Consider the following 576,716-nt stretch of genomic DNA (forward strand, 5'->3'; position numbering starts at 1 on the left):
CTCCAGGTTTCCCTGCCCTTCTAAATTCCCTTTTCCCACTTGAGTCAGCACTCTGCAGATTTGTCTAGTATAATTCCAATATTCGCCCCTCCAAGTGCCTCTCCCCGGTCCCAAGACTACCCCATAAATCAGTCCTCGCCCAACATACGCTCCAGGTTTAGCTTCATCTGCATCCCTCAGACTAACATGTCTGGCTTTTCTGCTTTTTATCTAACCCAAACATTGTGCTAATGATACAGCAATGAACCTTAAATATTAAGATAACTAGATAAGCTTATGTCAGTATCCTTTGTCTTAAAACCTCAGAATAGCATCCCTATCACTTAGCTACTCAGTTTTTTATTTATTTTGTGAGAAGAAGAATTTTATTTTAGCCAAAATATTATCAGAATACTTCACTCACCTCTGCTGCACAAGGTGAGCCTGATCCAAAGCCCTTTGAAGCCAATGAGTCTTAACTCTGAATTCAGAGGATTTTAGCTCAGGCTCCTGATTTGGACAGAGTCTGATCTGATTCCAGATCTCATCTGAGGTCTTTAACAAAAAGACTCTATAGTACAATAAATACCAACCATTGCATCACAAAGCAACATGGCCATATGTCCCTCATTTTAATCTATTTTGATAATCACAAATCACAGTGTACTATTGTTTTTTAACATCTGCGCCCATGAACATACAATCTTCCTCAACACTCTCTTGAAATCCAGTGGGAAGTAGTTTAATGCAGTAAATAGTAAGATTTAGAGAGCGCGCTGAAGTATAAATATGCTAATAATGCCATAAATCAAGTTAATGTGATGCTTGCGTCTGACACTGAGGTATTAAGAGAAGTAAATTCCCTTTATGTTGTTATAATGGAGCAAAAGCATCAACATAATCTTGCCTCAATTGTACTATCAACCACAAAAAATAATCATAGACATTTTATTATTTCAACCCTTCTAACTCCCCAGCACACTTTTAATGTCTGTGTTTTCAACTTTTTCAGACTCCTGGTCACACCACTGCCTTTCTATGGATGAGTTATTCTTGCCCTCTCTTGAAAACACAATCTTTTATTTATATGCAAGAGACTCTATTACAACATCTTGGAATAAAGCCTGATTTTGTCAAGTAGTTGATTTAAAGGATTTGCACTCCTAAACATTTTGTATGCATTTTAATGCACTTAAATAAGAAAACCATCTGTGCATTTCTTCCTTTATTTGAAATTATGCTTGGCAAACAATCATTACAATTATAAGTAGTGTACCATTAAGCATATGGTTAAATGACAACATATTTACTTATTTCAAGATAAATTCACTTGAAAACATTGGGTTTTTTAAATATTAAAATTCATAAATCAGAGTTTTATATAATATAGGATGCAATACACTTTTGCAATAGAATTCCTGGGCCTCAGGGTAAAATACGCTATTATTGTGTCCACAGATTTGGGATTATGAAAAATGTCAGTCATGTCCCTAACTACTGGGTTGAAGTTCATTCTCTCACCTGGGCAACTCTTACCACATTCTTTTCCAACAGCCTAGCAATTTCTCACATGAAGCATGGGAAACAGGCTGTGTTGTATGTGTCCTTAAAAGGAGTTAAGGTGGACTTCATAATTATTTACTATTGCAGTAACTAAAGGCCCCAAATAGGATGAGAACTCTATTGTATAAAGCGCTATACAAATGCACTGAACAAAACCATTCCTGACACACAGCTCTTCCAGTCTCAGCAGGCAAAGCTGACAGAGGGAAGTGTATTACTATCCCATTTTATGGAGGAGGAACTGAGAAGCTAAATAACTTAGATGGGTCCATTCCAGACGTCTTAGTTTTCTGCTTTATTATGGCAAAAAGCAGTGTTACGCCGAAAAGTGATTGTAAACAGGGCATTGTGGGATTGCATGATGCTTCTCAAGGCTTGAACAAAGATGCTTAAGTTATAAGTAAGGAGCTGGATTCGTACAGTCCTTTTCTGTGTGAAAAAAACAACGGACTGCCGCAGATGCACTGACTGCAAATGTCCAGCAGGGGGAACACTGGAACTGAAAATACAGAACAATTTTTTTTTTTTTTAAAACGCCCTAGGCACAGTTCCTTTAAATCCGGGACTGTGCCTGCCAAAACGGGACAGATGGTCACCTTTATCAGTTTGCCCTTTCTTATCACATGGCATGTTTTCAATCTATGCATTTAAGGAAGTGATTGTCTAATCAGTTATCTGACTGGCTAACAGTAATTTTAGCAGTGGAAAAGTCTTCATGGATTCCGAATGACAATTCTTGCAAGCAACTTGCAAGTGGAGGGAAGATGTTTTACACACCTCCGACTGTATAGATTTGGTGATGAAAGACATGAACGCAACAGGCCCCACAAACCCACTCTATCATTGTGCACTGAAACTCTCCCCCCCTCCCCCCTCACACACACACTCATGGCTGGTGGGTGTGTGCCTAGCTGGGAAACAGAGATCTGGCCAGCCTCAGACCCACTGCTGTTGATGTGGGGAAGACTAATATATGGGACAAAATTGCCTCTTTTAAAGAAAAAGGGAGGATGCCTGCAGAGGCCTTATGTAAGGGTCTGTCTCTAAAAAACAGGACAGCTGGTCACCCTATACACAAAGTAAAAGAAACAAAAGTTATTGAGGCTAGGTCTACTTTACCATTTATTTTAGTATAACCCACTTCATTCAACAGCATGTATAAGCCACCTCTCTGAGTGATGTGAGTTGCACCAGCCTAAGCACTGGTGTAGATAGCATTAGGTTGGCGAGAGCCCTTCTCCCACTGGCACAGTTATCACCTTTTGCCACGGCTGAGTTATTATATTGATGGGCGGGATTCTTCCATTAGCAGAGATCACCATCATGAATCATGCTCCAGCAGTGCAGCTGCATCGATCCAGCCGCAGACTAGTCATTAGTAAGTGGAGAGATATAGCTCTGGAAAAACATTGGCATCTGAGTGGTTTTAATGAAGTTCTCCCTGGGCAATATATTATAAAAAAATACAGAGAGAAATCTGGACACAAATATTTCAGATTAAATAAGTGTCTATCAAACAGCTCTGCCATTTGCCAGCCTGGCTGCAGTGCAGATCCTCAAGATGCCAACTTCAGACTGACAAGAATGCTAGCACACTGTGCACACAGAGACAAAACAACAACAGGTGGTTCAGAAGCTGAAAGGAAGTGATCTGTAAAAGAAACTTTTCTTCTGAAACTCCCAATTAGAAAGTAAACACCTGCTGCAATCACAAAAGCAGCATGAAATGACAGAGTTTTGAAAGGGTCAGCTGGAGACACTAACACAAGTTACATGTATCTTTGTCTATTAATGGCTGGTTATTGTAAACAAAAGCAAAAGTAGACTGTGTATTTCCTGGGGGATTAGAGAAGTTCATCTCATGCTAAAAAGGTACTGCCATCTACAGATTTCATTATTAATAGCACACTTGTTAAAAAATCTAGTACTGGTGAAGCTGTCAACAGCCAGGGAGATGGAGCTCCTCTGTTTGGCCATAGAAGAGGTAGAGCTCAGAATACGTGCCAGTTTTGTAGACTCATAGAATTCTAGAACTGGAAGGGACCTCGAGAGGTCATGAAGTCCAGTTCCCTGGCCTCAGGGCACCATCCAGATCAGCCCTGAAAGATGCCTATCCAACCTGCTATTAAATGTGATGGAGATTCCACAACCTCCCTAGGCAACTTACTCCAGTGTTTAATCATCCTGACAGTTAAGAAGTTTTTTTTTTCCAATGTCTAACCTAAGCTGCCCTTGCTGCAATTTAAGACCATTGTGCCTTGTCCTGTCATTGGAGGTTAATAGCAGCTATCATCAACTCTTATTAAGTCCCCGCTCAGTCTTCTCTTTTCCAAACTATACAAGCCCATTTCTTTCAGTCTTCCCTCACAGGTCATGTTTTCTAGACCTTTAATCATTTGTCGCTCTTCTCTGGATCCTCTCCAATTTCTCCACATATGTCTTGAAATGTGGTGCTCAGAACTTGACATAATGCTCCAGATGAGGGCTAATCAATGCCGAGTAGAGTAGAATTACTTCTCGTGTCTCTCTAACAACAATCCTTTAAGTTCATCCCAGAGTCATGTTTGCTTTTTTTTTATTTTTGCAACAGTGTCACACTGTTGACTTACATTTAGCTTGTGGTCCACTACGACAATCCTCCATCTCTTTCTGTAGTACTCCTGCTTGGAGAATTTCCTCGTACTGCCCCATAGCTTTCCTCACATCTCTCATTTTGACTCTGGTATTGGGCAGGAAGGATTTGGGCAGCTCACTTGGCTATTTTAAATCAAGCAGAGCTTCCCCCTAACTGCCCCCTCTTCCTCCCCACCAGTCTCCAATAGCACCTGTGAAGAGAAATATTGTGTTCTCCTCTACTGCTGTTCTTATCGATCTTCTATGTTTGCCAGGAGAAATGTTGGTTCAGAGGAAATAGCAGGAGCCTGTGGGGGTGGGGAGTTAGTGCAGCAACTCAGTCAATCTCTGGTCAGTGTTGCTGCTGCGCTGTACTCCTTTCTGTTACTGGTATAAGAGTGCAGTGTTCAAGACCTGCCATAAACTGCCAGGTCTTACAGACTGCATGCTTCCTTTGAGCTCCTTCTAGAAATATCTCAATACTGATTGAATTAATTTCATGTTCCTTCCTGAAGCAAAACTCCAATAAGATGTATGGTTAGAGATCTGTCTCATGAAGAATTAAGTAACAAATTTATAAGGATTTCAGAAAATGTGGCCCTATATATGCTATCATGTTGTTTCCTTGAACCCCTCTAGCCTAACAAATATTCTATGCTGCTTGCCATCAACTTGCATATTTCTTACATAGCCTCCAAAACAAAACCAGAGGTGTGAATTCCATCTAGTGCTGGGAACTTGATAGCTTTCATTTGTGTTAAATTACTAAACACTTCTGGCTCACTGATCGTGAAATCATTCAAAATACTGCATACACAAACACTGTCAGATGGCATATTTTTCCTGATTTCTCATGTAAATAAATTGGAGATGTATTCATGATATTCTTTTGCTGCTTTGTCATTCTCTGTCTTTTCCTATTCTTTCATCTAATGCTTTAATTTCTTCCTCGACTGGTCATCCTCAGTCTCTCTGTCTCTGTTTCTGTCTCTCTCTGTCTTTTTTTAAGAGAAACATTGTGTGCTTAAGTTTCTACGTGTCTAATTTTAATTTCCAGTTGGCATTTCTAACACATTTTTCCTTTCCTGCATTCAGCATTTTACCTGTGCTCTTTTAATTATTTATGTCTTTTTTATTGTTGTTTACAAGCTTTGAACAGTTGATTGTTATTCTAAATTGATTTAGTTATGTAGTAGCCTATTTAGATAGGATCAGTGTTTATGGAGAGTAGATATGTATATTGCTTATTTTATTTACAACACAGTCCGCTACATTTCACACAGGTTCATTTTAGGAAATTAGATGTCACAAATGTTTACTTTGTATATTTCCAGATATATCAACTCAACCAAATTTGAAGCTTAAAATAAAATACTACTAATTATGTGCTTGCCTCCAGGCTCAGATTTAATCTTTTGTCAAATTCAGTTTACACTGTCAGTAATTTGTCATTTCAGTCTCTATATTAGGCCACGTCTCCTAGAGTAAGCTTTCAGTGTCACAGCTGTGCCAATACTCCCATGTCAATGTAAGAACACAGGTGTAGCTGATCTAATAAAACCACTTAAAATGAGCAGCTGTAGATATGTCAGTTTGAGAACACCTCACAAAGCACTGCTCGCATGAGTACTTGTACCAGCAGAGTTCCTCCAGAGTGGGTTTTTTTCATGCCCTGAGTGATGTAAGTTTTGCTGACATAAGGGTAGTGTAAACATGGCCTTAGTTCAAACTAGCTACTGAATTCGTACCTGATATAGCCCCAGAACAGATGAAAGGCAGCTTTAATCTTTCTTATTCAAGGACTATTGGGGTGAAATGGGCACAAGCCAGAGCAACCCTCAGCTATGCCTGGTGTTACACTCTGAGCTCTCATGGGGATTGTAGCTGTAGGGAATAACAGAGATACAGGCATGCCACAGCCATTCTCCTCTCACCTGCGTGCCAGGGGCTTCTGAGTTGGAACAACAGAGCCATCAAAAGTAGCCCAGAGTCTGGCATAAGGACTGTCTGCATATCTAGCACAAAGTGGCTCAAAGGCAACAATCAACCAGGCCATGGGAGCATATTGGAGGTAAAAGACTCTGCTTTAGACTTTGTTGGACTAACCTCGCTATTTAGCCCTTAATCGTTCTATTTAGTAATTCAAAATCATAATGGAGTCATTCACTTTACTCTTACAATTACACAATTCTAATTATCATCACTAGTTCTCCTCTCATTTTGATCTCTGAAAGCTTTCATGAGCTCAGCTTACAGCCTTAATTCAAGACCGCTAGTGATCTGTAAGTAACCTGTAACTTTCTTTCACCAAACCAGTGCTCATTTCAGATGAGTTTAATACTCCTAGGTTTACTAGTGCAAATAAGTTATTTTCTATGTAAGAGTTTCCATTTTCAAAGGTTTATCCCTCCTCTTTGCTTTTGTGTTTCCTGTTATAGTCTCTTTCCGTCATAGTGAATCTAATTCTTTCTACTCTTATTTACCAGGGACGGGGACATAGATTCACATTCTAATTCACATTCAAGTAATCATCAATGAAATTCAGTTGTATAAAATTCAAATGAGAATATCATTCTCCATTCCTACTTCTTCTACAGGGTCGCTGTCACCTACCTTTCCACAGTGCTGAGAAAGGGAGCTTAACAAAGACCACACCCAGCCTCCTGTTTTCTTATAGGGTTGAAAGAAGCAAGTGCCCTGAAAGGACTTTCAGATTTTGGAGTTCTTCTCTTTCCTGTCCTATTTAGGCCATGGTATGGTAGCCCTGTCCTGAGAGGGATCTTTGGCTTGAGTACTTCACCACATTTTCAGAAGAATGGAATGTGTACCAGAGCAAGCAGAGCCAGCAGATCGTCACTGCTCCATTGCTTCTAACAGGCTGATCCAGACAAAATCTCTTCAATGGTCCCCCATTGGGTTCATTGCTGACATGGATGGCTTGTGGCATATTCTTGCTCCTAAATGCCTGGCTTCAACATTAGTCTGATTTGAACTTCACTCTGGACTCAGACTCTGACCCTAGGTATTGGCCCTGGCCTGGAAGCTGACTACACTTTCTTCTACTAGTCACAGCCTCAGTTTTATCCCTGCTCTGATCCTTGGTCTCAAATACAGTCTTCACCCACCTTATGATGGTAATTCATTCCTGAAAAACCCCTCTTAGGGCGAATTCTCATAAGTTGAAAATGTAATTACCATAAATTTCAATGGGAAAAAATTTAATGCGCTCCTGAGCCCCAAAATTTACACCCATTTATGCTAAAACAACACCAAATCCCATTAAAATGAACACAATTACTTCAATAGTTAACACTAGTTATCATAACACAACCTAACAAGGCGTTTTCCCTTAATTAATTACTCTGTAATATGTCTGTTTACCTGCTCTCGTTAAGCTCTTTCATAGCTCTTACACACCGTACATCTAAGACTACACTCACAAACAAAACATACATATGATACTCAATGTTTATGTAATTCAACCCTTAATGCAAAAAAGAACAGAACAGTAAAGGCAAAAGAAATCAATGAAAACAATTCAAATGATATCACACTCAGCAAACAAGTTGACGTCATGTGGAAAGGCAAGAAGATGAGGTGAGGGAAACTGTGAGGAAAGTCACTGTTGTTCATTGGTTGGTAATGGTGGCATTGGTGAGAAAGGAGTAGAAAATAAAGGCAAAGGTGAGGAGAATGAAGAGTGGCTGAGTTCTTTGCACTCCACAATTTCTGGATCGTTAACGTCGTCTTCTTTCTCCTCCATTGCAATGGGTGGACGAGAGATGCCAGAGGTTTCAGGTTGAGGCTCAGAAGCAGCAGAAGCAGCAGCAGCAGCAGCAGCAGGGGTGGCTGGACAAAAAAACGATAAAATACTTCTCTGCTTGCCTTATCTCACCTTTCTGTCATACAGTTATTTGTAACATTCAATTGATTCTCTCATGAGCTTTCCGAGCTCTTGCAAAATTGCTATAGTTTTCATCCACCAAATCACAAGCACTATCGATAATAGAGAACAAATTGTGTAACTGTTTTGTGCCAAATTCTTTTACTGGTTCTTCCTCTTTGTCGAATTTCCCTTCTTTCAGATATTCATCCTCCTCCTTCAAATGCTCTTCTCTTTGAATTATCTCGTCATCGGTCAGGTCTTCAGAGAGAGACTCCAACACCTCTTGCACATCTTCAGTGTCGACCTCGTCAAAACTTGCTTTCGCTGCCAGCTGTACAATGTCATCACAGATCGTCTTCTTCACGGATTCAAAACTTTGAAAGTTGTGCACAGCCTCAGGATGAAGATTTTTCCAAACAGCATTCATAGTGTTCGCTGTCACTTTGTCCCAAGCAGTTTCTATATTTTAAATGACCATTTTTATGTTGTAATTTGTCCATAATTCCCTGACTGTCACATTGACACTCTTGTCCAAACCATCAACGAGATACTTCATCACAAGCTGCATATAGTAAGACTTAAATGTAGCAATGACAACTTGGTCCATTGACTGTATCAAAGATGTTGTGTTCAGAGGCAAAAATACAACCTGAACCTTGCTACCATAATCAACAATTGTTGCTGGATGGCTGGAGTATTGTCGATGATTAAAATTGCTTTGTTGTCTAGGTTATTTTCTTTGCAATATTTTTCAACGAAAGGACAAAAGTAACTCTGCCGTAGTCTAGAAACACATGTTGGGTCACCCATGCACTTCTATTTGCCAAATCACTGGAAAGCTTACTTATTGATACCTTTCAAAGCCCGTGGATTTTCCAAATGGTATATAAGCAAAGGTTTGAGCTTTACGTCACCCTCACCATTGCCACCAAGCAACAACGTTAACCTGTCTTTAGAGGCTTTATGTCCTTTGGCTTGTTTTTTGTCTTTGGAGATGTAGGTACGAGACATCATTCACTTCCAAAACAAGCCAGTCTCGTCCATATTGAAAATCCGCTTGTTAGTGCAGCCGCCTTCTTGGATAATTTGCTTCAGCTTTTCACTACCTGCTGCAAGATCAGTGGATGCTGCCTCGCCTGTAACCTTGAGGATAGGCAAGAGTCCCCTCTTCCTGAAGCAGTCAAACCATCCATTACTGCCTTTAAAGTTCAAATCCTTGGCCGTCTCGTCACCCTCCTCAATTGCCTGTGCCTTCAATCGCTCAAACAACGATAGTGCCTTTTCTCTTATGAGAAGAAGCTAAGAGTCATGTGGTGTTTTGCCGAATCCTCTATCCAGTGCAACAAAGTTTCTCAAGTTTCTGCATAATGGGGTGCCTGCTCAAAGACAACGTTATTAAACTTGCACCACCAACAGTAGTCTCAACAGTTTTCAATATTTTTCCTTTTGCATGTAGATAGTACGCACAGTAGATGAAGATAAATGGAGTGGCTGCATCACATCTTTCTTACGCCGTCCTTCATCAATATGCTTTATCACATCCAATTTTACACTTAAAGGTGTGGCTTTTCTAGCTCCTTACTCAGTTTTTTTTAGCAATTTCTTCATTTTAGGAGGCATGCTGCAAGAGATTATCACTGCTATAAACTAGCAAACCACGAGTAGTCTGAGAGGAGAACTCAACGCAACACACGCCAACTATACAACTGCAAAGACGACCTCATGGTGGCTCTCGTCTCACAGCGCTCAGCTGCTCGCAAGGCACACGAAATCCAAATCAGTCCTCGTAAATGCGAAGAGATGCCTCGTAAGCTGAAGTAGAGGTATTAAATGAAACTCCTCATAAAGTCGAATTCTCATAACCCAAAGGGGCGTATCTCGGGGTATGACTGTACCCTTCTTGGGATCCTGACACCCAGGAACTGGCCAGGAGGAAGGAGAGTAGTATGGCAAATCAGGGGATGATACACTGGGTAAGTCTGAATGTGCATTTTGCCTTTTAGGGTGAGGCAGTTCACCATCACCCCAATAATGCATTTTTGGCAAAATCTTGTTCTTCATGGGTATGTCTACACAGCATCTGGGACCATGCTTCCCAGACAGGTAGCCAGCTATTCTCTAGCAGTGCTTGAGTGAGCATGGTAAAAATAAGAGTGGCCAAGGATAACACAGACAGCAGCTCACTCTACCTGTCTGAATACAAACCCATCAACTTCCTAGGCAAGTATTTAAGTTGCTAGCTCAAGCCACAACTTCTGTTACTGTCTATTTCTTGCTATTTTTAGCATATAACTTCAAGCATAACTAATTCAAGTCTGTCTATTTGAGCTGGGAAGCTCACTCCCAGCTGCAGTGTAGGTGTGCTCTATGGATTGCTCCAACTCATTCACCTTGTGTGTGTAAAAACCATAGATTGCTGACCTGTATGGTTAATAACTTATCTAATAGTAAATTACTCTCCATGTGTGCCAGTAAATTTCACAATCTACCCTAAAGCTATCATAGGCAGCTTCCTTTCTATGAAGCAAGAAACTGGAGGTTGTTTTAAAAACTTTGCTGATGCTGTGGAAGGCAGAAAGTACACTAAGGAGACAAAATAGCTTATGAAAGTTTTATAAACAGATGTTTTGAGGAAGTAAGAAGCTATCAGTTTAACAGGCCATCTGAAACTGACTTCACTCATCATATCTCTGCACAATATCATCAAAAAGGGGCATCAGAATTTCTGAAAAATCTATAATTTGCCATATCAAATTTGGAATCTATAATTGCAAGAGCAGGACATTAATTAGAAAATTATGGTGTTTACTTAATTCCCTCAGCGTTATTATTTTTGATAATAAAAAGTTGACTAACTTTAATTCTACAAATATTGTCAACTTTAAATTGTCATAAATCAGATACAAGAAGTCCTGTGGCACCTTATAGACTAACAGATATTTTGGAGCATAAGATTTCGTGAGCAAAGACCCACTTCATCAGATGCATGAGTGGGGAGTGGGTTTCCAGAGGGGTATTTAAAGAGTGGGGTCCCAGTAAAAGGGAGGGCCAGAGCTGACAAGGTCTATTCCATCAGGGTGGAAATGGCCCGTTATCAGTAGTATGTATCAAAAGAGGAAAAAACAAGTCAGATAAATCAGGGGGGAGGTGGCCCATTGTCAGAATCTAATGTGGAGATATTAACACTCAAAGCAGAGAAGCTGCTTTTGTAAGGGGACAGCCACTCCTAGTCTCTGTTTAATCCTTGGTTGATGGAGTCAAATTTGCAAACATATTGATGCTCAGAAATTTCTCTCTCCATTTGATTTTTGAAATTTATTTTAGGACTGCTGCTTTTAAATCTGCCACTGAGTGTCCAGGGAGACTGAAGTGTTCTCCTACAGGTTTTTGTAAATTACCATTCCTGATCTCTGATTTGTCTATTTATTCTTTTACGTATGGACTGTCCAGTTTGGCCAATGAAAATTACAGTGGGGCATTTCTGGCACATGATAGCATATATTATATGGGTAGATGTGCGGGTGAAGGAGCCCCTGATGCCATGGTTGATGTTAAGTCCTGTGATGATATCACTGGTGTAGATATGTGAGCAGAGTTGGCAGTGAGGTTTGTTGGAGGGATTTGTTCCAGGTTTAGAGTTACTGTGTTGTGATCTATAGTTGCTGGTGAGCATTTGTTTAAGGTTGGCAGGCTGTCTGTACGCGAGGACAGGCCTGCTTCCCAAAGTCTGTGAGAGTGAAGGATCATTGTCTAGGATGGGTTGCAGATCACTGATGTCAATCTGTTTCTTTGCTTCCTTAGGTGGGTATTGTACTTTGAGAAAAGTTTGGGAAAGGTCTTTTAGATGTTTGTCTCTCTCTGATGGTCTGATGACAGACTGACAGAGCCAGATGGATACCCAGAAGCCTCTTGCTACAAGACAGGCCTCGCAAGGAAAAAAAGAGAACACCACTGACCATCATATACAGCCCCCCAGCTAAGGCCTCTCCAACACATCATCAGAGCCAACTCAATTAGATTCTGACAATGGGCCACATCCCCCCTTACTCATGTGACTTGTTTTTAACTCTTTTGATACATGCTACTGATAATGGGCCATTTCCACCCTGACTGAATAGACCTTTTCAGCTCTGTCACTCCCTTTTACTGGGACCCCACTCTTTAAATACCCTTCTGAGCCCCCCTCCCCCAACTCATGCATCTGATGAAGTGGGTCTTTGCCCATGAAAGCTTATGCTCCAAAATATCTGTTCATCTATAAGGTGCCACAGGACTTCTTGTTGTTCTTGAAGATACAGACTAACACGGCTACCTCTCTGATATAAGTCAGATATGTTCATTTCACGGGTGTTAGGGCAAAAAGCTGTTTTGCTCCTTTTTTATGATTTAGCATGGCTGTTCTGGCTCTGGCATCTATACACTGCTGTTGTCGAGATTAAACTGATCCCTACAAATGGCACATTTGAGGGGCAGAAGAAAGCAGATTGGAATGGGAAGTGACATATTCTCAGATGGAGGAAATCTGTGCTGCAGCTATCAGAGCAGCTGCTAGGTGCTCTGATTTATTCTGAGACTCATTCTGATCACCACTGCACATCTGGAGTGCATATAGGCCTAATCATAAAGCCACTTTTACTTTTGGGAGGCTGCACCTCTCAAAGGACAGAAAAGAATCTAGCCCAACACACACAGGGATTGCAAAAAGACCATGACAATAAACATTTCTGGTTCTCCATTTGGTGACACAAAGTTTAGCCTGTCATGACCTTTCTGTTTGTTGACAGAATGAAACATTTTAAGATCTAGGTAGTGAATGACTGAGATATAAGGACAGGAGTTTACCAGAGGTATCTGTTTCAATATCTACTACTAGGGATGGATGGAAAAATAAGTAGCTATCATTGGTGTTTGAGTCTCCTTGGTTTTCATTAATCTTCCAAATGCAAATTATATACCTTGTGCCTGATCTGAGGGGTGCAATCTACACCTATGATTCTGGTTGCTTTCCCTATCCCAACAGCACACTTCTACTTAATCCTGACCCTATGTTCCATCTTCAAAAAGACACTGTTTGTTCTACTACACCAACCAAGTCTTATGTGAGGTAACTGTATACCACATGCACTTCAGCTTGTGTTTCTACACTAGCTTGCCAACAGGCTGGCTATAACACGTTAAATAAAAGGAGTCCCTACAATAACCTATACATAGAACTCTCAAGGCAGAACCATTGTCCAAAACAGTCTTGGGGGCGTCACTAAAGGAAATACACAGATTTATTCAAGATCAACTCCATCCATTCAGCTTAGCAACTGCAGCTGACATAGCAAAACCACATGCTCAACAGCAGCTAATAGGTCGAATAAAAGAAGAATGCTCACTTTAACCATAACTGTTGCTATGATGCAATGTAATAGTACAAAGTGCAAGGCTATGCACTTATGCTCCAATAATAACAATTTGAGCTATAAGCTGGGGGCTTTTCAAACAGAAGTAACAGAGGAGGAGTGAGACCTGAGTGTGTTGATTGATGACAAGATGACAATGAGCCACCAGTGCAAATGGGATCCTATGATGTAATAGGCAAGGCATTTCCAGGAAAGAGGGGGTGGGGAACGGTATTAATTTCATTGTACAAGGCACTGATAGGACCTCACCTGGAATAATGTGTTTAATGCTGGTCACCCATGTCCAGGAAAAAAATAATTCAAACTGGAAAAGTTTCAGGGAAAAGCTACTCAGATGCAAAAAAGAGAGCCTTGGTAAGCTATCGTTATTCCACATAAACACACCAGGAAGTTATAGCTCAGTGAAGGAACAGAACTATTTAAGCTAAAGGACAATTTTGGTACATGAGCAAATGGGTATTCACTTGCTGTGAGAAATTTCAGACTTGAAAATCAGATGTATAGCTATCAGAAGACTGAGGCTCCAGTACAATATCTCAATAGCTGTTGTGAGATAAAACTCTATAACCAGTTTTGAGAGACAGACAGACAAATTTTTGAGTGGTGTTGTCCGATGGGTCTGCTTGTAGTAGCAGGAGTGAGACTTTGAACAGATCTGGTATCCCTTCAATTTTATGCCTAATGTTCTTAAAGCACATGCTTCAGGGCTTCTGCTGATCACATGAAGAGGCCAGGAAGAGATTCCCACCCCCATTGTATTCTGGGACATTTTTTAACCTCTGGAGATGGGACATTGGATGGGGTGGGCCAATAATCTGGGGTGGCAATGAGCATCCTGGCCCACAGATGCTTGGATTACAGGTTCCTACACACTCATTCAGAGTATAATGACAGCTCATATGTGGAATCAGGCAGCAACTTGCTTCCGAGATCAGATCGCAAAAGAGCTAAGCTTCACATGTGAATGAAAAGAAGTCAATACAAATTTAAACTACTTATAGGAACAACTCACAGCTATCAGTTAAAATACCAGTTGTTGAAACTAGAAATACAGTACACTTAGTCTGGTTAGTCTTTTTGAATATGCTCACCTCAACATAATGTAGGGGGTGTCATATTTTTAGGAAGTGATGTGATAATATTGATAATTCTATTCATAATTACACATCAAAAATAGTTTGCTCGTAATAGTTGTCATTTCAAGGTCATTATTTACCAACAGTTCTCATACACTTCCATCGGGGTGGGGCTAGCACAGATAGGGGACAGTCTACAGGCAAATGATTACTGAAGCATAAAGGCACAGGAAGCAGAATGGAGGAGCTTGAGCATTGATTATTCTGCCATTATACATGTTGAAGATTACCAAATCTACCACTGAGCATCACAAGGTCATTATTTCACACCTTAATCAGATGGTCCAATTTAAATCAATGGGACAACCCTAGTTTCAAGTTGTTCATCCAAGGATTTCAAAACACTTCACAGGAGGTCATCTAGTCCAGCACCCTGTCTAAAGCAGGATAAACCCCAACTAAATCATCTCAGCCATGACTATGACAACCTGGGACATAAAAACCTCTAGGGATGGAGATTCCACTACTTCTCTCTCTCTCGGGAATGCATTCCAGTGCTTCATCATCCCTCCTGGTGAAATAGTTATTCCCAATATCCAACCTATACCTATGCCTCTACCTCTGTAACTTCAGGCCATTGCTCCCCGTTCTGCCATCTTTAGATCCTCCCTTCAGGAAGTTGAAGACTGCTATCAAATTGCCCCTCAGTCTTCTCTTCTGCAAACTAAATAAGCCCAAATCTCTCAATCTCTCCTTGTAAATCATGTGCTCCAGCTCCTTAATTATTTTTGTTGTCCTCTGCTGAACCCTCTCTAGTACGTCTACATCATTTCTATACTGGAGGGCACAGAAATGGATGCAATACTCCAGATGTGGCCCCACCAGTGCCAAGTAGAGAGGAATAATAACTTCTCTCGATCTGCTGGAAATACTTCTCCTAATGTACCCCAATATACCATTAGCCTTCTCGGCCACAAGGGCACAGTGTTGATTCATATCCAGCCCCACATCCACTGTAACCCCCACGTCCTTTTCTGCTGCACTGCTACTTAGCCAGTTGGTCCCCAGCCTGTAACAATATGTGGGATTCTTCCATCCCAAGTGCAGGACTCTGCACTTCTCCTTGTTGAACCTCATCAAATTACTTTTGGCCCAATCCTCCAGTTTATCTAGGTCACTCTAAACCCTAACCCTACCAACCAATGTATCTACCTCTTCTTAGTATCATCCATGAATTTCCTCAGGGTGTAATCCATCACCTCATCCAGGTCATTGATAAAGATGTTGAACAATACCAGCCCCAGAACTGATCTTTCAGGCACTCTACTTGAAACTGACTGCCAGCCAGACATTGAGCCATTGATCATTACCTGTTGGTTCCAACCATCTAGCCAGCTCTGTATCCACCTTGCAGTCTATTTATCCAATCCATACTTCCTTAACTCATGGACAAGAATATTGTGAGAGACTGTATCAAAAGCTTTGATTCTACAAAGCGCAACCTGGAATAACTGAGGCTACGTCTACACGTGAAGCCTACATCGAAGTAGCTTATTTCGATGTGGCGACATCGAAATAGGCTATTTCGATGAATAACGTCTACACGTCCTCCAGGGCTGGCAACGTCGATGTTCAACATCGACGTTGCGCAGCACCACATCAAAATAGGCGCAGTGAGGGAACGTCTACACGCCACAGTAGCACACATCGAAATAAGGGTGCCAGGCACAGCTGCAGACAGGGTCATAGGGAGGACTCAACAGCAAGCCGCTCCCTTAAAGGGCCCCTCCCAGACACACTTGCACTAAACAGCACAAGATACACAGAGCCGACAACGAGTTGCAGACCCTGTGCATGCAGCATGAATCCCCCGCTGCAGCAGCAGCAGCCAGAAGCCCTGGGCTAAGGGCTGCTGCACACGGTGACCATAGAGCCCCGCACAGGCTGGAGAGGCAGCGTCTCTCAACCCCCCATCTGATGGCTGCCATGGAGGACCCCACAATTTCGACTTTGCGGGACGCGGATCGTCTACACAGTCCCTACTTCGATGTTGAACGTCAAAGTAGGGCGCTATTCCGATCCCCTCATGAGGTTAGCGACTTCGACGTCTCACTGCCTAACGTCGAAGTTAACTTCGAAATAGCACCCGACGCGTGTAGCCGTGACGGGCGCTATTTCGAAGTTAGTGCCGCTACTTCGAAGTAGCGTGCACGTGTAGACACAGCTTGAATGTTTACTGGGGTGAGGTAAGGGACACACATGAAACTTTTGGACAACCAATGCTTTGAGTCATCAGGGCTGCCAGGCCCTCAGTAGGATTTATCTAGGACAATCACCATCTTGTCAAAAGGTCTCTGACGGGGATACCAAGAATGTGGGGCTAAGTGGCATATCTGAAAGGGAGCACAACTGGCTGAAACATTTTATAAACTTTAGAATTTCAAGGCAAGAAAAAAAATTGTGCAGAAACAAATGTGAATATTTTCCTCCTGTCTTTGAAAAAAAGTTCTATGTGCTGTCATTACTTGTAAGCTAGATAGCACTTTCAGAATCACGGACTTGTTCAGTTGGAGCATCTTGTGATCTGAAACAAGACTGGGGGACATAAGCCTATTTTCAGAAACAGGATTTTGGATAAAGAAGGTTTGACCAATCAAAGTTGTGTTCTGTCTGAGTCAATAGTTAATTAGAGGCCACTGCGAATTGCTGTGCAATTGAAGCAGGCAGCTCTTTACATAGGGATAAAAATAAACCGAGTAAAATCTGCTCATAGCAAAAATTATTTCTGGCACTGCTCATATGCAAGTCCCCCCATTAGTTAGTCCTGGGGACACACCAACCTGCCTCTAATTCAGAAATAATAATGCTTTACCCTATCACAAAAGGAAAAATAGAATCATCTGATTTTTCTTCTCCATGGAATTCATTATTCTGTGTACCACAAATAAGTACCCTCTTATTTGTCTCCCCACTAAATTAAATGGTTTCTATCATTTCAGTCTCTTTTTGGGATACGGTTTCCCTCTCTTTATTTCTGCTGCATCTTTTTGGGTTTTGTTTGCTTAAATGGGGTGAGTTTATCACAATAGAGTATCCTGTTGAGGGTAGGCCACTGATTTATATAAATTCAGATTACTGGCCTGAATCTAGCCTGTTGCTGTAAACTAATGACAACTAAATATTCATAGGCTATTCTGGCACGGTCCACTAGTTTATTTTACTAATTTACAGTGCTTTTTTTAGTGATGGCACTTGCTGGTACTGAGTACCGGCACCTCAGCAGCCCCAGCCACAGGATTGGCTGGGGAGGGAGGGCAGGAGCTGGCTGAGTACTGAGTACTAGCATCTCTTTGTTTTTCAAACAAAAAAACACTGCTCATTTATATCTGGAATTTACCAAAATAACTTTGATTTTGTTCCTTGTTGTTTGTTTGGATTGCATGTAGCTTTAAAACAAGATGCTTTAGCTAATAAAATGGATTTAAAACCCGTTAGATTCCACTGGGGGGGGAAAACACTTCATAGTGCATATGGCACATGCTTGTCCTTAAATGCACTAAAGATACTGGAGAAAAAGTGTTACTGCATATTTTGCACTTTTGAAAATTGAGCCACATATTTAGATACCTAAATAAGGATTTATGTACCTAAATTTAAGCATTTTAATCTTATTTTATATAATTACTATTAAATCTTATGCCTTTGACTCCTGTTTTCAGTGTTCTGTGAAGTTTTGTTGTAGCAACGAGCTGAAGAACTCCTTTGTTAAACTAGGAAGCTTGTTCAATTAACAAAAGAAGTTGATCCAATAAAAAATATTACCTAGCCCATCTTGTCCTACTTTCAGTGACAGTTCTTGGGTTCTCTTTCTTCTCAGAGCTGCATGATAAACCTTGAAAATAGGGTTGAAGTGTAAAGGTTTTCTTAAACGTGAATTTGCATTTTGTATAGATTTTTACCATATCAGATATGCTCCCATGGTGGGAAACATGAATTATTCTTTGATAGGCTGAGTTTACAGAAAGAAAATTGTCTTTGCTCCATTATCTATGTTGAAAATAAGAAATGTATTTCATGCTATTTTAGCAGGAAAATCAATCTGCTGTGAGATGACAGATTCCAGTTCTATGATTTAGGCCTCCAGAAACACGAAAACCTTGTAAAGACAAACTACTCATGTAGAAATAGAGGAGAGAAGGCTGACTGCTGAGCAAAACACTGACTGAGAAACACATTTGATTTATATCAAGACTGTCATTGACTGAATGCCGTAATAGTTAAATTTCCTGGAGTGCTGTATAAATATGCTTTATATTTTGCTTATCTCATAACAGGTTTTGTTATGTTTGTTCTATATTATGGATGAGATTTAGGACCTGAGTCACACAAGCGTTGCATTTACAGGCATTATTTTTCTGCTAGAGCAGTTTAACGTATAGTGACTCAGGTGTTTTGCTAAAAAAAGAAAAATTGAAGCCTCTTGCACTTAGGCCATGTCTGCATTTGAGAGTTTTGTCCACAAAACCCAGGAAGTGTCCACATTCCTAAGTTATTCTGTCAACAGGAAATCAACAGAATGCTGCACTTTTGTCGACAGCATTCTGCTGCTCCCCCATGAGGCAGAACGCTTCTATCAACAGAAAGCCAGTCTGGATGTTCCAAGGGACCTTCTGTTGACAGACAGGACTTCTGAGACACTGGGCAGGCCTGTCTGCTGTGCTTCTAGTTGGCTGTTTTGCCTGTAGAGTGCTAGGAAGTCCAGCCACTCTCTGTCAACAGAGCTCTTTTGATCTGCTTTGCAGTCTGGCCCCAATCTATTGACAGAAGTTCTGTCAGAAGATACCTTCCAACAGTAACTACTGTCAGCAGATCGCTCTAGTGTAGACATAGCCATAGTCTTGTAGAACTCAGAGTTCAGCATGATGGGAAAAACCCTTTTTTGGTTAGTCAAGCATTTGTGGCTGAGTCATATACCACCATCACTCTTAAATACACATCCAAATACATAATGACCCATTTCTGGCCCACATATGCTGCCTCCACAAATGCCTTGAACCAGTAACAGGTATGAAATCCTTTGCCCAGGATTAAGTAAAATTAGTTATGATTTATTATTACTGAAATACTGCCCATAGAATAACTGAAATCAGGCCCAGTTAAGTAAGGCATTGTATAAACACAGTAAAAGAGAATCTCGCCTCCAAAGAATTTACAAATTAAATAGACAGATGGGAACCTCAGACCAGTTAGATTAAATGACTTGCGCAAGGTCTCATGTTTAAATAACTTATGCTTCATCTATCAACTGTCTTCCGATGAATCTCAACCCACCACTTTTACTACAGGACATCCTTCTTATCAGCACTCCACTTCTCCATTGTATTTTGAAATATAAGCACTGAAAGGAAAAGTGTGAATTAAAGTACATTAGTTTACTTTGAGTTAAGGCTTGTTTTTAAAATAGAACAAAAATATTTCACTTTATTTTAAAATAAAGAGCATAAACATCTAGGGTCAATAGTCTGATAGATTCTGCTGCTCCCTACCAGGGGGTTAGTATCAGCTGACAACATGATAAAGGCAATCTTCAGCTAGTGTAAGTTGCCAAGGATTTACTGGAGTCAATGGACCTACACCAATGTAATATGAAATATCACCTCTTTGAACTTTTTTAGATAATTCGTCTCTCTGTTAGTTAAAGCTAATAACTGTACAATTAAATATTTCCAATGGCACCTACAACCATGAATAGATTGCTAATAAACTGAAATAAAATAGTGGTAGGGGACACAATTTATATGAAAGAATCTATAGAAAATAACACTGTTTTGTATCAGTTATTTGAACTGATAGTTCAGGAATTCAGTACACTGATGGTTTAAACATAAACCACACCTTGGAATTTAAAAACTAGCTACAACTCATGTTAGACAGAATGCCAGCTGAACTTTAAACGAGCAGGTATCGGGCTACATGATTATAGTGGTACCAAATTCAATTTCTAAGCTGCTCTCAGTCACTGGTGAGAACAGAATGTTTGAACAGACTATGTAGATTATATGGTTTGATCCCTGTTTCCAGCTCAGACTTGTGCACAGCCATTGATATACATCTCTCATAAGCACAGTTCCTCTTTTTTATTTCCTCTCCAAAGCCCCTGCTCAATGCTCAAGGAAGGAACATTTCAGGATTATTTTCCCCGAAAGTGAAGAAAATGGAAAGTAAGATATAAAGAATAGCATGCTTTTATATCCAAATGTTAAATGTACAGTGGTTTGCTATGATTATTTACTTCATTCATAAACATCATGCTCGTACGTGACATGTTACAGGTGACATGAAAGCCATTTGTGCTGACAAATTTACATATAATTCAAAGATCTGATTCTCCCATTGAAGTTGCAGGTTTAAAGCAGATAGGCAGGATTTGTTTGAGTTGGACCCTAAAATAGGTATGACACACGGAGAGATGAGCTCAGGCAAGGCTGGGTGGGTACGGGCGGTATTAGGGAAAGACAAAACTTACTAACTTTACAGGTCTGAAGCATTGTCTTGTACCATATATGTCAGTGGAACCATGTGAGAACACTTATTACCTTGATCTTTACCATCAGTTTTGCACATTCAACAGGTGAATCTAACATTTCTATTATACGCAACAAGATTTGTTAAGGTGAAGTTAAATTTGCTGCCTCACAGTCATGCCTCACCTTTTGCACCCTATGCAGAAACTCAAACCCAAACATTGAAATAAAAATAAATCAGGGAGTTGCTTGTTTAAAATCCCTCCTCTAGATTGGATTAGATCATTCTCAGAACTGGCCATTTACATCTGATCTAGGATGACTTTTGAGGTAGTTTTACCAAATATGCTAGTTTTTTCAATAAATCCCCAAGACAGGGTAAGTGAGGTAATATATTTAATGGACCAATGTTTGTTCATGAAAAAGATAAGTTCTTTGTAGCTTGAAAGCTTGCCTCTTTCACCAACACAATTTGGTTCAATAAAAAATCGTATTTCACCCACCCACTTTCTTTAATATGCTGGGAATGACACATCTACAATCAGACACCAAACCGTAAATTCTATAATACAATTAACATAGAAGAGGGAGAGCTATGAACTTTTTAAGCCATGATCTTCATCAATTTTTCCTATTTATTTATTGCTTCATAATTTTGAATACTTCTTCATTTTTCTGAGGCACCATGGTAAATTTCTTCTTTTACTATAGCATATGACCTCTCACCATTGCAAAAACTGATGGGAGAAATTTCTCTGGCCAGTGTTATTGCAGGAGTTCAGAATAAATGATCCTAATGGACACTTCTCACCTTGAAAGTCTATAAATCCACATCTATTACACTAGGGGATTTCAGGGTTGGTATGCTCAGAGTCATTGTATCTTTTAATAATGTATACTGCCCTTTGAAAGCATCATTTTGTGAATGCAACAGTTAGAAATCTCTTAAGAGTTTCAGGATCCTAGTTTGAAGTGATAAGAATAAACCTGAGGAAGAATTTTCTACCGTCCCTTCCAGATTATGACTTCCCTTAGAAATAAGCCATTTGAAACATGAGAGCTGTGTCTACATGTGCAAAAACCTTCGAAAAAAGAGGCCCTTTTTCGAAAGAGTGGGTGGAGCGTCTACACGCACAGACCCGTCTTTCGAAAGAAAATTGAAAGAACAGGGCTCTGAAATCGAAATCCAAACCCCGATCCCATATCAGGAAGATCTCTTCCTTTTGAAATAATAAATCAAAAGAGTACATGTGTAGACGCTCCACGGCCCACTCTTTCGAAAGACAGGTCCGCCATGGTGCTGATCAGCTGGAATGTGGGGCTGCTCCAGCCAGCAGCAGCGGGACTCTATGGACCCTACTTTCGGCTGCCTTGAAGCCCCATGAACACAGGAAACCTGTGGCAGGAAGCTGAGAGTGGTCTTGGAGCAGGCTGTACATGTGCTCCAGCCGCACGCTCGAGCACCATCATGGCCAGCAGCCAGCCCCACTGCGAGCCCCACGGTCCCCCCACCGAGCCCTCCGCAGCCTCCCAGGGCTCCCAGGGGGAGAGAAAAAAAGAGCCCCATCCTGGACAGAGCAGGAGCTGCAGGACCTCCTCAGCCTCTGGCAGGATGAGGAGGTCCTCTGGCACAATGGGGGGAAGTGGCGGAATGCCGCGGCCTTTGCCTGCCTGGCCACAGTCCTCCAGGCCCGGGGCCGCCTGGAGCGTACCTCGGAGCAGGTATACTCCAAAGTTAAGGAGCTCCGTCAGGGGTATGCCCAGGCCACGGACCAAACCAGACAATCTGGAGCAGGTCCAGTGACCTTCCCCTTCTACTGGGAGCTCCACAGTATCCTGGGGCCCCAGGAGAGTTCCCCCCACACCACCTTCCTGGACACCGCCGGGGAGGAGCTGCAGCTGCCCGAGGTGGAGGAGCAGCCTGGATCTGGGACCACGGACTGGTCAAGTGAGGAGGGGGAGCTGACGATGCTGATCCCTTCCCGTTCCTCCAGCCGGGCAACCGAGGCCTGGGCATCTCCAGACATTGCTGGGGAACCCTCTGGTATATACAGGGAGGGGCACACAGCTACTCCAATGAGGGGGGACGACACAATGGCTAGGCACCCACACACAGGACTGTTGGTCCCGGGCCATACACAGGCCAGCCCCCACATGGGATGTGGCACCCTGCGGTGGCACATCAGCCACTCCCAGCACCCACCCTCAGTGGACAGCGCCATAAGCCACGCAGGGGTGGCGGCTGGTCAGTGCCCAACGGCGCCCGGGGCCCACATACCGCAGCCTGGGAAGGGTCTCCTGCGGGAGAGACCCCTGGAATCACACCCAGGCTGGGAGGCCCAGTCTTGGGGTAGGGTGGGGGATGGGTCAGTGCTCCCTGGGGGGTCAGTGTTCCTCGTGGGGGCGGGGACCCCATGGGGTTGGCTCAGGCAGGTACACCACAGCCGAGTCCCGTCCGTTTGGGGCACACTACTGACATGCTCCCCTCCTCTCCAAACAGCCAAACCATCCGGAGGCCCAGGACAGCCCTGCACCATCCCTCATGCTGGAGAGCCCACCAGCAGCTCCTGTCACGATGCCACCCCAGGCAGGGCGTTGTTGGGCCAGGGGCCGGAGGGCTCCCTGGAGACCCGAGGAGGACCCAGCCACCCAGCGGCAGGCTGAGGTGGCCGAGGAGCACCTGCACCTAGCCCAGGCCGACATGGTGTGGCGGAGGGTGGCCTGGGATAGGATGTTGAACATGCTCCAGGGCATTGGCCAGGCCGTCTGGGACCACACTGCCACCGTGGCCCGGCTCCTGGCCCCCCAGATGACTCCCGCCCCTGAGCCCACCCCTGCGAACCTTCCCCCACTGCCCACCCAAGCCTGCCCCTGCTGCCGCCACCAGGCTCACTTGCTGCCAGTACCTGCCAGTGTTACCCGTACCTTCCCCCATCCAGCAGGGACCCCGCATCCAGGGGAGCAGGGGCTCCAGTGGCCGACAGGGCTTGCGGCCCAGCACACCTGCCCCAGAATGAGTGCCCCCCTCCGCCCTCCAGGTTACATGTCCCCCTCCGCCCTCCAAGTTAGGTTCCCCCATATGTAAATAGCCACAAAACATTTTTTTCATAAAGTTTGTTTATTGTTCACCACCCCATGCTGTGCTCCTTAGTGGCTGGTGGGTGGTGGATGTGTGGGTGCGGTGCTGGTGGGGGTGTGGGGTGGCAGAGAGGGTGGGTGACGGATGTGCATGAGATGTGGGTGTGCGTGCGGGTCAGAGGAGGCCTTCAGCAAAAGCCTGCCTGAGGGCCTCCCGGATGTGGTGGCTGTCCTGGTGGGCCTGGCGAATGGGGGGCGGTACTCAGCTGCTCGTAGAGAGCGCCATATGGAGGCCCCCCCCCAGGGACATAGGTGTCCCCCTTTCCCTCCACAATGTTGTGGAGGATGCAACAGGCGCCCACCACCTGGGGCACGTTGGGGACCCCAACCTCAAGGCATGTGAGGAGACACCTCCATCGCCCCTTTAGGCGCCTGAAGGCCTGCTCCACCACGTTGCAGGCATGGTTGAGGTGCTCACTGAACACCTCCTGGGTGAGGTCGAGGTGTCCCCTGTAGGACCTCATGAGCCACGGTGGCAGGGGGTACGCTGCATCTGCCACCATGCAGAGAGGCATGGTGACGTCCCCCGCCACTGGGATCTCCCTCTGACAGACAAATGTGCCAGCCCTCATGAGGCAGCAGAAGCCGGAGTTCCAGAACACCTAGGCATCATGGGTGTGGCCAGCCCAGCCCACGTAGAGGTCCGTGAACTGTCCCCTCGCGTCCACCAGGGGCTGGAGCACCACTGAATGGTAGCTGTTCCTGTTTACGTACTGGCCAGCGCTGTGTGGCGGGGCGCGGATAGGGATGTGCATGCCATCCAAAGTGCCAGTGCAGTTCAGGAATCCTAGGTCCTGGAAGGTGGCAATGGTGTTGTTCACGTCCCCCAGGCAGACAACCCTTATGCAGCAGCATGGCATTGATGGCCCGGACGACCTGCAGAGGGGGAAGGGGGACACTCACTCTAGTGCGGGTGTGGTGGCTATCGCCCCCGACCTCAGGCCCATCCTGCCACCCTCCCCTCCAGCCCCTGGCCCGTGCAGCCCCTGCCCCCCTCCCATGCAGCCCTTGCAGGGGAGGGTTCCCCTTGTCCCAGCCCCCCCCCCCACCTGGCCCCACCTTACCTCCATAAGGACAGCCCCGATGGTGGCCTTGCCCACCCCAAACTGCTGTCCCACAGAGTGGTAGGAGTCCAGGGTGGCCAGCTTCCAGATGGTGATAGCGACCCGCTTCTCCAGGGTGAGGGCTGGCCCCATGCAGGTGTCGTGGTGCCGGAGTGCGAGGGCGAGCCAGTGGCAGAGCTCCTCAAAGGTCTGCCTTGACATGCGGAATTCTGCAGCCACCTTTCCTCACCCCACTCCCGTAGCACCACACGCTCCCACCAGTGGGTGCTGCTGGGGTGGGTCCAGAGGCATCGGGGAACCCGGGGGGGTGTTGGTGGCCCGGAGGGGGAAGCCCCATGGCCCCAGGGGGACTGCAAAGCCACCCGATGAGCTCGGGTACAGCTGCGGCGAGGGTGCACAGCACTGCCAGCAGGGCATCCATAATGACGCCATCTGCCAGCAGGAGCTGTCGCTGGACTTCCATGGGCGCAAGTGAGTGGGCTCTGCCAGGCAGGAACAGGCTGGGCAACACTCAGCTCATGCGGAGGGGAGGGCGGAGGGAAGGGCCCTTTAAAGGAGGCATCTGGCTGCTGCCCCGGAAGGGCTTGTTGGCCATGGGACCTCGTCTGTGGAGTTTCCTGCCTCCCTTCTTTCAAAAGATAGCTTGGAGCCATTTAGACACTCTCTTTTGAAAGACCAGGACGGCACTTCGAGAAAGCGGATCGGTACGCTGATCTGAAAAATGGCAGCGGGTGCTGTCTTTCGATCGCCTCTTTTTTGAAAAATGAACTTCGATTTTTGCCCATTCGAAAGGGCGCTTACATGTAGACTCAGCCGAGGTGATCAGAAATCCCTAGTTTTCCTGCCTTCTTGTGGAAATGAGTGTAAACATTACCCCTACTGCTGTAAATTCAGCATCATTTTCTACTGACAAAAGCAGCTCAGCTGTCTGTTTCGTCTAGCAATTTATATATAAAAAGCTGACTAAAGCACGTCTTTGTGTGGTATAGACAGAAAAAATATCAGGAATGACAGGTCACTCTCAAGGTTACATAGAACATATTCCCTTCTACCAACCTCTCAGCAAGATTGTTGTGCATTTCAAAGGGATGGTCCTGATTGTTTTAAATGTGCCTGTTTTTTGGTTGGACATTGTCTGTTTGTAGGAAATAGAGTCCACTGTGAAGGATATAATATTCTTGCCTTCAGTTTAGCAATGTGAGGGGAAGGAATTGAAACCTTTAAAATGGGATTCTTGATGTCTCTGATAATTAGGGTAACCAGATACCTGGCATATTTCTATTTCCATCCACGTGTGCTATTGAAGGACACTAACTAAGAGAGAGGCCAATTGTTTGTTAGCAAATATGCAAGAAGACCTGTTGCAGTGACCAGAGGAGGAGAGAGCAATTATGTCTGTAAACTGGTCTCTGTGAAAGGCATTCTGAGTCAGTTTAAAGCATTTTAACTGATATAACAATTAATTGACCATCTAAAGCAGCACAATTTTGTTTTGCAAGAGTGAGATGGGAATCAAGAAATGAATTTCCAAGAGCTAATCAAAATTCTAGCAGGTCTATTTTGAACCAATTCAAGTCTATCAAATAAGTCAGACTGACAATCATTAAAACGTTAAAGTGATCAGTTCAGGATTAAACAAAAAAAAAATGATTAGATTCTATGAATCTGGAAAAAAATCTGAATTTCAGATTGAAACTATTCCTCGTGTAATAAAAAGGCAACTTTACAACCGCATTCATGTGGGCCTTATAAATTAGGCCTAATTGTAAAAGAGCTCTATAGCCAGTGTTTTGTGTGTGTGTGCTGGTACTTGCTGGCATTACCGGTACCTCGGCAGCCCCAGCTGTGGGGAGCACTGGTAGATGTGTGGAGGTGTGGGGGAGGGGAAGCCAGCTGAGCCTGGCTCCTCTATTTTTTTTTTCCCCAATACAAAAAAAGCACTGTCTGAAGGTGTCATTATCTATTAATCACCCTAGAACTAAAGCTGGCAGAGTTATTGGTACTGCTTTAGGTAATATTTTTAACCTGTTCAACTGTACAATATCAGTACATTTGCCTGGAATTATCCACTGATTTCACACTTGACAAACAAGCGCCATTCAAAATTATTTGAACGTTGCACAGAAACAAGTGACAGATTAAGGAACTGTTTTCTGTGACTGTTTCCAAGGCTCTGAACTTTTGTACAAAATGTTAGTCACTTCAAAGGGTAGGGCTGCACCACTGGAATTGTTTTATAAAAAGGAGGAGGGGCTTGAAGAAGCCATTGCTATTGTAGCTGCCCACAAGCAGACTAGAACCTGTCAGGCTCTACAGTTTGAGCTAAAAGGCAGCTGTTGCTCAGCTAAGGCTGTAGAGGAGACACATTCTTCTGTGTGAAGTGGTCTAGGTGCCCCTGCATGGGACACTGAACCACACTTAGGTGTGTGGGTTACACGAGCATAAACATTCACATAAAATTTCCTGAGACTGCTACGGAGACGGTTGCAAATCATGAATGTTTATGGAAAAACAATGAAAAAGGGCATGAAAAGAATCAGATAAAAATCATAGGGCCATATCCCCCAGTGAAGGAGAAGTGCTCTGTGCCTTCCCCAACCCAATCCTGAGTTGTGCACTGGCCTAGTCCCTCCTGTTGACTGGAAAAGTGTTAGGACTGAACTATAGCGCATCAGTGACCCATATTCTCCAGGGGCTGTTCTGGCAGCCAGGGATTGCCAAAGTGTAGATATGTCCAAGCTCCAAGCCTCTTACATGAACAGGCCTAAACAGGAGTAAGAACCCACACAGGGGCACTGTGCCATCTAAGGGTTTCTTCTGGATGGTGTGAAAGGTCAAGAAGCAAGATTCAGGACAGCTAGAGCTGGCCTGGCCGATAGTATGACCTAATATCTGAGTTCAAATAGATGGAGATGTTTTAATTTGGTTTCGTATTATTCACATAACTCTCATTTAACCCATGAGAAGAGAAGGAGGGTGATGAAGGTTGATAATTTGTTTATGGAAGTAGAGGCAAATTAATCTGTATTGGTGACCTCTGTTTTGTCCTGCTGTGAGTGCAGGGAACAGGACTTTCAAGGTCTCTTCCAGTTCTAGTGTTCTGTGATACAAGGGATAGTGAGGGATACTCAGAAGTTTTAGCTCAGTCTGCATTCAGTTTTCTTTGTATTATAGGGGCAGCCCGAAGAAGGGGTGTAGGACAGTGTGCAGTCTACACTTTAGGACCCGGAGAAAAAGCATGTGGGTATTAAATAATCATGGAGATAGCAAGATATAGCATGAGGTACACTGGAAAGAACTCAGAGAGCCACTTCATTTAAATAATTCAGGTGGATGGCAGGCATTTGGAGGAAAGTCAGAGTAATGACAATTCCAGTCAAACTCACCCACATCCAAACCACTCCACTGATAGCATGACTGATGCTTTCTAATGCAAGAGGAATGTCTAGCAATGAGATATTGGCCCAAACTCACAACTGGGATGAACTACAACCCAGAATCTCAGAACCTCTGAACTCCAGAATGCAGTTTCAAAGTGAAGACCAGATTACAGTTCTATGGCTCATCCCCATCTGTCCTATCAACCAGAAAAGCTAATAGCACTGCATTAGCTGCTTCGAAAAATAAAGCACTCAACAGTATAGCTAGTACCAGTAAGCAAGATCAACAACATTTTAAAATAGACTCTTATTAGCAAGGTGATGAGTCAATTACTTGTGAAGAAACACCCATTTGAACGTGTTACACTGGTAAATTAGACACTGGAAAATATCACCCAGGCTACCATATTTTCTAGCATTTGTTGATTCAAATCCTTGATTACAGAAATACGTTAGTGCCCCTGGTTAGCCTTCTGAAATGCAAGCCTGCTCTGAATCACTTAACGCCATTTGTGGGATATGTGGGATACAGCTCTTCATGGAAATGCAAGAATCTGAAATCAAATTTATCAAATATTTTTGGGTGGCATGACTAGCATCATCTCTGACCTACTTGTCCTAGGTTGTTTTCATCTGTACTTATTACTGTTCTATGTATAGGGAAGCCATTGGGTGTCTTTCATTTCCTTCTTCACAACATTTATTCATGTGGACTTTCACCTTACTAATGATTTTCTCAGACTCACTTGTGGCCTTCCACCATGACTTCACTGGATTTGTTGTCTTTAGCATCCAATTCCAAAAGGCAGTGAAAATGTTATACTTTAACCAGACAGGACTGAAGTCATACATGCTTTCCATTTGCAGCACTAAAGCTAATTTCCACATATTGGCTACATCTACACTAGCCAAAAACTTCAAAATGGCCATGCAAATGGCCATTTCGAAGTTTACTAAAGAAGCGCTGAAATACATAGTCAGTGCTTCATTAGCATGCAGGCGGCCGCGGCACTTCGAAATTGACGCGGCTCGCCGCCATGCGGCTCCTCCAGACGGGGCTCCTTTTCGAAAGGACCCCAGCAGCTTCGAAATCCCCTTATTCCTATCCGCTCTTAGGAATAAGGGGACTTCGAAGTAGCCGGGGTCCTTTCGAAAAGGAGCCCCATCTGGACGAGCTGCACAGCGGCGAGCCACGTCAATTTCAAAGTGCCGTGGTTGCCTGCATGTTAATGAGGCGCTGAATATGCATTTCAGCGCTTCATTAGTAAACTTCGAAATGGCCATTTGCATGGCCATTTTGAAGTTTTTGGCTAGTGTAGACACGGCCATTGTGGGCTGGATGTAAGCCCAAGCCAAACTCTCAACAGGAGGCTCTAGTGATGCAAAGATGACTTCAAATGTTTACAAAACATCAGTAGCTGGAAAGCCCAATAGAAAAGGGGAATCCTTGTGCAGGTTCAAGCTGAATGATAACAATATATTTAGAAAATAGAGTCTTACTTTCCTTTGTAAACCAGTCAAGAGTACAGTGTTTCAGCCACGCTCTTAAGAACTCACAACAGAAAACACTTGTAATTGAAGTTTTTTTGAATCACTTGGCATTGTGGTCAGACAAGCTAATGTGGCCCAGTGCAGAATGTATTTTGCACTGGGGACATCCTGACCCAGAGACAAGCATAGAGAGGTTTAACTGACTGGGTTTCTTGCAGAGAAATGGAATACACCATGCTAAAAACACAAGAAAGGAATGTTATCCCGAAATACTCGACACTACAAAAGACAGATAGGAAGGGAGAGCTATAAAACCCACAACACTGTGGTTAGGAAAAGAGATAAATCTAACAGTACATAAAAAACCCATGCAATGCAAGACTCAATTTTCATTCTCTTTTGTTTTCTTTTTAAAAGGTATTTTTGACTCCCACCAGCTCATGCATCTGATGAAGGGTTCTTTGCCCACGAAAGCTTATGGTCCAAAATATCTGTTAGTCTATAAGGTGCCACAGGACTCCTTGTTGTTTTTGAAGATACAGACTAACATGGCTACCTCCCTGAAATTTTTGACCTGGTACAGCTAAATCTTCTGCTGCTGTAAATTTCTGTAGCTCCACTGAGCACAATGGTATGGCACCAGCTTATATTGGCTGAGAATTTGGTTTATAGAGTCTACAATCAATGGAGGAACTACAGCAGATAGCAGCCAGAGGGGTAAAGGAACTCAGGGAATTTAGTTAAAAGAGAGACTGGAGAAATGGGCCCATGTCTTTGGAAAAGGAAGAAATTAAGTGATCTCATTCACAAAATGCTGAAGAGAATGGAAGGGACAGATACTTCAAGATTATTTGAACTTGTGTCACATAAAATAACTTTGGGCAAAAGCCAAAGTTTAAGGAAGGAGTACGATTTTAAAGACCTGAGGGAGACTTTCCCTCGAGGTACTGTTCAAAGCATCAAACATGCTCTAATGGACGCATTCAGAATTTTCATCAACTAGTCCAGGGGTGGCCAACCAGTTAGAGACTAAGAGCCAAAACGTCTGTGGATGGAGTGCAAAGAGCCATATTGTATGTGTTTTATGTAAAATGATAGATAGCTAGATAGACATAAATTTAGATATATAGGTAGATAGATAGACAGATAGAAATAAAACTATAATACATAAGTCAATGCCCTCCCACTCCCCCAGAGCCAGGCACTTCCACTCTCCCCTCTCAAATTCAATGCCCCCGCCCCCATGCTCTAACTCAATCCCCACCCCTCCCTCACAGCCAGGCATCCCCAGCTCCCCACTCTAAGCAACCTCCCCCACCAGAGCCTGGCACCCCCAACTCCCCCAATCTAAGTCAGTCCCCCAGAGACAGGCACCCCCAACTCCCCGCTCTAACCCAATCCAACACACCTCTCTAAGACGCAGACACCCCCCAGCCCTCCCACTCTAACCCACTGCTTGGGACTCAATGGAGCCACCACCACACACTTCTCCCTGAAAGCACTGGGAGTGCGGACAGAGTAGCGGCGAGTACTCCCGGTGTGCAGCTCCAAGCAGGAGCTGCATTTCATTGCTCAAGGAGCTGTGGGTTGGCCACCCCTAAACTGGTCCTTATAGCCCCTCTCTTCTCCTATCCCTAAAATTCATTACTGTATGTTCCTAGGCCAGAGATCAATATGCTTTTCATCTGTACTTATTATTGTTCTATGCACAGGGAAGCCATCAGGTGTCTTTCATTTCCTTCTTCACAACATTTATTCATGCGGACCTTTGCCTTACTACTGATTTTCTCAGACTTACTTGTGGCCTGCCACCATGACTTCACAGCAGTCGTTCTCTTCAGCATCCTGTTCCAAAAGGCAGTGATAATGTTACACTTTAACCCAGAAGGTCTGAAGTCATACATGCTTTCCATTTACAGTACCAAAGCTAATTGACTGTAATTTTATTAATGAGCTTTAGCTCTTGCGATCCAAAAATCTCAAAGCACCTCACAAACAAGTATAACTAAGAGTTATTTCCTCCCTTTTGCAGATGGGGAAAGTGAGACTCAGAGGTGATTTATTTGTACAAGAACATGAGGAGGGTTATAGTCTGCGTGCAAAATTTCATGTGTGCAGATAAGCATCTGAAATTTGCATGTCAAACACATGCACTATATCTCAGCCCAGCAGCATAAACTGGAACTTTTGCAGGAGATGAACTCCTGCAGCTAAGCAAAAAAGCAGTCCAGTAGCACTTTAAAGACTAACAAAATAATTTATTAAGTGATGAGCTTTCATGGGATAGACCCACTTCTTCAGATCATGAAAGCTCATTAACTAATAAATTATTCTGTTAGTCTTGAAAGTGCTACTGGACTGCTTTTTTGTTTTGATAGTATATAGACTAGCATGGCTGTCTCTCTGTTCCTGTACCTAAGTGTTAGAAGTGTTGAAGAGCACACAAAGGTGTTTTCAGATGCAAAGTGTTGGCACATAATAATATACCAGCAATGCTGCATACAAATAAGGGGACACAACTTTTGAAAAGCTCCAAGTACAAGAAAAAAAAAAAGAAAAAAAAATCAAAAAAGATGCACTGTGCTCAGTGTAGACTAGAGAGGGGCTGCTAGCACTGAGTTTCCCATTCTTCTGTGGCTAACATCTTACCAGTAGAAAGTGTGGCTTAGACCAAGAAAGTGGGTTACAACCTTACACCCTGATGGGCATCTTGGTCAATAGAATTTCGAGACAAAAGTTGAGTGAGTTGATATAATTTATTGGGCCAACTTCTGTTGATGACAGAAACAAACTTCCAAGCTGACATTTCTTCAGCTGCGTAGCTCTAAAGTTTTGCTCGTTCACTAACAGGAGTCAGTTCAGTAAATGATACTGCTTCATCCACCTTGTGTCTCTAATATCTCGTGACTGACAGAGCTACAACATTGCATACAATAAAGAAATAGCTCATGAACGTCACTTCTGTTTGCTGAATTCCTGGGTCCTTTTAATGTACTTTTATTTTTGCTGTTGGAATCCTAAAATGGAAAGATAGTTAAGTAAAATCTCCAACAAGAGGCTGCTTTTGGTGATCAAATCTGGAATCCCTCCTTATTACCTCTCCTGGAATTATCACATTGCTTCTACTCTTCTGAGTCTCTTTAGCAAGCTGGACAAAAGAATACTTTGAGTGGCTGTGTGTTCAAGATGAAAGCCTTCCTGTTCCTTTCCCGATTGTTATTATTACAGCACAACATATACTTCGCAAGTTGAAAAGTCCTGGAAAGTGCCACTCTACTCAAAATGTTGCTGACAGTTGTAATTCCTGGCTGCGAGGACTAATGTGCACCTATGCACAGGAAATCTATGGTTCCAATGAGACATTCTCTAGCAATAACATGAAACATGAGAGCAAATCATTAATAGGTTATGGGTGCAACTGCAAAACAAAGATATAATTAGAGCTAATCATAGTATTTTGCTTTTATATATCCTTTTCCAGCCACACATTTCAAAGAGCCCAATAATTTTCGATTCAACCTCCACATGGATCCTCCCCTATACAGTTTCCTTACAACACTGAACCCCACCCTGACCCCAACACACACACTATCCTACAATACCCTCAGTGTTGAGGCCAAGGACCTGCAAATAGGAAAGGGGTAGGACAAGGGAGGAAAGCATATCACTTCCTGAAAAAGCCTTAGGGGGAAACCAGTGAAAAGTCATTGAAGCATAAGCTTACAGCATAGAGGTACAAGTATACACAAAAGCATCATCTGTGAAGATAGTATCCTTTACAGAGCTAGTTGAAGATTTTGTGGTTAAATGTTTTTATCTGAAAATGAAGATTAATTGATAAAAAACTTTCTATGGAAACATCAGTTTTGACAATCCTTTTGTAAGGAGAGTTTCTCAGTTTGGGAAAAGGAAAGAAAAATATATTTGTTCAAGAATATCCAGTAGTCCAGTGGTTATTCAAGTTCCTGCTTGAAATCTGGCAGGACAGAATCTTGAACTTAAGGCACCTAAACCCTAGAGGTACTGTCATTAAAAGGAGCAGGGCTGGGGTTTTGGATTATCTAATTTCACTTCTGAAGAACACCTAGAAATGGTGATAGTAAAGAAATGTTAATAAATTATTATCAACAAGCTACCTGGCAAACCTCTCCAACTTCTCCATGCTGTGGATTGATGCAGTTAATTCACTTTATATCCCAGTACCTGCATCCCCTATTACTTACTTCACAATATGCTTCATTCGTCTCACCTCCATGACCTGCTCCACAATCATCTGGTGATCCGCAGACTACAGTTTTGAAACCATGGCTTTGGGCAACACAAGGTTCCATTAATAGCAATGTTCTCTAAAACTGAGAAGGAATTCTTAGATAGATCACTATAAAAATAAGGGAAAACAAAGACCCTTTCCTCCTTCCTCCTTCCCAGTTGAAAAGTAAATTCATGTCTGTGTACATTTGTTTTCCTTTTTGTAATACTTTCAATTATTAAATACCCTGATAATGTTATGAAGAAGAGACTTTAAATATTACATGTGTTTTAAAAAAATGGATGGAGAATTCCTCAAATGTCAGAAAACAAAGTTAGGAAGTTGTCGACTTCTATTAAATCAATTCAGCAGGAAGAAACTACATGGTCAGTCAGACAAACAGATAGCACTGAGGAATGCGCAGGAGACATTCAATGCTAGAGGCACTATTGTTGCTGCCAGAAGAATTTAAATGAAAACAGTTCCTGAGATCATGTGCTGCTTAACACTGTGTTCCTTTCTCTTCACTTGAAGCTAGAAATTAGAAGGCTTGTACCCTGTCCTAGCTTTTCTTCTTTTCTTAAGCACAGTTGTGGAGAAAAACTCAGCAGGAATGTTCTGAATACATTCACATGGCTGATGCAATGAAGAGGTAAGGTGGACAATTCTAATGGTGCTCCAAGGAGTTCCCTCCCCCACACCCCCAAATGTCTAATATCAAATAACGAGAAATTGAAATAAAAGGGAACAGAAGGGGCTCCAGAGACGATGATGACCTGACCCCCCATTTCCCCGCCCACAATTCTTTTCTTGATAGTTCTGAATACATATGATCTGTCCAGAGGAAGCTTGACAAGCTGAAAACATTAACACAGTGAAAGGGAGGTTGAGTGAGTTTAGTTGAAACTACGTGTCCTCTTTACTGCAGGCGGCTGTGATGACTTGGGATAGATGCGGTAATTGGTAAGGGATGGGATATTTTCTGGAAATACCAATCAAGAAGCCAATCTTTTCCAGTTATTTTCAGTGTCAAATTAAAGGAACTCAGATATGACAGTGGTGGTGAATCTCCATCACTAGACATTTTTTTAAGGCCTGGTTTGATAAAGCCATGCAAGGGATGAGTTTGTTGAGATTGGCCTCCTTTGGGCAGGGGATTCGACTTGATGGCCTTCTGAGGTCTCTTCCAATCCTATGATTCTATAACCACAGTGTGGTAACTGTTGGTAAAATTATGACTTTTTAAATGGAACCTCCACACACAAGTACTCCCTTCAAGCGTCACTGAATAGCTAGGGACAGGTAAACTGGTTCATTAAAAATGAGAATCGGATGAAACAGTGAAGATCCAAAAATGTGTATGTTCAAAACAATTTAGTTAAAAATACTTCTGTCCCAACCCCTGGTGAATCTTCTGTATCAGTACACCTGCATCTCAGAAGCTCAGTGGCTCTGGATGGTGCATTTAAATAGCACTAGTATCAGGATTTTCCTCAGGCTGGCAGTATAAGTACAGCAACTTTATCACATCAAGCTGAACAGAACAGGTAACTAAAGAAAAGGGTATGCCATTTCAGAGCAAATTGGTTGGTTTCTCCCTTATAAGCTCAATCTCTCCCAATATAACTGCCAACTTCTTCCATTTTACAATTAATTATACCCCCACCTTTACTTTTAACTGGTTGGTTAATCGTTATTCTCCAGAATGACTTTTCCAGAGCTTCAAAAATTATATTTTAAATCAAACACCTTCCCAGTGTAATTCTGCTGCTATTCACAGAGTTTCATCAGACATTAATTTGGCCTTTACTCTTCAAGCATAAACACTTAATATAAGCTTTTCGGCATGCTCTTAGGAGCAGCTGTTTGTAGGATTTTTTTTTTTTGCTGTGTTCTAAGAGAGGATTAAAAAGTAAAAAGGATAGTGCTGCTGAAATTGCTATTCCCTTGAGTGTTTCATGTACTTCCCATTTTGCAAATGCTGGCAATTAATGCTGGCAATTTCTAGTTTCTGTACAATGGTGACAGGGCCCGCAAAAGCATTTTTAAGATCTGCTCGTCTTACTACATTGTAGAATCCTTTTCATTAGCCAAAACATGGAGACTGCATTGTCCTTGTAATATGGTAAGATACCTTCATTTAGTGTCTGAGTGTCACATTATGCTAAAATCAAAACAATTAATACCCCTACAAAGGGCAACAAAGGTCTGCCACACAGCTATCACAAGTGATGCGAGTCTAATGTAAAGTAAAAAAAGCAAGCTCAGAACTAAGGCTATACCGCTCTGTCCCTGTTGCAGGTTTTTCTGTAAAGATGTAGCTTTACTTATTATATTCAATATAACTTTCCTGATTCACCATGGTCCATTTTTATTGGTGTTAGCAGGACAAGGCATTGGTCGAGACAGTAAAAGGATGAGTAAGTGGAATGAAATTAAGGAAAAACAGGCTGTATAGCAAGATAAAAGCTTCTCAACTGTCAGTATTACTAGCTTGTAGATTAGTTTGGTCTAGAAAAAGGCCTGGGAGACAGGTCTCTAGAGCTCTGCTCACAGCTCTTGTCCTGTGTGACCACTTAGCATTTCTCCACCTCACCTTACCTGAGGATCACCATGATGCCCTACATCACAAGTGTCCTAAGAAAGTTAATGAAGGTGAGTAAAATGGTCAGCTATTCTCAGACGCAAGGTGCATAATCTTTATGATGACTTCACTATTAGCAAATGTAGTAGGAAGAGGGCCTGAAACATTAGGCCTTGTACCAGATGCCTGACGTAAGGTATGAACAAAAGTAGCGGTCAAAGCTTTGCTAATACAAAACAAAGTCAGGGCTGTGAACTAGAGGCGGGCTATGCTCACAGAATTTGGCAAAAAACAGGACTGCTATTGCAGAAACATGCATCCCTAAGAAGTGCTTGTCAGGTGCAAAATATGCACACACATACTGCAGATAGGCGGTACCAGAACACTTCAAAACCAGCACATTCCCCAAAGTCTACAGAAATACGCTGACCCATCCTAAAGATAAGGTAGCGTGATGAATAGGGATGTTTTAATCAAATCAACAGCTCTGTATTCTATCAAACAGGTCTGTATTTTATCTAGCCTGTATTCTATCAAAACAAAAAAGCAGTCAAGTAGCATTTTAAAGACTAACAACATAATTTATTGGGTGATGAGCTTTCGTGGGACAGACCCACTTCTTCAAATCTTAGCCATACCAGAACAGACTTGATATATAAAGCACAGAGGATGGCTATGATCTGAAGAAGTGGATCTGTCCCACGAAAGCTCATCACCCAATAAATTATGTCGTTAGCCTTTAAAAAGGTACTTGACTGCTTTTTCTTTTTGACATAATAGCCGTGTCTACACGTGCACGCTACTTTGAAGTAGCGGCACTAACTTCGAAATAGTGCCCGTCACGGCTACACGTGTTGGGCGCTATTTCGATGTTAACATCGACGTTTGGCAGCGAGACGTCGAAGCCGCTAACCACATGAGGGGATGGGAATAGCACCCTACTTCGAAGTTGAACATCGAAGTAGGGCACGTGTAGACGATCCGCGTCCCGCAACATCGAAATAGCGGGGTCCGCCATGGTGGCCATCAGCTGAGGGGTTGAGAGACGCTCTCTCTCCAGCCCCTGCGGGGCTCTATGGTCACCGTGTGCAGCAGCCCTTAGCCCAGGGCTTCTGGCTGCTGCTGCTGCAGCTGGGGATCCATGCTGCATGCGCAGGGTCTGCAACCAGTTGTCGGCTCTGTGGATCTTGTGTTGTTTACTGCAACTGTGTCTGGGAGGGGCCCTTTAAGGGAGCGGCTTGCTGTTGAGTCCTCCCTGTGACCCTGTCTGCAGCTGTGCCTGGCACCCTTATTTCGATGTGTGCTACTTTGGCGTGTAGACGTTCCCTCGCAGTGCTTATTTTGATGTGGTGCTGCCCAGCGTCGAAGTTGAACGTTGATGTTGCCAGCCCTGGAGGACGTGTAGACGTTATTCATCGAAATAGCCTATTTCGATGTCGCTACATCAAAATAAGCTACTTCGATGTAGGCTTCACGTGTAGACGTAGCTAATGAGTGACATTACTTTTTTCTGAAGCTCTTTGTGTATTTCTACTGCCTTCTGAATCCTGGCTGACCTTGGACGAGAGGCATATTGGGTTGGGGGTTGGAGAGCAGCAAACAAGGGGCAAGAGATGGGGCTGGAGCACATTCGCTAGCCAGAGATCAGCAGGGCATGTAACAGACCACAAGGGACAACGCTAGCTGCTGTAATTTTGGAGAGGAATTAGCAAGATGCTATAGAGCTACAGGAGCACAGAGCAGCATTAGACAAAAGCCAACATCTCAGAGTAATTTTTAAAAGGTCTGTAACTTAAATCTTTTGATAAATTTCCTTTTAACTATGCAGAAATTTCCACCTTTTGCCTTGAGGGTAAACTGGGCAAATTTCAAGCCAGATTAATTTCACAAGTCAATGTCCCAGGAGACAAAGAGAATTTTATAGAGGATGCTGGTTGCAACCTTAGGGCCCCATTCCGTCACAGCTGTTCTCTGCAAGTAGATTTTCACTTTACAAATCATCCCTTGGGTTTCAATTAGGGCCTTAATATCAACAGGTTATAATTTCTCCCCAGTAAAGGGCAAAAACCAGATCCAAGCACCCCTGAACTCTGGGGAATTTTAGATTCTGACTCGATTCTTGAGCCAAACTTCTCAATTTGACTAATTTTTAAATTATAACAAAACCTGCTGCCTTACAGCCTCTACTGGCATATGTTAGGCAGTCTTAAAGGCCACATATCAGTAACCTTACACATACCACTTCCTTTGTCTTTATCTCATGGCTCTGCACAAACATGCTCAGTAATTTTACATTCTACAGGTAAAGAGATGTATTAGTAAGTAAACAGTTGCCTATCTATTTTTGTTAACATACACTATTATCTGTCCACACCATTATCTAAGACTCCAAGTCAGCCAAGCACATGCTTGACCTTTTTGACACTACTCTTCAGCTTAAAGTTAGCATGTGTTTAAGTGCTTTGCTGAACTGAGCCTAACCCAATAGTCTCTGAAGTCAAAGTAATTCTGACACATCTGTCTGATTTGAATTGCTTCATAGACCATATCAGTGTTGTAGAATGTACCTAGTGACTCACGAGCACAGTGGAAAATGGCAGCTCAGAGAAGAGAGTCATTATTTTATTGGTATAAGTGAATGGGCAAAGCTCCTCAACAAAGTAATGAGGAAGCTGTCTTACAAGAGTGAGGATCAGCAATAGATAATGGAGGATGGAGAGGAAAGAAGGAAGGGAACACAATGATGCAATAGTAAGGTTAATTAATAAGGCATATAACCAGTTGGCGATTCATTTCCTTTTCCCTTTTAAATTGATTTATACTGTCACAATATTATTGATCTATAGAGTTTTCGAGAGCTTAAAGTGGTGCAAATCACAATAAAAGAAAAGGGTGAGAACCTAAAACATATTATTCTCTCCATTTGCATCACTATTGCTGAAACCTTGCAGAATAGGCCTTGAGCAAATTCTTAAATGCTAAGAAATTAAACCCTTCAGATTAGGAATTTCAAAACACAGCTATAATCTTAATTATTATGTTTTGAAGGAGGGCAGTGCTATGACAAAAGAAACATCCCAAGTGCTCTTTAATGCTGGTTCCTAATATGTTTCACTTTATATGAGCTGCAATTCAAAGAACAGCTAGCTGATGATGCTCCCAGGACAATATGTCCTTCTTTATGATTGTTTGGCCTAGAGGTTATATTAAAAACATTCTGGTATCTTCAGTCCTAAACTGTGTTAACTCAAAGGTGTGGGTATGGGTGGGGGGTGTTTGTTTGCTTTTTTAAGTTTCTGCTGAATATGCCTAATCTTGCGGCCAGTGAGGTCAATGGCAAAATTCCTAGCCTGCTTCTACATGTGTCAGATGTTCTGGAAAGACACAGACTTCTTCCGGACAATCTGGAGAGTGTCCACATGTGTAAGGCGCTCTTCCGGAAGGAATCTGGAAGAAATCTGAAAGAACACACCACTTCTTCTGGATACCTAATGCTGGTTCCATAAGGGGAATACCACCTTTTTCTGGAAGATTCTTCTGGAAGAAAATAAATGCGTTTGCCCGCGTGCCACTTCTTACGGTAGAAGCAGTCCGCCATGGTGGCTCGCCACCAGAGCTGGGAGACAGTCTAGCAAGCCCCTGGAGGCTCTGTGGTGCCTGCTTCCAGCAGCAGTTATAGCTGCAAGGACCACAAAACCCCAGAGTAGGAATCAGGGCAGCCCTGGGGAGTTGGATCATGGCTACCCAGAGGGGGAGTGACCCCATAAGAAAAGAGCCCGTCTGGACAGAGCCCGAGCAGCAAGATCTCCTCACACTCTGGTGTGAGGATGATCTCTTGAGGGACACATCAAGGCACTGGCAAAATGCCCCCACCAGCACCCGACTGGCCACAGCCCTGGGCACCCATGGCCATCCTGCCCGGACTGCAGACCAGGTTTGGTGCAAGATAGAAGAATTACTGCAGAGATATGCATGGGCCAGGGACAGCAGCCATCACTCTGGAGCTGGACCAACTAGGTGTCCCTATTATAGAGAGCTGCAGAACATCCTGGTGGGCGATGACCCCTTGCCACTTTCTGGATATGGAAGTCACGGACATCCCTGCTGCCCCAGAGGGAGAGGATGGCAACTCCCTGAAGAGGCTGGGGAGGAAGGCGAGCCCACCAGCCAGCCCCAGGGACCCTTGGAGGACTCCTCCTGTGAGGGGTCTCTGGTGATAGCCATGGCCTTGGGGCCAAACAGCTGGGCCATACCCACCTGTGCATCCCAGGACCTATAAAAGGTCACACCAGGTAAATGCGCTGCATGGGGCATCCCTTGGTGGTGGTACATGCAGGCCCCTACCATGCCCCACGCCATAGTGCACCTTGGGGCACTCCACTTGCCCCACTCCCAGGAGCCCCTGCACAGATAGGTCCATGCAGGGGGGGATCCCAGTGCGTACAGCCGAACCCAGCCTACCCATGCCCCAGTCGCAGAGCCCTCTGCACCCAACCACACCCCTCTCACCCAGTACCCTGTTCCTGGGCAGGGCCCTTCAGAGATGTCAGCATTTCCAAGGTGAGGAACTGCCCAGGCTACCATGCCAGGGCCACGGGCCTGCGCTACAAGGGCATCCTGGGTCCAGCCCAGGGGGAGGTGCCCGGCAGGGTAGGGGACAGGGGACTGCCACATGGGGCTTGGCTGGGGCCCTAATCTCCTCTTCCCCAGCTTGTCTTGCAGCAGCGCCAGCCCAGGGATTGGCAAGGTGCTGGAGGAGCCCGGGGCCAGCTGGCGGCATACAAGCTGGAGGTGCAGGCAGTCTCCCCCCAACCCACAGGTGGGGCACAACCCTTGCACGTAGCTGTAGCCCGACAGGCATGGAGGATTTGCCACCAGAGCCTGGTGGAGGAGGCAGCAGCATATGCGGCTGCCCTCCACCAACAAAATAATTGGCAGAGGTGTGCCTGGCTCTCGAGGCAGAGGACCTTCGGTTGCACTAGGACACATGGAGGGGGGTGGTGTAGATGCTCCACCAGACATATTTGACCATCGTGGCACTCCCCCCACCCTCCCTCCTCCTGCCCCCCCATGCCCACTACCCCCATCCTCCCACTGCCCCTGCTGCCCCCTCTGCTGCCCCTGAGGCTTGAGCCATCCCTGCCCCGAGGCCCTAGCTGCCCTCCTTCCCCAGGATCTTCCCACAGTGGACCTTCGAGACCTGGGGGCCTGGCTCCTGGCCATGACAGGACCTGTAGTGGGCCCCCTGCCCCAGGAACATTCCCCCTCACCACTGAGGATGTGCCACTGTCTGCCTACCACCACCTCTTTGTGCTTCTTGCCCCATTGGGGCCCTGATGGGGATGGTGCACCTAGGGCAGGAGAGGCAGCCATGGGTGCTGGGGCTCATGGCCCTCCCCTTCCACACCCAGTTATTACACCTCTGCTGCCCCACCCTTGTAAATAGTTGACCCCACTCCATTGCCTTATGTCAAAGCAGTTTTTCCTATATATATATATATATATATATATATATATATATGTGGACCCCCATCCTGGTGGAGCTGACAGTTGAGGTCCGTGAGTGGCTGCTTATACTCCTGTGGCAGCCAAGCCAGACCACCCTGGTGCTGTGTCCTCTCACATGCCTCAGTGAGGTTCTGGAGCATGCAGCAGGAGGCTACAAGCTGTGGCACATTCTCCACTCCCATACCAAGTTGTGTGAGGAGGCAACTGAACCGAACCTTTAGGCGCCTGAAGTCACACACCACTGTGTTCTGGGTGCATCTCAGCTAGGCATTGAAGAGTTCTGGGATGGAGCCAGGTGCCCCATGTAGGTGCACTGCAGCCATGTACGCTGGGTCGGCTACCAGGCATAGTGGGATGATGACGTTGCTGATGACGAGTTCGTGTTGGGCGATGTATGTGCCTGCTTCTATCCAGTGGCACAAGGAGGAGTTCTGAAAGTTGCAGGCATTTTGTGCCTGGCTGAGCCAGCCAATATAGCTGTCAGTGAACCGGCACCGAGAATACACCATCACCTGGAGCATGACATATTGGCTGCCATGGGTGGGCCGAGGCCCTGATGGGGATATGGGTGCCGTCCAGTGCCCCGAAGCACTGGGTGAACATGAGCTCTGCAAAGCCTGCCATGGGCACGTTGAGGTCCCTGAAGTGCATGAGCCGCCACATGAGCACATCATTGCTAGCTCTCAAGACCTGCAGGGGACAGAGAGTGTGCATGCTCATTGGTGTGCCCAAGAGTACCTGGGCTGGTCCCCAGCTGCTCTGTCCCTCCCATCCTCCCTCCCTATGGCCGCCCTGGTGGGGGTGCCCCTCCAGGAGTGAGCTTGTGTATGGGTGACTTATCAGCATCCCCTGTGGTGGGCCCCCGGACCCTGTGTCTGGGCTTCCCACAGGTCCTTAGGGTCCCTGTTGCCCAACATCCGTTTCCCCAAACCAGGCTGGGGCCCAGCGTGTAGCTCACCTCAAGTACAACAGCCCTGAGGATGGACTTGCCCACCCCAAATTGCTGCACCACAGAGTAGTAACTATCCAGGGTGGCCAACTTCCAGACAGTGATGACTATGCACCTCACCAGGAGACCTGGCCGCAAACTCAGGGGGAGCAGCCAGGAACAGATCTGATGGAACGTGCCCTTCGCCATTTGCAGGTTCCGCTGCCACCATTGGTCATCCCACCGTGTCACGATCACCCCATCCCACCAGTCACTGCTCGTGGTATGGACCCAGACGTGGGGGATGGGCTGTTGGGGGCCTGCCAGGGTCAGGGGTGTGTTAGGACCCTTGGTGCTCATGCTGCATTCATGCAGCAGGCTGAGGAGGGTGGCCAGAAGGCTCCCCAGCACCCTTGTCAGAGTGAGCCTGTGCTGCTGCAGGACCTTGGCATCCATGGCTGGTATGTGGGCTGTTGCAAGAGCAGTCGGACAGTGAACTATGTTGGGAGCAGCATGACATGCCTCAGCAGCGAGTGCAGGGAGGTGCTGTTGAGGGTGTGTGGGGGGGAGTAGCTTTAACACTCTGTGTGGCCGGTGCCCTGAAAGTGCTCTCCAGGCTTGCGACCCCCCATCTGAGGCATTTCCTGCCCTGTTCTTCCAGAAGGGCGTCCATGCATGCATGGTTGCTATATTCTGGAAGACACAGCAGTTCTTTCAGATGCTGCTTTGTGTGTGTGCTCCTTCAGATGCCACTCTCTTCTGGAAGATCTGACACATGTAGATGCAGACCTACAGAATTTAATACTCCAGGAGCATGCAAGTAATGTAATGTGCAAACTCTCTTTCCTGATTTCAGACACAAAGATGGCTATGAGAGGGTGAGTAGAATTTGAACAGGATTGGTTTTCCTTTCTGATTAGGTGATACTGTGGCGACAAAAGAAAATGAAAACAGACAGAAAACAACATCTAATGAAAAAATAAGGTGAACAGTGTAGCAGGGAATGGGCAGAACGAAAAACTTTTTTTACTGGGTATAGTGCGGGATAAGTGCATCCCAATCAATGCTCTGAGGCACAGTTAAGGTATTTCTAGCCTCCAGCTAAGTCAGTCTGGTTACCCTTATCAGGGCAGAGGGGCTTAAGGGTCAGCATCTGTACAGCCACCCCTCTCTGCAGCACCATGGGTGCATCTACACTAGCTGGCTACTTTGAAGTAGCTGGCACAACGTCGGAATAGCACGCGTCATGTCTACATGCACCGTGTGCTATTTCGACGTTGAAATCGACGTTTGGTGGAGAGACATTGAAATCACTATTCCTGTCCAAAGATGGGAATAGCGCCCTACTTCGAGGTTCAACGTTAAAGTAGGGAATGTGTAGATGATCCGCGTGCTGCTACTTTGAAATAGCGAGGTCCTCCATGGTGGCCATCAGCTGAGGGGTTGAGACACTCTGATGATGAACATGCTCTTTTGATGGTGGGCTCCTGTGTAGACACAGCCAAGGTGAGTGCACCATGTGACAACTTGAACTGCCGAACTGACAACTGCACAAGTGTTTTCTTTTTTTTTTAATTGTTTTGTCTTGTGGCTTGTGTTTGACCCCAGCATATCTTTATTGTTTCAATATTGATGTACTATGAGTTGAACCTCTCTTGTCCAGCACCCCGGGACCTAATCAGTGATAGATGAGGGAATTTGCCAGAGAACAGGAGGTCGATATTTTCTAGTACATTACCACCATTTCCACTGCTTACTCAGCTCTTAGAAGACACTTAAGCCATGGCTACACTACCCCCACTTTTCGAAAGGGGATGCTAATGAGCCACTTCGGGGGATGCTAATGAGGCACTGCTATGAATATGCAGCTCCTCATTAGCATAATGGCAGCCGTGCATGTTTTGAAAGTGCTGGTTTCGGAACGCACACTGCTCGTGTAGATGGGCCATTCAAAAGACCTCCGGCCTTTGAAAGCCCCTCCTTCCCATTTGGTTTTGGGAAGAAGGGGCTTTTGAAATCCGGGGGGGTGGGGTCCTTTCAAAAGGCCCATGTACATGAGTGGCGTGCATTTTGAAAGAGCATTTTGGAAACGCATGCAGCCACTGTTATGCTAACGGGGTGTTGCATATCCCTGGCAGCACCTCATTAGCATCTGAGGAAGTGGGTCATTAGCATCCCCCTTTCAAAAGGCGGGGGCTAGTCTAGCCACAGCCTTAGTGATAAATTAGAGCTAAATAGCAGCACAGAACACTGAGAGCCAGGCCTGGTCCCATAAACATTATGGGAGCACGGGAACTTGGCCACACACATGATAAATGGTCGTCCGCCAAACTAAAATCATGCTGGATTACAAAATTTGCCAGATGAGAGAGTTGCAGATTAGAGCAGTTCAACCTGTACTAAGTATCACTACACTGTATAGGAGAAAGAGTTTTGCACCCTTAATAGATTGTCTTGTGATTGTTTAACCAACTCAGTAGACTTACTGGGGGGGCTCAATCACACCTCCTCACAACCACATTCACACATACTCCCTGCATACCTCAAGCTGTCTTTCCAACTATTGGATTTTACTTGGCCCTTAATTACACAGAGAAGAATCGCCAGGTCTGCTGCCTGTTTTGTTGCACAAGATGGCCAATGAATGAATCAGGAGGACTGCAAGAAGACAAAGAAATTCTTCTAGTTTTAAAGCACTGGATGTGGAGACAGGAAAACTGTCTTTGTGGTATTTAAAAAGATTGTCATGCAGCATTCATGCAAGACTGATGATTTGCAATTACACAGGAGGCCGTTTCCTAAACTTGTGAAAGGCTTGACTTTTAATCTGAAGACTGTGGCTTCTCCAACATAACAGCATTATATTTCTCAGAACAAAATGAGGGACTGCTGTTTGCATGACAAAATCTTGGTGTCCTGAAGTTCACACAAGTAGGTTTGGTATTTGAGGAGCACTTGGATAAAGCAGGGCTAGATATGTCTCAGAAGTATCTTTAGGCGTTTCCTGGGCATGCTGGTTTGTACCTTTTCTTGATGAGTCTACTTGGCTTCAGTTTTAATATTTAACAGCATATTTACCCTCTCAAACTGCTTCCACAAACCAGCCTCAAAAACACCATGCAGTTTTCTGTTTATCATAAACAATACAAAAAGATAACTTTTAAAATTGAAATCATACTTCAATAAAATGGTTTGTCCTAAGCAGCTCTCCCAAAGATATCTTTTTCCTTTCATCAATTCCTTCTCCTGTTCCTCAATTACTCTAGTTTGAAATTACAAACAATAAAACCCTCTTGTAAAAGACGAAATTGCACCTCTCAGGCATCTTTCTATGACAACAGCAAAGAACAGAAAAAAATATGTTTTAAAAAGTAGACTGGTCCATTTAATCATTTCTGGGAAGCAGAGAACTTTCTGCATTATATGCTTCAATATGCTCCTCTCTGCTGCTCCTCCACTGTTCTCAGTATTATGTTTTCTCTATTGATTTCTCAGATGCTGCAATGTGAAAAAGAACTGTGTACACCACATTCAGGCTGAGGAGCTACAGAAAGCCTAAATAGGCCAAGCGGTGGCTGTGAAATTAGACAAAGTGCCATGGAAATATCCCAAGCCCTTTTAATTCCTGGGAGAAAGCTTCAAAAGAGCTATTTTAAGGCTGACAGACATTAAGTGTATATTGCATCACATTGCAATTCTGGAGAAAGGTGAAGGCTATGCAAGGATTTAGGAAATGTAGAGAAGCTCTCTGTGCTCTTTTCCATACTGTGTGCCCACGTAATGGTCAAGAAGAATATTGCCCATGATTATTAGCAGTGAATTGACCCTGGGATCAATGCATAATTAATAAAAAAATATAAGGGAGACTTCTTTTTAGAAAGGATTTGATTTAGCAGAGATAGCAGAGAAAGGATTTATTTAATTAGCATAGCAAATTACTGTGTAACTTTCTTATTTAGGCCTTAATCCATGGTGCAAAGGACACAACATGCTACAGAAAATCAACAAGAGGCAGGATCTAACTCTGTATGGGTTGTGTCCGCAATAGTAGTGAATGTGGGGATGGAGGTAAATGTAGCTTATTTTTCTCTTTGTAAATCATTAATGTGCACTGCAATTATTTTTCAAGTTCAGCACTCATTGTTATCTGCTGAGTGTTTTCTGGGACTTGTCCTTGGTCTCTAAATCATCATGAGCATGTGTTTGGTCATCAAAATTCAAGAGCGGTGTTTACTTTTGATTCACAATATAAGAGAGGTTGTAGGTGACTTTTATGAGAAAAGTATTCATTTGACAGGACCAGGAACAACTCACTAGTCAACTCGGGAAGATAAAATAATTATATTATTTCCTCGCTTGAGATTGGGAGCAGATTCTGGTGCTATTTACATCAATTACATATGCATGTACCCTCAGTGGAGCTACTCCAGTTTCACAGTCAAGTAACTGGGAGGACAGTGAGACTTGGATTCAAATCCGAATTAATTTATGATATTGAAATGAAACTACTGAACTCATTCTAGCTTCTAATAGAGATTCACTGCAAAATATCGTGCAAATAAGCATAAATGACGGTCATTGTTTGGAACGTAACTAGACCCTTGCAAGTAAGCAAAAATGTGACATCCGCTCAGCTGCGTACAACCGTTTATAGAGGAACTGCTTATTTGATTCTAGGCAGGGTGACTAGTTTCTGGGGCACTAGACAATATCTTCCAGTCTATGAAACAACTAAAGTCTGGTTACTCTGGGTAACTGTTATTTTGCAGGGCTTTTTAAATATTTGCATAAGGAGAATTACAAAACAGTGCCCAGGGTTGATATTTTGCTTGCTAAGTTTAAGGAGATACTTCGTGGTTATTGTCGTGTTCTTTGAAAGCTACATCGTGCTGACCTTGTGGTGTTGAGGTGTTCTGCTCCCCACAGTACCCAAGGAAAGGTTCTGGCAATCTCCTTCAACAGAAACAAAATGCTGAAACGATCGCACAGTCATTAGGTTTTCATTAAGTGAACTGCCTCTCCTTCAAACTGACTGGTTTGATTCTCAGAACAGGTCAGGAACATTGCATACAGCTTTCAATTACTGGAGTAATTGCTGCCTACCAGTACTTATTGTCTCATTTATCTGGTAGTGTATGCCACATACTTTGTTAGAAATTAGGCAGGAGATAGGAATAAGAAGTAGTGAAACCCCAAGTTTGTACATGATGTGTAAGTCACCTGAAGTAGAAGCTACACGAGGTGATGTTGCTCAAACATCAAACAGTGCAAGTTGGCAATGAAGGACGGCAGGGCATCCGAAAGCCAAGGTAGCTCAGGGTTTTAAATTCAGCGTGTTACACATGGAAAAGGCCCTCATGCATCTTGTAAACAACTTAAATGCTGATGTTCACAGAATATTGTGACTGGTGCGTGGGAGCACCATGGTTTATTTCCATGAGGTGAGCTGAGGGAATGGTCCTGCTTTTCAAGTAAGAAACGGTGGTGCCACTCCAGGGTGCTGCATGATGAACGTGTTAGCCTCTCACTCATTGCCCTTCACTTTGTTCATCTATCAGGCAAGGGCAGAGAAGAAAGTAATACGTTTTTGAAAAGGCATGCCCCCCATTGACTTGGACATCAAAACAAAGCCCAGAAAATACTTACCTTGTTCAGCAGATGGTCTGCTTTAAGTAAAAAGGGATTCATTTCCCAGTCTGTCACAGACAACTGCTGCAGGCTGAAAGTACTTATGATGTCATATGTTCAAGCACAACTAGCTAATCCAAATCTAATACATAATAATAATTCATATGTCAGTCCCTTTCTGTAGCACTAATTCAAAAGAAGGGACAATGGTTCTGCTCCTGCTCCTATGGAAGCCAATGGCAAACTTCCCAATGACCTCAGTGGAGGACGACTGGAACCATGATTTGAATGAGGACCACTGAGGCTATGTTTATACTAGCAATTTTTTTTTTCAAAAAAACACCCAGACAAACAAATAGGGCTCTTTCAAAAAATCCCATGGAGCATCTACACACAAAGTGTGTTCTTTTGATATTGAATTGGAAGAAGGCAGCGGTCCTCTTTCTTTCCTAAATGAGGAAGAACACCTTTCTCTGAAAGATTCAGGAAAAAAAAATGCATAGGCTCCCTGGAAGCCCTTTTTTCAAAAGACCAGTCCTCATGCCTTCAGATTTTTCAGTCCCTGGCCCATTCTTTGAAAGAGCGGGGGCTGTGTGGATGCTCTTTACTGAAAGACTGGATTGATTTTCGAGGTCCGCTTTTTTGTGTGTGGATGCACTCTTTCAAAAGAAGTGTTTTTGGGGAGGAGATCTTCCAGAAGTACTGCTTTGGAAGGTAACAGAGAGGGAGTCTGTTCTGTCTATTGAGTCTGTTCTGGTCTGGCTATGGTGTGAAGAAGTGGGTCTGTCCCAGGAAAGCTCACCTAATAAACTATTTTGCTAGTCTTTAAAGTGCTACTTGACTGCTTTTTTCTTTCGAAGGATTTCTATAGTGTGGACATAGCCTAAGAGTTTAGCATTTGATCATGGATTTGACAATGGATCATGGCCTGATTTTTATCAATGCTGAGCACATGCAAGTCTTATACAAGTCAGAGGAAGCTGGGGGGGCTCCACATCTCTTGAAAAATCAGGCCACAAACTTTTCTGTGAAATTTCATTATTTGTTTAAACTGCGTCACGCCGTTACGTATCAGAGATGTATTGTGTGATGGGGTGTGGTCACAGTATTATTCCTCATGGTGCTGAAACCTCCCTTCTTGCCCTCTGGGGCTCTACTCCATCCTGTCCTGCTGGTCCATATCCTCTGATCTTCTCCAGACAAGGAACAGAGTTGAAGTTACTGCTCCACTGCAGAGCAATGCAAACGACCACTTCAGTTTGGGGGAGGGGGCTTGATCATAAAGAAAAGAGTGAGATTTAAATGGTTGCAAATAAAGACTACTAAGTCAAAGTAAGTTACTAAATTAAAATGAACAGAAAGCACATAGTGAGTTCTGATCCACTCAGAAACGTGTTACATTCAAATTCTTACCTTGAACTGCTGTTCTTATTTCAGATAAAAGTTTCTAGTCAGAATTGGTCTGCAGCCCAATTCAATGTTCTTTATATCTTTTCAGGCTGTACCAGCAGCTTCAAAAGCCAAGGGCTGATATTTTATTTAAGCAATGGGAAGCTTTCTCTCAGGGTAGGATCCTTTTGCTTGGCATCCCTTTTTCCCATGAAAAAACACCAGGTTCAAAATGAATTCATTTACCAGGTGGTATGGTCACATGTCTTACTAGACCAACAACCATTTGGACTGACAGGACAAACAAAGCTGTTTACAGGGTTGTTGGGTTGACCACCCAGCCATAAGGCTTCCAGGGCACCAGTTGCAACTCTCATTAGCACATTTGAAACTATAAACAGATTCACACTTATATAGTCATGGGTGAGGACAAAGTCACAAACTCTGCCACCATTTGTACCTCAGCTTCATCAGAGATATTGTTCCTAACAGCTTGAAGTCCATCTTCATGTGGGATATTGGTGTAAACAGCCTGTACATCCATGGTGGCCAGTATGGCGTTCTCAGGAAGGTCATCTCTGCACAGCTGAGATTGTCCCATAATGATGATAATCCACAACCTCAGCCCTGCAGAATGCAATACCATCAACAGCCTCAGAAACAATTCTGACATTATCATCCAAGAGGCTTACAACGGAGGTGCTGTTGTCATCATGAATAGGGCAGACTACCAAAAGGAGGCTGCCAGGCAACTCTCCAATACCACATTCTACAAGCCACTGTCCCAGTGCATTGGCACTTTCACTGCAGGACTGTCTGTGGACTCACTACTCAGACCTTACACTACCAGCAGTCCCAGCTTTCTTTGAGAGATCACCGACTTCCTTAGGAAACGACAATTCATTGGTGACCTTCCTGAAAACACCATCCTGGCCACCATGGATATAGAAGCTCTTTACAACAATATCCCACATGAAGATGGACTCCAAGCTGTTAGGAAAATTATCCCTGATGAGTCTGAGGCACAAATGGTGGCGGAGCTTTGTGACTTTGTCCTCACACAACTATTTCAGAGTTGAGAACAATTTATACCTTCAAATCAGTGGCACTGCTATGCGCACCCACATGGCTCCACAGTAGGCCAACATTTTTATGGCTGACCTGGAACAACACTTCCTCAGCTCTTGTCCCCAGCACCACACCTCTACTTGCGCTACATTGATGACATCTTCATCATCTGGACCCATGGGAAAGAGGCTCTTAAAGAGTTCCACTGTTATTTCTACAGTTTCAACCCCACATCAACCTCAGCCTGCACTAGTCCACATATGAGATCCACTTCTGGGACATTACAGTGCAAATAAGTGATGGTCATATAAACACCTCCCTAGATCAGACACCTACAGAGCCAGGGAGAGGTAGATTGGCAGCTTGAGTATTGGCCTACTAAGCTCAGGGCTGTGAGTTCAATCCTTGAGAGGGTGATTTAGGGCAAATAAATACAGGAAAAAGGAAAGGAGGGTGCATGGCCCTGCCAAACAATCAGAGGACAGAACTTAATGACCTCATGAGGTCCCTTCCAGCTCTACAAGAAGCATATCTACATACATATTCCTTTTTTACCTACACACCTCCAACTTCTATCCAGGGCACACCACACGATCCATTGTATACAGCCAGGCACTAAGGTACAACCACATTTACTCCAGTCCCTCAGACAGAGACAAACATCTGCAAGACCTTTACCAAGTTTTCTTAAAACTACAATACCCACTCAAGGAAATGAAGAAATAAATTAACAGAGCCAGACATATACCCAGAAGCCACCTGCTACAAGACAGGCCTCCCAAGGAAAACAAGAGAACACCGCTGGCCATCCCATACAGCCCCCAGCTAAAGCCTCTCCAGCACATCATCAGTGATCTACAACCCATCCTGGACAACAATCCTTCACTCTCACAGACCTTGGGAGGCAGGCCTGGCCTCATCTACAGACAGACTGCCAACCTCAAACAAATTCTCACCAGCAACTATAGATCACAACACAGTAATTCTAAACCTGGACCCAATCCCTGCAACAAACCTCGGTGCCAACTTTGCTCACATATCTACACAAGCGACGTCGTCACAGCAGCTAACCACATCAACCATGCCATCTGGGGCTCTTTCACCAGCACAGCTACTGACATAATATACGACATCATATACCAGCAATGCCCCGCTGTGATTTACATTGACCAAACTAGACAGTCTCTACATAAAAGAATAAATGGACACAAAACAGACATCAGGAATGGTAACATACAAAAACCTTTAGCAGAACACTTCAGTCTCCCTGGACACTCGGTAACAGATTTGAAAGTATTAGTCCTACAACAAAGAAACTTCATAAACAAACTCTAAATTGAAACTACAGAGCTGTAATTCATTGGCAAATTTGACACCATCAACCAAGGACTCAACAGAGACTGGGAGTGGCTGACCAATTACAAAAGCAGTTTCTCCACTCTTGATGTTCACAGCTCCACATTAGCTACTGATAATGGGCTACATCCTCCCTGACTCAACTGACATGATTTCTGCTCTCTTGATGGTCACAACTCCACATTAACTGCTGATAGCAGGCCACATCCTCTATAACTGAACAGACCTTGTCAATTCTGGGCTTCCCCTTGACTGAGCCTCCCTCTTTAAACCATCCTCTGGAACCCCCTTCCCCGCCCCACCACTCATGCATCTGACAAAGCAGATCTTTGCCCATGAAAGCTTATGCTCCAAAATATGTTAGTCTATAAGGTGCCACAGAACTTCCAGTTGTTTTTGAAGTTACAGACTAACTCGGCCACCCCTCTGATAGTTGCAAAAATGGTGGTACAGTAAGTGCTCAAGGTACACAAACTCAGAGTACGCGACCCTGATTCCTACAGTAAACCCTGCAGCACAAATTCCACTTGCACTTAACTCACTCCCCCCACCCTGGCTCAACCCCACTGGCTCTGCACGGCCCAGGCTCAGGCCCCTGCAGCGCCGCTCACCACCCGCACATAGCTCCTGCTCACCCCCGCCCCCCCCAACCCAGCTTCTGGCTCTAGCTCACCACCTTCAGGTGCGACTCTGACTCAACCTCCCTGGTCCCTCTTCAACACCCCATGCCAGCTCACCGCCCGCACGTGGCTCTAGCTCACCTGCCACCCCAACCTCTGGCTCTGGCTCACCGCCCCTCGCACATGGCTCTGGTTTACCCTCCAGCCCCCCGCCCTGGTTTAAACCCCCCACGCACGACTCCAATTCGAACCCCTTGCATGCAGTCCCGTTCCCATACTCCTGTCCCAGTTTAAATCACCTGTGCAGGGCTCTGGTTCAACCCCCACCCCCAGCCTCCCACACGCAGCCCCAATTCAACACCTCACCCCCAGTTCAACACCCCACCCCCCCGCCAGCTCACCACCCACGCCTGCGCACAGCTCTGGCTCACCTACCACCCCCACCTCTGGCTCTGGCTCACCACCCCTCAGGTGGCTCCAGTTTACCCTCCACCCTCCACCCCGGTTTAAACTCCCACGCGCAGCCCCAATTCAGCCCGCCCCCGCACTGCTGTCTCACTACTGGCACCTGGCTCTGGCTCCGGTTCAACCTCCTGCCACGTCCTGGCTCACCGCCTGAGAAGGGCTGTGACTCACCACCCCGCACACAGCTCCAGCTTAACTCCACCTCTCTCCCGCCCAGCTCTAACCCACCGCAGCCTTATCCTAGCCACCCACCTCCCATGGCCCCAACCCACCGCCAGGCTTAACCCTCCCCAACTGATCCCCACCCATCCCAGGACTTACCTTTCCGCTGCTCTCTTGGCTACCGAACATGTGTTCTACCAGAGAAAAAGCTGGACCACCACTTACGTGAAATCCAGGTTACACAAGGGCACATGGAATGGAACCCTAGTGTACTCTGAGACCTTACGCTATATGACCTGCTTTGCATAAAGCATCTTCAAGTTATGCATATTCCTAAGTTAATTTTCATAAGACCTGGGGAGAGGGTGGAACCGTCACATACATTTATGGCCATCCAAAACATTTCAGATGCTAAAGAAGCCCAGATAGCAAAAGAAGGTATCAGCCATATAAAATGTCTATGAAAATATTAGAAAAGAATGTAAATTGAACCTCCCTGGTCCTGCACCCTTGTGACCTGACTGGCCCCAAACCAGGGAATTTGCCAGACCAGTGGAGGTCCATGCCAGCCTCTCTGTTGGGGCTTTGCTCTGGCAGCAGCAGAGGGGTTGGCATCAGCAGGTCAGGAGTAGGTAGTAAGGCACTTGCGTGAAGAGGCAGAGTGGCTGTGGAGTCCTGTGTTCAGGAACCAGCCCCACAGGAATGCACCAACCCCTGCTCCCTCTACATTGCATTCCTGACCAGCAGCCATGGGACTCTGAAGCTGTCCTGCTTCTTCCTACTGGGACCATCCCATCTGCCTTTTCCCACTTCCTTCCTGAGCTTGAATACCACAAATGAGCTATTTTAGCACTCCAGAAGCTATAGCAAGACAGGGGAGGAGTTGCTGAACACAGAACACCTGGCTTTTCCTCTGATTGCGCCACCTGGGATCAACCACAGGGATACTGGATCACAGACGTTGCCAAACAAGGGAAGTTTGGACTATAGAGGTTCAACCAGTAGCTGGTAAAAGGAGCCTATTAAACAAGCAACTGGGAGAATCCCACAACCCCATGTGACTCTTGCATCTATGAGTTATGACTGCATGCAGGGGAACACTAACTTGAGGACAAGAGACAATGCTAATCATATTAACTTGAGCATTTAAACAGATAATCCTTTTCTAACAATTATTTGCAAACATTGGGACATATGGTGCTCTGTTATAGCAATGTAAATGTAGAATGACTCCATTGGAATCAATGGAACATCTCTGGATTTATATCAGTACAACTGAAACTATCCTGGAATTATACCACAATGGTGGAAAGAATATGGCTCTTTGTGTAACTCTTTCTGAAACTCAGAATTAAATGACTGCGCTGATGAAAAATATTTAATCCAAATTATAATTAAAACAAAGGAAATATATGATCACCACTCTGAAAGAAGAAGTAGAGGTTTTATGTACACTGGGCTACAAAACCCTTCATTATTTCCCTTATAATGTATTAATATGTTTCTTCAAAGTTCTCTCTTGTGTATTAATAGCAAGCAATTCATAGAGAGTGATGCAGAGAAAAATCCCAGTCAATAGCTTTCAGGTTTTAAAAGTGTAAAAATAGGACACAATTTGTAGTAGGTCTCCTAATGCAACAATTAAGACTCCTGGAAGACACTCCATGTATCCAAAAAATTATGGAGATGTTGTTACTTAATTACATCTAAGAATATAAAAGAAATGAACAGAGCACAGTCAGCAATGGAATAGACTAATACATTTAAAAAAACGATAACTGTATGATCAAGCTAGATTAATTCTGACTAGAAATAAAAGTGCATTTATAATCTGTGTTGATAATTAACCATTTTAACATCTTACACAGGAATGTGGTGAATTTTCCACCTGCTGTCATCTTTAAATCAAAGCTGGCCCTCCCAGAAATTATGGGCTCCATGCAGGAATCATGGGCTACACTTACACTATCGAGTTTTGCTGTCAAAACCCTCTGTTTTGTGCTCAAAACTGGTGGAAAGTCCACACACAAAATGTGTTTTGTCAACAGTACGTCGACAAAAGTCAGCACTTTTGCCAACAACCTCGTGCCTCTCCCAGATGAGGAAGAGCGCCTTTTGCTGACAAGTCCTGTTGACAGAAAAGCTGTGTGGATGCTCGGGGGGGTGCTTCTGTACACAGACAGTGCATCCAGGACAATGGGCAGCCCTGCCCGGTATGCTTCCCGGTTCCTGTTTGTCGAGAGAATGGCCGGGCCGTCCAGCTGCTCTGTCAACAGAGCACAGTGCTCTCCTGATTGGCTTTTGTGTGCAGCCACCTCTGTCCACAGAGGTTTTGTTGGGAAATCTCTTTGGAGAGTGGCTTCTGTCGATAGATTGGTGTAGCATAACTGTAGCCATTGGGTATAGTGCTGTGGCCTGTCTTATGGAGCTCAGACTAGATGATCATAATGGTTCAGTCTAGACTTAAAATCTATGGCAGTAGGGCTCTCTAACTGGCTCCTTCAGACAACGAGCTTCACTTCACCAAGGCCTCCGGTGATACTGATCTTATACTTGGAGGCTTTGGACCCAATTCAGGAAAGCACTCTAAGTTCATCACTTTTTGGAACAGCCCTTAATCATATGCGTAGACCCCATTTACTTCCATAAGCAAGTTTTGTCAATCAGGCTTAAACCTCTAGTGCTGTCCAAAATAGGGACTTTTTCTTAAATTGGAACTTTCTGGAACTGGCTTATTCTTAACAATTAGTGCAATATTTAAAGATCCAGGATAATATGTTCTTATGCCAGAATTCAGCTCCAATAATCTGTACTTCCTATCTGGATATAACTTCTATTAACTTACAACCAGGATTTCCCCTAACCACTGAGTCATGCCCCTGAACACCTTCATTTTCACCATAACCCAGCCCAAGAAGTCTTTGTTGGAACCATTCTCTGCATTTTCAGATTTGATGTCAGAAGAAACTTTATATCCCATACATGGAGGTGCTTAGAAAGAAATATTTAAAACATCATCAAAATCAACTGATCAGACCAAAGAATGTTAAGAGTAAGGCAGATTGCGAGATACTCAGGAAGATGTTTGCCACTTCAAGGGACAGAATTCTGATCATAGAACATCACTATAATGGAATAGGAAAATCACCAAGTACATCTGAGCTCTTTTACATGGTTTGTTGAGGAACTGTAGACTCACAGGTTTAGTTCTATTGAGATAATTGTTTTTTTCCTTTTCTTTTTTTGGAGGGTGCCCTTTTTCTCAGAAATCAATACAGGAAGGGTACATAAGTTGTATGTGGGTTAGTATCTACTGTCTGAGGAGCATTACCTACTTTGAATTACTCCTAGATAAGTGTGTAAATACAGTAAAATTCCTTTAATTCAGACTCTGATGGTCCGGAAATCCTGATGGTCTGGCCTCTGGCAAAAATAGTCCCATTTAAAGAAATAATCCGGCAAAATTTGATGGTCCGACATACAGTAATCCCCCACTTTATGCAGCTTTACGTTGTGTGAAACTCACTTTAACATGAGTTTCACACAATGTAAAGCTGCTGGGCACTCAGCCTGCCTACCTTCCTGCAGCTGTGGGCAGCCAATGAGCTAAAACCCCCTTCCCCCTGCTTACCAGAGCAGCGCCTTTCGACAACCGCGCTGGTTCACCCTGGTAAACCACTAACTGGTTCAACACCCCACTTCCCCACCCCCATGGCCCCAGCTCACCTCCCCACAACAGGGGGCTCCAGTTGTACACCTGGGGCTCCCCTCCACCCCCTGCAGACACAGCACCAACCCTTTGGCCCCAACCCTGGCTGCATGCCCGGGGCCCCAAAACCAATGTGGCCCCAGCTCATCCACCTCCATGCAGCTGGCTCAGCATGCATGGGGTTCCAACCCCCCCCCTTAAGAACCCCACCCTGGTGCACCCCTCTTCTACCCCTCCCCTCCAGCTCACACCCCACCCCATGCACAGGGCTCTGGCTTCAACTTGTGCATGGCACTCTGGCTGCCAGTCCCAGTGCACAGCACAGGGCTCCAAACCTGAGTAAGTTGGGGAGCTTGGGTGGTGGGTTGGGGCTGTGGGAGGAAGCAGAGGTTAAGAGTGTGGTGGGTTAGGGCTGCAGGGGGGCCAGAGGGTGGCAGCAGTGGGTGCTCTGGGCCCCAGGGAAATGGCAGCCATGGGAGCTCCCACCCCCTCCCCCAGCCCTCAAGGGCCTAAATACGAGACAATTCATCCCTTTTAAAAAATAAGCAGGGATACCTTTTTGGTGTCCCATATACAGGACGGGCCTGCCCAGTGTGGGATGGTTGGTCACCCTATGAAGCGGGAGGAGCGCAGGAGTGAAGAAGCTGAGGACGTGCAGGGGTGGTGAGCTGCAGCTGGGCGTGGCGGGGGTGACATCTAATAGTCTGGAAAATTTGGTAATCTGGCACCTGTCTGATCCCAGATGCGCCAGATTAGAGGAATTTTACTGGAAGAGTAGAAGGAAAATATTGAATGACGAGAATGGAAAGCAATTCAGAAGAAACAGAAAACCAACTGAACAAATGAAGGAGTTGTTCGCTGAACAGATATGGAAGTGAAAACTGGTGAACATTTCAAATACCATACAAAGCCAGTTATCCAAATACCTTTTATCTGAAAATCCTAATCACTGGCATGCACAGTGTTAATTCCTCACTCATAACTTTTCAGTTAGCTTTCTAGTGCCAGTTAGTACTAATCAGTATTTTGTATTTTATCAAATTTGTATATCAGTCCTGATCAGTCATCTGAAGTGTTGGGACCTGATCCTGTTACAGCAGCACAAAACATTAAGCAAACACATTTTCATCATCTGCATCACTCCTTTCATTTCCTGAATTTTTACGTCAGTGAAACCGCTGCTCAAAAGGTTTGGGTCTCTCTAGCCCACTCACAGGCAACATAGAACCCATGGGTTGCATGCAGCCCACTAGGGCTCTGCCAGCTGCCTGCTGGCCCCCTGGCTGGCCCCTCCCTGCATGCGTTTCTTGCATACCAGGGTACCTGAGCACCATGTTTCCTAAGCCTCCCTTTTTCTCCCAGTACTTTAGGAGCACTGCCGATCACCTGATTTGTGCTTTGTCCCTGTTCTTCCCCCTACCATCCCAGAGCTGGAACACCACAAGTCAGCTGTTTGCAGTGTTCTGGCTCTGGGACGGAGGAAAAGGAATGGGGTCAAAGCACAAATCAGCTGATTGGCAGTGCTCCTAAAGTGCTGGGAGCAAGGCAGAAGCGTAGGAAGTGCAGGGCTCCAGTTCTCTGGTGGGCAAGAGGAGCATACAGGACGCCGGGGGGGAGCTGAGAGATGGACCACAAAGCCAGAGGTAGAGCTCCAGTTGGCTGTTGGGTGAAGGAGGGCCACTCATGCAACCTACTCACCATTTATGTGTCCCCATTGCCCCCCTAAGCCATTCAGACAAATGAAATTATACCTTATAAATAAGAGCCTTCCTCCAGTGTTGCACCATTGTAAAAGCAACTCCCCTGACTTCAGAAGTCTTCAGCCCGGTCTACACTAGGAAATTAGGTCGGTACAACTACACTGCTCACAGATGTGAAAAATTCACAACCCCAAACAACGCATTGAAACAGCACTTACCCCCAGTGTAGGCAGCACTGGCTTGCTAGGAGATACTGTCTCTTGAAGAACAGGAGTACCCCTGCTGACAGGATATGCCCTCGCATTAAGCATAGGTGATGTCACTGCAGGGCTGCCATGATGGATCTGTGCTGTTACAGCATTTTAAATGGAGACAAGCACTTTGCAAAGTTATCAGCATCTGTTACCAGCAACTGAACAGTGGTTAATGAACCAGAGTAAAGTAGACATCAGAACTAGGCACTAAGCTCCCGATCCTCACCAGACGTGTATTAGCGTATCATCAGTCAGTGAAATTACACCAGCAGAGGAGCTGGCCTCCACTATTGCAAATGGCAAGGAAAGCTATACCTAGCAATGTGATAAAGAAACAACATCTCCAGAGAAACAGGAAGCCTGTAAAGCTGAAAAATGAGAGAACGTAAGTGTAAAGCAGCAGCAACCATGAGAAAGATAATACGGGAATCAAATATTGAAGATTCCACACAAAAATACTGCCTGTGTACAGTAGAAAATTATTGCGACCACGTGTTTTTCTGCTGCACAGACACACAGGCACACACGCACACACACACACACACACAAAAGACTAACAGAGAGGAAGCCGTGCTAGTCTATACACTATCAAAACAAAAAGCCGTCAGGTAGCACTTTAAAGACTAGAAAAATAGTTTATTAGGTGAGCTTTCGTGGGACAGACCCACTTCTTCAGACCATAGCCAGACCAGCACAGACTCAATATTTAAGACACAGAGAACCAAAAACAGTAAGCAAGGAGGACAAATCAGAAAAAGATAATCAAGGTGAGCAAATCAGAGAGAGGAGAGGTGGGGGGGAAGGTCAAGAATTAGATTGAGCCAAGTATGCAGACAAGCCCCTATAAGCTGTGTCTACACGTGCATGCTACTTCGAAGTAGCGGCACTAACTTCGAAATAGCGCCCGTTGTGGCTACACGCGTCGGGCGCTATTTCGAAGTTAACTTCGACGTTAGGCGGCGAGACATCGAAGTCGCTAACCTCATGAGGGGATCGGAATAGCGCCCTACTTCGACGTTCAACGTCGAAGTAGGGACCGTGTAGACAATCCGCGTCCCGCAACGTCGAAATTGCCGGGTCCTCCATGGCAGCCATCAGGTGGGGGGTTGAGAGACGCTGTCTCTCCAGCCCGTGCGGGGCTCTATGGTCACCGTGTGCAGCAGCCCTTAGCCCAGGGCTTCTGGCTGCTGCTGCTGCAGCAGGGGATTCATGCTGCATGCACAGGGTCTGCAACACGTTGTCGGCTCTGTGGATCTTGTGGTGTTTAGTGCAAGTGTGTCTGGGAGGGGCCCTTTAAGGGAGTAGCTGGCTGTTGAGTCCGCCGTGTGACCCTGTCTGCAGCTGTGCCTGGCACCCTTATTTCGATGTGTGCTACTGTGGCGTGTAGACGTTCCCTCGCTGCGCCTATTTCGATGTGGTGCTGCGCAACGTCGATGTGCAACATCGACCTTGCCAGCCCTGGAGGACGTGTAGACGTTATTCATCGAAATAGCCTATTTCGATGTCGCCACATCGAAATAGGCTACTTCGATGTAGGCTTCACGCGTAGACGTAGCCATAGTGACTTACAAAGTTCCCATCACAATTTAAACCATGTGTTAATGTGCCGAATTTGAATATAAAGTCAGCTCATCCACTTCTCTTTCCAAGTCTCTATGTCTTAAATATTGAGTCTGTTCTGGTCTGAAGAAGTGGGTCTGTCCCACGAAAGCTCACATAATAAACTATTTTGCTAGTCTTTAAAGTGCTACTTGACTGCTTTTTGTTTTGACACAAAAGACTGTCTTTTATGGCATCAGTAAAGTGTCAGCAGTGCAAACAAGGCTTCTGGACCGTCATGTCTGCTGATATATTTTGTATGAGTGTCAAAGTCACGAGCCCGACTAGGGTTTGCAAGCTTTTTTTTCTTTTCTTCAACCGTATCTCCAAATTAGGACAGACATGAGATGGAGTCAGCAATGGAATTTGTGCAGAGCACAGGAAAGCAAGAGTTTAAGGAGAGGACAGCTGCAGTGGAGGAAGAAGTTGACTGGTGTGGCTGATAGTCAATAATAATGGAAAAGCACATATGGAGAAACAGTCTTCACAGGAATCTATGGACAAAATATTGGCTTCTCCTATGTGGATGCACTAGAGGGAAAATAGAAATCTCCTTTTCAGTTCACCATTCCAGGATGCAGCCAGCTATGGTCAGTTGTCCTCTGCTTGGCTGATAATGCTATACATTTGAAAAGGAAACAACTATCACAGCAGGCCAGGGATGAGTCCAGAACCCTTCTACCCCAGCTAGCATACCGAGTGCCTGATGGAGTGAACAATATAATTTTCTTTATCTTTGTGGAAAGTGCTACCACTGAGCACATGTCCTCAAATCCCTAAGAAAGTTATGTAGGCATATCATCTCCATGCACTCAGATACTCACCTCCCAGGCATAACACTTGACTGATTCTGGAGCAGTAATTTAGCTCTGCATATTTATTTTAAAATATCCTTAGCCTTTGAATGGTTTAAAGCCAAATTAAAGTCCTCTAACACAACTTAACTAGGCAGAATTTTACCATTATAACACTGATTTTTTCACCAACCTGGGGAGAATGCTTTAATAGCCCTATGGCGCATTGTGCTGCAAAAGTACAGCAGAAAACATGTAGAAATTGCATTTATTTCATGTCCCAATACACATGTGCTATATGAAAATTAGCACTTTTGGTACAAAGAATGACATTCCCACCTCACTGCACAGGAGGCATTTGTTCATGTATTGATATTATTAAAAAATAATTCCCTAAGGTGAACGCTTCCCAAAATGTCTTTGCATCTTCCAAAGCTATAAAAAAGCTGTGTGTGTTGTGTGTGGGTTTTTGTTGTTTGGCTAATCTATTTAAGCATAAAATCAGTTTTCAGGCACAGGGTCAGATCTCTAAATGTCAGAGGACACTGCAACATTCACCCACAATTAATTTATTCTTCTATTCATATAATGCCTGATACCAATACTGGGGGAAAAGATGCTGACATGAAATGCCCTGTAAGCTATAACTGCGCATTGTATGGGTTTTTTTTCCCTGTTTTGTTTAGTGATTGTTTTTCTGTCACAAAGATTTAGGTCAGCTCACATTGTTCATAGGTAACAACTAGTTCAATTGCAAATCCTGAATAGAATGCACATATTGTTGGCGGGTTTACATTTGCCCAAAGGGGATGCTAATAAAGAGAAATGAGGACTTCAGTCATCATCACAGCCATATTCCCTTAACCTTAACCTACATAAACACACATTCAAAATATTTATATAGGCACAAAAATAAGCAAGTAAAATAACACTGGTGAGAATATTCCACCTGGAAATATTCCAACCTTAAATAGCATGCTTGTAAGACATCGTTTTTGTCTTTTATTTTCCAATGTTGCCACAGACTGTGCATTAACTACTTATCTTTGGTAAGAAATTTGTTCCCACACAGGATTGGAGTTTTGACCTCAACAGAACCACTTGCTCTGTTGAGAACTTTACATTCTTGCCCCCTCTAGTGTGCTGAGATACCACCGACATGCTAATCTTTTTACTATTTCTTTTCAGAATTTTTTTCATTATTTCCTCTATGCCAGCAAAATAAACGGGTAACAAAAGACCACCACAATTGTCATATACCCAAGCTATGGTCATTAGCTAACTTCCAACATAAAGGCAAAAGAAAATGAGCATGCTAGTCTTTCTTCAATAGAACTGTGTGTTCATGTACACGTACACAGAGAATTCAGGGCTATCTGCTTAATAAAACTGTTTTCTAAACTGGAAATAGAAGAGAAGTTTACAATAACGCTTAGTGTGAGCACTTACAGCCTGTTTTCAGGCCCAGTGGCTAGAAGATGGGACTCTCACCAAGTAATGAACTCCTGAGTAACATGATTATCTGTAACAGGACAGCAATCAGCAAACGTACCACTTTTCCCTGAAGGCTGATGCTAATTTTTTGCTGAAATTTCATTTTTCATAAAAAGGATGATTATTCCTTATGGTTGCATATAGAAACCTCGGAATGCAAGTTCAGCAAAACTGGCGCAATGATGTCTAGCTGAATCTCCAGCCAGCCTGAAACAACTACGTTGAGAGCCCCTCTAAATGTCTCTCACTCCTCTCAATGGGATGCAACAAACTCTGAAAACTGTTGATAGCACATCAGTACTGTTAACTAGCTAACTGCTGAAGTGACGCTTGCAAGAAAGATAAAGGTCTGACTCATCTACTGTGGATAATATTTCATTTTGGTACAGGAAGTTTTTTTTTTTTAAATGAAATATTTTTTCACATAATGCACAGTCAGGCTGTGAAACTCCTTACCAGAGAATGTTGTAAAGGCCAAGACTATCACAGCATTAAAATAGACCCAGATAAGTTCCTGGAGAATACGTCCATCAATGGCTGCTACCCAGGATGGTCCAGGAGGGTGGCCCTAGCTTCTGTTTGTCAGAAGCTGGAAATGGGTGTCACTTGAAGACTGCCTATACTGTTTTTCCCTCTGCGGCACCTGGCATTGGCCGCTCTCAGAAGACAGGGTACTGGGCTAGATGGACCTTTGTTCTGATCCAGTATGGCTGTTCCTACAGTGTCAGGAGTGGGAAGAGCTTTGGTCGGGGCTGTGTAGGAAAATACTAACACTCACTGCTTTCCATTCTGAATTCTGACAGCAGTTAGAAAGAGATACACACAAACAATCAAATAAAATATGAGTGGTCAAATTCTCCAACTCCACTGAATTAGTGCAATCCATTGATGACCTGTAAATTAGCTGGTGGAACTTTGCTTCCAGTAGTTTCTTGAAGGCATTTTGAGCAAACCATTACTTTTTTGTAATGTATAAAACCTCTTGGATAAGACTATTTAGAATTAATAGGACTATTTTGTTAAATGAATAGGGCAACTTTTTTCTCTTTTCCATGCCTCTGAATTACTGTGCCAAAATCACTGCAGGCACTTCTCTTCCTAACTTATAAGTATTCATTCACATTCACATAAATAGTCTGCCATTAACATCTATCAATTACTTAATTATGTGACAAAGTCCTTAGGGATATGTCATAGGGTCAAATCCTGCCCTCACATTTTTGGGTCGAGCTCCCATTAACTTAACTCTTGGTTGTTCCTGGTCTCCAAGAACAGATTTAAGTCTGACTTTGGTATTTAAAAGGAGTAATTATAATTCTCTGTCAAATACCTTCCAGCTTCAAAACGGTTTTGCTGAGCACTGGACCACTGAGCTATGTTTTCATTGTAAAGGTCCAGCATAATCTCTTAACAGACTCTTACCCTTCTTTTAAAAAGGAGTGTTGTCTGAAAGAAAATAAATTATCTTTTCTCCCCTCCCTTTAATTTTTCTAGACTATTTGTTCTCTGTTTGGTCCCCAATCAAAACAAGATAAAAGCAAATTAAAGATCATTTTAATCTGCTATTCACATCTGTATAGAATGCATTTCCTGTTACTCTGGTTTGTGTGAAAAATGGAATCTAAAGCATTTGCAAAAGATAAAGTTTTACTTAAACTTGGTAAATATTTGTATCTAAACATGAGCAAAACATAAATCCCAGCATGGAAAATTAAATGAACAGCAAAAATCAGAAATTCATTTTCTAGATTCTTAGAACACTAGTACTGGAAGGCACATCAAGAGGTCATCAAGTCTAGTCCTCTGCCTTCACAAGACCAAGCACCATATATATCATCCCTGTTAGATATTTTTATCAAACAATCGGTGTGTTTCTTCATTCTAATTCACTGGGGAAAGAAATAATGGATGGGTTTCACAAAAGCACCAAATATTTTTCATTTATCCTTCCTCTCACTGCTTTGACCAAGGGGGAAAAGAGGCAGGAGACAGGAAAAGTCAAAATTGAGAACACAAGAAAACAAAACCTGAAAAATAATTTGTGATTTTGGTGATAAAACTTTTTTTAAAAATGCCTTATTTCTAAGACTTCATTCATTAGAAAAAATGTCAGCACCCACAGGATGAACCTCTCTAGTCTGGCACACTCCGGTCTGGCATGATTTTAGTTAGCTGGATACCCACTTACCATGGCTATGACCAAGTTTCCCATGGTCCCATAAAGTTTATTTACAGTCACCAGTCCTGGCTCTCAGCGTTCTGTGCTGTGATTTACTTCTAACTTACCCCTAAATGACTCCTAAGAGCCCAGTTAGCAGTGGTAGTATTGATTATGCTGATAGGCAATATTAACTTCCTGTGGTTCAGCAAATTCTCTCATTTGGCATCAGGCAGGTCCCAAGGGCGCCAAACTAGAGCGGTTCAACTTCTAGTCATGTCTGAAAACTAGAGAATTTTGAAAGGCCCTTTATCATAAGAAGCACAAATTAGAAAGCATGGAACAATGTTATTCTAGGACTGATATTTTACACTTAGGCTTATGGTGCAATTGAAAAACTAAATTTGTGTCACTTATGGCTGCTTAACCCTTCCTCACACTGAATGACAAAAGTTTTGCAGTAGCTGTGTTGAAAATATTGTTGCTAAAAACCACATTGTGTAGACATAGCCTAAGATTGTCACCTCTTCTGGGCAAGTTTGAGTTTCTGATGTACTAGAACAGTGCAGTATGGCCACAAGACATTACTAAATTATATATAATAGCAGGATGCAGGTAGATTGTTGCATGTCTGGGAATGCCTTTAAAGTCAACAGGGTTACATACAAGGCATAGCAGTCTGCCGGTGTGCTACCTATTGCATCACTGGGGCCTAAGCCAGTATCACCATTTATTGTTTGGCAATCTGGCCAGGAACTTTGGGACAGCCTAAATCATACATAAGCAATTAACCCTACAAGTCACAAGGACAGGCTGGAACTGAGAGATGAAAGTCCACACAGCACACCGAAACAGACTAGAAACCATGAGTAAGTTTCTTCTGCTTTCACCAGATTCATGTACCGAGTCGTAGTGAACAATGTATCCTTACCAGTTTGCCCCCTTAGTTTGTGAATCATGGCATCATTTGACTATTATTAAAAAGTCAAAATCAGCTGCCAAATAATTTCTATGGATACGTTGGTCTGTAGATTTGCAAGCATCTTGTGAGGTTTCAATATGGATATTTTGAGCTTCAGTGCTTCAATTTTGATGAGATACATAGGTTGCACAGTATTGACTTGGTTCCCTGACTCGATTATGCTAATCTTTGGAACCAATTTGTGGTGCAAATAACTGCAATTATGCACAATTTTTTCTTCTGTTAATATTCCCTAATATTTGCTTATGTGCTGTTTCCGCTAATATGCCTAGCAGGAAACTGATTCGCTAGCAACGTGATTCACCAATACTACTTAAGGACCACAAAATAATTAAAGGCTATTAAAAAGATTGAGAAAATCCTGCATGTTATTGGGGCTTAAATTTGTGGCATGCTATTAGCTGTCCAGGTTTTACAGCATCATCTGATGGTGAGAGAGACAAAAGTGGGTACTAGGTCTTATCGGTCTCCCTGGATACTTAGAAACAAGAGGGAGACAGAATTGGAGCAGAAGCTGGAATGAGTGATGGGCTCTGGTAACAGCAGAGATCTGCTGGAAAGTCTGCCACAAGGAGAAACAGCTCAGATTTTGAGGTCATTCCTGCTTTAAAAGTTGGGGGCAGGAGGAGGGGAGAGAGAGAGAGTCTGTGTAACATACAGCAAAGGTGAAAGTATCATGACTTTTGCAGGGCTGAGTGAAAGTCAGTAACATGGAGGACAGGGTAGAGTGAAGGTCTGCAAAATAAACATTCCATAGAATTAAAGAGAACTTGAAGTCTTAGCAGAAGTAACCTAGGCACACATCAAGTCCTATCCCCAAGAAGAATTTCTCATACCACCTCTGCTGCACATGGTCTAGTTTCTCACACATTCAGCAAGTCAAATATGTGCCAGGACAACTAAAATACACTCATAATAGATAGGGAGTGAGATCCATAGCCAAGTGTTTCCCTCTTCTCTTGGAGCTCTTTATAATTGCTGGAAATGACCAGCGTGAGCCCTCGTCCAGAGAAAGAGATGTCTGGTGTTTCTGTTACAGTCTGGAGGTGTGACGCTCAGGAGCCAAAGGCTGTGGCCACATTGACCCCTCCTTTCGGAGGGGGCATGCTAATGAAACACTTCGGCAGATGGTAATGAGGCATTGCAATTTGCATAATGGCAGCTGTGCGCAGTTTGAAACTGCTGGTTTCAAAACACATGCCACCCTTGTAGCCAGGGGCCTTTTGAAACAACCCCCGCCCCCGATTTTGAAAGCCGCTTCTTCCCATCAGGGGAGTTGTTCTGAAAGGTCACCAGCTACATGGGCTGCATGCATTTTGAAACCAGCACTTTCGAAGAGTGCGCAGCTGCCATTATGCTAATAAGGTTCTGCATATTCATGGTAGCGCCTCATTAGCATCTGCCAAAGTTGCTTATTAGCACAGCCCCTCCGACAGGAGGAGGTAGTGTGGCCACAGCCAAAGAGACAATGAAAGCAAGTGATGGGGGGCCCTGCAAAATCATTTTGCTGCATTGGTTTGAAGCAGTGACTCAGGCTGCTGCTACACTATCACTGTCCTGTTGGAGATGGCATGGTAATGTGGCAATTAGAAGCAGGCTAATGAGGTGCTAATGTGAATATTAAGCACCTCATTAGCATAATGGTGGCCATGCGAATTTCAAAGTGCAAACTTCGAATTGCACATGGACAGTGAAGATGGGGCAGCTTGAAATAAGCGCCCCACGTTGACATTCCCTGACTCCCACCTTGTTTTGTGGGAGTAAGAGACTGTCGAAGTGGGGCGCTTTATTTCAAAGCTGCCCCCATCTTCACTGTCAATCTGTGACTCAAAGTCTGTTCGTGCAGCTGCCATTATGCTAATGAGGCACTGAATATGCACATTAGCGCCTCATTAGCCTGCTTGGAATTGCCTCATTAAAATGGCACCTCCAATAGGAAAGTGATAGTGTAGCAGCAGCCTCAGGCATTCTTTGCCTTTGCTAACCTTTCCTTTCTAATCCCTGGTTCCGAATCTGGTGCACACAGCCTATGTTTTCTTGTAGCTAATGCAGGTGAACTGTAATTGCACATGAATTATTGAGGGCTTGTTTGTGTTTTGAGAAATTGAGAGTTCCTGGTCTTTGTTTCTTTCTTTTCCCCTTTTTATGTAATAAAACTGTTGTTAGTAATCACCTTTTAAAAATAGCTGCTGAGTCAGCCTGTGGTGTGTTTGTTCTGCTGACACCACAAGTTCTTTCTGGGACAAAAGGCCTTTACCTCCTTCACCCCCACAACCCCCCGCATCAGAAAAGATCTGGGGCACATAATTTCTCAGAACACGTCCATGAAATAAAAAGTCATGGGGGAATAAAACACTGCTACAAATATTTTATAAAATACATTTTTCTTAAATAATAAATGGGGAGGAGAATGTGTGTTTGCCAGGACAACTCCAAACAGTTACTGGATGAGCATGACCTGGCCACCAAGATTCAGGGGAGATTGTGGGAGTGGGGAGGGAAGGGTGATAATAAGGAGATAAAGTCCCTAAGTAACTGGGAGTGGCAGGGTGGAAAGGGCCGGGTCACACAGCCCAGATTTGGTCAAAATATTGTAGAACAAGAAAGGTAAGGGGTTCTTTTTCACTGAGGTTTACCTAGTCCTCGTTGAGTTATTGCTGATGACAAGGTAATCTAGTTCTTGGGAAAATTGCAGGACAAGCAGCCATGAAGGCTGAATGCCTTAGGCTACATCTACACTATGAGATAAATTCAAATTTGTGATTCTGGGTTTTATAAATTCAAAATGTGAGTATCCTCATCTCCCCACAAATTCCCCGCAAATTTAAATCAGTGTTGCTACATCAAATTGCCAGAGATCGACTGTTGCAACATTGCATTTTGGAAACCTGTCCCACAGTTCCCTCAGCTGCATAGCATTCTGGGTTTTTTTGCTGGTGCAGTAAGAGAAAAAAATGCCCCAGAAGTGGTTGTAGGTATGTGATGTCATGTTTCCACATTGCATTGCCGTCATTCCCCTCCCATAGAAAGCAAATGGCCATTTTTTCAGAAAGAAAGAAGGAAAAGCAGGGAATTCCAGGCAAAAGAAAAGCAAACAGGCTGGCTTCAGAAGGTGACTGAACCATGTAAATTAGCTTCTCAGCTGCTTTTCCCCCATAGAAAGAACATTTTTAGGTACAACTTTTGCCTGATCAGCCAACTACAGCACCAGGAAGGAGACTGTCATACCCACGTGACTGTGTCCTGGGATCACCCAGGTGACTGTGCCATCTCAGCTGGCCACCCAGCCTCACTGAAAATATTATGGGACCAGATTACACTTTGTGATATCCACCCCCGTGCCCTCCCTCCCCACACATACACATTCTATGATGGGCTATTTTTGAAGGGCCCATTGACAGTGTCCATTCGGGGGCTTTCTTCATCAGGGGAACAGCCCCAAAAGGCAATGACAGTGGGGGCTGCTCCCTCCCACCCCCCAGTCCTGGATGTCAGAAGCTGTAATCTGTTCCTGTTCAAAGAGCTCATGGAGAAGGGATTGGAGCCACTAGCTATCATCTTTGACAAGTCTTCCCCTGCCCCCTCAACAGCCAGCCCCCAAAATCTTTGCCACCTCTGGAACCTTCACCACGTACAAGCCAGGACATGGGTGTGGCATTGTGGGATACATGTGGGACTCCTCTGGACTCCAGTAAAACAAGTTTAAATGGAAGCTGTTTCCACACTACCATTAATCCAAATGCTTGAATTCAAATTTCCCGTTAGTCCCACTCAAGTTGTTGGAATATGGACCATAGCCCCACTAAATGCAAAATACAGGTATTTGACATGTGAATAGTCACAATTTAAAGCTAACTAGGTGCCTTAGATTTGAATTTACGCTGTAGTATAGATGTAGCCTTAGGCTACATGTACACTACAAGACAAATTCAAATTTATTAAAATTGGTTTTATAATGCTGGTTTTTCTAAATTCGATTTTGAGTATCCTCACTTCCCACAGGCTCACAACAAATTTGACACATTGCTTCTGCACTGAAACCACCAATCATCTACTGTTGCCGCAGTGCAGTGTGGGAACCTATCCCACAGTTCTCTCCATCCTGCATTCTAAGCCAGGAGCAGGAACATTGTCAGTTTCCTGGGTCCAGCGCTTGAGGGACCTGGAAAACTGACAGCCATGTAGCCCTGGTCAATGTCCTGGCTCTTGGTAGTACAGTAAACCCTTCATTTAATGGACTAATAGGCTGTCCATTCTTCTGCATAGTCCCTTAAATGTGAGGGTTTACCCCCCTCCCCAGGCTCCTCCAGCCCCAGTCCCACCCCAACTTCCCACACAAAACAACCTCTCAAAAACAACCCACCCAAAAAAAAAAACAACAAACACTCCCGACCCACCAGAAAAAGAAGAAACCCTTTAAAAAAAAATAACCAAACCCCTGCCACTTACGGGCTCTTGTGGAAAAGCTGCTGGAGCCTGCTAGCTGAGGGCACCTGCTCACAGATGGCTATAGGCACCTGCAAGGTGGGTGCCTGCCCATGGGCTTCTGGCCCTGCACAGCTTCAGCAGTGTGGCAGTGGGGTGCCTGGCCTCTGCCACAGGAGTGTAGCAGCCTGGTCAGTTTCCCAGCTCCCACCAGTAGCAGGGAGCTGGGAGCCAGATGCAGCATACGTAGTTTTGCAGCACAGATAGGGGACACCTCTGCAGGCTAATAGATTTGACTTTACACATGGTGCTTCCACACTAGCCTTTAATCAAACTTCTGAATTCAAGCTTGACGCTGTATCTATCAGGTAACTGGGTTTTTGTAATCTCAAGATTAGTGCACCCAAAATCAAGCTAATGGGCTTTACAGTGAAGACAATCACCTGGTAACATCAAGCTACCAGGAAAGTATAGCATGATCAGCCCTCCTTACAAAGAATGGTAGGAATGTTGGCCTTGGTCCCATACAATGAATAATCAGCAGATGGGATGGGAAATAAAACTTTGCAGCAGTGTAAAGGGATATTTTCAGGCAGGAAAATAAGGTGGGGTAGAGTAATATTCCTGACACAGGCATTAAAATAATCTGATATTTGGTGTCATCTGATACATTCAATAGGACTCGCCTCCTCTTCCCTCACTAAAACACCATCCGGCCCATACTATCTCTATCCCTATTGTGCCACCTCTAACTCCGTCATCCTTCTAAAAGTCATCACTCCTCTAAGACAGTGCAGTTTTGCTTTCTTTCCCCTCAGTCAGCCCAACTACAGGCTGAATCGCTCTAGTCCGGCACTTTCTCATTTGGCAACGTCTGTCATCAAGCATGATTTTAGTTAGCTGGATGTCCATTTATCATAGGTGTGGCTAATTTTCCCATGGTTCCATAAAGTTTGTTTACAGCCAACAGTCTTGGCTCTCAGTGTTTTGTGCTGTTATTTAGCTGTAATTTACCCCGAGTGACTTCCAAGAGTCTAGTAAGCAGTGGAAGTATTAGTAATGCAGCTAGACAATATTGACCTCCTGTGGGTCAGCAAATTCTCTCATTCAGTACCAATCAGTCACCAGGCTGCTGGACTAGAGAGGTCCAACCTGTATTTCATCTTCTACCCTCAACAATTTCCCTCAGAACTCTACTAATGTTCTTTATTCCACTTGTTTTCTTCTGTCCACACAGGTCCTTTGGTCCTTGCCCATCTCCCCCTCCTTTCCATCTTTGGTTCCTCCCCTTAATTATTTCTGGTTTCCTCCACTCCCCTGCACCAAAAATGTCATTCCTTTTCTCAGCTGGCCCTTAAATCAAGTTAGTCTGTGGCAGCTCTATCTGCCTTATCTCCCTCCCTCCAGGCTTTTTCTATCCCCAATATCAACATCTTCTGTGGCTGTGATTTGCTCATCCACAAACATTCCACTTACCTTTCAGTAGGACTGTAGAGACAGTTAGGTGGGGAGGGCTTATAGCCTGATGTGAGTAGTAGGACAGCTGGCTGGGAAAAGGCAGTGGTTTGCTGACATCTGCTGAGCTGGGAGACTACAGACTCTTTTTCCTCTGATATGAAGCAAGGAACAGAGTAATATAACAGATGGTCCCAGCTGCAGCCCACGGCAGCTACCACTGTGTCACTCTATCCTGCTGCTCCTTCTCAAACCTACCCTGTGAGCACAACCAACACTTGCTAGAAGCAATGCCAGAAAGTATGTTCAGTACATGTGAACTGAGTCAGGCAAAGCAATGGAGGTCACATCCAGAGAGAGTCACAGCAGCTCAGTCCAGGCCTGCAAACTTCCTCCTCCACATCATCCAGCAAGGTCCTCTTAACACTTCTGTGACTGGGCCAGCCATCTCCAAGACTCTGTAATATGTTTCCCTGTCTGCTCAGTTATTGGTAGGTTTTCCAGGACAGTATGGTGCTATGAGAGCTGGGCTTGAACAAGGAATCTGAAGAGACAAGTCTGTATCCTACTGTTGCATCCCCTGATTTAGCCAGTAGATACATGAAATCAGTCCTAAGTGACCACTCATTGGACTGATTTTTTAAGTAAAGGAAAAACATATTTGGTCTTGTGGATAAGCATATGGGCTAGAAATCATGGGATCAAGAGGTAATTCCTCTGTCTGCCACAGATTTTCTAGGACTTACCTTGCACATGTCACTTAATCGTTATGTCTACACTAGAGAGTTTTGTCAACAAACTGATGTTTTGATGACACAACCCACAGAGCATCCACATTCCTAAGGTGTTCTGTTGACAGAAAATCGACAGAACGCAGCAGTTTTGTCCACAGCATTCTGCCGCTCCCCCATAAGGCAGTACTGCTCTGTCAAAATATTCTGTGGACAGAAAGCTGGTCTGAATGCTCTGGGGAGGTGGGGAGGTAGAGGGGTTGTCTCTGTCAACAGACAGGGCTTCTGGAACAACAGGCAGCCCTGTCTGCTGTGCTTCCAGTTAGCCATTCTGTCGAGAGAGCAGCCGGGCAGCCTGGCAACTCTGTCGACAGAGCAGATCGCTCTTTCAATACGCTTGGCAGTCTAGTCATGATCTACCAACAGAAGTTTTGTCGGAAGATATCTTCTAACAGAAACTTCTGCCAACAGATCACTCTAATGTAGATGTAGCCACTGTGCCTTGATACTTCCTTTACCCATTATTTGTCTTTCTTTGACATCTACAGAACACTGTCTCATACCCAGCATTCTGGCATCTAGAGCTCTCAAATAACCAGCATTTTATCCATAAGTAAATTTTAGTTATGCTTGCCATAACTACAATATAGTGAAAGTAAATACACATAAATACAGCAAATACAGCATAAGTTTACAGTGTACAATATTATTGTTGTTTGTAAATAAAGTACTCTGCATACATTTTTGGTTGTTTCTTAATATCTAATCTTGTTTTTCTTTAGCGTTATGCATTGCTAGGTATACCTCTCTATCATCCAGAATATTTGAATGTCTGGCAACCTCCCGGTCCTGGGGCAGCCAGATATGAGTTTACTGTATTTATATTTATATTGCAAGGTCTTCATACTAGGGATCATTTTGTGTCAATACAGCATGTAACAATTGGATCTCTGATTGAGGTGAGTCATAACGCAAATGTAAATACATTTGGGAATGCTTTGGAAGGGCCTCAGAGGAAAGTTACATTGTATACCCAGAAACATAAGAAAAAAAAAGTTTGAAATTTCACTGTTTAATTTTTTTCCTGTGCTTTGTGAACTACCCACCACAATAATTGAAGTCAATGAAAAGACTGTTTAAATGAATTGGTTTAGGAATTAGAATGTTCTGCCATATAAAATGGTCTCTGATCACTATTTCCCTGATCCTATCAAAAATTGTATTTCTTCAGCTTTGGTGATTAAATAGGTGCAAGTGAACAACAATAAAAAATTGGATCTGCATGTATCTGTATGTATGCAATCTTTTATATATCTATATTTTTGTCACAAATTATTTACTAGAAACAGAGACTTCTTCTGTACTCCAGATCTTTAAAATACCATGCTGAGTTCAATGAAAAATAGGCAGAAATGTCTGACCCCTAAACTGATCGTTTCTGCATTATGTGACAAGTTGGAGCTGTAGAAAATTTTTAGTATTTTATCTAAAGAATGGTATTATGGAAAACACATTACAATAATTTCCATTGTGGTTTTCATAATGAATTATCTTATTTGCTGAATGTTTATTAACTGAATATTACAGACGCAGTACTGATTAGGGGTAACAAATCATTTAGTAAATAATAATCAGTCTGAACTTTTGCCAGATACATGATGCTCTGAGATTTAAAAGATCACTATTTTTTTCCTTTTTAATATTACTTTGGGTTAGTATGCTGGTTTCACTTAAAAACAAATTTACGTTCATATAAAGCAATTATTAGAGTAATTTTGACCCAACGAAAATTAGCCAATAAGTCCTTTTATTGTAAGATTCCAGCTCACTTTCTAAACCAAAACATTTTTCGTATGTGGTGATAATGCTAACCTGATGTGAATCATAAATTATATTTTATTACCTTTTCATAACCTGGAATTCAAAGATAGGATGAAGGGGGTAGTAAGGCATAGCCATGTGTAACCTTACTCTGCACATCTCTGAGTAGTGCTAAAAGCCCCTGGAGTTATTTTATTATAACATACATTACTATTAAGGAGTTGCTGATTGCAGTTCAAAGGTCAAATTTACACACACTGTTCCCATTATAAGCCTTATCTGACAGTCCTAACTCCTAAATACCTTTACGAGATACTGGTCTGATTTCTTCTATGATTACCATGTGCTGTAGATTGGTTCTGATGATCTTCAGAAGTGTATGACAGGTAGGAATTTAAAAAAATCTATGTATTTTACAATATGAGAGATCCACATTATTTCCTGACTAGTCTTATCTGAATATAGATTTACTGCACAAGTCTAAAAAATCATACATGTGCATATTATACATGCTCAGGAACAATGCCATTTAGAAAACTGATTTCAAGTTTGTTAATTTTTTAATGTTTCAAAACTATGTAGTGATTGTACACATCTGGACAGTTGCTATATAATATACTTGATGTCAAAGACATCTGACCAGCTGACAGATTCCAGTTCTCCATCAATGCAAGAATCTGTGATACATTTACTTTACAAAACCTATGTTTCTAAATCCATCTTTGATAAAATAAACTTGGAAAAACTAAATGGGCGTAATGTTAATCTAAACTACTGGAAGCGCCGTAGAAAGGAAGCTTTGTCAAATATATTTATCATTAGATGAATCTGATGAGAAAAGATAACATTTCTGATACCAAATCATCACATAACTAGTGATAAACAGGGCGCACAGATGTTGTATGGCCAACAGACTGTATAGCCTATTAGCTACAGGATGTATATATTCTGGACAAGGTATGTTCAATATATACGTTTTATCATATTTATTATTTTTGGATGACACTGAGAGAGAGTGAGAGAGAGAGAGAGAGAGGAGACAGCAAGAAGCACCAGGATATAGAAGTACTGAAAGGATGGCTCAGGATAAAGAGAGGCTTGTAGGTTAAGTGCTGACTGAAAGAGGCTTGGAAGTGTGAAAGCAAATACTCTATGTTTGTCTTCCTGTTTTCAAGGAAACAAGATTTTGTACATTCTTTGTACAGAAAAAAAGATTGCTTCAAAGAAAGAACTGCCTCTATCCTTAACTTCCCTTCTAATGAAAACTCTAGGACCTGTTGTTTGGTTAATTAAAAGGGGCAAAAAGGATAACAGTATGTAAACAGAGCTCTGGAATCATGTTAATACAAATAGTAAACTTTGGCACAAATATCAAACACACATACCTTGAATTACCCATATTCATAATCTTAAAATGACACATAGGGAACTAGTTGTGCTCTGAGTAAAGTCAAGGAAATAATTATCATTCTCTTCAACAGAAGTTGGGTTGATTCCTAAAACAATAACTGTAATAAAAAGAAAGTTAAAGTTGGTTGGGTGCTGGTTATTCAAAATTTCTCTGTATCATGATCTATGTGCATTCACTGAGATTTAGGGTTGGTGTCAGAACAGTCTACATAGCAATGGCTTGCGATTTCCATACTTTCTACAGTTCAAAATTTCTGGGGATGCATTTATGATACCTCTCTAGAATTGCATTAGCAAACCGAACTCTACCTCAACATTTTTATTTCATTTTCCTGAGATTTGAAGGAGTACACATCAAAGCAATCCCATGTGATTTCACCTGCCATTCTTCCTTGATAGGAAGATCTGCTGACTCCTTTATATTCTGCTAACTTTCTACCCTTTATTCCTCAAGGTATTTCTTTTAACCATGGCTGGAATTGCAGACTGGCAAATGGGAAGAAAAAAGGTAGGTAGTATGGTATTCAGACCTGCAATGATTTTGGTGTATATACAGATCTTGCCTATTGGATTTACCTCTTATACAGCTGAAATCCAATTTCCCCATGTACTGATGATAATGGCAAAATCAGGTGAACACATTTACTCATTTGATCTGCGTGAGTGCATCGCTGTCTTTCTTCAAAGTCCCCTGGCATCTTTAACTGATCTTCTCAGGACATTGCATTTATGCATACAAGAAGGGCTAAAATTTGGTCCAATGTGTTTCAATGTGGCAGTGAGTATAACTGGACTGATGAAACAATCCTTGCGGTGATGTTAAACAGCAACAAGAAGAAAGAGAGACTTCTGATGTCTTTTCAGATGACTGAATTATTACTCAGCACAAGAAGTTTCATTAAAGCACACAGTGGGATGTCCTGTGCTGGATGATTTCTCTGCCAGAATAAGAAAGGTGTAATTTCCATTTCACATTTGCTGCCCTGATCTTTACACTTGCCGGAACCCTTTTGTATGTGGTGTAACTATCTTGTGTGTAACTCTGGAAAAATCTTGTCTTATTGAAAGTGTTTGAGGCAGAATTCCTCACAGAAGCTGTCTGACCTCAGCTGTCACTCAACCAAACCAAGACATTTTCATTGGTGGCTCAAGCTGATCCATTTTTAAACCAAGAAAACAAACAAAAGAAAAGCATGTTTGCAAGACTCTAATGTTAAAGATATAATTTCAATTCTCTAGAGGTGGATCAAGAAAGCTACTATTCTAACCTTACTGAGCTGAGGTTGGTGTCAGGCTTAAGCCCAATCTAATCACAGTCAACTACATCAGACAGTCACAAACCATTCACATGAGTTGTGGCTATAAATGGTACTCATCTTATCAACACAAGATCAGATTATTTCAACAAGCCTCCCACCATTTTAACTGGGAACTGAGACCATAAGATTTAACTGGAAACTGTGATCATAAGAACAGATCTTATAACCATAAGACTTGATGTTATTCTGAGATTTCCATTAACTACATTGGACCAGATCTAGGAGACAGATTCGCTTTGTTCTGGATTGAAAACCATATGGGAGGTTAAGACCCAAGTAATTAAAATCCTAAATGCGTGAGGATCTTGACTTAAGGATCAGGTTTGGGTCCTTCTCAACTTATTTTATTCTAGACCTGTGTAAAAGTGACATAAGATCCTTCTGGCAGTGAGGTTAGTGGAAGCCTTTTCTTTTTACTTCAGCAAGCATGGATATTGGCTTTTAAACAGACAGATGTAAAATTCATCTGCCCTATTTCAACTTTAGCATTTCATTCATTCCTTTGTTTTAAATTCTGAGTTCAGTTCTCATTTCATCTGCAAAGTAAGAGGCAAGCTATCTGACATGGAGAAATCAACCACCCATACCAGAAATCTCATAAGAGGGTATACTTTTTGTTTAAGATCCTCTGTTGTCTTTGATTGAAAATCCAAAGATGAAAAATGCATAATATTTCTGTGTGATTCATAAATTCAATGACTCTGTCAACATTAACATACAATTTGACCTTTTCTTGGAACAGATACTTTTTCTTTAATTTAAAAAAAAAATCAAAGGCTAGACTTGAGACATAAACTTCCAGAGTGCAGTATTTCAAAGACTAGGAAAATATCCTTTGAGACAGAACCCAGTACACTGGAACTCAATTAGATTTTGACCTTCTTCAACCAGAAAGGATTGGGAGAGAGACATTGTTTGTTACTTGCTTCAATTAAATTGGGAGCCAAGAGAGACAGATGAAAAAATTCAAAGAAGAGAAATACAGTTAAGAGAACTGCATTCAACTGTCACTCTAAAATAAATCTTATTTACTTTATTCACCCACTACATTAATATAGTATTCAACCATTTACTCAGAAAAATTACATTTAATTGAGTTTTCAGGATTAAACACTTTGAAAAGAGTAAGAATGTGTTTTGAAAGTAGAAACCTTGAGTTCTAAACTCTTGAAAATAGCATCATGGTCCTAAAGTACACCTGTCAACATGAGAATCAAAACCCCCTCTCTGGGTTGGCTTGAAAAGCCTAAGGCACAAGCCTGACACTTTAAAATTACATCCTGCTGCAACATGGTTTTAAAGCCGTGACACAGGAACACAGATTGTCTCTGATTAGATCCTTTTATTGCAAAGTGTACAATTTGATTTTCACAGAAATTATACCACAGAAATATCTTTCTGCTAAATCACAGTGTTCCAAGATTTCAGCTATCGGATAATGGAGCCCAATGAAAGTGATATCAATAACTGTGCAGAGAGTTTCCAGACAGCTTGTTTATTAAAAATAAAAAAAATGCTAAGAGCTTCTGCCATGTATCCCAGTCCCCTCCCTCCTCCAAAGTTCTGATGTTTCTCTAGCCACAAAAATATGAGGTGGGTGAAAAAGACTGCAATTTTATTAATTAAATGTTAATTTCTGTCCCACGTTTAAAAGATGCACATTTATAATAAATATTGAAGGCTGTTAGCAGAGCCCTGTCTGAAGAACCTGAGATCAGAACAAATAGACTTGAAAGGTTATTGATCAATGCCTGCACACTTATTTATTTCCAGTATGTTCTTGGCTACAAATACATTTTGACCTTCTCTTAGAATATTAAAAAACAATTAAAAAGTTAAGAAAATACACCATTATTAACAATATACTTGAATCCCTAAAGAAATAATCGACAGGTGTTAGGGAGAACTCATTGTTAAGTATGATTTATGAAACCCTGCAAAATTTACTTAATATAACTGCACTAATACCCCCTTTGACAAACAGCCCTTATGGAATATTGTGCTTCTTTTTGTACAATAAAGAAGGCTAATTTAGCATATCACACACAGAATGGAATGAATGCAGAAGTCAAAGTGTGCTCATTTGTGTTATTAAATACAAATTTTGTACTATAGCATGGATGTTCCTACTATCCACTGAATTTTGCTTATGGTGTCATGTAATGATTATGATATTTAATGCGACTAATTGTATGAATAGAGTGCAACCCCTCACCTTCAGAAATTATTATAAAGATTGAGATTTCACATCAGGCCTCATAGTGTGTTACAGAGTTGCGTTAATTAGGCCAAATGTTTTATCATAAAATTCCAGTTATATAAAAGAGAGCACTTTTTGTGTCTGTGAGTCTAGCTGGTATTTATGGTTTTTGGTCTACAAATTGCAATCTTCCCCCTCCCTCTCAGTATGGCTAAACAGCTGAAAAGTTTTATTAGCTGTAAAAAATATTGCTGGACTGTGACTTGTATTGAGACTAAGCTGGCAGATGGTGGTGATGATTAGTGGAAGAATATTCTGCAGAATAAGACGCTTCCTCCTGCTGAGTAGCAAAATTAAGAAATACCTGCAAGACACAATGTAAGAGGGCTTATCAGATAGAAATATAGGAACAGGATCTTTTTGTCTCCTTTTGTGACTTTTTTAGGCCACTTTTATTAAAATGTTTTGTAAAGCAAAAACAGTAAAAGGCAGCGTTCAGTAGCAATAAATCTCCTCAGAGTTAAATTTGATCAAGAACAGTTTGTAAGCAAATTGCTTGTAACCCCACGTCTTCAAGTCAAATAATGATAAAACAAGTTCAAATTTTACATGAAAAGTATCTGTATGATTATCCACATTCCTTGGGAACACTGAATTTTGCTTGTTGAATAAACTAATCTAATTTTTAAAAAATTAGTAGGGGCCTGATCCTGTGCCCATTGACTTAACTGGCAAAACTCCTAGGCCGTGTCTACATTAGCCCCAAACTTCAAAATGGCCACACAAATGGCCATTTCGAAGTTTACTAAGGAAGCGCTGAAATGCATATTCAGCGCTTCATTAGCATGCGGGCGGCCGCGGCACTTCGAAATTGACGCACCTCGCCGCCGCGCGGCTCGTCCCGACGGGGCTCCTTTTCGAAAGGACCCCGTCTACTTCGAAGTCCCCATAAGGGCTAAGCCCCAAGTCCCCATAAGGGGGACTTCGAAGTAGACGGGGTCCTTTCGAAAAGGAGCCCCGTCGGGACGAGCCGCGCGGCGGCGAGGTGCGTCAATTTCGAAGTGCCGCGGCCGCCCGCATGCTAATGAAGCGCTGAATATGCATTTCAGCGCTTCCTTAGTAAACTTCGAAATGGCCATTTGCATGGCCATTTCAAAGTTTGGGGCTAGTGTAGATGTAGCCCTAGTGACTTAAATGATGTAGGACCTAAGCCCAAATATCTACAGCTAACATTTATATTGAGTAACCTTCAGAACATTAATGTGAGCTAACATCTGTTTGAATTCCAGCGTCCTTTCCATTCTTTTGGGTCCCCTGATTGTTTCCTTTTCACCTACATTTTCTTGAATGGGTATTTTGATTATTCAGATTTTTGAGGGATACAGTTCTTCATTCCCATAAGAATATTCCCATGCAAGCAAAAAAATTCACACAAGAGCAAATCTATTTGCTATTCAATAGTCACTCTTTTCTTGTTTTAAATGGTAACTTAGTCAGATTACAAAAAACAATGCCATGTGACTGAGATTGGCAATCACTCACCATAAATAATGAAAAGCAAACAAGCTTGAGTGAAAAGTCCGGGAAGAACCCATTGGCTATTTGTTTGCATAAATTATTCACGGAATAATTAAAGCAGCAGGCACTGATAGATTAATACAAATCAAAGTCTGTTCATGAATGATTTGCACTTGGAGAAAATAGCTAATCTCACAGCAAATGTTATACATAATTAATGTTCTGACCAGCTTGATGCCTCAGCATTTTCAGAATAAACAAAAGATGTTATATCCATAAAAGCTGTAGCTCAACTCTGGCACCCAGAAATTCACGATCATCAGTATATTATACACAGTGTAAACCTACGATTGCACAGACCTAAGCAGAGACCCCTTCTTTTTTTGGGTTTCTAATGTGCTTATTGTCATGGGTGGTACCTAGGTTGCATATGCAGGCAAATTGCATAACATTTGCTTCACAAGGAAAGATCCCAACACCTCCATTAAAGTATTATAAAGTTTAGCTATAAGGTTACTGTAGCATCTGAATCACAGTAGGACAGCTCTAAACTATATGTTATTGCATTCATCTTCAAAGTGGCATAGAGTATTCAGATAACAAAAGGCAACACAGAGGAGGAACAAACCTGCTCTAAAGTAGTTTGGCTAATGGAATAATGTTTGATTTGCTGCAGAACTTTATGGTTCTCTAAAACTTTGAAGAGTTCTGGTAAACAGCCCCATCTGTATGGTACATGATATTCCTGCAGGTTAAGGTGCTGGCCCTTTAAACAAACATAAATAATTGTTAATGAATATCCCGATTAAGTTATATTTATTTTCAGCTTACCTGGTTTCAATATGATCCTTAGCTGAAAAATATGAGTTTGTAAAAATATACTAGATGGAGCTTGATTGCAACATCACAGAAGGTACAACTTGGTGGGGTTCAGAAAACACACAGACACATGCACACACACACACACACACACTATAACCTAGACCATAACACATTAATACAACATGAGTTGGTTGATACAGATATGGATAGATTCCTTCTCAGGAGGGTCCTCTTTTCTGAAATTTCAAATCTAATAATCCTAACAATGGCCAAGCCATAGCCTCAAATCAAAACCACGTCCTGATACTCAGGGAACCAGAAACCTATAGCAAGAGCAAAATTCTGTAATTTGGTACCACGTACTATTATAAGATACATTTTCAGAGACTGACTTCTCAAGCACACCTAAAACTCATTTTGAATGTGTGTATCTTTATGTATATATATTAATTTACTGAGTTTGATATTTATGCCTGAACACACATTTTGGAGATGTGACATATGGTTGCCCTCTGTTTGAAAATGTTACTCTTTTATCATGTTTTCATATACAATATATGCAAATCCAGAACACTTATGAATACAGTAGACCCCTGACTTATGCAGGGGTTGTGTTCTTGCAACCCCCACATAAATCAAATTTCCACCGCAATGCAGGGAAGCCAGGAAACTGACAAGGACACCAGCCCTGGTCAGTTTCCCCAGCTCCAGAGAGTGGAGAGGAGCTGGGGACCAGGTAGCAGACTGGCTCCCAGCTACCCTCTGCTTATGGGAGCCAGGAAACTGACATATTGCTGGTCAGTTTCCTGGCTCCAGATGGAGGTGAGCCAGGCATAGCTTCTCCCAGCTGGGGGAAGTTGGGGACAAGCCACAACAGCACGGCTGTCTGTCTGCCCAGCTTTCCCCAGCTGGGAGAAGCCATGGCGGGGCAGACAACTGTGGCGCAGTTTCTCCCAGATGGGGGAAGCCAGGGAGATGCTGCAGCAGCACCACTGTCTGTCTATCCCACTTTCCCCAGCTGGGGAAGCCTGGCAGGCAAACAGCCACAGAGCAACTTCAAGTTGTGCTTAACTTGAGCTAATGCAAGTTAAGCACAACTTGAAGTCACGTATTTCAAGGGTTTACTGCAGTAGGAAGACACCTTGGCTATGTCTACACTACAGAAATCTTTTGAAAGAAGTCCTTCTGGAAAAGCTCTTCTGAAAGAACTTATTTTTCATGCATCAGCACACAAAAAAGCAGATCAAAAGAGAAATTTCCTCTTTAGAAAAAGATCATCCACACAGCCCCTCCTCTTTTGAAAGAACAGACCAGGGATTGAAAAATCAGGCCCTGTGAGGACTGCTCCTTTGAAATGGGTGCTCTTCCTGAGATGGGCAAGGAAGAGCGATTTTCAAACGGAGCACCACATTTTTTCAATTTGCTTTCGAAAGAACACTTTTTGTATGTAGATGCTCTGTGGGATCTTTTGAAAGAGACCCCTTTCAAAAGAACTTGCTAGTGTAGACAGAGCTATAATTGACTTTTCCTCTGCGACCCTGAAGAACAGAGGTCCTTCAGAGCACTGGACTATACAGTTATCTAAGTGCAGACATTGGCAAGATTTGAAAAAAGAAGAACAAAGTTTATTGACTAGTGGGTACTGCAATCTATTTTATACATGCACAAACACACACAAACCAGCTGGCCTGGGGTACCATAGGAAGCTATTATGAACACAGCTAAGAGGAAAAGGTGAGAGTTCTGTATCAGCAGAATTATATAACCCAATAGCTGAGTGATTGTAAAGAAGGAAAACCTCAGTACCTTTAAGTACATCTTATAAACCTCATATGGTTAAGATATTGCACCTGCCTGTCTAGATGGATGGGCAGACAAAAGAAAGGAAAGAAAAAGGAAAGGAGGGGTTACAATGTCTTGAGAGAAAATGTCTAACGTATAAGTGGATCTCTCGATTATGATGTCCATTTCATTTCAGTTCAGTTCATTGCATTAGTTCAGCTTCAGAAGAATTCCCCTATTTTAATTCTTTGTTCAGAAAAGGCAGCCTGCTTGGAAAGGAGGATAAAGTTGTAGCAAAACATTTCAATCAACTATTAAAAATGTATTTGAGGGCTTTTTTTGTGATGACATATATTCATGGTAATTGCCATCCAACAGTCAAGAGTTATCACACAATGATATCTGGAATATGATAGCATTTCCTTACGCATAAAATAGAAGGCACCTGAGACATTTTAGAGGTCATTGTGTGGTAGCTGAGGATAAATGCTGACTTTCTAACAGTGATTAATGCAGTATGATCACCCTCCTGCCATTTTCTATATACTGGATGGTCTGGGAGAGGACAAAGAAAAACATAGTTTATTCGATGTATTGACTCATAAGTGACTTCCATTCACTTCAGTAGACATAGGGTCAGGCGCAGAACCCACCCTTTGCAACTTCTTTGAATAGAGAATTTCAGCCATACCTTAAACTGTGTTCCTGGAAAATTCAGCTTCAGATAGTCCAAAACAGTACTGTGGTGACTTGTTTCTTTGCTGAGCCAAATCTTGACAGAATAACCATCTCCAAACCTGAAAGCAGTGAGCACAGATACAGATATACATATTCTGTTCCATGAAGATGAGACGAATGCCTAGCTAAATTGATTGTCACAATGTTATTAAGTAACAGCATAGATGCCTATTGTATTATCATCACTGGGATTTTATTGTCATCAATCACACACTGATAACCACAAGGAAGAGACATTGACATTCATATTCTATAGTGCCACAGAACCACTGTTTTTAAAGGAGAACACATCTTAACGACTATACAACTTTCAACAGTCAGTGGAACATGGCATTTGTAACCAGAAACAAATACAGAAAAGGAGGATGCCCAGTAGGAGAGAGAAAGTATTAAACTGTAGCTTATCACAATATGTTGCATTTAGTGAGCCCCTGGCATGGAGAAGCTCAAATGTTTTACAAACATGGGTCTTAGCTCTATTTTACAGAAGTAGAAAGTAAGCCATTGAGTTGTCATGCACTGTCTTAGCACTCATGCTACAAATCACAGTCATGAGAGAATGCTGCAGTTTTTCTTAGGTTCCAAACGCAAAAATTGCAGGATTCCTCCAGGACTGATTATCAACAGAATTTGGTAACACAACCCAGGTCTCCTGATGGCTCATTGCCTACTTTAGCTACTTGCTAATGCTATTAATCTTGTCTAATAATACCAAGAATTTATTTTCCTCTCTCTGGACACATTTCATCATATGTAAATAAGTCAAGTTTTGAAAAAGTAAATAAAGCATTATTTTTATTAAATGTATTCTATTCTAGCACATTATGTGGAGTGTTAATTTTATACATAAAATAGACATATAAGTGATGAAAGTCACCTCTGCAGGATTATATGTTTGCTCATGATCATTTTTAAATACCAGTGTACACACAAGAGCTTTTCATGCTCCAAAACAAAGTCCACTTTCTATGTAGACTCCAACTCCCACCCTCCTGTCCTGGGAGTTGGCTAAAACATAACACCACACAGTCATTATAATATCAGTTAACAAACTTTATCCCCCGATTATCTGTTCCTAGGGTTCCTATCTCAGTGCTGCTCAGCTCATGCCCAAATCCTCTCTGACAAGAAAGCATTCCTGCACACTTCACTTACATCAGGGTGAAGTTATGAGTTGCTACCTGTGTCAGCCAGATGGGAAGAAGGGGTTTTCGAAATCAGGGGGTCATTTCGAAAGGCCCCCAGCTACGTGGGCAGTGTGTTTTTCGAAACAAGCAGTTTTGAAGTGGGCGCAGCTGTCATTATGCTATCTAGGCACTGCAAATTCATGGCAGTGTCTTATTAGCATATTCTGAAGTGCCACATTACCATAGCCCCTCCAAAAGGAGGGGCTAGTGCGGCCACAGCCTAAGTGACTCAACTGGACCCACCTTCTGTTTGCTCATAATAATAAGGGGATTTCAAAGTTGGTGTGGTCCTTTTGAAAAGGAGCCCCATCTGGACGAGCCACGTGGCAGCAAAAAGCGGCAATTTCGAAGAGCCACGGCCATTGGCATACTAACGAGGCACTGAATATGCCTCATTAGTAATCTTCAAAATGGCCATTTGCATGGCCACTTGGAAGATTTGGGCTAGTGTAGACACGGCCATAGAAGGCAATAACATCAAAATACCAGTAGATGTAATGATATGCAGTACACTCTCATTTACCTGAAACTCCATTATGCAATCTATTAACCTGGGAGGAGGAGGAAGAAGCTCTGACATGGGATAGGTCATCCTGCTGCTGAAAGGCTCCTTTGGCAGTGCAGAGACCCCTTTTGCAACCTCATTAGTATGGGAACAAATGTACTTGGACATGACAGCAGAGCTGCAGGGGGCTCCTTGTGCTGCTGCCCTTTCTGTCAGCTGGGATGAGATGCGGGTCAGTGACCTCTCAATACATGATAAGCGTTTACAACTCCACTGTCACAAGAATGAGTGTGCAGGGCACAGTGGAGACACCTCACCTGGGCTGCAAGGAACAGCACAAGTTCTTGTCCATTGAGAAGGCCTCCCAACCACTGGATGACTCCTGCACCCTTGATTCTCTCCAACCCCACATCCCACAGGTGATTCCAATAATATGGAATAAGCTGTATTAGATATTACACGTGTCCTTCATAGTAGGTCTATACATGTGCATTGCATAAATTGAACACCTATAAAGGTACAAAAAATGAAGGACTAACAATTGCTATAAGCCACCTGGAACCCTCTGATCAGTCTCTCCTGATAGTCTGAGAAGGACAAGCAGCGAAGATAAGATGATAAAGCACAAGCTGTGGATTCAGGAGGTGTTTTCGCTGTCCATCACAGATTGCCTGTGTTCCTTTCAGCACACACCTTCACCTCCAGATGACCCATTTTCTCATTAAAACATGTAGATAATAATAATGGCTGTGACATTTGCATTAGACCACATCTTTAGCTGGTGTAAAGCCACAGACCTGCAACAACTACAAGAAAGCTATGACATTTAACACAACCTGAAGACCTAACCAATTATTTCAAAAGTTTAGCTCCACAGATGAACTTCTAAATGAACAAAGTATTGTTCTCATTATTAGACCTAGGGCTTGTTAGAATGTTTGGTACAAAGGCTACATAGAAAAACTGCTTTGTAGAAGCCTAAAATATGAATATGAAGACTTGTTTAAAAAGATATACTTAACACCCCAACACTGCCTGTATTTTGTTTTATTTTTTTTCCATTGCATTTGGACACAATCATTACATATGACCAAATGGAGCTGAAAAGGTAACATGTTGTTATATAGTTTTGGTCAAATTCAGCACTACCCAAGCTGTGCTCTTCCTTTTCAGTCGTTCCTTGAGTAGCATGAAGTAACACAACAAGGGATCCAGAACAATGTGGAGTTTAGATCAGCAACTAGATGGCTTCCCTTGTAATAATATATTAATAGATCACTAATTAAATCTTCCAAATGCATAACATTGTTCCTGCAGACAAGAGAAAGAAAATGAAACTACGACTGAGCACCCTTAGTAACACTCTCTATTTAGATGAAAGCCAAGCTGAGGTAACCTTTTAAAAGAGATCATTGATTTTGATCAGTCTTCTGGTGCATGTACACAGAGGCCACCTGGAATTTTGTATGCAGTGAAGTTCCAGATGCAAATAAAACAAAATTCTGATTAGCACAGACAGAAATATACACCATTTAATGTAATTTTAATCCTCAATGGCATAAATACCAACATGGGTACAAATAAGCAGTTTTCAAAATGGAAAATGTTTCTTGCTAGTCAAATTACGTATTTCCTATTCCTTGAATTCATATTTTATTTTCCTGCAGAAGTTTTCATATACGCTAACACTGATCACCCAGAACATCTCCCTCCTTTACTGTTCTCGCCAGCAAGCTGCTTTTTGTGGCCAACTGAGGCAATGGAAATTGAACTGACCGTTGTTTTGCTCTGCATGTTTTCCTCTCCCACCCAACAGATACATTTAAAGCAAACGCCCAGAGTTGAATTACACAGGCTACCATGTCCTGATTTGATTAGCACTGCTAGGATCAAACCTTTACTACCCAACAGTTCACAACCTGAAGAGGAAAACATAATCATTAAAGCAGCATCATTGGAGCCAGAGCACCTGTTCAGCAGCCATCTGTTGCCCTATCTTTTGCATTGCTCAGCAAAGGTGTTTTTCATTGCGATAAGCAGATACCATCACATCAGTTTAATGCTACCTTTATTTGTTTTTCATGTTGCTTTTTATCCTGATCAGATTATTGGTTCAATCTGGACTGTAACCAAAGCCAAAGGGACTGCTCAGGGGAGTAAAGTTACTCACTGAATGACCAAAATACCTTTATTTTATAAATACCAAATATGTTACAGGACAGGGCTGTACTCTGTTCCCTTTGTACAACGCAGGCCATGTAAAGAGTGTGGAAACTACCTCCTCTAATTGGGGATACTCCAGTGGGCGCAAAGTCATACAAACATCTTCCTGCTAAACCAGGTTGGCAGCTGTGCTAGCTGGTAGTAGGCACCAACTTCAGAAGCGTGAAGGTGTGCTTGTAACCTGCACCATGAATTGGCAGACTATCAGACAGCTACAGCAAGAAGCTCCCCAAATTCCCGATAACTAGCCACATTAGTTAATCTTTTAGCTATATTTTACTATTTAAAACACACTGCTCCTTGATGTTGTGCTTTCTGGTTTTCCTGTCTCTGCCTGGAAATATACATCATTAAATTAAAAACTGTCTGAAAATTTGCTACTGAAAAATAATGTGCACCCTTTGTCTTTTAGTATAAAACTAGCTTGATAGAGCTTTTCCTATGCTTCATAGAATATCAACAGATTACTCAAAGAACAACATTATATCAGACAATAAAACAGAAGAATTATTGGCATTTGATGTGTGGAAAGGAGACCACAAGCCACATCCTTCAGTACATTGGTGAACCAACTCATCATTGCAATGCTTAATTATTTATTTTTGTTCTGATTAATTTCCACGTACTGCATGCAACTTTTGTTCCCTTAAATGAATAGTCATCACGGGTGCCAGTAGATCTGCTGATTCGATTAGCACTACTCACATAAACAAAGGATCAGACCCTGTATTGGAAGCACATGTGACTCTTCACACAATGCCTAGTAAACCTGTGGAACTCATTGTCAGAGGATGTTGAAGGACAAAAGTATAATTGGGTTCCAAAATAACTTGACAATTTAATGGAGGTAAAGTCCATCACTGGCTACTAGTCAGGTTGATCAGGGCCACGATCCAACTCTCAGCTGTTCCTAAGCCTCTGACTGCCTGAAGGTGCAACTGGATCACAGTGAATGGATCACTGAATAATCGCTCTGTTCTGTTCATTCCTCCTGAGGCAGCTGGCCTTGGCTCCTGCTAGATGACAGAACACTAGGCTAGATGGGTCACTAGTAAGGCCTAGCATGGCTGTTCTTATGTAATAAATTTAACAAATACAAATGTATTTGAAAAGAGAAAATATTGAGGTAAATTTATCTATTAATAATTAAAAGTGATGAAACCTCCGTTTTCTTCAAAAAAAAGTCTTGGTCATAAATTCAAAACTGGTACCAATTGCTATGTACTGTTTCCTTATTATGTTATGGTTATGCAAAAGTGGAAGAATTTCAGTGTTGCTGGAACAAATACAGACTCATGAGTAGGTTATGTGTGTATGTGAATAAACTTACTGATATTTTGATATACAGTATGCTCCCCTTCATACAAAATTCTATTATCCAAAGCTCTTCCTTGTCCTGGTGCAGAGGAGCCCTGGGTCAGACCCCTGCAAAGCGGACCCTGATATCTTAATTATCTGAAATATCAATTATTGGAATAAAATCCATGCCCACCCAGCTATTTTGATAATTAGGGGCATTCTGCATGCAAAATAATCAAGAGTTTAAAAATAGGTGTCTACCTATAACATCTTAAGTTCGCTTTGGTGAGAGTTACTGGGAACTAAGCATTTTAAAAATTATGGAACTTACTTCAGTACTTAAGTACAGACTTACAAGACTAGTTTTTGAACAACCTGGGCTTTGAGTATGAAATATATGTGCAATACACTAAATAGGGTGCACACACATGTATCCATATGTAAACTCTGCGCGTGCATGTGTACACACACCTCCTCACCCATCCCATTGGCTTGATTCACCACTGTGATACTCTGGTCTGCCGCTGATGGAAAAAAGAAGCATTGGTTCAGACCCTATATATTACAGGCCAGAATAGAGGTTGAAAATCTCTAATCCAGTACTTTCTGGTCTGTCTTGATTTTAGTTATCTATATATCCACTTATCATGGGTGTAGCTGAGTTTCCTACGGTCCAATAAGCTCTGTTTACAGCTACCAGTCCTAGCTCTCAGTGTTCTGTGCTGTTATTTGGCTCTAATTTACCACGAAAATGACTCCTCAGAGCCCACTTATCAATGTAAGTGTTGGTAATGCTTCTAGACAACACTGATCTCCTGTGGTCTGGCAAATTCTCCGGTTCATTATTGGTCAGATCACCAGGGTGCCAGACTAGAGAGACTCAACCTGTAACATTATGGCCTCTTGATGTTTCCTGATACATCTCTATCTAAGATCCTATTTTCAGTTGCTTGTGACTTTACCAACCTTTATCAATTTATGCACCGCAGCGCTTCCTTAGTAAACTCCCAAGACCCCAATTACTAACCTTCCTTCGAAGGAAGGTGGTAGTGTAGACAAGCCCATTGAGAGGTAAAGCACAGAAAAGTCAAAATTAAGGATGCCCTATGCGACCTTCATTGGCCCCTCTTTTGCAAACGCATTATGGTAAAGTCTTTAATTACCACACTTTCCTCCCAATCCAGACCTCTCCTCATTCTGTATACAGGCAACTTTAAATTCTGGACACTCCTACCTTCCTTGTTCTTGATTTTGCAATTTAGTCATGTTCTTTTAATGTAAAGCTTTGTGTTTGGTACGCATAAGCATAAATAAATAGAGCCCATCCTCAGACTTCTCATATTTGGGATTTTTAAAGATCCCCAATATTTGTAATGAAAATGTACCTTTTCAGGGTGTTTTAGCTGGACTTCAGTAAAAGCTACTTTCAAACTTAACTCTTTTTTAGGAATACAAGTTAAACCTCTCTAATCCAGCAGCCTCGGTGATCTGATTGGTGCTGAATGAGAGAATTTGCCAGACCAAGGAGGTCAATATTTTCTAGCAGCATTATCAACACTTCCACTGATTACTGGGCTCTTAGAAGACAGTTAGAGGTAAATCAGAGCTAAATACAACCACAAAACACCACGAATCAGGACTTGTGCCTGTTAAAGTTTGTGGGTCCGCAGGAAACATGGCCACACCTATGATAAGTGGTCATCCACCTAAGTAAAATCGTGCTGAACCACAGACACTGCTGAATGAGAGTGTGTTGGACCAGAGAGGTTCAAACTGTACAATGAAATAGCTATATTACACATCTATACCCACACATGCAATAGCAGGTTTGTCAAACACAAAAATACTTTGGTTATTCAAGCTAAGACGCTTTAAAAGTATTATACCACACTGTTACGTGCACGTTTTATGATTCTAATAAAAACATCATGACTGCATTACCTCATAAATACTGGGATCCTCCAGTATTGTAATTCTGTTTCCACTCAGAGTGGGGATATTCCTGAGATTTTTAAATTCACAGCTCTCCTTTCATTCTTAGAAATCCACATGTATGTGTATCAGAAGAAAAAAAGATGAAAATCTTCCCAATCAACCAAATCTTTAAATAGTAAAGTGTAACTACTTTGACAACCCATTTTCATTCCAGCTCCACCATAACAAATGGCATAGTTGTTGGGTAATGTAATCAGCTGCTTTGCTGATATTATTTGTGCACAGGCTTGATGTTCATTCAGCACTTTGTTGTAGGTATTGCAAGCTAGTAGAAATCTTCCAGATGGACCCAGAATGAAAGAAGATATTCAAAATATTGTCCCCAGTGGATTGGACAGCTGTATCTAACATAAAAATACTTCTGTGCAGTCTTTTAAAAAAACATAAAACAGAAGATGATGGAGAGAGCACAGAAATATAATCCATTCTCGATATAGAGTGACTGACTTCTTTGTCTGCAGTCAACTGAAGTTAGGCTTAAGCAAGCACATCTACTAAAGCATGTTACTCCTGAAAGCCATACCTAGAATCTAACTCTAAGCTCACTATTCCCAGGTAACAGTGTTTTATTGTCATTCTCTTCAGATATTTATCAGCTGCAATAAGAGAGCCTTTAAGGGAACCAGACAAAAACGTTTGAGATATTTTAAATCTGTGTCCACATACATAAAATATAGTCTCACAGAGTGCTTTTTTGTTTAAAAAAAAAAAAAGGAGCCAGCACTGCTCCTCTCCTCCCCTTCCCTCCCCCGTCCCCTCCCCGCACCAGGTTCCCACAGCTTGGGCTGCCAGGGAGGCAGTGGCGTGGGAGGGCTCCCAGCTCTGCTCTGCCATGGGATAAAGGGACTCTACCTCCTAGCCCCATGGCAGGCAGGCTCCCAGCCTCCACTCTGCTGTTAGGCTTGGGCACTCCAGCTCCTGGCCCCACACTGCTGCAGGGCCAGTGGGGGCTCTGGCTCCTGGTCACTCTACCATGGCACTTGGGGGCTCCAGCTCCTGTCCCTGGGCTGTTGTGGGGTTTGGGGGCTCTGGCTCCTCCCCTGTGCTGCTGGGGATCCAGCAGGAGCTCCAAGTTCTGATCCCACTCTACCATGGTGCTCAAGGGCTCTGGCTAAAAGGGTGACAGTACGCCATAAGGGTACATACCATCACAAGAAAGCACTGGTGTCACAGATGGATCCAAATCTGAACCAGAGACAGACTACCTGCAAGAGTCAGTTGGATCTTGGATGAACAGGGCACAGATGAGATGAGAATATGGAAGATGGAAAACAGGAATGGAGAATAGGAAAAGAAGGAAAACAGCAGTAGAAATGAATCAGGACTCACATATTCAAGATAACAAGTGTGGTACCTTATGGCACTTCAGAGCTTTCTCAGATTTCATTACATTCCAGATTCTGGCCGTGCATTTAATTGTAGAATTCTGTACTGCCATCTGGAGAACCTGTATTTAATCCCTGAGCATGATTTCTCACTCCTGCCAGGTGCTGAAGGAGTGTTAAAAGAGGAAGCTAAAAAGCCTTGGGAGTGAGTGCTCCATAACATTCAGCACCTATTTCCATGACTAAAGAGAGACTTTAACAAAACATATGGAGTCCTATTAAATCTTCCCCATTCATCCAGGAAAATGGTGGTTCACCCAACTCTCAGTTGGATTACTATATCTACAAGTGATTTGGACATTTTATTCCATATAATTTTTAGAAACAATTAAAAAGCTAAAGAATTTGTCAAAAACAAATTATAAAAATAAAAATATGCAGACCTTCAGTACAACCAATACAAAAAGTTTAAATGACACATTTCATTTCGGGAAATTAAATATAAAGAAAGTCTCTGACAAAGTCCCTCCCCAAAGGTTCTTAAGTGAAATAAGTAGTCATGGGATAAAAGGAAAGGTCCTCTCACTGATAAATAAATGATTGAAATATAGGAAGGAGAGGACAGGAATAAATGGCCTGTTTTTACAGTGGAGGGAGATAAATCGCAAGATGCCTCAGGTGCCTTATACTCAGGCTATCACTATTCAACATATGCATACATGATCTGGAAAAGAGAGTAAACAGCTGACAAAACCTGCAGATGATGCAAAATTACTCAAGACAGTTAAGTTCAAAGATGACTGCAAAGAGTTACAAAGGGATCTCTAAAACGAGGGCAACAAAATGCTGATGAAATACAGTGTTGATAAACGTAAAGTAATACATATTGGAAAAGATAATCCCAACTATACTCAGAAGATGGTGGTGTCTAAATTAGCTGTTATCCTTCAAGAATGATTTTGAAGTCATTGTGGATAATTCCCTGAAAACATTTGCTTAAGTGCAGCAGCAGTTAAAAAAGCTGACAGATGTTAGGAACCATTAGAAAAGGGAAAGATGATAATGCAGAAAATATCATAATGCCACTATATATATATCAATGGCATGCCCCAACCTTGACTACTACATGCAGTTCTGATCATTCCAGCTCAGAAAATATATATCAGAATTAGATCAGGTGCAGAGAAGGATGACAAAAAATATTAGGGGTATAAACTATATAAAAGCTTACCTAGGAGGAGATATTAGAAATATTAGAACTGTTCAAATGACAAGGCAGATAAGAGGGGGGCATGTTACATGTCTATAAAATCATGAACAGTATGGAGAAAGTAAATGAGGAAGTTCACATAACATGAGAACTAGCAAACATCAATGAAATTAATAGTCAGCAGTTTTAAAATATAACAAAGCATTTCTTCACACATTGTCTAGTTGACCTGTGGAACTCATTGGCAAAGGATGTCAAGAAAGCCAAAAATTATAGCAACTAAAATTTAAGGAAAGGCCCATCAGAGATTATTAGAAAAAATAGTTAAAAGCTGTAACCCCATGTTCTAGGGGTTCTTAAACCTTTGACTACCGGAAACTGGGACTCAAGGAGAGGTGATAGAAATTCCTGCTTAAAATGAACTACAAATAAAACAATCAGAGAGGTCGCCATGTTAGTCTGCATCTTCAAAAACAACAAGAAGTCCTGTGGCACCTTATAGATTAACAGATATTTTGGAGCATAAGTTTTCACGGGCAAAGACCCACTTCATCAGTCTATAAGGTGCCACAGGACTTCTGTTATAAAAAAAATGTGTCGCCTGTGTGCCTAACACACACAAAGTCTCTATAAATCACATTTATATGAGTCAGATGGATTTCCTTGTGACATCATCAGTCCTGGGTGAATTCTGCAGTTTTAATATGGCTCCAAATACAACAATTGCAGAATTCCCCAGGATTACATAATTCATAACCAAGACAATCAAGTACTATTATGCCTAAGAACAATACATGTTATCATCCAAATAGAATGGGATTCCACACCTCCACTACAAACATTTTCACTTCCAGAATGCACCACACACAGCACATATCAAATCCCTCCAGTCATACTGTGATACCAATGGGCTTTTCAAATTAAGGCACAGCCTATCAATATAGCCTACAGTCATCATGCTGAAATCAGAGTTAAGGCTGTGCATTTGATTTGGAAGTGGAAGGGAGATTTTGCTACAGATGGGAGAAAGTCTGCAGTTATATTTCGACAGTACTGCTGGTTAGAACAATTTTACGTAGATGCTAATGTTGCCTTAACTGACTGACTGATTGAATTAAGTTTTACTGAGGCTGCGTCTACACTATGAGATAAATTTGAATTTATTAATATCGATTTTGTAATGCTGGATTTTATAAATTCGAATTTGACTATCCTCACCTCCCCACATGCTTCCTCACAAAGTCGACTTATTGCTGCCACACTCAATCCACAAACATCAACTGTTGCAGCAGTGCATTGTGGGAATCTATCCTTCAGTTCCCTCATCCCCATAGTAGTTTGGGTATGTTCGCTGGCATCTGACATCTTCCCACATTGCATTGCCCTCATTCCCCTCCCATCATAGGCTAATGTCCATTTTTCCAGTCGGAAGAAGGGAAAAGTAGGGCGTTCACAGAGATGGCAAAGTTAACAGAAAGTTTGTTCTTCTGTAACTGAATTATCAAAGATTTTATATAAATCATCAAATATGTGTCTTCTCAACTGCCCCATCCACTGACTGTCCCCTCTCCCTTGATTGCATCTAATCCCTGAAAATAAGGCAGGGACAATGAAAAGCATGAAGGGAGAGTAGCATGTAAAGATTTGGAAAAAGAGAGTTGCTGAGGAAAGGGTTCTTGGGTTCTCAGTCCACTGTGCAGTTTCTGTGCACACTCTGTGTTCTCAGCTGGCCCTCCACCCACTCTTCCCTGCGTGAAGGGGTGCAAAGTTAGAAGAAAGAGGACAGGAAAGGACAGGAAAAAAGATTTTTGTCTTCCCTCTTTGCTACGCAGAAATTGCCAACACATGGGATGGGAGCAATAAGTCTACTTTGTGAGGAGCATGTGGGGAGGTGAGGATAGTCAAATTTGAATTTATAAAATCCAGCGCTACAAAATCAATATTAATAAATTCAAATTTATCTTGTAGTGTAGATGCACCCCTCAAATCTTGATCGCCAGAGAGAAGTGGAATGTTCTGAGTGCAGGGGGACTGGACTGGATGACCTCTCAAGGTCCCTTCCAGTTCTATGACACAGGTGTATCTCCATATAAAAATGCTACAATATCTTTCCAAAATGTGGCAGCGGTGAAACCTCAAACACTGAATTTATAATGGAAACAGGAATCTCAACTGGCCCTCCACCCACTGTTCTCTGTGTTTTTGCAGGGCCAAACAATGAAGAAAGAGCATAGAAAAGGTTAGGGAAAATATTTTATAACAGAAATATCAAAGATTTTGCAAAAAGCATCAGGTGTCTGCAATGGGCAACAAGCCTCTGAAAATATTTTTGGTGGGGGGGGTCTGTGGCTGCAGAACCGGTTGAAATGTTCCCACACCCCTGCAAATCTTAGCTGCTGGGGGAGACTCCTCCCCCACAGGTGGAAGCAGGCCCCCCAGGTCCTTGTTGAGGCATGGGGAGGGGTCAGTGGGGGGAGTAGTTGAAGTAGTCTCCCAGTGCACCAGGAAGGTCCCGAAAATATTAGCTGCCAGTGGAGACTTCACCCCGTCAGTAGCAAGCCCCCAAATGCATATTTGTGGTGCGGGGGTTGGGGGCTGGGATCTGCGGCTGCACAGCCAGTTGAGGAGGTCCCTTGGGTGACAGCAAGCCCCGAGTATATATTTAAGGTGAGGGGCCAGTTGAAGTAGTCCCCTGTGTGGCAGAAAGGCCCCGAAAATCTTAGCTGCCAAGGGAGACTTCACCTCAGCGGTAGCAAGCCCCCAAATGTATAACTAGAGTCAGTGGTGGGGACAGTTGAAGTAGTCCCCTTGGCAGCAGCAAGCCCCTGAATATCTGAGCTGCCAAGGGAGACTGCCCCCTGAGATTTGAAAGCCCCTGAAATTCTTTCGCATCCTCAGAGCCCTCACCACGTGCAAGCCAGGCCAGGGTGCTGCCTGGCAGCATGGTCAGCACTGAAGTGCAGGCAGGTCCTTTTATTGTGTTGGGGCTGATGTGGGTGAGTGTGGGAAAGACCCCGACTGTGTGGCACCTGTGGTGGGAGGGAAGAGGGTTTCGCACACAAATGTAAACCGCTGAGAGGAAGTTTCTCGGCCTCTTATGCGAGCGTAACCCCACCACAGCCTTGTTGCCATATGGTATGGCAGGGCAGCAACCGGCACCAGAAACAAGTCAGTGTAGAGACAGAACCAGGAACTCCAAGCAGGAGCTATTTGTAATGGGCAGATGCGCTCACAGCGCTAATAGCAAAGAAAGACAGACATTTCTCGGGCTGTCATACAGACATGACCCCACAGCCACAGGCTTCCTGACCCCGATCTGAAATTCACGGATTTCCTGTTACCTAATTCCTGCGCACCTGGAGAGCAGCATGCAGAGCTGTGGGACACTGTGGGATACATACACAACACCTCTGGCTTCCACACTGGCCTCTAATCGAACTTTTAAATTCAACCTTGATGCTCAACCCAGAAGGTACTGAGGATATTATGATATCATCATCATCGTTCCCTAAACTGAGCTAATAGTATTTGTGCTGAAGACAGTCATGTACTACCTGCATAGGGTAGAAGAATAAAAAAGGTAACTAGGGGGTGTTGAGTAGACAACCTGGAGATGTGGGAAGGCAGGAGGAAGTTGTGAATGAGACAAAAAGTAGGCAGCAGCGGTGCTTGTGAAGTGCAGTAGATTGAGGAAGGAAATAGTGTTTGGCAACTGGGCATGTAGGATGTCACGAAAGCAGGACGTTCTGAGTATAAGTTGTTTTGCGTTACAAGTTGTAAGGTTTCAATAGGGCAGTGGGATGAGTAGGGCTGAAAGGGAGATGGGGGTGGGAGGTGGGGAGAGTAATGAATGAACTATAAAGAGAAGCAAAGGTGCAGGAGTGTAAAGAGGATTCCCAAGGTTGGCTGTGAATGCCCGAGGTGCATAGACCTATCAGTAGTGCTGAGCAGGGAGCAAGAAAAAAGTAACTAAAAGAGATAAGTTCCAAAGCAAGATGATTTGAATTGATCCCTTTGGAAAAGTTAGTAATTATTTTTCCACCACTACGAAATCATCCTCTGGAGAGTAATTGTGATATATATTTGGAAACTAAACTCAATCAATCAGCCACCGAGCTGTGAAATAGAGAACAGCATCATTCCAGCACACCGCACCGTCTGTAAGAACCTAGGATGTTAGAGAGGTAACCATGCAGGGGAATAAAGAAACCTAGAGTCAGAAGCTGGCTTGGGATACTCGTATGGAGTGGAGCTGGTGACCCAGTGAGGAAGGCTGGACACTGAAAGGAAGTTGCAGTGAATGTAAGTTCATGGAGGATATTGAGATTCTCATTGCCTTCCCTTGGGCTACATGTAAAGTGTGAAGATGCATTTAAATTTTTACTTTGCCCAACATGTCATTTTTACTGGACACTTATGTGTGAGATTCTGAATTAGGGGTTACAATGGTGGCTTACGTCCAGGAAGCTAAAGACTAGTGAGATTACTGGTGCTATTTTTCAGAAATAAGTGATATTAATTGATTCCTCTGAAAAAGTCACTGACTAAGTTCCACCTTCTGCTCTCTAGTCTCTCAAAATAGGGTAGAAAATATCAAAGGTTTCTGACCATGAATGGTAAATTTGGAGACTAGATTCAATCAATTCTACGTTCAATCAATGAATCTGAGCTCAAGAGATTTTAATCTTGCTTTATGTGAAAATCTCAGTGCAGCTTCAACTATGGGCTCACTTCAGATGCCTCAACGATATTTAAAAACAGAGCACAAACTATGACCAATATGGTCAACGTTTTCCATTTAAAATAATTAACTTTACAAAAATAATTTCCTAAAGTTTGTGTAAGACACTCATTCTTTTATGAATATGTTCTGCTGGAATCTCGTCTTGGAGAAATGGAAGAAAGCTCATGCAACTTGTTGATTTGTGAGCATTCTAAAAACAGAAGGATTGGGCAGAACTTCTGGTGGGTCACCTAGTTTATTGCCCTGCCTACTCTGTATTGGCTCCAATCACCTGATAGTTGCATATCTATTTTAGTCTTGGTATTGCCAGTGATGGTGAGTCCAAAATTTCCCTTTAGAGCTTGATAATATGATTAAATTTGCTTCACAGTTATAACTCCCAATGTTCAGCTGGTGTAAATTAGCACAGTCTCACTGATACGAATGGACTTCTGTTGATTTACACCAGCTGAAAATCTGACCCTCAGTTTATTCTAACATTTCATCTCAATTTTCAAAACTGAAGTTTAACTCTCTGCTTCGTTCACTGTTTTCTTGATTGCAATCTGCCCTAGCCCTCTTTGTAACACACCAACTTCCATGGATCATGTCTGACTTTGGAGCACCAAGAAAGCAGAATTCAGTATGCCCAGTCCATGAATAGGTAAGAGAGGAGCAATATTATTTAAAAAGAAAACCTTATTCTGAGAGCGTACAACTGCCACTGAAGTCAGCTCAAGAGAGTATTAGGAAAGAGGGATAATTAGAGGGCCCAGAAAGCATTCGTTTAATGGCTACTGTTGTCCTACATGCTTATTACTATAAGCAGAGATGCATGTAATGAACAGAAGGCTTATTTTATGAATCCTGCAAAGTGTCAAATTGCACACAACCCATTTCTCAGGGTGCAGCAGGAACTGAATTTAGATAAAAGCAGTCAAGTAGCACTTTAAAGACTAACAAAATAATTTATTAGGTGAGCTTTCGTGGGACAGACCCATTTCTTCAGAGCATAGCCATACCAGAACAGACTCAATATGTAAGGCATAGAGAACCAAAACAGTAATCAAAGTTGACAAATCAGAAAAAAATTATAAAATGCTCACCTTGATAATTTTTTTCTGATTTGTCAACTTTGATTACTGTTTTGGTTCTCTATGCCTTAAATATTGAGTCTGTTCTGGTAAGGCTATGGTCTGAAGAAGTGGGTCTGTCCCACGAAAGCTCACCAAATAAATTATTTTGTTAGTCTTTAAAGTTCTACTTGACTGCTTTTTTGTTTTGATAGTATATAGACTAATACAGCTCCTTCTCTGTTACTGAATTTAGATAGTTTTTTTTTTCTTTTTTGTTCTTCGGTGGTTTTTTTGGTCTTTCAAATACCAGTGCAAATTAAAGAGTACTTCAGCAATGTAATATATCCATTTAGTTTGCTAAGATATCTTAAAAGCTTCTAACTTAAGTAACAGTAGGTAAGAGGAAATTGTTCTGCATTTATATTTATACTCTGTTGACACTCTTAAAACCTCTAGTTAAAACTCTGCCTGAATTTAGCCACAATAGTTATTTGTAAACAAATCATACCTGTTTTTAATATGCTGTGGAGAACCAAGACACCTAAAACTGCCATTGACCATAATAGCAAGCCGAGTGCAGAGGGCTTCACACTCTTCCATACTAGAGGAGAAATATTGAAAAGAACAATAATTAGGCTGGATGAAAGTTACATATGACTAAATTTAATTAAAATTTGATGGCGTCTGGATGGCAGAGAAGATATGATACAGAATCCTTCACTTCTAGGTCAATGGTTCAAATGCATTACTAGTCAGTAGAGACCAAAAGTCATTACCACATGACAGCTGGTGGAGTCCTATAAAAATAAAATCATGTTTTCAGTCTGTTTCTAACTGGGTAGTTCTGGCCATGTTACAAAAGCCATAGAACTACAGGCATTAATTAACTACCTTATTTGCAGTCTCAGCAGAGATGCTAAGGACTGGGCCATTGGCATCCCGTGTTCTCTAACATGCCCCGTGGTAGTTGCTCCAAAGTAGGATTGGAACATTTGACAGGGCAGAGTGGTAAAACTGGACTGCTTCTTTTGAATCATGCTAGTTCGTGTGAAGTAAAATACTACTAAGTACACTTATGGGCAACAGAGTGGAGTCCTCAACATGACTCATACAAAAATGAATTTAGGCTTCAGCACTAATGTTCAAACAAGATGCATGATGCTGTATTTGAATTCTTTAAATAATAATGAATTACAATAATTTACAAATATTAAAGCAAAAGTGCTACCCTCACATATTTAGTATGAAACTGAATAATTCTTTCAGAGCATAGAAAAATTAAGTAAGCCAAGAGCATAATAATACATTTTGCATAATAGCTCATTACAATTGTACATTTCCAAAACTAACTTCCAGTGGGGATGTGTGAGGGTCTGATTTTCAATGGACCCTCAATGGATACTCCACTTGTGCAGGTATAATATTGTTCTTGAGAATAAAGGTGTCTGCAATTCAGACAAACTCAGCAGTGAAATTCTTCATAATATATCCTGATGCAAACAAGTAGTTAGATGTACCAGCTGTTCTGTGTCCCAGCCTATGGCCCCCACTTCATACAGCCAGGTGGGGTAGGAGAGCAAAGCATCACTGTCTTTGTTTGACCCACATACGCACAGGCTAGAACTAGATCCATTACACATGGGGATGCACTGTTAACTTACTTCCTTGAGAGCAGCTCACTGTGTAGGGATACGTAAGGATCAGGTAGGTCATAGCTCTGTCCTGCTTGGTAAGTGGGGATGATTTTGAAATAGCTCTCTGAATAGCACAAATGGAAAGCAATCTCCAAGGGGATCCTCTTTGAGCTACAATGCCTCCCAATTCTCTCCTTAGTGCGATTCCAACTGGCACTGCCCTCAAATAGGATTGCGGCTAACTACCACAATCCAACTGTGTGGGAGCAATTAATACAACCTCAGAAAATTAATACAACAAAGCAGAAAATAGTAAAACCTCCAAAAATTAAGCCCATTAACTTCAAAGTCTAAAATTTCAGAAGATGCCTTAAAAAGCACTCATATATTTTACATGTCCACATCTTGATGCACAAAAAAGCTGTATTTACAAATACAAATGCATTTCCCATTTAATAAGTCCTTTGAAAATCTGGTCTCTTGAATCCAATTATACTGACGGGGAACTAGTCATAGCAATGTGGTATGAATTGAAATTGGAATTCCTGTACACTACCATTGTTTATTGTTACTACTTTCGCTTAAAATCATTCATTCATGTAGCTGAAAGAATAATTGTCAATAATTTACTTGATGCATTTATTTTCTTTTTCTGCTTACTGAACATCTGTGAGTGGATCATGACTATCCTCAGTTTATTTGTTATTTGAAAATGATGGTTTTACTCAGTGGTTTGAAAGATAGGCGGTGATCGTTAGTCGTGACTGTATATTTAATCACATTTCTATTCCCTAGCTAGATGAGTAGGCTAGCAATTTGGATACAAACATTCATGTATGTGAATTTAAAGAGTCAGTTTCCATGAATGCCAAAACAACTTTGAAATTCATTTTCTGAGAGCCTCAAGCATTTGCACATTGAGCATTCAGAGAGAGAAAACATGCCCTGAACACATCTAACAAACCTTTCGTTTAAAATAGCTAACAACTCTTCTACTGTGGCATTTTATTGATTCATTTACTAATTAAGGAGTTAATTTGGTCAAAGTATTAATTCAGTGTTTTGATTAATTAGTTCTGTCCCTTCTAGGCATTCTTTCATAATTATATGGATAGAGGTGCCTATGAGCAAATCAGATGGCTTACTCAATGTAAACCATTTATGTATAATTATACTTGCTATACAGCATGCCCTGCAGGGAACATGCAATTTAGTCAAGTTACCATAGATGCTGCAAAACCTTTTTAATGTCTCCTCCATTAAACTGACAAAATGGAGAACATATTGGGGAAGACGCATAAGATGTTTCATGCCATGTTGTAGATTATGAACACTCTTTTCATCCCAGTGGGGCACAGTCATTTCCAATTCAAGAAATGCAGATTCAAGTGTATACTGGACATGGCTTAAGTTATGATAGAATATTCCCAGGAGACACGAGGTGTGTAGCTTCAGTCCAACCAGGTGTGCATGGCTCCGGCCCTGGGAATTTAAACATATTCACCTGTGCTCTGCTCTGAAGAACTCTGGCTGAATTTAAGCCCTGACATTGGCACGTCCTTTAAGATGGGGCAGAGTACTTTCCCCCCTCTGATGCTAACCATCATCTTTGGTCAGTTTAGAGGAAGGAAATTGCCGTGGACCTCTCCTCGTCCCCTTTGGTGATGGCTAGTTTCCTGCAGCGTGTTATTGGCAGAGTTTTAAAAGGCATAGCCTCAGTTCCCCAGGGAACACACAGATTGCAGTAATGGTTGATTCTCAGATGGGAGCAGGAAGGGAAGTGGAGAGGGTCTTATCTCCTCCCTCTCGCTAAATATACCCATCAAATCATAATGTAGCTCTTAACACCAATATTCAGGCAATTTGAGATTTCATGGATGAGAAGGAATTGCCATAATACAGCAAGAGACCTTAGCATTGTTACTTCTGAATGCAAATATCAACTTCTCTCCTTCAGAGGAATGTGCCTCAGAACTCAAGTGGAGCAAGCATACAGAACAAGAGAGGATGCTGGCCAATGTGATCATAGTGCACCTGTGGGATGTCAGCACAGCGGCACAGCCATCCTGAACCTCCTTCATGATGGCTTTCCAGAGGTATCGCTTGGAACAGGGATCCATTCCTGTGCTGGGCTCATCCTACAGAAACAAATGTACCAGTCACAATGAGGGTGAAGGTGGGGGAGACAGAGAGAGAATTTGATGCAGATACAGGGCCTGATACTGCTCACATGATCTATTTGCATGCAGGGGCAGGCGAGCTCTCTGATTTGGGATTAGTAAAGTTCCTCTGTTTTGTTTACAGTAGTGATTGGTAGCAGCACAAAGTTTTCTCCTCCTCCCTTCCTGGGACTCGTGGATCTGCCAGAGGCACAGGCTAGCAAATGAGAGGTTCTGTACGTCCTTGTTGCCTCCCCTGCACCTATGTACATGGCTCTTCAATGCTCTATGGTAGCGCCGGGTTCTTATGACATGCCTTCCGCCAAGGGGCATTCCGATCTGGCGGGGGGGGAGTGGGGAACCATGTGCCTACATACTGACCCAGACAGCACCGCCTTGCTGCATAGTCTCCAGTATGGTCTGAGGAAAGACAATGTGGCAGAGGCTGGCCATCAGCCCAGCCTGTCCCTTTCATATCCCAACACTCACAAAAGCTGTGGAAGCTAAATCTCCTAGTCACTGAGGGCTTCTGTGGGGAAGGAAATGCTGCATTCAATGCGCTGGATAAGATGGATTTTGATACCTTTTTGCTGGTGAAGAGGAAGACACCACTTGGCTCTTACTTTTTAAAATCATCCTCTCCACTTTGGTAGTGACAGAAAAGACAGCCCTTTCAATGCTTCCACTGAATGCAGGGTGTCATGAGGGTAGTGCTTTAATAAAGAAAACACTTAACATGGTATTACTTTTGTTCCTTAATTATGGATCCTTCCTGAATAAGCCTCTCTAAAAATCCTTTACAAGGAATCCTTCCCACAACACTTGGAATATATATAAGCCTTTTAAAGCATTTGCATTATTCAAGTACTTTCTTCCCCCAGCAAGGCTTTACATATGTAAGGCTGCACCTTTCACAGTAAGGGGCAAATTGAAATGGCTGCCTGCAGTGACAGATTGTCCTAAAGAGATTACATAACAGTTGGAGTACTTCTGAGAGTAAAGGAAGTGTTGACTTAAGAAGATAACCTCCTCCTTTCACCAAGCCATCCAAGATCAGTTGGAGCAAAAGTAAAACCATCCAACCTATGTGTGGATCAGTGCAATGAGATTAGAGGAAACACAATATCTTAGGTTGTAAGAATATATGCCAGTTCAGAGGCATGGTTTGGTAAATGCGTTAATCTAATTTCACCCATTCTGACAAACCAAGACAGCAGTCATGTAGCACTTTAAAAACTAGCAAAATGATTTATTAGGTGATGAGCTTTCGTGGGACAGACCCACCTCTTCAGATCTGTTCCATGAAAACACATCCCCTAATAAATAATTTTGCTAGTCTTTAAAGTGCTACATGACTGCTGTTCTGTTTTGTTAAAATACAGACTAACATGGCTACCTCTCCGTGACTATCAACCCATTCTGATTCAGTTTGGAGGATTATAAGATTTGCATATTTTACTATTTCCTCATCCTGGGCATAGAAAGGAGGATTAGAGGAGACTTTGTTTCCTCTAATAGAGGTTTTACACCACACGACCGGTTAAATATAAGATAAGAAGAGGGAGAGGGCACTCTGTACGTTTACTACATCTTCCTGACACATTTAACTTTTATCCCAGTCTCCAGAAGATGCTTATAAAGAGCATGATTTTTGCCTATGATACCTATCAGATTCCACCAAGTGGTAGATAGTTTCAAACATATGGAATATTGAGGAGGAAATATGGCTAATAGAAAGATGTGCCTCACTGTTCATCTGCAACCAATCGACCAGTTTAAGGAACATGTATTAAAATTCTGAGAAGACAGGCCACCCCAGAGCCCCTCACCACAAGCAGGGTGGAATGGCAGTGGGGACAAGGCTGCTGGCCCACGGTACCCAGGCTCATGACTGATGGGGCACCACCCTCTTGCCTTGTGTCTTCACAGCCTCAGCATCTGCCAGCCACCCCAATCCTCTGGATGTGCCTGGGAGCCCCACAGCAGCAGAGGAGGGTGAAGGGGCAATGCCTCCCCAGACCGGGCACTGTGGCAGGAGGAGCCACCGCTGCAGCTGGGCAGCAGCTCACACAGCTGCATGGCGGGAGCAGAACTGCTTGGTGTGGGAACAGCTCTCAATGGAGCGGGTGGCCTGGGACCAGGTGGCTGGGTATCTCGACACCCTGATTCAGGCCATCGCCAACCGTTTGGCCCAGCCGCCTGCTCTGTGGATGGCCTTTCCCACAGCACCCCCCTCTGACCCAGCCCCTGCTTCCTCCCCAGTACCCTCCTCCTCTACGCCACCTCCCTGTGCTCCAGCCTTCTCCTCTTCCCCGGCCCCGCTCCACCCCAGCCTCTCCCTGTTCCCCACCACCCCCTCTTCCTCAGCTCCTCCCTGTTCACCAGCCACCCACGTTTCCCTTCTGCCCCCAGCCAACATGACCCCGGCTGAGCAGCGGGAGCTGGCGAGCTGGCTGTGGCCAGGTGAGCCCTGCCCATCTGTGGCTACCCCCCATCCTCCCCACAAGTCCGAGCCCCTAGATACCCTGGTCCAGCCCTACCTCCCTGTTCCACCTGCCCCATCCCGGCCCTGCCATGGTCCCCGGACCTGGGGCGCCCGCGGCTCCAGGGGCTGTCGTGGCTCCCGACCAGCCACTCCGACGGAGGATGAAGGCCCCCCACCTCCCCATGTATATAGTTCACCCTCGTCCCCCATGTAAATAGCTCCCCCACCCCATAAATAGTCACACGTTCTTTCTGTTCCAAACATAGCACTTGAATTCATTTATCGGTGTGTGTGTCCTGCCTCGGGTGGGGATGGCAAGGGCGGTGCTGGTGAGGCAGGTGTAAGAACTGGGAGTGGAGGGTTGCATAGAGTGAGCAGGGCCAGGTCATGGGGGCCCCGGGGCAAAGGTCTCCCGGAGGGCCTCCCACACACACACCTCGTCCCGCTTCACCTGGCAACACAGGACTGCACCCGGCTGCTCATAGTGCGGAATGGCCTCAGCTGCCCAGTGTGCCACAAAGTGCCCCTGCTCGCTCTCCACGAGGTTGTGCAGTGTACAGCAGGCGCCCATGACCGCGGACACGCTGGGCAGGCCTACCTCCAGGCGCATCAGGAAGCACCTGAAATGTGCCTTCAGATGGCCAAATGCCCACTCCACAGTGTTCCTGGCATGGTCGAGGCGGGCATTGAAGAGGTCCTGCCTGTCATTGGTGTGTCCCATGTAGGGGTGCATTAGCGAGGGCTGGAGTGGGTAGGCAGCATCTGTGACGATGCACGGGGGCATGGTCACGTCCCCCACCAGCAGCTCCCGTGGGGGGACGTAGGAGCCCTCTGCCGTCCTGTGGCCCAGCCAGGAGTTCTCACCTGTGCTCCAGGAAGGGCTTGTCGGCCATTTGACCCTGCCCTCACCATTTCCTGCCCTGTTATTTCAAAATGAAGCTGTGGCAGTGCAGCCGCTCCATTTCGACATGATTGGGAGTCATTCTGATGTTGCAGATCACAACGTCGAGCTGCATTTCGTGTGTTGTCGCTTCCATGCCACTTATTTCGAAATGGCTTATTTTGAAATAACATAGGGATAAACCATTTCGAAATCACTCTCTAGTGTGGCCACAGCCCAAGTCTTCCTTTAAATTCTTTTGAGAAGTCTCCAGTTTCTGGTTTTAAATCCCACTGGCCTTTTTTTTTTAATTAATATTTTATTTTTTATTTCTTCTGGCACTTTTGTTATTTGTCCCAATCTCATTCTTTGGTGACTGGATCCTGCTACTGATGCCAGGATTACCTCTTTTGGAACTCACTAAACAGACCCCGACTTCTGTGGCATCTAATTCACACTGACAAGCTGTCCAGGCACTATGTCTGACAGTTTTTCTGTTCCACTGCTAGGTCTCAGTGACTGATATGGAGAACCATGCCTGCCTGCAACTCTGGGTTCCAGCCCAGAGATACTATGACTTGGAATACAGAACAAAATCAGTCTCAGCTGTAGTTTCCCTCAATATCTTGCTACCCAAACACTTCCCTGCTCTCTGGCTACTTCCTCCCCCTCAGCCTCATGCAGACTCCCTAGGACTTGGGGCTTTATTGTCACCCTCAACTTCCACCCTCTTCTTGATGCTATTTTCCTCTTGAGAGTGACTGCAGGCTGCTTCCCTCAACCTCCTCCTACTCTTCATCCCTGGGTTTTTTAATCTGACTCCCGCTCCACCCTCAACAGGGTTTCATCTGCAATTAGTGCTGATCAATCCCTGACTTCCCTCGTAATGCAACATACAAGGTGCCTTGGTCCCTTCTGGCTCAGTTTAACTCAGCCAGGGCTCATGTGGGGGTGAACAACTGCTACAGTTCTACTTTTGTATTTTGATTTTCTTACACTGTGCACACATATTTGCAGAACATACACTATGGTTCATAATACATTGAGCAGTAAATTCTATTTTGTGTGTTCTGTGAGTCAAAGAGGTCTCTCTCTAAAATTCATACCCAAGTCACAGCAGGAATGTAGCAGTTGTACCAACACTGGCTTGGAAAGCAAAGTTCCAACTGGGGAATGTTGGAGTGCCTAGTAAAGCATGTTTATTCAGGGAGCTGAAGGTGACAGCTGCATTTCCTGTGTGCCACTTACTCCCTGGAGATGATTTGGGAGCTGTACTGTACTTCTGCATGAGAGGTAGGAAAATAAAATAATGAAATATGTTAATGTTTCCAAAGCAATACCCGTGTTCATTCTACTCACCAGTAAAAGTATTTGGGGTTTGCCAACTAAAGCCAAAGCTGAAGAAAGTTTCCTCTTCGTGCCACCGCTATATGTGCTCACCAATTTATCAATATGGGCATCGAGGTGCAATCGACTTACAAGGTCACCAGCTACCTGCAGTTAAGAAATTGCAAGCTTGGTCAGACTAGTATATTCAAGAGAAGAGTGTTCTCCAATATGTTATTTGCAGACTCCTAAATTTTTTTGAATAGAGGCGCAGAAATCTTCCCTTTGGAAATCTCAGACAAAGTGTGTGGACCACAGGTTGAAAACTACTATTCTATGATAATGACAACCTTTCACAGGCCCCTTAAGCCTAGCCTGAGGACTCCCAGGGGTCTAAGGACCACAGACTGGAAACCACTACCATACAGTCTGCACTACTATGGCTTTTTTTCTGTCTGAGTATATTAAAAATGAATATACACAATTTCCATTTTTCTCATCTGACACATGCTATTACTTTTAAGTCCCGGAAGAAGACTCCCTGGAATCTGTCAGGCAAAATGTTAAGGAATAAAAGGCTACTGCTAGGGGACCCCCAAGAATAAGATGTTCTCTTGTATAGAAAATGTAGCTTTATCAACTCTTGTAACAATCATTTGCATTCATTTTGAATTGTTGAGTCCATAATTTAAAATCCTCCTCATTCCAGCTGGTTCCTGTAATAGCTCTCTGATCAAGCACATTTCTCAAGTGCTAGGGAATCAGAGAGAATGAAATAATAGGTCAGACACAGAAAGATGGGATCAGCAGAAAGGCAATCACATGAGTAATGGGTTCAGCTATTCTAAATGACTAAGTTGAACAACACGCTTGATAACATCTCCACTTACAGGCTCTAAGCTCGTAAAAAAGAAGGGCAAATGTGACAGACAGTGTCCATATATCCCAGAGAGTGCAGAGGATCTGAACTGCAGAGAATAAGCAACTGAGTAGTTGTATGCAACATTATTGTGCATAACTTTACATAAATGATGGTCTTTTAAGAAAGGTTGTAATGTTCTGAATGTGATGACAATTAGGAGATATGTATGCAGGGGATGGCTAGGAACGTGTGTGTGTGTATGTATGCGTGCATGTATGCCATTGTAATTATCGCTGTGGTGCAATTGCAACATCATAAGCTCACAACAGGAAGAAAAGTAATTAGGCAGGCAGCAGTCCATCGCAGGGTAGCTCTTTACAGAAAACCAACTTAATGTACCCATCCATAGTCTAACCAGGAAGACGCAATTGCCAACCATTGAAATTAATGGACAAAAGGGAGTCTACCTCACGCTGAACAAGGATTAGTCATCAAGGCAGAAGAGAGAAGAGAGAAAAAAAACAACCCCTTTTTTAAAACAGGCTTGGTTTTGAGATTTGGTTGCCAGAAACGGAGGGCCCGCCTCTGAGTAGGGTGCTGTCTGTGCAATATCAGATCCTGGCTATGAAAGGGTGAAGTCATCAAGCAAGGAATAGCACCTTTTCTAACACAAGCTACCTTGTGTTCAGTTATCCAGTATGTCCTCTTTTATACTGAGGAACCAGTATTCTGCAAACAGCATTAAGGCATCCAAAGGTGCAAGGCAGTAACAGAAACCCTTATCAGTCTGGGTGATCCCCAAAATGTCACAACACATTATTCCCAACTGTGTTTCTTTAACTTGATCACGTGACCGGGGCATTGGGTGAGGCAGGTTAGGCTGGCCCTCTTCAGGGACACTCCTCAGATTCAGGCTCTCCTGCACAGGGCACAGTTGGTATCCAAACATTTCTGCTTACTCAAGCCTTTAATGCAGCTAGTTTTCCCAATATGAAAGTGAGCCACATCTTCTAATACACCCAGCTGATGCTGGATACAGCAGTGAGGGGAAGAGCAGTCACACTGTAGGTTAAAGTTCCACGATTCGCTGCCTCTCGTTGGCTCTACCTGAAACCATCTGCTAGGAAATCGTAAGCAGGAGTCAGGCATATTTCCTCTCCCTCTTCGCTGCCTGAATGTCAACAGATAAAGTGGCGGGAAATCTAGAGTTAAATTACACTGACAGACAAACCCCAATCAGTTCTGTGAATTCACAGAAAGTTATCAGCACAGCAAAGTAAACATTTAGTACCTAGTACTGGTATGTACATGAACATGCCTTTCCTCAACAAGCTCCTATAAATAAATTGCACTTAGGCAAAATTTCACCAGGAGCAGTTGAGAACCTCAGGACACCCCAGAAAGCACTCTCAACTCTACACTTAGGACCAAACCATAAAAACCCAAAAATCTTACAGAGGGATCTCCAACCCAACTCCCTCTTCACTTTGTGCAACGTACCATGTGGAACCATTTACATATACCATATTCCTGCAAGGCCCTTTAACTTCTTTCTCACTCTTCTCATACGATCGAAGAACATGATTTGTTGGGCAAAAGTCAGCATGGTTTCTGTAGAGGGAAATTGTGTCTTACTAATCTATTAGTGTTCTTTGAAGGGGTTAACAAACATGCAGACGGGGGGATCCAATGGACATAATATACTTAGATTTCCAGAAAGTCTTTGACAGGGCCCTCACCAAAGGTTCTTATGTAAATAGGTGGTCATGGGACAGGAGGAAAGATCCTTCCATGGATTGGAAATTGGTTAAAAGACAGGAAACAAAGGGTTGGAGTAAATGGTACATTTTCACAATGGAGGGGGGTAACTAGTGGTGTTCCCCAAGGGTCAGTCCTGGGACCAATCCTGTTCAACTTGTTCATCAATGATCTAGAGAAAGGGGTAAGCAGTGAGGTGGCAAAGTTTGCAGATGATACCAAGCTGTTCAGGGTAGTCAAAACCAAAGTAGATTGTGAAGAACTTCAAAAAGATCTCAGCAAACTGAGTGACTGGGCAGCAAAATGGCAAATGAAATTTAATGTGGGTAAGTGTAAGGTAATGCACATTGGGAAAAATAACCCCAATTATACATACAATGTGATGCAGGCAAATTTAGATACAACAGATCAGGAAAGGGATCTTGGAATTATAGTGGATAGTTCTCTGAAAACATCCACACAGTGTGCAGCAGCAGTCAGTAAAGCAAATAGGATGTTAGGAATTATTAAAAAAGGGATAGAGAATAAGATGAAGAATATCATACTTCCCCTATATAAAACTATGGTACACCCACATCTTGAGTACTGCATGCAGATGTGGTCTCCTCACCTCAAAAAAGATATACTGGTATTAGAAAAAGTTCAGAAAAGGGCAACTAAAATGATTAGGGATTTGGAAGGGGTCCCATATGAGGAGAGGCCAGAGAGACTGGGACTCTTCAGTCTAGAAAAGAGGAGATTGAGGGGCGATATGATAGAGGTATATAAAATCATGAATGGTGTGGAGAAAGTGAATATTGGAAAGTTATTTACTTGTCCCCATAATATAAGAACTAGAGGACACCAAATGAAATTAATGGGTAGTAGGTTCAAAATTAATAAAAGGAATTTTTTCTTCACACGGCGCACAGTCAACCTGTGGAACTCCTTGCTGGAGGAGGCTGTGAAGGCCAGCACTCTAACAGAGTTTAAAAAAGAGCTTGATAAATTTTTGGAGGTTAGGTCCATAAATGGCTATTAGCCAAGGGTAAAGTATGGTGCCCCTAGCCTTTAGTCAAAGGCTGGAGGCAGATGGCAGGAGACAAATCGCTTGATCATTGTCTTAGGTTCACCTCCTCTGGGGCACCTGGCACTGGCCACTGTCAGCAGACAGGATGCTGGGCTGGATGGACCTTTGGTCTGACCCTTTATGGCCGTTCTTATGTTCTTATGTTGAACCATAAATATTCTGCTATGTTTGGTGCATACTCTGGCTGTGAGGAAGGCCAAAGGACTGGGTCTTAATAGAACTGAGCACTCGAGTTTTCCTTTCAAATAAAGAGTCAGTCAGTGCAAAGTTCTATGCACTATCAACTTCCACTAACACTAAGAAGAAACAGGAATATTGAGAAAAAATAGATCTGCAACAGCATTTAAAGTCATTATCTTTGAAATATAAGTTTTCCAGTTTATCCACTAAAATAAACTGCTTTAGTACCATTTGCAGGATGCATGCACTACTGAGTACCTGAGTGTTTGATTTTTTTTTTTAATACAAACAAGAGAAATATGCTGGGAATTGATTGGAAAAGGCTATAAAATTGAAAATAAGAATAGCGAGTTGACAGTCTGCTCCCTTGTGCCTTGCAAGCAAAGTTTCAAGGAATCTCAAGAATGACTGTAATTTACTCTGTATTACTACTTCAACCAAAATACAAAGAAGATTACTATATTTTAACTATAATACAAGTATTTTTCTCTAACATGGCCTTCAAATGTTACTGCAAGTCTTACTATAATCAACCAAAATTTTTTTTTAAATGACAGTCAAGGGGGAAGGGGGGGAATTTGGAAAGCTCAAGGAAGCAGTTCAAGGAAGTCAAGTCAGATGTTAGAGTTTGCAAGCTCCAAAGAGGCTGAATCATATGGTTTAGCAAGCTATTCCACCTGTAATTTACAGGCCAACTGTGTCATTAATAGAAATATAAATATTGTGTAATTCCCAAGTCATGGGGAAAATCTTTTCTTTGCTATAGAACCAAAATATGCCACACTGTTTGATTTTTCCCCCACAGAATATGCAGTGGATAGGGTGAGATGCTGAACTCTGCCATTGTCAGCACAGTTTAGGGAAGCAGATATACCCAGTTTTATAAATTTCAAGGCAAGAAGGACCCCTTTTGATCAAATGGTCTGATCTCCTATTTACACCATAGGCCACAGCACTTCTAATTAAGTCCTAGAGCATATATCTCAGAAAACCATCCCATCATAATGTAAAAATTGTCAGTGATGGAGGATACACCATGACTCTTGGTAAGTTTTTCCAATGTGATTAATTGCTCGCAGTGTTAAAAAATATGCCTTATTTCTAGTGTGAATTGATCTAGTTTCATCTTCCAGCCATTGGACTGCTTCTCTAATAGATTGAGAAGCTCATTATTAAATGTTCATTCCCCATGTAGGGACTTTGAATGTAAATCAGCTGGCCATCCATTTTGTCTCTCTCTTTATTCAGTTAAAAAGATTGAGCTCCCTGTGTATAACGTGATATAGCATTGTTTTCTAATCCTTTAATCTTTCTCATGGGTCTTCTTGGAACCCTCTGAGATCTATCAACATCTTTTATGAACTGTGGACAATGGTACTTAACACAGTATCACAGCAACAGTCAGGCCAGTGCTAAACAGAGAAGTAATTCAATTTTCGACAGAGAGTTCCACCCTCCCTCCCCTTTTCCTAACATTTAGAGATGGTTACAACATGTACACAATCTGACTGAAGGTCCAGTACATAATCTGCACTGGAGAAGTAAGAGATGTTAAAGAGTTAACTGGTAACCATACCAGTAAGCATGAGGCTTACCGCTGTGCTTACCAGTTAAGTGGTTAACCAGTCCTTGTCAGTTAACTTTAATGGAAGCTAGGCACACAAGGCTGCAGCAGCCCTTTCTGCAGATCAACCAGTGGGCCGAGCAGCAGGACCCAAAAGCAGCGTCAGGATGTTATGGTTGTGGCCGGGCTGGGCAGCTAGGTTAAATCAAGTAAACACTAACACACGTAACAGGTTAACTATTTTAAGATCTTTAAAGCTGGGTCTACATGCGCACGAAACATTGAAATATGTGGCCCTCATTCAAAAGAATGGGAGAAGCGTCTACACATGCGACGCCTTCTTTTGAAAGAAAATCAAAAGAACGTGGTGAAGACATTGAAATCTGAACTCCGATCCCATATCAGGAAGATCGTCTCCTTTTGCAGCACTAAATCAAGAGAGCACACTTGTAGACGCTCCACATCCTGCTTTTTCGAAAGAGGGGTCCTCCATGGCACTGGTCAGCTGGAGCATAGGGCTGCTCCGGCGGGCAGCAGGGGGCGCTCTATGATTCCTGAGTTGAGCCATCTTAAAGCAGCATGCACGCAGGAAACCATGGCAGGAAGCTGAGAGTGTGCTAGGAGCAGTCCCAGCACAAGCTCCACCTGCATGCTCTGAGCAAAGCCTGGGAGCAGCAGCAGGCCATGATGGCCAGCACACAGCCCCCGCATGAGCCCCAGGGTCCCCCCCTCCGAGCCCTCACAGGCCTCCCAGGGTTCTGGGAGGGGGAAGGGCCCCCTCCTGGACGGAGTGGGAGCTGTGGGACATCCTGGGCCTCTGGAAAGAGGAGGAGATCCTCTATGAGATGGATGCCAAGCAGCGAAATGCCACAGCATCCACCCGCCTGGCCCGGGGCCTCCTCACAAGGTGCCACCTGGAGCAGACTGAGGAACTTCCACTTTACTGCATACCCTGCCTGCCTGGCCCCTGCAACCAGTGGTTCCCCTCACCCCAGCTCCCCGCCACCTGCCCATGGGGGGCGCATGACCTCAGTCTGCCTTACCTCCATAAGTACGGCCCCAATGGCGGCCTTGCCCACCACAAACTGTTGTCCCATGGAGCGGTAGGAGTCTGGGGCGGCCAGTTTCCAGATGGCGATCGCGACCCGTCTCTCCAGGGTGAGAGCAGGCTGCATTCAGGTGTCCTGGCGCTGGAGTGCGGGGGTGAGCCAGTGGCAGATCTCCTCAAAGGTGAACTGCCTCGACATGTGGAAGTTCTGTAGCCACCTCTTGTCATTCCACTCCCCCAGCACCAGGCGCTCCTACCAGTTGGTGCTGCTGGGGTGGCTCTAGAGGCACTGGAGCACTGGGGCTGGGAGAAAGTCCAGGGAGGTGATGTCCTGGGAGGGGGTGGGGCACAGCCCCACGGGGACTGCTCAGCCACTCGAGTAGATGGGGGGCAGCTGCAGCGACAGTGCAAAGCACTGACAGCAAGGTCTCCAAGATGAGGGTGTCCTCCTGCAGGATCTGCTGCTGTGACTCCATCCTGGAGGATAAGTGGGCTCTACTGGGAACAGCTGGGTAGGACTTAGCTTGTGAGGCGTAGGGGGGTGGAGGGAGGGACCCTTTAAGGGAGTGGCTGGCTGCCACCCCAGAAGCGCTTGTTGGCCGTGGGACCTCATTCACAGCATTTTCTGCCTCCCTTCTCTCGAAGGAGAGCTTGGAGTCATGTGGACGCTCCCTTTTGAAAGACTGTGGCAGCCCTTCAACATGGCACATTGACCTGTCGATCCGCTATTAGTGTGTAGTCGCTCCCTTTTGATGGCCACTATTTCGACCTCCAAATATTGATTTTCGCTCATTCGAAGGAGTGCTCACAAATAGACCCAACTTAACAGAAGTATAACAGTGTAACAGATGAGGACTGATTCACAATGGTTCATAGGCAGAAGTATTATAAAATTTTCTCACTCTTAGCACTTTGAGGGTTATGAAGAGAGTTTGCTTTGCTTAGGAGCCTCTAAGAGCACTCAAGTCCTAGTATCTTCCACTAAACCTTATCCACTAAAGAATTTAGCTCATCAAATGTAACATCATATATTTTATACTACCAAGCTCTTCAGCAGCTGTCCCTCCCACTACCTCTTTTTCATTAGAACATCTATAGCGAGAGACTAAATTTGCAGTAATAGCCCAAAGTCATTAATATAATTTAAATAGTAATGAAGATGCCATATAAATTACATCTAAATTAGATATGCTGTAAAGTGGCCAGTATATCTCCATTATAACTTCATTTAGCTGCATAACTAATGGTGTTTTGTTGTTTGGATGGTGTCTCAAAATAAAGTATACATGAAAATACTTCTCAGCTTCACTTAACCCAAATGTGGGACATGATAGCTACATCTACATGTGTATGCTACATCGAAATAGCTTATTTCGATGTAGCAACATCGAAATAAGCTATTTCGATGAATAGCGTCTACACGTCCTCCAGGGCTGGTGCTGTGGACGTTCAACGTCGACGTTGGGCAGCACCAGATCGAAGTAGGCGCTGCAGGGGAGTGTCTACACGCCAAAGTGGCCCACATTGAAATAAGGGTGCCAGGAACAGCTGCAGACAGGGTCACAGGGCAGACTAGCACTTCCAGGGCAACAGCTAGCCGCTCCCTTAAAGGGCCCCTCCCAGACACACTCAGCCTGCACAGCACGCGGTCTGCAGAGCCACAGGCACGCACACCCGTCACAGCAGTATGGACCCCCAGCAGCAGCAGCAGCCGCCGCCGCCAGAGGTCCACACAGCCGCCCCTGCAGGAGCAGTGCTTGCCCCGCTCAATGCTATGCAGGAGGCAGCTGATCACCTTCTAGTCACAGGAGAAGAGGAGCTGCCCCCAGGGGAGGAGGAAGCAGCCCCAGACCCTGCTGTCCTCCACCCCCACCCCCCACCGCACACGCCGCTGGCTGTGGAGCTACCCCACAAGCACCGACTGGTGGGAGTGGCTGGTGCTCGGCGAGTGGGACAATGACCACTGGCTCCAGAACTTTCGCATGAGCCGGCAGACATTCCTGGAGCTCTGCCAGTGGCTCACCCCTGCACTGAGGCACCAGGACACCTTCATGCGGTGTGCCCTCAGCATCAAGAAACGGGTCAGCATCGCTGTCTGGAAGCTGGCCACTCCAGACAGCTACCAATCCATGGGGCAGTTTGGCGTGCGCAAGGCCACCGTCAGGGCTGTCCTCATGGAGGTAAGAAGACGCACGGGGAGGGAGGGAGCCCTGGGGGTGGAGGGCCAGACACACCCTGCACCCCCCTCACTGGTGCTCTCCCATGTCCTTCCCCTGCAGGTCATCCGCACCATCAATGCCCTGCTCCTCCACAGGCTCATGTGGCTTGGGGACCCGGATGCCGCCATCGCGGGGTTTGCCAGCCTGGGCTTCCCAAATTGCTTTGGGGCTCTGGATGGGACCCATATCTCCATCCGTGCTCTGGAGCACAGCGGAAGACGCTTCCCGAACAGGAAGGGCTACCATTTGGTGGTCCTCCAGGCCTTGGTGGACAGCCGGGGCCACTTCCTGGACATTTACGTTGGCTGGCCTGGCAGCACCCACGACGCCCGGGTGTTCAGGAATTTGGGCCTGTGCTGCCGGCTGGAGGCGGGAACCTACATCCCCCAGCGGGAGATCCCTGTGGGGGACACCACCATGCCCCTCTGCGTCGTTGCAGATGCGGCGTACCCCCTCCGGCCCTGGCTCGTGCACCCTTTCATGGGCCATCTCACAGCCAGCCAGGAGCGCTTCAACACGCGACTGAACCATGCGCGCCAGGTGGTTGAGCGCACTTTTGGCCACCTCAAAGGGCGCTGGAGGTGTCTCCTCACACGCCTTGATGCAGGCCCCACCAACATCCCCCAGATTGTGGGTGCGTGCAGCACACTCCACAACCTGGTCGAGAGCTAGGGGGAGGCATTCTTTCCGGGCTGGGCTGTGGAGGCTGGCAGGGCTGACATGTAGCCACCCGCTGCCCCCAGTCGCCAGGTGGACCCCGAGGGGATCCGGGTCTGGAAGGCCCTGCGGGCCCATTTCGACCAGGCCACGGGGTGAACACTGGCAGGCCCCCCACTGCACCCCCCCATCCTCCACAACACTCCCTGCCCCCACGCCCACACCACAGAGCACCAAAGAGCACACCCCCCAACTTTTTTTGCAAATAAAAGTAGACCTGTTGTTTTTGAAACCCAAACAAAACAGTGATTTCTCTTATATTAAAATACACACTCTCTCTCTCTCTCATATATGAGAGAGAGAGAGAGAGAGAGAGAGGGGAACTATTTACATGGGGGGCAGGTACCATAAAAGAACAGGGGTCTAACACAAACTATATACACAAATATTATATGATGGGGGATATGTACAAAGGGGGGTGGGGCACGTCCTGGGCCCCACACCCTCTACTGTCCAGCACCCAGGGTTGGTGGGCGCGACCCTTGCCTTGGCCTCAGCCCTGGCCAAGGCTGGCTGGAGGCTGGGCAAACCAGCAGGTATTGCCAGCGGGTGTCAGCAGGCCCCAGGTCCCCCTCGGCGGAAGGCCCCAGGGTGGCGGATGGCGATGGGACGGCGGTCGGAGCAGTGGGTGGAACAGCGGGTGGAGCAGCGGGCAGGGCGAGCAGAGCGGTGGGCGGAGTGGCATGGGGGGCCAGATAGTCCACTATGCGCTCAAAAGTGCGCATAAAGGCCCCCCATGTCTCCTGGCGCCAGGCCAGCGCCTGCTCCTGAAATTCCAGCCGCTGCTCGTCCACCCGCAGGCGCCACTCCGACATCTCCAGCTGCCGCCGGAGGGTCGCGAGCAGCTGGGGGTCCGTTGCTGTCCTCGGATGGTGGTGGCTCCGCCGTCGGCCCCGCTCTGGGGCTGGTTGGTGCTCCGCTGAGGGGCTGGCCTGCAGCGATGGCCCCGGTGGGCTCTCTGGGACCACTGACACCTCGCTGGCGCTCTCCGGGCCCTCTGATGGTGCAGCTGTGGAACACAGGGGGGAAGAAGAGTGAAGACAGCCGTTAGTGTGGCTCCCGATCCGTGGTCCTTGTCCCCCACACCCCTCTGCTGCTGGTTCCCCATCCCCGTCCCCGGGAGGTGCTACTGCTGCTGATGGGTGTTCCACTCCCCCCACCCCCAGGGATGGGGCATGGCACTGTCCTGCTGGGGGGACAGGGGCTGATGCACTCTTCTGAGGGACATGCCACTGCTGTCCCTGGGGCCATGGTCATCTGGGCATGTGGAGGGCCCTGGTCATGTCTCTTGTCCCCACCCCTCAACCCTGGGGGTGTGCACCAGGGCGGGTACATACCTGATGGTCCGGTCCCACGGTCAGGGGACACCTTCTGGGCGGACGCCCAGCTGGAGCTCCGGGACGGCAGGATTATGTGCAGCCCCCAGTCGCTGAAGGAGGATTCCCCCTCCTCCTCCTCCGGTGTCCCAGGTGTGGGCTCCTGGGGGGGCCCCTGGGGTGCAGGGCTTGCCTCCGGGGCGGACTCCGCCTCCGGGGCCTGCTGGGGCTCGTCAGCCGAGGTGTCAAGAGTGGCCAGCGGGGAGGTGGTGTACGGGGGGCCCAGGATGGACCTGAGCTCCCTGTAAAAGGGGCAAGTGGCGGAGGCGGCCCCAGATCAGCTGGCTGCATCCCAGGCCCGGGTGTAACCCTGCCACAGCTCCTTAACCTTACTCCTGACTTGGTCAGGAGTGCAGGCAGGGTGACCCCGGGTGGCCAGGCCCTTGGCCAGCCGAGCGAACGCATCCGCATTCTGCCTCTTGCTCCCCATTACCTGGAGCACCTCCTCCTCGCTCCAGAGCCACAACAGGTCCCGGATCTCGGCCTCCATCCAGGAGGGGCCCCGCTGCCTTTTCCCAGGCTGGCTGCCAGGCTGGAAGCCCTAGCTCCCCTTGGAGGGGGTGCCCTGGGGGTGCTTGGGGGGCTGGTGGGTGGCCATCGCAGCGGGGGGGTTGTCCTGGGGCTGCAGGGAGGCGTGCAGGCTAGCTGCGTGTTACTGCTGCTGCCTGCATGCGCTCTCAGCTTCCTGCACAGGAAGGCAGGGGGCGGGGAGCTTTAAGGGGCCGCTGCATGCGGCGCCCATAGACCTCAGGGGCTGGACAGAGCGTCTCTCAACCCCTCAGCTGATGGCCACCATGGCAGACCCCGCTCTTTCAATGTTGCGGGACACAGATCGGCTACATGTGCCCTACTTCGACATTCAACGTTGAAGTAGGGCGCTATTCCCATCCCCTGATGGGGATAGCGATGTCGACGTCTCACTGCCTTACATCAATGTCAACTTCGAAATAGCGTTTGCCCCGTGTAGACGTGGCGGGAGCTATTTCGAAGTTGGTGTGGCTACTTCAAAGTAGCCGGCACATGTAGACGCGGCTGATGTGTCACAAAGACTTCAAGTAACACACAAACAAAATATTCATGCAGACAACAGAAAATGCTATGGGATTTCTCCCTGGTAGCACTAATCTCTCTCACAAACAAACTCAGAGTCCTGAGTTAGATGAATCTTTATTTTTGGCATAAATGATTTTCCATGGTTTAAACTGATATGACTCCTCATTTTGTGTCAGCTATAGGTGACTTGCAATGAAATAAGAGATACAGTAAGGATTTGTACACTAGTATATACATTGTGACTTTCTCCAAATCCGTAGTTAGTGTTTCTCACCTGAGTACCTCCTCAATTCACACATTAAGCTCTTTCCACTCTTCCCCTCTTTCCCAGAACCAAGATACTAAAATAACTCTTCCCATTCACAGATCAACAACTCTATCCCTAATCTCCAATGTTCCTTAAAAAAAACTTCAAAATGTGTTCTGGTAATAATTCTAGTTCAGTTAAAGAGCTCTCCTCTTCCTAAATCAAATCCAACTGACTTAAATGGGAGCAAATTGGATGCTTAAACCTTAAAACTGAAAGCCTAGATTGTTTGAACTCCTGCCCACACACTTAACTTTACACATGAACAATCGCATTTAAGACAGTGGGACTTGTCACGTATGTGAGGCTAAACACCTCTGAAAACATGTAGGATTAGAGGCTGAAGTAGGGACTGTGCTTTTACCTATCAGTAAAGTTCCAGGAATAAGTTCCAGGAATACTAATTACACTGAAAAATAACACATATTTGATTGATTATTAAACCGGAGACTTTTTTCAGTCTTTTACAAAATCAGTAACAGCAATAAAGTAAATTATATACAGGAAGAGGTACTGGGACTCCCTAGGTACTTGCTTTAGATTTAACATCCAGACTAGGAAATCCTTAATATTGGATCTTTATGCACTCTATCCACTTCCAAAGATACAAAATTAAGAAATTATTGTATCAAATAATCACTTCTGAATAGGACTAAAGAGTATAGTGCAGCACTCATCATCCTTATAGCATAAACAAATATACATACAGTACACACACAAAGAGAGAAAGATAGATCCAACTCTTGGTGAAGTTTTCTGGAAGGACTTGCTTTGAATTTCACAAGAGTTGGACTGCACCCATATAAACTGGTAATTCCCAGGGGAAAAATACAGAACTAGTGAAAGTTTCAAACATAGAGGGATTTTTAGTAATGTTTTCCCCATCTGGGTGAACCTAGCAATTTTATGGCAAAGAGAAGTTACTCACCTGTGTAGTAACGATGGTTCTTCGAGATGTGTCCCCATGGGTGCTCCACCGTAGGTGTCGGGCTCGCCCCGGCGCCACAGCTCGGAAAATCTTCAGCAGTCTCCATCGGGTCGCACATGCGCCGATGCGCGTTGGCTCTTCGCGCGCTTACGGTCACGTGTGCAATCCGGTCCCCGCCAGTTCCTGATCGACCGCTCCGGACGTCTCTGACAAACACAAACAGAGCTCCGAAGTGGGGAGGAACGGGTGGGTAGTGGAGCACCCACGGGGACACATCTCGAAGAACCATCATTACTACACAGGTGAGTAACTTCTCTTTCTTCTTCGAGTGGTCCCCGTGGGTGCTCCACCGTAGGTGACTACCCAGCAGTAACCCCCCCCCCCCCCGAAAAAGGAGGTGGGTACCCGATTTATGCGCAGCTTGCCCTTGAAAGGACTGCTGTCTACAGGCGTGTATCCTCATCAAGCATCCTGTGCATGGCGTAGTGCTTGGCGAAAGTGTCGTAGGAAGACCACATCGCCGCTCTGCAGATGTCTCTCAGCGCGATTCCCTTGAAGAAGCCCGTCGACACCGTCATCGCCCTAGTGGAGTGGGCCCTGGGCAGAACAGGCAGAGGAGTCTTGCGAAGCTCGTAACACAGTCTTATGCATGACACAATGTGATTTGAAATCCTCTGTGAAGATAGTGCTTCCCCTTTTGACCTGGATGCAATGGACACCAGGAGTCTGTCCGTTTTCCGGAAAGGCTTAGTTCTATCGATGTAGAAGGCCAGCGCCCTTCTCACATCCAATAAGTGCAACCGTGCCTCTTTACTCGAATTGTGAGGCTTAGGATAGAACGAGGGAAATACTATGGGTTCGTTAATGTGAAAATCTGAAGAGATCTTTGGAACGAAGTCTGGGTGCAAATGTAAGACCACCGCCTCCTTTGAGAATATCGTGCAGGATGGTGTGCACATTATGGCTGTGAGCTCGCTCACCCTGCAAGCTGACGTGATTGCCAGGAGGAAAGTCGTTTTCATGGTAAGTAGCCGAAGGGGAACCGTAGCCAATGGCTCAAAAGGCGGTCCCGAAAGCATGTGTAGAACCAAGTCTAAACTCCATGACGGCGGTATTGGTTTCCAAGAGGGGTACAGGTTTACCAACCCCTTTAGGAAGCGTGTGACAACAGGATGGGCAAATATGGTTGATCCATCCTCTTCATGTCGAAAAGCTGATATAGCCGCAAGATGAACCTTTATGGAGGATAGAGAGAGCCCCTTTTGTTTGAGTTGTAGCAGGTAGTCCAGAATCGTAGGTATGGGGGCGTCCAGAGGTGTCAATTGCTTGGAAGAGCACCAAGCAGAAAAACACGACCATTTGTGCTCATAAGTCTTTCTGGTAGAAGTCCTCTGACTACACTCCAGGACTTGCTGCACTCCCTCTGAACATGTAGTCTCTCGGGCTCTGAGCCATGGATTAACCATGCTTGTAGCCGAAGTCTCTGCAGGTGCGGATGCAGTATTGACCCTCGAGACTGTGTGAGAAGGTCCGGTACTGTTGGTAGGGGAAACGGCCAGTGCTGTGCCATGCGTAGAAGCAGTGGGAACCATTGTTGCCGATCCCAGGTCAGGACTATGAGTGTCATGCGTGCTCTCTCCCTTTTGGCTTTCTCCAAGACCTTGTGTATGAGTGTTGTGGGAGGGAACACAGAGTAGAGGGCCCTTCCATGGGATCATGAAGGCGTCCCCCAAGGATCCCTGTCCCATGCCCGCTCTGGAGCAGTATTGGAGACATTTCTTGTTGTCGTGAGTGGTGAACAAGTCGATTTGGGGAAACCCCCATCTGTGGAACACTTGGTGAAGCAGGTCTGAATGGATCTGCCACTCATGTGTGGGCGCAAAGTGTCTGCTGAGTTGGTCTACCTTTACGCTGTGGACACCCAGTAAGTATGAAGCTCTTATGGTTATATTGTTGGCAATGCACCAATTCCACAACTGGACTGCCTCCGCACAGAGTGCACGAGACCTGGCCCCCCCCTTTGTCGGTTTATATAAAACATGGTGGTGGTGTTGTCGGTATTTACGCCGACTACTTTTCCGTGCAGATAATTCCGAAAATGCCTGCACGCATTGAACACTGCTCTGAGTTCTAGTATGTTTATATGCAGTGTCTTCTCTACAGGGGACCATAAACCTTGAGTGGCTTTGTCGTCCATGTGTGCCTCCCATCCCGTATGGGATGCATCTGTTGTAATGAAAACAATAATTTGTGGTTGGTGGAAAGGCACCCCTGTTAGTAGATTCTTGGGGTTTGCCCACCATGTTAGTGGCCTTCGCGCCTCCATTGTGAGTGACACCATCTTGAGAACGGTATGGGTTGATGGTTTGCATGCAGTCGCGAACCCATGCTGCAATCCTCGCATGTGTAGTCTGGCGTTTTGTACCACAAACATGGTGGTCGCCATGTGCCCCAGTAACTGGGAGCACGTTAGGACTGAGACAATGGGGCTGTATGTTATTAGTTGTACTAGAGACTCGATGGCGCAAAAACGGGCATCAGGCAAATATACCCTTGATGTGACAGAGTCTATCCGAGCCCCTATAAATTCTATATTTTGTGTGGGCTCGGTCTTTGACTTTGAGATATTGATGTTGAGGCCCAGTGAGATAAATGTGTTTGTGGTGATGTGTATCATCTGCAATATCTCTGCCTGGGAAGTTCCCTTTAGCAGGCAATTGTCCAGGTACGGGAAGATGAAGACGCCCTGTCTGTGCAGGTATGCTGACATGACCGCTAGGGTCTTGGTGAAAACTCTGGGTGCCGAAGAGAGACTGAATGGAAGGACTCTGTACTGAAAATGATCTGTGCCTACGATGAACTGGAGGAAGTGCCTGTGCGCTGGATGAATTGTGATATGAAAATATGCATTCTGTAAGTCGAGGGCTGCAAACCAATCTCCATCATCTAGTGCTGTGCTTATTGAAGCCATCGTAGTCATTTTGAAGCGTTGTTTGCGCAGATATTGGTTGAGGGCCCGTAGATCCAAAATGGGTCTCCAACCTCCTGTCTTCTTCTGTCAGGAAGTACCTGGAGTAGAAACCTTTGCCCTGAAATTGCTCCAGTACTCTCTCCACCGCCCCTATGAACAGGAGGTGGTCCACCTCCCGCCTTAGTTCCATGAGGTGAGAGGGGTCCCTGAGAAGGGGCGCGGTGGGAGGATTTGGTGGTGGTAATGATTGAAAGGGGATCATGTACCCCGTGGCTATAATCTCCAATACCCACTTGTCCAAAGTGATGCTTTTCCATTGTGGGTAGAATGGCTTGAGTCGATGATGGAACATGTGCTGAGATTGGCACTGAGAGACGGTCTTAGTTTCGCGACCCTCGACATACCCGTCAAACCTGCTGTCTTATATTCTGCCCTGAAGAGGCGTGGCCTTGTTGATGTCGACATCTGGGGCCTTGTACTGTGGTGGCTGTTGATGACGCCCCTGGTCATACCCCCGTTGAAAATGGGTACGTTGCAGTTGGTAACTATAACCACGTTGTTGAGGATAAAACTTTTTCCTTCTGTATGGTGGGGTATATATCCCCAAAGTCTGAAGTGTCGCTCTTGAGTCTTTACTAGAGTGCAAGACTGAGTCAGTTGATTCAGCGAATAATTTCATTTTGTCAAAGGGAAGGTCTGCTATTTTTATTTGCAGTTCCTTGGGAATGCCTGAGGTGTGGAGCCATGACTCCCTGCGCATTACCACCGCAGTGGCTACGGCACGAGCCACTGTGTCCACTACGTCTAAGGCAATCTGGACTCCTGCTCGAGAAGCCGCGTATCCTGCTTGTACGATTGCCTTAAGGACCGGCTTCTTATCCTCCAGGAGGAAGTCCATGAGAGCAGTAAGTTTAGAGTAATTGTCGAAATTGTGGTTCAACAAATGGGCAGCGTAGTTAGCCATGCGAAGCAACAGGGTAGATGATGAGTAGGCCTTTCTACCGAGGAGGTCCAGTTTCTTTATATCCTTGTCCAGTCCCCCAGATTTATACTGGGACGTTTTGGCTCTATGTTGAGAGGATTCAACCACCAGCGAATTTGGCTGTGGATGACTGAACAAAAACTCCATGCCTTTGGCAGGGACAAAATACTTTTTATCTGCCCTTTTGTTGGTAGGAGGAGTGGAGGCTGGAGTTTGCCATATGTTAGTGGCTGCCTCCATAATTGCATCTTCCAATGGTATGGCTATTTTAGAAGAAGAAGGGGGCCTGAGGTTTTTAAGGAGCTTGTGGTGCTTTTCTTGTACCTCCGCCACTTGAATGTCCTGAGATTGAGCCACCCTTTTGAACAGCTCCTGGAATTGTTTTAGGTCATCTGGGGGAGAGATGTCCCCAGGAACAACCGCTTCGTCTGGGGAGAATGAGGAGGCATCAGTGTGGTATCTCTCCTCCAGTTCCTCGGGTTCCTGGCTGTATTCATATAGTTGTTTGAAGTTTCGAAGTGAGGTTCAAAATCCTTTGAACCAGTCTCTGATTGGGAAACTTGTGGTGTTCCCCCAGGTTGAAGCTGTGCACTGTGACGTTGAGGAGGGGTTGACGGGGATCTACGACGAGATGCCGAACTCCTATGTTGATGTCCTGTATAATGGTGGTGGTCATAGCAACAGGGACAGGGTCCCGGTGATGGGGACCTGGACCACGACCCAAAAGCGTAAGGATGATGCAGGGAATGACATGATCATCGAGATGACACCGATGTAGGGGGAGATCCTCTGTGATGATACTCATAGGGGTCTCTGCTGGAAGATGGTGAGAAACGTGCAAATCCATGAGATGGACGTTGGAGAAAAGGAGATGGAAGCCTGTGGCAGGCTGAAGGTGTTGCTGCTCGCTGAATCTCTGGGGGGCATCGTGGTGATAATGGCAGCGCAATTACCTCAGGGGAGGGACTGCGGTGCCGGGTCTTTGCTTTGGCTTTTGCTCGCTCAGGTACCACTGGAGGCCTGATCGGTGCCGGAGGGCTCGGCACCGTAGTCGGTGCCGTGCTGGTTTCCGCTGCCCCCGGTGCCGTGCTCGGTGCCGGCGTTCTTGGTGCCACTTGGAGTGTTTCACTCGGCCCTGCAGGGCTCCGTGCCGGGTGTTGACGCTCCAGTGCCGTCGGAGCCGAAACTCTCGGTGCTGCAGTAGCCAGTGCCGATCTCTCCGGTGCCTGCACGGCCCTCGGTGCCGTTTCCTTAAGAGTCGCAGGCCCCTGTGCGGGTACATGCGCCGCGGCTTTCTCAGCAGAAGAAGCCAGCGGGCCCGGGCCCCTTACTTTGCTCGTCCCGCTCCCAGAGGTGACAGGCAGGGATTGAGCTGGAGAAGGCTCTCTCTTCTTCTGCACAGAGAAGGTCAAAGAGGCAGCCTTCCTCTTGTGCAACCCTGAAAAGCCCTCCTTATGGGGCTTTTCCAACGTGGTAGGCTGAAGTGCTTTGTCAAAGAGAAGCATTTTGAGCCTCATTTCTCTATCTTTCCTAGCTCTAGTTGTTAATTTAGAGCAATGAGAGCACTTCTGGGGGACGTGGGTTTCCCCAAGGCACCGGATGCATTTGCTGTGGCCATCCAAGGCAGGCATGGCCTCCCGGCAAGATTCACACTTTTTAAAACCGGGGGACGACATTGTTAGACTTTAAGCCCCTGAATCCTTAAGTGCTAACAGCGCACTTAGCAGTCTATTTGCCAAACAATAGCAACTGTTAGCCTTTGAAGGCTTGTCAAAAATAGCGGGCCTGCCCAGAGGCGGCCACTCTAATCCCTAAAACAGTCTTTTGCTTCTAGAAAAAAAACTATATACACAGTAGAACCAATATTATAATACTAAATAACTATTAACTATAACTATAACTAGTAAAAACGAATAAAACGGAGTTTATCTGTCTCAGGCATTGGAGCCGGAGAGGATTCCGTCTGCAGCCGTTGGCGGTTGAGAAGGAACTGGCGGGGACCGGATCGCACATGTGACCGTAAGCGTGCGAAAAGCCAACGCACATCGGTGCATGCGCGACCCGACAGAGACTGCTGAAGATTTTCCGAGCTGTGGCGCCGGGGCGAGCCCGACACCTACGATGGAGCACCCACGGGGACTACTCGAAGAAGAAACTCAGGTTATTAGCAGAGATCACATTCAGCACTGACCCTGAAAAGAGCTGCATGCAAGCAAACCTGCACAGCTCAGTTGACTATAGGACTAAATTCTGCTCCGATTCCAGATAAATCACCAAAGTATTAGAGCACAAAATAGCACAAAGCCTTCATAGAGTACAAGTCAATGGATCTACATGTGGGACTCACTGAAGGAAGAACACTGTGCAGGCTGCCTTTAGGTTTTGAAGCCCTGATAAAAAAATCAGGGAAGCTTGATTGGAAGCACCTCCAAACAGAACATAGTAATTTTAATGGAAAGAGGCTCCGCTTTGGAACACTTCATCTGTTATGTTTTTCATTAGGTGCAGTTAATAGGTGCAGCAGCTACTTGATGTCATCTGGACTCTGCTCCGAATAAACATGTGCCAAATTCCAGTCTCATCTACTATGGTGTAAATGGGAGCAGAATATAATCCCAACCATTTCCACTGATATTTGAATTAAGCACTAAAATAAAAATAAGTATTTTTTAAAAAATTTCTGACAATCCAGTGTGGTCACCGATGGAACATCCCAAAACAATTGCATTATTTTAGCACAACTCTAATCCCGTCTAGCTTCACATACAGGGATAGTCAAACATCTATATGTGGAGGGCAGACCAGAAGGCCAACCGTGCCATGCATGGGCAGCAAATTCCATTCCTGCCTGAGGCTTGCAATTCTGGGTCCAGTGTGGAATCACTGGGTCTTGCACAGGAACCAGGACCACAGGGCAGCAGATGTGCAGGAACTCCCCTACCCAGGGAGGGAGTCCTCAATGGGGATGTAGGGTGTTGGAGGAGGTACGTAAGAACATAAGAATGGCCATACTGGGTCAGACCAAAGGTACATCCAGCCCAGTATCCCGTCTGCCGACAGTGGCCAATGCCAGGTGCCCAGAGAAGGAGAACAGAAGACAATGATCAAGTCATTTATCTCCTACCATCCATCTCCTGCCCTGGTACTGAAGGCTAGGGCACCATACTTTACCCTTGGCTAATAGCCATTTATGGACCTAACGTCCAAAAATTTATCGAGCTCTTTTTTAAACCCCAATAGAGTCCTGGCCTTCACAGCCTCCTCCGGCAAGGAGTTCCACAGGTTGACTGTGCGCTGTGTGAAGAAAAATTTCCTTTTATTAGTTTTGAACCTACTACCCATCAATTTCATTTGGTGTCCCCTAGTTCTTGTATTATGGGAAAAGGTAAATAATTTTTCTATATTCACTTTCTCCACACCATTCATGATTTTATATACCTCTATCATATTGCCCCTCAATCGCCTCTTTTCCAGACTAAAAAGTCCCAGTCTCTCTAGCCTCTCCCCATATGGGACCCATTCCAAACCCCTAATCATCCTAGTTGCCCTTTTCTGAACCTTTTCTAATGCCAACATATCTTTTTTGAGGTGAGGAGACCACATCTGCACGCAGTACTCAAGATGTGGGCATACCATAGTTTTATATAGGGGAAGTATGATATCTTTTGTCTTATTATCTATCCCTTTTTTTTAATAATTCCTAACATTCTATTTGCTTTACTAACTGCCACTGCACACTGCATGGATGTCTTCAGAGAACTATCCACTATAACTCCAAGATCCCTTTCCTGATCTGTCATAGCTAAATTTGACCCCATCATGTGGTACTTGCAGCCTTACATATGAGGTGGGGGCAGTGCTGTCCTGGCATGGAGGCTGGTGCAGGCTGAAAGTTTAGTGCAAGCTCAGCAGATAACTCTGCCCTGAAGACCTCTCCCTCTCTCCAGGGTGGGGAGCCTGGCCCTGTCATCCCTGCTAGCCAGGCTCTGAGGCCCCACCATGACCCAAGCAGCAGTGCAGAGAGTGCTTGCTGTTCTGCTAACCTGGTGGCCCAGGTTGGGTGTGGTCCAATAGCTGCAGGGGAAAGCCCAGTCAGGCCATGGAGATGGCTCTTCCTGAACTCCAATGTTCACTCCACAAGGAAGAATCCAATCTCAAAGTCCACTCGAACGGCAAGCAGACTACCAAAAAACAGTCAACATCCCTGAAAATCCCAACACAAGGTAACTAGCTTTGGGGATGGAGGACCCATGCATCAACCTCAAATGTCTCATATTTTTTACAACATGATCTAAAAGAAAAATCTAGGTCTGATTTAAAAAGCAAATTAAAACTTCATTTAATATAAAGTTTCACATCAATAACCAATGACCCACATTCTCACTCTTTCCCATTCAGTATATTATTGTTTTCGAGCGTTAAGAGCACTCAACTTTACATCAGGCCTTTAACTTATGCTGCTGCCAGATCTGGCTACTGAAGGATCAGATCCTTGAAGATACTGCTTTAATAATTATATTTACTTATGCAGCCATGCATACCATAAGTCACCTGCTTGCTTGCCAACTCACTGAAAAACAAAATTAACTCAAGTTGCTTTCCACCCTGGAATCAAACTAGTGTTCCCTAATTCATGTTCTCTTTCTTCTTTTGTTAACACACATTTAACAGTAAGCACACACAGAACATGGCCTGGAGCATAGCATAATGTGTGGGATGGAGACAATAATAACTTACATTTCTATAGGACCCAGTATCCTCAAGGACTCACAAGCACTATATTTTACTAATTTAAGCTCAAATACGACTACACAACTTTACACAAATAGAACTTTTCATTCACCACTGAAATTTAGCCATTTCTGAGGTGCTGTCCAGCAGCTGTTTCACACTGTACTGCAACACTAAGAGTGTAGAACAGAAGTGAATGTTGGTATAGCATACCTGAGTCAGAGTCACATATTAATTCTTCCCCTGCCCCAACCCCATAACAAGGTTTAGATTTAGTCTGAGTTTTGGGGAAGGTTGAAGATCAGTTATTCTATATTATTTACAATAGCTCTCAGGCATAACACTCATCTGGTGTGGCACCGGACCATCTTGCAGTTTTAAGGTTTGTCCACCACTTGGTATTCAAACAAAACTGGACATGCCTCTTTTAGGCAACTAAATACCATTTGAAAAGCTGGTGCTGAGTTCCTTTGAAAATGGGATAAGCACTTACGGAAAGAAGAATCAATAAGGCAGATTCATTAGTTCTTGGAATACTAAGCTGATCCTGAATAAAAATAAAAAAGAAGTAGTCATGTAGCACTTTAAAGACTAACAAAACAATTTCCTCAGTGATGACCTTTTGTGGGACAGACCTGCTTCTTCAGATCATAACCTTACCAGAACAGACTCGATATATAAAAGACCAGGGTCCAAAATTGTTATCAGGGTTGACAAATCAGAAAAATTATAATCAAGTTTGGCAAATCAGAAGACCAGAGGGATGGCAGGGGGTGGGGGCCCGGAGGGTGGGGAAGCGTGGGAATGTTTTACCTAGATCTTAACTTCCCCACCCCATAACCCGAACCCGAACCCCGCCTGCTGTCCCTCTGGTCTTCCAATTTGCCAATCTTGACAACATTTTTTCTGATTTGTCAACCTCGATAACAATGTTTGGACCTCTGTGCTTTATATATTGAGTCTGTACTGGTAAGGCTATGATCTGAAGAAGTGGGTCTGTCCCACAAAAGTTCATCACCTAACAAATTATTTTGTTAGTCTTTAAAGTGCCATATAACTGGTTTTTTGTTTTGATAGAATACAGATTAACATGGTTCTCTCTCTGTCACTGATCCTGAATAAGTTATGGATGACATGGCATGTCAAATGTTTTATTGTAATTTTTCCTTAATTAAAAAAAAATGGATTTTTATTACTATGTGTGGCTTTAGGAGCCATGACCCTAGGCACAAATCTATAACCTATGTTTCAGACTGTCACTGAATCAAGGATACCCCTCATGGCAAAACAAGATGTAATTTAACACAGTTGCCACTCTCCCAGGAATGACAAGGCAGTTTTCCTCCTTCATTCACTCGTTCAAGGTCCATTTAAGTTACCCATCTGTCCTGTTTTGCACTGGATTAATTCCAGCTCTGGGAAGAAATATGTTTATTCTGCACACTTTGCACGCAATAGATGAGTCAGTCAGTTTGCTTAGACTGATGTTGTGGGCATATCATGTATGTTTTCCACACTGGGGCATGTAGCCAGACATGAACCCCCCATTTGGCCTTTTCTTCCTCTCCCCCACACTGGGAGAGACAGAGAGAGAAATAAGCAGGGGAGACAGGCGGCCTTTGATGTCCTGGGAACACAGGTGTGCTGTCTCGCCCAGCCTCTCTACTATACACAAAAACCAGGCAGTGAATGGGCTAGCTGATCTCGGTAATTAACATGCCTTGATCACTTCCCCAGGAAGGATGGGGAACCACCCCCCACCCTTCACCTCCAAAGGTGCCCAATTGTCCACAATTCACAGGTGCAAATTGAGCCTTGCATCTTCCCTGGGAAACCTGGGGTTCAAACACTCTCCTCCCAATTGGCCACTTAAGACCAGGAAGAAGCCTACGTGCCACAAGGGCTGTATCTACACGTGCCCCAAACTTCGAAATGGCCATGCAAATGGCCATTTCGAAGTTTACTAATGAAGCGCTGAAATGCATATTCAGCGCTTCATTAGCATGCGGGCGGCAGCGGCGCTTCGAAATTGACGAGCCTTGCCGCCGCGCGGCGCGTCCAGACGGGGCTCCTTTTCGAAAAGACGCCACCTTCTTCGAAGTCCCCTTATTATGGGAATAAGTGTATATACTATGCTAAGGCATTAATGTTGATAAGTATGTAGCTGGAAAATAAGTGTATATACTATGTAGTATGTACTGGAAAGTATGTAGCTGGAAAATAAGTGTATATACTATGCTAAGGCATTAATGTTGATAAGTATGTAGCTGGAAAATGGAATTTACAGAAGTACACAAATAACTGAAGAGCACAGGTCCTATTGAAAGTCAGTAAAAATTGTGTTCCTAATTCACTCAGAAACCTTTATAAATCATACCTATAAGCCCCTCAATATTATGGGAATAAGGGGACTTCGAAGAAGGTGGCGTCCTTTCGAAAAGGAGCCCCGTCTGGACGCGCCGCGCGGCGGCAAGGCTCGTCAATTTCGAAGCGCCGCTGCCGCCCGCATGCTAATGAAGCGCTGAATATGCATTTCAGCGCTTCATTAGTAAACTTCGAAATGGCCATTTGCATGGCCATTTCGAAGTTTGGGGCACGCGTAGACGTAGCAAGGGGTATAAAGGCGCTTGGCAAACCACCCCCCTTTGAGTTTCAATCACCTACACCTGCTGGCCAGGTCTGGAATTAACTCCCGAAACTGGGGATGCCTGGTCCGTATCTACTTCATCCCAAGGGATTGAGAGAATCTGGGTCACACTGGATCTAGGAGGCAGGGGTAAGAATTACATCTGTATTACACGTCTTTTGTATAGGAATTGAGGGAAAGACTCTGGTTCCACCAGGTCTAAGAGGCAGGGGTGAAAAATCACACCTGCAACTTGCCTCTCTTGTGTACACATTACTTGTATTACTTTAAGCTAGCTAGTTTGTCTAAAACTTTTCTTAAGTTAAATTCTGTTGTTTCCCCTTTAAAAACCGCGGGTACCAGCTGTTTTGGGCTATAAACTGCTAAAACCATTAGCCTGTCACTCAAACCGCGGGAAGCCCTTGTCTTATCTTTAAAACGCGTTTACCCCTTTGATCTATTGGAACACTGCGATCCTCCACCATCTTTTACACAGAACTGTAGAAAATCATTATCTTGTCTATCAAACCCCAGGGGGTCCCTACCTTACCTTAACTGGCGAGCCGCGGTCAGCAATTACCTTCTGTAAACATTAGTAACCACAAGAAAAGCCATTATCCTGTCACTCACTCGGCGGCCATCTTGGTTTCATTCATAAATTGAGCGGTCAGTTTAAAACCCCCTTTTACACGCGGCAGCCGCTTCTGTTGTAAAATCGCTGCCAGCGGTTTCCTATTAACTGTTAGTAAAGTTATAAACAAAAATTCACAATTGTGGTACTTTGATCACTTGTCTTAGTTATATTGTTTCCATCTTTGTATAAATAAAATAACTGTTAAAGCCTCTCTAAGTGTAATTTTCCTCTTGCTGCTGTACCCGAACTAAACACAAACCAAAGAACCCAGCCTGCCCTGGCTGCTTAGCATAGCTGCTGGTGTAGCATCACCCCCCGCCCCCTCTTGCCTCACCAGACCTTTAGCTGGCACCTGGGCATCGGCTCACAGGGCACCTCTGCTTAAAACACTCTGTAATATTGAGGGGCTTATAGGTATGATTTATAAAGGTTTCTGAGTGAATTAGGAACACAATTTTTACTGACTTTCAATAGGACCTGTGCTCTTCAGTTATTTGTGTACTTCTGTAAATTCCATTTTCCAGCTACATACTTATCAACATTAATGCCTTAGCATAGTATATACACTTTGCCATATGGGCACCTACATTACAAGGGTGCATTATCATCTGTTCTTTTTGTAGTACAGAAAGGGTTAAGAATGAAGTTTTACAGCATGTTAAGAATTGCTGCTTAATTAAATAATCAAGCTCTGATTCCTGCTTTAAGTTACATTTATGACCAAAACATATCTGATGACTTAGGTGCGTCTTCTGAATATTAATAGCTTTCTCTTAAATGAATGTTTGGCTGCAAGCGACATGCCAGACATTGTTCTCATCCATGTCTCCATTAAATGCCATGATAATAGACAGATAGTACAGTTGTTCTAAAAGCTGACCGTAAAAAGGGAACTGTCACTGTATGGTGATGACAGGTAATTAAAGCCAAGAGGTTTAATGAAAAAACAATTATCTCTTAATATATTTCCCTTAGACCAATGGGAACAAATCTTCATGTTTGCAGGGCTCTGACCATTTTTAATCCAAAACTAATGAAGTGACTTGACAGCATTGAACAGCTAAGGGAAAGATTGGGTGCTGAATTTTAAGTAGCCATCCTTAATGGTGCCTGGCACTGTTGACATGGGTGCCTTGTTAAGATAGTGAGCTGCATTCTCATGTCCAGCCAAGCTCTGCTTCTATGCATATGGCCCCAATCTGGGAGCTATATGAGGGATTTACTGAGATTTCAGGTCAGGATAGACTAGCTCCAAAGCTTCTCTAACTTGTGCCCAGTTGCTAAGTCTCACCATAAGAATGGCCATACAGGGTCAGAATAAAAGGTCATCTAGACAAGTATCCTGTCTTCTGACACTAGCCAATGCCAGATATCCTGGAGGGAGTGAACAGAAGAGGTAATTATTCAGTGATCCCTCTCCTGTGATCCATTTCCAGCCTGGGAAAAACACCATTCCTACCCAGTCTGGCAAATAGCCATAGACAGACACAACCTCCATGAATGAATCTATCTAGTTCTTGTTTTAAACCCTGGTTTTCACAACATCCTCTCCTCAAAGATCTACCTTGAAACTGACACTCTTCCCACACAGATGTACTTTGGCCACAAGATCTGACTTCAAAGTTGTGTTGCTAAAAGGCCATAATGGTTCCCCAGGACCTGAAAGTGATGAGGCTACATATGCAGAATTTTAATTCTTCTGTATTTTGTGGGCCAAGCATTGTTCTCAAACTAGTGCAGCTCCAATGATGTCAGTGAATTTACTCTTGCCGTACACTGGGATGAGAAGAAAATTGTGCTACTTTTTAAACTTGAAAGGAAGCCAAGACTCTTTGGAGGGAAATTCTTTATAACCAAAACTGTTAAAGACAAATGTCTGATTTAAATGGCATTTTCTCTGGTGCAAGAAAATGAAACTGTTTTGTCAATCTTTGGCCCAGCCTCACTCTTACCTATTTCTTGCAAAGCTAAATTATGGATATTTACCTTCGGGATACATTTTTTTGGAACTCCATGAAGAGTACAGTAATAATAAAGATGCTCCCGTCCAGTTAGAAGTTCATCCAGGGCATCTTGCTGTGGGCAGTAGCCAATCAGAATCCCTTCAGAGATTGCAGACAATATATCCATTTCAGACCTATTTAAAAGGAAAACAGTGGTTGAAACACTTGAGTGTGATATTCCTTAATACTGTAGCCTGAGTGTTATTGTTTTACAGCCTTAATTCATACAGTTCTCAAGAATAAGGATATTCTCCTTAGAAGTTTAAGAGGAGGGAGCAGAACAGAATCATTTCTCTCTCTCTTCTCTTTACCTTTCCCAGGATAAGCCCAGCAGCTCTGTGTTCTTTTCACTGCCACGTTTTTCCTCTTTCTAATCCCACATTCCCACCACAAGTACCAGAAGAGGAGCCTCTGGTTCTAGTGAGCTTGTCTACTCTTCATCTGTTCTAGCCAGCAAACTCCAACTGGAGACAATACAACTTCTGGGCTATAAAGTGTGTATCTGACCTAAGCTGCTTTTACACATGCCACCTCCTGTTGGAGGCTGCATAGTAATGAGGCAATTTGAAGTAGGCTAACGAGGCACTAAAGTGCATATTCAGCACCTCATTAGTATAATGGCAGCTGTGCAAATTTCAAAGTGCAGACTTTGAATTGCAAATTAACAGCATAGATGGGGGCAGCTTTGAAATAAGCACCTCCCTTACTTCCACAAAACTAGATTGGAGTAAAGGAATCTTGAACTGGGGTGCTTATTTCAAAGGACCCCCATCTACCCTGTCAGTCTGCAATTCAAAGTCTGAACTTTGAAATATGCATAGCTGCCATTATGCTAATGAGGTGCTGAATATGCATGTTAGTGCCTCATTAGCCTGCTTTGAATTGCCTCATTACCATGCCACCTCCAAGAGGAGGTAGCATGTGTAGAAGCAGCCCTAGTTTCCCTCGAAGCCACCCATTCTCCGCTGCTTTTCCACGTGAAGTACGATGCAAATCAAGTCTCCTGTGTAGGCTCTGGCGGAAGCAGAGGAGAGATGTGGAACATAGGAATTGTCACTATCAGGGGGGTATTTTCACCCTCCATCTCAGTAAAGTCTCCTCCTGAAGCATTTCTTTCATACAGATGAATGAGCATACCTGAAGACGCAGAACAGCCAGTTTCAAAAGGGTTAAGGTTATTTATGAGCAGAGCACAGTGTGCCAACATTGGCAGCTAAGCAGATCTCTCAACAATTAACAGAGTGGTAGGGGTATGTGTGTGTGTGTGTAAACATTCCTTATATTCAGAAGTTCTTCAGGAAACACAACTCTCCTCCCTACCCCACCCCACCCCACCCAAAAAAAGATACAAAATAAAAGCCTAATAGTGAAAAGGATGATAGCCAGACAAAAACACACCAATCCCTTATAAATTATTACCCACATTTCAGTCTCTGGCCTCAGCTCTGTAGCCATACAGAAAAACTAGAAACCGTGTTCACTGCAAAGAAGCAGGCTTGATTGCAACACTATCATTACCCATAATGATACTAAATGTACCCTTATTTATCCCAATACCTAATCCAACATTTGGTGGTGCTGATTTAAATTTACAGAAAATGATTTAGACAGACATCATAACTGTTAAAAATCTAAATGCCTTTTTGCAAAGTCTGAGTTCTGGGGGGGAAGGGGAGTTTAAAAAAGGCTTTGCATGACAATGTGATATTCTATTTTCCCATAGTGCTTGTGTGTTACTAGGAATCTGATTAATAGGGTTGAATACACAGCTCGTCATTTAGAAAAGGAAAAGCAAATGCTCTTTATAGACTGACTACAAATGCCAAAACTAGAGGAAGCGTAAATATGTATCTGCTAAGGCTTTACAATGCTCTCTTCTCTGGGAGGAAAGACGTACAAACTGTGTGTTTTACATACTTAAACATATTATCATAATATTTAAATGCTCTGAAAAGTTAATCAATCATCATAGGCTACATCATGTTGGGGAGTGATCAGATGGTCTTCTTTCTCTTAACACAAAAAATACTAAATTTTAATACCTATGTGAGTTTGGACAGAACCAAGAACAACATTAAAGGAGCTCTACCAAATTCTAAAATGTGACCCAACAAAATGGAAGTTAGGACTAAACGCCACCATTTGCCCCTGGTCATTTCAAGGGGTGTTCTTTAAAAAAAAGAACACACACACACACACACACACACACACACACACACACACACACATTACAGAATTACTCCTAACACTATATCAAGCATATCTAAATAAAATTAAATGGCTTTTTAAAACCATCTGCACCTCAGGGTATGGATTTACTAATGTGGACTACATTAACATAAATTGGCAGAAGCAGTGTATTCCTTCCGTAGTGAACTCTGACATACACAAATTCTATTTATAGTCAACTCCTTTCTGGGTGCCAAAGACATTGTAAGAGATACACAAAGCAATCTCAAATAAAACAACAGGACAAAACAAACCTTCCTTCTGGCACAGCTGTTCCTTTTGGAACACTGAAGTTTTGGCTTGAGGCAATATGCAAGGCACTCATATAAGAGGCCTGATTAAGTACTGGGGGAAGTTTGCTAACTTCTGAAAACTTTCATAAGCGTGGAATTTACTTTGGTGAGTCTAGAACTGGATTGGCAACTCCCATCCTAAATGGTTCTACTATGCAGGACGTCTTGGAAGCAAAATAACAATCAGCTAAAACATTCATTAGCTCTCAATTTTGGGTGACTGTTCCTCCATAGGGATGTGCTAAGATAGGTTCTAATTCACTAAGCAAAATAGAAAACTATTTAGAATCCTTAGCTCCACTGTTTCTCCAAGACCATTAGCAATGTCTTGCTTCCAGTTAAATATAAGACCTAGAAATAAGTGGTCCCTGTGAAGAAGTACAAGGTCCATAAAGAAGGAAAACACTGCAAAGGAGTTTAAAATATTTGACCACTGAGCCTTGCACACTCTGGCCCTGATCCTACAAGAAGTGCAATTAATGCAGACCCTGTTTCCAACGGGGACTCTTACTGGGTGCAAAGGTCTTTGCTAGGAAGATTAGAGTCTCTATTTTTTTTTCCTACACCTAGAGGACCTTAGCTGTTTACATGATAGAAGAATGCCACAGATTCTTTACAGAGGAAAAAATGCCTTTTCAAGTGGTGAGTGTTCGAGACTTTACTGTTACATGTAGCGTCATGCCTGTTCTTCCCTTAATGCGGTATAAGCAATCTCTCTGACTGGAATGACTGTGAAACGAGTGCTTTTCAGCTTGCTCTTATGCTTTTGTTGGATGCTGAAAATGCTGGTTAAATCGAAAGGACTTAGCTCTCAAATGTTACTCCCTTGTTCCTCACCTCTTCAAAATGAAATGTCCTCCAAAGAAAGCTCATCTTTCCATTTCACTTTCATGTGTACAAGAGAAATTAGCATTCCCCCTGTTAGCACAGTGTTATACCAAAAATCCCCCTCATTATAAAAGGTGCTGTACAGGATTTTGAGCTAAAACTGTAATTTGCCTTAATTTATATTTTAAAGCTATTAGTTGCATTAATTATGTTCTCCTACTCCCTTACCGCATATAATATGCGTAATGTTATTAGGCCATCCATGTTGATGAGAAAAAGAACAGGAAGAGAAAATGCAGATGATTTTATGTGTGAAACAAGATTCAAGGATGACAAAGCCTCACTCAGTCTACAACAATTGAATACATCAATAAGCACAGTATTTCTCAGCATAATACCCAAACAATAAAGGCAGTAATACAGAAATCTACACTTACATAGCAACTTGCTTCTAAATTGCTTTAAAAATATTAACTCTATTGCTTATCTTTTAAACTTGTCAGTAGATTTAGGTAATATCTTAGAATACTATATATACTGAAGTAAAGTTATTTATATAGGCACTCTCTATCACAGCTTTACAGAAAATTAGGTAATGTTCCAAAGGTTGAGGTAACTTTATCAAAGGTGGAAACTAATAAGACTAAGGTTGAATTGTGCAATAATAAAATAATAAGGCTTAGCTCTTCTACAGCCCTTCTCATTCACTGATTGCAAAGTGCTTTATAAAAAGGCATAGTTTTTGTATCTGTAGAATAAGGATGACTGTAGCATGAAAAACAGCATAATACATTGATTCAGTGACATAACAGCAAATAAAGCACAGAAGAAAGAAGTTTATCAACAGAGGTCGAATTCTCCATTTTGTGACTACAGTTTTGTGCTAGCGTCACTCCACAGATTTCTCTATTTTGTTCAGCAAGAAGATGCCATCTCTAAACGTCATCTAGATTTCTGTCCTTTAACTAGGGACCTACCAGAATAACAGCCATGCAAAATGTGTCGCCTTTTGTGTGTTTTTATCCTATACTATACAGATTTGGTGGGGGAGACCTGCGTTTCTTAAATTGGATGTCCTGACCCGAAAAAGAATTGCAGGAGGATCACAGGATTATTTTAGGAGGGAAGTCTTGACACCCTTACTCCAGCACTGCCTTCAGAGCTGGGCAACTGGAGAGCAGTGGCTGTAGTGTTGCCCAGGTCAGAAGGCAGCACTTAGTCAGCACAGTGTATTGACCCTGGGATTAAAAGGGCCTCCATCCCAAAGGGAAAGACAATGAGAATTCTACAGAGAATTTCAACAACCCTGCAGTACTTGCTTGAACTTTAAAAAGAATTTATGAATTGATTGAAAGCTGGGCTCAACATTCCTTTGGCAAGAAGGGAGCTGGAGGGAGTACTGAGGAAGCCATATGTTTCTGTGGAATTTGAGAATCCAATATGCAATGCAAGCATAAAGTCCAGTTTCCAATGCATTTTAGCCAAAACAGAATACACCATTGACAAAGGCTGGTGGTTTTCTCCTTCACTGCCATCTAGAAGATGTAATCTTTCTTGTACAAGGGGAGCTAACAGGAGAAATAAGAACTCTTCTTTGTGAAGCATGGTTACACTATACTAAATCACAACTGAAAAAGTTGAGGGAGAAACTCCCAAAACACCACTATAACAGAGTCACAGTGGTCTTTCCCCTTTTTTCATCTGCTGACATGAGAGCATTACACCAGTCTCTGAGCTCACAAAGCAGGAACATTGGACAAAGTTTAAGAAAAGTCAAGTATGTGAGGAGCTGAGAGAACCCTTTTTCTGGTAACAAACAGCCTTCCCAAAGTGAGATTTGCACTGATAAATTTGTTACTCAATAAACAGCAGTTTTCTGGCAAGTTCTTCATTGTCCTGATTGATGTGCAAGCACTGAATGATTGCACCAAGGAAAGAGAAAGGACATATTTCACTTGTTCCTAAGACTTCAAAAAGAAAGACACAAGGGTCAAGTATCAGAAATCAAGTGCCAGTAGCTCAGCCACTGAAAGAGGCAGCCTGGGGTACTTGCAGTTTGAAATAAACAAAGGATACTATAAACTTCAAAGCCATGTAAGAAATAATATCTGTAAACGAAATTAACTTCAAACTACAAATGGCTAGATTCTCAGCTGATGTAACAGTTGATGTTATTCATTCCACCAGAATCAAAAAAACAGGGCATTTTGCACCAGCTGATATCCTGGCCCAGACTCTTCCACCATGGTTAGCCAGAAAAGTGACTCATTTATTTCTTTTCATGCTCCCATGTTTACATGCCTTCTTCCATGTATGCTCTTATGCCTGGAATGCTCCCTTTGAGGTGGTCTGCCATACCTTAAGCCTTCATTTCTTAAATCCCTCTTTAAAAATACTTCCTCTACATCCTGCAGAGAAGAATATATTCAATATATTTTAGTGACTGAAACAAAGATCACAGAAGTAACATGCTGAACTGAACAGCTCATTTGCACTGTTTTTCATTATATTCTATTGCTCCATAGCCCATTTGCATACTGCATACACAGATGGTAGGATCTTTGGGTCTTTCCCTTGTGGCAAGGTGCCCCTTTTTCTGGTTTGGGTCCTCCACCTCTGCCCCTGGCTGTAGGGTTTAGGCTGTGGCAGCATCTGCTGTTCTCTAGCCTGTTAGTCTCTTTCCCTCCTCTAGTCACAGCCAAAGTTGTAAGCCTTGCTGAGGGAGGGGAGCCCAGGCACTCTCCCTTCCCCAGCTGTCCTTAAGAGTCTTATCTGTTTTGACTTCTTCACAACTCTTCTCCCAGTGCCTTCTCTTACTCTCCCCCATCCCTCTTTGACTGGGCTGCTTTTCAGCCTGCCAGCAGTCAAGTCAGCTGGTTTTTGTTAGTTAGTTGCAGATTGCTCTCATCTGCGTTGCAGAACAAGCTGATTCCCTCCATCAGGCTGCCAGACTGAACTGCATTTTTACTCATCCAAGCAGGGTCTGCTGTCCTCCCTGTTAACATCCCCTTATGTGGCCATTCAGGAAGTCATATCATTTTAACCACTTTTGAACTTCTTGCAGAATGACTGGAGAGGTGGAGGTAATCCCAAGTGTACATATAAAATAAATGGGTCTAAACCAGCTGTTACCATTCAAGAAAGAGAACTTGGAGTCATTTTGTATAGTACTCTGAAAGCAGACTCAATGTGCAGCAGCTGTCAAAAATCCTTCAGAAAAGGATAGATAAGAAAATATATTATGTCTATATAAAACCATGGAATGCCTACATCTTGAATACTATACACAGATGTGGTAATTTCATCTCAAAAGGATACACTGGGATCAGAAAAGATACTGAAAAAGGTCAACAAAATGACTAGGGGTATGGAACAGATTCCCTCTGAGGAGACATTAATAAGACTGGTCCTTCTTAGCTTGGAAAAGGGATGACTATGTGTTGATATGATAGATGTCCAAAAAATCATGACTGACATAGAATAAAATAAATAAGTATTATTTACTCCTTCTCATAACATAAGACATAGGGATCACCCAATTAAATCAATGGACAGCAGGTTTAAAACAAGCAAAAGGCAGTATTTCTTCACACAATGCACTATCTGCAAAACTCTCTGTCAGAGGATGTTGAAGACCAAGACTGGAACAGGGTACAAAAAAGAACAAGATACATTTACGGAGGATAGGTCCGTCAATGGTGGGATGGGTAGAGATGGTGTCTAACCTCTGTTTGACAGATGCTGGATATGGGAAACAAGGGATGGATCACCTCATGATTAAGTGCTCTGTTCATTCCCTCAGAAGTATCCAGCACTGACCACTGTCAGAAGACTGGATACTGGTCTACATGGGTCTTTGGTCTGACCCATTATGGCTGCTCTTATTGGGTAGGCAGAGGCTAAGCAGGAAGAGGTGAACCCTTACTCTCCCCTCATCATGCAGAGCAGTGAAGCTGAAACAGCATGCAAGAGGAATTAGCTGGCACCTAACTGAAGGGCACAAAGAAAGCTACTTCCCCTCGGGGGTGATGAGCGACAAGGGAAGGAACTGAGACTCAAAGCCACGGTGCCCTCCCAAAGTGTCACATGAAGGAGGGCAGCCCGAAATAGGGAATTTAGCAAAGGTGCAATCTAACTCTAAATAATCAAAGAAAATGGGAATTAATTTATCTGAATATATTTAGTAACAGAGCTGTGAAAGAATGGTTTTCCCATCTTAGAATTTTTCTTTTTTTTTTTTTTTTTTTTTTTAAAAGCACTGGAGTCTAGCAGATAGAAAAGAGAAATGGGAGGCCTTGGACCTATTCCATACATTCAGTCTAATCTTCCATATAAAGTCTCTGTGTCTTGGCCACCTCACCTGTAAACTGGGGACAATAAATCTTCCTCTGCATTGTAAAATGATTTTAGAAAGTTCAGGGAGTGGGGAGAAAATCTTTTTTATAAAAACAATGTTGTTTTTGCAAAGTGTAGGAGTGTCTATGAAAGAAAAACCTATGGGCAGGTGAGGGTGGGGGAAAGGAATAAAGCAGGCTCACTGAAGTCAGCGGTGGGGATCAACTTTTGGTTTACAATTTTGTTTTCTTTTTTCTTTTTTGTTTTTTCCACTAGCTTACTTATGGTCTCTTCAATCAGTATCCCCAGTATATTCTGACAAACATTCATACTCCCACATGAACAGAAACGCACGTTGGGACAATGTGGGGAAAAAGACCATAGGGGAATGCTAGAAAAAACATCATTGGGTAAAACATGCTCATTTCACACAAATCAGCAAACTGTCCTCAGGAAAACAAGTGGTAAGTGTGGCAACCACCATACTATGCTGTGATGTCAACAGAAATAGAATTTGGAGATTTAAGGGGTAATTTTTAGAGGTGCTCTGAACCCAAAGCTCGGACTGTCTTAAAAGCACAATTTGTCTGGAAATGTGCCATCCTCACCCATCTCCACCTTACAGTACTGGGTGACTTGTATTGTTGTTGAGACTAATTTGCACTTAATTTGATTTTCGCAACTTCATTCAGGCAGTTTGAGAATAAAGTAAAAGTAATGATATAATCCGGTACCAGCACTGGCTTCAACAGAGAGATAAATTCCATTAATTAGTCCAAATGAAATACAAATTTACAAATCACAAAAGTAGTTAGGAACTTCATTGTGCTTATAACTGCACATTTGATTCAATGCATACTAATGCTCAATTAACATTATAAAAATACCAAGGTTAAAAAGTATAATTAGTGTAACTATAGCTTAGTTATAATTAAACTAATTAGACTGATATACTCTGTTACAACAGCCATCTCATCCATTATATTCATGCAAATTTATTCTGCTTTTGAAGTAAAGCTATTTGAATTAAATGTTTAATTATTTATTAAGCTGAATATCATAACCATGAAAACAGTCCCAGATCTGGTTGAAAGTAAATACAATACTTTCTCCTTTTTGGAGAGGTAAGCTCTGGTTTTATGAATTTTTAATCCAAGAGCATAGATAAAAATGACTCCTGGTTCAAATAATAATTTTCCACACAGAGAATCTCTCCATATCCTGGAAAGCACGGAAGAAATTAAATCAGTCATATTAGGAGTGTCAGATATTAATTTCTTTAGTCACTAGTTTCAGTGTCAAAACAAAAAAGCAGTCAAGTAGCACTTTAAAGACTAACAAAATAATTTATTAGGTGAGCTTTCCTGGGACAGACCCACTTCTTCAGACCATAGCCAGACCAGAACAGACTCAATATTTAACTTGTGCCCATCCTATCTAAACAGGACTCTAATTCAGCAAACCACTTAAGCATAGGCTTTGTCTTAAGCCCATGCTTAAATTCATGACTATTCGGCAAGGCACTCAAACACAAGTATGTGCTAAGAATCAAGCTTAAGCACCCATGTAGTAAGATCTAAAACAACTATTAATTTATCTTATGCTGGTCTCTGGCTAACAATTCAAAGTGCTTTGATATCTTCCTGAGGGATCTTTGTCAAGCCTTCTTTAGCAGCAGGGGCTGTGTGTCATATAGGCTATGTCTACATAGACACGTTATTGTGAAATAACAGCAGTTATTTTGAAATAACTTTGACGTGTCAAAACAATGCCCATGCTATTTCACAAAAATTTTGAAAGAGAGGGTGCATTATTTCAATTTCAGTAAACCTCATTTCCTGAGGAATAGCTCCTCTTTTGAAATAGACCATAATGGGCTCCAACAGCACTGATTTGAACTAGAGCTATGGACCAGAAATGCTATGTCAAAATGCATTTTGTGTCTGGGTGTGTTATTTTGAAATAGTAATTTCAAAATATCATAGTTTGGAAAAGGGCTGTCGTGTAGACATATCCATAGAATCCTTGAAGACAGTAAAGAAGGATAACCAAGGTGGGGAGGAACAAGGCAGCTACCTAAATTAATTAAGAAAACAGCACAGATGTATAAAGCTGATTTGTGTGGTATGGCCTGGTATTTAGTTTCTAACTGTGGTATCTAAATGGGAGCATTATGGTCTCTTTTCTTTTTCTGTTTAGATGTTCTGGATAAGTGCATGCTTTTAAGAGTAGAGGTTACACAGTCTTGTTCCTTACAGCATGAGAATCCAATACCATATTGTTGAAAATAGATGGCTATCACATGCCGATATCATTCAGAAACTGTATATATGGCCAAATTTTCCTAATGCATTTTATACTGTCATTATTTTTAATATAGGAAAGGGCATTTTGAATTTTTAATATGATTTTTGTTCTGGTTATATCATGTATTGCTCTTTTTAATATTTATGACCTCTGTCAATGAGAGGAACAGTATTCCATTGTACTGGTGCTGCATTTCCTCACCTTACAGAGTAACTACTTGTGGTATTGTTGCATGGCTTGAGTTAACATTAGTTCTCAAATTAATTAGGAGGAATTACTTTATACATTTGTTTGTATATATAAATTAGATGACTCTGCCTCTGAATAAAGCCCATGCTAATGAGATGCACGCAATATGAAAAAAGGCAAAACTGTTTTAAGTGATATATTGCTATTACTGTGTCATGTTTGGTTGTAATTACTGCTAAATTTGTATTATTTCTTTTCTGAAGCATTTTTATTGGAGCGATTAATTACAGTTAGAACATGGTAATAAAGCTTTATTGTTTGCCTACAGCCTTCAAATCTGAGGAGTAATACTAAAACAAAAAATGCAGTTCTTTGGAGGAATGATTGTGTGCCTTGGACACAGTAAATAGGTTTCAGTAGGAAGCTTAATGAAACCTATCACAGGGCTTTTGAAAACAACACCAGGTAGGAAGAAGGGGCTTTCAAAAACTGGGGTGTCCTTTCAAAAGGTCCCGTCTCCACAGGCGGCGCACGATTCGAAAGCGAAACTTAGAATCGCCGCGGCTGCCATTATGCTAATGAGGCACCGCATATGCATGACAGCGCCTCGTTAGCATCTTTCAAACCCACTTACTAACATGCCCCTTCCAAAAGGAAGGGGCTTGTGTAGACACAGGGGATGTGTATTTCAAGAGGTCCCTGTCCTTTTATTGTGATAGGTCTCATTAAGCTTCCTACTGAAACCGAAAGGAAGGGACTCATGTGGACCCAGCCATCCACTTTAGTCTGCAGTAAAGAATAATATATTAACAAGTATAGCACATATAGATCCTGGAGAAGATGCTGTTGAAGCCTGTGAACTTTCAGGAAGGATTAATTTGGCCCTATTTATTGAACATACAAATGACTGCTCTTTATTATTGATAACATCATATATTTTCAATTCTGGATGCTTTCTTAAAATATTATTTCCTTTCCACCTTTTAATGCATTTCGTGCAACTTGAATAGTGAAACTTGAGAGGTCAATTCTCTTCTTTGGTTCTCATGTGCTACACAGCACTTTTGCTTTCTGGGTTTCATCCAACATTTACAAAATAATTTTTAGTGCTTTTTCTTAAATACATGAAAAATCTCCTCTTATATTAAGTTTTTCAAGTACCATCTTGTCTTAAAAAGACAAATTTTAAGATCAAGATTTCCAATTGTGCCCATTATTTATGGATACCAACTATCCTGAAGGGGGCTTTATTTTCACAGGAGCTGCAACCACACAGGTCCTCCTTTTAGGAAGGGGCATGCATATGAGCAAGATCAGAAATGCAAACAACACACAGATTTAAATAACCCTCGCTTTATTTGCTCTTTCCCATGTGATCTGGCTTCCAGAAGAGCCATTTCTGGAAGCCAAAGCATCTGTGTGGACAGGGTTCCTTTGAAAGGAAACCCCTCTTTTGAAGCACCCTTCCTTGTATTTTGTTTCAGGAAGAAGGGTGCTTGCAAAAGAGGGGTTTCCTTTCAAAGGAACCCTGTCTACATAGCTGCTCTGGCTTCAGAAATGGCTCTTCCGGAAGTCAGATCACATGGGAATACGCAAATGAGGTGTGAGATATTTAAATGTGTATTTCATTTGCATTTCCAGACTCACTCATTTGCATGCCCCTTCCAAAAGGGAAGGGCTGTGGAGTTGCAGCTAGGGTTTGAGAGTAAGAGGCACTTTCTGAAAATAAGGTCCATTCCAGCTGACAAATCAGATACAGTAAAATAAAAGGTACTCGAAATCACTAGGTACTTTTGAAAATCTTGTCATAAATACCTAAGCCTAAACAATGGACCTTTGGTATAAACAATGTCAGATCAAAATCATTCCTGGTGTTAAAATTACTTCAGTAGAATTACTTCAGGGATGCATTTGGCCATTTCTGACTTTCCTTATTTCAGTTTGCAAGACTCTATTGCTGGATAAAGGCATGCAGGAAAATATTGAGTTGTTGAAAAGTCTTTTGAGATGTTTTGGGATTCCTTTTCAAATTATCTTTCCCTTTGATTAATGTCAATTAGATTATCAAATATCTATACCAATGACATCATGTAAGTAGCAGCTCAGGACAGAGAAGGATAAGCCGCATCTGACAGTGCAGGAAGGATTCATCTTCTTCCACTCATGACTTATCCAGTAGATTTTGTACTGTGTAGGACTTGACCATTAAAAGTAACATTTTGACCTGTTTTTCATGAGACAAGCCTTAGCTTATCCATGGTTGTGCTGAGACAAGTCTGTAGACTCTTCCCAAGAAAAAATAAGACATCTTCTGGAGGTACAAGATGTGTGTTCATGTCAACCACCCATACGACAGTAACAGAGAGATAGCCCTGTTATTCCGTATTCGATTTAAACAAAAAGCAGTCATGTAGCACTTTAAAGACTAACAAAATAATTTATTAGATGATGAGCTTTCATGGGACAGACCCACTTCTTCTGATCTACAGCCTTACCAGAACGGACTTTACATATTAAGCACAGATGTCCAAAAATTGTCATCAAAATTGACAGACCAGAAAAATTACCATCATTGGCAAATCAGAAGAGCAAGAGAGTCACGTTAATTACAGAATCATTGGCACATTCTCCTGTTCCTCAACTAATGTCATATATGCCATCATGTGCCAACAATGCCCACATACTTTGTATATAGGACAGATTGCAACCAAAGAATGAGCAGACATAGAGCAGACATCAAAAATCTCCAAATACACAAACATGTCAGGCAGCACTTTAATGAAGTGGGCCAGTCTGTTAAAGACCTGGGAGCTTGTGTTCTACAGACAAGAGACTTTAACAACCGTCTACAGAGAGAATGCTTGGAACTAATGCTCATAGTCAAATTCGACACATTAACACATGGTTTGAACATGGACAGCAATTACCTGACCCGTTACAAGGACTCTTTTACATACCTTGATGTTTGATCTAACACTTACTTCCCAACCCCTCACCCCACTCTCTTGCTCTTATATCTGATTTGCCAACACATCTAGGGCTGTAGATCTGAAGTGGGTCTGTCCCATGAAAGCTCATCACCTAACAAATTATTTTGTTAGCCTTTGAAGTGCTGTGTCACTGATTTTTTGTTTTCTTCCACAAGATAGGCAAGATTGTGTCTTCAAGTTGCTGCCCATGGTGTCAGTGGCTGTTCCCAGTGGTACAGAACTCAAAATGGCTAGCAACCTGAACTGCCACTGCTGCATGGGTTTCCCAAACCCAAGCATAATTCTAACAGCCAGTAAGGCTGCATCTACACTTGCATTCCTCACTTCTTCTTGAAACAAAATAGGAAGAAGGGCGCTTTCGAAGATTGGGTTTATTTTCAAAAGCCCCATCTACACTGCTTTTTGTCTTTTGAAAGAATCTCTTCCAAAAAGAGATTATGCAACTGAAGCATGGTATGTAAATCAGTGGGGAAGGGAAAAGAGAAGGTTTCCTTCACTCACCCCAGCCTCCTTTTGTCCCCACCCTAATCTAGTCCATGTAAAAGCCTAGAGACCATTCATGCACAAACAAAATGCAACCACTTTCTCCCACTTATTGATACCCTGCTTATTTGTTCTCAGTAAACAGACCTATAAAATTAGGAGGAAAACAAGACTGGAAATTTAACACTGACTTTCCTGATGTAAGAAAAACTACTGAGTGCACATAGCATCCTCAAAGACCATCCTTCAGTGCACAGCAAATTAGAGGAACAGAAGCCTTTCCATGACTCAGTGAACTCTCAATCTTGTTTCTGCCTCTGTAGACTCGCATAAATGGGGTAGTTAAGGAGCCAGGATGTAGTCGCTGACATTCTATTTTCAATGCGTGAACAAATGCTGCACAGTCAAAACATACAGAGCTGGGAAATATTTAACACACTCCCCAAATAGAGAACAGCTACCAATATATCTCAAAATAGTCCATTTCCTTCTGGTGGCGTTTCTTTTTTAGTGGGATGGTTGGATTGAAGAGGGGGTTCTATTCATGTTCTTTTTAAACAGGCTCCGTTTGGCAATTACATCAAAAAAACTGATAGATCCAGATCTATACCAGAGCACAGTCATTTTTGCGTCCGTCTCCTGACTTTCCTACATTAAATCTTGGTTTAAATGATACACAGACCATGCTCTCCCTCTCTCCCCACATTGACTTTTCAATTTCACCTGATCACATTCAACACAAAAAATTACTAAAGCACTGGAGGAAAGTTAGTGTGAATGCTGCCTGGGAAAAGTCCAGGCTGAGTACATCAAGTAAAGGGCATATGGCTGGATAAAAGGGAATGTAGCCAGATTGTTACTGTGCTCCAGCAACCCTCTCCCGTGAGAACATTCCCCCAAAGCTATTCTCAGTAGCTTCTTGGGAAATTACAGGTGCCTCATAGCACCAGACACCTTTGTATGCTACCAATGCATTCTCTCTCTCTCAGCAGGTATCTGGTCATGAGGCTCAGCCCCAAAAGAGAAGCGAGTGTACATTTTGAGGAGCAAGTGTACATTTTTCAACTCACAATACTAGGCAAGTCTGCTCGACACAGCACTAGGTGCTAAAGCATGAAGGAAACAGTGGGGGAGAGAGAAAGTGAAAGTGGGCACAGTCATAAATCACCATTAATTTCCTTTTACTGTTTATCCTGCACTCAATCCCTCCCCCAATGCAATGTACAAGTCTTATATAAATAAATCATTGACTTATGGCTACAGCTTTCTCATTACCACCAACCTGGTCTAATGGTGCAGGTTTGAAGACAAGGTAATACAAACACCTATTTTATACATATACAATTTCACACTTTTTCATTTAGCCACTGGAATGTTGTTGCTTAATCTCTCCTTTAAACTAGGATGTCCTAATCTTTTCAATCAGTCTCCACCTAAAAGCCTTTCTGTACTTAATTTACAGTGATTTTAGCATTTATTTTTGTGTTGCTTTCCATTTTTATTTTACATTTAATTTCTTTGAAAAAATACATGCAAATGAAGAACATAAAAGCAATAAGTATACCAGGGTTAACAACTCTATGCAGGCAGGAACAATATCTCTTTGCTTTGTAATATCTCCTTTCCCTGATCATCTCTGCACTTGAAGACTAATTGATGAATCTGGGGGTTTCTGCGAAGCATTTTGAAATCATCCCTCCTGAGTACTGCTACTGAGCCTAGCCATGAAAATCCTTTGGTCAGGTATTGATTTATGGAGCTGTTTATTTTGGCACCTGTAGGATATGTGCTAATGTTTCCTATTTCCCACTCTATTGGTATTGAACCAATCCATTCCAAATTAACTGAGGTGCCACGCAGGATCAAATAATGCTAACACTGCTTAATCCAGTTGGATGGTTTTAAAGCTTTTTTTTGGGCACCACAGATTTTGTAATAATAATGCAGTGTGTGGGAAATTGTGAAAGGTTACAAACCACTCCTTGGAATACAGTATAAGGAACTGTAAACATGCTGAGGCTTCCGTAGGTTTGATCATAAGCCTTAAAATCTAGTAATAGTATTGTGATTGAGCTCTGTTCTGTTTACCCTGTAGGAGTTCTGATGATGGCACACCCCCCAGATGGGGTGATGTCTCCAGTCAGCATCTTAAATGTTGTGCTTTTCCCAGCACCATTTGCTCCCAGGAGTCCAAAGCACTAAAAGGAAGAGGGAAAAAAATCATTATCTCTAAAAAGATATCACAACTAACAACAGTTGTTTTTTTCAAACCTAGACAAGTTTTGTACTGAACATAAATATACACATTATTTGACTGATATAAGCCATGTCTACACGTGCACGCTACTTCGAAGTAGTGACACTAACTTCGAAATAGCGCCCATCACGGCTACACATGTTGGGCGCTATTTCGATGTTAACATCGACGTTAGACGGTGAGACGTCGAAGCCGCTAACCCCATGAGGGGATGGGAATAGCGCCCTACTTCGAAGTTGAACGTCGAAGTAGGGCACGTGTAGACAATCCGAGTCCCGCAACATCGAAATAGCGGGGTCTGCCATGGTGGCCATCAGCTGAGGGGTTGAGAGACACTCTCTCTCCAGCCCCTGCGGGGCTCTATGGTCACCGTGTGCAGCAGCCCTTAGCCCAGGGCTTCTGGCTGCTGCTGCTGCAGCTGGGGATCCATGCTGCATGCGCAGGGTCTGCAACCAATTGTCGGCTCTGTGGATCTTGTGTTGTTTAGTGCAACTGTGTCTGGGAGGGGCCCTTTAAGGGAGCGGCTTGCTGTTGAGTCCACCCTGGCTACGTCTACACGTGCAGCCAACATCGAAATAGCTTATTTCGATGTTGCGACATCGAAATAGTCTATTTCGATGAATAACGTCTACACTTCCTCCAGGGCCAGCAACGTCGATGTTCAACTTCGACGTTGCTCAGCCCAACATCGAAATAGGCGCAGCGAGGGAACGTCTTCATGCCAAAGTAGCACACATCGAAATAAGGGAGCCAGGCACAGCTGCAGACAGGGTCACGGGGCGGACTCAACAGCAAGTCGCTCCCTTAAAGGGCCCCTCCCAGACACACTTTCATTAAACAGTGCAAGATACACAGAGCCAACAACTAGTTGCAGACCCTGTATATGCAGCACGGATCCCCAGCTGCAGCAGCAGCAGCCAGAAGCCCTGGGCTAAGGGCTGCTGCCCACGGTGACCACAGAGCCCCGCAAGGGCTGGAGAGAGAGTATCTCTCAACCCCCCAGCTGATGGCCGCCATGGAGGACCCCGCTATTTCGATGTTGCGGGACGCGGATCGTCTACACGTCCCTACTTCGATGTTGAAAGTCGAAGTAGGGCGCTATTCCCATCCCCTCATGGGGTTAGCGACTTCGACGTCTCTCCGCCTAACGTCGATTTCAACTTCGAAATAGCGCCCAACACGTGTAGACGTGACGGGAGCTATTTCGAAGTTACTGCCGCTACTTCGAAGTAGCGTGCACGTGTAGACGCAGCTCCTGTGACCCTGTCTGCAGCTGTGCCTGTCACCCTTATTTCGATGTGTGCTACTTTGGCGTGTAGACGTTCCTTCGCAACGCCTATTTCGATGTGGTGCTGCGCAACGTCGACGTTGAACGTCGACGTTGCCAGCCCTGGAGGATGTGTAGACGTTATTCATCGAAACAGCCTATTTCGATGTCGCTACATCGAAATAAGCTACTTTGATGTAGGCTTCACGTGTAGACGTAGCTATAGAAATGCATAAGGGAAAAGGAATGTGATAAAGATACTTTCTTGATCACTGAGCATAAAGTTCTCAAAAATGTCCAAAATCCCATTTTACAATAACTGCTTAAACTTTTATAACCCTTTGTATCATTGAAAGTCCTATGCAATGAACACATTTAGCTACCAGCAGTATTATAAACAACTAATACATTTTCCATTAAAGTCATGAAAAAAGAACAAAAGCAGGAAAAATAGAACTGTGTGTGTGTGTGTGAGAGAGAGAGATCAATCCTTGCTGGATATTGGACAGTTTTAAACCTGTTTAAATAATATTCTTTGGAAACTAGGAAAGGAATTCAACATTTTCAGGTTCCCATTTTCCTTTTTTGCACACAGTTGCTGACAGTGAGTGCCTAAGGTGGGAGAAAATGTACTCATACTTCCTCCCAACACCTCAAGGAGAGAGGAAACACAATATCCTTGCCAACTGGATGAGGGCAAGATAACACTAACACACATGTCCCTATGAGAGGTGAACCACATGCACCAATGCGCCTTCTTCAGAAAGAGCTGGGATGTTCAGCTCACAGTGCCCAATGATCAAGAACAATGGCAATGAACCTTCTTGTTGACGCCATGACCATAAAAGATAACAGAGGAGCCATGTTAGTCTATATAGTATCAAAACAAAAAAGCAGTCCAGTAGCACTTTAAAGACTAACAAAATAATTAGGTGATAAGCTTTCATGGGACAGACCCACTTCTTCAGATTATAGCCATACCAGAACAGCCTCAATATTTAAGGCATGGAGAACCAAAACAGTAATCAAAGTTGGCAAATCAGAAAAAAAAAATATCAAGGTGAGCAAATCAGAGAGCAGAGGGGCAGGTGAGGGGAGAGTCAAGAATTAGATATTCAAATTTGACACATTAACATGTGGTTTGAACCAGGATGCAAACTTTCTGGGACATTATAGGGGCCCTTTGGCATACTTGGCTTAATCTAATTCTTGACTCCCCCCTCCCCACCCCTCTGGTCTCTGATTTGCTCACCTTGATAATTTTTTTTCTGATTTTTCAACTTTGATTACTGTTTTGGTTCTCTATGCCTTAACTATTGAGTCTGTTCTGGTCTGGCTATGGTCTGAAGAAGTGGGTCTGTCCCATGAAAGCTCACCTAACAAATTATTTTGTTAATCTTTAAAGTGCTATTTGACTGCTTTTTTGTTTTAATAAAAGATAAGGGTGAGAGTCAATTTACCAGTCTCAATGCCTTGAGGAGCAAAAATTAGTATCTAGCAGGTGGGACTCTGCATCTTCACTTCCTTGCCCTAGGTCTGAGTAAGGGAAGGAGTGGAGGGCCGTGCTCAGTATTTTCTTTTTCTCATCTTACCGCCCCACCTCGAACTATCATCTCAAACTGTTGATTTAGAAAGGCAGAAATTCAATATTCTTCAATATCTATCTATATAGATATATCCCTGGATGCAGAGGACTAGTTTTTAACAGGGTTAGCTTCAAAATCTAGGTGGCATTCACCACAGAAACACAAGCTCCTGGAATTTCTATACAGGGGTAAACTTCACAGTAAGTCTGGCAAAGCTTGCAAAATCTTTCAGCAGGGTTTACCATCCAGACAGTTTTATAAGACCTTATCTGGAATGTCTCACAAACAAATCTGAACCACATGGAATCAAGGAGTCAAGAATTCTTTCCCTAGTTTCAACTGATCTTTCAGAGTATGCCCACTGCTAATGCACTATTCAGATTATATAATCCTCCTCAGTGAAATTGCTTGGGGTCAGAAGAATTTACAGACATATCTGGAAGAATCAAATCAACAGCTAGAATTGAAGGAGGTCCCAGAATCCTCTAGTACAACCTGTAATGTTTGTTTCCCATTTAAAAAAAGGGAAGAAGGATTCTTCCGAAGGTGAGGTTTGCTTTTGAAAGAGCAGTGTCTACCCTCGTTTTCTTCTTTCGAAAGAAGCTATTTCAAAATAAGAATACGCAAATTAGGTGTCAGATATGCAAATTTGCACCATTTGCCTTTTTGATTTACCTCATTTGCATACCTCTTTCGAAAGAGGAATGCAAGTGTAGACACAGCCTTACAGTTGTAAATAATTGTTAAAATAAAACCACATTAAAAGATATTACGGCTATCTAAAAAGTTTTTGAGAGTCTGGAAGCGCAAAGTTAAGAAATATTTGAAAGTCAGGAATTTCACAATTGCTGTCTTATGACCAAACCTGACTTTGAGCTGACACAGATACTAAACTTCTATCTTTCCACCAAGAACCCTCTTAATCAAGGCCACTCTATTGCTGAGTCAATATACCTCATTTTTATTTGTGAAATACACTGCAAGCCTTTATCCAAATATAGTAACAATATAAATAAATAACGGTTTTGGACTTTGGCTTCATTACTTACTGTAAATACACCATCAACCCTATGGGTATACAGTAAAGAACTACAATTCAGTGCAGCCATCACATCATGACATTAACTGCTACAGATTTAAATAGGGCCTTTCCTGTACTGCAAACATTCATTCACTCTAGGAATTGACAAGATCTCATTTCTTTTTCCCACAGCATTGTGTGCAATCGGGAAACACTTTCTCACAGACATCACTGCAAAAAGGAGATTTAAATCTGCTTTATCCGCTTCCATAATACATGTGGATTGAAACTGTCCACATCTTTGTAATTCCTGGAAATGTCTTAGTTACCACATCAGAAACTGGCTGCGTTGGGGATGAAGATACAAGGCCAGACACAGAGCTGTTTGAAGTTACAACTGTACATTCTAATAATCAAATGTGCTTACTGCCTAACAACCAACCAGAACCTAAAACTCACTGCACTGCACTGTGAACTTTAACAGCTCCCTCAGGAAAACAATGCTAATCCCTGATTAATATGAAGGAGGACTACGAAGGACCTGTCTGTGTGCTCTACCATTTCAGCACACAGAGGTTGCCTGGAATTTTGAGGAAAGTGCACAGACTGTAGAAGAGCATTTCAAGGAGGCACTAGAAGTTAGCCAGTATACACATGCTGGAATGCTAACTACATACCTGCAGCTTTTGTGTAAATAGTTCTCTTAAAAAGCCAGTTGAGATTGTACAAGCACTGTCTTTTCAGATTATTACCCAGCATGCATTATATTAAACATTAACAGATCAATACCTTGGATGGCAGTGTTTTGAAATGTGCTAACCATGTGTGCCCCTAGCCCAGCACTGAAGGGTAAGTGCTAATGGCTGGGGAGTTCCCTCTGTGATCAAAGTCATTCAGTTTGTGCACCGCAACATGTACCCAAGCTAAGACAGGGCTTGCATTGTAGGGGTCTATGTTATTTTAATTTAATTAAGCTATTTATATTTTCAGCTATGTTTTAGTGGCATTATAAGTCTGATAAGTAGGCTTACGTTAGTAACAAGAAGCTCTGCATTTAGCACTTCATAGCAGTGGATCACTGTTCGGTTAAAAACCTACTGTGGCGCACAATGAAGTTTCACCTCCTCCAACTGGTTATTAGGAGCCATGATATGCTGTTCCTTCCATATTAGCATTTATGGAATTTAGGCAATAATTCCTCACATGCTTTTCTGGTAGTTAAATTTCCACCTACATCTTAAACTGGAAAAAACTAGTTAGTGATCCTCTGAAACCTTCAGATTCAGTGTTTATCATAGAATCATAGGGCTGGAAGGGATCTTAGGAGGTCATCTAGTCCAGCCTCCTGCTTCAAGCAGTATCAGCCCCATCAAAGTGGGAGAGACCACTGCATTGGCCGGTTTGAAAACTGATATTTAGTTTTGGGTTCATTGCAATATGCTGGGACTGTTTCTTTAGGGCCAAATTTTTGTGGTTTTAAACTCTTTCCTAGCTCAGGCAAAACTCCTATTTTAGTTAATTAGAGTTTAGCCCAAGGACAGTTTAGACTTTAGTCCACAGTTTATGAATTGTTAACTAGATATGCACAGTAGTTTTGTGTCTACACAATACTTACTTCCCAATAAGTGCAGGCTGAAAATCTATGCTGCTTTGTATCTTTCAGGTTGCACTAATCTGTACAGTACCTCCATAAAAATAAGCCAAGAGAAATAAGGCTCTTTGATGCAATGTACACATGCACAAAAAAGACACATAAATGAAAAAGTAATGTATCAATCACTGACAATTGCTTCTAAAATGTTAACAGTCCCCAGCAGTGCTTTCAATTCTGCCCAACATTATTGATTTCTCAGAAATTACTGCAGTTGGAAGGCTTCTGCTCACAAGCACAGAGCTTTGATTTCAGACTTTCTGAACAAGCCAGAACAATTGCCCATGATTACACAATTGGGTTTTTTATAACAAAAAAAAAAAGAAAAAGAAAAGAAACTAAGAAAAATAAAAGATAAGAAATGGAATCTTTTACCTCCCTCCTTGGTATCCCCAAACTAATGTCTTTCACAGCAGTCTTCCTCTTGCTGAAACCTCGATAACATTTCCTGAGATTGTACAGTAGAAGGATATCATTTTGAGTTCTTCCACCAAAGAGCCTCTTTTGTTCCATTTGTACATCCATGTCTTCGGAAGGATTGACAGTGCTGCTGATGGAACTGTGAGTCCTAAGAAGAAAAAGATGGTGACTTACACACTGTTACATGGATAACTAAAAAGGAGAGCTTTTCTGCTTATTAGAGATGGGAGAGAAACAACTTTTAGTTCTGCAAATATTTTTGAGAATTTTTAGAGAAAAAAGTTCAGCCCAAAACAGAACAAAAAAGTCCCAAAATCAAAAATGTTAATGGATCTCAAATACAGATTGAATCTCTCTAACCTGGAAGTCTCTTGTCCAGCAACATCTGGACATTCAAACATTATTTGAATTGGCCACTTATAATGGGTGTGGCCAAGTTTCTCTGTGGTCCCATAAAGTTTGTTCACTGACGCCAGTCCTGGCTCTCTGTATTCTGTGGTGATATTTAGCTGTAATTTACCCCTAAATGTCTTCTAGAGCCCTAAAAGAAGTGAAAGTGTTGGTAATGTGCTAGAAAATGTTGACTTTAAACTGGCAAATTCTCTCGTTTGGCACCTGTCAGATCTCAACAGTGCTGGACAAGAGAGGTTCAAACTGTATGTGTTTGTTTTGGAGCCTTGACTCCATTGACAATTTGTTGGTATCAAACCATTTCCATGCAACATGTCAATTTTTGCAAGTTGACCAATTAACAAAAACTGTGCTCATGCTTCATTAAAGTGCAGTCATTCAAATCTCAACAGGATCCAATACTTCTCAGCAAACCCTACACATTAGCTCTGCAATTCCCTTTGATTCTGACAAGTATGGTCCATCTTTCATTTCTTTTCTTTTTAAAAAATGGGAAGAAATAGTATATTATTCTACAGAGGAAATAAGAGTACTGAAATTAGATTGAAATGTCATTTGAGCATGGAGAGAAGTCTGCCATATGTTATGAAAATACAGTTGAATTGGGGAAAGTGGGAAGAAGCCGTGCTTAAAAATGTGAGCACAGAGAGTAAAATGCATCTAGATATGCCTTTTTAATGTTACAAAGTGAAATGACTTTAAAAGAATGAGGCCACTATGAAACTCCTCCTGGGAAATACTTGCCACATTCTTTTATAGCATAAGTATATACAACCAATGGAAAAACAAGGATAAGAGATCAAAGCAAAACAGGCAGCTGCCTGGGGCACCCACAGGAAAGCTCTACAGGTCTTTTTCCATTAAAAGAAATAGAAACTAATGCCTTGATATTTGCCTTCCCATGAAAAAGATCCTGCTAGAGAAGCCAGAAACATGAGGTGGCTTTTCTAGACACTTTCAGGGGACTCTTGAAATGAGGCAAGCATTAAACAAAACATATATTGCCTGCCTGACTGTGGAAGTCACACAATAAGGAAAGTGGATTACTAAACTGTTGTATATCACAGATGCTCCCTTACTGAACAAAAACAGTTGAAGGTGAACATAACGTGAGCATAAACTCTCTCTGGTTCAGAATGCCAGTGCAAAGTGAAGATTAAGGATCAAAATGACAGCTTCTAACCTTGGCATGTTCTAGCCACCTATCCCTCCTCATACAGCTGTATGTCAAGTCCAGTAGACTGCCATGGGTTTGGTGACCTCTGCTGTTCTCTTTAGTTTCACAGAGCAAGTCCCAGAATGCAAAAGAGGAAATAATGCTGCCGAAGGCATCAGCAATTCCCCACAATTCTACTGTATCTAGATGGTTTTGAAGATGTAAGTACTCTCTATCATCTCAGTCCTCACGTCATGTCCCATCATTTTCTCAGTTCAGACAAAGATCAATTCAGCAAGCTTTTGTAGAGAAGGCAGACTTCAGTGGAAGCAGGATCAAACATTAGAAGCAGAGTTTGGTACCACTTACCACATTGTAAGATGGAACATATACAAGGCTGGGTGTAATTATTAATGCTAACATGTTTCACAGACAGGGGCAAGTCATCAGAAACATTTTAGAGGAGGAGGAGGAAGATACTGCATGTTTTCCAAAATGATCTTTCAGTACAATAGTAAGTGGAGAAGGAAGAAGTGGCTGCCAGAGGTAATTTGTTATAGCACAGCTTTCGTGGAAATCCTGCCCCCTAGAGTGAAGGCTAAAGGGAGAAAATCTAAAATGTTATGATACTGGCAAAATTTCCATCTCTGTATGCTACAACAGAACTGCTATTAGAGCTATGAAATTTCATAGGAATCTGCCCCTGGTTTTAAACTAATCAAATAACTGAAAACATTCTTCCATCTGGCTTGTTTGAAAAACCTTTCATGTTCTCTTTCCCAACTTAGAAGGCTAATAAAGACACAGAAATAGAAAGTCTTAATGTATGTTCTCATTAGAGCCAAAAGAATAATGATCAGATAGTCTATCTTTTCTTTTTCAGAAGGGTTTAATCTTCTTCTCTCTCTGGGAAATTAGTCCCTGTCCATGAAAGACGAGTATAAATGATGTATACCACACACCTGGTTTTCTGGAGCAGATCCCAGTGTAGCAGAACCCTCAGGAGGAGCATAACTGTGCCCTGCAGGGCCATTGCCACAAAAATCCAGCCCAGGAAATTCATCTCAAAAGGACTCACATAAGAATCGATTCCAAAGCTGTTTGTCAGGTCAAACTTGATCTGATTGTAGGAAAGTTCCAGTAAACCCTGTCCCAAGCAGAATTGTGGGAAAACAATAAAGGCCCACTTCAGGATGTTGTAGATATTCTGAAAACTCTGTAAAGAGAGGAGTTGGGTGGGATTGGACAAAAACAAGAAGGAGAAAATGCTGAATCTCTTAGCAACAGGAAATTAGCAGACTTAAAAGCTACGAGCTTTACTCTGTTCTCACATCAGTAAGACACTGTTGTAACTCCATTTATTTCATAGAGTCTATTCCTTTTTACACCACTGCAAGACAATAACGAGGCCCTAGACCATTTCAAAATTTTGAAACTTAGGTACATATACAATTCTAGCTCACAGCTTATGTTGGCTAGACATTGTTCCTTATTCTAAGTTTGTGAGGTGCTTAGTTCAATGTGTTTGGGTTCCTAAGTAATGCCATTATAAAAATCGTAATTGTTTCCCCCTTAAACACTATCTGTAGCAAAACATGTAGGGAACTGGTTTTCTCTCGAATCTAAAATAGAAATGAAATGTCTCTAGTTTTTCTTGATGACGTACCATGACAAGAAGTACTCAATGAATGCACGCCTAGCAGTAGTAAGTACAATGGAATGATCATGATCAGTACACTCACCATTCCATTCCTCTTGGAGTTTTAAGCTTTGAGTGCCATAAAAACCAAGCCACAACCCTAGTCCAAATTCATTCCCAAATGCGAACCCCCAAATTTAAAGCTGAAATTGAATCCAGATCTATTCTGAAACATCCCTTCCTCAGTATAGGTCATTTTGATAGGTTTTGAAACACTAAGGAGTTCCATCTCCTTCACCCAGTGCATGTGCATAAGTCCCATTAAAATCAGTGAGAGTTACATATGTGCACTGAGGAGATATATAATTATTCACACAATACACTGTATCTCCTTTAAACAATTGGCTTATTTCAATAATAGTGAAACAAAATTTGCAATGCACATTATCTATTTAGTGGATCTGAGCGGATCCCCTTAAGTGCAAATTATGAATTAAAGATCTGGAAAATATTAGTTTCAAACAAATTTGTTTTTGTATTATTAGACTGCTTTTTAAAAGCCAAGCCAAATGACCTCCGGGTTCATAAAATGTTCTGGGGAGTAATGGCTTATGGTGATTTGGAGATAAAAAAAAAAGTAAGTGATTTCATCATAGATTCACTGCAAGTGTTTTGGCATCGGAAAACACATCCCTATACATATCACTTATGGGGTGTGGTGCTGAGAGTTCACACTGACCTGCGTTTTGGAAATCACAGCTAACAAATGAGGCAAGAGGGTCGCCAACATGGTACAAAGGCCAAACACAAAGTTTAAGGAGATATAACAAATGAAAGCTATGTCTGAACTTGAGAAGAATCTGGACATAAGATACATCCATGGTAAAGTTGCATATCTGAAATGCACAAAAAAATAGAACAACATCATGAATAATTTATCCTTTACTCCACTAGCTGACTCATGAGCTCAGTATCCTGTGTGTTTCTGTAAAGAACTGTAACTGCTACCCATTGATTTCACTATTTATACCACCTGTCCAAATCCATCAGACTCACTGGTGGAAATACGTACCTATCTGACTCACCATACTTCCTGTATTTCACATACATATCTTCATATCTATATGACAATTAGCTGCAACTAGTTCTTTTACATTTATTAAACTCAAGGGTTTTTTTTCATGGCTCCTGCTACCTCAGCACCTTGATGTCTGAGCAATTGCAAAACCAAGCTATTTTCTACATTTCATATACAAGGAGACACTGTAAAAAGAAATTCATTTAGCTGTAAACTTTGGTCATACAACTGTCATATGTTCTTATAGATTTCACCAAAAAATTATAGCCCGCTGTAATTGGAATTATGAGCCCTAAAAATGATGTCCAAGGGATAGTTTATTTCTGTTCCAGACAGCACATTAGTATTCTGAATTACCTCTGACTGATAAATATTTAGCACAGTGGTTCCTGTCAAAACATCAATATTAATCCAGAGTTCCCACACAGTAGTATCTGAGATACGGCAACCTATCCCTGATTGTCAAAATCCGGGTAATATTTAGATGACTAAGGAAAGAATGAGCAGAGAAATTATTGGCCCAGTCAGATCCTCTGCTGCACAAAAGATCAAAAATATCAGCTTCTTGACAAAGATGAGTGAGATGTACTACAGTACTATAGTAGTACATTATGTTGCCCATAAGCATTGTTTAGAGCAATCACTTGAGCATGAGAACTATGAAAAGAACAGTGTATTGAAGTGAAATATGCATAACAGGACATGGACAATTGATAAACTTCAAACATCCCAGGGAGATCGCTGTGCTAATCTACATACTGTCAAAACAAAAATCCAGTCCAGTAGCACTTTGAAGACTAACAAAATAATTTATTAGGTGATGAGCTTTCGTGGGACAGACCCACTTCTGTGGCTGCCCAGTTTTCTCAGAAAGTGAAGGCTGATAACTGGAAGAAGTGGGTCTGTCCCACAAAAGCTCATCACCTAATAAATTATTTTGTAAGTCTTTAAAGTGCTACTGGACTGCTTTCTTGTTTTAAACATCACAGTTCCTCCTGTTGATGGCGCTGTTATCCCAGTTTACATGCACAGAAAAGTAAAGTGACTTGCTCAATGTCTCCAAAGAAGTTTATGGCAAAGTTTAGACTAAAATGTTGATTTCTGAATTTCCAATTCCAAACTTTAATGATTAAATCAGACTTGTATACTTGTTTCAGATACTATTATAAAGCAAATATCATCACCATTTTACTTAGTAGAAGGTATTTCACTGTAAAACATTAACTTGGGTAAATTAGCTGAAGCAGGCCTATGTAAAGGCCATAATATTTATTGGAGGTATATTCTCAACCAGCCCAGACCTCAAATTTGGCCAGCTTGCTCACACCAATGAATTTAATACAAGACCTTCAGCTTTTGATGATATTCTATAACCCAGCCACTGAAACTCAAGTTATTTTTGGCACCTAGATGAGTCCTTTAGTGAGAATAACACAAAATCAATTTCTAACCATAAAAGATTGTTATATAGCTTGATTGTCTTCCTGAGACATTTTTAGTACTATTCTCATTATGAGTGAGCAAATCTCCCTTCCTTTTTCCCTATGGTGCATTCAGCCTCATGCTGAAGCTTGTTCTCTCATTATCCATTGCTGTCTTGTAATCGTTTGCAAAGACAGAAAATCATGCACCCAGCAGCAGGTGCACACCAAGCCTAAAGATTTCTGTTTGTAAGAAACAAGTCGTAATCCTAGAGCAGCATCCCCAATCACATACCCAAAGAGTATCAGCAGGAGAGCTGTGGCTGCCAAGTTTTCTCGGAAAGTGAAGGCTGATAACTGGAAGGCAGCAATAACACAGATACATAGGCCAACTGGAACCAGGTAAAACAGCTAGAAGGAGAAGAAAAACAGAGAACACTGTAGGTGAACATCTCATAGTGATCTTATCCAATGAATATGGAAATATCTTTGGAATTTGTAGCAACTCTATTTCACATAGTGTACTACAAGTTGAACCTCTCTAGTCCGGAACTCTCTCGTCCAGCAACATCCATAATCCAGCATGATTTTTGTTAACTGGATGACCACTTATCATGGGTGTGGCCAAGTTTCCTGTGGTCCCATAAAGTTTGTTTCCAGACACCACTCCTGGTTCTCAGTGTTCTGTACAGTAATCCCTCGATTTACTTGCAGGTATTTTCCTTTGCAATTTCTGAGTAAATCAAATCTCGCATAAATTGGGGTGGTTGGGGAAGTGGGCAGCTGGGTGAAGTGGGGGGGGGGCGGCCACGCATCCTCAGCTTCTCTGAGCTGGGGGGCACACAGCTGCTTGCACCACTCTTTCTGAGAAACCATGCCACAAGCAGCTCTGTGCCCACTGGACTCCTCTGCTGGGGAGCTCTGCACACAGACAACTGCTTGCAGCTCCGATTCTCCCCACTGTCTGTCAGGGAAGGCAGCCTGACTCACGGCTGACACCCCGACAAGGGTGGTATCCTGCTCCTGTCAAGGATGGCAGTTGTGTTAACCTGAAGCACATGCAACTAGATTGCGTGTATCTCCAGGGTTTACTGTACTGTTATTTAGTTGTATTTTACCCCCAAATCTTTTCTGAGAGCCCAGTAAGTAGAGTAAGTGTGCTAGACAATATTGGCCTCCCATGATCCAACAAATTCTCTCAGCTGGTCAGGTCCTGGGGTGCTGGATTAGAGAGGGGCAACCTGTACAAATCTATAGGCAGTGGAGTTCTGCAATCTAGTACTCAGTAGTTCTGGCACTGGGCACCTAGAATATTGTCCTGCTCAACAACCCTGAGAAAATACCATCCGGGGTGTGTGCATGTGTGCGTGCGTGCGTGTGTGCGTGCGCACGTGCGCGTGCGCCTTTGTTCCAATCTAGTTGCCATGACTTGCTTTATTAATTTGAAAACCTAGCTTCTGCATGTAATAGATCCATAAAGGACTGCTGCTCCAATGCCCCAGCCTACATTGCATGCATTCTACTATGGGCAGCAGAATCAAAACCCACCATGGTTTCATTGAAGAATCCTGCAACCACAGCAGACCGCTGAGAAAAAGTTTCACCATGACTTTAATAAATGAGAAAAGATGTGCAGATGAAGCATCACCTAACAGTTTTAACTGACCATATTTGCATTTACGCACAGCAGTAACATAAACGCTGGACAATAAAGAATCTAGCCTTCCCTTGATACATGTTCCGATCTGCCATTGATACAATAGTTAGCCCAGGGAATGAGAGTGGTTGAAAGGATCAGGATGGCGACAGGAAGTTACAATATCTGGGTTCTTCTCCCAGTTCCACCAATGACCTGATGCGAGACCTTGGTAAGTCCTTCCTCTTTGCCGAGCTTCAGCTCATCTTCCCATGATTTGTCTCTTGTGTCAAGTTAAAACATAAGCTCTCCAAGGCAAGAAACCTCTTGCACTCTAAGGCCAGAAGGCACCATCGCAATCATCTAGTCACACCTCTTGCACGTTGCAGGCCACAGAGTGGCAGCCACCTGCTCCTGAAATTGTCCTCTAACCTCTGGCTAAGTTACTAAGGCTGTCAAATCATGATGTAAAGAAGTTACAGAAAATCCACCATTTACTCAAGTTCATACAAACAAGTAACTTGTGCCCCATGCTGTGGAGAAAAGTGAAAAAATCTCCTGGGTCTCTGCCAATGGTGTGGGAGAAAATTCATGGCTATCAGTTGTATCAGCAAGACATACCAGCCAAATAACTGGTAAAGAAGAATGGTCTATGATAACTCCAAGAGCCCTTCCCACCTAGTACCCAATACACTAGCAGTCAAACATGTAGTGAGTGTCATCAGACCACTCCCTCCATAAATTTATCAAGTGCAATCTTGAAATATCTTCAATTTTCAACCCATTTGGAAGGCTGTCTCGAACTTCACTCCTCTGATGGTCAGAAACCTCCATCTAATTTCAAGCCTAAATTTGATGGCCAGTTTATATCCATCATCTCTCCCCTCACCCTTCACTTATGTAGGAAAGTAAAGTAGGATTTTCATTCCTCTGACTGTCCTTGTAGCCCTTCTGTGCACCTGCTTTAGTTTGAATTCATCGTTTTTTTCAACATGGGAAACTAGAATTGCACACCATATTCCAGATGAGGTATCACCAGTGCCTTGTGTAATGGTGTTAAATTGTCCCTCTCTCTAGTGGAAATATTAGCATTGCATTAGTCTTTTTCATAGCAGCACCACATTGAAGGCCATAGACCTCCTGTGACCAACCAATATACCGGGGTTTATTCTTCCTGTGTCATTTTGAACTGATAAATCTTCAGCTTGAAACACTTGTTAATCCCGAAATGCATGACCTTGCACTTTGTATTATTAAATTTCATCCCATTTCTATTACTTTCATTTACAAAAGCATCCTGATCTGGTCCTTCTCTGTATTGACTACTTTCTAATGTTGTGTTATTCTCACATTTTATTAGCATGCTTCCATTTTTTTTGCAGCAAGATCACTGATAAAGATTATCCCAAGACCAGTCCTTGAGGAACTCTACTCGTAACCTCTCTCTGGCTTAACAGGTCATCTTGCTGTATAACCTGTTGATGTCTCCCCTTTAACCAGTTCTTTATCCTTTCAGGTCTCATATTAATCCCCTTCTCCGAGTTAAATAAAAGTTTCCCATATGAAACTCTATCAAATGCTTAGGAAATCCAGGTACATTATATCTACTGCATTTCCTTGGTCTAAAAAATTATCTTTTCCCAGTTATGATTTACATCTACATCCTTAACTACATCTCCTTTCAAAATTTTGACAAAACTTTGTATACAATTGAAGCCAAACTAATGGCCTGTAGTTTCCCAGGTGCGTTCTCTGCCTTTCTTAAAAATAGGCACTATATTAGCATTTCTTCATTTTATTGATTCATTAAAATCCTTGCTATTAGGCTTGCAATTTAATGTGTCAGTTCCTTTAATATTCTTGGTTGGAGATTACCTGCCTCCATCTCATTTAGTCCCATTGAATGGTATGATTTTCACTTCTACTCCAGATGCAATAATTTCTACTTCCATAAATTCACTCCCTTTATTCACATTGCACCTACCCCCACACTCTTCTTTACCCTCATTCACAACTGAGGTAAAGTATTTGTTTAGATGTTGGTCCACATCTATATTATCATTGATTGCCACACCAGCCTCAGTGTTTAGCAGTTCCACTTCTTTGCTTGTTTTCTTCTTATTTAAGCAGTGAGGTGGCAAAGTTTGCAGATGACACTACACTGTTCAAGATAGTCAAGACAAAGGCAGACTGTGAAGAACTTCAAAAAAATCTCATCAAACTGAGTGATTGGGCAACAAAATGGCAACTGAAAATTAACGTGGATAAGTGTAAGGTAATGTATCTTACTGCCCCTATATAAATCTATGGTGCGCCCAGGTCTTGAACACTGTGTACATATGTGGTCTCCTCACCTGGCACTGGAAAAGGATCAGAAAAAGGCAACTAAAATGATCAGGGGCTTGGAACATGTCCTGTATGAGGAGAGGCTAAAAAGACTGGGACTTTTCGGTTTAGAAAAGAGGAGACTGAGGGGGGACATGATAGAGGAATATAAAATTTTGACAGGTGTGGAGAGGGTGAATAAGAAGTTATTTACTTGTGCCCATAATACAAGAACTAGAGGACACCAAATTAAATTAATGGCTAGCAAGTATAAAACTACTAAAAAAAGTTCTTCACTCAGTGCACAGTTAACCTGTGGAACTCCTTGCCAGAGGAGACTGTGAAGGCTAGGACTATAACAGAATTTAAGAAAGAGCTAGATAAATTCACAGAGATAAGGTCCATAAAAAGCTATTAGCCACAGGTAGGAATGGCGTCCCTGGCCTCTGATTGTCAGAGGCTGAAGATGGATGGCAGGAGACAAATCACTTGATCATTGTCTTCGGTCCACCCCCTCGGGGGCATCTGGCACTGGCCACTGTCAGCAGACAGGCAACTGGGCTGGATGGACCTTTGGTCTGACCCAGTATGGTCGTTCTTATGTTCTTATTTATATGGCTATAGATCCTTTTAACTTAGGGCTTTAATTTCCTTTGCAAGGCCTGCATCGGCTCAGCTTTTCATACTTCTCACTTTTCCCCTACACTTTGTGACCTCCAGAAGGCAGCTTTCCTTGCTGATCCTTATCATCTTCATTCCTTGTAGGTTTTCTGGTGTATCTTAATTATGTGTTTGAGATGCTTCGTCATCCAGCTTGGTCTATAACCATTTCCTAAGATTTTTCCCTCTTCCTTTACAGTCCTCAAAACCTTTCAATCAAAGCAGCAGAAACTAGCTCCAAGATCCCTTCATATTCAGATCCTCAAGTTCTTCAGTCCAGTCCACTTCCCTCTCATTATGTGTTGTACAATGGGTTAGATTGGGACCTCTAGGTCCTATTAGAGGAACTACAGATAATGATTAACAGCAGCAACCTCTCTCTTTATTGAAGGAATGATATCAGGGGTCTCATTTCTAAACAGACCTTTCTAACTGAGGAATGATATGAAACAGATTTATCCCTTAGATAATGACTGATTAATTGCCAACTAATTTAAGACTGTCATTTTCTAATATTTAAGAAATGAGAGGATGAAGGTGTGGTATTTTCATTCTGTTCACATTACATGTTATTCAAGCTGCTGATCAATTTTTAGTCCCTGTAAAAGGGCCACAAACACCATGTTTATATTTGCATTAGGGCTAAAGAACTGTATAAGTAAATTTGGGTGATTGTTTCCATTAATATTGTCTGTTTTCAGTTGCTCATAACTTTCAGAAACTGTCACCTACTAGTCTGAATATTTCCCAGCCTGGTAATTGCCCGAAAATTAATAAGGATACATACACATCTGTTTCACACACACACGCACACACATCTGTTTCACACACACGCACGCGCGCACACACACACATGCACACCTGTTTCACACACACTCAACTGTTTCATGCAACAAAGGTCCATAAATGCAATTTTCAGCTATACAGGGGCCCTTGCATAATTCAGGGTAAACACTGAGTGGAATAAGATATTCCAGTATTGTTTAAAGAGCTCCCATCCATGGATTTTTTTCACCAAAGAATTCCATAAGAATAGACTAAGTAGATGTGATTATTTTCCGGTAAGTATTCAAACATCAGAAATTTCAAATGTTAATTTTGCCCTCTGTTTCTATATGGTTTATGATGCTCTTACAATAGCCCGGGAGGAGCCCACATTTTATTTTTCAAACATTTCTGCATTCAAAATGTCCAACCTACCTGAAGTATGTTTAGCACTTAAGCAGTGCTTGTTCTTTCCCAGGTCAGAATACATATTTTAGAATATGTGACAACATTCTGAAAGCAACAGGCTGGCAACACTAATAAGGAGATGGCTTTACTGAACAACCAAGCACTTGGTGAAGCCATGCCCTCACTATGAGGGAATAAATTCTCAGGCAAACACCCATATTTGAAAAGAGAGAAAGGGAAGCAAAGAAATTTACTGGCTAAATAAATGGCTTTTTGTGTAAATGTCCTTGTATTTTATGTTTTCTCGAGTGTGAAAGTCTCATTTGAGAGCACAGCTGGGTGAAGCTCTAGGAGTTCAGGGTCAGAATAGTCTGAATTATAACAGCAAATGTTCTAAATATCAGTGTGCCAAGAATAGCCTAGCGTGCTTAGAGCTTTCAAATGGCATGTGCCTGACTTGGATTGCATTCTGAGCCTTTCTCTCCCTGGAACAGCAAGGATAAGGAGTACTGCAGAAGAGTGCTCCTCCTTTGTTACATGGATGTCTTGAAGGTGAAGGTGAGGTGGATAATGAAACTGGCCTTAATTGATCTCAGAGGTGGTAGAACCAAGTCTCAAGTCAGAAAATATCTCTGGGAAAAAATACCCACCAAAATAATTTTAAAAACAGAGTACAGGTTGGAGCACTACAGTCCAGACTTCCATCCTCCAGCAACAAAATAAAAAATAAATAAACAGAGGTACACATCTCCTAGAACTGGAATGGACCTTGGGTGAAGTCATCTAGTCCAGTCCTCTGCCCTCTTGTCAGAGCAAAGCACTATCCCTGACATCTATTTGCTCCATTCCCTAAATGGCCTCCTCAAGGACTGAGCTCAGAACCCTGTGTTTACGAAGCCAATGCTCAAACCACTGAGCTGCCCCTCCACCTTGTGGGCCACCTTCCCCTGGGTACTTTCACTCTAGCACACTCTGCAAAGACTCCACAGCTATTCTTTTCTCCCTCACACACCTTCCAGAGCTTCTGGAGCAACACAAATAGCTAATTTGGAGCGTTCAGGAATGAAGGGGGGAGGAGGAGCAGAGGACACTTGCAGGGAACAGGCTTGGTGGCCGTGGAACTCAGAATTTGTGGGCAGGAGCACAACACTCTGCCTGGAAGCCAGGGCCAGGAGTACAACCCAGTGGCCATGAGCCTATGTGTGCCCCCACGGGGCTGCACTTCTGGCCCCAAGCTGTGAGGCTCTGCAGACACCCTTCTTCTTTCTCCAAGCACCTCCTGCATGATAATTTCTACTTGGTCAATAGGGGCCCTTCTGCTGCCACCAGCGTAGAGCAGAGCTTTGTGGCCAGCAGTAACAGAGGGGCCAAAATGGACCACCCTTGGTCTGGCAAATTCCCTGGTTCAGGACCAGTCAGGTCCTGACGGTGCCAGATCAGGGAAGTACAACCTGTACTTGTATCTCCAGGAGATAATTCTTCAGCATGCCATGGAGAAGGGGCTCTGCTTTGCCTTTAAATCTGTCAGGGCTGTTTGTGGATGGATTGAAGAATACATGAGCTGAAACATACACAGGGGGCACAAAATGTCAGTAACTCTGAATAGGTCGCACCACAGCCTGGCTGCAAACAGGAGTGAGGGAATGGAATTTACCATTCCAGAGTAGCTCCCTGCATAATGATTATTTCCCCACACTTTAGCTGCGTCTACACTAGCCGGCTATTTTGAGATAGCCGTGCCAACTTCGAAATAGCGTCCGCCGCGTCTACACGTGCTGAGCGCTATTTCGAAGTTGAAATTGCCGTAAGGCGGCGAGACATCGAAGTCGCTATCCTCATCAGGAGATGGGAATAGCACCCTACTTCGACACTGAACGTCGAAGTAGGGCACATGTAGATGATCCGCGTCCCGCAACATCGAAATAGCAGGGTCCTCCATGGCAGCCATCAGCTAAGGGGTTGAGAGACACTTTCTCCAGCCCCTGAGCTCTATGGTCACCACGTGCAGAAGCCCCTTAAAGCTCCCCGCCCCCTTATTTCCTGTGCAGGAAGCTGAGAGAGTGTGCAGGCAGCAGCACAGCCAAGTGTCCAGCCTGCACGTCCTCACCAGCCCCAACTCAACACCCAGCACCCATGGCATCCAGGCAGCCCCCCAAGCACCCACAGGGCACCCCCCTAAGGGGACCCAGGGCTCCCAGCCTGCCAGCCAGCGGGGGAAGAGGCAATGGGGCCCCTCCTGGACGGAGGCCAAGATCCGGAACCTGCTGGGGCTCTGGGGTGAGGAGGAGGTGCTCCAGGTAATGGGGAGCAAGAGGCGGAATGCGGATGTGTTTGCTCGGCCGGCCGAGGGCCTGGCTGCCTGGGGTCACCCTGCCCGCACTCCTGACCACATCCGGAGTAAGGTAAAGGAGCTGCAGCAGGGTTACGCCCAAGCCTGGGACACAGCCAGCCGATCTGCGGCCGCCCCCGCCACTTGCCCCTTTACAGGGAGCTCAGGGCCATCTTGGGCCCCCAGTACACCTCCTTCCCCCTGGCCACTCATGACACCTCGGGCGACGAGCCCCAGCAGGACCCAGAGATGGTGTCTGCCCCGGAGGCCAGCCCTGCACCCCAGGGCCCGCCCCCAGGAGCCCACCCCGGGACACCAGAAGAGGAGGAGGAGGAGTCCTCAGGCAACGGGGGGCTCCAAATCGACCTCCCCTCCCACAGCTCCAGCAGGGGGTCTGCCCGATGAGTGTCCCCCGACCGTGGGAGCAGACCGTCAGGTATATACCCCTCCTAGTGCACACCCCTGGTGTTAAGGGGAGAGGACAAGAGACATGACCAGGGCCCTCCACACACCCAGATGACCATGGCCCCGAGGACAGCAGTGGCATGTCCCTCAGAAGAGTCCATCAGCCCCTGCCCCCCAGCAGGACAGCGCCATGCCCCATCCCTGGGGATGGGGGGAGCAGAACCTAGGGTCCCCCGGCGGGGCAGGGGGGGGTTGGACACCCCTCATCATCATCAGCATCTCCGGGGGACGGGGATGGGGAACCAGCAGCAGAGGGTTGGGGGGACAAGGGCAATGGGTCAGGGCCCAGACTAACGGCTGTCTCCACTCTTCTCCCCCCCTATGTTCCGCAGCTGCACCATTGGAGGGCCCGGAGAGCACCGGCGCAGCGTCTGTGGTCCTGTACAGCCCACTGGGGCCATCCCAGCAGGCCAGCCCCTCGGCAGAGCACAGACTAGCCCCAGGACGAGCCCGACAGTGGCGGAGCCATCCGCATGTGTCCACGGACCCCCCCAGCTGCTTGCCACCCTCCGGTGTCAGCTGAAGGTGTCCGAGCGGCACCTGCAGGTGGAGGAGCGGCGGCTCGATCTCCAGGAATGAGCGCTGGCCTGGTGCCAGGAGGCTTGGAGGGCCTTCACGTGCACCTTCCAGGACATTGTGCGGCATTTGCCCCCTCCCCCCGCCACTCTGCCCGCCGCTCCACCCGCCGCTCCGCCTGCCATCCCTCCACCATCCGCCGTCCTGGGGCCTGCCGCCGAGGGGGACCATGGGCCTCCAGACACCGCCCGGCCCTATCTGCCAGTTCTCCCGGCCCGCACCCAGCCTCGATGGGGCCTCTAGCCCAGATGTGGGTCGCGCGCCCCCACACCAGGCGCAGGACAATAGGGGGTGCGTGGCCTAGGACATTGCCCCCCAAGACCCCTTCCTTTGGACATATTCCCCCCATCCTTGTAAATAGTTTTTGTTCTACCCCTGTTTAGTACCTGTCCCCCCATGTACATAGTTCCCCCCTTCTTCTTTTAATAATTAATACGTATTGCACAGTTTTGTTTAAAACAAAATTCCATTTATTGCACAGAAGTGTGGGTGTGTGTGTGCTCTCGGGTTCTCTGTGGTGTGGGCGTGGGGGCAGGGAGTGTTGTGGAGGATGGGGGTGGTGCAGTGGGTGGCTCACCCGCAGCTGGCCCTGCCAGCGTTCACCCCGCAGCCTGCTCAAAATGGGCCCGCAGGGCCTGCCGGACCCGGATCCCCTCAGGGTTGACCTGGCGACTGGGGGCAGCGGGTGGCTGGACGTCGGCCCTGCCAGCTTCCACAGCCCAGCCCTGGAAGAAGGCCTCTCCCTTGCTCTCCACCAGGTTGTGGCATGTGCCACACGCGCCCACAACCTGGGGGATGTTGGTGACCCCTGCATCCAGGCGGGTGAGGAGACACCTCCAGCGCCCTTTGAGGTGGCCGAAAGTGTGCTCTACCACCTGGCGCACATGGTTCAGTCGCGTGTTGAAGCGCTCCTGGCTGGCTGTGAGATGGCCCATGAAAGGGTGCATGAGCCAGGGCCGGAGGGGGTACGCCGTGTCTGCGACGACGCAGAGGGGCATGGTGGTGTCTCCCACAGGGATCTCCCGCTGGGGGATGTAGGTCCCTGCCTCCAGCCGGCGGCACAGGCCCGAATTTCTGAACACCCGGGCTTCATGGGTGCTGACAGGCCAGCCAACATAAATGTCCAAGAAGTAGCCCTGGCTGTCCACCAAGGCCTGGAGGACCACGGAATGGTATCCCTTCCTATTCAGCAAGCATCCTCCGCTGTGCTCTGGGGCACGGATGGGGATATGGGTCCCATCTAGAGCCCCAAAGCAATTTGGGAAGCCCAGGCTGGCAAACCCCGCGATGGCAGTATCGGGGTCCCCAAGCCGCATGAGCCTGTGGAGGAGCAGGGTATTGATTGCACGGACGACCTTCAGGGGAAGGACATGAGAGAGCACCAGTGAGGGGTGTGCAGGGTGTGTCTGGCCCTCCCCCCGGGCTCCCCCGCCTCCCCTGGGTCATCTTACCTCCATGAGGACAGCCCCGACAGTGGCCTTGCCCACACCAAACTGCTGCCCTACGGATCGGTAGCTGTCTGGAGTGGCCAGCTTCCAGACAGCGATGCCGACCCATTTCTCTACAGTGAGGGCACGTCGCATGGGGGCGTTCTGGTTCTGGAAGGCAGGGGTGAGCCACTGGCAGAGCTCCAGGAATGTCTGCTGGCTCATTTGGAAGATCCGGAGACAGCGGTCGTTGTCCCACTCGCCGAGCACCAGCCGCTCCCACCAGTCCATGCTCATGGGGTATCTCCACAGCCGGTGGCGTGTGCAGCGGGGGAGGGGCTGTGAGGGCAGCAAGGTCTGGGGCTGCTTCCTCATCCCCTGGGGGCAGCTCATCTTCCTCAAATAAAAGATGGTCAGCTGCCTCCTGCATGACACTGAGCAGGGCAGCCACTGGTCTTCCAGGGGTGGGTGTGTGGGCCTCTGGCTGCTGCTGCTGCTGCTGCTGCTGCTGCTGCTGCTGCTGGGGGTCCATGGTGCTTCACGGGGTGTGCATGCTTGTGGCTCTGCAGACCGCGTGCTGTGCAGGCTGAGTGTGTCTAGGAGGGGCCTTTTAAGGGAGCGGCTAGCTGTTGCCCCGGAAGTGCTAGTCCACCCTGTGACCCTGTCTGCAGCTGTTCCTGGCACCCTTATTTCGATTTGGGCCGCTTTTGTGTGTAGACGCTCCCCTGCAGCGCCTATTTCGATGTAGTGCTGTCCAACGTCAACTTTGAATGTCAACGGCACCAGCCCTGGAGGATGTGTAGATGCTATTCGTCGAAATAGCTTATCTTGATTTCGCTACATCGAAATAAGCTATTTCAATGTAGCATCCAAGTGTAGACGTAGCTTTTGTGAGCAGAGCCATGAATTCCAGCCAGAGTGATGATTTAGCTGTGTGAGTTAAACCTTACATTCCAAAAGTCATATCCTACTTATGCACGTCTTTGAATTTGATAACTAAGATTGAGAAAGATTTAGAAAACAATCATGTCCTTGACATTATCAAAGGATAGAGAGATTTCCAATTTTTTCTGTGCACTAACTGCAGATAAAGAATGTTAGCATGTAGGAGACTAAACTAATGTTGATAATAATCTAACCTAACTGCACGAGCACTGATACAGTTAGTGGAACTCTGTAATATAGAGATTTTACTTGTATATCTACATCTGAGTTAGGAGGTTCACCGTACATGAACCCATATATTCTATTATTACTATATAGATCACCTGCAATAGAAAGAACAGTTTAGAGGTCAACTTTGAGAAACACAGAGAACACAATCCCTGCCCTCTGGTGTTTTATCTTAGAGTGGAAAAGCATGAATTGGTAAATTACAGTGGATGTATCCATAACTGATGTCTTTATATTTACCAATCAAACAGGGTGTTACCCTAAAGAATCGTAACAGAATTCCACGCATTAAAAATGTATTTTATCATGAAAAAAATTCCTTCACTAGTTGAGTCTGCTCAGAGCAACCCACTGAGAAATAAATCTGTGGCCATGCAAAGACATGTGTTGCCTTATACAGTACATACCATATCATACAGGAAGTTAGCGAACCAGTAGGTCCTGTAGCCAAGTCCAGAGATGTGCTGCAGCCGCTTTGCACCAGACACCCTGTCTTTCACTACTGAGCTACCAATGGAAGCCGTAAGAATCGAGAAACCCAACATGATACACAGCGCAACGCCACACTGACGAATATTCTCCATTCTGTGGTTCAGAACAAAATGGCACCATTAAAACACAAGCAGGCAAATGTTTTCAAGTCCCACTTATCACAAAAGTAGTTGCTACTTACCTTGATAAATATGAGATTAGTAGTATTATATACATGCAGATACATCCACAGTACAAGCACAAATATAGATGTTAATAATCCGATTAATTCTTTTCTGTTGAAATATTTGATTCAATTATATCTGAATTATTCCTCAGAGTCTTTAGGCTGTTAGCAAAAAATATGCTGAATTCTAAGGCCCAGAACAGTGGCCATTGATCAATAAGTAACCCTGTTCAGGAATTCTGCACATTAGACCGTATCTAATAAGCCACAGCATTTCTTTTTCAGTAAAACTTCAGATTGTCTGAGAAATAATCCCCTTAATATACATACATACATACATATATGTAAAATGTTTATATAGATATCTATATAAACCTACAAAGCTGACAAGGGATGATTGTTGGAGCAGATATTTTCTTTGAAGAATCAACAGAGAAAAATGATTATGGGTAAGAAAGGCCCACTGAAAGATATTTTGAATAACTGTCTCACCTCTAAATCAGTGTTTCTAAACCTATTTTTCATAAACTACCCCTTTTCAAAAAAAAGATTATGAGTACTCCTAGATATCTCTTGTACACCCCAATGGTTCATGTACTACCAGTTGAGAAACATGCTCCTAAAGTAATCCGAGGTCACAGAACAAGTGCTATTCAGCTTTTCTAGATTACTTGTACCCTTTTCAGGACCAAGATTTATTTTGCATACCACCAAGTTATACCTCATTTAAAAACTACCTACTTACAAAAACAGGCAAAAATATCACAGAAAACTTGCTGACTTTCTACCATCTTACTATCAAATAAATGAATTGTAATAGAAATGTTGTACTTACATTTCAGCATAAGGCATATGAAGCAGTAGATAAAAGTTAGTGTCTGAATGAACTTTTGTATTATACTGATTTTACTAATGTTTTCTATGTAGCCCCTTGTAAAACTAGGCAAATATATAGATGAGCTGATATACCCTGTGGAAGACCTCGGTGTATTCTCAAAGGTACATGTACCTCTGATTGAGAAACACTGCTCTAAATAACTTTGCCTTCACACATAAATCAAGTAAACAGAGGGCACATATATACTCACAGGAAGATCAATATTCTGGAGGTCAATCTTTCAGGATTATATTTATCATGTCTAGTAGGGGCATGCTCAATTAATGTTCAGAAAATTCCTGTTGACTCTGGTACTCCTCACAGTTGCGAGGAATAGGGAAGTAAACAGGAGAGCTCCTCCAGTCAACCTCTTGCTGGGGGGACTGCGCAGAAAGTCAACCTAAAATACATCAACTCCAGCTACACTATTGAGATAGCTGGACTTGAGCACCTTAGGTCGTCTTTCTCCCCTAGTGTGGGTCTGCCCTGAAAACGTATAGAACTGCCATACCATACCATATGTTTCTTTTCACAAAGAGTGTCTGTTGCATAATGACACTGCAGTTGGAGTTAGTACAAGACAGACCCAAATCTTGATCTTAGAAAAAAAGGGTGCTAATATAGCTATATTTTGTACTCTGTATAGTGCTGTCCTAATTTCTGATAGATAATCTTTGATTAAATAATCCCAATTTAGCCTATTCTTTGACATTATTGAGTCACCATTAACTCAGACTTGCAACAGGGAGAATACACAGATGCACCTTTACCCAAACCTTCATGTGCATGCTAAACTCATCAATCCAATCAGAGAACAGGAAGAAGATTAAACTGCCAATTTAACTAAAACCTGAAGCACACATTTCAAATATTGAATATTGAATATTTACACTGAACCTTTTGCAAAATCTTCCCTCTTCACAGAGGATGAGCATCTTCATACAGAAAATCATTTCAAATAATGAATACCTCTGATAATATTGTGTCCTGCTTTCAAACTTAGTGAACAGGAAATTGGTGAAGGTCAGCAAGAAGATACATGTGATTTTTTTTCTCTCCAAACGAGATATATATATATATATATATATATATATATATATATATATATTAAAATGCTTTTTAGAATATACTGGCAATGGGAAGTTATAGCTAAATGGCCTGGTGCACAGTCAAATTACTGCATGGCATATATTTGTGTTTAAATTAACACCATTCATTATTTGGCCCACTGGAGCTTTTCTTTTGAATTATCATGTTTTACTTACATTTTGTCCTCATCTAGCAAGGCTCCTCCATATGGATGGCTATAGAGCGTGATGCCTATGAAGAGAAATTAAGAAAGGCCAACATCAATACTACAAGCTACAGAATTAACAGATCCTGAATTTTATATTAAAAATCATTGTCCTCTCTGATTTTCAAGTTCCAAATTTATTTCAGAGGTTTTTCTGTGAACAGAGTGGAGAGGTGGCCAAGTTTATGATAGTGTGAGATAGAATGAAAAAGAATAGTGAAAAGAAGAAACAAAAGAAAGATTAATTCATTTTGAATGTTCTCACTTTTGTACGTGCACATTATTTGACCTCTCAGTGTGCCATTAACATGGAGGATTGGTGTAAGCAGCTCCACAGTTGAGTCTCCCACTGTGCGAACTGACCTTATTCTGTGCATTTCTTAGCCAACCTGTGATTTAGACAATTGGAACTGGTGATGCTCAAGATTCAAGTGTGAACTTCCTGCAGGACCAGGGACTAAGTTGCTTTGATTTCTGAATTCCAATTATTCAAAGATGTTATACTTTGAAAATATATTGTACATAGACCTAATATAGCTAACCAATGAGGGATGAAGTTTACTTCCCTGTGTTGGCTTGATTCTACAAGGAGTTTGAGTGACACTGTCAAATTAGCAATTACCCCCTGTAGAAATGTTGTCAATTTCACAGGAGTTACATATGAGGAGAAATGTGGGCCAGTATCCTACATTAATCTTTATCAGATTGTACTATTTAAAAAAAAAAACAAAAATCTTATTTTCATTTTCAATGTTTATGTAGAAAACTGAAGGCAGTTCTTGGTGTCAGAAACTTCTCATTTTGCTCTTTATGTTGGTGGTTTATGTCTCTGAAAAGATAGCAAATTCCCTCTTGGAGCAAATCCACAGTCTGCTCTGGACAAGAGTTTTTATATTTTCATTGCAAAATAAAAAAGCCCTCTGCCGGCAAAAATGAAATTTCGAGTGTTATCAATCAGATTAGAAACTTCCATGCAAAATACTAATTTTTCACATGGGAATGCATATGTAAACTGAGTTTTACATAGCTCTAACTGAGCATATTTTTAGGAATGGTCATTCGAAATAATGCCTCCACATCATCTGTTAATTGGACATGCTGTTTTTACTTTTAGGCCAAAAGAATTCAGCAAGGCAAAAAGCTGATCCCTCAGTGGCTGAATTTGAGATGAAAGGAACTGGGTTATTGCCAAAGGAAAAAGAGGTATTGTGATATAATAAAATATAATGATATTGTTAAATAATAATAGTTTTAAGTTATTTTATTCATCCATTTTCTGGGATGTTCACAAACTGAGATGCTGCATCCTTCATTTATTTTATGTCTCCATATCTTTGGCAGATGAGGCCGTTTGAAAGAACACTCATGAAAGCTGATGACTATCTGGAGCTGAGTCAAATTCATTCCCATCTCCCACATCCATTCACAGACTTTTGTCATTGGCCTTAGATACTAAGCTGTTTTCCAAGCCTCCCAACTTCTGACGCTTCCCATCCCTCACAAAAGCCCCCTCCTTATCTGCGAATCACTCACCACAGTGAAAAAGGGAAAATCTGAATATACAATTCTAGAATATGATAGTTGCTGATCTCCTTCTCGGTCCTGCTGATTGTCTGCTAAGTGCTCAGTCTGTTCTGACCTGCCCTGACCATGCACTGCTCTGCTGTACGTGCCCTTCCATGTCTCTTAGCACTGGGACAAAGATGAGAGCAAAACACTAGGGGAGCAAGGTAAATAGCATAAATAGATCAGGAAGGAAAACTGGACAAGTTGCAGCCAGTTCCTTCAGAGCAGCCCCTTCTCTTTATAAATTGGTCCCTTCTTGGTGCAACACCCACTGCTGCCCCATTCCCGCTCCAGGACTGTTAACCCATCAGGGCTGGCCAGTGCTGAACATTGGTCAGGGTTTGCCAGTGTTATATGGTTTACAGTGCAAAAATAATATCAGCTCTCTTGCATTCGGACTGGGGAAGCAGGTCCAACTGCATCATATCTCATTAGTGGATTTGTTTCACACAAGAGAGATAATAGGGATTCTATTGTAATGTATAAGTTTTATGTATTCTCTTTTCTTGAATAGTTATGAAGATTGCTCTTGAAATCTAAATGGAACAATCGCTATTTTACCACTGTTTAAATCACACCTGCGGGTTTTCTATGCAGCTGATTTCTTTTGTAGCAAAGGCTTCTCCAGCTGATGTACCAAAATAAAATAAAATGAAATATTTAAAAGTGTAGGGTTTCCTATTAAAAGGTAAAATGCCTGATTTGGTTGGCTGAGCACAGAGCTAGTGTGATATTCAGTCGTATGTTCATGATGGCTTTTGCATACAGGCAGGTTATAAGAAACTTGTAAACTTATTATGAAAGTCATTGCTTTGCAGGTTGGAGAATTTACTAGGGTCTGGAGTAGTGGAGCTGCTGAGATGGCAGAAAAGTGAGAGGTTTGAAGAAAAGAAAGGAGGGTCAGAGCAAGGACTGTAATTGTTTGATCCTTTTAGCTGTTCCTGACACAGACAGCACCATCTGAAGATTCCTCGTTGCTGGCTGAATCACAGCTGCCTGATTGGAGCAGCTTTAAATGCAATTTGGAACCACTTTCATGGCATAACCAACCTCATCTGAGGTTAGCATCCGCCCATGTGTTTTAACAGAGAGCAATGTTCTTTCCAAATCCCACCCAACAGATCGCTGCAGAGTGTCAAGTACATGAATGAACTAACCATAACCATTTAGGGTCTACATTCATCCCCAACATAAACTTAAATATCATTCTGATAATAAGTTCAATCAGCCTAAATAATCTACGTTACTGTCCTGTTCCCAGAGTGCCTCTGTTTCTCAGCTTCAAGACAATAACACTTAAAGGCTACGTCTACACATGAAGCCAACATCGAAATAGCTTATTTCGATGTAGCAACATCGAAATAGGCTATTTCGATGAATAACGTCTACACGCCCTCCAGGGCTGGCAACATCGATGTTCAACTTCGACGTTGCGCAGCACCACATCGAAATAGGCGCTGCGAGGGAACGTCTACATGCCAAAGTAACACACATCGAAATAAGGGTGCCAGGCACAGCTGCAGACAGGGTCACAGGGCGGACTCAACAGCAAGCCGCTCCCTTAAAGGGCCCCTCCCAGGCACACTTGCACTAAACAACACAAGATACACAGAGCCGACAACTGGTTGCAGACCCTGTGCCTGCAGCATGGATCCCCAGCTGCCGCAGCAGCAGCCAGAAGCCCTGGGCTAAGGGCTGCTGCCCACGGTGACCATAGAGCCCCGCAGGGGCTGGAGAGAGAGCATCTCTCAACCCCCCAGCTGATGGCCGCCATGGAGGACCCGGCAATTTCGACGTTGCGGGACGCGGATCGTCTACATGGTCCCTACTTCGACGTTGAACGTCGAAGTAGGGCGCTATTCCGATCCCCTCATGAGGTTAGCGACTTCGACGTCTCGCCGCCTAACGTCGAAGTTAACTTCGAAATAGCGCCCGACGCGTGTAGCCGCGACGGGCGCTATTTCGAAGTTAGTGCGGCTACTTCGAAGTAGCGTGCACGTGTAGACACAGCTAAAGAAGAATACGGATGGAAAGCCATCTTGGAATCAAAACTTAAACATTGGAAGCTTAAAGTAAAATTCTGAGACTTTCAAACACTCAATGCTGCATGTCTGTGCATAAAGCTTATTACTGGTTAAAGAGTCAAAGCAATAAGGCTTTGATTCATCACCACCAAGCCAAATGTGCTGTTTGCAGGAGCTTTTTCTGTCCTTTTTCCAGATGAGCTGTGTGAAGGTTTACATTTTTTATTTTTCATTTTATTTTATGCCATTAATTTTCAAAAGACAGTAGCTGAAATTTATCTGAAACAGAAACAAGAATATCAGAGATTTTAGCAAAAATCTTTCTTTACAACAAACTTTCCTTCATTACAAATGGTATGTATGAACTTATTCCTCAGAAAAGTTTCCAAGCTTTTGCAGAGACGGATACATATTAGTTTTTTATTTATTTCTTTAATTTGGGCTTCTGGTAGATACAGATAGAACCATTTGGATAAAATAAGAATTCAGCTAAACCATCACCAGAAAGTCAAGCTGAACTTGGCCTGTTCTGAAGTTCGAAAAATGTCAGTTGAACTTCCTTTCAATGCCACCCCAAGCTCATTTTTCATTAACATCTGCAACTGAGCATTCTGATTCTAAGCAAAACCCAGATCTCATTATATCAATGGCACAACTTCAACAGATTTTAAAGACACAAGAAGTAGCCAGTCCCAAAAAGAAGAAAAACTGCTCCATGAAGGTAATCTTGCTAGACTTTCAGTGCAATTTTATGGTCCTATAGTCTTAGAAACCAAATATTAGGTCTTCATTCCAGGAATACCAGGAATTTCATATCTCTCTGCTACTAACTGACACATTACAAATATTATTTATTTAGATGCAGAAAAACAGAACTTGGGATTCTTGAAACCTGTGACATCCCCTAATTTCAGTGTCCTAGAAACCTCTGATTTTTTTTTGATTTTTTTTTATTTTTTAAGGTCAGAGTCTAAATCTTCTCTTTGCAAAGATAAGTTCTGATCCCACAGAGTGCTTACGCACATGCATTTGAATTCAATGGGATTATTGCAGTGTTTGGAATTAAGAAAATAAAGTGGTCTGCTAGATCAGGACAACAAAATGCAAACTGATGTATACTGATTGCTGGGTAGAAAATTTACCACTGACAGACATCAGAACTCACAGGCCAGTGGTATCCTCACAGACATTAAAGACTTGCCTTTGGATGTAATGAAATTTGCCAAAAGGGATCTTCCAGTTTAGTGGACACAGAAGACCAATTCACAGCTGTTGGAAGTGGTGCTGTCTGCAGGTATATGATTACTGTCTTGAACAGCTAAGGTGGTCTGTGGCCACAATCAGGAATAACTTAGTACTGTGAGAGGCTAAGTGGTCTAACAGACTCAAGCACAGATCTGAAAGCGAGAGATTCTGGCTTTCTCATCTATGATCTGGCATTGACCCTACGTGTAATTTTAAATCAAGTCTGTACCGACAGAATCTTCCAACAGTACCCATCAATTTGAGGGTACATAGGACTTATCTTTGGAACATCCCCAACCCCAAATAACAACCAAAGGGACAATTCATCAATGGCAGCTGAGAGCACTCTGTGCCTCTGCATATCAATCCTCAAAGTGTCTCTAATTATGCACCCCAAATTTTGAAAATGCAGATCTGATGCTCTGTCTGAATTTCCCCATCAGTAAAATGAGGACAATATTTCCCTCTTTGGTTCCCAGAGGGTTTGTGAAATTAATTAAGTTACATGTAAATGCAGCAGAAGGCCTACAAAAATCCTAGGGGCACCAAGACTGCTCACTCAGCTTATTCAGATAATAGTCCCTTAAACTGTATTCTGTATTTTGGACATGGGTCTGGATGAGTGGGTATTACTTCTTCTGCAGCTGGACACAAGTTATAGCGTGAATACTAACCATTCTATTTCTTATTTAAGAGGAGGTAGCTAAAGAATCAGTTTGCTTACCTTCCCCATAAATCCAAGAATGATGCTGGGCAGAGAAGTCACTGAGCTTTTGAGGAAGGAGGAGCAAAACTTATTTTACAGATTTACTCTGGAGACAACGGCTACGTCTACACGTGCAGCCAACATCGAAATAGTCTATTTCGATGAATAACATCTACACGCCCTCCAGGGCCAGCAACGTCGATGTTCAACTTCGACGTTGCTCAGCCCAACATCGAAATAGGTGCAGCGAGGGAACGTCTACACGTCAAAGTAGCACACATCGAAATAGGGATGCCAGGCACAGCTGCAGACAGGGTCACAGGGCGGACTCAACAGCAAGCCGTTCCCTTAAAGGGCCCCTCCCAGACACAGTTGCACTAAACAACACAAGATACACAGAGCTGACAACTGGTTGCAGACCCTGTGCCTGCAGCATAGATCCCCAGCTGCCGCAGAAGCAGCCAGAAGCCCTGGGCTAAGGGCTGCTGCCCACGGTGACCATAGATCCCCGCAGGGGCTGGAGAGAGAGCATCTCTCAACCCCCCAGCTGATGGCCGCCATGGAGGACCCGGCAATTTCGACGTTGCGGGACGCGGATCGTCTACACGGTCCCTACTTCGACGTTGAACGTCGAAGTAGGGTGCTATTCCTATCTCTTCATGAGGTTAGCGACTTCGACGTCTCGCCGCCTAACGTCGAAGTTAACTTCGAAATAGCGCCCGACGCGTGTAGACGCGACGGGCGCTATTTTGAAGTTGGTGCCGCTACTCCGAAGTAGCGTGCACGTGTAGACGCAGCTAACATGGGAAATAGCGGTATAATTTTTTGACAACTGACTGTTTCAATTTATCTCTTTATTACAATGCTGGCTACATGAGCTCAAAGAATTAATCATAGGTGGAGCTCTCCACACAGGAAGGCGGGAAAATGGACAATGACATCTGATAAACCTTAGTTCCCAGTGCTCAAAAAAGACAGCCATGGGGGCAGTTCCTCCACTAGTCTCTGGCTAACAAAGCCATAGAAAGGGGAAGAAACTGGCAACAAAGCAGAGATGAAGACCTGTTAAAAGCAGACCTGAAAAAACACTGTAGGGTGAAGAAGATACATACTCTTACGATCCCAATTCCCAGAATGAATGCCTGGGATAAAAAAAGACCTTCTTAAACTTGCAACAAGAGGATGGGGGCAGTTATGTGAGATAAATTCAGACTGTTTATTGTCTAAAGATTTGTTTTTCTGAATATCTTGATTCTGAATAAACTATGCCTTGTTTTATGACACCTGCTTGGTTGCTGTAATTACCACTTGACAGAGATCCCAAAGAAGACTACCTTGGACAAGAGTCAAATACAGTCAGACCTGCAGAGACATTCATAGTTGGTAGCCAAGATAGCTACAGCTCAACATTTGATCTCAGAGAGGAAGCTGCAGAGTCCCTCCTGAAAGATAAAAATGGTGAGGCTATTGCCCGGGTGGGATGAACCACAAGGGACATGTCTGAGATGCAGCTAGCTTGGCAACTGTGACTTACCCAAAAGTGTGAAGGCTGGCTCCACAGAGCTAGAACCAGACCCTCAGCTGGTGTATATTTGCATAACTGTGCCAATTTATACGTTCTGAAAACCTGGCCAATAGATTATACAAAAAAAATCATGAATGCTTATAATAATTTTCTGAACCAAATCAAACAATATGAAATTTGTGGAACATGCAAAGACTACTAGAGATGAAATAGCATCAAACATTTCACTGCAAAAGGACAAAAGTTTTTCAGTGACATTCTCAATAGCCTGAAAAATACCTTCCCTTCTGAATGTACAAAAGACCTGTATTTATTGAATGCCACAAAAAAGCCAAGAGGAAACATGAACAAAAGTGTAAAAATGACTAAGCCGCTACTAGACAAGGATCCCATAGAAGAAATCATAGCATATGATCACAGAATGCACACAGATAAAAGAAAATAGAACAACAGCCAAGAAAAAAAATATATCCAAAGGGAATAAGAGATGCTTTACACAGTTGCATAAGACAATATTTACTGAAAAAGCAAACTAGCAAAAGAGCTATCCTTTAGTCAAGTTGTAGTACTGGAAAAATATGCAATCCACAACGATGAACAGAGGCACAAAAATGTAATTAGCCTTCTTAAAAATAGAACTATTGGAGTGACTACATTCTGTTTCCATAATGTTCAGAATCAGAATATAGATTAAAGAAAGGAACAGGATTTTTTTAATGAATAAAAATAATTGGAGTTGAATCTATTGGTCAATTGTCTTTACACAGTATCTGTTATTGTATGGCTAGTTCAGAGCACTGCTACCAGTTTCTCTTTTTCCAGAGCACTAAATGCAGTTTTTAATTAATAATGTGTTGAAAAAAGTTGCATATAATCTAAATTGAAATAGAAAAAATAGAGCTACAAAATGTCATATTATATTAAAATGAGAAAATGTAGTTTGATATATCCTTTCATATGTCACATATTTCTTTTTTTACAAACTTTACTTTTCTAATCTACCAACTCCTGAAGTTCTTATTTCTAATCAGCAGTGCCCTCTCACTTCACATATATGCTTGTTCTCACCCAGTTGCTAATAGAAATGGGATGCACATATTGGTAGCTTACTTGCCTTTATGTTCCTTTTTATTGCCCAGACATGCTATAATGGCTTTTGTTAAAGTGAAAACCAAGCCTGTAATTTTTAACATCTTGAAGCTCTTTCTTCAAGTTTGAGTCATAACTCAAATCAAGGAATGTAAATGATGATAAAAATAAGGTGGTTCGAAATAAGAAAGCTTCTGTTTAATGGATGTGTGTCATGTTTTATTCAGGGATTTTTATGGAATGTGCTTGGAGGACTTATAAGAAAAGTATTCAAGGCAAGTTTTACAACATTGGTATTCACTGGGGAAAACATGTCATGCCACATTGACTAATGTGATTGATTCAGTTGTAGTCCTCTCTGCTTCTTTTTATAAATTTATTAATTCAAAATGGATTGTTTCACACCTGAAAAATAACACCCTGCCCTGTTGATTTACTGCACCAGATTTTTCCAATGGCTCCAAAACATCTTCCCTAGAAACTTTAGTGGCTGTCAAGGCCACATGCTAATCTCCAGTAAAAAGTGTCTTTTGAATAGAAACACAGTATTCACGTTATCTTTTATAGTGAGGATTTAGGGTAGGGCTTTGAAAGCACATAAGTAACTTCAGAGCAAAAGTAACAATGTAAGTTGATAGGACATGCATTCCCAAGTCATGTCTTTGTTTCTGAAAATGCCAATCTAAGGCTCTAATGCTGCAAGCTCCTGTGCATTGCTCCGCTGAAGTCAGTGGAGCTATATCTGGACACAGGATTTTGCCAATACAAAACCAGCACTAGGACTGGACATTCATGACAAAAAAAAAAAAAAAACCATGTAATTTCCCTATTACCATACTACAGATATTCTCACAGGGTTGACATTTCTGGAACTAATCACAGGTTTCTGCTGTTATTGATCCATATGTATCTTCTCTCAAACCTTGCTAATGGCACGTGAAAAAGACCTGTCTGCTAACCAGATGGATGAGAACAAAATGTGTTGTTTCTAATGTGCTGCAAGTTAACCTCCTTTCTAAGTGTCTGATGCAAAGTTCACTGTAGTCAGAAGATTAGCTCTATCACCTCCCCCTACATAAAAATCTTTGAATGTGGACTCTGATACCCGAGTCAGTCCCAAAGGATCAAGAGCTTTGTATCCCAGTCACCAAGCATCAGAACTTACAACCAGGCATTTGGAAATATGTGAGGATTTGCATGTATGTCTTTACTGTGGCGATACTAGTTCTCAGAAAAAAAAAGTTTTCTTTGTTTTCAGAAATTTCTTTTGCTTTTTTTCTGGGGCTTTTACTGGACAGTTCATTGTATAGATACAGCTTTTGAGGAACATGTTCTTTGTGTCTGGTATCTGTTCTTCACTGTGTGCAGTGAATGTCTTCAAAATTTCTATAGCTTGGGAACAAAAAGGTAATATATTTTTTGTTACCAACCCTGACATTCTCATTGCTGATAGGAGAAAGGAGTGACACTATGATAGCTCATCTCTGGATTTTTTTTTATTTGCTGTGCTAAATGGAACACATTGTCAAAAGTGTGTCATGGTAGATGCAGGGATTCTGGAGATTACCTTCCCTAGAGAGCAGCGTCAGAAATCCCTCACCTCTCTGCCAGTACATGTTCTTATTAGGTTAGTTGCTTCCATTGGAACTGAGGAAAACCATTTGGCTAACACAGATTTAGCTAACAATACTTGTATATTATGAGGCTGCTCTGCTGAAATGGAGAAGGAAAAATTGAAGCATCAGAATAGTTAAGAACAAAGAAGTCTGTAAAGAGCTTCAAAAAGATCTCACAAAACTAAGCGATTGGGCCACAAAATGGCAAAAAAAATTTAATGTTGATAAATGCAAAGTTATGCACATTGGAAAAAATAATCCCAACTATACATACAAAATGATGGGCTAATTTAGTTATAACCACTCAAGAAAGATCTTGGAGTCACTGCGGATAATTCTCTGAAAACATCCATTCAATGTGGCAGCCAAAAAGTCAAAGAGAATGTTAAGAATCATTTTAAAAGGAAGAGAGAATGAGACAGAGAATATCTGATTGACTCTATATAAATCCATAGTATGCCCGCATCTTGAAAATTGCATGAAGATGTTGTTGCAAAATCTCAAAAAAGATATATTGGCTTTGGAAAAGCTTCAGAAAAGGGCAACAAAAATGACTAACAAAACAAAAAAGCAGTCCAGTAGCACTTTAAAGAGTAACAAAATAATTTATTAGGTAATGAGCTTTCATGGGACAGACCTACTTCTTCAGATCATAGCCATACCAGAACAGACTCAATATTTAAGGCACAGAGAACCAAAAATAGTAATCAAGGTTGACAGATCAGAAAAATATTATCAAGGTGAGCAAATCAGAGAGCAGAGGGGCAGAAGGGTGGAGGGGTCAAGAATTAGATAAAGCCAAATGTGTATACGAACCCCTATAATGACCTAGAAATTTCCATCCTGGTTCAAACCACATGTTAATGTGTCAAACTTGAATATAAAAGAGAGTTCAGCAGACTCTCTTTCCAAACTGCTGTGAAAATTCCTCTTCAGTAAAATGCAAACTTTCAGGTCATTAACAGCATGGCCCACTCCACTGAAGTGTTGACTGACAGGTTTGTGAATCAGGAGTGTTTAAATTCAAATTTAAAGCAGTTAGCTTGATATTACCAGGTGACTTTCTTCACTGGAAATATCATTAGCTCAATTTAGGGTGCAGTAATCTCGAAATTATGAAATTGCAGTTACCTGACGGGTATAGCATCAAGTTCAAATTTAGAACCTTGATTAAAGGCCAGTGTGGAAATGCCACATCTTAAAATTGAATTTATTAGCCTCCAGACGTGTCCCCTATCTATTCCACAAAGCTATGTGTGCTGCACCCGGCTCCCTTTCCTCTCCCTAAGGGAATGCCCTAAACCTCAGTTCTGCAGTCAGACTAGGACTTGGGACTTGAATCATTTTGTACTAGAAAGGGACATTCTGAACTGGCTGATGACAACTGACAGCTGAGCTATTATAAAACAGCAGCTGCATGAATAGTGCACCAATACTTCACTTCCTGAATACAGATTTTTAAAAATGTCTTTCACTATTTTAACAATAATGCAGATCCATTTTTATATCAGCAACAGCCACCTGGATTCCCAAATGTTTCTATTCTCATAGTTCCAACCTTCTCTACATACATAATACCCAGGGACCAAACTGTGCCTTCCCATTTATGCAGACCCATTTAGTGCAGATTATGGGTCAAGGAGGGTAGAGATAGCCCAAGGATGTTCAACTACAGCTGCTGTCATGTTCTATAATTAAATTTCTAATAGTGGAGCAACTATAACTATAACAGTGCATTTATGACCAGATAAATTCAGTTCACAAAGAATCATAATAATGTATTCCTGATTAAACTGGTGTCATGAGACAGACTATAGAAATTAATGGTATTAAAAAGACAAAGTACCGGAGAAAATTGCTACAACAAACTTTTTTTAAAAAAAAATCTCTCCTATAATCATTTGCGTAAATGAGACACAAAAATGGTGAAAAGTGTGATTGTAGCATGGCAAGAACAGGGGATAAAGATTATTTCTGAACATAACTGAAAATAGTATCACACTGGGAATGAAGATAATTTCATGATGGATCCTTTCACATGCAGAGAACATCCATAAACCTGTATATTTAATTCTTTCCCAAAGTTGCAGATATAAATTGTACATTAAGATGGATTTGTAGTTATGGGAACCAGCGTTTGTACAGAACCTACCATACCATGAATCTTAACAGACATTAGCTTAAAATAAAAAAAAATGTTATCTTAGGTATCACAGACAGGTTGCACTTCTGTAGTCTAGCACGCTTGGGACCTAAACAGTGCTAAACCAGGGGATTTGTTGAACCATGGCAGATCAATATTGTCTAGCAGCATTACCAACACTTTCACTGCTTACTGGGATCTTACAAGACATACAGGGGTAAATTACAGCTAAATAACAGCACAGAATACTGGGAGCCAGGACTGGTGGCTGTAAACAAACTTTGTGGGACCACAGGAAACTTGGTCACACCCATTATAAGTGGACATCTGGATAACTAAAATCATGCTGGACTATGGACATTGCTAGAGCAAAGCATGCCAAATTAGAAAGGTTCAATCTCTACACATTTATCTTTCTTCAAATATTCTATATATGGTAAGAAAATAAACTGAGTAGAATATATTGCAGTCAAAAATCACACGTGTTGAGCCAAATCCTCTGTTGTTGTAAATCCTCATAGCTCTATTGACTTTTTATGGTATTACACTGATTTATACTCACTGTGGATCAGGCTCATCTAGGGCTAGATTGGGTCCAGTCCTGCAAGGTTGCAAAAGAAACCTTCCTTCTTTTCTGTCTCTGTGCAGTCTACTGCTAGTAAAGATGCTAGACTGAGAAAGAAGCCAGTGAGAGAGTAGTTGGGACCATGATACCATAGTTGCCATCCTGGATAACACAGCTAGCTAAGATAGGAGAAGTACAAGCTCTATACTTCCAAGAGTGTCGCAGTTTGCATGCATCACCCCTGTTGCATGCATGGGTGCTTCCATGAGTTTCCATTGGGGTAGCCTATCACTTCTTTTCTACCCAGAAGTCCACTGATACTCAGTCCAAAAAGTATAACTTCGCACTAAGCTCAGGAGCTTTTGAGAGAAGTTGCTTTGGAACTGCAATTTCAAAACTGAGCATGTTGGCTAGAAAGACAGACAGGTCCAACTTGTGTGATAAGCCTTCCTTCCTGTAGAACACTATAAACTGTTTGCCAGCTCAATTCATGCACAACCCACCTTTCCACTCGCCAGCTCTTTGCCATATGGCCAGATGTTAAAAAAACTGCAGTTCTGTAGTATGAATGAGAAGGCCAACAGCTCTTAATACTTCACCTTGCTGGATGGGAAGAATTATCTACTGCTGGTCTTCATGTTTAATTACTGTCTCTGTCAGACAAGTCTATCCATCGGGCACTGACCCCAAAAAGCAAACGTAAGCACAGGGAACCTTTTTGGCTGTACAATCCCTAATGCCCTGAGTTAGCCTTTAATTTCACTGCCCTTTGCTGTAAGCATTTGGTCGAGAGAGAGCACTCAAAGGGTATCTCTACACAGCACCCTAACCTGAAAATAAACTATTTTGTTAGTCTTTAAAGTGCTACATTTCTGCTGCTTTGTTTCATTGGAGTACAGACTAGAACGGCTGCCTCTCTGTTACTACGCAATTTGTGCTATACAAATTGCATAGCTTATTATGAGTAGATTTTGAAATAAGCTATTTCATCATGTGGTGCTGTCCAAACAGCGCCACATGGACTGGGTCTACACTTCTCCCCCACAGCAGCTTCGAAGTGCCAGCATGCGTGTAGCCGTGCGCACTTTGAAGCACCCGTGCTACTTCAAAGTGCCTTTACTCTTCAAAATTTTGGGGAGTTAAGGCACTTTGAAGTCGTGCAGGCACTTCGAAGTGCCCACGGCTACACACATGCAGGCACTTCGAAGTTTGACACTTTGAAGTTGCCACAGGGGAGAATTAGCCATATTCACTGCAGCACTTCATGAGTAATCTCCCATCGCCCTGATTAACGTGCCTCCTTTGAAGTTGGGGGCAAGCGTACATCCCAGCCATGCTGAAATAAAGCACTATTTCAAGGCATCCCTGTACTCGTCCTGCAATGAGGTATACAGGTATGTTGGAATAGCGCTCCCGTTATCTTGAAAACTGTTTCAAGACAACAGGCGTGTTGCATAGATGTGGGCAGCTATTTTGGGGTACTGCCATACCCCAAAATAGTGTCCGTCATATAGACATAGCCCAGAGGCCCTCGTCTCCAGTTACACCAATCGTTGAAGTCTTAAAGTTGACTGTGCACCATGCCACTTAGGGTGTTCCCTACTTCTGTAAATAGTTTATCTCAAAAATGACAAATCACTAAACAAAAGATTACAAAGTCATTTTCATTTAAGAAAGGCATCCCACTTCCTTGTAAGTGTACTGCATTAATATATATTGTATGTCTCATTTTCATCTTTTTTCATATTTTGTGTTCCAGATTTCAGCCCTGACAGCTTGATAGTTATAGCCCATTACCCAGATATATTTTCCCCTGCTCTGTGTATTGTGTAGGACACTGCATATTATCTGCCTGCCCAGGACCTCACAACTCAAGGATATCTGCATTCAGCTGATATAAGAAGTCTGTGAATGAACAGGTCCATATATGGATGTAAAACATTATCACCAAACTATTACTGACTGCACCAGCACTAAGTGGCAGACACTAGGATATTTTATTCATGAGAGTATAAGTGGCATTCCACTCCAGACATTGATGGATTTTGTTTATAACAGCAATGGACAGGTTATCATAGGTTTTCACAGGTTCTTCTTGGAGGGAATTTATATTTATGATGAAAAATTTTAAGTCTATTTGCAGGGTGTTTGTGTTTAATGAGACATTTCCATTTTACTGAGACTTACAACATTTATTGTATGGAGTATTTCATGGAGAGCTGCTCATTGATGATTGACATCTTTTCTCCCCTCCCCCACTAGCCATACACAGATAACAAGGTTGCTTGCACAGAGCTCTTAGTGGGACCCTGGTTAAAGGGTTTAAGGCTCCAATTTTGACGAAGTTTGAGGAGTTAGACAGACAACTCCTACTGAAACTAAGTGGGAGTTGGGGAGTTGCCTGTCTAACTCCTTTAGGCTCCTTTAAAATATCCTGACCTAAGTAAATGAAGACATGCTCTTGGGCTTACAATGAACCCCTGCAATGAGGCTTAAAACAAAGAGACATATTTCAACATTAACACAAGGGTTACAATGGATGACCACTGCATATGCAAAACCCCACAAATTTCTGTGCTTGCAGACTCCTACCCTTTCAATAGTGATCTAGGAATGTGGTATGGCCACGGGCTATCACCAGAGAATATAACAAATACTCGCTCCTTTCTTTTTTGTATTATAAGCATTTTTGGGTAAGGCCTTCCTATTTGCCTTGCTTTGCACATTTAGGGGGCTACTGCAGTTCCCCCAATAAGGAAAAATACTATATTTTCATTACCCCAGTATATTTTTTTCAATCCTCAGCTGAAGCTGTCTTTTTCCTTGTCTGAGCTTATTTTTTTGCTTCCTTTACTACCATGTTTACGAATGGACCCATGCTATCTGAGCCTGGGGACAGCACATGTATGATATACAGTCTACAAAACAAATATTACAAGTACTTAATTATGTGCATAGCGCTGCTCTAACATAGTACAATGGAAAAGAAAACCAACACATTTACCCTTTACTGTTGAATTTCCCCTCAACATCAGTAGGAAAAAAAATAACGCTTAACTTTTCATTTTCCTGCTGATTCACAGAATTTATAAGCCAGAGTGAGCATTGATCAATACTATCAGGGTGTGTCTATGCTTGCATTCCTCTTTTGAAAGAGGCTTGCAAATGAGGTAAATAGAAAATGCAAATGAGGCATAAATCTGCATATTTGGCACCTCATTTGCATATTCTAATTTTGAAAGAGCTTCTTTCGAAAGAAGAAAGCCAGTGTACATGCTGCTCTTTCAAAAGTAAACCCATCTTCGAAAGAATCCTTTTTCCCTTTATTTAATGGGAAGAAGGATTCTTTCGAAGATGGGGTTTATTTTCAAAAGAGCAGCATCTACACTGGCTTTCTTCTTTTGAAAGAAGCTCTTTTGAAATTAGAACATGCAAATTAGGTGCTAAATATGCAAATTTATACCTCATTTGCATTTTCTATTTACCTCATTTGCAAACCTCTTTCGAAAGAGCAATGCAAGTGTAGACACTCCCTCATTGTTTATGTCAGCTGTGAAAGACAATAACGCTTATTTCCCTTTAACACCAGCAACTTGTGATAAAAGGGATGGATTATTGTGGGAGTTGTGGGTGCTGTTTGCTTTTAAACACAAAAAGGAAACAGATCCAGGTTCATACTAGGTAAGGCCCTATGAAGCTCACAGCCATGAAAAACATGTCACAGATCATGAAATATGGTCTCACCCATGAAACCTGATCTTTTTGTGTGGTTTTATCTTATACAGATTTCATGGGTGCGGAGGGGAAGGGGAAGCGAGTGTTTCTCACATTTTGGTCTTGACTCAGAAGAGAGCTGTAGAGGAGTTACTAGGACTACGTCTACACTAGCCCAAAACTTCAAAATGGCCATGCAAATGGCCATTCTGAAGATTACTAATGAAGCACTGAAATACATATTCAGCACCTCATTAGCATGCAGGCGGCTGCAGCACTTCGAAATTGCCATGGCTCGCTGTCACGCGGCTCGTCCACACAGGGGTCCTTTTCAAAAGGACCCCGGGAAACTTCTAAATCCCCTTATTCCTTTCAGCATATAGGAATAAGGGGATTTCAAAGTACCCGGGGTCCTTTTAAAAAGGACTCCTGTGTGGACGAGCCACATGGCAGTGAGCTGCAGCAATGTTGAAGTGCTGTGGCCTCCCACATGCTCATGAGGCGCTGAATATGTATTTCTGTGCTTCATTAGTAATCTTCGAAATGGTCATTTGCATGGCCATTTTGAAGTTTTGAGCTAGTGTAGAAATGGCCTAGGTTATTTCAGGGTGGTTGAAATTGTGCCACTCTTAGTTCCAAGCATCTGAAGAGTGGCAGCTGCTGACTGAGGGCCAAGCTCTGCAGGCAGCAATGCAGAAGTAAGGGTGGCAGTACCATACCATAAGAAGTCCTGTGGCACCTTATAGACTAACAGATATTTTGGGGCATAAGCTTTCGTGGGCAAAGACCCACTTCATCAGATGAAGGGGGTCTTTGCCCACGAAAGCTTATGCCCCAAAATATCTGCTAGTCTATAAGATGCCAAAGGACTTCTTGTTGTTCTCAAATATATCGACTAACACGGCTACCTCTCTGATACTTAATATCATACCATGCCATCCTTACTTCTGCCCTTCCTATGGCAACAGCTCTGCTTTCATAGCTGGGCTTCCAGCTAGCAGCCCCTGCTCTCAAGATCCCCAGCTCTGAAGGTGGCACTGCCACTGCTAGTAGTACCAACCACCCTCACACTTAGTAAGCTTGGGACACCCTCCCTCCCCCTACACACTCACAACTCTTTTTTTATAATCAGGATCCCTACAGTTACAACACTGTGAAATGTTAGATTTCAATGGCTGAAGGCAACAAATTTGCAACTGTTAAATGCTACGATTGTGAAAAAGACCAGCTGATGGGGAATTAGACAGGGCCCTAATTATAGGGCTACAGGTTGTTGGCCACAGAAATACTGAAGAGATGCTACTTTTAGCTATCAAAGTATTCCTGAAATACCATTTCAAAATAGATCACTGATCTATCAATACTGTGTACATTGACTTTGGCCTGCTGCTCGTTTACTATACGGCAATGTTTTTCATCCTATGGTCTGCATACCACTAGGAGCCTGCAGATTATGTATAATGAATCCACAAAAAGTTGTCATTAACATACAGCAGTGGTTTTCAGTGGTGGACTAAGAAGACTATGTTGAAGATTACCAAGGGGGTCCATACCTCTGTTTGAAATATTACAGAGGTCCACAAATGAAAAAAAGTTTGCAAGCCACTGTCATAAAGTATCTCCAAAAATTTACATTTGAATCTCTAGATGCACATGTTCTTTGAAAACCATTCACTCAAATCAAATGCCTGAGTATTAAAACTATGTGAAACTAACAATTTCTCACTTTCTAATTGCCCCCACAATAAAATACTATTTGATATTTGTGAACCTGAACAAACAAGAAATTCCATCACCTCTCCAAAAATATAGATTGTTGAGTGACAGAGGTCAGATTCCATTGGTATTAATACTGCTGGACAACAAACTAGTCACCAAAACATCCCCTCCCCATTCACACACACAAATTTAGAAAGATCAAAGTCAGACTACTATTTTTGATGACATTGCACAAATCCGATGGCCTTTAAAAAATCAATAACAAATCTTTAGAAACCATTAATAAAAACAAAGTTCCATAAAAGTTAAAACCTCTCTAGTCCTCTAATTCTCAAAGCCCTGGCATCCCATGAATTTGCTTCCCTGATATTTTAACAGCTCCTTTCCTGTTTGAGGAAAGGACAGCAAGGAAGCCAGAATTCATTCACACCCATGAGCCATGACACTCAGATCTATGCTGGGTCTAATCCCATGGTTTTGAGTGAGTCAGTGGGATTACTCACACTGAGCAGCCAAGAAGGGCTACCTCAACATATCTTGTTTCCACACCACAATAGCCTCCTCATCTCTGCTTGGCATTATAGGCACAACTATGTTCTTTCATGTTCCAGTGAATCTCTTGCAATAAAGAAATATCTATTTTGTTAAGATAGGAAGAGAACTTGTTTTCCCCCCCTTCTGCTTTTGAAAGTTCCTATTATTCTCTTGACACTTAAAGAAATTCAATGGTACTATTCATCTTGACAGGAAAATGTTATTCTCTGATAACAGAAAAAAAAAGGTGTTAATGCAAGGGAGGATTACACATTTCAGCAAGCTTCCTAAAAGCTTTTTTTCCAGCAATATGCTAGTATGTGTCTTTCACTCACCATAAACATAAACTCTCGAGTTGAATTATCCAAAATAAAAAGCAAATCTAACAAATATTCTATCATCAAGAAATTTAATAATCCCTGGTAATCTTTTGAACATCACTTTTGAAAATTATTTTCTATCTTTTGCTCCTATCTGAAAACACACTCTGATGATATTTTTCTACCTCAGAGTTGCATGTTTATGAAATTTGTCCCACTGGATGTCATCAAAACCCTCCAGAGATGCAACAGCAAAGCTGTACTTGTTAAAATGTTTTTTTCTGCTTCTTTCAAATAGCCTAACACCAAAAAAATAATCACAGTAAAAAGTTTTGTGGCATTAGCCTCAAATTCCAAGTTTTTCTCCATCAAAATAAAACAAAACTGGGAGTTGGTAACTACCTGCCTTTTGTGCCTTTGAAAACCTCTACCTATTTTTATATATCTTGACCCCTTTCTCTTTGTAAGACATTTCTGTCCCTTTCTCCCACTGGGTCTCCACAGCTTGATCTACACAGCCACATTGAGCCTTTGCAACAGAGACACATTATGATAATACACAGTGCTTTCCAGCTTATAGACTGTCTGTAGGGACGTTCATCCAGGTCATGCCATCAGGAGACAACAGAAATTGTCCCATACTGATATAGCATTCATTTAAAGACCCCATGAACCTTTTTACCGGGCATCCTCTTCTCATCTAAACGAGCACAAAACAACCCCACACCACTGAACTGCTTTCAATTGACGTTTTCATACCTAATTAGGAAAACATCTCCCAATTGTTACAGAGTACTTCTAGATCTAGAGGCTAGTGTGCTTTACACAATTGGGTCCCATTCTGTTACTTGAATACAAACCATCAACCACAACTAAACTTAATTGCAACATTCTAATGAGCTCTACCTGTAGCCATTGCAAAATAGTCCCGATCAATACAGATTTTATCCAAAAAAAAAAACGTAAAATGTAAACTTTGGTGCCTTTCACTGCGCTACTATTAATTTTCTCCAAACCAAGCTAATTGGTCCTTTGCTTAGGACCTCATGGGGAAAAAAAAAACAAAAAACAATTTGTGTAAGATGGATCAAACCTACAAAATACAAAACACAACCCAGATTTCAATGTCCCACACACACACAAAAAAAATGATCTTTGGATTTGGTGTTTTGATTTGGCCCATTACAAGGAAATTGTCCATATGGAAAATTTCTAACTGAATTTGGATTTCAAATAGTCCAAAACTCAGACTTCATTCAGGGCCTATATTTAAATATGCTGAGCATCATAATCTCTTGTTCTTTCTTCCCAGCTAAGCTTATAGCCCAACATGAAACATCACTTTGAAAACAGTCTGATGTTTGAAAGTGCTTATGATTCAAAACAGAATATTTTATATTTTAAACTTTTAAATTAGTTATTATACATCATTAATTTTGAGCAGTACAACACATCTATAGATCATTTCAACAACTAATATAACCTTTTAATTACATTAATATTTTGTGACCCCAATTTATAACCTCCCTGAAAGTCTTCAGGTCTACTTTTGCCCTTCTCTGGGAACTTTAAATACCTCCAAATTACACAACAGTGTGAAAACATATGATTTCCATTTTTTTTTTTTGCTTTTTAAAAAAAAATTGTCATTTTTAGAAGAAGATGAATGCACATTTGATCAGAGGTTTCAAAAATTTTACCATATTGTCTCCAATCCACAGAAGGCGGCAAATTCAGCCACAGAATAAGGTTGTTGAGTTGATTTAAATAAGATGGCAGTGAATGGAAACCTTTCTGGCTGTACCACACCTGAGAAAGCAAACAGAAATATTAAATGAAAGATAACCTGAACCAGGATATTAGTGAATTTGGGATGCAATATTATGGAAGATTACAGCATCTGTGTGCTCTGCTGCAGAGATGCACATACAGAATCTGAAGAGCTGTAGAGAGAGCTCCATGGGTTGAGTACAGTGATAGTCAGCCCTTTCCATTCTAGGGCTCTCCATCCAAATAGCAACAAAGGAAGAGGAAGAGAACTCATGGGTTAATGGACCACCTAAACCAGCCCTTGCCAGGTGAAATACACATGAAACACATAACACTCCTATTTGTGCAGAAAAGGTAACATTAACTGCTTTAATCAGAAACTCGGTGGGAGAATTTAGAAAACAATAACATCTTGAGATATTTTAATTTTGAAATTTCAAATTGAGATCTGTAAGCAATAGAAAAACATAACGATCAAAGCTGAAATGTGCATTGACCTTATGCTCAAGAAAAGTGGGGTGGGACAGGAAGACTCAAAGATAAGGACTGCATGAAATTAACAAAGTTAGACATGCCTTATGGAGCCTGGAGGAATGAGATCAACATCTATCGTCCATTTCTATTCAACAGAGTTTGCTAGGCAAAGAAAAGCATGAATAATGCCAGTGCCTTTTTTGTAAAAAAGAGGAGCCAGTACTCAGCTGGCTCCCCACTCCTCGCCCACCCTGCCCCCCATCCTCCACCCCAGCAGGCTCCCAGCCTGTGACTGTGGTTGCTGAAGTGTGGTTGCTGATCCTGTGACTGTGGTTGCTGAAGTGTCAATTCTCAATACCAGCAAGCACCAAAACAAAGAAGCGTTGAATACTGCCCGTAACAGGTTTGAAACATGTTCCTCCCGTGCATGATGAGACGAGCTGGGAGGCACAGTACCTTCTCAAACAATGCAGCCATATACTGCCATTAACTTTAAAGCATAACCCAGTCCTTCTCCAATGAACAGGTAGCACCTGTTCCTGTCACACAGCCTGAACAATATGCCTCAGCCTCCAATGGAATTACCACTTTTGGAGGAGGTAAAAATAGCATGTTCTCTGGGCCCTGTTAGACAGCACCAGCAACCAAATGGTGATGACCTTCACTCATGACTGGGATGATCCTCTCCAATTCATTACACATAGGCCACTGCACAGACATTGTATGGAAGCAATTTTAACTTCTTTACACACAGAGAATATTTATGTCTATAGAGCAGATAATATTTATTTCTTTAATTCCCTGTCACTGTTCTACAGTATCACCACTTCTAGTGTAATTTTACTGATTGTAAAATTGAATTAGAAATTGTTTTGTAGTTTTTTAGGATTTGTACATGCTCCAGTCTGAGATCCGGCAGCTGTTTCATCAGCAGGAAACCTGCTATTGGTTCAAAAATACAAGATACACATGGAACAGGCCATAAGTCTGCTGTGTAAAAGTGCAGGAACAATCTCCAGATAGTCAACTTTCAGGTCTTGTCCCTTCCTGGTCACCTGTGCAAATATGTGCCAGAACAGAATCAAAATTGAACTACCAAAGAGAAACAATTCCAACCCTCCACACACATACCATCCCACTTCTTCCTCTCTGTGTTCTGCTAAAATGTTTCAAAAGAAGAGTGTTAAACACACATAATGGAATCCATTGCAATTATGCACATTGTAAAATAAAAAGCAGCAATTACAAAAAAACAATAATGCAAGATTTTGCTGACACATCCTCAGCTAATTGGAGGCAAGAATATCTTAGTAAATTTCATAATGTTACCACACTAATAAGGAAAGCAAAAAATTGACAAAAACATTGTCTGGAACAATACATTTAGAAGTCCCTGCCCAATAATTAGAATCACAGAATCTACAGAACTTTCATGGCATTGTACATCCTAGAGTGCAATAAAATAATGTAATTTTGCCAGGACATCAGAAAATAATCAAATTAAAGTAAAATATTTAATCATTTATAATGAGGCAAAAAGAAAAAAGAAGTCTTTGATGTTACAGGTTGCACCTCTGAAGTGGCATTCTGTCATCTAGCAGCATACAGCAGGAAGCAGGATGCTCCTGGACCAGAGGGACGGAGTAGGAGGGCACACAAGCTCACTTCCTGGCAACCCCATAGGAAGCTGTGGGTCCAGGTCCAGATGCGATGTTCCCCAGCAACCCTGCAGGAAGCCAGAGCCAGGTGGCCAGCAGACCCCAGCAGCCCCACTTGGAGCCGTGGTCAGGGAACCGAGATCCCCTGATGCAGAGCTGTGGTCAGGGAGCTCACGTCACCCAGCAGCCTGGTGCAGAGCCAGGGGTGTGGAGCCAGCATCTCTCAGGAGCCCAGCATGGGGCCAGGCTAAGGGAGTCAGCAGCCTGGCGCAGAGCCGGCACCCCCTGAAGCCCTGCATGGAGTCAAGCCCTGGAAGCTCACTGCAGCAGGCTAGCAACCAAGAGGCATTCACCTCCCCGGGTCTGGCAAAATTTACATACCAGCAATGGATCAGCTGCCATCCAGTGCCTCTGTGGCCTCACGTTGTTCCCGGAAGCAACACTTTGCTTCAGTTCACCTCCTCAGGGGGCTTCTTAGAAAACACTTCACACTAGATTTCACAAGTCCACTGGCAATAGCCCTCTCTAGGGTTTGATTTTATTCACATTAAAATCACAAACAGAAGACAGCCTTCCACCTCAGCCTTAAGCTGGGCACCACTTCTTGTTCCTGAGACCTGACTTTCCCTACTCTCTGAGAAGCTGGAGAACATTCAAGACCTGACTTGCCTTTGGGTCTTCTCTTTAAAAGAAATCATACTTACAGATAGGCTTTCTACGCAGTCACACCCATCCCAGCAGGGGTGACCCTCCTCATATCAGGTAGTACCGCAGAGAACTCTAGTTTTTTGTCTTTCCTTGAACAAACTCCTCTTCTTGCAACGTCCTGCTGCTCTTATGGAGGAATTGTCTGACCCCTGCTAAAGTGTGTCTCCTTAGTAACTCAGATTAGCTGGTGCCAGTTCTCTGCCCCTTAAAAAGGACAAGCCACCCTACTACAAGGACTTTATGGCCAAATTATGGATAGAGAAAATGAACACACAACACAACAAAGGAAGGGCCGGGTGAGGGCAGCACTGAGGTGTTGTGTTCATCTACACTCTTCTGTTCCGTTACAGTCATCTTTGACTGTGAAAAGCCCTAGGGTTCCCCCCCATCTCCAGTGTGCTTGGCATGTGACACACACTATAGATGTATTCTTGTCACATAGCTAGAACAACAGTCATTTAAGGTGCTAGCCACCTTCCATGTTTTGGCTGGATATTGTTAAAATTGAGAGCGGGAAGTTAGTTGTCATGCTTATCCTGAAGTGGAGAGAAATAATTTGCGAAGGATTTAGAGTTTTTCTGCAGCATGATAAATGGTACAGTAAGTCGCTTCAAAGGCAAATTTCCTGTTTTCATTCATAAAAGGGTAGGTGAATGGTACATTCTCTGCCTTTTAAACAGGCCCAAAAGGTCTAAGTAAAAGACTGGTCATTAATAATTGAAAGGTTAATGCAATAATTTGACACTACATCAGTTGAAAGCCACTTCAAGGTGGTAGTTTGGATAACATAGTGCCCTTTATAAGTCTAATGCACTGTTAGGTTGACTCTGAAAAATGAAGCTTACTCCTTAACTGTAGAACTATAATTTATCCTTGTGTTGATGACAGGTGAAGTAGGCACCAAAGACAAAAAAACAAAACAAAAAATGGCTGTCAGAGAAACACCATGTATGGGAGCCATCTGAACTCAAGGGCCCAATTCTACATTGACAAAGTGCTCAAAACTACAAGATGTTTGGGAGAACAAATTTAAAGATTATGTTATGGGTGCTTTTAGTAACAGGGACAGATCTCGGGCAATAAACAAAAATATTTGGAAGCCTGTGACCCGTTCATGGCTTTTACTTAAACTACTATACAGGGTGGGAGCCAAAGAGTGAAAGTGCAGATGGGGGGCAGGGACAGCAGAGAGAGGTGGTACATGTTGCTGTTTCATCTCTAGGGATAAAGGTTACTCCTTAAGGCCAGGGCACCCACACTGGCAGCCCAAGGGCCGACTCTCAGCCAACTGCTCCACTGGCTTGGGGACCTCTGCTCTGGCAGCTTTGTATCTGGACACTAGCACCTGTTCTAGCCCCACCACTGCTCTTGTGGCAGGGGCTGATCTCTCCCCTCCAAATTCCTGATGCTTCAGCACCAGGAACATTGTTCTGGTGGCTGAGGGCTAACAGTTGGCCCTGCTGCTGCAGAAATCTGGAAGGCCATAAAGTCATGGAATCTGTGACATCCATGGCAGGTCCCCAAAACCATAAAGAACCATAAGGAAAATGCAAACAGTTGGGTTTTTGACAGGCAAATGTAGATGGCAAAGGTGCCAAGCAAAACTTCAGATGATAAGGAATGTTTATCTATGACCCATTTAAAAAAAAAAAAACCCTACATCCCCTGCTGGAAGTTTGGAGTAAGTCTTTGATAAATGGTTCCACTTCTTCCATTTATAGGAAACTAAAGTTTTTAATCCCCTTTGCGACCTATATAAAATGTTTAAGTAAGCGCTTCCTTCTGCCTAACACCAATTTAACATACTAATTTAACATACTAAAGGTATGTGTGTTACTGAAAAGGAATTATCACACCGTTCTGGAAAGGGAAACAGCCAAGCTGGCTTTTATATTCAAATTCGGCACATTAACACATGGTTTAAATCGTGATGGGAACTTTCTGAGTCACTATAGGGGCTCATCTGCATACTTGGCTCAGTCTAATTCTTGACCTTCCCCCCCACCCCTCCACTCTCTGATTTGCTCACCTTGATTATCTTTTTCTGATTTGTCCTCCTTGCTTACTGTTTTTGGTTCTCTGTGCCTTAAATAGTGAGTCTGCTCTGGTCTGGCTATGGTCTGAAGAAATGGGTCTGTCCCACGAAAACTCACCTAATAAACCATTTTGCTAGTCTTTAAAGTGCTACTTGACTGCTTTTTCTTTTGACAGTGTACAGACTAGCAAGGCTTCCTCTCTGTTACCAATTTAACAGTTAGAGATTATGTCCCTTAACATACATGGCAACTCACTTCTTGAGTGCCTTTCATTTGAACAAAAACACAAAGAGCAGTCAGTCAGAGACGCTGAACCACACCTTGAAGACTCCTCTTTCCCTTCATTTTGCTGTATTCCCCCTTCAGTTTGCTGAACAATTGTACAAACCTTACAGACTTTTCAGATGGTCTGAGGAAAGTCTTAAAACCAATGGAAACATACTAAAATCTGCTAGGCTACGTCTACACTAGCCAAAAACTTCAAAATGGCCATGAAAATGGCCTTTTCGAAGTTTACTAATGAAGCGCTGAAATACATATTCAGCGCCTCATAAGCATGCGGGCAGCCACGGCACTTCGAAATTGACAGGGATCGCCGCTGCGCAGCTCGTCCAGACAGGGCTCCTTTTCGAAAGGACCCCAGCTACTTTGAAGTCCCCTTATTCCTATGAGCAGATGGGAATAAGGGGACTTTGAAGTAGGCGGGGTCCTTTCGAAAAGGAGCCCCATCTGGACGAGCCGCGTGGCGGCGAGCCGCATCAATTTCGAAGTGCCGTGGCCGCCCGCATGCTAATGAGGCGCTGAATATGTATTTCAGCGCTTCATTAGTAAACTTCGAAATGGCCATTTGCATAGCCATTTCGAAGTTTTTGGCTAGTGTAGACATGGCCCTAGATTGCTAATTCCCATGGGACCTTGTACCCTATCTAGTCTCCTATGGTGCCCTCTCTGAAGATATATCCAGGGCACTTAAGAGTCCAGGGTTGGTGGACAGAGGACTTTTACTCCTTCATTCCTTGCCTCTAATGGACTACTCCAAACCAGTTCATCAAGAAAACAGGTAGTGAGCTGCAGTACAAGAAGTATGGTGTACTGCTCAAAATATAAGTCTGACAGCTGAGAGATTGGGTGCTAAGCCACTAGTTTGTTATGTAACCTCATGCAAAACATGTGAACTTCACAATTTCTCCATCTGTAAAAGGGAAATAGTATTTGCTCATATTTATTTGTAAGGTTTTTAGGAGCATTTTACAAAAGTAAAGACTTATTTACTTATTACTGTTACAGTAGGTACTCCCCCTCCCCTCCCCTCCTCTGGCTCTGCCTCTCCCCCAACCCCATTTTTACTCTTCTAAAAATCAATGAAATTGCTATGTATATTTTAGTTTGCTTGTTTGGAAAAAAAGAATATTGATCACAAGACTGAAATAACCATCAACAAAACACAGTTTATAATTCACTTTACTTCAGCCAGTTCTGAGATTGATTTTAGTAGGAATGCATGGGAAATTAAGAAAAAAAATTAGGCTATTGGGAAATAGTTTTAAAAAGTATGCTCACTTCGATTATGAAGTGATCTCCCAAATGAAGTAATGGAAACCCTTCTTTTGAGTTATTTACAACAGAATCAGACAAAGTACAGAGTAATACAACAATACCAGATGGAGGAACGGACTAAAAATTCTAGTATTTTTTCCCAAGTTTTAAAAGCAAGAACTTTAAAATGACATTACTGTAAAATGAAATTGCAAAATTGCAAACACCTTAGGAATGGAAGTTGTTCGTAGCGCTGAAGTGTTTGTAATGCAGAACAAAATATAGGTTTTTTTTTCACAGATCTACAACTGACCACAGACTTAACCAAGCTTTGAAATTGTACTAAGAAGATGAAAAATGCTGCTTTCTACCACCTTGATTTATAGGAAACAAGCACAGAAACTGTTGCCTTAGCTTGTCAAATCGTTTATTTAAACTTTCCCTTTATTTTCTTACTAGTTTATGTTCAACATGGTTCTGAACTTCATTTGCATTTTTCTTTGCTCTCTGCTGCTGCTTGATGGTGTACTTCCTGTTCCAAATGAGATGTGTGGTTGACTGGTTACTTCATAACTCTGAGGTTCTACTGTGTGTTAAGATTCAAGGGGTAGCAGTCTGAATACTTTGACATTGAAACATGGACTGGACTCTGTATGCAAACCTTACCTTAGCCAGAGGCTTAGAGGATGTTTTATTCAAATTTAGGTCTTGAAGTTCAGATGTCTTCACCCCAAAGGACCAACCTCCATATCTAGTAATTGAAAATAAAATGATAGTGGGTTATTTGTCAGCAGCTCGACTTTCTTAGCATTATGAGGAATATTTTCTTGCCACACAGAATTCATATATGTCTTTACTAATATGTTTTAGAGTTCAAATTAGAAGCACAGCTCAGCTTCATATAATTATATTTGTATGTGAAAGAGAAGTCTAATCTAGTCCTTATAGACAGGTGAATGGTATGTGCTCTAAAGTGAATATTTTCTCTTTCAACTCTGCAGATAAAGCCCTTATTTTCAGAAAAGGAACATGCAACAAGATGAAGAGAGAAAGGAAGGGGTTATGAGCATTTGAGGTAGATTTGATCTCCATGTAAGTGTTTAAGCCCTCGATAGTTTCTACCACTAAAAACACTTTCTGGTCTTTTCCCCCAAAAAACATAACTTTCCTCCATGTTTTCAAATCAGTCTCATGTGGTTTCTCACATGTAATATTTCTGTCTTATTGATAAAGTTACACTTGCTCATTTTTGTAAGTATGTCAGTGGTTGACAATTAATCAGAGCTGAATTAAGGCATAGGCAAAATATGGAGCCATGTCTCAGGCCCCAGCGCCTGGAGTTATATGATGTCAGAATCAGTGTTTTCACTTTCACTTAAGCTTCTAGTTCTCATGGTAGTGGATGGGGCATTGATGATGGTGCTGATGGTATGGCACATAGTGAGACACAGCACACCTTTGTAGTGGAGTGCTAGCTTCTGTCATTGTCTTCCAGTGTCATTGACTTGGTGCCTGTCCTCGTCAGCTTCTTAGCAGCATCAGTGGCACTTGTGAGCTATGGATACTGGGCTGGTATCATCTTGGTTCTAATGGTACAAAGAGTATTCTGTGTGCTGGAGATCACTTACAACTGGCTTGAGGGTCACTCTGGGGACTTACTTCTATCTTTTTGATAACTTGAGGAGGGGTCTGTGGCTGATTTCTTTGACCCACAATGTTGGTGGCTGGAAGGAAGATTCATGCCTGCCAGGTAACTCCTGGCGTGGAACCAGGGAAGTCCTGCAAGTCCTGGGACTGAGTTGCCAGCAAAAGACAACATTTCTGTGGAATATGGCCTTCCCTACTGCAGCGTATCCGCTGGGAGTGCTTGTCTGCAATGCAGGTGGCTTCTTTGCAGGAAGAATAATTCTTGAAGCCCAGTAAACTGGTCATACCCTGTGTGTGGAAGGGTTTCAGATGGAAAAAGTAGTGGGGAAGATAATCTTTTTTGTTTGTTTTTATGTTTAGGAAGAAATTACAAAAAAGAAGAAACTTCAGCTAGGCCTAAGGAGATTAACTCTAGAAACGCAAAAGGTGGTAATGGTCACAAACAGACTGCTATATAGCTCCATCTCTAGCCACGAAAGTTGAAAGAAACAAAAGGAGGTTAGCCTGTGCGTGTTGCCTAGTCTTGGGACTGAGCATAAGGAGAAAGAGCACAAGCATGGTATTGAAGTTCTCTGATCAGCTGAGCAGGAAAGCCAGCACACCTATATTGGAACACTCACATGGACACTACTGGAAGAATAATTTTAAAGTTACCTTGCATTGCCTGTAGGTATGATTAAGTATTCTTCCATATTCAAACCTGAGAGGTTGTAAAGAATGTGCCCCTTCCTGTTCTTCAAGTAGGCAACAGACACATTGAAGCTTGGGCACTTCTGGAACAAAATATACATATATCACTAAAGTTATTTTAAAAACCTTAGCCAGTATTGTTTAGACATGATTCTAAATTAAAACTCAAACTTTACTGCCTTGTTTTTCAACAGGATTGTCCTTTATAACTTTTTCAACAAATTAGTTACAGTTTTTATGTTTATAGGACATCTGATATCATGGTAGCTGTCACTAGTACACAAAAACCAGCTTTTATTTCTGTTGTAACCTTATCGGTCAACATTGTTTTGCAAACAACATTTTTATGCATCTAATTTTGGGAAGGTTTACAGAAGTGACAAGGCAATGGGACTTTTACGGTCACTATCATTCATCTGCTGAAGCTGAAAATAAAGACAAAAAATCATTGAACAGAGATTATGGGGAAAAACAAGATTCAAATTCACATGACATGTTTGATAGGAAACACGTGACTTTTTTTAAATGATTTATTAGATTTCTGTCCTTTCATCTGAAAATGGGATGGTATGAGAAAAGAATAAGAAGGAAAAGAAACCCCAAAGATCTGGTGAATGAGGGGAACCTAATATGGTGAACATATGTTCCCAAACAACAATCTATTCCAACATCTTTTCCTCAGAGGCTGGCTTCATTTTTAATATGTGAGGAAATAAACTCAAAAGATACTGTCATCATTATCTGCAGATATCCAGCTTCCATTAGGTGGGAATAGAAACTATACAATCTTCCAATTTTTAAGTAGACCAACCTTCACTTTATTAGATGTTACTTTGTATTTAACCTCTTAATTTTATCCTTTGAGTTTTAATTTCCATATTGTATTTAAGGCAAAGTTCCATGTGCTGATATAAGTTCAACTTAGTGCTCACTATATGAAGTTAATAGAACATTACTATATAGATAGATTCTCCTCCCTCCACAAAATTTAGCGTGATCATCTCCAGAATAGATAAGAATAAAGTAGAGTAACACAGGATGAAAATGGAGCTGTGATCTGTTAATTCTCCTTTCAAATACAAGACTATTGCTGGATCCAAATAAGAGTTTGGAAAGAGATGAGGGACAACGTGCACACAAAGTCCCAGAGTGTTGGTGCATAAGGTGGAGGACAAATGTTCCCATGGGCAGGTGCTAGCCACATTTGCAGTCTTTGTGCTACCTTGCATAAAAGGACTGCTTCCTGCTAGTGTTTCCCTGGTTTCCAAAAACCCTTCTCAAACCTGAAAGGATGAAAAGAAGATGATAGCAGTCCCCAGCCTTCTCTGCACTGACAAGTTGTATTTGATAGCCATGGATCTTCTAAGATAGGTGTGAGCTCTAACTCTACTAAACACCCAGTTTGTAGTTTTGATGGGCTTCTCGTATTCAGATTTATACATAGTTATATCTGAAATGCCTTTTTACAAAAAAAAATCATATACAGTGCTTCACAGTCATACATTTCTGGAAGATATGAGAGTTTCACAAGTTTCACATAGTGAGTGCAAGAATAATATTACTTTACACGCTATGTCCCTGAAAACTTTAGAAGATTAATTCAAAGCAATACTGGAGACAGAATGAAATCACCAGTCATAATGAAGTCAATCCATTAGTTTCATTTTGGTAAGGAAAGGAATAATATATACCTGATGATCCATCACACACCCACATGCATCCAAGAAATCTGGTGGATTAAGCTCGGTCTGCCAACATGAATCATTTTGTCTGCAAAGCAAAAATAACAAAAAAGAACAATCATAAGATAAACTATAAATAGTATAACAGTAGATGATGAAAGAATGAAAAACAGTTGCTGTATCTTGACCACTTACACAAAGTTGGTTCTAAAACAATGGTTTTATTGTTGTTCCATTCAATTTTGTCAATTTTGTTCATCGTGGATCAATGTCATAACTTCTGACACCTCCAACTTAGTGGCTTCTAACTTATCAGTGCAAACATCTGACATGTGTATGCAAATCAGGTGCTCTCCTGAGTAATCAGCCAATTAGCTGTGCATCAGGTTTGCAGGTGTGTACCGTAAAAGCAAGTAAATGTATTTACCCCAACTAGGCATGTCTAACTTGCAAAATCCGACTTTCTAATTAATGAACATTGATTCATTATAATGACACATGCAGTTACTGTTTGTGCCACTAACCTTCCTTCTTACTGATATTGGGCCTGATCCAACTCCTACTGAAATTAATTAAAAGATTCCCACAGACATCAATGGATCTTAGAAGCTTATTAGAAGCCAACTGATTCATCAATACAAGGCATAAAATGTGAAGACGTACTGCATAAAATAGGACATAAAATTATTGAAACATGGGACTCCACACTATCCATCCTTTTAATTTTGGATACACGTATATTTCATAAGGAAAGATCAAACCCAGCACTCAACATCTAGTAAAGATTATTGCTTTTTAGGCAGCTAATAACTTATAACTGTTTAGTGAATAATTATTATCACATTAACATTACATGTTACAAAGTATGACATGTAAATAGCAGCTATTGATTCCCTTCTATGGGCAAGAATCTCTGAGAAAATGGCCATAATTATTCATATATTGTGTTAAAAAAGTTTCATTGTTCACACTTACACATCTTGTCTTGAATAGGTGCATGGGTGATCCTGGCCTGCAAAATCTCTCTGCAGCACAAAAGAAAGGTTTCCTAGATCATCACTTTCAGTGCTGCTCAGAGGAAAGGATGAATAAATAACAAGGTAATTACAACTAAGACGACTCAGAATCCCGTACATGAGGTAGAAATTGAGGCAGCATAAAATAGCTCTGTTCAAAATATCCACATTAGCTATATATTCATAATAACTATCAGACCGAAGAATAGATCACAGTTTATTTCACCAATTAAAAACTAAATATTAGGGCTATATCTGCATGAGAGACTTCTCCTGGGAAAAAATCATGGAGCATCTACACACAAAATATGCTTTGTCGACAGTTTGTTGACAAAACCCAGCACATTCACCAGCAGCATTATACCTCTCCCCATTCAGCTATAGCAGTGTTCTGTTGAGAAAACAGCCATGTAGATGCTCTGGGGCCCTTTTGTTGACAGACAGGGCTTCCAGTTCACTGGGCAGTCCTGTTTGCAGAGCTTCCAGTCAGCCATTCTGTCGAGAGAGGGCCAGGCAGCCTGACTGTTCTCTGTCAACAAAGCAGATTGCTCTTTTGATCTGCTTTTATATGTAGAGGCAGTCTGACAACAGAAGTTTTGCTGGGAAATCCCTTCCAACAGTGACTTCTGTCGACAGAGGCTTCTCATGTAGACGTAGCCTAAATGTGAAGGAGTTTGAAGAAAAGTTTACTCCATGTAGCTTAACTCTGTCTATCCTTCAGTACCCAGCATGAATCTCCACCAGTTTCCATAAAAAGCAATGCAAGCCTTCCACATCATGCATAAGTTCAACAGTATGGACTTTTGCTTTATGGTAGAACCTGAATTTGCAGACCGAAGAAGTGCCTAGGCAATGCCTACAGACCTAGTACACTCAGCAGAAATTATATAAAAAAATTATGACCAAGCTGGAAATAGATTGACCAATCCAGGCTGATCACAACCTCCCCTCTTTCTCCACCATTCACTTTGTGTCTTACCACATAATGGCCATGTCTACACTAGCCCAAAACTTCAAAATGGCCATGCAAATGGCCATTTCGAAGTTTACTAATGAAGGCTGAAATGCATATTCAGCACTTCATTAGCATGCAGGCGACTGCGGCACTTCGAAATTGACGCGCCTCACCGCCGCACGGCTCGTCCCGGCGGGGCTCCTTTTCGAAAGGACCCTGCCTACTTCGAAGTCCCCTTATTCCCATCTGCTCATGGGAATAAGGGGACTTCGAAGTAGGCGGGGTCCTTTCGAAAAGGAGCCCCGCTGGGATGAGCCGCGCGGCGGCGAGGTGCATCAATTTCGAAGTGCCGCGGCCGCCCACATGCTAATGAAGTGCTGAATATGCATTTCAGTGCTTCATTAGTAAACTTCAAAATGGCCATTTGCGTGGCCATTTCGAAGTTTGGGGCTAGTGTAGTTGTAGCCAATAAGATATATTTCTATTTCTCAAATAGATGCAATTTACCCCTCGCTACTATCCACAAAATTCAACTAAGTGACTAACATACATTGTTGATGGGATGAGCAGCTTTGAAAACTTTGTTTTGTTTTGGTTTGTTTTAAAAAAAAACACAGTCACTATAAAATGTGAGTGATTACTCTACTTAGAGGGAAAAAATTGTAATAAATCAAAAATGATGACCATGCTTCAGAGATATTAATGATGATGAATGGGGTTTGTACCTAAAGAAGGAGGATTCTGCTTTGTCGTAAAGGCCTGGCATCAGCTTGAGTGAAGGATAATCAATAGCTAATGGCTTCACTGTAAACAAGGCCATTGCCATGGCAACAAAGAGGACAGGCAGCAGAACATTTGACACTGTTCCTTTCCCATCTCGCCTGGTATGTTGAAACTGCTTCATTAAAAGGGCAGCAATCTGCGAGAGAACAAGTATCGGTCCATGCATACTCTGGGCATCCATGAGCGAGTTACCTGCCAGAAGACAAACAAAGCTTTTCACAAACATGAACTGTCTTTTCCATGAAATCACATGATTCTCATCTGATGCTAGATCTTCTGAGAACATGGGCACGCCTTTAAATCTTCTCTCTTTATTTACTTGCTTGGCAAACATTTATCCCTATCAAAGATAAAAATAAAACAGCCATAACAAAAAAGGATTCTGAATCAATATCATAGGACATCTTGCACTCTAGATCTATCTCAGAAAAAAAAAATCACTGTGGAACTCCAGGACTGAAATCCCCCCCTTTTTCTTCCATCAGACCAAGCCGACTAACGGCTTGTCTTCATAGAGGAAAGGATAACCAGTGCTTGCACACCAGATAGAATTTTAAAAGTTCTCTCTGACTCCTAAGCAGGTTGACTCTTGCTGTTTTTTGTTCTTTCACACAGCCTGTTGATTAGCATCTTGCTCAGACTGTGAATAGATGCCAATTGCAAAGCAACCTATGCTTAATTTGCACGTAACCAGACATGTGACATACATGTTTCTTCTTCTTTACCTCCACAGATATGAGGGGTATGAGAGAGAGAGAGAGAGAGATGGGACCTTGGTCCCAGCTCACCTCTGCTGCCTTTGGGGGTCTCTGCACATTTGGGAGAGCGCTAAGCCCAGAGTTTTGTCAGGCCCTTGCACAAGCCATTTAAAGGGGGGTGGATTCCCTTGGTTCCCTGAATCCAGGATAAATGCCTGGTACTATAGACTTGACCTGTGTGGACATCAGTGATTTGATTTAACTCCCCCTGAAATCAATGAGCCTTTTTCAGTTGGCTTTAATAGGAGCTGGACCAACCATCAAGAGAAAATATGATCATATCACAGGAACTAAACATGGAAAAGTCCCATTAATGCATTTCTCACCCAGTAAAGGAATCTCCCCTATAATACATTTTCTAATGTTTTTTCCAACCAAACAGACCCAAATCCCAGCTGTTGGCTCTTCCCTCACTAACTATGTAAGTGTTTTATGTTCCTTTAGTGCTCACATACCACAATTTTTCCTGGTTTCTAGGATTTTCCTAGGTTTCATCTCCTTCATAGTTAAACCCCAGTGAATCTAGCTAATTGCTTCCTTTTCATTCTTCACATTAATAGCCTTCAAATACATGTAACATTCTTAACCTCTCTCTTGCCCCAATTCAGTTGTAGATTAGCCGTACTGTGTATTGCTTGTGAATGTATGTGTGTGTTTCTGTTCAACTTTCTCTTTTGGGTAAAATACACTTATCTCTGGAGTTCCTTTTTAACTGCAGGTATTCATGCTGGAGTAGGACTGAACATCTTCTTTGCACTAGGGCTCAATAAGATCTAAAGGAGAACAGTAATATCTCATTAAACTTGTCTCTCTTCTCTTACGTTCTATATTGAGCTTTTCACAGATGTTATTTTTGTTGTTTGTGCAGGTGCTTTCAATAGCCTCAGGGCCAATTGTCTCTTCCCTTTCACAGTCTCTTCTGGTGCAGTGGAATTTTCTTTTTCTGGTTTTGAGCGGAGATTCCTCAGATTGACATGGGGCAGTGTTTTATATAGAGAATCATCTCAGTTAAACATAAAATCATGGCAATTGCAGAGGGAGAAGAAAAGGTTAGTGAGTATAAATCCCAGGAGAAAAGAGTTAGTTTTGATACAGATAAGAGGAGAGAATCGGTGTCATGAAGACTGAAGTAAATTTAGCTTTCTGTATTGCTTCTATCCTTTGACTTCTGAAGAACACAGACCAAATTCCCTTCTTACTCCTGTACTGTGCATGCTCAGTAGAAGTCTGCTGATCTGCTTGATTCATTGCACATAACTCATTCAATGGATTTCTTGATACATTCAAAATTCTGCATGTTTTGTCATAAGATATTGCAGCCTTATAACTGAACTTTAATTAGAATTTCCTGAAAACAGTATTGAAACTGAGACTGTATTTTTGTAACCTACGCCTATGGGGCTGGTGAGAACAGGTAGGAAACTAGAAATGTATATCAAACTTGTTGATGAAATGTAAGCTTTACTCACTGACATTTTGAATTAAACATTCTGAATTATTTTGAATTAGGAAATATGAACAGTTTGAATTAGTAGTTTTGGAGGGGAACAAAAGGAAGCAATATCCTCCTTGGAGAAATTTCACTTTTCACTAATGATCATCACACCTTGGCTCCCTATTTTGCAGCAGTCCCATGTAGCTCCCTGTTCATGCTCTTATAGAAAGGTTGCAAACTCTGGCAAAACTTTAATTAATGACAATTTTGAAAAGCTTCTCACAATTGAATTCCCCTGGTACCCCACACAGTCAGCAACACACATTGCAGACTTGATTGTGGCTTTGAAAGCCACGGCAATGGAAGAGGGATGATAGCAATATCATATTAGTGGGCTGCCCACTGTTTTCTGTTTCCAGACCACTCAGGCAGGCAGATGCCTCCAATGGACTGCAGAAACACAGTACATCTCTGTTTTGTGAGTTTTGAATTAGCAGTATGCACTTCCTGCACTCAGACCTTCATCTGGGGCTGCCCTAGTGCTGATTCAAAGAGGCAGAGAAGGTTTCCCTGCTTTCTATTCCGTCTCTCTCTCTCCACTTGGGCTCCCATGCAGTGTCAGAAAAGGTGGGCTATATGATGGGTAAGAAATGACAATGCACCTTGGCATAAAATATGCTACTGAGCCAAAATATTCACTAACGGCTTGATACAACACCCAATGCAGCCTACAGACATTTTACCACCAACTTTGATCGACAAGAAATCAAGGCCTTCATGTTGTTCCATTCAAGTTACAGAGGTTACACTAGTCGTGGGGAACATCTATCCCACTCTTCTACCATCTTTTACTCCTCATAAAAGTGATTTTTTTTAATTTCAGAACACGGAAAACAAGCCAGACTGGCTGAAATAAATTACTGTAAAATCTCCATGAAAGAGAAAGCAGAATATATTTCTCCCATGGCAAGAAACTTATTTTGTTTCAGGAAGAAAGGTTTTTTCGAAGATGGGGCTTATTTTCAAAAGAGCCCTGTCTATACTACTTTTTTTTTTCTTTCAGAAGAATCTCTTCTGAAAAGAGATTATACAAATGAAGCATGCAATATATAAATCAGTAGCATATTTGCATTTTCAATTTCCCTCATTTGTACTCCTCTTTTGAAAGAGGAATGCCAGCGTAGGCATATATTGAGACTGGTGTGAACCATGAACATTGAAACTATGTAAGCCACGACCCAAACCACTGAGACTGGTGTGGTGTTCATCATACTAGCTACTAGCCACATGTGGCTATTTGGCCGGTTGAGCACGGCTAGTTGGCTTGAACAATAAATATATTTCAGAATAACGTGGCTCGTTCACTATAGCAGTAGCTGCTATTACCACTACGTATGTTCCGTGACCGGTAATTATTCTTACAACTTGTCTCTGAACCCCCTCTACTTCTGCAATATCAGTTTTGGGATGAGTGACCAGTTCTGCACACACTGTTCCAGGTGATGATGAGCCACTGAGTTATACAAATGGCATCAAACAGTTTTATTGTTCTCTATCCCATTCTTTAGGCAACTTAATTTCAATTGCTTGTCTATCATATCTAGTAGGAATCTGGGAATGTGCAGTCACAAGCATACCCACAGCAAAAGGCCCTTCCCTCCCAGGCTAAATATTATACAAAATTTACCTCAACTTTCTTTCTCTAACTATGCCCAAACTTTTTCCTGGATTCCCAAGATATTAAATCACTTGGTAAAAGAACAATTTGAATTTTATTTCTACGTACACTTGAAAGTCGCCCAGGCATGCCTTGTTTTCTTCATTGGCCATTTGCTTATAAATGAAATTTATAGAGTCATTTTTACTTCCAAGTAATTCCTTACATTCCTTTTGTAGATATGTCAGAGGTATAAGTGAAGCACAGACTTATGAGAATCAAGGCTTTTTTTCACAATTGGTTAAGTAATTATGAATAACAGAAAAGGACTAGCCAACCTCCCAGTTATGAATCAAACTTTCATGATGACAGCATATAGAAATCTTCACATGAATAATTTAGCTGACAAAATTAAAAAATTGGACCCAACTGTTAGAAATTGTCTTACATGATTTATAAGCACAATTAGGTGCAAAAACTGCAATTATGTCCACAATTAAACTGTACTTCCCAACTCACCCAGATTCTCCCTTTCAATTTCAGAGATGATTACTAGTGTATTTTAATACATGAAGCTAAAAAAAAAAAGAGACAAAGCAATCAGCTCATTTCAGTAAGTCCTGTAGTTTTGGACTCCAGGAACCAAAAATCATAATGCATTCAAAAGTTTGGATGTTTCAGAGTTCTGAAGGGTATGAAAAGTTCTGAAGTTCTCAGTTAGGATATAAAACTGTTGTGTTAAGATCAGTTGGAAAAAAACCAGTATGCATGCTTAAATTTATAACATAAATACTGTGAGAGGAGGGTGTACAATGATTACAGCAGGTGACTGGTAGTCAAAAGTACAAGCTTCACTTTTGAATCAGCAATTGATTCAACTGTGGGGTTAAGGGACCTGCCCAAAGCCCATCTCGGCATCTGTTTATCCATCTGTAAAACAAAGATATTCACAAGTGCTGTAAGGATTTTCAAAAAGAGCTTTGAGACTTTTGGATGAAAAGAGCTTTAAGAAGGAAAGTATAAAGGGATTAGACATGGCTTGGAATCCACAGAGTCATAAGACTGGAAGGTACTTCAAGAGGTCATCCACTCATCTAGTCCAATCTCTGGCACTCACGACAGTGCCGGTTTGTGTGTAGCTATGGCTAATCTGCAGGTACTTCAAAGTGCCCAGGCTACTTCAAAGTCCCTTTACTCCTCAAAATTTATATCTGCATCCCTCTGCAAGAACAGCTCCCTGTGGGGCTTAAGATCCACAAATATAAGAGGATAAGCAGCTGTGGGAGACAAGACCCCCTAAAAAAAACATCTGGAATCTGCTGGGGAATTACTATAGCTGAAGCTGGACAGGAGGCACAGAGAAATTCAGTGCAACTCTATGAGCTGAGTAGAAGGGATTTTCCTGGTTCCAACTGCAGATGGAGCTAGCCAATTTATTTATTTATTTATTTTTCAGGCACTGGGTAGAGGATTTATTTTATTTATGTAGTAGTAGTAGTAGTAGGCATCCTTCAGTCTGCATACACTATGGATCGCGCCCTTTAAAGTTTCAATTGAGGACTTCATTTATGGCGTCTATTGTGACTATGAAGACACACACGAGAGTGACAGTCCTTGCTGCATCTCTTGCAGATGTAGTGGGTGTCTGGCAAGTCCTTATTGTGCTTTCTGTGCTCTCGCTTCTATATTAGGTGTTTTAGCATGTGGGCTGTAAGGACTGAACCTGGAAAACCAAGGTTATGACCATCAACATCTGATAAGCAAGAGGCTGAAGATTTTGGTGACATACAGAACTTAATTCATACACAAAAACAACAGTACCCGCAAGACAACAAAGCAGACACAGTACATCAAAACATGAAGGAGTTTATTAGCAAAAACTTGATAGCGATTTTATTTATTTATTTATTTATTTATTTATTTATTTATTTATTTGGTGGCCAATAGCCTCTCTAGATTTCCAGTTGTAGCAATTCTCAGAAGGAAGAAAGAGGAAATCCCTTCACTTGTATGCCACAGAGCCTTCTTTGCTTTTGGTGGAATAAGCTTACTATTCATAAGAGCTACGTCTACACTAAAGAGCGATTTCAAAAGGCCCCCTTTCAACAACAGTGAATCGTAAGATGTCTTTTAGAAGTTCAGTGTTCACACACAATCAGAGGCTGGTGCTTCCAATCTGCCCTCTCGAAAGGGCCACCCACTCCTTCAAAAGAGAGCGCCTATGCTGTCCCAAGTGCCCTTTCTAAAGGAAAGACCAGGAAACACCATGGACAGGGTCGCATGGCAGACAAGCCCTTCCAGGCTGCAGCTGCTCATCCCCTTAAAAGGCCCCTCTCCAACAGCCTCACCCTGCACAGCATGAGGCCTGTGGAGCTGTCACAAGCCCAACAGACACCAAGCACACAGGGCAATATAGACCAGCAGCAGCAGCAGCTGAAGCTGCTTCTGGCTGTCACCAGCGGCGTGGTCACCCTGCTTTCCTCGGTAGTGGTGGCCTCCCTCTTTCTCCTGCTGGGGGCTGGTCCCCTGCCACGGCCGTGGAACTCCTGGACCCGTGACTCCTCTGGAACCCCCCAGGGCTCTCCGCTGAGTCTGGAGCTACCCCACTAGCTCCGCGTAGTGGAAGCACCTCGTCATGGGGGAATGGGATAACAGGTGGCTCGGAAATTTTCAGATGCGGCAGCAGACGTTCCTGGAGCTCTGCCAGTGGCTAGCCCCTGCATTGCAACTTCAGGACACCCAGATGCAACGCGCCCTCCCTCTCAAGAAAAGGGTTGCGATAGCTGTCTGGAAACTGGCCACTCCAGACAGCTATTGCTCTGTGGGCCGCCAGTTTGGTGTGGGTAAGGCCACAATCAAGGCCATCACCATGGAGCTGAGGCAAGCTCAGGCCACACACCCACCAGGGGGAGGGGGATTCCAGGAGAGGGGGCCTGCTGAGGAACATGAGCCAGGAGGGGCCTGGCTCTCCACGCATGCCCTCATGGGTGCATATGTCCTCCATTTCATGCAGGTGGTTTGGGCATTGAATACCATGCTCCTGCAAAAGGTAACCCATGTGGGGAACCTGGACATGACCATTTCTGGCTTCACATTGCTCAGGTTCCCGAACTGTTTCAGTGCCCTGGATGGGAACCATATTCCAATCCACACCCCAGAACACAGCAAGGACCAATATATCAACAGGAAGAGGTACCACTCTGTGGTGCTCCAGGCCCTGGTGGACAGCAGGAGCTGTTTCTTCTGTGCACGGTGGCAGACGCTGCCTATCGCCTCTGTGCATGGTACGTCTGTGCATGGTGGCAGATGCTGCCTATCACCTCCAGTCCTGGCTCATGCAGCCCTATATGACCAGCCCAACCCCAGCCAGGAGCTCTTCAACTCCTGGCTAACCCCTGTCTGAAATGTGGTGGAGCACACCTTTGGGTAGTTGGAGGGCTGGTGGTGCTGTCTTCTGGCACATCTGGAGGCAGGCCTCCCAAATGTCCCCCAAGTGGTGGGCACCTGCTGATCTCTCCATAATATTGTGGAGAGTAAGAGGGAGAGATTCATGCAGGGGTTGGTGGCTGAATCGGGCCTGAGCTACCCACAGCCAGCTGTTGCCCCTAAGTGCCAGATCCACCGGGGTGGGGTCCGCATACAGGAGGCCCTTCATGAGCACTTTGCTCAGAGGCCCCACTGATCGCCACCTCAGCCACCCCCAGCAGGTCCCCCGCACACTTCCCTCCCCTCATCACCACCACCCAAACCACACATGGGATGTGGGGAAGATGAAGTATGTTCTGTTTAACCAAACTGTGCAGTCAACAACAACATAAAATGGAACCATGTAACTATGTACACAAGGGAAAAGGGGAGCAAACTACTTACATAAGGGCAGGGGACACGAGTGCTCCTTACGGGGGTACCTCATTGCAGGAAAGGTGTGCAGGGCCTCATGCCATGCCATCCCTGGGATCCATAGCCTCTTTGGGTGCAGAGTCCCCGACAGGGTTGGAATGGGACAGGGAGGGGCAGTAGCAAGGGGCCACAGTAGGAGGAGCAGCGGAAGGGGGCAGCCAGGTCAGGAGCTCCCAGAAGGTGCCTGCCACATCCCTGAGGGTCCCCATCAGCTCCCCACAGGCCAACTTCCACCAGGTTGCTTTGGCCTCCTCCAGGTGGAGATGCTGTTCTGTGACTTTGATATGGCACTGGACGGAGGTAGTGAGGTGCATGTCCTCGGAGTGCCTCCTCTGGCCCTTCCGGGAGTGGGGATGGCCTGGAGTCAGTGGTGGGTCTGTCCGGTCATTGTCTCTCACCTTCAGGGGGCTGTCTGGGACCACATAGAGTGTGAGACTCTCCTGGCCCTCTGATGGCACAGCTGCAGGAATGGAAAAGAAGAGAGGGACAGGCTGTGAATCCTGAACCTGTGCCCTGTGGGCAGGCAGCAGGTCCTCATCCCCCATCCAAGAGCAGGGTGGCCCTGGGGAATACAGAATACAGAAGGGGCAACCCCCTTGCAAGTTTTGGCCCTGCCCACCCCTTCCCACTGGGAGCAGGCCATGGTGCTATCCATGGTAGCAGGTGCTGAAGGGCACTGGCAGCCATGATGCTATCCCAAGGGCCAGAGCCCAGATGGACTCTGGCCAGCCAGGGTCTGCAGGGGGCCCTCTGCCATGTATAGAGCCCCCCACCCTGTGATCCAGGCCGTGCGCCCTGTCGGGTACTTACCAGAGGGTCCACTGCCAAGGTTAGGGGATGCCCAACTGGCAGAGACACATCTGGAGGAGCAGGAGCAGATCTCAATGACCAGCTCACCCTTTTCACTTGACCACTCCAGAGCTGGCTCTGTGTCTGGTCCCAGTGTGGTGGGGCTGCCTGCAGGTCCCAGCTTTTCCTTGTCCGCTGGGTGGGGCTTCTTGGTGGCGGTGTCCAGGATGGTGGGCTGGGAGGTGGTATCCCTGGGCCTGAGGAGGTGCCGCAGCTCCTTGTGGAAGGGGCAGGATGTAGGCGCTGCCCCTGACTGGCTGGCCGAGTCCCTGGCCTTGACATAGCCCTGCTGCAGATCCTTGATTTTACTCTTGACCTGGTCAGGCGTGCAGACAGAGTGGCCCTGGGAGGACAGGCCATTGGCCAGCTGGGCAGAAGTGGCCACATTCCATTTCTTTGTCCCCACAGCCGCAGGAGGTCCCTGAGCTCATGCTCAGACCAGGAGGGGGCTTGCTTTTCTCCCTCCTGGCTGGATCCCTGCCAAGCCATGGGCATACTCAGAAGGGGAGCCCTGGGGCTCCTCATATGTTTGGCTGCTGGTCATGGTGCTCCAGGAGCTGCTGGAGATCTCGCTGCAGTGTGTAGGGGCAGCCTGTGCAATGGCTGCTGCCTACACACTCTCAGCTTCCTGTAACGGGGTTTCTGGGTGCATGCAGCTTTAAAGGCCCACAAGCCCTAGGCAGCATGTCTCTGTGTTCCAGCTGGCTGGCGCCATGGCGGACTCTGCTGTTTTGAAAGAGTGGGTCATGGAGTAGCTACACATTTTCTTTCAAAAGTGCCTTTCGAAAGGGGGAGCTTTTTCTATTTCCAGTGAGAAAGAGGAATTTCAAAAGCTGGGGCATGTTCCTTCGATTTTCCTTTCAAAAGAGACTGAGGTGTGTGTAGATGCTCTGCGCTGTCTTAGGAAGAGGGCCTGGAATTTCAAAAGTACTCTCTAGTGTAGACATGGCTAAGGAGAAATTTATTTTTAGTCCTTCGCTACACCGAAACTTACTCATATGGGGCCTATTTTGAACAACCTACCTCAGTGACTACAAATAGATCTAGGTTTCTCTGAACGGAGGCTGCTAGATCTCACAAGACCTTTCCCACAACAAAAACAAAAACAAAAACAAAACAACCCCCCCGACACACAGAGCTATAAAAGCCAGCCTAAATCCTAATACCACACCACATGCCCATTCAAGGAAGAATGTAAAGCAGGACTTGCATTTAGTTCTGTGCTCTGGACTGGAAGGTCTCAGGATGATTGCAGCAAAAAAAGTGTCCAAAGCAACAATCTCATAATTCAGAAATGAATAACCAAAAAAAAAATGGAAATAAGTGATTCTTACTAGAAAAGAAAATGTCTCAGAGTGGGCATGAGTTATTTTAGCTGAAAATGTGTTTTATTTTTCTTTTCAGAAATCTGTAATCAAATGAAACTGCAGTTTACAATGAGATACCATTAACTCTATGCACAGTCTTGTTCCACAACTCTAAAACATAACAAGCTGTATTTTATGTATGGTAGTGATTCATTAGGTAGTCATGCATCAGATGAGACAAAACATCAATGACTCACCATCACAGCTCTTTCATTAGCTATTTTATAAACTATATCAGAAGAAAGAGTTCTTTTAATTAGCAATTTGCATTCTTAGTAGTAGTTTTCCTGCTGTACAATAGAACACCATAATACTTCAGCTTCAGATACACCTGAATAATTTAGTTATTCTGAATTTTGTGATGCAGCTACGTAAGTTATGATATAAATTGACCTTGCAAAATAAAGCAAAGTTAGTAAATGCCAGAATTAACTTTATGTAGACAGACTGGAGGTGGCAACCAGTTAACGAATTAGCAGGCTTTCAGTATTTCATTTTTACCCTCTTCAGGGTGTGGCATTCCTGCCACCCATTACTATATCATCCAAAGTCTCTAATGCAATAATAATCGTTTAAAAAAAATCATCCCAGGCTTTTCAGTTTCATTCACTGCTGTAGTATACACTGAAATTCATTATTATTTTGTTTCTTTTATTGAAGTAGCAGAAAGTACCTTTGAAACATCACTACAAGGGAGGGAATAATTGTATTTCAATTTTACATGGAGAATTAAGTCAAAGTGTAAAGATCAAAATTTAGCTCACCTTAAATTTTGTTCCCCAAAATATATAATTTTTCCTTTTCTGAATTTAAAAAGACCATGCACTGTAATGTACCATGGGTTTTATGGTAGTAATTTCTTTCAATAATACTTATATAATGCTTACAAAATCTATTTTTTTATGTTTAACACAGTTAAAAATATTTTATGTAGTCTGAGAAGCCACAGCACAGTAAGGTCACATGTATGTTTGCCTTGTATATGTAATATGTAAATTTAATATGTAGATTATTATACTTTACATAATACAATGACTTGCAATTTACATGAAAAGTAAACACAGAGCCTTTGATGATGCTAATTTTATAATGTTCAAATAAAGTACTGTAAACTATTTACCAAGAACTGCCTTGATTTCCAAACGTCATTCTATTTTATGCTACATTAGACTTTATTACAAACACTTTCCCCCATTCACCATGTTTTCATTTTCTTCTATAAAATAAACTAAATTTAGAGTATGACACAATAATTTCTCTCTAAAAACTGATGGATATCTCTTCTAAAGACTTTTACTAGGCATGTCAATCTGAGTCATACAGTGCAGGATTATATATTTGCTCATCATTACTCAATGGAGAAACAAGGAATATCTAATTGAATTAACTCAAGAAAAAGCACAGAGATCAGAACTATCTAAGCAAGTCTGGAAAAAATGACAGCAAAATGAAATTGAGAATAGGGGAATGAGAATTCAAAAAAGCTGTATTGGGCTGTTGAGACAAGGCCTTAAGAATAAATATATGGTTTAACACCCAGTATACGTAAGGATCTGGTAATTTGTTTCAATGACTTAAACTTCTGAAAACTAACTGAATTATGGGGCAGAGGGAAATTCATCACAAACAGGGAAAACTTCAAGTGCCAACTTTAGAAAACTCATATTAATGAATGAGAAAATGAAGACCTAATCCAAAAAAAGGAAGACGGGGGTGGGGCTAAAGGATCTGATTGGTGATGTGGACAAATAGATAATGTTATTGAGCAGTTACAGTTAAGATAAGTGCAAGCATTTTATCTCTACTACCTGTTATTTTTGCATCTGCCTTTTCACTTCACTCTTTTAGTACATTGAAGTAAAAGGACAACCACAACCTATATGTATTTCTAGGAGTAAATTCTGGAAATGTTGTAGAAGTAAAACAAGTAGGATCACGACAATGCCTGTTCAGTAAAAGCCACATGCAATACATCTACACTGTGAGAAAAAGTGGACAAAGCATATTCGTAAATCCAGTTAGCTAATTTAGAATAAATAGCAGTGAATACATGGCAACTATTTTTCTAACTTGCACTCACAGTGCAAGTAAAGCATATAAAGCAGGTTCAGGCAAGGTCTGGCCCACCAAGCCTTTTGATCCGGCCCACTACCTGCCTCAGCTTGCAGATTCATTGAAGTGACACATAGCCTTGAACTGGAGAGGGGACTCTGTGTGATGCTCCTGCCCCCAGAACAATCACAGGAGCCCCCCAGTAACCAGAACCAGAACTAGCCAATAGGAGCTGCAATGATTCTGGCTGGTGGCAAGGGCAGCAGGTAAAATCTCCCCCCCACAAGGCGTGTGCGGTACAGAGAGGCACATGGAGAGTGCCGCGAGATGTTTTGAGCAATCTGGGTCTGCAGCAGGCAAGGATCCTGCTTTGGCATCCCACTCTAAGCTCCTCCTGGCCAGAGACTGCCTCTGTCAACTCACCCTGTCCCACTCCCCAACTCCCTGCCCCTGGACATCACCCAATCCCTTGAAATCTACTTTCCCCTTTACCCAAGTCACAATTCCCTCCCAGATCCTCCTCTCCTTCCCACACACCTCCTCCAGGCCAGAATCCTCCTCTGCATCCATTCCTCTGTCCCTGGTAACAACCCCGTCCTTCACCCAAACTCTCTCTCAGACTTCTGATGCTGGGTTGGTGAGTCTAATTATAGAACATACAACTAGTTTGGAATCTCTGCCCTGTTTTTGACAGACTGCTCTGAAGTTGGCACTAAGAGCCATGAACTACTCCAGACAGTGTGATATGGCCACCAAATTAAAAAGTTCATATTTGGAACCCAACGCCTCCTGGTTTGTGATGTGCATCTTCATAGAAACTGGGATAATAATCTTATCCTCACATCATGAAGCCCAGCCTCTTGGACTCTTCCTTGTTAGGGGCAGGAGTTAGCACCATGTGTATAACTGGAAATAACTGTCCATGGTAAAAAAAAAAGTCAATGGTAATTTTTGGAAAAAATCTTATGAAACTCTGAACAAAGTTCCTCTTCTCTGAATGTTTAAACATGGGAAGTAATGAAGCTGGAGTACTCCACAGCTGATGATTGCAGACTCACAGAGTTGATGACTGAAGAATATTCAGCAGTTATCCATAGTGTCCTGCAGGAATTTTGCCTGGATGCCCAAGGTAGTACCCATTCACTTTAGAAAATACTGATATGCTTTAAAGTCCTTGAGCATAAAGAGGAAAATTCCAGCATCGTAGAGTCATCTACAAGGGAACCAAGAGGTGGTTTGCTGGGCCAACAATGCTGCTGCTCTCTCATCACAGGATCTACTCAGAGTAATGCTTGAGGTCCAGAGGAACTAGGTGCAGCAGTCACCTGCAACAGCAAATGTGATGATATGGGAGTGGAAGCCATCATCAGAACCAGTGATCTCTTCTTGGGATAGGTTGAGGAGTGTAACCTATGGGATGAAAGAGTGTTCCAAGGAGGCTACTGAGCATACAGGTGAGGATGACATTGTTAAACAGTAGCCACTGGGCCAACAGTCTCTCTCCTGACTGCAGAAAAGATGCTGATCTCAGAAATGATGGTGATCCAAGAGTGATCTTGAGCCCTTGTCAGGTGGTGATGAAGTAGAGGATGACTTTGAACTGGACATGAAAGAGTCCCTGAGGTTCTCTGGTGACAACAGGGGAGTCAGACCTAAGGGGGCAAACAAAGTTGCCTGAGGCCCAATATGGGGCAGCTTTGGTCCAAAAGAGGAATGGGGGATTAGCGCAAGCCATACTGAATGAGGTACACTCTCATCCAGTGATGGGAGAGGTGCTATTGCCAAAGCTAAGGGTAGTATCAAATTGTATAAAGGGACCTGCCACCAAGACAGCATATATGTGCCAGCACTGAGGGAGGCTTTGGTGTTGGGCCTGGAGTCAGCCTTTGCGATGCATTCTGAGGCTGTGGTACTGATGAACCCAGCAACTCTGCAATATGGACAGAAGGTGCCAAGAGTACAACTGAGGACAAGGAGGAAAAAGCCATGGAACCAGAGTGCTCTTGAGTCAGTTGAGAAACCAGGAATGAGAGGCAAATTGGGTATGTTGACTCCAACTGATATGCCACTGGTGTGGAGAAAGTGGGTGCTGGTGCCAATGGCATCAATTCCGAACTCAAAAGACAACCTATGGCCAGAACAGAAGTTGATGATATGGGGTCTTGATTATCTTAGTTTGGAGAGTAGTTGAACAGACCTCCATGCCACATGCCAAAGGGACTGAAATTCCAGTAAGTATTGCTCTTTGAGGACTATAAGCCCCCCTGCACTGTGGAGCAATCCTAATTCATTTTACAGGACCTCTTCCTCGCCACACCAGAGTGTATGCAATCCCTTTCCCTCTTGGTGGAAATGCCAGAGCTTGAACATGAGGTGGCATCACCTGTTGGATCCAACAACAACCAGGGCCTTGGTACTGAAGTGATCTCTAACAGGCATCTTCAGGTCTCACTGGGCTGAGTCCACTTAGTGAACATCTCGCAGACAGAGCACTGCTCTTCTGTATGTAATTCACTGAGACACAAGCAACTCATGTGGGAGTTGCTGTTGGAGACGCCCCCACACCCAGATGGACAATCTAGAACCCTGGTGAGGGCATCACACTGGGGCAACCATTTCCCTAATACTATTCTAACATCAAAGTTAACCTAAGATAATAAACAACTACTACATACAAGGAACATTCTCAAAAACAGAAAATGAAAGTGAGTGGAAGACACAGCACAGAGCTCTAGCTTCCACAATTAGTGGTAAGAAGTAACTAAGGGGGTTAAGGTACCACCTCTCTGATATGTTCAGGGTGGAGCTAAGGATGCTGGACATTAATGCCACGCCTAGAAGTACTGCTAGGCAAAGTGCTCCAGCTCTAGTGTACTGGGAGCACACACCTATGCAAAATACAGAGTCAACGAACACCAGTTGCTCCACTACCCTGCTAGCTACCTCTTCCCAACTTGATACATTTCTACTGACTGTGAGAAGCCAGTTTTCTCTGTGTGCGAACATTAATTTTTTTTTAGTAAGACATGCAGACCTCGTGTTGAAAGATTTATTACAGTCCATCATCCATCTTCTTTTTTATGCAAAACTCTCCAGGGGACAGAAAAGAAAGTTCTGTTTAAAAACTCTCCAGCAGCAAATATGTCTGCAGATATATTATACATACTGCCCTCCTGCCATCTGCAAATTCTGTAATTCTGTCAAAAGTAGGCATGTCCACCCAGGATTCAAAAGGGTTAAGGCCATAAAGTCATTTAGTCTGAACCCATTGTGCAGACCAATACTTTTCACCAAGCTACGTCTGAACTGAGCTTATAACTTACATTTAGCTAAAATAAGTTTTCCACAGTTATGCAGTACTGATATGAGGATGTCAAGAGAGAGAAGTGTCACCACTTCCATTCCTCCAGTGGTTAATTGCCCTTATGGTTAGAAATACACAACTTATCATCAATTTCTCTGGCTTCAGCTTCTAGCTATGGGGGCTTGTTGTGCATTTCTCTCCTAGATTAACGAGGCCTTTATACTGAGCTTTTTGTCTCCGTAGAATTAGACACTCAAATTGCCACCACTTCTTTTTTTTTTTTTTTTAATAAACTAAGTGGATTGAGCTATTTATAATTCTCAGGGTATGGCATTTTCTCTCCCCTTCAATCATTTTGGGGAATCATTGCTGCAGCCTCTCCAAATTTTCAACATTCTTTTTAAAATGTGGATGCCAAATTTGACATGGTATATCAGTTGTGGACTCTTCAGTGCTGTATACATATGTGAAATCACCTCAATATTCCAAATTCACACTCCTCTCCTCCTTATAGGTCCAAAGATCACATTAACCCTTTTTGTGACAGCATCACAATGGGCTCTCATGTTCTGTTACTGGCCTACTATGACCCTTTTTCAAATTCCAACTTTCTAGAACACCAGACCTCATTCCATAGGTATGGCTTGCTTTCCAAGATGTGTAACTTGGTATTCTCAGAAGACTTGACTCTGACACCCTTATACATACCAGGTAGCACTTATCAGAATGTTGTCCAGAATGTTTTGACCTTCTCTACTTAAAGAGCAAATGGAACAAGACATCTTAAATGTTGTAAAAATAGATTTAAAGGGAAAACAGATCATATCAGCTTTCAGCTCTGATACACTCATTTGGCTTTATTATGGACTTGAATTGGATAAATTTATCAATTCCAATGAAAGATCATTGATCCACAAAAAACTTTCTGAAGTACAACAATATGGGAAGTTACTTTCGGTTCCAACAACTGCTTCAGGACATTCATGCCCAGGGCTGAATGTTGCGAGGGATGGGGAAGGGAATAGATAGCCCCACTGTGGGCCCTGTAGCAAGGTTTCATGGGGGAGGCAGCTCTGCATCCCTGGAAGGGGCAGAGCCTCAGCTGGAAGGAGCAGGGCCTGGTGCAGTTAGTTCACAGCACTGCCTGGGCCATGGCACTAGGTGCCCCACCCCCCAGCCCTCAGAGCAAATTGGCACTCTTCTGGCAATTCAAGGAGGCCTGGGGCTCCAGCTGCTGCTGCAGCTGCAGTAGGAGCAGCAGCAGCCAGGAGCTCTGAGCACTTGTGAAACTCCAAATCCTAGTGCAACTGCCCCGCTGCCATCCCCCTTGTGGGGCATGCTCACTGCACAGACTTGACCCTTACAGATTCATGCTAACCCAAAAGTTATTGACATGGACCCTTACATCCATTTTCCTCTGGTTGGTGTGGCCATGTAAGATAGATAGTTCTTCTGTAGGCAAAGCAAATGAGCAGTCCAAGGACTGACTCCAACGATGTTCTCTAGCGTGCTTCATCCCAACAGCTCCCTAACCCTAATTTGCTTAATCTCACAGCTCTTAAATTTTGATCCTCCTAATAATTCAGGCGTTTGCCTTTGTGCCCTTTCAAAATCCACTGAATTCATTTGACAAAGGAAAAGTTTTCAACTGCCTTTCAGTCTGCTTTCAGATACAAAACTACACAGGTCAAGCTATTGCCCATGGAGTATTCTGGTTAACTAACAGAGATAGATAGCTTTCTTGAGCAATTTCCAGAGCCCTTATGTCTATACTTCACAGCTGTCCCTAATGATGAATGACAGTCATCAGACATGAATGAAAATTTCTCCTCCATCTTCCTTCCCATGGAAATGGCATTATCTCTGTACTTTCTTAACTGTAAGTTTTCAGCCTCAGGAATACGGAATTAATGACCAAATGAACAGCCTGGAAGGTTAGGTAGTTACTATAGCTTAAATTAATAGGTACAGTACAATTCAAATATTGATTAGTGTATAAACTGCAATTATTTGACCCTAATGAAAATGCCACATAAAGGGAACAAACAAATCAAACTGCTCTGACACTGCACAGTGCTATCTAATTGGAGTCTTCCATTAATACAGACTTCTATGTTAGTTATAAAATAAAAGGATAACCCTAATCTGTACCTTTTAATCAAACAAGCTTTTTCATCTTCCAGGGAGTTTTCAATGTTATTTAATTTTATTTTTCAGATGAACCCTTGTCACATTTGTTCCCCATTCACATCTCCACTGCTATACATGTACAACAAGAAAAATAATAAGCAGGAATAGTGAATTATCTAATGTATGAGTTACCACACACTATTTGCAGAGAGATTTTTGAAAAGCATTCAGCACTGGCCTCACTGCTTCCATTGATGTCAGAGATAAAACTCCCACAGATTTCAATGGGAGGGGAGCTGAGCCAGTCACAACTGGTTTGAAAATACCAACCCACCATGTTTGCACTTGGTGAATGAGAGTTACAATTAGGTTACAGTTCTCTTTGGCACAGGTCCTCTGTCTTGGGGACAGCGTTGTTTGGGGCTTATTGTGACAGAGGACACAAACCTTGGCTCAAAACGCCCCTTCTCAAAGTGAGAAGCATGAGGAGAATTACTCAGTTACTTCACATGCACAGCAAAGGGCACTCCCAGAGCACAGCAGGAACCTATGGTAACATTCTTCACATGATGCCTAACCTAGGAAAGTTTCACCCTGTTCGGCTACAAGTCTCTTGCTTGTATGAACACAGCTGCTTTTGAGGAAAGATTAATTTTCTACTTACAGTTTTGGTAGGTTGGTTCACAGCTATTAACGTCAGAGAGCCCTGAATCCACTGACAAGGGAACCTGCGGCATCTTCTCTGTGTCCTGCAGCAACTTCAGAAACACCTTTTGTGAAATAGAAAAGAATGAGATCCTATTTGTTGTAATTGCCTTTCACCTTTCATCATCTATGGTGTTAGACAAGGATGTAACACCCCATTCCACTGTGCCGGAATTCGGTTCCAGTATAAGCTTGCATAGAAAATCAGAAGAACTTATAACTCCCGTGAGCACCTTCAAGAGGTCTCACTAGAATTATAAGTAAATTGGACCCTATCTTGGTAAAACCTCCTGTTTGGGAGTGTACATCTAGTTCTGATTATAACAATGTTAAAAAATGTTCATGGCTATATTTAGTTGCTCCCACAAAGGAATCCAGTACTGGCTATACCAGAAGTACATAGTGACTAAGGAATCCACCATACAATAGATAATCAAAATCAAATTCAAATACATCATCTTTATGGCAAGGCAGCTTTTTGTTCCACTGAGAAACTGCACAGATTATGTTTTGTTTAGTCAATATAATTGCCATTTAATAGCGATTATGGACTGCCTAGCTAACTGTGAGTGAACTGTTCGGGCCATTACCTCAAGGACAGAGAAAGTTAAATGTCTCATGCTGTTTCTGTACTACAGCCTACAGAAGGATACCAACTTTCCAGATCCATAACTTGACTGGCTCCTTTGAGACAATTTGGTTCTGTGAACCCATTTCCAGTATTGCAAAGCAGGAGCTCATAACTAAAAACTGAACTAAATACCTCCTGCAATTAAATGCTTCACTCACATACCATGGTATTTTGAACTCCCCACAAGCATTAATGAAGTTATCCTCAATACTCCTTAGAGTCAGGAGTACATCACTGACCCTACTGCACAAACAGAAACAAAACTATGCCAATTGCAACTTATCCAGTGCCCCCCAAGGATTGTGACAGAGCTGGGAACTCAGTGGGAATGTTGTTACCAGTACTACAATCTCTGAACTAAGAGGGGGGGATTAGGTGAAGGGCATGAATAGGTTCCCCCCTACACCATGTCAGTATTGATGTGTGTCTAAGCGGTGGGAGAGAGGGAAGCCTCCTTAATAAGGTGGAGAGAGAATAAAAAGTAGATGGTGGAGGAAGAGGTTGAGGAGAACAGTGAAAAAATTGAGACTGCCCTTGCAACCAAAGTATGTCTATTATTTCAGCAGCATTGTAGGATCCTTCAGTCCCATTTAACCTAATTTCTGATGTAAAAACCAAACTGATAAATATTCATTGAATTGTTTATATTAGAAAGCAGCTGCTGGTCAAAAACGGGCTGATGAAACAGCTGCCAAGATCCAAGGGGTTAAAATGAAGGAAACAGTCAAAACTCCAGTCCTAAAAATGTTCAACACTGAGGATATTGTGTGTGTTTATTTTTAGCTTTTCTTCAGACATGGAATGTCCTAATCCTGCTACAGTTGGACTCAGTGGCAAAAAACGTATAGATTTAAATTGTTGAGGAGAATGCTCAGAGCCATTAATTGTACTTCTTGTGCCAACAGCAGGGCAGCTGACAGATGTTGCCAGGTTCTGGGCAGGGATGGGGCAGTTCTGGGGCCCCAGAAAGGCAGGGGCTTCAAGCAGAAGAGGCTGGGCTAGCCTCCCCCAGCCATTCCTTCAGTGCCACCCAGACCTCCAGCAGTGATTTAAAGGGTCCAGGGTTCAGGTCACTGTCATTGTTGCTACAGCAGCAGTGGCAGTGGCTGGCAGCCCATGGCCCTTTAAAAGGCCCTATCTCTTGGGCATCTGCCTCTTCCTCTGCTCCCAGTCATCGGTGGGCCTCTTCAACAGGGCAACTGATGCATAAGATTTAGCAAACACCAGGAACATATTTATTTAGCTGTAACATTCAGGGCTCATCTATATGGCTACAGTTTGAGCTACGCATGTGTGACAAGTAAGTCTATATTAATGGAAAATAGGAACGTTTTAGATTATAGCTGCAACATCCACAAGGGAGTTAACACCACAGAAAATGAGGCCCATTCCTAGTCACACAAGTGTAATCCGAACAGTGGCACAATATATACATGACCTCAGAAGAAGGCAGCTACAGAGAGTCCACCAAAGAAAGAAAGAACGAAAGAACCTGTCTGCATTTCAGTGAGACGAAAGGAGGTACATAACAATCGCCAGCAGATTCACACCAGAAGGGACCTCCCACTCTATAATCATGTAAACTGGTTCCCCACATAACACAGAGCTCAAAATTGCCCTGAAATAAGCCCGGATTGAACTAGAGAAGATGAGACATGGATCAATGAGAGATCACGACTGAAGGCAGAGAGCCAAGATGGTATTCAGACCAGACTTACACTACATTCATATTAAAAGAAAAAGCAGTCAAGTAGCACTTTAAAGACTAGCAAAATGGTTTATTAGGTGGGCTTTCGTGGGACAGACCCACTTCTTCAGACCATAGCCAGACCAGAACAGACTCAATATTTAAGGCACAGAGAACCAAAAACAGTAAGCAAGGAGGACAAATCAGAAAAAGATAATCAAGGTGAGCAAATCAGAGAGTGGAGGGGTGGGGGGGAAGGTCAAGAATTAGATCGAGCCAAGTATGCAGACAAGCCCCTATGGTGACGCAGACAGACTTCTAACTCCCTTAGACAAAGGGTCAATGGGCACAAAACAGACATCAAAACACTCCAGATCCACAAACCATTTAGTCAACATTTTAATGGAATGGGGCATTCTGTCAATGACCTAAAGGTATGTGTGTTACTGAAAAGGAATTATCACGCCGTTTTGGAAAGGGAAACAGCTGAGCTGGCTTTTATATTCAAACTCGGCACATTAACACATGGTTTAAATCGTGATGGGAACTTTCTGAGTCCCTATGGCCACGTCTACATGTGCACGCTACTTCGAAGTAGCGGCGTCAACTTCGAAATCGCGCCTGTCACAGCTACATGTGTTGGGCGCTATTTCGAAGTTGAAATTGACGTTAGGTGGCGAGACGTCGAAGTCGCTAACCCCATGAGGGGATGGGAATAGCGCCCTACTTTGAAGTTGAATGTCGAAGTAGGGCATGTGTAGACGATCCGCGTCCCGCAACATCAAAATAGCGGGGTTCGCCATGGCGGCCACCAGCTGAGGGGTTGACAGACGCCCTCTCTCCAGTCCCTGCGGGGCTCTATGGTCACCGTGTGCAGCAGCCCTTAGCCCAGGGCTTCTGGCTGCTGCTGTGGCAGCTGGGGATCCATGCTGCATGCACAGGGTCTGCAACCAGTTGTCGGCTCTGTGGATCTTGTGTTGTTTAGTGCAACTGTGTCTGGGAGGGGCCCTTTAAGGGAGCGGCTTGCTGTTGAGTCCGCCCTGTGACCCTGTCTGCAGCTGTTCCTGGCACCCTTATTTCGATGTGTGCTACTTTGGCGTGTAGACGTTCCCTCGCAGAGCCTATTTCGATGTGGTGCTGCCCAACGTCGAAGTTGAATGTCGACGTTGCCAGCCCTGGAGGACGTGTAGACGTTATTCATCGAAATAGACTATTTCGATGTCGCTACATCGAAATAAGCTATTTCGATGTAGCATTCACGTGCAGACGTAGCTTATAGGGGCTTGTTTGCATACTTGGCTCAATCTAATTCTTGACCTTCCCCCCCACCCCTCCACTCTCTGATTTGCTCACCTTGATTATCTTTTTCTGATTTGTCCTCCTTGCTTACTGTTTTGGGTTCTCTGTGCCTTAAATATTGAGTCTGTTCTGGTCTGGCTATGGTCTGAAGAAGTGGGTCTGTCCCATGAAAGCTCACCTAATAAACCATTTTGCTAGTCTTTAAAGTGCTACTTGACTGCTTTTTCTTTTGATAGTGTATAGACTAGCAAGGCTTCTTCTCTGTTACTATTCTACATTCATATTAGTGGAACTGACTAGACCACTCCTGATGACATTTTTCACTGAAATTTAGTGTTTTCTTGAAAATAAAACAATTGATGGAGCTGTAGCTCTATCAACACAATTTTACCAGGAAGATGTTTGGGGCCCAGCACGGATTTCCTGTTTTTTTCCAGAAAGAAACATCTGAATAGAACATCTTTTCAATTTGAACATGGGTGTTTCATCACAATTCTATTTTTCAAAATCACTCAGATGCAGAATGAACACAAATTTCAAAAACCTCAAAAGTTGTAATGAAATGATTTAGCTACCCTTGGCTCAGATCTAAGGTTTATGTAGAAATTATATTAAACTATGGTCCTGAGTCTCCCTGCATCTCCACTTTTGGCTTATTGTTGTTATGTTATTTCTAATTCAGAAAAGGTGGAAAGAGTTAAAATAAAATCTGACACAATAGTGGCATGTTTTCCTCTCACTAGATGTTTCACAGGCATAAGTGACAGTATAGTCTCCCTCAAACAGATAAGATTTTGAAAGGGTACAGGTATTCCACATAATGGACTAAAAACCACAGGAGGGTGAGAGAGAGAAAAAAGCCTCTGTACATACAATAACGTGATACATTTTCCATTAAAGTCAGAGTTCTTTGTTTTGAGATTGAATTGTTTGAATAGGCTCAATAGCACTATTATGTGCTAATCATTTACTTGACAATGCAGAGTCTTTTGATGAGAAAATAGAGAATGAGCTTAGTAACAATGAGAGATGACAAATTACCAGAGATTAATATGTTAGTCTTCAATGTACTGCATGATGTGCCAATATAGGTTGCCATTTAGAAAAGCTTTTTTTCTTGTCTTCCAAAAACAATCAAGAATAGATACCTTTAAACTATATGATTCAGAGTAGTATGCTGATGAGTGTTATATGTTTTCTATAACTGGCTTCTTTAGGTCTATAATTGCCCTTTATGGAAATGTGCTATGGAATTCAAGATGGATCAACTAATAAGATTTTATAGAGGATATTCTAAACACTTTTAAATTTTAAATACACTATATCCTTCCCATACAAAGTTAAAAATACACTCTCTATAACTTCAAAGGCTGTGTATCCACGTGCCACTTCTTCCGGAAGAAGCGGCATGCTAATAAGCTAACCAGAAGATGTTAATGAGGCATGGATGCAAATTTTCCATGCCTCATTAGCATAGCAATACGTGGTTCGGAGTCCAGAAGAAGCTCTTCCAGACTCTGAAGTACACGTGGAGACGTGTAGCCTGCGGGGATCTTCCGGAAGGAAACCCTACTTCAGGAAGCCCCTTCTTCCCCAAAATACTGTCACTAATGCCTGTGAAACATCTAAGGAGAGGAAAACATGTCACTGTTGTGTCAGATTTTAACTATTTTCTCTTTTTCTAAATTAGAAATAATATAACAGTAAGCCTAAACTGGGAGATGGGGGAAGAAAATTTTGGGGAAGAAGGGGCTTCCGGAAGGAGGGTTTCCTTCCGGAAGATCCCCACAGGCTACACGTCTCCACGTGTACTTCGGAATCTGGAAGAGCTTCTTCTGGACTCCGAACCACATGCTGCTATGCTAATGAGGCATGGAAAATATGCATCTGTGCCTCATTAACATCTTCTGATTAGCTGATTAGCATGCTGCTTCTGGAAGAAGTGGCACATGGATATGCAGCCAAAGACAAATACAACCTTTCATAGGCTTCTTTGACTCACCTGGTAGAATTCTACAGCAAGGATAGAATTCACCATTAAATTCTAAAGACTGGCTATAAAAACCTATAACATATCTTTATTACTATTTTAGCTCTCTTATTGCAGGAGCACATTGTGCTAGCTTTTGTACTCTGATATAGCAAAAAGAAAGCCCCTATGTCATAGAGTTTATATATTTATTCAGTTCTGCAGGACTTTGTGGTAAAGGTCCAGTCTCATTTAACAACGTTTTATAATTTAATGTAAAGGAAATCATTATACTTGCTGATATATATTATTCAATTGGACCTCAGTCCAATTACTGGATCTGTAGATATTTCTAAACTACAGCAAAAAACCCATGGCACCAAGTTTCAGAGCCCAGGTCAAGCTGATTTACACTCATGGGGTCAAGCTATGGGGCTATATCAGTATAATGGATACTGTCTGGGCTGGAGCCCAGGCTCTGAGACCTTAACCACTCACCAAATTTCAGAGCTCCAAATCTAACTTGCATTGGAATATCTATACTTTTAGCCCCATCATCCTGAGATCCCTATCCAGTGACCTAGATCCACATAGCTATAACCTGTGTGTGGGCAAGCCAACTGTGTGCATTAAAAGCCTTATAGATTTCTTCAGCACTTCATATAGTTACAAGGTATGTTCCAATGCGGTGGCATTCAACCTGCCCAGACTGCTGTACTCCTTCCAGGAATCTGATTTGTCTTCACCCCTCAGAAAATCTTGCTTATAAAAATCAAACAAGAAATTAAAGTGCACTGTACACTGTTGCTGAAAACATTGCTTCCTTATTTTTACCATACAATTATAAAATAAACCAACTGAAATATAAATATTGAATTTCATCATCATCATCAACAACCACCAGAAGCTCAGCGCCCATTGGTGTCTGATGCCTCTCTCATTATTTCTTCCATCTTTCGCTGTCCAGTGCAGAGTGGCTTAGTTTCTGTAGACTAGCTCCACACCAATCTACTATATCATCTACCCATTTTCTGTGGGGTCTGCCTTTCCTATTCAAACCGTCCATTATGCCAAATACGAGGGTCTTGATTCTTCATTCATCATTCATTCTGCAAATATGCCCAAACAGCTGCAACTTGCATTGTATAACCTTCTAGGTTCTCTTTCAGATGTATCTTCCAACATAATTCCTCTTTGGTGACCTTTTGCATCCATCCTATGCTCAGGATCATTTTATAATAACCCCTCTCGAACACCAATACTCTTCTCTTCGAATCTTTCATTATCACCCATGCCTCACATCTGTACAACATACTGATGCATACACACTTTTTCAAGACGCTCAGCTTCATTCCTAAGTTAATCGCTTTGTTTTTCTATATCTTACCCTTCAAACTCGCTCTTGCTTTTGCTATTCTAGTTGCTATTTCCTTCATACAGTCTAGATCATACACTATGTTGATCCCCACATACATGAACTTCTCTACGTTCTCTAGTTCAATCCCAGTTACACTGATCTTCCTTCCTATTTCCTTATCTCCAAATACCATTGTTTTTGTTTTATCAATGTTCATAACCAGTCCATACTGCTTCCCTTCCTCACTTAGCACCTGTGCCATTTTCACTAGCTTCTCCTCATCTTCCTCAATGACAACGATATCATCCGTGAACCTCAAGTTCTTAATTCTTATCCCATGCACAGATACCCCTTCTACCTCTTCCTTTATCTTGTCCATTGCTCTCTCTAGATGTGTGATGAAGATACTCGGCAATATCAGATCTGCTTGTCTCATGCCTCTTCTCGTTCTAAACAAACTTCCAAACTCTCCACATGTTCTCACTGCTGCCTCTGCATTGTCATTGATATTCCTCAACAACCATATCAGTCTGCTATCCATTCCGTATGACTCCAGCACAACCCAAGTCACTTTCTGATCCTTACTGTCAACCACCTTCTGAAAAATAGACAAAGCAAGTGTAGATGTTCTTGTTCTTTCATTGAACTTTCTCTGCTGTCAGTCTCAGTGCCAATATCTGCTGTATGGTACTTCTATCTTTCCTGATCCCTGCTTGCTCAACCGCTAGATGTTCTTCTACCTGCCTTCTCAGTCTCTCCATCAGTATCATCACGAGCACCTTGCCTAAGTGACTCGTTAGGGCAATTGTTCTGTAGTTCTTGCACTTCGATGCACTTCCTTTCTTGTGTATTGTCACTAGCATGGATCTTGTCCATTCCTTAGGTGCCTTCCCTTCTTTCCATGCTATGTTATGTAGTCAGTGTATTTCCTGAATCATACTTTCTCCACCATATTTAATTATCTCTCCCGTGATCTTATCATTTCCAGGGCTCTTGTTGTTCTTTAGTCGTTTCACTGCTCTTTCTACTTCTTCCTTCAAAATATTAGTCTCACTCCTGATACTCAATGGAGATATCTCTTTCAATTCTTCCATCAGTCTCTCTGAAACACTAGGGTTCAACTGTGCTTTGTATAGATAAGTGAAGTATTTCATCCATCGCTACATAATCTTCTCCTTGTTCATGAGCATCTCTTCATTTTCATCTTTGATCACTATTTGCTTCAGCTGCCACTTCCTATTAACATTCCTAATCATCTTATCCACCTCACTGGTCTTACATTTGCTGTAATACTTTTCTATATCTTCACACTGCTCCTCTAACCATTTAGCCACATTTCAGTAAATAGTATATAGAGCAGTATAAATGAGTAGTATGAAATTTTAGCTTGTACTGACTTCGCTGGTGCATTTTTCTGTAGCCTGTTGTGAAATTTGGCAAATATCTAGATGAATTGAGTACCTCTTAGAAGACCCTTCATAATCCAAGGGTACACATACCCCTAGCTGAGAGGTAGAGAGTATATTTAGGAAATATGGGCTATGTATTTCCCATCATTGTAGTCTTATTTGTATGACTAGAGTTTCCTTTTTTTATTTTTATTTTTAAATAAAATGTCAATTCTAAACTGGCAAAAAAAAAAAAGGTCTCAGTGTTTCAAACTAGAGAACTGCTAATCGTTTTTAATATCTGACCCTATTATTTTCTACGTGCTTAGTTCATCTTGCAGAGCTACAGCAGATAATTGACGTCCCAGATGACAGGCTTTCCAGAGTCTTGGTTTCATAAGCCCAGAAAAGAGATAAGTGGCTTCCCTAGAAGGCATTCTCTTCAGACTGTTACTAATAATACAACATACCTTCCCACTCTTAGGGCACAGGGTACATAAAATGACTGACAGCTTACTATACACTGTGTGGTGAACTATCTCAAGAAGTACTAAATTACAAAAATGTGCATTTTGTATGCTTGTCAGTTGTTTTGTTCTTGGTCACATCCTAAGTTTTCTTTCTGTACATGTTCGCTTAGGACTGTCCACAGAACTAAAGGAGATCAATGGAAAATCCTAGTTCTATCAAGTGCTGTTGAGCGGATTGTCCACACACAAAAAAGCAGATCAAAAGAGTGATCTTCTCTTTTGAAAGATAGCATCAACATAGCCCCCGTTCTTTCGAAAGAATGGCCCAGGGATCGAAAAATGAGGTGCCATCACGATGCTCTTTCAAAAAAAAATAGCATCTGTGGCATGTCTACACGTTTCCTTTTGAAAGAAGGTGCTCTTCCTGAAACAGGAGTGGAAGAGCACTTTCAAAACGAGCATCATGTTCTTTCAATTTAATTTTCAAAGAACACTTTATATGTGTAGATGCTCCACTGGATATTTCAAAAGAGCCCCTTCTTTTGAAAAATATTTTGAAAGAACTTTCTAGTGTAGAGGTAGCCACAGCGGTTTTGGGGCAAAGCAATATCATGTAAAAATTTTCTGAGACCAGTGAAGACAGGAACAACCTTTCAAAAGACAATATTACCCTTTTGGATGGATCAGACAGCTGGCATGAATTACAGAAGGAAGGTGTTTTTTGCCCTTAAATACAACAATTTTTTAAAAAAAAATCTATATGCAATTGAGATGTTTTTTCATGCTTCCCTCAGGAACCTGTCCTGAAATATTAGGCAGTAAAAACATTATCAAGAAGAATGGAAGCTTGAAGAGTATCTCTGGCCACAGACATTTAATATACAGAGAGAAACAAAGTACCTCTTCCAAGGTGGTGTCTGAAATGCCATAGCCAATCACATGTAGATATTCAAGGTTTTCATCCATTGCCTGAAAGAGGCCTTTAAAGGAGGCCTTATCTGCTTTTGCTGGAATCACATAGGTCAGCTCACTTCCACTATTCTCTTTTAGGAATGCTTCTGGTACATAGGACTGTACCAGAGATGTAACTTGAACAGTGTTCTTGGGATCCTGGATTTCAAACACAGAGGGCTATGCAGAAAGGAAAATAATAATAAATGGAGCTTATATGCTATAAGGCAGTTTCAAAGCAGGTCAAACTAAAAACAAATTTTGGGCCAAAGCTGGAAACCGTTCCCCAGGTGTATAATCCCAGTGAAGTTCCTAGGTCTAATCCTCTGAGAAAGGGCAGATCTACACTACAGTGGAAGGTAAAATTCAGATACATAATTCCTGCTATGTTACATATGTAGCTAGAGTCAATGCACTTTAATTTGGACTTCTGAGCCATCTCCACTCAGGGAAGTTGACTTCCCTCACTCCTAAAGGGGGCAGGAATATCAGTGTCAATGAAGGAACCCTTTAAATTCTATTTAGTATGTCCCTAGTAGGCATGCTATATCTAAACCTGGAAGTTTGACTGCAGAATGGTTGATGTTTCCCATCGTGAAGATGTACGCATACAGATTATTCACCATGAGGAAGGGATTACAGGATTTGGCATCTATTCTGCAACTCAGCATATTACTAATGTTACTATGTTGCGAGATTATTTTGCATGAAAATTAATTCAAGTAGGAAGGTTGTGAAAAACATTTGTTATCCATCAGGGTTAAATAAGCCAATTCTTTCCTGCATCCATCATTAAGTAAGGTAAAAACATTGCCATATTTAACTTGCACGCGAGCTACAAGAAATGTTGCAAGGTTCTCTCAGAAAAAGCAACATGGCCATTTCTTAGCAGGAAGATTATGATGTGCAGAGCTTCCTTACCGTACCTTTTTTATGAGTGTTAGGCTGTATCCCTGGCCATATGTTTCCTTCAGGTAAGAAGGAGGACCATAGCACCTGAGCTGCCCATGCTGCAAGATGGCAATGTGATCACTGAGCACTTCTGCCTCATCAAGATGGTGAGTGGTAAAGATCAAGGTGCGCCCTATGCAGGAAGAGGCAGACACAGATTTGATGGATTTTAAAGTGTTTTCTCATGAGACACACTTCCCCTGCCCCCAGGAGGACACGTAAGGGGATAGTAATTCTATAAATTTACAAGCACGCAGAACACAGGCACAAAATGCCTGCTAACGTATGTCCCACTACACTGACTGGAACCATAAATATAATAAAACTTTTCACAGTTTATACTGGAATCTAAGAGACACAGCAATAAGTAGTTGCAATTTCAAGGCTGAGGAGGTGTTTCACAAGCTTAGGTAATTCTTAAAATCTTAACTCTGGTGTCATTTTCAATAGATCATTCACTGTGGTTTGTCCCAGCTAATAGGAATCTGAGGTTTCTGCTACTTATGCACAGGTGTGACTACTTGCCCTTTCCTGGCTTTTGCTTGCAGCCACTCTGCAATCATGTTCAGAAAAGAAAAAAGTATCATTTAAAATATAATAATAATCCAACTTGTTCAGCCTTTATTAATAAATTAAAACCTACAGTCAGTTTTAGCTTGTGATACCTGAAAATTAATGGAATGGTTTCACTGATAAGTAGTTCTTTTATAAGAAAAAAATATTGATAGTTATATGAGAAACAGAAGGAAGTGTGAACCCCCTCTGGAAATGAAAAATCAAAGAGCAATGAAAATAGGATACAGCACTTCTCATCCAGGGCAGGGTCAGGATGTATTCATAGATAAATTGAAGATTTTATAAAAACCACTAGACCAACCACCTTTGCTGATGACAAAGAGAAGTAAGCTTTGAATTTTAGTTCTCTGTTTTAAAATTTCAAGAGCTGAATGGAAGAGTTAGGTGTGTTAGGATATCTGCACAGCTGGAGAAATACTGCTCAGAATCGCCCTTTGATGGCAAGAATGTTAGCTAGAACATGACTTGAATTCGTACCAGTTCTGTACTTCAACAGAATATCCCAGATTTTCCGACGTGAACATGGATCCACACCACTGGTGGGCTCATCAAGAACAACAGTCTTTGAGTTTCCAATAAAGGAGATAGCAACTGAGAGCCTTCTTTTCATTCCCCCAGAGAGGGCTCCAACATGTTCATGCTTATGGTGGGATAAATCCACATCATCCAGGGCTCTGGAATAAGAATGCAAATAAAACCATAACCTTTGAGAATCACAAGCCTTTTGAGATCAGCTGGCACATCATCCAACCCACAATGGCAGTGATCAAAAGTCACATGTATGCAAAATATTCATGGTGGTTCAAATACAGCACAGCCTGTATAACTCTTGAGTCTTCAGGTATTCACAGAAGAGAAGTAACATCAATAATGAAAATAAGTTATTTTAACTTCATGCCCTCAATATCCTCTAGAAATAAGCTTTTATTGACCATTGTAAGAGGAAAAAATAAAAATAATTCAACATTATAGGCCTCAACCATGGACCAAGTGAAGTCACTGAGGGCTTGTCTACACTACCACCTTCCTTCGAAGGACGGATGGTAATTAGGGTGCTGGGAGTTTACTAATGAAGTGCTGCCATGCATAGGCAGCACTTCATTAAGCAAATTCCCCCCCGCGACAACTTCAAAGTTTTAAACTTCAAAGTTTTAAACTTCAAAGTACCGGCACGTGTCTAGCTGCGGCGCACCCGCCAGTATTTCAAAGTGCCGGGGCAACTTCAAAGGCCCCTTACTCCTCAAAATTTTGCCAGTGTGGTTATATACATATTAAATATTTCACAGTCTTTGAACTATCTTCAGTAGACACCTAGTCTCCTGTCTCTACAGGTTCTCATACAATCTAATCTAAATCTTACTGAAGTCAACGAAAAAACTCTCAGGGCTTGTCTACACTACCACATTCCTTCGAAGGAAGGATGGTAATTATGGTGTTGGGAGTTTACTAATGAAGTGCTGTTGATGGCAGCGCTTCATTAAACAAATTCCCCCTCAGTGGCAACTTCGAAGTTTTAGACTTCAAAGTACCAGCACGCATCTAGCCATGGCTCACCCGCCGGTACTTCAAATCATAGAACAATAGAGCTGGAAGAGACCTAAAAAAGCCATTGAGTCCAGCCCTCTGCTCTAAGCAGGACCAAACCTATCAGATCAGCCCAGCCAGGGCAACGCTGAAGTACCGGTGGGTGAGGTGCAGCTAGGCGCATGCCAGTACTTCGAAGTTTAAAACTTTGAAGTTGCCACGGGGGGGAATTTGCTTTATGAAGTGCTGCTTATACACGGCAGCACTTCATTAGTAAACTCCCAACTCCACAATTACCATCCTTCCTTCGAAGGAAAGTGGTAATGTAGAGAAGCCCTGAGAGTTCTTCCACTGACTTCAATAAGATTTAGATTAGATTGTATGAGAACCTGGAGAGAAAGGAGATCAGGTGTCTACTGAAGATAGTTCAAGGACTCTGAAATATTTAATATGTATATAACCACACCAGCAAATTAAAAACCCACACACTGATTTGAAAAAGAAAACAGTTATAAGAACAAAAGGATAATCAGCATATTCTATTTCTTTATACAAAACAATATCTTTCAGATTGCAAACTTGCTAAGAGATTTCCGCCTCCCCCACACATGCAAGCATTTACACTGCTGTGGAGTCTCCTTGCACGAATGGGAAACCACACAGAAGCAACAGTATGAAGCTCTGATGAATTCAGTGCCTGTAAATAGGTGTCAGATTGAAAGGCAAAACCAACAGAACAAACAATAAGAACCACAGCAGAGCAAATCGCCCCCTACTTATCAATCAGAGTGGCTGAAGGTTCGCCTCTTGAGAAAAGGGGTAATTTATTTGCCACAGGCTATTTAGTCCTTAGCCATTATTTGATGCTGCCTCCATGTATTGTGTGGACACCTGTCCAATAAAAAACAGACTGCAAATCCACCAACTTATTTCATGTCATTCAACAGACACTGGCTGCTAATTGCTTTCAATCGCTACCAACCTGGGTTGATTTGAACTGGCAAGCAAAAGACAGGATATCCCAGTACTTATCTGCTGAGTGATCCATCACACTGCATTCTAGGTTCAAGTAAGCGTCCATTTTAAAGAAAGGAAATGTCTATGGCAAACAGCTGACTTGATAGAAACTTATAAACCATTTGTTTTCTAATCTTCTCAGAAACTACATTATAATTTTGTGTTGCTTTGTTTAGAAAACAAGGGATTTTACTGCTGTCAATGTTTTTTTTTAAAAAAAAATTCTCATTCCTGTAATAGACTTAGCAATGGGTGTTTAATTCATTACAAATATTTGTTTTCTAGAAAAATACCCAGTTAGTGACAAAAATCTATTTCCTCTTCCACAGCATTATTACACGGTTCTAGGGTTTTCAGTAGTCTGAGTGCTCTAAGAATTTTCACTTCATCTATGCTTTAGCTGAAACCACTACAGAATTGTTTTAGGTCTTGTGCATAATATTCTTACTCCATTTTTTATTCATAATTGTATTACTGAAATTTAAGATCAGGAAGTATATTAACACAGAATTTTACAACACAAACCCAGTCCTTAGTGCTCTCAGGATTCCACTTTGTTCACCGGTGATTTTGGAGTGGTTTTGAAGGACAGCCTCTGTACGGGTTTCCAGAAAGGAAAATATGAACCACTAACCTACTGACTTGCTGATGTAACTGTCTGTTTGACCACTGAGGTGCTTTCACTGAACCATAAAACAGCAGATGCTCTCGTACAGTTAAGGTGTCAAACAGCACATCGTACTGTGGACAAAGGCCCATCTCCATTCTGATAGTATCCAGATCAGTATGTATATCCCTTCCATTGACGACGATGGTCCCAGAGCTGGGTGGGTTCAGGCCTGTCAACATTGATCTGAGATGAGAAATAACAGTGTTGATTAAAGGACAGAAGCAGAAGGGTTCTGTGCAACTCAAAAGCTTGTCTCTTTCATCAAGTTAGGCCAATAAAAATATCTTACCCACCTTTCTCCTGCTCATAACAAATAACACAAATTCAATCAAACTACTAAATTCAGAACTTACTGCATGTTGTATCCTGAATTTGATCAATTAACTTCTTGTACTAATGTTTAGTGTAACAGCAGCATTATTTAAAAGATACTGAAATGTGTTTGGAGGAAACCTTGTTATCAATGCAAAAAAGGTTATTAAAAATATTATAATTTACTCTTACAATGTCAGGCCTTAAAAACTTGCCTGCACCTTTACATTTATTTTGCTTAGAGATTTGAGTGCATTTTTTGTTTGTTGTGGTTGCTTATTAAATGGAAAGATGCTTTTTACTAAATAGATCCCTTTAGACAATCTTTCTGTCAACATTTGACAAATCTCAAATATCAAAGGCCTTTATGTTTATACAGAATATAAAATGTAACTTTTCTTGTCTATTTTGCTTTAAACTTTTATGCTACTTTCTTTTATAATTTGTTTTGAAAACAGAGTGTGACCATACCAAATGTTTTCCATAAAATATTTAGCACACACCTTTACTTGTAAGGTATAAATATATTGCAAAGACGGTTTATAAATCCAAGGACAGACAAACCATAATAAAGAGACCTTGTCAAAAACAGGACACAATTTGTGTAACATACCAGGTGATATAGATACGATCTTACCTCAGGGAAAAAAAAATCTTGTTTGATATTTACAATTTAACAAGAATCCTGACTTGACAAGAAGGTAAGACTGTTGGGTTTCAAAAAAAAGGAAGTTAATGCTTGTCATGTTGGCCGTGTCTACACGTGCCCCAAACTTCAAAATGGCCACGCAAATGGCCATTTCGAAGTTTACTAATGAAGCGCTGAAATGCATATTCAGAGCTTCATTAGCATGCGGGCGGCAGCGGCGCTTCGAAATTGACGCTTCTTGCCGCCGCCCGGCGCGTCCAGACGGGCCTCCTTTTCGAAAGGACCCCATGGGAATAAGGGGACTTCGAAGTAGGCGGCATCCTTTCGAAAAGGAGCCCCGTCTGGACGCGCCGGGCGGCGGCAAGAAGCGTCAATTTCGAAGCGCCGCTGCCGCCCGCATGCTAATGAAGCGCTGAATATGCATTTCAGCACTTCATTAGTAAACTTCTAAATGGCCATTTGCGTGGCCATTTCGAAATTTGGGGCACGTGGGCCGCGTCTACATGTGCACGCTACTTTGAAGTAGCGGTGTCAACTTTGAAATCGCGCCCATCATGGCTACATGTGTTGGGTGCTATTTCGAAGTTGAAATCAACGTTAGGCAGCGAGACGTTGAAGTCGCTAACCCCATGAGGGGATGGGAATAGCGCCCTACTTCGAAGTTGAACGTCGAAGTAGGGCACGTGTAGACGATCCGCGTCCCGCAACATCGAAATAGCGGGGTCCGCCATGGCGGCCACCAGCTGAGGGGTTGACAGACGCTCTCTCTCCAGCCCCTGCAGGGCTCTATGGTCACCGTGTGCAGCAGCCCTTAGCCCAGGGCTTCTGGCTGCTGCTGCGGCAGCTGGGGATCCATGCTGCATGCACAGGGTCTGCAACCAGTTGTTGGCTCTGTGGATCTTGTGTTGTTTAGTGCAACTGTGTCTGGGAGGGGCCCTTTAAGGGAGTGGCTTGCTGTTGAGTCCGCCCTGTGACCCTGTCTGCAGCTGTGCCTGGCACCCTTATTTCGATGTGTGCTACTTTGGCATGTAGACGTTCCCTCGCAGCACCTATTTCGATGTGGTGCTGCCCAACATCGAAGTTGAACATCGATGTTGCCAGCCCTGGAGGACGTGTAGACGTTATTCATCGAAATAGACTATTTCGATGTCACTACATCGAAATAAGCTATTTCAATGTAGTGTGCATGTGTAGACGTAGCCGTGTAGACGTAGCCGTTAAGTGTAAAACTAAGATATCAAGTGGGTTTTTCACCCCTCCACACACACTCTGTCAACACAAAACCTCAAATTTAAAACCTACTCATAAGATGCTAAATAATTTTCTTACTGAAAATAATTTCTTCAATAAGGTCTCAAAAGTGTTCATTCTTCAGACTAAGAAAATCCTGTATAGCTGGAAAATATCTTACAGAAGTTGTTTATTACTTTTATCTACCTGGTGTTTCCTTTCAATAATTCAAAACTATTTATTTTTTAAATGGTTGAAGAAGGCACGAGTGTTTTTTGAATATAGAGTTGGAAATACTTTATCTAACCACAAAACTTCCTTGCATCTTTGTTAAATAGTAAGATGTTTCATGAATTAATATGGAAGCTATTGACCTTTCTGTGACTGATCATTAATGGAAAAAGTCCTTTGCATATACTACACTTTTATTAATTGGGAACTTCATTAGTTATCTGGCAATGCTTAATCACCTTGCTTACCAAACTGAAAAGACAAGCAGCACCTCTCCAAAGACTGATTAGAAGAAAGGACAACAATTTATTTAATGCATATTCAAGTTAAAAAGCATCAAGAATTATATTTAAAAATCTAATTCAAAGTGGAAAAATATCTTCCATATCTAACATACGGGTAGCTTGGACGTATTTGAAATAAAATTTCAACTCCTGAGGAAACCTAATTAACAGGTCAAAAATGTGCTCAATAAAAAGTTAAAACTCTAACATTAAGGATGTTTTAACAGTTTCCTGTCACAATACAGGAACAATACACAATAACTGCAAAAGCAGTTAGAAGTTTACATTTATGAGGTAAGAGTTTTTACTGAGACCAAACCAAAAGGCATTGAGCCAATGAAAGGACGGTAACAGCTAATTTGATTCCAACTAAATCTGAAAGGGGTGATTTATCCCCTTTCCATGAAACTAAAGGGAAGAAAAGGCACAAAGCAAACTACCAGTAACCCCTTGCTCTGATCCTCAGTCATGCAGTCCTCATCACAGCTCATCCTATTCATCTCTGCACATGAGCAATGACCAACTTCTAAGAAGAAGAATGACACTGAACAGCATCATGAAGCAGCAATCTTCTAGCTCAAATGGTATCACCATCAAGACTTCAGTGTGGATGGATGAGATGAAGTTGTAAGAGACTTCCAGGAAATTAGATTAACATTTTCTTTGGCTATTTCTTTCATTAAATGCCAAATGGTTTAGATAATTTGTTTCTAGCCTGGAGCCATGGGTTAACCTTTTGCAAATAACCAGTGGGATTTTATTCAATTTAAGATTCCAGATATTAACTTACCTGTTTCAAGACCACTCCTTGAAAGGCTTCTTTTGAGTAACTGACTGAAATACTGTCTTTGGCTTCCATAGGACTCATTAAAGATTTTAAAATCTTTGCCCATTTATTAATTATGTTATCCATGATAAACCAAACAGGATTCACATGCCCTTACACAAATACTATTTTACCAATCTATTAATTGTTTTAGTTATTGAGACTACTCTGATACACGACTCCCTACTAATTTTGGAAACAAGATACTTTGGGCTTCTGTCAGGGAAGACAACTTTCAAAGGTATCACCTGTTCAAAATCTTCTATGGTCACATATATATAAGAATTTGAAACTGAACTCTGGATTCTCAAAAAAAGAAAAGATGGGGGCAGGGAGTCACTTATCAATAATAGGACCTCTGGAAAAAGTAAACTAAGTTAAGTGGGATGGGTGCCATTACTGCGAATATGAAAGATGGGGAAATGTTCCTTGTAATGCGTCTGTTTTCCACTTCATTTCCACGTGATGAAGGGGGTCTTACCTACAAAAGCTCATGACCTAATAAATTTGTTAGTCTCTAAGGCACCACAGGACTTCTTTCTGTTTGTGTTATCTTTTGTTTTTCATGTTTCCCTTTTAGTTTCTTTAGTTAGGTAATCAGTAACTAACTTGGATTATTTTGTTTGTTTTAATCAAAATCACTAAAATAGTGGGGCTCAGGTTACTGAACTGTCATTATGAGAGACAGACATGAAAGTTTTAGTAATTTTTCAAATAAAATCAGTTGGTGCTCAACAACTTGAAACATCATTTTGTAAAATGATATAACTCTATTAGGTGCACTGGGGACAACAAGAGCTTGTACATGTGGAATATTTGTCTTGTAATAATTATAGAATTTTTTCTAATGGGAAAATCTTTTGTTTAATTAAACTCTATCTCAATAATTCGTTATGTTTCTTGCTATCTCCCAAACAAGTCTCTTTTGCCTACCAAGAGAGAGATCGATTGGTGGACATTCAAATGATCAGTGTTTTCTGGTAAATCTATATCTATAAACCAGCTTAGCTATAACTGCAGGATAAAAATCTCCATTTCCTAATTTATAGAGGGTCAGTCCTGCCATTCTTACTCATGTTAATCAGGCTGACTAAATCCAAAATCCAGTTCATTCTTATTATTAATTTATGCACCTGCAGGGGTTGGGAAAAAATGGTCCTAATTCTTGATATTTCATTAATATGAAGAGCAGAAATAGATTCACTTTTTAATTGTCATGGTTTTTAATTTTTTTATATTTCTGCTTTTTATTTTCCCCAGCTGTCAGATCGTTCTCTTCAAAATACAGGAAAAAAGTTTGCAAGTCCAGAAAGCACTGAGATCTCCTTCTGATGGAAACACAGGTACCCATGCCCACAATAACCCCTTGTTTCCTAGCTACCACTAACGCTGCTCAAAATAATATCTTCACCATTGATTTTGTAGTAAAGATGACCCCATTTTTCCACTGCCATACATTTATTTTGACATGGGCAATGTGACCCAGTTGAAGTCACTTCAGTGTCATCTTTTGCATGGTAAAAATGTGCAAAGACTATTAACAAGCAAATAGACAGAATCATTGACTGATGTGCAGAACATTTCAAAGCAGCAAATAAGGTAAAATGTGTAGTAAGCCATCGTTCAGCAACGGACATACATAACTGTAGTCTTGCCGGCTCCATTGGCACCCAAGAGAGCTGTGATTTGATTCTGGTAGAAAGTGAGGTTGAGATCTTTAACCGCAGTCTTTTTGTTGTCTTTGTATTCTTTGGTGAGAGACACAAGCATAACTCCTGTGGGGGTTCCTCCTTCACTTACGTGTTTCTCATCCCGGGGCAGAGAACCTGTCGAAATGAAGAAGACAGCTTAAAAAAACCCAAAACTGTCAGTTATGTAGTGAAGACTTACTGACTTTACCTTCCTGAAATGGTCCTCACAGTTGTACATTTAAGCCATAGGATCAGATTGTGTAAATTGGCATAAATGTTCCTTTTTTTAACCATAAAGGACAGGGACCACCATTATATTAGGTATCTAACAAATGAAAACATTTAATTGAAGCTTAAATCAACCCAAATAAACCTGATAAACAGGTGTATATACTCCTGTTGATATAAATATGCACCTATGTAGCAATAATTAAAATATTAACGATGTGTACTAAAATGTATTTCTTTCACAGTGACACTTTTTCAAAGGAATAAGGAAAAATTGAGTTTGTGAATGAGAGAAAATGGGAAAAGTATAGCTTGATTAAATAGAATGGCAAAAAACAGAATGCACACAACATAAATGAACAACAGAGACTAGCGTTTGGAGAAACAATTCAGCTAAACTATGAAACAACCAGAACCCTTCCGTTAGCTTTTCTGCATCGTGTTTCAGAGTCCAGAATCTTTGACCATTCTGGACCTTTCTGCTACTTGACATAAATCCGAGGTGTACCCTGGAGCTTCTACAAAGGTGCTGGGCGTGCCATTGCTGGGGAAGAAGAAGAGGGAAAGAAAGACTAAGAAGAGCAAGGAATCATCAGGATGGGGAGGGAAAGTGAAGATTTCTATCTAAAATAAATATCAAAGTTAAATGTGACTCCTACTGAGAGAGGAAAATGGAGCCTCTGAGGAGACAGCACTCTGTGGAGGGCTTCAAAGACAAGATAGTTCAGATAATATTCCAATGAACATCTACATATTAAGACAATTAACTGAATTTCTGAAGCTTTTGAGGTTTGTCCCTTCAGCACTTGAGAGGTACTGACACAAAATTCTCTTGGATGTGGATCTTCACTATAGATCAATGAAAGAGTCCCAATAATATGTAATTTCAAATGATCACAGAGGACATCCAAGGCTCGAGAATAGATGTGGATGGCATTTATTGTACATCCATGACTCTTTAATCACATAGAAATGCATAACAATGTAGTCAGATGGGACATAGAGAAATGAAAATAAATCTGATTTTAAACAGCAAAACATTTAGGGAATTTGTAAGTAGCCAAACATAGAATTAGAAAGAACAGTGAAAATGGTGGTAGGCAGCTACAGCCATGGAAAATAGAGATGATGCCTGTGTTATTAAAATGTGAGACTAAAAAAGAGTCAGAAAGGACAGAGTTTAGATAACAAGACAGACTGAAAAAAGACTTCACATAAAAGACATAAAACTTTCACTGAAACAAGAAGAAGATAAAACAGAGCTTTATATTTGATTTTATCAAAAAAAGTGTGGTGGTAGCAAAACAGAACTCTGACCATGAATTTTATTGAGCACAAAATTGTTTGGGTTAGTGAACACTGTAGAGCACTGTGAAGAATGTCAGAGGAACTTTAAAAAGCTAGATGCATGGGCAACAAAATGGCAGGTGAAACTCAGTGTTGAGAGATACAATGCAATATATATTGTGACAGACCCCTCATCTGTTCCTGCACTTCCGGGTGGTTCCTTGTGTGCCTGAGAGACTCAGAGAGGCTTCTTTGTTGTCCTGGGGCTTCCCAAAGGCAAGGGTAACCCTTTACCAAGCCATTTTCATCACAGGCCAGTCTTGAGTGGAGGTGGAATAGGACCCTCTCCACCAGTCTCAAGCTGCCCCGGTTCATCCCGAGTTGGGTACCCCTCCAAGAGAAGGGTGGGGGGAGTTCAGTCCCACCCACTGCCCTGTACGCTGGCCCAGGGACCTTAGGGAAGGAGGGAGCTGGCAGGACTTTTGCCCCTGTCCCAGGACAGCGACCTTTCCCTTGGCCTCTGCACCCACCACTTCCCTCTGGTACTTTGCAGCTGGCATCACTCGGCTCCACTTGGGCCTGTCCTGCTCCGCCATTCTCTTAACCCGCTAGCCCCCTTCTCTCTGGGCACTGGTCTCCCTTTCTGCTGCCTGGTGAAAGCCTTTTGTAGGGAGCCTGGAGGCCTTAACTGGCTGCGGGTGCTTGATTGCAAGCAGTTGCTGGCTGACTCCTCACGAGCCCCAGCTACCTATCCAGCCTGCAGGTCTACACCCTCTGGGAAATTAGGATGGGAACAAAAAGGTGTTCCTCCAGCACCCAAAATGTTCATCTTCCATCAGGGATTTGTCATCTGCAGCTTCTGGTCTGCCACAATATTCATAGAGTCATTTGAACCACTTATACTACAGTACCAGAGTACAAAACATGTAGGCATGACAGAATAGGTCAGGAGAATTGAGGGAATGGCACTTTATGGGAAAGAAAGCATAGAATGAAATATAATAAAAATCTTAAATGAATGACACTATACCACAGAATCTCTTAGTGTATGCCTGCACAGCCAAGTCATTTTGAAGTAATGACCACTATTTCAAAAAAACTGTGTAAGCCTCTACACAACACAACTGCTATTTTGAGGATTAACAAAAAATAGGTATTTCAAAATAGGGACTATGTAGACAGGGAATAGAGCCTCTTTTGAAATAAACCATAGTGCATCCAATGACTCTGTTTCAAAACAGGCTCTATTGTGTTTAGACACACTACTTTAAAGTAGTTGAGCACTATTTTGAAATGTATTTTGTGTGTAGCTGCACTAGTTCAGAATAAGCTATTCTGGAATACTTCTTCCAGAATGGCTTACTCAGGAATAATGCTGCTGTGTAGACATAGCTTTAGAAACACCATGTTTGACTGATCAGAGAATAGTAGTAGGTACATACTACTGACCACCTTATCAGGCTGGTGATAGTGATTATGAAATGTTCAGGAAAGTTAGACAGGTTGGAATTCACAAATAATGTTTCTAGACACAAATAATGACTGCTCCTTGGAGCAGCTTGTGCTTGAAATGTCAAGGAGAAAGGCAAATTTTGATTCAGTTCTCTGAAGCATAGGAGCTGGCCCAAGAGATGAATATAGCTAAACTGCTCAGTAAGAGTGACGATAACATGATTAAATTTAACATTTCTCATAGAGGGAGAAATACCTACCACATTAGCATTTAACTTCAGAAAGAGAACAACTCAAAAATGAGAAAACTCTAAAATGAACATTAAAATAAAGAATAGTAACAGAGAGGTGGTTATGTTAGTCTGTATTCTAACAAAAAAAAACAGCGGTCATGTAGTACTTAAAAGACTAACCAAATGATTTATTAGACCATGAGCTTTTGTGGGACAGACCCACTCCTTCAGATCTATATAATTTCTGGACTGGAAATTATATAGATCTGAAGGAGTGGGTCTGTCCCACGAAAGCTCATGATCTAATAAATCATTTGGTTAGTCTTTTAAGTGCTACGTGACTGCTCTTAAAATGAAGAGTTACATAGGGAGATTATGGTGGACCACTACCAGTGAATGTAATATTGATTATCATACTTGTTGCCCAAAACAGCCAAGTTAGTAGATCTGTACAGTAGCCTTAGCATATGTAAACTAGGAGGCCAGGGGCAACTGAATGACCACAAAAAAGAACCCTACCCAGCATCCTTCCTGAGATCTCTGTTGAAATTATTGAAGTATGTGTTTTATAAAATAGGAAACATATGTATATTTGTCCTGAGAGATTGTATAAGAGGCCCTTAAGCATGCAAACTTTGCAAAAAACACATTTTTCTCCTTAGCTGTCTGAAGAAACCTCTTGTTTAACCTCTGGAAATGTTTGCTTAATAAGTATTTTTGTTGCCACACTAACAATAAATAAAGGGATAGAAGTCAAGTTGGATCACCTCATGGACACATCTGAGGGTGCTCAACAGCAGATGGAGGATGGGGCATCAGACAATTGCCATTGTGCCACTCGAAAACTGCTCTAGATGTTGGCAATTATTGAGGGTTGGAGTGTTTTCCTAACCTGCTGCAGACACGTGTAAGGTCTTTAGATTAAATAAAGTGTAGCAAGCACTCTTGTACTGTAATGTCAGTTATCTGTCAGTCAGTCAGTCATGTCCCCTACATAGTAAATGTTACAAAGTGCTTTGGGTTTGGAAAATCCCAGACAACACCATCAAAAGACTGAAATGACTATAAACTGTATTAAAATTTTAAAAACACTAAATAATGGTTCAATTTAAATGTATGCCCCAAATTAAAAGTATAGTAACAGAACCAAAGCCAAACAAACAAAAAAGTCTCTGTGGCTCAACAACAGAGTTAAAGAAACAGAATCACTCTTTAAAAATTGAAAGTCAAATTCTATTGAGGAAAATGGAAAGATCATCAATTCTGACAACTCAAGTGGAAAATTATAATGAAGCAGACCAAAAAAGAACTTGAAGAGCTACTAGAAGAGACACAAAATTTAACAGCAAAAATATTTAAGTACATAAGAAACAAGAAGCCCGCCAAACAAACAATGGGGCTAATGCATAACTGAAGTGCTAAAGGAGTACTCAAGGAAAACAAGGCCATTGCAGAGAAAATAAATGAATTATTTGCATTAATCTTCACTGCAGAGGATGTAAGGGAGATTCAAACAACTGAGCCATTTTTAAGTGACAAAGCTGATTCAGACTGAGATGTCTTGGATGGCAAGAGATGGTCTTGGAAAAAAAGTGATAAATTAAACAGTAGTAAGTCACCAAAACCAGAAGGAACTTGAATATGAAATTGCAGAACTAACTATGTGCTGGGACCAGTTCTGTTCAACATATTCATAAATGAGGTAGAAAAAAAAAAAGAATATATGGTTAAATGACAAGGTTTGTTGAAGATACAAAACTATTTGAGATAGCTAAGTCCAAAGCAGACTTGAAAGAGTTACAGAGGGATCTCATAAACCAGAGTAACTGGGCAACAAAATTGCAGATGACATTCAATATAAAAAAATGTAAATGAATGCATATTGGAAAACATAATCCAAACTATATATACAAAATGATGAGGTCTAAATTTGCTGCAACCACTCAAGAAAGATCCTGCAGTCACCATGGATAGTTCTACAAAATCATCCACTCTGTGTGCAGAGGCAGTCACAAATGCTCACATCATGTAAGAAATCTTTAAGAAAGGGTTAGGTCAGAAAACAGTAAATGCCATAATGCCACTATATATCCAGACTAGTACACTCAGATTTGGAATACCTCAGGCAGTTCTGTGGTTGCCTCATTTAAAAAAAAAAAGTGTATTACAAATGAAACATATACCAAAAAGGGCAACAAATATTATCAGGGTTGTGGAAAATCTTCCGTAGCAGAAAAAATTTTAAAAAACGGGACAAGTCATCTCTTTGTCAAACTGAATAACTGGGTTGTGACTGAGGTCTATAAAATCATGAATGGTGTGAAGAAAGTCAATAGGCAAGTGTTATTTCCCACCTCCATTAAGACAAGAACCAGTAGTCACCGAAAGGAGTTAATAGGCTGCAAGGTTAGAACACATAGGCTGGGTCTACACTTGCCCCCAACTTCGAAGGGAGCATGGTAATCAGGGTGACAGGCTATTACTAATGATGTGCTGTAGTGAATATGCAGAACTTCATTTGGTTAATTCTCCCCCACAGCAACTTCAAAGTGTTAAGTTCAAAGTGCTGGCATACATAAAGCCACAGGCACTTTGAAGTGCCTTTACTCCTCAAAATTTTGGGGAGTAAAAGCACTTTGAAGTAGCCCAGGCACTTCAAAATGCCCGCAGCTACATGCAAGACAGCACTTCAAAGTTGGACACTTCAAAGTTGCTGCAGGGGAGAATTAGCCTAATGAAGTGCTGTATATTTACCACAGCACTTCATTAATAATCTCCCATCACCCTTGCATGGTGACAAGTATCAGAGAGATAGCCGTGTTAGTCTGTGTCCTCGAGGACAACAAGAAGTCCTTCGGCACCTTACAGACTAACAGATATTTTGGAAGCTTTCATGGGCAAAGACCTGCATCTGATGCGGTGGGTCTTTGCCCATGAAAGCTTATGCTCTAAAATATCTGTTAGTTTTTAACGTGTCACAGGACTTCTTGTTGTTCCTATCACCCTGATTACCATGCTCCCTTTGAAGTTGGGGGCTAATTGCAGGGGATACTGCGAAGGCCAAAAGTGTAACTTCATCCAGAAAATAATTAGATATGTCACTAGAGGACAGGTCCATCAACTGCTATTAGCTAAGATGGTCGAGGATGGAACTCCATGCTTTGGGTATCCATAAGCCTCTGCCTGCCAGATTCTGGGACAGATGATTTCCCTGTTCCATTCATTCCTTTTAAAGCATCTGGTGCTGACCACTGTCAGAATACGGGATACTGAGCTAGATGCACCATTAGTTTGACCCAACACAGAACTTCTTATGAGATGGGTTCTAATAGATGTGTCACCAATTAGACGTCTTTGTGGACAGCTTAATGAAAATTTGTTACTCAAAATACCTTTTTAATCTCAAAAAGTCAACTAAATGTTAGCCTGCATATGAAGAATAAAATAGAAATTGAAACAGATTCACCCAGTTATGTGAGAAAATTGATTTAAAAGAGTGAATTAGACAGAAAAATAAAATAATGTTTACTGAAAGGCTCCTGCAGTTACAAACCTTTTTCAAAGAAATGTTCATTGAAGAAGACCATATTGGGATTTAGAAAATGTTTCCTTCTCTTCTCTGTACCGCACAGCTTCTTCCAGTAAGAGACAGTAAAAGGGAAGTACCATGGCTTTCTGAACGCCAATCTTCCTAAATGTTAAATAAGAGCAATACTTGAAACATACTTTAAAAAATTCATTTGTTGTTCAATCATATAAACTGCTCCTATTATCATTTTTCTTTGTTATTTTCCAAGGGACCAGGGATAAAAAAAAAACCTTATTTATACTGTGTAACATAGATTTTGATATAGCCCTTCTCTTTCCAAAGTATCTCAAAGCAATTTGCAAGCTTTGGGGTTAATCTTACTACCATGGCAATCAAAGATCATTTGACACTACAATTTGCTAGTGCAAAGGGCTCTCTTAGCAGAATCTTGACTCTTGTAAATAAAGATTTTTGGCTCAGATTGAGCTGAAAAGGCATCAAGCTTTTTACTTGCCCAACCCTGGCATTATTTGGACACTGGGTCAGTCCCTCAAGCAATACCAAGGCTTAGTAACATCTTGGCCCTGTGTGCTTTCTCCCAGCTTTGCTTCCTACAGTAGAGGTATGAGAAAAATTGTAAAGCCTGCTGCGCCATCTGAGTGGCATCTAACATACTTCTCCCTACCAGCAGGGTCAGTAGCCACCACAGGCCTGCCAGCACGGTGGGAGGCGGGCCCAGCTATCCAAACCTGGAAGGGGTGAGTCCAAGGGCAGAAGTGATGGTGCCCGACCTACACTCCCTCAGATCTGTGCATAGAGCAGCAGCACAGTGCTGCCGCAGAATTTCAGACACCTTTGAAATGCTGGGCCTGAGGGCAACTGCCGCCATTAGATCCCCACCATCAGCAAGCCTTCTCCATAAACAAGTGGGATCATCAAGGGGACAGATTTGCTACCTTTTCAACTGCTTTGCTGCACCATGGCAATGCAGCAGCTATCACAGAGGGGAGAATCTAGCTTTGTACTATAGTACATTTACACAAAGGGACAGAGTTACAGCTACACACACCTCCTTAACATCGACATTCCCTGACCTTTTCCATGCTTCGCTTCACATTGACTTAATGCGGTTTTTATACCTGTAGAGTCACAGCATGTGGTACTGAATAGCAAGTGACATCCTTAATTTTTCAAGTTAAAGATTTTTGCCTGAGAGATTGTTACATTACTGTACTCCCTTCTGTTGCCATGTCAAACTTCTCTGTTATTCATTTTGAAATAAGTATAGAATAAGCAGGGAAAAAAACATAATATGCCAAACTATTCCATTCAATTCCAGGACACTAAAGAGGTTTTTGGAAATCATTTCAAATGCCCCAACAACCAACTGAAAGCCATCAATAAAAAAAATTGGCAATGGGAGGAAAAATAAACTTCCCAACTTCTGAGAATAAATTTGGGATTTAATTAATTTCAGTTGTGACCCAGACTTATTTTTTGTGAGGGATGATAATCAAGAAATCAAATATTGTTCATTAGCATTCTGAAAACACATTGTTAATAAGCAGCCTTAATAAAGGGTAATCCTGACTTGGACAGAACACCCATTTAATTCAGTGTGAGTTCTGGACTGAACTCTGTCATTATGAAGTGTCAGTCAGTCTCACAAGTCATTTCCGTGTATATATTAAAAAAAAAAACCACTATGAGTGCTTGTTCTTACCTGGAATTACGTTGCTGAAATACCAGCCAACTAATAAATAGATAAAGGAGTCAAAGAAAATCATCCAGAAAGCCCATCCAAAGGTCATGGATTCTCCTTCTGCCAGAGGCTGGTAGATGTTGCTCCACTGAATTCCTAGTAATAAAAAAAGGTCAGCGCTAAATCTGTAGAGCACCACAGGTAGCAGGATCATAAACACGTCAACACAAAGCACCCACAAGGTATTTGAGCACCGATAGACAAAAAGAGCAATGCTAATAACTGTAATTTTAACTGAATAGAAACTAAATGTTAGGCCACTCAGTTTCCGTTTAAAACAGCAGGTAATATACTGCAGAACAAATAAGAAAGAACTCATGGTGGCACAGAGTTTTTAAGAAGATTGTTATTTTAGTTTAGCTGCCCTTTCATTTTAGCCAAAAAGAAAAAAGTAGGACCAATAGGCAAAATGCTGAATAAAATATGAGAGAAGCTCTTTTGCAGCTGTTCAACAAACCAGGGATTAAGACAGTTTGCTGATGCATGAGAACAAATGGTTTAAAAGAGATGTGCAGCAGATTTATTTAGCTGAAACCTGAAGATCCTGAGTAAATGCTGTCCGTTATACACAATGGGCATTTCTACACTTTTCTGACAGTGGCATGCTAATAAATGGCCTGAAAAATGCTAATGAGGCATGGACGTAAATTTCTGGTGTCTCATTAGCATACAGTCACATGATTTGGAGTCCAGAAAATGCTCTTCCAGACTCCAAAACAGTGTGTAGAGGCGCAGCCCCCGGGGGATCTCCTATAAGGAAATCCTCTTTCTGGAAGCCCCGTCTTCTGAAAATTTTTCCGCTGGTTTTCATCCATGCAGTATTTTTCCTACCAGTATTACTGAAATGACATACCTCACTTCCTATGCTCTCGCTTTACATGTGAGTGCCAACTGCACACAACACTGATTATGAGAACTGTGTGTTGCTATGGTTCAATAAGAACACCCCGTAAATTCTAGATATTCAAGGAGAGTTAGCAAATCTATGCTATTCTGGGAGACTAACTTGACTGTGACAACCTTGCAGCCCACTGAGATGCAGAGGGCCTCTCATGTAGCCCAGTCAGTAGCATAGGTTGCCCATCACTGACTTAAACTCATGTTCAATGAGGAAAAGGGAGAAAGTAAAGAAAACAAAAATGTGATAGGAGTTAAAATTCAAATGTAATACCACTACTCTATTTCTGAATTGAAAAGGTATTTAGAAAACTAGAATATAATAAACTATTGCAATTTCCAATTTTTATAAAGGTAACCGGATAGTTCGCAATAGAGCTCCTCAAGAAATGTTTTTTTTTCCTATGCGTGCAGGGGCAGGGAACACTTCTTCTTTAAAAATTTCAGCAAAAAATGACTTTTTTCACAAAAGCATATTTTTATGGAAAAAGAAATCTGATAGCAAAATTTCCACCAACTCTTGTTTAAAATTACTCTTCTGATACGTTATCAGCTTGCACATAAGTAGAATACCCTCCAACAACAGCTCATGCTTCACATGATTTCCATTTTGACATCAAAAATGTCTTGCTATTAAAAACTCCAACTGAAGAGAAGATTCTACCCTGGATCTGTCACTGTGTTCAAAAATCCCACCTCAGGCTAACAGTGAGGGTATTTCATTCACTCACTCACACGAGCTGAGATTTTCAAAACTGCTTCGAGGATTTGCATATTCAGTTCCTGCTGATGTTTGAAAATATCACCAAAGGGTTTTTTTTTTCCAAATTATGAAAAGAATAAAATACTATTTGACCCCAGTGGGTTTATAGGGCAAAAGAACCCCAGGTGGTTAAAATGACCCCGGTGTTCCACAAACTATCATCGCTTATTAGGAATAATGTACACGTTACAAAGCACAAGGCACCACGTAATCAGATATATAATGCTTGATTCAGCATCCACTGAAATCAGTGATAGCACTGACACTGAGGACAGTGAGCTATGAATCTGACACATATTACTCTTACTGACACTTATATTTTGCACCAGTATTCTTCTGTAAAATATATATATATTAGACTGAAATATGGGCACTAGTTTTATCAAGTGGAAAAAATACAATTTTGAAAATTATGTTTTGATAATCTATTCATCCATAAAAGTCTTCAACAAAAGGTTTTTAATAATACAAGTATATTTTATAATTCAAAAATCTTCCAATTTTTGGAAAATCAGAATTAAAATTATTCAACATTATCTTAAATCCAATCTTTGCAAAAAGTAAAGGAAAACTATCTGGAAGTGTCATTTAGAAGAATATTATCCAGTGTCCAGAGGTAAATCAGAAAAGCTACTGCTTTTTATTAAGAGATGAATTAAACTGCAACATCAATATGGAATCTCTTCTGTGATTCATAGCATTCTACTCCCACAAATCCACCAGCAGGCTACTGAGAGCCAGCCAGTGAAACACAACAGGCTAGCTCTTGGGGTTGGGTCAGTTAGCATAGCTCCATTGAATTTGACAGACACTCTCACTGGCTGATTTTACCCTAAAAGCAGCATGTTGCCATCTAGCAGCTTCTGAGAGTTGATTAAATTTTTCATGCATGTCATGAAGCGAAGTGGACAGGGAGCTGCAGACAGGGGAGTTTAAGAGGGAGACAAAGTGATCCTGCCACTGCAGAAGCTACAAGGTGAGAGCGCCAGCTTCTGGGGTGAGTGAATGTGCTTCACTGTTTGAATTTGAACTGCCATTTTGATTTCAGGTGGGTGAATTTCAGTTTCAGTCTCTGTGGCAGCTGGGGCTGCCTGACTGACCTTTGTTCTCTTGATTGGCCTTCCACTGTGTGACTCACGGGGGGAGGGCCTGACCCAGGCCAGGAGGCTTTAAAAGCCGGAGGCAAGGGCCACCAGGGGAGTGAAGCAGAGAGGGAGCTGCAGACAGAGGAGTTTAAGAGGGAGTTGGACAGAGGGAGGCCTACGATGGTTAGGAAGACCTGCAACACCTGTGCCAGCCCTACTGCTGTCTCCTCCACCTGTGCCTCTAGCCAGACAGACTGCCTGACCATGGATGCCTCTACCCAGATCCTGGTGTGGCTTTGCAGGGACTGTGGCTTGCAATTCCCACTCACTGATATCCAGGCTGTGGGGACCATCCAGTGTGAAAGGTGCCTGCTGGCGGAATCTCTCAGGCGATGGGTGGGAGAGCTAGAGGAGGAGGTAGTCACGTTGAGGAGTATTCGACTCCACAAGCAGTTCCTGGATAGTATTCATGTGGAGACAGCTGAGGTAACTGTCCCAGTATGCAGGACAGCTGATAAACCAGTGGTGGAGGAGGAGATAGATCAGGGTGGACACTGGCAGCTTGTTACTTCTGGCAGTAGGCAGTGTTCCACCCCTGCTCAGAACCCTCCCACCATAGTACTAGGAAACCGTTACGGTGTACTTGATACAGGAGACAAAGGATCGCCCTGTACAGCAGAGAAGAAGCCTCATACCCCCCCAAGGCTGGGAAGTCTGCTGCCACCACTGTGAGGAGGAAATGTAGACTAGTGGTGGTCAGGGACTCTTTTCTGAGGGGGACGGAGGTGCCCATCTGTCGCCCTGACAGTTCATCTCGGGAGGTGTGCTGCCTGCCGGGGGCCCATATCCGAGACGTTTCGGAGGTGTTGTCGAGGATTATCCGGCCCTCTGACTACTATCCCATGCTTCTCATCCATGTGGGCACTTATGATACTGCGAGATGTGACGCAGTGGTGGTATTCTCCTCAATCCTGCCTGTCAGTGTTAGGGGCCCAGGTGCATCCTAGAGGTGAATGCCTGACTTTGAAGATGGTGTCGCCAGGAAGGCTTTGGCTTCCTCGACCATGGGATGCTATTCCAGGAAGGACTGCTAGGCAGAGATGGTGTTCACCTTTTGAGGAGGGGAAAGACCCTATTTGGACACAGATTAGCTAACCTAGTGAGGAGGGCTTTAAACTAGGTTCGACGGGGGCAGGGGAGCAAAGCCCACAAGTAAGTGGAGAACATGGAAACCTCGGAGATGGGTCAGAAATGGGAGGCAGCATGGGCAGCAATGTCAGAGTAGAAAGAGAATCAGGGCAAAATAGGGAGGCAAGATCAAATCAATATCTTAGATGCCTATATACAAATGCAAGAAGTATGGGTAATGAGCAGGAAGAACTGGAAGTGCTAATAAATAAATACAACTATGACATTGTTGGCATCACGGAACTTAGTGGGATAATACACGTGATTGGAATGCTGGTATTGAAGGGTACAGCCTGCTTAGGAAGAATAGACAGGGAAGAAAGCGGGGAGGTGTTGCCTTATATATTAAAAATGTACACACTTGGACTGTGGTGGAGATGGATGTAGGAGATGAACGTGTTGAGAGTCTCTGGGTTAGACTAAGAGGGGTGAAAAACAAGGGTGATGTCCTGCTAGGAATCTACTACAGGCCGCCTACCCAAGCGGAAGAGGTGGATGAGGCTTTTTTTAACAAAGCCATGCAGTGCCCCGGATTTGGTGGTGATGGGGGACTTCAACAATCCAGATAGACATTGGGAAACCAATACAGCAGGGCACAGACTATGCAGTAAGTTCTTGGATTGCATTGGAGACAATTTTTTATTCCAAAAGGTTGAAAAAGATACTGGGGGGAAGCTGTTCTAGATTTGATTTTAACAAATAGGGAGCAATTGGTAGAGAACTTGAAAGCGGAAGGCAGCTTGGGTGAAAGTGATCATGAAATCATAGAATTCACAATTCTAACAAAGGGAGGAAGGGAAAACAGCAAAATAGAGATAATGGATTTCAGGAGGGCAGATTTTGGAAAACTCAGAGCTGGTAGGTAAGGTCCCACGGGAAGCAAAACTGAGGGGAAAAACAGCTGAGGAGAGTTGGCAGTATTTCAAAGGGACATTATTAAGGGCCAAAAGCAAGCTATCCTGCTGTGTAGGAAAGAGAGAAAATATGGAAAAAGACCGCGTTGGCTTAACCAGGAGATCTTGCACGATCTCAAAATAAAAAAGGAATCATATGAAAAATGGAAACAAAGACAAATTACAAAGGATGAATGTAGGCAAACAACACAAGAATGCAGGAGCAAGATAAGAAGGGCTAAGGCACAAAATGAGCTCAAACTAGCTACAGGCATAAAGTGAAACAAGAAGGATTTTTATAAATTTATTAGAAACAAGAGGAAGACCAGGGACAGGGTAGGGCCATTGCTCAGTGAGGAGGGAGAAACAGTAACAGGGAACTTGGAAATGGCAGAGATGCTTAATGACTTCTTTGTTTCAGTCTCCACTGAGAAGTCTGATGAAGGAATGCCCAACATAGTGAATGCTCGTGGGAAAGGGGTAGGGTTAGAAGTTGGAATAAAAAAAGAACAAGTTAAAAATCACTTAGAAAAATTAGATGTCTGCAAGTCACCAGGGCCTGATGAAATGCATCCTAGAATACTCAAGGAGCTGATAGAGGAGATATCTGAGCCTTTATCTATCATCTTTGGAAAATCATGGGATACAGGAGAGATTCCAGGAGACTGGAAAAGGGCAGATATACTGCCCATCTATAAAAAGGGGAATAAGAATAACCCAGGAAACTACAGGCCAGTCAGCTTAACTTCTGTGCCAGGAAAGATAATGAGGCAGGTAATAAAAGAAATCATCTGCAGGCACTTGGAAGGTGGTAAGTTGATAGGGAACAGCCAGCATGGATTTGTAAGAACAAATCATGTCAAACCAATCTGATAGCTTTCTTCGATAGGATAACAAGCCTTGTGGATAGGGGAGAAGCGGTAGATGTGGTATACCTAGATTTTACTAAAGCATTTGATACGGTCTCACAGGATATTCTTATAAAAAAAACTAGGCAAATACAATTTAGACGAGGCTACTATAAGGTGGGTGCATAACTGGCTGGATAACGGTACTCAGAGAGTAGTTTTTAATGGTTCTCAATCCTGCTGGAAAAGTATAACAAGTAGGGTTCTGCAGGGGTCTGTTTTAGGACCAGTTCTGTTGAATATCTTCATCAACGATTTAGATACTGGCATAGAAAGTACGCTTATTATGTTTGCAGATGATACCAAGCTGGGAGGAGTTGCAACTGCTTTGGAGGATAGGGTCACATTTCAAAATGATCTGGATAAATTGGAGAAATGGTCTGAGGTGAACAGGATGAAGCTTAATAAGGACAAATGCAAAGTGTTCCACTTGGGAAGGAACAATCAGATTCACACATACAGAATGGGGAGAGACTGTCTTGGAATGACTACAGCAGAAAGGGATCTAGGGGTTATAGTGGACCACAAGGTAAATATGAGTCAACAATGTGATGCTGTTGCAAAAAAAGCAAACACGATTCTGGGATGCATTAACAGGTGTGTTGTGAACAAGACATGAGAAGTCATTCTTCTGCTCTACTCTGCGCTGGTTAGGCCTCAGCTGGAGTATTGTGTCCAGTTCTGGGCACTGCAGTTCAAGAAAGATGTGGAGTAATTAGAGAGGGTCCAGAAAAGAGCAACAAGAATAATTAAAGGTCTAGAGAATGTGACCTATGAAGAAAGGCTGAAAGAATTGGGATTGTTTAGTTTGGAGAAGTGAAGATTGAGGGGCAACATGATAGTGGTTTTCAGGTATCTAAAAGGGTGTCATAAGGAGGAGGGAGAAAACTTGGTCTTCTTGGCCTCTGAGGATAGAACAGGAAGCAATGGATTTAAACTGCAGCAAGGGAGGTTTAGGTTGGACATTAGGAAAAAGTTCCTAACTGTCAGGGTAGTCAAACAGTGGAATAAATTCCAAGGGAGGTTGTAGAATCTCCATCACTGGAGATATTTAAGAACAGGTTAGATAGATGTCTATCAGGGATGGTTTAGACAGTCCTTGGTCCTGCCATTGGGTCAGGGGTCTGGACTCGATGGCCTCTCGAGGTCCCTTCCAGTCCTAGTATCCTATGATTCTATGTACACTACAAAATAGCAGAAATGTTGTGGGTGTGCCTGGCACTTCCGTGCATCCTGCATTATCAGCCTCTGAGGGAGAGGGAGCTAACTGCCAGCTGCAATAATTTAGAGCAGCCTTAAGGCTTCTCTAATTTACTGCAGAAGACAAACACTACTGACCTGGCCTGGAATTAATAGAGCTTAAAACTACACCTACATGCTTCAGGCCTCAGTTGTATTGCTTGGTGAGGACCAGAGAGTCTACCAAGTTTCACTTTCAAAACAAAGCAAGTGAAATAAGTTTCCAAGTTTAATTTTTTATGAACCACGGTCATTATCAAAACTTTTTGCTAACTGGCAATCTTACCTATTTCTTGGCTTTCAAAGAATGTAATGAAAAATAATCCTTGTCCAAAGGCAGTTGTAGGCAAAAAACACTGCAACAATAGAAAAGAAACAGGATATGAATATAAATGATATCTATTAAGATATTGTGTGATATTAATAACTATTGCACTGTGCAATATCAATGGAAAAACAATGGACCCTTCAGTTTTAGAAAAGCCTAACAATCCAGTCTATCACTTAGCTTTCTGAATCTGAACAATACTTACCTGCGTGTTGCTGAAATGTGCTCTCCAAATTAAAGACTGCTATGGAGCTGGTTATTAATATTTAAATGCATTATTTAATGTTACCACAATTTATGAAGCACCATAAATTCCCCACATATTGCAAATATATAATGTATAACATTGGAAAAGTGACTAATGCAATTTACTTTCTGTAGTAAGAGAACGACCCTAGAACTCACAAGCGGCAGGCTGACAAAGTACACATTATGCTGTACACTGGGCAAGTATTCTATTGCAAGAAAATAACATTTTATTTCCAGTGGAGCAATATAAATTGGACTGTACTTCATCAGAACAGCACAAAATGGAAAATGGCTAACTTCAGGGATGTGACATAATAAGAAAGGAAGAATTATGGTGTGTGGGAAATCACTAACCAACATCAAAACATCACATGTAAAAAAACCCCCAAAACCTAATCCCTCTGCCCCAGGAGCTTATGGCATTCACATACTGTGAGAAGACTGCTGAAAAAAACAAATAAAGTATATGGGAGGAGGGCAAGGTAAGCAGTGAAAAAACAGGGGTAGCTTGTGCATCCTACTGCATGGAAAACATGGATCTGGAATAACAGATACCTGCAGTATGACCAAGGGTTTGGTCCAGTTTCCATTATACTCAGCAGGAGTCTTGAAACACATCATTCATATTGTGAATGGGTAAATATGTATTCAACAGTGCAAGGGTTAAATGCATGCAGCTGGCAGCTCTACGTGTAGGAAATTTCCAATTACAATGTACTATTTGACACTAAACACTGATCTGGTTTGTTTTGCCCTATTTACAGTGACACAGAGATAGTTTAATTCTTTGTATATAATATTTAAATTTGCAGATATGGAAATAGCAGGAGCTTAACTGTGAATAAAATTGAATTGTTATTAATAATAAAAATGTTAAAAATACAATAAAATTCCACAGCATTGGTTTGACACATACTCCTAAACTTATTAAAGAAAATACAGTCTTTGCATAAGCTGTTTTTCCTTCTATTCTTGTATTAATGTTCAAGAAATTTAGGGGCATAAATTATGCTATTCCTACAGAAAGTTAAGGAACCTTCCCACCTCCATTGGGCTTCAACTGAAGAACAGATTCAGGTTTAGATGCCTTCTGCAGTATTTATAGACATGGCATCAATTGTTTTCACTTGTGTGTTCTTCTATGAACACTTTTGAAATACAGTGCTGTTCAGTTTTATATTAAATTACAACTCTTGTTCATTGTACATTACCATTTTATATCTCCACCCCATCTGGAGAGGATTAGATATATCAAATGGAAAAGAGAAATCTTAAAATGTAATCATAGTCTCAGGGTTTGTTTGCCTGTTTGGTTTCCTTCAACAAAGATATTACAGGTGGAAGTGGGTCAGGTGAGCTGCCAAAGCTATGATCCTGACCTGACAATACCTCCAGCATGAGGAATACAGATTCTAAAGTGTACAGCCTTTAGGAGAACAAACTCTGCTTAGTTCAGACCTTATCAGAGATTCATTGTGACAAAAGGAGGAGGCTTTGCAGAGCGTAGGGAAATGCAAAGTAGAAACTAGGAAAATACTATAAACAGATAATTTGGTAAAGTAGTTCATAGATAACTGTTTGAATCATAATTTATATTCTAGACTAGTGGACAAAAACAAAATTAAGGACCTTCACTTTTTCAGGAGAATTTTAAAAGAAATCTCATTCCTTTCCCCATAGACAGTACTCTCTACAAAGAGCAGGATCTGCAGTAAGCATTCTTACATAGCTATTTGTCTTGTAGTTGTATTTTAAACAAAGGAGTGATTTCTGCAGTTCACTGCTAAGATTTACACTGAATTTCTACCCAGAATAACCACTAATCCTATAAGGATTAGGACAATATTAATTTTCAAAAAAAAATACAAAAATAAAACCTAGCAGTCCTGTAGTATCTTAAATACTAACTATTTTGATTATTAGGTAATGAGCTGTCGTGGGTAACACCCACTTCATCAGATTCTGGAACAAAAATGACCAAACAGGGTATATATATGGTGGGGCGGGATGAGGGGGGAGGAGAAAGAAGAAGAATTAATTTTCCAAACTACTATTTTTACTTTAAAAATGTCAATAAAAATGCATCTTTTTTTCTCAGATGTGCTGCACTGGATATATCATAGAATCATAGAACACTAGGACTGGAAGGGACCTCGAGAGGCCATTGAGTCCAGCCCCCTGCCCCAATGGCGGGACCAAGTACTATCTAAACCATACCTATGCAGACTTATGCTTTCCAAAGGGTGCTGTCAATTTCTTTGAATAGTTATTTTAGCTTCTCCTCTGTTGTATTTCTCAACTGGTTTTCTGTCTAGATATGCCATACAATTTCAGTGAGATGCAAGAGCAAAGCAGGAACCTCTGAACAGGATAATCAGAGGATTTGCTAAAGGTCACATAACCATGGAAATGAATCAATCAACAGTTTTTTAAAAAGAAATACTTACCGCAATGATCTGGTAGGCAAAGCTAAGTTGGTTCTGCAGGACCAACAAAACGATGTACGGTAAAAAGCTGATCATATATATAAGGCTAGCACAGAGAGCTGCTGTATTGGCATTGCTAAAAAATGCACCCAACAGGTAGCTTAGCGTAACCACTGCAACTGCAAAATCGAGGAGAAAGAGGAAGACTAGGAAGCCATCACTGAATGCAAAGATGCTGCTTGCTTTTAAAATGATGACCAGAGCACAACTGCTGATAGTGAGCATAATGACGTTCTCCAGAAACCAGGCTAGAAAGTGAATGGCAGGATTCACACCCATGGTCTTCATATACTACAAGAAGAGAGAGACTTTTTATAATTAGTTAACTTCTTTTAAAAAATTGTGACCATCAAGAGATATGCGCTAACCTTCCAAGTGACTGCATAATAATATTATCCTTACTCCATGTTATACTTTTCCCACTGTCTTTTCATGTGCTGACAAATTAAGATAAGAGCAACAGACAGCATTAAGACCCAATCCTGTAGAAACTTGCTTTTGAGCACAGTACATATGAGTTACCCTTTTGACTCAAAAGAGATTATGCATATTCATGAACAAGTGTTTGCAGGATTAGACACTTAGATTATCTCTTGGGTACAGAATCTACCTTTATTGCTTCTTTCAAGTGCCGTGCACATCTATGCCACTAATATTAAAGAACAGCAGCAATACAAAGGCACTATAAACATAAAAATAATGCAAGGCTATGAATGATTATCAAAGAGATTAAAAGTGCTCTGTAAATAAAAGACTATATTGTACAAACACATCAAATACTTCCTGTCCTTTGTTTTTGCTGTTTTCTTGCTGAATTTAAAAGCAATTTCTGAAAAGCCAATGTGCTATTTTCACCCAGACGTCAGTTTATGGGAATTTACAATCTTGCCTATTGCAAAATTTTTCAAAGGAGATAGCAAAGAAGGGAAAAAATTCGCTAGGAAATTAACTTCTGCGTATACAAGCGAAACTCTCTGATTTAACATTGCTCATATGGCCAGAAATAATTGTCACATGCATTCGAGAGCACCATTCCAAAAAACATTTTTAGGATTGTAATACACTATTTTTCTAATGCTTTTCATCTTACAAACACTGGTAACTTACTATTCAAAACACTGCTGCAAATTAGATAAGCCCTATTTTACACATTGAAAAACAAAAGTCTAAAAGAAGTCAGATGACTTGTTCAAGGTCAAATAGGAAGTTCTCAGCAAAACCAAGAATAGCATTTGAATTCCTGGGAGGTAAGTGCTGTTATATCCATGCGTAAAATATGTGGCTTAAAAGTCTCAATCCTGCAAACTGCCAAACACCTGATGAGAGCCATACAATTGCCTCCTTAACTTCAATATTAGCTGTGATTATTTGCCTATGTAACTGTTATGCCTTTGATTTCTGTATGGACTTGAAATACCTAAAGACTAAAATTTCCACTCATTTTTACTCATTTCAGTGTACTTCAAAGACGTCCTTCTTTTCTAGTTTTGGGGTTCTCCTGATTGAAAATTAAGGTCATTCTGAGGCCTGGGGTTGTTCTTTGAGGATGGATAAACATAACAGCAATTGAAGACATTCAGCACCATGCAATATTGGGACCTTTATCTCCAAAACTCATTTCAAAAAATAGTGCTCAGCTTTAAATTTCATACTTCTGTCATTCACTGCTCTCCTTCCTTTCAACAGAGATAAATCTCTGCAGACCAATGGGACTCAAGCAATATCCCAGTGAATCTTATTTGGCAACTGGAACTCAGATTAAGATCCCAGGAGAGAATGAAAGACAAAGCAGATGCATCGTTATCCACAGAACCATCTCTCTCCAAACTTAATGTGTATTGTCTGTACACCCCTAGAAATGTTTCACAGTTAAAGGCTCAGCTAACTATTACCTCTTCGAGATGAATTTCCCTCTCATAAACCAATTGCCGTACCATCCCAGCAACAGATATCATCCATGTTATCATCATTATGAATGGAAAAAAGAAACCAATATTGTTCAAGAATCTGTAATCAAAAATACAGGTATAAGACTCAAAGGAGAAAGAGGAAAAATAGACAATTAATATTTTAATACTCAACAAACAATTCTTGAGGTTGTGATTTTACTTAACTCTGTTAACAATACTTCCTTGCTGCTGCTAAACATACCTACTGTATTTTAATGGCAATACATAGGCTTAGTAGAACACACAAAATGTACCTCCAAGACAGTGGCTCTCTATAGTGAAAAATATCCCAAATTATTTTAATGTTTTGCAAGGTGCTAATTGCAAATGTTGATATTTCGAAGGCCTGTTATGTTTACTAGGCAAATTCTTCCCGAAGGTGGCTGCATTATACTAGTGAGACATTTCAGATTAGCTGGGGCTCTTTCAAAAGATCCTGTGGAGCATCTACACACAAAATGCATTCTTTTGAAAGGAATTCAAAAGAACATGGCACTTCTTTCAGGCTATGTCTACACAAGACACTTTTCCCAGAAAAACTGAGCTTCTGTAAGGGAAAAACTGCGAAGCGTCTACATGCAAAATGTGCTTTGTCAACACATGCACCAGCAGCATTATACCTCTTTCTGTTCAGGTATAACGCCTCTCTCAACACCATTCTGTCAAGAAAACAGTCATATAGACTCCCCGTGGCCCTTCTGTCGACAGACAGGGCTTCTGGTTCACAGGGCTGCCGTGTTTGCAGAGCTTCTAGTCAGCCGTTCTGTCGAGAGAGGGCTGGGCAGGCTGGCTACTCTCTGTTGACAGAGCGGCTTGCTCTTTCAATCCTCTGATGTGTGGCCACAACCTGTCAATGGAAGTTTTGCCTGGAAATCCCTTCCAACAGCCACTTCTGTTGACAGATGCTTTTCATGCAGACATAGCCTCAGAGGCCTTCTTCCTCTCCCAAATGAGGAAGAGTGCCTTTTTCCAAAAGATTCTTTTGGGAAAAAAAGTGTGTGTAGATTCTCCATGGCCCCTTTTTTTAAATGAGCAGTCCTCTTGGTGCCAGATTTTACGATCCATGTCCTGGTCTTTTGAAAGAGAGGGGGCTGTGTGAATGTTCTCTTTTGAAAGAGCGGATTGCTCTTTTGATCCACTATTTTGTGTGGTATGCACTCTTTTGAAAGAAGATCTTCTGGAAGAGATCTTCCAGAAGATCATCTTTCAAAGGATCACTGTAGTGTAGATGTGGCCAGTATGTCTATAAAGCAAGGTTATTCTGGAACATCTTATTCCAGAGTTGTTATTTCAAAATAAGCTAGTGCAGAACAATGCATATCTACTACAGGGAAGCCCTGGATTAAACAAAGTTTATTACAAAATAGTGTGTCTAAACACAATAGCACCTATTTCAAATAAGAGCCCCTGGAAGCAGAATTATTTCAGAATAATCTTATTCCAGAAGAGCCTATTTCGAAATAGCCTCTATTCCCTGTCTACACAGTACCTATTCTGAAATATATATTTCAGAATAGGTGCTATTATTCTTCGTACAATGAGGTTTACCAAAGTCCAAATAAGCTGTCTGCTATTTTGTAATGATTTCGCAGTAGTGGTTGCATCAGATAGAGACTTGCAAAGTTATTTGGACATAAATTTGCTATGTAATCATACCCCCAGCATTTTCATCTTGCATTCCAGTCATTCACTTCTATCTTTTGCTTATACAAAACTAAACACTAAATTCCCACCGCAAATAAGTGAACAAATTCTCAGCCTCTGGCTACGTCTACACGTGAACGCTACATCAAAATAGCTTATTTTGATGTAGCGACATCGAAATAGGCTATTTCGATGAATAACATCTACACGTCCTCCAGGGCTGGCAACGTCGATGTTCAACTTCGACGTTGGGCAGCACCACATCGAAATAGGCGCTGCAAGGGAACGTCTACACGCCAAAGTAGCACACATCGAAATAAGGGTGCCAGGAACAGCTGCAGACAGGGTCACAGGGAGGACTAGCGCTTCCGGGGCAACAACTAGCCGCTCCCTTAAAGGGCCCCTCCCAGACACACGCAGCCTGCACAGCACGCGGTCTGCAGAGCCATAGGTACGCACACCTCAAGCGACGCAGTCATGGACCCCCAGCAGCAGCAGCAGCAGCAGCAGCCAGAGGTCCACACAGCTGCCCCTGCAGGAGCAGTGCTCACCCTGCTCCATGCCATGCAGGAGGCAGCTGAGCACCTCCTTGCCACAGAGGAGGAGCTGCCCGCAGGGGAGGCGGACGCAACCCCCAACCCTGCAGCACCCTGCCCCCCCCCCCGCCTCACACGACGCCGGCTGTGGAGCTACCCCACGAGCACCGACTGGTGGGAGCGGCTGGTGCTCAGAGAGTGGGACGACGACCACTGGCTCCAGAACTTTCGCATGAGCTGGCAGACATTTCTGGAGCTATGCCAGTGGCTCACCCCCACAGTCAGGCACCAGGACACCTTCATGCGGCGTGCCCTCAGCGTCGAGAAACAGGTCAGCATTGCTGTCTGGAAGCTGGCCACTCCAGACAGCTACCGATTCGTGGAGCAGCAGTTTGGCATTGGGAAGGCCACCGTCAAGGCTGTCCTCATGGAGGTAAGAGGACCCACGAGGGGAGGGGGAGGCAGCCCTGGCAGGGGAGCAGGGGGGAGGGGGGCCCTGGAAGGGCGGGGGAGGGGAGGGGGGCCCTGGCAGGGGAGGGCCACACGCACCCTGCACTCCCCTCATTGGTGCTGTCCCATGTGCTTCCCCTCCAGGTCGTCCGCGCCATCAACGCCCTGCTCCTCCACAGGCTCGTGAGGCTTGGGGACCCAGATGCCGCCATTGTGGGCTTTGCCACCCTGGGCTTCCCCAATTGCTTCGGGGTTCTGGATGGCACTCACATCCCCATCCGTGCCCCAGAACACAGTGGAGGACGCTACTTAAACAGGAAGGGCTACCACTCAGTGGTCCTCCAGGCCTTGGTGGACAGCTGGGGCCATTTCCTGGACATTTATGGGGGCTGGCCTGGCAGCACCCACGACGCCCGGGTATTCCGGAACTTGGGCCTGTGCCGCCAGCTGGAGGCGGGGACCTACATCCCCCAGCGGGAGATCCCTGTGGGGGACACCACCATGCCCCTCTGCGTCATCACAGATGCGGCATACCCCCTCCGGCCCTGGCTCATGCACCCGTACACAGGCCATCTGTCTGCCAGCCAGGAGCACTTCAACCAGCGCCTGAACCACGCGCGCCAGGTGGTGGAGCGCACATTTGGCCGCCTCATAGGGCGCTGGAGGTGTCTCCTCACCCACCTTGATGCGGGCCCCACCAACATCCCCCAGATTGTGGGCTCGTGCAGCGTCCTCCACAAGCTGGTGGAGAGCAAGGGGGAGGCCTTATTTCAGGGCTGGGCTGTGGAGGCCGGCAGGGCCGATGTGCAGCCACCCGCTGCCCCCAGTCGCCAGGTGGACCCCGAAGGGACCCGGGTCCGGGAGGCCCTGAGGGCCCAGTTTGATGAGGCGGCGGGGTGAACGCTGGCAGGCCCCCCACTGACCCCCCCCATCCTCCACAACACTCCCTGCCCCTACGCCCACACTAGAGAGCACCCAAGAGCACCCCCCCACACTTTTCTTATAAATAAAAGCAGACAGTTGTTCGTCAACTCAAATATCTGTAGAGCTCTTTTTATTATTATCAACAAGACTAACTATTTACAGGCAAAATCTAACTTTTATATATATATATATATATATATATATATATATATATTATAAATAGGGATAAGATGAAAGGGGAAGACAAAGAAGGGGAGAACTATGTACATGGGGGGGTAAGGATCAGCATAGTAACAGGGGTCAAATATACAAACTATTTACAACAAACTAACATCAAACTGGGGGGAATATATACAAAGGAGGAGAGGGGGTGCCACGTCCTGGGCCCCACACCCCCTAAAGTCCAGCGCTGGGGGTGGGCGGCCGGGATCCCCGCCTCAGCCTCAGCCCTGGCTGGGGCTGGCTGAGGCCCGGGCAGACCGAGAGATACGGCCGGCGGGTGTCAGCTGGCCCCAGGTCCCCCTCGGCGGAAGGGCCCTCGGTGGCGGGTGGCGGTCTGATGGAGGACAGCGCAGCGGCTGGAGCAGCGGGTGGAGCAGCAGGTGGAGCAGGCAAGGTGGGTGCAGCGGCAGCCGGCGCGGCATGGGGGACCAGGTAGTCCGCGATACGGTTGAAGGTCCGCAAGAAGGCCCCCCGTGCCTCCTGGCGCCAGGCCAGCGCCCGCTCCTGCAGCTGGAGGCAGCGTTCCTCCACCCGCAGCCGCTGCTCAGCGACCTCCAGCTGCCGACGGTGGAGGACCAGCAGCTGGGGGTCCGTCGCCGTCGCCTGGTGGTGCTGGGTCTGCCATCTTCCCTGCCGTGGGGCTGGTCGGACATCCGCCGAGGGGCTGGCCTGGAGTGATGGCCCCAGAGGTCTGTCCAGGACCACTGACGCCTCACCGGTGCTCTCCGGTCCTTCCGATGGTGCAGCTGTGGAACACAGGAGAGGGGGAAGAAGAGTGGAGACAGCCGTTAGTGTGGGCCCCGAGCCATGGCCCTTGTCCCCCTACCCCTCTGCTGCAGGTTCCCCATCCCCGTCCCCGGGAGATGCTGCTGTGATGGGGTTCAGGGGTCCCCCTGCACTGCACCCCGTCCGCTGGCAGGAGTGACTCTCACTCAGCAGGTACAACAGGAGGTTTATTAGGCGACAGATGCCCAGTTTCTCCCAGAAGCGACAGCACAGCAGCCAGAGACAGTCCTTTGAACCTGTCCTGGGGAGAAGACCCCGAGGGGAGCCCCTCTGGGGTGTAGCTTTCCCCCTCCTCAGGCTGGATGCCTTCCAGCTCTCCCTTCCCCTAGCCTCTAACTGCCGCCCCCGATTCAAACCCAGCTCGGCTCCTCCCTCCTCTTTGTTCAGGGCAGAGGTGTAACCTGCCAGTTGTAGCCCCAGGGTCATCCTTAGCCACTGGGAGCTATTCTGCTTGTTTCTCGTATGTAGCCTGAGTCTCGCATTTGCACTCCCCCCACTCCATCACATGCTGCTGCTGCTGCTGCTGCTGCTGCTGCTGAGTGTCCCACCCCCTCCGCCCGGGGAACCCTAGAGGTTCCGCTCCCCCCAGCCCCGGGGATGGGTCATGGCACTGTCGTGATGCGGGGGGGGCAGGGGCTGATGCACTCTTCTGAGGGACATGCCACTGCTGTCCTTGGGGCCATGGTCATCTTGGCATGTGGAGGTCCCTGGTCATGTCTCTTACCCCCGCCCCTCAACCCTGGGGGTGTGCACCGGGGGGGTACATACCTGACGGTCCACTCCCACGGTCGGGGGACACCCGGGAGGTGGATGCCCGGCTGGAGCTCCTGGATGGCAGGACGATCCTCAGGCCGGCGTCGCTGGAGGAGGACTCCCCCTCCTCCTCCTCCTCCTCCTGTGCCCCGGGGGTGGGCTCCTAGGGGGGCCCCCGGGGTGCGGGGCTTGCCTCCGGGGCGGACTCCGCCTCCGGGGCCTGCTGAGGCTCCTCAGCTGAGGTATCAAGAGTGGCCAGAGGGGAGGAGGTATGCCGGGGGCCCAGGATGTCCCTGAGCTCCCTGTTAAAGGGGCAAGTGACGGGGGTGGCCCCAGATCGGCCGGCCACATCCCGGGCCCGGGCGTAACCCTGCCGCAGCTCCTTCACTTTACTCCGGACATGATCTGGAGTGTGGGCAGGGTGATCCTGGGCGGCCAGGCCCTCAGCCAGCCGAGCGAACGCATCCGCGTTCCACCTCTTGCTCCCCATTACCTGGAGCACCTCCTCCTCGCTCCAGAGCCCCAGCAGGTCCCGAAGCTCGGCCTCCGTGCAGGAGGGGCCCCGCTGCTGCTTCCCCGCCTGGCTGCTGGGCTGGGATCCCTGGCTTCCCTTGGGGGGGGGTCCCCTGGGGGCGCTTGGGGGGCTGGCGTGCGGCCATTGCGGCAGTGGGGTGTGTGTGGGGCTGCTGAGGGACGTGCAGGCTGGCCGCGTGTCTAGGCTGCTGCCTGCACATTCTCTCAGCTTCCTGCACAGGAAGGCAGGGGGCGGGGAGCTTTAAGGGGCTGCTCCATGCAGCCACCATCAAGCTCAGGGGCCGGAGAGAGCATCTCTCAACCCCTCAGCTGATGGCCGCCATGGAGTACCCCGCAATTTCAATGTTGCGGGATGCGCAACGACTACACGTTCCCTACTTTGACGTTGAACGTCAAAGTAGGGCACTATTCCCATCCCCTCATGGGGTTAGCAACTTCGACGTCTCGCCGCCTTATCTCGATGTTAACTTCGAAATAGCGCCCAACACGTGTAGCCATGACAGGCGCTATTTCGAAGTTGGCGCCGCCACTTCGAAGTAGGTGGCACATGTAGACACGGCTTCTGCTATCCATAATAGAGTGGATAGATCACACAGAAGCTGGTTTCTTCTGCATGATCACTGAGCTATTTCTAAGCTAGCTCCAGCCTCAGTATAGCTTTGAACATCCTTGAGTCTCTTATAATGTGCATGTGCTAATACAAGCTCCCAGATGGGGCTGTCTGCCAGACAGGAACTGCCCAGTGAGCTTTTATCATGTCCTCTTCTCCACATATTCCTTCTGCCGAGAATGGCAAAATGAGATGCACAGGATTCAGCCACATTGGTTCTATGCTATAATGGGGTGGTCACCAGTTAGACAGATCTAGCAGCTTTAAAACCCATTTGTATAGCTCATCCAGCTCAAAGCCATGCTATTAAGAGTGCTAAACTGTGCTCTAAAGCAGGTCATTTACTTACAAGTCACTGGTGTGGCATGGATATGGCATAGCTTGGACTTGTATTTCTGGCTTGGATGCATTTTCTCCAGTATGTACTGCAATGATGGCGCTTTCAATCAAGTCTTGAAGTGGGATGAAGATGTGATTGTATTTGAAGCCATCACCTGGCAGGTGCTGGGGATGGGATTTCCACATTGGGTTTTTTACCAGATCTGTTCTCATGCTATACAGAACACTAGTTCTAATTGTGTATGAAATATGTTGTGGGAGGTGGTTAGCAGAATCTCGTCTTTGTCTCCTGTTACTCGAGGTGTTGAATATTATACCTAATCAAAGAAAATTTGAAAAACAAGGTGTTTAATTGGAAATAAGATTATGAATAAAAGGCCTTCATCACTTTTCATTCTGGAAAAATACTAAAAAATGGTTTTGACTTCTTTTGTCTCCACTAGATGCAGCTCAGGAATAGTCAGTCACAGAATTACTGAAAGCCACTTACCATCTTCAAAAAGACCACATCATCTTCTTGTAACGAATGTGGATGTGTATTTTATCTGTAAAGTCTAAATGGTTAAACTGTACTGGTATATTGCTTTCTTGTGCTGTAAACCTTGGACACATGCCAGTGATATTCCAGCACGGAAACATAAAATCTTTCAAGTCTACACTCACCAATGTATTTTTAAGTACCATATGGCACTTTTGACTGTTAATGTTAGCACAGTTAAAGAGCTCGATATTTTATCTCAGTATACCTATTAAGATCTAGAATTATCCTCTTTTCTGTGGGCCTCAGAAAAATCTGAAGAAAAGCTTCCTTGTACTTTGTCCTGATGAACTTTTTCTCCAGACTTGCTTTATTTTTAATTAAAATATTCCCATTACCAGGCCAAACTCTACAGTCCTTTACTGGGCAAAACTTGCAATGAATTTGGCCAAATAAGGCCTAGTACACACTTAAAAATCAGATTGACTCAGCTATGTCATTCACAGACATGAAAATTTTGCACTGTATGCAACATGGTTGGGAAAACTTACCTTCCTAAGTTTAGATGTAACAAGATCAAGAAAGATTTATGTTGAGTCTCCCAGAAGTACCCTTTCCATTGATGTAGGAAGCGTCTATTCTATGCACAGCAGCAATGCTGTTGTTTTGCCACTCCAGCATAAGCAAATCTTGGAATAATACTTCATGGACCAATGAGTATTCTTCAGAGGTTGATTTTAATTAATTCATGCTGAACTTTATACAGAGATCATATGGAATAACTTGCTTTGCCCTAGTGGCATTTCTCACCATTCATATTTTCGATTGCCCTCTAACCCTGTAACAAGGGTATGGGTCAACCCTCTTTCTGAGGCTGGAAAGATGAAGTCAGAGTACAAGACTTCCCATATTCCCTATTATTCCACTATATTTCCTTCTTGATTAAGGCCGTGCCTACACTAGCCCCAAACTTAGAAATGGCCACACAAATGGCCATTTCGAAGTTTACTAATGAAGCACTGAAATGCATATTCAGCACTTCATTAGCATGCAGGTGGCTGCGGCATCATGGGAATAAGGGGACTTCGAAGTAGGCGGGGTCCTTTCGAAAAGGAGCCCCATCGGGACGAGCTGTGCGGCGGGGAGGCGCATCAATTTCGAAGTGCCGTGGCCACCCACGTGCTAATGAAGCACTGAATATGCATTTCAGCGCTTCATTAGTAAATTTCGAAATGGCCATTTGCGTGGCCATTTCGAAGTTTGGGGCTAGTGTAGACGTAGCCTAAGAGAAAAAAAACTGTCTTCTTTTAAAAAGTGTGATGGGGTATACAAATTCCACAGCGGGCAATGAGGGGTTAAGGAGCTGCTCTGGGCTTGCCAGCAGCCCTGCCCCACCATACCTTCAAGAGAGTCACTGGCTGGAGGAGAACAGCTAACTTTTGGGCAGTCCAAGGAAGAGAAAGGACCCCTACCCATTAAAAAATAAATAAATAATAAACAAGCAAGACCTCTCCTATCAACACCTGCCTGAAGGTCCTTCCCTGTGGGAAGGGAGGGACTGTTTTTGACAGACCCTGAGAAGCATGCACTTCCCCCTCTCACATGCTAACTGAGTTTATTTGTCCCAGTTCCCTGTGTTTTATGTATAGACCACTCCTGGAAGAGATAGACTAGGAACAGACCTGGCTGGAGGGCCAAGGCACAAGAGCTACCAGGCCACACTCAGGTGCAAAGAGGTGCCAGGTGGTGAGCCCCCTCCACACTTTTCTGATTCAGACCACAAGCTGAGGGGAGGGCAGGCTCTGCTCCAAAAATGCCTCCATGACAGGTCAAAAGGCCTAAGATCCTGATCACTAGGCAGTGTTCTCCATGGGACAAACACCATCACAAACAACAGAAAACTGAAAGGAAAGTTAAAATCTCTCTCATATATGTGATCCCTAGAAAAAAATCAATATTCTCAGAATGTTTCAGTTTCTGCTCTGCAGTTTCTTTCGACTAACCAAACGCTAATTAGCCAAAATACTAAAATTTGCTTCTCTCTTAAATGGGCAAATATATATCTAAGAGGATTTTGAAGGTACCACCACATCCTTCAAAAAGTATTTTATTAAATTAAGGAGAATTAAGCTTCAGAGACCCACCTTTTAATGGAAAGGAATACAGGCCTGCATCTGATGAGGTAACAGGAACATTCTCTCATTATGCCCACCTAAGATGCCTTATTTGTCACTTACTTCAAGATTTCAATATATTTTCAGGATGTTTTGAGCCTAGGTCTCTGAAAACAGTCACAGTACTAATGTATATGGGAACCTCTACTAAAGGAGCAAAGATGACAAAAAACTGCATTGCTCAAGACCAGTTGACTGCCACATTCTTCCCGGCCTTTAAGGAGGTGTATGCTGAGGGTGGGGGGAGGGTACAAAGAGTCTCTCCACCTCTGTGCAAAGCACATCAGAGCCAAGCAGAATTACTGGTCACCATTCCCCTCCAGTGTTTTTCAATGGGATGGGATATCACTGCCAGACAAACTACATAACGTGTAAAATCACAGTTTTCTCCATGGCAGAACTTGAATAGATACAGTTCTTTTGAGTACTTGTCACATGCCCACATTTTATTTAGTCTCATCCTCTGTTTCTGATTTGCTCTGTCTTCTCCTGTAAACTCCAATGAGGCCAGGGGGCTTCAGTACTAAACTTATTCAAATCCAGAAATTAAACATAAAAACTTGGCTAAAATCCTATCCCCATTGAAGTCACTGACGAAGCACCTCCCCTCTAGAGAGGGCTACATATGAAGATGGAGCACATCAGGCAGTGAAAATAAATTTCTACAATGGTGAATGACTGTTCTCTTGCTTCCTCTTACAGCCGCCTCAGAAAAAGGGAGAGATTTCCAGCAGCAGAGGAGGCATTTCAAGGAGATGGGATAGAGACTGTCATCCCAATGAGCTGAGGAACAGCAGAAACTATTCAGGAATTAACACACTCTTAGTAACTGAGCTGATGTGAAAGCTATCTTCCTAAGCAGCCAGTGCTTCCTACAAAGATTAATATTCTTAACCATCCTCTGAAATCCCAAAGTGTATGAAATTTAAAAATCAGAGGAGAATAAACTAGGGGATGTTGCCCTAAAAAGCAACAAACCAGTTTCATTTGCATATTTTGTTTTCAAACCTTTTCATTCTATGACCTTCTTCAACTCTTGCTGTACATGATATTAATATTGGTTGTTCCTGGTATCATAGTTTTAGGAATAACCAAATTCCTCAGTTATAATAGAAATATCGCTAGTTATTTCTTGCATTACAGTGTTCAAAAATTAGGGGCATATTTTTATCTGACAGGTGTGCCTTTTTTTCAAAAAAAAAATTGTGTTTGTACCATGTGTGTTTTCTGTATATTTGTATGTATGCAAGTCTTTCTGCCTGCCATGTTACTGAAACACTTATATAACTGGGAAATATGGGAATGACAGTTTTATGAATTCAGGGGTTACATATCAGTATGGATTTTAAATGATATACTTACTAGCCAAGAAATTGTTTTGTTGCATGAGCTCTTGTGCCTTTTCCTCCAATTCTTCCACAGACTCCAGATGCTGGAAGCGATCGAGTAACACACAGGAGGAGATATTTACCATGAGCTGTGCCAATACATTCATCTGCTCCATTGCTGAGTTGTTCAGCATTTTATCCATCATGGGCTCTGAAAAATGTGAACACAATAGAAGCTATTGTTTTCAAGTATCACGGAGATGGCCATGTTAGTCTGTATCTGCAAAAACAGTGAGCAAACTTCTTCTTGTTCTCAATGAGGAATCTCATGACTAATAGAATTATTTACAAGTATCAGAGAGGTAGCCATGTTAGTCTGTAGCTTCAAAAACAACACGAAGTCCTGTGGCACCTTATAGATATTTTGGAGCATAAGCTTTCGTGGATCTGATGAAGCGGGTCTTTGCCCACGAAAGCTTATGCTCCAAAATATCTGTTAGTCTACAAGGTGCCACAGGACTTCTTGTTGTTTTAGAATTATTTACATTGATCTGACAAAGCAGGCTTTTGCCCACACAAGCTTGTGCCCAAATCAAACGGTTAGTATTTAAGGTGCCACTAGACTCCTCATTTTGGTTTCAAGGTAGCACACAGAAGCCAGAGCCATGGTTTCTTGTAAGTATATTGCAGAAATACAAAATTCTTTGTAAAATATAATTTAAGAATGAGACTTTCAGAAGTACCTATGCTTGGGTTCAGGCACCTGACTGGAAGAGGACAAGTATACAGAGAGCAGGGACACAGGAGAAGGGTGGGAAGGGACACAGTGGGAGGGACACAGTGGGACAGGGGCATGGCCTGGGCAGGTAGTTACTGCCTCCCCAAGTAGAAGCTTCCCCCACTACCCATGGCAATAGCCCTGCCGAGGCCTAATCTGTGATTCTAAATCACCTCTTAACTTATCCCCTTGACAAAACCCTCCTCTTCCTCAGAACCTGCCCCTTCTCTGTTTTGTGTGTTTGGTTCTTATTGTCTTTGGTGGTGTCATGGCTATTTGTGGAGGCAGGAGCCCAACATGCCTGCCCCAGTAAGGGTCAGTAACAAAGAGCAGGCTGGGCACAATGTGCCCTCTGGCAAGCCCAGGAAACCTCCCTTTTTTTTTGTTTTTGTTTTTCCTTTTTTAATTTTAAGATGTTGAAAGCTCACATTGGACCTCCTGGTAGCAATGGGTGTAGGGAGGGATAGCTCAGTGGTTTGAGCATTGGCTTGCTAAACCCAGGGTTGTGAGCCCAATCCTTAAAAGGGGTTATTTAGGCAAAAAGATCCTCTAAAAAATGGTACTTGGTCCTGCTAAGAGGGCAGGTGACTGGACTCTGTCCTCCCAAGGTCCCTTCCAGCTCTATCTGATGTGTATCTCCATGTACTTTATTATTCCCTCCTTCAGTGTGAATAATTTGTCACTGGAGCTGCGTCTACACGTGCACGCTACTTCGAAGTAGCGGCACCAACTTCGAAATAGCGCCCGTCGCGTCTACACGCGTCGGGTGCTATTTCGAAGTTAACTTCGACGTTAGGCGGCGAGACGTCGAAGTCGCTAACCTCATGAGGAGATAGGAATAGCGCCCTACTTCGACGTTCAACGTCGAAGTAGGGACCGTGTAGACGATCCGCGTCCCGCAACGTCGAAATTGCTGGGTCCTCCATGGCGGCCATCAGCTGGGGGGTTGAGAGATGCTCTCTCTCCAGCCCCTGCGGGGCTCTATGGTCACCGTGGGCAGCAGCCCTTAGCCCAGGGCTTCTGGCTCCTTCTGCGGCAGCTGGGGATCTATGCTGCAGGCACAGGGTCTGCAACCAGTTGTCAGCTCTGTGGATCTTGTGTTGTTTAGTGCAACTGTGTCTGGGAGGGGCCCTTTAAGGGAGCGGCTTGCTGTTGAGTCCGCCCTGTGACCCTGTCTGCAGCTGTGCCTGGCATCCCTATTTCGATGTGTGCTACTTTGACGTGTAGACGTTCCCTCGCTGCGCCTATTTCGATGTTGGGCTGAGCAACGTCGAAGTTGAACATCGACGTTGCTGGCCCTGGAGGACGTGTAGACGTTATTCATCGAAATAGACTATTTCGATGTCGCAACATTGAAATAAGCTATTTCGATGTTGGCTGCACGTGTAGACGTAGCCTGGGAGATCAGCTAGTTTTGTGGGTCTGGTAGAATTTCCTCACAAGATTCTGTTAAATCCAAATGCAGTAAGAATTGTTTTGAACTAAAATGGCTTTGTTCTATACATCCCTGGTTGGGATTATTCTCTCCAATATAATTAGTACAATACAATACGAATAATTGCAGGCACTCCTCTAAAAGTTTAGTGTGTTCATACTCCTGGTTCAGCTGTGATGTTTCAGATTCAAACGTCACTAATGCTCTGAAGGCCACCAAACCAGGGATTTCTGCAGCCGAGTGTCTCCCACAATTATGTTACAAATGGGCTGCTCCCATCCTCTCTGCAGTTTCTGGAGGCAGTGCCAAGCTGCAACACACCATGTGCTGGCCACCCCTTTTTCTTCTGCATGCTGCCTCATCTTCAGCTTCTGTGACAGCAGTCAAGTGGTATTTCATTAATAAATATATTAAAAGGTAAAATCCTTGGGGAAGTTCCAGAATTTAATAAAATATCCTTGCCTGAATTTTCCTTCGGATAACTTAGGGAAACTAAGGCAGCAAACTTTGCACAGCTATGACAATTACTTACTTTCTGTTTTATTACCTATCTTAGACCCAGTCCTGTAAGAGTCAATTTTCAGTGACTTCACTGAAGGCTTTCAGCTTAACTGAGGAGGCGTACAAAACCTGGCAGAATCAGGTACCTTTTTTGCACATTCTGATACACAGTCAATTGCCCAAGAAACACTAAGGTCCTGACCTGACAGTTAATGAGTACTTGCCAGTAGAGCAGGTTGAGAATTTTTTCAGCAAAACTTTTGGGCATCAAAACTTAATAATTCATTGAAACAGTTTCTTGGGTACATACTGGAAGTTCTGTTTATGACCAGAGAGTAAGAGAAACAATTTCCCTCCAAAAGAAGTCAGGGGTTAGAGCTCAAACCTGGATCAAGGCACTGCTCCAGCACAGTCAGATTTGAACTTGGGTGTCCCACATAGAAGGTGAATGCACTAACCACTAAATTATATAGTCAGTTTTTTCCTGGCTGACACAGTGGATTTAAGTAATTCAGAATAGATCAGCCCGCCCCCCATAAGGAAAACTAAACAAATGACTCCAAAACCAGCAGAGCAGGGACTTGAACCTGGATTATTGACCTCCCTGATATGCACCCTGACCATCAGGCTACTGACTGCTCTGTTCCATTCATTTTTACACAAATTATTTCAAAAGGTCTCATTTTCTTTCCCATGTGGAATGGAAACAAGTATCATACCCTCTTTTTTTTCAATGAAACAGATTTCTTGTTTTACTTGCAGTCCTAACTTGCTATTCTCACTTGGATTCACAAAAGATGTGGCTGTTTAGCTCTAAAAGGATCAGGCCCATTATATTGGAAAGAATTGGATTCAAATGATTTCTAAGATAAGTAATTTGCTATTTTCAAAGGCATCATCTTGGTCTTTTAGGGAAGTGGATGAATTTTATTTGCATGTACATGATGCAGGACACAGTGAAACAAACTATTTTTATTTACAAGATGATAAATGATCAAATGACATTTAAAATGCTTGAAACTAAAATGAGATAATGGTAAAATGCACTTTAATGTTTATCTAAGAGCTATGAGAAGCATAACCAACAATGGTTACTCCTCAATACAAAATCTTGGGGATAATAAATCTTTATATCCATATGTATATAAACCTACCATACTCTTGCAGCTTTCCAATGAGTTCCTCCACATCAATGTTCAAGTGCCTTTTTATTAAGTTCTTTATAAAGCCACTTTGGACAGATTCCTAAAATAAGAGGAGTTATTTACATTATAGCAACTGTGATATTCACTATTGCTGTATTTTACACAGACACCTCCCTGCTCAGCCATGGATTCCTTCAGTGTGACCTTGTGCATGTCACTTAGGCTACATACACACTACAGCACTCTGTCGACACAAGTTACAGTCGGAAGAGATTTACAGTAAAACTTCTGTTGACAAATCATGTCCAAACACAAAAGCAGATCAAAAGAGATATCTGCTCGGCTGACAGAAGTGGCCAGACTGCCCTGCCATTCTTTCAATAGAATAACCCCTGGAAGCTCAGACTGTTGACAAAATGCATTTTTGTCTGTAGACGCTCTGTGAGGTTTGTTGACAAATCCCAGATTTGTTGACAAAAATCTCTAGTGTAGATGTAGCTTTAGTGTCTGGGCCTCAGCACATCACCTGTAAAATGGCCCCAAAGAAGTATTAGGAAAAATACACTGAAGATTGTCAAACAGTTTGATTCTACATGGATGGAAACTAAACAAATGCCTGTAGCAGACCAATTATCATATCATATATTTCTATCTCCATCTTGTTTTCATTATTGAATGGAGGTTATAGTTTTCTTAATTGGCTGTTGAAAAGCAGCAAATAGGAAAAAACTGTTTATGTTGTTTCAAACTATCCCTGGTGAAGGGTTGTCCTAATTAAGAGTTGAGAGCTGTTAGGAAATGAACTGATATTTGGTATCTTTCAGCCATTTTTCGTGATGCAGTGAAGCCAAAGGTGTGACCAGGCCTTTTCAAATGTATGACAAGCCAAAACTCAGGTACACAACAAAATTAATTAAGATGCTTTGGATTTTTTTTATGTCATGTACAGTGGGCTTTTGAATAGTTTGTTTAGCTTTTTACATTTTGTTATACTGTAAGTGGAGGATATGCCCAACGTCTGCTCATACCTTCACTAACAATAAAGAGATATTTTTCAAAGATGCCCACTGTTTCTATAAACTCAGCTTCAAAATTCCACATTTTAGACATTAATAATCGATAGCATTAGTGAGCTAATGCCAGGTTTGCTTATAGTGGAAGTGAATGTGGCTCTGAAGTGGCCAAAGCACTTCACGGTGCATTGAAGTTAAAGATTAAGCTTATAGTTCCAACAAATTTGGGTACCAAAAAAAAAAAAGCCACTTTTAATATCAGTCCTAGGGACAAACCCAAGCTCAGGGCACTCACGCCTTACAGGCTCCACACTTAATGGATTGTCAATGACAGCTCTTGTAATGCTATGAATCTGGCACTGACAGAGTGCATAATCAGTAAGACAATTGGTTACTAATTAAAATCATCCAATGCTAGATGAAAGGCTTTACAAGCGCTATCTCCAGCGTCCAACACAATCTCCCTTTCTGTTTTTAAAAACATGGCAAATTCCCAGTGGCATAGTACAGAATATCATTTATTTGAATGTCTCTAGCACAAACATCTCACATTCTAAACTTCAGCATCAGAGTCTGAATTCTGAACGCTAAGGGAATTTGATGGATTCTTGTTGCTATGTCCTTCCAAATACTTATTTGTGTTCCAATAATTTAGTGGAGACTCAAGTGAATAATTTCTCCTTTATCGCAAAGTAGCTATTGCTCAGTATAAACTACAATTGCTTCCTGAAGCTGATAGAGTCCTGGTAGCACCTGTTCCTCACTCTTAGTCTTGGATACCTTGTAAAAATAATGGTTTCCAATTGACAACCCATACCTGTGAATGTACTAAGGTAATACAATTGTAAGGATAAGACACGGTATCTTAAAAGGTTATTACTGTTACTTACAGGCTTACTTTTCCTTACTTTTATAGGTTTTGTCTAAGCACACAGTAGATCCTTAGTGTATTTTTCCTCACAACACCTTAGTAAGATAGGGCAGTGCTACTACCTATATTTTACAGGTGGGACCTAAGGCACAGAGAGGGTAAGTGACTTGCCCCGGGGCACACAAAAAGTCTCTGCTAAGAAACTAGGCTAGTGCCCAAACCACTGGATTGCACTTTCTCTCCAATTCTAAATCCCTTGGTTCAGTATAATATCTCCTTATTCCCGAGGTAACTTCTTGACTTTAGTGGGATTATTCATGGAACAAAATAGTCTTCAGCAAGGACAGGAATACCAGGCTCTGGAGCCTTGAATTTAGCAGGTACATAAAAATGTGCACATGCCTAAAATAAGTAACCACACAAGTTTACTTTTATATACACCTTTGCCCTTCCTCACCTCTTGCTACCTCAACTCACTTAGTGACATTTGCAAATTGGCTAATGCAGAGACCTTTCCTTTTGCTTGTTCAGTAGAATACAACATTTTGGAGCATAGCACTATTAGCAATCACACAAACAACATTCTCCAGAGAATGGCATCTTCCATTTCCATGTTCATTGTCTCCATTTCTCCATCTCATTTGCTCAGTTTACAATGAAAATGACTAAAAATTAGCTCTGAAAAACCTTTCAGAGATCACAAGTAACATTTCTTAATTGAATCTTAATTAACAATTCTATTGTTGATTCACGAGCATCAGTTTATTCTTCCACAGCTTAATGGCTCTGCAGATGGTGAAGAGTAAAAAGTGCCAAAATGACATTTCAGTGACTAAAGAAAGAAGATATGACTTGGAAACCAGACAGGAAGAACTGCTAATAAGGAGATGTGCTTCATTTATGTAATCATTACCACTGGTGCATTTTAAACTCCCTCCATTATTCCTGTAAGAACTGATGAATTACAAAGGAAGGCACAATTGCATTAAAAAAGTAAGTGCAAGCTTTAATAAGTATTTTAAATAACCTGTCAATTGCCTTAGATAACTATATGAATTTGCAGTTGTACTATTCACTGTATTTCCAATATCATACCATAAAGCTGCAAACGGGGGTAACTACTTATATTATCTACTTTAAAATTGAAAAGATTTTTGGGTCCACACTGTTGTATGACTGTAATCTAAACTTCAGCAGGACCACACTATTGTAGAACCATTCATAAGGGGGGAAAATGTCATATCTGTTGCACTATCCTGAAATAGTTTTAGTAATTGCTTCATCTCAAAGCCAGGATCTTTGTAAATGTTGATCTAGAGCTCTAGTATTTCTAGAATTACCATTTCTTTACAAGCTACTTTGGCTCTTCAACTTTTTGTCTCTGTGATTAGAATTGAACATAGAAAGTCACCCACAATTCACCAACCTGGAACTGACTGATGTTGAAGAAGTTTTCACTGTTCTTAAATACCTCAGACGTCCTCAGCCAAGTTTCAGAATAGATTTTCAGTTTCTCCACAAAACCAAATGTGAGATTAGCCTAAAAGGGAGAAGTGAAGCCAAGTGAAATTAAAACTGTACACAGTAATGCCTGTGGGAACAAAAGTAAATTGGGTTTCGGATCTCCTGAAACATAACAGCATATCAACTTTAATTGTCAGCAGTAAGTGAATTGTGTTTCCTTTATCTTCAAAGGAAACCAATAGTGATTTGTATCAGAGGGGTAGCCATGTTAGCCCATGTCCACAAAAAATTGTAAGTCCTTTGGCACCTTTAAGGCTAACAGGCTTTTGAAGCATAAGCTTTTGTGGGCAAAGACTCGCTTCTAGATTTGACAAAGTGGGTCTTTGTCCACAAAAGCTTATGCTCCAAAAATGTCAGTCTATAAGGTGCCGCAGGGTTTCTTGTTTTTTCAAGAATGATTTCCTATTCAGAGACTAACATATCAAAGGAAAGGTATCTTGCTCTTTCTATGTTTCCCACATGAAGAGTAACAATATACAACGTATTTTATATAGTGTCTTTCATACAGGGTATCACAAAATCCCTTAGTATGAGTTTCAAATTAAAGCATCTGTCTTCATCACAGTGATACCTGCATGGGAAGATGTGGAATATCTGGATGGGACGTGCTGGCTGCATCTACACTGAGCTGTAGTGCCAGTAGCTTGATGCAAATGAGCAGTCTCAAAAATGCAAATGGATAGTTGCATAGCCAATTTGCATACTCTCATAGCTAATTTGCATATTTGTGCAAGACCACCCTGACAGCAGAGGCTGCTGCCAGTGTTAAACAAGCAGTGTAGATGTGGTTCTCCCTGCAAAAACCCCTTTGCCAGCAGCCTTTTGTCCCTTACTTTTTCCAGGCATAAGGGGCATCCAACAAAGGGGTTTTGTGCCAACAGAACCACATCTGTGATGCTTGTTTTCTGCCGGCAGCAGCCTCTGCCAGCAGGGTGATCTCTCATGAATATGCTAATTATTTATGTGAATATGCAAATGAACACTCAATTGCATTTTTGAGAGCCCACTTTTGCAGCATGTTGCTGGGAGCACGGCTTAGTGTAGATGCAGCCACTGGGTTCTTGCAACCCTGAGGACTGTTCTGGTGCCAATTGAGGGAGATTTAGCAAGGCCAGTAAGTAAAACATCAGAATTAGGTAGTTTTTCCTTTGACTGTGTGGAGGAGCAGCCAAGTCCTTTCCTTCTTCCTTCAACCAAGAACGGGCTTTGAGCTACATGGTGGTTCTGACAAATACATGAGATATGAAAAACTTCACAATCACAGTGCCTCAGTGTCAGTGATTTTATTCACTGAAGGATCAGCAGATCAGTTCATTTTTCTCATTTAGCTAGATCTAGTGGTGACCATGAACTAGCCAACAAGAAGGTTTTGTGTGTTCCACCATCGCTCAACGTGTCTGCAGCTAAGTTTGAATTCATATACTAATGTCACCGGTGTGTGGCAAAAAAGAGATCTAATAAAATGAGCAAAATCATTCCAAATTGAAAAAGCCTTTTAGCAGTGAAACACCAAAATATTGACTCAGAAACAATTTCAATAATGTCGAATTGGCATAATAGTAAACATATCACTTATATTAAATATTTAAGCTAAAATGAGGCAGGTTAATATTAATTAAATGAAGCTTTTCACAAGAGAAGTAAAATGAGAAACAAATAACTCTTATGAACTTTTTTCTTCCAAAATATCATCTAAATGTACGTTACTGCAAAATGTTTTAATTTTGACTAAATTGCACTTTCCCACAAAAAATTGTTTTCTGAAAAAAAATATGCCACTCTAAATGTTGTTATATATATAAAGACTCAAAAGATTATTTTTGTGATAAAATTGAGGTATTAGTTAGGGAATAACAGACGAACAAGTCATAGAGCATGAAACTGACAGACAATGCAAAGTTTAATTTGATGATTGTGTGATTGAAAATAGCAAAAACAGACAGGAAATTGATATGAGTTATAGAATCTGATCAAACTCAATGTTTTATCAATACACATACACCTGTAAAATAATTATGTCGGCAAATCTGATTGAACTATGATAAAACACTAACCTACCGTAGCTAATGGTGGCTTTAAGTTAATTCCGGAAATACAGGCAAGCATTATTTGAAGTAGGGCCAGTTCTGTCCGAATGCTTGTAAGAGATCATTATCATCATGATAAAGCTAGATTGTATAAAAGGACTATAAGAGAAAGTGTGTTTTTGTGCATGTGTATGTGTGTGTAAGAGACAGAGACCTTCTGAGTTGCAAGTTGAAAATAAAAGGATCCATATTATTAAAATAATAGGGAAAAATAAAAGAATCAGTATTATTATTTCAGATAACTCATCTGAAAGATCATTTAAACCTGACTAAAATTTAGATTGCCATTTTCAGAGAAAGGGAAACACAGTAGATCTGTGGCATCAAGTTATATATTCTACTGAAATACACCACTCCATCATCTCTGAGGGACACTATGGCTATGTCTGCACTACAGACATCTTTCGAAAGAAGGTCTTCCATAAGATCTCTTCCAAAGAACTTCTTCCACACACAAAAAAGTGGATCAATAGAGTGATCTGCTCCTTTGAAAAAGAGCATCCACACACCTCCCAGCTCTTTCGAAAGAACAGGCCACGGATTGAAAAATGAGGCCTATGAGAACTGCTCTTTCAATAAAAAGGGCCTGCAAAGCATCTACACATTTTCTTTCAAAAGAAACTTTCGAAAGGCGGCGCTCTTCCTGAAACAGGAAAGGAAGAGCTCTTTCAAAAGGTGCACCACGTTCTTTTGATTTACTTCTGAAAGAAAGCTTTTTTCCACGCAGACACACTGTGGGATCTTTTGAAAGAGCCCCCTTCTTTCGAAAAATCTTTTAAAAGGACTTGCTATGGTAGATGCAGCTTATATGTCCAGCTTTATTCCAAGATAATACAATTATATCCCTTCCCTGCCCCAAGCTAGCACATGTGTAAGTGTGTGTTTGTGTTTCGTTCTGGCAATTAATTTTCTATTGGCGCAGTTAATAATAAACAAACAGGTATTTGCATATAACATACAAAAATTGGCAATGGATAATACATCTAATTAACAGTACTTTCATAATATATCTGTGTCTCCACAGCATCAATCACATGTTTATGGACAACTTGTTATTAGGGGAAATCACTAGTATTCCAAAGTATCTTCAGTAGTGTAGTCAAGCTAAGATGTCTGATTAAATAATAAGGAAATAAAGGTTAAACACAGCAAACAGATTGGAAAATACACTACTGAAAAAAATATATTCCATCTGAAATCACTGCTGTGGGGCCAAATCCTGTGTACCCGTCCAGCACTTTAAATGACTAGATTATGCGTCCTCCCAAGTATCTGTAAACTGTCTGTCGTATTTTGCCCAAGCCTAACATATTACGAATCTACTACCCAAGGTCAGTGAGCGCTGGGATATGTATTTTGTTTAAGTGAATACTCTAGCCATCGTAACTGCTTTTAGGAACCAGATATCTTCATTATGCTCTAATGGTGGTGTTCGGGTAGTTATGCACACCATTACCCAATAAAAAAATCTTCTACGCTAAATTGCAAATTAGAATTGGGAATAGATTTATTCTAAACCTTCCGGTCAAAAGTGCAGAAGTTTGGTGCAGCCCCACAGTATTAATTGCCTTTTACAAAGTTACACTTCCAAATTTTGTCTGAACGTATCTGTGAGAGGTACGTGACTAAGCAGCAAAACACCTGGGAAAGGTCATTAGTGGCCCATTTCACTCACCAGCTGTGCAGAAAATGCAATGTTGGTCACTGGCAGGCAACTGCTCTGGCAATATTGTCTTTAGAGAGGTGATGCTGGTTGCTAGTGTGGGAATACGATTGTTCGAGAGAGGCTACAAGACCTACATTACAAGTAGGGAAGTGGGCAGAGATGGATGCTTAACATTTACATATATGTAGCTTAATCAACCCTCAAGGTTCAGGTTCACCGTTTTCTATTTAAATCATGGAAAGTATATAGATCTTGAAGAACTCTATGTGTGATGCATGAGTACTGTGCCTTCAAGGCCTGAAAAATTGACATGGAAGAGTTGAGTGGAGAGTTTCCTCGGAGGTAAGCAGATGCATCTAAAGAATAGAGACAGTTGCACTGAATGTGTGGGTAGTCGCACTGCCTACTTTTAAGCCGCCTAACAATTCTACTGTAAGACCTTGTTAAAGGTTCATATAAACTTGGCCACACTTCAGCTACCTGGGCTGAAATTTTTCATGTCAAGCGCCTGCCTGAGGCTGAATTGTGTTGAAAAATGTCAGCCAAAATGGTTCAGCTATTTCTGAGAAAAAGGTTGGGAAGAACAATACATTTTTCTTGACGTTAAAAAGCTTTGTTGACCTTTTTAAAAAAGTTCAAAAGCTTTCATGTGTCTCACAGCAAGTACAAGAAACTGGGCAGGGATCAGCCTTTCTACTGTCCCTGTGAAAATCTGACCAAATTTAGAAAAGTTAACATCACTTTGAAACAAAACAGTTTGCACAAGCTCAGTAAAGACTTGTTACAGCTTCACAGCTTCAGTCTAAACTGAGCATGCTCCATCCTGGGACTGCAGGAGGCTGAAATAAGATAAGCTGCCAGACAGCAGCTTTGGTTCAAGTTGGAGGCTTGAGTTCCACCAAAAGTCCCCTCTGGTATTGCCTTCAGACTCAGCCTTGTATAAACCCCTGGCTGTCCTTACCCATACGCAAAATATGCAGCTACATAGGGCACCTGAAAATTTGGGGCGCTGCTGGGCCTCAAAGTCTACATAGCTGCCTCTTCCTATCCCTTGTTCTGGGGCTTCACATCCTCTGGAGAGATCTAGTTAACTTAAAGCGAAAAAGGCTGCCAGACCTATTAGTAGAACACTGAACCTGTGAAAGAGCCATTCAAGTGGTAATGAGGCCATTTAATAGACATTTGTCAACCCCTGGTATTTACTGTCAGTTTTTGAATTTACTGTGTTCTTCTACATGACCTTAGTTTAAAATTTGCTTTAAAAATATTTCATTAGTGTGGTGCTGAAGATTACAAAAAAATCACATCTCTCCCCCTCCAGCTGCCATCGGTCATAGAGGCAGCAGGTTAATAATCCTGCATTGAGGCCCATAAAACCGAAGGGTGGTTCTATATAAACCTCTAGCTTCATGAATGAGGGAAAGCATAAAACATCCTTTAGAGGTTACTTGTCAGCCTGTGAAAGCATTGCATTGTAATATATTTTTATTATAAAGGATGTTAAAACAAGTGTGTTTTTTCCAAAAGCTAAATTTCATGAAGACTACTCAATTAAAAATGTAGAATAAGAATCTCTTTATATTGTTATGAAGGTTTGATGTTTATAAAGAAAGGCTTTCATATTAAGGCTTGGTGAGAGAGGAAGCAGGAATCCAAAATCAGGATGATTTTTTCACTTGTTTTCTTACTTTTATTGTTGAATTGTTTTGATGTATTTTTATGTACATTCTGTTTTAATCAGAAAAAATGGGAAAATATCTTTCAATGGCTATAAACTTCTTAAATGTAACATCTCTTTTTTAAAACTCTCCCTTTAAATGGAGATATATTAATATAGCTAGAAATACCACATTGCTTTTGAGGAGCCAGTCAAGAATCAGAGATTCATACGTCCTCAGAGTGGAACAAAAATTTTCACTGAACTTAGCTTAGGTCAAATTAGCATGCAGTCTTTTATTGTTTGTGGAAACTGATTGGTCACTATAGAGTTGAACCTCAAGATCGTTTATCAGAGGAAGAAAGCAAATTTAATGGCTTTTTAAGAGTAGTTTTCAGAAATTTCACTTATGAAACAAAATGTGAAAATTACCCTGAAATGCAAATAGATTACTTCCATTCTTTCCTTAGGGTTACCATATTTAACCTTTCAAAAACAGGACTCTTCTGTGAAGGAGTATATCTGTATCAAAAGAAGAACTATAAAAAGAATATGTGCAATGTTTTGTTTTAAAAACCTCACCAATTTGCTTTGAAGGCATTCACCTCAATTTTTATCAGTACATGTGATGCAGGTGATATTTTCTTACTGCAGTATCTCCCAACTCACGTTGTATTAATACACACACGCGCGCGCACGCACACACATTATAACGCATTAATAAATGAGTTGGGAGATACTGATACAGATACACTCCATCTCTGAGGGGCCTTCTTTTTTATACGGTAACTTCTTTGCGGCATGTACTTGGCTACTCCTAGGCAACAGCATTTGAATGGGTACAATCCTTCAGTCCTTGTTTGGGCAAAACTTCCACATCTACTTCAATCATAGTTTTGCCTAAGTGAAGGATACAGGACTGGGCTCAAAACCACCATTTAGGATATTGTTATAATTGAGATGTATTTACATTTTAGTTTGTCTTAATGTCCAAAAGACATAATAATACGACTAAGGCAATGGAAAAAATAAAGAAGGATTTGATGGAGGGACCTATCTGCTAGGTTTATATTACAAATGAACAGACAATTTATCATTGACCACTTGGAGAGTCTTGCATTTATTTTTAAAAGACATCTTGAATGAGCTGATGGAACTGTCTGAGGGCCAACCATGTTAATAGATTTATTGGGCTATAATATCTGATAGAATCTCTGTGTAGTTTCAGAAGATGGGTGGGGGAAAGTAAAATTGTCTCATTTTAAGATAACTTGGCAGTCTCAGAGCTGTTACTGAGTAGACTTCATTCCACTTAAGATCTTCAATAGGATTCAATGTGCACTGAGAGATTTATCTGCCTTATCATGGATCCTATTAAGATAGTGGTCAGGGCATACTAAACGGCAAAATAACATTGAAATGTCTGCAACACATTATTCTTGGTGTCTCTGTAACACAGAATGTACTTCTGCTTGCAGAGTTTTAGACATATTACCACTGAGAGTTTGCATCCGCATAAGTCAAAACAGCACCTTTTTAGAAGAAAGCCTAAGGTTTTTAAATGCGTTATATTCAACTTATCAGATCAAGGGAGAAACAGCCCATCACCCAAACTAAATTCTTCATTTTAATTCTAAACAAAGAAACTACAGAAATCTTAGTTTTCTTTCACAAAGGGTACAGTGATGTTACCAAGTAGTTCTAAAAGTTACTTTTCAGAGTAGAAGCAGGAACAAGTTACTGACCTTTGTTTACTATGAAAAATATTGCTAAGAAAGTATTGGGTAAACCATTAACAAGCAGTGATGTTTTATTTCAACATTTTAAATTAACCTAAATTAACATTCCTATACTAACTGCAGCTTAATAACAAGTACCAGATTTGAATACAATTATTTCCTCTGACTTCCAAGCCATTTTTAAAATAAAACATAATAGCTGATATTTATTTGCATTGAAATTGTTACTAAGAGCCTTGGTTATGGACCCCACCATGCTAGACACAGTGCAAACACTGAACAAAAAGAAAATCTGTGTACACAACTGTAAACAATTTGGGACTGGGACTATTAAACAGACATTTCCAAAATAAAAGCCTTAGAATTTTTCACTATATGATTAGTCATCCATGTTATCAGACATCCGTGCATTTGTATAGTATAGCAGTAAAATTCATAATAATTGGCTTAACACTCACCCATCCCAGAAGATTAAATTTTAAGGAGTAAGGGGACTTCAAAGTTGCCCCGGCACTTCAAAGTACTGGCGGGTGCGCCGTGGCTAGACACGTGCTGGTACTTCGAAGTTTAAAACTTTGGAGTTGCTCTGGGGGGGAATTTGCTTAATGAAGTGCTGCTTACGCATGGCAGCACTTCATTAATAAACTCCCAACACCCTAATTACCATCCTTCCTTCGAAGAAAGGTGGTAGTGTAGACAAGCCCTAAGTGAACTAAAGGAAGAGTTCCACAATTTGAGTCTATGGTGTTTGTCTGAGCATATCTAACATACTTCCATGGAGTAGAAGGATGTGACAGTCATACCACATACTGCACGGTTAGGCAAGGACCACAGATGGGATTTGCAAGTGTGCCTAAGAGTGTCAGGCACTCAGTTTCTATTGGCTCTCTTTTGGATTCCTGACTCCATTAAGTACTTTTAGTAATTCCACCCATAACCAAAAACAGGGTTCCCAACATTTTCAGTAACACACACTTCAATGAGACTAACAATTCCACGGCACACCCACTTTTACCAGTGAAAACAAAAAGCAGTCAAGTAGCACTTTAAAGACTAGCAAAATAGTTTATTAGGTGAGCTTTTCTGGGACAGACCCACTTCTTCAGACCATAGCCAGACCAGAACAGACTCTGGTCTGGATATGGTCTGAAGAAGTGAGTCTGTCCCACGAAAGCTCACCTAATAAACTATTTTGCTAGTCTTTAAAGTGCTACTTGACTGCTTTTTGTTTTGATAGTGTATAGACTAGCATGGCTTACTCTCTGTTACTATGTTACCAGTGGAATGGATTGCTCATAAATGCAGAGCCATGGAATGGGGGAGGGGAAATTGGTGCCCCTATATCAACTGGGGGCTCAAGTAGCAAGGCTGCCTGAGTCCCAGCTAGTTCAGGGTTGTCAATTTCCTTCTGACAGCTGCTTTGCAAAATCTCTACAAGGTGAAATTGACCGACCTCATGCCAGCTAGGAATCAGGCACCCTTGCTGCTTGAGCCCCCTGCTGGCCCAGGTTTGGTCATTTTCCCCTCCTCTCATCTCGCTGCAGAGCCACAGGGTAGGCGGGGGGACAAGGGGCAGAGGGGGTAAGGAGGGAGGCAAATTCATAAACCTGCACCGGCTGGTAGCTCAAGCAGCAACCCTGCCTGATTCCCAGCTGGTACAGGTTTGGTCAATTTCACCCACAGAGGCTTTGCCAAATGGCTGTGGGAGGGAAATTGATCAACCTGACACCAGCTGGGAATCAGGCAGGGTTGCTGCTTGAGCTCCCAGCTGGTGCAGGGTCATCTAAAAGCACCATGAGATTTCCTCAGTTTCCCTCTCCCATCCCTTGGCTCTGCAAAAAGCTGCAGAGAGGGGAAATTGAGGAAATTTCCACAGCACACTTAGACAGTTCTCATGGAACAACAGTTGAAAATCACTGATCTAGAACTCAGAGTTGTTATTCTATCACAATTGGGATCCATCTACAATGACCAGAAAAACTATGTCAGCAAATTAATAGCCACAAGTACATTTTAGCATGAATAAGAAAAAGAATGAAGCAGAAAGGAAAAAACCAGTTCTGCTCAGTAAGGTCTTTTCCTCAAGGGCTAGTGTTCATAAGAATAAAGTAAAATAAGTTAATAGAATTAGAAAGAGAACATAGAAGCACTTAAGTCTAGGATTTACCCCAGTCCAGTGAAACTGCATTTGCATCTGATCTTCCCAAAGGCATTTTTCTCTTTATTACAGTACAGGTGGAAACTCTATAACCCGGCATTCTCTGGCCTGGCAACAATATTGACTTTATGGCCGTGTCTACACTAGCCAAAAACTTCAAAATGGCCATGCAAATGGCCATTTCGAAGTTTACTAATGAAGCACTGAAATACATATTCAGCGCCTCATTAGCATGCGGGCAGCCGCAGAACTTCGAAATTGACATGGCTTGCCACCGTGTGGCTTGTCCAGACGGGGCTCCTTTTCAAAAGGACCCCGGCTACTTCGAAGCCCCCTTATTCTCATCTGCTCATAGGAATAAGGGGATTTCAAAGTAGCCAGGGTCCTTTTGAAAAGGAGCCCCATCTGGACGAGCCGTGTGGCTGCAAGCTGCATCAATTTCAAAGCACCGTGGCCACCCACATGCTAATGAGGCGCTGAATATGTATTTCACTACTTCATTAGTAAACTTCGAAATGGCCATTTGCATGGCTATTTCGAAGTTTTTGGCTAGTGTAGACGTAGCCTCTGTGGTTGAGCAAGTTCTCTGGTTTGGCACTGGTCTGGTCCCAAGCATGCCATACTAGAGAGGTTCAACCACCTAGAAGCTCTACTCATGGACCAGGAGCACACAAACATGAAATTAAAAGATTGCTCCTCATACAGCCTTTTCGGTGAGTAGCAGTGCAAAAGGAGACAAAAGTGGAGTTGAAGTTAACCCTTACACACTGAGGACAATGTAGGCCCCCTGCACTCCGACACAGCAGGGCTCATTACAGCACTTTTAATGGGGTTTTTTAGGCTCACATGAACAGGGTTTACAAAACTTAAAGACAAATTCTCTTCAGTGACACTCATGCAAACTCACTGTAATCCATGAAAACACGGAAACACTACTGTTATCTGTGGCTACGTCTACACGTGCAGCCAACAACGAAATAGCTTATTTCGATGTTGCGACATCGAAATAGTCTATTTCGATGAATAACGTCTACACGTCCTCCAGGGCCAGCAACGTCGATGTTCAACTTCGACGTTGCTCAGCCCAACATCGAAATAGGCGCAGCGAGGGAACGTCTACACGTCAAAGTAGCACACATCGAAATAGGGATGCCAGGCACAGCTGCAGACAGGGTCACAGGGCAGACTCAACAGCAAGCTGCTCCCTTAAAGGGCCCCTCCCAGACACAGTTGCACTAAACAACACAAGATACACAGAGCTGACAACTGGTTGCAGACCCTGTGCCTGCAGCATAGATCCCCAGCTGCCGCAGAAGGAGCCAGAAGCCCTGGGCTAAGGGCTGCTGCCCACGGTGACCATAGAGCCCCGCAGGGGCTGGAGAGAGAGCATCTCTCAACCCCGCAGCTGATGGCCGCCATGGAGGACCCGGCAATTTCGACGTTGCGGGACGCGGATCGTCTACACGGTCCCTACTTCGACGTTGAACGTCGAAGTAGGGCGCTATTCCTATCTCCTCATGAGGTTAGCGACTTCGACGTCTCGCCGCCTAATGTCGAAGTTAACTTTGAAATAGCGCCCGACGCGTGCACGTGTAGACGCAGCTTGTATGTGCAGTGGGAGCAGGATGAAAATTTGAAGGAAATAAACTTGACAATTTTTTTTGACAATCTTAGACTTCCCACTGTTTCTACCATCCATGTAAATACAGGCATTTGATTTCATTTCCTTAGAAACTCACCTTTTCTATCACCATGTTAAATTCCTTGCTGTTGGGAGTGTACAGTATCTTCCCATGTAATAGGGGTTTCAGGAAGGTCCATATCAAAGCTCCATTAGGTGACTGTAAAATTTCCTGATAAAGCTGCAGGCAAAATGGAGCTGCAGTAAAGAGAGACAGAAACACAGAAAGATCGTATTTAAGAGAAGGTTCAAGTGGATTATTTATTCAACAACATAATGCCTATGCACTTTAACTTAGGGCTTGGCCTCTGTAAGATGCCAAAACCCCTCACTTTGTCACTGAATTATCACTCCAGATCTTTGGAGAGATGTAGGTCATTCATCAAGTTCCTGAACCTGTGGAGAGCTGGGAGTTCACAACTCCAGCTTAAGCTGGAGAACAATCAGTACCCAAAGAAATTAGAATCTTAGGGCATGTCTACACTAAAGCCCAAAGTCAACCTACGTTAGGTTGACTTTCAGCCTTTGCAGTAACTAAACGTTAATCTCCTTCTGTTGGTGGTCCATGTCTCTACTAGGAATACATGGAGCTGTGAAATTGACAAGACATCCAACAACCAATATAAGTAATGTTGGCTGTATAGACACTGTCACTAACTATACTGACATAAGCACTGCACCTCTGGTGAAGGTAGAGTTACTAGGTTGGGGTAGCAGAGCACATTGATGGAAGGAAGGCTGTAGCGTTTACACTGACATCATTAGGCCATTCTAAACTGACTTATGTCAACCTAATTACGTAGTGTAGACCAGGGCTTAGTGAAAAACACTGCATAAACTGCACCCATGCTAAAAGCTGTGTGGGTGTATTACAGTTCTGTAATACAAGTACATAGGCAAACACATATAAAATAAAATGTTCAGTAAAGAGTCAGTGCTGTAAATTCTCACGCTAATCAAAAGCTCTTTAACGTATAAGAGACTAGCATCACCAACTATAAACCAAAGAAAGATTTCAAATAGTCTGGTAATTGTTTGCAAGACAAGGTGAGCATAGCTCTAATCAGCAGCTATGCACCTTCTTACTTGTAGAATTTTCTTAGACCATTCAAGGAAGACTGTCTTTTCAATTTGAAAAGGTGGATCTTGGGGTAACAATGAAGTGTCTACTGGCCTCTTCATCAAGAAAGGTAGCACAACCTATTTCAGAAAGCTGAAGACAGATGAAAATGTGCAACTGAACTGTATGATGCTTAATTCTTTCTTAATCTATCTATATTTCAGTTGCCTAACTGAAAAATCTATTGCCCTAACCTAAAACAAGTAAAATTTGGTTGTAAGCAGCAACATGTGAACAGATGCCCCAGGCTGTGTCTACACTACAAAAAATAACTTCAAAGTTGCTTACTTGGAAGTACAACAAGTAAGCACCTTTGAAGCAGAGCGTCTATACGCACCCTTCTTCAAAGTTAAACTTTGAAGCAGGGCACTAATCCATTCCCAGGAATAGAGTAAAGACTTTGAAGTTGGGCTCCCTACTTAGAAGTTACCTTCAAAGCAAGGGAAAATGGGTGTAGACTCTCTGTTGGCTACTTCCATGTAGTGCCTACCTTCAAAGTTAACTTTGAAGTTAGTTCCTAGTGTAGATGCACCTCCACTGAAGTCAAGAAGCCCATTCTTACAGGATCACATCTAAATTTTTATGCTTAGTTTACGTTAGGTATTTTGTGTTACTAATAGATTTAGAATTATTTATTAATGTTCTGTTGTGATTTTCATCTATGGCATACTTTACTTAGAAACAGTAAGTAATGGCACTAGTTGACCTAAACTAATAATTGATTTTTCAGTTTGGTGGCAGACCAAAAAAAAAATTCAAAAACATTCTAACCAAAATTAAGTTTTCTTTTTTTCCCCAAAGCAAACAAAAATAATAACTCAGAAAAGTTTATTTGAAACTGAACGTCAAATCAAATCATTTCAACATTTCACAAGAAATGTAAGGTTTCCCATCTAAAATTTTCTGTATTTGACCTGAATTCACAAATTGAATCTTTTTTGGAAGATACTATATCTAACACCACCCATCTCTAGTTACAAAATCTCTGCAAGGGAAACAAATATTATGAACAGCATTTTACATAGAAGAACTGAATTATAAATCTCAAGCGAACTGCCCAAAACTAAGGAGTGAGCATCAAAGCCAGGACTGTACCCAAGGAGAGTTTCAGGAACCCAGACCTTTGTATAGATTGGACCTCCACAATCTCTCTTTAAGAAAGTAGTCCTCTCATTACAAGATCTGTAACTAGAGAAAAAATAACAAGGGCTCCAAGGTATTCAGGCCAGAGTGACCACATGATTGCCATACGATGCACTGGACCTATCTGTAGACTATGACTTATATGAAAGAGTTGTCCAGCTTTTGGTCTGTTAATCAAGTTCAGTAGTAAGTACACGGGACTGGAAGGTGGACTGAAATTTATAAGACTGTGGGGAGCGCACAGGAAGGATAAGGACCCATACACATCCCCTGTAGAGCCTCTCTGTAATTCCCCTACTAGTAGGGGAAGGACAAGAGGAGACTATGTGATGGGTACTCCCTGCCTGTGTCAGTGGTAGGACTCAAGAAGAGTTTTGGCTCCACACTCAGTGTGCCATCTCAGAGAGCTGAGCCCAGACAAAATATTCTAATTTGCTAGTAACAGAGCCAGAAGCAGAAAACAGAGAAGCAGATATTTTTCCCATCACCACCACCACCCCTCCACTGAGGAGCCACAATGGAATCACACCTGTGTCAAAATTCCTATCCTGAAAGATCACCAAAATTAATTCACATGAATCACAAATTGGAGCAGGGATGTGTGATAGGTCTAGAAACCAGGCTCAAACAAATGATGTAAGAAAAGTAGCAGGTTGCAGACAACGTGGAATATTAACTCTAATGATAATGAAAATATCTTCAAGAAAAAAGTATTTTTCTCTATTTATATTCAGAGGGTTAAGAATTTTACCATAAAATACCCTAACATCAACCTCACAGAATAAAAGTACATAGCTATAGATTTGTAACCTTGTATCTAGTAATGTATTCAATATTGGACATTCTATAAACTTCCAATATACATGACCTTTCTGAGGCAGGGGTGTCTGATTTATTACTGTTATATGCAAGAACACAAAATTACTCAAATTGCTTTTCACTTGCTTCCATAATAATTTTTGTGTAATAAAAGCTTTACATCAATCATGCCTTGTGTTCAAGACTGCAACATCTGCTAGCTGAAATATATCGACCATTCCATTTAAGAGGAAAAGGTTGACAATGCACGGCAAACTCTGAATGTAAGCATGTTTGGACACAACTTGCAATTTATGTTTTTCTTACTTGAGTCTTGAGGAATGCTGTATTTTGCCATATCATCCTCCAAGAGTTCAGTGGTCCTGGGCATGTCAATGAACATGTTGGTGTTGCTGAAGAAAGAGGATTCTTCTTTACACACTGCCCCAATTAAAGACTGAAGGGATCCAACAACGGAACTTCTAGTTTTTCCAACCTGTAAGAACTAGAACAACCGATACTAAGAAGGGTATTCTAATTACACCATGGTTGTCTTAAACTATCCAGTCACAATTTTTGCAGCTACAGTAGCAGTCCAGATGTTCTTCCTCTTTGCTGCATCCAAGGAGGACAACAAAATGACTGTGTTCAAATTGTCTACAAGAATACATGCATGCTGTGCTCTCTTCTGTTCTTACGATCACCTTTGTCAGAGGACGATAGTGCCATTTTAATGGCCACTGTACTCTGTGAAAGACAGTAGTATAATATGCAACTGTAACCTTTTGAAAATATTGCAATTTCATGGCTTGACTGGACAGAAAAAGAATATAAATATCAGGCCCATCATATTGCAGACCTCTGTATTATTTTGTCTGTTTTCCTACACTCTAATGCCCTGAAAAAAACAGAAGTGGATTGCTCTTCTGTCACACTTTATAAAGAATGCAACAACAACCAAAAAGAACCTTTTTACAAGATGGGAATGTCTGTCATGAAAATGAGCCTGCTGCAAAGAAAACAATTGTACTTCATTCATAATAAAGTGTAGTTGTTCTTTGAAAACTAATTTTGGAAATGGTACATTCTTATTAGATCTGTTCCTGGTGGTATGAAGAAACATAGGTTTTTATTGACATCAGTCTTATAAAACTGATGTTCTGAGAGATTGATCTGACTGCTTTTACACCTTATACACCTTCAACACTGTTGTTAACCAAGTTCCGAAAACAGCCCATCTGTGCAATAGTAATTTTCAAATTATGTGCTTACAATTGTGCAATCCCACTGGTAGCTATACGATTGCACAATTGTTCCCAAGGACACATACAGATGACAGTCTGGCTGCTAAGACATAAGTAAAAGAAGAATTTGGCTTGTCTGAAATTTATCACATTTGAAGATGTCCATGTCAGAAAGAACTGACATAGATTTTCAGCTTTCAGGCTGAGTTTGCAACACTAGGGCTGTGTCTACACTTGCATTCCTCTTTTGAAAGAGGCATTCAAATTAAGGAAATTGAAAATGCAAATGATGTGCAAATTTACATATCTGACATCTCGTTTGCATATTGTTCCTTTGAAAGAGCATCTTTCAAAAGAAAGCAAGCAGTGTAGACTCCGCTCTTTCGAAGATGGGTTTTAATTTTGAAAGAGCCATGTCTACACCACTTTTCTTCTTTCAAAAGAAGCTCTTTTGAAAGAATATGCAAATGAGACACCAAACATGTAAATCTGTACCTCATTTGCATTTTCAATTTTCTTCATTTGCATGCCTCTTTCAAAAGAGGAATGCAAGTATAGACACAGCCTAGCAGTTGGGAAAAAATATTTAAATTGTTAAACTGAACATGTATAATATGGAACTCACTGGACCACAATAAATGTGTAACATGATTTTCTTTTTTCAAAGTCAATTTTCAAAACATAACTTCTCTTTAGGAATGCAATAAGCCATGGTCAGGTTGTGCCTTTCAAAATATTTTCAATTAAATGTGTCAGAAGAATTTGCTGCCCCGATATTTACAGAAAGAATTTTATGTATAGCAGAATATACAAAGGCAAAGAATTAGGAATTCATGTCATGACTCTTTGCATTGGAAAACTTGTTTCTAAGAATTAGGTTCACCACCCATCAGTGTACAGAAACATACTAACCTTTTCATTACGTAAGCATCCAATCAAAATAGTTTGCATTTAAACTCCTGAATGCTTGCAATGAACAGTTTGTGAGTGATATACAGACCAAGAGTTGGCAATAGAAATGATTCAGACAATAATTTAAATTTTCAAATAAACTGGCAAAAATCATGATCAGTTCACTAACAAAAAATGATTTTTCTCAAATAAATTATCCATTGCACAACATTTCTGTCGTTCAATTTAGAACAGAAAGCAGAACTGTATTACAACCATTAGAGTAAAAATCCACCCTGAGGGAGACGGAGGAGAAATAGAAAGTATCTTAGGATATGCCAAAAGGTAATATTTGCCATTACCAGGGGCCAGTGAGGATAAACTGAGAAGTGAACAAAATAATCAAGGCTAAAAGGGCACAGGCTAGAAAGTAGCAAAATGTTGCCAAGCCTATAAAGCCTGAGAAAGAATGGAAGATTAAGATAAATAATTTTATTTGCTGGTATATAAAGGCAGAAAAGGTCAGTAACATAGATAGAAGGGCCTTTGAGAAATCACATGAGTAATTTATTGACAGAAGAGGTAGACACCGAGTTGCTAAAACAATTAGATGATTTTTGTTCTTTAGGTCTGGGTGTTTAGAGAGGAGTCTGAATGGCAGATAAAGGCATACATTTCCCAGGGGAAGAACACACACACACACACACACACACACACACACACACACAAATACAAAAAATATACAGATTGCACCAGGACAAGTAATCAGGAAATTGGAAGATATGAAAAGACACAAAACGTCAGGGTCAGATGGGCTGCAGTCCAGGATGACGTCAGTAGCAGTAAATGAGAGCAAGACCGTGATGAGCTGCCCTGCCCTGCCCTCCCCCGACTCGCTGTTGGATTCTTCTATCTGCACAGTTTTGTCAAGATTGTTTTCAAAGATTGAATCATCCACTTTGGGGGAGAGGGATTAGGTCCAATCAACAATAGTGTATTCCACTTGGGGAAAGCCCCAAATCTGCTGTAAATCAGAGGAAGTGCTTTGAAAAAAGATAGGACTATATCCTGTAAATCAGGGTATCTCTATTTTCTTCAACAGAGCTAGAATGACTTACATTAACTGAGGAACTAACCCAAAGACTGGAAGGTCATGAGATTAGCTATGAACACAAATGCCCCATCGCATTAGAAGAACGAAGCCTATAAAACAGCCAAGAAAGCCCTGAATAAAAGAAAAGGTTTAAAGGACAAACAGGCAATTCTATCTGACTAACATTTTGTCTTTTTAACTTTGACAGACAAATCACAGCCTCACTGGAAAACTTATACCACTACTGAAATAATTGTAGTGATGCTGATTTATGTTGGCAAAGGGTATGGTCCTTTCTGTGGGATTTAAGGAAGCGCTGACTACTTTATTGTAGTTAACTGATAGCTGCTACCTACCAGTGAGGGGTTTTAAAGGTTTGCAATTTAAGGACTGAGTTCTGTGATCTTTACTCTCAGTAATGCCTTAATCCAGAAAGTAGTGCCACTGAAATCAATCAGGCATTCTGTTGGAATAAAGTATTACTCAATGGGAGAAAGGGTAGCCAGTTCTGGTCCTTAGGGGAGTCCTTTATTATGACCTACTTTTTTTAATTTATTTTATCATAGCTCTCACCTTGTGCTAGTTGTTTGTATATACACATGGTTAGAGCCCTTGCCACAAAGAGCTTAAATTCCAAAAACAAAGAGAAAGTATCATCATCACCTTACAGATTGGAAACTGAGGTGGAGAAAGACTCAAGTGGTATAGTCAAAGCCAAAAAGAAAACAAACAGCAAAGCTAGGAACTGAAACCTGCTGGCCTGAGTTCAGTGCCTTGTGCACAAGACCTTCCTTACGACTAAGAAGGCCATTTTCAGTTAGTGGGAAAAATCAAGGACCCAACACTATGGATCTATCAATTGCTCACGTAGTACATTGGGAGAAATGCATTATGTGATTTAATATAGGTAAATAATTTTCATTTTAAATAAGAAAGAGATGGAGAAAATATGCCACACCAGAGTCAAAGAAATGGCTTTTTAACTGAAAAAAAATTGTTAAGAGTGAATGCTCTCTTAGCTCCACGACATACAGAATACTAATAATTTAATATTTAATTTAATATAAAGTATTTAATAATAAAAACAACAACAGACAGTAAGTTCATAGAATCATAGGGCTGAAAGGGACCTCAGGAGGTCATCTAGTCCAGCCCCCTTCTTCAACCTACACCTCTCCCTCTTTAACTTCAGACCATTTCTCCTTGTTCTGCTATCTGACACCACTGAAAGATCAGATACTGATTTCATGCAGTAACAAAAAGAGTAGGCAGTATTTGGATGGGAGATCACCAGACGAATCCCTGGCTATTGCAGGAATGAGTACTATGATGAAAGAAGCCACCAAATGTACCAAGACCTAAGCACAGCACATTGAACTAGCCCATTACCCAATGCCACTCAGCTTTCATTCCATTCTATGGGGCACATCATGATTATTTAGGACTTGTACTATAAATATAGCTAATAGATGGAAGATCACACGCAAACCTGTTGGAATGCTGAGACATCAAGCACATTATTGCTTCTGAACGTTTGGAGGAACATGGGAAGACTTTCAAGGATATGTTGGACTTTATTTAAAAGGGAGCTGATGCTGGACACCACTTCCAACAAGACATTCAATAACTTGTTGACCTCAGAAGGTAACATGACCTGAAAAAGAGAAAAATGTGAAGATCAACTAATATCAGATTCAATCTGTTCATACAGTACCAAGTTTATAAATTATTTAGACTTTTTGCATTGCTTTAAAAGGCTCCAGCAAACACTGTTTCCCCCCACTGTCTGGCTGTGGCACAAACAAGCTTTCATGATTAAGAAAGAGACTTCAATGTCCTCACAATTTTATAAGTATCCTGAATGTTTTTATTTGACCAAATTTTGTTGGTGAGTGTGACGGGGTGTATCAACCTCGCACTAGCTAGTGGGGTGGGAGCCAGTCTTGCTGCATGGAAAAGACCCCTCCCTGGTGGCCCCACTTGGCATGCTCCAACTGCAGCCCAGGTATAAAGGCCAGGGAGGCCAGTCAGTTGGGGCTGGCCACTAGGAGAGGAGGAGCTCCTGCTAGAACTTGGGAGCAGCAGCTGGACGAGGAGGAGGGTAAGGAGAGGCAGAAGCAGCCACCGCCATCTGGAGAGCAGCAGAGGTAGCAGCAACAACTGCAGCAGCGGCAGCAGCACCAGCAGTCCAAGGAGGAGCAGCCAGAGCCGGAACATAGTTCAACTAGTTGAAGGGACAGCACACCTCATCTAAGACAGGGTCAGAAGTAGCCCAGGTCAGGGAGCTGGGAGGCATCCTGCTAGCTCAGTGTGTTGTGGTGGGCATCCCCACTGAGCTGGTGGTTGGGAGACACGCCCGCCACCAACAGGACCCTGGGCTGAAGCCACGTGGAGTGGGAGGGTCCAGGCTCCCCTACCCCCACCTCGGTGACTCCAAGGAAGGGGAAGCACTGAACTGCAAATGCTGATTTGGCTGTCAAGCCCTAACTAGGTCGCCGAGGCCTTCGAGCCCTGACTAGGCCACTGAGGCCTGATGAGACAAGCTGGGACTGACTGAGAGGATAGGGATTAAATCACTGGGGGCCTGAGGGCGGTGACAAAGTCCTCAGAAAAGTTGCAGGGCTGAAGGCCCCTCCGTAGCAAGAGAAACATACAACAATTACAAAAAGTGTTCTATTGTTAGAATCCCTTTTGTTTAAAATTGAAATATGCAGAGCGTGTTTCTGCTATCTAGATACACAACAGTGCCTCTCTCCTGGACCCTTTCAAGACAATGGCAAAACTCCCATTAACCTTGATGGGGCCAAGATTTCATGGCACCTTTACTGCAGAAGTTTAAGATTAAAATAAAACAAAATCACAACCTATTTATTTAGCTGAGCTGCCAGTAGGTTTTTAAAGTCATGTTGAATTGCAATTTCCTAGTATGCAAATTTTCCCCTGTCCTCCCTTCACCTTTTTCACAATTATTGTCTCATGGCTAGAACACTCAGCTTTGTGTGTTTCATCTCCTACTTGGATGTAAATGCAATTTGTCTTCTGCCTTTGCCAGTGGAGATCTTAGAGTATTGGACAGGTTCTGTATGTTTTTATAGGACACTCTGATGTTACATTAATGCAAGTTGGTTTCAATAAGGTTAGCTGTTTAGAGGGAGAGGAAAATTGTCATTTTTCCATTGTTTTACATTTTCTATTTTCTTCTTCCATGCATATGTTACTGGTTCATTTTTTATTATGAACATTTAGTCTGTGAAATGTATTGGCTTTTCTAATTTCATCCTCTTTTGCATATGTTACTGAAGTAAGAAACATTCATGAATGGCCGCATCTACACTGGCAAGTACATTCGAAATCAAGGTCAGAAGACAGCCTTCTTTCAAAATAACCCATGGAGCATCTACACACACCTCCAGCTCTTTCTAAAGTAGCATCGAAAAAACGGAGGCATTCCATCCAAGTTGATCATTTGTTTCCATGGTGGGAAGAGCGCCTACTTTGAAAGAGTATTCCGAAAGAGAGTAAGTGTAGATGCTCTGCAGATGGCTATTTTGAAAGAGGGAGTCCTCCATGGCAGCGATCAGCCGGCAAGCGGCAGCACCATTCTCAGCATAAGCAGAGCTGTATGGCTCCCGTGTCTGGCTGCATTTAAAGATGCGGGCTCCCACAAGCCTCAGGCACGAAGCTGAGAGTGTGCAGGCAGCAGGGAGCCCATGCTGCTCTGTAGCTCATCTGCTCCTGCAATGCCTCAGCCAGCCCCTCTCCCTCCTTGGCCCCATAGCCAACCACTCAGACCCCCGCCCACCACAGGGGCCCCCCTCCACTGCCTCCTGGGGCCGAAGGAGGACGGACCCCCCAGTTATCATGCTGGACACAGATGAGCCCAACACTGAGCTGGAGACGACAGAGGTTGGGAAGCACCCAGGACTGGCAGCCAGCACCAGGCACCCATGGATGGCACTGCAACTCTACCCCACCAGTGATGATGAGGGCTCAAGTGAGGGATTCTCCATCATTGACATCCCGTCTGGGATGTCCAGCCAGGCCCCATCCGCCCGTGCCTCACCCCACTTCCTGGAGGGACCCACAGGTAGGTGGCATGCATGCCAGCCACCCGGGGACCTGGGGAGGGGGTGTCAGGTCCTGCCCAGTGTGGCTGCAGGCCTCCCATACAGCCACCAGCCCCCGTGCATGTGGGCCCTGCACTTCCCAGGCCCCAGGGCTGACACGCAGCACTCAGCACCATGCGGATGGAACAGCACCATAGGCTGACCAGCTGTGGAGGGGCTGAGGGACAGCAGAGGGAAGCCCATGCCCTTGACACCCAGGCAGAGACCCCGGGACATGGGCATTGCATGGTCCCCAAGACAGGGGAGGGGGTTGGGCAGGGACATAGGATCCTGCATCTGGGACTAAAGGCCCATTCCCTTCTCCCCTTCTGTGTCCACAGCTCCTGCAGCCAGCAGCCACAGCAGCCCCACCACTGAGGGCAAGGGGGAGCAACCCAAACCCTGAGCAGGGACTGCATGGGTCTGTCACCGGGCCATCCACCGACGCCATCAGAGCGGGGAGGAGGAAGCAGGGGATGTTGCCCACACCGCAGCCCTGCGGGACCTTACAGGTGTGCTGCAGGAGTGGCTTGCCATGGAGTGGCAGGCCTGGGACTGGGTTGCAGCAATACCCTGACCCAAGCCATGGTGGTCCACCTGACCTGGCTGCTGCCCCCTCGCAAGCCACTCCCACTGGACAGCTGGGGCAAGCCAGTGTTAGAGATCCAAGAATGTCCCCTTGGTCATCCTGAAGTTTTGCAGCCACTGGTCATCGCCCCAGTCCTCCAGCACCAGCTGGCCCCACCAGTCGCTGCTTGTGGGGAAGCCCCACAAGCTGCAGGTGACCTGGGGGACCAGGTGGGGATGCCGTGGCCTGAGGACGGCCTCCATGAAGGTGGCTAGTAGGATGGCCACCTGGAGCCACTGATGCATGGCAGCCAGGACTGTGCCCAATGTACCAGCCACAGCCTCGATGGGGGGAGCTGCTCAGGGTCCATGGGGACCTGGGGTGCCTTCTCTGCTCTCTGTTGGTCTGCGTGCCTGGGGACAGGTAGTTGGCCCTCAGTGTGTGCAGACCAAAGATTGGGGTGAGGGGCCCTTTAAAGGGACGGCAAGTGGCGGCCCTGGAAGAGCTCATCCACCATGCAACCCTGCCCACAGCACTTCCTGCCCCTGTACTTCTGAAAGAGTGTTCTGAGAAGTGTGGACGCTCTCCTTCGATAGTGCAGTGGGGGCCGTTCGATAGGGCAGGTCGAACCTTTGGTCCCCATTTGCCTGTGTGAACACTCTGTTTCGAAAGGTCATCTTTTGACGTTAAGTTTTGAAAGCCATCCTTTCAAAAAGGAGCTGTAGTGTAGACATGGCCAATGTGTTTTATACAATGAAAACAATTAGCCAGCTAAGTCAGAAAAAGTCTCACAAGCAAAAGAGGAGTAATTGATTGAAACAGTCAAATGAATAATGCAATCCTGTACTAGACATTTATGAAAACCAACAAGGCTCACTGGCAGTGCCACTAGGAGAGTCTCTGTTTTGTTCAGGTTGACCTGTGTTTCAAGAAGTGACACAAAGTTCCTCTCCTTACATCAAGTTATGCATACATTCCTGGAACACTTCAGTCTGCCATTTTCAGGAGTTTTGTCTGTTTGTTATAAATCTGTCGTCATACTCATCTGTTTAATTATACAGTGTGGCATCAGAACCAAGAATTTAAGACCTTGGGCTTCAAAAAGGAACATTTCTCTATTTCTGAGCTCAAGTAAATACCCTGCAACTAGCTGAACTAACTGGCCTTTTCTCATTCTGGAGATCAGCAACCAAGAAGTGGAATGCATGCACATTAGCTAACACACGTCACCCAATACAGGATAATTTTCTTCATAACTGTCTTCTCAAGCTAGGAATCTAGGCTTGTCCCTGCTTAACAAATAATATGGCCCCTTTTAGTCTCAAGAGATGGTGGTTAGCAGTGGCAGTGAGGATCTATGGGCAGTGTTTGAGTCTGCAGCTTCTCTCATGGGTTATCCATCCAATATTGGATTTGCACAGTCAACTGCAATAATCTCATGTCAGTCTATTTCCCCGGTTAACAACGCCCGTATATGTTCACAGTGGCAATTCAGTTTCAACAGCAAATGCTTGCTCATTCTTCATAACGCAGAAAGGTAAGTATAATGCCAGCACTATGATTCTCTAACCTCACAAATGCTTAAAACTTCCTAACATCCACAAGGCTCAGTCTACGTGGGCAAAGCATTGCATTTTTCAATTGAGTTACATTAATTCAACTGAACCCCATCTCATTTTAACATCCACCTTGTCACACAGTTTATTACCATTAAAATCATGGAAGCCAGTCCTAGGATAGCCACTTAAATGCTTTAGAAGTTTAAAATTCTGTTAACAGAGAACAAGAGCTGGGGATAGAATAAATTAAGATAAGTGGAGCTAGCTAATCTGCTGAACAACTACCCTGTGGACAGACCCAAAGCAAGGCATTCTCAACTTGCAAATTCTCTATTACAACAACAGAGGCTTACAACCTGTGATAATTTTGTTGTTCTTTCATACAGAGGAAATGCATTAGCCAGGAAACACACTACAGGAAATTATCAAGTAACCTAGGAACCAGAAACAGACAGAGAAAAGGGAAAAAGGGAAGACAACAGAAATCAAGGAAGGAAGGACCAAGCCTGCACGCCCGACATTTTTGCCACATTCATGGTATTCGCAAGGTCTCCATCCACAAACCAAATTGTGGTAGAACAAAAAGATTCCCTGTTGCTCACCAAGTCCAGAAGTCCCAGCCTTAAAGAAGCAATGTGCCACAATGTGCTGTCTCCGTGTTATGACATAGCTCTCAAGAGCATCAAAATTATCTCGCTTAGTTTCTTCTGGAAGTGCAGGTAAGTATGGTTCCCCCACACATTTGCTTTGGACTAATATAATCCTCATACACGAGAGTCGGCTGTTGCAAATATCATACCATAACCCATGCTATTCTTCTCCTGAAGACATGAGCTATTATAAAATCACAGGCAATATTTTTCAAAAGCGCTATAAGTAACACTGCCCCGTTAAAAATTTTCAAAAACACCCAAGTCATTTTGGACATTCCCACCACCAGCATTCCCTGTAAGCTGAGCACTTGGGCAGCTATCCAGGAGAGAATCGGGTGCCACTCAGCTGATTGGCAGAGCACGCATGGCCAGCAGCATTTGTTTCTAACAGTGGTGCACATTTGCACATGCCTCAATATGCATAAATTTTATTCCACACAGGGATGGAAAATCTTAGAGGGAACAATGTCCACCAGCCTCCCCTGACTTCACATCCCAAGTTCCAGTCTGGCTATTTTTAGTAGAGTAGCATGAGCGTCACAAGATTGAGTCTGTCAGCCAGGGCTCATGAGCTCACTGCCATGGGCTGGAAGTAGAAGTCCCACTGGAACTTAGAAGCCAACATTCCAATAAAATTTAGATTCTTAAGTCACTAAGATGATTCAGGAAATTTGGACCATGGTACAATCTCACTGCTCCCAAGTGATTCAGGGATTCTATTGTCCTCAATCATAGAATTTGGTGGGAATTTTGATCGAAAATTTTTGATCTGTTCATTTATCTTTTTTAGTCAAAGTATTTGTGCAGAACAAAAAAAATCCCAGTGCGGTTATGTATTGAAGGTGATGGCTCTGTATTTGTGTGTGGAATGAACATATTTAGCCTGTGCACATGGTTACTGTTATAATTTCAATAGCATAGGGAACATTTTTACAAAACCTAGTAAAGCCAATAAAGCACTTATCTGTGCACTGTTGTACTAGATAAATGACTTAAGTGGTATTGGGGTTTGCTTTTTGTTTTCTCACAAATGATGCCACATGATGCCACATCAGAGATGCTCAATTTACATGTCAAAAGATGACTAATTGTAAGTTCCAGTCCTGGAAACTCAACAAAGGTCTGAAAATTGAACTGTGTTTTTATGGACTCTGAAGTTTCTGTGATTAGCATTTAGCTGACCATTTTATTGATGATTCAGGAGGCAGAACATAATCAAATAACACTCCTGTGGCAGCTACAGTAATTGCTCACATGGAGGACTAATACTAGAAAAGTATTTACGCATTCTTAGCTTCATCCAGTTAGCAACAGGAGTTACAACATTATAACCACCCAACTCTCAAGGAACTTTGAGACCATTGTTCGGGAACTATTTGTTAGTGCTAAACAAGCAAGCCTGACCCACAAATTAGCTCCATGTTGCCTCAACACTTTCCTAGATGGTGCAGTGTTAATTACAGAGCTGTCTTTCTTTTGGGGTGAGATACAAGACCAAGGTCTGGATCTGCTAGGTCTCTAAAAGATTCCACGCACATTGTTGCAATACCTGAGGGTGTTTGATCTGGTGTTATGCTGGCCTCCAAACTAATCTTGCCTGCTCACTCTAACACACTATTATCAATTAAATGAGCTATTATTTACCCACCATTCTGAAACTGTTGTGTCACAGCCCGGATTAGAACTTGGGGTTCCCCGATTCCCGTCTCTGTGCCTAAAAGCATACTCCTTCGTTAAAAATAAAGTTACTTACGAAACCTGGGAGAAAACCCAGCCTGAGGCCTCAGTCCTACCACCCTCTTTCGCATTAGTGTGGGAAAGGAGAGGGGCAGAACATAAGGATCTCCCTGGATCTTCCTTCCCCATCCCCATAAACAGCAGGGAAGGAGGCATCCTCCAGGTCTGATTTAATTCCCACTGACTTCAGTGAGAGCTGGACCAGGTCTTCACACACAGGAGTACATCCTGCTGCAGCCCTACTGGTTCCACAGTGCAAAGCAAAGTTATGGGAACACCAGTAAGGGCCGTGTTTGGATTCTACTGAGATAAATACCTAGGACAGCAGTTTTCCAACTGTGCATTACCAACTGAATTGCCAGGACTGGTGTTAGACTTGCTGGGGTCCAAGATTGAAGCCAAAACCCCAAGTCCTACTGCCCAGGGCTGATGCCCTCAAGCTTTGGCTTTATGCAAGCCTCTTTCCCCACAGAGCAGTGGGGCATGGATTTTGGATTCCCTCCTCAAGGGAGAGGGGCTTGGCATTTGGTGCTCCTTCTCAGGGCTGTGTAGTAATTTAGATTCTCAGAAGGTGGTCACAGTGCAATGCAGTGTGAGAAACTCTGATCTACGAAAACAAAATATATGGGGCAGGACAATGGGCAGTAATTGGGTTAATTGCCTGCTGGCTAAGTTCAGGATTTAAATACTTGCTCCTCTTACCTTGTAAGTAATATCACGCAAGTTCAAATTCTGAGCAATCAGTACAATCATGGTATACAAGTCCAGTGCTGGGAGAGAACAAAGTTCCTTCACTGCCAGAGAAGTTTTGCCATTTGCAGGAAACGTCAGCAAGAGACTAAGCACTTCTTCATCACATCTTCCAGCTAATGCTACCCCAAGGGCACTGGATAGAAACTGTTGTAAATGTACATGAATTAAAATTTATCCTGCCTGAAAATATATCAAGATTTTTAAATGAATACACTGAATCTCCCTCATCACATAAATAACTATTTATAACAGTTACCAATAGAACTGGAAGGCAAGAGTTACATATTTGTCAAGATGACATGCTTGACATAACTTTATACTATATAGGCATCTAAAGAAATAAATACATTGCTCATTACCATTTATTTTAATTTGTAAATCTGTTAATCATTCAGTTACTAGACACCATCCCTGGATTTTGTCATGAACCCTTAAAAACACTCAAAATTCATATAAAAAAAGCTCTCATACATTTTAAATACAAAACTGGCTAGAAAAGGTTAGAAAGGGATGGCGCAAAACTTGGTGACTGGGAGACAAAATAGAAGATAAATTCAACATCAATAATTGCAAAATAATGAACAATGGAAAATATAATCTCAAATCTACATACAAAATCATAGGGTCTAAATTAGCTAGTATCACACATGAAGGATCATGGCAACATGTTGGAGAGTCTCTGCAAACATCCAATCAATGTGCACTAGCTATCAAGAAAGCTAACAGAATCTTAGGACTCGTTAGGAAAAGGATAGATAATAAAACATACAATATCACAGTGTTACTATATAAATCCATGGTACGCCCATATCTCAAATACTGCATACAGTCCTAGATGCCCATCTCAGCACAAGAGATTTTAATTCACAAAGGTGTAGAGGAAAACTAAAATAATTAGGTATATGGAACAGCTTCCATATGAAGAAAGATTAGAAAGACTGGGACTGTTCAACTTAGAAAAGACACAACAAAGTGGGAGACAGGACAGAACTCTATAAAATCATGTGTGGTATTGAGAAACTAACTACAAAATTGTTAGTTATCTCTTTGCATATTACAAATGGTAGGTGTCACCTGATTAAATTAATAGGTTTCAAGTTTGCTTAAAACATAATTACTTTTTCACACAGTCAACTAGTAAAAACAACAAGGAGTCTTGTGGCATGTGAAAGACTAACAGATTTATTTGGACATAGGTTTTCACAGATGAAACCCCACTTTGTTAGATGCAGTCCACCTTTGCAATGAATTGCAATGAGACTTTTGAAGGTCAAAAAATATAACTGGGTTCAAAAGAGAATTACATAAGCTCATAATTGACCCATCAATGGCTATTACCCAAGTTGGTCCGGGATGCATAACACCAATATTCTGCATATCCCCAAATCTCCAACTGCCAGAAGATCAAACTGGACTAATTAATAATTTCCATGTTGTGGTCACCATGTTCAGTATAGGGCACTGGCCATGGTTGGAAGACAGGACATTGGGCTAAGTGGAGCACTGGATTGGCCATTATGTTAATGGAATGTATGTCTACACACCACACTAAGGTTTGATTCAGATTTAAGCTCATGTCCCTTTTCTGCCCACACACCAATCCGTCAGACTCAGGTAAGGAAGCACTTAAGACCTAGGTCCTAACATCCAAGGGTCCAAGCCCTGCCATTTTCAGAGCAGATATAGCTCAAGCAGAAGATCCGAGTCTTATTGTTTGAATAGTGCAGTTTGGATGCATTAAAATAGCTATGAGATCAAAGTTCAGCACAGTAAACCCAAGTTTACCATGCAGTGGGGACACTCAAGCTTGGCTTGGAAACACAAAGTGCATAGCTCTGGACCTTTGACCAGGGCATGTCTGCGGATTGTGTCAGTGTCACACATGGACACTTGGAGGGAGGCTGGTCCCTCAGTAATGGCATCACAAGATATAGATGGCTGAAAAATCATTGACGAATAATGCAGTTTCAGTCAAACTATAATATTTTGTGAGGAAACTGTCATTTCAATAAATGTTTCAATAGGAAAAAGGCAAAATAGTTCATTTTGACAATTTTTTCACCTTAGTTTATATTAAAATGTTAATGTTAAAGATATTTTACTATTGCGTATATATTATCCATATATTTACTATACATGTGCAATAAAAGTTTTTATACTGTAAAAACCAATAATTTTAATGGCCCCATATTGAATCTTCTATGAATTTTGTTTCATGGAATTTTTTAAATGAATTTTTCATCGAAGAGAATTCTGATTCCTAAGCAGCTTTATTGCAAGCCACTCATGGCTTTATCCAACAAATTATAGCCCATGCTTTGAGCTCATTCTGGGTATTGAGAAGTAGGGCGGTTTTCTGGGCAACAGTTGTATGTATGGTTGACATAATAGGCCACTAAGTGAGAAGTCTGTTAGATTCCATTTCTGAATGGTCTTTTCACACAGAATTGCAAAGAGCACGTGACTGTAGTCTATAATTGAGGTGACACCAAGGTACAGATAAGTGTACCAAGGACAGCAATCTGAAAACTTGGTTAAACTCTCCCCGCCACCCCAACTGCAAATGAAAAAAAATGGATTTCATAACTATATCCACTACATGCCATATATGTAACAGATGCATAAGTTGCACCTCAACATGCTTGAATGCTGTGAAAAAAGTAACAATGTATTACCATGCCCCATATGGATTGGGTGTGTTCAAGGACTGTTTTTTCCACAAGCAAATGTTGTATGAATATACGTATGTGGTATTTGTTTGCACATCAGTGTGTGCCACAATTTTTGCAGGTATAAGTCAAGTGATTGCATTTGAAAATTCAGCTCCATGGCATTATTATTTCAAGAAGAACAGGGATATAAGTTTACTGTCCAATTCCTCTTATACTGAATCCCTTCCAGGTACCTTGTCTACTTTTATTGTTAATGAAGTAATGCAATAGCACCAATGGCAGTTATTCACAATGACAATAGAACAGAAGTCAGAAATAATTAAAGTTAGGATTGTCTTGTGAAAGTCTTCAAACTGAGAATTGCCATTCCAAGGATCAAGCCTTCTATGGACAAAACCTGCACTGTCCTCCCCTGGTGGAGCATGGGTGACATCCAGTGGCTACTTAATTGGTCTGATCCATTTCAGTCAAGGACCAAAATACCAGTTCATTTCCAACATGTGAATGCACAGACACAGAGGAAATAACAGTTGTAGTTAGCTGCCCCCTTTATGAGTCATACTTGACCAAGGAGAGCTAATGCTACTACAAGCCTCAGAGAGAGGGAATCTATCATAGTCATGGGAAACAAGAAAATAACATCAAGCATCTTGGCAGAGTAACAGATTGACAGCATCCAGAAAGTGATATACTTGCCTCACTAAAATCTGTGAGTTCTGGGGGTCACAGTGCAATTTCTCTATGGCACCTATGATTCTCCAGAATTTCCTGATAGTCGGTAAAAATGGGTTAAACTCCACTGAAACCAATAGAGCATTGCCTATTTACAGGAAAATTGGCCTTATCCTTTCCCCCATCCACCCACCAACTAAAACCTGAAACATTTGGCTCGTTAAAGAGGTAATACAATGTAAATTATCCAAGCAGGTGAAAACTTGAAGTTTCTAACAGACTTTGCAATGCCTCAGGCTTTGGCTGCTAGCACCACAGATTATTTCAGGGGGCTTTTAATGCATTTTGGATCTCCCAGACAAAAACAGCCTTCCCCGTATAAAATGGAAAATGAAAACGTAGGAGGCCCCCCTCCCGAACAAGTCTAGATCGTTTCTGCACCAGCTAAGAGAGGCGGCGAAGCATTTTTATAAGTCAACATGTTAATTCAGCACACTTCTCTCATCTCATACCTTGGAGTGAGAGGTACTGGATTCCAAGAGCGTGTCGACAGTCTCTTCAGAAAGGCCAACTGAAGAACGAAGCCTCAGTGCCAGCTCGCTAGCATTCTGCACACAGTCTTTGATTTTCAAGTCTTCAGTGCAAGAAAACAAGTATTGTCAATTACCAACCAAACTGTTTTAATTAGGGTCACTAGGCAGCCCTCTATTTCCTGGCAGATCTATGCTGAGAAGCCATGAAAGGGGTGAGTACAGTTTCCAAGGCATGCTGTTCTCTTCCTTGGTTAGAAGGCATTGTAGGGATTCCAGACCCACATGCAGAGAGGTTTACTCCACTGGAGTGAAATCATGGCCCTACCAAATTCACAGCCATGAAAAATATGTCAAAGACCAGGAAATCTGGCCTTCTGTCATGAAATTTGGTATTTTTGTGATTTTACACTCTACTATACAGATGTCATGGAGGGAGATCAGTGTTTCTCAAACTGGAGATCCTGACACAAAATAAAATTATGTGGGGGGGAGGGGTCATAAGATTATTTTAAAGGGATCATGGTACTGTCACCCTTACTTCTGTGCTGACTTCAGAGCAGGGTGGCCAGGGAGAGGCAGTTGTTAGCTAGGTGCACAGCTCCAAAAGCAGCACCGTCGGCAGCAATGCAAAAGTAAGGGTGGCAGTATCTTACGTCATCCATCAAGCCACCCTCTCCAGCTGCCCAGCTCTGAAAGCAGCACTGCCACCAGCAGCAACTCTGAAGTAAGGGTGGCAATACAATATCATATCATCTTTACTTCTATACTGCTACAGGTGGCAGCTCTGCCTTCAGAGCTGGACTACCGGCCAGCAATCTCTGCTGTGCAGCTGCCCAGCTCTGAAGTCAGTGCTGTTGCCAGCGAAAGCACAGAAGTAAGGACAGCAGTACCACAATAACCTGCAACTCCCCACAGCTCCTTTTTCGGTCAGGATCTCTACAACTGCAACACTGAACGGTCAGATTTAAATTGCTGAAAAAAACCTTTTTGTAAAATCCTATGACACAAATTATCTAAAAAGGACTGTGAATTTTGTAGGGTTCTAAGCATAAGCTAATTCCCCACATATGGTCTGGGAAATAGGCTCCTTAAATTACCAAAGACATTTTTCAATCATTTAAACCGGCTTCTCGCTCTGCTCTTCAGATCTCCCTGCTCAGAAGGATTCCAAGAGCATGTGACTGGGGCAGTCCTAGTCAGCAAGGTTTCCATAGATTCAATGTGGACAGGGGGTCAGTGGCAAAAAGCAGGCTAGGGTGACAGTGGGGAGGACAGACCCAGTGTTCTCTGTAAGTTGAGCACTTGGGCAGCCACCCAGGAAAGAGTCAGGTGCCACCTGCTGATTGGCACGGCACCCATAGCTGCCCATAGCCAGCAGCATGTGTTTCTATTGGCGGAGCACATCCACCCACCCCTTGGTGCACAAATATTTCTTCTGAGCATGGAGGGAAACAATTATCAGGAATACTGGACAGACCCCATATGACTCCTAAGACACCAATATTGGTGCTTTCCATAAGCAGCATTCTTTTAATTTTATGTTTTATGTTTTCTCTCGCCTTGTGAGCATATGATGATCTCTAAAACAGCACGGTACTTAAAGTTAGCTCCTGTAAAGGAACCAGGTACTCACCATTTGGCAGACTGAAGTTACTGAGAAAAGCTACCACTGGATTTCCTGACAAAGATTCTCCCAGATTTCCAGCCAACCTGAAACAACACTGTAAGTTTCACAAGAAGCCATTTCCAAAGAGTGGGCTCTATCTTATGTTAACCATACCACGTATAGGGATTATCCTGGACTACTGTAGTAGCTATAATTAAGCAAAAGGTTAATTTTCTAAGGGCCAGATGAGGACTGCTGCTTGTAGCTGTGAGCTGTTATAGGTGGGGAGGGGGCCTTCCTACTATGCACACACACTCTGCTTGGGCAGGGATAATCACATTCCCTGCCCAGGGTGAGTTATGAGAGGAAATGATTCATGACAAGAGCTCACTATTATTAAGATGCCTGTTAAGTGTCCACATTTCTGAACTATATAAGGTAGAGAAGAAGAAAAGATATTTTCACAATTCGGAGTCAAGTCAGTAACTGTTGCTGCAGTACTGCTGACCCCTCTAGTGACTGCAAAGTAACATGTGCTTTTCTTTGAATACTTCCAGCTCGTTTTTATAAATAGGGATTTTAATCATCATGGATCAATGGTATATAGTGCTGTTGGGAACTCTGACCAATCTCCATTTAACAAGGATCTTATACTGTTAACCAAATAATAGGTGAACTGAGTTCACACTGTAACAGTGCAAAATTTTCATGACTGTGTATGAAACAAGATCACTATAACTATCAAAAATAGCGTATAACAGCACCACATGGCAGTGAAAACTAAAGGCTTTACATTTGTATATGTTTCTGGATGTGCTCAAACGTGAGTTGATGTTCACAGCTGCTACAGGTGGTATTTTGTAGTGTTCTGAGGAAGCTCTCCACGGCACTAGCAAGTTTCTTGTTTGCATACAAAAGGTTCTCACAGTACCCTTCACTGGAAGCTGACCACATTGTTTCCCGCTCCTGCAAAAGATGGCAACTGTAATTAAATTTACATGCAGTATATTGATTTGCCTGAAATAACAGGCCTTAACTGCTAAATATTATGTATTTTCTGAAAAACTTTGCTTAAAAAGAAACATGCATCGACATGTGGATAATGATTTATTAAACATCTGCAACCATTTGTTGCCCTCATATCATGACTTTTGTATTGTTATCTCTGTTTATCCTTTTATCTAAGTATTCTCTTGCAAGTTTTTTTTTGCACTTTTTTTACATGCGCTTTGTGTTGGTGAATGACATCATAGAGAAGGAGAAAGTGAGAGAAATAATCAAGAAAATCATGGGCTGCATCTACACTATGAGATAAATTTGAATTTAAGGCAGCTAGCTTGATATAGCTAGCTTGATATTACCATGTGACTGTCTTCACTGTAAATACCATTATCTCAATTTTTGAGCACTAATATGGAGATTACAATATCACCGTTATCTGACACGTACAGTGTCAAGTTCAAATTTAGATGTTTGATTAAAGGCCAGTGTGGAAGTGCCACGTCTTAAAATCGAATTTATTAGCCTCCACAAGTATCCCATATGTATCCTACGAAGCTGTGCACTGCACCTGGCTCCCAGGTCCCTGCTACTAGCTTGAGCCGGGAAATTGACCAGGGCTGCCGCACCGTCAGTTTCCCAGGTCCCCCAAGCTGCAGGGACCCAGGAAACTGACAGCACTGCTGCACCTGGCTCCTGGCTCAGAATGCAGGGCTGAGAGAACTGTGGGTTAGGTTCCCACAATGCACTGCTGCAATAGTCGATGTTTGGTGATTTCAGTGTAGAAGCAACATGTTAAATTTGTTGGGAGCCTGTGGGACATGAGAATATTCAAAATTGAATTTTAAAAAAATGGCATTATAAATTAGATTTTAATAAATTTGAATTTATTTCATAGCGTAGATGTAGCCAGGCAAAATTCTATTCTCAGAGCTGGCGGCCAACCAGTCTACTCACTTCACATCAGGGCTGGGGTAAATTATGGCCCTGGCCCACAAAGATCATATCAGACCTTTTAGTCTTACCCTTAAGTCCCTTCCTGGGAGCAGGATTAGGGCTTTGCCCTGTTTTGGTGCTTTAGCTGGGAAGTGGCATTGGGAGCAGGGTCAATCAGGGGTCTGTGTATGTTGTCCCCACCACAAGGGGGTTTAGGCTGCTGCTGCCTCCAAGACCCACTTCAGGTAAGTGCCTCCTGCTTATTAAACTTGAGACCCTGCCCGCAGCACCCCAATCCCCTGCTGCAGCTCTGATCCCCCTCCCACCCTCCAAACCTTTTGACCCCAGTGTGGCACACCCTCCTGTACCTTAAAACCTTCATCCTCAGCCCCGATCCAAAATTTTGAACCCCCCAACCAGATCTTTACCTACCTTTGCACCCCATCCCTTGCCTGTGCCTCCTCCCACTCCCCTCTATCCCAGCTCAGACCACCTTCCTGCACCCCAAGCCCACATCCACAGCCCAACCACAGAGCCTGCACCCCAGCCACACTCCAATCCCTTGACCTAGCTGAGAGCCTCCCCTTGCACACCAAAGCCCTTGGTCTCAGCCCAAAGCAGTCTCCTACACCCTCCATTCCTCATTTCTGAAACCACTCCAGAGCCTGCATGTCCAACAAGAGCTCTCATCCCCTTCTGGACCCCCAGTCCCCAATGTTGGGACCATTCATGGCCCTACATACAATGTCCATACCAACATGTGGTTCTCAGGCCACAAAGTTTGCCCACCCCAGCCTTACATATTCAGAACTCCCACTTACTCAACAAGAGCTTGAGCTAAATATCAGAATAGAGAACCAAAACTGAGAAAAGGAGAACTTTATAAAAAGGATGAATTTAAGGTTTTAGTTGTCTCTGATGGTTTGGTTCCCCTCTCACTGAAGTCAATGGCAAACATCTCTCCAATTTCAATAGATCAGGACAGTGCACTGAATGGAACACTAAATGCTACAATTGTTGATCTTCCAATTATGACTTTTACCATACTTGAGAACTGTTTAAGATACACAGATCAATCACTCTTGGCAAGCACAGTTAATATGTACTCTGGGTGTTACTTTAGTCCACATTATTCTTACTAGTAGGGTCATTTGTATTTGATTGGATTTTATCCTTGTCCTTTTAAATTTTTAATGCTGTGGAATAACCTGTAATGCTGGGATAGATGCTGTTAATAATATAATTCAAGAAAAATGCCATTTGCTGTTTGGTACTCAAAGATTATCTAGCAATTCTGTTTACAACTTTGAGCACATATTTTGTGATTTACTGAGTATTACTATCAAGCATGACAGAACAACATTCCTTTAAAATCCTGATAACACACAAACATAGTGATTGATTTTTCAGGCAGGAGGGAAAAAAAGATGGAAAATCCTCAGGAAGTAAATTTCCAGTGTGAAATTTCAAGCATGACAAAAGGATGTTTGCAGGATTAGAAATCCCTCAAACCTGATACTGCTTGTGAACCGAACTGATTCCTTCAATGGCAGAAAGGAGGAAACGTCTTGTTGGGTCTCCCTGGCAGTTCGTAAAAGCACAGAGAAGGTTGCTGATGACAGTAGGGTTTTCTGTAAGAGAAAACAGGTAGGCTGAATCAGTGAAAATATCACCCTAAGGCCGTGTCTACACTAGCCCCAAACTTCGAAATAGCCATGTAAATGGCCATTTCGAAGTTTACTAGCGAAGCACTGAAATACATATTCAGCGCCTCATTAGCATGCGGGCAGCCACGGCACTTCGAAATTGACACGGCTCGCTGCCACACGGCTCGTCCCAATGGGGCTCCTTTTCGAAAGGACCCCACCTACTTCGAAGTCCCCTTATTCCTGTGAGCAGATGGGAATAAGGGGACTTCGAAGTAGGCGGGGTTCTTTCGAAAAGGAGCCCCGTCTGGACGAGCCGCGTGGTGGCGAGCCGCATCAATTTCAAAGTGCCGCGGCTGCCGCATGCTAATGAGACGCTGAATATGTATCTCAGCGCTTCATTAGTAAACTTCGAAATGGCCATTTGCATGGCCATTTCGAAGTTTTGGGCTAGTGTAGACACGGCCTAAATGTGATTCTCTGTCGGTAATGCCAATGACATTGAGAAGGATGAAGCATGAGGAAAGAAGTTTTAAAGGCAAGGGCAGGCAAATCTTGTGCTGTACACAACTGCTAGATATTATTTGTAGGTAAAATCATCCATAGGTTACATGAGAGAAAAGGGCATGTTACCATTACAACCACTCCGTGGTGTACTGCAGTGTCCCTAGCAATAGCCGAGGACAATCAGGCCTGGTGCAAAAAAACTAGCAGAGAGGAACTTAGTGATGGCTTCACAACAGCAAGATGCAGAGCCACACTGGGGAGGTTAAAGCAGACCTTCAAAGACTCCCCCACCCCTGTTATATCTAACATAAGATACTGGTCTTCAGTTGCAAAGCCACTTAGTCAATTCCCTCCCTATAATCTCTAATTTGCCATCAAACTCTTGACTTGTGCCTCTGATTGGTCTAAGATGTCAACATCCACTGCCTAGTTAGAATATTTTAAATAAAGCACATTTGTGCTTTCTTCCATACTGCTCTTTGTTGGGAGTTCCTGGTAAATATCTGCAAAGTGCTACTTCATTATCCTCCTTCAAATCCATCCTCAGATTTCTCCTTCGCTGAAGTGCTTGCAAAAACTTGACAAAGATTATGCCACAGGGATGATGAAACTACTGCCCATCACGACGACCTATACTGTCTCACTGTTTATTTGATCTCCTTCCATTTGTCTATAGCCACCTAGTGCTTCTTATCTCACACTTAGACTATAAGTTCTTTGGTGCAGAGACTGTAGTTGTATTCTCTAATTGTACAGCACCAAGCACAGTGGGATCCTGATCCATGACTGTAACAGCAAGGAACGGTCCTGTGGCACCTTATAGACTAACAGAAAAGTTTTGAGCATGAGCTTTCATGAGCACAGACTCACTTCATCAGATGCTGGTCAGATGAAGTGAGATGAAGTGAGTCTGTGCTCACGAAAGCTCATGCTCAAAACTTTTCTGTTAGTCTATAAGGTGCCACAGGACCCTTCGTTGCTGTTACAGATTCAGACTAACACGGCTACCCCTCTGATACTTGATCCATGACTGGAGCTCCTAGGTATTAGGATAAAAACAACAAGTAATGGTGTCTTTTCACGCTGAGCAGCTCTATAGGATTCTTAGCACCATGTTTCCCTGTGGTGAGAGCTTAAAGCTACCATACCCCCACACAGCAGCAACAACTCTGACCAAGCAGCTGCCAGTGGAGAGAAGGGCCAGTGTGTAGGATAATTTACAGAAGAGAGATAATCCTACAGTTTGTGTATTGGACCTTTTATCGTCATCTGTTTGAGCTCTTAGAGAGGCAATCTTTACAGAGATGGTCAGCCACCGTATGCAAAGCAAACAGTTCCATTCCATTGATTATGGTAAGTCTGTACATGTGACAGTCAGGAGAGAATTTGGCCTAACACTGCACTTTGATTAACGTAACACTATCCAGCTGCCTCACAGAGATGAGTTGTCCCACCAGTTAACAGGAAAATGAAAAAGTAATAAAATTAATTTCTGTCATTAAATCAGCGATCTTTTACTGCATAAACATAGGAGACAAACGGCAATGCCAATTCACTCCAGTCACTTTTTCAGGACAATAATTTTTAAAGCTCAATTTATTAAAATCCAGCAGGTAAAATTTTGGTTAGTAGTTGAGCAAATTACTTCACAGAAAACAAGCACATTTTGTGTGTTTTTGATAGAGTTCTTTGTGTTTTCCCTTGACTCTGAAGAGCTACTATAACGAAATACTACTAAGATGAAGACATACAAAGAGCAGTCTAAACATTCTACTCCTACCTGACCCCTAAATAAGTGACCTGATTTTGAAAGGTCAGTGAATTCTTATGGGTGCTCAGTGCAACTGAAAACCAGAACTTACTGACTTATTTATGAGTGGAATTTTCAAAACCGGTGTTGGCTTACTCTGGTCCCATTGTAATTACTGGGAGTTTTGGCCAGGAGGTGGTTGGATCTGTATTAGGCCAACACTGACCATTTCTGAAAATCCACCCACACCTCAATCTAGGATGCCTAAATATGAAGTTAGGAACCTAAACTAAAGTGTCCATTTGTGGGACATCAGGTTATACCAGGCCTTCTGGGTCAAACTGTTTTCAGGTGTCTCTCAACTTCATTCTGAGGCTTGAGACTATCCAACTGAACTGACCACTGTGAAACATGAATGCCCTGAGCACAGTCTTAGCAACACTATAAATAATGAACCTATCTTGCTAATACTTGTTACTATAGCAACCAACCTGAAAAGGCTGTAAACACACTCCAAGCCATAATCTGCACTCTCTGTAGCAGTTGGGCATAAGAAGGGCTTAAATGCTTCTGGAAAACCTGGCACATCGCAGAGACTCTAAAGGAAAAATAATAAGAAACCATAACTTTTATGAGGATGTAATCAGAGATTGGCTTCAATAAGGACTCCATGTTCTATTACAAATATCAGGGGGGCAGACACTCATTGCAATTACATAACAGTGTAACGAGAGTGATTTCAGTGGATTCACTCTTGATTTTTGCCAATGTGAACTCAGTCAGAGTCAAGCCAAGGGTGGTGGCACTCTGTCTTCATCTGCTAGGTGGAATGTTAAGTCTTTAAAAACTTTTCTTATGTTGGCCACTGCAGTTTTCTCCCTATCCACTCTCCTTCAGATTTCTAAACCAATGAGACTTTGACTTGAATGCCAGCAGCAATAGTACCTCTGGGGGAAAAAAATCAGACCTGGACACTCGTTTTGAAAATAAGCCAGACTGTTAATATTTACCTTTGTTCTTTTAGTGAGCCTTGTCGCAAATATTCAGCCAAATAAGCCAACTGTCTGCCATACTTTTCATATGCTGATAAAGGATGGAAAATCAAATCAAAGTAATACATCATCCTTAGTACACGAGTTTTCAACTGGGCTACATCTGTTGTACCAGTAGTTCCCTCAGAAAACAATTCCATAACTGCTTGGAGTAAGGCTCCTGTGGAATTCACTTGCTGACTACTACTGGAGTGCAGCAACTCTATCCAAGGATTAGTTCTATTTAAAGTGGCCTCAATCATTGTCTCCCAGCTGGACTCTTCCTTCTGTTGGTGGGCTACAACTTGGTTGATAAGGCTGGCAAAAAATGACCTCGGGTTGAAGCTTCCTCCTGAAATATTTTTCATTAATTTGAATGATTCCATAATGACTTTTAAAGCTTTAAGAATGTCATCTTGGTTGTGTGTAAAAGGCAGCAGCAGATTTAACTTACTTTCATTCCACTGGTTTTTGCAGAAAGTTCTGAGAAAGGGCTGAGCTATACCTCTGACTGAAGCTTTTATTTCTGTCATGTTTCTTTTGCACAAACAAGTAATTGCTTCCTGAATTCTCTCCCATTTTTCTCCTTTCATTGGATCATGAGTAAAATTCAGTGCGGAAGTTAAATGTATTTTGCTAATTATATCATTAATGGGTACAAAGAAATCAAGAAGATCTTCTATTAGACTGACAGCATCATCAGTTGAGTTTATGCTTACACTGGTAACAATAGCAGCAAATCTCTCCAGTTCTGTAGAATACTTCTGCATATTTGCTAAAGACCTAGTAATTTCACCTGCAATACCATTTAAATCATTCAGTTCACTCAAATTTGCAACCAGTGCGGTTGACGTGTTTGCAGTTTCAGAACCATATGAATTGGAATGCTTAGCTTGCATAGACAGGTACGTCAAATCAAGAAACGCTTTCACTGTATCTGCCACTTGATGTTGGTTTGAATGCAGACCCTCCGCTGTTTCAACTTCAGTTAACCGTTCTACTGCACCATATACAGCTCCTTGGAGATTTGAAAAGACCATCTCAATGTAGTCCAAGTTTTCCACTGCATGTGAGTTTATTGATGATTCCAAAATATTAGCTACCTTTTCTGAAACTTGCTTGGACAATGTCAAAAAATTAACAATGACTTCTACTATCTTTGCGAGCTTTACAAATTTGTTGCTTGCCCACAATGAGCGCAAATCAACAGCAATCTCTGGAAAAGGGCTGCTAGTATAGTTAGATTCCCTGCTCCAAAAGATGAGGCCAAGTAATTTCTCTCTGATTTCTGTGAGCTGCCTGTCTTCCAAAGGAAGCGTTTTATCCACTGAATCCAACAGTTCACTTATATTAGCAAGTACCATTTCTTGAAGAATGGGATAGTTAACTAGGAAATCCTTGAAATAGCTGTTAAAAATATGCTTGAACCTTCCCATTTCTAGAGAAGTTTGCCTCATAAGTTGAAGAGTTTTAGAAAAATCTCTAGTCAGCTGGACAAGGTCCTCAGAATTACTATCATTAAACAACATCTGAGACACAAAAGTGAATAGCTCACTATTTCTTCTGCTGCCATTTTTTACAGAAAAATCTTTAAACAGAAAATTATACAAATTTCTGGTAAAGTTCAGCCCTTTTGCACTGTAAAAATGAAGTGTCCCGTTTTCAGATATGGCTGCATCCTTGATTAGTTCATAAATATTTTCTTTCAACTCATCAACTTGTTCCTTTAGATTGACAGACTGATTGAAGCTTATCAGAGTTCCAGTGTCATCTTTGGGGAATATCCTGCAACAGATATATTTGCTTATTCAAATTACCATTTATGTAAAAATATTTTAGGGAAAAAAGTAGTAAAATATGAAGTATTACCACAAAATGGAGAGAGGTTATCAGTAAGCTATGATTAGTGTCTGGCTGTGGACCCTTGTAATACAAAAGACATTCTGACTGGTCAATCAGATCTTTTGGATGATGCTATAATAGGCATCTCGTCAATGAAAAATCCATATGACCAGAGATGTAAGTTGGCCAATACAGAACACCAGTAAGATGTGGCCATCAGTATTGGCCCATACATAGGAAATAATGAAGTGCTGCTAGAACCTCCTGGCTGGGCCACTTATGGAAGCAGAGGTGGGGGGCAAAAGGACCAGCTGCCCCAGAGCCCAGGCATATAAGAGGGCTTGCAGGACTCCTGGGCACCACTACTGCCACTACCACAGAATTGGCCAGAGCCCTGGGTTATTTAAATCACCACCTTAGCCCAGGATGGTGCCCATTATGCACTGCAGGTCTAGCTTGGGAGAGCTGGTCCGAGCTCCACCCTTTCTGTCTGAGGCCCTGTTCTGGACCCCCATACCAGGAGGATTTTTAAATTACTTTTACTTCTACCTATCCCCAGTATGTTATACACTGGCTTAGGAAACATGGAAGCAGTTAAGAAAATAAACAGAAGAAAATGGAGGCTGGAGGGTGCAGAAAGACATTGTGAAGTACTATTAATAAACATTACCCAAAACTATCTAGCAGCTGTGCGACATTGATTATTGTGGCCCTCGTTCGTAACTGATTTATTTCACGTTGAAACTAAGTAACTTCATTTCAAAGGCCAGATTACCTTGACAACTGAACTCGATAGAATTACATCAGCATAAAACTGGAGTTGTTTTTTAAGTCACAATATTTTACTTCTATTATGATGTTAAAGCAGAATCAATTTAAAGTCTGTTTAGGCAAGCAGAAAGGAAAACTCCACAGTTTACACACATAACTAGAATTACTGATTCCAGAAACTTTCAGTTAGGATGTTTTTTTGCTGAAGAAAAAGCAATTCAAACTTGAAGAAAAACTGATATAATAATTTTAAGAAGCATTTACAGTTGGAAAAAACTGTAAGTACATTGTATTTTTAATTGCTTGGTTGAGAAATCAAACATAAAAAAGAAAAAATTTAACTTTTCTACATTAATTTGGCTAACTGTACACATGACATTTTCTGTTCTTTTTTGTTTTGGTACCTTCATATTTTACTGTATTACTCAGTTTTGGATATTATACTACACGCAATGAAAGACAGCAGATGTGAAATGGATGCATGTGTACCTACATTTTTCTTATTGTGTGCTTGATTTCCCAATTTTAATAGTGCATTAACAGCAGTTTAGTGATCATTTTTACATGTACAACAATAATGTCCCCCCACCTTTGGCAATTTAATTATTCTGACACAAAAATTCATGAAAAATTCATAACTCAAGACGCATTGCTTGGGTATGAGGAACATTAAAGTCTGAATGAATTATTTTTATTCATTTTTAATATTAAGCAAAATCCATTTCAAATATAAAATTTAAGGGACATGTTCTCTGTTTGGGTACCTTGAAGGCAACCGAGTTTAGTTTTGAGTATTTCCAAATTATTTGGCACAGCAACCTTATACCACTTACAAACAGGCCCCTTTTAAAAGATCTAAAGAGAGCCTTCAAATGTTCTGCACCATAATTCTTTTCAGATTTTGTATCCTAAATTCCAACATTATTACAGTAATTTATATAGATAAAATAATAGCCTTGGTGTGTTCAATACAGCTTTGATCTCAGATGTAGGTTTATTACGTGTTCAGTTCTAAAGTTCTACTAATATACAATAACCCTGTCTCCAGAGCATTTGGGCGAAAGGTTAATAGACATATACACACTCACCTCATTTCTGCAATGATATCCTCGTGTAAGCTTTTTAGTAAGACAAATATTTTGTTCCTATAATGATCTCTAGAAGATGGAAATATTTTTAAAAACTCTTTTATCATCTGCACTATCTTGTTTTGGAATGGGGTGATCTCCTTTCCATAATTGTCATACTGTACATCGTCAAAAAACAAGTCAATGAAGTCCATTATCTGAAGGTCTGTATCATTTAAGTGCAGTGTCTCTTCTTCAGTAGTGAGGTCAGAGACCATGTTAAGCAGACTGTTCTGTAAAATCACATGAGCAATGTGAACATTATTCAGCTTTTCCCCACTAAGAAGATCAGTAACAAATGAAATATCAATGTGATCTTGTTTGGAGCCATTTCTGAACAGCTCCAAAAATTCAATGATATCATTGATAAATAGTACTATGTCATCAGATGACTTTTCATTGGCCATCAGGACAAATAGAGCATTTATTACTCTAGAAAAATTTTTATTTGTGTACTCATGTAGCCAGTCTCCAACAACTTCTTGAAAGTCCTCAAAGTTTCTTAGTAGAGTTTCTAGTGATGATGAATTAAATGGTTTTAATAAACTAGCAAGTGCCAATGAAGATTTTTTTCTGGATGCTGTACTTAGTAATTGAACTTCTTTGTCCATCACAGAAAGTAAGTGCTGAACACTAAAATTGACTAATAAATCTTGTAGGTCTCTCTCTGTATCAAGCCAAAGGGCCTCCAAGTCACCAATCAAATTACTGTTTCTACTCAAAGCTGATAAGGCCGTAAGTACCATATAAGTTTGGTTTCCAACAGGAGACAGTGTCAGCAAAGGCTGGGCTGCAGAAAGAAAAGATAGAGTATCTTCATTATCTAGCACTCCAGAGATTTCTTTGGCCATACTTTTTAAATAAGTAAGAAGAGTGTTTATAGCAGACATTCCTGTGCTTCTATCCAAATTTAGGGCACCATAGAAATCTGTTAGGTGTTCAAAAATAACTCTGGCATTTGCCATCTCCGTTGACGACACATTGTTTAGTGCTTCTACAAGCTGTAAAGCAGCTCGTCTTTTTGGTGTGGAGGGGCAATAGACTGAGATGGTGCTACTATTTCCAAACACCAGAACATGCACAGATAGCTTGTTCCAGAACTTCAGTAGCTCTTTCAGAGCCAAACTGTTAATGTTGTGGATCTCAGAAAGCTTCAGAAGAATGGAGTTCCACTCTTTGAATCGATGAAAGAAGCAAGTCATTCTGTAAGAGATCTCCCTCAGATCATCTTCATTTGAACATAAAGAATGTTTCCCAGGAATTGTCAGCCTGAGCTGCTCAAGTACATTTGCAATCGTGATGTAAACAGAGGAAAAATTTGTGTATGCATTTAAGTGACAAGTCCTGAGAGCTGAGTCATTCTGAGGCATTGTCACTGTGAGGTTCCTGCAGATAATGGCAGTAAGACAACTCAAAGTCCTTGCAGATTCTTCAGGCATATTAGTTACCACCTCTAGTAACTCAAGAAAATTATCTACTTTATTGGATAAATCTTCCTTGGTAACTATTGATGTGTTTGCTTCCTGAGCTGATACAAAAGTGTACACTTCAATTAGGGCATCGGTGATGTTTTTGTGAACCAGTCGCTGTATAAGATGGACACCATCAGGAAGAAGGTCAAGTACCTGTAATATATCATGAAGCTCAGTCTCATGAAATAATTGAGTGATTTGCCATAAGTTGGTCAAGTTCCAAGAATATGAATTGTTCTTAAAGAAATCTAACCAGCCTGTCAACTTGCCCAGAAAAGAATTTTCAGTGTACAAAACTTTGATATTTTTAAAGAAACGACGCAAGCTTTTACTGATTTGCTTGAGTTGATCTATTAAGAATTCTACATCTTCATTCTCAGTGTTTTTAACCAAAGTTGCCAAGTTGGTAAGGTTATTAGACTTTAAGATGTCTAGTAACTTCCTTACTAGTTCCACTTTCAAGTCTGCTGCTTTCATCCATGTTTGCAGAGTTATGTTTTGCATTCTTAGTATATTATGAGGCAAGTTTGACATTATGTAACTAATTAGATGTTGAAAGGACTTCCTTAGGGGGCTCATATTTTTGTTTTGTGGAAGAGCTTCAAATGTATTTAGAAGAAGATTTACAGCGTCCGAAGGAGATGAACTGTTTTGTAGGATTTCAGAAGTTATATTCTTCAGAAAAGGTTGAATTCGTCTCAAAAGTGCTTCTGAAGAAGGCTGGAGACTCTGAGACAAATTAGAGATTTCCCTTGAATTCTTGATGGCTCCAGTGATTAATTTAGTAAAATGCATCTGTTCTGAATCAAATGCATATTGTAAGAAACTCATTACGTCTTTGACAGTTGCTTGAATTTGGTCCATTAGCACATTCAATAAAGTAAAGATAAAGTCATGGATCATTCTGTCATTCTTATCAGAAAATGCAGGAAGAACTTTTAAAATTTTTGCTACAATGCTGAAATAAGTATCTGCACATTGTGCATCAAAACCATTTAGGAAGCATGGAGATTCTGTGAGGTTAAAAGTCAAGTTAACAAAATCCAACGTATTCTTTAAATTCGTTTTAGTCTCATTATGGGTACCCAAAGATGTCAACAGAAATAAAACATGCTTTGCATTTCCAAGGTGGGAACAGGCGATGTATTTCTCACTGAGGCTACTGATAATATGAATCCATCTTTTATATCCCTCAACTACATTCACTAAATTATCTGAGGTTAGGAGAGGATTAAGATGAGACAGAAAGCTAACATGTGAAACATTTTTCTCTTTCAAAATGTCTTCCAGTACAAAGCTGGTAACATTCTGGAAAATAATCATACAAGACACCAGGTATTGATCCTGTGATATATTTTTAAGGAATTCAGCAGTCTCCCTTAGTTGTGTGAAAACAGTTCCAAATTCTTCCCCAGAAAGTGTAAGAATATCTGACAGTGAATGCCCAATAATATTTACATGTGTATCTCCAGATTTGACTTTAGAGCTCAATGGAAAAAAAACATCAAACCAGAAATCCAAAACCTCCCTGCTAACATTAACCTCTAGTAGAGATTTCTGCAATTCAACAGTTGCATTTTCAATTGTTTGAAAAGCTTCCTCTAAATTCTCTCTTTTAATTGACCTGATGACATCAATTGCATTGCTAAGTTTACTTATGAATTGTCCTAGAATCTCAGAGTCTTTCCATTCATTAAAATTATAAGCTTCTGTTATTACTTTCAGTAGATATATTGCTGATGTCATTTCTGCACTGATTGTAAATGTTGTATTGCACAGTTCAGCATGGGTTATATTTTCAAGATCTTCAGAAAATTGAGTCAGGCCATTCCGAAGATCACTGAAAAAATTTAAGTCCAACTTTAATATTTCAGATATTTCTTCCAAAATCTCTGTCCACATCTGAAGCCAGGTAGCTGTGCAATGCATGGCAAAAGGCACATTTAGCTCACTTTTGAAGTTTGATGTATTTGACAGAACTCTGACCAATGGGAGCACAAGTGAGGTGTGAAGCTCTCTTGCTTGCCTCAAAGAAGAAGTATTAGGCATGTAGCAATCAGCACATTCATTATTTAGCATGTTTTCTGATGAGATATCAAAAAGTTGTTTCAAATACTGAAAGGCAGCTGCATGAAGCTCTGTGTCTATTATTGCAGTTTTAAGGCTTTCCATAGTCCTATATACCACTTCTATCTCTCCTTTCTCTTTTTGTGCTAGGTTCTGTGCTTGGAGCTGTATGTAGTTGTAAACTGCTGCTAACTTTGCACAGAGGGGTTTCTGGGGGAGGCTTTGGAATAGATTAACAACTTCAGAAATAAAGCCCAAAACCTCACTCATGTTTTGGAAATCAAGTTGCTCTAGAGTAGATGACATGTCTTCTGAGATATTCTGGAAGAGTGATAGCAGAGAACTATTGCTCTGGGAACTTAACTCATCGATGTTTTGATAGACAGAGAACAACATTTGGACAAGTGAGGCTGCATTACTGTTCCCCACCTCAGGGATGCTTTCATAGAAATTGGACACAATTTTCCCTACATCTTGTACCTGAGATATAGAAGTTGTATTTGATACTAGAACAGAAGAAACATTTCTCATAGCATGGTGAGTACTGAAAGCAGCAGGGAAGTGTTCTTCGGTCAATACTCCAACTTCATAGAGATTCCATAAGAATTCTTCCGTAAAGTTGTTCACATAATCCAGAGCAACAAAAGATAATTCAGGCCAATCTGTAAGGGTTTTCTGGAAGACCGGCAGTCTTTTACTAACAAGGTTTGGATTTTCCCAAAGGGAAAGCATAGTTTTAGATAAGAACATCTTCAGCAGCTCTGCAGCTTCTACCTGGCTTCCAAACATTTGATGTTCAAGTTGATCCAACACCTTTTTGACTACTTGCCAAAATACTTCCTGCTGCTCATTCTGTCGGAGCCTCACAAGAAGTTGATAGTTCTCTAGTATGTCATTACTGATGTTCATATATTTTCTAAACTCTGTAGCAGATTCCATATTGGCAGAAGCATTCAGCCACATAATAGCATTGTTGAGGACTATTTCTGTTAGAGACTGAAGGTCATGAAGGCTTGAAGGTGCTAAAGAATCAGACATCAACATTTCTTGTATGAGCTCTGCAAGGTGTAGAATGAAGAGGAAATCCTCCTCTTGAAGAACGTCTATGTTGTTCTCCTTCTTCAAAAGTTCTTTCACAGGTGTCAAGATCCTGTAAAATTGATATTTTTTTCAAATTAGTAACCTCCAACCAGTCAAATGTAATACTTTACCTTGTATTTATTATCACATCGTTACAGTTACACATCTTAAAATCCAAATGCATTTCACAGAGGCAAAGCACATTTTGCTCAATATAGAAACAATTAAACACACCAGAACTGTAATACATTAACAGCTTAACCTATTAATAAAAAAAAGTCAAAAACAGGGATTAGAACATCAACACATAAGTCCTCTAAATACAGAGGAAGCTAGATTTCTGTTTTAAGAAGATCCACTTCTATTAGCATAGTAAACATCTCCATTTCACAAAACTTGCATATTCTGCTTATTAAACTAGAAAAGCCTTGAAGCTCCACTGACTGAATAGCTTTACATCAAGGATGTTAAAAATAAAACAGATAGAAAAATGTAGTATATTTTGCATACATTTGACAAGTGTGAATGTTTTCAAGGTTTTTGCCAAAAAAAAAAAAAGATCCAGGGTTATTTCCAATAAAGGTTTGGTTTTAGCTTTTTTAACAAAAACTTACAATATATCAAAAGCAGGCTGCAACATGAAAATGCTGAACTGGAATTCATATGGAAATTTGACACCATTAGAATGGGTCTGAATAGGAACTGGGAATGGCATTCTTATTACAAGAAGTAATTTACCACTTCAAGCATTCTTACCTTTTTATCCACATCCACCCTGGTTGAATTGACTCTGATCTAACACTCCCATCTCTGTATCCCTACTCTTGGTTTCTTTCTTGGGCTTTTTTTTTCCCCCACTTCATGCATCTCATGAAGTGAGTTGCAACTCACAAAAATTTATGCCATAATAAAAGTGTTAGTCTTTGAGGTGTCACTGGACTCCTCATTGTTTTTGCTGAAACAAACTAACAGGGCTACCTCTGAAACCTGTCATTTTAACACAGGCATCTTTCAATGAAAATAAGTTTTGACCTAAATAAATTAAATAAATAAATATGGCCAGCTGTTCTTAGAAGGCTGGTTAAAAACAGCTAAGCTGACTCACTAACCAAGGAGTGTTGGGATCAGAAGGCCTCAGGACATGGACCTCCAATCCAGAAAGCATATACATTATGAGAGCAGAGCCAAGAAAAATTATATGTGGATTTCATATGAACAGAGAATCTAAACCACATCAGGCACCAGTATCTAGGAACTATCTTAGTGTCACAATCCCCATTCCTCATCTTTCTTTACTGACATTTTTATCAGACTGGACAAGTATATTTGCTCCTGGGTGGATGATAGGTGATCTGATTTGCTCTCAGTGAATTAAATGCAAAAGTCTCACTTTCTTCACTGGGAACAAAATTCAGCCTTATTACTATGCACAAAACAAAACAACAAGAAGTCCTGTGGCACCTTATAGACTAACAGATATTTTGAAGCATAGGCTTTCATGGGCAAAGACCTGCTTCATCAGATGCATGAGACAAAACAAAACAGAAAACCATATCATATCATCACTATAAGGAAACCCTTTGTTCAAATCATTAGGGAGTTCTCCTTAACGACTCAGGTTACAACACAGGCCATGGGATGAGCAATGCAATTCAGTTAGAAGCAGCCTTGCTCATTCTATTTCATAAGATAAAAAATAAGTCAGCATTTGGCAGCCATACAGAGCATACTCAATGACTGTGGCTATATTTACAAACACCACTCAACATATCATTTAAAGTGTATTTTTTTACAATTAAGTATGCCACTGATGTATTTGGAATCATGGACACACGCTGGCTGGCGTGAAGCTGCACTCTGATGAAAACAGTACATAACAGTGTTGATTAAATGGATTCCTCTCTACTCTTTGTGTAGACATTACTGCCCTGACAATAATGCAAGCAGTTTTGTGGGGGGAGCAGGGGAGGTACATTAGAGGCTTCCAAAAGCCTATTGAAATGGACACATGGGCTGTGCCTACACTTGCATTCCTCCTTCGAAAGAGGTATGCAAATAAGGGAAATTGAAAATTCAAATGAGGGAAATAGAAAATGTAAATGAGAAGCAGCTTACATATCAGGAGCCTAATTTGCATGTCCTTTCAAAAGAGCTTCTTTCAAAAGAAAAGCAGTGTAGATGTGGCTCTTCCGAAAGTAAGCCCCATCTTTGAAGGAATCATTCTTTCTAAAAGAAGATTGGGAAAAAGGGTTCATTCGAACATGAGGTTTACTTTCCAAAGAGCTGTGTCTACACTGCTTTTCTTCTTTCGAAAGAAGCTTTTTCAAAAGAATATGCAGATGAGGTGTCCAATATGTAACTGTGCACCTCATTTGCATTTTGATTTCCTTAATTTGCATGCCTCTTTCTAAAGAGGCATACAAGTGTAGACGCAGCCCTGTAGTAAAATGAAGTGAGCAGAGAGCTGTTCTATTAAAGCTTTTGAATGAGGGCCACAGAGATATAAACATCTGTGATCCTACAGCAATAATATTTCCTGTTGGTCAAATGTAGAAGTTCTGTCTCATTAAGACGAGAAAAATAATCTAATTTAACAATGTAAAATACCTGAAATAGAAGAAAACACAAGAATGTTCTGGAAAACAGTTAAGGAAAGCATTTAGAATTAATTAGTTTAACTAACCTGGTCCATGAAGGGAATGTGGAATTTGATAAATTTTGCAGAAATGCTAGGTAACTATCAATGATGACCTTGAGACTGAGCTTTTCTCCAGAACAGACAGACATTTCAGTATCATCTGCACACAAAATACATTTTGTAGTTTAATATGAGAAGTAACATGTATTGTGTTTTCAATATGTAGGCATCTGTGTGGCAGAGAGAAGCAAAACGAATTGATCTATTCAACAGGGGCCTTATCCAAGTCCCACTGTTATCTTAGAAAAGATTCCATTGAGCTCAAAAGTTGGATCAGATGAAAAGAGACATACAACTACATTCTCCGATACTGCTATAGAAATCCAAAACAATGCATTTTTAATGAAGAAAGGATATGGCCCTTTTAGTAAGTGTATTTTGATACCAACCAGCAATGAATGGTTTAAAGAATAGTGATAGGGTCAATAAATAACAGATCTACAAAAAATGTACCAGTAACCACAAACCCCTCATAGAAAGAACTGAGGCTATATTTGAATTAAATACAAAGTCCAAAGCTACAGTAAAATGAAGACTGAATTTTATTATGCAAATATATTCTGAATGTCCCCCACATGCAAAGGGAAAGGACTTCAACACACCAGTAACCTTTCATTTCCCAGAGCCTCAAAAAAGTATCTTTATGAAATTCACAGGCATGTCCTGGTTATCCTGTAGTGCATCACAGTGATCAGAGCTCTGAATTCCATACAATCGTCTTGCTTTGTGGGAGACTTTCAGGTCATGCCAGCCCATATCATAAGGGTGATTTTTTAAGAAATCCAATAATTTTAACAGTTATTTTGTGGTCAGTTTCTCTCAGCAGCTTTCTTAGCGCAGGATATTCAGTGCTTATTTCCAATTAACTGTTGGAGCTTTTCACTTCGGTTGTGAGATGCTGATTAAGAACCATTTTCAAAATGTGTCAGTCTGCTAAATAAAAAGTGTCTTTCAAAATGTGTGCAAACATAGGTGAATTCAGGTGAAGGAACGATAGGAAAAAACTGAAGGAACCATGTGCCTGGTATTAGCGCTATTTAACTAATGTATCCATGGTGTCAGTCAGACTGTCAAATAGCTTTCCTGTCCAACAAAATTTTCCAAATATTTCAGAACGCTTTCCTGCCCCATGTCAAGACAAAACCCAAGATCTTTTGAAAAAAAATTATGAAGCACTCTCATCCAAGAACTGCTAAGAGCTATGTGGCCCAAATACTAGCCTTAGACAGAGGGTGGCTACCCAAGTTCAAGCCCTACCTAAGATGTTTTTTTAAAAAAAAAAAAAAGAAAAAAAGCTTCATCCACCTCCTGTCTGGTTAGGTGATCTGTAATAGTCACCTACCATGACATCTCCCTTGTTTTTCACGTCTTTTAACCTTATCCAGAGACTCTCAATGTGTCCATCTCCTATGTCCATCTCAACCTCAGTCCAAGTATATACATTATAACATATCCTGTTCCCCACCCCCGCCTAGCATTCCTGAGTAAGCTGTACCCTTCTATAACAATATTCCAGTCACATGTATTATCCCACACAGTCTCTGTGATGCTAACTATGTCACACTTGTGTTTATTTACTAGCATCACAAGTTCTTCCTTCTATTCCCAATACTTCTTGTGTTTGTATATCGACAACTAAGATACTGATTCGATTTTGACCCCCGTGTTTACCTTTTTTCTCTCCTGTTGCAGCCCATGCTCCCCCCAATTTCTGACCTATCTCCCAACAGATACATTGCCACAAAAAGCTTTGGGGTTTTGATGAATCAGTACACTACCAGCAAAAAAAACAAAAACCATACCTACACCAGTGTAAATGCACACAGAACCAGATTATGTATTCTCTGGGTTTTACCTCAGCTAGCAGTTTAACTATTGCCTTAATCCTAAGAGTAAAAGCTTTTTTGAAAATAGATGTGCACCCATTATGAAACTTCCTCTGTTTCTTTTTTGAGTCCTGTACTGTGAAAAACAAATAGAAGGCAAAAAAAAAATCTACTCGATCAATAGCTATTTGTTTACTTACTTGAGTGACCTCTGGTGAAACCTTCTTCTTTGTTCACATATTGAGCTATCTCACATGTTCTCCTGACAAATGTTGTTAAGTGCTTCCAGTATGGGTCTGCCTCAAACTCAACCCACATTTCTTCAAGTGTACAGATAGCCCTAAAATGAACAAGGATCCATAAGTGGGATATATAATGATCACAATGATGATTTTCTGAATTAAAATCCCTGGGTTCAGCACATGGTTCTGCTGTATGGGTAGCACTCGATCCTGCTATTGTTTTACTTTTACGAGCTGTCCCACTGATTTCAATGCAGCTATCACAGGTGTAAGGCAAGCAAGGCTCATGGCCAGGTCCTGCTCACACTGTCATCAAGGGTAAAACTCCCACTGATGTTCAAGCAAACAAAAATGGGCATCTGACTCTTAGGGGCACCCAAGTTACTGATAAACATAGAAAAAGTACCATGAATTCAAGAAACACTGACAAACAGTTTAACTCAAAATGTTGCACACTAAAACCAATACAACCTGGGAAGGAAGTGCATCTTCCTGATTTTAACTACCTACTTGTATTAATAATCCTCTGTTGCATCATTAAAAAGAAAGATCAGTCCAAACAACAGCATAAATTCTTGTGTGTCTACATTAAAAAAGCACTTTCTAGAGCCCTTTGAGTCTGCATAAGAGCCCTCTGTTGGTCTCAAAGCCCCATGGCCAGGGTCATGCTGTAATTATCAGCAAGGCTGGTGCTCAAATAAGAGAAGCAAACCAACAGACCCCAGTCAATTTCCAATTAATTTAGAAACACGTCGGGGGATAAAAATCAATTTTTCTGACAAATATGAAAAAGGGACAAAAGCGAGGCACTAATAAATTATCTAATATAGAGGGTCTGGTACAAGCAATGGGCTTGCTCCTGCTTCCCTTTAAATCAATGGGTTTTGGAGCAGTGACTACAATGGAATTAAGTTTAGGCTTAATGGAGTCTTTAAAAAGAAGCAAACCTTCTCTACAGAATAGCTTGATTCTGCAAATACTCATGTGCCTGAATATCTTCATGCAGAAGTGTAATCTCTTAATGAATGGGATGGGATGCTGCATTCGTAAGTATCTGTAAGACCCTGACTGTTCGGGCCTAACAGAATACTTGATTGTATTTGTATCATACAGGGAACTTTATTTTAACAACCTTGTGCCCAAATTTAACTTTTGAGAGGAAATACAAAAATAAATTCATATGTGAGCAACTTTTCTTGATACAAGGCTGATTTCATTTGCACTGATTCCACACTGCATTGACGTCAGTGGAGTTTCTCCCCAATTTAACTTGTTGTGAGGGAGAATACAATCAGGCCCTTTATAAATAACAACATGTATAAGTCATTACAATGAGAGGAGTAGCTGCTTCTGACAAGAGTGAACACAGACTTCATCCTGAGATGGTGCCTTTGTGCCCAGCAACTGATTAATTTTACAGTAAACAGCACTATTTTCAGTGAGCCGCTGTTCTATTTCTTTCCATCCCAAATATTCTTCCTTAATTGAATCTGGCAGGTTCTGTTCTCCAAGAAGTACTTTCTGCAAAAGTAGGACCTTTGAAAACAAAGAAAGCAATTATTTGTAAGCAGTGAGCGATTAAAGGGGACAATTCTTTTTTCAGATTTTTACCCTGTCTTATCCTTCTAACGTAAATTTATTGATTTTTGTAGTACTGTTTCCAGTTCATATAGGTGCAGGTGAGATTGAGAGAGGGGAATCAAGTCCTCAATCGATTCTCCTTCTGCATGTCCTAGCAAAGTGGCTCATCCAAATGGTCATGAGCACACAAAATGTGTATGTGTGTTACCATAAATTTATTATAAATAATTTAATTTACTGTAGGTATTTTACTACTCTGGGCCACTATGAATGAACAAAATGAAATAAACCAAAAATGCACCTCAGGTCTTATTAAAAAAAAATCAGAAATACTTACAGACTTCTTTACTGACTGGATTTGGTTGCTTAACTCAAAGGAATCATTTGAATAGTTGTGATGGCACACAATTCCTGCTAAAATCTCTCTGACCTTAAAGTCTTGTGGAAGCTGAACAGCCTTGTCAAACATTGTAAGTAAATCTTTGCAGACACAGGATGTATTACTCATCAAGATCTAAAACGCAATTAATACACCATCGCTGTGAAAATGCAGCAAGTGAGAAGACACTGATTTAATAGAACTCCACCTATCCCACCCCACAACCATGACACATAAAATAAAAACTAAACCAATTCCAACAAACAGAATCGTGAACTGCTTATTTTAGCAACCATGCTCTTTACCAGGAATAAAAAGAATCCAGTCTTAATCTGTAGATATTATGTGCATTAAAGACCAAGAATAAGGAATGACTTGCCTGTTTTAACTCCAAAAAGAGTGTTTCAAGGTCAAGATGCATGAAGCCATCCTTTTCAATAAAGGGTTTCAATTTTTCCAGGTTATGTAAAATTTCTGTAAGACATTCATACTTTTGTTCAGAAAAAAGAAATAGTTATCCCTGTGATTTAGAATGTGCTCTATGAAAGAGACAAACATACTTCTAGATTTATACACGCAACATGGTGTAATGTAATTGTAATAACTCTTAAGACAGACCACACTAGCAAGTTCTTTCAAAAGATTTTTTGAAAGAAGGGGGCTCTTTCAAAAGATCCTATGGAGCAGCTACACACAAAAAGCATTTTTTCAAAAGTAAAATCAAAAGAATGTTATGATCCTTACAAAATTGCTCTTCCTTTCCCATTTCAGGAAGAACGCCTGCTTTCAAAGGCTTCTTTTGAAAGGAAACATGTAGACACTCTGCAGGCTTTTTTTTTTTTTTTTAAAGAGGAGTCCTCATGGGGCTTGATTTTTTTTTATCGCTGGCCCATTCTTTTGACAGAGCCGGGGGCTGTGTGGACATTGTCTTTCAAAAGACCAAATTGTTCTTTATATCTGCTTTTTTGCGTGTGGATGCTCAGTTTTGAAAGAAGCTCCTCCAGAAGAGATCTTGCAAAAGGCTTCATTGAAAACATCTCTGTAGTGTAGATGTAGCCACAATGTGTATTCATTGGAAAAGCACAAGGATTCTTCTTCACCCCTTTGCAGTAGGTGTGTATACAGCTACAGTTTTTGCACTGTCAGGGTATGTCCACACAGCACACGTATTTGAAAATAACAGCCGTTATTTTAAAATAACTAACTATCCATGTGTCTACAAGATGCAAGAACTATTTCAAAATAATTTTGAAATAGCAGTCGAGTTATTTCAAAATTGGTAACCCTCATTTTACAAGGAATAGTGACTATTTCAAAGTAGATGATGTTAAAATAGGAATTAGTGCTTATTTCAAAATTGGTATTTCAAAGTATGTGTTATTCCCTGTCTTAACAGAGCCTATTTCACAAGAGGCACGTTGGCTGTACCTGCACATGCCCCCTCCTTTTGGATTTTGATGGGGCAGTTTGGAAGATGCTAACGAGACACTGACATGAATATGCAGCACCTCATTAGCATAATGGCAGCTGTGCACTATTCGAAAGTGCCACTTTTGGAACACATGCTGCCCATGCATATTCATGTCAGTGCCTCATTGGCATCTTCCAAACTGCCTCATTAACATACCCCCTCCAAAAGGAATTATTTCGGAAATAGCTTATTTCAGACTAAGGCTGCTGTGTAGACATAACCTCAGAAAACAAGGGCTATCATTGTCTGGCATCCACACCAAGCAGGCAAGGAGGAATTAAGTCCATGGATCTGCATGTACTCCTACATCCAGATGGTACTGCTGCCTTTGTACAGCTGGAACACTTGCACCGTGCTTCTGTGGCACAAGAGTCATGCTCTCCTGGACCTCTGGGAGTCATTGGGCAATATCTGCTACGGTGAAGGAGCTCCCAAGTTTCCATCACTGGGCTGCTCTGGTGTGTAGTCCTCTTTATACTTTCTACCCTTTATACTACCAGAGCTGTAAAAAGTCACCCCAATACAGCCAAAAAAATGGATATCCATATTATACAGTGCAGGAGGGCAACAAAAAGCAGTGGCACTCATATTCCATTCCTTGCAGTTCTTATCTCTGACAAGAGTCGCAGTGGTACAGAGCCACTGACTTAAAATAGAGTTCCAGATTATTTATACCGGTATTAGAAAAGAATTGGATTACAGGACAACTTCTCCACAGGTGTGTCTACATGAGCCCCCTCCTTTGGAAACGGCATGTTTATGAGGCGCTGCCATGAATATGCAGCACCTCATTAGCATAATGGCAGCCACAGCGATTTGTAAGTGCTTTCTAATCACACTCCGCCCATGTAGCCAGGGGCCTTTCGAAGGCCAGGGGCCTTTCAAAATGATCCCCAGGACTTCCCATTTGCTTTGGGAAAAAGGGGCTTTCAAAGACAGGGGGCTTATTTCAAAAGACCCCCGGCTACATGGGCGACTTGCGATTCAAAAGTGGCACTTTCGAATTGCCGTGGCCGCCACTATGCTAATGAGGTACTGCATATTCATTAAAGTGCCTCATAAGCATATTTCGAACTGCCTCATTAACTTGCCCCTTCCCAAAGCAGGGGGCTCATGTAGACACACACTATGAATATTTGTTAGCCGGTGGCCGGGTAATGTGCGGTGAGGTAATCCCCTGGGTCCTAAGCAACCCAGTTTTTACTGTTAGAGCAGGCAGCTCCTAGCACTCTCACCCACGGCCAGGCTGTAGTAACCAAATGGTTAAAGTTCTTTTTGTTGTGCTGGGTGTGTTGCAGTGACAAAGGGATAACCGGGTCAGGCTCAGAGCTTAACTAGTTACAAGTTTATTAAGCTACAGTTATAAGCGTGTGGTTACAAAAGGCTATTGTCTACTTCTTATATGCTAGCAAAGTACAGGTGTTAACAAGTTACATTACAATCCAATACAAAGATATCTGTTACCATCTAACACAATGATATCTTGATACAATGACATCTAGTTACAGAGCTCTAATTCTTTAGCTGTGCACAAAAAAGTCGGAGACCTAGCATGGGTGTATCTTACCCTCTCTGCGTCTCTCGATACCAGCGTAGCCAAGCCGGATCGGTCACTCAATTCCGCGGAAAGACGAATACGAGGTTGGGTGTCCCCAGTTGTGGACCTCGGGAGGCAATTACCTGACCCGACCAGCAGGTAGTTGGTGGAATGCGCTCAAAGTTAGAGTTCTGCTGGACCCATCTTTTATACCCCTATGGGTTATGTATTCTCTTTCTTATCTATGGTGCCAGATCATACTGGTCTGTCTTTGTGATGCCAGTTTGTTACAAGGGCATTTCTTACTTAATTTGCACTTGTAAGACAGGAGATAAGCAATTTAGGAGTACAGGACATTCTTTTCTGTGGGCGGGGCACTTCCCCTTCTGGGATGGTTGTGTGGTCATCATATCGATCAATGCCAGCTGGGGTGATTTCTTGAGGGTCCCCCCCACCTCATGTTGACAGTTTGGCCTGTTAGCCTTCTAGCTGTACTTTCTGCTTCTCAGGGTCACGATAAGCTAGCACATCTGGGCCTCAATGAGGGCATCAAAGACTGTGCTGTCAGCAGCCGTTTCCGTGCCCTGTGTGCTTCTCAGTGGGGGGGGGCAGCGAGCAAGCTGGCTTGTAAGGGGGAGACTTTGTCTGGCTACAATATTGCATATAGTGAAAGATGTATTATTTATGGGGATTGAACCACCAAGAGTTTATGAAATATTCATTCCATGCTAAAGCTGTCCCACCATGTTAAAGCTGTTTTCTTCCACCTGTTCTTGCCAAGAATGTGACAAACTTTTCTGCACCTTAAAGAAATTATTTCTCCAGACACTCAGAGGGTATAAACAAGATAGTTCTATTGATACCAGTATGGCCACACCAATTTACATCAGAATCTCATATAAAATACATGAAATGAATACCTCTAAAAAAACCCAAAGACTCCAGGCATGATTCTGAATTTCTTAGAGGTTTGGGGTGCACAAGTAATTCAGAACTGTTACTGATAGTGCAATGTGTTTAGGAACCTGAATCGTGAGGATAAGGACTCCATTGTGCTGGGTGCACAATATAGAACAACAATGAACAAATAAGACAGTTTCTGCAGCCTAAAGAAATATTCACAGCATGCAAAAACCAGTGAGCAAATGTTTTAAATTAGTTTATGGGCCTAATCCTGCTATTATTTATGACATGTTAATTTTACTTTGGTTTCACTCCAATGACTTCCATGAAGTTATCCTGATTGATGGCCATTTAATGTAGAAATATAAAGTGGCTGATTGTGCACTAAGTTTGTGACTTAAAATTGTGCTTCTACTTTGAAAAAAGGTTATGTAAAGAAAACATTTTCCTTCCTCGCCAGGTCTGCTCCCTGTTGTGCACTCAGAGTAATGTTGCCCTCATTCAGCCACTAAAATATATTTGCAATTCCTCTCACTCTCCCCACTTACTCTGAGCCAACACAGCCAAGAGGCTGGCTTAGATTATTCTTGTGTCTTGTACAACAGCAAGAGAGCAGGGTACAGTATTGAATTTCAATTACAGACCCATCAGCTACAAACCCATTAATGACAACAGCAACAGAGTTATTACCGATGCTATAATCTGAAGAAATAACCACTATTATCACTGAGAACATCATGTGACCTTTAAAAACCTTTGTATCTCATAATAGTGCACAAGGATGAAAGTATTGACTCAGGATGTCGTGCTTGATGTTGCAAATACTTTTATATGTAATCTGAGAACATGTGATGTGGGAGTCATTAAGACAATATAATTATACATATTCTTCAGTCATTTTTTAGAATAGAACTGCACGTCAAACACTGAAATTTGATTAATTAGTGTAACATTTAAAACTGACTAACGTAGAATCATCCAAAAACACAAAAATCTGACAGCTATTTGCAATCATAAAACACACTCTAAAGCTAGAATGTTCACATTGTACAGGCAAAAAGAAACAACAGGTCACTGGCAGGGAAAAACAAAAGCCACAAAGATCAGAGCTGAATCCTGATGTAAACTGTTTGTGAGTGTTCATACCCAGGGTTTGGGGATAATTACACTGGCAGAAACCCAGCGACAGATTGAGACCAGGATCCAAAACTCTTACAAAGTACAGTATTGCACAGATCTGGAGATCTTGTTCAAGTCCACATGTGTAGGAGACAGGACATATGTTGTACAATTATTCACACCTGCTTGAATTAAATCCTTGAAAAAAAACAAGCATATACTACTTCACAGGCATCTGTTCATCAGGATGAAAGCAAACGGCTTTCCTTACTAAATTTGTGAAATGAAGATGTGTGTGTGGTGTGTTTTACCATTAAGAGAAATGAAATCTGAACAACTCTAGAGACACCGGAAATATATTAGTGTGGGATATATAATGCAGACTGAATGCTTTCCAAGATGTACAGCATTATTGATCAATGCATGACAGCCATTTGAGAGCTAGTGAAAAGTAACCACAGTGCAGCTTTACCTTTAGTGAAATATAATTTTTGGATGATTACATTCCTTATAGCTCCATCCACCAGAAGCACTCTCTTCACAAAAGGACACTGAGGCAAGCTCTGAATCACAGTCCGCAGCTTGTCCAGATACAGAACTCTGTAGGTAAAGAGAAAGAAAAATAGACTGAGGAGTTCAACATATCATCACCCAGAAGGACGTAGTACTACAGAATGACTTTATTTTTGTATTGTACTCACATCTATTCATATTTTTGCAGGTGTGATACATCTTGATTTTAGTAAGGCTTTTGATGCATCCCACACAAAAATCCAAACAATCTAGGGTAATGTAGTCTACATGGAATTACTATGGGGGTGGGGAGGGCAGAGAGGCTACGATACTCAAAGACAGTACTCAAAGAATAGCTGCCAGTATTTCACTGTTGTAATTGAAGTTATTTACCTTGGGAAGCCCAGCAGGCTCCTGGCCTGGGTCTGGCATGATTCAGTATTTTCATTAATGACTTGGATAACAAGGTATAGAATAAGCTAATACAATTTTCACATGACCCAAGCTGTCAGGGGTTGGTTGCCAGTGGTGCAGAAGACTGGTATTAGAATTCAAAAAAACTTAAACTAGCCTCATGACTGACTGCTAACAAGATAATTCTGTTGGACTGGGAGAATAGGAAATTTAAAGTATTTCAACATAAATATATTGTTTGCAGTGTTGCATGCACTAGTCAAGAATCTTGGGGTAAGTGTTATTCCTTTTATTGTTGAACATGCATAACTGAAACAAGATTTGCATCTGATCCTGTATACACATGCATGCATGCACTGAAGTCCATGGAACTACTTGTTTGTACTTGCATGTGTTACTGGGGATCATAAATTTTAGTGAGTCCTCAGGCAGTTCCTAAGTATTTTGTTATATTTGTTTTTAGATGCATAATTTGTATGTAATTCATTTTTTCTATCGGGGTGGGGGTGGTCATTTTTAGATTAATAGTTTCAAAGTATACAATGGCATATAAAAATTAAAAAGTAACAACTGAAAAAACAACCTTTTAGTACTGCTAAAGACATGCAAATAAAAAAAATCAGTGCTTGAAGATTAACTGGAATGCTAACATGAATATTCAAGCTAATGACAGCTTTATATGGTGAACGTCAATATGAACTGCTTTGCCTCCTGTTCTCATTCCACTTACAGAGCCATACATTCTGTGGTGTTTTAGCAAACTCACAAGTCTCAGAAACATTAAGGGAAGAAAAACTTTTCAACTCTTGGAATTTACTTTGCAGATCAAAAGAGAAAGGGGGGGAAAAAAGTCTCCAAGGTTCCTTAACGACCTTATGACAAGGTAGCTAGTCTCTGGTTAGCATGAGCCAAGCTATCCCGGACTGGACTAGACGAGTTAGAGAGACTGACTACACCTGGGTCTATAAAGGGCTGCTACTAGATAGCTGGGGAGAGAAAGGGCTGAGACAGAGCACTGGGGAGCAAAGCCATGCTGGAGTGGAACTAACTCCTGGGTCCCTGAAGCAATGGGCTCAAGGAAATAACCCCATCACTGTGGCTCCAAGAGAGGAGCAGAGCTAGTGTGCCAGAGACCTCTAGCACAGGTGGCCCTGAGGCTTGGGAGGTTAGGTATAGAATTGAGAGTGAGGCCTTTGTGTTGTTTAACCGTGTGATAAAAGATTTATCTGAGACTGTTTATGCTGGATCAGGGAAGCAGCAGAAGGCCTCTTGCCATAGTACCTCACAGTTGTGAAAGTGGCTCCCTGTTAGATGGAGAAGTGTTATTAGGCCCAGTTTACATATGGAGAACTAAGGTACTCGGGGACCTAGCGAATTGCCCAAGGTTACACAAGAACTCTAAGGTGAAATAGGGACTTCAACCCACATCTCTCAAGTATCAGGCCATGAAGCTAACTACTGTACCATTCTTTCTCAGATTATTCTCCTTCTCTTAATTTAGAACAGGGGTAGTCCAATTTCTATTTTTTTTTTCTATATCCAAATATCTTGGTCAAGGTACAATGCAGGCCCAGACTCCACAGAAACATTATTCACACTGCAGTAACAGTAAGTAAACAAAAAGATTTTGAGGTCAATTCAAAAAAAGAGTCTGGTAGGGCCACCTATTGACATCCCCTGATTTAGACTAATGAGAGAATATAATTAAACCCAACATGGACACACAAAATTCCTTTCAGAATGAAGTATTTCAAGGAGTGGCACTGGTGTTAGCACACAGCATTTCTTTTCACACAGCGCCCTTCTTTTTCAGTTTATTTTATTTAACTTTTCCTGGAACTTTCTCTCTGTTTATTACAACAAAACAAGCGAAACTGATGCAGAATAGTTGATTTTTTCTGGGTAAATATCAAGAGTTTATTTTGTGAAGGAAAGGAAAGGGGTAAATGCACCTAGTAGATTAATACTTTAATGAAAGGAATTGAATGTAGTTTTCTGCAGAATTAAAACACAACCCGAAACATAATGCCATCTCTGAGTTTAAGAAAACACCATATGTCTTATCCCCACTTAAAACTTTTCATTTGAATAAATAGTTTTCTGTTATAGATTTCGAGCTACTTGCCTATAAATATTTACATTTAATAATTGATCACATCATTTTAAGTGCTTACATTCAGCTTCAGCCTTTCCCTCTGTTTTGGTTTTTAAACCTTTCAAAGATTTCCTTGTGTTTGAAACCTATTCTGACATAGATTTTCATGTTCTTCCCTTTTTAGTGTGTCAAATCTTTAACTATTATCTGCTAACAACTTGAAATATGTATGTAGTAGGCATGAAATTCATCAGTATATTCAAATCAGCACACACTTCAGAGTTTGAGTGCATGTCTGTTTGTGTATTGTATCAATCTACTAGAGCAAGGGTCACCAACTCGCAGCACAGGTGCCAAGAGCAACACACAAGCCAATTTTCATCGATATATGAGGCAAGAGCTCAGCCCCATACTTCCTCCCCCATGCAGCCAGGAGCTTGCTTAAAGCCATGCTGCCTGTGGATTAACAAAAGCCCAGCTAATGCTACCAACCACCACCTGAACGGTGAAGCTCTGCATCCTAATTTATTAATGAAGCTGTTGTAAGCAGGACTATTAGTGACTTTAAAAAGTATCACCGGCTCTCAGGCTGTACATTGAGGTCAAAAAGTGAAATTTTGGCACTCCGCCTCAGAAAGGTTGCTGACTCCTGTACTAGACTAACGTATAGCCTTATTTCCACAGTTGCCTTTACACATGCACACAGACTTCTGTATTACCGCTTGTATGTATCTCTCATGATCAAGTCTGCAAAGAGGAGATGATGTAAACAGCAATATCAACAGCCACCACAGGTCTGGGGGCAAAGTGTGAGGGGGCTGGCTGTGGAGACTTGGGTGGATGGGGCAGCATCAAAGGCAGCCAGCCCTTCATGCCACCCAGAGCACAACATTGGGGGGTCCCTCTCCAACCGTCAGAAGTGGCAGAGTGATGCTCCCACAGCATTTCAAAACAGCCTGGAGCTCCCAACCACCACCACTGCCACAGCAGATATATATGGCAATGGCTGGGAGCTCTGAGCCCCTTTGAAATACTGGGCCCCTGTGCCTTTGTTTCCCCCACCTTGTTTCCCCCCCTCTGTCAGCAGTCCTGTGTATAAGAGCAAATGCTTTATTAAGATATTATCCTCTGATTATCACAGCTAACATTTATGCCATTCAAGTAAAGTCTACATAGCCATATCTTCAATAGTGAATATCAAAATGGGGATATGTAACTTACACATTCTGGGATTCATGAATTTTTTCTGGAAAGTTAAGTTCCAAGTTTGGACTCACATGTTGCATAAGGATATTTATTGCTGAAATAATTTTCTTGGCCTCATTGTCATCTGGATATTGAGACACAAGATTAGCCATGCTTCTTCCAAGTTCAAAAAGGAATTTCTGAGGCTCGCTGCTACTAAACCCCTGCTTGAATACCTAGCACATTAAAAGGAGAAATAAAATCTGCTTTATTACCAGAATGGAGCACTTTCCATTTTGCAAAACACAAATATTCTTTACAAAACTATCTAAAATCATATTTTCTTCCTCAAGAGTTACAATGTACAGTGAAAGTTTTCTCTAGTGATTCATCTATACACCGAAAGGACTAGCTTCATGAAGGCCCATGATAAGTATAATCAGCATGCATACCCACTTGGCAAGTACAGGGTTTTCAGTTATTTCACCTACTTCCGCATACTTAGGGCCCAAATACCTTGGCCTGATTCAGTGGCCCTAAATTCTGCTAGTTGCAGGGAGTCGCTAGCAACTGCTGCTCCCCTCTTACTTACCAACTTGCCCCTTATGCTCAAGGGGATATATTTAGCAGCTATACCAGCTTTACTTTGCGAGGGATAGCTGTGTAAAAAAGTAAGTACTAGGGATAGCTTTTACATCAATAGCTGCCCTCTTAGGGGTCAAAAGGAGGGCCAAAATCTGGAACAGAGTATACAGTCCTTCAAGTGGTCACCACTAAAATGTTACCATATAGTAATATCTTATACTACCACAGGAATTTAAGTTAAATATAGTAATTATGTGGTAAATACTGACCATTATATAACAGTGTTATACAGGAAGGAAGGGTGGAGTAGTGAATGGGCCTCAGGAGACCTGGTTTCTCGTCTTTGTTCTGCCAGTGGCCTCTTTTGCAAGTCACTTCCCTTTTCTGTGCCTCATTTTCCCTATCTGTAAAATGGGACTAGGGAAACCGACCTCATTTGCAAAGAACTTTAAGGTCTGCTGATGAAAAGCATGTTCTAACGATAAGTACTATTATTACATTCTTTTACCAGGAATGCTGCTGAAGTGCACAACGTGTTTATGAAAACTACACACAAGCTCTGCTCTGCTGTCCTTAGATTAGATTGGAAATTCCTCAGAGCAGAGACAGCAGTTGTGTATGGTGACCTGCTGTGCACTCCTAGGACTCCATACAAATAGCCTTTATCCCAAGAATACACACTTCAGTTAAAGTAAATGGCAAAATTCAGACAAGGTGTGATCATCTTTAAATTGTGATTCCTTAACTGTACTTCACTTGCGATCTATGTGGAACCCTTAGCCTCTTCTACAGGTGATGACACATGCATGACACCACTAACCTAGCTGGATCTTACTTTTCAAGACATCCCATAACAGGAGAACTTGTAGTGATACAGAGGAGAGCTAGAGATGCAGCCCTGTGTTCTGCTTCCAGTTGTATCCAAACACTCTCTCAAATACAAATCTAACTAGGGTGGTAATTCATTATGAGTGAAATTCATTCCTCTGCAAGTAGACAGCACACAGTTTATTCACTAGTGAAATCCTCAAGGTGGAGTTTAAGAGGGACTGCGTGCATGAAGTGAATTTACACAGAAGTGAATTTCCCTCTGTACGAGCTCTGAGGTTTTATGCCTCAGCTTCAGTTAAAGAGGAGTTTGAGCTAATTAGAAACTGGATAAATAGGATTTCCGTTACATTTCCAACATAAGCACTCAGTGCTAACCATGCAGCATGCCCTTTTTTAAAAAATAGAGCATAGCCAGCCTTTGGTCTTGAATGTAGCTCAAAAACAGCAAAGGGTTGACTAACAGTATATAAGCAAAACATATATCGTATCAGCTGTCCTATTAAAGCCCGCCTGCACGTAGAGTTTGATCTTGTTGACAGAATTAACAATATAGACTTTGGCCTCCGGCCATTCAGGAATACAGCCTCCCTCATTATCCTTTCTGTTAGCTTCAAATTCTGACAGGCTGGACAGGACTGAGTACACAAACTGCTCCAGTGTGCCTTCTGTGGGAATCTGGCAGTGACAAAAGCAACTGATGAGCACCTCAGATAACCAGTCAGTATTATCACCCATATCAACTTACTTGTCAGAGTCAAACAAACAGAGCCAGGGGGCTGTTTTCAGGATGAACAAAGCCCAATTATCACAATCAAGTGATTGGGCAAGACTGCAAATGTACTCAGTGCATTTTGACAGGAAACCCCCCATCACCAAAACTCATTAGTCACTACCCAGCTGTGAACATTTCTGGGCTTGTCTACATGAGGGAATTTTGCATTAATGTAGCTTGAAACCAAATAAATGGTACTGACGCAATCCCCATTTTACAATGGTTCACCATATGACTTCAGGAATTTTGCACTGGGATAGCTTCCCTAGTGTGGCCACGCTGACACAACATTTACTGAAGCAAACAAGCTTTTAGATGCAATGGTGTATAAGGCTATGATTATTTAGGACTAATTACTCATTTCAACGTATTCTAGTTCACAGCTTGCAAAGTCTGCCAAATATTCAGAATGCTTTTACCTCATGTAAACTCTATCTGACTTGCGCTAATTTCTTTTTATTTTTCCAGTTAAAATTCCTCTGTTTCTTAATAATACCATTTCAAAGCACCACTCTGTACATATTGACTCATAGTAATCCTGTAATCAGACTTTTGAAATTGTGACATATCAAAGCAGTGCAGGGCTAGTAGCTACAAAGTGCCTAAACCTGCATCTACTAGTGTGACCAGGGACAGCCACATCAGCGGTGAGGCTGGAGGGGCGATACAGCCATGCCAAAGCAGCTCCCAGCCAGGGCACAAAGTCTGGCAAGCAACAGCCTGACAGCTGCTTGCACCTCTGTGGTACTATCAATATACAGGCCCATTTGGCAGTGTAAGTACCATATTGTCTGTTCTTTTCTTAACTTTTACATACCAAGGGTCCAAACATCTTGTTCTGACCCTGCTGCTCTAAATTCTGATAGTCACAGTGATTCATTGGCAACTGCTGTTTGCCTCTTACGCTCAGAGGAATAGATTTAGGTTGCCAGTTTTAGGTTGCTAGGGATGGCTTTTACATCAAGGTCTGCCCAGCAGCTCCACGGATATCCAATTTATATCCACAGATAAATTTCATATCGACACAGGACTCTACCTATGACAGGTTTATTTGTCTGGCAATAGAATAGAAACTCTGTGTACTCCCACTTCACTGGAGTTCATTTAAAACAAAAGCATACTTTCTCTTTCTGCAAATAAATCTGTTCTTATCACTACGCACAAAATAAGCGGAAGATCTTTTTTTGCTGTCTGTCTACCAGGGAGCACAGTGTTGATGATAGCATTTATAACGTGCACAATATCTGTCTAACATGACAATTCAGTTACCAGTCAACCTTTATCATGGTGCGTCTTCGGACTCATTTTCTTCTCTTTCATTCAGGATTTTCACCTTCTTTAATTGAGTGGCAACCTCCTAGATTAAACTTCTAAACAATACCCACCTAAAGCAATCAAAATTTATAACAGTGAAGGGGGCAGGGGACTGTTATTGTAATTACAATTATTTGGTCCCTGAAGTTTTCATCATATTAAACAGATTGAATATATTAGTAACTGAATTAAGTTGAGGGCACTATAGTTTCATTTCTTCTGAAAACAGAGGAGCTGGAGTCCAAAGTGCATGACCAAATATTAAAGATCAGCAAATGCAGACAGTTTCAAAATTAGCATTTAATTTGAGAGTTTAAAGGAACCAAACCTGAGGGCTTGTCTACACTTAGCACTGAATCGACATGTTGGAGGTTCACCTTCCGGGGTTCAAGTTAACTAAATCCAGTGCCGACAGCACCTCCAGCGACTCCCATACTCCCTGCAACTGTGAGCTATGCTATTCTCATAGCTGTAATTGCATATCTTAGGTCAACTTTCTAATATGTAATAATCTAATGTGCAAACTTTATATTCCTTTAGGGCTAAGCCAAGCTAAACAGCTGGAGACCCCTTGTATGTGCTTAGTGATGTTGGCCCAGAAGAACCCTGAGCTCTGTTACTCCAGTTCTGAAGAAAAAAGACTGAGGGAAGTTCTACACTGGGGACATAGACTGCAGAAATAGAGCCAAGTATTCAAGAGAATTGTCTGTGCTTCCATGTTCAGGCTGTCCTAATGCCTGTGTTCACACTTGATAGTTGGTTGATTAAATCTAATGGATTATTACAATGTTTAATTCTTGACTATTTTCTCACTACTAATAATATTAAAGAGGCTGTCATTTTTGAATGGAAAGATTCACACCCACAGGCTTTTATCTTCAAACACAAAAATTCTGTTTTAAAACACATGAGGATAAAGGTTCAAGTGTCATTTCTGAAAGGTTAACTACCAAGATGGCAGAACCCCATCACCCTCCTATAAGGTGAACAGAGCATGGCATGGAAACGATTATTTGTTTTTAAGCAGTTCCATGTGCAGACATGTCTGCTGAAGCTAATTACATTTATTCTGATGGGAAATGAAATGAGACAATTTTCACTCTTCTGACTGCTGCATAGATTTCCATCATCTCATTGTAATATATATTTACTTATATGGTATTTCAAAGACAATGTTAGGCAAATGGAAATATATTTTGGTTCTCCCCCCATCCCCCACCACCCTGCCCACCCCGCCACTTCATTTTGTTCTGCATTGTATTTCAAAAACTCTTATATTTAATAACATTTGAGTGTGCCAACACTGCAGCTGAGAGAGTGCTTCCTTACACTAGCTCTGCTCAAGCTAACACGCTAGCAGAATGCTGCAGGACTATGATGTCTCAGACAGCAGCCCAGGCTAGCTGCCCATGTACAATCCTGTCTGAGCACCACAATGCATACTCAGGTGACCAACCTACCTCCAGTGCTGTGGCAACCACACTCCTGTGTTTAGCTGGCTAGCTTGGACCAAGATAGAGCTCTTTGTCAATTTGCACTGAGAAGCGCGCTCCCACCTGCAATGCTGCCATGCCCATGTTAGATCTCAAGTTGCCTGTTTCCCTTCAAGCTATATATCCCCCCATGGAGGATGCAAAAAAAGCAAAAATAGTTGGCTTAGTTGACTTCCTTAAACTCTTGTACAGGTTGAACCTCTCCAGTATAGCACCTGCAGGACATGACCGGTGCCAGAAGAGAGAATTTGCCAGACTGCAGGACGTCACTGTTGTCTAGAAGCATTACCAATACTTCCACTGCTTACTGGGCTCTTAGGAGATGCTTAGAGATAAATTACATCTAAATAACAGCACAGAACACAGAGCCAGGACTGGTGGCTATGAACAAATTTTAAAGGCCTGCAGGAAACTTGGTCATACCCATGGTAAATTATCATCCAGCTAACTGAAATCATGATGGATTACAGATGTTGCTGGACATGAGTGTTCCGGATTAGAGAGGTTCAACCTGTACTCTGGATGGAGCATAGGCCATCTACAAGTCTCCTCCACTTCATTCTGTCCTGGGACAAAACTTCTAGCTGATCCCAGGAATATCCCAGTTGTTGTCTTTCAATCTCAGGAGATCTCCACATTTTCTGAGGTCTTCCTCTTTTGTGTTTTCCTTGCAGATTCTATTTGAGAGCTTGACGGACTGTGCTGGGTGATGGTTTTCTGGGAGTGTGGCCTAGCCACCCTACTTGTTTTCTCTTGATTTGAATGTCAAGTGGTTCTTGTTCTGCTCTGTTCAAAAGCTTCCTGTTCGTGACCAAGTATAGGGTGCGAGAAGAGTTTGTAACTGTCTCACAAGAGCAGTTTGACCCCTCTATGAACCCTTAGAGGAATTCTATACAAAAGCACGGTTGCCAATACTTTAAGGCTACACGCTGCAAAACAAATTATCCTGCCCCACAACACCTGCAAAACAAGGCTTGCTTGCCAAAACTTTAAGGCTACACTGGCAGTAGGCCACAAAAGGTAGTAATAAGAAATGCATAGGCAATTTTAGGCAATCTTATGTTCATAAGTTCAGCTTTATCAGCTAGTGTTAGGAGGCCTGTTACAGAGCCTCTCCCCGAGTAAAGCTCTGGCGCATAGGGTCGTCCCCCATGGGTGACTGCGGCGTCTCTGGGGCTCCTGTCGTGGGTGTCACGCGCTTTCAATAAACCAAATATAGCACTCACCTTCTGGGTGCAGCCTCGTTTCTGGGGAACCTGCACCTGGTTGGCTACACCAAGTCTTGCCATTTGATGTGAAGGGCATACCTCAGGCATGTGTTTATAAATGTCAATAGCTTGTGAGTTGAAGATTTTTCATATGACAGGTCTCACATCCATACAAGAGCACACTCTTCATGTTTGTATTGACGATCCATAGTTTTGTCTTCTCAGATCATATCTGTGATCTCCATAGCCGCATCTACACGAGCCGGCTACTTCAAAGTAGCCGTGACAACTTCGAAATAGCGCCCGCCACATCTACACATAGTGAGTACTATTTTGAAGTTGAAATCGACGTAAGGCAACGAGACGTCGAAGTCGCTATCCCCAACAGGAGATGGGAATAGCGCCCTACTTTGACATTAAATGTCGAAGGGCACGTGTAGACGATCCACGTCCCGCAACAACGAAATAGCGGGGTCCGCCATGGCGGCCATCAGCTGAGGGGTTGAGAGACGCTCTCTCCAGCCCCTGAGGGGCTCTATGGTCACCGTGTGCAGCAGCCCTTAGCCCAGGGCTTCTGGCTGCTGCTGCTGCAGCTGGGGATCCATGCTGCATGCACAGGGTCTGCAACCAGTTGTTGGCTCTGTGGATCTTGTGTTGTTTAGTGCAAGTGTGTCTGGGAGGAGCCCTTTAAGGGAGCAGCTTGCTGTTGCCCGGGAAGTGCTAGTCCGCCCAGTGACCCTGTCTGTAGCTGTTCCTGGCACCCTTATTTCGATGTGGGCCGCTTTGGCATGTAGACACTCCCCTGCAGCGCCTACTTCGATGCAGTGCTGCCCAACGTCAACGTTGAACATCGACGGCACCAGCCCTGGAGGAAGTATAGATGCTATTCATCGAAATAAGCTATTTCGATGTAGCATACAAATGTAGACGTAGCTCATATGAGACAAAGAGTCTTGAACGGAGCTATTGTTTTTCCTAATCTGGCACTGATAATCTTTTCTGGCCCTCCATCTCTGCTCACAATACTCCCCGAGTACATGAACTGCTCCACATCTTCTAGGTCACCCACTCCCACTGTGATGGTATTGTAGTTGGACCGGCTGATCATCGTCTTGGTCTTTCCCTTGTTCCTTCTCAGATTAGTCATTAAAGCCGTGTCTACACGTGCACACTACTTCGAAGTAGCGGCACTAACTTCGAAATAGCGCCCGTCATGGCTACACGCGCCGGGCGCTATTTCGAAGTTAACTTCGACATTAGGCGGCGAGACGTCAAAGTCGCTAACCCCATGAGGGGATAGGAATAGCGCCCTACTTCGACGTTCAACGTCGAAGTAGGGACTGTGTAGTCGTTGCGCGTCCCGCAACTTCGAAATAGCGGGGTCCGCCATGGCGACCATCAGCTGAGGGGTTGAGAGACGCTCTCTCTCGAGCCCCTGCGGGGCTCTATGGTCACCGTGGGCAGCAGCCCTTAGCCCAGGGCTTCTGACTGCTGCTGCGGCAGCTGGGGATGCATGCTGCAGGCACAGGGTCTGCAACCAGTTGTCAGCTCTGTGTATTTTGTGTTGTTTAGTGCAACTGTGTCTGGGAGGGGCCCTTTAAGGGAGCGGCTTGCTGTTGAGTCCGCCCTGTGACCCTGTCTGCAGCTGTGCCTGGCACCCTTATTTCGATGTGTGCTACTTTGGCGTGTAGATGTTCCCTCGCAGCGCCTATTTCGATGTGGTGCCGCGCAACGTCGAAGTTGAACATCAACGTTGCCAGCCCTGGAGGACGTGTAGACGTTAGCCTATTTCGATGTCGCTACATCGAAATAAGCTATTTCGATGTAGGCTTCACGTGTAGACGTAGCCTAAGGCAGTTTTGTGTAATGCTGTGACATTTGTTGCTTCTAGTGACGATTGATCTTCCTCAAGAAGCTCATCATGTATCTCAATGCAAACATAGTCTGAACAAAACCCACAATGCTTTTATTTAAGTTTGTAGACCGAGGCAGGGCTGGTGTTATTTATCCAGTATAAAATTATGTGATGACAATGCCTACCAAGTAGCTACCTCAGAAAGTTATTGCTTTAGTGTCTATAAGGCATGAAAAGCTCTTACTAGTTACAAAAGAAAAAAAACAGAAAAGGACTGTTGACATTTTTAGAAATTTACCTTATTTAACTCTACTGTATAGTTCAAGATTTTTCCAATATGAAGATCATCTAAGCCAAATCTGGATTTAAGTTCCATTTTGACTGCATGTGGATCCCACGCCAAATCCCAAAGAGTCAGATTGTACCGAGGGCCTATGAGAAAAGATTAATTTATGTTATACATTTCTTTAATGTTGTGATTGTATCTTTCTAGTAACCTATCTATGATAAGTTCCAGATGCAACAACGTCACCTTCTGAGAGAGGTATGAAGATTTGAGTATTTGCATTCATATTGGAGACAGAAATATTGCATATGCACAATTTCATTGGAAGACTTGTGAGTGGAGTTCGTCTAACTGCACAAAGCCAATACTACATCTGTTGACTTTTGGTCTATACCAATAGCCAATACCAGTTTTACTAGGATTAGAAGACTCATCCCAAATATCAAAAAATATATAGTGGAGAGCTTTTGCATTACTCAAGTAGAGTCTGGGTGGTACTTAAGACTCCTGACCAGTCCTCCAGGATGCCAAAGCATTCATATTTTTGAACTATAAACAACTTTCATTTCTCTTAGACTTAAACTAATGGTTACCTCTGTAGTGAATACCTCATTCTTTTGGATGGAAACTGCTTTTTATTATAAGAATAAAAAAAAGGCTCAATTTTCAAAAGTATTAAGCATTGGCCTAACTCTGCTTTTACTAAAATCATGGTGACTTCAGAAGGAGCAGAGTTATGCCAACACTGAGTGATTTTGACATTTCAGCCTAAAATAAATGTTCAAATTTACCGTAAACTTGCTGATAGGTACTACATCAGATAAGAAAGAAACAGGGACCTATTGTATGCTTTTGAATGTGCTGGCTTACTGCCCATGATCTCTGAAGCAAAATAACTGATTTTCTGTTCATTTACTCAGTCAATAAGTAAAGACAAAACACTACAAGTGCATTTATCAACTTTATTTTATAAACTTGGAAATGTCACGGCCTTGCATACACAAAACTGCACTTCACCTTCCAGAAATTCTATGTGTATACATTAGGAATATAGGAGGCAGAAGGATCTACATCTGGAGCAAATATTTCTCAAATGCCCGTCGTTTCAGGATGAGGATTCATTTTAGTCTTAAAGCTATCTATGTTCCAAAGAAATCTGGCACCTCATCTCTTTTCTAGTTCAAAGTTATTTACATGGAACCACAGAATTCTAAAACTGAGGTTACAAAAAGTTCTTTACACTAACAGGAAGAATCCCACCACATTTTATGTTTCTTGCCTAAGTAATATTTTGTTTGTCTTTTATACTGACTTTGTCCTGCTGTCTTCACAGTGTCTTACATCTGAATCTAACCAGGCTGAGAGGTCTCACAGGGTGGAATGCTGCTTATACAATCTCAGTAAGATGCTTCCAAGAAGCTACATTTTCTGTAGCCTTCAAATCCACTTACATCCTTCCCTACTTTTCAGAACAACACTTGCATGCAAAGTCTTTTCACTTCTCCCTTCTCGTCTTCTCAATATTATTTCAGTTGGGAAAAAAAAGTGATTCTTCACTTTGCTTGACCATGTTTTTATGCTTATGATTTGAGTTCCTTACTGTATACCATAACATAACAATGACGTCTACTGGAAAGGAGGACCACAATTCAAAAACAAGTCCTTAACTCTAACTAATAAAGGAAATCATTAACAATACATTTAGAACCACTGTTTATCAATCTACTTTTCTATCTTAGCTATTGCTGGCACCTTTCACTCCTGTATTCAAGCAGTACCTAGGTGGATAATTCATAGACATGCCTTCTCCCCTTTTCTTTGAATAGTTTAATAACCACATTTCCTTATCTCTCTCATGACTCTCTCAGCTCAGTCTACCTAGGGCATGGAGCCAGATGTGGAGTCAGCATCTCATACCAAAACAAGCCTAACAGTGATTAGTTACATACTGAAATGTGACATATCATGTCGAAAACAGATGTAAAGAGCAGAACAGATGGCAGGATTCCCCTCAGAGTGAGTGCCAACAGACCTTGCAGCATGTCATTTATCCAAATTAGCATGTGTAATTTGGCATGCGACATTGAAACTGTGTGCAATTGGGCTGGAATAAATGATCACAGGGGGTAAATGGACTGTATTGTGCTATTCGGTTTGAATGAAGATGCAACGTCTGTTCTCTGGAGTTTCAGATTGTGTACAACATTTTAGCTTCTAAAATCCTTACTTAGGGCTTGTGTACGCTTAAAATGCTAGAGTAGCATGACCATCTACTGAAGATATAGTCCTTCAGTGTAGCTGCTACCTATTCCAACAGAAGGATACTTCTCTCAAGAGCTAGGTTAACAGAAGCTAGGTCAACCTAGTGCTGTTTACATGGGAATTTAGGTTGGCTATACCCTCTGATATGGATTGCTCACAATCTTGATCAATGTAGTTCAACTGATTTAATTTTCTAGTGTAGACCAGACCTTAGTTACAACTTCTCTCATCTTCAAGAGATATCCATACATATTCATGCTGCACACAACATTTAACACAAAAGCCTCTCCTATTCACAGAGGCTGCGTCTACACGTGCACGCTACTTCGAAGTAGCGGCAGTAACTTCGAAATAGCGCCCGTCACGTCTACACGTGTTGGGCGCTATTTCGAAGTTGAAATCGACGTTAGGCGGCGAGACGTCGAAGTCGCTAACCCCATGAGGGGATGGGAATAGCGCCCTACTTCGACGTTCAACATCGAAGTAGGGACGTGTAGACGATCCGCGTCCCGCAACATCGAAATAGCGGGGTCCTCCATGGCGACCATCAGCTGGGGGGTTGAGAGATACTCTCTCTCCAGCCCTTGCGGGGCTCTGTGGTCACCGTGGGCAGCAGCCCTTAGCCCAGGGCTTCTGGCTGCTGCTGCTGCAGCTGGGGGTCCGTGCTGCATATACAGGGTCTGCAACTAGTTGTTGGCTCTGTGTATCTTGCACTGTTTAATGAAAGTGTGTCTGGGAGGGGCCCTTTAAGGGAGCGACTTGCTGTTGAGTCCGCCCCGTGACCCTGTCTGCAGCTGTGCCTGGCTCCCTTATTTCGATGTGTGCTACTTTGCCGTGTAGACGTTCCCTCGCTGTGCCTATTTCGATGTTGGGCTGAGCAACGTCGAAGTTGAACATCGACGTTGCCAGCCCTGGAGGACGTGTAGACGTTATTCATCGAAATAGCCTATTTCGATGTCGCAACATCGAAATAAGCTATTTCGAAGTTGGGTGCACGTGTAGACGTAGCCAGAGATAGCCATGTTAGTGTATATTCTATCAAAACAAAAGGCAGTCCAGTAGCACTTTAAAGACTAACAAAATGTCTGAACACCCTGGGGCTTACTTTCTGAGAGAGTGCGGGGGAGATAGGGAAGATCTGACCAACAGGGAGGGAGTTTAGCACACAAGAAAGTGAAAGAACAATAGCACTGATTACAGCCCACCTGACTAAGTGAAATTCAGTCCTGTATAGGGGGCCAGCATTCAGCCCAAGTACTTGTTTATCCTTAATTTGAGGATTTATGTGGGATTTAAGAGTGAAACAGGCCTACATAGGAGGGGTTGTTTCACCCAGTACAAGCAAATACTACTTGTCTGTCTGCTCACAGTTCTGCCAATGAATCATAATCCTGATCTTACCCTGGGGAGTCATAAGTGGGAGAAAAATGGAGTGGTATCAGTCATTTAACAGGCACAAACACCAACTTGAAAGCCAAGATAACAAAGGAGGAATTAGAACAATTCATTGTTCAAAGCTCAGCTGAAGTGTACCTGTCTTGCCTAGTGGCTGTGGTTGTACAAGAGCTATAGGAAAGGACAACACTCGAACACATACTGAAAGCCCCAAGAAACTTCATTGATTTCAGTGGGATTTCAGCACATTTATTCTCCTTGACTGGAACCTCACGGCAGTAAGGGGGAGAATCTGGACACAGTCTCTAAAGACCAGACTGTGGAGTACAGCATTTCTTAAGCTCTCAGCTAGATTCTGGCTGGCTGGTCACACAAGGGGAAACCTCTCAATCACTGTTTCTACCTCAAACTCACTCCAAGCACTTATGCAGCAGAAGGGATTCAGCCCTTGAGCAAAGACTGGCAGTCACAATAGAAGCCAAAGGAAGACTAAGATAAGAAAGCCACGTTAATTTTCACTTGCACCTAGGCCACAACTTGAATCCAGTTCTCTTCATAACCAAATGCATTTGAACTAACTTACTGTGAAACACCCTCCCCAGAGAACCATCACTAAAAAGGAGCTCATTATCATTCTATTGTGTTGTCTGACTGTGTTTATAAAAGGTTTGTCAGGATGCCTGGACCATCTTCAATGACCATCTTTGCAGAATCTCAGCCAGCTGCTTACAAAAGCATTTTGGCTCCATCCTGACATGCCCGTAATTCATGAGGAAGAAAAGGAGAAAGAAAGAAGCTAACATACACACACTGCTTTCATTTACCTTCAAAGCTCCAGTTTTCCAAAAAGCGCAGCACTGTAATGGTTACATTCAGTCCTATCTTCACTGCTTCGTAGAAATTTTGGTTTGATGGAACCACATCTAAATCTTCTAGGGATATGAAGGAACTGAACACAAAAGTGAAAAATCAAGGACTTGTCAGAACTCAGTAGGCTTCAGCATACTCTCTGGAGAGGTAGCAGAATGTGAAGTAGAGTGGAATGAAAACATTTTTAATCAAAAATGGAGCTTTGTCAAATGATGTTGCTAGTGAAAAGCTCTGCTTTGCTAAGTTTTCTACACAAAATCCTCTAGAAAACCCTGAAATACATGAGTTTGGTGATGGTTTATGATAGATATCTAAGATCTGTCCATTATCTTGCAAAAGCTGCACTATACCTTCAAAAGATGAGCCTGAGTGCTTTAATTCATAACTTTACTGGACACAAATATTCAGGGACTGAGTAGGCAGATTGTTGTATTAAGCCATAAATCCACAATCTGTAATCCAGTTTAACACATCACCTGTTACAGGGAGGAAAAGGGGGGCTAAATGGGACACACCACTTCGAATGATCTATTGAAATGCATTAACTACTGATGTTAAAAACCATATATTTAGCTACGACACTTTCACTACATGTCCTAGATCTGAATAATAGTTCTGTGCAGCTCAAAAGCTTGTATCTCACACCAAAAGTTCATTCAATAAAAGATATTGCCTCATCCACCTTGTGTTTCTAATATCCTGGGACCAGCTTGGCTACAACATTGCTTACAACAAAATAGTTTGGGGTTTTCCTCTAAATTTCTCAGGCCAGTTTTGACCAACTCTATTGTCAAGTTGTTGTCACTGCAATTACATGATTTTTTTTCAAATCCACACCAATTTTATCCAACAGTTCTTACAGCTTCTGTCTATGGCTGTTACACAAATGAAAATCCCACCTTTTTTTTTTTTTTAAACTTGATAAGCTGTCGATGTACTTTGCTATTTCAAGCATCAAAAAACTGCTAAAAAATTAGTTGACCTGCAGAGCTGGGAGGGGCTGATGTTTAGACCAGGGGACACCATATGATAGCTTTGTACTACAGTCCCCTTTCTCATTTACTTCTCAGATGGTAGATTCTTTTGTGCATCTCCTGATAGGTACAGCAAAAATGACAGCCCAGAATTCTGCCTGCATTTTGTACAAGCTGAGAGCTCTAACTTATGACAGCCTTCTACAGCTGCCAGTGTAGCTCATCTTCCACGCAGAATGGCCTAGAATGCAGCATGTAAGAACAGTCTCCCTAAAAATCCCAGCTGGGCCCAGTAAGTTCAAAGCTGCAGAACAGCAGCAACTGGCATTCTTTGAATTCTCCCCCAGGCCACTGTGGTTCTTCTATGGCACCATGGTAAAGAGAAGCAGGGGACAGACAGGGATCTTCCTTCGATTAATGAAAGTGACAGTGGTCACACATAACTCTCCAACCAGAAGAATCCCAACAAACATGACAAAACTGACACTGATATATACAGAAGGATCATTTCAGCCATCACTAATATGTAGCAATCTCTCAAAGATTTTTTTAGCTGGGATGCACATGGAGGAAAGGGAAACTTGTGAAGGGGTCTAAGGCAAAAGAGAGGGACTACAGAAAATAAGGAGGAAAAAGCACCCCAAGCTTTCCAATAGTACAGGTATGTGCTAAGTGAAGGATAGGTGTAAGTGTAGCAAAACTAATGCAAATTCAGAATGTTCTTCCTAACACTCTGTGTGTTGTAACCGCGCACTTTGGGATTCCCAACTGAATAAGAATTCTAATAATATTGGGCCTGATCCAGGGACACGAACATACCAGAACTCAGTATTAATAGACAATTCTGAAGCGATCAGTATAATTTAATACACAATCAACAGATCTGGCAACAATAAGGCCCAGGGACTTTTTTCTTGGGCGAGAGTTCATCTCACTCTCCACCCACATGAGCCATCTGTCAAGCTAACATTGACCTCAGTGCAAACAGAGAAAGGGCAACACAGACAATCCCAACCTATGGCTGCAGCCTACTACAAATTCTCCTACTATTCATTATGCAAATGGTAAGCACAATGAGTTAGATAACAACATCAACCCGTGGCCATAAGAGAAAACACAAATAGCTCCTGATATATTATCTAGCTTTTAGTACTTACTTCTTAATAATCTGCAGAAACTGAGCTGTAGCATTTATCCCGTCTTCTTTGCTGGCCTGCAACCCTGGGAGTGAATTCAGAAAGTCCCAGAAATCGGTTTGACTGTAGAGGCGTTCAACTGCAGAAATCATCTCCTCAGTTTCATTCAAGTCCATCTCGATTTTTAAGAAAAGTGTGTTAAATATGACCCAGTTATTTCATTGGAACTAATGAGGAATACAGTAACTGTCCTTTACCTTGCTTCCCTTCCCACTGACCACATGTATTTCTAACCATTTAAAACCATTCTTTGCTGTGGCGGCACTGTATTGGTGAAATTTACCATGGGAGCAACATCCTTTTTCAACTGGTGGTGTTTGTAACTCTGTTGTAAGAAAACTGTGTTATAAAATCCTAAAGAGCCTTTTCCTCTGCTTCAGTTCACAAGTGCATAGAACATGCCCTTGCTAAGAGATGGATTCATTTTGAACTCTGAAAGATGAATAGGTTGACCATAGCAAAACAAGACGGGAGGATTTTGAGAATCAAAACTACTAGTCTGGCAGGGACAAAGAGGAGTGTTATAACGCGGCCTGTATGGATGCCAAACCCACTTCACACCTCTTCATGGAAGCCTCTCATGCAGACAAACAAGAAAAGGATTAAGGGGATGGACTCATTTCTGCTTAACTGACTGTGACCAGAGAGATCTATTTGGCTGGGTCCTGCTTTCAGATGCTTCTGTAAAACATACAATAAGCTATGCTAAACCCTAGCTTATGCACAACGTTGGTGAGACCTTCAGCAGGATTTCTCAGCGTAAGTACTAACCAACACAAACAAGGCTTGTAAAAATTCAAAGGCTCCAATTTTTACTTTTTAGATGAAAATATATAAAACCTTCAAGGCAAAATTCAATGAAAGAACATCGACATTTTTCTTTTTAAAATGTGGATGAACCCATTTTCTGTTTTTATTTTCTCTTCAGTGCCAGGGAGAAAGCTTCATGCAGCTTCTCTCAATTCAGGCTCTCAAGGGCAATTTACAAATGGTACATTAAATGGCATCCAATCTCAGTTTATAAACTGGAGGTTGAGGTTTCATGAAAAGTCAGAAATGGTCACTTAAAAAGTATGGAGAGAATCCACTATTTCATCCTTTTTTTAAATAAAGGTAATGATTGGGGAAGGATGCAGAATTGACCATACTGGAGTTTGAATTCTGTACCAGTTCAGTCTTGGACTGCTGTTGAGGCTGCCAATTATTATGTTGGTGGGTGATTTATCTAGTAGGGACTGGACAGACAGACAACTCTTTTCACAGAGGATATCACAGGGTCCCATCCAACCCCACTGCGTGTTCTCTAAAGTTAGGGTGCAATCTCTTCTAGGTAGCAACCACCTCGCCCTCTTTTTCTGTGAGGTGCCTATCACCTTTTAGGTGCTGTAGAAATACTCAATAATGCTCAGTACCTAAAGCTAAATCTTTTAAAGATGTTTTATATGATGCTTTTATATGTTTTTGTACACAAGAATGACCTAATGCACTTTTGTTCAGAGAATAGCCTAATGCACTTTTTAAAATTTCTAGTTGTATCAACAGACTTCAGACGAGAAAAGCTTTTAGGCAATAATATTGAAGGCTGCAATCCAACCAAGGATATAGCAATCAGTGACCCTCTATACTAGGTCCCTGAATCACTGTATCCTCAGCAACACTCAACTTTCTATAACACGCTTTAGTAAAACTTGAAAGAAAAAAAAAACTATGCATTGTTGCTAAGCCAGAAATTGTAACTTTAACACACACACACACAGAGAGGGTACAATTACTTACGGTTAAGAAAGTTGAACAGTTGATGGACCCTGTAAAAATAAGAAGTTTTCCTTTTTCACACATTTACATATTATTCACTGCAGAAGCATCACTGCTATACACTGTGAATTAACTCAAGTTTTGTTGAAAAGTAAAAGGCACAAAACAAGTAGTGCAGGCCTGTGTGCAGGAAGGGTGAAAAAGGTGTGAATGCACACCACACACCCCTGTATCTGCTTTCTCTCCCTTCCTCCCTGCTGCACTCTTCAGGGGAAGCCTGCAGGGGATGATGGGGGAAGCCAAGGCACCCTGGGAGCTGTAGTTTCTTGGCCAGCTCCCTGCCTATAGAGCTGGCCCAGGAGTAGGGAAGGGATTACGTTCCCCAGCACACCATTGACTGCTAGAAACAGGAAAAGAAGGGGGACGTGGGATTATTGTTTTTCACTTACAATTTTACAGCAAGATCCCAGAAGGTAATTGCTGTAACACCTCTATTACCTTATTATAACCTTTATTACTGTTTGTTTGTTTGTTTGTTTGTTTCAGAGTATGACTGACTGCTGGTGTTTTGTTTGTTCAAGAACTCCTCTTGAACTGTAAGATCTATGAACACAAAATTTGGCATGCAGCTTCCTCTTACCCTAACATAAACCAAGTTCGGGGTTTGGTTGTCCTTGGAAAGTGAGAAATGCCTGAAATCCTAACGTTTCTCAGAACACATAGGGATGGGAAGGAGGAGGAGGGAGGCAAAAGGGAGGCACAGGCAGGAGGGATGTTGAACTGAGAGTGGCCACTAGGGGCAGCTGCAGCACCAAGGGAGAGGCCAGCAGAGCTGAGGCTCCACCATCTTGCCTCTCACAAAGACCAGGTAAGTAGCTCTCAGCTCCAATCCCAGAGCCTGTCTCCCAGACAACCTACAGGCCATGGGAGGCGATTCTGGAAGCTGGGGCAGCCCCCAGAACCTCACCCCACCACCACCAAGACAGCCTGCGGGCCATGGAGGTAGCGGGTGGGGTGCAGCTGGAGATGGCAATTCCCTGAAGCCTGGCCCCTCAACAATCTCAGACAGCCTGCGGGCCAGAAGAGGGTGTGGCCAGGACAGCCCCCCGGAACTTGGCTCTACCCGGACAGCCTGCAGGCCAAAGAGAAACAGTTGGAGCAGGCAGTTTCCCACAGCCTGCCCCACTAGAAAGCCTGCAGATTGCACAGGAGGGGAAGACTGCTGGAGGCTAAGGGCAGCTCCAAGAGCCTCACCCCACTTCAACAGCCCAATGGTTCCCAGCCTTTTCCAGAAATGGACCCGTTTTGACAATTCAGATGACCTGATGACCCAAGGCAATTCAAAAATGGGAGTGGGAGGGCAGAGCAGTGCCATAACTAGCTAATTTTGCACCTGAGGCAAGAATATAAAATTACGTCCCTTCATGTTTATATATTCATACTGATTTCATAGAAAAGGGGAAATATATTAATAAAAATAAAATAAAACTACATTTATTATAGTTAATTATTATTTTATTACTATAGTTGATCTGATTTGTGGTGGGGCAAAGACCCTTATCCCCAAACCACTCTCCCCTGCTCCCCCAGATTAAACCCACACTCAGAGGCTAGAGGGGCTGTGGGGTGTCACACTCAGGGGCTGTGGGCTGGGAGGTTCACAGTCAGGGGATGGGTGGAGTCACAAACAAAAAATGAAAACTGACAAATCAGCTACATAGAACAGAAGGGGGACAAAAGGACGGTAGGGAGTAGGGGGGATGAAAATTACTTACTGCAAAGGCTACAAATATCAAGGGTGGAGACACTGTCTTTGTACCATGTAATTGCTTCTCTGTTGATAGAGCTGCTGGATGTGGCAGCATTAAGGAGCTGGAATGGCTTCTTCAAGAGCCACGTGCAGCTCCGAGCTGCTGGCAACCCTTAACAAATCTAATCGTGACACATGTCTGGGTCCTGACCCATAGGTTGGGAATCCCTGGCCTACAGGCTGAAAGGGTGGGGGGTGTTTGCAGGAGAGAGGATCAGCCACCAGAGCCTGTTCTTCCATCACCCCACCCCACCCCACCCCTCCCCACCCTCCAGACAGCCTGTAGGATGCAGATAACACTGGAGGTAGAGGGAAGCCCGCAGAACCTGGCCAGCCCCTATAGTGCCCCATCAAAGCACCACCCTGAGAGACCAGTGCAGGGTGGTCGGGGGATGCAACTAGATGCTGGATTCAGCCCGCAAAGGACTGCCCTGTCCCCTGCCCTGTCCCCCCCAGGCTGCAGGACAGGGTGGCCACTACCACAATCAAAGACCTTCTGGTGAAGCTGCAGGCCTGGAGGGCAACAGCCGAGTGGGGGGCTGCCCCCATGGTGCTGCTCCCTCCATAGGCTGCAGGCTGTGGGGTGGGGGGACAGCTGGAGGCCAGGGCCAGCCCACAGAACCCTGAATCCTTCCCTCACAGAAGGAATTGTTGGGCAGGGAGCACAGACCAGTGTTGCCTTGGCCCCTTGGGAGGAGCTGTAGCTGTAGCAACATCACTCTCACTGCCACAGGTGGCCCTAGTAACCCCACCACCTCCCAGGCCCCCATCCTCAGAACCCTGCCCTAACTTCTGCACCTCCCACCTGCATTGACTGGCACCTCCACCTTCTGCCTTGAGCCCCCACCAATTTTCTGCCCTAAGCCACCCACTACCTACTCCTCCTCACCCCAGAACCCTCACTCCAGCCTTCATTTGTCTTCACTTTTGAAAAATACTGCCACTGGCAAAAAAGCAAGTGCATTTTTCATTTATTTTCAATAATTTCAGTAAAAGAGCCGAGCAACATTGGGTACATCTGCCAGTATAACAAAATCATTTAGCAATCCCATTCCTTCTCTGATAAAGACTCATTGCATGACTATTTTTAACTCTTTTATATTTAAAAAATGTGGTCCACATTTACAAAAAAAAGCACACACCGCAGACATTCCTGCATACAGGCCTGCAGTGCACCAAAGAACTGGTAGTCTGATAACCTTTTGTACCTCTGCATATTTGTAGGTATTATTACAGAGTCAATCTTAAAGAAATTAATAACCGGGGTAATTTTCACTGTGAAGGCCAAATTCCCACGTACGCTGTATACAAGCAATATGGTTGCAGCATCGCTCACTATTCTGCACAGTTACCGGAGTGCTGGGTGTCTTTCACAAAGAACAGGGTAAATCCCACCCTATTTCATAGTAAATTCTGCAGAGTGGAGGTACTGAAGAATGTTCAAAAGCAGATGACTGGGAGTAATACAGGGTGCTAGTGGTCAATCTGTAGGGACAGCAACTCTGCCAGGGTGCTTTGTGCGAAAAGAAAGGATGCATCTGAAAGTCAATCTTGCTTTAAAAGAGCAGTAATGAGTCAGGCCCTCTCTTCCCAGTGTGCTACCCCATTCTGAGATCCCCATAAGCTTATCTGGTTCTATACCAACCCCTTACTTAAGCCACTGCCTGAAAGTCTCAATTTTGCAATACATGCACTATCTGCAGCATAAGCACTAGGGAAGTTAAGGACTAGATCGTTCCCATGGTCTACAATAGACTGTGTCTTGAGACTGGCGGGCCAATAGTAGTCAGGACACAAGGGCCTCGTGCCTTTGTGCCAGGTGTCATGCCGTACTAGGTCTTCTCCTGAAACCTGATCTTCTTTCTCCAGCCCTACTCATCATAGTCCTCTCCCCAGCCACGTCCCTGTCATGTATTGCCCACCGCCGCTGTCATGTCTAATATTTAGACTGTAAATTGATGAGGGAGGAGTATCCAGGGGACTGTGGAACATCCAACACAATCCTGGGCTCAATAAAACAATGAACCCTCCCCCAACAATCATAGTGATAACAATGGCAATGCTTGAGATCACCTTCTTAATTAAAATAATGATTGTTTTTATGATAAAAAGGAAGCATTTTTTTCAGTGGCTTTGATTAAGTGCCTGATAAACGTGTCAGTTGAGTACCAAAGTGGATGACTTACCTGGGACATTTGACTCTTCCTTCCACAGCTTTTGTAAAGCAGTAGCTTTTTCTGAGAGCTCTGAAATTCCCACTGCAAGGTCTTGTATCTCTTTCAGGAACGTGAGGTCAGTTCCCATAAAACTGTCTTGACTGCCTGGGAAACTGGAAGTGCTTTGACAGAGGGAAAGGGAAGGTCATATCAAAATAGGAAATGGAAAAACATGTCAAAAAAGGAATTGGAAAAGTTCCGCTCTGTCAGCTGAGAGCTCTACTGTGCGGGGTTGGGGGGGAAGGATGGATGAAAGTTTTTAATATTCCCCACTTTTTATTTGGAAGTTCATCACAGTTGCCGTGAATTGGGCAAAACTCCCACAAAGCCATGAGCAAGACAACAAGAGCTGCCATGCTGGAGTAATCCAATGCAACCAGTATCGGTGTCTTGACTCTGAGTAGGGTTGCCAACTTTCAAAGCACACAAAACTGAACACACCACTCCTGCTCCTTCCCCAAGACACTGTCCCTTTCCTCCCTGGCTCTGACAGCCTTCTTTTCAGTGAGTGCATCCCCCCGACTTCATCAACTGCGCTCTTCTACTCTCACTCACTTTCTCAGGGCTGGGCTGAAATTAGGGGGTGGGGGGCCTACAGCTGAGGGTCAGGAGTGGCACCATGCGTGATGTGTTTAGAGTGCAGGAAGGGGCTCTTGGCTGGGATGGGTTTTGGGGTACAGGAATGGATGTACAGTCCTGGAGGTGCTTACTGTGGCTCCCAGAAAACAGCCACCACATCCATGCAACCCAGCAGCCCCTCTCACCACCAGGTGCTATCAACCCTTCTCCCCTTGGTCATGGCTTGCAGCCAATGGCAGCTGTACAACCACCACTGGGGATAGTGGGAATGTGCAGAGCCTCCCTGTGGCCATTTTGGGAGCCACATGGAGCCAGGGCAGATAGGCTGGCTGCCTTAACTCCAGGTCCACAGTGCACCACCAACTGGACTTTCAATGCTTCAGCGGTTCCAAACGAAGCTGCCAGGGTCCCTTTTCAACCAAGTGTTCCCGTCAAAAAACGGATGCCTGGCAACCCTAATTCTTGCACTGGTCAGTGATAGACTTTTCCAAAGAAGTCTAAATGAATTAAAATACACATAGACATGATAGACTGCGGGAGAGAATTTCTTCCTGAACTCAAGTGGTGGTTAGTTCTTCTCTTCAAGACTGGGGATTAATAGGCTAAAATAGCAGTGACTATCTAGAATAGTGGTCCCCAAACTGTGGGGTATGGAGGAACATTCCTGGGGGCAGAAGTGGGACAAGCCCTTGGTGGAGGTGAGAAGGAAGCACCACTGCACAGGTCTCACAGTGGCTCCAAATTTTACCCTTTGTACATGTTACTAACCTACCAAACTGTCTTGTAAACATTTTGTTGCTTATTAAGGCACCAACACTAGAAATAAAAACTACAACCATAACAAAAAGCAGCACTAGCAACAGCTTCTGAGGCAGACACAGTGGTGATGGCAGTTGCCTTGCTACTTAAACTACAATTCTACTCTGAAAAATCACTATAGAAATGGAGTCATGGATAAAGGTTGATTGTCTTCTGCTGATTTTCATATTAAATGTTCTAATAAAATAGAAATACATGGCACAACTCCACACCTGTGATTACTGGGCCATCAAAAGTTGTAGATACAAAGATTTTATATAAATATGTGCAAATTTCATGCAAATACAAGCTTATGTATTTGATGGGATAACACAGGCATGTCTGGGGACACGTAGGAGACTCTGCTTTATTGCTAACAGTTTCTATAGACCTCAGGGATATGACAGTTAAAAAACAATATGTTACCTGCACTTAAAAAACAATGTCACCAGCACTGAATTTCACCCAGATATTACCACAGACACTTTTTTTCAGCTACATCAAACTGTACATTCTATAACAGTGCCATCTGGTGGTTCACTGATAGGCAAGACAGTTTTCAAACCCTGAATATCAGTTGTCAGATGAAAACAAAACATCTGACCTATATTTCTCTTTTCTTTATACAACAGAAAACCTAGGAATGGCCCTGGACACAAAAAACTTCTTAACAGAAAAATTCTAATCAATACATTTCCTCAATTTTTAATATTAGAGGGATCCCAGGAACAGAATTCTGGTCCAGCTGTCAGCTTCCCCTGAACTTTAAGCATGCATTTCAATCTGGGAGTTCAGGCCTCATTCCTACAGGGAGCTCTGTGCAGGCAGACCCCAAAGTCCACATGAAACATCACTGACTTCAGCAGGGCTGTGCAGGGATCAGCCCATGAGGAACTCATTGCATGACTAAACATTAAGGCTTGTCTTGAATTTTGCATCTATCTAATCATTTAGCTTCTCATATAGCTGAAAGGGTTTTGATGTCAGGAATATTTTAAATATGGTTTTGGGATGCTTATGAAAGCCTAATCAAAGATATTTTTCATTGACATTACTGTAGGGGTCAGACCTGAAGTCCAGCTAGTTCGGTGTCTTGCCTCCAAGAGTCATCCACAACAGATGCTTCAGTCTAATCTGCAAGACACCTCAGTATAGGCAGATACAAGCTATTCTGCCTCTCCCGTGAGGTCTGCTTCTAGTCCATTTAATGGGGGTTGGTTCTAGTTAATATACAATGCTCACCAGGTAAAGGAGGCTACTTCATGTTATAGTCTTCATATAGGTGGAGAAAAGCCCATATCTCTGAACCAAACTACAATCCCAAACCTACCAAGATTAGCCCCAACTCACGATGTAAATCAACTGGAATTAAAACTTCCCTTCCTTCCTGAACTTCTACTCAGCTGATCAACACCCTCTTACCGGTCATTGTTATCCCTGCTCACAAGCTCCAGAAATGGAGAAGCCTGTCATCATGAACTGAAGGCCAACAAATTCAGTCTATTTCACTCTAAAGGAAACAGCAAGTTGAGGAGTACTTATGGAAAGCAATCTTCTGCTGGACCCTTTTTTTAACCCTTATCCATGGGACTAATAGGTTGAGTGCCTCTGTAAATCAGAACAGCGGCAGTACTACCCTGGAAGGAGATTGCCTCTCAAGTAGGCAGAGCACAAACCATTTAAAGGCTAGTTTGCAATAGTTCAAGCTTCCTGTAGAGCTCACTGACAACCACTGAAGACACCAGAGCACCCACATAGCATTCAGAGTGAAATCCTGCTTGATAAGCAGACAGTTGAATTCTGTACTATTTTACTGGGAGCTCGAACAGGTCTGGGTACATCTAGAGAATGCTAATAGTTTTACCAAGTGACAGATCATGGCTAATTTGTAGCAAAGCAAGCTCAGTTGGAAAAATAATCTTAGTCCCAACACCCACCTGGCAATGCATGTGCAGCCAATAAACTAAGGTGACCTTCTCATTGCAAATAAGAAGGGGAAAAACAAAAACAAAACAAGCCCTTCCCTCAGTCAGTGAGGCCAATATCATACTTCCAGTGGGTTTTGTTTGGCTTGATGCTCATCCAGCATGCTCACACACGAATTTCACACACAGCTCTTAACTTGTAATGCAAGAGCTGCGTCTACACGTGCACGCTACTTCGAAGTAGCGGCACCAACTTCGAAATAGCACCCGTCGCGTCTACACGCGTCGGGCGCTATTTCGAAGTTAACTTCGACGTTAGGCGGTGAGACGTCGAAGTCGCTAACCTCATGAGGAGATAGGAATAGCGCCCTACTTCGACGTTCAACGTCGAAGTAGGGACCGTGTAGACGATCTGCGTCCCGCAACGTCGAAATTGCTGGGTCCTCCATGGCGGCCATCAGCTGGGGGGTTGAGAGATGCTCTCTCTCCAGCCCCTGCGGGGCTCTATGGTCACCGTGGGCAGCAGCCCTTAGCCCAGGGCTTCTGGCTGCTTCTGCGGCAGCTGGGGATCTATGCTGCAGGCACAGGGTCTGCAACCAGTTCTCAGCTCTGTGGATCTTGTGTTGTTTAGTGCAACTGTGTCTGGGAGGGGCCCTTTAAGGGAGCAGCTTGCTGTTGAGTCCGTCCTGTGACCCTGTCTGCAGCTGTGCCTGGCATCCCTATTTCGATGTGTGCTACTTTGACGTGTAGACGTTCCCTCGCTGCGCCTATTTCGATGTTGGGCTGAGCAACATCGAAGTTGAACATCGACGTTGCCGGCCCTGGAGGATGTGTAGACGTTATTCATCGAAATAGACTATTTCGATGTCTCAACATCGAAATAAGCTATTTCGATGTTGGCTGCATGTGTAGACGTAGCCAAGAAGTGCTGGGGCTCATGCATTTTTTGGTTTTAGGAAGAAGGAGCTTTCAACGACTGGTGGGTCCTTTCAAAAGGCCCCCATCTACGTGGGCAGCACGTGGTTCAAAAGCGGCACTTTCAAATTGCTGCAGTCATCATTCTGCGTCTTTCAACCTCGCTCATTACCATGCCCCTCTCAAAAAGAAGGGGCAAGTGTAGACGTAGCCATAGAGATGAAAAATATGAGATTGACTAGCAAGAAGCTTTCTGTGAGGCACATTCTGCCAGGGACCATTACATTAACCCCCTCTGCGCAGTTCTTTGTGGATGAGGTAGGTACCTTTCCCACAAGCCTTAGGAAATTCTACTGTACTAGTAGAAAATGAAATAAAGTTTCCACTGGCCTTTTGACTACTTAACTAAATTTCACTAGTTTGCTGATTGCTGAGACAAATTGTAGGACTTATTTACACTTGGATTACCAGCAAAACTGTTGGATTTTCATAGTGATTTAATGCACAGGGCTCAGTTTTTCAGCTGGTTTAGTGTTTGCATGATTTTGAAATTGGGCCCATGAATGCTGAAACAATTAAGTACCTATCAACACCTCAAGTCTACAAACTTGGGCATATGAAGAGGAAAAATGGGAACTTTTTATTGCATTACAATATAATGGACTAAAATTTCTGAAGGAAGAGAGTAGGAAAAATGGTCAAAGTTTTGCTAAAATACAGGAAGATAATCATATTGAAGATAAATCTACTCCGAGAAAATGATATATGAAAAGTATTGAGGAGTTCTGAACTTTTCTCTGGAGAATTTTCAAAATAAAGTTCTGATCCTGAAAACTCTCAAGTTACAAATATTATTTCTCCTCCTAACCAGCAACCCTTAGAATTCATTCTGGGCTTTGAGTACCAAATTGTAACCTTGCCCTCTTCCATCTCACCCCTATTAATTAATGTTCTAGCAACACAAATTATGCCTTGCAGCTGTGCAAACCCACTATCTTCTAATTATGCCTCAAACACCTGCGCACATTTACTTCCTTGGGTTTTTTTTTTTTTTTTGTGAAGGTGTACTTCAGAATAGAAACAAGGTGTTTTGTTACATTTTGTTTTTTTAAACAGTTAGGGCAATTAAACATTAACACAACCTCCATCACTGACAATTTTTGAAAATTTTTCTAAAAGAGATACTATAGATTAAACAGGAATTAATTCAGAGAAGCCTCATGATCTGTTTTTGCAGAAAGTCAGATTAGATAATTACGGTGGACCTTTCTATTTTTACAACCTACTAGCATACTTACACAGCATTGCTTCGGTCCTTAACTCAATTAAGTCTTTTTCTTTGTTTTTAAAAAAGGAAAATGTGCATGGTTTATTTATGAACTTTATGCCAACTTGGAATCCTTCTCTCTTGAATAGGCTGTGTACTTGTCAACCATAGATCTAGGGTCTATAGCTATACGCTGTGTCTACACATGCCGCTTCTTCCGGAAGCTCTTTCAGACTCTGAAGTACATGTGCTGCTATGCTAATGAGGTGTGGAAAATTTGCATCTGTGCCTCATTAGCATCTTCTGGATAGCTCATTAGCATGCCGCTTCTGGAAGAAGCGATGCATGTAGACACAGCCATAGGTCGATATTATTTCTGGGTAGGGTTGATGAAATCCTTGAATTATTGCATCAGCTTCCCCACCAGATCTCTGGAAAGAAAGAAACTGCCTCCAGGAAATGTTTTCCTGTTTTTACACTAAGATGAGATGCTATTTTAAGACTATAATCAGAGATGTGCAAATATTCATGCACCACAGACAATCAAGATAGCTCAGTTAGGTACACTCATCCCTCGCTCCACAAGCACAATTGGTTCCCAACTTTGTGCGCATAGGCAAAAAGTCATAAGAGGGACACTAAATTACCATTAAAATACATGTAAAAGTCTCTGATTGGTTCTTAGAGGTGGGTAAAGGAGTGAGATCAGGTGGCACTGCTTTTGAAAGGTAAGTGAAGCTTGGTTTGGGGGATTGGGGAGGGTTAAAGGCTGGGGACAGTTTGGGACCATGAGTGGGAGGGAGGGTTAAAACCTGGTGGACAGCTGGGTCCATGGGACGGGTGGAGGGTTCAGGTTGCTGAAGGTTGAGTGTGTGGTCTGGTGGGGTCAAGTGGAAAGGGGAGGGGAGGTGGGGGTCAGGCTGCTGTGGGGCCAGTCTGCGTGCCTGGTGCGGGGGAGCAGGCTGCCGCAGGGTTGGTGGAGAGCAGGGGGTCAGGCTGCCATGGGGCAGCGGAGGGCAGAGGATCAGGCTGCCGTGGGGCGGTGGAGGGCAGGGAATCAGGCCACTGCAGGGTGGTGGAAGGCAGGGGATCAGGCTGCTGGGTGGCGGCGGGGGTGGGGTCAGGCTGCCATGGGGCCAGCAGGGGTGTGGGGGCGGGGATCAGGCTACCACGGAGGGACGTGGGTCAGGCTGCTGCAGGGCTGCAGGGCTGGCTGTGGTGGGGGGCAGGGGCAGGCTGCCGCGGGTTGGGGCTGCATGGCAGGGGATCAGACTAGGGCAGGTTGGAGCTGGGAGAGGGGATTAGCCTCGTATTAGTGGGGGAGTTCACTTGTAGAGTGAACAAAGTTAAGTAAAGGTGTCCCTCGCTTAAGGGAGTATTCGTTAGTAAAGTACTCGTTTAATGAGGGATGAGTGTACTTCACTACTGAGTGTCATGTTCTGATATCCAGAGATTCCAGCCACCTCAGACAGAACACAAAAAAATATGTGTTTTGTTTTGTTTTTTTTTAAATACGATGTCTGTGTCAAGGCATAGTGGGTTGTTATTTTAGCACTAATTTGTATAGTAGAGAAATAAATTAAATTATAATTTCAGAGATACATTTTATACATTCTATAACACACTGAGGAAAATTACCTGTCTCAGATAGCTAGTCAGTTTAAACAACTTATATCTGTTCATATCTACTAGTAAGTAACATGACTTACTATAAACACTGTGGCACATAACATACATTGACATTAAAATCTTTACACTGGATCCATGTCAAATTCTACATTATCTTTAAAATTAAGCTTTTCGCTTTCAAGGCCTAGAAAGAAACAACTTCATTTTACTTGACTAATCTGGGGGACAGGGGGCAAAGGGGCGGTGGGCTATATACTCAAAGCTAGTCACTGTGTTCTGACTGACTGACCTAGTTATCCAGCTTGCACCCTGCTCACTTACATTTATTGTTCTCAGTCTGCAGCAGTACATTGAAATAAATTAATGATTTACGAGTTTGCTATTACGCTGACCTATTACCAAACAAAAATGCTTTTTAAATTCAGCTCTTCTGTGGCTGTTTATTGCTTTGTTTGTGTGTTTTTATTTTGTTTGTATTGTAATAGTACCTAGGGGCCTTACTCCTGCACCAGAACCCCAATGTGCTAGATGCTGTCCAAACACTTACAGAACAGAAAGAGCCCCAAAGAGCTTAAAATCTACGTGTACTCTTCAGTTTTCTTTTCTTGGGTGTTTGAGATAGAGCATGACAATGAATCAGATTTCTTTTAAATGTGAATTTGCTCTCTATTGATTTTCTTCTGACCACTCCTTTAGCTCCTCCTGTTTGCTTCTTCAGTTCTCTGTTGCTGTCCCTCAAGATACTGTCCTAGATTCCTGCTCTCTTCCCTCTGCACCCCATAGCTGGGAAACCTCAGACAAGCCCAAACTATCCCAAACACAAAGGTGCAAATAGAGTATTATCTTCCACACGCAGCACCTCAACATGTATCAACAGAACCTCTAACAAGCGTAAATTATTATGTTTCTTGTGTGAGTGCATGGAGGGTTTGGAAGAGTACAAGAAGTTTCCTCACCTTCTCCCCTGATCCTTTTAGACAGAACAACATTGCAGCCCCTGAAAGAAGCAACTGCTAGTCCCTTGTTATCTCTGTGGAGCAAAATCACCCTGGGAAATGTAAGGAGTGATCAGAAGGAGCCCTGCCACTGCCACGGACACAGCAAACTTCAGGGGAAGCAAGCTAGCACAGGGAAATCAAGTTCCTGCAACTCCTAGCTACTAGACTATAATAATCCTTCTTATTGGAAGTGACAAGAGTCAGAAATACTGATAAACTTACCGGAAACTGTAGCGTTTCTGAGGTGTGTAACTGCTGTTCTTGCACCTGGAGCCAACATTACAGAAGAGACTTTCAACAAAAGGATAAAGGCCCCGACTTGGCAAATCTCGAGCTTCTAAATAACCTATAAAACAACAGCAGATAAACTTGTATCACTGAGACTGAGGCTTTAAAGCGGAAGCTGTAATATTATTCCCTTACCCATAAAACTAGTCGGAAAAATGACACTGTGACACAAACTTCTGTCGAAGACTGGCTAATTTCACTGACATTGGAGAGGAAACCCTATCTGATTTCCTGCCAGTTCATTTCCTTAGATCATTGGCAGTCTAGCTTTCCAAAGTATGTGACTCCAGGGCAGCCCACCATGTTGCCTTCATCAGCATGAAGCACCCAAGGTGTTAGAGGGTTCATAGCTTTGGGGGCTGCCAGTCTTGTGGACTATCCCAACAATGGGATCCCCAAGGCTTCCAAGGGCTGAGGCTCTGGAGCACCTACCAAACAACCTGCTCTGTAACCAGAACTCCATTCCTTGTCTCAGAGAAATTAAAACTTTGGTGTATTCAAACCTAACTAAAACAAAAGCAAATTCTAAAGTATTGAAATCACAGATTCAATGGATTTATCTTTCTCCACACAGCTCTGCCTACGATAGTAATTTGTGTGTAAGGCAGCTATCCCTGTCTCATACTGATTAACTTTTACATTGCACTACTGTGCATTCAGTTTGTATATGATTTGCCTAGTACTGAATCATAGGCTATGTCTACCCTATGGAATAAAGTTGAATTTATTAAAGTTGACTTTGTAACACTGGGTTTTATAAAATCAAAGTTAAGTATCTGCAACTCCCAACAAAGTTGCCTTAGTGCGTCCCCACTAAATCACCAAAATTTAACTGTCGCATCAGTGCATTGTGGGAACCTAGCCCACAGTTCCCTCAGCGCCGTAGCATTCTGGTATTTTTGCTAGAGCTCTAGGGGAAAAAATGCCCTGTAAGTGGTTGTGGGTGTGTGATGTCATCTTCTCGCACTGCATTGCCCTCCTTCCCCTCCCTTTGAAAACAAATGGCCATTTTTCAGAATTCTTTTTCCCGGATGAGAGAAATTGTTTGAGACATCCACAGTATGGACCTTTGAAACAAATGTGTCCTGAGAGCACCCACTGTCATCTTCCCAGTCCGCAGTGCTGCCATTCCCCTCCTGTTGAAAAGCAACTGGCCATTTTTCAGAAGGAACAAAGGAAAAGTAGGGAATACCAGGGAAAGAAAGCCATGACTCAACCATGCCAACAGGTTGCTCAACTAGTTTTCCTCTGGTTAAAGAACACCAAATACTGGAATAATCTAGAATCGTGTGAATAGGCAAACACTTAATATTAGTCACAGAGAAGGAAAATAGGGAATCCCAAGGGAAAGAAAGCCAAACAGGTGGTGGGCTTCAGAAGCTGAAGCATCCTTTGCAAATGTACTCTGGGAGCACACAGCTGACTGCGCCATGTCAGGTACTTCAGTTTTCTGCCAGTGAAAGAACACCTTTCACAAGACAGCACATCAGGGAACGGTCAATCCCGCCTCTCTAAGATAGAAGTGAATTAAAACCAGATCACATGCAGAAAGGTAACAGGGAATCATGCCAGCAGGTACCTCAGTTTTCCCCTGGTAAAAAACAGATAAGAGGCCACTACTGAGACTGTAGCTCCCCCAAGCCACACACTTTGCGAAGGGAGAGTACTGCAGCAGCGTACCTAGGCAGGAGCACCAGCCACAAAAATAATTGCAGCCGGGGGGCAATCCCCAAAATAAGCTCAGCTGGCAGGGGTGAGATGAGGTGCCTGTTGACATGGTGCAGTCACCTGGTTTCTTCTTAGCCATTTCCCCCCCTCCTCACAGTGCATGTTGCCTCATGGGGGCCAGACAGCCCCTGAATATCTTTGCTGTGGGAGGAGCCATCCCTCTGGCGATAGCCCCCTGAAATACTTTCCCATCCATGCACAGAAATCCTTCCAGGTTAGTATCATTCTGTGAATGTAAATTATCAAATTATAAATGCAACTATCAAAGTTAAAACGAAATGAACATGAACTATGAATCTCAGTTATTCGCCAAGAGTGAAGCATTACTAACAGTATCAGTTTCTATCTGGAGAATTGTGACAACAAGGTTACTGATAGAGGTCACTATTCCAATTTATAGATGTGTGTTCTGTTCAAAAGAATGATGAATTAGACAGAGAAAGTGGGTCTTATACTAACATTAAATAAATACCAAGGGTCTGTACATGGCATGATGCAGCATTTGGAACAGTGCATCAGACATCAAGCTTAATTAACAGCACTCAATCTAGAGGCTTTTTATATAGATAGTAGCTGTGCGTGTTTAATTTATAAGCAAATATAAAGGAACAGATTCAGTTTCAGGTCTCATGAGATTTTCTACAAGGAAATAAGCTTTTACACATATGTCTTAAATAGAAGATTTTTTAAGCTCCTCTACAATGGCTTGACTGACTTGCATTGTTTCTTTTGTTGTACTTCCAATCTTGTTTTAAATTGCATTGGACTACATTCTTTTTCTGGAAGTTGAGAATGTGTGGACTGAACCCCAGATGCCATTTCCAGGTGAGTTATAAAATACATACCACAGCAGCAACTAAATAAAATATAACAGAGCACAGCAGTTCCCAAGCTCTGAGTCACAGCCTATTTTTGTGGGGCCACCAGGGTGATCTAGATTTGTTGGGTCCCAAAGCCAAAGCAAAAGCCAAAAGCCAGGCCCCACAGCCCAAGGAGGCTGGGCCAGGCTTCGTCTTCAGCTCTGGGAAGAAGAGCTCAGTTTACAGGCACAGTAACATATACCACATTGGTCTAGGTAAAATGATGTTTGAAAAGGATGAAGGAGAAAGAACTATAGACTGCAGGGAAAAATAGTTGTATAATGTTATGGGACACAAAATAAAAAACAAATAGAGGACCTGATCCAAAGCTCAGTGAAGTTCATGGGCTTGGATTCAGACCTACTGCTATTTCCTTGTCTTGAAGAACCTCTTTAGAACATAGTCAACATGTGCAACTTTAAGATTAAACAAGAAACATACAGTTTTCCTTGTGTTCCGGAGGCTGCTGGATGCGAATCGCAGCCAGAATTAGGAAAAGTATGCATGGCCAGAGTACTTCTGAGAGAGACAGGACCTGAAAAGTGAACCCAAAATGATAATATCAGCATTATAGACATTGAACATGAGAACAGCATCATACAAATATACATTTTTACAGGGACAAACAAACTAATATAACAGAAGAGATGCCATACAAGAGAAATGATTAAACCAGATCCTGTTTTGTTTAAAGTGCACTTCTACGTAGAAACACATCTTTATATTATGGAGAAAAGAATGTTGCGTTCAGAGCATGAGTGTAAAGATCATTGTCTTTTTTATGTGCATGCATCTTTTCCTCTACATCCACGCAACATAATGAATAGAACAAAATGTCTGTACACTGGCACACTGTTCTCCAAAATCTAGACAACCAGTTTACGGTAAAGTGAAGGTAAGTCTTTTTCATGCCTCAGTTATTCCAGCTGCAAAATGGGGGTGACAGTGCTAGCCAGTTTGGTAAAGAACAGTGGGATCCTCCTATGCCAAGCATTTCATTAACAAGCTCCTATTTCAGAAGCAGTTACGTATGGCAGAATCACAATAAAAGTTAAATTTGAGGAATAAAAACATTAAAGAAGTATGGTCTAGGCAGGCTTTCATTATATCTGTGTATTTCTGGGGCTTATTACTTGAGTAGCATAAATGCTAGATACAGTACTTACACAGTCTGTAGCAGACAAGCTATTCCAAAAGGTAATATTATTACACAGAAAACCCAAGAAAAGTAGCAGAAGATGGTTCCTGCAGAGCAAACGTGGATTCTGGAAGCAGTAGTGTTGTGAAAGTGAAGCCAGACACTCCTATGCTAAAATAAATGACTTTACTCTACAGTGACAAGAAGAAAAGAAGTGCTTTAGTACACCTCTGACTCCCATCAGCTTCTCTCATGCTATCCTGTCCGGCGTACAAAAATTGATCAGAAGTATACTTTCACTGATAATCCCCACCCACATATGTAGGTGACAGAAGTGGTCAAAAAGAAGAGTGACATGCATTGTATTTTTTTAAATTTTACCTTAATTGGAATTTAATTTTTTTGAGAATTTTCAAACAGTTTTATAGGTAATATTGCTATGAGAATAACTTCTAAGCAGGATTTCAGATGTTAAATAGTGTGATATTGTAACCAGAGCAGCCCACCTGCTCATGTTAAGATTTCAGATACTTTTAGTAGCTGATTAACTCAAATAACATACAGTTTCATCTACTACAAAGACTTTAAGCTACAGAAATTCAAAGTCAAAATACTTAATTTCTAATTTATGTATTCTACTGAACATGAACATGGCCCCAAACAGTGATTTAGGAGAAAAAAAAAAAGCCCTTCTTGGGAATACATGAGATAACATTGAATTGTGTTAGAGATCACTCTTCAGTAATATATACAAGATAACTATGGAAAGCTTGAGATCCTGAGCTACGCCAATAAGTAAAGATGTTGTTACTGCCTACGTTTTAGACCACCAAACACTTCCTATTAAAACATCCTGTATTCATTTGCTTATAACTTTACAAAACTTTTAACTGCTTGATCTGAGACTTCCTGTGTTGGGTGTCCATGTTAGACTAAGTTATTTTGGAAAGTTTCAGTTAATGCAATTTACCCACTTCTGACAACCATGTTGTTTTACCCAAGTAAGAAAAAAAGAAAAAACATCCCTTTCATTTCAAGGCTCCAGCTTTTCCATGTTTTGGAACAGGAACCTGAAATTTTGCCCTGAGATGGTCTTTGTATCAGGAATGTTCCTTTTGCCCCCCACCCCCCATGAAAATCCCACCTCAGTTTAGCTAAGTTAAAGGACTTTCAAAAATATCGGTTCGCAAATGCTCCATTCAGATTTGTTAGGGTTTGCAAGCTAAATGCCCCCTCTGAAGATTCCTGTAGAATTATGCATGCTCCAGCCAAGGGTGCCAGGGTTGAGCAGAACTTTCCCTGCAATTGTTACCCAACTGTAAGAAGCCACATTTGGGCTGGGCACCAGAACTGAGAGGATAGTGAGTATGCTTCCTGTATTCTCCATGGTGCCTGTACAGAGGCTCCAGCAATAGGGAGAAGGAAGCCTCTTGACTCAAATAAAGAATGGAAAGTAGCTGAACCTTGTACAAGTCGCAACAGGTGTGGACTGGGACAAGGAGTTGGGGCATGTAGGGGATGTGACTGGAGGCGGGTACTATGGAGAAGAGAAAGAAACTGAGTCAGAATTGGGATTTGGGAGAGATACTGAGACTATCTAGAGAGGAGGGCTGGAAATTAGGGAGAAATACTGAGAGCCAGCTGGGACAGGAAAGACTGAGACTGGAGGGGGGTCTGTGACTGCATGGGCATCCTGTGCACTGAGTAAAAATAACCTTTCTGTACAAAATATAGTACATGAACATGTAATTAAAGACTGAGTCTGAATTCTAGCATTTCCCAACTTTTGAGTGCTCAACTTTGCACACTTAATATCTTTTCTTTATGTAGCTATTTGCATGCAGTCGAAATACCTAGCACAGGTTGCACCTCCTAAAACCAGCAATCTCTGGCCTGGCAACATCCTTTGTCTGGTAGAACCAGGAATGCTTCTGGGTCAGTGAGCTGGGGTAGGAGGGCAAGTGAAGCCAGACACCTGGCAGCCCTGTAGGGGACAGAGGTGGCATCCCCTGGCAGGCCTGAATGGGGCTGGGACAGGAACAACAGGGTCCCCTCAGCATCTGGGGCTGGAAGCCAGGTGTGGTGGCAAGCTGTGGCCAGAGAGCTGGGGAGCTGTGGCCTGAGGGCCAGTGGGGGCAGCCAGGGACGTGGTGGTGTTAACCTGACCTTGTCTGGCAAAATCCCTTGTTCAAGACCACTGAGGTCCTGAGGGTTCTGGAAAAGGGAGGTGCAACCTGTACAAAATTATAAACAAGACATAACTGGCTCTGGTATGGCTTCATAAGAGACAGCTGACCACTTCTGATGCAACTGGAGTATCAGGGGCATGATGTGTTTGTTAGTGGAATGCCTCATTGCAAAAACCTTTCTGGAAATATGCGTCAATCAGAATTTACCCAGCATTGCTTCACATTTCTCCTTCTATTGTGTCATTTGTTCTTGCCATTGTTACTCAACCAATGATCCTGGATGTTCATGACAAAGTGTTTATAAAAAGTGGTTGTTTGACTGGCTAACACATTGATCTTGTATGTGGGAAAGTGATGTCCTGGACATGACCCATGGGAGAGATACCCTTCTGGAAGTGGAAAAATTGTAATTCCTCCAGTTGAACAAGCTCCTATTGTAAGGGCAAATCAGCTGCAATGAGCCAGACTGTACTTTCTGTGAGCTTGTGTTGAGGCTTGCAGTATTTTCCTTAATCATTCTGTCAAGAAAGGGTTTACCCATTCTTCTCTATTATCCATGCACCAGTGCTTGTTTTGTGCTGGTATTTGCCGGTACTGAGTACCAGTACCTCAGTAGCCCCAGCCACAGCACTGGCTTGCTGAGGAGGGAGGGGGAAGGAGCTGGCTGAGTACCGGCTCCTTGCTTTCTTTTACATAAAAGCACTGTATGCACCCACCTTGCAACAGCCATGGAGCTGGCAGAGCCTCAGGCCTCAGAGGCACAATGGGAGAGATTCTCCAGTTGGTACAGATAATCCATCTCCCTGAGAGGCAGTAGCTAGATTAATGGAAGAATAACCCTGCCAACCAAATCAACACAGGGATTTAGGTCAACTTAATTTCACCACTCCGGGGTGTGGATTTTCCATGTCTGTGACTGACAACGATAAATCAAACTGATTTTCTAGTATAGACCAGGTCTAAGATCATACCACCTGATGATCTGGCTAGATGAACTGGAATCCACAGCCCTTCTTCACAGAGGGCCTTATCCTGTGTGCATTATTGTGTTAGCTAAACTCCTTTGTTTCACTGCTTTCAAGGCTCTCTTAGCCATTTCATTTTTATATGTGCCCTTCTACTTTCAGAGAGTGGGGAGAAATAAGTGCCTCTGTAAGGTCAAACACAGCACAAATGCTGGTGACAAAACAGGAACAGAAGTGGAGTAACTCTATAATGCAAAGGACAAAGAAATCACAAAGGCCTTTGAAATCTTTGTACAAGGAAGTACATGACATCCTGAACCAAAACCACAAAACCCACCTGAGAACATGCAGAAACCTGACATTCTACACCCATCTGTGGGTCTTGACAATGCAGGCGAGAATTGTTCCAAACACAAAAGACTGCTGAGAGGCTCAAAGGGAACCAGGTACTGGAGAATATATGGAAACATTTTTCTCTACTGTGAAAATAAATGTGTTTTAGTTATGCTCACTCCTCTTTTCTATTCACTTTCTACAAACATTTCAGTGGGGGTTCCACTCCCATGAAACATTAAGAAAAGTGTGGGGTAGATGCAGATGTTATTCAACATTAGGAAGATCAACAGACCTGGACCCTAAGTAAGTGCCATGTTGGAAGAGGTGGCAAAAAACATTAGTGTTGCAATTCCACGTATAAACCCTAATTCAGGAGTATTGCCCACATGGGGAGACCCCTGCCCATGGCAGAGCTACAAAGCAGTTGGAAGTATCCATGCTCATGGAGCCAGGCCATACCAGGCCAGACCCAAGATATTTCAGGCTAGTGAAGTGTGAGAACTGCAATATCTGTTGCAAAAAGCACTGCTAATTCTGTAGATGAAGTTATGCTGCGTACAAAACAACTAAATTAGGTCTGATTCCTGAGGAAAATAAATGCATGGCTCTGCTGCAGCTTAGTTGTATTGTTAAGAATGTTCATAACCTATTTGCTGCCCTTCCTTTGGGAATGTGCAAGATGCTCTGCCACACGAAAAGAAAGTTATTTAGTGTGAGTGTGAAATGGTTCCATCTGGACAATTCTTTAAAGACCAACACAGCTTTGCTATACTCTTGCTGATTGACTTCTGTCTGGGTCAATGGACTATTTTCCTCCAATATATTTATTTAAAGGAGAACTACAAGGAGTCCCCATTATACATAAAATTTAATTGTTTGTTAATGGGATAGCTGGGTGGTTAAGACATTTGACTAAGAGGCAGTAGATCAGTGGTTCACAACTCTGCTGTAGACTTCCTATGTGTCCTCCTTAATCTCTCTGGCCATGTGTACACTTATGAAAAACTTCAAAACTTCAAAAAGGCCATGCTAATGGCCAAATCAAGGAATACTAATGAGGCACTGAAATGAATATTCAGTGCCTCATTAGCATGCCACCTCTCACCCGCAACTCTTCTACACGGGGGTCCTTTTCGAAATGACCCTGCAAACTTTGAAATCCCCTTATTCCTATCAGCTGATAGGAATAAGGGGATTTTGATGTTTGCAGGGTCCTTTTGAAAAGGACCCCCATGTAGACAAGCCGTGGGCGAGTGAACCGCGGCACTTTCGAAGTGCCACAGCCGGCAGCATGCTAATGAAGTGTTGAATATTTATTTTAGTGCCTCATTAGTATTCTTTGATTTGGCCATTAGCATGTCCATTTTGAAGTTTTTCGTAAGTGTAGACATGGCCTCTGTGTTGGAGTTCCTCATCTGTAAAATAGCATAATGTGAAATGCTTCCCACCCATTTTTGTCAGCGTAGATTGTGATATCTTTAAGGCAGGGACTGTCTCTTTCTGTGTGCGCACAGCAGCTAGCATAGTGGGGATCCAGTATTGGCTCTCTAGGTTCTACTGTATTAAAATCACTGTTTATTTAGACTCCTAAGTCCTGAGTATACTCATCCTTTCCCTTTTGGATTAGTTATGCAATTCATAATTACAATCACTAAAAATAATACTTGGCATTTATTATATCATGTTCTAACCATACATCTCAAAGAGGTTCACACGTGGGGCGGTATTCATGATTATTAGTCCATTTTATAGATGGTGAAACCAGGGCACAACTAGAGTTATGTATCTTGATGAGGGCCTCACCAAGAGTCTGCAAGACAGCCAAGAAAAGACTTCAAGTCCCTAACTTGTAATTCAGGTTTTCCTATCCTTCTGCTCACCATGATCCCTCTTTGAACGCTATGTTCCTAGGTGCAGTTGATTCTCTTTGTCTTCTTGCCTTGTCACCGCTTGTGCTACATACTCACACATGTTGGGTTTTTTTTTAATTGGGCTTAGTACTTACAGAGTCAACTATGCCAAATTTGAACACATGGCAGTGAGCCCTGTGCGCTAGAGTCTCCACCCTCTTCTACCTGCTTTGTGTTATTCCAAGGCTATAGACCATGCAAGAAACAGGTATAAAAGAATACCTATATAGTGAGGGGCTATTATAGCCAATTCTATGCAACTCTGTCTTTCTGTCCCCACCAGAGGGTGCATAGTGGTGACTATTACAATTTGAAGGAGCCTGGAAACTCTAAGATATGCCTGGGGACAAGCACCCCAGCACCCACTAGATTTGGTAGGTGAGATAGTAGTAGAAACTAATCTTCATGCCCACTCAAACCCAACCTGCATTAAGCCCATAAGGCCAGTCTGAAAATTCTGGTCCGGTGTCTACCTTTTATTATGTGGAGTAAAATCCTGGCCCTTAGAAGTCAACTGGAATTTTGCCATTGATTTCAGTAGGGCTAATATTACATTCAAAAGGCTGAAATTTCAAGTAGAAACCACAGGGGATTAAATGCCTTGGTGAGAAATAGACATATGTATTAGAGGGCACAAGGGGATAGAATTATGAGCTTATCCACCTCATAAAAGCCACTGTGAAGAGAGAGAACAAATGTGATTGAAACCTATTCGGGGAGAATATAAGTGGCCATAAAAATCATAATATTGTACAGTATTACTAAAATTGAAGTACAACATATCATTTATACTGTGAGCTGCCCTTGTCCTAGCATTCATGGTTTTCAGGAAGTTACACTGATCAATTCTATTCCTTTGCTATAATAAAAAAAACTATGAATTATATTAAGTTAAATTGTCATCTGACAAGAAAGCAAGGGAGAACCATGTTTCCCAAGAATTCAGAAGTCTGTTTATTCTAAAATGCCAATCTTAGGGAATGCTTTTAACCCCAGAGTTTACATCCAGATAAATACAGAAAGGTGCAAAATATTGGTGCTCTCATCCTCCATTGTTTTCCTATTTTATTAGACTATAGCATTTATTGAAAATGTGCTGTATTAAATGCCACAAGAACCCATATTTAGGATAGCTGAGAAGTGATAGGGCTTTCTCAGTGAAAGTCTCTCTTAACCTTTGGAAATCAGACTCCCTGGCAACCCATTAAAACCCAGCTCTCAATTCCTCTGGGGGCAAGATACATGTGTAACCCTTCTGCCACTCACAGCTGACAGCAAGAAGGGCAAGATTCAGTATCTCAGAGGTTCTTCAAATAATATAACCAAACCAGCTCAAGCCTCCACCCAGTCACCTGCAAAAATTTTGGCCTGCTTAGTGGGCACCTTTAGCGGCAATTCCTACCCTTTTGCAAGCAGAGAGTCTGCAATAAAAAGCCTGTTTAATAACAATAACTTAGCATTAATCTGAGAAAACAGTATATGGAGTATCCACAAACAAAGAAAAACACCCAGGAGCAAGGCACCAAGTTCCTGAGCCCAACACCCTAACTCACATGATGTGACTTTCCCCTAGTTCAACACCCCATTCACAGCTTTGTACGGTCAGTGGAGACCCAGAGTTCATAGGCGCCTCTGTATGTAGGCTGAAACCTTCTGACTTTTCTGTTGTTGGGTACCAGCAAATTTACAAAAGCAACGAAAGGTCCTGTGGCACCTTATAGACTAACAGAAATGTATGAGCATAACCTTTCGTGGGCAAAGACCCACTTCGTCAGATGCAGGTGGTCTTTGCCCACGAAAGCTTATGATCATACATTTCTGTTAGTCTATAAGGTGCCACAGGACCACTCGTTGCTTTTGCAGATCCAGACTAACACAGCTACCCCTCTGATAAGTGAATTTACAGTAAATATCCTTTGAGCCTTCTGTCCTCCCAAAGGCTCTGGGCAGTCATTCACACTGACTCCAGGTTTATCCAGCTTCACAGTGCAAATAACATCTAGTGCTGGATCCCTGAGAGTCTCTACTAATCACCCTCTCTTTCCAGTCTTAGGTACTTCCCACTCCTGGAAGATTTCAGTAGTGTGTTCCAACCAGAGTTCAAAAGTCCTCCCTAAAGGCCTCAAGTATCATTAGGGAGGATCACTAGTATTTCTTAGGGTCAATGTTCAGTCCCTTGCACCAATCCTCTAGTATGCAGACAGCCATTACGCAAACTCTTATTTGTCCAAAAGTAACAGGACTGTTTTCCAAAAATAAATAGTCTCCTTAAGATGTGCTTGCGATGGGTACGAACCCAGCTAGCATCCCAGATGTGCCCCCAAAAATGTAATCCTTCTGCCAGTAGCACTTGACAGCAAGAAGGGCCACATTCAGTATCTAGGAGGTTCTTTAAATAATGTAACTAAAGTGGCTTGAGCCCCTATCCAGTAACCAGGGAAAATTTCATCGTATTCACTGGGCATCTTTAGAGGCAGGTTTTCCCCTTTAGGAAGTATGGAGTCTGAAGCAGAAACAGTCTGTTTAATAGCAGTAACTGAGCATTAATCCAAGAAAATAACATGTGCACTATCCACAAAAAAATAAGAAAACCCTTGAGTAAGACACTCTCCCCAATGACCATGGGATGGGCTCCTTTGCTTCAAGTTCTTGAGCCCAACACCACTACTCATACGGTTGGGGAAATCACACTTCAGCACTAAACTCAGAGCTTTGTCTGGTCAGTGCAGACCCAGAGTTAACAGGTGCACGAGCATGAAGTCTCCCCTCATTGTGCATGGGAGGGGCTGGGGGTCAATGCCACCACACTAATTGCTCCCACTGGCTATCTGCTCACTCACTGCCCATCACCTGCCTGCCTGCCTGCCAAAAACCCATCATTTACAGCTCTCTGTGATTTCAGCTCTTGGCCCAGAACGCAGTTCAGCTACAAGAAATTTCAAGATCCACTGGAATACATTTAAAATAATAAGAGAGACACCTTACAGAGCCTGTTTTAGTTCTACTCTTGAGACAGTGGGTAGAAACAGGTTGAACCAAGCTCACAGCTAACCCCTTGAGGGTATGTAGCCTGCTGCTTGAGACTCCTGCCCTCCCTACTTAACCTCACAGAAGGCTGGCAGTGAGTCCCTTGTCCAGCCAATGTTCTTTAAGCTGACAATGTTTTCCTCCTCTGAAAAGGGTTAAACATAGTTTGCCTTTTCTGTACCTCTAGCTAACTGCAGGGAAGAATTCCTTCAGATCTTTTTTACATGTGGTCTGATCCAAAACCCACCAAAGTTAATTGGAGTCTTTCCATTGATTTCAATAGGCTTTGCATTAGAGCAAGACAGCTCATTTAATTAACTGACGTTGGCTTCTCCTTAGTCTTTCATATTGGCAATAATATTTTACAAATATTTATGACACTTTGCAGTTAAAGTCCCCTTTCTCACAGTGATGGGTAACACTGAAGTGAGTAAAATATAAGAAGAGGGGAGCTTTTTCTTGTGCTGAGGGCAAGAGAGAAAGAATCTTGGGTGTCCTGACATTGACTGCAATGGGTCCCAGAATTTCCACTCAGGGTTCCTGAGCAATCTGGGATCACTTCCAACTCCTTCCAAAGCAGAACTTTAAGTTGGTGTGTTTTGGTGAGACTTACTGTCTTTTGGGTTATGTAATAGCTAAAGTTATAGTGCAGTTTCCTAATGGAGAGCCACCTCATGTATTTTGCTGAAATCCAGGCTACTCTAAATTATGCATAAACACATTTTTGAGCTATGTTCTGTTACAAAACTTTTCTGCAAACACAGTTGTACTTGGGAAAATGGGGTTTTCTCCCCTGACTCCCTTTTATAAATTCAATGAGGCTCAATGAGATTCAATAATTTACATATTTTGACCAAATTCTACTTATATTCTATGCTTATATTCTACTCATAGTTGGACCAAATTCAACCTGTATTTGGACGTAATTACCACCATCTCAGACCTAGTCTGAACCTACAACTTAGGTCAACCTAGTCACATTGCTCTTTGATCAAAATAAACTAACTTAAGACCCTAAAATCACACAGACCTAAGTCCCTTTGGAGACATGACTAGGTCAATAGATGAATTCTTCCATGGGCCAAGTTACTGCCTCTCAAGGAGCTAGATTTACTACAGCAGTGTAACAATCCTTTCCATTCCTTTAGCAAGTGTCTACACTGGAGTACTATAGTGGCATGGCTTAGTATATGGGACAGAGAATGCAAAAAGAATAGCAGGGATGGCTGAAAAACCCTGGCCCACATATAGTGCAGAACAATGATCTGTGGTAATTCTTTTTGCAGCTCCCTGGCTTCCTTCTCCTTGTCCTGAGGGGAGCTACAGAACGGACAACCTCCATTGTCCCAAGCCAGGCGTTTTAGGAAACAGAGAGAAGGAAGAAGCAGAGTTGCCCTGAGCTTTTGGGCTCATTCTGTTCCCTCATCCCACTTCTGCTTCTGTGTGAACAGGTTTGGCTCCAGAGCAGGTATGTGAGAAGAGCTCTGTGCCCCATCACAGCTCTGAGTGGTTTGTAGGCCCCAGGAAGCAGGGAAGCAGGGATAGCTCCAGATCAGAGGGGGCTTTCCACAGGCAGGGCTGTGAGGTGCCCCCAGCCTTCAGTGCCCCCACTGGAATGGTAGAAATTTTACTTGAGGGTTTGTGAATCTTTTCAAACTGCTGCACTTTAAATGCTGTATTTGACGGAGGGGGATGGGAGGTCATGGGGCTACTAGATATATGACTCTATCAATCCACTGGCCTAAAACCATTTATGGGAAGAACTCCATGGGCCCAGATTCTTCACAAGCCTATGAACTGTAATAGCAGCTGAACTGCAAGGTGGTAGTTGTCCTTTATGCTTGTCTCATTTTTACAACTACTTTCCACAAATTCAGGCACTCAAAGACCTAAAAAATAACATGAAACTAGTGATCATTCTAAAAAAACAATTTGTCTAATAGTTGCTATTATTTGGAATGCTAATTTCTTTTTTGCACTCTTCTAAGGATTTTCATTTGAGGACCTCAGATTTGAGATGATGAGTGGAATATGAGGTTCTACACGGAATAGAATCTTTACCTACGCTAATAAACTGACCCCTATAGCTCTTCACTGAGGTAGCCAAGTAAAATGTCTACTTTACTTTCTGTGCCCAGTTAAACTTAGCTGTGTGTATTTAAACATGACAGAGTCACTGTGGTACACAACCAAAGATTACACATGGTTTTGATAGATATAAGTGCATGGGTTCCATGCCAGGGTTACTCTATTTGAGAGGTTGTTTTACATTGGGATTTTATGCCATCGAGATATGGCACTGAGATATGATGTTGCATCCAAAAAAAATCACATCATAGCATGTCAAAGACAAGGATGAACAGCTCAGTAGTAAGGACGGATATTAGCAATACTAAGGAGGAAGACCCTGCAAGAGCTAGTAAGAGACCAGACATGAGGGCAAAGGACAGAGAGAATATGAAGATGACATCTAATTACATATGTTTTTACACCATGCTCATAGTTGTGATGTCAGGAGATGAGACCTTCCCCCCTCATAAGTGATAAATCGCATTAGTGAGAGGAGAGGACTTAAAAGGAAAAGTGAAACATTCTGTTCTGCACCTATCTGACAATCAAGCCCCAATATAACTGCTTGTAATTTCAATGGAATTATACCCAAAGTAAATTTGGCATACTGAAGACTGCTGCCAGATTCCCAGATTGCATCTGCAGAACAAATTAAAAAGAGGGGAAGAAGTGAGTGACATAAAGGTAGTTGTAAAAGTTATCTTCAAAGAAATATTAGCTGACATCACTGAGGTGGATGAAATCACCTACTGAAAGTGCATGATAAAGTGAGAGGAGGGGACGGAGCAGAATGCAGAGGAACGGATACCAATAAGGGTGGGAAGTTAGTAGGATGAAAAACTACCAAAGGAGGCAGTGGTTGAGGTAGGGAGAGCCAGAAGAGAGTCACGAAAGCTGTGGAAGAAAGCAAGTGGATAAAGAAATGATCAATGTTTGAAAATTCCTTCACATAAAAAAAAACAGTTGAAATCCCGAGATTTTTAAGGTGAAGGAGGGGCTGTCTCCTTCTAAATCAAAAATTGCTGATCATATTTATATTGCATTTTCTGAGATAAAAACCAGTGTAGTGACTTAGTTATCAGTCTGATCCTGTTTAAAACAACCAACACATGTCATTGTAAATCCCCAAATCAGGATTAACAGGAGAAACAATGACAAACCATCAACTATAGTGACTTTTTAAAATACAAAAATCCAACATCAGCCAGAAGAGTCCTTTTTTACATCCTTTGACAAATGACAATCACAGGTCAGTCATGGTGAAGCAAAGAGCATTTCCTCTCTTCAGCTGACAGCTATTTTCACCTTCTGCATATTTTAGCATAACTGTCTGCTTCCTCTGCTCATTTTAGTTTAATCAGCTGTGCCAAGCTTATAGAAAAGGAAAGGAGAGAAAAGATTGGCAGCCAATATTTGCACTCTGCTGCCCCACACCTTGTTTTAAATCTTTTGTAAGCTAGAGTCCAATCTCAGTAAAAACAGTGTTCTCTCACTGTTGATGTGTACTTTAAAACTGAAGGACAAGTGGTTTTCATCTTTATGATACCATAAGCATCAGCAGTGCCCAATGATCCAATGTGGAGTTTCTGTGCCTCCTCAAAAATATTTAACTGATTTCCTTTAGAATTTGCACATTGGACGGTGTTGATCTTTCAGCTATTTCAGTGTTATGAAGTGCAAGATTCTTCTCTACTCCCATTTTAAATCATCAGGAGCTCAGATGCAAAACATGAACCATTTGCAGCCAGCTGATCCTTATTATTCTCTAAGGCAAAGGAAGGAGTCAAAACAACAGACACACAGAAATGCAGAGAAGAGGAAAAAAATCCCTGTCTTACACACTTGCAAAAACTTACCGGTTGTCTCAGTCGGCAGAGCCAGTTCTTCCAGAACAGCGCCTTGAACTGGTGAACAGAATGCCTCATATTGCCGTGTCTGTTCCCCATCCACTTGAAGAGATGGTATTTAAAGACATGTCACTCTTAGTCACCTGACCACCTACCAAAGGAGGCAGTGGTAACTAGTTAATTTCAGCACAAGTACAAGGTGCAAGAGGTGTGCCTGCTTACGAAGAAAAGATTAGATTATGTTTCTGCCTTTTGTTCTGTATTCACTGAGGAATCTCATTTTCCTATTTGCTGCTCAGTGTGATGAACAGTAAAGGGACGGTTTTATATAAAAGCCTCAGGATGTTTTAATGTGCACTGGCTTTTGACTTTCCAGAAACAGACATAACTGCAAACCATCACAATAAACAGCCTACAAGTAAGAGTTCATATTTAAGTCTCCTTTCCATTTTCAGAACTAGGTTACTACTCCAACCCTACACTCTGGCCACAATGATTTGGTATTTGTGCCCTGGCTTGGGGCTTTTGGCACCAGCCCCTGGTTCTGGAGCATTGGCCTATGACTCTGGGGCTCCAGCCCCCAGTTCTGGCTATGGTAGGTTGGACTCTGACCCTTGGCTAAAGCTGCTTGTCTCAGCTCCCCACTGTGCAGCTTGCAGTTATTGTTATTTCGACTGAACACAGAATGGTTTTGAGTGTGTGTGTGTGTGTGTGTGTGTGCGCGCGCGCGCGCGCGCGCGCGCACGTGTGCACACATGCATGTTTGTGTGTTGGGGGAAGGGGTGTTACAGGAGAGCAGCAAATGAGGGAGAAAACCAATACAAAGGCAGCGAGTACATTCAGATATATATATATATATATATACTTTGTTCGTTTGCTTTAATTTATTTTTCTGTACAAGCAACTAATTTATACATGATGTAGAATATATAGACCTCTCATACTAATATATACCCTAGGCTACTCTTTCAGATGAAATTGTTGTGACTGAATATCAAATATTCACATTAAAACTGTCACATTCAAAGTCATAACAAGTTTAAAATTTAAAATTAAATCATTCCTTGAGTCCTTGCAGCTCTTTTGTTTCTTTACATTACATTCCTACAAGTTAATAGGTGAAGGGTATGACAAATTTACTGGGTTTTCCCCCAGCCCCAGGAGCAGGGGAGCAGTGGATAGAGAGACAACAGAAATTAATGAGACCTAAAAATGTAGGACATTTTAAATTTTTCTGTTTCTTCTTTTCCGCACACAAAAATAGCAGAGAAGTATTGTATTATATTAGGCCAGAACATGGATACTGATGTTAAAACACATGAACTTATTTCTGACAGAGCAAGAGATGTAAGGCAATGAAAATAAGGCTTGCTGGATTACCCTATTTTGCATTACATTTTCTCATCACATCCTCACAAAGATATTGTATTTGTGCAGGTTATCAGTGCTATTTGCTTCATTCATACAGCCACCCCCTTATCTTCCCTCAGTTCCCTCCTCAGAACCTGCTTCTGCTGGTATACGGGGATATATACATAAATTTCAATTCCCTCACTCTTGGAAGGGCGTCTTCTGTGCCCCTACTGGGGCCTGAGGACTGAAGGAACTCACTGTCCCAGTGGGGCTCCAGAGCTGGAGGAGCTCTTGTGTTCTCTTCACTGGGGCCCTGGATGCTGCGAGAATAATTGTGCTTTCCCCACTGCGGCTATGGGACCCAGACTATATAATTCTTTGAATAATACTGAGCCTGTTTGGGGACAAGGACCAGTCAACCCTCAGAGTGATAACTGGGAAAGCTTTAATAATCTATGAGTTTCTCTACACTACCACGGAAGACTGACCCACTCAGGGTCGATTTTCTGGAGTTTGATTTCATGCATCTAGTCTGGATGTGCAAAACTGAGCTCTCAGGGGTTGAGTCAACCTCTGTATTCCTTGTGAGATGCAAGGAGTAAGGGAGGTTGACAGGAGAAACTCTCCTGTCAACCTTCCCCTGTATAGACAGACAAGTAAACCGAGTGCAGAGATGTCAATTTTAGCTACGCAGTTGGCATAGCTAAAATTGTGTATCTGCGGTTGACTTTCTTGGTTTAGTATAGAGGTAGCCTGAATAGATTCATAATCTAAAGATCAGGCAACAGTGACAACAAGTTGTGATCACTGCTAATAGTTGGCATGTGGAGCTATCCTATCTGCTATTATGTTATTCTTCTTTCCCTGCTTGCTCACATACATGCTTTACCTGCTTGTTATATGCCCTCATTACATCTTTCAAGTTCTCTGGGGTTTGATCTATTATTTGTATTTTTGGTCTATTATGTGTATTTGTATTTGTATTTGTATTTGTATTTGTATAGAGCCTAGAATAATCAGGTTGTCCCTGCTGAAGACTGTAGGCCCTACCACAACATAAATAATATTTGTCAAAGTTTTGGTCACATGTCTCTACCTCTCTTGTTTGATTAATTATCTCATACGAAGAGGCTTTGCTCATGATGTGGGGAAGGGTTAGGGAAATGCTTTACATCTCCAGAAAATCCCAGCAAATATAGTTGTGTTGCCTACTAGAGTCTTGCATAAAACTAATTTTTCATCCCACACCCCCTCACTCCCACATTCCTTGCCAATTTTTTATCTTGCTCCTGCTGTTACGGCAGCAGGACATAAATTCAATAAGCAATATTGGAGCAAGTCAGAGCAGGAGTGGGCGCAGCAGGGTGGAATGGGAGTGAGATTAAAACATTGTCCTCCCATGCTACAAACAACATGAATGCTGTTGCCAGCAGCCACCACTCTCTGGCCATACAGCTCTGAAAACAGAGCTACTGCCTGCAGTAGCACAAAGGTAAGGGTGACATGGTATCCATAATAGTGGGAAAAGGATGCAAATTCAACAAACAGGAGCAGGACGGAGTGAGGGTGAATATTACAGAGTGGAATGAGAGTGGAAATAAAAAACGGTCCCCTGCAGGGCTTTAGTAGGGAGCACAGATATGTTTGCTGAACTCTTCTGGAGCAGTGTATCACTTCCCCAGCCTTTCCCCATATCACAAGCAAAGCCTCTTACCACAGAGACAATTAATCAAACGAGAGAGGCAGAGATATGTGACAAAACCCTTGACAAATATTAGTATTTATGTTGTGTTGGTGCGTAGTGTCCTCATCTCCATCTCCCTCCAGTACTTCCATGGTATTGTATGGTCCCACCCAACAACTAGGGTTTGACTTGAAGCAGAGGGTCATGAGGAAACATGCTGAGTGGACTAAGAGGATACATAGAACTTAGATAGCAGTCACACCTGCATCCCCTCGCTGCAATATTTTGAGCCCGGAAGAAAACAGGATTAACTGCTATCCCAGCTAAATGTCACCTGGGGCAAAGAGGTGACCTCCAGGGATACGCCATTCAATGGAAACAGAGAGGTAGCCATGTTAATCTACACTCCCAAAAAAACAGAACAGCAGAAATGTAGCACTTTAAAGACTATCAAAATGATTTATTCAGTGATGAGCTTGGCCATTTCGAAGTTTTGGCCAAGTGTGGCCACAGCCCTTGTGTTACTAACTGTTGTACTCTACATAACTCAGCTCCTCAAAAGAATTTTTACAAAGGTTTGGACAACCTACGAAAGGTCTGTTTGGTTAGTAAGCCCTTCCTTTCCTAGCCTCATAAGTGTCCTTGTTGCACTTTGTGCATGCATATGCACACACATGCATACACACCCACATGCACCCCAGAAATTAGTCTAAATTGGAATATTGGATCCAACACTTTAGAAAATCAGACATGATTATTAAGTCAATATTCTGTGAACTAGGACACAGATGTTAAAAGTTCAACATTGACTTTCCGCAAAAGGATATGCTGGAATTATTCCTGACAAATTATAGCCAAAATGTCCTTTTGGTCATTTAAAAGGTCTTATTTAGATGTGGAAAACAAAGTTCCTGTTATTAACATTCTGTTAGTCTACGTCTACATGGTGTTGGCAGGGTCATGCAAATGAAGGCACTTGCTAAGGCAAATGAGGCACTCATTTACAAATTGTGTGCCTCATTGGCGTTCTCTCACTTGATTGCTGTCCTGGCAGAGGCTTCAGTTGTCACAAAACAAGCTGTGCAGACAAGGTGGGGGCTGTTGACAACAGAACCCCATCTTCACGGCTTGTTTTGTGGTGACTGAAGCCTCTGCCAGGACAGCAAGCAAGCAAGAGTATGCAAATGAGGCATGTGATTTGTAAATGAGTGCCTCATTTGCATTTTCAAGTGCTCTCATTTGCATGACTTTGCCGGCAGCAGCACTCTGGGTCGATGCAGCCTTAGAGTTTGGTAGTTATAAATGTTCACTGACCTAAATATTTGTATTTTACTATAGTAGGCATCCACATAACAGCAATAAAAACCTCATTTACTCATGAATGTCTTAGATCATTCTTACTTTATTTTCCCATCATCTCAGCAGCTTAAAGATTTCATTCCTACCTAGTGAACGCTTTTCTACTAAGAGCTTCTATTTTTCTGGTAAGATACTTTAAAGACTTAAAAAGTCTCTGATGAATATACAGCTAAAAACCACCATCTGTACAGAATTGTAGGGAGTTGATTCTAGAGCAGGGGATATTTGACAACTTATTATAATTAATAATTAAGAAAGTTATTTGTGGTACTGTAAAATATTAGAATTAAAAATAGTATATCTAAAAGAAGAAAATGCAAATAGAGTTGTCCGCATTAAAAATTAAGCAAAGGTTTGGAGTTCAGTGTAGAAAACACGTCTGTTTTGAATTCTTTCAGACAGACTTTTAATTATCCATATTGCTCCTTCCCTGAGGACCCATTAGTATGGGTTTGTTTTCATCAGCTCAACATAAGGTCAGGCAGTATACTATGCATCAAAGAACCTTATGAATACTTTTCCCATAGGAACTGTGTGCTAAAGAAACTCAAAAGGTTAAACCACAGAAACTTTACTCATGAGCTAAGTGTATTTTATACCTCAAAAGTCAGCTTAGTGAAGTGACTATAGTGAACTGGAGCATACTGGGAACACCAGGTCATTTACGGGTCAAGAGAAGATGATGATGTGTTTCATCTAATGCTGCCCTTATTACTGTCTGGAATGGAACATATAAAATGTTTAGAATCAAATCTTTAGAATGAATAAAGACAAAGCAGAATAATCTGCTACAGCTCTTGCTAGCTGCTATTTAACTGTCCAAGATCTTTTCTAGTCTAGGGTTGAAAAGTTGTTTATTAGAATGTGTAACATGTCTTAACCAATACAGTATGTTCTAAAAGTCCAGTGTGGACAAGACAGTGTCTTCCTTACAATAATGGTACGCCTATAAAGCTTTAAAATGAAACCAGCTTAGCCCATTACTGCTAGTGTACCTTTTCTCTACTAGACTTTTGAAACATATTAATTAGGATGCGTTAGCTAACGCACTTTCAGACCTTAGTCTGGACAAAGGCCAATACTCACAAATGTGTGGTGGCTAGGAACAAGGTCTAATACTTTGAGATGAGGAGTGGGATTCTAGAGATTTACGGTGTCTTCCTCACTCTACCAACAACTTGCTGTTTAACCTTGGGCAAGCCTCTAAAACTTGTAAAATGGGGATAATAATAAGGTGGCAGGTCTTATTAAGGGCTTAAGTAAGAGGTGTGTAATCACCAGCACTAATCATTGACGTGCTCAACCAGAAATTTTCATTCTAGTAACTGAAGCTATTTCCCTTAACTCTATATGCTCCAAATCAAAGGAGTGCTACCAAATATGTAGGGCTTTGCTAGATGCATAAAACTGTAATATTTTCATTATGTCATAAATCACCATTTGCTATTTGGCCATTGTCAATCAGTAGGTACCTTTTCATCATTGTAACATGCATCTCTGGCTTTTAATGGGTATTGGTCATCAGTTTGGAAATAATTGACCTAACTTTGACCTTCCTTTGCAGGTGTCCTTATAGGTACTCACCTAAAAAAAGAACAAAATTACAGCATGATCCTGCTCACATGGACTGCCCTTTACAATATTAGTAGTAAATATTTATATTTCAAACCAGAGTTCTGCAGGTCGAGAGCCTGCAAGCTTGCAAACAACCTATAGCACATTTTCCTGGTGATACACCCCTATTTATTCAAAAAGAATGAGGAAAAAGGCTGCTAATTGAAGAAGGTCATCTTTAGAGAGGTTGTATTCAGAAACAAAATACACCCTGATTCCCACAACAGATACACTGGTTCATTTGAACTTCTGGTCAGTTCTAGGAGTGTTCTGCTTGTACTGTGAAAGGCTGATAATAGGCTTTTTAAAACTTTCACACAGAGACATATTCATAACTGAGAAGAAGCAGCTGGAATCAGGTTTCAGTATTGTGCAAAACTGGCTTTATCTAACTTGGAGCTTCAGTAGAATCACTACCCCCCTCAACACTAGTGCCACTTGTATAAATGTACTGGAGAGTTTCAGATTTAACACTGTTCTGTTCAGTGACTTCCTTTCTCTACATTACACCAAAGCCATCTGACTTTATTTTAGCCATTGTCTAGTTCATTTTTCCCTTTCTGTGCACTGCAGTCTTTTATTAAAGAAAAATCTATTACTCTATATTAATGGTAGTCCATCAATCCGATGATGACAAATCTGTGCAGATCATCTGTTATTGGTCTCATGGGGTGCCCTCTGGTGACTATAAGCCAATTCTAGAGGTGCACATTTTGCTGCAGATGGTGCATGGGCAGTTTGCAATCTGTGGGTTGTGCATTGCTGATGCTCTATGACGTCATTCGCGTGCCTCTTGTAGATGTCAGCAGTGGTCTTCCTCAAAGGCAACGCAGGTATTTCGGACTTTTGCACGCCACTGTGTTCTGTCATCGGCAGCGGCCTCAAGGTCCCTAGGTTTGATACTGCAGTAGTGCAGATTGGCTTTGATGGTGTCCTTGTAGCGTTTCCGTGGATAACCTATACACCAGATGCCCTGGGAGAGTTCACCATACAGAAGCTGGTGATGGATTCTGTTGGCATCCATGCGGCTGACATGACCAGTCCAACGTAGTTGTGACTTCATAATCATCATTTCGATGCTTGTCATCTGGGCTCTCTCAAGGACCTCAAGATTGGGCACTTTGTCTTGCCAGCGGCTCTTCATGATGTTAGGGAGGCAGTGCATGCGGAATGCTTCGAGCTGCTTGATGTGACGCCTATATAGTGTCCATGCTTTGCACCCATACAAAAGAGATGAGAGAACAACAGCTCTGTACACAAGCAGTTTTGTTCACATCCGATGTTATGGTGGTTTAGAACTTTGACATGCAGACAGCCAAGTGCCTGGCTCGCTTTGGATATTCGCACGTTGATCTCATTATCCAGCAATCCACCACTGGATATGACACTACCCAGGCATTTAAAGTTCTCCACTACTTTAAGCTGAGTGCCATCAATGGAGCTACTCGGGACAGGAGCATTTGATCGAGGTGCAAATTGATGGAGAACTTCTGTCTTTCCGAGGCTGATAGATAGTCCGAAAAGTTGCGAGGCCTCAGCAAACTTGTTGACAATGTGCTGAAGATCATTTTCAGTGTGACCCATAAGGGTACAGTCATCGGCAAAGAGTGCCTCAGAAAGGAGTTTCTGCACTGTCTTAGTCTTTGCATTCAGGCGACGGAGGTCAAAAAGTGAACCATCATGCCGGTATTTCAGGTATATACCTCGATCCAGATCTTTCATTGCATGGTTAAGGATGCATGCAAAGAACAGGTTAAGTAAGACAGGAGCGAGAACACATCCTTGTTTCATGCCATTGGTGACATTGAAGGGGGCTGATGTGGCTTCATCAGACAGTACTTCACCTGTCATGTCGTCATGGAAAAGGCATATAATCTGGACAATTTTCTTGGGCAGCCAAGTCGTATTAGAATGGTCCAAAGGGCTTCCCTGTTGATGGTATCAAACGCCTTTGTCAGATCTATGAAGACAGCATACAGGTACATGTTCTGTTCAATGCACTTTTCTTGTATTTGTCTGATAGCAAACACCTTATCGGCTGTGCTCCGGCCAGGTCGAAAACCGCATTGACTTTCAGTTAGATTTGCCTCGAAAATACTGGCTATTAGGTGGTTCAAGATTATGCGGGCAATGATCTTCCCTCCAACGGAGAGGAGGGATATGCCTCTGTAGTTTCCACATTCTGCTTTGCTGCCTTTATTCTTAAAAAGGGAGACAATAATAGCATCACGGAAGTCCTGTGGTATGTTTTCACCCTCCCAGATGCTGATGATCACGCTATGGAATGCTGCTAGTGCTGCTGGACTTGCCGCTTTATATATCTCTGCTGGTATTCCATCTTTTCCAGGAGCTTTTCCTGAACTCATCTGGCTAATAGCTTTCTTAATCTCATCTATAGTGGGCAGAAAGTCAAGATCTGTCAGGACCGGTTGTTGTGGAATTTCATTACTTTATATATTTATTTATTATGTTGGAGGTATTTTGACTTTTCATTACTACAGAAAATTCAAATGGAGAGAAGGGGCTTTTAGATTAATAAAAAAATGTGTATCGCAATCATTGGGCCCTAAAGACTGAGACCCTTTCGATGGAAGAGAACAGCCACATTCCGCATGAGATAGTATGAGGGTTGGTCTACCCTAGACCTTACAGTCGACTGCAGATATGCAGTTCTACCTTTGACAATTGCACAGCTAGAATCGACGTATCTACAGTCAACTGTAAGGTCTGTCCTCACTGAGGGAGGTCGATGGGAGCATTTCTCCCATTAACCTCCCTTACTCCTCATGAGAGGAGGAGTACAGGAGACCGACTGCTGATTTTGTGTGTCTGCTAAAGAAGCGCAAAATTTAGGTCCACTGGCTGATGATGGGGTGGGTGTGTGAGGTTGGTGGTGGGGCAATAATGCACTTCGTGGGGCTGGCCATTCACCTTGCCTGTCCGTTGGCACAGCCCTCACTGTGAACAGACTCCCGGCTAGCAGGGTCCCACCATATCCCCTTTCTGGCTGGCACTGGCTGCAACCTTTGCTGTCCAAACATTGCCCCCTTTACATGCTTTGCCTCTTGCTGTCCTCACCCTGCTTTGCCCTTTTTGCTTATAGCCTGCTGATTATCCATAGCCTCCTGGAGGTGTTAGCTGCCTTTCAACATTGTGTGGGCAAGAATGGACAAGCTGCCACACGGGTGGTGGGGGTGGGGTGGGGGGAGGAGCAGGAAATAAGGAAAGAGATGACCTCTGCAAAGACATGATCTAGGTCATCTCTCCCACCTCCTCCTTTTCCCCTGCAGCTGGAAGCATCTCCTATCCCTTCCCTCCTATACAGTGCAGATCAGTGTCCCACTCCCAGTGCTGTGCGAAGAACCAGTCCCTGGTCACAGTGCTCAATTTACTAACCGCCTGGCCAGCAGCCTCCTTCCTTCTCCCACGGCCTCTGGCTGTGCTGGTGCCCTGGGAAAGCCCAAGAACTCCAGCCCAGACCGCTGGCCAAGAGGAGCCAAGCCCTGCATGCCAATGCCCTGCACAGCGCTGGCACAGGGAAGCCTCTCTGTCCCTCAGCTAAGCTGTGGAGTAGCATGGGGGAGGTTATTTCTAGCCTGTTCATACCCTGCACCTGCAAGATCAACATCAGCCCCTGAGATAGGAGTGTATCACTCTCTTCACCCCATGCCTCCTCCCCACTCTCCGACCTGCCCCCAGAGAGTGCAGGGCTGCTCCATTATCTAGGCACCCTCCTCTGCTGAGCCACCTCTCTGGTCAGGTTCACTGAAGCCCCTGCAGTCGGTTTCCTGGACTCTGGTGCACAGTACATCCTTAGGGCTGAACCTCCTTATGCCTGTGCTGTGGCCAGGGGAGAAGAGGCGGCTGGGTTATGTCGGTAGCCAGCGGTCTGGAGGTGTTAGCTGCCTTCTGACTTTGTGCAGGGAGAAAGGGACCAGCAGCTTTCTGCCACATGGTAGTGGGTGGGGGGTAGGAGAAGAAGGAAGGGATGAGGAAGAGGATCGGAGCAAAGACAAGGGCCAGTGTATCTCTTCCCCGCTCCTTCTCCCTTGCATCTGGAAGCAATGCCCATCCTGTCCCTCCCACAAAAAGGAGGGAGAAAGGCTGCTGCTGACCACTTGCTGATGTGAATCCTGGCAGGAATCTGGGGAGTCAGGGACATGTGATGCTGTGTGACCCTCATACATGGTGCCTCAGGAAAGTTAAATGCTAAGAACAGGCAGGTCCTCTTGAGGGCCCAGTCATGCTTGGAGGGAGGAAAGTCCTGGGCAGGGAGGACCAGGTCTATTAATCACCCCCACTCCTCCCCGTGTCAGAGAAGTGAATAGGTGTGAGTGTGTGTGAGTGAATGACTTCTCCCCATGTGCAGGGGGAAGGTGTGACTCATCCCTCCCTGTGTAAATCCTAAATATGTAAAGATAAGAAGGTTAAAAAAATCTGTCCGCAGAGTGTTTATTTTTAATAGGGGCTCAGGTATTTCCTGCTTTCCAGGCACAACCAAACTCTGACCTTGGTTTAAGTTAGGGTAAGAGGAAGCTGCATGCCAAATTTTGTGGTTGTAGGTCTTATAATTTAAGAGGAGTTCTTGAACAATGTAGCACCAACACCAGAGAGGTAGCCATGTTAGTCTGTATCTTTGAGAATAAGGAGTCCTGTGGCACCTTATAGACTAACAGATAGTTTGGAGCGTAAGCTTTCGTGAGCAAAGACCCGCTTGATGAAGCAGGTCTTTGCCTATGAAAGCTTATGCTCCAAAATATCTATTAATCTATAAGGTGCCACAGGACTTCTTGTTGTTCTCAAGGCACCAATAGACAGCTATCTATATCTACATGGACTGGTGGGCAAAATTGAATGTATTTGAGGAAATTTAAATGAAAAATACACAAATGTCCACTAGATGGCAGCTGCCAAAATCTTACTGAAAGTCTTTTTTACTCAAAACCAATTACAGTAGAGGCTTCTTTCTGGCTTGCCGCTGGCTTGCCCTGAGCACCTGCTGTTATTAGTGGGACCAAAGCCATATGACAACTTAAGGGTGTTTCAGAATGGGTGGGACAGTCAGGGAGGCAAGGAGCTGGGGTGCATATAGGGGAAACCCTGAGTTTGGCAGAAATGTGACAGGGAAATCTCGAGTTTAAAATGGGAACACCGTCTGCAAAACATCTGAGCAAGCCTGGCTGCCAAGGATGGGCTGAGCATGCTCCCACTGGTGGCTTCATGTTCCATCATGAGGAGAGATTAATGGCTGGGAATGGACAGACAACACTGCAGCCTGTAATGGAAGACAGGTGTGGCCCCTATCATGGATAACTGAAGGGAAGGGACAGGTTAATTCCTGGGGATGGATAGGTCCCTGAGCCACCCTCTGCAAAACAACACACCTGCTCCCTGTTGCTGGCAATCAAGATGGAGGGGACAGCTCAGTGAGGGTTACCAACTACTTAACTGCTTAAAACCAAACAGCCTTGCCCCACCCCTGCCCTTCTGCAAGGACACCCCACCCCATTGCTTAATCTTCCACCCTTAAGTACTTTCACTGGGCTGGGGCAGGAGTTGGGTTGCAGAAGGAGAGTGGGGGCTCTGGTTGGAGGCATGGGCTCTGCAGTGGTGTTAAAGAAGTGGCTCCAGGCTGGGGCAGGCCTCTGGAGGTGTCAGAGGTTGAAGCCTACACCTGGGGGTGTGGGTTCCCAGTGGTGCCTGTGAGCAGTTCGCACCTGGGACTGGGTGGCCTAGTGGTTAGGCCCCCTGGACAGGGCCTGTTGGGTAGGTCTTCATCCCCACCCGAGAGTCTATGGGTTAAGCTTGGGGCATAGCCCTGAGAATCTAGCTCCCCCTTTGGCAGCAGAGGGGTTCCCTGGTGGGGGCTGCACCCTCCAGCAGCAGCTCTGGTTTGTGGCCTGCTGCCTCAGAGCCAGCTCCTGCCTCTTGGCTGGTCAGCCTCAAGCTGAGCTGGCTTCCCTCCCTTTATACCGCTCTAGGCCTGACACTGGCTGCAGGTGAACCGGGGTGGGGCTGATTGGGCCAACAGGCCTTGTTTAACCCCTGCCTTGCCTGGCCTTCCTCTCACACTCTTAGTGCCAGAAATGAGGTGTTCAAGATGTAGGGAGGGCTCTAGGCTGGGGGTGAAAGCTCCAGCTGGGGGTGTGGGCCCTGGGCTGGGGCAGGGATGAGTGGTGTGGGATACAGGAGTGGGGTCAGGGCTGGGACAGGGAGTTGGGGTATATGTAGGGGGCGTGGGCTTTGGGAGAGAGTTTGGATGGGGGAGAGAACTCTTGGCTGGTGCGAGATTGGGGTGCAGGAGAAGGTTGGGAATGTGGGTTCCAGGAAGCTCTTATTGAATCTCCCAGGAAGCAGCTGCCAGGTCCCTGTAGCCCCTTGGTGCAGAGAGGCTCCATACATATGCTGGCCTTGAACCCTCAGGTGCCAGGCCTCTGTGAGGGTGGTTCCTGCAGGTGAGAGGTCAGTGCATGAACAGAGCTTCCCTGCACCTAGGGATCTTGCAGATGATTCCAGGAGCTATGCATAGCTAAGGTAGGTAGGGAGCCTGTTTTAGCCCCAGGCCTGTTTTAGCCTCAGTCTGCTATGCTGCTGACTGGGCTTTTAGTGTCCCAGTCAGCAGTGCTAATAGGATCCCCCAGAGTCCCTCTTTGACCCCGTGTACCAGTCAAAACACAAAGCTCAGTAGCTGTGGCGGGGTGGGTTGGCTGCCACTACAAAAGACCAACAGCCTCCCTGCACCTGCAAGCCAGATGCTACCTCCCACAACCTGCAAGCCAAATGCTGAGGAAGTGAGGAGTAAACATAATGTATATACTGTAACACATTAATACTGATACAAATACAGTAAAATTCCTTTAATCCGGTCTCTGATGATTCAGAAATCCTGATGGTCCAGCATCTGGCATATCTGGCATCAATCCAGCATGAGGCTCGCTCGCTAGCTGGAGCTACCATAGTTTTACATGACCTTTTTTCAGTGAAGAAGTGAATTTTTGTTGCATTAAGAAGTGAAAGGTTTCTTTAAGTATTTAAGTCACAATTAGTATATACAGTACAGTATAAAGTTTAAGTTTCTGATAAAGAAAAAAAAAATACAATTAAGTTGTGCATTACAAATTGTATTTAAGTGTCTATAGTACAATTTACTGTATTTAAGTGTAAAAGCTGTGCTGCACCCTAATCTCCTGCTATGGGTACATCATCTATTGCTATGGGTACTTCACTTTATGGATCATCTATACAGTATTGGTGAGTACAGTACAGTAGTATTTATAGCATAATAAATGTGGTGTAGTATGGTAAATAATACAGTATCAAAATAGTGTAGCACACATACATTAGTGAAATTAGAATGTCTTAGGGTATCATTATGGTAATGTCCAATAGTCTGGAAAATTTGGTAAACCAGCACCTCTCCAGTCCTGGACGTGCTGGATTAAAGGAATTTTACTATACACTCCTTCTCGGGGTGTCCCCTTTTTTGAAATTTCAAATATGGTAATCCTAGAAATAATAACAGAAAATTTGGAACTGCCAGAAGTGTTTGACTTCTTTGTTTCATTTTTCACTAAGGCTAGGGCTACACTGTAGCCCTATCTCAAAATAACTTATTTCAACCTCAGTGCCAGCTATACAGCATCGAAGTTTGAAATAAGTTCCTATTTCAATCTTCTCACTATCCCTCTCACAATGAGGGGTAATGGGAATGAATACCATGCTTGGCCACAGGGCTTCTATTTTGGGATACAAATATATGCCAAAGTAAGGCTCAGTGCAGATGGAATGTGAAGCTACCAGCAGCAACATCCTCAATCTATCCTTGGTAGCCAGCCTTGCTCAGCTGTTTTGCAGACAAGGGGTTTCCATTTGAAACCCAAAGTTTCTCTGTTAATTACTGCCAAACTCAGTAATGTAAGACTCAGTGCAGTCTTAGCCCAAGAAGGTTAGTGGTGACTGGAGGCCTAAGATAGTGAGTGCTAGTGGAAATGGGGTAGGTTTAGAAGTAAAAACAGGGGGGAATAATAAGTTAAAAATTGCTTAGAAAGTTAGAGATGTTCAAGTCACCAGAAGCAGGACCCACCAATACTAATGGGAGGGAGACAGAAAATATGGGACTATTTGTTCCTTTTTAAGAAAAAGTTGGGACACGGCCAGGGAAGCTTTAAGTAAGAGACTGTCCATTTAAAGACAGGACATCTGGTCACCCTACACACTGCCCTTCCAAATTGCTTCCCTTCTGTCTCACTCATTTTTTACCTCACTTTCCTCTAAGCTCTCCTCTCATGTTGCATTTGTTCAAACTGTCTTACTCAGTCTAATCCCTGAGCCTGATCTGCCACTGTCTTTACCCTTGTCTTGACTTTCGCACCTGGGCTAAGTGGGTGTGAAATGCTACCAAACCAGAATTCTTCACTCACTCATACTGACTGGCTGAGTACACAATATGTAACGTAGTGGAAAACAGATAGAACCACTCCCTGATTCGTTTCTATCTCTTCACGTATCAGTGAACCCAATGGTCTGTTATGGATACAGTATATTTTGGATATATACAGTATATATGGATACAGTATATTTACTCTGATTTCCCCCTTGTTCTCAGCCATAGCAGCTCCCAAAGAAACACCCTCTCTCCTCTCAGCCATCCCCACCGCTTAATCTTTTGTCTTCCATACAGATCCTCCTCTCTCCCCAGTGCATTGGACTGTTTTGAGCAGTAGCTCTGGGCTGGGTGCTTTGGGCAGGGCCCATGGGGCCCAAGGTGGCCTGGGAAAGTAACAGGGCACCTGGTATCATCAGCAGGGGGCCAGGGCCCTCCCAAATTTACCATGGCAAGGGGAGGCAGAGTGACCCAAAAACCAGTCTGCTCCACTTCACCATCTCCACTGCATCACGATATCAGAAAGCAAAGCAACCTGGTCCCATCCTGCTCTGTTTCTCCAAGTGAGGTGTCTGGGAGCTGGCAGAGTGGAACAGACTGGACCCAGGACATTCTGCTTCCTACAGCCATGGTTAGTGCAGGGAGAGGACCCCTGCTGCAAGTGCCAGCCCTCGTCCCTTCCCCAGTAAACCTCCAGGTTGTGTTGCTCATGGAAGGGTGCAGAGGGAAGGGGTGGCAACAGGGACAGAAAGAGGAGAGGTAGAGGCGGAGCAGAGGCAGGGCCTGGGGAAAGAGTGGAGTGGGGGCAGAGTAGATAGAAAAGGCAGGGAGGGAGATGGGCGTTGTCCTGGGACCTGCACCTGCTAGGAATGACCCTAATCTTCTAAGACCCTACCAACTGACTGATCGTCTGACATCTCTCTCTCACCCTACTATTCAACTTATCCCCGAAGTCAGCCCTTCTGCCAGCCAGTCTAGCCTCTGCCTCCTCCAGCATATGGATTCTTTGCCTCTCTCCTATATGGGCTACGTCTACACGTGAAGCCAACATCGAAGTAGCTTATTTCGATGAATAACGTCTACACATCCTCCAGGGCTGGCAACGTCGATGTTCAACTTCGACGTTGCGCGGCACCACATCGAAATAGGCGCTGCGAGGGAACGTCTACACGCCAAAGTAGCACACATCGAAATAAGGGTGCCAGGCACAGCTGCAGACAGAGTCACAGGGCGGACTCAACAGCAAGCCGCTCCCTTAAAGGGCCCCTCCCAGACACAGTTGCACTAAACAACACAAGATACACAGAGCCGACAACTGGTTGCAGACCCTGTGCCTGCAGCATAGATCCCCAGCTGCCGCAGCAGCAGCCAGAAGCCCTGGGCTAAGGGCTGCTGCCCACGGTGACCATAGAGCCCTGCAGGGGCTGGAGAGAGAGCATCTCTCAACCCCCCAGCTGATGGCCGCCATGGAGGACCCGGCAATTTCGACGTTGTGGGACGCGGATCGTCTACACGGTCCCTACTTCGACGTTGAACGTCGAAGTAGGGCGCTATGCCGATCCCCTCATGAGGTTAGCGACTTCGATGTCTCGCCGCCTAACGTCGAAGTTAACTTCGAAATAGCACCCGACACGTGTAGCCGCGACGGGCGCTATTTCGAAGTTAGTGCCGCTACTTCGAAGTAGCGTGCACGTGTAGACGCAGCTATGGAGTATATGCCATTACTGTGTTGGGGTGTGGCGCCAGAGACCAGAGGCTGTCCCATCCTCCTTTTTGAAAGGAGGGCTGTGTCCTGCAGAGGGCTAAATAAATCAGAGTGCCAGCAGTTCATGTCAGGATCTTCCCGCTCAGTTATGTAGTGTTACAATAAATTAGTTTCACTACTACTACTACTACTACTATTACTACTACTTCACCCTCTTACTCCACATGGAGCATAGGTCCTCTACAAGTCTCCTCCACTTCACTCTGTCTTGGGACAAAATTTCTAGCTGGCTCCAGGAGTACCCCAGTTGCTGTTCTGCAGTCTCAGTAGATCTTCTCCAGGTTATCCGAGGTCCTCCTTTTTTGTGTTTTCCTTGTGGGTTCCATGTGAGAGCTTGACGGACTATGCTGGATGATGGTTATCTGAGAGTGTGAATGAGCCATCCCCACTTCATAGAATCATAGGGCTGGAAGAGACCTCAGGAGGTCATCTAGCCCAGACCCCTGCTTCAAGAGGATCAACCCCAACTAAGTCATCCCAGCCAGGACCTTGTCAAGCTGGGACTTAAAATCCTCTAGGGATGGAGAATCCACCACCTCTCTAGGCAACGCATTTCAGTGCTTCACCACCGTCTTCTCTTGATTTCAATATCAGTCGGTTCTTGTCCTTCTCTTTTAAAAGCTCCGCATTTGTGACTAAGTCTTGCCATTTAATGTGAGGGATGTAACTCAGGCATCTGTTTATGAATGTCTGGAGCTTGTGATCTGAAGACTTTTTGGTATGCCAGGTCTCACATCCATGCAAGAGCACACTCTTCACATTTGTGTTGAAGGTCCGCAGTTTCGTCTTCGCAGATATTATTTGTGATCTCCACCTGGGACAGAGAGTCTTGAATACAGCTGTTGCTTTCCCTATCGTGGCATTTATATCCTTATCTGTTCCCCGCCTACACCCATAATACTCCCCAAGTAGGTAAACTGCTCCATGTCTTCCAGGTCATCGCCTCCCATTCCGATGGTGGTGCTGTTGGACTGGTTGATCCTCACTGTCTTGGTCTTTCCCTTGTTAATGCTCAGTCCCATCACTGAGGTAGTTTTGTCTAGTGTTGTGACCTTTTCTTTCATGCTTTCATGTTGGTGTGAAAGGAGGGCGACATCATCAGCAAAATCAACGTCCTCTAGCTTTTTGAAAAGTATCCACTGAATGCTTCATTCATGGCCATCTGTTGTCCTGTTCACAATCCAGTTCATTGTGATCAAGAACAGGAAAGGTGACAATAGGCACCCCTGTCACACTCCCAACAGTATGCCGATAGATTCTGTCAAGACTTCATTGTGAACAACTTGGCATGTCAAGCGTTCACAGGTTGAATGAATCAAGTCAATAATTTTGGATGGGATGCCTGGGTATTGCAGCAGTTTCCACAAAATGTTTCTATCAATGCTGTCAAAGGTTTTTTTCAAAGTCTATGAAGGTTACGTGCAGGGCGGCGTTTCACTCGAGTGACTGCTCTATGATCACTCTGAGAGTTGCTATTTGGTCAAGACAGGATTTCTCGTTTTAGAAGCCAGCCTGTTGTTCCCTGAGCTATTTATTGATTTCTGTCTTCATTCTCTCCACGAGAATCCGATTGAACACTTTTCCTGGAATAGACAGTAATGTGATGCCCCTCCAGTTCTTGCATTCCTTCAAGAAGCCTTTCTTTGGAAGCTTGATAAGGTAGTTATGTTTCCAGTCTTGTGGGATTACCTCAGTGTCCCAAGTTTTCCAAATTAAATTATACATCATGTTGACTGATGTCTCACTACCTGTCTTGACTGCTTCTGTGGGGATGTTGTCTGAACCAGGTGCTTTTCCACTTTTCAGATGGGTAATGGTTTTTCTGATTTCCTTTTTGTAGGTCTGATGCTGTTAATTTGCAGGTGGTAACTTGGGAGGTGCCATGTGGGCAGGACAGTTTAGTAGCTCTTCAAAGTGTTCCTTCCATCTACTGAGCTGCTCACTTGCATGTGTTAGCACATGCCCCTTCTTGTCCCATACTGGCTGATCCACTGTATGCCATGACCCAGCTAGCTTTCATGTGATGTTATAGAACTTTTTCAAATTTCTCTGTTCTGCAGCTTTTTCAGCTTGCTATGCAAGATTTTCCGCCCAGTTCTTCTTGTCCCATTTTATAGCCTTTTTACCTTCTTTGTTGGCTTCTGAACACAGTTGCTGAGCTTCTACCTTGGCTGCTCTTGTTTAGTTGTTGTTGATTGCTGCTTTTCTGTCCTTTCGATGCTTCACTTTTCTTAGAGTTTCTGCTGTGTTCCTTTCTTTGTGATGGCTTGTCCTCTTTCCCAATGTTTTATCACCAGTTCCTTTCCAGGCTCTTTTGATGCATTCCCAAATTGGTTCCACGGTAGCATCTTTTGGGATGAGGTTTGCCAGAAGTTCATATCTGTTGGACAAATCCACTTGGAAACAGGCTCTTGCCTCTAAATCCTTCAGCTGCTCCATACTGAATCTCACTCCCGGCCTGGTCACTCATGGTCCACTCCTTGTTGTGGTGAGGTGGCTTGTGTATCTCAAGGACCTGGAGAGTTATACCAGCAGGAGCTACAGCTCCTGGAAAGGTCACCCAAAACTGGACAGGTCAAAGGGTGGAGACCAAACAAATTTGGATCACCTCTCCCCAAGATAAAAGGGGTTGGCTTAGGGTTAACAACTACAGCCGTGAAAAACAAAAAGTTACAGAAACATCTACAAAGAAATCTATACCTACACAAGTCTTGGGAGGAGTTGGCAATCCACTTGGATTGAGTATGAAGCATGGAAGGGAAAGCCAAAAGGCAGTTGCCCTGCAGTAGACTCTTCTCTCACCAAGGACAACCACCCAGTTTGGTACGTGGAATATTCGGGCCACGTATCAAGGAGAGACAGCACAGATTGCAGTGGAAATGACACCGTACAAGCCTGCAGTTTTGGGTTTGTGTGAGACAAAAAGGACACAATCTGGGCAGCTACGCCTGGCAACAGGTGATACTCTCATCTCTTCAAGACAAGAACACAGAAGGTGTGGGCTTTATGTTATCAAGAGGTGCTTTAATGGAGTAGACAGCAGTATCATCACGCATCATCACAGCCAGATTCTACACCAAAGTGTGAAAGGTACTAATTGTGCAATGAAGCAGCTGACGAACCAATGAAGCAGCTGAGGAATGTAAAACAGACTTCTGTGAGAAACTACAAAGTGTGGTGAACCAGAAAGCAAAGAAAGATATGATGATTTTGATTGGTGACTTCAATGAAAAAATTGGACGCATAAATACAGGCAGAGAACAGGCCATGGGAAAAGAAGGCTTAGGCAACATGAATGAAAATGGAGAGCACTTCAGTGACTTTTGTTCCTTCAACAGATTGGTGATAGATGGTAGTGTTTTTCCACACAAAAGGATCCCTAAGGTCACTTGGGTTTCACTGGACAACCAGTCAGAAAATCAGTCATATCACATCTCTATCGGCAGTTCTTCCAGAAGATTGATGCAGGACGTCCATGCTAGAAGAGGAGCAGATGTAGGTTCAGGACACCATTTGGTCACAGTAAAACTCAAGTTCAAGCTCAAGACGTACACCACAAAGTGACCAAGCCGGAACTGGCTTCACTGGTAAGTACAAATTCCCCAGGCCTTTCAGAACAAGACACCTCCCCATTGACCCTGCACCTCTGCAACTGCAGCAAATTGACATAGCATGTGATAGAGAATGTTGAAGCCTAAGGGATGGATCTGTAAAAAGGGAGTTTAAACGTAAAAGTTTGTTGAGTACATTAAAGCCTTTCATTGAGTCATATATAAAATGAATGGGGAAGCTAAGGAAGGAGACCCAGACTGCAGGGTCAGGTGCACACTGCAGCATGATTTCTTCTTTCCTTTGTCCAGTCACCTTCACAAACAGAGAGTGGGTAATTCTTAGCCCTGAGCAATGTTCCTTGAAGAGTTTTCTCTACAATGAGGAGAAAACACAGCTGTTGTTAGATTCCATTTTAGATCATGGGAGGGGAATACATAGTGCTATTTCTAAGCAGTATTTATATTTGTGTAGCACCCTCTGGAGTTAGGAGTTCAATATTGCAAGGAAAGTTGTGCTTCAGCTTCCCATTAAAATTTTTCAAGTAAGGAATTGTGAGATACTTGGTTTGCATACACTTATAATTTTGGTTTGTTCACTGGTGTGGCGAGTTGCTTGCTCTTGACCTGAGGAAGTGTAGTGAAGAAATGCTTTCACAGAGAAAAATACACAAATGAAGGAAAGAATGTGTGAGAAGAGAAACCCCTTGGAGTGAGTTTAATGGCTAAAATGTACAAGAGATGGATCCATAGAGCTATTAAGCTGGTCTCGAGTATTATAGCACAAAAGCACAGCCACTGCACGAAAGGCTGAGGTGGGGCCTCAGACCTGGTTAGGGCATAGTACTTGTTAGATTTCAGTGTGAGAACATCAGCAAGAAGCTTTCTTGTCCTCAAATGTAATTTGTATGAAGAGATTACTATTTCATGTCATTGTTAATATGAGAACTTCCTAAGTTAAATTGATATTGTTATGGTATCTTTATAGACATTTTTATATCCAAAATTGGCTTAAGATTATTACTGTCGTTTGTTCTTTACTGTTTTCCTAAGTACAGGACTCACTTTCTTTGCTATGACTGAATTACCATAATGTGTGCTAATCCCAGTAGTATTGCTCCTTGTAAATAAATAATGTCCTGATTCCTCACAATCAAACAGTGTCTTTTTTTCTTGCTGTTATCAGCTGACTTCATTTTATTGGGGGATTGACATTTGAATGACATATGCTGCAGGTCTCATGCTGCCAGTATTAAAATATCCTTGGAATTTACGGCAGTTAACATGCAGGAAATCTGTATTAGATCTTGTACTAAGAGACAAAATGGAATTGATCACATTATGAAAAGTTAATCTTAGCTTAGGTATACATGAGTATCACTTGACCACATTTACAATATGCAGGCAGAATGAAGCCCAGCCCTGTAATACAGATACTTGGTGCTTTAAAAGGCTAATTTCAGAAAACTGAAAATAATTATGAGCCAAATCATCTGGGAGGAAGAATTTAATAAAAAAATGTGAAAGACTTTTGGGAATAATTTAAGAACACCTAATTAGGATGCCTAAAAAAGCCACAATCTCACAACTGAGGAAGAAGGCTGTGCTGGTTTAAAAAAAAAAACACTGGTTGAGAGAGGACATGAAGGAAGGTATTAAAAGCTAATTTGATTTTTTTTTATGAGGTTGCCAGTTTCACTGACTACAGTAATAGTATTGACACAATATATTTAGATTTCTGTAGGTGTTTGACTTAATAGATGGCAGGTTTAAAACCAACCAAAGGAAGTTTTTCTTCACAGCATGGTCAACCTGTGGGACTCCTTGACAGAGGATGTTCTGAAGACCAGGACTTTCTCAGGGTTCAAAAAAGAACTAGACAAATTCATGGAGGTTAGGTCCATCAACACTTGTTAATTAGGATAGGTAAGAATAGTGCCCTTAACCTCCGTGTCAGGGGCTGGAAATGGATAACAGAAGAGGTATTGCTCAGTGACTTCCTGTTTTTTTTCACTCCCTCTTTTTAAGCCATAGGACTTAAGCATGTGCTTTAATGAATACATATGGATGTAAATATTTAAATATATTTGATCTTGTTGAGTCATTGCCTGGAAGCTGAAGAATGACTTGTCATTGAATTTGTGTTGATATGAAAACAATGCAGTTTACTCAAAGCTTAGTAAATATGGAACACAACAAGGATTTAAAGTACATCGTGGGTTTGCATAATCAGTTGTGTGAAATGAGAGCACAAAGGCAAAGATAACTATTTACATGGCACTTCGATGTAATGAAGAATGTAGCTCATCTTTTAAAGCTAGTTTTAATGTTTGCCTTTGCAAATACTTAACATTTTCTTCTTTCTAGAACAAATAAATAAAGCTTTTTATATATTACCGTAGTCTAATGCTGCACATTAGGGCTACTTTTCCAATATACAAAAAAGTGTAAAACTATGTCCTCTGAAATAATACAAATAAACTAAACTTTCATTTAAGATTATTCAGCAATTTCTGTTATTAAAACATATAGTTAAAATGATTTTGGTTGGTGTGAGCTATCATGAGGTAAAAAAGAAGTTTTATAGGCATTTATAGTTATGAGTATTATTGCAACTCAGAAGAAATACTGCTAATAATCAGCAAAGCGATGTTTACATCACACTTTCCCAAGGTGCTTCTTAATAAAGTGACCCACTAATTTCTGCGGTCTCTGCTGATACTCCATAAGTACATCATGTGAGCTGCTGATCTGATCCCCTTCAAGTCGATTCAGAAGTGTAACACACACCACAGCAGCTACAGATAAAAGGAATAAATCACAGTGTTAGAAATGACTGACAACTTTCACAATGAGACAGCATGACAGCATCTTCTATTTGTACACCCATGTCCAAAGTATCAAAACAGAGAAGTGGCAATAAAGCCAAGGAAACTAATAGTGTGGTTGGTTTGGACAGTTTGCAGGGGAAATTATATTACATTGCAATAACTAGTCTAAATATCTATCTTACTTTACATGGTATTTAAAAATTAATAGTTTTAGAGAACCACAAAGCTGGTAGCAAAGTCAAAGCAGGTGTTCCAACATTTCGTCACACTGAGAACATTCATGGTCATTGCATCAATAGAACCTTTCTCTGAATGGGACTTTTTTTCAAGCAGCCTGTCAAGATGTGTGAAGCTGCTTGGTAAAATTGTGTTAGAAAACAATATCTATGCACGGGCTAGCCTAACTGAGGTATCTTGACTTCAACTACTATGGGGTACAACTGTGACAAATAGAGCACATACAGTGTGGGAATCCCTACGAGGGAATAAATAGGTGGCAAAGGGGTGGAAGAGGTAATGAATTCCTCACAAGTCATGCTCTCACACCTCAGACCAGTTAGCCTGCATCTGAACTACGAGACAAATTCAAATTTAAGGCAGTTAGCTTGATGTTAACATGTGACTGTCTTCACTTTGAAAACCATTAGCTCAATTTCGGGAGCACTAATAGCGAGATTATAAAATCACAATTACCTGACAGGTACACTGTGAAGCTCAAATTCAGCAGTTCTATTAAAGGACAGTGTGGAAGAGCCACGTCTTACAAGCAAATTTATTAGACTCCACAGGTATCCCGTATGTGACCCATAATGCCCCTCTCAGAGCTCTGCTCTGGCCGCTGCTCTCCAGTAACAGGAAGACCATGAATTTCAAAGCGGGAGCAGCGAGCCTTTGGCTGTGGGCTCATGTTTGTATGAGAGCCTGAAAATGTCCATCTTACTTTGCTATTAGCACAGTGAGTACATCTACCCATTACAAATAGCCCCTGCAGAGAGTTTGTGGCTCTGTCTCTACACTTATTTTTTTCTGCGCTACCTGGTGCCAGCCACTGCCCTGCCGCACCACCTGGCAACAAGGCTGTGGTGAGGGTTGTGCTTGCATGAGACACCAAGAAACTTCTTCTCAGCAGTTTACGTTTGTCTGCAAACCCCTCTTCCCTCCCACACAGGTGCCAAGCAGTCTGGGTCTTTCCCGCAGCCTGCCACATCATATGGGTAGACCCCAACCCAATAAAAGGACGTGCCTGTCACTCGGTGCTGACCATGCTTCCAAGCAGCACCATGTGATAGACTGCGTGCATTTAGGGCTCCAAGGGCAGAAAAGATATTCGGGGGTTTGCTGCCACCGTGGGGAAATCTCCCCTGGTCGCTAAGATATTTGGAGGCTTGCTCCCACCGTGAGGAACCCTCCCCCAGTGGCTAACCTATTCAGGGGCTTCCTGCTACCATGGGGAAGTCTCCCCTGGTGGCTAAGATACTCAGAGAGGACCACCTCAACTGGCCCCCTAGGCCCATAGCGGGGCTTGCTGCTGCCGGCGGAAAGTCTCCCCCGGCAGCTAAGATACAGGGGGGCTTACTGCCACTGGGGGGAAGTCACCCCTGGTGGCTAAGATACTGGGGGGGGGATACTTCAGCTACTTCAGCAACTGCAGACCACAACACCCCACCACACCCCCCACCCAAAATATTTTCGGGAGCTTGCTGTCCATTGCAGACACCTGCTGGTTTTATATTTCTGTTATATAACCTTTTTGCTAGCATCTCCTATCCATCTTCATGCTTTGACCCCCTTAGAAACGAGGATGTGGTGGGGGAGGACTAAATTGATATTCCTGTTTGTGTTTTCAGTGTACGTTATTTCACTGACATCCTGACATCACCCAAGTTGGCATTATTTGTGTAGTGTAGGGGAAAACCTTCTTTTTCCCTAAACTTTTCTATCCTCTTTCTTCTCACTTTAAAATACAGTCCAGGCACCTGTATTATTTTCAGGGATCACATGTAATGACAGAAGGTGGGACACTGAGGGGATGGCCAGTTGAGAATACAGTCTTTGTACACATGTTGGCAATATAGTGTGGGGGAAAACCAAAAAAAATTTTTTCCCTAGACTTTTCTATCCTTTTCTAACTTTAAAATACAGCCCAGGCCCCTGTATTATTTTCAGGGATCACATAAAATGATCGGAGGTGGGACACTCAGTGGCTAGCCAGTTGAGAACACAGTCATTGCACAGAAAACTTATAGTACACCCAAAAGCCAAAGACCCTCCCCTCAGCAACTCTCTTTTCTGAAAAACTTTTCTATCTTCTTTGTTCATGCTTTTCGGGGTCCCTGCATTAGTTTCAATAAAAGTCAAAAATCTTTTTTCCAAGACTTTTCTATGCTCTTTCTTCTAACTTTGAGAATACAATTAGGGTCCCCGTATTATGGCCAGTTGAGAATTCAGCTACAGAAGAAAGACATTTCTGTAAACTTTTTTGCCGTCTGTGTGGCCTACCTTTGCTTCCTTTCAATGGGAAAAACAGATGTTTGCTTAGCACAGGAAAGGAATGAGGAAAATGCAATATGGGAAGATGATGTCAAAGACCAGTGAGCATACCCAGAATGCCTTAGGGATGAGGGAAATGTGGGATAGGTTCCCAAAATGCACTACTGCAACAATCGATGTCTGCCAATTTGTGTGTGGCAGCAATGAATTGACTTTGTGAGGAGCAAGTGGGAAGTGAGGATGATCAAATTCAAACTTATAAATTCCAGAATTACAAAATCAATACTAATGAATTTGAATTTATTTTGTTGTGTAGACACAGCCTTAGAAAAGGAAGAATTTGTGAGCCTAGAACAAATACATAGCATGTGGGAGACTAAATTAAAATGACTATTCTAAAGTTATGTTTGATCAGATTTTCTAAGGTCACCTACCTAAACTTTAACTATTTGATAATCAAAGTTCCCAAGAGTACACACTTTTGTAACTGAGAGCCACGTTATCCATCAGACAACTAAAAAGCCTTCTTAATTATTTTGGAATTGAAAATGCAAATCGTTCTTTCTTTCTCTCTTTTCATGCAAGCAAAGAAAGTGACTATAGTTTCATATGCACAGAGGCACCTGATTGATTGACGTTACTCAAGTTTCCTATTTGACTTTAAGGCAGTTACACTGGTCCCTTTGAATACCTGGGTACTTGAATCATTGCTTCTTAGTGCAAGGCAAAGCTGGAATAGCTACTAATCAGGACTAAACTAGATAAGAGCTGTGTGAGAGAGTTCACATAGACCAGGCACACACATATTGCATAGCTCTAGCATAAATTAACTGCATCTATAAATATTCATAATTATATATACAAGTAGTGTAGTATAACTTTCCACTGCAATGAATTTAATGCTTTGAAACTCTGTACACTCCATGTTTGCTACAACACACACGATTTAGTCTAAAGTGCCCTGTATCCAATTACCTCTGAGAGAACTCAGATTACAAATAGCAGCAAAAACTGAAGATTCCATCTCAATGTTTCGGACTCCAGCATCATAAGCTGCCTTCAAATATTGCAGTTTCTCTTCTTCAGTATATGAGCAGATTGCACCATCCAGGCGGGCTTGACCTAGAAGCATATGATGAAAGCACGGGGGACAATTTCACTTCCAATGGATACAAGATCACTACAATTTCTAATATGCCCTTCCCAGTTTTTAATCACTGCACTAAACTCGGTTTTTGCCTGAAAGGCACTATATAAATGTATCTTTACTTACTATTTGAATTTAGGATCAGAATAATTGGAAATGAAAAGAGCAACCAATTTCATAAACAGGAAAATGTAAGGTATAATCCCTCAGATGAATGAAGCATCAGATTTGTAGCATTTCCTCTCTCCTTGTGTGATGCGTTTATTATGTTAGAAGTTAGCAGTCCCTTAGAAAAGCATCCAGATGTGCTAAAACCTTGCTGCTGCAGAGGGGACAAACAATCTCATCCCTTTTAATGCTTATAAGATTTTTTAGATAAGGAGAGATCAACAGTTTCTTAAACTCAGGCAATATTGAGACCTAATTAGATGAAAGAGTTAGTTTTTTCAGCTGTTTGGGGACTCAGCACCAAAGGGAGTTTTTTTTTAAAAAAAAGTATTATTATTATTACAGTAATCCCTCAAAATGTGAGATTTTGAGTTGCATTTAACATGCATTAACATGAGTTAAGCACAACTCAAAATTTCGTTCCCCCTGGCCCTGGCTCAACCCCCTGGCCCCTCACAGCCCAATTCAATACCCCTCTGCCCCATGCAACCCTGGTTCAACTCCCCCGACATGGCCCAGGTTCAAACCCCCGCCTGCCCTGGTTCAAACCTCGCATGACCCTGGTTCACTCCCCCCACCCCATGGCTCCAGCTCACTACTCCCACACGCAGCTCTGGTTCATCCATCCCCCCCCCCCCCCCCCCCCCCACATGCAGCTCCAGCTCAACCCCCCGCAGGGCCACACAGCCCTGGCTCAACTCCCTGCTCCGTTATTTAGAAATAATTTTGCTGTGTAGACATACCCACTGAGATCAACTGAAGTACTCATCTCATTAAAGATAAACTCATATTTATGGGCTTTGTTGGACAGAGGCCTTAATCCTCTAATCCAGTTTGATATGCATATGTTCCTGCTTACTAATTCACTTCTCTAACTCTACTGCTTATCTTACCTTCATAGAAATCCAACGTGCACATGGTATTTCCAATAACTGTATTGAACTGATTTATCTCCTTACTGCACTGCATCAGTTCCTCAGCTATTTCATCATCTAGGTTGGTACTGCGAATCACAGTCTTGCCCAGAATAACCTGTTCAAACTGAGGCTTGAAGGTAGCATCTACTGCTTCCCTGGTTATTACCACTGAGCCTGGTTCCAGACCTGTTGTTAAAAAATAAATAATAATATATACACACACCCACACACACAGAGTGAGGCGTTTGGCTTTTCTGCTTACATGTAAACAGGGTACATTACAGCCCAATCCAGCTCCTACTGAAATCAATGAGAGTTGCCACTAAATTCAATGGGAGAAATATTAGTATTTCTGTGCACATTTGTATTTATTATTCCAAATGCTTTCAAATAATTCTACAGCTGAGGCACAGTATACTACCATTTAAAAAGTTATTTATATAAAAGACAATGCAAAGGGCCATAAAGTAAGCTTAATAGCCTGACAAATCCAAATTGTTACAGAAATGTTCCACATAGGTCATAAATAACTTTTTCCCCAGCTTGCTGCAGCTGTCTTCAATCAAAGTCATTTACCTGTCTGGAGAACTAGATATCATATTTTATTTTCAAATTATGTAAATCAAATAATTCTTTATCTGATAGGTAATTAGGTCTAAGTAAAAATAAGAAAGCTGTGTAAGACTGAAAACACAAACACCACTCTCTCTCTCTTTCTTTTTATTTCATGGTCCAGGATTCTGAATTAAGGTGTGAAACAAAGGCATGTTCTCTAACGGAACAAAAATCTATTTACTGGGATTGTGTAGCAGTATTTTTAAAGATTATATTAAAACCCTGCAAAGGTGTGGTTTTGTTTTTAAATATGGGACTTGCATTCTTTTTCACTTCCATATGATGCCTTAAAGACAACTTGAAAAGAATTTCATCTACTTTTCTTAATGTTAGAACAATCAGGAAGGTCAATTTTGGTGCTCCCTTATTTGTATGAAGGACTTCCCTGGGAAGCATTGAAACTTTCATTTAAAAGGTGTGACGGCTGAATCTTGAACCTTTATTAAAATATTTAATCTGAATCTTCCTTTGTTAAAATGTTTAATTATTTGGGTCAGATATATATTAACAAAAATAAGCCAAAGGCTTTACACAGTCTGATTAAAAGTCTCTTTCTGTTTTTCAGCTTTCACTCTCTTGACTCCTGTGTCACTATTTCACTAGTTCTCCAGTCAACATACAAAACATTCCGGATAGCCAGGAACACAATTATTTATGTAAAAAAAATATATTTTTAAAAAATCTTCAGGACTTCTGTATGCCTTGTAAAGAAGGAAAAGAGGGTTTCCAATTTTATTTTTCTTTGAAAGTCACCTTAAGCCTCTGCTTCATCTGTCAAGTGAGGAGGCTAACATTTATCCAGTAAATATTAACAAGACTGTCATGAGCATTAATTAATTTGTAAAGCCCCCTGAAAATGAAATTTGGTGGACAGAATCATTACTATGCCTATGTTATATTAACCTTTAACTCCAGAAATACTTTCATTTCAAGAAAAGGGAAATATCAGAGGACAATACCTATTCCACCAGAGGTGCCAATGCGAATAATGATTATGTTGGAACACTTGGAGTGATACAACAGCTTGATCAGCTCATGCAACATGATTGCAATAGAGGGAATGCCCATACCATGCTGAAATGAAATAATAAAACCACATTCAATATATAATAAACAGGAGAATCAGGAATTGGAGCAGATCTAAAAATACATGCAAAATATTCGTATCTATGTTTAGCCTATGGGCCAATGTTCCCTCCCATTTTTTCCATCCACATGCAGGCATGTGCAGATGTGCACCGCCAATAGAAACGCATGGTGCTGGCCGTGGGCAGCCATGGTTGCTCTGCCAGTCAGCTGGGTGGCATGTGAATCTCTTACAGAGAACACTGCTGTGAGCCAAGGCAAAAGAGATCAATGGAAAAATTCCTATTGACTTCAACGGTCCAGTGCTCCCAAATGCCATGGATGCTGTTAATTTTAAAAGTTATAGTCTCTATACTCTAAAAATGAGCCCCATTCTAATCTTTCATAGTTACATGCCCTCACACGGCTTCTACACAGCCCTAGGGAAATGTTTCCTCCAGTACTTAATGACTTGAAGCACTATGAGTCCAATTAAGCTAAAATCTTACAAAATGAAAAAAGAGTCCAGTAGCACTTTAAAGACTAACAAAACGTAGGTGATGAGCTTTCGTGGAACAGACCCACTTCTTCAGACCCTAGCCATACCAGAACAGATTCAATATTTAAGGCACAGAGAACCAAAAGCAGTAATCAAGGTTGACAAATCAGAAAAATATTATCAAGGTGAGCAAATCAGAGAGCAGAGGGGCAGAACGGTGGGGGGCGGTGGGCAAGAATTAGATGAAGCCAAGTATGCAAAAGAGCCCCTATAGTTAGCTAGAAAATTTCCCATTCCAGTTCAAACCACGTGTCAAATCTGAATATAAAAGAGTTCAGCAGCCTCTCTTTCCAAACTGTTGTGAAAGTTCCTCTTCAGTAAAATGCAGACTTTCAGATCATTAACAGAATGGCCCACTCCATTAAAGTGCTGGCTGACAGGTTTGTGAATCAGGAGTGTTTTTATGTCTGTTTTATGCCCATTAATTCTTTGTCTAAGAGAGTTTGAAGTTTGTCCAATACACAAGCATCTGGGCATTGTTGGCATATGATGGCATATATGATGTTAGCTGAGGAACATGAGAATGTGCCCATGATTCTGTGAATAACCTGGTTAGGTCCAGTGATGGTATTTCCAGAACACATATGTGGACAAAGTTGGCAACAGGCCTTGTTGCAAGGAAAAATTTCAGGACTGGTGTTCCTGTGGTATAGACTGTGGCTGTTGATGAGAATCCAGAGAGATTGCCTGTGGGAGAGAACAGGCCTGTCACCTAGGGCCTTCTGGAGTGTGGCATCCTGATTAAGGATAGGTTGTAGGTCTTTAATAATGCAGACCACTGCCACCATCTCCATCTCCGTTCTGCCCCCTGCTCTCTGATTTGCTCACCTTGATAATATTTTTCTGATTTGTCAAGCTTGATTACTATTTTTGGTTCTCTGTGCCTTAAATATAGAGTCTGTTCTGGTATGGCTACGGTCTGAAGAAGTGCTCATCACCTAATAAATTATTTTGTTAGTCTTTAAAGTGCTACTGGACTGCTTTTTTGTTTTGATAGCATATAGACTAGCACGGCTATCTCTCTGTTACTATCTTACAAAAGGCAGCAGCTGTACTATTGTCATAAAGTCTGAATGTGCTCCAGCTTACATCATGGTAAAAGGCACAATATGGTTACAGTTGTGGACCTGATGCTATGAGCTCAAAGTGGGTTTCAAAAGTTCATATGGGTATGTCCACACTGAAATAAAAAACCCAGGTCATCAACTCCCAGCACCAAACAAATTACTCAAGCTCATTGGTGCTGCATGTCTACAAATTGCAATGTAAATGTTTGGCCTTGTGCTGGAGTACTGGCTTATGGTGGTCTCCAAGCCCACGCTCCACCCTGAGTCCAAAAAATCTACACAGCAATTTTTAGCCTGTGCCTTGAGCCCCTCAAGTCCAAGTTCCCTGACCAGGGCCAGCTGCGGATGTTCTATGGGTCTTTATTCCAGAGTAGACATAGTATATGTGACTTAGAAGGACAAATCCCATGGACTTTCACTGGCAAGTACCTTTTGAAATCTCACCCGGGATCCTCAGCCATAGCTGACGTTTGTTCCTCCCCTATCTGCACTGAAGATGAGCCATCTCTGTGTTCTCCCTAGCATAGGATGAGTAGGGTAGAAATCATGCTGCTTATGATTACAAAGGGTTGTTGTGGCTCCCAGAAATCACTGAGATGCAGGAATAGGCCAGCTATGTCCTTTTTCTCCTTCGAAAGCCTTACTGCAGTTGAACCTCTCTAATCTGGCACACTCTTGTATGGCAACATCCATTATCCGGCATGATTTTGTTAGACAGACAACCACTGATCATGGTTGTGGCCAAGTTTCCTGTGGTCCCATTAAGGTTGTTCACAACCCCGAATCCTGGCTCTCCATGTTCTGTGCTGTTATTTAGCTGTATTTTACCCCAAATGTCCTCTAAGAGTCCAGTAAGCAGTGGAAGTATTGGTAATGTGCTAGAAAATATTGACCTCCCACTGTTTGGCAAATTCTCCCACACAGCACCAGTCAGATTCCTAGGGTGCTGGACTAAAGAGGTTCAACATATACCTTGAGGTCTGGAAGGAGAGGTATTAAAATCATTGCATCTATGTGATTCACTGGTTACCCTCACATGGGGGAATTCACAAGGAGCTGGAAGAGTCAGCTTTCCAGCTACTTTACATTACTGAACTACACCTGAAAATTTGAATCTATAGCCTCTAAAGAAATGTTTAATACAAATATTCATGCTTGTCCCTTTTAAAATATGCTTGAATATCTGATTCTGTTGTAACTACTGCATCGTAGATTGAAAAAGAAAAAGTCATTCCATTCAACTTCAGGCATTCTCAAAACAAAAGTCACAGACTAGGCCTTTTCCCTTTCTTTAGAAACACTGGCAAATACAATTCCTCCTCCACTCCCTTTAGTGCGTGATACTTACACTGACTGATAACACAGGGCCTACTTTGTACATCGCGTAACGGTCAGTTCCTGCACAGATATTGGGATAGTCACCACTGGCGCTCTCAAGTCCAAGCTCTTTAGCTATGTAGGTGATAAAGGTTTTCATCCGTGAAGGGCTTCCTCCAACACATACAAACTAGCATGGATAGAGTTCAACACACCACAACAATTATTCAGCTGATTACATAATGCACCATTTTCAAGAACAAGCCAATGTAAATATAATAAAAAAAGTTTTGATCACAATTGTCCCCAACTACATTCTTTATATTATTACACTCCTAGCAGAGATCTGTAAAGATAAATGTTTGAAAAATATAGCTTAAAATGACCTCTGAAGTTTTCTTTCATTGCCTGACAAAGGAATTTCATTAGTATCATACAAATTATAGAACTAGTCCTCCATACATTGCAAATGGCATTTTGTTTGATTGTTTTTAAAACTAAGCACCAGATGCAGAATGAATGTAAAGAAGAAATTATCTGACTACGCCAAGGGATACAGGGCTCCATAACTGTATTGGCATACAGGGAATGGCGTCTGAGAAAGCATTTCCCAGTTGAGAAATAGTGGTACAGTAGTGCCTTGATTTATGCAAGGGTTGTGTTCCCATGCACCCTCACGTTACTTGAATTTCACATAAGTTGGGGGATGGCTTTTTCCCCTGGTGAATGAACGTTCTGCAGCTGGGGAAGCAGCAGGGGCACCTGGAGCTTCTTTTGAAAAGTTAATCCTGAGTTGGAGGGCAGTTGGGGAGGATTAAGCCTGGCGGTGGGTTGGGGCCATGGGGGGACAGGGGTTAAGCCTGGGGTGGGGTAGGGCTGTACGGAGGGCTAGGGGGTGGTGAGCCAGGGCCATACAGTCCTGGGAGGGGTTGAGCCAGAGCCACACGGGGTGGGGGTGAACTGGAGCCAGGTAGGGTGAAGGCAAGCTAGAGCTAGGTGGGGTGGTGAGCCAGAGCTGGAGGCAGGGATCAGAGGGTGAGCTGGAGCCAGGCACAGGGGTGTGAGCTAAAGCCAGGCGTGGGAGGGAGTGAGCCAGGCTGAAGCCAGGCACAGGGGGGTGAGCAAGAGCCAGAGCCAGATGATGGGGGAAGGTGAGCCAGAGCCAGGCACAGGGGTGAACCAGGGCCAGGGGGGTTTGAACCAGGGCCGTGCAGGCCAGAGGATTGATCCAGGGCCAGGGGGAGCAGGATTTGAGTTGTGCTTAACTCACCTTAATTCGAATTAAGCGCAACTTGAAATTGCGCATTTCAAGGGATTAGTTTACTGCCAAAACAGCAAACCTAAATAACCTCATGAACTATATTTCTGACTCAGTATCCACACAGAACCCATTTTCAGGACACATTTGCTGTAAATGAATGTATAAAATACATCTTACGATAAGTTTGTAGTTGTACTTTTTGTCACCTTATGTGTGGGGTTTTTGTTTTAAATCAATTGGGCAGCTCATCTCACTGCATGTAGACTTTGTGAAAGAAGCTACCACACTAAAAGCAAACGGACAAAATGCTACTGTACTCAGTACATGCAATATGTGCCAAAGCCTGCACTACCCACTCAGTAATTACCCAGATAATTAAAAAACAAACAGACAAAACCTTCAGTTAGGATTCCACAACCTTGGGCCTGTTTCCACTGCAATAAGTGAGTGCTTGGAACTGACTTCAAAGGAAACAGGATAAGGCCTCAGATGGGAGATTCTCCTGGCTGATGTCTGAGTAAAGACTTCAGCATTCAGCCCAATAAGCATAAAAGGATGCTAATTTGCTAAATCTAAGAATTATATGACGATGCCAGTGTTCCCACTGAGAAAGTCTTACCTGCTTTCCATGCATTTCTCAGAACGATTCATGCTGCTGTCTTTAATCTAGTCCTCAACACAATTAAATTTTAATGGGAGCTGCAGTGTGCTTATATGTCTAAACTTCCGGAATGACATCAAGGTTCTTACCTTTACATCTCCAAACAAGGCAGGAAAATCATGGGTGCCAGTCCCCAGAGCAAAATGGTAGAGGACATCATCTTTCATTTTCTCAAGGTGAGGGTTGGAGAGATGAATTAAGTTGTCTCTGTCACAGTAAAGGAAAATATATATTAAATTCAAAAAAGCCTAAGTTAGAAGAACACAATTAATGTTATAAAAGTCTAGTGCACAGAAATTAGAAAAAGCCAGAATTGAGGGAGTTTGTGCATCTTTAATTCAAACCTTTGTATATATACATTACGAAACTCTGTCACATTGGTTTTTTTTCCCTAGAAGACCTCTGCCTCATTCAGTGTACAGGATGGACTGTGCTCATTTAAAGGAGAAGCTATTCAGTATTTTGTTTTATCCTTCTTGACCAGTGTGTGGTGCCAGGCCTTATTCACTGGACAGTATTCAAACTTTTCTCAAAATAGAAAAGTATTAATTTCCTCATGGGTGTTTCTGTGGTGCTCATCACTATAGAATCTGAGTGTGTCACAAACACTAAGTTATTTTCACAGCCCCTCTGAGGGTGCGTCTACACTATGAACTAACTGTGAAGTTAACTTCAGAGTTAGGAACTACTTCGCAGTAGCCAGCAGAGAGGCTATACACATTTTCCCCTATTTCGAAGTTAACTTCCATACAGTAATGGCACCATTTTGAAAGCCGGCTTGGCAGCTCCAAGCCGCATGTGGCTCTTTAAGGAGCCATTTTCAGCTCCCCCTGCTGCCACCGATCACTACCGCTCCAGCTCCCTACCCTGCTGTGCTGAAAGAGTAAAACTCAGTGTAATTGGTTTAACTGGCAGCAGGTGGGATGTGGCTGTAAAACCAGTTAAATTAAGTCCATTATTTCAGCACAGTAGTGTAGAGCCGCACATGCTGCAGGTGGGAGAGGGAGTAGGAGGGTTGAGGAGGTGGCACGCAGCCGTACTGAGGAGGGGACGGTGGCTCGGCAAAGGTGCAGTCAGGGGTGACAGCACCTGAAGCTCCTGTGTAAGGAAAGTTTATCCTGGGTTTGGAGCTATGAAGGGTTAAGCCTGGGGGTGGGGTGGGTCGTGGTTTGGGATAGCAAGGGGTTTAACCCTAGAGGCGGAAGAGCGGTGGTTTGGGGCTGCAAGGGGTTAAGCCTGGGGGAAGGGAGCAGTGGTTTGGGGCTGCGAGTCATTAAGCCTGGAGATGGGAAGGAGTGGGTTTGGGACTATTTTGTGTTCACCCCCCAAGAACATGTAAAAAATTGCCATGTGGGCCTCGATGAAAAAAGGTTGGACACCACTGTCATACTACTTACTGGAAAGTTGGTGCACTGAGGAACTGGAATATGCCAGGAACAAATAAAATCCTTGACTTTCATGGCATCTTTATGTTAAATTTAATGTGGACAGGATAGAGCAAAATCTTCCACAACCTCCACCTTAGACCATGGAAACTTTGCAAAAGCCAGCTTCCAAAATGCAGCCATAACATGCTGGAAAAACTCTAACTATAAGATACAAACTGGTGCAGACTATTGGTGGTACACCTCTAAGTGCTTTGTGATAAATGAGGCCAACGGCTAAGTGCCTCCTGCACCCAGAAGCATGAACTAATAGTTTAGGCTTGATCTACAGTTGAAAGTTATATCAGCATAGTTGCATTTATTAGCAATGATTAAAAAAAAACAAAAACACATCTCTGACTGACATACTGACGTAATACCCAGCGCAGGCACAGTGTTTCTATTGAGGTTGTGCCAGGTCAAAACTTCAAAGTGCCAGCTTGAAAATTTTGAGGAGTAAAGGGACTTTGAATTACCCCGGGCACTTGAAAATACCAGCAGGTGAGCCGTGGCTACATGCGAGCTGGCACTTCGAAATTTAAAACTTTGGAGTTGCCGCGGGGGGCAATTTGCTTAATGATGTGCTGTATATGCACCACAGATTTTATTAGTAAACTCCGAACACTCTACTTACCATCCTCCCTTTGAAGTAGGGAGCTAGTGTAGACAAGCCCACCTGGAGTAGAGTTCACGAGGTAGCAGCCATACCCCAGAGCATGCTGATGAACACAGAAGAAAGACCAAGCTGGTCCTGGTCCCGAGGAATGTGGCTTTAGACAAGTTGGGAGTGGGGGGAAATTTCAAACAACACACATCCCAACGCTACTGTCTGCATGATTGTCTTTAATATTTTTCCCCTTGCTCCTTGTGTCTGAATTTTGCCCTTTTAGGCCCACGTCCTATTATCAGGTGCACACAGATGGACCCTGGCACCCACAGATACATTGGGTCTTGGACTCTGATCTTGCAAAAGTGAGCCTAGCTTGGTGGGTATGCGATTAACTTTACTACAATGAGTAGTACCATGACTACAATAGTGACGTATTTACACAAAAGAAGCATTACAGTGAAAGCACTTCAGGGCAGAGAACTTTCCCTCTTGCATCTGTATGAATTGCCTACTACTTTTCAGGTATTATCTAAGTAAATAAAAATATCTGAGGGCCAACCACTGGTGTTTGACCCTCATTTTCTCATAGCAATATAAATCTAAAGTAAGACTGAAGTAAGTCGATTGCAATATTTGTTCAAAGTTCCAAAATACACGTGATTAAATTCTGACACCATTCACATCAATGATAAAGTGCCCACTGACTTCAGCTGAACCAGGATTTCATTCACAGGCCTACTCTACACTTTATTTGCAAGTATAGGTATAACGGAATGGCTATTCTAGCAACCTTCTAATGTAGACACAGCTCATCCTGGCAAGAATGGTGTTGTTGATACAGGTTACACCAGGTCCCTGGATTAAATAAAACTATGCTTGCCAAAGCACTTTTTTGCCAGTATAGCTGAGTCCACACAATAAGGCTTTTACCAGTACAAAAATGCTGGGAAAAAATCATGTGCCTGATATTACAACAGCAGCAACAGTTCTGAGTTTAAACCTGGCCACTGGCCACAAATGTTCTTTAAAGTTTTACTATTGAAAAAAATTAGGTTATGAAATATCCTAAGGGTATGATTCGCCCTTGGGGTGGGAGAAGTCCTGGGTTCACGTCCCAGACAAGCCATTCTTCAAAGGGGAGGGATACCTTACTGGTTTGAGCATTGGCCTGCTTAAACCCAGGGTTGTGAGCTCAATCCTTGAGGAGGCCATTTAGGGATTAGGGCAAATAGATGTCAAGGATGGTGCTTGGTCCTGCCAAGAGGGCAGGGTACTGGACTAGATGACCTCCTGAGGTCCCTTCCAGCTCTAGTAGATGTGTGTCTCCAATTATAAAAATACATAACAGACAAGCTATTTGGGAGGAATGAAAAGTGGTAAGATTATGTAAATTCAATGTACATATTTAAATTAGTTTTGATTCTTACTTTGATGACTGTTCATCCTCAGTCTTCTTCTTAGATGCAGCACCAGGTGCCATTCTGTATCGTTAGACCTTAAGAAAGAAAACAACATTTGGCACTTCAGTGACAAAAAGGCCCTAATCCTGTAAGGACCCACATGTGCATTTAATTTACACATTGAGTAGTCCCATTTTAAATTAACTTCACTTATTGCAACACAGATATTCCATCTAATCTATATAATCATTAATCGTAACCCCACCCCCCAAAATTAATGATATTTCCAAAAATGACACTATCTTCTCAAAACGGTGAGATTTCAACAATGTGAACATATGATCATTAGATTTTGTTTAAAATATTCATTTACCTAAAATTAAACTGGACAATCTTACAGCTGATACTAACAGTTTAAGGAGCACTGCATCACAACTTGAATTACCCAAAAACATGTTTGTCATTCTTATGCAAAATGGAATTGACTCACTCAGTATGACTAATAATAATAATAAGGAGATATATATATATCTCATACAACTGGAAGGAACCTCGAGAGGTCATCAAGTCCAGTCCCCACTATGACAGATTATAAAATGTCTAAAGGACATTCTGCATCATGATTCTTGAGCCCAAATAATAAACAAATACATGGGACGTGATTATTATTGAGTCAAATCTCTTCTTAAAAAAAAAAAAACACGCTCAACCTAGTGACAGCAATAGGAAGGAGGAGTCAGATTTTGTAAGAAAATTACAAAATACATTATTTCTGAGAAAGAAACAGGGAGGATCTGATGAAACAAGCCTGAAGATTAACACATGGAAAAGGAGAAGTCTTTTGTCCCTTTTTGATAGCAGTGACTAGTTAAAGTTTGGGGGCCTGGGTATGTTCCAATTCGAAGTAGAAGTTGATGGAGGCTGGACAGATTGCAGCCACACACAAAAGCAGATCACTCTGTTAATCTGCTTTGTCGTCAGAGAGTGGCTGAACTGCCCGGCCGCTCTCTCAACAGAATAGCCAACAGGAAGCACAGCAGACAGGGCTGCCCAGTGACTCAGAAGCCATGTCTGTTGACAGAGGGCCCCCACTCCCCCCCAAAAGCATCCACACCACTTTTTTGTGGACAAATTTTATAAAGAAAGGTATTCTGCCTCACGGGGGATAGGCAGAAGGTCGTCAACAACAATGCCGAGTATGTCGACTGAACACATTTTTAGTGTGGATGCTCCATGAGGTTTGTTGACAAAACTGGGCTTCTGTTGACAAAACCGGGCTTCTGTTGACAAAACCCTCTAGTGTAGATGTAACATTATCTGTCCTCAATTTGTATGTGATCTGAACACACAAAACACATTTGTCTTCAGTTTTTGCGTGACATCTCTCAACACTTATACAACCTACCCATAATAATACTCAGACCATAGCTCCCAGGCAGGTTAATACAGGGCACGTTGTTTTAGATGGAGGCTTATGCGTACTGTTATCTAAAAGATCAATCCACCCTTCTGGAAGTCAAGGAGGTTTTAACTCAACTTTTAACAGGTTTTACCCAGCTCATAACTAGTATTGAGTACTGGAAATAGATTGATGCTTAGAAAAAGGATTTTTCCCCTTTATTTAAGATAATCAATTCTATCAAAAGAAACTATATTAAGTATGTGTAGAGACAATGCAGTAAAATAGAAAAGAACTGAGTAAAATTCCATCACCAGTTTCACCTAACCAACCCCACGGACTTGCCTCTGTGAAAGCAGTGCATAAAAGATGTATTTCCATTTATGGTAACATGGAAACTATTTAACTATCTTCCTTTCCTATGGTACAACGGCCATGATAGCTGTTAAGAAATTGTCTTCTGAAAAAGGCACACAGTATATACTACACAACTGGCGAAACTTTCAAATGTAGAAGTAAACTCCCTATTGCAATCAGAGTAGGAAACATGGATGGGGTCACATGCCTGACAAGCCCTTCGGAGAGCCATAGCCAGATGTTCCCTTTAAAGGGCCCCCCCGCCAAACACCCCTGGCCCTGCACACACTGAGGTCTGCAGAGCTGCCACAACCATCGCGCAGCCCGTGCACAGATATGACAGCCAACAATGCCCAATGGCTCCCCACCAGCAACTCATGGCACTAGAGCAGGCATCCTGGGTGTTGTGGTTGGACAGCTGACCACAGTGATCGCTACCACCCTCCACTTCCTACTGGGGGGCAAGCCTCCCCCACACTGCAGGGGTCCTGGAGCCCTTCCACCAGGGATACCACCGGCACATACCCCCTCCAAGGGCCCTAGCACCTCTGGAGCCACCCCAGCAGTTCAGACTGGTGGGAGCAGCCGGTGATGGGGACTGAGACCATGCCAGATGGCTCCAGAACTTCCACATGAGCAAGCGGACCTTCCAGGAGCTCTGCCACTAGCTTGCCGCCGCCCTGAGACACCAGAACACCTGCATGTGGCCTGCCCTCCCCCTTCAGAAATGGGTTGCCGTTGCTGCGTGGATGCTGGCCACCCCAGACAGCTACCAGTCTGTGGAGCACCAGTTAAGGATGGGGAAGGCCACCGCTGGGGCTGTCCTCATGGAGGTAAGGCATGCTTGGGTCACGCACCTGCCACAGGGAAGGCGGGAGGGAGCTCCCAGGCAAGGGGGACCCTTGGTGTCTGGGAACATGGGGGAGGGAGCTCAGGAGGAGGGCAAAAGGGCCAAGGAGGGAGCCCAGGGGAGGGGACCCCGGAGGTGGTATGGAGGCAGGGGCCAGGCACACCCCATCAAGCCCTTATGAGAGTGCTTGCCCTCCCTCCCATGCGATCCATGTGATCAAAGCCATGCTCCTCCACAAGGTCATCCACGAGGGGCATGCGGATGCAGCTGTCACAGGATTCAGTGCAGTTGGCTTCCCAAATTTCTTTGGGCACACATCCCCACCCATGCCCCAGAACACAGCGCTGGCCATTAAATCAACCGCAAGGACCAACACTTGGTAGTACTTCAGGTGCTGCTGGACTTGAAGGCCCAGTTCATGGACACCTATGTGAGCTGGGAGGGCCAGACACACAATGTGCGGGTGTTCCTGAACTCCAGGCTCTGCCAGCACATGGAGGCTGGAATATACATCCCCCCGTGGAAGCTCCAGGTTGGGGGTGTCACCATGCCCCTCTGCATGGTGGCAGAGGCTGCCTACCCCTTGCAGCCCTGGCTGATGCGACCCTACACTGGCCATACCCACCCCACCGAGGAACTTTTTAATAGCAGGCCCAACCAGGCTCACAACACAGCTGAGCAAGCTTTTGGGCATCTGAAGGGCTGGTTCAGGTGCCTCCTCGACTGGAGGTCGGGCTATGGCCTGTCCCACAGGTGGTGGGTGCCTACTGTGCCTTCCACCACTATGTGGAGGGCAAGGGCAAGGCAGTCTTCCTGGGGTGGGCAGCCAACTCTGGCCCCGCTATGAGCAGCCAGCCACTGCTGTGAGTAACCAGGCCCACTGGGACGGGGTCTGCATTAAGGAGGCCCTCCGTGAGAATTTTGCTTATGGGCCCCAATGAGCCCCACCCACAGCCTGCTGGACATTGCTGGATATCAACATTCTGGGGGTGGCCATGATGCTTCCTGCCACGGGGTTTCTGGGTCTGTGCAGCTTCAAAAGTGGCGTGACACAGGGAGCACAGTGGTCCACTGCTGTCTGGCCAGTGCCATGGAGGACTCCTCTTTCTAAAGAGTGACCCAGGGAGCATCTACACATTTTCCTTGGAACGAGTCTTTCAAAAGAGGACATTCTTCCTAATATGGGACTGGACGAAGGCTGCACTGCGTTCCTTTGATTTCCTTTCAAAAAGGCTCATTTTGTGTGTAGATGCTCCACGCACTTTCAAAAGATTTTCCAAATGTTCTTGCTAGTGTAGATGCAGCTATTGGGAAGATGCCTACTGGTATTAATTTGAGTTGGTTAGGTCTTCAGTTTGCAGTATAAACAATCTTACTTCTTTATATTAAAATTCCTGGGAGCATATTTTTCCTCCTCATTAAGTGAGTGCTTCCATTACACAGCACTTCTTTAATAGGGGTTCCTTTCTTATTGTATGCCTACTCATATAACACTCCTATAATAACAGTTATGTTTGACTTTCTTCACACATATAAAGAAGACTCCACAGAGCTGGGCTGTTAGCCTACTGGTAAAAAACATGAATGCACTTTGCTCCAAAGCAAAACTATCACTCCCCACTGCAAATATCTGACCCAGAAAGCTCTCTAGCTGTGCCAGCAAAAAATCAGGCATTTCATAAAAGAACAGACGATTTGGCTTGAAGATTTGTTTCCTCCTGAGCAAGAGGAGGGTCAAAAAAAAGGGAAATCCCAGTTTAAACCAGACGTTTCCAGTACTGGATTTTTAACCAGAAATGCCCTATATTTTAGGCACACTAGGGCAGTGTTTTTTAAACTTTTTGAGACCATAGAAAACCAAACAATAATAATTTTTATGCTGAACACCTACGAATTGTTGTCAAACAAAAAAAAACCATTCACTTGTTGATGGTATGATGGTACTAGTTCCTCAGCAGTAGTATTTTCACTCACTTCTGGCTTTTTTTAAAGGAAATGTAACTTGCTCTGTTTACTCATATTGGTGAAAATAATAAATTCAATAAATCATCACATGCTATACACATGCGCTGGCTGACAGCAAACAGCTGACAGTGTACCCACCACACTGGTGTAGCACATGTGCCGCACATCATTGCTCGTTGCTCCGCAATATAGATCAGAGAAGAAAATTACAGGAGAGAGAAGACTAACACAACGTTAGAAAACCTTGCTGTGCTGCCAGACTATCACTCTCACCAGAGCTGTGTCTACACGTGCACGCTACTTCGAAGTAGCGGCACTAACTTCGAAATAGCGCCCGTCGCGGCTACACGTGTCGGGCGCTATTTCGAAGTTAACTTCGACGTTAGGCGGCGAGACGTCGAAGTCGCTAACCTCATGAGGGGATCGGAATAACGCCCTACTTCGACGTTCAACGTTCAACCCGTGTAGACGATCCGCGTCCCGCAACGTCGAAATTGCTGGGTCCTCCATGGCGGCCATCAGCTGGGGGGTTGAGAGATGCTCTCTCTCCAGCCCCTGCGGGGCTCTATGGTCACCGTGGGCAGCAGCCCTTAGCCCAGGGCTTCTGGCTGCTGCTGCCGCAGCTGGGGATCCATGCTGCAGGCACAGGGTCTGCAACCAGTTGTCAGCTCTGTGTATCTTGTGTTGTTTAGTGCAACTGTGTCTGGGAGGGGCCCTTTAAGGGAGCGGCTTGCTGTTGAGTCCGCCCTGTGACCCTGTCTGCAGCTGTGCCTGGCACCCTTATTTCGATGTGTGCTACTTTGGCGTGTAGACGTACCCTCGCAGCACCTATTTCGATGTGGTGCCGCGCAACGTCGAAGTTGAACATCGACATTGCCAGCCCTGGAGGACGTGTAGACGTTATTCATCGAAATAGCCTATTTCGATGTTGCTACATCGAAATAAGCTATTTCGATGTTGGCTTCACGTGTAGACGTAGCCCAGATGTAATAATAAAATTAGTTCACTAGTTTTCATTATTGCTACTGTAAAATGGTTATTTCCTGTACATCTTTGAATTATTTTGCCAAACGCTTGCGGCACACCTCCAAGTAGTTCATGGAACACCAGCGTTCTGCAGAACATAGTTTAAGAAACACTGCTCTATGACAGCATCTCTCAGCCAAGGGTACGTGCACCCTTCGGGGTACACCGAAGTCTTCCAGGGGGTACATCAACTCATCTAGATATCTGCCTAGCTTTACAACAGGCTACATAAAACACACTAGTAAAGCCAGTACAATCTAAAAATTCATTCAGGCAATGACTTGTTTCTGTTGGTTCATACGCCTTACACTGAACTGTAAGCAAACTATTTCCCTTCCAACTCACTTATTTGACTGTAAGATGGTAGCCAGCAAGATTTCAGCAGTAGTCTTCTGTGATATTTTTGCATGTTTTTGTAAGTAAGTCGTTTTTAAGTCAGGTGCAACTTGGTGATATGCAGAACAGCTCTGACTCCTGAAAAGGGTGCGGGAAACCTCGGACTTTTAAGGACCCCGATTTAGAGGACTTTGGGAACAATGGATGTCCACCAGCCCCCCGCCCGGCTCGCTGTTCCTCAAGTCTGCTTAATTGAAGCCTGTAAAATACTAACCCCCACCCCCAGAAAAATAAGGTGACCTACCCGAGCGGCAGGAGCTGCCACGGCTGAACCTTCCACCGGAGTGGGAGGAGCGCGCGGCGGCTCCAGCGGTGGCAGTGGCGGCTCCCGCTGCACGCGGCAGTGAAGACGCTCGAGCCGGGCGCAGCAGCGGGGGTCCCTGCCACATGGCGGGCCGGCACCTCCTCCAGCCCCCCCGGGGGATGGGCTGCGGCCCCTCCGGCCGCTCCTCCAAGAGCGGCAGCGCTGGTGAGTGGCTGGCATTTCTCTGGGGAGGCGGGGGCTGGGGAACCTGGCGGGGGTAGGTGGGCAGTAAACGCTGGTATTTAATGGACCTTCAGGGCTAGCGGCCACCCTTCCCCCGCTCAGCGGAGGGTTTGCTGGGCAGTGAGCTGGGAAGGGAGGCGGGCGCTTGTTCCACGAGCCCAGGTGACCTTAGGCCCACGTTTCTCCGCCCCTGGTTGGCGTATCCCTCAGGGCGACGCGGGAGAAGTCGGGGGCACTTACCGTGTCTTGTAACCAAAGGCCGAGAAGCGCTGTCCCGGGTCGCCTTCCCGACCAGCCCTGGCCTGAGCGCAGCGCCGGCTCCAGCCGCCTCAGCTGGGACCTACGTGGTAGAAAGAGAAGCGCAGCTCAGGCGGCTGCCCGACCCCAGCCGCTCTCGTTGGCGTCTCAGTGGCCCCCGCGCTCGCCTTGGCCGGCTGGTGCCCGGGCTGTGGCGGGGAGGGCAAAGCCGGGCGCGGGCGCGGGCGCTGCGGGGGGCGGGAGCGTCAGCGGCAGAAAATGCACTAGCCCGGCCTTAGCAACGGCGTGGCCCCTGCCCGGTCCTGCTCGCCGGAGACCTCGCGCCGCCAGCCCCGTGGCCGGGGCCCTCGGGACCGCCCCGCCCTGCGCTGTGGCCGCCTGAGCCGCGGGGCGACGGGGGCCCCGGGGCTTCGCACTCAGCGGGCGCACGCGCGGGGATGCACCTGCTGTAGGGCTCTGCGCTCCTCGCGTCCCCGTCGCCGCCGCCGTCCTCTGCGGCTGGCCTGGATGCTCCGGACAAAGCCCGGCGGGTTGGGGTGGGGGCAGAGGCGGGGTCCTGGGTGAGCTGTGCGACTGGCCTAGCCTGCCCCGCCCCGGCGGCGTGGGATGGGGACACGCCGCTTCCAGCCGGCCCTTCCCGGCGTGTGCCTGTGACGTGCGTCTCTGCAGCAAAGCGGGGGGAGGATGTAACGGTGGTGTGGGTCCTTCGGCGCGCAGGGTGTCATTGTGTCACAAAGGGTGTCTGCACAGGGGGGCGGGAATGAGACGTGTGGGTGTAGGTGCCCTGGGGAATGTTGAATTCTGGGGTAAGGGGGGGAGTAATTGTGTATGAGAACCCAGCTGTGCTTACAGCTATCTGTAACTGGGTCGGTAAAAATGTACATACCCCAGTCATACCTAATCACACCGGTGTAACAGACCAGAGCAGGTGTATTTGGCCTTGTGTAGAGTAGGGCATGCTTAAGGGGTTGTGGGGTGGAGTGGATGTATATGGCTGCGTGTGTACGTGCAATGGGAAGTATGTGTACCTTTGGTTCTGAAAAGGTTAGGGATTCTTTCATTGGTCCAGTACGACTGTGTCTTCACGAGAAGCCTCTGTCGACAGAAGTCACTATCAGAAGGGATTTCCTGGGAAACCTCTGTTGACAGATCGCATCTACACACAAAAGCAGATGAAAGAGCAATCTGCTCTGTCGACAGCAGCCAGACTGCCCAGCCCTCTCTCCACAGAACAGCTGACCGGAAGCTCTGCAAACAGGGTTGCATGGTGAACCTGAAGCCCTGTCTGTCAACAAAAGGGCCCCAGAGCATCTACATGGCTGTTTTGTTGATAGAACACTGTCAAGAGAGGCGTTATACCTAAACGGGAAGAGGTATGATGCTGGCGGTGGATACGCTGGGTTTTGTCGACAAACTGTCAACAAAGCACCTTTGGCATATAGATGCTCCATATTTTTTCTGGACAAAAGCCCTGTTTTGCCATGAAAAGCTTCTTGTGTAGATGTAGCCTAAAAAACATTGCTGCCCACACTTTTGTTTCTCTAGTATACTGAAACAGATGTGGCTACAACACTGCCTACTCTCACGTTCCACAGGATGTGTCAGGATGAGAATTTTACCGACCATGTACATATGATATCATAATATTGAACAAATGGGAAGCCCTAGGAATTGAATAAGGCGAAAAGTGCAAGCAAAGTGTTGTCCATTTTATATAACTAATGAAATGTGGCCATGCATTCAGGTAACCTGTGAGCTGATTCCTTCTAAAACTAAGGGCACATCTGTGCTTACTAGACAACTGATGCACTGTGGCTGATCTTCCAAAGTTTGATTTTGTGCGTCTGGTGAAAATGTGGCAGAATCAATCTCTCTGGGCTCAGCCATTGACCCCTGTATTCCACACTATTGTGTGGAGTAAGGAACGTTTACACAAGATTAAAGAGGCTCAGACAACACTAGGGAAGAAACTTGATTTTTGGTATGTCAGTTGTAGCTACACAAATGCCAGAGCTAGAATTTTGTAGCTGAAATTCTCCGTAATGCCTAGTGTAGACCTAACCCTAGTAATTTTTCCTTATGCCATTCCCAAAATTTTCATAAGCAACATTAACATGCTTATTGTGTTTCTGTGAATTTCTGAACAGTTATAAAACAGAGAGGTAGCCGTGTTAGTCTGTAGTCTATCAAAACAAGAAACAGTCACGTAGCACTTTAAAGACTAACAAAATAGCTTTCGTGGGACAGATCCACTTAGATCTGAAGAAGTGGGTCTGTCCTACAAAAGCTCATGACCTTATATTTTGTTAGTATTTAAAGTGCTACATGACTGTTTTTTGTTTTGAACAATTATAAATGTAATGGGCATTGCACATAGTCATTTTGAAAGAGCAAAATAGTTTAGTTAGAGAATTGGATACAGTTTACAAATAACAAGATTCACGTAGTACCTTAAAGACTCTATTATATAGTGTATAATCTGAGGAAGTGCGCTTTACTCACAAAATACATTTGTAAATAAATAATAAGTTTGCTTGACTTTAAGGTGCTATATGACTGCTTGTTATTTGCGAAGCTACAGACTAACACATGTTCCCCACTGAGGCTTCATACTGTTTAGTTATTTTACAAGTATTGTGTGATTAACAGATAAGAGTTTTATGCAAATCATGAGGCTTTATTCATGCAAACTAAGTGATATATTAATGTAATCGCAAGTTTGATGTTGAAGATAAGATAAACTTCCCTCCCTGATTTTTCAGGCCAAAAAAAAAAAAAGGGAAATGTTATTAACAGGAATAAAAGAAGGTGAACCAAGATAATTTAAACCATTAGCAATTTTAATCTCCAAGTATGTCAGGAGAATGGTTTGTTTAAAAGACACATATATATGATTTGGAAACGAAGGAGGAGAAATTCAGTTTTTCCCTTTAAAATGGTGAATTGTTTAATCTCCCAGCACCGTAACCATCTTTTCAATTCTCTCACACATTTAAATAGTCATTCAGGCACTCCCAATGGTGATGATCACCATGAAAAACCTAAAAATAGGTTACATATGACATAGGTGTCAGATCTGAGTTATGGGAAAATGGAACAAATGAATGCTTATGAGCCTCTCTACAAATAAGATTTTATTTAATTGAAGGACTCTTGCTCACTCACAAATGGCATTGCTCCAGAATAGTTTCCTTTAACACGTATGTTCTTGCAAACAGGAAGATCCAGAATTTCCCTTGGCATACTTCTATTAATTTACTGGTACAGCAACTCTGTGGGCAAGAATTTAAAAAAAAAAAAAAGTGTCTCTTGCTGTGTGCACGTAATGCTTCCTTCCTAGACTTTGTCTTAGTAAGAACTGCGTGAGTCACAAGTATGTCCCAGATTGCTGCAGGATATGCTATACTGTGTCTGAGAGCTAGCTTCCCAGCCTGGGCACAATGACGTGCACCAGCAGGGACTGAGTTAGCTCATTAAAATAGTGACATGGACTTGGGCTCTTAAGCCTACAGAGAACAAGTTGCAGCTGAAGGCAAAGCATCCATTCAGATATTCCGGGAGTAGGGGAGAGGCTGAGATTGGCCAGATAGGAAATTAGGGGACTGTATTCCACTTGCCATGAGGTCTCACCCTTTGTATGGTCCTATCTATGCCCCAGTGGAAGCAACACACATAATGGGGTGGAGCACCCATGTGGACACATCTTGCATATTATTTTATTTTGCAACTTGGCTGTTCTGACTTGAGTTAGGCTAGTGGGAGAACAGGTAACTCCAGTCAACTGAGAAACCCTGACAAGTGCTGACTATGCTGCCACGAGGCACCACTTTTGCACATTTGCCCAGAAAAAGAGGACACACCCATCTGTTTGGCTTCCTTTTTTGATATACCCACCCAAACATATGATAGACTGGGATCTTGTAAACCTTGGAGGCTGCTACTTGTCACAAGTACATTCAGAAACTTTCAGGCACATAAAGAGGTCAAATAGCTCACCAAGATACTTTCTGTTGGAAATGGAAGAAAGGTTAGAAAAAAAGGCATTTAGTAGAAATGGCAGAACATATTCACTTTACAACTCTCTTTACGAAAAATGTGAACTAAAATTAATCATAATATATTCTTTAAAATTATAATATGACAGATCTGTCTAAAAAATCTCTCCATAAAGTTAATTTATTCTCCATTATACTTCCTGCCATTTTGTTCTGTGTTAAGTATCCTGTATAATATCTGGCTGTGACCCAATGTATAAGCCCTTGTGGGCTAAGAAACTGTTCTTTGATTATCGGAGGGGTAGCCATGTTAGTCTGGATCTGTAACAGCAATGAAGGGTCCTGTGGCACCTTAGAGACTAACAGAAAAGTTTTGAGCATGAGCTTTCGTGAGCACAGACTCACTTCATCAGATGCTGGTCTTGGAAATCTGCAGGGCCAGGTATAAATAAGCCAGAGCAAGGGTGGGGATAACAAGGTTAGCTCAGTCAGCAAGGGTGAGGCTTACTACCATCAGTTGATCTGGAGGTCTGAACACCAAGGGAGGGGAAGCTGCTTTTGTATTTAGCCAGCCATTCACAGTCTTTGTTTAAGCCTGAGCTGAGGGCGTCAAATTTGCAGATGAATTGTAGCTCAGAAATTTCTCCTTGGAGTCTGGTCCTGAAATTTCTTTGCTGTAGGATAGCTACTTTTAAGTCTGCTACTGTGTGGCCTGGGAGATTGAAGTGCTCTCCTACGGGTTTTTGTACATTGCCATTTCTGATATCTGATTTGTGTGCGTTTATTCTTTTACGTAGAGACTGTCCAGTTTGTCCGATGTATATAGCAGAGGGGCATTGCTGGCACATTATGGCATAAATTATATTGGTAGATGTGCAGCCGAATGAACCCACGATGATGTAGCTGATCTGGGTGGGTCCTGTAATGGTGCTGCTGGTGTAGATATGTGGGCAGAGCTGGCAACGAGGTTTGTTGCATGGATGGGTCGCTGAGTTAGAGTGACTGTGGTGCGGTGTATAGTTGCTGGTTGGGATTTGCTTGAGGTTGGCAGGTTGTCTGTGGGCAAGGACTGGTCTGCCTCCCAAGGCCTGTGAAATTGGGGGATCATTGTCCAGGATAGGTTGTAAATCCCTGATGATGCGCTGTAGAAGTTTTAGCTGAGGACTGTAGGTGATGACTAGTGGTGTTCTGTTGGTTTCTCTCTTGGGCTTGTCCTGTAGTAAGAGGCTTCGTGGCACACGTCTGGCTCTGTTGATCTGTTTTTTCACATCCTCAGGTGGGTATTGCAGTTTCAAGAATGCTTGGTAGAGATCCTGTAGGTGTTTGTCTCTGTCGGAGGGGTTGGAGCAAATGCGGTTATATCTTTTTGTTTGCCTCACAACATCAGTCGTGCGGAACGCAATGCCATCCACAGCCTCAGAAACAACCCTGACATTATAATCAAAGAGGCAGATAAAGGAGGAGCTACTGTCATCATGAACAGGTCTGACTACCAGAAGGAGGCTTCCAGACAACTCTCCAATACCAAATTTTACAGGCGACTTTCCTCAGATCCCACTGAGGAATACACTAAGAAACTACACCATCTGCTCAGGACACTCCCTACACAAGCACAAGAACAGATTTATACCAACACACCTCTAGAGCCCCATCCGGGGCTATTCTACCTACTACCCTGTAGCCAGACAAAATCTCCCCACTACAGACCAGATTTTGCCTCCCCTCCGGTGCCTCAGAGCACACGGGGCACTGAACAGCAGTTAAACAGCACAGTCTTTGATGCCTTCCTAAAGGGGCCCAGACGTGCTGGTTCATCATGACCCTGAGGAACTGAAAACACAGATAGAGGGCTAGCAGGCTAACCGTTAACGAAGGGCCTCAAAGAACTGCCCTTGGCTGGCATTAATGGAGTGATGCACCCACACAGTTGTCCCAGAAGAGAAATCTCCGCCCTTGTAAAAGAATGTCTTGTACTCCCAAATTCTTAATCTCCTGTCTTACAAGTGCAAATTAAGTAAGAATTGCCGTTGTAAAAACTGGTGTCACAAAAGACAGACCAGTACGATCTGGCACCATAGATAAGAAAGAGAATATGTGACCCAAGGGGTATAAAGATGGGCCCAGCAGCACACTGACTCTGAGTGCATTTTCACCAACTACCTGCTGGTCGGGTCAGGTGATTGCCTTCTGAGGTCCCCAACTGGGGACGCCCAACCTCGTATTCGTTTTCCGCGGAATTAAGTGACCGATCCTGGCTTGGCTACGCTGGTATCGAGAGACGCAAGGAGGATAAGATGTACCCACATTAAGGTCTCCTTTTGGTGTACACAGTTAAAGAATTAGAGCTCTATAGATTGATGTTGTTGTATTAAGATGTCGTTGTATTGGATTGTAACGTAACCTGTTAACACCTGTACTCTGCTAGCGTATAAGAAGTAGACAATAGCCTTTTGTAACCGCACGCTCATAAACTGTAGCTTAATAAACTTGTAACTAGTTAAGATCTAAGCCTGACTTCTGTTATTCTTTGTCACTGCAACACAGCCGGCACAATCAAAAGAACTTTAACCGTTTGGTTACCACAGCCTGGCCATAGGTGAGAGTGCTAAGAGCCTAGTATAGAGTTGTGCGGCCTCCACGGGGCAGACTCCTGGGGTGCCCGTCAGGCAATCCTAGCTGCCCGCTGCGACAGGACAGTGCGTCCTAGCAGTTGAAGTCTCGGTTGTGGAAAGGCTCTTAGTGCTACCATTGGGGCACCCGTCAGCCAATTTTGGCCGCCAGCTGCGAAGGAGCTCCCTGCTCTAGCAGTAAAAGACTCCGGTGTTTAGGACCCTGGGGCATCCGTCAGCCTGGCCCAGGCTGCCCGCTGCGAAGGAGCCCTGTGCTCTAGCAGTTAAAGACTCGGATGGTAACAAGGGCATAGTTGGTACCTCACTGCACATTACCCGGCCACCGGCTAACATACCCAAGATCCACAAACCTGGAAATCCTGGACGCCCCATCATCTCAGGCATTGGCAGTCTCACTGAAGGACTGTCTGGTTATGTGGACTCTCTCCTCAGACCGTATGCCACCAGCACTCCCAGCTATCTCCGAGTCACCACTGACTTCCTGAGAAAACTGCAATACATTGATGACCTACCAGAAAACACTATCCTAGCCACCATGGATGTAGGGGCTCTCTATACCAACATCCCACACAAAGATGGAATAAATGCTGTCCGGAACAGTATCCCTGATGATGCTACAGCACATCTGATGGCTGAGCTCTGCAACTTTATGCTCACACACAACTATTTCAGATTTGGCGACGATATATACCTTCAAATGAGCAGCACAGCTATGTGTAACCGCATGGCCCCTCAATATGCCAATATTTTCATGGCTGACCTGGAACAGCGCTTCCTTAGCTCTCGTCCACTAACACCCTGTCTCTACTTACGCTACATTGATGACATCTTCATCATCTGGACCCATGGGAAGGAGACTCTGGAGGAATTCCACCGGGACTTCAACAACTTTCACCCCAACATCAACCTCAGCCTGGAACAGTCAACACAGGAGATCCACTTTCTGGACACCACGGTGCTAATACACGATGGCCACATCAATACCACCCTGTACCGTAAACCCACTGACCACTACGCCTACCTTCATGCCTCCAGCTTCCATCCCAGACACACCACACGATCCATTGTCTACAGCCAAGCACTAAGATATAACCGCATTTGCTCCAACCCCTACGACAGAGACAAACACCTACAGGATCTCTACCAAGCATTCTTGAAACTGCAATACCCACCTGAGGATGTGAAAAAACAGATCAACAGAGCCAGACGTGTGCCACGAAGCCTCTTACTACAGGACAAGCCCAAGAGAGAAACCAACAGAACACCACTAGTCATCACCTACAGTCCTCAGCTAAAACTTCTACAGCGCATCATCAGGGATTTACAACCCATCCTGAACAATGATCCCCCAATTTCACAGGCCTTGGGAGGCAGACCAGTCCTTGCCCACAGACAACCTGCCAACCTCAAGCAAATCCCAACCAGCAACTATACACCGCACCACAGTCACTCTAACTCAGCGACCCATCCATGCAATAAACCTCGTTGCCAGCTCTGCCCACATATCTACACCAGCAGCACCATTACAGGACCCACCCAGATCAGCTACACCATCGTGGGTTCATTCGGCTGCACATCTACCAATATAATTTATGCCATAATGTGCCAGCAATGCCCCTCTGCTATATACATCGGACAAACTGGACAGTCTCTACGTAAAAGAATAAACGCACACAAATCAGATATCAGAAATGGCAATGTACAAAAACCCGTAGGAGAGCACTTCAATCTCCCAGGCCACACAGTAGCAGACTTAAAAGTAGCTATCCTACAGCAAAGAAATTTCAGGACCAGACTCCAAGGAGAAATTTCTGAGCTACAATTCATCTGCAAATTTGACGCCCTCAGCTCAGGCTTAAACAAAGACTGTGAATGGCTGGCTAAATACAAAAGCAGCTTCCCCTCCCTTGGTGTTCAGACCTCCAGATCAACTGATGGTAGTAAGCCTCACCCTTGCTGACTGAGCTAACCTTGTTATCCCCACCCTTGCTCTGGCTTATTTATACCTGGCCCTGCAGATTTCCAAGACCAGCATCTGATGAAGTGAGTCTGTGCTCACGAAAGCTCATGCTCAAAACCTTTCTGTTAGTCTCTAAGGTGCCCCAGGACCCTTCGTTGCTGTTCTTTGATTGACACAGATCACCAGCTGAACAGTTTGCAAACACTACTAGTGCAGTGAGAATATGTATTTTGGTAGAAATAAAACAGTTACTGTAATATTCATATTATACCTACAATCTAGCTACTAAAAGGGTGCTATGTGCTTAAAATAAACACTAACTATACAACAGTGCTTTGCAGAAAAACATAGTTGATACACTACCTGGAGAAGGCTTTGCTTTGAGATGCTGAGAAAATATTTGGGAACTGAAAACTATATATACAACAAAGCACTGTCGTATCCTTTCAGTCATCCACTGTAAGATAGTGAGGATGTGGATTTAGATTCAGATTTTGCAATATCACTACAGAATTCCTGTGTGGCTTTGGTCGAATTACTTACATATGGGTCTAAGACCCAAACTGAATTCAGAGGCAACTAAGTATCTAAATGCTCTTCAGGATCTAGCATCTAACTTCTGCGTGCTTTAGTGTCTGTCTTTCACAAAAGGATGTTGTCAAATAAATTAATTACATTTGAACAAAACATTTTGAGATCACATAGAAGATGCTTTATAAATAAGTTGTGTTACAGTATTACTTTTCAGTCTTTGAATTTTGGACTAAATGTCAGCAAAGCAGGCAATGGGAAAACATGTGATAAAAACCTCCTGAGAAACCCAAATGGAAAAAAAAAAGAAGAAATTTGAAATATTTAGAGGTAAATGACAGAATAAAAATATATTTATTTTTCAAATTTTCATGTGAAGTCTTTCATGGAGGAAACTTTATGGTGGACTAGGGAATTAGATCTAACTATAGATTAACTGAAAAGACCCATTGATGTCAACTGGTGTTAGATTTAAGTCCATATAACACAAAGGAGTATAAGTTTTAAAAAATCAAATCAACAATGTGATTGCTTTTGACACAATGTCTGTGTCTACACTAGCCCAAAACTTCGAAATGGTGTAGTGCAAATGGCCATTTCGAAGATTACTAATGAAGCGCTATAATACATATTCAGCGCCTCATTAGAATGCCGGCGGCCGCGGCACTTCAAAATTGACGCGGCTCTCCACCACACAGCTCGTCCAGATGGGGGTCCTTTTCAAAAGGAACCTGGGAACTTCAAAATCCTCTTATTCCTAACAGCAGGTAGGAATAAGGGGATTTCGAAGTTGCCGGGGTCCTTTCAAAAAGGAGCCCTGTCTGGACGAGCCTTGCAGCAGAGAGCTGCATCAATTTCAAAGTGCCGCGGCTGCCAGCATTCTAATGAGGCGCTGAATATGCATTTCAGTGCGTCATTAGTAATCTTTGAAATGGCCATTTCGAAGTTCTGGGCTAGTGTAGACACAGCCAATATACAGTGGCTACATCTACACTAGGACACTACATCGAAGTAGCCTATTTTGAAGTAAGAACATCAAATAGGCTACTTCAATGCGTATCGTCTACACGTCCTCCAGGACTGGTGCCGTCGATGTTCAGCATCGAAGTAGCAATGGGGAACATTGAAAGGAGCTGCCCTGGAAGGAAATGCAGAGCGTCCACACACACAAGTGCTCTCCATTGAAATAAGGGGCCCGCAAAGCCTGCAGACGGGGTCACAGGCTGGACTAGCCCTTCTGGGGCAAGAGCAAGCCGCTCTGTTAAAGGTCCCTCCCAGACACACTCGGCCTGCACAGCTTGAGGTCCACAGAGCCAACAACCAGTTGCAGATCCTGTGCACGCAGCATGGACCCCCAGCTGCAGCAGCAGCAGCCAGAAGCCCTGGGCTAAGGGCTGCTGCATGCGGCGATCATAGAGCCCTGCAGGGGCTGGACAGAGTGTCTCTAACCCCGCAGCTGATGGCCGCCATGGACGACCCCGCTATTTCGATGTAGTGGGACACAGATCGTCTACACATGCCCTACTTCAACGTTGAATGTCGAAGTGGGGCTCTATTCCCATCTCTGGATAGGAATAGCAATTTCAACATCTCGCCACCTAACGTCAATTTCAACGTCGAAATAGCACACGGCGTGCGTAGACGCGATGTATGCTATTTCGACTTTGTGCCAGCTACTTCGAAATAGCCGGCTAGTGTAGACACACCCAGTGTGTTTAAAGCAAAAGCAAAATGAGGAGGATTGAGATAGCAAACACAAGTGAAAAACAGTAAAGACACAAAAAGAAACCAAAAAAATTCCCAACTACTAAAAGAATAAGAGGTCAGTGAGAGAGACCTATGGTCCCTTGAGGCATTGTAAGGAGAACATAACAGATGTGCTGAGAAACTAAACATTTCCCTATCTCAATAAGAAGAATGATGAAAATGTGCTGGGAAGTGGAGATATATATTTCCCAGGGACATAAAGTTTGGGACCCAGCCTCACAATCTTCAGACAAAACTCTCATTGGCTGCAAGGAATGTAGGACAAAGATGCAAAAATGACCTGTGAGTGTGACAAAGGTTTAAAAAAATCAAACTAGAACAAAAGTTTTCCAAACGGTAGTCTGTGGAGCACCTGCTTGTGTCAGCAAAGACCTAGCTGGCCATGTAGCACCAGATGGTCCAACTCCTTATTTACACTTCTTAAGCTGTGTCTACATGTGCACGCTACTTCGAAGTAGCGGCACTAACTTCGAAATAGCGCCCATCGCGGCTACATGCGTCGGGCGCTATTTCGAAGTTAACTTCGACGTTAGGCGGTGAGATGTCGAAGTCGCTAACCTCATGAGGGGATCGGAATAGCGCCCTACTTCGACGTTCAACGTTGAAGTAGGGACCGTGTAGACGATCCGCGTCCCACAACGTCGAAATTGCCAGGTCCTCCATGGCGGCCATCAGCTGGGGGGTTGAGAGATGCTCTCTCTCCAGCCCCTGCGGGGCTCTATGGTCACCGTGGGCAGCAGCCCTTAGCCCAGGGCTTCTGGCTGCTGCTGCCGTAGCTGGGGATCCATGCTGCAGGCACAGGGTCTGCAACCAGTTGTCAGCTCTGTGTATCTTGTGTTGTTTAGTGCAACTGTGTCTGGGAGGGGCCCGTTAAGGGAGCGGCTTGCTGTTGAGTCCGCCCTGTGACCCTGTCTGCAGCTGTGCCTGGCACCCTTATTTCGATGTGTGCTACTTTGGCGTGTAGACGTACCCTCGCAGCGCCTATTTCGATGTGGTGCTGCGCAACGTCGAAGTTGAACATCGACGTTGCCAGCCCTGGAGGACGTGTAGACGTTATTCATCGAAATAGCCTATTTCGATGTTGCTACATCGAAATAAGCTATTTCGATGTTGGCTTCACGTGTAGACGTAGCCTTAAAGTGATTTAAAAGAAGGTCAAAATAATATTCTTAATAAAATACTAACATTCATTTTTGATGTAACCAATTGTGGTAGTTGCTACCGTGATACTGTACCTAATTGCTGGAACTAGGGGGTGCAGCTTGAAGTGCTTTCCATTAGATACAGGGGTTTCAGTTTGCTTCAGTGATTCTCAGCACCTTCTTCCCCTCCCCACTAGAAAAATTGTTTCAGCACCCCTGATACTGTGTGACATTTAATGGGAAATGATATGGCCTATGCAATGAAAATTGAGAGGGCAGGTGACCCATGACATGCTTTTTATTGTATGGTCCAGGCTAAGTTTGGAAACTAGAAATAGAGCAATTAAAATGAGATCATGGAGAATTCAAATTCTGGAACAAACACCATGCACTTTAAAATAAATAAAAACAACTGTGGAAGCTCTCTATGTCTTCATTAAAGAGAATTTAACAACAACTTATGTTTTTAAAAAGTTGTAAGGATTAAAAATAACAGCAAAACCTGTCCCCTGTACTGGAAATTATTCTAAAGTTACCAATCACAGACTAAATAGAATTAAATATGTATGAAATGGGCTAAAAGGTCTTCACATAAATAAATGTGTTTGTTACTGCCTCATCCCTCCTCTTCAGGCACAGAGGCTATATCTAGATTAGAGCAATTTGTTGACAGAAGTTTTTGTCAGAAGATATCTTCTGACAAAACTTCTGTCAACAAATCACAGCCAGATCGCCAAGCAGATTGAAAGATGGATCTGCTCTGTCAACAGAGAGCAAACAGACCACCCAGCCACTATGTCGGCAAAATGGCCAACCAGAAGCACAGCAGACAGGGTTGCATAGTGTCCCAAAAGCCCTTTCTGTTGACAGACTCCAGAGAAACAATAGACACTCATCAGGAACCCACCGATAGGTGAAAGTACACAGGGAAGAGAGCAGAAAGCTCCAAGAAAACTTGGATGGGAATAAAATTGATTGGAATGCTGAAAGAGTGGGATCCATAAAGGGGCTTAGGCATTGCAACAGTGTGCAATTGAAGCTAACTTCCAGGTACCCATGGGAAAAAAAAATTGCAGGAACAACACTGCAGTCCACAAAAGACAGCTCAGCAGGCAGCTCCCTTCCCCCTACCCTCCAGTTTGTCAACTAGAGATGCTGGTGTGTTAAACTCTGCCCATTTCTCAGAGCTTAACTCTGTTACTAGTCCATGAACAGGACATGCCTCCCTCCCAACCTCCGGATTAGGCAGGTGCCTTGTGCCACATAAAACAAGAGGTGGTGAACCCACCTTATAATTTTTAGTTCAATAATGAGCTTACTTACCTGGGATGTAGGAGAGCCAGCTTCACTTCCACGCAGGCCCAGGCAGAGCGTGAAAAGGGATTTGAACTGGAAGAGGAGCGATAAACTCAGGAGAACACCCCCAGTCACTGATAATGAAATTGTTGGCACTGATTTTGTAGGAGCTCTGGGGCTGAAGCACCCATGGGGAAAAATAGTTGGTGCTTAGCACCCCAGCTCCTCCCTTGCTCTTCTGATGTTACTAGATTTTTAATTGAATGTCAAAGCCATTTATGTAGCCATTGTATGTAATTGGTACCAAGCCTTGTGCTAAATGGCCAAATGAGGTGTCTAATGAAAGTTGGTAATGCCCTGAATCTGTTTATGTTATTTGTATGTCTGTGCCGTGTTTGTATATGAAGTTGTAAATATTGGCTCTGTAGCTCTATTAAAAATGTTTTAGTGTTGAGATTCACAGTAGGAGGCATGGTCACCACCCCAGACAGGATGAGGGACTCAGACATTGAATACACATCTCTGGAATTTGGGATTTGTCATGTGGAATGCAGCCAATGGCAAAGTACAACAGCAGCCCATCTGGTCAGGTGACCTGGGCTGAGCAGTGGGATTGAGATCAGAGGTCCAGATGTCCATTCCATATGCCATGTAAACGGACTGAGGCGTGCTGGCAAAACCAGCAATCAATTCCCAATTTGCCACAACAGCTCACCTGGGCCAGGTAACCCTGACCCTCCAGTACCTATGTGAAGGAGAAAAGAATTTTCCCTCCGCCTGAGAAACTATCAGATGGGCCCTAGCAGTGACCATCTTTGTTCCAGGGTTCCAGTCTTAAGTTCTCCCGCTTCTAGAAATAAACCTATGTGACCTGGGATCCCACCCCTCATGGGGTGTGGTTTCAGAGACTTTCAGCATTTATCATTGCTGGCCTGCATCAATAACTGTAAATGATGTATATAACGAATTGCTTTAACAATTTTTCTTTTTCACCCTATTCTCTTTTTTTTGTTATTAAACCTTTAAGCTGTGTCTACACATAAGCACCCCTTTGAAAGGGACAATATCAAAAGATGGCATTCGAAAGCACGGCTTTCAAAAGAGAGTGACCACAGGTAAATAGTGGATTGACGGGTCATATGCCTTTTCGAAAGATCACCGCAGGCTCCAGGCACTCTTTTGAAAGAAGGGGTCCAGAAACACCACGGACAGGGTCCCACGGCCGACAAGCCCTTCCGTGGCTGCAGCCAGCCCCTCCCTCAAAGGCCCCTTCCACCACCCTCCACCCTGCACAAGCTGAGCGCTGCCCAGCTGCCCCCAGCCAAGCAGAGCTCACAGTGCCCCAGACTGGAGTCCCAGAAGCTGTTTCTTGCTGAGGACACTTTGATTATGGAGACCATACTCGCAGTCCTGTGCGCTGTTGCCACAGCCGCGCCCTATCTACTTGGGTGGCTGAGCAGCCCCCCCTGGGGCCGAGGACCCCTCCCATGTAGGACCCTCCCCAGGTCTCTCCCCCGGGTGCCCCAGTGCCTCTGGAGTCAGTGCGCCTGGTGCTGGGGAAGTGGGATCATGCCCGATGGATTTGGAACTTCAGGATGAGCAGGCAGGCCTTTCATGAGATCTGCCATTGGCTTGCCCCCGCATTCTGGCACCAGGACACCTGTATGCAGCCTGCTCTCTCCCTCGAGAAGCAGATCGCCATAGCCATCTGGAAGCTGGCCACCCTGGACTCCTACTGCTCCATGGATGCCAGTCTGGAATGGACAAGGACACCGTTGGGGCTGTACTCATGGAGGTAAGTCGGGCCCAGGTCATGCACACCCGGGGGAGGTTGGAGGGGGTCCAGGGCAAGGGAGACCCTCGGCTGTGGGGGACAGGGAGCGGGCAGGCAGAGGGCTGGGGCCAGAGATGCCACACCACACCCTCACAGGAGTGCGTGTCTTCCTCCTCCCCCATATAGGTCGGCTGAGCCATGAACACCATGCCGCCATCATGGGATTCACCTCACTGGGCTTCCCAAACTGATTTGGCACCCTGGATGGGACACACATCCTCATCCCTGCCCCGGCATACAGCACTGGGCAGTATGTGAACCTCAAGGGCTACCATTCAGTGGTCCTCCAGGCCTTGGTGGACTCCAGGGGCTGGTTCACAGAGGTGTATGTGGGCTGGGCTGGGTACACACACGACGCCCATGTTTTCAGGAACTCTGGGCCCTGCCAGCAAATGGGGGCTGGCACCTTCCTCCCACAGTGGGAGATTCCAGTGTAGGGGGATGTCATCATGCTGCTCTGCATGGTGGCAGATGCAGCTCACCCCTTGCAGCCATGGCAAATGCACCTATGTAGGGGCCACCTAAACACCACCTGGGAGGCATTCAACGGCCGCCTCAGCCAGGCCCACAACGTTGTTGAGCTGGTCTTCAGGCACCTTAAGGGGTGGTGGTGGTGCCTTCACTCACGATTGGAGATTGGGGTTCTGATTGTGCCCCAGATGGTGGGCAACTGCTGTGCCCTCCACAACATTGTTGAGGGAAAGGGGGATGCTTACATTTGGGGGGTGTGGGAGGGCCAGCAGGGCCTGCCCCGGGTATGAGCAGCCAGGTGCCACCCTCATTTGCCAGGCCCACCAGGAAGGCCTCAGAATTAGGGAGGCCCTCCGATGGAGCTCTGCAGCCAGGGTCCAGTGACTCTCTAACCCATCCCCACCACCACCACACCCACATATCTGCCATCCACCATCTCTCCCCGAAGAGCACAACACATGGGGGTTTCTGCACAATAAAACTTTACCTACACACTATTAAACTGTGAATGGTAAACTGTGTACAGGGTGGGGGAACAACAGTGTACCGAGGTGGGGCAGAGGGGCTGTCAACCTGGAGTGGGGATGGGATGGATCAATCCAGGGCTGGGGAGGTAGGCCACGAGCCCTGTTGGCCGCGGGATCTCCTGCCTCCCTGGGTGTAGGGTCCTCAGTGGGGCAGGAAGGGGGCAGGGAACTCTGGGAGGTAAGGCAGTGTGAAGGGCTCAGCGGGGGAGTCGTGGGGACTCACCAGGGAAAGCGGTGCGGGGGCAAGGAGGCAGGACTCATTAGCCTCATGCTCCCACAAGGTGCTGCTGATGCTCTCCAGATTGGTAATGAGCCTGTCCCAGGCTGTCCTCCACTTTTCCAGGTTGGCCTTGGTGAGATGTAGCCACTCAGCTACCTCAGCCTTGCGGCAGCTGGCTCAACCCTCCTCCACCTGCCAAGGGGCTCTCTGGCTGCGTCCCTGACAGTGTGCCACATGAGGGGGGCCTGAGCACTCTGCACCTCCGCCAGGCAGCTTTCTGGGGTGAGGGATGACATGGAGCTCTCCCAGCCCTCAGATGCAGCTGAATGGCAAGGACGGTACCATATCATGGCCCTGCGGGCCGTGACCATGCGGTGGCATCCCTCCCCCTTGGGACACCATCCCCCCTCCTGGGGGGCCACACATCCCATCCAATGGCATAGCAGCCAGGGGGCATTTCAGGCGGGTGGGGGTTCCAGACCCATGTGGAGCAGTGCCCAGGTGCTGTGTAGCCCCAACTACCCATCGTTATGCACGCAACTTGCAGCGCTGTGCACCAGGGATGGGTGCTGGCCATCACCAGCGGCTGTCGTAGGGTGGCAGCTGTCACTGGTGGCTGTCACAGGGTGTAGTGTGCCACACCAAGCCAGGAAGTGTCTGGCCCAGGACCACTGGTCCTGTGCATAGCCAACTGGCAGGTGCATCATCCCCACCCTGCAGACCAGGGTGCACGTCCCATCATGTACATACCTGAGGGTGTCTCGACGATGTCTGGTGATACCCAGCTCCTGGTTGCCTAGCTGGATGAGCAGGAGGGATGTGAATCATGGAATCATAGAATGTTAGGACTGGAAGGGACCTTGAGAGGTCATCGAGTCCAGCCCCCTGCCCTCATGGCAGGACCAAGTACTGTCCTCACTCAACCACTTGGTGGTGACATCCGCTTCCTCAGTTCCCAGTCTGGGCTGTTCCTCTGCCTCTGGCTGCAGCTCATCCGCTGAGGTGTCCAGGATAGCCAGTGGTGGGGAGTTGTCCGGGAGCCCCAGGATGCCCTGTAGCTCCCTGAAGTAGGGGCAGGTGGGTGGAGCTGCCCTGTACTGGCCAGCCTCATCCCGAGCCTGGCCATAGCCCTGCTGGAGCTCTTTCATTTTACTGAGGACCTGGTCCGCAGTGCACTCCTGATGCCTCCTGCAGCTAGAGCAGAAGTTGGCACTTACATGTGGCATAATCTGGTGTGAGAGGGTTCCTTCAGTCTCTGCTGTTGAAACTGTTTCACTTTAGGTAACAACTTCAATAGTTATTGGTCCAGAATGAAGGAGTTAGAATGACTGTAGCCTGCTGGGTAAGGCACTGGGGAAACCTAGGGTCCAGATCTGCTTCTCTAATGGCACTTTCATTATTTATCCACAATGGCACAGCTTCAACAGGAGAAACCGAGGAAACCTCTCTTCAGAATAGCCCATGGTTAGGTTATTAGGGTACTTACTAGAAAGTGGGGAAGACTTCTATGCAGATCTCCCATGCCAAGGAGGAGAAACTGAACTTGGGTAGTCCCTGTGACTAGTGAATTTAAGTACAAATCACAAGAATTTCAGTTAGTCCAAAATCTTCTGACTTGTTTCATTACAAGATGTGATCCACCACAAACTGGCTAGTTGCATGCTGTAAAATTCCCTCCTTGTGTCTTCTTACTAAGTCACTTTAAAGATGCTAAATGTACATTCAACTACTTGGAAAAATAACCTTAGGCAAGTAAGGGATGCTACAGGGATGTTAAGCAATTGTTTCATACCTTCTATTTACATTCTTTCTGTTCAAAAGTAGTCTAACAACTGAAGAAATTGCGAATTCTTGATGTAATTGCTTTTACGTGCGTTAACTAGGGCACAGTGAGATTGGAGTGCTTAGGTGGTCAAGTCAGGAACATAGTGATGAAACGTGATTTCCATCCCAGCTACATTGATTGCATAATTTTTTTAGGCAAGAATCAAACCGTGGAATATGGCAAGGAAGAGGACTTATATACCCAAGTCAAAATTTTTAAATTAATTTGGGAAATTTTGCATACAGCTGTTTGAAGAGGAAGCAGGAAATATCACAGCTATGAAACAAAATGAGCAATACAATACAGAAAAGGCCTAATCTGACTCCTTTGCTTATTATTACCCTTTCCAAGTCAAGGGCACTAAATAGTTTACTACTCCCTGTAGCAGTTCCTTTAAATAACAGGTTTTAGCAGTGCATGTACCTACCTTTAAGTCTACATCACAGACTATAAAATAATTTGATTAATTTCAGAACATTTTTCTAAGAAATATTTAAATAAATTGTTTTGTCCTCCTTATTTTCTCAGTTCCACCATATATGTTCTTGAATGGAACTCTTTAAAAGGAAATTTGATGGGTCAAAATAAACTTTTAAGCCTTTTTAACTGACTGAAAGAAGTTCAATATCTGTCTTAAATATTTGGTCACTAATCAGCATAATACAAAAACCTCACAACATTAATAAGCAAAATATAAAGAAATTAAAAAGTGGGGTTTTCCCATAGCCTTCCTACAGTTGGATTGCTTAAATCTGAATAATTACTTCTGCTTTTTCCCTCTTCTAATTCTCATTACCTCTTCCTCTTGTTTTCCATTACTAAAGCCTGCGATAATAAGCACTGAAGAACATTCCACTGAATCCAGAAGGTTTTCTTTTACAGTGACAAAAAGGAGATTAAGACAACAATATTACTTCTTGCAATTTAAGTAATATTGGTTTTCCTGAGGCTTTTATCAATGACATTGAATTTATGGTCATAGATGATCATTGTTAGAAATGCACAACTAGAGCTGTCCATTGTTTTGAAAGTCACTCTGATCAGACACTGACAATTGATGTTATCCTGTCAGCAGGCATAAAGATTACAATGCTGTTTCAGCTGACAAATTCTGAATTTGCAGGATGTGGCTTGGAGAAGTGTATATGTGTATGGTTCTACATGTTCCAGCATGGTCTGGACCTATCTGGTGCTGGACAAGAGAATTTGCTGGGCCAGGATGGTTCCCTGCCATGGCACTAGATTGCTCCTCTACCATCGGCTATGGGGCTGCCAGGGGAAGCTGGTTCTGGCACATGCTGGAGATGCAGCTCCAGCCCTGCACGACTGGCCTAGCCCCACAGGGTAGCAGGGCGATGCTTGCTCCGGTCCCTTAGGGTTGCCAGCAGATGCCAGCCCCAGCCCTGCACGCGTGTCCACCTACCCCAGGGCTGACAGAGGATGTGTGCTGCACCCTCCTGCCTGGCTCTCTGGCCCAGTTGCTGGACCAGAGAATGCCAGATTTAGGAGTTCCAAACTGAACAAGTTTTCCACAAAGCTAGGCAGACTACTTATTCTGTTGAATGCTTTGTGGAGTTACAGGTATACAAGAACTATAGCATTTTGTATTTGGGCAAACCATTTGGCTATTATAAAGCAAGAGCGCTTACAACGTTGCTTTTTGGAAATCCTGATACATAGTTGCCCACAACCTGCCTGGCATATGTAAACAATTTCCAAACACAAATTCCTTTTTTTCCCAATAACACAAACAAATTATGGAAAGGTGGTAGCTTCTGCATAGTTCATATTTCATTATAAAGTCTTACTTTAGGATCTCTACATTTTTCACCTGGAAAGGCAAACGCCTTCTGCAAAGCAGGAAGAAACATTTCCAAACTCTTTTTCATTTATAGGTTGTAAAGAAATTGCTATGAATTTGAAATTCTGACTTTTGGCTGAAAGTCTTTGTCTTCATATTTCTGAAAGACATTTGGGCTGCCAAGCGATTAAAAAATGAATCACCATTAATCATGCTGTTAAAAAGGATACTATCTACCCCTGATCACCAGGAGGAAGAGCATGGGGTAAGGGGTAGGGATGGAGGCTATGTTTGCACAAAGATGTAGGACTCGTCCCCCAGGGGTGACTCAGGAGAAGGGAGTGTCTCCTGGCAGCACAGAGCAGAGACCCAGCAACAACTCATAGCAGCAGGACTCAAAGTGCTCAGACAAACCAGCACCAGAACACAGTGCAATCTCTGCTCCCAGCAGCTGCCAGGGGAAGGGAAAGAGCCCTACCCTGCCCCAGGGAGCTGCCCCCACAGTCCTCCCCCTCTTTCTGCCACTCCAGTCCATGGCATATTGATCTATAGCATGAGAATTCTCTGCTGCTGCTCATTTAAAGGCTTTGAAAATTTTAAGATCCTTGGAGCCAAAATATTCAGTAGAAATTAAAAGTAGTTATTAAAAGACCCATTCCTAGAAGTGGGTCTTACCCATGGACGCTCATGACCTAACATATTTATTAGTCTTTAAGGTGCTATAGGGCTGCTTGTTATTTCTTTAATTCCTTTTATACTTCCCAAACGTTGGTAGGGAGGAATGCTAGAGAACATTAGAGTTGCCTAATCCCCACACACATCAGGCTTATAAATACAAAGGGACAGGAGTCACTTGTTTTTTCAAGGGCCAAATGTCACCATGTAGCCAACCAGGCTCGGGTTCCCCAGAAACGAGGCTGCACCCAGAAGGCGAGTGCTATATTTGGTTTATTGAAAGCACGTGACACCCACAGCGGGAGCCCCAGAGACGCCGCAGTCACCAGTGGGGGACAACCCGACGTGCCAGAGCTTCGCTCGGGGAGAGGCTCTGTAACAGGCCTCCTAACACTAGCTGATAAAGCTCAGCTCATTAACATAAGATTGCCTAAATTGCCTATGCATTTCTTATCACTATTTTTAGTGGCCTACTGCCGGCGTAGCCTGGGAGTTTTGGCACGCAAGCCTTGTTTCGCAGGTGTTGCAGGGCAGGATGAGTTGTTTTGCAGCGTGTAGCCTTGAAGTATTGGCAGCATGCTTCTGTATAGGATTCCTCTAAGGGGTTCACAGAGGGGTTGGACTGCTCTTATGAGACCATTACAAACTTTTCTCGCACCCTACACTTCTCCCCGTGACCCCTTTGTGAACGCCGAGGCTAGTAGGAATTGAGTGAGGTGGTTGAGGCCCCTCTGGCAAGACGTCTGGCCACACAGCGTGCACCTGTAGAACAGACTTGACAACAGCACATGAAACTGAGGTACCCGGCACAGAGGCATAAGAGCCCAAGGAATAGGATTTGCACCAAGTGGGCTGCCCAGCCCCGCAGTGAGCCAACCCAGGACCAAAGCCAGCTACTGATCTAGCTTTGTTGGATGCCATGAGCCAGGGCCTCCAAACGATTTAGGTTGGTTTTTCCTGTGTTACCGACATTGGTGATGTTGAAACAACACATACCTTTAAACTTAGCACGTGTGTTCATGTCGCAAAAGGAGATAATCTATAGCCATGCGGTTCTGTATTACTCCTTTGTGCACCTCCCTGAGTTCCTGATTGAGAGCCGCAATAAGAATGGAGGTGAAACTGATAGTTTTAGCAAGGGCACACACAAGGTGAGTTATAGCATAATAGTTATGGCCCAAGAGACCGCAAAGACCCCCAAAAGCAAAGATTAGGGCTACTGCCTCTTTTTTGGCAGCCAAAGTCACCCTCGGATTACAAGTGGGTGGCAGAGGCAGTATTGGTAGGTCACGCGCCGAACGGCGTCGAGCCTTGCGTCGCGATGGATAAGGGCTGATAAGGGGTACAATCCTGCCAATGCTACAAGGGCTGCCCGAGCTATTTGTGGGTACATATGTGCAGGCTACACAGCCACACAATAGGAACCACCCTGTTGGCAGCAAAAGGGGGTTACAGGTGTATGAGACAAGTTGGGTCTGAGCACACTGTAACTTGGTGTTATTAAGATCTGCTTGGGGCCCTGGTGCATTAATAAACAACATGCAATGTGTAGCTCACGTTATGTTGGCTACGCGAAACGCATATGTGCGACTGTCTGGGGCTGCCAACACAGTTCCCATATCATACAGATTGGCAAAGGTAGCAGTAAGAGCAAAGTTACTTAGAAGGGTATGGTTTTGCAAGAGAGCAGGAGTAGCACTGACACCTATGAAACAGGTGTCCATGAGCTGTCCCACGGCCATACTTTGGGGCAGACAAAAGGCAGATGCGTTGATGGCAGTCTGTGCCAACGTTACCCATACGTTGGAGCGGTCACTGATACGTGGGCCCCACTTTGAGGCCGTTGCTACAGCAGTTCAGAGGTACCAGCGCCACAGCCAGGCCATGGTTACAGGGTCCATAGCGTCAGTCTACGGGAAGAAATAGATTGAGGATAGTCCTCACCTTTAAGGAGGACCATGGCCATGCCCGAGCCTTCTGCTAAGATTGTAACTGCTTGTATAGCCCCCGAGGGCACACCACGGCACCAGGCACTAATCAAAGGTGCACTGGTTGCTGTGGGGCCACACTCTATGTGTGCCATTGTGGGCATCACAGGGACCAGCTCGACTAGCGGTTGCCCCCCTTCCCAGACAACTGGCTGGCCCGTGTGGTTGTAACACCGTAGTTCAGCCAGTGGTGGGCCAGGAACTGACCAGTAAGTTGGCACCCAACTCAACCCAGGTACTCAGGTATTAACAGCAAAGAGGATCTCAGGGGTAAATTTAAGTACGTCCACTCCCGCCCAGGGTTTGGCAGTGGTTAGGGGTGCTACAGTTTCTGGAGTTCCAGCAAGGAGCACCAGCCGGTGTCCTTTCACTTGCACCTGGCCCGGGAGTGAGGCCTGCCTGACACGTACTACAACTCCTTGCTCAGGGGCAAGGCACAGGCGCTCATAGGGTGTAGTGGGTTCAACCGCCTGGTTGTTAAGAAGGAAAACAGCACAGTGCACCACCTCCCCCCACCCTTTTAGGGTGTTCGTGGGTGTTAGTTTGCGGATTTGCTCCTTTAGGAGTCCATTCATCCGCTCAATTAGCCCACTCGCAGTGGGGGTATAGGGCACGTGGAATGTCCAGGTTACCCATAGGTTGGCTGCCCAGTCACGGACGTGTTGGGCAGTGAAGTGTGTGCCCTGATCACTCTGAATCACTAGTGGGACACCATACCGTTCACTGAGCTGGGTGAGTGCTGTGATCGTAGCAGCAGCGTCTGCATGCTTGCAGGGATGTACAAACAGCAGGCCAGTATAGATGTCCACAGCGGTTAGCGCATAGAGCCACGAACGCAATGGAGGTAGCGGTCCGACGTAATCGATTTGCCACTCACTACAGGGCAGGTGCTCGCAGCATACGCTTCCTGTGGCTAGCGCTAGTGCTACTGGGGTTAGCTTGGTGCAGATAGTGCATTTCAGTCAGGCCGCCCGATACGCTACCAGGGGGAGGTTCTCACCCTTGGTTAAGCCATATTGGCGGGCTGCGTGAGCACCTTGGTGCCCTGACTCCACATGTAGGGCCATGGCGCGTTCTGTGATCGTGTGTCCTGCCATCTGATTTATGGCTGCATTGAATTGCGCCTCCCAAATCGTCTGTTTGGTATGGGCGTTAGCATGCCGCACTGCCAGGGGCTGCTGCCGAGCAAAAGCTAAGAGTTGTTGCCTTAAGTTGGCACCCCAGAGGCGGCAATCTGCTATCTTCCATTCCTTGGCTTTTCATGTTGTTACCCAGATGCGCAGACCCATGTAGACTACCCAGCTGTCAATATAGATAAAGGTCTTTGCTTGCCCAGCTTCCACCACCAGCATTGCTGCCCACAACTTCGCCCATTGGCTTGAGTTACCTGTTCCCCAGGCAAAGGCGATTTTATCCCTGTAGGGGGCGTATGCGACTGCTCGCCACTGTTTCTGTCCCGTTGCAGTGTACGTAGCAGACCCATCGGTTACCCAGATGCTTTCTTTTCTCTCCTTAGGCACAGTATCCAATGGAGGTGCCTCCGCCACAGGCAAGGGGGCTACTGGTGGGTCGATGGCGGGTAGCTTATCCGCTAGCTGGGGATCATGCTGAAAAGTAATGGTTCCCAGGAGAAGGAACCAGGAACTGTTCCCAGGAACAGTAAGTGTGGGGGCTCCCAAGCGCATGCGCTGCTGTAAGTAGTGTTTTCACTTGAAGTGGGTAGCTGCTTGGGCCACTCCCATATGTGCACGCTCAGAGGTATCCATGACCCACCCCATCAAGGGGATTGGGGTTCGTACAGTAACAGGGGCAATGCCCGTGACCCGCTTAGTGTCTTGCATAGCCCACACCACTGCTAGGATCTGCTTTTTCAGGGGGATGTACCCACCTTCGGCTCCGCGGAGGGTTCGTGACCAGAAGCCGATAGGTTCTTTTCGCTGGGTTCCTACCTGCTGCCACAGACCCCAGGATGCCACGTCGCCAATGGTTGTTACCTCCAGTTTAAACGGTTGGCCCTGCAGCGGTGCAGTGAGGCAGGCGTGTGCCACCCCCGCCTCTTTGCAGAGATTAAAGGCTTGTTGGTGCTTCTCTGTCCAGTTCCACTGCGTGGCTTTGTGCACAAGCTCCTGTAAAGGATGCATAAGAAAAGCAAGGTGCGGAATAAAAGCGCGCCAGAAACTGAGAAGGCCCAGAAAGGTTTGCAACTGCTGTTTAGACGAGGGTGTGGGGAACGCCTGGATGGTATGCCGCACTTTTGGTGGAATGCATTTGTCTGTACCCATCCACAGTACACCCAAATAGACCACACTGGTGGCTGGCCCCTGCACTTTCTTGGGGTTAATAGCCCACCCCCGTTCTTGCAAACCTGTTACAACGGTGTCTAGGGCAGCTAGAACAGTTAGTTCATCTGGTCCCAAGATCATAACGTCACCGCTGTAGTGGTAGCAGGCCGTCTGGTCAGGGAGGTCCAGACGCTCCAGATCAGCCTGCACTAGCTGATGGCAGATCATCGGGGAGTGCTTAAAGCCCTGTGGTAACATGGTAAACGTGTACTGCTTTGTTAGCCATGTGAAGGCAAACTGCTTCTGACTCTTGGGATGAATGTCAATTGAGAAAAACGCATTGGCCAGGTCTATGACGGCATGCTATGGCAAGGCCGCCACGGTGATACGCTCCAGAATGGTAACCACGTCCGGAACTACGGCTGTTAGCTCTGGGGTTACCTTATTGAGTTCTCGATAGTCCACTGTCATGCTCCACGAGCCATCCGGCTTCTTTACTGGCCAGATGGGGCTGTTGAAGGCGCTTAGTGTGGGGGTGAATAATCTCTGCCTAGAGTAATGCAGCAATAGTGTCACTGATCTCACGCTCTCCACCGGGAATGCGGTACTGCTTGACTGACACCGGGGTCTGGGGAACTGGCAGGCGCACTGGGTCCCATTTGGGATGTCCCCGCAGTAGGGGCTCCACAGTTCTGATTGCCCGAATGTACTGGGGATGCCCAAAGGCAAACAGCCCATACTGCGTATCCACACACCAGCCATGCAAGACATCCATTTCAATGATGTATTCACCTAAAGGTGCAGCCAGCACAGTCACCCAAAAGGAAGGGGCCTTCACCAGCGTTAGGGTGACCTTCACCGAATAAGCAGTGGTCTCCGCTCCTCCGAAGCCCTGCATGATCAGTGCGTGACCCGCAGTCTGGGTAGAATGCAGAATGGTCACCACGGCTCCAGCGTCTAACAGAGCTAGCACATGCTGCTCCCCTCCCTGGGGCCACTTGATGGTTAACGGGACGAATGGGCGCTGGTCCCCTGCTACCTGTTGCACCGCCACAGCCCGTACCGCAGGGGACCCACCTCTCCATCACTTCCTAGGGGGAAGGGTCCAATCGACCGGGGCCCTGGGCTCGGTCCTCCCCCCAGCTCCTGTACCTTTCTGTGGTGCCTGCATCTTGCCAGCCCTCTTGGAGGCACCCACATCCTCACTCCGCTGGGTAGGCGGCAGTTGTAACCAACGCTTGTACGAGTCTGGTGTTGGCAAACCATTGATCTCCTCACGGGGCACTCCTGCCTTTAGCAAGTCCGTCCACATGGTTCTTCGGGTCACCCTAGCGTGCCCTTTTTCCTGTCCAGGGGCTCCCACCCGACCGCCTTTCCCTTTTGTGGCGCGGACCGCTTTTGTGCCTATGACAGTCTCTAACTGCATCAATGTTCCAACCAAGTCACCTACATTCCCGCCCGCTGCCATGACCATGGCCATAAGGGAGGCCTTCAGCTCGAGAGGGGCAAGGCGTAACGGAGTGGCCTTGATGGATTTCTGGACCGCTACATCATCCGGTCCCATGTCGATGAAAGCCGCAGCCCATGCCATGCCCTGCTGCCGCAGCGCACTCACCCCTTCTGGGATCATACGCCAGGGCCTCACCAACGCTTCCAGTTCCCCCGGGGAGGGGTAGACCTGGTCCACTGCCGCAGTCAACCAGCGGTACAGGGACGGCGCTTCCACGTGCATCAGTTAGACCTTGCATAGTCTGCAGTGCCTGTCTGACCTGTGAATCCTGGGACAACACGCCCATCTGGTGGAGTTCCGCAGGCAGCAGCAACATAGTGTTGCCCGCGTTGTCCCATACACGCACTAGCCAGGCCAACAGGCCTGCCCCTGGCTTCTGCTTAAAACTCTTCACCATCTCCTGCAACTCACTTGTCTTAAACGTCTGCCAGACCTCATTGCAGTGACCTCCTTCTGCCCTCAACTCCCGAATGGGGCGCGCCTGTCTCGGGTCAGTTTGCACAGCCTCCCTGTTCACCTCCTCCTCCTCCTCAGACGAGGAAGAGCTCCAGATGTTCCCATCCCAGGTCTCAGTGTCCCAAGTGGCTAGCGCAAGGACTGCACGCGCTTGGGCCATTGACACTGGTTCCTTCCCTACTTTCATGCGCCGCCAATTCGCAACTCTTGCTGCCAACACCTCACAACGATGGGTTAACTCTTGCGTCCTTTTGGACTGTGAGGTAACCACCTCCTGCGCTATTGCCCGCGCATTCGCCAAATCGCGACATTCCTGCTCCTTCCCTGCCAGCGCCTTCTGCAGGCAGAGAAGCTCATCATCCAGGGCCCAGAGGGCAGTTAGGAAAAGCCATGCTACTTCTCCCACCGCCCTTTTTTCCGTCCCCGGCTGGTGGCTCAGCTGCAGCTGACGCAACGCTCCTTCTACCTGTACCGGCGTCACGCCTGCTGCCTCCTGCAACTCTGGCCAGTCTGCCGGGGCTGCCCAACAGGCCACCATCTGCACTACCGGTCCCCATCGCTCTGTCGAGGGCCATCCTGGTATGCGCTGCAGGGACAGCGCTGGCTTCCCTGCCTCCCCCGCTTTCGACCAAAAAGGCATTATACCTGGAGAACCCTGCTCGCTGCGCCAATTGTAGCCAACCAGGCTCAGGTTCCCCAGAAACGAGGCTGCACCCAGAAGGCGAGTGCTATATTTGGTTTATTGAAAGCACGAGACACCGCAGTCACCAGTGGGGGACAACCCGACGTGCCAGAGCTTCGCTCGGGGAGAGGCTCTGTAACAGGCCTCCTAACACTAGCTGATAAAGCTCAGCTCATTAACATAAGATTGCCTAAATTGCCTATGCATTTCTTATCACTATTTTTAGTGGCCTACTGCCGGCGTAGCCTGGGAGTTTTGGCACGCAAGCCTTGTTTCGCAGGTGTTGCAGGGCAGGATGAGTTGTTTTGCAGCGTGTAGCCTTGAAGTATTGGCAGCATGCTTCTGTATAGGATTCCTCTAAGGGGTTCACAGAGGGGTTGGACTGCTCTTATGAGACCGTCACAAACTCTTCTTGCACCCTACACACCAACCTCAAATATGTATCTTCAGTTTCAATTTAAGTCAGCTTTCTTTAAGGTCACTAAGAATTACAGTTTATAGGCAGCATTTGGCAGTTACTGTTCTGGTACACTGATGTACCATTATTGCAATCACCTTGACGTTATGAGTTAAAAGATAAGCACATACAAATAAGGACATTTGCAGTTCGGTTCTGAATAATAATTTACTGTCAGTAATTAAGGTGATCCTGCAAAGCAACATATAACTTCATGCAACAGTTCTAGTGAAGTAAATGGACCCACTCACATGCCTAAAGATAAGCATTTCCTTTAAGTCTTTGCAGTGGTGGCAAATGACATTTTAAATGTGGTATCTTGAAAGTGAGACTATAGAAAAGGTTACAAAAGTTATTCAGCACTTCTAGAGGGTAGTGGGCACTTCACAAATACAAATGAATGAAGACTCATCATGAAAGATCCTCCTCTGGCAGCAGGGATCATCATTTTACAGATGGAGAAACAGAGACAAAGCTATGTGCACCTGGAAACAGAAAGTCCCCTCTCCTTTCCTCCTGCTCCTAAGCCCACACAGGAGTGGGGAATGCTGTAACTGGAGCCATGTGGTTCTAGCTGCTGTTGGATCAGGCTGGGAGCAGGGCATAGGTGAAGCCAGGTCTTCACTGTTCTTCTTCCCCATGTCATGCTGGGCTGGGCACTGGCAGCTGTCTGCTGGTGGTGTGGAACTGTGCTCATCTCTGGATTCAAACTGCAGACTGTGCCCCAGCTCTTCCAACCTTAGTGAGCCCCGCAGCTGCCCCAGGGACTCTCCCTAGCTGCAGCTTTCACTTTCCTGCTTGCCTGTTTGCAGTCTCCTCTCTGCCCTATGGAACACGTGAGTCCCGAATTAGGGTTATTTATTAGGGCTGTCAATTAAATGTGATTAATGTGCATTTTTTAACATGCAGATTTTGCCTTGCATTAATCACAGGCATTAACACACGTTAATTGACAGCCCTAAAAATATTTTACTACCTTTTCAACCTTTCAGAAGAGTTAAATCTCCTCAAAAAATTCATGCATTTCTTTACACTGAAGAAGAATGTGTTTGCTTAGTATGTAGACATTATAATGTTTATTTAAAATTTCGGTTTTGTAAATAATGAGATAAGTACAATATTTGCCATTATTTAGAAACCTGAACTGGTGCTTGAAATGACAAGAGAAATCTTGATGCCACTGAAATGAATGGCAAAACTCTCACTGTTTCAATGGGGTAAGATTTCACCCTAATTTTTTTTTATTTTAATTAGTAATAGGCCCTCTTTCATAAAAGTATTTAATCAGTTTCCATACAAAGCTAATTTAAAAAGTATTGCTAAATCAATGCAAACTAATTCAGAAAACAAGGCATTCAGACAGATTCATTTTTGGTACTATGACGTAAAAGCTTTAATTTTGGATTAAACAGATATATCATGAATAGTGAGTATATTCTGAAAAGGAAATAACTGAATTAAATTTTCAGCTATAAAAATCAATTTTGCTTATTTCACAGTATGACCAAGTTTCTTAATGAACTAAATCAAAAATTATGTCCATTCTCCAGTGGAATCTACTTAAACATATTTGGTGTTTGTGTGATTTATGGGATCCAATGGATAAACCCTAATTCAAACAGACAACAAAAATGTGAAAATAAGGTACTGAAAATTATAAATACATACCAACTTTCAGAGTAACATCTTTACAATTAGTGTTCATTGTTATTTCAAAAATATAACTGTTTTTTGCTTAACATGAACCAACAACACAGAACTCTAACATTAAATTGAATTTTGTTGACAGTCAAAATTTCAAGACCAACAAAATTACTAAGATTTTTCCAGGCTTAAAGTGCAGATAACATGCATTGTTCACATCAGTCTCACTGTTTGTTCTATTGAACCACTTGCAGTGATGCAAAACATGCAAAACTACGACACGCAATGCTACAAAATGTGCTGAATTGTTCTTGTCCATGAAGCAATGCCACCGATCAACTAATTCTTAGGTAGCAGGTGCGGCGCTGTAATGCTGTAAGAAGGCCACAAGCCTAGTATAAGGGCTTGTCCACACTTACGCCAACTTCAAAGCGGGCATGGTAATCAGGGAGATGGGAGATTACTAATGAAGTGCTGCAGTGAATACGCAGCACTTCATTAGGCTAATTATCCCCCGCAGCAACTTTGAAGCATCAAACTTTGAGTAAAGGCATTTTGAAGTAGCCCAGGCACTTCAAAGTGCCCACAGCTACACGCATGCTGGTGCTTTGAAGTTGCCACAGGGGAGAATTAGCCTCATGAAGTTCTGCATATTCACCGCAGCACTTTATTAGTAATCTCCCATCGCCCTGATTAGCATGCTTCCTTTGAAGTTGGGGCCAAGTGTAGACCCAGCCTAAGAGTTTTTCAGTTGAGGGTGTGATTTTATCGAAGTAGTTATACCAGTACAATCCTTAGTAAAGACATGTTTACATCAGTATATTTCCTCTTCTTTTAACTGCATAACTGTGCACAATACAGGGGATTGTACTACTTTAATTATTCTGGTACAGTAGGTATGTGTAGATGAGCCTTTAGTGAAAGGCAAATGAATGGTAATGCTACAGTATTAGCCTGGAGGAACAACTAATAATAAAGGCTTCATTTTTGTATACTGGCATGAGATTAGACATATACTGCAATAGCTGTTGCCTACACTGTAAAATTTAGTGGAATGAAACAATGAACCAATTTAGTCTCTGGTGTAAAGCTACAGAAGTAAATAAAATTACATCAGCGATGAATTTAACTACTATTGTTAGATACATATAATCGAACATGTATCAACCTATAAACATAGAAGCTTGTTTCATAAGGCATATCATACATCACTGTTCTTGATGCTCTTTTAAAAATATTTATATCTTTATGACACCTCTGAAGCTGAAGTTTTTAGTTGTCTGTTGGAGTCAATTCGGGCTGGGATGTTTCTGAACCTGCAATACAAAAAATTAAAGAATAGATGGCAACTTCTGACCATCAAAATAATATAGCCAAATGCTAACCTTTCACTTGCCAAAGATAAAGTGTTTATAAACTTTAATACCTCTATATTTGTAAGTGATGAGGAAAGCAAATGTTACATGTAAAGTTTTCAGTGCATTGCTGATCTCTGACCAAGCATCAAAGCCCTGTAATGCTTCCTTGTATGCTACCAATTTGTATACATCCTGGCTATGTCTACACTAGCACACTACGTCGAAGTAGCCTATTTCAAAGTAAGAACATCGAAATAGGCTACTTCAATGCGTATCGTCTACACGTCCTCCAGGGCTGGTGCCGTCAATATTCAACGTCGAAGTTGCGACGGGGAACGTTGAAAGGAGCCGCCCCGGAAGGAAATGCGGAGCGTGCACATACACAAGCACTCTCCATCGAAATAAGGGGCCAGCAAAGCCTGTGGATTGGGTCACAGGCTGGACTAGCCCTTCTGGGGCAAAAGCAAGCTGCTCCCTTAAAGGGCCCCTCCCAGACACACTCAGCCTGCACAGCACGAGGTCCATAGAGCTGACAACAAGTTGCAGACCCTGTGCACACAGCATGGACCCCCAGCAGCAGCAGCCAGAAGCCCTGGGCTAAGGGCTGCTGCATGCGGCGACCATAGAGCCCTGCAGGGGCTGGACAGAGTGTCTCTCAACCCCTCAGCTGATGGCTGCCATGGAGGACCCTGCTATTTTGATGTAGCAGGACGCAGATTGTCTGCACACGCCCTACTTTGACGTTGAATGTCGAAGTAGGGCGCTATTCCCATCTTCAGATAGGAATAGCGATTTCGACGTTTCACTGCCCAACATTGATTTCAACATCGAAATAGCACACAGCGTGTGTTGACGCAATGCGTGTTATTTCGACGTTGTGCCAGCTACTTCGAAGTAGCTGGCTAGTGTAGACACACCCCTTGTGTGGTAGACAAGTGGCAAAATAGCATCAAATATAGCAATGCTCCACACATGAAGCCAGCTGTAGAGGAAACCAACAAAAACCTCTTATGCGGAAGTGAATAACCAGTGGAGATGCCTAGCTATACATCTGCCACTCCAGCTCTACTATGCCCCTAAAGCACCTCTGGTCATGAGAGCATGAAGGGAACCCCAAGCAGAACTGAACGCCATTTCTTGTGAGAATATGCACTTCCTGTGTTGGGCCACCATATTCTGATGTTCAACTGTGCAGCAGAATTGCAGTAGCTATTCTCTGTAGGCTGCATCTACACTACAGTGGTCTTTCAAAAGATGATCTTCAGGAAGATCATCTTTCTAAAGAGTGCATCCACACACAGAAAAGCGGATCGAAAGACTGATCCATACTTTCGATAGTGAGCGTCCACACAGCCCCCACTCTTTCAAAAGAATGAGCCAGGGATCAAAATATCCAGCACCCTGAGAACTGCTTTTTCAAAAAAAGGGCTTGCAGAGCATCTACACATTCTTTTTTTTGAAAGAAGCTTTCAAAAGAAGGCTGTCTTCCTGATCCAGGAGTGGAAGGGGACTTCCAGAAGAAGAGCCGCATTCTTTCAATTTTGGATCAAAAGAGTGCATTTTGCCCATGGACGCTTTATATGTTCTTTCAAAAAAGGGCCTGATTTTCCTAAAGAACTTCCAAGTGTAACTGTGACCTATCTGACAGGCTCCATATTTATTCGGGAAGGGGAAAAATTTACAACTTCATTTAAATGTAAATTTACAATCTGAGTCAGTGAAATAAATTTTAGTTGCAGACGAGATCTACATTTGTAACCTCCCACCCCTCTTTCTATCTTCAAAGATGACTCAAGACTAATACTTGTTGCTAATTGTAAGAAGAGGAGGCAAAGAACAAGATTATAATAAAAAGAGAAAAAAGCTTGATGTCGGGGAGGTAAGGATAAATAGAAAAAGGCAGGAAATGGAAAAAGATGAGAAAATGCAAAAAACATAAGCAGAAATCATCGTCCTAATATTTGTATCCCATATAATTTTCCAGCTGATTATGTGGAGAACCAAACTGAGAAGCTACCAATATGTGAACTGTAATAGCTTAATGTCATGCAGTAAAACAGTTATGTCCTCCTTTTCTAACTTATCTTAGATGATTTGTAAATGATTGTATTTAATGTGGTAGGTTTGTATTATCACAATTCTAGGGAACTCTCAACACCTGTTGTGCCCTTTTACATATTTCTTTGTATGGTTGTTATCAAATTTTCAAATTGAAAACAGGTTGCTTGGAGGATGATTAGTGAAGTATTTAATGGGTTCTCTGTGGATAGGGACAATGGGTGGCATACATGTTGAGCCTGAAGAGTGGCTTCTTAGGCAGGGCACCTATTTCAGCTCCAGACTCAGATCTGGGTTCATCCTTTATTTTTGCAACAGTTTTCCTTTTTAATGGCAAGGTATACTTTTTAGCTTTCTGCTTTTTTCCTGTTTTCTTCTGGTACTCACTTGAAGGAAGAGAGTCTACAAGAAAGCAAACAGAAAGAACACTCTACTAAAGGTGCCATAATAATAAAATTAACAGTGTGTGTAAAAACTGAGTAAGCAAGTTCTAAAATTCTTAAAACATAAATCAATTATTTGTCTCTACACCAATTTATATTTATCTATTTGCACCACAGTTAAAATAAATATTTATATTATTTGAGTGACGTTTTGGGAGTATATTTTACAGTCACAGTTTACATATCTTTCTCTTTTATATTTTTATGCACGTTTACAAACAAATTATAGACAGCCACATCTTTATGCAAAATCAAGAACATATTGCACAACTTATTAATTTGTTTTTCGGAATATTCCTATTCACAAGCACTTTAAAAAGCATTGTGCTACCTAAAAAGGCAAATGTTTCTAAATTAAAGACAATGTAAAAAGCCAGAGGTACAAATGAGGACACCTTTGAAATAAATGCATTTAAAGTACACATGGGTGGATGATATTGTAGGCAATGTCTTCGCAAACTGTCTCACATGGTGCCACCCATGCTCCACTGAAGGCCCTCAGGTTCCCTCCCTCAACCTGCTATCGTACTGGCAAAGGCTGGGGCAGACATGGTGGTGGTTGTGCAGCACTGCCAGAATTAGAACTGGTGGCTCGACTTGGGAATTGTGATGGGGGAAGGCTGCATCTGGACCGCCTGCCTGCTGCTTGGAGCTCCAGGGCCAGCAGAGGCTGCAACCATAGCCCAATGGCTCCTTGGAGCTCCAAGACACACCATTTCAGGTGGGGGGCCAACAGCCCCACTGTGTGTATCTTTAAAGGTGAGGTAGCTGGGAAGAGGCCAGTGGCAACAGTGTGGGAGGCCAAGCCTCAGGTGGAAGGGATAGAGCTGAGTGTGTTTGTCTCCCTCAGTCTGTGGGGTCACCCAGCACCCATGTAAGTATTCAAATTTACTATAAGAAACAGCAATTGCACAGTTTCACGAAACGTCAGTACAAACACGTTTACTATATTTCAGATGTGAACAAAGGTAGAGGCACTAGAAATTTGTTGTAACTGGCTTGTAGAGTGCCAGGGAGTCTTGTTAACTCAGGCGCGGATAGATTACATAAAAGGGAAATGAACTCTAAAAGTCAAGGAGCCAGAAATATATTTGTGTGTTTAATACCTATTAATAATTAATAAATAATACATTATAATTAATAATTTTGTGTGCCAGTGAATATGTAGCTTTAAGACTAGAATATAATGCTCTATATTTTTAGTTTTATGGAACAGTGAATGACAAAGGGAGAGTCTAAAGCATGGGCACAGCCCAGCTTTGTTTTGTTGTTCATGGGATCTTTTTACACTAACAGGGTTTCTTCAAAACCCCCATGCTCGAAAGTACACAGGAATTGGTTTTTGCATAATGATACGCAACAATCTACCTATCATTCCACTGGTTTTTGCTGTGTTTGTCATGGAGATTTCAGAAAAGGGCTGAGAGCCAAGTTCTATGCATCTAAGCTAGGATCCAGCAGCGAGTTTAAACATTTGCTTAACTTTAAGCATGTGTGTTGTTCTGTCTACTATACGATAAGAGCATAACTGGCTGGATAACCATTCTAAGAGAATAGTTATGAATGGCTTGCAATCACACTGAAAGGGCACAAGTGGGGTTCTGCAGGGGTCCATTTTGGGACCAGTTCTATTCAATATCTTCATCAACGATTTAGATATTGGCATAGAGCATGGCTTCCCAAACTGGGGGGTGTGCCCCCCAGGGGAGCATGAAGAAATTCCAGGGGTGGCATGAGGCGACCCAGGCACCCCCATCATTCCCCCCATCTGAAGAAAGAGCCAGCCTTTGCTTCCAGCTCTCAGACTCTGCCATCTTATGTGGATGACACGGCACAGCCACTATAAAAAGCAGGCAGCCAGCGAAGACCCACATGGAGTTAGCTGCCTTTTGCAAAGGTGAGTAAGTGTGGGTTTGGGGGGTGGGAGGAGGAGGATGGGGTTATATGGGGAGATGAGGGTGCGTGGCTGGGGTGAAGGGGATGGGGTAAGAGCAGGGAGCTGGTGGTACCTGGCTTTGTGAGAGGGGCTAGGGTGGCCGGGTCATGCGGCTTGCAGGGCTCAGGTGGCTTGTGGGGATGGGGTGGCTGGCCCCAGCACCACAGGGTTCAGGCGTCTTGAACTGGAGGCTGACCCAGCAGTGCACGGCTCAGGCTGGCAGGTGGTCATTATGGCCCTGGCAGCATGGGGCTTGGTCGGCTGGCCCCAGCAGCACGGGTGGCTGTTCCCAGCAACAGAAGGCTGAGGCGGCTTGGGCTGGCAGATGGGCAGCTGGCCCCAGCAGCCTGGGGCTCAGGTGGCTGGGACTGGCGGGGGTGGCTGACCCCTTAGCATGGGGCTTGGGAAGCTGGCCCTGGCAGCGTGGGGCTTGGGCGGCTTGGGATGGCAGGCAGGTGGCTGGCCTTGACAGCGTGGGGCTTGGGCACGTGGCTGGCCCACAGCTGCTGCAGGTGACTGGTCCTGGCAGCACTGGGCTCAGGCAGCTTGGACTAGAGACTGACCCCAGCAGCTCAGGGCTTGGGTGGCTCAGGCTCGTGGGTGGGCAGATGGCCCCAGCAGCACGGGTGGCTGTCCCCGGCAGCAGGAGGCTGAGGTAGCTTGGGCTGGTGGGTGGGCACCTGGCCCTGGCAGTGTGGGGCTTGGGTGGCTGGGGCTGGTGGGTGGGCAGCTCAGGTGCCTGGTCCACAGCTTGGGCAGGCATCTGGTCCTGACAGCTCAGGGCTTAGGCAGCTAGTGGGTGGGCAGACAGCTGGCCCTGGCAGCGTGGGGCTCAGGTGGGCAACTCTGGCAGTGCAGGTCTCAGGCAGGCAGGCAGCTGGCACAGGCAGCTCTGGTGGCTGGCATGGGGCTCAGGCAGTTGACCAGCTGGGGCTGCACCACGCAACAACAAGAGTCCAAGAAAAATTATTTGTGCTTATTTTTAATTTTAAATAACATTTTATATCAAGTTTTTGTGTTTATTTTAAATTATGAATTGAATTTTTTGTTAAAAGTGGGGTTGGATGATGGCAAAGATGAGGTTGGGGGGCGTGAGGTTTCTCAAAAATCAAAAGGGGGTCATGATGCTGAAAAGTTTGGGAACCACTGGCATAGAGAGTATGCTTATTAAGTTGGCAGATGATACCAAGCTGGGAGGGGTTGCAACTGCTTTGGAGGATAGGGTCAGAATTCAAAATGATCTGGACAAACTGGAGAAATGGTCTGAGGTAAACAGGATGAAGTTTAATAAGGACAAATGCAAAGTACTCCATTTAGGAAAGAACAAATCAGCTTCATACATGAAGAATGGGAAGTGACTGTCTCAGAAAGAGGGCTGTGGAGAGGGATGGAGGGGCCATAGTGGACCACAATCTAAATATGAGTCATCAAAAAAAGCTAACATGATTCTGGGATGCATTAACAGGAGTGTTGAGAGCAAGACACAGGAAGTTATTCTTCCACTCTACTCAGCACTCATTAGGCCTCAGTTGGAGTACGGTGTCCGGTTCTGGGCACCACATTTCAAGATGGGGATGGGGTAAGAGCAGAGAAGAAATTGGAGAAGGTCCAGAGAAGAGCATCAAGAATGATTAAAGGTCTAGGGAACATAAGCTATGAGGGAAGACTGAAAGAACTGGGCTTGTTTAGCTTAGAAGAGCTGAGACTTAGAAAGGACATGATAGTGGTTTTCAAGTACCTCAAAAAAGGTTACAAGGAGGACAGAGAAAAATTGCTTTCCTTGGCCTCTGAGGATAGGACAAGGACCAATGGGCTTAAACTGCAGCAAGGGAGGTTTAGGTTGGACATTAGGAAAAACTTCCTAACTGTCAGGGTGGTTAAACACTGGAATAAATTGCCTAGAGATTCCACAACTGCCCTATCACTGGAGATATTTAAGAGCAGGTTAGATAGACTTCTGTCGGGGGTGGTCTAGACAGGGCTTGGTCCTGCTGTGAGGGCAGGGGACTGGACTCAATGACCTCTCAAGGTCCCTTCCAGTTCTAGTATTCTATGAATCTCTTAGGTAAATAAAGCAAGCAGAAGTTAGCCAAAAGACAAAACCAAAGCACATTTCACAAGTTAAAAGATATACAAAGACCTTGAAAACTTTGGCCTCATAATGAAAGTCATATGTATTTTTTAATTTCGGTCCATACTGGAGCACTTCGGGGAAAATAATGAAGTCAGTGTAATCATAAGGTAAGTCTATACTTACAAGGATTGACACACTGCAATTGATCTTCCAGAGGTTGATTTTGCCATGTGTGTGAAGACACAGAAAAATTGATCTCTATGGGCTTGGACGTCGACCCTAGTACACCACACTGATACAAGGAGTAAGGGACATCGGCACAAGCTGCAAATCCCCAATCTACACCAGGGAACAAAGTCGACCCTGCTAATGGCATGACGTTGCTAATGACGTTGCTAATGGCATGGCTAGAACTGCGTGTCTGGAATTGACTTTGATCCCTAGTGTAGACCAGGTCACAGTCGAAAGTAAGATGTGTGAGGTAATACAGCCAATAGAGCCAATCCTGGTTACTAACTTTAAATAACTGCTAAATTTAAAAAAAAAGTCAGAATACACCTCACCTTTAGGCTGCTTGTTATTCTGGAGGGGTTGCTGAATCTTGTTCTCCAAATCATTATGCTGTTGAATCCAATCATCCCTGTAACCATTGCTAATCAGTTTGCTGAAGTTTACTGGTTCACTGTTTTTCTGAGAAGGCCTGTATAAAAATAAATAAAAGAAATAAAATATATACCAGGCAAGAGTTCAGAAATAAAACAAGAATTGGTAGCAACCATTTGATTTACAGAAGAGAATGTATCATCTTATGTCAAGGTCTTTTATATTCAAGTAAATAAAATCAGAAATGTCACTTATATTACTTATTTTCCCAGGGTTTCATTAGCTTAATATGAATTTAACATGCTTCTTAAAAATATGTCATAAGGTTTGCATAATCAATCACAAATAACCACTGACTTTTGTCACAATTAAGAGACAGAATTTTGAAGTCCTCACTTAATAAAAGATTTGTGTGTTTGAGGGCTGCAAAATTTGGCTCTGAAGTAGGATGGTAAAGTGAGATGAAAAGGGTAATTATTGTCAAAAATGAAGAAGTAACGCGAATACAAGTCAACAAGTTCAAAAACTAGATTCCTAAGCAATGCTGACTCTCTGGGTATATCTACAAAGCATTTGCTGCAAACTTCCCAGTTCAGGTTGACAGACTTGGGCTAGCATGACTCATTGTAGCACTCTAAAAATTACTGTACAGTTTTTTAAGTCGTATATCAAGCTGTGAAGCTTACAGAGAGACTTGGACTTCAAAGCTCAAGCTTCAGTGTGAGCCACACCTTCAAATCTTTATCTGTATAGCGGGCTAGCCGGAGTCCCATTCATGTCAGGCAGGCAGCTCACTTTAAAATGCTGGGTAGAAAATTCCCAAGTTACATGAATGTGGCATCATCTATTCCTATTTTGCTGTTAAGTATATACATAGTGTTTTCTGCTCAAATTATTAAGCATATATTATAAATCATATTGGGACTATACACATTCCTTTTCATTTATAACAATTAAAACAGGCATGCTTTTAAACCAAATTGAAAACTAATCTATCAAATTATACATGGAGTTAACTGATTTAAGCACATATTCCTATCAATTGTGCTTGTTCTCCCTCCAATTGTTCCTTATGTCACTTGTGTCTGCTCTTAAATTAGATGGTATCTTCTTCAAGCCAAAATGGTAGCTTAAAATGCTTATACAAAATCCATCTCAATCTTGCCTGGATTCTTTGCACACTATTTTAATACAAAAAATGATAATGGGTATTACATCCTATATACTGCATTATAGAGAACCAAAACACACACTATTATAAAAAAAGTCTTCTGTTTTCTTAAACAAACAAACAATAAGTACTGGATATGCAGAATAAACATCATTATAGGAACCTTTGTGTGTGCTTTCTTTTTCAACTTTGTAGTTACATTTTATGGTATATTCCAAAAATAAATAACGTGACTTAAGATCCTTATAAAATCACTTTAATGTTTTAGATAGCACATGTGGTATCTCGAGAGTCAAGGCCCATTACAGATATAAACACTGATATTGCCAGCATTTTTATAGGTGATTAAAATTACTCTTGTACAAATGTTTTTAGGATCAGGACCTTAGTTAATATAATGTTTGTTCTACTTACATAGGTGGAAAGTGAAGCCTATTTCCCCTGTGGAATTCCTTATTTGCAATAGATGGTGGTATTCTGTTTGCATATTTGGCGTTTATGGCAGGAAACTTTACCTGTGTTAAAGAAAATCTAATTTAATAATAATGTTTTGATTACAGAAACCTACATAGTCAGAGAGTATCTGAAAAAGATATTACTTTGTTAGCTATAAATATCTTCAATGTATGCACAGTTCAAGGTACAGTATTTCAGTAGTAAGTTTTGGGAGGTAAATGATAGAACTGAAGAAAATGAGGTAACATTATTTATTTATCACTAGTTATATTAGCAGATTTTTAAGGGACACCACCAATAAATCTGTTAATCCATGCATATTCTTTATGACAACAAAAGATATTCCTAACTAAAACTTTAAAATTGAAATTTACCAATCACAGTTTCTCACTATAGCTCAGCTGATGCATGGAAGAAATTAAAAAATCTGAAGTAAAATCCCAGTCCCGCTGAAATCAATAGCAAAGCTCCCTTTGACTGCAGTGGAGTCAGGTTTCATTCTTGCTTCATGAACCACACTCCATTTGCTTAAGAAACAAAGGGTCTCCCGTACAGTGATAAAAGCACTGTACAATATTAATTTGAGGTAGGAAATTTCAAATAAATTAGATACACTAAAGGTGATCTCAAAATAGGGCTTTCCACCTCTTTTCTTAATTATCTATAAGCAAGATTAACAAATATATTTGGGCATAAGCTTTAGTGGGCTGGAACACACTTCAACAGATGCATGAAGTGAAAACTACAGTTTGTCAGGGATATATATATACACAGATGTAAAGATGGGAGTGTTACATTAGTATGCGGAGGACCAGTGCTAACCAGGCAAATTCATTTAAGATGGATGTGGGCCACCATCCATCCTCCACTCTTCTCTTCTGATGACTGAACAAGCACAGATCCGTCAGCTTCTCCTCATAAGTCATAGTCATATGCTCCAGCCCCCTAACCATTTTCTCACCCTCTGCTGGATTCTCTCCAGTGCATCCACATCCTTTCTGTAATGGAGGGAGGGGGCAGAATTGACATAATACACTAGATGCAGCCTCACCAGTGCCAAATAAAGGGAAATAATCACTTTCCTAGATCTTCTGATAATGCTTCGACTAATACACCCTAGATGCCATTAGTCTTCTTGGGTACAAGAGCACACTATTGGCTCGTATCCAGCTTCTCATTCACTGTAATTCTCAGGTCCTTTCCTGAAGAACTGCTACTTAGATAGCCAATTCCCAGCCTGTAGCACATCTTGGGATTACTCTGTTCCTTGTTGAGCCTCATCAGATTTCTTCTGGCCCAATCCTGCAATTTGTTTAGGTCTCCATGGACCTCATCCCTACCCTCCAGTATATCAGCTTCTCCCCCTAATTCAGTGTTATATGCAAACTTCTGAAGGTGTAATCCATCCCTTCATCCAGGTCATTATGAATGATGTTGAACAAAATCAGCCCCAGAAAGGAGCCCTGGGCTATTCTGCTTGATACTGGCTGCCAACCAGACATAGAGCCGCTGGTCACTACCCTTTGAGCCCAATGACCTAGCCAGCTTTCTATCCACCTTACAATTCATTTACACAATCCATACTACTTTAACTTGATGGCAAAGATACTGTGGGAGACCACGTGAAAAGCTTTGCTAAAGTTAAGATATATTACTGTAAGGGCCCAACACTTGCGAGTCTAATGTTCATGAATTCAATTATTCTTGAGCGGCTGCCGCCAGGGCTCCAGGCCAGGAGCATGGCAGTCGCTGCTTCCCTGGGGCTCCAGGTAGGGAACGCTGGTGGCTGCCACATCCCCCAGTCTCCAGGCAGGGAGCATCTGCAGCAGCCACTTCCCCAGCGCTCCGGGTGGGGAATGCCGGTAGCCACCACTTCTCCAGGGCCCCAGGCAGGAGCGCCGGCAGCTGCCACCTTGCCGGGGCCCCGGAAGAATGATATTCATGATTCATGAAATTCAACATTGGTGAGGGTTCTCAACACAGAACTCTCACAAATGTTGCAACCCTACTGTATATCCATTTTGTACTGTTTCTGCAATGGAAAGACCAGGGTGAAAACCTGACCACCAGGAAATGGTACATTTTCACTGACTTCAATGAGGCCAGGATTTCACCTGAGGTGATAGAGACCAGCATCTGGTAATGAGCAAGATGATGGGTTATTTCAATATGGTTAACATGACGGTTGAAGAGTTGAGGCTTAAAAGGATGAACAAGATGAAAGATACTGCTGTCAAAATTAAAACTGATTACATAAATAATAGTTCATGTAGCTGTGATTTTCACTCAGACTGGGGCCATGTCTGGATGTCCATTTAGCACAACGCTGCTGCCGTCAGCACTATGTTACTGACAGGTCACGAAATTGCAAATGGAGGACCATTTGCAAACTCATGCAGCTAATTAGCAGAGCCATGCGAGATACTACTGTCAACAGGAGATAAAATGTCATGTGGTATGCTAATTAGCTGTGAAAGTTGGCAAATGATCCTCCATTTGCAATTTCATGACCTGTCCTCAGCATAGCGCTGCCGGCAGTAGCACTGTGCTAAACAGCCATCTAGACGTGGCCTGGGAGTTATATATTTCAGCTGTTTAGATTCATTCTCCTATTCCATCAAGTACTGAAAAAATTCGAAGTTTATTTTTTTCCAAATAATTTGTTTGTGCCTTATATTTCATTGTAATTTTCCTAGGTGCAATAAATCTGGTTTTGGTCCCTTTCTCTATTCCCATCAAATTTCAGGATTGTGATCATTTATATTTATTTTTATCAGTTTAAGTATTCAATTTGTGGAAAATTATGCAGGCTCAGACAAAGAGGGGGCTAGACAAGTATTCACTGACAATAGACACTGAGATTCAAAAAGTAAAGATTTATACTGGATAAAACCCATATTATCAATATCACATCTCAAAATAAAAGAGAGAAATCAAAGACTAATAAAAATTTAAGCAATGTTTTTCTTACTTTGTCTATCTGTAACTTTTGATTACTACTGAGGGAAACATTTTTTTGCATTGGTTTATGCATGATTAAGTCAACGTATATCAAAGTTTGTTGATAAAAATCTAATCCTTTGTGACCCAAACATTAAGAATGGCATAGAAACACTGTTTGATACGGTTACAGATACTATGAACAGCAGATGGAAAGAAAAGAGAAGTCTGGTTTTGGCAAGGAAAGAAGCAGGAATATAAGATAGAGAAAGAAGGAAAGCCCACACTATTACAAAATGTAGGACAAGGAAAACTTAAAGTACAGAGGAAGACAAAAGCCTATGTCTTTTGACTGCTATTAATTATTTTTATTTTATTTGAATTTTGACAAACAGCCACCTTACAGCTGAAGGCCAAGGAATAATTCAAGGAAGTGCCTCCTGATGCTCTGAAAACCTTAGCTGATTATGAACATGAAAAAACTAAAAATGATATTTTGCCATACTTATTTTATAGTGTTGTGTTCAGACTGTGATCAAGGCGGACTCTCATATTTCCATAGTTAATTTTAATAATTCTCATTTTATGTGCATTTTGTGAAAAAATATGAATAATCAAATTATATGTAATCACAGATTTCTTTAAATCACAAATGAACTGGAGATCTAGATTTCTCATCTAGCAAACAGCTCATTCGTCATCTTAGGGAAACCTACATAAATTGGAGTAGATGTTGGATTTAAGTTCAAAAATATAATTCTCTTGCCTATAAAAAGTTTCCCCAGCTGAATGTATGCTAAATATATTTGAATAATCTGAAAGACATTCAGGCAACTCACCTACTTGGAAAATATAACTGTCTCTAAGGTTTATCAGGCAACACACACTGCAGCAACAATTCAAAACCAGATGAGAGAGTATTCTAGCATAGGGCAATGAAGCCATAAGAAACTTGATTTTGGCTAACCAATACAGTTATTAACATTACGAGCAGTGAAAACTCAAGCTATTACACAGGTGTAATTTGTTAAGTCATTTTTGTATAAAAAGCAAAAAAGTCTGAAAAATCTTAAAAAAAGACTAGAGGGTAACACACTCCAAAAGTGAAAAACAAATTGAATGCAGTGATATTTTAAATATAGCTGTCAAATAATCCACATTAACTCACATGATTAACTAAAAAAATTTCAATTAATTGCACTGTCAAACAATAGAATACCAATTGAAAATTATTAAATATTTGTTAATGTATTTCTATATATTCAATATTGATTTAAATTCCAATACAGAATGTAAAGTGAATATTGCTGACTTTATATCAGTGGTATCCAAAACAAATGTTATGGATTGCCACAACCCCTACCCCCCTGCCAGGCGCTGCCTTCCTTAAACCAGGCCCCCTCCCAGCCAAGCTACACACTGGAGCCACCCCAGGGCTGAAGCCTTGCCGCACCAGATGCCTGGTGGCTAAAAGCCGCGCTGCACCAGCCACCCAGGGCTAAAGCATGGCATGAGTCACCCTGCAGCCAGAGCCTGCTGGGGCTGAAGGAACTGCCTCCACTCCTGCCACTACATGCTTGTGCCACCATGAAAATAAAAGCAGGCAGCTGTATCTCCCATCAGATATAATTTGTTTGTGTTAGTGACTGGCAAAACAAGAAGTAGGACTGAGTTGACTTGTAGGCGAATCGGAAAATATTTCTGCTGTATTTTTCCTTTTTATGGTGCATGTATTTGTAAACAAGAAGCAGGAAGCACTTTCACTTGGAAATTGTAACCAAACCAGAGCCAGTCATCATCGGGTTTTAAACTGTTTCATTGGTTGTACAAGAGAGACTGAACAGATATCAAATTAAAAGCTGTGTAACTGTGGTTCACTATTACAGTACTATATTTTAAAGATATCTTATAGAAGAGTGACTGATTGATGCATATTCCACTGTAAAGTATTCCAACTTCATTTGAAGAGACACTTATAATTAAAAAAACACTGTAAATAAGTATATTTACCTACCTGCTTTTTAAAATGCAATCAATTACTAAGTAAAATAAATTTCAAAAACACTCACTTTTCATTATTTATGTCATAATCTGCTTACTTTTGCATTTTCCTTAGCAATGAAGTTGATTCCAGTGGGTGAAATTCCTCTCTATGCAGGATGTCAGCACAAAATTTATTTCAGTCTGAAATAAATCATTTCAGTCTGAATAAGTGGTTCATAGGTCTTGTGCTAGCCTTTTGCATAGCAGTGAATTTCACATTCAGGTTCATAGTACTGAATGTTTGGGTCTCAAACATCACCTGGGAATGAATGTTTAAAAACAATGGATTTCATTGAATTTTTTTAAAACTGTGCAGATGAATCCACTGTCCTTATGTTTTATAAAAACTTAGAAGTGCTTAATTTTCCAAGGAATAAATGGTAAAGAAATATGAGGAAGCAAGGAATTTTTAAGATATCTTTACATGAAACCTATGTTTTATTCTTAAACCTTTTTGTTGTTGCTTCTCATATGCTCATATAGTAAATAATGACCTTTTTTAGCTATTAAATAAAAATAGCTGAATTTAAGATTTATGCTTTGAAGACATAAGAATGAGGGATAGGAAAGAAAGCTGAGCAATTCAGGTAGTTCAAATAAAATCTGTAGTAATATCAAATACCTCTGTGATTTAGTGATAAATTCCTGTTCAAAAGTAGGGTGTTTTAGATTGCTCTCTAGAGTTTAATACTATTTTTAATTTGTATAATGAGCCCTGTAAACTATGTGTAAGAGGATTCTGAGATAATTTTACTACTGAAGTCAAATAGGCTGTATCTACACTTGCATTCCTCTTTCGAAATAGGTATGCAAATGAGGTAAATTGAAAATGCAAATTAGGCACAAATTTGAATATCTGACACCTCATTTGCATATTCTAATTTCAAAATAGCTTCTTTTAAAAGAAGAAAACCAGTGTAGACACTGCTCTTTTGAAAGTAAACCCCATCTTCGAAAGAATCCTTCTTCCCTTTTTTTAAGGTCTTTGCTTTAAGGTCTTGAAGAAAAGACACTCTAACAAGGCAAAATAACTAGAGTATAAGCCATCTCTTTAAAAAAAAGGAAGATTGTCACTCAATCACCAGATTATCCTTTCAAAAACATTTTACAACTTTAGATGCAGAACTTAGTTTTTAAAAATAAGTTTGGGAAATTTTAATTATAAACACATAGCTAGTTCTAAATCTCATATTAAAATGATTAAAATGCATAATACCCAAGAAGTTGTTCACAATACAAAGTGTTCTGTACATTAGAGTTAGTAGATAAGATATGAGGAGATAAATTTTTAGAAGGGAAAAAAGAAAGCAAGAGTAATTTGAGCCCTAGAAGAAGGATTTTTTAGCAAAGAAGTTAAGCTAGTCAAGTGCAGAATAACAACATAAATTAAGTCTGTTTTGGGTACAATACTTTCTGAAAGGTAAAATATACTCTTGGACAGTCCTATACAATGGTGAGTGCATTAGACATCTCTCTTTTCTGTCAAGCTATAACCCTATTGTAGTGATATACGCACCTCTTTTGTGTTGCCCACATGGACCTCAACTTGAACAGCATTTTCCTGATAGGAAAAGTAGCAAATATTGTGACGCATGGAAGAAACATGACTGTAAATGGCAATAAAATTTACTCACAGTTATTGCAAAATTTGACCTGCCTGCTATGACAGGTAAAATCAGAGATAATACCAGCCATGGAAACCTAGCCATGGAAACCAATGATCAAATGTGAAATAATGGCTTGGAAAGAGGGTGACAAAAGTTACATTTCAGGATGATTATGTTAAAAAATCAGTACAAATATCTAAAAGTCAAATTTCAAAGGGTAGGCCTACACTACAGCAGAAGGTCTAATTAAGGTATGCAATTCCACCTATGTTAATTATGTAGCTGTAGTAGATATTCCTTAATTTTGAACCTATGGTTTCTTAGCATTCCTCATGCCTAATCAATGTGAGGTCATCATGGATGAACTCCAGCTGATTTAATTCAATTTACAACATAGAATTTTAAAATATTGAAAATATGCTGGTGGTGGACAAGCATCTTAAAATGTTAATGGATTTCATGACTTCTCTCATCACTGAATGGGTAACATTCACCCTATTTCTAAATAGTTCACAGTTTCCAGGTCTTATTGGTTCCTTCCTTACAGCTTCTCTGATATAGGCCTCATCACTACATGTTTTTATTATTTTAATGTAGGACTAAAGTAACGTGCGGTATTTGGGGTTGCTGTTAGTAACCTCTTGAAAACAAATTCTGCCTCTCCAAAAACTAACATCTTGAAGGATGCTCAATCCTTGGTCTCAGCCTCTTGCAATAAGTTTGGTGGAACTCTGCTGGCTCTTAGGCTCTTGACCATTAAAGGCAGTAAAAGTAAGTCAGAGCATGTTTCAGGTTAAACTAAGCATTCAATTAACTTTGCAATACACAAAATGTACAGTGTGATTAGCTAATGTATTCCTGATACAGTATGCTGCAAGAAGAACACTTCATGACAGAAGGATGTATTTTAAACCACTTCTGTAACTTAAGTACAAAAATGTGCTGTTCTAATATCCACTTTCATAAGGAACTAAAGAAGAAAAAAATTTTTTTCAGGAGCTTTACATCAAGAAGAAAGTCTTTAAATCATACCTTTTTTTTCTCTTTGTTCTCCTTTTCCTCAGCATCCCTCTGCCAAATACTTTTCATATCAAAATCAAAAGGCCCTCTTTTTGCTTCATAGTTACTATTGCGCTGGTCAGGTTTAAACTCTTCATGAAACATGTAGTCTGGCACTGAAGAAACCTGGGCTCTGTAGACCAAAATATAACAATCATTCTTCTATAAGAGAATTCCATGCTGTTGCAGAAGTATTATTTCAAAACATAAAACTTAACAGAACAACAAAAGAAAAATACAGTAGGTTATAAAAAGTTACAACGCCTCCATGGAATCACAGCATACTTACTTAGATTCATCAGCTGTTGGTGGTTTACTGTGGTGAGTATACCAGTCAGGTGCAGTATATGCAACTGCGGATGTTTTTCTTGTACTAGGTGTAAAATGTTTCAACAAATCTTAAGTTTAAAAAAAGATATATTAATGCTATAGTATTTTCTGTGACTACAAGTGAATATTTTATGTTGCTATTATCTTTTTCTAAAAATATTTATAAAATAAAAACTATTTATATTTTTAGCCATTACTGGGATTCAACTACACAATCAGAACTTTCACTACTTTTTAATCCTAACAGGATAATCACCATCAGTGAATATCCTCAACGCCAGTAAGTGGCAGCATTTTCGAAGATCTGGCCAGTTAATTTTTCACTATTAGTTCCAATATTGTATTTCAATTTTATTGGGTATTTCATTTTTCATATCTTGACATGCAGTTGTAGAATTCAGTGTTCGATAACACATGTGGATGTATTTCTCATTCTACAGACTGGGAATCAGTAAAACTTTGGAAAATGTATGTTTGTTCATGTTTTTTACATGTTCAATTAACTGAAAACAAAATATATGCATAATAAAAACTACTTATTTGCAAAAACTGAAATGTAATTTTAATAAAACCTTTATAGACTTTTTCAAATTTATGACAATTTCCTTTTGGGATGAGACCATTTCCTCCCTAAGGTTTAATGCACAATGTATATTTTTTACAATTACAATAAACCTTCCAAAGCTCAGAACCCATGTAGAAACTGTTAAACCCAAAGTACATTGTTCATATCCGCATGTAATGCAGCTTAATAATTTATACTGTGGTTAAAATGGATCAACATTAATATGCACAGTTTATATCATAAAGATTTAACAATGTCCTAAATTAAATTGAAAAGGAATAGGGGGGAAAGATCCAGATCAGGTGGAGTTAAGAGGGCTACTAAATGGATTTTAGCCTAATAATATTTTAGCCATAAAAGACAGAGAAAGAAGCACCCAAGCTGGATCAGAAAACTATTGAGCTTCAGACAATGACATTTTGGGGTTATTGCCATGCAACATTAGACTCCAGCAATTAAAATGACTGATAGAGGTTACTGCACTGTTTTCTTGAGCGTTCAACATATTTCAACAACATACCACACTTCCCTTTCCATCTTTCCCCCCAACATATGTAACTTTTAAAAATTCTGGAACAGCCTACAGTTATATTTATAACATATTTAAACTCCTCAAACAACCAAAAATGCTAAAATGAAGTGAGGTTCACCAGGTTGTCCTCCTTGTTTTGCCAGCTTTACATATTCTGAGTCAGTATCTTTGATCCATTTCCTGCGAACTCCAAACGTAATATCATTGTAATGCTCTCCAAGGTTGCTCAGACCTGGGATCTGAGATGATGGAGGGACTGGGATTTCTGACTTCGCAGACTTATCTGATTGTTTCAGTGGAACATGGTAGTACCATTCTGTAATCATTAAGAAAAAATATTTAGGTTAAACATTTAGTAATAATACTATGTAAAAGGGCAGATATAATAATTAAAGTCCACATTAAACTACAGAGGTAACATACTACATTTTATTAAGGATGTAAAAGATGCGAAATGCTCACTAAAGAAAGAAAAATAAATACTTGCTACACCTAGGTGATTACACATTCCAAAAACTGTGAAACTGCTACTGAGCCTTGTTTAAGAAGCCTTTAACATTATTTCAAGTTGTCAGTGCAACTGTCCTACAATATGATGTTGTGCATCTTCCCCATTTAGAGAGCTAGAGTTATGGATACTGAGACCAGCAAAATGTAAGAAGGCAGCAGTAAAATGCATTAACTCTTATGTTAATTAAATGCATTCTTACTTTTTACACTAACAGTTCTTTACTTGTTTTGTTTAACTACTGAAATAGAAATAATGATTAAATAATGAAAATAATTAAAATAAATAATAACAATAAAATTAATAAAATACGCCTAAGTCAAATTTTGCATAAGTTGGGACCGGGTGGGGGAGTGGACCTGCCCCATTTGGGTCCCCCCATCCTGGCTGTGCCTGGCTCCCTGCTCCCATGAGCAGCGGGGAGCCCAGAGCCAAGCGCAGCAGTGCTGATCAGTTTCCTGGCTTCTGGGAGTGACAAGGAGTGATTAATCAGGTGGCAGTCTGGCTCCCAGCTCCCCTCTGCTTGTGAAAGCTGTGAAACTGACCAGCACACCTGCACTGGTCAGTTTCCTGGCTCCCCACCACTCATGATTTTGACTTGCGTTATTGAAAGAAATGTGTAAGTCAAAATTGTGTAAGTCACGGGTCCACTGTATGATGTACCACATTTGCCCTGAATCCGTCTCCAAAATGTTTTAGTTTTACAAGCAAGTTTCCCTTTGTTTTTTTCAAATATTCTTCATTCCTATTACTGTAGAAAAAACCCAAACAAACAAAGGTTTGAGAACAACCTTGAGTTTTTAGGCCACTGCTCAGGCATGTCCTGGAAAGGGAAAGCTGACTACGCAAGAAAAATTATTAAATTGAATACACACAATTGTGCTGTCAAAGCATAAAATAAATATACAGGAATAAAGAGAATTTTTAATTACTTAGCTTAAATTATAACCATCTCAGGTATTATTTGTCTATGTAAAACAGTTTCAGAGAAAAATTTGATCTTTAAGTTAAAAGGTCTCTTTAAGCAGATATCCAAGTGAATTCAGTTAATACATTCCATGCAGTGGCTATGGAAGAAGTATATAAATGGCAAAACACCCTTCCTTAGTTGCAGGGGCAACAAGCATTAGATTGTTGGTGGAGAGGGGTTTCCACCAAATTTACTACAGTAATCTCTTTCATATCCAACATTCTATTATCCAGAACTGTCAAATAACCATCACTTTAACCATGAGTAAATTTTAGTTATATTTTCCATAAGTACACTATAGTGAACATAAATACAAATAAATACAGGAAATACAATAAGTTTACAGTGTACAATACTACTGTTGTTGGTAAATAAAGTACTCTGCATACATTTTTGTTCTTTTTTTAATATATAATCTTCTTTTTCTTTAGTGTTATGCATTCCTAGGTACATCTTCCTATTATCCAAAATATTTGAATATCCAACTACCTTCTGGTCCCGGGGCTGCCAGATATGAGTTTACTGTATTTGGTTCACCAAGAATGGTATCTTTCATCCACCTGATCATTACCATGAGCCTTTTCATCCTGGTTAATGTCAAGAAATCCTGTCAGAGAAGCCCCTGGCAGGGTTTTGAAACGCCCCCAGCCTCTGGTGTACTGCTAGGTCTCCTCAGTGACAGGTCATGCTTGAGAAATTAACAAAACACAAAGTTTTGCCTCAGAAATTTCTCCAGAAAGTGATTTTAACTTAAAATCAATACATAGCCATCCATTTAGTCTGAGGGGGTAACTTTTGGCAGGAAAACAACAGCCAACAACTATGAATACTTATGAGAATCATGATTATTAATTAATTGTAACTGGTCACTCATGACCAAAAAAGGAAAGACTTCTAGAAAAATCCAAAGTCTCCGGACCTGTCGGGGTAGTTCCCTGTCAGGTCCGCACCGAGCCCCCAGACTCATGAATAATTCATAAGCTAGGTGTGTTAAAAAAAGGGCAATCACCACGGACGAGGCCCTTTGGGAAGGCCCTATCTTATGACTTGGACCAGTCCCTTTTGGTAGCCCCTCGGGGTGAAGCAGCTGAAAATCACTTCGCATCGTCCTGAGGGACAGCGCGCCACTGGACAGACAAGCAGCACTGAGGGGACCTGGAGCACTGCACCAGGCGTTGCCTGCAGCTCGCAGCCATAACATCGCGGTGAAGCCCAGCAGTGACAGTGGTATACCATAACACCTGACACCGCTCGCCAGCAGGGGCCGACTGGGCGAGGGCCGGCCTTCACTCCAAAAAGACTTCTTTACCAGACTGGACAACTCATCAACTAAGCAGCTGTGAACCAAGGCTACAAACCAAAGGCCGCTCCAGCTGCTGTATCCTTCCAATATTGACTCTTTCTCTTTGTTTCTATTCAGTTACTGATATTGTTGATTATTGTTATTACTGTTGTAATTGTTAAGTATTAGGCATAGTATTATTATTATTAGAAGCTTATTGTGAAGTGTCTCTTAGGCTACGTCTACACGAGCCCCAAACTTCGAAATGGCCAAGCAAATGGCCATTTTGAAGTTTACTAATGAAGCGCTGAAATGCATATTCAGCGCTTCCTTAGCATGCGGGCGGCCGCGGCACTTCGAAATTGAAGCAGATGGAAATAAGGGAACTTCAAAATTGACGCGGCTCGTCCAGATGGGGCTCCTTTTCGAAAGGACCCCGCCTACTTCGAAGTCCCCTTATTTCCATCTGCTCAGAGGAATAAGGGGACTTTGAAGTAGGCGGGGTCCTTTCAAAAAGGAGCTCCGTCTGGATGAGCTGCGTCAATTTTGAAGTGCCACGGCCGCCTGCATGCCAATGAAGCGCTGAATACGTATTTCAGCACTTCTTTAGTAAACTTCGAAATGGCCATTTGCATGGCCATTTCGAAGTTTTTGGCTAGTGTAGACATGGCCATATACTTACAAAATCATCATAAGTATAAATTGCCATTGGTGTCAGGGATTAGCAACCCCTGGGCCAAACACGTATAAATAAGGGTTGTCAGGAAACAGCAGTTCCAGGCTCTCTTTTAGGTAAACACAGGGGATAGCAGGGTCCCCAAGCATATTATACTTGAACACAGTACTATACTGTCTTATTTTCTTTTTGGGTCCCTGGGGAGTAGCGCCCCAGTGGACTTAACTGACAGCAGGGACTGTTGTCCAGTTTAAACAACGCCCTGTCAGTCATATAGAGCAGTGTCTCCCGCACAGGGGCACAACAGTGTGTATTCTTTGGTACTTCTTCGGACAGTCTGTCAGAAGGCATGGGAATGGCAATTGTATTCATCTTTTATGTAAGTAAATGTAATCAGCTGGATTAACTGTAACCAAAGGGTTTTTTTAGTGAACACTTATACTAAACTTCCACTATTTTTTTTTTTTTTTTGCAACAGCTAACTACTCTCAGCCTTCATTTTTTCTAGGCCATACAGGGAACTGCAGGGACCTAACACCGGGGACGCCCTCTAAGGCACTCTATTAGCTACTGCTGACACCTGTGTTTCTTTTAATCTGACCACGGTGCTAAATTGCCCTTGGGTCTTTTTAATTCAACCAAGCATCTCTGTGTTTCATTTTAAAAGCAAATTGTTTTTATTAAAAGAGGGAAACCCACGAGGGGTCGTTACACCACAGACTTAGAGCCATTGTTAGAGCCTAGGTCTGATAGAGCGCAGCATTTTCGGTCGGCTCTCGCTGCTCACGCAGCACCCTCATCTTGCGGTTGCTTGCCACATTTGGCGTCTCAGCAGCGGCTGCAACAGTTAAGTTGCTGGGTAACTTCCAACTTGGAGCCCTACCATATTTCAAACTTATTGTTATGTTTGTATGTAATACTTTAAGCTCATTGAGAATTTTCACAGCTAAATGAGAAACTCTTTAAAATTATTTTATAATGGAAATTGTCACTGGCTTCCTTCGCAGTGGCAATATAAATAGTCCATGACCTTCTCGGAATCTACTATAAAAAGTGACCGGTGTCTAACTGAACTTGCTACGATATGTTCTGATTTATAACTCAGATTGTGAAAGCTGGCTTTAGCTCATGCAGCACTGGGGAAGCAGAACATCTGCATGTTTTAGAAAGCAGCAAAATAATTGTTGGCATGGAAAGAGTAATACGTGCAATAATGAGCAGCAAACAAAAATCATGCTCAAATCTCTGTGAAGCATCTCAGGAAAATACACAAGGCAGGAGGAAAACACAAACTACAGATTTATAGGAAAGATATCATTCCATAACTACAAATTCCACACAAACAGTCCATAAAGAAATATAGTTAACTTCATCAAAGTTCACTTCCTTCTTTCACAATGCTATTTATAGGGGAAAGGACTTTTAAATCTGAGTTGACTAATTTTCATTAAAAAGTTTGGGAGCTTTGCGACCGGGTGCTGGCAAACAGGGTGCGTGCTAACAGGAGGGAGTTTGGAGAGGCTCTCCTGGAGGAGGAGAAGGAAGGAGCAAACTAAAGCACCTTGGGGTAAGTGGCTGCTTATATTTGGAGGTTTTGGGCTTGTGTGTTTGTTTGGAGTTTGGAGTTTGTTTGTTTGGAGTGCTGTGCTGAGCTGAGTGTGTGTTTGTTTGTTTGAAAGGCCGTGTGCTCAGGCAGGCAGGCAGGCAGGCAGTTGGAAGCTGATTAGGTTTGAATTGAAACACCGTGTGCTGATTGGCTGAGCTGTAGGCAGAGGGAGGAGCTATCAGGGAGGCTGAGCACTTAAACCCTGCTAGTAAGCGACCAGGGAGCTTTGCGACCGGGTGCTGGCAAACAGGGTGCGTGCTAACAGGAGGGAGTTTGGAGAGGGGAGTTGAGAGGGGGAGCTTGGAGGGAGCCAGTGACTTACTTCTGTTGCCCTTAAACTAAATCCTTTATAACAACCTCTATCTGAAACATTTAATTAACCCTCGTATATAACTAGAGTAGGAAATGGAGGCAGAAGCCCAGCAGCAGAGTGGGGGCTATCCTGTTTATTGTGTCGAGTGCAGTATGTATGACTACCTACCCTGTGGGCGGGTGGCGTATGTGTGCGCTCGATGCAAGGAGCTCCTGGCCCTCAGAGACCGAGTGCGTGCTTTGGAGGCCAGGGTGGCTGAACTGGAGGAGCTAAGGAAGGCAGAGGTGTTTGTGGATGAGACTTTCCGGGACATAGTAGGGCTGTCCCACCTCCAATCTGACAGTCCTGAGGCTGTTACGGAGGATGAAAGGCTCAGGGAAGGAGAGCAGTCAAGGGGAGCAGAGGGAAACCATCCCGTAGTTGGGACCCTCCTTCCAGAGGGTGATGTTGTATCCTCTCGTGCCGAGGATACTTCTCCGGGGGAGGGAGCGCCAGCTGTTAGGAAGAAGCAGGTTTTAGTAGTGGGGGATTCCATCATTAGAAATATAGATAGTTGGGTTTGTGATGACCGGGAGAACCGTATGGTGACTTGCCTGCCTGGTGCGAAGGTTGCGGATCTCTCGAGGCATCTAGACAGACTTATGGGCAGTGCTGGGGAGGAGCCGGTCGTCGTGGTACATGTTGGTACCAATGACATAGGGAAGGGTAGAAGAGATGTTCTGGAGGCCAAATTTAGGTTACTAGGAAGGAGACTGAAATCCAGAACATCTTTGGTGGCATTCTCTGAAATGCTTCCAGTTCCACGCGCAGGGCCAGATAGACAGGCAGAACTTCAGAGTCTCAATGCGTGGATGAGACGATGGTGTAGGGAAGAGGGGTTTAGATTTATTAGGAACTGGGGACACTTTTGGGGTAGGGGGAGCCTATACAGGAAGGATGGGCTCCACCTAAATCAAGGTGGATCCAGACTGCTGGCATTAAACATTAAAAAGGACATAGAGCAGTTTTTAAACTAAGAGGTGGGGGAAAGCCGATTGGTGCGGGGGAGCACCTGGATCGGACGGAGACTTCTCTTACACGAGGCTCCATAGACAGGGATTCCCTAGAAGTTAGTCAGATAGGGAACGTGGGAAATAATATATGGGCAAGATCAGATGTGAAACAATCGTGCATAAAAAAATCCACCACGTCTGTGAAAGGCGGACATATAAATAGTGGTAGTTTTCTAACATGCTTTTACACTAATGCTAGGAGTCTGTCTAATAAGATGGGTGAACTGGAGTACCTCATATCAAAGGAGGAAGTTGACATAATAGGCATCTCAGAAACATGGTGGAATGAGGACAATCAGTGGGACACTATCATACCGGGATATAAATTATATCGGAAAGACAGAACAGGTCGTGCGGGTGGCGGAGTGGTACTATATGTGAAGGATAATATAGAATCAAATGAAGTAAAAATCCTAAAGGAATCAAAATGTTCCATAGAATCATTATGGATAACAATTCATTCCTCTAATATGAATATGGCATTAGGAATATATTACCGACCACCTAACCAGGACAGTGATAGTGATGCTGAAATGTTAAGGGAGATTAGAGAGGCTATCAAAATAAAAAACACAGTAATAATAGGAGATTTCAATTATCCCCATATTGATTGGGTGCATGTCACCTCAGGACGGGATTCAGAGATTAAATTTCTTGATGCCTTAAATGACTGCTTCTTGGAGCAGCTAGTACAGGAACCCACAAGGGGAGAGTCGATTCTCGATCTAGTCTTGACTGGAACGCAGGATCTGGTCCAAGAGGTAACTGTTACTGGACCGCTTGGAAATAGTGACCACAATATAATAACTTTTAATATTCCTGTGTTGGGAAGAACACCGCAGCGGTCAAACACTCTGGCATTTAATTTCAAAAAGGGGAATTACACTAAAATGAGGAAGCTAGTTAAACAGAAACTAAAAGGTAGAGTAATTAAACTAAAATCCCTGGAAGCTGCATGGAAACTGTTTAAAGACACCATACTAGAGGCCCAACTTAAATGTATACCCCAAATAAAAAAACACAGTAAGAGACCTAACAAAGAACCACCATGGCTAAACAGCCATGTTAAAAAGGCAGTGAGAGAGAAAAGGGCAGCTTTTAAAAAGTGGAAGTCAAATCCTAGTGAGGAAAATAGAAAGGAACATAAACACTCCCAAATTAACTGTCATAATGTAGTAAGAAAAGCCAAAAAAGAGTTTGAGGAACAGCTAGCCAAAAATTCAAAAAACAATAGTAAAATGTTTTTTAAATACATTAGAAGCAGGAAGCCTGCTAAAAAAGCAGTGGGGCCCTTGGATGATAAAGATATAAAAGGAGCGATCAAGGAAGACAGTGCCATTGCGGAGCGATTAAATGATTTCTTTGCTTCAGTCTTCACGGCTGAAGATGTTACAGAGGTTCCTAAATCTGAGCCAGCCTTTTTAGGCGACAAATCTGAGGAACTCACTCAGATTGAAGTGACATTAGAGGAGGTTTTGGAATTAATTGATAAGCTGAATAGTAACAAGTCTCCAGGACCAGATGGCATTCACCCAAGGGTTCTGAAAGAACTCAAATGTGAAATTGCGGAGTTATTAACAGTGGTTTGTAACCTATCCTTTAAATCCACTTTGGTACCAAATGACTGGAAGACGGCCAATATAACACCAATATTTAAAAAAGGCTCTAGAGGAGATCCTGGCAATTATAGACCGATAAGTTTAACATCAGTACCAGGCAAATTAGTAGAAACACTAGTAAAGAGTAAAATTGCAAGGCACATAGAAGAGCACGAATTGTTGGGCAAAAGTCAGCATGGTTTCTGCAGAGGGAAGTCGTGTCTGTCTAATCTATTAGAATTCTTTGAAGGGGTTAATAAACATGCGGACAAGGGGCACCCAGTGGACATAATATACCTAGATTTCCAGAAAGCCTTTGACACGGTCCCACACCAAAGGCTTTTATGTAAATTAGGTGGTCATGGGATAGGAGGAAAGGTCCTTTCATGGATCGGGAATTGGTTAAAAGACAGAAAACAAAGGGTGGGAATAAATGGTAAATTTTCACAATGGAGGGGGGTAACTAGTGGTGTTCCCCAGGGCTCAGTCCTGGGACCGATCCTGTTCAACTTGTTCATCAATGATCTGGAAAATGAGGTAAGCAGTGAGGTGGCAAAGTTTGCAGATGACACCAAGTTGTTCAGGACAGTCAAAACCAAAAGGGATTGTGAAGAACTACAAAAAGATCTCAGCAAACTGAGTGATTGGGCAGCAAAATGGCAAATGAAATTTAATGTGGGTAAGTGTAAGGTAATGCATGTTGGAAAAAATAACCCAAATTACACGTACTACATGATGGGGTCAAATTTAGCTACGACAGATCAGGAAAGGGATCTTGGAGTTATAGTGGATAGTTCTCTGAAGACATCCACGCAGTGTGCAGCGGCAGTTAGTAAGGCAAATAGGATGTTAGGAATTATTAAAAAAGGGATCGATAATAAGACAAAAGATATCATACTTCCCCTATATAAAACTATGGTACGCCCACATCTCGAGTACTGCATGCAGATGTGGTCTCCTCACCTCAAAAAAGATATATTGGCATTAGAAAAGGTTCAGAAAAGGGCGACTAAGATGATTAGGGGCTTGGAAAGGGTCCCATATGGGGAGAGGCTAGAGAGACTGGGACTTTTCAGTTTGGAAAAGAGGCGATTGAGGGGCGATATGATAGAGGTGTATAAAATCATGAATGGTGTGGAGAAAGTGAATATAGAAAAATTATTTACCTTTTCCCATAATACAAGAACTAGGGGACACCAAATGAAATTGATGGGTAGTGGGTTCAAAACTAATAAAAGGAAATTTTTCTTCACACAGCGCACAGTCAACCTGTGGAACTCCTTGCCCGAGGCGGCTGTGAAGGCCAGGACTCTATTAGGGTTTAAAAAAGAGCTTGATAAATTTTTGCAGGTCAGGTCCATAAATGGCTATTAGCCAGGGATAAAGTATGGTGCCCTAGCCTTCAGAACAAGGGCAGGAGATGGATGGCAGGAGATAAATCACTTGTCTTCTGTTCTCCTTCTCTGGGGCGCCTGGCATTGGCCACCGTCGGCAGATGGGATGCTGGGCTTGATGGACCTTTGGTCTGACCCAGTATGGCCATTCTTATGTTCTTATGTTCTTATGTTCTTAAGCCATGTATACTTCATGTTAAGATAACATTAATGTGTTGATGGTAGTTTCCTTTCCAAACAACTTTTTCATCAAAGAAGTGATGTCATGTTTAAAACTTTAAAAAACCACCAGGCTTACTATTAATTTCTGTCACACAGAGCACACGAGTGTAATCTTATATGAATGTACTGACTCTTTACTGCTAAGGCTTTGGCTTGATACTACATTATGCAAAACTCAAGTTTTTGAACAACCTTGTGTTTTTATGCCAGTATTCAGGCATGTCATGGAGATAATAGTCTGATGACAGAAGCAGATAATGTCACTTGGTAAAGAGTACCAAACTACTGGATTATAGTGTGGTATTAACTTCTGCCTTGAAGCAAGAAAGGCAAGTATTCTCTACAAAATGAAAACAAAAGATGACCACAAAGGAAAATGATTGTTCCTTCACATCAGTGAGACTGAAGAGCATCTCAGCATGTCTTGAATGTCTTGTCTGACCAAGCCAGAAAGAAACCAAAGGAAATTCCACTAACTGCCTCATCTCCTCACTCCCTCCCCCAAAATAGCTAGTATTATGATATTGAGGGATGCATATTCCTGACAGCATAAAATACTGATGTAATAGGTAATATATGCAAAGTCTCCTTTCTTAGGAAGCAAAGGGTCCATTTCATCTTGCATGTCCAAAACATGTCAGAAATGTACATTTAGGTGAGGAGAGGAAGCAGTATACTTGCCACAAGAAGCGTATCGATTGGGGGGTCTACAGGCTTCTTTGCTCATATTCCTCATTCCTCAAGCCTATATGAAGGAAAAGACAAAAATATTGTTTAACAGGACTGCACACACCCATTGTTTTATTGGAGCAAGGCTAAACTTAAAAAACAATAAAAAAGCTGCTGTTGACCATTGCTTCAGTGAGTTGCTTTGTATCAAAAATTAATCTGTCCATGGTGAGATTAACAAACTTCTGTTCCAGGCTCAGGGCTTCCTTTCATTAGTCGTGCAGTTCCTCATCTCCTGTTCTGTTGGAAGGGACAGAGCCTGTCCAAGTCCCCATTTTATTTACCCATATTTAATGAGACGGTGCATAATCGCGCAAAACACGCCCCCCCCCCCCCACCCGCGCAACTCCTTAGGCTCCTGGTGCCCTGCATCTTGGCCATGGACAGCAGAAGGCAGAGACCCGCTGAACCAGAGCAGCACCTGGGCATGATGGGATGTGACATGGAAACACCCCCAACAACAGTGGAAAGGGCTCAACTTTTCGTACCCCGCCCCTGGTACCCACAGACAGACACCCCCCCCCCCGCGCCGCTCCCTTACAGACACAGCCCCGCCGCCCCCGCTTTGGGGTCCCGTACCGGGCGTGCGCACGACCCCCTCGAATCCGGCTCCCACGACCACGCCCGCAGCCGCCTTCAGCAAGAAGCACAACAATCCCCGTCTCCGTGGCAACGGGGACGCGTTTCGGGCCGCACGTGGCGAGGGCAGGACGCCGGGGGGAGAAGGGGCGGAGGGAAGGAAGAGCGGGTGAATGTCTGAGTGACTGGCCCCGCGGCGAGCTCCGGCCCTGGCACGTGAGCTCTGGGTGGAGCTGTGCCCCCGGGGTGACTGGGAGCGTGCAGTCAGGGCCCGCCCCAGCAGCGAGGCTTGGGGCCTATGGTTGGGCCGGGTCCGGTCACAGCTAGCTCGGGCAGGTTCAGGCTAGCTGCTGTCGCATGTCTGCCCGCTGTAGGCGTGTGCTGGGTAACCTGCCTTAGGGTGCGCCAGATGTGATGGGCATGTTGGTGAGTGCACCTCAGTCACTTTGCACAGCATCATGGGTCCTGAAATATCAGGAGAGGCTCCAGTGAAAGAGCAATACAGTGGGCCTCCAGTTTGCAATAGGGGCAAATGCCAGTCAACTGCAAGGTGCATGAGGTGCAGCCCAGCACTCAGGACTGGCATGTCTGACTGAGTTGGGGGCATGAGCCAGGGTTTTTTCATATTTTCTTTGGATGTGCCCCAGTTCTTCCCACTGCAATTGCCAAGACCCTCTTCCTTCATGGTTGTGAGTGCACAGCACCCCTGTGGCAGCTGTAGCAATTGCTTACGTAGAAAAGTAATAAAAGGAAATTATTTTTGATTTTTCTGTTGATTCTGCTGGTTTCTAAATCTGGCTCCTGTTTTTTCTCTTCCTGTATAGCAGCAACTACAGGGACAGGCAGCCAAGCAACTGTCACCTTTTGCAGACATGAAAATGCTTATTTGCAGTGAGGACCCAGGTAGCTACAGAAACAATTACAGGCTGAAACTTAGACAGCACCCTGCTCCATCATCATCAGCAATCCCATGAGTACAATGGCACTAGGGGAGAATGGTAGACTGAAACCAGGACCACTGATGGTTTAAGGGAAGGGTGAAACCCCAATGGCTAGGAGCAGAGGCCCAGGGGCTGGGAGCCAGGTCCAGCTGCCACGAGTGGAGCTTTGGTGGCTGAGAGTGGAGGGGCCAGCACTGATGTCCCCTTGTTCAACAAATTCCCTGGTGGTCCTGAGAGTGCTGGACCAGGAAGCAGTGGAGATAAGAGGCTGTAATCTGCCAACTTGTGACAGATCATAAGAAATGTACCATAGTGAATTTAGGAGAGCCTGCCTTAATGCTCATTAATGAATCCAGGGTAGTTGTATGATTTATGTAGGTCAGCAGTGACCACAATGGTTTCTTCTTAGTCCTGAAAACTAAACTTCAATGCAAAATAGGAGTTCAACGTTTCACAGAAGACAGCCTTGAGGGATTCAGCCGCATATTTCTTCAGTCATTGAGTCTTTTAAAATGTTGAGTACATGCCCTATCTTGTCTGGCTGACCTCAAGAAACTTATGCTTGGCTTGTTTATTATGATATCACCAAGAACAGCCTGTGACATACTTAGCAGCACTCAGTGGGGGCTAAGGAAATTCCAGGTTACTTACTATGATGTTACTGACTATCTTGAAGGCAAGTGCAGTACAAGGACAGCTTTCCTTTCAAAGAAGACTTAAATTTATTAACATTTCAATTATTTTAATTAATTATTAAAATTGTGGCTAATAATAATATATGCTAAATATCTTATTTAACCTAATTTTAATGCTCCTATTCTTTCAGTAGTGAATGAAAAGCACATGAAAAGATGTACAGAATTCCAAAGTCTTCAGGTAGCACCTATCAACTGCGGGATGAAACAATCCATGACACCAACAGTGACAGCTCAGACACAGAAAATCAAAGTCAAGATTTAAGTTGGTATGGATACTTTTCTTTCAAAATATTCAGTCTTTATGTATTAACTTTTGTCATATATATGCAAGTTATATAAATAATTTTAAAACCTTTTTAAAGTTATTAAGTTTCCAAATATAATTACCAACCCTTCATCCACTGAAGAAGAAAAAGAGAATAATAACACAATGGCATTTTCTATGGGTCCAATCAAGTGCTTATTTATGTTGGTGGCAATCATTCAATTGATTTCAGTTGGTCCTAGGCCAGGCAGATGGCAGCTTTATAATATATATAACTCAAACATTTGTGCTGCTCAGTTATATAAGGATTTACAGAGATCAAAAAAAGCCATTCTGTTTTGAAGCCTATAGATTAATTATGTAATAACATCTAAATTATTGAGTAACTTAGTGTTACTTTCTTTTATATAAATTGTGGTATAGACGTTAATCCTTCTTGCTCTGTCAATAATGTGTCCCACTTCTGTTACTAAAACATGATCCTTTTTGCACAAATCAAATTGATTCTTATTCAAGTTCTGTTTTATGAAATAATGTCATGTATTTAAGTAGGGATGTGACACAAATACTGTATTCTTATGTGATTTATGTGCAAATGTTACCATTTTAAAAGAATTTCTCTCTGGCCAAACAGTGAATGTGAGTAGGAAAATGTGATCACATGAAAGCAAAACGTTATCTTGAAATCTTTTACTGTGTATCAGAGTAACCCAAATACTCATTTTTCTTTAAACCAAATCATTTGCTTTTCCTACACCTTTGACAGTCTCAAACCCTTCTTCAGTTTCTTCACTATTCTTCTCTTGACTGCCACTCACACTGGCCCCCTGCTCTAAGCCCCACTGCCAGACACAAATTCCCTCCCATGCTCTGCATCACCTCTCAACCTCTGGTGCTCAGCCCCTCACACACTTCAAACCACCTTAATTAATTGGCATTTTTAATTTACAAGCACCTCCTGATTCCCCAGCATGCTGATTAAAAGAGCTCTTACTGGAGTTAAGTCAAATCAGACTGTGAAGAGTTACAAAGTGATCTCACAAAACTAAATGCCTGGGCAACAAAATAGGAGATGAAATTCACTGCTGAGAAATATAAAGTAGTCTATTTTGGAAAAGAAAGTGATAGCTATAAATAAAAAATGATGGGGTCTAAATTAGCTGTTACCACTCAAGAAAAAGATCTTGGATCCATTGTGAATAGCTCTCTCAAAATATCTCTTCAGTGTGCACCAGGAGTCAAAAAACTAGGAAAATATTAGGAACCATTAGGAAAGGTTTTGATAATAAGATAGAAAATATCATAATGCCACTCTATAAATCCATTTTGTGCACACACCTTGTATACTTCATGCAGTTCTGCTCATTTCTGTCTTTTAAAAATGACGTATTAGAACTGGAAGACGTATGGATAAGGACAATAAAAATTATTAGGATGTGGAACAGTTTCTGCATGAGAAGAGATTAAAAAGACTGTGTGACTTTTCAGATATCTGTGAAACCATAACTTGTGTGGAGGAAGTAAATGAGAAAGTGTTACTTATTCATTCACATAACACAAGATCTCAGGATCTCTCAATGAAATGAATATACAGCACATAAAGTGCTACTTTACTGCTTTTTTGTTTTGATATTATATAGACTAGCATGGCTTTCACTCTGCTACTAAGCAAAAGGAAGTACTTCTTTACGCAATGCACATTCTACCTGTGAAACTTGTTGCCAGAGGATGTTGTGAAGGCCAAAACTGTAAAAGGGTTTTGAAAAAGAACTAGATACATTCATAGAGGATAGACCCCTCAGTGGCTGTTAGCGAGGATAGTCTGGGATGCAGCCCCATGCTTTGAGTGTATTGAACTTCTGATTGCCAGAAGCCTGAAATGGACAATAGGTCAGTCAATATTCCTGTTCTGTTTATTCCTTCTGAAGCACATGGTGTTGGCCGCCGCAAGAAAACAGGATACTGGGATTACTGGACTATTTGTCTGACCCAGTATTACTGTCCTCATGTTCTTAGTGCCCAAACTACAAGTCTGCTGATCAAGGTTCCTTCTCAAAACACGGCTCTCTTTTTTTTTAAGGCTGTAAATTGTAATCCTCCCCTCAATGAAGTGATGAACTGAAAAAATATCAGTAACTCCAGACTGGCCAACAAACTTTGAATAAGCTTGGTGTTCATGAGGGGCTGCAGGTCGTAGAAACAGAAACAAACAGTAAAGATACAGAATGGCACACAATGGTCTTTAAAGTGCTTACTCTTGATTATAAGAATGGGTAAAATTATTTATTCATTTTTTTAAATGTCAAATGCTTGTTCTTCCTTACTAAACAAAAATACTTGGTTCTAAAACCTGTAAGGATCTATCAGACCATCTGGTCAGGCATCAATCTGTTGTAGCAGGCAGCATGTGGGGAACAGGCTACTATATTTGGGTGGCAAGGGACAGGTGACATTAAGAGGGAATGGATGGGACTCTGGGCTCAGAGCTGACGTGAAAGGAAGATGCTGCAGTGGGAGAGAACTGATGAGAGAGTATAGAGTCAGGACTGTCAAAAGCATGACCAGTGGGAGAGATCAAATGAATGATGAGAGCTGAGAATCTGATGGAATGAGTACAGGACATGGCATACTATCAGGGTACCCAAAAGAGGATTCTGAATAAGCAAAACAGAATCTGAGCCATACTTAAAATATCCTACTGTCATATACGGGTTGCCATTTTAGTTATACCCTAGATGTCCAAAATTTATGTCAAATTTCAGCAGATTTGTATAAATTTGAATGCAGCAAAAACAGCCAGTTTTATACCTGTAGATTTCATTTTGAGATTCATCACATCTTTCTTTAAAATTTCAAGCATCTTGTAGAAGACAAAGTTTATAATATTTCTATATTTTTGGTACAGATTATGAAATGATGTCTCCAAAGACTTCTCAGTTGGTCTTGAAATCATTAAAATATGTGTGTATTGTCAGTACTCATGCTAACAAAAAAGAGCTTTACCTCTTTGTTTCTTTCTCATTTGAACAGTCAGCTCATGGCTACAGTTACACTCCAGTGATCTGTCAACAAAAGTCACTATTGGAAGAGATTTCCTGACAAAACATCTGTCGTTAAAGTGCAACCACACACAAAAGCCAACCGGAAGAGCGTTCCGCTCTGTTGACAGAGCAGCTGGAGTGCCCAGCTCTTCTCTCGACAAAACAGGCACTGTGAAGTACAGCACACAGGGCTGATCATTGTTCTGGATGCCTCGCCCGTTGAGAGGAGACACCCCTCCCCCCCCCCCGCAAAGCATCCACACAGTTTTTTTGTCAACAGAATCTGTCAACAGCATCATACTGCCTCATGGCTGAGATGCAGAACGCTGCCTGCAAAAGTTCTAAGTTTTGACAACAGACTGTTGACAAAATGCATTTTATGTGTGGACATTCCACCAGTTTTGTCAATAAAACCAGGGTTTTGTCAGCAAAACTCACTAGTGCAACTGTAGCCAATATGCCCATGAATTTAAATAAAGAACTACATTTCTGCACTGTGAAGCCTTATTTATCTCCGACAGTACTGCAACTGCAATGTTTTATACAAAATGTTTGATGATAATAAGTGTGTGGCATGTTGGTTGTTGCATCTTTTTCAACCCTGAAAGATACGGAAAGGCTTTGTTTTAAAACATGTATTTTTTCTTTTGTTTTTTAAAAAATTGCAGGTATGATTAAGTTATTGCAAGTAGAAAACATAAGGTCATAGCAAATAGTATTCAGTATGGATCATAATCCATTCTTTATCTGATGCTTTTGGGTAGTTGCTTAAATATATCGATTAAAGGGAAAATATGTTGAAAACATTAGGGTTGCACAGTTAACTCCAGAGTCAGGTAAGTTGCATGTGCAACTTAAGTGCTGGCATTTCCTGGCTTTAAAATGTTGACTGTGTGCCTTTGAATTTTCCTAATGTAAGATTTTTAATTGAATTTTTAAAAAGGTAAAATGAAGGGAGTTTCTTTATTATTTTTATGTATTGTTGCCAGATCCCAGAGCCAAGTGATAGTCCAATTAATTGAATTAGCTGTTAGGTAGATATGCTGTAGAGCACAAATTAGAGAACTCTGCCTCCTGTTCTATGAAAAGATAATAAAATCAAGACCTAAAATATTGCCTCCCACTGTTTACATGTACAGTTAATTGCACCTATTTGGATAACTAATTATCTGATTTTGTAGACTCAGTCAGATATGGATAGGTAGGCTTTTGAATGAGTGTAACTGTGTGTGTAAATACTTGTACTTTAGAACTAGAGGTTGTTTTTGAAACTGTAGCTTGTTTGTTTGTTTGTTTGTTTGCCTGCATCTTGCCACTTATACAATGCCTTGGTTTCTAAAGCCCTGTACTATTTTCTAGGCTATCTCAAAGGCAAGGACTCACAACCAGTAGTACCCAAAGCCAGATCCCTGTTAGTCTCAGGCAAGAAGATAGACAGTTTCAGCGCTCACCCAAGAGTAAGTTCAAGTGATTAGTGATAGTAAACTGTCTAGTTTTTTTGTATTGTTGTATGTTTTGCACTAACAATGTGTACTGTTATGGAGCGGTAGCCATGTTAGTCAGTATCTGTAACAACCGTGTACTGTATAGTGTATTTATATACAACCATTCTGTTTTGTAAGTTGTTCTGTTGTGTGCTTTTACATTTTGGATTGTCTGCATAGCTAGAGGGATGTTGGTGATAGGCACATCCTATAAGGTGGGGCAAAATATATTGAAGCAGAAGTGAATTAGGACAATGTTAGGATTACATGGCTAAGCAGTGAAAAGTCAGGAAGTTGCAAACTCAAGGTTGTGTGTGCCACATTAATTGTGCTCAGGCTTTAATTACATGCTCATGTGCTGTTTCACAAATAATTCCATGCACTACCATGTAATTTTTCTTCTACATGCCTTTAATGACAGGAAACATACTGTTATGTACTAGTTAGACAAATAGCGTTCCAGACAGTCACTTAGATATAACTAGCAGATGTACCTGGCATTGCTCAGGTCTGTGTGGGGGCTCAGGGCAGGGTATGGTGGGTGCAGGAGTCAGGGCAGAATGTGGGTGGTGTAGAGAGGTTCAGAGTAGAAGGGGTGCAAGAGTCAGGGTGCAGGTTTAGTAGGGGCTCAGGGCAGAGGATTAGGTTGGGTGGGGCTCCAAGCTAGGAGTTTGGCCACCAGACTGCCCAGCAGGAGTCTCCCCTGTGCTGGCCGGGGTGCTGGGGATCGCACTGACTGGACAGAGGCACCCAGGGACTGGATGGGGCAGCAGGGGCCATGCTACCCAGGTGGCGGCTTTCCAGGATGTCCAGGATGCCGGGGGTGCACTGCATGGCCAATGGATCACTGGGATGGCCCGTGACAGCAAGGACTGTTTTGCTGCCCCCTCTGGTCATTATCAAGTATAACTGTCTCTACTACTAGACCTTTACCTTGTTTTAAGTTATGCTAAGTGAAAACTACACGCCGAATTTGGTGATCCTAGCTCTTATCCTAGCTCTTATCGTTTAGGAGGAATTCTTGAACAAAGAGACGACATGGACAGACAGACTCACACACACTCACAGACAGACGAATGCTCTCAAATATATAGTAGATATTGGCAGAATCTCGAAACCTAGAGTTCCATGGAAATCTTTGTTTCCTTCACTCTGCACCATAAGAGACTCACTTACAGTGCTGGAAACACAGGAAATGATCACTGTTTAGGCTCCATAATAGATCTATAGTTAAGGTTCACTGGGATTATATAGGTTCAGGTAGAATAGCTCAAGAGTATCAGTTTGAATAAACTTTGTTTCATTGAAGATAAGACATTAGTGGGGAGGATGTTTGACTCAGAAATAAACCACCTGGACTGTTTGCAGTGGCGGTGATAGGAAAAGTAGCAACATCTTTTTCTTTTATAAACTGAGAAAATGTGATCTAAAACAACTGATATGACTTTATCAGTGAAAAGAAAAACTGTTTTTTAAACTTGGGTTAAAAGAGCAGTGAAGATACAGCAACTCAGAAGGGTTAGCAGCTCCAGGTCAACCCCAGGCTTTCCATATACTTTAAATCACGTGCTAATCCAAATCACTAGATAAGTAGCAGTTTAAGAACACCTTTTTGCAGTGAAGGCATAGCCTGAGAGACAAACGTGAACCCCATTATGCTTATTTTGCGGTGACTTTTTGGTGTAGAACTGTTATTTTAACTATATCTGTGCTCATTTATCTGTATGCTTGTTGCATGTTTTCCAGAAGGCATCAAGCTTGTATTCCACTTGCTAGCGCTATGTGTAACTGTTCTGTGGCACTTTGTGATGAAAATCTGCAGCACTTTAGCAAGGTAAAGATTTCAGTCTTTTTCTCAAGGGTGGATGGGGAAATAGAGAAATGCGAGTGGGCAGGAGAGACAGGTTGCTATTAATCGTGCTCCCGAACCTGACAAGAGTGTGATTTACACTGGCATATCTCCAGATCTGAAGAAGTGGGTCTGCCCCACGAAAGCTCATCACTTAATTATTTTGTTAGTCTTTAAGATGCTATATGACTGCTTGTTTATTTAGGTGTCAATCCAGTTTCTGCTGAAACTAGTTGTCACAGTTCTGGGATTAGGAGTCAAAAAACCCATCACTAATGTGTCTTCTGCAGCAAGAGAGGTTTAGGTTATACATTAGGAAAATCTTCGTAATTGTCCAGGTGGTTAAACACTGGAATATCAATTGCCTAGGGAGGTAGAGGAATCTCCATCACTGGAGATATTTAAAAGCAGGTTAGATAGCCACCTTGCAGGGATGGTCTAGAGCATGCTTGGTCTTACAAGAGGGCAGGGGACTGGACTTGATGACCTCATGAGGTCCCTTCCATTTCTAGTTTTCTGTGACACTATGATTCAGTTTTTGATTCAGTTCCTGCATCTCCACCGCTGAAGTTAAAAGCAACTTCACCATTGACTTCGGTACATTCAGGATCAAGCCCATGATGAAGCCGACTATGTGGGCTTCAAGAACCCTTAAAGAAACTTTTTGCTAATATGTAAATGTGAAACGTATGGCTGGTGCTAACCTTATGTTTTCTTTCTTCTTATTGTCCCCCAGGAAAATATGGGCTCGAAAGATTATTTCACTGGTGTTCTTCCTCCTTTCTTTATTCTTTTTTGGTGAGTTTCTATAAAGTACAGTTAACTGAGACTCTGTAAGTGAAACTCAACTATTTGTTCTGCCCTGACTCTTTATGCTGCTTTGACATAAAGGAGCCAGGTCAGAACTGGAGTAGCGGCTGGATATCTCGGATGGTTCTATATGCCTTTCTCCTGCCCGTCCACTCTCTCGCAAGAGACTGAGGGGGAGGGCCGGTAAACAGAGACAGGAAGTGCCCTCACCTAACCTAGCCATATGGGGCAGAATTTTCCCAGTCTTGAGGAGCAGCAGAGGTTGGCCTTCATTGAGCCCAGGCAGCAGAGCTGCTACTTCACAGTCTCAGAACCCCATGGGATATCACTAATTCTTTTTATTTAAAATAAAGAAGAAAAATGATCTTTATTGATTATGGGGCAATGACAACGTGTGAAATTGGTGTCACCGGGGAACTGTTTGTGTTGTTTTGATTCAGCTGTTTTTGTATCTTTTCTGATAGTTATGAACACTTATTAAAACTAAGGTAATGCAAAGAGGGACGTAAAACTAATTACATAGAAATAGGCAATAATAATTTTTAAATAGAAATAGTATTACAAGAAGTTAAAAACATAAGCTGTGAAAAAAGTGGAAATAAGCAGAGGTTAAAAATAAACAAGTAAAGCAACTCTCCAGTTGCATCAGAAATCATGTACCACATACCTCATCTTTCCTTCTTTCACCACTGCTTAGTTTGTTAAACCCCTTTAGTTGTTTCTTGTTTCAATTTTTGGCTACAAACCTGCAAAGAATTATACATGCTTAACTTTATGGACAGGAACAAAATTAAGTCAAAGTGTAATTCTTTGCAGGAGCAGTGACTTAGACTCTGGTGTAGCAATGAGCTCCAAGGAGGCAAATCCTTGAATGTGCCTAGAGTTTACTGAAGCCAGTGTGCCTCTGTATGTCCACAAGGTCATGCCCACATGGAGATCATTGCAGGACTGAGGCCACAATAATCCAGTTCCAATTAATTGTCTTTTTATATGACCCCCCCACTACTTCAAGTGCCTACACTGGTCAACAGACATGTTGACTTGACAGTGAGTAAAATCAAATGCACACTCTCAGGATTAAGGCCTATAAACATAGGAGACTGATCTCAACTGTGGTCTGTAGATAATACTTCTATATAAAAAATCCACATGTAATACATGAACAGTTTATTAGAGAATAACTTTTTGCATTAGATAATTGATTTTAATCATGTAAACTATAATGCTCCATTAACATGTATTGAAAATGTATTTTCCAAATTTTTCCCCAGAAAAGAGTAACTCCCCAATACAAAATCTGTAAGAACATGATTCCACCAACCCTTGCACAATATTCAATTTGGAAACTCAAGTGAAGGGATGGTAGGTATATAGAAAGGGAGAGGAACGATAGAGAGAGAGAGAGGTTGATTGTACTTACTGAAATGCTGATGACAATTAGTACAGCCCTTGGAAGTACCTCCAGGCAGCATTTTACATCCATTCCACAATTAGGCCCCCCGTCTTACAAACATTTAAACATGTGTTTAAGTTTACTTTGGTGGTACTATTCCGTTGTAGGTTTACTAAACCTAAGTAGATGTGTGTTTCATAGATTGGGACTTGTTGCTTTTGAAGAAAATAATTTGCTACAGGTGATTATGTTCTAAATTTAAACAGAGTTGTTCTTTTTATAACTAACAGGTACTTATTACATGGGATTGCTTGATGGAGGAGGAATTCAGATGGCCAGAGGACTATATAGTGACTTTTTCTTCTATGATTTCAACCATTTCTGGCACAAGGTGACTTTTATTATTAGATTTAATCAAATAAAGGCTCTGACTGCCAGACTAGCTCTAGGACAGAAAGAGCTTATGCAATAACTTGCACCTTCTTTCTGCAGAGTTTTAAGTAGATTAGAAACTCCAGTGTCTTAGAATTTAATTATATTTAACCACACAATATTTTTGTGAGTCTTCTACTGATTTAGTATATGCTTTTGAGCAAATCACTTGGACTAAAATTTTCAAAAGTTGCCTTTGTTTTTTATTTTTGTCATTTCTGGTTGTTGAGCTTTAGATATCTGGAATCCCTTATCAGACATACTATACTGATCCCCTACAACTCTAGCTGAAGGCAGATGACACCAACAAAAAATATAATACAGCCACTTAAAAGAAAATGTCTTTTGTTATGGTGTCAGTGTTAGTTTAGACTTGTGTTAAAAAGAGAAACTATAATAGGAGCACACTTTATCATAGAGAGTAATGAGTGTAGCCAGTAGAATTCCAACCTTTCCTCATAGACAGTATATTTATTTACATCAGAAGACAGTGAAGTAATGTACTGATAGTAGAAACAGAATTCACGGTTATAGGGGCCCCAGGAAACAATTGGAAAAGAAAAGAGGTGAAACCTAATATGAAGTTAGTAATGGAGAAGTTTTAGGGAAGGTTCAGACATCCAGTTGGCTGTCTGCTTCTCATTTGACCCTTTTTCAGAACTGTAAAAGCTGCTTCAAGAATGTGATTGGATTGAGAGTGTGGAAGGCATGCTTTGAGTTTACAGTAAGAGAGATAGTTGTGTTTGTTTTGAGTTTAGAGGGGTTTGATGTAATGGGTAGCGAGAAAGTTGACATAAAGCTAGCAGAAAATAGGTGACTCACATGTATCAATTAATTTTCTGTGTTATCAAACTAGGTGCTTTGCTTCTTTAAGTGTCAGAACCAATATCCAGGAGTTTGTCATGTAAATTCTGGGGTTTTTTTTCCAATTATAGTTAATAAGAAAAGTAATGTGTAAAATTCTGGATATTGCTTGGAATCAGATATATTTGAATTGTACTATAACAAACATTTACCTAACAGCAAGATTTGAGTTCCAGTGTTTTCCTTGCTCCCCCCACTGGAAAAGACATTTCCTTTTATTCTAATGTCTCTTCCTGTTTGCTGGTTGCAAAATGGTAGCCTTTATGGAGTAAGCTCAGAGACGTTTACAGACTCAGAAAAGTTGAAAAATTCAGTACACATTTTTGTGTACACATTTCCCTACATGATAATTGGTACGTATGGTGGTATTTTGTTTATAATAAATTATATTTACTATCTTAGAAGAAATAAATCAAATGCATTATGGGAGACTGTGATATCTGCTTCATAAACTAGAAAATGTCTGATATTAATCTTACATTTTGTTTTATCATCTCTTTCTCCTGGGTATTAATAGGGTGCCAGTTACTGTTGCATGTCAGTGTTAAATACTTATAGCATGTAGGTGTTGTGCTTCTAAGTGTCTACCAATTCACATTCCTGTAAAAGTCATTGTCTCTTTATGCGGGAGACTTTGTTTGGGCTGTATTAGTATTTGTAATTAATGTTTTGGGTTTTTTTGTTTTTGTTTTTTTTTTTAAATATTTCCTTCTAGGATGAATCAAAGATATATGGAATGGATCTGCAGTCTTTAAGGTAAGATGGATTTCTGGAGTACTTGACTCATTGCTTTAAAGGAATTCCAACCCTGAGCACAACAGCTACACAAATGGAGGAGTATAAGAAGATGTCTGTTGCTTGTCTTGCATTCTCATGGCATAGCACAAACCAGATATGCCAGGTAAATTGTGCTTTGTGTCACTTTTCCATCACTTTTTCTAGGCAGGCAAGACATGTTTTGAAAGAAATCCAATCTCTTAAAGAACAAATAGATAAGCTACAGGCAGAACTTCATTCTCTAAAGCAAGGTATGAAGGACATCACCCAGCGTGCTATTCGTGAAGCCCTGGAAGGGAGTGAGATCAAAGGTGTTACAACATGGGTAAGAGAACATTGCAGGTTTTGTAGGTAGCCATTTCCATCTTTCTTTGTCTCTCGGATATTTCCTTCTCACACATTATTTTACACTTCATTGCCAGATGTAGAGTAACACCATTGGGAATTGAGGAACAAATATTATGTTCACCCCAAAATGAAAATTTTCATTTTGGGCTGCAGACATTTTTGAAGAGTAGCTGGAAGGATGAGATAACATAAGTAAGAACTTCCATCACTCTAACCATCACTGGAGTTTGGTATCCCATACAACCTGAACAAGATAAACACTACATTAGACATTTGAAGGAAGAGCAGTCAAAGTTACAATATTATATGTTACACCAAGAGAATGATCTAGTGGAAAATTCATAAGGAGAACCTGCAATCCCATTTCTTGAGTCACTTCTGGTACTCCTTAGGCTCCCTTTGAGCCTTGGCAGCATCGCCCATTGGTACCTGCTGCCAAGGCTTCCCCCCAAGTCTCTCCCCAGGAAAATCCTGTATGCAGGGGCAATTTCACAGAGCTTGCTGGGGCTATTATATGTGCCCTTCTGGCCACAGGCCCTTACAGGGAGTTGTCAGCACTGATAATATTATCTAGAGAGTCTGTCCATTCAGCTGCAACAGCTGGTCTTTGAGGTAAAAGTGAATATAGTAAAGCTTCCATTTAATGGACTAATGCGGGGAAGAGGTATCTGTTAATGCCGAAAGTCTGTTAAATCCAATTCTGCAGGATTGGAGGCACCTTGCAAGGTACACTAGGGAGCATGCCATCCAAGACCTGAGAGGAACACAATGGGCTCGCGACAGAGAGCTTGGCAGCAGGCTCTTTGCAACTGGGGCAACCACCATGGCTGGGGCCATTAGCCCCGGTGACCCCAGTGGCTGCAGCAGCCCTAGCGGCTACTCCCGCCCCAGCGGCTACTCCCACCCCAGTGGCTCCTCCCGCCCAACCCTGGCAGCAACTGCCAGTCCTGTGGCCGCTACAGCCACTCTGGCTTCTCCTCCAGCCCCAACTCCTCCAGCCCCAGCAGTTCCTCCAGGTCTGGTGGGCCCAGCCACTGCAATGGCTCCGGATGCCCCTCTGGCCTTGACAGCTCTTCCAGCCCTGGCGGCCCAAGTGCCAGCAGTGGCTCCTCCAGCCCCAGCGGTGGCTCCAGTGGCAGCAGCAGCTCTGGAGGCTCTGCTGCATCGCTGGCATTTATTTTTGTGGGTAGGGGCTGGCAGACAGCATCTGTTATTTCCAGAGTCTGTTAAATTGGGGTTCATTAAATTGAGGGTTTACTGTAGTATGGTAAACTTTTCCCAGGTGAATTCCGTTGAGAGTGTGCACTCAGTATTCTTGAGGACAGAGTGTACCAACATATTTGCTCTTCTCAGTTTCCTCCTGTTTCTTGGAAGTTGTAGGAATTTAACCAATCAATGTGATTACTCACTTTTATGAACTTAATGGACCATAATTATATTGCATCTACATAAGGGATCATTAAATAATGACATGGGAGGATCACTATATAGTTACCACCATTGTGACATATATCAGATGGGGTAGCCGTGTTAGTCTGTATCTGCAAAAACAACGAGAAGTCCTGTGGCACTTTTTAGACTAGCAGATTTTTGGACCATAAGCTTTCGTGGGCAAAGACCCGCTTCATCAGATGCATGTGGGTGTTTCCCCACGAAAGCTGATGCTCCAAAAAAAAATCTGTTTGTCTATAAGGTGCCACAGGACTTCTTGTTATTTTGACATAATATAAACAATTGCCCGGACAGTTTCACACACTCCTGTAAAGGTGGCTGTTGCCAAAATTGTAGAGCAAGGTGAAACCAGTAGTTTTCTGACAGCTTCGTTGAGACGCCCGTTGATTTTCGAAATCTCTAACAGGTGGTCTCTGATTCAAGAGATAATACATGAACTTGATAACAGGCCTTCATGGTCTGCTTCTTAGGGCGCGTTCACAGTTTGACCTGGGAGTGTACTTTCAAAAAGCTATGGATTAATTCATACAACTAACTGAAATATTAATCATGATTAAAAATTAATAATAGTTTTAGTTGCACTGCTAAACAATAAAATACCAATTTAAATTTATTACATGTTTCAAGGTTTTCAATTCAAACACAAAATAGAAAGTGTGCAGTGCTCACTTTATATTATTACAAATATTTGAGCTGTAAAAATGATAAACAAATAGTACTTTTCAATCTACGCCATACAGCTATTGTATAGTTCTTTTTATTGTGACAGTGCGACTTACAAATGTAGATTGTTACATGACTGCACTCAAAAGCAAAGCGGTATTAAATGTTAGAGCTTACAAATCCACTCAGTCCTACTTCTTGTACAATCACGCAGAGAAACAAATTTGTTTGCATTTGCAATAGATAATACTGCTCAATTCTTATTTACATGCATATGTCTTTTGTTATTCGGACAACATCCCAGGAGATATGCTCCATGCTACTAATGCTTGTTAAAAAAAATGCATTAATTATATTTGTGACTGAAGGCCTGTGAGAACAATTGTATGTCTCCTACTTTCTCAGTTTTACCCACATTCTGTTATATATTTCATGTAATAGCAGTCTTGGATGACGATCCAGAACATGTTTGTTTTAAGAACACTTTCATAGAAGATTTGACTGCACACAATGTATCAGTATAAGATTTCTAAAGTGTAAGTGTATATCAGTGTAAGATTTCTACCCACAGCTCTTGATCCAAGGTTTAAGAATCTGAGGTTCCTTCCAAAATCTGAGGGATCCTTTCAGAAGTCTCAAAAGAACAACACTCTGATGCAGAAACTATAGGACCTGAACCACCAAAAAAAGAAAATCAACCTTCTGCTGGTGGCTTCTGATACAGACTATGAAGATGAACACTTATTAGTCCCCACTGCTTTTGGTCATTATTACACAGAACCCACCATCAGCATAGATGCATGTCCTCTGGAAAGGTGGTTGTAGTGTGAAGGGACATGCAAAACTTAAGTGTATCTGTCATGTAAACATTTTGCAATGTTGGCTACAACAATGCCATGTAAACACCAGTTTTCACTTTCAGGTAACATTGTAATCAAGAAGTGGGCAGCATTATTCCCTGAAAATGTAAACAACCATTTTTGTCTTTGTGGACAAGAAGTAGGACTGAGTGGACTTTTAAGCCCTAAAATTGTACGTTGTTTTATTTTTAATGCAGTTATTTTTGTACATAAGTCTACATTCGTTAAGCTCAATTTCCATGGTAAAGAGATTACATTACAGTACTCATAATAGGGAAATTGAAAAATATTTATTTTGTTTTTACAGTGCAAATATTCATAATTAGAAAGATGAATTGAACACTGTACACTTAATTTTCTGTGTTGTAATAGAAATAAAAATATTTGAAAAGGTAGAAAACATCCAAAATTTAAATACATGGTATTCTATTATTGTTTCACAGTGTGAGTAATCATGATTAATTTTTGAAATCACTTGACAGCTCTTGTTTGTATTTATTGTGATTGAGCTAGCATGTGAAATATAGAGTGTAACTACAGTGGTGCGAGTAGCAGAAGGTGCTAATACCCCAAGACCATGCCGAGTATCTTGGATAGATATGTATTTGAGATGAATATTTGTTGTGCCACCACAGGTCCACTTTATTTTTAGTGCTCTAACATCTACTTATTAGAGAGAGAGGTATTTTTAACACCTCTCACCACTGTGGCTTTGTCAACCTCAATTTTAAGTGTAGACCAGACCTTAGCCTAACATAATGGTTACTTCATGATTGTTTTACACGTATTTTGGAGTGGAGGTGAACTGGTGTGTGTGCAACGTGCAAACTTCTTTCCCCTTGTATATACCTTCACAGACTGTAAAAAGGATGCTAAATAAAGTACTTGAAAAGCTGGATGAAGACCAAGTCCAAATGCCTGATTATGCCCTCAAATCATCAGGTATTATAATTATTTCCAGTTAGAATTAGGGTCTCTGTTGTGCTACACACTGGGCTATGTCTATACTTAGAGAAAACTTCAAAATGGCCATGCTAATGGCCAAATTGAAGAATACTAATGAGGCGCTGAAATGCATATTCAGCTCCTCATCAGCATGTTGCCGGCCGTGGCACTTCAAAATCGCCGCTTTTTGTTCCCGTGTGGCTCGTCCAGATGGGGGTCCTTTTTGAAAAGACCCCGCCAACTTCAACATGCCCTTATCCCTCACATAGGATACGCAACACTTCATTAGGCTGATTTTTTCCCCCACAGCAACTTTGAAGCTTCAAACTTCGCAGTGCTGGCATGTGTGTAGCAACGAGCACTTCAGAGTGCCTGCACTACTTCGAAGTCCCTTTACTCCTCAAAATTTGAGGAGTAAAGGGACTTTGAAGTGGTTTGGGCACTTCAAAGTGTCCGCAGCTACATGCATGCTGGCATGTCAAAGTTTGAAGCTTCAAAGTTGCCATGGGGAAAATTAGTTTAATGAAGTGCTGCGTATTCACCGCAGCACTTCATTAGTAATCTCCCATGGCCCTGATTACCATGCCCCCTTTGAAGTTTGGGGCAAGTGTAGACAAGCCCTACGTGATGTACAAGTAAATGTCACCTACTATAGGAGGGAAGTAGAGAGAGGACAGTGGCACATTAAAATAAGAATACTCATTTACATACTCAGACAGCATCCCAAACTTTTTTTACAAAAAGAATTATTTCTTTTGTATTGTTTTTATTAATAATTGCTTATTTTCAGTTTTGTTACCCAATGCCTATTATCAAATTTGAATATTTTAATTAGTCTTGGCATGTTACAATTGAGAGAGACTGAATAAGTGAAAGAGAGACAAATATTGCTATTAGAAATTGGTCAAAACCTGTGCTTGTTCTGGTCAAAGTATAGTAAGAGACAACATTCTTATGGTATCACCATTGGGGAAAGCTGTCCTGACATTGCTTCATGACCATTTGAGAAGTAAGCAGATGTCAGGGAGAGAGAGCTATAAGAATTATGACTGGTGTATGGAGTTGTTTAGTAATTAATTTTTTTCTGAGGGTCACATCCATGTCTGGTTTGAAATAGTCACTCACGTAAATGATATTTATAACGATAATTGTATTACAGAGGCTTTTTTCCTCTAGGTATGTGTCCACATGGAGCTTATGTCTGCCAATGAGCAGCCCCAAAATTGCAAATGGCTGCTCATTAGCCTCTGCATGCGGCTCCTTAGCATAGCCATGCGAGATCCCATTAGCATGGAACTGCTGGGAGAGCAGCTCCATTTAGACACAGCCTGTGTGCTAGATATTAAGCACCCAACACCTGGTTTTTGTCATTAGATCTTTGTATTAACCATTGTTAAGAATACCTGCTATATTAGAAAGGCAGAGTGGGTCTAACTACTGTTGGTGAGAGAGAAAAACTTCTGAGCTTACTTGGAACTTTTCTTCAGGTTCTTATAATGCTATATGTGAAATTATCTCATTATTGTATGACTATTTTAATTTCAGGTGCCAGCATTGTTCAGTCCAGAACTACCAGAAGCTACCGTCATAATAGGGGGAAATTCTTTTGGTTATCATTTCCAATGCTGGTTTTTGTAAAGTCTCCAGAAGTTATTCTTCAGGTAATAATCAAAATAAAAAAGGTCTTGAGAGTTTCCTTTACCCTTTCCTTTCTTCCTTTTCTGTCACATTTTCCCACTACCATTCCCTACATCTGTTTCCCTGTTCTCTCCCCACTGCTTGCAGTTCAGGGAAGGATAGTTGGAGACAGTAGGCAAGCTGTTTTTCGTAGAAGTTTTGCAACAAACCTGACTTGGCATGACACCACATGTGAAAGAAACAGAAATATAAGCAACAGAATCAAGAATGCAGACCTGAGAAAAAACATTACTCATATGTGCAGGGAAAAAGGGCAAACCTCGGCAACAGAGCTTTTTTGAACTTCTGTGAGCGATGCAGCCAATGCCATGAATCTGAATAATTTGTCAGGGAACTAGTATTCATCCTCAGTATTAAAAATATATATTTTACATTTACATTTGATTTTAATTAATGAAACTTTGAACATATCACAGAATCATAGAATACTAGGACTTGAAGGGACCTTGAGAGGCCATTGAGTCCAGCCCCCTGCCCTAATGGCAGGACCAAGTACTGTCTAAACCATCCCTGAGAGACATCTATCTAACCTGTTCTTAAATATCTCCAGCGATAGAGACTCCACAACCTCCCTTGGCAATTTATTCCACTGTTTGACCGCCCTGACCTAATCCTCCCTTGCTTCATTTTAAGTCCATTGCCTCTTGTTCTATCCTCAGAGGCCAAAAAGAACAAGTTTTCTCCCTCCTCCTTATGACACCCTTTTAGCTACCTTAAAAATGAACTGTATGATTACTTAAATCTCATTGACGTGTCTCAAGCTAGATTCTAAGGTGCCAAAGGAATCCACTGATGTCAGTGGAATTATACCATTGATACCATTAGCCACAGAATTGCCTAAGCCAATCATCATTGTTTTGTGTTCTGGTTTTAGCCAAAGAATTACCCTGGGGACTGCTGGCCTTTCCCAGGAAGTCAGGGTGAAACGGTCATCAAACTGGCTGTGGAAATAATTCCAAGAGCAGTTACAATGGAGCACATTTCCAAGAAAATCTCCCCTACAGGCGAAATCTCCAGTGCTCCAAAGGACTTCACGGTCTATGTGAGCATCTTCCTTAGCTTTTTACATAAGATTTATAAAAACGAGGGGAGGAGACTATGGGGGAAATACAGGAAAAAAGCAAGTTCTGTGTATTTCCTTCACATCTCTAGCCGCAGGGCCCCAGGCAAGGTTTGTGAGGAGGCCCAGCTCCATGGCCCTGGAGGGGATTTGGCCACAGGTGGAAGGGGCCGATTCAGGGCAGCCAGTACTTCCTGGACCTCAGCACAGGACCCCTCTCCCAGCCCTCAGAGCCATACAGAGTTCACAGTGCAGTGCTCTGACAGCAACTGAAAGGGGCCCAGGGCTCCAGGAGCTACCATTGCCACAGTAGCAGAGGCTGGAGCCTCAGGTCCTTTGAATCACCAGACCTCGGGGCAGTTGCCCCCTTGGTCCCCCCCATCCACAGACCTATCTATAGCTTACTTCATGCTATGGGAATGAGCAAGATATATATGTAACTATCACCACAATCCTTGTTATGCCATTTACTCTTCAAAATGAGACTTTATTATTCCTGCACAACCTCCTGTGACTACGTGCTACCTATAAGTAATGTGCACAGGGCTAGGTATAGGAAATGCCTGATTTCTAACCCTGACTTTGCCATTAACTCAGTCAACCCCTTTCAATTTCTCCATGGGGATAGTACTCACTTCCCTATCTCACAGGACGGATGTGACTATTAATGAACCAAAACATAAAGTGGTAACTCATAACCCATAGTTATCAGGCCTCTTCTCGTCTTGATAACTTTGGATATCATCTGATGCTGCCATCATGGTCAGACGTGGTTTTGGAAATGGACATGTGCTTCAAGGACCTTTGTTTTACAGCTTTAGAAAACCACTCTGCATTTGGGATATCTGAATAGCAGTATGCTTTTTATTTTAACTGTGTCTGCATGAAGTGAACACATATTTAAACTTGTTGTAATTCGATTTCCACAACTTTTTATTTTCTCTATACCTATGTTCTTCTACAGGGTCTGAAGGAGGAAGATGAGGAGCAAGGAACTTTCTTAGGACAGTTCATATATGATCATGAAGGAGATTTATTTCAGACATTTCAACTGAAGGTACATTAAAGTGACTGAGATTAAAAGAGAATCTATTTCTAGAAACAAGGAGCTTGAGTTTCCCTACAGATGTGATCTGGAGAATTAACCCTAGGTGGAAAGGATTGTAACTTAGTCTTTAGTTCTGTTAATGGTGGCTTTTAAATGAACCATTTTTCTGCAGCACTATTGTGATTATGTTACCTGCCTTTAATTTGTGTAATCTACCCTTAGGCTGCATACAAAGAACACATATCAAATACCATTAAAATATTGGTCCAGCAAATCAAATATTACTGATAATTGTAAATAAATCTTTTTTGCTACAGATTACTGAAAATTAATCAGTGCTTTTTAAACTCTTGTCTGTGAAGAAACTCTGTTCACAGACTTCATATAGATATAAGTGGGATTTCTGTTTACATGTCATGGAGTCAACATCTAAGACAGAGAACTTTATAGAGTTACGTTGCTTACTGAAGCAGACGATTGGTTTTGTGGCTACGGGTATGTCTACACTACAAGATTAGGTTGATGTTTTAGCATCTGATTTTGTAAAGTGGAACGTGCATGTCTCAACTGTGCACGAGTTCGACAGAGCGCAACCCCAGTAGGGTTGGTACCTTTGATTTTGACAGTGATGCACCGTGGCTAGCTATCCCACAGTTCCCACTATCACCTTGCATTCTGGGTTAGGATCCCAGTGTCTGATGAGACAAAAAACAAGGTCACGGGTGGTGGTTCTGGGTACATGTCATCAGTCTCCCATTGTACACTTATCTCCTCCCCCTCCTGCTTGTAACCAACAGCAAACAATGTTTTTGTGCCCTTTTCCGACTGGTTATCCTTGGAGATGCCATAGCAAGGCAAGGACCCCGTCCAACTTCAAACTTTTGTGGCAAGCATCATGAACACCTCACACATTATACTGTGGTATGTGCAGAGGCTACCAAGAAGCCACTAGAATGAGGAAGGATGTGAGGAGAACATAGACACAGATGTGTATGAAACGCTGGAGTGGAGCCACTGGCAAATGCTGGCTGCAATTGATCCTGTTCACACAGTGGAACTCCTGTTCTGGTTCCATGACACAAGCACAGACTGGTGGGAGCGCATTGTTATGCAGCTATGAGATGATCAACACTGGTTGGAAAACTGTTGCATGTGTAAGGCCACTTTCATGGAACTTTGTGAATTACTTTCCCCTGCCCTAAAAGTGCAGCAATGCAAGAATAAGAGCCACTCTGACAGTTTAGAAGCAAGTGGCTATAGCTCTGTGGAAGCTTGGAATGCCAGACAGCTACCAATCAGTTGGAAATCAACTCAGAGTGGGTAAATCTACAGTAGAAGCTGCCGTGATCCAAGTGGCCAAAGCAATTGATTCCTTTTTGCTCTGTCTCTGTGTTGGTACCTGACTATTTTGCCACAGAGTACGTAAACTGCAGGGCTTACTTCTCGATGTTGCAGGTGCTAGTGGATCAAAAAGGCCATTTCACTGTCATTGGTGTGGGATGATTGGAAAAGATGCATAACATGCACAACTTTAGAAACTCCAGTATCTTCCTAAAGCTGTAGAATGGAACTTTTTCCCAGACCAGATTACCAGTGAAGATGTGTACATGCCACTAGTTATCCTTGAAGGGCCAGCCTACCCCTTGCTTCTCTGGCTAACGAAGCTGTACACAGGCAGTCTGGACCACACTAAGAAGCAATTCAACTACAGGCTGAGCAAATGCAGAATGGGGGAAGAATGTGCTTTTGGCCATTTAAAAGCAAGGTTCTGAAGTTTATTGACTCAGATCTCATTTTGAACCGATAGCGTACACCACCGGCCCCTGTTCTTCATTAGTTGTCCCCTGCAATCAGTTGAGTCTGCGTCCAGCAGCCCTTCCCACTTGTAGTGTGAATAAAAATGTGTTCTCACCAGAAGTGCCCTCCTTACTCTCAGGGCCCATCAGCATCCTGGAAGGAGGGGATTGGCTCCAAAGATAAAATAATGGTCTTGGCTGTCAGTGAGATCAGATGTTCTGCTCAACTGCTGAACATTCTCCTCCTCCTCCTCTTCATTATCCACAATGTCCTCTTTGTTGTTGCCCAAGGCTGCCTGAAGCATCTCTTGGGAGGTATCTATGGACTACTTTGGGACAGAGGTTGGGTCCCTCCCCTAAAATCCCATGCAGCTGCTCATAAGAAGCAGTATGTTTGCAGCGATGACACAGATCATCCATTTGCCTCCTTCATCTTCTGGTTATGCCTCCCTGAGCTTCTTGATTTTCATACAGCACTGCTGGATGTCCCTGCTGTACCCTTTTTCCACCATGCTTTGTGCAATCTTGGCATAAGTATCAACATTTGTTTTGTTTCTTCTTTGTTCTGCTTGTCCAGATTCCTCTTCCCACATATCAATCAGATCCAGGATCTCTTGAATGCTCCTCCTGGAGCCCATTTGCTACCGTGGGCATTCATGGTCAGGTGTGCTGCTGAGATGTGCTGCCAGCTCCATTGGCCAAACAGGAAATAAAATTCAGACTTTCTGGGGTGTTTTCCTGTGCCCCTGGAGAGCAGCAGATTTCCAAGTGCTGGCCAGAGTAGTCACAATGAGGCACTGTGGGACACCTTCAGGAGGCCAAGAACATCGACTTTGGTAGTGCTACATTTACACTGTTCTGAAGTTGATCAAGCAAGGTTGAATTTAAAATTACTCGTCATGAAAAGCAAGAATCCTGAAATTGACCTTAACAGCCCTTAAAAATCAGCGCTTGGTGGTATGAACTCATTGTTAACAAAAGAGACCTAAGATGGCTAAGTTCAACATACACTCATAACGTAGATCAGGCCTCAATCTCTATAATTACTCTCTTAAAGTACAATAGTAACAGAGAGGTAGCCATGTTAGCCTGTACTCCAACAAAACAAAGCAGCAGAAATATAGCACTTGAAAGACAAACAAAATGATTTATTTGGTGATGAGCTTGTGTGGGACAGACCCACTTCTTCAGATAAATCTAATTTCCAATACAGACTGACATTTATAAGTACAGAGGACCAAAAAAAAAACAAACTGGCAAATCAAATAGGATTGGAAGGGGGTGGGGGCGATGTTCAATGTCCTGTCTGAGATAGTTACAAGCATCAAAGGAAGGGAAGCAGTCCTTGTAATATCTGAGGTATTTGATGTCTCTGTTCATACCACATATTAATATGTTGAATTTGAATATGAATATGAACTCCAACTCACAAATTTCTTGCTCTAATCTGTTTTTAAATTCTTTATGCTATAGGACACAGATTCTCAGAACACCACTCATCATCACTGATAGCCTCCAACTCAAACCTCTGCAATGTATCACTAAAAACTTACAGCCTATTCTGGATCAGGATGCTACACTCCAGAAGGCTCTAGGTGACAGGCCTGTCCTTTCCTACAGACAATCTCTTAACCTGAGAAAGATTCTAACCAGCAATCACAGGCAACACCACAGTAATACTAATCCTGGAACTTTTCCTTGCAACAGACCCAGCTGCCAACTTTGTCCACATGTTTATTCTGCATATGCCATCACTGAACCTAACCATGTTATTTACAAGATCAAAGTTCTTGTGCACTTCCAGCAACATTATATATATGCCATTATGTGCCAACAATGCCCTGCTACTATGTACATTGGACGGAGTGAGCAAAACCTTTGCCAAAGAATAAATGGAAATAGAGCTGACATCAAGAAACTCAATTCACATAAGCTTCTCAGTGAACACTTCAGTGGAATGGGCCATTCTGTCAAAGACCTGAGAATTTGTCTCCTAGAGCATAACGAATTTAACAATAGATCAGAGAGAGAAGTTTGTGAGTTGGTGTTCATATTCAAATTTGATACATTAACACATGGTACGAACCAAGACATCAATTACCTCACACATTACAAGGACTGCTTCCCTTCCTTTGGTGCTCATATTTATCTCAGTCAGGAAAATTAACATCCCTGCACCTCTCACTCCCTTCCTTCAATCCTATTTGATTTGTCAGTTTTTAATTGCAATTCTTTTTTTGGTCCTCTGTTCTTAGAAATATCAGTCTGTATAGGAAATTAGATTGATCTGATGAAGTGGGTCTGTCCCACAAAAGCTCATGACCGAATAAATCATTTTGTTAGTCCTTAAAGTGCTACGTTTCTGCTGCTTTCTTTTATCCTAAAGTACAGGGCGTAGAGGTGTAAATATCTTTATGTATTGTGGGGAATGGTTTCATGTGGTGGCAAAAAGTAAAATGGTGAAAAAGTCACCTCTGCATGGTGCTAATTGTTTATGAACAGTGAGAGACACATGAAGTAAAAAATAATAGCTTTAATTTCTTTTCTTTCAGAATGAACTTTCTGAATTCATGAGGTATGTGAAACTGAAAGTGATGAACAACTGGGGACACCCAGAATACACCTGCATATATAGATTCAGGGTACATGGAGATCTAAAACATACCCAGGAGTTCTTTCAGCAGAGCCCAATACCTTAGGAACCCAAAATGGCAATAACACCAGCAAGCTAAAAATGAAATTCTTAAGATGCACTCCACTTCATCATCCAAGTGAAAAAGACCACAGCGAAGACAAAAACAGAAAAATAAAAAATGCCAACAAAATATTTTGGAAAAATTGTTTTTATTCTTCAGAAAGTTACTCTTTCTGTAGAAAAGGGTACAGGTATATGTTGAGTAAACAGAATTTGTTCAATATTTCTGAAATTGTTTGAATTAGGAAATTCTGACTCAAAGCAAAGAGGGTTCCAATGACATAGAAATATGTTGTATTGATTTATCTTCAAGTCTAAGTTATTAAGCACAGAAAACTTATATTGCTTCCTTAAAGATGGGCTCTTTGTATTTCCTGTTAAAGCATTTCCAGTTGTTCCATGTGACACTTTTCTTCATTTACCCTCTGTTGACCCACTCTGGGCTCTGAATTTAGAGACAGTTGGACAGTTTCAACCTTAACCTACCCATCACTGTAACGAGGTTGGGGCAAACGAAGTGCTCACCCTGTGCACAGCATAATCAGGGGCACAGCTCTGTAAGTTGCAAGGCCCTTCCCCCTCTCTCTCCAGATTGTCTGTGCTGGCCCCTGCCCTGGCCTGGATGGGCAGCTTTAGGACCTAAGGGGTTAATCCCATCTCCCATGCTAAAGGGCTCTGCCCACTGCTCCTGGAGGGGGATGAAGGCTAAGCTTCCTGGTCCCACACTGCTGCCACCTCCATGTGCATTGGGAGCCTGGGCTGAGCCACAACTGCTTACCCCAGGGTGTGTGTAGGAAGCAGAGCTCTTCCCCAGCACCCCACTGTGCCTGGCCAGGGGCTGAGGCCAGCCCTGAGTTCTTCCCACTCCAGCTCCAGAGCCATGGCCTGCATTGAGGAAGGGGAGGCACTGGGCAAAGGGCTGTGCAGGGCATGGGCACCATCTGCTGCAGTGTAAGGGCAGCGAGCCAGAGGGCAGCGTGTATGTGTGTAGGGTGAGGGGGCAGGGAACAGGGATACAGCAAGTAGGAAAGGGAATTGAGGTTGTGTGGTGCTGGAGGGAGGCTGATGAAACTAACAGGAATCAGGGCACATAATCACTAGAGATATTTTTTAATATGGAGGAGAGGGGGCCATAAATAGTATCTGCCCTAGGTGCAAAAATGCCTAGTTTACATCTCCGACCCAGAAACTGATGGAGTCAATTTCTCAGTTTGTGTAAATTGCCCTAACTCCATTGACCTAAGTATTAACAGCTTTTTCCCACCGGGAATCTGTCTGTTGGACAATATTTTTTCCTGGTGAATTGCCAATCTCCTCTCTCATTTTCACATGATTTCAAAGGAAGATAGGATCCTAAATGTGGTTGAGGATTCAGGCCTGTATGTTTCTGTTGGTGAGAAGAGAAGCTTCTGTACTGTATTCCCCAAACTTTTAACCCAAGATAAGACATTTTGCCACTAAAACCCCATCAAGTCACACAGATAGTTATTTCTGATGTATATGTACCCTCTCAGCTTCTCTCTTCCCTTTAGTTTTTGATTTATCAGCTGGCTTGGTATAAATAAGATAGCTGGCATTCACCCCTTGAATATTTCATGCACCATCTCTGAGACATACCATTTTCTTTTCCCATAGGATTCATCCAATAATATTAATACCAACAGCATTGCAGCTTAGTTGCTAACTACCTGTGACACCAGAGAGTAAGTTTTTTCTTATTTATAAATATCTGCCATATGCCTTAGTCCTGTATGATGTTTCTCAAAATCTCTGATAGTTATCTAAAATTCAGCCGATGACCATGAAATTACATTGTGCTAGCTGCATTGTTAGGTATAGAAAATTTGCTTGAATGCATGGCATTGCATTTTTCTCTCTCTTTGAGAAACCAGATTCCATGGTTAGCAAACTTTGCTTCCATGGCAAACAAACAGCATCTGCAATTTTTTCAGATCACTGTACCCCCATCTTGTAAAGTGACAAGCACTTTATGCATGGTGCATAAGTCTTCATTTCATATGTACTTCAAGCTGAGCAAAGTGAACACATCAGGGAATTGCTCCCCTTGTGTTTCAGTTATTAGGCCCTGTGGGTTTTTCCACTCTGAGTCCGGAGAAGTATTTACTTGTAGCTTGTTTTACTAAGAATAGTTTGGAGGTTGTGAAAAATACAGCTGACATAAAAGCAAAGCAAAATAAGCAGATGTTAGTTCTGCATGCGTTTTAACCCGTTTATCATTTCTTTTGTTTAGTTGTTTTCATTTTTCATATTTAACATGCAGAAATACAATTCTAAACCACTGTAAGCAGCATTAACCAAATAGAACAGAACATGAAAATGAACTTAATTTAACAAACTTGGACCAATCATTAAAATATTAACAGACTTTAAAAAGATAAATCATAAAAAAGAAACAGTGGTACTGGAAGATACTACTACATACAAATGCAACATTCTGTTTAAAAAAGAATGTAAGAACAAAGAATGAAGAGAAAATCAGTTCTGATCAGAGGACTTCCATGCAGCACAAGTTACAGGCTATGTGGAAAGCAGACTTGAATCTCACTTTTTGCTCTTGATTTATCCTGCAAAAGCCCCTGAGGCCCTGCACCTATGTGACAATTTAGAACTGCTCAATTATTTTGGGGTGAAGAGGAATCTTGAGCTTTGTTCCTGTCTGCCTGACTGACAGTTCTATTTTTAGAAATGGGAACTAGCTTGTCTCTTCAGGGTACCCAGTCCCTTTGCAGTCCCGTTAACTCAGTCATATGGGGAGAAGACAACTCATCAGGGACATCTATTGCAGTTGTTATACAACACCTATTTTAGTGGTATCATTCACTATCTTTTATGGTAATGCAGTAGGGGGAAACATGCATTCTGCCTCCCAAGAGTGGGCTTTGGTGGCAAACCGATCCTTGTCAGCTGCTGAGGGAGATGCTTGGGATCTGATTAGTATACTATGTGAGTGCAGACTCCAGAGAAGTCTCAGGGTTGAAGCCTGGATTTGGCCTGATATGCTTTTGTTTATAACAGAACCATCTGAATGTGTTCTAAGAAATTTTTGCCCAAGTAATTTAAATGCAAGAATGCAACTCATTGTCATTTCTGTCAAGTGTTCTCCATTTTGCCTCCTGGCCCGCCTCCTCTAATATATGATGTAAACTAGGATTACCATATGTGAACTTACAAATAAGAGGAAACTCCTGAGAGGAGGTGTATCTGCATCAATATCTACCAACTCATGTATTAATGTACTATGTGTACAATTACACATCAATACAATGTGAATTGGTAGATGCAAATACACTCAGGGATGTCCTCTTTTTTTTTGAAAGTTCAAATATGGTAACCCTAAAAAAATTGACACATGAATTTTTCACACAAGGTGGATTGATTAATTATCCTCCTTGTAGATCCTACCACTGGAAAATTCATGCACTTGTTATTGTTGCTAGTTTATTGTGTAACAACCCACTGCTTTTATTAGGAGTCCAGATGGATGCCAAGGTACCTTGCATTGCCATTCCAATGAGTATTTGCCTGTTTAGGCTATTCCCTTCTAGTCGCTAGGGGGAATGAGAGCTGTAATCTATTTACAGTCACCTCTAGTTTCACCCTCAGCGGTTCTCTGATGGAAGGTAACCTATTCCCTCCACTACACCCACTGTTGCTTTCCATGAGAAGAGCCTCCTTCCTCCTCCCAGTCGCACAGGGTAAGAGATTTTTCCTTTATTTATTTAATTAATTAATTTTAGTTACTTCAGTTGCTCTTCTCACTCTAACCCATCTGCCCAGATAGTTATAGGGAGAAAGAGGGCACAGGACCCTTGCATGCTCTTCGACATAAGGACTGATTTATTGTTCTGTGTTTGTGCAAACACCAAACATGGTGGGATCCTTGCCCCTGACTATGATTCCTGTCTGCTATGAATACAAATACATAATAACAGCATCTTGGATCCTATGGTTTTAAGCACTGATTCCATATAGGAACCACCGTGTACCAAGACCAGCTCAGCATAAATGTCTTTTGTACTCTAAAGCTTGGTTTTTATTAGTACGAATAGACTTGTACATCCCCTCATGCTATAACCAAGGGTGAACTCCCCAGCCCCATCTAGCGTTCGCATTACATCATTAGCTTTTCCACACGGCAAGTGCTTGCCAAACTTCTTTACAAATATCCAATCGCCGTACCCTTTTCTCCTCTGCTTCTTTTCACTGTTTCCTAATCTTTATTTAAGCCTGAGTCCTCTACATGGCAACATTAGTTTACACCAACGTAAATAATTGGTGTAATATAACAGAGCGGAGAGTCAAGCACAAATCTAACCCCACCTTTAATTGTAACCTAGTTTCACTTTTTATTTCCCTTCTTTTGTACCATTTCTAATACTGTGGCTTTTTGTTCAACGCCTACCTTTTTATGGGGGTGGATTTTTTTGTTTTGTTCTGTTAATATTTGGTACCAAATTTCCCCTCCCTCCTTTAACTCGTGATTGTTTTTAAAAGGAACATAACCATTACCACCACCTTTGCACATGCAGTAGCGGAGTGCATTGGGAGTGGGTCTGTGATCTGAAACAGCCCCTCTCTTGTTGTTGGCCGCGGGCACCGCTTTTCCCCCAGCTCACCTCCCCGGTCCGCCCTCCCGGAGTAACGCCGGCGTGACCCCATTGCGAGGGGAGAATCAGGCCCTTTGTCACGGGGGGGCCCCGAGAGGTGGAGCAGCGCAGGAGAGGGAGGGGAGAAGGGAAGCGGAACTGGGCTGCTCTGGGCGGGTTTGTTTTCTGCTCCAGCCTGCGCGGGTGCTGCCATGCGCTTCCGAGCCAAGATCGTCGACATCGCCTGCCTGAACCACTTCACCCGTGAGCGGGCTGGGCTGAGCAGGGCCCGGCCGGGGGAGAGGGGTCCTGGGCTGACGGGAGCTTGGGGGCGAGCAGGGCTGGGGGAATGGAGCTGGCAAGCTCTGGTGCCCCCTGCCTTTTAAAAGCTGGCCGAGATTTGCCGCGAGCCCCCGAGAGCGCAGCACCACCACGGCGTGACCCGCCGGAGGCGAGGAACTCAGCGCTGCTTTCCAAGCACCCCCGGCCCCACTGAGACCCCTCACTCCCCTGGTGCCCCAGCCCCCGTGAAAGGGGAGGCGGGGCCCAGGTTTAGGGCTTCCCCCAGACCACATTAACTCTTTTTGGGGTCGTGGGACTAGTAGGTTTTGTGGGGCCCCCTAGGCCCTGGAGAGGGGCCAAAAAGAGGCGTTCGTTGGCAGGGTGGGGGATGCCGGGGAGTGGGCAGGTGGCGCAGAGTCTAGAGGGGAGGAGGGTGCAGGAGCAGGTTGGGGTTTGAGGATATGAGCAGGAGGGAGGTGCAAGAACAGATTGGGGGATAGGGGGTATGGGCAGGAGGGAGGTGCAAGAGCAGGTTGGGGGGTAGGGAGTATGGGCAGGAGAGGGGTGCAGGAGCAGGTTGGGATTAGAGGATACAGGTAGGGGGTGCAGGAGCAAGTTGGGGTGTAGGGGGTATGGGCAGAAACGGGGTGCAAGAGTGGGTGGATGTTATGGGCAGGAGGGGGGCAAGAGCAGGGTGGGGATGACAATCTTGGAAGGAGGGGTTTTGTGAAAGTGATGGGGGTGCTTACCTTGTGCATCTCCAGAGGGGCGCACATGGCTTTGTGCCCCTAACTCCCTCACCCCCAGCATGGGCTCCCTGCTGCAAGGGGGTGAGCTGAGCCTCATGGGCCACACTCAGGCAAACAGCAGACCAGGTCTGGTCAACACGCCATAGGTTCACCACCCCAATACAAAGCAATTAACCTGGTTTCTAAGCCTGCTGACAGATCAGTATAATATTTGGTCCTTGTGTAGAAAATTGTATGCCCAAAAGCCATTGCTAAGAAAGATGGCATTGTCTTCATTTAACAAATGAGAAAACTGAGGCACAGGAATGCAACATCTTGCTCAAATTTTCAGAAAAACTCAATAGTAGATCTGGCAATATCTGTCCATCTGGGATATTTCCAGGGCATGTTGCAATGTTACATGTCAACTTAAAGGCCTAATATATTTTATTATACAGTGTATCTCTGGAGAGTATGACCAGGTCAGTTCTTAAACATGTCTGAGAATGCACTACATTTCTTTCGTTTCCTTTTGTAGGTGCAGCCAGATAATTTGAAATGCCCCCAACTAAATAATATCTGGGACAAATTTCAGAGATTTTCCCTTTTAGTAAAAATGTTTCCCTGAAAATCAATATATTCTTTTTTGCATTGTGGTGTGGTTCACACAGATTTACAGCGTGCAGTACACAAACATTTTCAACCCTGTTTTAGTATTCCTTTTAATTTCACATTAGCAGTTTTTAAATTGTACGCTAAGTAGGATGCTCCAAAGCTAAACCATGTCAGTGACAAATTCTGGGGATTTGTGAGGTGGGGAGGGAGCAGAAGATTGCCATATTCCACGATGTTTACTCTCTTTTGCCAGTAAGCTATCACATTAGACAACCATTAATCTGTGGCTTCTTCCTGTGTTCCAACCATTTTCTTTGTAATGCTCCATTTTTGTTTGTGTATTTGTTTACTGTTCGTGGTAATAATAGAACCTATGAACCCTAAACAAATGGGCCTCCTGCAGAGAAATAACCAGACCAAAAAAGGCCCAGATTTTTTAGAATTTAGATAACAGCACATTGGAGATAGGTGTGTGAGGCAATATCTTTTATAGGACCAACTTCTATTGATGAGAGAGACGAGCTTTAGAAACACACATCTCGTGTCACTCAAAAGCTTGTTTCTCACCAACAGAAATTGCTTAAAAAAAGATTTTGCCTCAGCTACCTTGTCTCTTAAAACAAAATAAAGGGGTGCGGAAGGGGACCGGGGAGATCAAAACAGAGTGTAGCGAAATAAGGAGGCCATGGGTTGCCACTTTCCATTGTTTTATTTTAATAATATTCTTTCAAGCACATCTTTTTTTGTCCTGTTCTAAAAGTTTTAGGAAGCCATTTAATGAAACTTCATCCCATAGGCGTGATTACTACAATTGCCAAACTAGCCAAGACATGCACTCTGCGCCTTACAGTGGACAAACTTTACTTCATCCTAACTGATAAAGTGGCAAATGGAGGGGTCAGCATGTGGTGTGAGTTAAGTCAGGTATGTGCTCAAGAAATAGGTTGATACTGCGTAATTAACTATATGTGAAATAGCTCTCATTGTCTTTGAATTAAGGTGATGGTTCTAAGATGTCAGAAGGGCTATAGTAATGTATAGACTTCTGCAGGAATGTATTTCATCAGCAGTCAAAAAAGCAGACTGTGAGGAAGCATTAGGAAAGGGATAGATAAGGAAGAGAGAAAACATCATATCACCACTATATATGTCCACAGAATGCCCACGTCTTGAATACTGCATGCAGCTCTGGTTACCCAAACTTAAAAAGATACCTAAGAATTGGAAAAAGTACGGAGAAAGGCAACAGAAATTAATAGGAATATGGAACAGCTTCTCTAGGAGGAGAGATTAAATAGACTACGAATGTTCAGTTTAGAAAAGAGATGACTAAAGGTGGATAAAGAGGGAGGTTTAAAAAATCGTGAATGATGTAGATAGAGTGAAAAAGGAAGTATTATTTACCCCTTTACGTAAGAGAAGAACCAGAAATCAATTAAATAAATTAATAGGCAGCAGTTTTAAAACAGACCTAAGGAAGTTCTTTTTCACACTCTGCATAGGAAACTTGAAACTCTGCACTGGGATTTTGTGAAGGCCTAAAATGGAACTGGGTTCAAAAATGTGTTTGATTAGTTGATGGGGATTAGATTTGCCAATTGCTATTAACGGAGAGACAACCACATGCTCTGGGGTGTCCCCAAGACTTCTAGTGCCAGAGTCTGGAACTGAATGGACCTGTTCTGTTTATTCACACTGAAGCCTCTGTAACCTGGCCGCTGTAAGCAGGATACAGAGCTACATGTATTGTTGGTCTAACCCATTGTGTCCTTCCTTAGGCTCTTAACGTGTCCTCACATGGCTGAATTCTTTTGTTTCACATATGTTTGGGCTCAGATTTTGTGTGTAGTGCCACTATTAGTGATGTTTTAACTTCGTGTTCAATGGGAGGTGGCATGTTAGGGACTGAAGTTAACAGGTTAAGTAATGGTTTTGCCATGGGGACCCTTATTCCTGTAGTCTGTTTTGTAACAAATTGAACACCCAGAGCAGTGCAAAGTTTCAATTTATAGATGTTCAATTCTGCATATATGTTACAATACTTTAATTCTCTTTATTGTGAGTTACCATATTTAAATATAAGCAGTTTTTTCTGATCATCCCTCTCCCGCTCTGGTTTTCTGTTTTTGTTTTTTTTTTTTTTTTTAGGGGAACTTCTTTGATGAATTCCAGATGGAAGGGGTAGCAGCAGAACATAATGAAATTTATTTGGAGCTGACACCTGAAAATATATCAAGAGCTTTAAAAACAGCCCAGAACGCCAAGACAGTAAAAATCAAGTTGACTAACAAGCACTGCCCTTGTCTCACAGTAGCTGTGGAGCTGGTAAGAGCAGGAATGCTTTTTAAATGGCATTGGGGGCAGTGTAGTAAACAATGTGCTGTTCTCTAAATCTTATAGCTCCTTTTACAGTTATTACTTTCCTGGAATAGTCTTAAATGCTGCTAGGGTAAGAACCTAATTTAACTATATTGGTGGGACCGTGTCTTCTTTTATGCTTGGAAACCATCTAGCATAATGTGGGTGATACTCACCAGGCAGGGAAAGGGCTAATAAAATATTACAGAATGAGTTATATCTTGTTTACCTTTACCTTGTTGTGTGCTTCCATTCTTCTTCCTCCATCCATTGGGCCAGGTTTTACCCTGATTTATACCTCATGCATTCCCATGGATATCGGTAGGTTACATAAAGTAAAAGGGCAAAACTGTTGTTAGGTTGGTTTTTTTTTCTTTTAATTTAGATCTGCCCCATTCAGGATTTTAATATTTACATTGTGTTTCTGTAAGAGTGTTCATTAGCAGATCCTGAGTGGTTTAACAGACATTAATGAACTTAGCTTTGCAAAATCCTCGTCAGGAAGGGAAGTATAATTATGCCCATTTTCTGAAACAGAAAGCTTAAATGTTTTGACCAGGGCATGTTACAAGTATCTGTTAGAGCCATCATTAGAAACCTGATCTCCCTGATCATTAATCTTGTTCCTTAACCACAAGAACTTGATTTTTCTCTCTCAAGCCATCATTATCAAGCAGTAGTCGCATTGTGACACATGATATTCCAGTGGGAGTTATTCCCAGAAGACTGTGGCATGATTTCCGAGAGCCCAGTGTACCAGACTTTGATGTAAGCAACTGTTTTTAAGTCACTATTGAATACACGGGATTGGGGTGAAATGCTATAATCTGCGTATGTTGTTAAACTTTTTTTAAAAAGCCCATCTTGAAAGGTAGCCCAATTATTATCATTATGTGTAACTCTCAGATGTCATCGCAGATGTTTCTTTTTTGAGGTACAAGACGCTACATAACTTTTCACAGAGCTACTATCACCCCAGGTTGTTCACCTGGTACACCATTTTCTATAACTACATTCTCATAAGGTATAGACCCTTTTGTCATGAAATCTATAGAAATGTAAGAAAAAGACCATGTTCTAAAGAGAACAAGTTTTATTTGTAGTTTAAACTGGTTTCTGTCTGCTTACTCTGTTTCCTGTGCTAGCTGTGTTCCCTGGAAGTTGAGTGGGTGGGCTGCCACCCAGGAGAGATTCAGGCACCATCCAGCTAATTATCAGAGTGCCCACAGTGGGGAGCATGTGTTTCTATTGGTGGTGCACATCCACACATGCCTTGGTGCACATAACAAAATTTATTCCAACCATGGATGGAAAAAATTGGAGGGAACGTTGTACACTAGATGTTCAAAACCTTTCATGAACAAGAAGAGTTTTGAATTCATGTAGCTTGGAAATAACTGGGATAAATTGTTGTCTGTTTCACTAGTGAAATTCTTCTGAATACTGAAGTTACTTTGAGTTTACTGGATGCAGTTTTTTCCCCTAGATGTTTCTCTAGATATTTGTTTTGGTAACAAAGCCATACCCTCACAAGTTCCCAGGAATGCTTATCACTGAAGAACAGTAATTCTGATACATATTTTGCAAAATTATTTGTATGAGACCTGCTGTTGGCACTTGACATAGATTAGAGACGTAGGGGAGGGGAAGTGTACATAATTACTGCTCCTTCTAAAGTTTTGTCAACTGCCAGAGGGGCAGCATGCTAGTCTGAATGAACCAGTGGTGTGATCAGGTAAGGGAGATTGTCTGTTTCTTGGTAGTGCACTAGCTTATTTCATTCTGTTGTGCAGCCCTTGCTGAATAAGCATTTGATAGACATTGGGGTTCCGTCTAAAATAAATACAGAAGTAAAGGAAGACCAAGTATTCCACCTAGGCCTATTAACTTGGGAAACAGCATATCACATTGCAGTGTATTTTATTTTTAAATGCAGTTGATGTGAATTTTGTAGGTCAGTATTTACCTACCAGTGCTGAAGACCATGAAGAGTGTTGTAGAAAGAATGAAAAATCTCAGCAATTATATTGTAAGTGATAAAATCTCTCCTGATGTCTTGTAAATGGGACCGTTTGCATTCATTACATAGAATATTTTCTTCTCGCTTTCTGTAGTTGTCCCTTGTTAGCATGCTTGGGCTAGGTTATTTCTTCTGTGGGAAATCTTCAAAGAACATCCAAATGCTGCAAAAAGTGATGGGATTCAGTGTTACTGTTATTTTACAAAGCCAAAAAGTATACATTGTGCTTCATAGTAGGTGGTGCTCTCCCTTCTGTATCAGCATGGAACAATTGCACCAGTGTGATGTTAAAGAGAATTGTGATGCCACAGCTGCTGTCTCTCAACCGAGATGTAAAATGAGTTCCTACTTGGATTGTAAGAGTGTACAGGTTATACTGTCTTATTGATCATACAACAACCTGAGTCCCTCATCCTTCAAATACAGATGTGTATGCTTAAACGTATGAATGTTTGCATTCCCATTGATTTCAATGGGAATATTCATTGAAACAAAGCTGAGGATATGTCTGTGTTCTGGAATTGGGGGGTCTAGTGTTTACAGTTCAACCTGTGTTCTCTTAGCAGCATTGAAATCTTTGCTTCTTGTCCAAAATGATTGGCTAGCATTGCTGAGCTCTGTTTAATGGCTGTCATGTTCCATACTAGGGACAGCGGCTTATCGGTTTTGGATAGAAAGATCCTATTATATCCATTACTTTCCATTTAGGATTGTTGTTTGCCTTAATTGTTGTTTGTTTTTAAACTACTTTGAAATCTTCCGAAGGGAAAGTGCTCTACAATTGCAAAGTTACTTTAGAAACACTATTACTAGCAGAGTTTGCATTACCGTAAATTTTTATTTCTGTGTGATAAAAAAGAATTATTTTGATTGCAGAGGTAGCAGCTCAGCACTTCAGTCATTCAGGTGATATGTAGACACAAAAATCATCTTTGTAAAAAGTGTTCTCATGTAGTCTTTCCCTTTTAAAAGGATAATATCTAGAGTTACAGTCTTTACAGCTCTCTTGGGTGAGCTTATATTTGCTTTGTCCATAAAAGTGTGATCAACATTGAGAAAAGGGTCCATTGAAAGATGTAAATTTTTCATAAGCTTACCAAAGGTATCAGAGAGGTAGCCGAGTTAGTCTGTATCTTCAAAAACAACAAGAAGTCCTGTGGCACCTAAAAGACTAACAGATATTTTGGAGCATAAGCTTTTGTGTGCAAAGACCCGCTTTGTCATCTGATGTCATCTGACAAAGCGGGTCTTTGCCCACAAAAGCTTATGCTCCAAAATATCTGTTAGTCTATAAGGTGCCACAGGATTTCTTGTTTCCAAAGGTACAAATTGCAGTCATCTGACAGCTTTTATCCCAAAGGCTTCACATTATATTAACAACTCTGGCCCAGATAATACCCACATTAGAGTAAATGGCAACACTTCCATGCATTTCAGTGTGTCAGTTCAGTTCTTGTGTGTGCAGTAAAGTTCTCAACCAGGGATACCTGTACCTGTGGGGGTATACAGAGATCTTCCAGGGGATGTATCAACTCCTCTAGATCAGTGTTTCTCAAACTGGAGTTGGAGGATGAATTGGTGGGGTGGGGAGACTCACAAGTGCGGGGATGGCATTAGGATGTGGCAGGTAGGTTAATTACCAGGGGTTCCATGTCACAGGGGACCCACAAAGATAAGTTACATACTTTGTCCCCAGACAGTGGGCTTCAAAGTTCACAAGTGAGATTTAAATACAATATTTATATTCCAGTTGATCAAAGTTTCAATTTTAGAGTAAGTCAGCATGTTTTCAGTAACAATGTGCTGTGACACTTTTGTATTTTTATGTCTGATTTTGTGAGCAAGTAATTTTTAAGTGAGTTGAAACTGGGAGCATGCAGGACAAATCACATTCCTGAATGGAGCACAGGAGTCTGAAAGGATTGAGAACCACTGCTATACACTGAAATACAAGAACAATATTTATATTCCAAATGGGAAAGTAAGCAGTTTTTCAGTACTAGCATGCTGTGGCACTTTTTGTATTTTTAGGTCCGATTTTTAAGTAGTTTTTAAGAAGGGTGAAAGTTGGGGTCACTCAAGCCATATCAGACCCCTGAAAGGGTTACAGTCACCTGGAAAGGGTGAGAACCACTGCAGGATAGGGATCATTTCATTTGCAACTGGCTTGCATCCACCTCTCTCTCTTTCATTTTTCTAAGTTGGTATCAAGGAGCCAAGCACAGCTGTGAAGAGCTCTTTAAAATACTGGGGAGTGACCGAATTCTCTGCCACTGCACAATACCAGCTCGTCTCCTCTCTAATCCCCATCAGATGTTAATCATGGGAAAGATACTTATGGGTTGCAACCTTAAAAAAACAAATCTATATGAAAGTTTTTTAAAGCACTGAAGGTACATTTTCAAAAATCGGTCTTGGGATCTTGGATTATGCCTCACTGAAAGTCTCTGGGACTCTGGCTTCTCAGGACACAAGTAACTTTTGAAAAGGATATTTAAGGTCCTAAACCATATAGGCACTTTTTGAAAAGTTTACCCATTCTATATGGTCAGATGATGTAGTCAAGCTTGAGATATGTCTGATTATTCCTGCTAAGGAGTTTTACATTATTTATGTCCTGTTGCATTATCCTTTTCAAGTATAGCTGTTCCATAAAGTGGTACACTAAAATGCCTGTAAGGTTTCAGACCTGGCATTGCATAGTTGGGTTTGAACTCATTTCGGAAGCAAGGAGAGAGTTGGTAGAGAGTGTAGTACAGGTTGAACCTCTCTAATTCAGAACTCTTTCATCTAGCAACATCTGTAGTCCAGCTTGGTTTTAGTTAGCTGGGCGACCATTTATCAGTGGTGTGGCCAAATTTCCTGTGGTCCTATAAAGTTTATTTGCAACCACCAGTCCTCAGTGGTCTCTTATGTAGCTCTAATTTATGTCTAAATGTCTTCTAAGAGTCTAGTAAGCAGTGAAAGTGTTGGTAATGCTGCTAGATAATATTGACTTCTTGTGGTCCTGTAAATTCTCTCAGCCGGCATCAGTCAGGTCCTGAAGGTGCCAGATGAGAGACCTTATACCTGTATTATCAGAGTGATGTGCTTATATTGGTCTTGGTGCTTTTGAGGTAGGCTGGTGTAAATTGTGTAAGTTGTACATTTACATAAAACTAAATTGTTTTCAGAGGGAGATATGATTGACAAATGATTTACTTACTTGTAGGTGCTTGAAGCAAATCTAAATGGAGAAATGAATTTGAAAATAGAAACCGACTTAGTGTCTGTTACAACCCATTTTAAAGGTCTTGGAAATCCTCCATGGGGTAAGTCTCCCTCTTTGTACTATCCAGTTGTCTATTTTACCTTATTGCATTGGTTTTGGTACTGTTAAACCTAACTCTAGGGCCTGATCTGGTTAATACCTTGGGAAACTCACTCTTGAGAATGCTGTAACAATTAACATATGGTCAACAGATGTTAAATTCAAATAAAATAATGTAGGTTACTTTTTTTAATGGTTTCAATTTTTTGAGCATTTGAGTTTAATAAATTGGTGAATCATTTTGAAGGTAATAACCAAGCACGCTAGTAAATTTGTTCAAAGATTGTGGTTATTAATTTTGTAAGAGACAAGGAATTTTTTCCCTACTTGTAAAAAAAACAAAAACAAACAAATACATATACAATAGTGCATATTGCCTAGAACTGATAATCATCTTGTGTGTGTACTTTTGATACAAAGTCCTCTTTTATATCATTTTAGTATCAGAGGATGAGTCACAAAATTCTACTGAAGACAGAGATCCGGAAAGCATGGCTGAGGCACGCATTGACATTAGAAAACTCCTACAACTGCTTGCTGGGCAACAAGTAAATCCGACCAAAGCCTTGTGCAGTAAGTTCAGTGAATATGACTTGAAGAGAAACTTATTCAGACTGCCATTTTCAGGTTTTAGGTAGGAAGCCTGAGATGACATAGAAGGGCCTAATTTTCAGAGCATATTGAGAACCCACCTTCTGCAATACTAGACCATTTTAAGTGTTGGAAATAGGCACCGAAAATCACAACCCATTTCTGGAAATTTAATCAATAAATTTAAATTAAGCCAATGATGTGCCATTGGAAAGTCCAATCCCATCCCTTGGCAAAATTCTCAAATCTCTAGAAAATAACATAGGTATCTTAGCTACCCTTTCTTTTCTCAGATAGCTTGCCAGAGCATTTAAATATGTTTTTCTAAATGTATTTAAGTGTATAAGATGTGCTATCAATGTGCACTGTCACTGCACTTCTATGTTGAGGTAGATACAAAATCCTACACCATATTTCTATCTCATACAAGTTCAGACCATGGTGGGAGGAGAATACTGGATCACCTCTACATTTTGTTGAAATGGGCATTTCCTCTGAACTTGACAGATTTTCTGCCTCTTCTATATAGAAATTGTACTGGGTCATGTATTTGTGCTACCCTTCCAACTGGCTTTGTGGTGTGTCTTTTACAGATATTGTGAGCAAAAGGATTGTTCACTTTATTTTGCTTCATGAGGAGGTTTCCCTTCAGTACTTCATTCCAGCACTTGCATAAAATCTCTCCTACAGACCAGCAATTCTCTCATCTGAGGACTCTACAAATCGTGAAACAAGCATAAAAAGTGTGGATTTTGTACATCAACAGGCTCTTGGTCTATAACATTTAAATAAGTTGTTGTATATTTTTGTTATATATATTTATAGAATTATTTTAAGGACTTGATATTATATTTTTGTGTTGGTTATATATTGAATTAAAGTGAAAGTATATAGAAAGGTGGCCTTTTTAATGTCCTGGGCGGGGAAATTGTAGAAGTTCACACAGGGTGCTGTTCACTCCCCTCACTAGCTGAAAAAGTAGGTAAGTGAAGAAGTTGTAACATGAATGTCTCTTCAACATTTTATAAGCAGGCATAAACACAAGTTCAACTCAGAGCACTTGAGAATTTTTTAGATGAGGCAGCAATATGAGAGTATGAAAGAAAGGTTTTGCGGGGACCAGGGTACAGACTGAAATAAACACTCCTGGAATTAAGGGCCATCATGAGGCTCACCACCTTCTGGGGGCAAGATGCATTTCTTTGATCTTACTTCTTACTGTTAACATAGTCATGTGTTTTTATAAAACTTGCAAAAGATCCTGGACTTGCCCCTTCTAGGGAGGAGAAGAGAACAAATGGGATAGAAGCAAGTCAGATGTCAATATCAGTTAAGTGTCTCATGGCCCGCAATCAAATTACCCTTATGGGCCACATGCAGGCTGCCACTGCCCACCACAGCTCTAGGGCCTAGATTCCCTCTGAAGCCTAATTAAGTAGTAACTGACCAGTCACATATGCAGTGTCATCTTCTCTTTCCACCCTGTGACATCAGAATAATAAAGAAACATAAAAACCTGTTATTACTTAGGAACAGAAGGTTCCCCCCCACCACTTCACCCCTGATTAATTATGCAGACGTCATAAGGCCTGCAGGATTGAGTCCTGGGGGACATCATTTTGCTGTCACACTTGCAATGAAATGCTTATGTCAGACATCCTGAAATAAATTAACCACTGCAGTGCCTCATTTCGCCACATTTGGCCTTTCCCCACATTTGGCCTTTCCAATTTGTTTCTCTCCCTCACTGGCCAGAAAAATGATAAATTAAGTTAAAGATTTTTGTCTGGATCAAAATGCGGACGCAACTGTAATACTGTATATACTGTATATTCCCCACTGATTCTCATTTTTACTTGGTTATTTCCATGTAGGGGAGAATAGGTGGTTCTACTTCTGATTCTAGTACACAAAATGCTCTTGAATCTATAGGCCATTTGGACACGTGTGCACATTCATACAGTGCTTAATTTAGTTTTAGTCACAGGCATAGTTTGACATCTAGTGGTAAATTTGTTGTACTGCTACATTATTCTCTCTCTCTCACACACTCACTCTCACACACACACACACAGTTATTTTATTTCAATCTATAGTAAATCTAAACTTAGTGCTATTTGCCTGTCATTATGTAATTTAATGCATTCAATTTTAGTCATCTGTGAGTTGAGAAAATGTTATGGTTACTAGTAGTTCTCTGTTTAAAGAAAGAGACTAAGGGATGCATATCAGGATATAAATTGTAAGTCCAAATTGTTGTACTTTAACAGATTTAATCAAGATCAAACTTTAAAAACAAAACAGAAGATACCAGAGAGAGCAGTATCAACTGCTAAAAGCCTTCCAACACAACTATACCTCTTGGGAGTTAGATATAAAAACAGTTATTAGTATGTTTTGATGGGAGGCAAAGTGTTTATCAAGAAATGTGCACATTTGTTTTATGGACGCACAGTGATAAACTAGGTGAAGGAATGTATTGGCTTCGACACATCGACATAGGAAATTTTAGCCTGATTTCCTCTCCTTAGCCAAAGAGAGTGGAAAAATATCAAACAACCTACATCCTTGAGATTACTTTCTTTTTATGTTTTGTGATAGTCTACATATAATGTAATTGTTCAGAGAACCAGGTTGTCCATACCTTGCTGTGCATAAAACCTCTGGAAGATGCTTACATGATACCTAGTTTTGCGTACACTGACCTGCCTTGTATTGTTGGAGGGAGTCTCATGCAATAGTTTTAAAATATTTAAATTACATTATTGTTTGAATATGTTGTGCTTCAGGTATGTGCATGTCATTTATAGTCATTTTAAGAGTTATGTAAGTAGGTAAAAAATCATAAAAAGTGTTAATTTTAAGTTAACAATGTTCTTTTACAGTTTTGTTTTATCAGTTTTGTCAAGGCCTTGAAGAAAGATAAATGCTAATATTATTAGTATGAGTTTTAATTGATAAGAACCAGTATATGCCTAATTATGGTCTCTTCTGTCAAAAGTTCAGTGAGCATGTTTCTACTTGCCTACCTGACAAATGTAATCAATTTCCTCAACGTTAATGAACCTTTGAAAATGTACTGTCTCGGTCTAATGAAAATGTCTGGGTGGTCAGGTGTTGCAGCTCTAAATACTTAATTCTAGTAATTAATTGTTTCAGTTTTTTCATAATCTAGGATTAACCTCAAATTTGTAACTGCAAATCTGCTATTAAATTTTAGAAACAATGTTTTTGCAAGATTTGGATGCAATATGTACTTGCAAATAACTGAAACCCAAATAATCCTCTTCAGTTACTGATCTGTTTTTCAAATTTTAAAAAGCAAAATTAAGCATTGGGCATTTTGAAGAAAGAGACCTATTTTATCTGATTTTTCACTGGGTAACTTGCCTATTTTATCAGAACAGGGCCAAAAGAGAAGGTATAAAGACCAACACTGTATTCAGAGCTGCCTCCAAAGCAACAAGCCCGACAGGTTTTCAATAGCTTGTTTGCTGTAACATGCTTCCAAAATCTTAATGAGCTTTTCTTTGTTTATTGTTTAATTGTCAGCCAGGGGATGACAATTGTATGAAATTAAACTGCCTGTTTTTTGGCAGTCAGTATGCTAGAGGCTTCAGTATATCTCTAAATAGAGGTACCAAAACAAATGGTGGTAGTTCTGCTATATAGTACACTCTGTTTTAACTGGTATTCAATCTCCCCAAATTCTCAGACATATGGCACCAGGTGTTATCACAGCGCCTAGGCTGCCTCCTCCATGGGGCTACCGGATATGACCAAGTTTACAGTAAACCCTTGATTTACGCATAGGTTGTGTCCTGAGCAACTGCCACATAAATCAGTTTTTGCACAAATTGGGGGGAAAGGAGGGCTGGGGGATCCCCAGAATTCCCCTGGCTGGGGGAAGTGGGTGGCTGGAGCCTCTGCTGCAGCCAGCAGATCCAGCTCCCCCTGCAGGAGGATGGAGCAACTACTGCTCCAGCCTCCGGCCACGCGGCATGGCATGTCCCCAGGAGTGCTCGGGCAGCAGCAGCTCCAGCTGTGGTGCTGGAGCCCTGTGCAGTACCAGCTGCAGCATGTCTTGGCTGCAGGGCTCCTCAGGCAGCGGCAGCTCCAGCTGAAGCATTGGAGCACTGGGCTGCTCAAGCAGCAGTGTGGCTTGGCCCCAGGCAGCTCCAGCTGTGCCTGCCCATCTCCATCCCCAGCATTGCGAGCCGGGTAGCAACAAGGCAGGAGCTGCCTCCTAAGGAGCCCCTGAGCCAGCCAGCAGCAGGAGGCGAGTAAGTGACAAGGTGGTGTGCAGTAAAGTAGGCTCCCCACCAGATTCACCTCATGTTAATATAAAAATGCTTAAGTCAAATCTGCGCAAAGTGAGGGTCTATTGTACTGTATTTCATAACAACTGGAACAATAATTCAATCCAAACAGCTGGAGAATGCAAAGAAAGTTGGCTTCATTATATATTCATGCCATAAGTCAAATGAAACTGAGACTCCCTGGACTAGGGAGAATTGCATTGCTCTAGCTCCATGTCTGCATTATTCATTTATTTTGGTTTTGTATGTGGTAGTTTCGAGAAGCCACAGTCATGCATCAGGGCCCCCTTGTGCAAGGCACTGTACCAACACACAACAAAAAGGATTCCAACACTGTAGTGCTACCCTATTAAATACTGTATAATAAGATGTATACTTTAAATACCTGGGTAGTGTCATATCCAGTGGTGGATCACTGGATAATGAGATCAACGTGCGAATATCCAAAGCAAGCCAGGCACTTGGCTGTCTGTGTGTCAAAGTTCTAAACCACCATAACATCCGGATGTGAACAAAATTGCTTGTGTACAGAGCTGCTGTTCTCTCATCTCTTTTGTATGGGTGCGAAACATGGACACTATACAGGCGTCACATCAAGCAGCTTGAAGCATTCCACATGTGCTGCCTCAATAACATCATGAAGATCTGCTGTCAAGACAGAGTGCCCAATCTTGAGGTCTTTGAGAGAGCCCAGATGACAAGCATCGAAATGATGACTATGAAGTCACAACTATGTTGGACCGGTCACATCAGCTGCATGGATGCCAACAGAATCCCTCGCCAGCTGCTGTATGGTGAACTCTCCCAGGGCATGCGACATATAGGTCGTTCATGGAAACGCTACAAGGATACCATCAAAGCCAATTTGCAGTACAGCAGTATCAAACCTAGGGACCTTGAGGACGCCGCCAGTGACAGAACACAGGGGCGTGCAACAGTCAGAAATACCTGCATTGCCTTTGAGGAAGACTGCTGCCGGCATCTACAAGAGGCATGTGAACGACGTCACAGAGCATCAGCAATGCACAACCCACAGAGTGCAAACTTCCCATGCACTATCTGTGGCAAAATGTGCACCTCTAGAATTGGCTTATACAGTCACCAGAGGGCACCCCATGAGACCAATAACAGATGATCTGCACAGATTTGTCATCATTGGATTGATGGGCTACCATTAATTGATTATTAATAAGATGTATACCTCACAAAATCTTGAGCATTAGAGACTTAGGTTGTCCTTCATTTGTACTAAGAAATGTATGTTATCCCATGTGGCACTGGAGAACAAGGGATAGATACAGTTATTTATTTGGTATATATGGTGTGGTAGAGCCAAGCTGCAGGAGTTCTTATTTATTTTCATGGCACAATAACTTCCAGGAAGCTGTATCATAGTACTCAATGCTATGTGTCATGTGGTTGCTCACGTGGTCATAGTGGTCTGTTTCTGAAAAGCCACCAAAGTTCCACCACAGAAAGAATTCCATGTCTAGTATGAAACCAGTTCAAAAGGCTCCATTGCCTTTGTGGTAAATCAAACTTGGGTTGACATTGAGAGTAGTCTGACAAGATTATTATTTGTCACTTTCTCTGTGAACCATATAATTCCATATCACATATCCTCTGCCATAAATATGTCATCTGGTAAATTTAACCACAATGAGCAACCTGAGGGCACACAATCGTGATGGATTTAAAGTCTTTAACGGTAGATGTGACATATCATGCAATTTCATCATGAGCTTTATTACTCTCTTGTGAACACTGGGCAGAACAATATTGCAGAGAACCTGTAATCAGAGTAGAGGAGTAGATTTAAGTGGGCCTGAAATATTTTGTGTGAGATGAATGAGTCTATAATGCAGCTCAGTACTTAGCCATTGGATAAAGGAGTACCAAAAGTAAAGTATGTAGCTTTTGGCCATTGGTACTCCATCTTACTCCAGCAGATTTTTGTGCATTTTGGCAGCTTCTACACATGCCGCCTCCTGTCAGACTCCCACAAAACTAGATCAGAATAAGGAAATGTTGAAGTGGGGTGCTTATTTTGAAGCTGCCCCCATCTACACTCAATCTGCCATTCAAAGTCTGCACTTTGAAATTCGCATGCCTGCCATTATGCTAATGAGGCACTGAACATGCATGTTAGCCCCTCATTACCGTGCCACCTACAATGAGAGCATGTTTAGAAGCAGCCCTAGTCTTTATTCTCTGACTTTATAAGATGCTTACAATATAGGAGAATTGGATCCAACATAAATCCACACAAGTGTAAAAAATGCTTTATTCACTGATCATTTAGAACTGTATTCAGTTTTCTGCTGGCTTATGCACGATTTAGTGGAGAATATTGATGCTTCCATTTGGTATCAGGCACCATATCTGCATTCGGAATACTCATAAGTACATCAAAGGAGTGTGGCAGAGTGCTAAAGCACATATTTTCTGCATAAAGTAATAAGGCAGGGCATTGGAATATAAATTGAATAAAGTTGGAGAATATGCTGACCCTTGCAGGAGGGGGTTCTTCTGGGGTCTCCAATCTCTTGTTCTATTACCAATTGCACATGGAAATGGTGATTTCTCAGAAACGGAGCTTTGTACGTACAGGCCAACTTGACATAGTTCTAGACAATTTCACATTCAGGTCAAGGAAAACTGAATCAGTCTTCAGCTTATGCTGGAATTAATTTTTGATTAAAGTTGTGCCATCACTAGCTCTCATGTACTATAACCGTGCTTGCTCTGGTGTCAGCATGATTTCCATGAATAGTGAAATTAATTTCAAAATCAGATGCTGAACACCTAAAAACAGACCCTTAAAAGAATTGATCTGTAGCTCAAAGGCAAGCATGGATCTTTCCCAAGTTTCAGCAAGGCAATGACCTCCTCTCGGCCACCAGATTCTTCTCAGTCCGGATCTTACAGAACTGTGTTGAAAATATCACAGGGTAAGTCTACATTACAGTGAAATACCCACAGCTGGCCAACATCAGTAGACTTGAACTGGGGTTATGGGATGTTAGTAAATATTAATCTTTTGAATTACACTTGACCAGACCAGAATCTTTGTGTTAGCCAAAATTGCCAGTTAAACACTGTCAGAAGATTTTGTTTTAGATAAGTGCACATTTTTGTCCTAGTAGGCCTGTACTTCATTATCCACTCTGTTTTTACCCTGAACTTTGGCTGACCCTAATGAGCTGGTTTTTAGCTAGATCTAGTGTATTATGAAATAACAGACTGTGCCCTTTTTACTCCAAATTCTTGGCACTTAGAAACATATTCAGAAAGGAACCACTTGTAAGTCATATGGGACAGGTGTTTCTTTGATTTATAAGACTATATTCTTTTGAAGGATGTTTTTCGCTAGTCAGGAATTACTCAAATAGATTATTTCTGTCATAGTGACTTGGTTAATGATACATTGTTTAATATATGCCTTTAGGTTATCAGTTATGTAAACCAGATACCATGAAAAGTAGTTACTGGTCAATAATTCATTTTCTTTGTCTCCTTTTATGAACACAGTGTATAAAAAAGATGCCTGTTGTTATAAAAGTATTCAGTGATGGACTGTGACAGGGTTCAGCTCACCATTGCAGTACCCGCTGCTGGATTTTCCGGGGATCAGCTGTATGAACTGGTGTGCCCTTTTCTGATGGCATCTCTCTGCTGTCACTTCTGCTCCAGGGATCCACATCACTCCTAGGACTGCAGAGTTCTCTTTATGACACAGGCCTTCTGCTGTGATACACTCTTTTCTCCCATATTGTTTGGGAACAGAATCACAGTCCATGGTTCACCCAATTGCAGCTTCTTCTTCGAGTGTCCCCGTGGGTGCTCCACAATAGGTGTCGGGCTTGCCCGGCGCCGCAGATCGGATCTTCCAAGCAGTTTCTGCTGGACCACGCATGCGCCGGCGCGCGCCGCTGCCTTGCACGCTCCTGGCCATGTGCGCTATCCGGTCCCCGCCAGTTCCTCTGAACCGCCGTCGGCTGCAGACGGAATCCGAACTAGGCTAAGGCCAAGTTAGCGTATTCAGTGGTTTTAACTGTTTTTTCTTTAAAGTTTTCTTAAAGTTTTCAAGTTCTTAGGCTACTGCAAGTTAGCCGGTTGTTATTTTTCAAAAAAAAAAAAAAAACAAACAGCAAGCGGGACGGCATTCAGTCCAGTCCCAGCAACAAGCGCCGGAGGCCAGCAGCCTAGGGCCATCAGCCCTCCTGCTGCGGCAGGCCATCAGAGAAGGGGAAAACAGCACAGAGAAGGTGCTAAGTACCCGTTAACAACTGAAAGACTCACCAACAATGTCCTCTTCAGGATTTAAGAAATGTGAGTCCTGCCGAGAGGCAATGCCAGCGTCTGATGGGCACAGTCTATGCATAAGGTGCCTTGGGGAGTCCCATGTTACACAGAAATGCTCCTTCTGTGCAAAACTAACAGCCAGAGCAAGGAAGGACAGGGAGATGCGGCTTAAAATGCTGCTCTTCGACAAGGCCCTCCAGCCGGACGTGCTGGAGTGGCCGCAGCAGGAGGGACCCTCCGGGGCCCATAAAAGGAAAGCTGACTCCCTCACCCCATCAGTGCAAAAACGGAGGAAAGCCTCCCCAGCCCGATCCCTGCCGGCAGCAACAGCGAGCGGGACGGGAGGAGCAAGCAGCCCCCAGCCGCAGCAACAGCTGATCGGCGGCGGCACGGAGAGCCACGTGGAAGCGGCTCAGCCTCCGATAATCAAGCAGCCGCCCCGCACCGCAGGCAGGGCGGCGGCTAAACAAGTGCCGGTACCGGCGGCACCGCAAGCAGCGGCACCAACCCCCAGGGAACCGGTGGTGCAGAGCATGCAGGCACGCAGCCTGCAGGCACCGGAGGACACCGCGCGTGCGGCACCGCCCTCGAGCGTGCCGAGCACAGCGCGGATGGGGCAGAGATCCCCTACACGCCAAGGGGCGGAGTTACCTCCTCAAGGGAGGGGGAACGCTGCACACAAGACGAGGCACCGCAGCCCCTCTCCAGACAGGGCTGTGGAGTTGCTTTCTCTCAGCCCTCCGCTTTTGTTGCAGACTCCAACCAGAAGGCAGGGGTCCCCCCTAGCCTACCCGGAGCCCCCTTCTCCATTTTTGCAACCAGCCTCACCCTGGCTGGGACCACCTTCACCCTTCCTGGGGTTTGAACCGCTGGAATACTATTCAAAATCGCTCTCTCCAGTGTCCCAGATCTCTCGACGATCTCTCTCCCCCAGACGCAGAGGGTATGCACCAAGGGAGTGGTCTAGGTCACCTTCCCAAGAACAGTGCCTATACTGCCATGGTCGCCCCTATCACGCGGGGCATAGACACCACCGGCAATCTACAAGGGAAAGATCCCCACAGACGATCTCGTATCCCCGAGGGCAATTGCAACCGGGGACAGAGACTCAAGCATCTCAGGGGGGACTGGTTATGGAACCCCGAGATTTTCCCTCACAAACCTCTAGTGAGAGGGTGTACCATCACCAACAGGAACCGGAAGGGTCCAGAGAGGCGTACCCCAGCGGTTCCTCGCTCTCCTCCCCAGACGAGGCTACAGCCCCGGGGGACATCCATCCCCCGGACGATCTCAAACAGTTTCAAGAGCTTTTTAAGAGGGTGGCCTTCACGCAAGGGATCCGGACAGCAGAGGTGCAAGAAAAACACCATAAGCTCCTCAAAAATCTGAGACCTCCGGCCTCCTCCAAAATAGCAATACCGCTTGATGAAGCAATCTTGGAGTCCGCCACTATGATATGGCAGACCCCTGCGACTATTCCGCCTGTCCACAAGAGAGCGGATAAGAAATACTTCGTGCCGGCGAAGGGCATGGAGTTCCTGTTCAGCCACCCACAGCCAAATTCCTTGGTGGTGGAGTCGTCGCAACAAAGATCAAAGACATCTCAATTCAGGACAGGGGGAACAGACAAAGATGCCAAGAAGCTAGAGCTGTTCGGCAGAAAGGTCTACTCCTCCTCCACTCTAATGTTGCGAATGGCAAATTATGCAGCGCATTTAGCGAATCATAATTTCGACAACTATACTAGGTTAACCTCCCTCATGGACTCGCTTCCAGAGGACAAGAAGCCGGTGCTCAAGGCCATCATGTAAGAAGGCTACGCGGCCTCGAGGACGGGAGTTCAGATCGCCCTGGACGTTGCGGACACAGCAGCACGTTCCACAGCTACGGCAGTGGTGATGCGAAGGGAGTCCTGGCTCCAGACTTCGGGTATACCGAGGGATCTGCAGGCAAAGATAGTTGACCTTCCCTTCGACTCGCAGAAGCTGTTTGCTGAATCAACTGACTCGGTCCTTCATTCCAGTAAAGATTCAAGAGCCACACTTAGGACCCTGGGGATTTACACCCCTCCATACAGAAAGAAAAAGTACTACCCTCAACAAAGACGGTACCAGTATCAGCAACAGCGTCCCCAGTACCACAGGGGTTACGAGCAAGGGCGACATCAACAGCACCAGCAGTACAGAACTCCCAGGCGACGTTCACAACAGAGCCGTGCGTCCTTGGGGCAGGGCCAAAGGCCACAAGTTTGACACACAGATCCAGGGCTGCGCCATCACTACCATCGCACAAGGTCATCCGAAGCGGCTATTCCACCATTGCCTCCGACCATTCTACGACCAGTGGCAAAGGATCACCACAGACAAATGGGTGCTGGAGATCATAGCCACGGGGTATGCCATCCCCTTCCAGTCGCTCCCACCGCCACGACCTCCACCCAGGCCCCACCTCCAGGAGGCCTCCCATGTAGCGAGGCTCAAGCAGGAGGTAGACCATCTCATGCTCATAGGGGCAGTGGAAAGAGTGCCGGAGCAACTGCAAGGAAAAGGGTTCTACTCGAGGTACTTCCTCACGGAGAAAAAGACAGGAGGCTGGAGGCCCATCTTAGATCTTCGCGGCCTCAGCCGGTACCTGCGCAAGCAACGCTTTCGGATGATCACAATCGCCTCCATCCTTACAGAACTGGACGATGGAGACTGGTTCGCAGCCCTCGATTTACAAGACGCGTACTTCCACATAACTATCCATCCAGCTCACCGGCAATTCCTCCGGTTCATGGTAGGCAACGAACATTTCCAATACAAGGTCTTACCGTTTGGCCTCTCCTCGGCCCCCAGAGTCTTCACCAAGACCTTGGCAGTGGTGTCAGCCTACCTGCACAGACGGGGTATTTATATTCCCGTATCTGGACGACTGCCTGCTCAAAGGGGCCTCGAAGGGGGAGGTACTACGCATGATACACGTCACAGCAAACACGTTCTCTTCACTCGGCCTGGTTATCAATCTGGCAAAATCAAAAATAGACCCCACACAGGACATAGAGTTCATAGGGGCTCGCATAAACTCTATTACAGCGAGAGTATATCTACCAGAGGCTCACTTTCGGGCCATCGGCTCCCTCGTGCAGGTCATCACCTTCAGCCCTACGGTGACGGTCTTGACGTGCTTACAGCTGCTGGGCCACATGGCAGCGGCGACGTTCGTAGTACAGAACGCCAGGTTACGCATGCGCAGCATGCAGCACTGGCTGGCGAGCGTATACAAACCGGCAGTACACACCGTTCACAGGGTGGTGTCGCCCACAGCGGAGGTGTGCAAATCCCTGCAATGGTGGGTAAACCCCAGGAACTTGCTAACAGGGGTACCCTTCCACCAACCACAAATATCGGTTTTTCTCACTACAGATGCCTCCCTCATAGGGTGGGGAGCGCACATGGGCGAAGAGGTGACTCAAGGACTGTGGTCCTCCACGGAGCAGTCACTGCACATAAATATACTGGAGCTCAGAGCAGTGTTCAATGCCTGCAGACACTTTCGAGACCATATACAAGGCAAAGTCGTCGGGATCAGTACAGACAATACCTCCACCATGTTTTATATAAACAGGCAAGGAGGAGCTCGATCCCGTGCTTTATGTGCGGAAGCAGTCCGATTATGGAACTGGTGCATCGCCAACAATATAATCTTGAAAGCCTCATACTTACCAGGCCCGCACAATGTGAAGGCAGACCAGCTGAGCAGGCATTTTGCACTCACGCACGAGTGGCAGATCCATCCTGATTTGCTACGGCCGATTTTCCACGCATGGGGTTTTCCCCAGATAGACCTGTTTGCCACTCAGCACAACAAGAAGTGCCCACGATTCTGCTCCAGGGCAGGACTGGGATGGGGGTCCCTGGGGGACGCGTTCGCGATTCCGTGGAGGGGCCCCCTGCTTTATGCTTTTCCTCCCACAATGCTGATCCACAAAGTCTTGCAGAAAGCCAGGAGGGAAGGGGCCCGGATGATCCTGATAGTCCCAACGTGGGATCGACAGCAATGGTTCCCCCTACTCCTGTGCATGTCGGACCGTCCACCGATGCCTCTTCCGGTGGCGCCGGATCTGCTCACGCAAGCCCAGGGGTCCATAGTGCACCCGCACCCCCAAAGCCTGCGACTACAAGCGTGGTTAATCCATGGCTCAGCTCCCTAGAAAGCACATGCACAGAGGAAGTGCAGCAAGTCCTAGAAAGTAGCAGGAGGACTTCCACCAGGAAGACCTACAAGCAGAAATGGACTCGCTTCACGGCTTGGTGTTCTACCAAACAGCTGGCCCTCCTTTCGGTGCCTATACCTACAATACTAGAGTATTTACTGGACCTCAAGAGAGGAGGACTCTCGTTATCCTCGTTGAAGGTCCACCTTGCCGCCATTTCGGCGTTCCGACACGAGGAGGAAGGGCACACGGTGTTCGCCCATCCTATGGTTACCAGGTTCCTCAAAGGGTTGGTAAACCTATACCCCCCTCAGAAACCGCTTCCACCTTCGTGGAACTTGGACCTGGTGCTTACCGCGCTAATGGGACCACCGTTCGAGCCCTTGGCCACGGTCCCCCTCCGCCTCCTTACGATAAAGACGACCTTTCTTCTTGCAATTACGTCAGCTCGCAGGGTGAGCGAGCTTGCGGCAGTCATGGCAACGCCACCCTGCACTGTTTTTTCCAAGGAGGCGGTAACCATACGGCTGCATCCAGCCTTTGTTCCCAAAGTTTCTTCTGAGTTTCACATTAACGAACCTATTGTTCTACCCTCGTTTTATCCAAAGCCTCATAACTCCAACGAAGAGGCGCGCCTACACCTCCTGGACGTGAGGAGGGCGCTAGCCTTCTACGTAGACAGGACCAAGTCCTTCCGGAAAATGGATAGACTCCTAGTCTCCCTCGCTCCCAAATCGAAAGGAGAAGGTCTCTCTTCGCAGAGAATCTCAAAGCACATCGTATCCTGCATAAAAATGTGCTACAAGCTCAAAAAGACTCCTTTATTGGCCACTCCCAGGGCTCATTCCACTAGGGCGGTGGCGGCATCAACAGCCTTTTTCAAGGGCGTTGCATTAAAAGACATTTGCAGAGCGGCGACCTGGTCATCCTACGACACCTTCGCCAAACATTACGCCCTCAGAGGGTATTCCAAGAGGATACCCGTCTCTCGACAGCGGTCCTCTCGGGGACAAGCTGCACATAATCCGATTACCCACCTCCTATCTTGGGTTACTGCTGGGTAGTCACCTATTGTGGAGCACCCACGGGGACACTCAAAGAAGAAAGACAGGTTACTCACCGTAGTAACAGTGGTTCTTTGAGATGTGTCCCCGTGGGTGCTCCACTACCCGCCCATCCTCCCCGCTTCGGATCTCTGTTAGTGTTTTGCAGGGGCATCCGAGGCGGTTGGTCAAGGAACTGGCGGGGACCGGATCGCGCACATGGCCAGGAGCGCGCAAGGGAGCGGCGCGCGCCGGCGCATGCGCGGTCCGGCAGAAACTGCTTGGAAGATCCGATCTGCGGCGCCGGGCAAGCCCGACACCTATTGTGGAGCACCCACGGGGACACATCTCGAAGAACCACCGTTACTACGGTGAGTAACCTGTCTTTTTTCAGCCAATTGACGGTCCCTTCCTCAGTGGCAAGGCAGGAGAGAAACAGAACTACTTCTCTAGGTCCTGCCCAAGAATCCTGTAAATGGCAGCTATGTGCTGCATCCCCTCCAGCATCTCAGAACCTTTTTCTGGGTCACTGCTCCATGATTCCCAGCACCGTCTTTGCTCTTGCCACAGGGTCTCAGCCTTCAGTACTGCTCTGTCCAGAGTGCTTTCTACCTTCAGTGCAGAGCAACCAGCATTTCTTCCTCAAGTTCCAGGGGGTGATGCTGCTCTGAAGCCCTTCTTATGTGGGCCAGCCTGGCCCTGATTGGCTGCTCCTTACAGTCCATCTGTGACTGGCTGCTTCTTGCATAGCCTCCCAAGGTCTCTGTTAACCTTTTAGAACCAAGCACGGGGCAGGCACCCCATCATATGGAGACAACGGTGTGATAAGGGAGGCATGTAACTGCTCTGAAATTGATTAAAATTAGTAACGGACAAAATGGACAAACAACAGATGGTATTGCAGGTAGGTGCTGTCAGCAAAATGTTAATAGATGCATCAGTGGGTAAGCATTAAGAGGTAATTGTCACTAATGATTCTAGTAATGGTAACTTTGATACAAATATCGTTGCTTATTTATTCAGAATAAAATCAAGCATGAGAAAATACTGCTCTTTGTTCTCAATCATACAATTTTGCAGGGCCCTAAATCCCAAGTGTAAGTCTGAGACAGCTGATATGAGCCAGGTGTGGGTGTTTTATTACAGAGTAGGTACAAACACAGCTGCTTCTGTAAATGTAAATGATACTCATTTGTTTTATCTGGTAGTGCTTTTGTACTTCATGACAGCTCTTGATATGCATGATACCAACATACAAGAAGGATAGGGAGCTCCAAGAGACAGGCAACCACACTTATCTTATAACTCTTTAATATTTTGTGCTGTGGGGAGGGCATTAGGAGCATGTCACACAGTTAAATGAGATAAGGAGGATTGGAATGTCTGACCACTGAGAGATTTGGGATCAGATTCACTAGTATGAACTCGTTTATGCAGGGACCAAAGCTGTCCTGCATCCCCGGAATGGTTCGTAGCTAGGGCCCTACCAAATTCATGGTCCATTGTGGCCAATTTCATGGCCATAGGGTTTGAAAATTGGTGAATTTCACATTTTCAGCTGTTTAAACCTGAAATTTCATGGTGTAACCATGGGGTCCCAACCCAAAAGGAGATGGTGGCCACCAACCTGTTGTGGGGAGGTGTGGTCATGATATTGTCACCCTCATGTCTGTGCTGCCTTCAGAGCTGTACTCTGAAAACAGCAACCACAGAGCTTCCTGCAGCCACAGAACGTTCCAAGAGGTAGCGTTGGGTCTGATCTGGTTCCCCCCACCCTGCACCACCAGAGCAGTTTGCAGTGGAGGGAAAGGTCCTCTCTTCCCCTGTCCAGTCAGAGATGGGAAGGCCCCTTGAATGGGGCAATCCCAGCAACACAGGGAAGATCAGATCCAACTTCACAAGACTGCTCCAGCTTCAAGAACCTCAGGCTGCAGGCCAGTCTCAGACAGTGTCCTGCTTCAGAGGGAGGCACGCGGAGGTGGGTCTGCTCTCATTCCACCCCCTCTTTCACCACTAGAGCAGTTTTCAGAGGAGGAACAGGTCCTGTCCTTCCCCTGCCCAGTAGGAGGTACAAAACCCCTTGTGTTGGGGCACTCCTAGGAACAAGGAGACATCAAATTTTGTGGAGAAGGGCTTATTTCATGATCCATGATACATTTTTCATGGCTGTGAAATTGGTAGGGCCCTACTCAGCAGCCAGACCATCCTGGAAAATTCAGTCTTTTACCTAAAGCAAACTTTGGCATAGTCATGTCAGTGTGTGATGTCAACTGTCCTCACTCTGGATAGTTATTAACATAGCTTCTTGCTATATTTAACACTTGTACTCCCTCCTCGCATCCTCACACTGTTGTTGAGGACTGCCTTGGGCCTTTAGAGCACATGATCATATCATATCATCATATTCATTTTCAATAAATCTTTCAATGAATTTCTCTTTGAAACTACCACTGCTATTGCCAAGCACATTTGGAAGGATTTTGCTGTAAGTTTCATTCTCTTAATACTGTTGTAATATCATTAGCTTCAAAGGAGTACTTCAGGATTTGTAGCAGTGGAAATAAAAGCCCCATCTACCCCTCTTCTTTCTCATAAACCTGTTGAGGACAATAGCAGTAGATTGAGAGTGCTTGTTATTTTCTAAAAAGTGAATACGGTTATCCTTAGAGACTTATGCCATGCATCTTTCTGATCTAGTTCATAAACAAAGGCTTCTGAGCCTTCGCAAACTGAGCACCGCAGCCAGCTGTAACTCTTTTCCAAGAGACCGTCTTTCCTTATGCCTTGTCTCTACTAGGTAGTGGATCAACGCTGCAACAATCAATTTACCGTTGGTTGATTCATCATGTCTGCTTAGATGTAATAAATGTATCTCAGAGCACTTTCCCATTGATTCCAATACTCCACCAGGAAAAGAAGAGTAGCCCAGCCAACCTTACCATATTAAAGATACCATGGCAAATATTCTCATGGCAAATATTCTCACATTGTTAATCTGTAGCTTCACAAAAACAAGCAGCCCTCTAGCACCTTAAAGACTAAACATTATATTTATTAGGTAATGAGCTTTCATGGGTAAGAATGTCAGATTTAGCTATGCTATTTGCCTAGCTGAAGTTGCATAGGGCAGATCAACAACACAAGTGTGGGCAGGCCTTGTTTAGTGATTTGGTTGGGTTTCTCTTTGAAGGAGAGAGCATGAACTTTTAAGTAATGGTTCTAAGTGGTGGAATGCATTCCTATTCTGCCAGCAATAGTGAGGGTGATTGATTATTCAGTGTGATCCCTATTGCTGCAGATACCATTATGCTGAGATGGTCAAAAAGGCCTATTGAAAGTGATGTTGGGAAAATCTATGGTGATTCATTTGTAAGTACTCTTAATGCTAGGTTGCATTTTCTCATTTTGTGGGTTAGACCATCAGACATATTCTAGCAATTGGGGCATAAGCACCTCATGACCACATGAGATCAGACACCATTTACCAGGGTGTATATATCCCACAACAGAAGGGTGTACTGTAAAAATAATATATAACACAGCGACACAACGTATGAGTGGGCCAAACTATTGTTGGTGTTATGCTTTCATAACACTGTCTAGAACTCTGGTTAAACTCCTCAGCCAAAATGATAATTTGCTGTGAAATATTACTCCTTCCATTGGAGTGGGGCTTTTAAATATTCTTGGTAGACTCCTCAGAAATGCTTGATGTTGGCCAAACTCTTCTCCCTTAAACAGAGTTCTATTAAAGCCCTTAGGTACAAGAGTTCAAGTTAGTGATTGGCAACAAGTCAGAGTACGGTATGGCAGGTCATTGATGAAAATTAAAACCTGAGTCAGATTCATCCCTGGTGCACCTCCATTGACTTTAGTGGAGTGATATTTCAGGCATACCTTTGGCCCTGAGGATTCTAAACTACTGTGGTTTGCAGATTATAAAACTTCACTAGTCGATTGAAGAAGTCTGCATAGAAAAGATTCTTCTGGTTATTTGAGTCACCTGGCTATCATCTGCTCCAAATTGTACCCTATTAAAATGTACTCCACTCTGGAAAAGTAACTTTATAAATACAACATTTTCTTATTCACCATATCTAATTTATGTGTATTTATTGTCCTGTCTGTTTTGTTTATTTGCCAAAATATATATTCAATGCTTCTTATTTCTAAGAGATGCTAACTTGCATTTCATTTTTCCTTATGTGTCTTCAATAAAATTTGTGCTGTGGTCCCAATCAATTATATCTTTGTGAACCTATTGGAAGCAGTGGGAGTGCCCTGGGTCACAGAAGTCCTAGTCAGAAGACTGCCCCAGAGTTGCAGAATCTAGAAGCACTAAAATATTTTATGCTGGCGCAGTCCACTGGGTAGGTGTGCCCTATAGCTTCAGACAATGGATCAAGCCCACTAATAGAAGCAATAAAGGGACAATTGCCCCAGGGGCTGGTGATTCAAAGGAGCCAGAGCTCCTGCTGCTGCTGGAGCCTTGGTACCTTTAAACTGCTGCCAGAGCCCCAGCTGGTGTGCTCTGTGCAGGACTGAAGGTAAGATGGTGCATTCTTTTTCCTCATTGAATAGAATCTTGTATTCTGAAAGAAGTCGTCGTCTGCCTGATCATGAGCATACCGTGAAGAACTGAAAGTGCCAGACCCATGAGAAGCCTCCAGAGATGAATGCGCTGCATTTACTAAGTTCTTTAACAGAGTTGTGCAAAATTCCAACAAGAAACAAAGAGGGATGTAGATGTAGTGCTTCAGAGTGGGCTTGTGTAGGCAACATTAATTGGTGTGATGATTTTAAATGGCTGTGAAACATTTTTCAGTTTTTACTGTGGTGCCATGTAGCCCATCTTCACCTACGTGGTTCCCTGTTGGTTCTCATCCCCTCCCTTGGAAGTGCACATAGGTAGGCCTCTCTGTACATAGGAGCCTCTGACTGTTACTGTGTGAGGCAGTCTGGCTCTAGAGACTACAATGCCCATGAGGAGGCTTTGGGAAGGAGAGGTTTGGTTTTGGTTTTTGGTTTTTTTTTGCCTAAGCTGGAAAAAGAAGATGGTGGTCTCCTGTTCTTGGAGGGTTAAGGCTGATAGAACAGACTACTTCAAGGCAAGTGTGACATTTTCTCCCAGACAGGAACTGCTTTGGGGAGCTGCAGCCTGCCAATGAGAGACCCTGCAGGGAAGGGACTTTTCTCGGTGTCTGTGCTGCAGAGGCCAGCTCCAGCTCAGAGGGCCTGGTCAGCTTGTTGCCTTGCCTGGAGTGACACACAGAGCCCTCACCAGGCTGTCTGGAATCCAGTGAACAACAGCTGCACGCCAACGCAAGCAAGTAACTGGAACTTTGATAATGAAAGAGTGCACACTCGGGGTGGGAGAACTGAGGGCAGTTTACATGCCAGTTAGGTTTCATTTATTTCTGTGTATATTGTTAATTGATTTCATTCATGTTTAGTCTGTCACCCTGTCTCCTTAAGTTGTTAAGTAGAGGTGTGTGTTGATTCTAATGAGGTCTATTAGATATATACTATTATAATTGTTGTTTTGGGAGTAATTCCAGTTATAATCTGGATTTAAGTTTCCTGGAGGTTTCCAGGGCACACCGTTAAGTGTGAACTGGAGCCAACCAGGTGGAGGCACCACCATTTTACAGAGCTTTAGAAATCGGGTGGAAGGGGATTCCTAACTAGCCAATGTCACCACTGGGACACTCAGGATCTCCTTTCATATTGAACCCTTCAGGGGCACAGACATGCAACTGAGTGCTGCCTGCTCCAGAGTAACCCAGGGAGGAGGCACAAGGGGTTACACATACACAACCCCAATTTCAATCCCTGGAGAAAACTTTGATTTCCCCCGCCCCCAAGGAAATATCCGTTTGGGGAAGTTGACTGATTTTCTGATCTGGGGAGCTGCTTGAGTCAGGCTCAGAATTGAACCTTTTTGATACAGTCAAATGGCAGGAAAAAGAAATGAAACCATGGCAGCCGCAACAAAACATTTTGTAGTGAGGACCAATCAGCAGGAGAAATTAAAATTGTAGATGTTATGCCCACTTATTTTAGTGGGGAAATATTAGATCCAATTGCTTTTCACCAGTTTCAGTGGTTATTTTGTTTATATGGTAATTGTCAAATGTAAAGGACCATATGTTATGCTCACAGCATTTACTGACATTGCACCTCCAGCAACAAATCCATCCGATTTAACTTTTATGTGTTAATGTGCTATGCAGCTCATCAAAATGTTCTATTGGCTAAGGAACCGAATTTTGAATCTTTCTTACCGTGGCAAAATTTTGACCAATGTGAAAAAGAATCACCCAGGAAGAAATATGAAGGATGTAGGGAGAGCCATTAGCCAAAACCATATGCAGCTAATTATCTTGTTTCTTTTCAATTTGCATTGTCCTTCTTCTCTGACAGATCTTTAAATATTTAGTCTTGCACAGATTTCTACTCTGTCTTTTATTCTTTGGAATAATGGTCCTAAATTGTACAATGTTTGTTCTGGTTAATGTTACTGAGGAGGTAGATAGATATATATTAGTCCTCTTTTGCCCACATAAAGTAACTTTTATTAAATAAATCTGTTTTCATTGTACAGTATTTTGGGTCTGTATATAGTTTTCATGGTCTGTACATCAATAGATCTTCTTATCTTTCCCACCCAGACTGGTCGTGTCATTGACTTGGATGAGCAACCATTTCACTACAAAGACTTGTCACATGCAGAAAGACTAAATGTGTTGCTGCTAATCTGATAGAGCTGGGTCATGTCATTGGCAAAACATGTGAAGGGTTCATGCCCATTAACTTAAATATTTTATTTTTCAGAAGCGTGTAATGGTAGTTGAGGAAACTACGGAAAATTAAACATGTTGCAACAGGGCTTGATAGGGGATGTGCCATAAAGGCTGGCTGGTCAAATGGGCCTATTAGGAGTTGTGCTCAAGTCCCATTGGCTTCCTTTTGAAAATGACATTAACATTGCTTCTTATCTGTAGTTTGCCGTTGATACCAAGTTCTAATCAAAAGTAATTTGCCATCTAATGGCTCTTACAACCATCTAGGAGAAATGAGTTGAAGCTCTCAGTCCGTAAATGGAGTGAGTTTTGCCTTGTACACCAGTATGAGGTCGTGTGATGCTTGTTCAGCTGTATGCCACCAGGGCACCACATCCATCAGTTACTTACAGAGGCCTTTTTAAAGCAAGCATGTGCATGCGCACATACACACAGGGAAAGGGGGAGCCCAGCCATGCGTACACCCCCCAAGAGGGAAGTGGGGAGCCCAGCTACTTATACACACACACACCACAAAGGGAAGGGGAGTCAGCCACATGTACATACACCCCAGAAGATAGAGGGAAGCCCAGGCACATAGGCATACACAAACACACACACAGAGGGAAGGTGGGAGCCCCGCCTCCCACACGCGCCCCAGAGGGAAGGGGATGGCCCAGCCACACACACAACAGCGGGGGTTAAGAGGGGAAATTGCCCTGTAGTAATTGCAAGCTGGGATCTCTTGGGCCCTTTGAATGGCTGCATGGAGCAGTTCACAGGGGCTAGAGTGGTGGTGTGCCTTTCTGCCACTCCACCAGCTTGGGAGGGAGTTTGAGAGCTGACAGCCCTCAGCCCCACCCCCTCTCCCCTCAGCCCCGTCCCTTCTGATACCTGGAACTGGGCCTCCTCCCTCCTTGCCCTGCATCTCCGTGTGACTGTCTGTCCCACTGCTGCTGTTTATGGCACTCAGTCCTGCAAAGGAGATAAAATGTGGAGAGAGGGAAGAAAAAAAAGGTGCTATTACTCTGACATCCACAGTTACAGCACATATCTCCATGGGAATATGCAAATTCAAGTAAGGAGTTTAATTTTCTTGCAGTTCTCAGAATTTCTGGTGTAAAGGGAAGGCTGTCATATTTCCTGCTATTGGAGGTATTTTAAACATAATGCTTTGAAGAAAATGTTTGTTTTCTGAACAAGAAACAAAACTTGTAAAAGGAGCTTCCTTCTGAATGATGCCAAGGCTGGGGACCTGAATGACTTCCTGGCCTATCACGAGATACCACGCAGTGTAACACTGCACACTACCTTTTCTTTGAGAATAGTTGTCAGGAAATAGCTTGTAGGGTTGGCTGAAAACTTGCAGTCAAAGTTGTTTTTTGAACAAGTGGGTTTTCAGTTCAATGCAAAAAATGTTGATTTTGTTTAACTTATAAAAGACGAGCTGAAATGTTTTTGTTTTGATATCCCAATAGGTGCCCCATAGGAACAGTAATTCAACTGCTCATGTCCTCTTTGTTCTCTATTGGACACTGATGACGTACTGTTCTAAACACTACTGTCTATTGCACAGGTTGAATTCTCGTGGTACAGCACCCTCAGGACCTGATTGGTCCCAAACCAGACAATTTCTGCACCAGTAGAGGTTAATGCCAGTTTCTCAGCTCCCAAGGGCTCTCAAGGATCTGCTCCAATGGCATCAGAGAGGTCCACACTGAGAGATCAGGGCCAGGGGATGCTTAGGGCAAAGAGAAGGGATGGCTACAGAGCCCCAGGGCCAGGGACCCAAGAGCACAGTCTCCTGGCAGAGGCCTGTGGCCACTGGGTTGCACTCTCTGTCCCCACTGCCAGCTGTGGGAATGCACTCCCAGCCCCAGGCCATGCTGGTCACTGGGGTTCCGCAGCCTTCCCACCTCTTTCCCAAGTGCCTTCCAACCCCACTCTTCCCCATCCCTCCCTGAGCTTGAACACTGTAATTCAGCTATTTGTGGCCTCTGGGAGATCAGGGTTGGGAGGGGAAAGGAGTTGCTAAGCATGGGGCCCCAAGCCTTTCCATGTGAGTGCACCAGCCCCAGCCCACCCACGGATGCTGGACCACAGATGATTCTGGAAAAGGGAAATGTGGATTGAAGAGATTCAACTTGTACTTCAGCTGGGGTCTCTTTAATGCAATACCTGCTCTCAGCATCATGGGAGATTAAGTCCAGCTTGGGAGATTTGCCTATAAAGATGAATGGGAGCATGAGATAACTGAATTATGACTTTCATGGAACATTATGGCAGTATTGGCATATGGAAGTATTTTGTTTTTTAACCTTTTGCCATTGAAATTTGAAGTTTTCCTCAGAAAATAAGCCCATTTTCCAACCAGCTTTAATAGTAAATTTAAGAATACTTCAAGGGCTGGCCTACAATAGAAATTGCCTCACCATCCATGACCCAGGGAGAAGGTAATTAAGTATGATAATAGAGAATGTCTCAGAGTAATCGTAGGACATTATAAGGTTAACACTGAGAATAGATAATGTTGCTAATTTATCTACCACATTAGTATAATATAATATTTGTATAAGTTAGACCAGAAATAGAAGTTTAAATTCAGGTTTTACGGTATCTGCCCTGGACTGACATTTAGCAGCACTGCAATTTAATCAAATCTTCCATGCTTTAGAATGCCTAAGACAATATTCATAGTTCATTAAATTTGACTGCTTTATTGAGACAGCAAACTTCAACTGTCAAACTATACATGCTTAAAATCCTCTGTCTATATCTAGGAAGATGTTGGCCCATGTCCAGCTCTGAGCTGTGTTCAGGGCAAGCTTAGAGAGAGGATGGAGTAAAAGTGCATTATTCGCTTTCTGAATTCCTGGGGCCAGGGGGTCAACATATGTTGCTCAGTCCCCCCAGCACAAAACAGAATACGCTGCTCTGTCTGTCTCAAATTGGACATTCCAGCAGTTGTGGATCAAGCTGGCATAAGGGTGCCTTTGTCATGCCTCCATGGTAAGAGGCCATGGAGAAGTTAAGCATAAACTACATCAGTTTTCACTTTTTCTAAATTTTCCTAGGAACACAAACTAATTTCTGAATCAGCCCGTTTGAGTTTAACCCTCAGCTAGTTCTCATATCTTTGGACCATCTTATGTTCCATTCATTCTATGAACTGTTTCCTCCAATGGCCTAGGCTTGTGGTCAGTAAGGAGCTCAGATAACTGTAGTTTTCTAGTTCTGACAGCCGTCTTTACCTCTTCACCTTTCTTGGGTTTAATTCTCTATTCTAGTTGTCAATCCCTTCTGCGTCAGTCTGCCTCAGAAATTAGTTCTCCAAATTATCCAAAATTCTACGTCACTTTAACACTTAACTATGTTCCATATTCATAAAGGCTACATCAGTACAAGTACAAAACTTCAAAATAACTATGCAAATAGCCATTCTGAAGATTACTAATGAGGCACTGAAATGCATATTCAGCACCTCATTAGCGTGCCGCTGGCCGCAGCTCTTCGAAATTGCCACTTTTTGCTGCCATGCAGCTCGTCCAGAAAGGGGTCCTTTTGGAAAGGACCCCACCAACTTTGAAATCCCCTTATTCCTTTCGGAAAGGAACCCACCAACTTTGAAATCCCCTCATTCCTATCAGCAGATAGGAATGAGGGGATTTCAAAGCTGGCGGGGTCCTTTCCAAAAGGACCCCTGTCTGGACGAGCCCCATGGCAGCGAAAAGCAGCAATTTCGAAGAGCCGTTCCTGGCAGCATGCTAATGTGGTGCTGAATATGCATTTCAGCGCCTCATTTAGTAATCTTCGAAATGGCCATTTGCATGGTCATTTCAAAGCTTTGCACTAGTGTAGACATGGCCAAAATGTCCTTAGAAATGACTCAAGTTTCAGCTGCAAGTCTAAGACCTGCTTTTCAAGGGCCTTATGGCAATTAAAAATACAGAAACTCAATTATTCAGTATCACTGAATGTAAAATAATGATCTTTAGAACAATCTTGGCTACTCATGAATGACTTTAATGTAGTTTCAGAGAGCGTAAAAAGTTTATTCTGGAAATCCTAGCATCCAGCATCTTTCTTTGCATGCAGACGCTTTGGCCAACTCTTCAGTTAAATTATACAGTTAGTGGTTTGGGCTCAAGTTCACAGTAAGAAGTAATGGCTGATGTAACTATATAATGATTAGATAACCATGTCTAGCAAGCTGTATTCATTTGAGACTTTTCTTGACTAACTAAAAAGAGACTTCATCTTCATTAAATGAAGTGTTTCGTAATATTAAAACATTGGTAAATCAAGTGCACATTATTTAATAAATTATTTCATATGGCACTGTCTATTTTGGCTCCCAGTTTACATTTAGGACTCATATTCTATAGTCCTACTCAATTCATATTGCATTGAAGAGATAGGATGACATCCTAACCCTGTTGGCTTCAGGAGGCCTATGATTTTACTTACAGTGATCTGATAATCAGTACAAAGCTGAACTTTACATGTTTCTTTTTATTTGATGCCTATGTATGCACTCAGTGCATTTTGAAGAAAATGCCAAAACTGCTGTATTTAAAACAAAAAAGCAGTTAAGTAGCACTGTAAAGACTAACAAAATAGTTTATTAGGTGAGCTTTCATGGGACAGACCCACTTCTTCAGACCATAGCCATACCAGAACAGACTCAATATTTCAGGCATAGAGAACCAAAAACAGCAATCAAAGTTGACAAATCAGAAAAAAATTATCAAGGTGAGCAAATCAGAGAACAGAGGGATGGGGGGGGAGTGAAGAATTAGATTAAGCCAAGTATGCCGAAGAGGCCCTGTAATGTCCCAGAAACTTTGCATCCCAGTTCAAACCACGTGTTAATGTGTCAAATTTGAATATGAAAGAGAGTTCAGCAGCTTCTCTTCCTAAAGCAGACTGAAAATTCTTCTTCAGTAAAGTGCAAACTCTTAAGTCATTAACAGAATGGCCCACTCCATTAAAATGTAGCCTAACTGGTTTGTGGATCAGGAATGTTTTGATGTCTGTTTTGTGCCCATTAACTCTTTGTCTAAGAGAGTTTGAAGTCTGTCCAATATACAGAGCATCTGGGCATTGTTAGCACATGATGGCACATATGATGTTAGTTGAGGAGCATGAGAATGTGCCCGTGATTTAGTGAATAACCTGGTTAGGTCCAGTGATGATATTGCCAGAATAGATATGTGGACAAAGCTGGCAGCGGGCTTTGTTGCAAGGAAAAGTCCCAGGACTGGTATTCCTGCGGTGTATTTCTGTTCTGGTATGGTTATGGTCTGAAGAAATGGGTCTGTCCCATGAAAACTCACCTAATAAATTATTTTGTTAGTCTTTAAAGTGCTACTTAACTGCTTTTTTTGATAGTATATAGACTAGCACGCCTCCCTCTCTGTATTTAAATAGACGTGATTGTTCACAACTGAACCAGTAGATGGTGCTAGAGGGCAGAAGAAATCTGCTACTTTTAGTATCAGAGAGGTAGCGGTGTTAGTCTGTATCTTCGAGAGCAACAATAAGCTCTGTGGCACTTTATAGACTAACATATTTTGGAGCATAAGTTTTCGGGAGCAAAGACCCACTTTGTCAGATGCATGAGTGGGCTTTTAGCTCTCCTAACAAATAAAGCTCAGCTGTCTTAGTTTGAGCAAATCAAAGCAACTAAGAATAAAACTCCTTTCATAGCTTTCATCAATTTGATTTTGCTCCCCTCTTTCATGAATGAGACTTTTCAAACGTGCAGTCTGGCAGATACTTAATTTGTACTGGTACCTTTTGATTCAGACAAAAGAAATATTGCCTCTGCCATAAGTTTCCAATGCAGGCTTAAGCAGATTGCTTGGAGTCTCTGGCTATCTCCACACTAGAGCGATCTGTCGACAGAAGGTACTGTTGGAAGTTATCTTCTGAAAAAACTTCTGTCAACAGATTGCAGCCAGACTGCAAAGTGGATCAAAAGAGTGATCTGCTTTGTTGACAGAGAGTGTCTGGACTGCCTAGCTGCTCTCTCAACACGACGGCCAGCTGGAAACAATGACACCAGGTTGGAATCACAGACACAGCAGAGCCACACAGACACTGAGATACACACAGCTCTGGGAAGGCTCAAAGGGATTTGACATATCACCCAGGTTCACAGCCCCAATGGGACCCAAACAGCAGACAAACCTGTCTGCCTATGCATAAAGGTGATTCAGAGTGAGCTCAAAAGATGTTTGACCCCTTTATCAATGAAAAAGAGATATGCACAGATGTAGTCCCCCCCACAACAGGTAACAAATATTTACTCTGGGTTTATTAATAAAAAAAGTGATCTTATTAAATATACATGGTGGATTTTAAGTGGTTGCAAGTAATAGCAGACAGATCAAGGTAAGTTACTAAGCAAAATAAAACAAAACATGCCAGCTAAGCCTAATATACGAAAAGAAGTGGTTGCAAATCATAATTTCTCACCCTAACTCTTATAGCTGTAAAAATCTCAGGTTAGCATTTCTTCTCCACCCCTGTCATTCTATTCCTTTTGTTTCCACGTGTTTTCAGGTATAGCCTCATGGGTGGGGTGGGGGGAGTCTGTAAAGCCAGCTGAAGACAATCAAGACAAAATTCAAGATGGATTCCAACATCAGATTACATGAATACATGTCTCTGTAGTACATGTGTAAGGAGACAATTCTCCCTGGATCAATAGTCTCTTGCCAGTGGGCTATTAGTTTTGTGTCTGGCCTCTTCATTGTTGTTCCTGATGGGCTGGAAATATGCTTTTCTCAACAAGATCACATTGATACTAAGTATTCAGTTAATGTTCTTAATTTCAGATGCAAAAAATGGTATCCACATAGGGGGAGGCTGACAGATTTGCTGGGCCCCTGGGCAAAGTGGAGGGGAGGCTTTGTGCCCCTGGAAGGGGTGGGGCCTCAGGCAAAAGGGATGGGGAGGAAGGGGTGGGGCTAGGAGCAGCCAATCCTCAATGCCATCCAGAGCACACCTCACTGCAGCACCTCCCTCCCCAGCCACCCCTCAGAGATGCCCAGAGCACACCATGTGGTGCTCTGGAAGCAATTTAAAGGTCCTGGGGCTCCAGCCACTGCTGCTCCTGTGGTAGCGGTGGTGGCAGCCAAGAGCCTCAGGTCCCTTTGAAGGAGCAGGTCCTGTGGCAACTGCCCCCTTGCCCTATTTGCATACAAAGAGACTATATATATTCAGGGAATTGCATACTTTCCAATGGTAAGTTACGTACAATAGCCTGCATAAAACTTACTCAAGTTAGGCATATTCATATTTACAAGCATATTTTCAAAGAATATGGAGTGTCACCTCACACTGTGCCAATGTTTTTCATGCATCCAAAAAACAGGGAAGGACTGGCTTGTCTAATGATGCAGGAAAACTGTGTATTGTCCTTTTTGGTCAGTATTTATTAAGGTTCTCAATAAGCGAAATTATATTACTAGTAGGGATGGATTTTCTAGAGAAGACACAATCACCACCAACACAAGCAGGAACACGCTGGGGTTTCTGTTCTCAGATCTGACTCTGCTCCCATCCAATTAATCCTGGTCATTTAATTTGAGCAATCTGGTTTGTAGCAGTTTTGCCTCAAGGTCAAATAATGCAAAGGAGGAAATCCAGTTCCTCTAAAGTGAAATCAATTTTCAGTAGTTGAGAAGGCCCAGGGAAACCATAGGTACTAGGAAACTCTGGCCTGGCCATACTGCTGAGTGAGATCCAATAGACTTTCCATTCCTCTTTATCAAAGGCCTTTTTTGCATTTCAAGGTCACCAAGCCAAGCCAACCTCTCAGGTACAGAGAGGAGTTTGCTGAAAGAGGCAGTAAGATTTCAAGAAGCCAGGTAAATTGTTAGCCAGGGGCTAATTTTAAAAGTGTAATAAGGAAGGGGAGAGATGTGGACAACACTTTATAGGCTCCTTGACTCATTCTAGCACTGAGGTGGTGAAAGCCAGATTTGAAAAATTAGGGAAGGAGCACACATTAAAAGATAGATTGTGTGTCTTGAAAAGAATAAGATAAGAAAGACTGTAATTGCTTTATACAGTTCTGCCTCAGATGTGTGTTGGCCCAAAGCCTTAGCAGTAGTATTTCTATTGTTTTGCTAGCCTGTTTTATTTCACTTGGAGACATGCTCAGGAACCAAAGCAAGGGAGGTGGTGATGTCCAAAAACTCAGACATAGGTGCAGCCTTAGTGACAGACTGAGGGGAATATAGTGCTTGATCAATGTCCCAGACCTGTCATTGGTACCATTAACGAGTTTCATTTTGGGGATGGCACAGACTGTAATGACCCTTGTCCTAGCCTAACTAGAAGCCATTTAGCCTTATTTTACTGTGTTGGGGGTGATAGAACTGGAACACATCTTATATGCCTCATGGCACAGATGGTGCTTGTCATATTCTGCAATGCAATACAGACCAATGAGGGGTTGTCACCAGCTGATCCACAGCCTTGGGTGCCTCACGGTGCTTTGCCGTTGTAGTTCCCGACCTGGACTGCTCAAAAACAGCCTGTCAGCATGGAAGGTCACATTCTGTGTGTCTGCATATAGCTGCAGTCCTGAGCCGACAGGTCTGACCCCAGCAGCCTGTGAGCAACACACCAATCACACTCTGGTTTCCGCCAGCCTTGGTTATTACTTACAAGGTGACCCCAACACACTCCCAATTCTGAATTTTCTCAAAAGCATGTGTTCTGCGCTATCCAGTCTTCTCCGGGATAGTTCAGATCTCAAGATCCATTGCACATGTACAGTGTCAGCCTTCAACAGTTTTCCACTTTAGCTAGAGTTAACAAACGGGTCAGTTTAAACACAGCGTGGAGTGGGGTTAGATTGAAGAACAAAGCATATGTATTAAGAAAAGAATATATGATTTTAAAGTGAATTCAAGTATAAGAAAGAAAGTTAGAAATGGTTACCAAAAATAAAAGTGAAAACATGTCTGAAAAAGTCTAAATTTTAATCTACAGCGTTTTAGTTCAAGGCTCTATTTAAGATGCTTCTTTCTCACAGTGTTCTAGCAAGATGGTCACTGACCCTCTCCTCTGTCATGATCGCTCCCAGCTGCTCTAAATTGTCTTTGTCTTCTTAGGGGAATGAGAGAACACAGGGTTTCTGCCACTTTCTTTTATAGTTCAGTGACCTTTTGAAGTGGCTTCTTCTGAAGCTTACCCCTCAAAGTAAAGGAGTATCAGAGAGGTAGCTGTGTTAGTCTGTAGCTTTGAGACCAACAAGAAGTCCTGTGGCACTTTTAGACTAACAGATATTTTGGAGCAGCAGCTTTCGTGGGCAAAGACCCGCTTCATCAGATGATCTGATGCATCTGATGAAGCGGGTCTTTGCCCACAAAAGCTTATGCTCCAAAACATCTGTTAGTCTATAAGGTGCCACAGGACTTCTTGTTGCCCTCAAACTAAAGTTTATTCAGTCAGTGAAGAAGGTGGCACAGAGTCTGGTGATAAAGGAGGCTCCATGTTCTTTCTTCGCCCACTGTGCTGAAATGCACATTCACTCTGTCTCCGGCCATCTCCCCCGCTTCCTACTGTCTTGCTGTCCCTGGTCAGAATGTATATATAAACTTGAGGTATAAATGCATTCTTTACTTTAGGATAGGCCTGTGTAACAACTTTTGCCTAGGCGTGGCTATGTATTTCTGAACATATGCTAATAATAGTAGAGACGTTTCAAAACTCATTCCTTCACTGCGGTAGTGTTGTGCAGCCAGTTATTAGTATTCAAATGATACTTCAATACACATATTTTGTTTTCAGTTGCAGTACTATAAGCAAATTACTCTCTAAATCAGTGTTTCTTAAATTATAGTCCACGAAACACTGGTGTTCCGTGAATAACTCACAGGTATGCTGCAGCAGTATAGTTATCTTTATATTGTCTGTTATTAAAACTTGATACAATGTTACTTCTTTATTGCTATGAGACCTGATTGAAGTACTTCATTTTGGTTTTGCTGTATACGTTTCTGTTTGGGGATTTTTTTTTTTTAGCCTGACAATTTTTTTGAAAAAAAAATTTCATAGGAGTTCTGCATTAAAAATATTATTGTTTGGTGTTCCGTGGTCTCAAAAAGGTTAAGAAATACTGCTCTAAATCATTCAACATCTCTTGCAAGCTTTATACAGTTATGATCAGACTCTTTGGACTGGAACCTTAACTGGTATAAATCAGTGTAAGCCCATGGACTTCAGTGGAGCAGTTCTGATTTACGTCTGTTGGAAATCTGGACTTTTTACATTTGGCTGCAGTATAGAAAATAGCTCCCATGAGAGAGGCCTCAGCAATGGAATGTGTGTTTAATGCTACCAGTATGGTGTATGTTGCTTATTCAGTAATATGCTGCCAATATTTTAACAAGGGGAGACCACAATTTTTCCCCCTTCAGCCTGTAATAAACTCTGCATCTCAGCAAGAGGAGAGTGTGCTGAAAGAGAGGGGAGGGAAGAGGCTCTATGGAACATATTCCTTTGGTTTCCCATTAAAACAAAAACTTTCTCATAAACAGAGAGCTAATGCCACTTAGCAAACAAACATATTCAGTGGTACTTGACTAGGAATGGGTAAATCCAGAGACACTCAGCCTGGCCTTAACTGGGGGGTTGCAACACAAAGAGGCAGTCCCTGAGGACAAAAGTATCCCAAACTATCGGCTAACATGTTGGATAGTAACAGAGAGGAAGCTGTGCTAGTCTATACACTATCAAAACAAAAAGCAGTCAAGTAGCACTTTAAGGACTAGCAAAATAGTTTATTAGGTGAGCATCACCTAATAAACTATTTTGCTAGTCCTTAAAGTGCTACTTGACTGCTTTTTGTTTTGATATCTGCTAACATGCTCCCCATTTTAACTTGAAGCTAGTCATTAGTTTCTCCGACCAGGATCCATTTTAGCAATGCGCTTAAACACATCCTGGTGTTTATCCCTTTTGCACACAGCAGCAGTGTACATCTTAAGTTCCTCGACTTTAATGAGAGTTAAGAACAGATTTGACAATGATACTGAATACGGATGGTTGGCTAGAGAGGGGCCAGAGATGTTATGTAAATCAGTAGCTCTTGAAAATTTTTAACATAAGAGGCTACGGTTACACTACAGCGCTCCATCGACAGAAGTCACTGTTGGAAGAGATTTTCTAACAAAAGCTGCTGGCTGCACAGTGCGGCCACACACAAAAGCCAATTGGGAGAGCACTCAGCTCTGTCGGCAGAGCAGCCAGACTGCCCGGTTGCTCTCTCAATAAAACGGGCACCCAGAAGCACAGCAGACAGGGCTGCCCGTTGTTTTGAGTGCTCTATCTGTCAAGAGAAAGTCCCCCTGCCAGAGCATCCACACAGCTTTTTTGTCAACAGCAGTGTTATGCCTCATGGCAGAGAGGCAGAATGCTGCTGACAAAAGTGCCAAGTTTTGTTGAGATACTGTTGATAAATCTCATTTTGTGTGTGCACACTCCAGGAGTTTTGTCACAAAACCAGGGTTTTGTCAGCAAAACTCGCTAGTGTAACCGTAGGCAGAGGCTACAGTTATTCTTGGCTCAGTTCCACTGATTTTCATAGAGTTACAACAAGGATTCAAAAATTTTGTTTACAAGAAATAGAAGTACAGGTTGAACCTCTGTAGTCCAGCGCCCACAGGACCTAACTGGTGTGGAACGAGAGAATTTTCTGAACCATGGGAAGTCAATATTGTCTAGCACATTACCAACACTTCCACTGTTTTCTGGGCTCTTAGAAGACATTTAGGAGTAAATTACAGCTAACTAACAGCACAGAATAGAGAGAGCCAGGACTGGTGGCTGTAAACAAACTTTATGGGACTAGGGGAAACTTGGCCACACCCATGATAAGTGGTCATCTGGCTAAATAAAATCATGCCAGATTACGAATGTTGTTGGACAAGAGAGTTCCGAACTAGAGAGGTTCAACGTGTAACTTTTATTAAAAAAAGATCTGTAGGACGCAGTAATATGCCAGAAAACAATTTAATTGCCATTTAATTTGCATTCAGACAGCCAGATTGTTGCAATAATTCCTATGTAGTAAATCTTCTTTTATATAAATATCCCTTTGTTTCCTGCTCCCCTTGCCTCTATCTATCAAGTATCCTGTCTGTCTTAGATTGTGAGGTCTTCAGGATGGGAGCTGTGGTTTCCTGAATGTCTGGAAAGTGCCTATACGTCACTGGTGCTCCCATAAACAAGAAACATGTCAAGGAAATGGTGGTGATTACATTCGCGGCTTTGCTTGCTGATGTGATGTCCCAGCTTTTCAACCTGGGTCTGGGAAATTCCCAGACAGTGTCTGCACCCTGGCCTTACCCTGTGTATGCTGATGGGCGTGGGAAAGAGGGTAACTGCCACAGGGCCTGGCAATGCAAAAGGGTTCAGGTTTCCTGGCAGCTGCCACTGTGGAAAAGGTGATGACCAGAGCCCCCTGTGGCATGTTCCATGTGGAGCTCAGGATTGCCTGGGGGTGGTGCAGTGCTCTCTGAGCAGTCCAGAGGGCTGTTTACTGGTGGTGTGGAGCAGGTACTTCCCTGCTTTGTCCAAGGGCCTGGCGAGGCTGTCAGCCCCACTGAGTAGGACCACAGACTCAGCCACAGCATCACCCATGGAAGCCCTGATTTGATGATCAACTGAGCTTCACTGATTCGACCATGCTAGTTAAGCCAGGAGATAAAGTGAGTTCTCTGAGCAACACGTTGATTTCTTGTTGTAGCTGCACTGGATCTTGCATCCAACCCTATTCCTGATTCCTGCTCTGCTTCCTGGCATCTTCTTCAGCTCTGACTGCATTCCTGCTCCCAGCATGCTCCTGTTCCAGGCTCTATACTTATCTCTCCTCCAGTTCTTCCCTTATCTCACTTCAACCATCACTTACCAGTCCTATCTCCAAGCCTGGCTTCTGGCTTCTGATTCTGGCTTGGTCCTTGACTCTGGCATTTGGTATGTGACCTCAGCTCTGACCCTCAGTTTAGATTTCTGAGTGGTAAAAAGCAGTTGATTCTGGTGCTGAACCTCAGTTTTGTTTCCCAACCTGTATGTCTACTCTGCCCACAGGTTTTAAGTTGATATAATGTACTCAGAATGGAAATAAGAAACATTCTGTAACATAGGTCGAAGGATAGGAACAGCCATACTGGGTCAGACCATAGTTCCATCTAGCCCAGAATCCAGTTTTCTGACAGTGGCCAATGCCAGGTGTCCCAGAGGAATGAACAGACTAGGTAGTTGGGGGAGGGATAGCTCAGTGGTTTGAGCTTGGGCCTGCTAAACCCAGGGTTGTGAGCTCCCTCCTTGAGGAGGCCATTTAGGGATTGGGCCAAAAAGGCATGAGGGATGGTACTTAACCCTGGTCTTCACAACATCCTCCAGCAAGGAGTTCCACGTGTTGCCTGTGCAATGTGTGAATAAATACTTCCTTTTGTTTGTTTAAAACCTGCTAACTATTAATTCCATTTTGTGATCCCCTAGTTCTTATGTTATGGGAACAAGCAAATAACTCTTCCCTATTTACTTTCTCCACACCAGTTATGATTTTATAGCTGTCTATCATATCACTCCTTAGTGTCTTCTTTTCTAAGCCGAAAAGTCACAGTCTTTTTAATCTCGCCTCTTACGGCAGCCATTCCAAAATCCTAATAATTTTTGTTGTTCTTTCTGAACTTTTTCCAGTGCCAAGGTATCTTTTTTGAGATGAGACGACTACATCTGCACACAATATTCAAAGTATGGGAGTACCATGTATTTAGAATGAGGCAATAAGATATTCTTTCTTTTATTCTGTATGCCTTTCTAAATTATTCCTAATATTCTATTTGCTTTTTTGACTGCAGCTGCATGTTGAGTGGATGATGTCAGAGAACTATCCACAAAGACTCCTGGATCTCCAAGATCTCTGTCTTGAGTGTAAATATCTAATTTAGTTCTCATCATTTTGTAGCTATATTTGGGATTACATTTTCCAGTGTGTATTACTTTACATTTGTCAGCATTAAAATTCATCTACCATGCCCAGCAACCTCATATTGTGAGATCCTTTTGAAACTCTTCATGGTCTGTTGTGACTTAATTTTCTTGAACAATTTGTTATCATCTGCAAATTTTGCCACCTTTCTCCAGTTTATTTTTGAATATGTTGAATAGGATTGGTCTCAGTATGGACCCCTGTGGGACACTGCTAGTTATCCCTCTCCATTCTGAAAACTGATCATTTATTCCTACCCTTTGTTTCCTTTCTTTTAACCAATGATCAATCAATGAGAGGACCTTGCCTATTATACCATAACAGCTTACTTTACCTAAGAATTTTTAGTGAGGGACTTTGTCAAAGGTTTTCTGGAAATCTAAGTACACTATATCCACTGGATTCCGCCCCCCCCCCCACCCTCTTGTCTACATGCTTGTTCACCCCCTCAGATAATTCTAGTAGATTAGAAAGGCATGATTTCCCTTTACAGAAATCATATTGACTTTTCCCCCAACAAATGATGATTATCCATGTATTTGACAATTTCGTACTTTACTATAGTAAGTAATACTAGTAGCAAGCCTCTTCACCTCCTTCATCTTGGCACATAGGCTATTGATGACCATTCAGCAGAATCCTCTGACCACGTGTATCCCATCTTTTTAGTGTCTGCCTCAGGTAACTATGCCAGGTGTTTCTTTACTATAATTTCAACTAATTTGCCCAATGTTGACATTAGACTTACCAGTCTACAATTGCTAGGATCACCTCTACATCCCTTTTTTGAAGTTTGGTGTCATAGTAGCCATCTTCTAGTCATTTGGTATGCAAGAGGTGTGTCTACACTAGCCGGCTACTTCAAAGTAGCTGACACAACATTGAAATAGTACGCGTCATGTCTACACGTGCCGTGAGCAATTTCAATGTTGAAATCAACGTTAGGCGGCAAGATGTTGAAAGCGCTATTCCTATCCAAAGATGAGAATAGCTCCCTACTTTGACATTCAACGTCGAAGTAGGGAGTGTGTAGACGATCCGGGTCTGCTACTTCAAAACAGCGGGGTCCTCCATGGCGGCCATCAACTGAGGGGTTGAGAGACGCTCTGTCCAGCCCCTGTGGAGCTCTATGGTCGCCGCATGCAGCAGTTCTTAGCCCAGGGCTTCTAGCTGCTGCTGCTGCTGCTGCTGCAGCTGGGGGTCTATGCTGCATGCACGGGTCTGCAACCGGTTGCAGCTCTGTGGATCTCATGCTGTGCAGGCCGAGTGTGTCTGGGAGGGGTGCTTTAAGGGAGTGGCTTGGGGCTTTACTGGCCCCTTATTTTGATGGGGAGTGCTTGTGTGTGTGGACACTCCACATTTCCTTCCAGGGCAGCTCCTTTCAACGTTCTCCATCGCTACTTCGATGTTGAATGTTGATGGCACCAGCCCTGGAGGATGTGTAGACAATACATGTCGAAGTAGCCTATTTCAATGTTCTTATGTCGAAATAGGCTTCTTTGACATAGTATGCTAGTGTAGACGTAGCCAAGAAGATTTAAAGGATAGGTTACAGACCAGAGGAGCAGGATAGTGATAGTTTCCAGCAATGTTCCCTCTAATCTTTTCCAACCATATGCTATTTTTTTCTGTCTATGAGTGGAATAATTTTTTTATGTCCACCAAACCATGCGTGAATGTTCACCACCAATTAACCACAAAACCAGCCATGGGTATTCTGCTA

The 576,716-nt window shown here is 42.8% G+C and overlaps 5 protein-coding genes across 7 annotated transcripts; 2 read left to right on the forward strand and 3 right to left on the reverse strand.

Moving 5' to 3' along the window:
* Positions 1-80,404: 80,404 nt before the first annotated feature.
* On the reverse strand, positions 80,405-397,028 carry ABCA13 (ATP binding cassette subfamily A member 13). Its single transcript, XM_074986018.1, has 62 exons — positions 396,939-397,028; positions 383,889-383,982; positions 380,794-380,917; positions 372,431-372,582; positions 368,456-368,484; positions 366,641-366,795; positions 364,464-364,588; positions 359,995-360,128; positions 353,565-353,729; positions 351,675-351,874; positions 347,904-348,031; positions 342,781-342,875; positions 342,360-342,536; positions 341,772-341,977; positions 340,400-340,539; positions 338,359-338,473; positions 331,018-335,745; positions 327,296-329,101; positions 326,777-326,883; positions 323,895-324,013; positions 321,241-321,413; positions 320,475-320,551; positions 318,821-318,942; positions 314,914-315,108; positions 307,078-307,242; positions 302,688-302,865; positions 299,358-299,497; positions 288,214-288,327; positions 284,913-285,003; positions 281,079-281,255; positions 277,075-277,381; positions 270,210-270,324; positions 268,279-268,608; positions 265,541-265,610; positions 258,243-258,377; positions 256,544-256,681; positions 249,739-249,925; positions 244,532-244,750; positions 241,834-242,030; positions 240,756-240,913; positions 239,779-240,009; positions 230,037-230,142; positions 211,863-212,112; positions 210,142-210,234; positions 209,176-209,254; positions 207,449-207,567; positions 205,814-205,898; positions 198,666-198,774; positions 178,171-178,225; positions 175,778-175,955; positions 163,902-164,017; positions 161,847-162,003; positions 160,431-160,684; positions 157,857-158,049; positions 151,788-151,897; positions 136,029-136,179; positions 109,051-109,185; positions 104,202-104,305; positions 101,042-101,134; positions 84,944-85,049; positions 82,277-82,414; positions 80,405-80,494 (listed from the first exon to the last, which is right to left on the reverse strand). The coding sequence occupies exons 1-62, from the start codon at positions 397,026-397,028 to the stop codon at positions 80,405-80,407; spliced, it is 15,129 nt and encodes a 5,042-aa protein (XP_074842119.1).
* Positions 397,029-418,677: 21,649 nt separating this feature from the next.
* UPP1 (uridine phosphorylase 1) lies at positions 418,678-441,470 on the reverse strand. The gene is made up of 9 exons (XM_074986019.1): positions 441,349-441,470; positions 440,888-440,987; positions 434,195-434,262; positions 430,823-430,940; positions 428,843-429,001; positions 425,763-425,877; positions 424,165-424,374; positions 422,932-423,078; positions 418,678-419,433 (listed from the first exon to the last, which is right to left on the reverse strand). The coding sequence occupies exons 3-9, from the start codon at positions 434,245-434,247 to the stop codon at positions 419,294-419,296; spliced, it is 942 nt and encodes a 313-aa protein (XP_074842120.1). The 5' UTR covers positions 434,248-434,262; positions 440,888-440,987; positions 441,349-441,470; the 3' UTR covers positions 418,678-419,293.
* A 29,810-nt stretch (positions 441,471-471,280) lies between these two features.
* On the reverse strand, positions 471,281-491,837 carry C2H7orf57 (chromosome 2 C7orf57 homolog). Its single transcript, XM_074985480.1, has 9 exons — positions 491,741-491,837; positions 489,892-490,089; positions 488,636-488,744; positions 488,320-488,479; positions 487,197-487,241; positions 480,656-480,756; positions 479,031-479,167; positions 474,245-474,416; positions 471,281-471,914 (listed from the first exon to the last, which is right to left on the reverse strand). The coding sequence occupies exons 1-9, from the start codon at positions 491,835-491,837 to the stop codon at positions 471,845-471,847; spliced, it is 1,089 nt and encodes a 362-aa protein (XP_074841581.1). The 3' UTR covers positions 471,281-471,844.
* Positions 491,838-502,494: 10,657 nt separating this feature from the next.
* SUN3 (Sad1 and UNC84 domain containing 3) lies at positions 502,495-525,825 on the forward strand. Its single transcript, XM_074986020.1, has 12 exons — positions 502,495-502,607; positions 507,007-507,104; positions 508,878-508,965; positions 509,717-509,778; positions 511,474-511,574; positions 513,195-513,235; positions 513,422-513,581; positions 517,437-517,521; positions 519,070-519,185; positions 520,097-520,264; positions 521,247-521,339; positions 525,679-525,825. The coding sequence occupies exons 1-12, from the start codon at positions 502,495-502,497 to the stop codon at positions 525,823-525,825; spliced, it is 1,272 nt and encodes a 423-aa protein (XP_074842121.1).
* A 4,782-nt stretch (positions 525,826-530,607) lies between these two features.
* HUS1 (HUS1 checkpoint clamp component) lies at positions 530,608-544,240 on the forward strand. Of its 3 annotated transcripts, none has more exons than XM_074988029.1 (8): positions 530,608-530,692; positions 532,850-532,977; positions 534,202-534,378; positions 535,072-535,179; positions 536,366-536,440; positions 539,643-539,742; positions 540,183-540,314; positions 540,926-544,238. In XM_074988029.1, the coding sequence occupies exons 1-8, from the start codon at positions 530,641-530,643 to the stop codon at positions 541,006-541,008; spliced, it is 855 nt and encodes a 284-aa protein (XP_074844130.1). In that variant the 5' UTR covers positions 530,608-530,640; the 3' UTR covers positions 541,009-544,238. The 3 variants fall into 3 exon arrangements, with proteins under 3 accessions (XP_074844130.1, XP_074844131.1, XP_074844133.1); XM_074988032.1 differs by lacking the exon at positions 530,608-530,692 and adding an exon at positions 531,428-531,920; XM_074988030.1 differs by lacking the exon at positions 536,366-536,440 and having other exon boundaries at positions 540,926-544,240.
* The last annotated feature ends 32,476 nt before the right edge of the window (positions 544,241-576,716 follow it).

Source organism: Carettochelys insculpta, chromosome 2 (genome assembly GCF_033958435.1).
Source record: "Carettochelys insculpta isolate YL-2023 chromosome 2, ASM3395843v1, whole genome shotgun sequence".
Lineage (NCBI taxonomy): Eukaryota > Metazoa > Chordata > Testudines > Carettochelyidae > Carettochelys > Carettochelys insculpta.

What these genes read in the sequence shown, in the direction of transcription:
- UPP1 (XM_074986019.1), bottom strand. Translation starts at nt 434,247, where the DNA reads ATGGCACCTGGTGCTGCATCTAAGAAGAAGACTGAGGATGAACAGTCA. An exon ending in CCTTGTTTGGAGATGTAAAG is followed by an intron (nt 429,002 to 430,822) that starts GTAAGAACCTTG and finishes TATCCATGCTAG; the next exon opens with TTTGTATGTGTTGGAGGAAG. An exon ending in GCCCTGTGTTATCAGTCAGT is followed by an intron (nt 425,878 to 428,842) that starts GTAAGTATCACG and finishes ATTTCATTTCAG; the next exon opens with CATGGTATGGGCATTCCCTC.
- C2H7orf57 (XM_074985480.1), bottom strand. Translation starts at nt 491,837, where the DNA reads ATGAAAAGGCTCATGGTAATGATCAGGTGGATGAAAGATACCATTCTT. An exon ending in GGCAGCCCCGGGACCAGAAG is followed by an intron (nt 490,090 to 491,740) that starts GTAGTTGGATAT and finishes TAATGATTACAG; the next exon opens with AATGGTACTACCATGTTCCA. An exon ending in AGAACAAAGAGAAAAAAAAG is followed by an intron (nt 487,242 to 488,319) that starts GTATGATTTAAA and finishes TTTTCCTATCAG; the next exon opens with GAAAATGCTGTTCAAGTTGA.
- ABCA13 (XM_074986018.1), bottom strand. Translation starts at nt 397,028, where the DNA reads ATGGGGAACAGACACGGCAATATGAGGCATTCTGTTCACCAGTTCAAG. An exon ending in GCCTAACACTCATAAAAAAG is followed by an intron (nt 240,010 to 240,755) that starts GTACGGTAAGGA and finishes CTTTCTGCATAG; the next exon opens with CCCTCTGTGTTTGAAATCCA. An exon ending in AACCCCAAATACTTTTACTG is followed by an intron (nt 104,306 to 109,050) that starts GTGAGTAGAATG and finishes TTGTTTCTGTAG; the next exon opens with GATGAGCCCAGCACAGGAAT.
- SUN3 (XM_074986020.1), top strand. Translation starts at nt 502,495, where the DNA reads ATGTACAGAATTCCAAAGTCTTCAGGTAGCACCTATCAACTGCGGGAT. An exon ending in TCAACCATTTCTGGCACAAG is followed by an intron (nt 511,575 to 513,194) that starts GTGACTTTTATT and finishes ATTTCCTTCTAG; the next exon opens with GATGAATCAAAGATATATGG. An exon ending in TCAAAGGTGTTACAACATGG is followed by an intron (nt 513,582 to 517,436) that starts GTAAGAGAACAT and finishes ATACCTTCACAG; the next exon opens with ACTGTAAAAAGGATGCTAAA.
- HUS1 (XM_074988029.1), top strand. Translation starts at nt 530,641, where the DNA reads ATGCGCTTCCGAGCCAAGATCGTCGACATCGCCTGCCTGAACCACTTC. An exon ending in AAAATCTCAGCAATTATATT is followed by an intron (nt 536,441 to 539,642) that starts GTAAGTGATAAA and finishes ACTTACTTGTAG; the next exon opens with GTGCTTGAAGCAAATCTAAA. An exon ending in TCTTGGAAATCCTCCATGGG is followed by an intron (nt 539,743 to 540,182) that starts GTAAGTCTCCCT and finishes ATATCATTTTAG; the next exon opens with TATCAGAGGATGAGTCACAA.